This window comes from Heterodontus francisci, chromosome 6 (genome assembly GCF_036365525.1).
Source record: "Heterodontus francisci isolate sHetFra1 chromosome 6, sHetFra1.hap1, whole genome shotgun sequence".
In the NCBI taxonomy this organism is placed as follows: Eukaryota; Metazoa; Chordata; class Chondrichthyes; order Heterodontiformes; family Heterodontidae; genus Heterodontus; species Heterodontus francisci.
In genome coordinates this window covers 122,553,207-123,129,922 of record NC_090376.1, presented here as the reverse complement: position 1 = coordinate 123,129,922, position 576,716 = coordinate 122,553,207, and the positions used below count along the sequence as shown (strand labels likewise).

The following is a 576,716-nucleotide window of genomic DNA, read 5'->3' as shown; positions in this document are numbered from 1 at the left end:
ACTAGCATGTCAGGGATGAGAGATTAAAGAAACTACATATCGTTTCAGTAGAACAAAGATGGTTAAGAGAAAACCTAATCGAGCTGTTCAAAATTATGATTGGATTTGATGGGTAAATTCAAAAAAATTATTTCCATTGTCAGTAAATTAATAACTAGAATCATAGAAACATAGAAATTTACAGCACAGAAGGAGGCCATTCGGCCCAGCGTGTCTGCCCTGGCCAACAAGTAGCCATCCAGCCTAATCCCACTTTCCAGCTCTTGGTCCGTAGCCTTGTAAGTTACGGCACTTCAGGTGTATTTCGAAGTACTTTTTAAGTGTTATGAGGGTTTCTGCCTTTACCACCTTTCAGGTAGTGAGTTCCAGATCCCTACCATCTTCTGGTGAAAAAGCTTTTCCCCTTGAATCCCCTCTAAACCTCCTACCTCTTACCTTAAATTTATGCCTCCTGGTTATGGACCCCTCAACCAAGGGGAATATGATCTACCTATCCAGTCTATCGAGACTCCTCATAATTTTATACACTTCAATTAGGTCTTCAAGAAAGCAACCCTAGCCTGTCCAATCTTCCCTCATAACTAAAATTCTCTAGTCCAGACAACATCCTCATAAATAAAAAGAGAATGTGCTGGAAATACTCAGCAGGTCAGGCAGCATCTGTGGAAAGAGAAGCAGAATTAACGTTTCAGGTCTGTGACCTTTCATCAGAACTAATAGTTCTGATGAAAGGTCACAGACCTGAAACATTAACTCTGCTTCTCTCTCCACAGATGCTGCCTGACCTGCTGAGTATTTCCAGCACTTACTGTTTTTATTTCAGATTTCCAGCATCTGCAGTATTTTGCTTTTAACATCCTCATAAATCTCCTTTGTGCCTTCTCTTGTGCAATCACATCTTTCCTATAACGCGATGACCAGAACGACATGCAGTACTCCAGCATAACCTCCCAGCTCTTACATTCTGTGCCTCGATCAATAAAGGCAACTATCCCATATACCTTCTTGAGCACCTTACCTACCTGTCCAGCCACCTTCAGGAATCTGTGGACAGACGCTCCAAGGTCCCGCTGTTCCTGAACACTTCTCAGTACCCTAACATCTATTGTGTATCCCTTGCCTTGTTAGTCTTGCCCAAGCACATTACCTCACACTTCTCCAGATTGAACTGCATTTGCCACTGTTCCACCTACCTGACTGGTCCATTGATATCTTCCTGCAGTCTTTATAACTTTCTTCTTTATAAACCACACTGCTAATTTTTGTATTGTCTGTAAACTTATTAATCCTACTCCCCTACATTCAAGTCCAAATCATTGATGTGTACCACAAAAGGCAAAGGAACTAGTACCACGGAACTCCACTGGTACAGCCTTCCAGTCTCAAAACCACCCTTTGTTTCTTGCCTCTGAGCCAATTTTGGATCCGACTTGCCACTTTGCCTTACATCCAAGGGCTTTTACATTTGTGACCAGTCTGCCAGAACCTTATCAAAAATCTTGTTAACATACATATATACTACATGACATGCGCTACCCTCAGTTTCCCTCCTTGTTAACTCCTCAAAAAATTCAATCGTTAGTCAGACATGACCTTCCCTTAAATCCTTGTTGACTGTCTTTGATTAATCCATGTCTTTCTAAATGAAGATTTATCCTGTTCCTCAGAATTTTTTCCAATAATTTTCCCACCACCAAGCTTAGGCTGACTGGCCTGTAATTACTCGATCTATCTCTTTCTCCATCTTTAAACAATGGTGCAACATTGGCTGTCCTCCAGTCCTCTGGCACCACACCTGTAGCCAGAGAAGGCTGGAAAATGATGGTCAGAGCCTCTGCTATTTCTTCTGTTGCTTCTCTTAACAGTCTAGGATACATTTCATATGGGCCTGGGGATTTATCCACTTTCAAAGATGTTAAACCCTTTAATACTTCCTCTCTTACTATGTTAATTTTGTCTAATATTTCACATTCCCCCTTGATTGCAATGTCTGTATTGTCCCTCTCTTTTGTGAAAACAGATGCAAAGTATTCATTAAGAACCATACCGGTCGGTCCTCCGCCTCCACACACAGGTTACCCTTAGTGTCCCTAATAGGCCCTACTTTTCTTTAGTTATGCTCTTTCTCATTATGTTGTCACAAAAAAATCTTTAGGTTTTCCTTGAGTTACTTGTCAATATTTTTTATGCCATACGAACAAACATATGAATTAGGAGCAGGAGTAGGCCACTCGGCCCTTCGAGCCTGCTCCCCCATTCAATAAGTTCATGGCTAAACTGATTGCTCCACATTTCCTACCCCCAATAACCTTCCACCCCCTTGCTTATCAAGACTCTGCTTCCACTGCCTTTTGAAGAAGAGCATTCCAAAGACTCACGACTCTCTGAGAGAAAACATTTCTCCTCATCTCTATCTTAAATGGGCGACCCTTATTTTTAAATAGTGACCCCTAGTTTGAGATTCTCCCACAAGAGGAAACATCCTTTCCACATCCACCCTGTCAAGACCCCTCAGGATCTTATATGTTTCAATCAAGTCGCCGCTTACTCTCCTAAATTCCAGTGGGTATAAGCCTAGCCTATCCAGTCTTTCCTCATAAGACAGCCCGCCCATTCCAGGTATTAGTCTAGTAAACCTTCTCTGTAGTGCCTCCAACGCATTTACATCCTTCCTTAAATAAGGAGACCAGTACACAGTACTCCAGATGTGGTCTCACCAATGCCCTGTATAGCTGAAGCATAACCTCCCCACTTTTGTATTCAATTCCCCTCGTGAGAAACGAAAACATTCAATTAGCTTTCCTTATTACGTGCTGTACCTGCATACTAACCTTTTGCGATTCATGCGCTAGGACACCCTGCATCTCAGAGCTCTGCGATCTCTCACCATTTAGATAATATGGTTTTTTTATTCTTCCTGCCAGTGGACAATTTCACACTTTCCCACATTATACTCCATTTGCCAGGTCTTTGCCCACTCACTTAACCTATCTATATCCCTTTGTAGCCTCCTTATGTCCTCTTCACAAGTTACTTTCCTATCTATCTTTGGGTCATCAGCAAATTTAGCAACCATACCTTTGGTCCCTTCATCTAAGTCATTTATATAAATTGTAAAAAGTTGAGGCCCCAGCACAGATCCCTGTGGCATTCCACTCGTTACATCTTGCTAACCAGAAAATGACCCATTTATGCCTAGTCTCTGTTACATTTTAGCTAACCAATCTTCTATCCATACCAATATGTTACCCCCTGCACCGTGAGCTTTTATTTTCTGCAATAACCTTTGATGTGGCACCTTATCAGATGCCTTCTGGAAATCTAAGTACAATACATCCACCAGTTCCCCTTTATCCACAGTATATGTAACTCCCTCAAAGGACTCCAATAAATTGGTTAAACATGATTTCCCTTTCACAAAATCATGTTGACTGTGCCTGATTACCTTGAATTTTTCTAAATGCCCTGCTATAACGTTTTTAATAATAGCTTCTAACATTTTCCCTAAGCTAACTGGCCTGTAGTTTCCTGCTTTCTGTCTCCCTCCCTTTTTAAATAAAGGGATTACATTCACTATTTTCTAATCTAACGGAACTTTCCCCGAATCTAGGGAATTTTGGAAAATTAAAACTAACTATCTCACTAGCCACTTCTTTTAACACCCTAGAATGAAGTCCATCAGGACCCGGGGACTTGTCGGCCCTTAGCTTCAACAATTTATTCAGTACCACTTCCCTGGTGATTGTAATTTCCTTGAGTTCCTCCCTCCCTTCCATTTCCTGACTTACAGCTAATACTGGGATGTTACTTGTATCCTCAATAGTGAAGACCAATGCAAAATATCTGTTCAATTCATCGGCCATCTCCTTATTATCAATTATTAATTCCCCAGACTCACTTTGTTTTCCTAATTTTATTTTTAATTTCACCCCTACACTTTTTCTATTCCTAGGCTGTCTGCAGTATTGATTCTTTGGTATTTGGCATAAGCTTCCCTTTTTTTCTTTATCTTCTCCTTTAAGCCCCTTGACATCCAGGGAGCTCTGGATTTGTTAGACTCATCCTTTTTCTTTAAGGAAACATATTTACTCTGGACCCTCACTATCTCTTCTGTGAATGCCTCCCACTGATCTGGCACTGATTTAACTCCAAGTAGCTTGTTTCCAGTCCACTTTAGCTAAATCACATCTCAGCTTAGTAAAATTACTTTTTCTCTACTTGAGAACTTTTATTCATGGTCTGTCATTGTCCTTTTCCATAACTGTCCTAAATTTAACTGAATTATGATCACTTCCACCAAAATGCTCCCCAACCAATATCCCTTCCACCTGCCCAGCTTCATTCCCTAAAACTAAGTCCAGAACCACTCCCTCTCTTGTTGGGCTTGCTATGTACTGGCTAAAAAAGTTCTCAACGCATTTTAAGAATTCTGCTCCCTTTGTGCTTTTCACACTAATTCTAAACCCAGTTAATATTAAGGTAGTTGAAATCCCCCACTATTACTGCCCTATTGTTTTTGCAGTTCTCCAGGAGATTTGCTGACATATTTGCTCTTCCGTCTCCCTCTGACTGTTTGGGAGTGCACTATACCCAGTCATATGATTGCCCCTTTTTTGTTCTTCAGTTCAACCCATATGGCCTCATTTAATGATCCTTCTACCATATCATCCCTCTTCACAGCTATAATTGTATCTTTAATCAATATTGTGACCCCACCCCACCCCCACCTCCTTTTTTAGCTCCTCTCTATCTCGTCTGAAATCCTGTAACCAGGAATGTTGAGCTGCCATTCCTGCCCTTCTTTCAGCTATGTCTCAGTAATAGCTATAATATACTTCCATATCAAACTGTGCTTTCAGCACATCCGCCTTATTCCCTAGACTTCTTGCATTGAAGTGTATACCATATAGCACTGCCAAACTCTCTTGTCTATTTTCTAGCCTTTGTTTCCTGTGCCTTCCGAACACACTTACTAATTTTCTGCCTTCCATTTCCAACTTTTCTTCTCTCACTTCTGAATCTGCTCTCAGGTTCCCAAATCCCTGCCAAGCTAGTTTAAACCCTCCCCAACAGCAGTAGCAAAACCCCCTGCGAGGATCTTGGTCCCAGTCCTGTTGAGGGCATAAGATAAAAGAATGAAGGGAGCAGGTAAGAGAATTTTTTTTCTACACAGAGAGTCATTAGGATGTGGAAAGTTCTACAAGACACAGTGGTGGAAGCTTAATTCATAACTTTTCAAAAGGAATTGGATAGATATTTGAAAATAAAACATTTTAAAGCATATTTGGAAAGGGTAAGAGAATGGGGCTAAGTGGGTTCCTATTTCAGAGAGGAGCAGGTACGATTGACCAAATGGCAGCTGTCTCTGCTCAGGTATCAGGGATGTTGAAGGCCCAGTGGTACCTCACAGAGCTCTTGCTTAATGTTGGAACAGTAGATCTCAGCAGGCATTTTGATCATGGGGGTGGTGAGTGCATTGTTGTCAAACCTAATTCTGTCCTCTCCAAACAAACACAAATGTGTACTAATTCATGGAGATCGAGAGTGGGAATTCTGATTGATTATTATTTTTTAGGTTCCAGGAATGCTCATTGCCAGTCCCAGCTGAGATCAGCAATCTTTGGCACAGGCCAAGAAACAAATCTGAAGCCTCCCTGGCCTTTGTGGCTCAGCATTATACTATGTGATAAATTTATTTACTGAACCATTGGGAGCTTAGAAACCTGTATTTAATCGAATGTGATTTGATTTCACATTTCCAGATCTTAAAACGAGCAAAGAAACATATTTCCGATCAAATCAATAAGCAGTTAACTTGGCAAACAATTTCTTAGCTTCTATACACTATGGACAGAAAATTAGTTTAAATATCTTACATCTGTCTTTGCCATGCTTTTAAAACTCTTTCTGGAATTCTTATTAGATTTTTTTTGTTTTGTAGTAAAGCCTTCTGATTTGGTGAAATAAAAACAATTCAGAATTTTTTTTGGAGCACGATAAGATTATTAGAATAATAAGAGATGAAGGAATTGTATGTTGATCTTAATTCTATTTGCATCTTGTACAATTGCTCGAAACTGATAACAATCAGTATTACTTTTGAAGACAACATCCTCATGAGCCTTCTAATTTTGGCATAGTTATAGAAGGCCCCGGATTTCCTGCAATTGTTACGCTCAGCAATGTATTCTTCGAGAGGGTAATGTTCACAAAAAGTCAAAAATCTCTGGAAATACTAAATTTTGATTTTGTTCATATAGGTGAGATATCATTGCACCCTTTATCGAGGAGCGATTGTTGTTCTGGACTACACTTTAGTTTTGAGTTTTACCCTTGGCTTGTGCCTTTGGCTTAATGTTAAACAGTTTAATCAAATCTAAGTGCAATGCTGTCTCTCTTGGCAGGTGTGCAGGGAATTTCAACGCGGGAACTGCACACGGGGTGAGACTGACTGCCGTTTTGCTCACCCCGCAGACAGCACAATGGTGGACACCAACGACAACACTGTAACCGTCTGCATGGATTATATTAAAGGTCGATGCTCAAGAGAGAAGTGCAAATACTTCCACCCTCCTGCGCACTTACAGGCCAAAATAAAGGCAGCTCAGCACCAGGCCAACCAGGCTGTGGCAGTAGCTCAGGCAGCTGCTGCAGCAGCAACAGCAATGGTAAGTTATTTAATGAGATATCATGCCACAAATGAACAGCAGACTTATTGTCCAATTCTCAAAAATACTACATTGGATCATGTTTTAGATGAAAGTGACCCACTGATGTGCTGCATCTGATGCAATTATCCTAGTAGTATTTTTGTGTGTGGAAATTGTAGCAGCAGATCAAAAATATTATGGTTAATAAGCAGAGTGTTGGTGTTTGCCACTCTGAGCAGCAGCACCACTGCCACCATATTCATGATGTATATTCAAGCCTCAATAATGTCTAAGCTTGCAGTGTATAAGATAAAGTTTTGTCTTTTTATTTTGATGGGAAAGGAAGCAACTGGATGGGATGAGCAATTAATTGTCGAGTGTGGAATCTGTTGGGTAATAAATCTTACTGGTGTTAAACCAACAGTAATCAGAACAGTTCATTTGCAGTCACTTTAAGCAAGATTTGGCACAATTAACCTTGAGGCAATAATGTGGTAATTCTTTCGATCAAGGCAATATCAAATTTCTATTTCAGTAGTCAGTATTTTTCTATAGCTTTATATACCATTGTATGGCTGGATTCTGATGCCGATTTTGTTATGGAAACCAATAAAGATAGGACAGTAAATATGACATTTTTAAAAAGGTATTGATATTTGAAATGAGATACCAGCCTTGGGACTAATTTCTTTTAGTTGCACTATAATTTAGAATAATGAAGAAAAATGTTTTTTCACAATGCCTAAAGGTCCTCTTTTCTGCTTTGTTTCAGGTTTGAAGTTACACTTTCTGCTAATAAACTGTCTTTTGTTGCAGTATATATAAATTATTTTTTTCTCTGCAGCTATTGCAGCAGAGTTTATTTTCTGTTAGCAGTGGACTTTGCGTTAGAATATACTTTTGGCAGTAATGTAATCAAAGTGAGAACAAACAATGAATTTTAAAGCAATGTTACAAGATTCAGCTTACTGGAAACGCAAAACAAATGTTAGCTGACTTTTCCTGTCATTCCTTTTAAAATCCATGTAATGTAATGGAAATAATCCAGCTCTTCAGTTGGCAGTGGAAGTGACTCCTATCTGTATTGTAGCATTGAATGGTAAAATCCTCCATTTTTGACTTGAACATTAATGGTTTGAACTCTTGCAGTCTCTAGACCCATTGAACTACTGAGGGTGCTATAGAACTGCATTTAACTTGATAAAAGTACAGTAGGCAAAGTCCAAATCAATGTAGAGCACTGATATCCTGGGAATATTACTTTTTCAAAATGAGGTATTGGTTAAAATCTTCATCTAAAAGTTATGGTGCTCTACACCATTGTTTACAGAGCTTGGTCTACAGTGTTTGAATTGTGCAACTTCATTACAGTTGACTCCTGCCACCTCCCACCCATCCCGTGCCCACCTTTGCATTTGTTTTTCAAATAGTTGTCATTGGTATAACCCACATGTTTCATTTTCACTTTTTAGGGAAATAATTCTCCCTCATTAAATATGGTTTTTAAATGCCATCCTGTTGCCTGAAAGTGGTCAAATGCCAGTGCTACTTTCTGATACTGGGCCGTCTATAAATGGACAGCATTTGCTTAACTGCTAAACACTCCCAAGTACTAATTATTTATGATGTGGATTTTTGATGCAAAATGCATCATTAATATTTGCTTAACTTATATTACTGAGACCTATTAATCTAGATTATAAATTTGGAATAATGTATTACTGTGGTTTACTAATTACAAATTGATTTAAGGGGGTTAACAAATAATATTAAAATGTTTTAAAACATAGGAGAAAGCCTTGTAAAACACCTAAAGATATCAGTCATCCCATGTTTAAAATGTGAATTGACCTGTATGTTCATGCAGAAGTATTTATTAGGACAACAGTTACTATAAATTTAATCTGCTAGTACTATTGTCACCAGGGGTATAAGAATGCTGTTACTATGGAATACTGATTATTCTTTCTGTATGCTCCACACACTGTAGCCTAATTTGATATGGTTCTGGGAAAATTGCTTGCTGAATATACACACAAAAATGCCATTGTGACCTTACAGATTGGCAGTACTGAAAGTGATCTTTTATTCCCATGTTGCATAAAGCCCCAAGATCTGTCATTGTCTCAGCTTGTTTCACCCAGCAAAATCTTTGCTCTAAATATTCTGTAGTCTGTCACAAACTGTTTGGGGGATAAAGGTCTTATTGGACCGTTCTTCCTCTAGGATAGTCAAAATGAAGCATAAATAAACCATCAAGGAACATAGGGAAGTCTCCCCAGCCATAATCCCAGAAATACGTACGTCTAAATGGGTTTACTTATAGCTTCACCGCTGTGGTTGATGGTTAATGCGCTTGTGCTTTCAGGATTACACTCACCTTAATTTTGATTGGGAACTTCTGCCTTTCAATTATTCACTAACTTGTTCTGTTGAGAAAGATATGAAGAAACTGACGTGAATCTAATGGTTTACCCCACATTGGTGCATGCTGTCTAACCAGGAGGTTAGCATCTCCTGTATCTGGCTTTGATTTCATCAACTGCGCCCTGGCTGTCATCTCCAATTGAGTCAGGAAGTGTAGAACCTTGATGATCTACTTGGTCCTGTGCTCACTCTCCCTTCTTTTATCTACCAAAACTGTTTTACTTTACCTCCAAGTATCTGCTTGTCCTTGTGCCATTTCTTCTACCAATGAAACCCTAGTCCATGTCTCATCACCTCTTAATTTGACTTTTCTAATGCCTTCCTCACTGGCCTCACCACGTCAACCCCTCATAAGCTTCAACTCATTGAAGTGTTCACCTACACTTCCATCAGCCAGTACTGTTAACTGACTCCCCATGCCTCAACATGTCAAGCTCAAAATGCTTGTTCTTTGTTTTCAGATCTCTTGATGGCTTTGCCCTAACTTATCCTATTCATTTTCTCCTCTTGTATCTCCCTGCACACACCCTTTACCTCAGACTCTGGACAACAGCTTCTCACTCATTGCTTGCTCTTTTCCACTGGTGATGGCAGCTTATTCAGCCACTCTGGTGCTGTCCACTCAAGTTCTCCACCCAGTTTCTGGCCAGTTCTTTGACCCGGCCTTCACTTTTCCATCCTCGCCTATTCATTCTTCTCACCTTTCTCAATGCTCAGTATCCACCGTATCTTAATATTTCTTCTAAAGCACTCAAGACATCTTGCACATAAGGAGTACTACAGAAATGCAAGTTGTTCGTCCAGTTTTATGTAATGTTGCACATATTCAGAATGTATTTCCAACATTTGTTCACCACTGGTTTAAACCATATTTCCACTTGAGTTCACATTCTGAGTGCTTGAGTCTTGTTATCATTAGACCATCACCCATCAATGTCCAGTTTGGCTCTCACTGGTTCCCAAATAGGACAGTAATTTTCTTTTTACAATTCTGTTTTGAACCTTTTCAAATATGTGAATTTAATTTTCTTGCATTGTGCTGCTGTTACTTTTGGTGCAGCCATATTTCATTTGGCATTTTGATAGGCTGGTTCTTGAGCTTTGTTTGGGTTAAGAAATTGCCTCCTTCCCCCACCCCCCAACCTAAATTATTGTTCCTGTTCCATAGAGCAGTTTAGACACTCTTGATTGTTCCATCTGGCAGATTTGCATGCACTGTAACTCTCAACACATATTTACTAAATATTTTCCAGATTTACCTGGGACATATCTGCTTTTGGCAGAGTAGTCCCGACAGCTGGTGTTATGGCTGTTGTGCAGGTGTCTTTCCTCCACTTGTATTGCTCACTGTGTTCCTACAGTGTACGATGTGAAATGAGAACAAACGATTACCCATCTAGTAATGTTGTCTTCCCTCAATCAGAAAACTACAGCACCACCAGTCCTTATAGGCGTATAATTTTGAGACTGGAAGGTTAAATGGGTTGGTCACAATTTGCATTTAGTTAAAGTTTAGCTTGAGCTGGCAAAAGGGCTGACACAGTTATGCAAATTCTGGAGTTATTTACAGTATGAAAGTCAGAAACTTCTTGAGGCACTGCCTCTCAACAACATCATAAAAACATTTCCAGGTACATATTGAGCAAGTGGTTTCCCAGAGCCCATCAAGCTAGTGTGTGGAGGACGAAGTGAAGACTCTACCAGATGGATAATCTGTCTTTTCACAAATTATTCACCAGGGCTCAATAAAAACGCATGCAGCAAAGGAGGTTTCAACAGTGAATTGAAATTTTTATTGCAGAAAATTTATGGCATTACAGTCATCATGAAAGTGAATATTAAACTTTTCCAGCTAAATAGATAAATTAAATATATATATTTTGTGAAAGGATTAGTGGGATGCATCCAACATTCAAAGTAAGATTATTATTCACCAGAAATGTCCATTGAATACAACCTAAAGTGAAGTAGCGTCATCTGTGTTGGAAATAGCCCACCCTTCATGGGTTCTCCAGCTGGCTAAGCCAGTTCAGCTAGTGAGTAGATGAAACGCATAGACTGAGAGTGTTAAAGGATTGGATTCTGCGATCAGCAGCGAAGTAATGGTGCTCTCCGCTGACCTCTAAGAAAGATGTCCTCAAAGATGTAGCAAACTCTGTGGTGCGGACTTCCCCTTTTCTAATGTCAGTTTGAATCTGGTACCAAGTCAAGGGAATCTCCAGGTGTCCAACAGCAGTGATGTCATCCACAGGGTAAGCAGCCAATCACATTGAAGTAGTCTCACAAGACAGCCAACCTGGAATCCCTTCAATTTTAATTTTTACAGATTGGGACATACGCATGGGATTAAGGTAGAAGCTAAGCTATCATAAACCTTTAACCAAGAAATGACTTGAAAAATATGTGGAATTTCTTAACATAATGGAAAAAAGTTGGCATTCAACAAATATAATAATCTTTCAGGGCCAGTAAGGCTGTTTAGCAGTAATTATGAAGTTGGTACACCGTTAAAAACCCAGTTACACCTCATTCAGCAAGGAGTAATTTTTTTCAAGGTATTTTACAGCGAAACTAACAGCAGAAGAGTGAAAGTTCTCATCAGATCAATGATTTCTAATTGATTGCACTCTGGCGGTCAGGAGTGCATCCTCTGGAGAAACATAGAATCATAGTAGCTTCTGGATTTCCATGTTTAACTGCGCATTTGCAGACTCCAGAAGTTACTGTCAGTTTCAGAGGAGCAGTGACTGTAAATGATAGTTTACTACTGCAAAATTCAGCCCCTAGATTTAGTTCCTCGTTAAGTGCGAGTTAGCTGATCGCCGGCATGTAGCAATGGACTCAGTGCAGTTGGCCTCATTTCGCAAGGTTTAGGGAAAGAAGATTGCCAGCATCCTCATTGCTGATCACTGTTCAGTGGCTCTTGCTGGCAGTCAGCATGTGTGTACGTTGAATGAGGGGGCAAGAATGGGTTTAGCTGTGATGCCCTCTGTGTATGAATAACCTGCTTGGCCTGACCTGTGAAGAACCACTATTCAGGCAAGCCACCAGAGGGTCACCATGCCCATGGAACTGTACTCCAAGGAGTCAAAACCTTCTGGTGAGGAAAAAGGGGAAAAAGTTCGTAGCTAAAGGAAGAAGAATAATTAAGTGGAACTGCATGCCATATGTTTCACATAGATACTGGTGATAGATTGGTTAAAATTAATAATAAAAACGAAATACTTTGGATGCTGGAAATCTGAAATAAAAACAAAGTGCTGGAAATACTCGGCAGGTCTGGCAGCAGCTGTGGAAAGAGAAAGAGTTAACGTTTCAGGTCTGCTTGGCTTGGCTCCTGGTAGATCAAAGCCCTAATCGTTCGAGTGATCCAAACAAGATAAGCTGTGGGACACTTTCCTATTCTCTGTACTGTCAAACTGCACTATATTAGCTAGTTAACCATTGTAGACACTTGGGAGGTCCCTAAATCTTGGCTTTTCCAACCTGCACCTAAGCTCCCTGGACTTGGGTAAATGAGATGCACCCCCTACGGAGAGAGTGTATGCATTATATATTACGCGAGCAGAAACCCTGCAAGTAATTGTAGATTTTTTCAATAGCTTGAAATGGAGGCTTAAAGATGATGGTGGGTTTCAGAATGTGAAAAAACTGGCTGATCCCCTGCACCCGCCACACACCCCCCAAAAAAGTACATCTTACTTACCTGTTTCTTTCCTGTTTTATCTCTCAATCACCTAATTCTGCAACACTTCTGGGCTTTGCGCTTTTGAAAAGAAATTGGAAACTGGCAGAAGATTCGGAATAGTAGTCTTATTGGGAACGCAAGGGAACTATAGTCCTGGATGTTGAAATGAGAAGCAGAGGGACAAATTGCAATGGACAAACTCATTTGTATGCTTGGCAAGAGGGGAAAAAAAGTGTAGAATGTCTCTTGGGAGTTCCTCTCCTAAGGAGGCATTTGGAGAAGAGAAAGTTGTGAATTCCCTCAAACATAATTGAATGTGGAAGTTGTACAAGAGAACTGGAGGGTTGCTAATGTAACACTTCTGTTCAAAAAGAAAGAAAAGGCTAAACCAGTAATTATGGACCCATTCAACCAAACATTGGTAATGGATAGGTTCCCAGAGTCCATAACACAGAATAAAATTAATATACATTTAAAGCCTATGTTAACTAAGGCCAGCCAGCATAGGTTTGCAAAAAATGAGTTCTGCCTCAAAAACATAATGAAATACTGTCAGGAAATACCAAAAAGGAAATGCAGTGCATGTTGCGGTGGATTTTCAAAAGGTGTTTGGTAAAGTGCCACATAGGAAGCTGGGTGATGAAGTATCTTTGGAAGGGCTATTTCTTTCAGCTCCATCGGGAAGAAGGTGGACAATATCCTAGCTATTCTTAATTTGCAGTCCTTGTTCTCACAGATCAATCACTTAATTTGAATTGGACATGAGGGGTAATGTTTGCTTTAGGCACAGGTGGAAAACTGGCGGTTGCAGGACGGCCACCTCGTCGGTTTTCTGCCATCAAGCAAGCCAGTTCACTTAAACAGCTGCATGGCTTCATTTCAAGTGTGCACTGACCTAATATCACCTCCAATCCGGAACAGATCCGTGTCTCTTCCTGACCTGGTTTACGATAGTCAGTGCATGGTTTGTGGGAACTTTATCTCTTAAGACAGGCGATGTGACCAAAGCATGTCCAGTGGCAATGGTTAATTAGCTTTTTGAGTCCAGTTCCTGTTGACAAAGTCAAAACCTATAATTCCCAGCAGTCATTGGAACAGGAGTAGGCCATCCAGCCCCTCAAGAACCTGTTCTGACAGCACATATGCTGCCAGGATACAGCCCCAATGTTTCAGATCCATACAAAAGTATTGGGGAAACGTAGTTCTGATAAATCCATGCTCTGATGAGAATTTTCACCTACTTTTAACTCTAGGCCCTTACTGAGTCCTTCATCGCTAAAGCTGCTAACCCAATTCTCCTTGGTATTTCATATGTTAAGGATAGCCTAGTAAAGGTCTTTAAAATTATGAATGGAATTGATAAAATAGACCTGGCGAAAATGTTTCAGCTTGTAGGAAAATCCAAAACTAGGGGTCACAAATATAAGAAAGTCACTAATAAATCCAGTAAGGAGTTTAGGAGAAACTTCTTATCCATGGAGTGAATTCATTACTACAAGGAGTGGTTAGGTGAATAGCATAGATGCACTTAAGGGGGAACTGGCTAAGTACATGAAGGAGAAAGGAATAGAAGGTTATGCTGGTAGGGTGAGGCGAAATAGGATGAGGAGAGGCTCATGTGGAGCATAGACCAATTGGTCTGAATGGTTTGTTCCTGTGCTGTGTTATTTTGTGCATGTCCAACTCCCAACCCCTATCAGATAAATTTTCCAGCTAGGTAGATAAAGTCATCCACTGCCTGCACGTTTTTTCCATCAACATGAAAGTCTTGTATCACAGTGTTTGCACCATCACTCTAGACTTTTGATTTTGCCAAAGAAATCTGCAGCTCAAAGATGGCTGCCTTGTGCTGAAAGCTGTCCAGTGCATCTGGAGTTCGCTCACTTGCTGATTGAGAAGGGCGACGTTATTTGCATTGTCCAGGTTAGAATAGATGCCTGACTGACAGCAATGCCAATATTTGCAGAAATGTAGTCGAGGATCCAGTTCGTTGCATGACAAAACGAGGTTCAAGGCCAAGCACATTTGCGCTTTACTCTAAATCTAGTGTAGACCCCCCTCAGACACGCCGCCCATGCCCAAAGTGAAGATTACCCCAAAGCTTGGATGACCCATCCAACAGAATATCCTCCCCAAGGTTATGGAAACAAGGTGGGTAAACTACGTTAAGATGCAAATCAGCCATGGTCTAATTGAATGACGGAACAGGCTCGAGGGACTTGTATAGGAGCAAGAGTAGACCATCTGGCCCCTGGAGTATGCTCCACCATTCAGTAAGATCATCTTCAACTTTAACTGCAGTTTCCCATCTAATCCCCCATATCCCTTGATTTCTTTAGTGTCAAAACTTCTTCAATTTCAATCATGAATGTACTCAATTACTGAGCATCCCACAGCACTTTGGAGTAGAGAATTCCAAAGGTTCGCAATCATCTGAGTGAATAAATTTCTCCTCATCTCAGTCTGAAATCACTTACTGCTTATCCTGAGGCTATGCAACTTAGTTCTAAAATCTCCAGCCAGTTGAAACAGCCTATCAGCATCTACCCTGAATAGGAACAGGAGCAGGCTGAATGGCCTACTCCTTTTCCTATGTTCTTAATGGGAAATTGGGTTATGTATGGTATCCAAGCTAAATTTCTTGGAGTCAGCTCATGTCTAACCTTGAAATTTTTAGCAATAATAACCTTCCATGCTTTGAAAACACTTGCAATTGTCTGACTCCACGTGTAAAGCAAGGCTGTTGCCTTAAATTTACATTGGAATTTCAAATGAAAGAGCTGTCTCAGATCCATCTGCTGTGTATGCTGCTTAAAATATCTTTTACACAGCAAAGATATTGACAGAACTAAGGATATTCACCTATCTAGGAATATGTTTGCAGTTGCTAAGCAATGTATAATTACTTAAGGCACAGGTTACGTTTTGCCTTATTTTACAGTTTGCTTGGTTGGTGCTTGCCAGTCGAAGTTCATTCTACTTTTTCTATCGAACTGCTTGGGCTAATATGGAAAGGGCCTTTCTCTACAAGACAACTCCTTAAAGTAACAAAAGCCCCTTCTGATCTACTCAAAATGATATGCATTTTGGCACATCGGTGTTCAATGATTGCCTTAAAATTAAGCAATTTATCTATTAGCGTTATTGTACTGATTCGTTGTCATTTAGTATGTGCCTTGAGTTGAGTAAAGGAAGAAGAAACTAGTGCACTAGAATTGTAGAATGCTGTGGGAAAGGAAATGGATTCCAGGTGGCTTTTTACTCTCCACAAGAAAGAATAGGAAAAATGATTTGGGAGGGAATGTGATACCTGTTTTATCTGTCTCACGTTTTTTTAGAACTTCACGGCCAATCCTTCCAGAAATCAACTACCTTGATATCAGCAGAGTTGCTTTGTTAGAATCTGGGTAGCATATCAATTGTGCATCCTTCTTAAGTTGCACCACACCAGAATAAAAGGCACAGAATTAACTTGTTTAATTTGCATTCCATCAGGGTATGTTTACAACATGAAATGTAGTTCAAATCTTTTTTGCTTGACAGTCACTGAAGGCATAGCATGCCATCTGATGTCAATGTGAAAGAAAATTCAACTTTGATAAGCAATGGTTTTGTGAACATCAAAGGTGAGATTTGTAGGCTTGGGGACAGAATGTTTCTTCACTTCCAGCATGTGTGTAGGAAGCGAATGCTACCAGACAAATATAAACAGTTGCAGATTAAGGTTTTCCTGCGCCAACAAGCCTTTAATTTCAACCTCAGTTGAGCACCTCCTTGGGTTGAATTTAATGGGGCCCCTGGAGACAGGCTAGGAGGCAGGAGGGGCCCATAGAATTGTTACGCAACTTGGGGTGGGAGCAGAGGGCCTGTCGCACCATGATTAAGTTTGGGGCAGGAAGGGCTGAAGACGGCCTTCCTTCCCAGAGGCCATTTGAGGCCCTTTAGTGGCCAATCAGTAGCCATTTAAGGGCCTCTTCCCGCTGCCGCTGGAATTGAACCAGCAAAGGGGATGGTGGTCCTTCGCCATGCAGCGAGGCCACTCAATAAAACGATGCGATCTTCTTGTAGATTTGGGGATAATGGGGGTGCCTCCTCCATGGGCAATCTGTGGTCCACCATCTCCCCCCCCTCACCCATTGCCAGGGCCTGCCAGCCATTGCCCACCTCACTTACCTCTGGTCTAGGGCGCCAGTGCTGAATCTGCTCCCAGTGGCGCAGCTGATATTACTGAGCTGCCAGCCCTCTGGCCGGCAGCTCTTGGAGGCGGCATCCCTGTCCTTAAAGGGACAGCAATCCCGGCACTGGGCACTTAAGTGCCTGAATGCTGTTGAGTCACACCTGTGAGGCTCTGAAAGGCCAAGGCGGGGTTCTCTTCGCCTTTTTTGGCCCGGAACCAGGACCCCCACAGGCACAACTAAATCCAGCCCATAGTGTGCAAGGGTGAAATTTGCTTTTCACATCAATGGGTTTTTTGGCTCAAGTTAAAATTCGTCAGTTTATTTATAAATTATATGCAGTCTTTTATTAATTGTTGTGGACTCGCACCCACAAGGATTTAGTTTGATAATTTTGTTCGGAACTCTTGCAGTGGGTGAGAGCATGATACTTTCATAACTGTCAGTCTAGGGTAGATTCAAGGCCATGTTCTCAACCCAACAGGACCATGTGTTAACATGCAGTGCCACTCAGACCCTAAGATTGACAACTCTGTTTGGACTTTATTCTGGGAAATTGCATCACATGACCTCCAACCATCCAAACCCCACACGCCTGCCATTGGTTTCCTGATATCAGTCCTCCTGCCAGTTAGCTAATAATGGTGGCTACAAAACCCATAATCCTCTGTGCTCCAGAAACGATTGTATCCTTCACGTGGTTTCATCAAAGAGCATGTGAGCTGGGGTCACATTATACCCTGGGGGCATTGCAACCCTGCTGTTGAGAGCCTGGCCAGCGCAAAGCAGAATAACAGAATGCTTCGTATGATTTTTCTCATGGGAATGTCTGGGAAAGTAATCTTTATTTCTGGATTACTCCAGGACAGTCCAGAAGGCTTGGTAACCCTATGGGATCCCACCAGCATTTTTTTCAAAAAGTAAATCATTAACTTCAAAGAACTGTGGGATGGTTTGCTTCTGTTGCAGATTGGCGGGGGACAGCTTTTGCTATTTTACTGCCTCCTAAAGATACTTACAAATGAGCAATGCAGAATCTAGCCATCTTTGTGTAGTTCCATATTTCATAAAAGCCTGAAAGATGCAATAACTTAATTATAAGTTTATTAAGTTTATATAATTATTGCACACACTTATTTTGCACATGTTGATATTAGTAATAGTTAAAAGATATGTGTTTTGCTCTCTTTTATGCTTTTAACAAAGGTACAGTAAATGCTTATTTTGCTGTACAGTACTAATTCAGTATTTGTAACTGCAACCTTTTGACAACTCATTTTATGCATGCTCTGTTATGTATGTTGTATACTGCATTCAGGGTTTTTTTTTTTGTTTTTTTTCTCCTCACCTACCTGCAATGTACTGCTGTTCCCATGACGCACTTCTGCTTGCTGTTTACCTGTATGTTAATACGCTTGAACCCCATTGGTCCATTGCCATCATATGCTCGCTGCCTGCTATTTAAGACTCAGTCGGCTGCCAAATCTGTGAAACGACCCCTCGAGGCAACCTTTGACCTGGTACTTTGACCTTTCACCTTCTTGCTTTGCATGCACTGTAGTAGTAAAATAGTACGATAACTTAATAGATTTTATTTTTAATTTTATTATAAATGTGCTTCTAATTAGATGTTTGTTGGAAGGATATAATGTTCATACTAACTAAGTGTACTGGTCATTAAAAAGCTGCATTATTAAATGTAAAAGTTTTTTTTGAATGTCAGATGTTTGCTTTTTGCATTTCAGGTGTAGCAGCAAATAGCCTTCACTGCACACTATTGAGTGTACATATTGTAGTTTAAATTCATGATTAGTTTAATGTGATTTGATAACATTGTAGTGCGCAGATCTTGTACCGATCTGCACTAATAAAATTGTTTAACTGCATTTCCAAATTTCAATATAGTGAGCATATTTTCATTAAATGTATGTTTTTTGGTTAAGGGCAAGTTTAGGCTTTAAGATAATGTAGATATTTGTTTTTTTAATGTAATAATGTCAAATATACAGTATTAAAATTTACTACATCGTTTTGTTAAAAGAACTACACTTGTACCTTTTTACAGAAAGCCTGTTTTCAGCCAAAAATGTTTTTCGAGCTATTTTGACTAATACAATACTTTCAGTGCATGACAGGAATTTCATACTGTCTTCTCTATTTATTACACTTGTCTTACTAAATGCCTCATTCGCAGGCCTTCCCACCTGGTGTTCTTCACCATTTACCAAAGAGACCAGCCCTTGAAAAAAGCAATGGCACCAGCACAATCTTTAATCCTAGTGTTTTGCACTACCAACAGGCTCTAGCCAATGCACAAATGCAGCAGCCAACATTTTTTCCAACAGGTACGTCCTTTCCCCATTACTGAGAGTATTATAAGATTGCACTGTTGATTTGATCAATAAGATAATATAGCCATTGCCACATGAGTTAAATGTTCATAAATATATTTCTGCTTGTTGCACCTTACTTTGCTTCTTGCTAGAACTTGCAACTGCATGTTATATGAAGTAACATGGCTTTAAAATACTTCGCTTAATTTATTCTGGTAAGGCAAGACTCAACAGAAAACACCTTTGATGTTGTACAGTGAAACCTGGCCTTCCTTTGGTTTCTTTGAACCCAATTCAAATTATCCGAATCATTTGTTTGTTTGGAATTATGACCTGGAGGCAGTTTGTACTTCTATGCAGATAGTCTTTAGGGACAACTTCAATGTATTTTTCGTCAAACAAATCTTGCATTATTATTTTTGTGGTCATAGGCTTACCTGAGGCTGTTTAAAATCAAATAATTTTAATGAAAGCAGTACATGCAGTGAATGCAAAATCCCTGTATCTTTATTTTAAAAGATTACAGCATGTTAACCAGTAGCACTTAAACATCAAAGGACTGTTTAGTAGTAAATGTTTAGAGATGCTATTTTTGACAGCTTTAAAGCGGACTGTTTTTCTTGATGTGCAGCTTTTAGGCATATTTCCTTTCTGTTGGTAGTAACTAGTTACCACCAATTGTAAACCTCCTTAACTACCACTCTTGCCATTAAACACCAATTAAAGTATTTGGATATAGTATTCTGACCAGACTCTATTTTAAATATATATATAAAAAGGCAGTTTTCAGTTTCTGCTGATATTTAAAAATAAAAAAAAATAAGATTGTGGTCTTTATCATCCTGATCGCCTTTTCACATCATGTCGCACTGAAGGAGACCATTCGGCCCATCGTGTCTGTGCCAGCTCTTTGAAAGAGCTATCCAATCAAACCCACTCGTTTGCTCTTTCCCCATTTCTAGTGCCTCTCAAAAAAAATAATCAGTTACCACTAGTTTTAAACACTCAATCAGCAATAAATTTTTATTGATAACAGAAAAGCTAGGGTGGTAAGTTAAAATATTTCCCGTAAACCTACGCTGTCACAGAAGCAAAGATTGAGTAAGTGAAACTCTGCATCTAATGTCTGAACATTTTTTTTCTAACAAATACTATTCTTACCAGGAACAACAACAAAAATCTGTCACATGTACACTTACACTAGGCCAGCAAGATTATTTAATTGATGTGATAAGCCTCAATTACCCAGCGGCAATAAAAAAAACATGTATTTTATGTGCAATAGTTGACCCATTTCAATGTTCATGGGGATATAATTTTTTTTTAAGTGCTTGGTTAATCTTTGCCATTTATTCATTGCTTCAATATTTTGCAAATATGCAATCAGCACTTCATTTGACGTGGAATTAGATGCACGGAGCAGTTCATTGTCCATATCTGTGCTGCACATTTGCTAAATATGATTCATTTAGGATTGCTAATTATATTTTGTATATGCTTTTAAAAACTGTAAACCAAATTATTCTTTAAATTGAAGGTAAATATATTGCTGATGATCGAAACTGCATAAAATTCTTAATTTTAATTTATTTATGTAAACAATTACTGCAGCCCAAATTTAATGAGATTTTGTATTATGAATCTGTTCTTCATACTACATTTAATAAAATTCAGTGTTATATAATATTAAAAATAGGCCCTTTAATATTTTACGAGATGTTATTGGTTTGCTACTTGACTCTAAACCATGTTTGAGGGTGATGTACAATTAAACATGCTCAGAATGAAATCAGCACCTAGCAGATTTCTGCTTTTCAGCTTAGTCTCTCAAGTTTTTGTTTCCAGTTGCTACTGTCTCAAAGGGCATTAAAACTCAAAATAGCCCTCTGTTCCACCTCTATCTTCATTGCGCTTTTGTCACATGTTCTGCACTCTGCTCTAATAGTATAACAGACATCAGTGTTCTGTATATGCCCTGGATTACCACAAGGACTTTTTAAAGAAGGAAAAGCATATTGCTGAAGGGCTCTTACTTGATGTAAAACAAATTCTTAAAAATTCATTGTTTAATAAGGTATAAGTGGAAAGAGGAGCATTTTGAGTTTTGAACTGGACCTAGCAGTGTTAAAACTAATATGTGGAATTTTTTTTGTATTTATTTTTCAAGGTCTTGGCTTTGTGATCTAACACTAACCATGCATTTTTGATACTTTTTTCCCCCCAAATTCACCTTTCTAAATGTTCTGCATGATGGCAGGGTCGGTGTTTTGCATGACTCCTCCAGCTACAACTGTTGGTAGGTTTAATCTTCTTTTGTTTCCTAACCTTCAATGTAATCAGATATAATGAGAATCTTTTTAAATTCATCCTAAACAGTTAGATTTGCCATAAAATGTAGAATTAAATCATCAAACTGTTTCTTAGATACAATTAACCTGAATCCGAAAAAGTTAATTTTAATGTAGTACATAATACAATTTGTTTATCTGTTTCACACCTCATTTTTGAACTAAGATTTTAATCACCTTGTGCATTTTTGATTCAACTGTAAGAATTAGGGTGAGGTAATGAGTTACTATTTTGAGTAAATCGCTGTAACAAATCACTGCATGCATTTCCTTATTGTTTTGAATAACTTGAAATTATTAAGACTGACCTTTTGGAACCAAGACTGGCTGAGAAAATTACTTTTTGGTCCCTTCAGCCCAGATGGTGCTTATAATCCACACCCATAATCTATGGTCTTTGAGGAAGTAGTTGGAAATGGAAAGCCTCATTGTATAATTAGTGTGAAATCTGATTTTCCACAGTAAAACCCTTCTATATGTAAATACTTTTACTCGATAACATTGAATCTATTTTAAGTAAGTTAGAGAATCAAGTCTTAATATATTATGTATCAGAGTCTCCCAGAGAAGTTCAGGAAGGCACATTCTTAAAAACTTTTCTTGCTAATGCAATACAACATTAAAAACATCTAACACAGGCATTACTGAGTTTATTCGACCAATTTTTTTGTCAAAAGATTTTGTGTCCATAACATTTAATTAATAAAATGAGAAGGGAGGAGAGTTGAAGAATATTTGTGATCACTTTTTCCCCATGCCCGTAGCTTGTGTGTTCTCTGGGAAACCCTGATTATGTTGGCATTGGTCCTTTTTAATTGTGATTGTAATAAGCTTTTTCCTTTCTCTTTTTTTTTAATTTTCTCCCATGCTTCCTTGCTTTGCATTATGATTGCATGTCACCCGCTGGTGTAACCTCCTCCTCCCTCCACGATGGCTTTCTGCTATGTGATATCTGCCATGCCCAAAAATACAACACATGTCATGGTTGCCATGTGCCACACCCTTCTGTTCATTGCTTCCATGGTTCCCTTCCTGAAAGTACCCTTGATGCACAGTGCTACGCCCGCCACTGTCTCTGCAGCAACAACACCTGCCACAAGCGTTCCCTTCGCCGCAGCAGCTACAGCCAATCAGGTTTGCTCCTTTTACAGCTTTCTTTCATAAACCTTCCCACCACCCCATGGCTCTAAACGAGTGCTCGTCAAACAACTTTCTGAAATCTTGCCAAACTTATAAATTACCTGACTGCTGAAGAAAAAGTAAATTGAGTAGTTGCAGCAGGCACTTGTTTAGAGTTGTTATTTATCCCAGACAACAGTATGTTTTTGTGTGTTCTGTGCTGCATTATTTTTCATTAATTTCAACCTCGCTGTACTAATCACATTTTTTATTTAAAGTTCATTAAAACGTTGCACTGTTGCACCATGCAGCAAAACATAATTTATCAATAAATTATAATTTTTAGTAAATATTTTGATGTGAACATAAAAATTAGAAAATATTTCAATACTTTGAGATAAGTTTCTTTATTTCCAAACATGCCATCTATTTTTGGAGATTTTTTTTAAAGTACTGTGTTCTTAATGTTCTCAATGTAGCTTTTCACATTTTTTGTAACTAAATCAAATAGCATGATGGGTTAATATTGTTTTATATTGATAGATTTATGTGTAAAGGCAAAGAACTTGTGATTTTCTTTTGCAAGGATTTTTTAGAAATGCGAGAAATTGGTTATTCGGTAGAAGCAGTAGTATTTATCTGCTGAGCAAAAGATTAATTTGTAAGTCGCAATGTACCTTAAGTTCACTGATTCCATTGGATGGATTTTATTGATTCTTAAAACGTGTTTTTGAAAGGAGTGTAGAAATGTAATATGTAGATCCTTCTTCAAGGAGATTTCTTTCACCAAACCTGCCAGATATTTACAGAACTCTTGTTAGCTGTCAGCAAGAATTCCACCACCATGTTGGTTACACTTAGCCTGCTGGTGAAGAGAGGGCACATGTGGCTGACTTCTAGGGCCTGTTGGTACTCCTTGCAACACAATTTCTCCCAAGTCTTTCTATTGCCTTATTAACTATATTTATCCTGTTTCTACACCTCAACAGGTTAATGAATATACACAAAGATAAAATAAGGATAAGTTAATGCCCATAAAAATTGGTAGCTCTAGTTCCAAGAGTCTTAATAATACAACTAAAATTTGGAATTAAATGTTTTTCTTTAAGTTTAGCCTTTATTAAAAATAATAATGTACTGTTATAAAATAATTTCTCTTCAGTTTTGTGTACACCTCCTCCTTCCTCCTACCACCATCTTCCCCCCCCCCCCACCCCCATGCCCCCACATCCTCAAAACACATTTGTTTTCCTATAAGTACTTATGCTTCAATTCTTGCATTATCCTGAGCTTTAAATTAAAATGGTAACTACACTAAATAGTGCTGGTTACTGCCAACTCTTAATCTACACCAATGGGTGGGGAAAAGGGCACAAAACCTTGTTTGAGCAATGCCTTTACCTTCAAAATGATTTCATAAATTTAAAGTGAAAGATGAGTAAAGTAGTCTTAATTCTAAACAGTGATTCATATGCTGTTACAGGTGTTTGATTCTTACAGTTCATTGGAACAAGAAAAAACTAAAAACAAAATCTTGTATTTGAAATTTTGTGTCTTTCCAACTTTCATGTAATAGCTGGAAAAGTAGAAATGTGCATGGTATTGAAGAATTTATTATTTTCTCTTAAACCACATTATAACCGTTTTATATTTCATTTTGTTGCAGTCATTCTTAGCAGCTTAGCTTACCAGCAAATTAGATTTATTTTTAGTTGCCCAATTACGCAAAGCTGCTTGTGATAACATTCAATGCATCAATGTAGATTTTCAAAAGGTGAAGCCTTGAGGCTTGTACAGTCAGTTCAAAGCTGCATTAATCCCACTGGCCCAGCCCTTAGTGCATATTGCCCCTTCCAACCCAGGACTCCCTTTTAGACCTCATCCTTCCAGTCCAGATCTGATTTCCCCTGGCCTCAATTTTGGTCTCCCTGTTGGGCTCCACTATGATGCAAGATGGCAGACTGAGCTTTGAAGCTTTTTCTGTCTTTGCGAATGAAGATTTGATCTTGGTTTCATTACGTCCACATTGTTTGGATGCGAAAGTAACATTGTTTGTTTGATTTTCATCTTTTAGTGCTGTGTCTTTTTGTACCACTTAGTTTGGAATTATTGTATTGATTTTATTTTGTTTCTGTATGATTTTTTGTTTTGTTTTGAAAGTCACACAAGGAACCAAGTCCCATAGTGCAGAGTGCAAAGTTGAAGAGAGTAGAAGAGCGAAGTAGTGTTTAGGTAACAGAGATTATGCTTTAAAAGCCTGGAAATTATAGAAAGGAGGCAAGACTGAGGGAGGTAAGGAGTTCAATTGTTTTGAGGTCTTATGAAATAATGAGCCCAGTGAGACTGTATGAAGGGTGAAGAGCAGGTAGGACAACTTATTTGCAGCTTAAGAGGGAGAAAATGAGGAAGAGTCACAGCGCGAGTAGCTATAATAGCATTGCTAAAAGAGAAATACAAGATTGTGATGGGAAGGAATAAAAACAAGAAATGCTGGAACCACTCAGCAGATCTGGCCGCATCTGTGGAAAAAGAAGCAGAGTTCACGTTTCGGGTCAGTGACCCTTCTTCGGAACTGATGGAAAGGGGTTGGTTAGTGGGGGTGAGTGGATCTCCTATAAGGTGATCCTTTTTCGTTGTCCAGAAGTGCAAGAGAGATGTGGAAGATATGGCAACAGTGTTGCAGTCTTGGATGGTCTCGGTCTTTTTAAAAATATTGTTGAGAAAATATAAAAGTAGAAACCCAGCTTCTTAGATGTTCTCCATAACAATGGAGATTTGATATGGGGAATTAAAATCAAGACTATTGTTAATTCCAATTGAGGTCAAAGGAGGTGATGAGGCCAAGAATGTTATGTTACAGTCATCCGGATAGAGCTTCAGAGGTGGTAGTTGTTCAACTTGAAACTAAAGAAATGGTTTCCTTCAATACTTCTGTCTGCATTTTGTTTTAATTTTTGCCCTTTCTATCCATTTATGTATTTGAAAACCCATTGTGACAGATCTTGGCTTCTCTTGAGATATTACTGCATCTACCCCCCAGTTTGATATTGTCTCCAAATCTGTGCTTGTGAATACAATTACTTGCATTTATATAGCACCTTTAATGTAGTCAAACATCCCAAGACACTTCACAGGAGCATTATCAAACAAAATTTGACACCAAGCCATAAGGAGATATTGGGGCAGTTGACCTTGGTCAAAGAGGTCAGATTTAAGGAGTGTCTTAAAACAGGAGGGAAGAGGTAGAGAGAGAGAGGGGTTTAGGGAGGGAACACCAGAGCTTGGGGCCTTGACAGCTGAATAGACAGCTGTCAGTGGTGGAGCAATTAAAATCAGGATGCTCAAGAGGACTGAATTGCAGAAGCACAGATAATTTGGAGGGTTGTGGGGCTGGAGTAGATTACAGAGATAGGGAGAGGTCAGACCATGGAGGCATTTGAAAATGAGAAGGAGAATTTTAAAACCAGACATTGCGTAAGTAGGAGTCAATGTAGGTGACATTGGCTTTGGTCTTCCCAATATTTAGTTGGAGGAAATTTCTGCTCATGCAGTACTGGATGTCGGACAAGCAGTCTGACAATCTAGAGACAGTGGAGAGGTCAATAGAGGTGGTTGTTAGTAGAGCTGGGTGTCATCAGCATACATGTGGAAACTGAGGCTGTTTTTTCAGATGTTGTTTCTGAGCGGCAGCATGTAGATGAGAAGTAGGGGCCAAGGATGGATCCCTGGGGGACACCAGAGGTATTGAATGGTACGGGAGCAGGAAGAGAAGCCAGTGCAGGTGATTCTCTGGCTACGATTGGATAGAGGAGAATGAAATCAGGCGAGTGCAGTTCCACCCAGCTGGATGACGGTGGAGAGGTGTTGGAGAAGGATGATGTGGTCAGCCATGTTAAGGGTGCAGACAGGTCGAGAAGGACACAAAGGAATAGCTTATCTTGGTTGTAGTCACATTTGTGACTTTGAGAGCCATTTTGGTATTGTGGCAGGGGACGAAACCTGATTGATTGGACGGATTCGAGGTAAGATGGTAAGATTTGGGAAAGGATAACACGTTCAAGAACTTCGGAGAAAAAGAAGGGAGCTTGGAGGGCGAAGGAGTTTAAAGGGTTATTTTTTGAGGAGGGGGTGATGACTGCAGGTTTGAAGGAGACACTACCTGAGGAGAGAGAACCATTAACAATGGAATTCTCAGTTCATTGATTAACATTAAGCATTAAAAGCAGAGAAGCCAATATCCAAAATGTGTAAAATGGAACAATTATCTGATGCACCTGGTTTGTTCTGAGACTAGATCTTGGCAACATTGCTTGTGTTTTTTAAGTGGAGTTTAACAATACTACCCGCTGACCAGCACCTTTTTGTAGCCTCAATGTCCTTTGGTGCATTTTCTGGAAACTAAAATGATGATGATTGATTCTTCATTATTAATATTCATATCTCTAGTTTTTAATTTTAGCCCCATGGTGGTTTCAAACAAAGTGTATTGCTGATATGCATTAATGCAGTGATACGCTGCTCACTACAGTGATAGGCTGCTGTTTCTCTCCCATGGTGATCCACAGAGAAAATATTCTTAATAAAGGGCTCAGATAGCAGTTGTTAGTGAAGCTCAGCAATTTCTTATCTTGTGGACTCTTATGCTTTTCTTGCATAGAAATATTCTTTATAATAGCTTAAATATTTAACCACAGACATCAAGCATAGCTGTGGAAAGTATTTTTATTTCCAACAATTTACAGAATTTATAGAAACAGGCCCAACTGGTCCATGATCCATGTTTATGTTCCACACGAGCTTCCTCTACCTGACTTCATCTAAGCCTATCAACATATCCGATTCCATTCCTTTCTGCCTCGTGGATTTATCCCTTTTAAATGAATTTGTTATTTGCCTCAACTACTTCTTGTGGTAATCAGTTCCACATTCTGGCCACTCTCTTTGGTAAAGGATTTCTCCTGAATTCCATATCCGATTTATGAGTAACTAGCTTATATTTCTGGCCCTTGTTTTGGTCTCCCCACAAATGGAAACACATCTACCGTATCAAACCCTTTCATAATCTTAAAGACCTCTATTAGGTCACTCCTCAGTCTTCCCTTTTCTATAGAAAAGAGCTCCAACCTGTTCCTTCTTTCCTGATGGTTATAACCTCTCAATTCTGGTATCAGCCTTGTAAATCTTTTTTTTTTGCACCTTCTCTAGTGCTTTTATATTCTTTTCATAATAGAGACCAGTGTGTGCACAGTACCCCAAGTGTGGTCTAACCAAGGTTCAATACAAGTTGAACATCTCTGCATTTCAGTTCTGTCCTTCTATAAATGAACCCCTATGCTTTGTTTGTCATTGTTACGACCTTATTAGTGTGTATTGCCACTTCTAATGATTTGGCTAGCTGTATCCCTAGATCCCATTACTCCTCTACCCCATTTAGACAATTATTTTCTGAGGTGTATGTGGTTTTCTTATTCTTCCTGCCAAAATATATAGTCTCTCACTTATCTATCTTGAAATCCTTTTGCCAATTACACACTCATTCTGAAAGTTTAGCATTATCTTGTATTTTGTCACAATCTTTCTCAATATTAACTATACCCTTCCCTGCCACCCACCCCCCCCCCCCCCACCTCAGCTCTAAAAGTTTGTCATCTACAAATTTTGAAATTGTACTTCCGATTCCCAAGTCCAAATCATTTGAGCATAATGGTTAATGTGCACCACCATGTGAATCCATTCAGTTGATAACATGATGGAAAACTTATTGAAAGTTTAAATTTATGACATAATTGCATATTACCAGAATTTAACTTCCAATGGAGTTACTAGGAAATTACATATAAATTTCAGAAATTGTAATATCTGGTATAAAACTCTGTTTATTGAGTGGAAATATTTGGATTATGTCTAGTGGAACTTTTCTCCTCTAAATATATCAGCATGGAGTTAGAAGACATATTAAAAATATTTCAGAATGTGTATTAATGCTTTTAGAAGTGCCCTATAATTGTGGCACAACAATAATAATTGAACATCATGTTACCAATGTCAAAGTTTAAACATATATTACTTTTAACATTATCCCATTCCAATAACGTTTTCAGCATTGCACGCTCGGAGGGAATAAAGTTCCATTCCATCTGTAGAACATATGAAGCAATCTGTTCTCAAAATACAGACCATGTTGAGCAACACGATGTTCCAGAACATTTTTCAAATATTTGTTCTTAAACCATTGTTTATCATCACAAGCAGCTGGTTATCAGTAACATTTAAAAATTTGTGTTTGCTTGGATCTCTGCTACGGGTTTCAATAGATGTTAATAAATGCAGTGTAGCTATATCTCTGCATCTGAAAGAACTTTCGACGTACAACAACAAAGCAGGTACTGAACAGTTGCAGCATAAGTGGATTCAACTTGAGGGGTTCCCCATACTTCACCACCTTTTTATTTTCTGCAGTGAAGTATTCCTGTGTGCTCTTTACTGATGGATCGTATCCATTATTGCTGAAATCTTTATTTTATTTTGAAAACTCTGTTAAAACACAAGTTATTTTATTAATGTCCAGTAATAGAAGTAGAACAATATTTCAAAACAGGTTTCCCAGAGGGGTACAAAATGGGTATTTTAATCAAGAAACCTGTAACTTAGAAATGTTATAGTATAATCAGTGTACATTTCTGCCAATGACAGGAAAAATGCAATTCGTCAAATCAGCCCAAAATAAATATCAATCCTAATGAAGCCAAAATTTTAGGTGTCTGACTGTTGGACTGTTTGAGTGTTTCCTGGTTTTATCAGGTTGATGAAAAGATAGCTGCAAGTTTGAATCACACTGCACACTGTTTATGGAACTGATTGTATAACCTTCAGTTATGTGATTCAGATGAAAAGTAAGAATAATGCACACATCTTAATATTTTGGATACCTTCCAGCTGCTTTAAGATTTAAAAAACAAGTTTTAAATTTGGACACTTTCTCAAGAATTGCCACAGAAACCTCAGTTTCAAAAACCTAGTGATGCGCTTGCTCAGTAGTTCCATGCACATCAGTGCCCACAGTGATTTAGTCATGACTGTAATTTTCCACTGCTTTTGTCAATGCTTTTACATTGCTTATGCAGCTGTGTAGAGTTTGCATGTCTGGTTCTTGTTTCACTAAGGACACCAGCATTTAAGTTGCCCAGGGTACCTGTGAAACTTCACAAAGGTTATTTCTGGGAGTGTGTCATTACAAATAGTTCTTTTCTTCTCCTGCCCCCTCTGCCATTGTGCTTACCTAGCTATATTATTTAATACTCACTCTTAATTTTAAGAAACGACTAGAAAATTAGCATTTACATTTATCAAAAGCATCTCATTGACGATGGATTACAAAAAGTTCCTGACTAAGTTGTTTGGGTTTCTGATGCAGAACATTTTCACAGACGTGCATAATTTAAATTTACTTTTGTAAATGTTCGGTCTTGAATCCAGTATTTTAATGGTGCTTCAGCCATCTTAAAGTCAACCAATTGGAATCATGTAAGGTTAATACAGATCAAGTTGAAAGCTATGAAAATCTTAACTACATCTTTAATGTCTTTTACATCTTTGTGTTTAAGACTGCCTGTTTCTGTCATTGCAATGCAAAAGTAAACCTAGCACTGTTTGTTTGCTTGTTGTACTGACCTCCCTCTTCCCCTGTGGTATGTCTTTCAACTAACTTTGTGTTCAACCTGCTAATACCCTATCCTTTATCGAAGTGAGTGGAAGCTTTGCCCATCTGTCGTGACTTCTATTCAGGCCACTGTTCTTGCCTAAACTGCTGCTTTCTGAAACATGGGAAAGGTATGCTATAGTGATTCTGGCTAGACGTGTGTACTTTTGCATTGTTAAATGAGGGGGGGAGCTGCTGCTATTGCGCTTGCCTTGTTCATAATGTTTTGTTCTGTAATTATGTTGGGAGTGTAGCATCCTTTCACTGACTGTAAAATGAAATTAGTGAAGAAGTAATCTATGCAATCAAATCATCACATCCCTAATCACTGCCTGCATGAGCTTAAAGCTTTAGGCAGCTCCTGTGTTTGTATATATATATATATATATATATATATATACATTCTGATTATGAGCATTAATATTGAATTTGCTGTTATTTTAAATGATTATTGAATAATATAGTTTCACACAACATTGGAATGGTTTCAAAGTGCCAGAGACTCAAAACGTTTAGGTTACTCTGAAAAATCCAAAGTTCTTCATATTTATGAAGTGCTTGGCACACAAGTTGATTGTGATAGTCTAACTGTCAATTATTCTTCATATATTTTGCTGAACAGTACTCCATTTTTAGCAGTGATAATTTCATTTTGCTTTTGTGATATCATGATGTGAATCTTCTGACACAGCTCTGATTCTTAGTGCAGACTGTTTCTTTTCTAGCAAGAAGGTGTTCGTGTATTTGCTCCCTAAATTTCCACTAAAGATAATTCAAGGCTCATTCGATTTGAGAAATCAGAGGTCACAGTAATTCTTACACCATACAAAACTCATTTTGCAGTTTCTTCAACTTGCCGATTTCTCTGTAATGTGTATCAAAATCTTGCATTGCAGATAATGGGGCATCAAACTGCAAGTTTGACTTCTATGTTAGCTAACTGCGTTAGAGGCATAGATAGTAGCACAGCAACAATAAAATGTGCAACATGAACTGTTCTCTACCAGCTTCAATGCAGTACGAGAGCTGGAGTTAGAGAAAGTCTTGAACTTTCTGTTCCAGGTTATAGGCAGATTGTCAATAATATGTGGTGGTCCCAGTTCAAGGGGGATGGGCCTTCTTCCTATGTTACCACTCTGGGAGAGAAGTCCACTGAGGTACCTTACTCAGTGCACCATTCTTGTCACTGTGGCCAAGCATCAGTTGGTACATTTTAATCACCAAACAATTGAAGGACACTTAGCTACCTTTGCATAATAAAGTTTCTTGCCCTCTCCTCACCCGCTTCCCAGTATGTAAGGAGCTTTACTTGCTATCCTTTGTTATAATGGGCTGGATTTTACCAGCCCTCCGACGTCGGGGGTCGTGGAGGGAGGGCCCGGAAAATACTTCCGGGAGAGGCCCGCTACTGGCCTCGATGCCAGGAAAGCCCCGCCCCTCAGCGATGGGACCTTCATTAAAATATTTAAATCTATTTAAATTACTGAACTAATACTTATCTCGTCGTGGCGGCCGTCCCACTGTGATATTCCGTCTGGTGCTGGAACTCACGCACCTTCAGATCTCCGTATGGAGATCCAAGGCAGGATACTGGTTGGGAGGGGGAACAGGTAAATTTTTAGTGGTAGGGTGGGGGGGGATGCGGGGAAAATCATTTTGACTGGTGGGAGGATGGTGGGAAGGGGTTGAAGGTTAAAGTGAAGAAGGTTCGGGGGGGATAGGTCGGGTTTGCCAGTTTACTCTTTTAGGGGGAGAGGGCAATTAATAAAGTGTGTAGCCGTTGGGAGAGGGGATTGAAACTTTTCATAAACTTTTCCTTTTGATTTTTCAGGTCAGGTAACTTTAAATACTTAAATTTAAATGAAGGGCTAGATGCCCTTTAAAAATGGCGCCAGCGCCTGCGTAGTGGCGCCGGACACCGTTGCTGGGGACAGAGCGCCCGCCCCCTCTACGTCATCGGAGGCAGACGGTCCAGTGTAGACATGTAAATGAGCCACCGCATTAAATATCACAGCGACTCTGTGGGGTAAATACCACGCATGCGCCCCACCGAGATCAGCACGAGCTGGAAAATTTCCCATCAATGTGTTTGATCTGGTTGTCACAAAAAAGACACTGCACAATTCAGCATTCTAACATGTGCTTCACTGTGTTAGCTTCCATCTTTATTCTCGCTGTTAGTCTCATTTTCAGCCGACAGTAGCATTAAACACCTCTCAGCCTGTTCTCCACCTCGGGCCTGAGTCTTTGCCTTATTGCCTGGATTTCCAGAGCCTCAGGCAGCAGTTGCTGTAGGTGCTGCCTCATCAAGCCCAGCAGTGGTGGGCGAGCGCAGCCCGCTCCGTTTCCTGCGCGTCTAGCTGTCTGCAGCACCTTGCCAGCACTGTCACTGTTCCAGCGTTTCGAAGAAATGTCAATCCCCAGAGCCCACAGGATTCTCCCATTAGTTGATGTGATGCTCTGTCGCCATCTCATCAACGACCTGCTGCAGTGCCCTGGCGCAGAGCTACTCCTGTTTCTGTTCCCTGAGCTCAGTCCTTGCCTTCTCTAGGTCCCTCATGATCGAGAGGCTTAAGTCTGTCCTATCCAAGTAGCCAGTCAGGACCAGCAGCTACTTTGCGAATTTGGGGTTCCGTGCAAGCTCCTTAGTCCCAGGTAGACAGTGATTCATGGCCCGGCTGAGCCACTCAGTGGCGGCTTCTCTTCCTTAAGTCCGTCTGGTGTTGGTGCCACTGGCTCCATACAGGAGCTGCTGCTGAGGGTCGGGAAATCCAGGCGATGAGGCAAAGACTCATGCCTGAGGTGAAGAGACCGAGAGAGAGGTGTTTCACGGTTTAGGCAATGGCTTCAGCTGCCTGTGCGCAGGTGCTGGTGCCATTTTTAAAGGGCAGCCAGTCCTGCCGGCAAGTTTAAATATTTAAGGATGTACGCCCTCAAAAAATGTTTCAAATAAAATCCAAATACCCCTTTTATACCCCCCAGTACAAAATTACATTAAGTATTCGCCCTTCCCCTCCCCCCCACAAAAACATGTACCTTTGAAATCTGACCTCCCCCCTCCACCCTGCCCCAAAGTTTAAAGTTCACCACTTCCCACCATTCCCTACACCCATTACATTTATTTGATCGCGTTTTCCCCCACCTTCCCGCACTGAAAATCTGAACTCCACCACCCCGCCCGCCACACCTGTCTCACACCCGTTTTTTCCCCAGGCCGGGAACTGAGGTGCGGGAGTGCCGGCCACCGCACTGTAGATTGCGGCGGGCCCGGAAGATTGGAATTGATTGTATTTAAATGTATTCATTTTATTGATTTACATATTGGAGGGCCGCCACGGAGCCTCACCACCACTGGATCGGGCCAGGCCCTCCCGGCATCGAGCTCCATGGTGGGCCTCTGCTGGAACATTATTCTCCCACCCCCACACCGCCACAGAGCCCGATGTCTGGGGCCAATCCAGCCCAATGTTGCAGAATCACAGAATCAGCTCAGTGCCCTTTCAGCCATTTACCCATAATTATCTGATGTTTTCGGTGCCTTATTACAATAAAGATACATCAGGAACTATTAAGAATAATTTAACTTTGACATTAACATGTAGTGCTTGGTTTCCATACCCAGAAACTGGGTTTCTGATATTACAATATCAATCTATTTCTGGATAGCATTGCCTCTTAGATTGTATTGCTAGAGCCGTTTGTCCTTTCTGACTTCCCCACCTGGAAAACCACCTTGGGACTGAAAGCAGTTTTCTACAGACTTAAATAAATGGACCTAATAATCCAAAGTCACTTCTTGCACTTAAAAAGATTGAATTATTTAATGATTTGAAGTTAATTTAAACAATGTAAATAATAGCAAACTAGCAGAGACCAGCAAAATATTTGCAGTCAAATTAGTATACTTAACCAATTCCCATGCCATTCCATCCTTCCCAAGCCACTCCTTTGATCCCTCTCATGACATACCCCCCTTCCTGTGCCACTCCTCCGATGTTATTCCCTCCTCTCCACCCTACCCATGCCATCTCCTCCCTCCCCATTCACCAAGTACTTTGAATTGAATTGATTAAAAAAACTGTCACTCAACACACTACCATACTTTAATGTTACAGTATCTAAGCGACCAACTGTCAGCCCACAGGTGCAAAACTTCACTGGACCTAACAAAACACTACAAACAGATCTACAAACCCAACAGAAGTTGACCTTTTTAAAATGGATCTCCCTCTGCGATCCCTTTTTTTTACATTGATTATACTTTACCTCAGACACTCTTTATATTTTACCTCAGTCTCCCTCTCCTATTGGCTACATTTAATCTCAGTCTCTCTCTATTTGATATTACATTGATTAAGTTTTACCTCAGACTCAATTTTATATTGCTAATCTTGTGAGTGCATACTAAACTCACCTCTCACTATATGTGAAAATCTTGAACATATCCACTGTAGACCTTCTTTGGAACCAAATCTAAACGCCAAAAAAAGTTTTCATTTGCACAACTCACCACCTGATTTATGACATTTTTTAAACAGTTAAAAAATAAAATATATATTTGTCCATGTAAAGGTAGAATAAAATAATGGGAATGCTTACATTTACATAAGTTTTCATGGAGACCATATACAATGGTAAAAATAGTATTGATATGAATTGTTTCTGTAACTGAAAGTTTTGTACAGCAAATAAAGGATATAAACTTCTTAAAGGTACCAGTGAATAATGTGCGAGCAGTTGCACAAGTTTGAACAGAATATTGTTGTACTGGCTGGAAATGGAACAAGCACTCTGTCCTCTGATCAGCAGGACCAGGTCTCCCACTGGAACTCACAGCAAGCATCCTGCACCCTCCTTGCCCACCGATCAAAAATATCCCATTGTCTTTTTGTGGTTTGACGGACCTCTCTTGCCATCGTGCCTTGCTGTAATTATTTTTACACTTGTCCACAATTAAACTTTGTCCTTTAGCCCAGTTATCTATCAAGGTTTAAGTTCTTCTGAATCTGGTAGCATTGTTCCTACTGAAATGTCTTCTCTTTTTTTCTTTGTCGTCTGCAAATTTTGATTGCTTAGAATTTACAGCACAGAAACAGGCCATTTCGTCAAACTGGTCTGTTCCAGTGTTTATGCTGCACATGAGCCCCCTCTCACCCTACTCCATCTCCCTTTATCAGCATATTCTTCTATTCCTTTCTCCATCAAGTGCTTAACTAGTTTTCCCCTCAAATCCATCTATACTATTTGCCTCACTAATTACAGTGGTAACGAGTTCCACATTTTAACTATTTTCTGGGTAAAGAAGTTTCTCTTGAATTCCTCATTGAATTTATTAGTGACTATCTTATATTTGTGTCGTCTAATTTTGGATCCCCAAAAGTCTATCATATCAAACCTCTTCATAATTTTAAAGACCTCTATTCAGTCTCCCCTCAGCCTCCTCTTTTCTCGGGAAAAGATACCCAGCCTGTTCAATCTTTCCTGATCGTTGTAACCCCTCAGTTCTATATCTGATCCAAGCCATTTATTTAAAAGTAGCATGATTAATTCCTGGGTACCCCACTCAATCTCCTTTCATACTGAGAACTTTGCTTCAGTTGTGTATCCAGGGCTTCCTGTGTATCTTCGCTCATTAGCTCTGTACTTTTTACTTATTGAAATTGCATGTTCACATGGCTCTGGGACAATGTATTTAACATTCAATCTCACGTCTTTCAGTAGTATGCAGATAACTACATTTTATCAGCTGTTCACTCTCGCAATGAGCACATTTTATGCTGTGCAAATCAATTGTTGGCACAAAGATGAATGTAGTGCTGCAAAATTAATTATAGAAATTGTTTATTGCATATTTCAGTACCACTGCTACCTAACACATATGCAGTTGTAAAAATGCTGTAAAGTACACTGACTATCCTGACATTTTTTGAATATAAACTATAAATTTCTAACATTGTTTGTGCATTTGGTATATCATTTAGTTTCATTCCGTATAAAAAAGTACACTTTGCACAAAAGCAACAGGTCAAATGTTGGTACGTAACCTGAAATTGTATTCACACAAAAATTAAGATAACGTTAAATCAGAATTGTGAAATAACCAATACTACTAAGGGAAACAAATTATCTGATCATTGATCTTAACGTTGTTTACGCTACTTTGGTGTGTACAAACTGCCTGCTATGTTTGCCTACTGAACAACAGTAACTACACTTAGAAAGTACTTGATTTGGCTGTGAAATGTTACTGGATGTCCTGAGAACAACAGTATATAAATGCAAGTTCTTTCTGTTATACTGAGTTGCTGTCCAACCCAACAGGTTACACAGGGAGATCACTCTAGAGAAACAGAAGTTAACAGAGTGCCTTGCAGAAAAAAGGACTTAATGAACCAGTTCGCTTGGAGGAAATAGAATCTGCTAGCTGGCTCTGGCAGTAACTTGGATAGTGATCATGCTAAATTCTTAAAAGCTTCTTCAGAGAAAAGTCTTGGAGATATGTTTCAAGCATCACTGACCTGTCTCTGAAATGCCCTGCTTGGGTTTAGGAATAGAATCTTGCTAGACATGGTACTCCAGAGAACAGCAGTGGATTCTATCTACAAGAGGGACAATCCTAATGAGGTCAGACACTGCTGAGCAATTTCACAAGATTCAATGACTTTTAAAGTGATTCTTTAGGTTTTCATGCTGCATATCTCAACTGCAATGTGTGATCGGACTGGATCTCTTTCTTGTGAGGTGTGTGTAGACAAGGAAATGTACTGGCTAAGTTATCCAAGATTGTAGGATAATACATTACTTTTCATAGGGCTTTTAATGTTGTGCTTAATACAGCACTCTGGAAGAAGCTAGAATTATTTGAGGGCGTAGCCAAATTTTGGATTTTCTTTTCCCTGGAATGTGTGCTTGGTATTTGGGATTGTGTATTTCTCTTGGAAAGTCAAAAGACAATTGCTACCCATTGTAGTCATTGTTTTATTTAGTCAGGTGTTGGCAGCATAAGCAAGTCTCAGATTATCTGCTTTCAGAACTTCTGAAAGCACTGATGCATCTTGTCCAGTCACTTAAAGAATGAGTTTATCATTTTGTAATTGTCAGCTGTGGCTCATTTGGTATCACTCTCGCCTCTGAATCACAAGGTTATGGGTTCAAGTCCCACCCCAGGGGCTTGAGCACAAAAATCAAGGCTGACACTCCAGTGCAGTACTGAGGGAACGCTGCACAGTCAGAGGTGCTGTCTTTCAGATGAGATGTTAAACTAAGGCCCCATCTGCTTGCTTGGGAATGTAAAAGATCCCATGGCACTGTTTTGAAGAAGAGCTGGAGAGTTATCCCTGCCAATATTTACCCCTCAACCAACATCAACAAAGCAGATTATCTGGTTGTTATCTCATTTCTATTTGTGGAAGCTTGTTGTGCGCATACTGGCTGCTGCATTTCCTGCATTACAACAGTGACTACACTTGAAAAAGTATTTCATAACATAAGAAATAGGAGCAGGAGTGGGCCATTCAGCCCTTCGAGCCTGCTCCGCCACCCAATGAGATCATGACTGATCTTCTACTTCACCAAATTCCTGTACTATCCCCATATCCCTTTATGTTTTTAATATGTAGAAATCTATTGATAGCAGTCTTGAACATACTGAACGATTGAGCCTCCACAGCCCTCTGGGGCAGAAAATTCTCATCTCAGTCCTAAATGGCCTTCCTCATTGGCTGGAAAACGCTTTGAGACATACGGTGGTCATGAAAGGTGCTATATGAGTGCAAGTCTTTCTATTTGCCATCTTGAACAGTGAACTGATGATTGGAAGATTTTTTTATTTATTCGTGGGATGTGGCCGTCACTGGCAAAGCCAGTATTTATTGCCCTTCCCTAATTTACCTTGCGAAGGTTGAGTTGCAGTCCGTGTGGATTTTAGTTTCTTGTAGCAGGCTTGCTAAACCATTTAGAAGGGCAAGTAAGAGTCAACTGCATTGCTGTGGGTCTGGAGTAAGGGCAAGGATGGCAAATTTCCTTCCCTAAAGGATATTAGTGAACCAGATGGGTTTTTACGACAATCTGGGAGGTTCATGGTCTCTGTTACTGATATTGTTTTTTTATTCTAGATTAATTTAATTAACTGCATTTAAATTCCCCAGCTGCCTTGGTGGGATTTCAACTCGATTCTCTGGATTATTATTGATCCAGACTTCTGGATTGCTAGTCCAGTAACATAACTACTACATTACCATGCCCATTAAGCAACATTGTGCTCATTTGTTAATTCATATTCATATCCCAGGGTTCATCTGTATCCCAACTTTAATTTGGATACAGTTCTTTGAAGCATGCTGATCCAAGGGCAAAGGATAGATTGGACATAATTTTCTGTGCAGCAGCAACAAAGTCCTGTGTCAATTAAGCTCGAGATGTCTGGTGGTCTTGGATGTGCGCTCAAACATTTTACCGTCATGATTGAAACCTGCGGGGTATGCATTGGCAAAGCTGCCTTTGGCCCCTGTGCAAGATTCCAGTCTGACCATGAATTTATGCCAAAATGGAGTCAGCCTTACGGTGGCTGTAACTCTGTGCTTTCATTGTGACCTGGGTTAAGCAATTTGTAATGAAAAATGCAGATATCTGGCTTTGGATTACTAGAACATGAGAGTGGATGGAATGTCGCAGACTGTCCTGTGTGGGTTCTTCCTGCAGGCTGGAAATACATGTGCAACAAAAAATGAATAAATTAACTCTGAAGTTTTTTTAATAAAAGGTACGATGGTGCAAGGTCATTAAGTATTCATGCAGGAACAGGATTGATCAGAAAATATACCTCGACAGTTTAATGGGGTATAGACAAATTACAGGACATACAACATAGGAACAGGAGGCTATTCAGGCCCTCAAGCTTGTTCCACCATTCAGTTAGGAGGACATGGCTGATTTGTATCTCAACTCCATTTACCTGTTCTGTAACCCTTAATACCCTTACCCCACAAAAATTTACCAATTGCTGATTTTAAATTCTCAATTTACTTCCAGCCTCAACAGCTTTTTGTGGTAGAGAGTTCCAGATTTCCATTAGCTTTTGTGTGAAGAACCACTTACTGACATCACCCCTAGACGGCTTAGCTGTAATTTTAAGGTTATGCCCCCTTATTTTGGACTCCCACCAGAGGAAATAGTTTCACTCTCTCGACCCGATCAAATCTTTTGATTGTCTTAAACACCTCAATTAGGTCACCTGTCAATCTTCTATACTCAAGGAAACACAAGTCTAGTCTATACAACCTGTATATAATTTAGCCCTTATAGCCCCGGTACTTACTGCCCACCTAACACAGGCTCAAACCTATGTTTTCCAGTTATTTGATGACTTATGTACTTGGAAGGAGGTAAGCAATGCTGCTACTCAGTAATCCTGTATTTCAACTGGGTGGGTTTTTGTTTTACCAAGGTACACTATTGTAGATTATTGTCCATCCAGTCTGGCTCATTAATAGAACCTGTAGGGGTCGACCAGTCACTGCAGTAATGGAATTCGTAACACTTGGATCCCAATAACCATACAAACCAGTTCCCTAACAAATGGCTTCCAACCTCATAGTCCCGCAACCCCGGACAGCCCGCTTCTACCTCCTTCCAAAAATCCACAAACGGGACTGTCACGGCAGATCCATTGTGTCAGTCTGCTCCTGCCCCACTGAACTTATTTCTTCCTATCTTGACTCTATCTTTTCTCCATTGGTCCAGTCTCTTCCCACCTACATCCGTGACTCTTCTGACGCACTACGTCATTTTGACCATTTCCAGTTTCCTGGTCCCAACCGCCGCCTCTTCACTATGGACGTCCAATCGCTCTACACCTCCATCCCCCACCAGGATGGTTAAAGGGCTCTCCGCTTCTTCCTTGAACAGAGGCCCAACCAGTCCCCATCCACCACCACCCTCCTCCGCCTGGCTGAACTTGTTCTCACATTGAACAACTTCTCCTTCAACTCCGCTCACTTCCTTCAAGTAAAAGGTGTTGCTATGGGTACCCGCATGGGTCCTAGTTATGCCTGTCTTTTTGTGGGATATGTCGAGCATTCTTTGTTCCAGTCCTACTCAGGCCCCTCCCCCAACTCTTTTTCCGGTACATTGATGACTGTTTCCTGCTCCCGCCCTGAACTGGAAAACTTTTATCAACTTTGCTTCCAATTTCCACCCTTCTCTCACCTTTACATGGTCCATCTCTGACACTTCCCTTCCCTTCCTCGACTTCTCTGTCTCCATCTCTGGGGATAGGTTGTCTACTAATATCCATTATAAGCCCACCGACTCCCACAGCTACCTGGACTACACTTCTTCACACCCCACCTCCTGTAAGGACTCCATTCCATTCTCCCAGTTTCTCCGTCTCCGACGCATCTGCTCTGATGATGCCACCTTCCATGACGGTGCTTCTGATATGACCTCCTTTTTCCTCAACCGAGGATTCCCCTCCACTGTTGTTGACAGGGCCCTCAACCGTGTCCGGCCCATTTCCCGCACCTCTACCCTCACCCCTTCCTCTCCCTCCCAGAACCGTGACAGGGTTCCCCTTGTCCTCACTTTCCACCCCATCAGCCTCCATATCCAAAGGATCATCCTCCGCCATTTCCGCCACCTCCAGCGTGATGCCACTACCAAACGCATCTTCCCCTCCCTTCCCCTGTCACCATTCCGAAGGGATCGTTCCCTCCGCGACACCCTGGTCCACTCCTCCATTACCCCCACCACCTCGTCCCCGTCTCATGGCACCTTCCCCTGCAATCGCAGGAGGTGTAATACCTGCCCATTTACCTCCTCTCTCCTCACTATCCCAGGCCCCAAACACTCCTTTCAGGTGAAGCAGTGATTTACTTGTACTTCTTTCAATGTAGTATACTGCATTCGCTGCTCACAATGTGGTCTCCTCTACATTGGGGAGACCAAACGCAGACTGGGTGACCGCGTTGCGGAACACCTCCGCTCAGTCCGCAAGCAGGACCCTGAGCTTCCGGTTGCTTGCCATTTCAACACTCCCCCCTGCTCTCATGCTCACATCTCTATCCTGGGCTTGCTGCAGTGTTCCACTGAACATTAACGCAAGCTCGAGGAACAGCATCTCATTTTCCGATTAGGCACACTACAGCCTGCCGGACTGAACATTGAGTTCAGTAATTGGTGCAGTGGTTAGCACCGCAGCCTCACAGCTCCAAGGACCCGGGTTCGGTTCTGGGTACTGCCTGTGCGGAGTTTGCAAGTTCTCCCTGTGACCGCGTGGGTTTTCGCCAGGTGCTCCGGTTTCCTCCCACAGCCAAAGACTTGCAGGCGATAGATAGCTTGGCCGTTGTAAATTGCCCGTAGTGTAAGTAGGTGGTAGGGAATATGGGATTACTGTAAGGTTAGTATAAGTAGGTGGTTGTTGGTCAGCACAGACCCGGTGGGCTGAAGGGCCTGTTTCAGTGCTGTATCTCTAAATAAATAAATAAAATAAATTTCAGAGCATGACGGGCCCCCCATTTTACTTTTATTTTTAGTTAATTTTTCTTTTTTACATTTTTTGCAATTGTTTTTCTTTTGTTTATTTCATTTCATTGTAGTTTGTTAAGTTTGCTTACCCACTGTTTTTTTTCATGTTTGTACTTGCTGCTGTTCTATCTTCAGTTCGTTAACACCCTATCTGTACTAATGCTTTGTCTTTCAACACACCATTAACATATTGTTTGCCTTTGCTCCATGACCTCTTGGTCAGCTATGTGGCCTTGTCCAATCTACATCTTCTCCTTTGTTATCTCTTTCCCCACCCCCGCCTCACTTGCTTACAACCTTTGACATTTCTAATATTTGCTAGTTCCGAAGAAGGGTCACTGACCCGAAACGTTAACTCTGCTTCTCTTTCCACAGATGCTGCCAGACCTGCTGAGTGGTTCCAGCATTTCTTGTTTTTATTATCCCTAACAAATGGGGTGGTCCTAGTTGAACAAGCAGTGGGAAGCTTAACCAAATCCCACTGCTAAACTGCATGATATTTGATGGTTAAGTTCCTGCAGTACCTCAGTGTGCACTTGAGGCTCCTCAAATCTTGGCCACTCCCAATGTGCAGCAGTGTTTTCCAAGCTTGGATAAGTGGGGTATGTCCCTAGGGGGAAGTTAGTGTGCACTAGTCAGCCATACAGCATCTCTGCTTTAGTGGCTTTCTCATTAGTTTGTTTAGGATACATAAGCGTCTTGATGGGTTCCCATGCATATTAACTTAAGACCGGCTGACCAAAGCTTGCTGTGGTAATTTTCTGCATCTAATGTACTGGAGGATTGAATCAGAGTTCGTTGAAACCGTGTGAAGGCATACAGTGTTCCTTGTTTTCTTGGTTCTGTACTAAATCAAGTCCATGGTACAGTTTAACAGAACTTGTCTTCATTTGTGGACCTGTTAAGATTGTTCAGTTCCCAACTGAGCATTTAATTGTTTCTTTCACAGTCCTCCAGTTTAAGATTTAGAGGTTACGATTCCGTATAAAATTATTAGGTGGTCGTTTCTGAATTTCTGATGAGGTTAATGATCAGGAGATATTTTCATGCAATACTTGCATGTGTGGTCTCCATAGCAACCTGCATGTTTTGTTTGAACTGACCAGGATAATTTATTGCTTTTTTAAGGGCATTGTACGTCATTGCAAATATTTGCATAGCTGTGTTATGTTGAACCTTGCTAAATACCTTTTTTTTAAATATCTCTCAGGTCATGCTGAAATAGTGAACCAGAAGCAGATGAATTCCCAGGACATCTCTTTGGAAATTCACGAACAGGCTTACTGTAAATACTATCCTCTTCCCTCCCCACCTGCATCTATATTAGGCTTACCACAGCCAGCATGCTAACCAAATTAAGAGAAATTCTATTTAGATTAAGCAAGAATACAAAATTGTGATGGGAAATGCATTATAAAATTTAAGGATATAGATGAGTTCAGACATATTTAATATTCATATATCCTGTAAATAACCCTAGCACTATGACAAATGTTACAATCAAAGAAATGGTATATCTACTTTCTGATGTCTCATTTTGTGGAGATGTTTCACCATTACATTCTGTAAAGAGTGTGATGTGGTTATATTGTTAATCTGTTATGAGATCATTGTGTACAAAAACAGCACCTACAGGGTTGGAAGAATCCCTACAGACACTTATAGACACAACAGTACTCCATAGCCAACAAAAACCCACTTTGAAAGTTACAGTAGAAAAAAGGGTGTTTAAGTCTTTAGTAGTAGCCTAATTAATCACTGTGGGAAAAATAGCATTTGATCAATATTGATCATTAGTTTTAAAGCAAAACATGACCAGTGACTTTTAAGAAAATTACATTTTAAGTGCACACGATGTGTGTAACGTTCATATTAATCTGCAATATCGCACAGAAATTTGTCTTTTCAAAGTTTGTTGTATTTCAGTTGTTGATGCTCTTGATGCTTCTTCAGCTAATGTGAGCAAAGCATGAAAGAATGTCGTCTTCCCAATGCAAAGCAGTCAGATTTGGATAGCTATATCCTACATTGGCATCAGAAGTTGGAGGATGGTTTAGTTTGATGAATCGAGTCTAAATCTTAAATCAAGTTCTCAGCACCAGCCCCTATAATTACAAATAGGGTTAGCAATGTGGAGCTGCAGAGAATATGGCTGACTACAAAGTCAGGCATGATTAAGCATCAGGCAGGATTACTTGTTGAGACAGAGTTGGTCAGTTTTACTGCAGCTACAGTTTGACTTGCCCCACCATATTTACTGTGTTACCAAAGATTCTTCCAACTCTGAAAGATGCACCATATTATAAATTCTTTATAATCTAGTACATGATATATGTAACAGTGCCTAAAATAAAGGGAGGGAGGGACAATTATTCACAAGTACGTGCAAAGTGTAAGTTGTACCAAAATTGTATTTTGTGTGTTTTCTCATGTTAACGAAGCAGACTGAATTAGCTGGCACAATTTGACGAGAACCTAGTTGGAGTATATGACGAGAAAAATTAACTTTTTTAAAAATATATATTCTTTTTCTAACAAAAGGCTCTTCCCAAATAAAGATGTACCCTAATTTCACTAATGACACGTGACTGGTGACAGTACAAAGATGACCAGTGCAAAGATGATTTTTTTTCTTTAAACCAAATTAAATCCTAATTCTATAAATCTTACCAAATTTATTGTCTCCATTTTACAAGTCACATAATCCAATAGTGACTCTAATATAAGATTTAGAAGAGGCGTTGAATATAACAGAATATTGTTCAACGAAATTGTATATAAAAATTAAACAGAAAATACACAAAGACCAGCTCGGTACTGTGGTATAACCTTTGAATTCTATCATCATGTTGATTTTAGTGCCAGTAGAGCAATCAGTAATCACCATAAAATCAAAATGCAGCAGACATAAAAAGGCTTTTTTTTTTGCTTTTTTTAATTATAGCTTATATTTAAAAATGATTGATTGTTTCAAGCCTTAGAAAAGATTTTAGCTAGGTTCATCCAGTGTAATGATTAGAAATTAGTTAATAGCTTGATCAAGATCTTTATTGTGTTAAAAGTATATCCCATTTTCATAATAGGTTTATCTTTTTATAAGATTGATTTTCTGATATGAAATGTTTATGGTTTTATAGTAGAATTGATCATAAAAGATAATGTGTAATATTGATTTTTTTTTCCTTTGTTATACTTTTTTCTTATTGAGGGTTAGTAGTAGTAGCTTTTTTAAGTCCGACAATTATACTACACATGGAGCTCAATTAATTTCAAGTCAACTGAACCTATGGTTCTACAATGATAAAATACACCATTAACATATCGGAAATTATATCACAATGAGACTTTCAAATGTCTAATGCAAGTTACCCGTTGTGATTAGTTCAACAGCTATTACATCATAATAAATTTCTTTGGTGTGTGTTTCTTTTTAAAGCTCGCTTTCTGGATTTCAAGTGTACTCATTATCCAACAAAATTATGCGTCCTGTCTTTTGTGTAGCAGCACAGTATTTTTCTCAAATTTATGATGTAATAGCAATAATTTCTGCTATGAAATAGTGTACTTGGCTTAAAAGCTTGTTGCACTACAGTAAAAATGCCTCACTTTGTGACCACAGCACTTATCCAGCGCACTTAGTTTCTTAGGGCTTCATATTCCACCTCATAACAAACTTTATTGCCTAATTAGAGTTTTACATGTATAAGTTGAACTTTAACGTGAAATTATTATGTCACAATAATAGCATGATACATGTGTAACATTATCAATTTTTTTTTTAGTTTTAAGAGTAGATGAACTTATATGTTTTTACATCAGTTTTCCAACTGACAATATGGGCCATTTGACCTGCAGATATTGGCTTTTAGTCATCTGTGTACTGTCGAATGGTAAAATATTGATACTGTTTGAATATTTTCAAAATATGCACCCAAGGAACATTTTGGTTTTGTGTTCTCTAATAAAGGGTTTGTTGTTTCTGAAGTGTTATGACTGTCTCAGAGTTGACACGCAGCTGAAATATTTGATCCTGGTGATGTACAAATATGTATAACATATCTTGTTGCACTTATGTACATAGTAAATATGTAATAAAGCTGTCTTTATATTGTAAAATGAGCAGCAGAGGTTTTTAAATAAAAACTAAATACTCCCTTCAAAGCATTCTCATGAGAGAGGCAGTTGTGTGTGAATTGTAACTGTTTACTGAAATATAATATATTTCCTATTGGAATACTTAGCAGTTAACACTTAAACTGTATTTTTAAAAGCTATGTATACAAATTGTATACTGCACTTTTTATTCAAAAATGAACTTTCAAGCCTCTATTGGGGTATACTAACCATACTTAATCTCTCATGCTTGTAGCTTTGAGCAAAGATAAAATATTCAAACATATCATAAAGCCTGACAGTAAAACAGCACCCTCCCTAGAACAGAACATTTTTAACGAAACTGAAAACAATTTGTGTTCCCTTTAATGAGACTTTATATACAATTTACTGGATTGTAATAACAAGAATTATCTGACACCACACTCAAGAATCATGGATGTTTGTAGTCAATTTTGTGATTTCCGATATTCATTTCTCTGGTCAGAAAATGATCCATTAGTGTTTGGTTGGAAATCATTACTTGGGCTGTTTTGGCAGATGCCTGGAAAGTGTTCAAATCAGTATTTCACGCAACTGGTTTGAACTGTACTAGTAACAGCAGCCATATAAGATTTCTAGCTGTGATTTTTGGTGAATCTTAGCAGTTGAAGAATGTAATAGCTCCACACACAACAGGCAAACATATACAGAGCACAGTTAGTCATTCTCATGCCATAGATTTTTAGTAATATGTAATTTTGCAATGAAATTGATTTGTCTGTACACAGCTTCTCCACCTCCCAGGTATACAGTACTGACTGATTTTTCTCAGTAATACTGCCAGATTATACTGTTTATGCTTCAGTTATGTTATATGTTGAATGATTCACTGTTTTGTTTCGGAAAATACAACTATTTGTTTTATGACCTTTGAGGGGAAAATAAAGAAATGTTTGGGAAAAGAATTGTTGTATTATTTCAGGATTGTTGGTAATCCACTCATGCACATGTCAATTCTTGCATATATCCTAGAATGATACTCTGTACATACTCTTCATTATGCTTCACGTGCTAACTATATGATAGTTTATGGATTTCTTATGTTAAACATTTTTAAGCTGGGTAGCCAAATCCCCCCCCCCTCAAAAAAAAAACTAGATATAGAAAATGCTGGAAATACTCAGCAGGTCAGGCAGCATGTGTGGAGGGAGAAAGAGAAACAGTTAAGTTTCAGGTCAATGACTTTTCACCAGAACAGGGAGAAGTTAGAGAGTTAACAGTTTTTAAGCAAGCAGAGAGCCAGGGAAATGTCTGTGATGGGGTGGAAGGTAGGAGAGATTCAATGACGAAAGGGATGTTGGTGTAAGGTAAAGGGGTGGTAATGGGATAAGTAAAGAAACAGAAGATGGCTCCAGACTCATTACCAGCACATGCTGTCTTCTTTTCTTCTAAGTAGTCTATGTTTCTCACTTGCTGAGACTAATGTTATGATCCCCATGGAGACCACCAACAAACGAAAAGAATCAAATCCACTGATTAACCCCAATTTAGGAAACCAAATTAAACAGGCAAGATTTCACTTTTATAAATTTTACTTTAACACTCAAACCAAAAACTGACACAAATTAAAATAGGAGGCAACAGACAAATCACAGTCTATATATTACACACACCTTAACTAACAGGTACATCAGAGATGGGTCTCACTGGGCAGTCCACCCAGCATATACGGCAACAATTACAGTCACACAGTTGTTCACAACTCTGAAGTTCCTCTGTAGATTTTCAGCTCTTTCAAGGATTCTTCCAACGCCAGTTTCCTCTCTATCTGAGCTCCACGGGTGCAGCCTTCACCACAAGGCGCACTTCTCCAGAACCTTCTCAGCTGTGCTCACAACAGTCTTGATGGCATGGACATACCAGTCTTCCCTTTATCAGAGTCCTTCATTGACAAGCTGTGCACTGTATGGCCAGGTCTGGTTAGTCAACTACTTTAAGTCACAGAAACAGCTCTTGGATTCAGTCTTCACTTTCCAGCATTCCACTCGTGCCTGATTTGCTTTGTCCAGGGATGACTCTGTCTCCTTTAATTTGGTTCTAGCCAGTGTCAGTTTCCCTGGAAACCTGAAATTGTTTTTCCAGCTTCTGTTTCAGTTTTGGTACTCGTTTCCCCTTAGGGTCTTAAAAACAAGCTTTGCAACCACAGATTCCATCAAACTGGGTTTTAAAAACGTTACTATGATTGTCAGAGGTTCTTTTAAGCTTCAATGGCTCTAATTGCTTGGCGATACCCAGTTTGATTAACAGGTATGCTAAAGCGGGCTAGTTTAAGAAACCAGATGTCAAACAGTATGAAAACAAAAAATGCTGGAAATACGCTACAGGATAGCAACTGTGGAGAGAGAAAGAGCTAATGTTTCAGGTCGATCACCTTTTATTGGAACTGGAAGAAGTTAGAGATGTGAGGTTTTCAGCAAGTACATAGGAGGGGAGGAAAGATCAAGAGAGAAGGCAGGGTGATTAAATGGCAAAAGGGGTGACGCTGAAAACCAAAAGGCAGTGGTAATGGGACAAGTAAAGAAACCAAAGATTGGTCTAGAGGCTAAATTGGAAAAGCAGAATCATTGCCAGCTGTTGCCCAAAACCAAGGGGGCAGTGGTTGTGATTTGAAGTAGTTGAATTCAATGTTGAGTCCGGAAGGCTGTAAAGTACCTCATCGAAAGATGAAGTGCTGTTCCTCAAGCTTACATTGAGCTTTGTTGGAACAGCATAGGAGGCGGAGAACAGAGTAGAAGTAGAAAGGGGAATTAAAATGACAGGTGACCGGAAGCTTGGGGTCATGCTTGTAGACTGAACGAAGGTACTCCATAAAGTGTTCGCCCAATTCGCGTCTGGTCTCCCCAGTGTCAAGGACACCGCCTCGTGAGCAAATGGTAATTTTGTTGGTCATAAAATTTGGAGTACGTGCATAAATCTCAAGTCTTCATGGGATTAATTTTCCTCATCTGCAAAAGAGCTAAGAACAAATACAAACCTCAGGAGTTGTAACGAAGACTGATCAGGATTGCAACAGTTCTATGAGAAAAGGAGTAAGCATTTCTGGCTTTCTGAGTCCACATTGTTCCTTGATTATCCGGCTGTCAACCTCACACTGACTAAAGCCACTTAATGTCAGTTGGCATCAATACAGCAAGTGAGTTACAAGATTTCTAGGTGATATGCAGCCTTCTCAAGGGGTCATTATAGACGTATTGGTGGGTAGCACACTCACCTCTGAGTCAGTAAATCATGGTTTCAAATCCCACTCCAAAGACCTAAGTACATAATCTAGGCTGACAATCCCAATGCAGTTCTGAGGGACTGCTGCAGTGTCAGAGGTGCTGTCTTTAGGACGAGACGTTAAACCGAGGCCCGTCTGTTCCCTCAGGTGGACGTAAAAGATCCCATGGCTGCTATTTGAAGCAGAGCAGGGGATTACTTTCCTTGGTATCTTGGCCAATATTTATAATTCCTTTACCCAGAGAGTGTTGAGAATGTGGAACTTGTAACCACATGGGGTAGTTAAGGCTAATAGCATTGATGCATATAAAGGGAAGCTAGATAAGTACATGAGGGAGAAAGGAATGAAAGGATATGTTGATAGGGTTGGATGAAGTAAGGTGGGAGTAGGCTAATGTAGAGCATAAACACCGGCAAGATCAGTTGGGCCAAATGGCCTGTTTCTGTGCTGTAAATTAATATTATGCAATAATGCAGATATTTGTCTACTTGGATTTTGGTTGCTTTCTTGCATTGCTAATAGAGAGGTCCCATGCCATCAGCCTGGCTATTAGGAAATTAGCAGAGAATTATCGTAATGTCAGTATTAGTTTGTAAGAGCAGAAATACCAATAATGTGAATAGGGATCAATTCCAAAGCAAGGCACTAGAGACGAGCAGTTGACATCCGACTTGCATAGTCTTGACATCAACAGCCTGACCCTACATCCTTTCAGCTGCCAGTGTGAGCATTGGAGGATGCATAGTTGGAAGGCCCACGTGCTGCCTTCTTGAGAGCATGCACCATTGTGTGTGCTCATTCTGCAACGACAGCAACTTTCATTTATATAGCGCCCTTTAACTTAGTAAATATCCTAAGGTGCTTCCCAGGAGTGTTACAAAACAAAATTTGATTCCAAGCCACGTAAGGAGATATTGGGACAGGTGGCCCTTGGTCTATGAGGTTGGTTGCACTGTGCATCTTAAAGGAGGAGAGAGGGGTAGGCAGAGGGGTTTGGGGAGGGAATTCCAGAGCTTAGGGCTTAAGGCAGCTGAAGGCACAGCCGCCAATGGTGGAGAGATAGAAATTGGGAAACGCGCAAGAAGCCAGTGTGATATGTGTTTGCAACCAGCACTAATCCCTTGGAGGCCAGAAGTGATGAGCAGCAATGAAAGAAAGGCTTGCATTTATATGGAATCTTCCACGACTTCAGGACATCTCAATGCACTTTGCAACCAATGAAGTACTTTTGATGCGTAGTCACTGTTGTAATGTTGGAAGCATAGCTGCCATTTTTTAAAAAGCAGGTTGATAAATATAAGATCTAATCACACTTCAGCTTTTCCAGCTAACTATGTCTATAATTCAGGGTTACAAATTAGATTGATTTTCAGCTCCTACCTATACTTAACCAAAACCATCAATGGTATGTTTTTAAGGAAAAGCTGAATGGGTCTTCAAATGTACCAGAGTTATTGAAACTGGTGTGGCTTTGCTAGAAAATAATTGTTTCATAGCTAGTTATAGTTCAATTAATTTTACTGCAGAAAGGAATTACTCTTTTGTACCATATGCAGTTCTAGTGCTTCTAAGGTGCTTACATCTGCTGCAAAGGATTAACCTGGAAGGTTAACATTTTAACTAGAGAATCCCCATGGTATGTGAGAGCTGTGAAAAGATCAGTGAGTTGAACTATTACTGCAGCTTCTTAACAGCTACAACTACACCCTCTGGTGTTATCTCATGGTATTATCCAGTGATTCAGGTATTGGCCGAGAACTTGCTGGAGGACCAACGCTGGTTTCATGTATTCCTGGAGATCTGATCATGTGACACCGCTCATGCAATGTTTAATCAATGACATTTGATCATGAGTTATTTCCCCATTCTTGGCAAAGGTTAATACATTTACCTTGATTGAGTACCTCAGCATCACCAAGCCCCGAATAACATATTTGGCTTTTTGTTTTGTAGTGAGCTGAATAATGCAATTTATGTATTGATGAACACAAAATAGCAAGATTTAAGGGTAAGTAATGTTTAAATAAAAGCTACTTCTGTGATGTTTCTATCATCAACCGCAATGAGAAAGAGCCAAGTAAATGTTACTAATTCCTCTTACATGGCTTCCTTCTGTGCTGTAAGACGCTGAAAATGATCCTGCAAGCACAGGATAAGTCAGACAGATTATTTTACCCAGAAGATAACAAGAAGGGTGATTTCTAAAGGTATCTGTCAAAGCCAGGATGCTAGTCAGTTTGCAAAGTGCTGGTGGACGACATTATTGCTGAATTGAAGAGCACTGACCAGCGCGCCCTTGATGTCCAAACTATAGCAAAAAAAATATAACTCTGAACAAGCCCTGCTCAAACAGGAATAGGATAAAGGGAGCAATGTTGCAAGGCTGCGTTCCTGTTATGGAGCTTTGCTACAGACAAGTACAGATTTAAACATCGGGGCTACCGTGTTGGGTCCCTATCTCTGGTAGTAAACTCATCACCTGTGAGCACAGCGGCAGAAAGTTACACCGAAAAGTTCATTCTGGAAAAATAAGCAACAAATGGGATAACTAAATCAAGAATTTTTACATACTTTGTATTTTAACCTGAGATTGACAACAGGTGATTGAAGCGCTGATGTTAACAGGAGGAGGTGCGCAGCTGATTTATCAGCTGCTGAACCTGTTCCATCCGCACTGAGCAATGATACACATGGGGAATACACTGTAATGATCAGTTGATTAGAGTGATTAATCACTGTAACTGGATTCTGCTGCAATTTATACTTTTCAGCAATTGGATCTTTGGGTCTGAGGGGAGATTTAATTGAGGTGTATAAAATTACGAGGGGCCTAGCTAAAGTTACTAGGAAGGACCTATTTCCCTTAGCAGAGAGGTCAATAACCGGGGGCATTGATTTAAAGTAATTGATAGAAGAATTAGAGGGGAGCTGAGTAATTTTTTCACCCAGAGGGTGGTGGGGGTCTGGAACTCACTGCCTGAAAAGGTGGTAGAGGCAGAAACCCTCATCGCATTTTTAAAAACTTAGATATGCATTTGAGGTGCTGTAACCCAGGGGGTTAGGGGCCAAGAGCTGGAAGGTGGATTTGGTTGGTTGGCTCTTTTCTAGCTGGCATAGGCACGATGGGCCTCCTATGTTTTCTACATTTCTTTGGTCAATCATGAGGAGTTGCAAGTGAGCCTGTTCCTCCATAGACTCAGTTTTTCAGAGTCAGGTGGCAAGGTGTTTTAGAATCATAGAATGATACAACACAGGAGGCCATTTGGCCCATCATGCCTGTGCTGGCTCTTTGAAAGCTATCCAATTAGCCCCACTCCCTGCTCCTGTCCCCACAGCTCTGCACATTTTTCCCCTTTATGTATTTATTCAATTCCCTTGTGAAAGTTGCTGTTGAATTTGCCTCCACCACCCTTTCAGACAATGCATTCCAGATCCTAAAGCATCAAAAAAGATCTAAGGTGCTCAGGACCTATTATTCCCCTTACAAAAATAGGCTTATCTCACTAGCCAACCTAGTTACGGACTTTACAGGCCCATTCCAGCTGTGGCTCTCAAGTGACATTGGCCACCTGTAATGAACGAGAGGTAGAATGGTTCATTCCAGTATGAAAGAAGTGACTGGTGATAGCTGCAGCAGTTTGTAATGTGGAATGTGCATGGATGAGCTAGAAGTCATAGGGGAAAAAGAGAGGCGAAAGGTGTGAAGAAACCCAGTATATCTCCTCCAGTGTTGCTACTCGCTGTGGCCATGACTCTACCCTGTCAGGGATGGGCTGCATGTTTTATTATACAGGGAGAGGATGTGCAGATGGGCTCCCATTGCATAGTTGTGCCCCACCTTCTCCTTCAGGGGTCAGTGAATAGCACTCTTTCCTGAGTCAGAAGGTTGAGAGTTCAGGTTGCACTCCAGAGACTTGCCCAACTAGTCTGTGAGGGTGCTTACACTCCACGCAAGCCTCCCCCCATTCCATCTGCCTCAACTCAGCCTTTCAACAAATCTTTCTAAACCCTTTACTCTCATGTTGACATGACCATCATAGTATTGATGAAATTGGAAGACAGGAAAGAATGCATTTGAGAATGGGAGGTCAGAGGTGAGGTGGAGACCTTTTTCTTGGATCCAATCTGAGATTGTCAGGTTTTGGCATTGGTTAAAGTGGAGGACTGCTGAACAGAAATGGATTGTTTAGTGTGAAAACAAGCTTCAGTAATGTAAGCGATGCAAATGATGTGCAAGCAGTGGTTAACGAGCATGAGATCAATGAGAGTTCAGATTGTTGGGAAAGTTAATGTCACTCCTTGGTGTTTGTTAGTTTTCATTGTGTTTTATCTGTGATTAGTGTTTCTTCCAACATTCAACTAAATTGTCACTGAAATGCTTTCCAACAGCAAAAACAATGGTTGTGCAATGCCCCTGTGTGGAACCAACTGCAACGAGTCAGGAAGTAGCTGGGAAAGAACAAACTGCGCCAGTCCAGATACAGGTTGCCAACTCTGGCTAGGCGTATTCTGGAGGTTTCATCACGTGACTTCCTGCTTCCAACTGCCCTGCCTGGATAAACAGCTGTTATTTTTCAATTTTCCATATATTTATAAACAATAAATGAAAGTGTGCAAAGAAAATGAAAAAAGTACCTTTTTTTAATGCCCCAATAACTGCTCACAGCAGTGGCCAGGAAATGGATCTTCATTTCCAGAAGATTCCTATCATATACAGTAGCGTTACCAGCTCTGGAGGTTTCATCATATGACCTCCCACAAACACACTCCCATCATTGGTCACCCAACATGTTAATTCTCATGGTGCACCACCTTCCCATGCCAATTCTTGCTCAGTCATTGAGTATCTTCAAGACAGAGATCGATAGATTATTTTTGGATACTAAGTGACATAGAGATAGTTTATTAAGGTGTAGCTAAGGTAGAAGATCGGTCATGATCACATTAAATGGGGGAACAAAGTCGAAGGGCTGAATGGCCTGTTCTAGCACCTATTTCTTAAAAACCTAGAAAATTTACAGGAGAGAAGCTCATTTAGCTCACCATGTCTGTGCCAGTTCAATTGGAAAGTGAAAAGACTCTGAGTTACACGAATGAATGATTGTCAGTCAGACAGCCTTTTTCCCATCTCCAACATTCTTGCAATTAATATATGAAAGTATTCCACGAAAAGAGATTAAACTTCAATTCCTGGAGGATTGGCAACCCTAACATGGAGCAGTTTGGGTGAATTGCAGCAAAACATCTAAGGGCAAGCTAGATATGCACATGAGGGAGAAGGGAATAGAAGGATTTTCTTTCATTACATGGCAGTTCAAACTGGACATTACATAAAGTGCAAAACATAGGAAATAGGAGCAGGAGTAGGCCATTTGGCTCTCAAGCCTGCTCCTCCATTCAACTAGATCATGGCTGATCTACCTCAATGTCATTTTTCAGCACTATCCCTATATCCCTTGATATCTTTAATATCAAAAAATATATTGAACTCTGTTTTGAACATACTCAATACAGTTCAATTACTTTCAATACTGTGTGAAATGTGAAGTGATTCATTTTGGTAGGAAGAACATGGAGAGATAATATAAAATAAAGTGTACAATTCTAAAGGGTGTGCAGGAGCAGAAGGACCTGGGTGTATATGCACATAAGTCATTGAAGGTGGCAGGACAGGTTGAGAGAGCGGTTAATAAAGCATTCACTATCCTGGGCTTTATTAATAGGGGCATAGAGTACAAGAGCAAGGAGGTTATGTTGAATTTGTATAAGACACTAGTTTGGCCTCAGCTGGAATATTGTTTCCAGTTCTGGGCGCCACATCTTAGGAAAGATGGGAAGTCACTGGAGAGAGTGCAGGAAAGGTTCACAAGAATGGTTCCAGAGATGAGGAATTTCAGTTATGAAGGTATATTGGAGAAGTTAGGACTGTTTTCCTTGTAGAAAAGAAGGCTGAGAGGTGATTTGATAGAGGTTTTAAAATCATGAGGGGTCTGGACAGAGTGGATCGAGAAAAACTGTTTCCACTCCTGAAAAGATCGAGAACAAGAGGGCACAGATTTAAAGTAATTGGTAAAAGGAGCAAAAGCAACACGAGGAAAAACTTTTTCATGCAGCACATTGTTAAGGTCTGGAATGCGCTGCCTGAGCGTGTGGTGGAGGAATGGTTCAATTGAAGCATTCAGAAGGGAATTAGACTGTTATATGAAAAAGAAGAATGTGCAGGGATATGGGGAAGAAGGTGGGGGAATGGAACTGAGGGAATTGCTTTCGGAGAGCCAGTGCAGACACGATGGGCCGAATGGCCTCCTGTGCTGTAACAATTCTGTGATTTTGTGTGGCACTCTGAGGTGCCTCACTACACACACAATTACAGTTTATGTTTACAATATACATTTCATGTCAAACATACAGCCCGAGGGGTTTTTGCATGGGTTCCAGTCCCTCGGCATACTATGGCAAGAGGACCTTAAATTGTGGCCTTTCCTCATTGAGCGTTTGCAGCGGCTGCCCCAAGCTTTAGTGCGTCCCTCAGCAGGTAATCCCAGACCTTGGAATGTGCCAGTCTGCAACACTTGGTCTTCGACAGCTCCTTGCCCTGGAAGACCAGCAAGGTTCGGGCAGACCAAAGTGTGTTTTTCACCGAGTTGATGATCCTCCAACAGCAGTTGATGCTTGTCTCGGTGTGCAACCCTGGGAACATCCTGCAGAGCACAGAGTTCTGTGTTACGGAACTGCTGCGGATGAACCTCGAAATAAACCACTGCATCTGTGGAAGGATCTGCTGATAAGGGGAGATAAAGTAGGGTGGGAGGAGGCTCTTGTAGAACACAAACACTGGCATGGGTCAGATGGGCCGAATGGCCTGGTTTTCTGCTGTAAGCTATGCAACTGACTTTGCTCTTTCCAGCTTCAAAACCAATTTGGTGCCAGAGTTTCATGTAAAAAGTTGCAGGAGTTTTTTTTGGTTCGAGCTGTTCCCACTGGGTTGTCACTCCGTTCCCATGGTAACCGCATCCGCTACTTCGCCTTCCTCGCGCCTGGAGACAGGTCCCTCCGCGGTCTCTGCCCATTGGCTGCCGGCTGCAGGCGCGTGCATGCACATTGTCCAATCAGCATCACTTCCAGGAGAAAACTGCCTCGCCCCCAATTTACGTTTAGGCCGCCACTGATTGGCTCATAGGCGTCGCGCGGACGCGGCGATTCGGCGGCTCGCTCCTGATAGACAGCTGCTGGGACAATAAGCTGGAGCTGGGGTGGGCGCGGCCGAGGGGGCGCTTTGGGCGGCGATTGGGTGGCTCGTCCTTGATGGGCAGCTGCCGGGACAATAGGCTGGAACGGCGCGAGGCGGGGAAGAGTGGAATCCGGCGCCGCGATTGGGCGGTTCGGCCTTGATGGGCGGTGGCTGAGACAATGGGCCGGCGCGAGGAGGTGAGGGGCGGGATGGAGGCGTGTCTGCCTGAATCTGGGCACCGCGATTGGGCAGCTTGGCTTTGATGGACAGCGGGGGAACGGTGCATCCCTTACGGTGGCCGGGCAGCATCACGTGACAAGGTGGCGCGGGCGGAGAGCAGTCGACGAGAGAGAGAGAGTCCCCGCCCGAGAGTATGGCGGCGCCGACCATGGAATCGGGCGGGTGAAAGCGAGGAGAGGGAGAGAAAGCTATTTTTGAAAAAAATGGGGAGAGACCCGCGTTACAGTCGATGAGGCGAAAAAAGCTAGGGAGGGAAGGAGGCGCCGTTACCTTCCTGTGAGGCGGAGGCCTTTGTCTCCTTCAGCGGCCGGGGGTGGAAATATTTTTTGAGGGACTGGGGTGAAATTAAACGCCTTGGGGGGGGGGAAAGTTTGACTTCCCCTTTAATTCCCCCCCATTTTTATTTTTGCACTCCGATTTTTTTTATCGCCGTTAAAGGGGCAGGGCAGGGCCGGCCATGCGGGAGTACAAGGTGGTGGTGCTGGGCAGCGGCGGCGTGGGCAAGTCGGCCCTGACGGTGCAGTTTGTGACCGGTACCTTCATCGAGAAGTACGACCCGACCATCGAGGACTTTTACCGCAAGGAGATCGAGGTAGTGTTTACTTTTTGATCGGGGTGAAGGTGGCTGGACAGGTTGAGAAAGTGGTTTAAAGGGGCCCTGGGTTGTGTCAGTGTTTTATCTTTAAAGCACTTTCATTTCCATGTCGCCTTTCACCTCCTCAGGAGGTCCCAAAGCGCTTCGCACCCAATGAAAGTACCTCTTTTGGAAGTGTAGTCACTGTTGGAAATGCAGCAGCCAATTTGTGCACAGCAAGATCCCACAAGTAACAGTGCCATAATGAACAGATCGTGTTTTTTTTAGATGTTAATTGAGGGGTAAATATTGGCCAGGACACAAAGGATAACACCCCTGCTCTTCAAAACAGTGGTGGGGGAATCTTTTATGCCCACTGGAGAGGGCGGACGAGGCCTCTGTTCAATGTCTCATCTGAAAGACAGCCCCTCCGACAGTGCGGCATTCCCTCAATACTGCACTGCGAGTGTCTGCCTTGATTTTTGTGCTAGTTTTTTTGATTTCTAGTTCTGGAGTAAGATTTGAACTCACAACCTTCTGTCTCCGAGATGAGTGTTCCCAAGTGAGCCATGGATGACAGAATATATGGTACAAATAGAGAACATAAGCAAGGAAGTTGTGGTGAATCTTAATAAAACACTGGTTTGACCTTAACTGGCGTATTGTGTCCAATTCTGGGCACTGCACTTTAGGAAGGATGTGAAGGCATTGGAGAGGTGCAGAAAAGATTTATGAGAATGGTTCTAGGGATGAGGGACTTCAGTTATGTAGAAAGATTGGAGAAACTGGGCTTGTCCTCCTTGAGAGGAGATATGATAGAGGTGCTCAAAATTATGAGGGGTCTGGGGACCGGATAGCCTAGAGCAAAACCCTTCCCATTGGCAGAAGGGTCGCGAACCAGAGGACACTGATTTAAGGTGGATGGCAAAATAACTAGAGGTGACGTGAGGGAAAACTTTTTTTACGAAGCGAGTGGTTAGCACCTGGAAAGAACTGCCTGAGAGTATAGTGGTGGTAGTTGATTCAATTGTGGCTTTCAAAGGGGAATTGGATAAATGCCTGAAAGAGGGAGAAATTTTCAGGGAGGAAGGGGAATAGGACTAGCTGATTTGCTCTTGCAAAGATCTGACATGGGCTCAATGGGCCAAATGACCTTCTGTGATGTAATCATTCTCTGATTTTGTGATAGGTGGACTCATCGCCGTCAGTGCTGGAGATACTGGACACGGCGGGCACCGAGCAGTTCGCCTCCATGCGGGATTTGTACATCAAGAACGGCCAGGGCTTCATCCTGGTCTACAGCCTGGTCAACCAGCAGTCCTTCCAGGACATCAGGCCCATGCGCGACCAGATCATCCGTGTCAAGCGCTATGAGAAAGTGCCCGTCATCCTGGTGGGCAACAAGGTGGACCTGGAGAGTGAGCGGGAGGTCTCCGCCGCTGAAGGCCGGGCCCTGGCAGAGGAGTGGGGCTGCCCCTTCATGGAGACATCGGCCAAGAGCAAGACCATGGTGGATGAGCTGTTCGCCGAGATTGTTAGGCAGATGAACTACGCAGCTCAGCCCGACAAGGATGATCAGTGCTGCTCTTCCTGTGTCCTACAGTAAAACACACTCAACAGCAAAAGCCGCAAGACTTTGAATCAGTTCCTATCTGGGAGATCTCCACCTCTTCTAACCCAGGAGACCCACCAGATTATTTTGCATTGCTGTTTATAAAAAGCAGAGGGTATCAACAAAAGGAGCTTTATAGTCATGACCAGTGCTGCTCTTCCTGTGTCCTGCAGTCAGGGTAAGAAGCAGATGCTTTGGGTTAACACAAGACATTGAATCAGTTCCTGTCTGGGAGATTCTGCCTCTTCTAACCCAGGCGACCCACCAAATTGTTTGCTATTGCTCTTTTTTTTTAGAAAGAGGAAATCAGCAAGAGCTTTGTAATTAAGATGAGATTGTTGATCAGTACCTTTGTGTCCTACAGGCATAGCTCACGCTTTGGGTTAAGGCAAGACTTTGAATCCGTTCCAATCTCTTCTAACCCGGGAGACAGCAAGATTATTTCATATTATTGTTTATAAAAAGAATATCGACAAGAGGAGCTTTATAATTGATCAGTACTGCTCTTCCTATGCCATGGTACAAAGGTAATGATTTTTTAAATACAACAAGACTTGATCAGTTGTAGCATGGGAGAATTGCATCTCCTCTGACACAGCATCAACGGTGAAGGACCAGATTATTTAATCAAGAGCTTTGCAACTAAAATTTAGATTGAGGACCAGTGATGTTCTCCCTGTTGTATAAGTGCACTGATTTTATTTTAAAAATTAAAGCAAATGATTTTTTTTTTACAGGAAGGATGCCTACATTCTTCCTGCATGATGCCTCTGAGGAGTTTAAATGCTTATTGTAAAGGGGAGAGCAAGTTCTACTATGTAACCAAAATTGGAGAGGAGAGAGAACTGAGCCACAATTCTTCAGTTGTTTGTAGTACCTGCAGGATACATGAGAAAGCGAGCAGGCAACACATTGGAACAAAAGGAGTCTGTGCTGTTGTTCAGACAAGGGCGGGGGGGTGGTGGAGAAGCTGTGGACCTTTTAACTTGTATAGTGCACAATATAACTAGTGACACCAAGGACGTTCTTCAGGATTCCATCAGCATTCTTCGGTATGGTGTGGTGGATGTTAACAATCAGTGCTGTCCTTTCATGTATGCTGCAGGAGAGATTATGGGTATTAGGCTCCTCTGTTAATGTCTAAGGAAAAGAGTAGTGAACAAATCAACTGTACTACAGCAGACTGACCAAGATGTTCCTTGTGTCATACAGGAAGGAGAATACGCTAATTCACTGTTTTCTTTTCCTTTTGTGGGTAGGACATTACCTGCTCTGCTGTGCGGTACAAGCCATTATTGGTGCTCTTGTGGTTTTCTGCAGCAAGGTGGGTGGGGAAGAAAGCTAAGGACTTTTATTTTCACTATTTTTCCTGTCTTGCAGTGGAGAACATATAAACTGTCGGCCTATGATTTATTGAAAGATCAATGCTCTTGTGTCACAAAAAGCGAGCAGCTTTACAAAGCTACCAGATTTGGCTAATACTTTGCCTTCTCCACTGCTTCGAAAGGTGATTGCTTTATTTGTTTTCCTTTCGGCATTTAGAAAGAGATATTGGCATCCAGTTTTCTCTTTTTGTAATGCTTTGTAGGGAGGGTCAAGAAGAATGTGCGGCTCTTATGTAGAAAATTTTACTCAACTTGGAAAGAGATACACATTATTTTTTTTAAAGTCATCAAGTTTCTTGCAGTGCAGAGAAAGGAAAATGTTACCATTTTTGCAAGATGAAGAAATTGAGAATCATTGTGACAAAGGTAGGAACAACAGTTTTTCTACTGCCATGATAACATTTATGGAGATTATATGCTTGGCTGAAATAACCGGCACAGCAGCCATTGTTAGCCATTTCTGGGAGAAGGGAAACTATCCCACACTAAACATCTGCTTGCTCCACTGTCGTGATTTTAGATGACCCAAGATGCTGAGTGCTTCTTCAGTGTGCAGAAGGGAAGAGACCTTGTCCAGTCTTTCCTCTTACAGGAGAGGGCAAGGAAGAGTTTGGGAAAGTTGCCTCTGTGAGGTTGAGAAATATCTGCAATCAAGTTTAGAGACTCCTGTGGAAAAGTCCTTGGAGACTTTGTACTGAGGGGAAGGGAATGTCGCCACCCATTCTCACAAGTGTCTCCGTCTGCTAGTGTTTTCAACAGGTATAGTGGTATATGGAGCTTAAAGGAATGAATGCCCGAAGATCAGCTGTAACACAGGATGTCTCAAAATTCCACAGCATTCAAAAAGGAAAACCAAATTGCAGTCAATCCGGACAAATGTGATTCAGATTCTTGTATTGCACGTTGAAGAAAAATGTATTGCATTTGTTGCTTGAGTCTATAGAAACAGAAACCCTTTGCATTGATCAAGTTTTACAAACTGGTAGAAATAATCCCTTCAGTCTTTTTCCTTTCCTGATGCACAAGTGGCAAAAATATATATTTTATTTTATGAATGGTGCTCAAATACTTTATTGTGGGTTTTTTGATTTTATATTTTTGAACTAAGGATATAATGAATGCATGGCTGAACACCGGATCATTACTAAAGTCTTACATTGGAGCATTCTATAGTGGTTTAATAAATGAGCGCAGTAGCAGTGTTTAGTCACTACGGTCTTATTTTGCTTGCTTTTAAATATCTGACAGTTGTGTTGCAGGAACTTTTTTTAAAAAAAAAAAAATTTTTAAATGCCACTGCACAGAACCAGCAGTTGGAATGGTGGAAATGGGACGGTTTCTCAAAAGTCCCAAGAGAATTTTACCAGAACCTTGTCAGATCCATAAAAGTTGTCACACTTGGAGGAAACAAACCCTTACACATAGAAATTATGTATCTCATTCAACTTTTTAAGTACGAGATTCCTAATGGAGTAAATTAAACGTCAGCTTTAAGTATGGCATACAAGTGAAACTTGAACAGGTTGCTGGATGTACCTAACACAAGCAAAACAACTTGATTCTCCAGATCAAGATTTTCCTACACTCAGCAGCTGTTCAGTTCCTTTGTAAGGATGACTTCCTGCATCTTCAATGGTATGTGGTGGATTGTGTGACTTTTAATTGCTGCAACAAAAAAAACTGAAAACTGCAAGTTACAGGTGCAGGTTTCTTTTGTAGACAGAAAGTGAAGACACTTCTACAAATTGCGATAGTTTATTTTCCATTTCCAGTACAATAAACTGAAGATGCAGTAAATGGGATCTACTTTGTGTGATTTTGTACAGGATGAGGGGAGCCTTAGCCTTGCTTATAATGTGCAGAGTTTGTTTTTGAAGCAAAGATGTATTTTATTGTCTTGTTATATTTCCAGCTTAAGTTTACATTTCCAAACAGTGTCTTGCATTGTTTTTATTATTTACCTGAATATTAAGATGTATTTACAGCAATGCCTCATTTCATACTTAATACCCCCTTAAAACTGATCTGTGTGTGTAGGCAACATTCTTTGCAAGCTAACTAGATATTAAAAGTTTAATCTAGTTAGACTGAGATAATGTAATTCTTTTAAACTATTCAGTGCTGCTGATAAATTTCTGGGCTGTAGCTTAAGATGCAAGTTAATTTGAAGACATACTGTACATGTTCAATGAAGTAGCATGTGTTTTAAGGATAGTAGACTTACATAGTCTTGCATTATTGCTGTTTTTTAAAAAATCTGCATACATTAGTTGCTTTTTTGATCTTTTTACATGAGACTAGTTCCGAGAAATAATAATGGATTCCATTCTGATGTAAGTTTGATTGAAAATATGGAGGAAAGGAACTGATCAGAGTGAACACACATTTGAACAATTGCAGCAACATAATCTGAGTTAACACACTCATTTAGATGTGAGTTTCCTAATGAGGGTTTCCTCCTACCTGGTGACATATCAGTTTGCTCATTAAAATGGACAGTACATAAGTAAAATGGCTAGCTAATGAATTTCTGTGCATTGTTAATCTGCAGTGCACCAGTTTCACAGATCAGGAGGGGAAATGTAGCAAATTACCTCTTGCAAATCCTCTTCAAATTTGAAATGCTGTCTGAGTTGGTCTAAGTGCCCTTTAAACCAAAGGAGGCTCTTCAAAGTTGGAAACATTTTTGCAATGCGTTGTTTATTCTCCGTGGTTAATACTACAAAAACCCTTAGACTCATTGCTTTAAAAGTATTAAACAACTTTAATCTATTGGCACAATCAGCACTTTTTGTTTTCAGAATGTTGTTTGTTCTTTCACTGGAACAAATTTGTTTTTATATAGCGCCTAATCATGTATCTCCGATATATCCCAAAATTGTTGTAATATGAATTGCACAGTTGCTGTTCTACAGTTAAATCTTTTTGGTGGCATGTTGGGTGTCTAGTTTTACACAAGAATTTTAACTGAAGTCATACTCTGGAGTTGGTATCTCTACGTTCATTAGCACAGGTAGTGCACAATGTTGAATAATATTTGTATTTTTATAAAAGAGAAAGTATGGGATATCTTACAAAATGAAATTGCCCCCACCCCTTCCAGCTGAAATCTGTGGCTGTTTTTTCATATTCTTTAATGTAGAGCTACTGGCGCAGTGGTTAGCACCGCAGCCTCACAGCTCCAGGGACCCGGGTTCAATTCTGGGTACTGCCTGTGTGGAGTTTGCAAGTTCTCCCTGTGTCTGCGTGGGTTTTCCCCGGGTGCTCCGGTTTCCTCCCACAGCCAAAAGACATGCAGGTGATAGGTAAATTGGCCGTTGTAAATTGCCCCTAGTGTAGGTAGGTGATAGGGAATATGGGATTACTGTAGGGTTAGTATAAATGGGTGGTTGGTCGGCACAGACTCGGTGGGCCGAAGGGCCTGTTTCAGTGCTGTATCTCTAAATAAAAAAAAAATAAAAAAATATCTGCAAGTAGCTGTTACTGTAATTATGAATTAGTTTGTGTCTGCAAATCCTTAAATCTGTTTTTTTTTAATGTCATGCTGACTGTATGGAGGTAAGTCATTCTTGTTGCGCATGCACACACTGCTAGTATATTTCCTATGTATTCTTGCAGTGCAGAGAAGATGTTGGTTGTTCTGAAGGGAGTTTTTGCTTTAAGGCAATAAGAATAGTCAAAAATCCTCTGTCCTGGGTGTCTTGTGTGCAGTTGGTATACAAGGGTAGTTTGAAATACTATACATTATATGGCATCTATGCATAAATGCTGTTTTGACAGTGTAACGTTTTATGATTGCATAAAAGGAACTATTCATAGGCGCTTTTAATTCCTCCTTTTTGTTTGTTTTATGAAATGAGGCATTTGGATACCTGCAAGTTTAAATACTGCCTACTTGCTGTCTTTAAACACTGCTTCAGTTCGTGAATAAACATTTAAGAGCAAAGCTAGACATCTGTCAAAACCTCAAGCATAAATTTGAATAGAGACTTGTGTAGCTGCATCTATATATTGGCGGTGGTGTGATTGCATATGAAAATATTGGGCCGAATGTGAATGTCTAGCCTGTGCTAAACTTCCAGCAACTGCTGAACTGAACAGTCCCCGCTTCCATTAGAAAGCGTTCAGTTTGGACTAGGCCATTAACATAATGGACTTGGGTTTCCACTCAACATTGTTAAAAGATTTGAATGACAAATTACCACAGGCTACAATTTCCCCTCCTAGTATGAAGTGACTAGGAATTAAAATGCAGTCATTTAATCAAAGCTGCAAAATGTAGAATACCCCCATTTTCCCTCCCCCTGACCTCCATTATCCAGTGGGTTCCAAAATCACGAAAACAATTGTTGGGAACAGTTTTGTTAAGGGAAAGGTGAAATTTGGATAGTATTATGGTGGATCTTTGGTCTTGTTTGAGGGGAGGGTGTGATGGAAAAAAACAGGCTTCCTTTTTAAGGAATTGACTGCAGAGCCCTATCCTTTGGTGAAATATCCCTCTTAAAACTGTGAACGGGCAAAATGGAAGTGAAAGGACATGATCCAACTAGACATTTTATTATGGCTAGTTTCCATCTTAACCCCCTGAAGAGCTATAAATTTATAATGGTGTTTTACAAAGGGTTTGTGGTGCAGCAGGAGCCAGATTGTGGGGGCATGGTGTAATAGAGATAATTCCTACTTGCAAGGAGGTACTAGAAACCACCTGGCAAGCATTCAGGTTTTTCCTGGTATTCTGTTTACACATCGAAAGTGTATATACTTTTTTTCTTCATTGAAGAGCTTTTATGTTGTGTTCACAGTTGTAAACAGTTTGGGCATCAGGTCCCCAAAACAGCAAATAACCAACAATCTGTTGGTTAAGATAAATGTTGGCCAGGTCACCAGGAAAATTTCTGTGCTCTTCTGATAGAGATTCTGTGGCACTTTACACCCACCTTGGGGCAGACGGGCGCCTCAATTTAATGTCTCCTATGAAAGACAACACCTCCGGCAGTGCAGCATTTCCTCAGTTATGCGCTGAAGTGTTCAGGCAAGTTTTTATGCTGTAGTCTTTGGAATGAGACTTGACGTGAGAGTGTTCTGCCCTGAGCCGTAGCTAGCACCTTGAGTAAGAATTCTGTAAGCAATAGAATGTTGTTTAGTGACACTGGGTAATTGCAAGCATGGAGGGTGTTTTTCATCAGCTTCACATTCAGTAGAACAACTTGTCTCCCTATCATCTTTAAAAAGACAGGATGGAAGTTTGCTGAGAGTATTGATCTGAGTCCCTACAAATGTCTTTTTTTTTAATATTGACCAGTTTTAGTATTGGATATTTCACAACAAAAAAGCATTGTTGGTTCAATTCTTTACAGCAGGATGTAAGTGTGGTACTCTTCCTGGAAGAGCACCGAAAACATAGATGTCTGGAAGTTCCCAGCTGCAGAGCTGTATTTGATATTGTACAATGTAATTTTTTTTGGCATGTAATAGCTCGCACTCTCATCTGATTCGACATGAGCCTTGTTTTGTATATAAGCAGTGGGAATAATTTAAGTTAATTGTGCCAATCCTGAGTTGAAAATAAACTAGCTGTGAATTAAAAACACTTCTGCTTTAAATATCTGGAGTTCAATCCTGAGCCACCTTTTTGCTATGAGGGGAAAAATTTTAACCTGTGGTTTGGGTGGGTAATTTGCTATTCGTCTGTTAACTAAGATGGGAAGTGGATACCTAAATCATTACACCATCAGCCTGACCCAAACGGAAAGGCATTTTCTGATGGAGGTGAGGCCTGTTCAATTCAGCTGACCTAGGTAGTCTAATGTAGAACACCATTCACATTCTGTCCAATATTATGATAACTGCCAATATATGCAGCTACGCCTATATGTTTTTAAATGACTTTGCAGTTTGGCACAATTCCAACTTTTGCAGCTAGTATTTGTTTTATTAACTAATGTAGTGTTTGTGAAAGGTTTAATTAAAACAACATTTTTCCACAAGTGTGGAAGTAGTGGTAGCCCAGCATTTTAAAGGAACTTTTACTGATGCTCAAATAAAAAGTGCTCAGGTGAAGACCTGTGACTTCTCAACCTTTTTTTTTTGTTTGGTGATTTCATTCCCTTTTTGGATAACTGGGGGAGGGGATACACTTTTTCTTTTCTCCCTACACTCTCAGCCTCTTATTCCTGGGTTGGGATCACCAGGAGTTGGCCCGCTTTGCACTCAGCATGCAGCTGGCAGCAAATGGGTAATTAATGTCAAAGTACCATGTAGCCTTCACCTAACAACACCCTGGCTCTCGAGTAAGTTGATTGAGCCACTCCCACATTCATTAGTTTTGTAATGTGCAGCCTGTAATCTGGAGTAATGTAACTTTCACAAGTTAATGGAGAATTGTCCTCCGCTAATACCTAATGTAAAGTAGTATGGCATTAGTGTGATATTGCTGCAGAAAAGCGATTGGTGGGAGGAAAGTGGCATTGATTTCTTTCTACATATAAAGCAGTTGGTGAGCTAGTGTACATATCAGTTTTTGCTGTGTGGTGTACCGGGATGATGTAGTGAAAGTCTTGTTTATAAATGTGTTTAACGCATCAAAATGTTGTCCCAAAAGAAATGCGGTTGTACTTTGACAGTATTTAATTACATTTGGGCTTCTGAAAATTTAATGTTGGCAGTAGATATATTCCAGCAGTGCCTCACAGAGCCTGGGGTTCAGGGAGGTAGGTTATTCATTTGAAACTTCTGCTATGCCAAAGTTACCAAGAAAAAGCATATAAATCCTGCGAACTGTCCCAAAAGTGATCCCATTTTTATATGCTGGCTCACCAAATGCATTTGTGTTTTTAATGTTACAAAGATTTGACCCTGCTGAAAACGGTTGAGCTGTTTCCTTAACATCTTCCAGCTACCCCAAATGGCTACCAAAGCTGCTCTGCAAAATTAATCTTTTAGTAAAGAATGTTGCCTTAACATATATACTAGTTTGAGTTCTGTTGGTTTTAACTGTAATGTATTGGAAAATTATTTACATTCCTGTTAAAGTCAAGAATTCATTGACCGAATCGCCATTCTTTGGATATTTGTTTTTTAAATCCTATTTTGTATTGTATTTGGCTTTAATGGTTTTTGATGCGATTTTCTGTATTTTTATTTTTGGTAACTTTTTTCAGTTTTAACGTCAGTATATTTTCAGCGCTTCCCAGAGGTGAATTAAGACGTAATCTTTTTGGCAGTGAGCTGTCGAGCACTAATGCAACTGAATACTTGTGGCACCATTTTTACCAGGTGTTGACTGTGGTGTAGCCTTGCTGTTTCTGAATTGAGCAAGAAGTGTAAATATAATTCGATGCAAACATGTCAACTGTATTTGGATTTAAATTATTTTAACAAAATTAAATTTTATTTAATGAAACCTAACTTGTTTTTGTGTCTTCATGATAAACAATTCTTTAGGAACCTCAGCCTTGCAAGTTGGTGAGCAGGTGGTTCATTGGTTTAAGAGTATGATTCTCATTTTGGGATGGAGTATTTTAAAATTTGCGTGAGGTCCCAGGTTCAAATCTCCCTCATTTCCGGGGGATGGGACTGACGCTGGATTGCTCTAGAGAGCTGGCAAAGACCCGATGGGCTGAATAGCCTCATTCTGTGCTGTAATGACCCTAATTTAGGGATTTCTATATGAAGTATTGAAAGATGGCAGAAGCATCGGGTGATGTAGGCATGGATGGCAAGACCAGCATTTATTTCCCATCGCTAATCGCTCTTGAGAAGATGGTGATGAGCCACTGCAGTCCATGTGGTGAAGGTGCTCTCGCAGTGATGTTAGGTAGCGAGTCCAAGGCTATTAAGGAATGGCTATTTATATTTCCAAGTCAGATGGAGTGTGACTTGGCAGGTTGCTTGGACGTAATTGTGTCCCCATGTGCCTACTGCCCTTTTCCTTCTAGATGGTAGAGGTTGCAGGTTTGGAAGGTGCTGTCAAAAAAGCCTTGGAATGTGCATCCTGTGTACGGTACACACTGCAGTCACTGTGCCAGTGGTGGAGAAAGTGAATGTTTAAGGTGGTGAATGGAATGCTAGTCAAGCAGGTGGCTTTGTCCTAGATGGTGTCAGAGTGTTGTTGAAGCTGCACTCATCCAGGCAAGTGGAGAGTATTCCATCACACTGCTGACTGGTGCTTTCTAGATGGTGGAACATCAGGGGGTGAGTCACCCACTACAGATCTGCTATCTTAGCCACAGTATTTATGGTTATATAGCTGGTCTTGCAATGGGGATAGCCAGGCAGCTCCCAAAATTTGAACTTCTGTGCAAAAGCTTTTTTGTTTTGGTTGGGAATGTAGCTTGAGCAACTCTATTTTATAAATCAGGATGCACTCTGTTGCTGAGTTTCCTTGATGTCTGTTTCATTAAGCTTTGATGGCAATGGATGAAATTTTGCAGAAATCAGGAGCATGCTTCTGGATGGAGTGACAGAGCTATGGACAACCTTTTCCATGGGAGGGATTGTGTTTTTTTTTTTACCCTCCCTTGACTATTCCTCATTTAAAATTGCTCATTATTCCTGGGCCATTTAATACAACTGAGTTCTTCAATGCAGAAATTTCAGGGTGCAAATTCCAAATTCTTGCTGAAATGGTTTAAGGAGAATTGTTTTAAAAAGATTATACACTTGTTCTGAGGCATCAGATGTGAATCTATCTGTAATTTGCAGATCAATATCGGAACGCTTGACTTAAAACCTGCATGTGAAACCATTCAGGAATTGATATCTTTCAACTCTTCAAACTAGTATAGGTAGTTCATTTGGTAAGCAGCTACGCCTATTTGACAGTAAGAGTGCAGGGGGGAAAACAGCAATTGCTACTCTTCACCACCTGAGCTATTGTGCATACCTGTTTCCAGACAGTGTTGCTCAGAATCCAGCTCAACTGAGTTCAAGTGACAGTTACACAGTATTGAAATAAAAACTTCACAGTAAACACTTTGCCAGTGGGAGAAAGGCATTCTGAAATTAGATGGGGTTATGGGGGGCAGGAAAGAAAGTGAGAAAGCGAATGCAAAAGCCAAAGTAATCATGTCAGCACAAAACTATATTTGGACTGGAATAAAAGACTAATTTATTTAATTACAATATTTTTGTAGTGCCATCTATTTTTGTCCAAGTGAAAATTCAGAAATTAAATTGTGTAGATTTAGATGTTTTAATGTTGAGTAGAATATTCAAAAGACTTGCAGGTTGATAGGTAAATTGGCCATTATAAATTGTCACTAGTGTAGGTAGGTGGTAGGGAAATATAGGGACAGGTGGGGATGTTTGGTAGGAATATGGGATTAGTGTAGGATTAGTATAAATGGGTGGTTGATGTTCGGCACAGACTCGGTGGGCCGAAGGGCCTGTTTCAGTGCTGTATCTCTAATCTAAAAAAAATATTAATGTACAGTAAAGTTTGAGAACTCATTCAGCCCCAGTTCACTCTATTGTCTTGGTAACATTTTCAGGACCTGATCTGACAACTCATTCATTTTTTTTCTAATGAATTGCATCCATTCACTTCCTGTTAAATCATGAATCCATCCAATTCCCTTTTGAACAATTCAGCAGACTTGATATTTGCTGCTGTGAATGGCAGTATGTTTCCTAAGGTTTGTGAAGTATTGTAAAACTTGTTCTCAAACTTTATACACCTGAAATGGACCTTTTTTAAAAAAATATTATTTGTGGAGGAACTGAAAAATTGCTTGGTTTGATTTGGTGTGAGCTAATTTACCATTTTGCATTTCTGTGATAATCAGGATGATTTCCCTCTTCCAGGTTACTTTTTATATTCACCTTTTTAAAAAAAAAAATAATTAGTTTATGGAGGAGTGTCACTCTTTCTTTGTTGCTGTTTTTAAAAACCTGGTATTCAAATATTAAATATCATGCAATTCAGAGAAGCCAAACAGTGCTACTCCCGCAACTGCCATATAGCGCTCTCAACCTTCTCCAGCTGTACAACCCTCAGATCTCTGCACTCCTCTTGTGCATCTGCAATTTCCTGAATTCCCTCCCTTAAATTTCTTTTTTTCTTTTTTGCTCTTGCTCTTTTCCCCCCTTGTGCCATCCCCCCCCCCCCCCCCCCCCATGTTTCCTCCTTTAAGACACTCCTTTTAAAACCTACCTCTTTTGTCAAAGCTTTTTGGTTTCTTATCTCTTCTCATGGCTCAGATTTTTTGATCACACTCCTGTGAAACACCTTGAGATGCTCTGTTAAAGCTGCTATACAAATGCAGATTGTTGATGAAAGCAGTTTTCTGCTTTTGTATTTTTTGAGGTGGCAGATGGGCCTTTTGATTATTTACATCAGTCATCCATTCCAGCCCTTAAGCCCTAAGATGCTCTAATGTGGTGGTTTCAAAAGACTGTTAAAACTGGCCACTCTTTTGTAACATTGCTGTTAGTTATATCTACTTGTTAACAATCTTGACATTTGTAAATAGGCAGTCACTGAATTGGAAATATGCAGTCAACTTTCTAATTAATTGAAGCAAGCTGTAACACCTATTTTTAAAGTGAATTTAGTTCAGTGGTACAGCGCATATCTGTGACGTGCATTTTCTAACCTGAACTATTTTTAAAGCTTTAGAGTATCATAGTACAGTACACATGGATACTATCTGGCCCGTGTTGCCAGCTTTTGGGCTATCCAATTGGTCCCTTTTTCCTCATAGCCCTGCAAATTTTTCCACTTCAAGTATCGAGCAAAAAAGTTGTGCTAAACCTTTTTATAAATCCCTGGATTGCCCTCCGATGGAGTGTTGTGTTCAATTCTGTGCAACATGCTTTTTAAGAAGGATGTCAAAGCCTTGGAGAGGGTGTAGAGGAGATTTACTGGAATGGTGCCAGGAATGAGGGACTTCAGTTATGTTGAGAGAGTGAAGAAGATGGGATTGTTCTCCTTAGAGCTGCGAAAGTTAAGAGGAGATTTAATAAATATGTTCAGAATTTGAGGGGTTTTTATAAAATAAACAATGAAACTATTTTCAGTGGCAGGAGGGTCAGTAACCGGAGGCTACAATAACAACTTAGAACATTTTATGTGAAGGTGGCATATAAATACAAGGCGTTTCACAGGAGCGTTTATAAAGCAACTTGACAGTCACTAAGGCAATATTAGGGCAGATGGTCAAAAGCTTGTTCAGAAAGGTAGGTTTCAATGATGTCTTGAGGAGGTGGAGTGGTATAGGGAGAAAATTCCAGAGTTTAAGGCCCAGGCAGCTGAAGGTGCTGGGGTTGCTCAAGAGGCCAGAATTAAATGAGTGCAGATATCTTCGGGCTGGAGGAGATTAGAGATAGGGAGGGTAAGGCCATGGAGGGATTTGAAAACCAAGATGGGAATTTTAAAATAGTTGTTGCTGGTCTAGTATTCAATGTACATCAGCGAGGACAGGGGTGATGGGTGAATGGGGTTTGGCGTGAGTTGGGACACAGGCAGCAGACTTTTGGATGACCTTGACATCACTGTACCAAAAGTATATTGGACTTGCATATATTCATTTCAAATGTGGTAGAGAATGTCCTAAATTGAAGTGTAATTTACCCAGCTAATTGAGTGTGGGTTGAGTTTGATTGAATTGAAATTGGAATTCTGTAAATTGTCACGTTAGTTTAGCGATGGAACGAATTGCAGATCCTTTATAAAATGATTTTTGCATTGTGTGCCTGCTTCATTCCAAAGGATTAAACGTTAACTTGTGCGTGTCCTTGTGTTGCTGGTTTCAAAGTCATAATATTAAATTGCTGGTGTAAAATATCATTTTGTTTTTCTGCAGACATTTGTTTTTAAATGAACAAATCCCTTTTTAATTGAACAGCCAGTGGTAGACTTTAGAAAGTGCCTAGATGTGGGGAAACCTCTCCACAGTATTTTAAGGATGGGGCGGGGAGTGCACTTTATTCATTTAATCCTGGAATTAACTTGGGTTGGGAAAATGTGCCAAAGGCATGCTGAATATTCAGAGCACATCCATAGAGTCTCCTGCCTTAAATAGTCGAGTTAATTTCAATAGTTACGCCATTTACTTTTTTTAACCAACTTTTTTAAATTTTGGAGATGGGGAAACTCTCTTATATTCTGAAGAAAGTGATCTTTTACCCTGACAATGTTTCTCTACAAAGGATCAGTTAGCATTCTTTAGAATATACAACACAAACAGGCCATTCGGCCCAGTTGGTCTGTGCCATTGCTTATTCTCCACATGAGCATCCTCCCACCCTACTTTACCTACCCCCCCCCCCCCCACCCCCCCAACATCAATTTATCCCTCTATTCCCTTCTCCCTCATGTTTATCTATCTTCCCGTTGAATGTGTCTATGCTACTCACCTCCACTCTGTGTGGCAGCAAATTCCACATTCTCTGGATAGAGGTTTTTCCTGATTCCCAATTGGGTTTATTAGCCGCTCTCTTATTTATGGACCTTAGTTTTGGACTTATTTTTTTGCCCCGCTCCGCCACAAGCAGTAACACCTTCTCCACGTCTATCCTATCAGCCCCTTTCATAATCATAAAGACCTCTACTGGGTCTTTGTCAAAGATTGGGGGGGGGTGGGGTGCGGGGAGACTGAGGGGAATTCAGAAGGAACTAAGGATTGTGAATGAAGTTAGTAAATTGCAAAGCAGAATACATATGGGTCTGGATGGGATTGCTGCTAATGTTGCAACCATCAGAAGTGTGCAACAGTAGTAAAGTAGGCAAATACAAATATATTTTACTTTGGCTCAGGCCAAATGGTCATTGCTGGTTCTGTACCTGTCTCTGTTCTGAGAAGCCTCTCTATTTGGTAAACAGTTGACCGTACTCTTCAAAGTTATATTAGATGTGTAAATATTAGCATTTATATTGTAAAGTAAACATACAGTTCAGTAGCCATTGATGGCATTCAGCATAATTAAACAATATTAAATGCAAATCAGTGGTTTTGATTCACTTTAAAACTTAATTCACCTCCAAAAAGTGAAATGGTGTATAATCTTTTCAAAAGTACTGTATGCAACAACTTGCATTTTTATTGATCCTTTTGTCATAAAACATTCCAAGGCACTTCGCAGGAGCATTATCAGACAAAATTTGACACCAAGTCATATAAGGAGATATTTGGACAGGTTCCTAAAAGCTTGGTCAAAAATGTAGGTAGGTTTTAAGTGTAGAGGGAGAGAGAGATGGAGAGGTTTAGTAAGGGAATTCCAGAGCCCAGGCAGCTAAGGGTCCAGTGCCAGTGGTGGGGGATGCGCAAGATGCCGGAATTGGAGTGCAGAGATCATGGAGGGTTGTAGGGCAGGAGGAGAATTGAGATCATGAAGGGCAAGGCCCTGGAGGAATTGTAAAATTGAGGCGTTGCTTAACCAGGAGCCAATGTAGGTCAGTAAGCACAGGGATGATGGGAGAACAGAACCTGGTGTGAGTTTTGCATGAGCTGAAGTTCAGGAGGCTGCAAGGGTTGTGGGGGCTGGCTAGCCTGGAGAATATTAGCAGTGGCAAGTCGAGAGTTAACAAAAGCAACAGCTGAGCTGAGGCCGGGGAAGAGATGGGTGATGTTACAGAGATGGCAGCAGGCAGTCTTAGCAAATGGAGTTGAGAGTGGTCGGCAGCTCCTCCCCAAGTCAAATAAGGCGGCAAAATTGCAAACCTTGATTTTTGTTTCTCCTATAAAGCTTCAGTTTATCATAGGTTGGGAAAATGTCAAATCAATTTTCCTAAAAACCTGCCACATTCATGGGAGTGAGACTGAAACCTTTTAAAAGTGGTTTTCCTTTGCATGTCTTCAAGAACGCAGTTTGTATTAATGCTGGCTCCTGTTGTATTTATTAGACAGTCTTAATTTACCCCGTGTTACGTCCAGGTGAGGAGGGGATCTCGGGCTCCCCTCTTGCCTTTCCTCTTATTTGACTGCAACAGGATTTATTCCTTTTTAAACATTGGCTGTGCTTATCACCTCTGAGTGTTTTACCTTTTTTCCTTTACTGTGAGGGTTCTTTCACAATTGGACAGGTTTTCTTGAGTTTAAACAAGAGGTAAGTTTATAAACGCTCTAACCTGATTTAAAAGTACTGAAAATGTGCTACACATTCACATGCGAAACACGCATGCGTAGATTACAGGAGGGGAAATAGATTTGGTGGTTGGATTAAAGTCCAGAATAAATGGAACTTAAATACAGTCTGTAAATCCAGTAGTCCTCGGCTGAAGCTGTATTCTTGAAGTCCTCGCTGGTCAAAGTGTATTTGGCTTGCATTGCTCAGGGTTTTCCTGAAGGTAGAATTTGTAGTTGGCTCCCTTTCCCCTGGTCACTGGCTGTAGCAGTCTCTAGGCTTGGAGGATCCCCCAGTCGCAGACTGTTTTCGAACTTGATGCTTTCTGGGGAGAGAGGAAAGGAAGCACGTAGTTTTCTGCTGCGGCACACTCTTACTGCTTGTCACTTGTCTCTGCAACAGCTCCCAGTTTCTTCACAGATGAACAGATGGGTCACATGGTTCTCTCAATCTCCTTTTGTTTCTAAGGAGGCTTTCTGGAACTTTCTAATGAAATTCAAGGTTCTACATACCCCAGGATGCCCATTCACATTTGGGGGTTCGCTCTTTCAAAGTCAATGTGTGAGAATGGCCTTGACTGGCGTGCTAATGAAGCCATTTTAGGTAATTCAATCATTTCGAGCAAGCCATTGGCCTGGCTGGGCTTTCTGTCTCCAGTTCGATCTCCTGGTATTTCAGATGTAAATTGCCGTGGCCTTCTTGGCTGCTTTTTTAAAAACGTTACTATAGGACTTTTCCCATTAAAAGTCTAATGCAAGTTTCCAACCAATAAAATGAACATTTCCCATTTGGCATATAAGGTTTTCTTGACTTGTAACTCATTAAATTAAAAATGCATTATTTGGGGATTGCTGAAACTTTTCTGTCATTTTTAACAAGTTGTATGTTTGTGATATTAATTTTGAACGATTGATTTTATATTTTGGATGCCCCAACCATTTTAAGTGCAGAAAGTGAAAGGAAATGCAATGAATCGTGATATAGTGGATTTTATGACCAAATTAATAATTGCACATGGTGCTCAGATCTGTGTGGCAGATGACAATGAAAATTTAATGGTAATTTGACTAATCACACAGGTGGAGTTAAATGCAATTCAAACTGTAGATAGTATTGATATTTGATTACTGTAGAGTAATGTATGTAGCTCTGTCCTGTAAATACTATGTCTCTTAATGAAATATTTATTAAACTAATCAACAAAAGTCTTGTGTGTAACCTCCACACTTGACAGCTTATGCTTTTAGGCTTGGAACGTGGAAGCAAAGTAAACATTATTTGTTGTTTTCTCTCCATCTTACTCTTTTGAGTCAGTAGGTTGTGGGTTCAAGACCCCCCTCGAGAGACTTGAGCACTAACTCTAGGCTGACATTTCCAGTGCAGTAACAAGGGAGGGCTGCACTGTGTAAGGTGTTATCCTCCAGATGAGATGTAAAACCGAGGGCCCATCTGCCTGCTCAGTTCTGTAGGATGTTTTACCTCTGACTCTTTCGAAGAAGAGCGGAGGAGTTCTGGCTACTGACAATATTTCTCCCTCAGCCAGCACCTTGCAGATGATCTGGTCATTTATTTCATTGCTGTTTGTGGGAGCTTGTGTGCAAATGGCTGCTGCGTTTCCCTACATTGCAACAATGACTGCACATAAAAAAGATACTTCATAGGATGTCCCACAGCTCTTTTACAGCCAGAGATTGCGAGAGATGCTATAGAAATGCAAGTATTTTTTTTTTCCATTTTGTATTTTGAGAATAGAACAGGCAAATGTCTTGTCCTCTGTGTAAGTACTGTGAATAGCTATCAACTAGTTCCCCATTTCACTGCCTGCTGCAACACAGCTGATATACATCTGGGCAACTCCAACTGAGTCAGTCTACCATCCCATTGGCATTGAGAAACTCGCTCAACACTTCAACAGTACCAAGTAGCATTTCTTGTTTTTGTTTCAGATTTCCAGCATCTGCAGTATTTTGCTTTTATTTTAGTGGCTTGAGTGCCAATTTCACTTCCGTTTGTACTGTCTGCCTGGAGACTAGTGGCAACAGCAGAACTAAACTTGCACTGTTCACGTCAGGAATAGGACTTTTAATATAAATAAAAGTAGAAAATGCTGGAAACTCTCTTCGTCAGGCAGCATCTGTGGAGAGAGAAACTGAGTTAACATTTCAGGTCGATAACCTTTTGTCAGAACTCTATTTCTTTAGGTCATCAGTGTGAAATGTTAACTCTTTCTCTCCACAGAAGCTGCCTGACCTGAATGTTTCCAGCACTTTCTACTTTTATTTCAGATTTCCAGGAGCTGCAGTATTTTGCTTCTGTACAGGGCTTTATAACTTTGGTTGTAGACGCTTCTTTCTTTTCTTCCCAAAATGTTTGTCCTGTGTGGGGAGATCTCAATGTTTTTTAGAAACATGCATTTATACAGTATTTTTCACAGTATCCCAAAGCACTTTTATAGCCAATGAAGTACTTTTTGAAGGAAATGCTCATGCTATCAAACAACCGCCTGATAATGACTAGATAATCTGTTCTAGTGATGGTTGATGGATAAATACTGGTCAGGGCATCAGGGAGAGCTCCCTCACTCTCTTTGTGATAGTACCATTGGATTTTTTACATCCACCTGAGAGGAGAGACAGGGCCTCGGTTTAATACCTCATGCAGAAGACGCCACCTCTGCCTATGCAGCCCTTCCTCCCAGTATAGTATGGAGGGTCAGCTTAGGTTTTACGCTCCAGTCTTGCGAGTGGGACTTGAATCCACAACTTCTGACTCGGGCGAGAGTGCTACCCACTTGGTCAGCATAAAATGTCAACCTTTGAAGGTAAATGCAGGTGAACTGGAACTTTGCCCTATTCACAACCTGAGCCAACAAAAGGAGAGCACCTTGCCAGATGTATGCTGCTCCCAGAGGCAGACTGATTTAAAGCAGTAACCTCTCCAAACAAGTGTACAGTGGCAAGTCACTGGAGTCCGAGTCACCTGATTTGACAGTTATCAGAACTTTCACAATGGTGAAACTGGGAGAGAGAGATTTCCTTTTTTTTTGTCTCTTGTCCACCTTCAATGCTTTCTGTTTCCCTTGTGTTTAGGCGGCACATTGGTTAGCACCGCAGCCTCACAGCTCCAGCGACCCGAGTTCAGTTCTGGGTACTGTCTGTGCGGAGTTTGCAAGTTCTCCCTGTGTCTGCGTGTGTTTCTGCCAGGTGCTCCAGTTTCCTCCCACAGCCAAAGACTTGCAGGTTGATAGGTAAATTGGCCATTGTAAATTGCCCCTAGTGTAGGTAGGTGGTAGGAGAATGGTGGGGGTGTGGTAGAGAATATGGGGTTAATGTAGGATTAGTATAAATGGGTGGTTGTTGGTCGGCACAGACTTGGTGGGCCAAAGAGCCTGTTTCAGTGCTGTATCTCTAAATAAAATAAATAAAAGTATCCAGTTACAATTTTGCTTTTTGTTTGAAATCATGTCTGAGAGATTGGAGTACTGCCCTTATCCAGTGTAGATTGACCTAATTTTGCAAGTGATGAAGATATGTGATTTTTTTTTTAACTCACCAATTAAATTTTACTTTTAGTTTATACCAGGAGTTGCATTGTTGCTGTTTAAACACTTGAGTGAATGCCACAGAAGTGTCCATTATTGCATGGAAATTATTCCACGTGCGAGTACTGAGGGGTTTTGATAGTGTAAACAGTTTCTCCTTATTTACTCTGATAGAAGGGTTAGTAACCAGAAGGTATAGATTTAAGGCAACTGACAAAAAAGCCAGGGGAGAAATGAGGAATGATTTTTATGCAGTGAGTTATAATTTGGGATGCACTTCCTGAAAGGGCGGTGGAAGCAGATTCAATAATTCACAAAAAGGAATTGGGTAAATACTTGGAAAAGAAAAAACGTAGGTAAGAACAGGAGACTGGAGAGGGAGCATTTTATCACGTGACACTCCAATGTACCAGAAGCTATGAGAACAGAACATGAGAAATAGGAGTATGCCATTTGGCCCCTCAAGCTTGCTCCACCATTTAATAAGATCATGACTGATCTGATCGTGGCCTCAACTCTATTTTTCTGCCTACACTCCATAACATTTGACTCCCCTTGTAGATCAAAAATCTGTCTTAACTTCCCGTTGAATATATTCAAAGACCCAGCCTCCCTTTTCTGGGGTAGAGAATTCCAAAGATGAATGACCCTCAGAGACCCCTTAATCTGATACTCTGCCCCCTGGTTCTAGATTTCCCCCATGAGGGGAAAACACCCTCTCCGTCTACCTTGTTAAGCCCCCTCAGAATCTTTTATCTTTCAATAAGATCACCTCTCATTCTTCTAAACTCCGATGGGTATAGGCCCAAACTGCTCAACCTTTCCTTGTATGACATTCCCTTCATCCCAGGAATCAACCTAGTCGTAGAGTTAATACAGTACAGAAACAGACCCATCGTGTCCGTGCCAGCCATCAAGCACCTATCTATTCTAATCCCATTTTCCAGCACTTGGCCTGTAGTTTTGTATGCCCAATGCAAATATATCCTTCGTTTTAAATAAGGAAGCCAAAAGTGTATATAGTACAGCTCACCTACTCCACATCTGCTTGATATAGGGGGGGAAAATAATGGCCATTGTAGGAATCTCAGCTGTTCTGGTCAGTGATAACTGGCCTATTCATTCACTAGTCCAGCCTTTAGATTGATATACAATAACATGGTAGCCCCCGGCACCACTCTGCATCAATTTTTGTGAGAGCAATTGCCAAGGAGATGTCTTGGTTGATCAATGGATTAAAACACCTGTGCAATAAATTTTAAATTAAAGTATGATCATGTGTTCTGTTTGATCATGTTGTTCAGTTGCATTCATTGAATACTATACACTCTTCTTTCCCTGAGCAGATACAACTTGTTCTGAAATATCCAGCAGCTGATAACATTGCAGTGCACAGGGAGAGGTTTGACAAAAGACCCCATAGTTTTTTTGACTCTTTAATGAAAGTTTCTATTTTGACAAACCCTGAGGGAAAGCCAGAGGCTGTTTTTGTGTAAAACCATTTCTGTAATAGCGCTCAAATCAATTTTCATCACTCAATTTTTTTTTTAAACTGACAACTTTTTAACTGAAGGTATTTTTAGAAGCACTAGTTTCTGTAAACTGCAATAGCATTTCTGACCTTAACCAGAAACCTGATATTACTGCAAAATGCACTCTGTGTACCATCTAGAAAGTGCACTAAAGCAACTTGACAAGGCTGCTTCAACAGCACCTCCCAAACCTGTGACCTCTACCATCTAGGGCAACAGACAGAAAGGAACACCACCACCTGCAAGCTCCCTTCCAAGTCGCACACCATCCTGACTTCAAAACTTGTCATGCATGGGTCAAAATCCTGGAACACTCTTAACACCACAGAGTGTACCTATACCAGTGGACTGCAGCAGTTGAAGGTGTCGACTCACTCCCTTCTTAAGAGCAATTGGGGATGGGGAATAAATGCTGCCATTACCAGCAACACCCACGTCCCATAAACAAATTTAATTGAAAGCCCATTGTTTTGCCTACAAAAAGGCCTTTGCTCTTCAACCAGTATTGTGAATGTGAATGCTTGATGTCGAGTTTTGCGTGTCCATTTATCATAAACTGTAAGCAGTGACCTCAGCAATAGTTTTAATGTACGTTGTTTATCTCTGAGTGAACTATTTGCAGTAAGAGCACGAGGTTTCGGTCTCTCTCTCTTACGCATGTCTGCCATCATTATTGCAGCTTGTGCCTCTGCTTTTCCCCGCCATTGGCGGCTGTGCCAGCAGCAGATTCGGCTGTAAGAACTGGAATTCCCTCCCTAACCCTCTCCATATTTCCCTCCTGTTTTCAGGCGCTCCTTTAAAATCTACCTCTTTGATCAAGCTTTTGTCCATCTATCCTATCTCCTACATGGCTCAGTGTCAAAATTTGTCTGGTAACAGTCCCCGTCCCGGTTCGCAGGAATATATTAAGGGCGCTATATAAATGTAAGGTTTTTTTTGTTTTTGTCTTGGTCTGTCTTGTACTGTTCTGCTTCTGTGTGTTTTTTCTCCTTGTCTCTGACCTATTTCGCTTCTCGATTCTTTGTATTTTTCTTGTTGGGAGGTGGTAAATGGTGGGACACAGCAGAGAAGGAAGCTAATGACATCCGTCGGCCTCCTATTGGTGCAGGACATGGAACTGCTGAGGGTGTAGAATCTTTCCCCTTCCAACTAGCCCTACTATTTGCTAATATCCTATCCCTTCCAACCACCCATGCACACCTGCTTAGAGGAACCCTACATCTATGCCTTTGTTACCGCCAGGCTCAACTATTCCAATGCTCTCCTGCCTGGCCTCCCACCTTCTACCTGCCATAGACTTGAATCATCCACAACCTTGCAGCCCTGTATCCCAACTCGTGCCGTCCCGTTAACCCCATTGCTCGCTGACCTACATTGACTCCCAGGCCAGCAACTGCACAAATTTGTGGCCATTGCCCTGAAACTAAACTATCCCTGTCCTTAGGGAGGTGCTCAAACCAAGGCTGAGGGCAGGTCTAAGATCTTGGATTTCATGCCATGTTTTTTTTTTAGAAAAACGGCTTAAGGAATTGTTGGGAATCAGATAGGCATGCACTCGAATTAATCAATGTGGGTACGTCAGGGTCCAACAGAAAGGGAACTCAACATGTTCCAGCAGCAGTGAGAAAATCAGCTGGAAAAAGCATTAACTGCGAGAGTAGGAAAAACAGTTTGAAAATGTTGCATTTTTTAAAAAAAAATTTGGATTTGGAAAATGACAAAAGGAATGCAGGTCACACAAAATTAACATAAGGGAGGTGATATTTTAGCTCTGTCAATGGATTTAGCACTTTAGGATTTTTTTGTTTTTAAAAAGCATTAATCCACGATGGATGGAGATTAGATCAAGCTCTCCATTAATGAATTAACCATCATCAGCAGTAATAGGGGGTTCCAAGCAGTTTCAGTCAATCAACAATATTGCACTATTTTAATAAAGTTCAAAAATGTCTGTAGCAATTTACTGAGCTAAGTGTGTATTTAGTAAAGCATTCACTGGACCTACAGTGTATACAAATTCTTCAAATACCATTTTTCTGTTTATGCCCTTAAAAGCATATCCTATGCACAGTAATTTCATTCCGCCTGCTGGCAAATATTTCTGCATTGAGTCACCATATCGGTGCTCGTCCTCTATTCTGATCACATTTTACACAACTTGGATTTGACTGCAGAATTGGGGTAAATTTTTGTCTCTCACTCTCCTGGAGCTGGAAGCAAACAGGAATTTGTGAACGCATAGGAAGTAATTGCATTTCTGTAGCATCCTTTGTGACTTCAGGGCGCCCAAGCACTTTTACAGCCAATGAAATACTTTTGAAGTGTCACTGTTGTAGGAAATGCAACAGCAAATTTGTGCACAGCAAGATCCCACAAACAGCAATCTCAATGTCCAGACCATCTGTTTTTAGTAATGTTGGTTGAAGGATAAATATTGGCCAGGAATTTGGGATTAACGTCCCTGTTCCTCTTCGAAATAGTACCATGGGATCTTTTGCATCCATCGGAGGTGGTAGATGGTGACCCGGTTTAAGATCTCATCTGGAAGGCAATGATTAAACAAAATCCTTGATGTCCAATGCAATTGGGACCTGTTTCAGTTTACTTGCAGACTTATTTTAACCTGACTGCTGTTTCACTGTCTTTGGGTTACTGGGTTGCCCAGGAAGAGGATTTGCTTTTATCAGTAGTTCCTGCTTCAGGAGGTTTTACCTTCGATGAAAGCTTTACTCTGCTGATTTTTTTTTTTGAAAGGGATGAAAGTATTGCATCAAAGGGACTAATTGTTCTGTTAATATGCAGTACTCAAAGAGTTGGTCAGTTTTTGCAGCGAGAGCTCAGAGCTTTGTGGGACTGGAGGAAGTGGGAGATAGTTGCAGAGACCAAGAGGGATTTGAGTATCTAGAAATTTCAGCCCTTTGTTTTGCTGTAAGCTCTTTAAATCGTAGAATTTTTAAATTTAAGTAAAGGAAGCGAGATGATTGTTTAGCTTGGTACAAAATGAAAAGCTCCTGCCAATGAACACTGCAAATTTACAACAGATAACTGTTGTTCACATACAGATGCCAAATTGACGTAACAAATTGACGTAAATACTGCTGCACTTGAGAGAGAGATATTATATATATATATATATATATACACATTCCTGATTCATGGCAGATGTATATAGCAATTCTGTTTCAACCTCATTGAATCATTGGCGGTTTGTATGTGTTTGCTCGAGCAGATCTGCTTCAGCTGACTTGTGTGGGATCGTATGGACCTCGCAACCTGTATGTGAGACGGAGTTGCCAACTCTGGGTGAGCATATTCCTGAAGGTTTCACCATGCAACCTTCTGGCTCCATCTACTCTGCCCAGTCAAACAGCCGTAATACCACCTCCCAACACCACCCCCCCCCCCCCCCCCCCCCGCCTTCCCCTTCTATGCAACTCATAAACTGTTAAAAGGAAATGCTTGCTTTTGAATGTTCCTGTGACTTTTTTTACCTCCTTGAGTTTGCTTGCAGCAGTGCCCAGAAGATTAACCTTCAATGGCTGGAGACTCCAGGGCAATCCTTGAGGCCAGAAGTGAGGCCATAGATGTTTTAAGAAAGATGCTTGCAAATCAATTGATATGAGGTAGAACAGCTAGATTGGAAGAGGGCTAATTTCAGTGCGATGAGCAGGGATCTAGCCAGGATAAAATCGAATCAAAGCCTGACAGGAAAAACTGTAATGGGACAATGGGATTTCTTTCAGGAAGAGATGCTTCAGGCACAGGCGAGGTACATTCCAAAGGTAGGGGAACCTTTGACCAGGGAGATAGAGATTATGATGAAACAAAAAAAATAGAGGGTGTATGATGCATGCCCGATGCATTCTTCAAGAGAAAACCATGCCTTACACAACAGGTTGAGAAGGGAGGTGAAGAGGAAAACTAAACTGGCAAAGTGAGAATATGAGAATAGAATGGCAGTCAACATAAAATGGAACCCAAAAATGTTCTACTAGCATGTAAATAGTAAGCAGATAGTAAGAGGTGGAGTGGGTCCTATTCAGGACTAAGTGGGTAATATGTGCTTGGAGGCACAGGGCAAGGCTAGAATACTTGATAGTACTTTGTATCAGTGTTTACTAAGGAAGAGAAATCTGACAGAAGTAACGGTAGAAGCAGATAGAAGGCAATGAATGGGGTACAAATTGAGAGGTGGTGGTGGTACAGGAAAGGCTGGCTATGCTTAGGGTAGATAAGTCACCTGGCCCAGATGACTTGCATCCATGGTTGCTAAAGGAAGTGGAGTTGGAGATAGCAGAAGGGCTTGCCATAATCTTCCAATCTTCCCTAGATATGGGGGACGTGCCGGAGGATTGGAGAGTGGCAAATGTGACACCCTTATTCAAGAAAGGGTGTAAGGACAGTCTTAGCAACTATAGGCCAGATAGTTTAACCTCCGTGATGGGAAAGGCTTTTGAAACAATCAGGGAAAAATTGAAAAGGCACTTGGAGAGGTTTAAGTTAATTAAGGATAGCCAGCACAGATTTATAAAAGGCAGATCTTGCTTCACTAATCTAATTGAATTTTTTGATGAAGTAACACAGAAGGTTGATGAAGGGAATGCAGTGGATGTTGTCTATGTGGATTTTGAGAAAGTGTTTGATAAAGTATACAAAAGACTGGTTAACGAAATTCAGACTCATGGAATAGGAGTGTCAGTGTCCAATTGGATTTAAAGAAATTGGCTCAAGGAAAGAAAACAGCGAGTCATGGTAAATGGTTGTTTTTCAGACTGGAAGATGGTAGGCAGTGCTGGTCCCCATGGGCCACTGCTTTTTTTGCTTTTTTTTATAATTGGCAAATTTAGAAATTCTAGTCAATGATAACAAACTTGGAGGAATTGCAAACAGTAAGGATGGTACGAACTGCCTGCAACAGGACCTAGCCTAGCAGAATGGACAGACAAGTGGCAGATGGAATTTAATACAGACAAATGTGAGGTGATGCATTTTGGCAGAAGGGATAGGGTGAGGCAATATGGACTAAATGGCGCAGTTCCAAAGAGTGTGCAGGAACAGAGGGACCTGGGGTTGCATGTGATCCGATCTTTGAAGGTGGCAGGACATATTGAGAGAGTAGTTAGCAAAGCATATGGGATTTTGGACTTCATAAATGCAGGCATGGAGGGTACAAAAGCCCAGAAAGTTATGCTGAACCTTTATAAAGCTCTGTTAGGCCCCAACTAGAGTATTGTGTCCAGTTCTGGTCACCACGCTTTAGGAAGGATGTGAGAGCCCTTAAGAGGGTGCAGAGATTTACCAGAATGGTTCCGGGGTTGGGGGATTTTAGCTACAAGGTTATGTTGGAGAAGCGCTGGGGTTGTTCTCCCTGGAACAAAGGAGATTGAGGGGAGATTTGATAGAGGTGTACAAGGTTAGGACAGGCTTAGATAAATTAGACAAGGAAAAACCGTTCCCATTAATTGATGGTACAAGGACTAGGGACCAGAGATTGATGGTTTTGGGCAAGAGATGCAGGGAGAATTTTTTTTACACGGCTGGAACTGGAACTCGCTGCCCACGAGGTTGGTGGACGCGGAGACGATCAACGATTTCAAAAGGAAATTGGATGGCCGCTCGAAAGAAATAAACTTGCAAGGTTACGAGGATCGAACGAGTGAGTGGGACTGACTGGATTGCTCCATGGACAACTGGCATGGACTTGATGGGCTGAATGGCCTCCTATGCTGTAAATGACAATGACTTGAACTTGAGGATATAGGGCACAATTTCGAAATTTGCCGATGGCACAAAACTTGGAAGTGTAATAAACAGGAAGATAGTAATAAACTTCAAGAGGACATAGACAGGCTAGTGGAATGGGTAGACACACGGCAGATTAAATTCAGTGCAGGGCAGTATGAGGTAACACATTTTGGCAGGAAGGGTGAGACACAATAGAATATAAATGGTACAATTTTAAAGAGAGTGCAAGGGACCTGGGGGTGTTTGTGTACACATCTTTGAAGGTGGCAGGACAGGTTAACAAAGCAGTTAATGAAGCATATGGGATCCTGGGCTTTATAAATAGAGGCATACAGTACAAAAACCAGAAAGTTATGCTAAACCTATAGAAAACACTAGTCTGGCCCCGGCTAGAGTATTGTGTCCAATTCTAGACACCCCACTTTCAGAAGGGTGTAAAGGCTTTGGAGCAGATCGTAAAGAATTTGCTAGACTGGCTCCAGGGTTGAGGGATTACAGTTACATGGATAGACTGGAGAAGCTGGGGATTGTTCTCCTTCGAGCCAAGCAGGCTAAGAGGAGATTTGATAGAGGTGTTCAAAATCATGAAGGGCTTTGCATATAGTAAAGATAAACTGTTTGCAATGGCTGAAGGGTCAATAACCAGAGGGCACAGATTCAGAGTGAGTGGTGGCATGAGAAAAAAACGTTTTCATACGAGTGGTGAGGATTTGGAATGCATTGCCTGAGAGTGTGGTGGATGTAGATTCATTAGTAGCTTTCAAAAGGGAATTGGAACAAAACTTGTTGGCAATAAAATTACAGAGATATGGAGAACGAGTGTGAGGGACTAACTGGATTGCCCTTCAAAAGAGCTGGTGCAGACACGATGGGCCAAATGGCTGTCTTCTGTGCTGCAATATGATTCTCAGATGTACCAAGCGCTATTAATGAGGCTTTCTTTCCATCTCTTTACCCGTTAAGTACATCCCGTGCAATTAACAAGTACTCCTAAATCACACCGCAAGCCACAGAGCGTCTGAAAGAATTTGATCTGTTTTACCCTCCATTACTGAGAGAAGGTAAAGCTTCGGAGCTGCCAGAATGGAGCAGCAACAGGAAACTGACATTCCCTTGTTGCTGTACTGACACAAATTACATTGTACCTAAAGCAACCAGCTATTAAACAGAGCTCAGTGAGCTTGTCGGGTGGTTCCAGTTTGGTCAGCTGTGTCAGTAATGGGTCATTAGTGTTATATTTACTTACAATTGCCTTTAACAGACGAAGTGAAAGAATTTGGAGAACTGTGAACAGTTCTAGTTTATGTGTAAAGGATATAGAGGCACTGGAGGAGGCGCAAAAAAAATTTACGGGTATAGCTGCTTACTTCAAGTATAATCCTTATCAGGAACAGGCTGGAGCTCTTTTCTCTAGAAAAGAGAAGATTGAGGGATGACCAAATAGAGATCATTAGCATTGTGAAGGGGTTTGATAGGGTAGCTGTAAAGAAGATATTTGCACATGCAAGCAGGACCAGCACTATGGACCATAAATATAAGATAGTCACTGATAAATCCAATAGGGAATTCGTGAGAATGTGGAACTCACTACCACAGGGAATGGTTTAAGGGGAAGCTAGATAAACACATGAGGGGGAAAGGAATAGAAGGTTATGTTGATAGGGTGAGATGAAGTAGGGTGGAAGACGGGTCATGTGGAGCATAAACATCAGCATTGTCCAGCTGGGCCGAATGGCCTGTTTCTCTGCTGTATGTTCAGTGCAATGCTTTGTTTGAACTAAATGAAGCAGTTGTATCCCAAGTTGGATTCTCCAGAAATGGACATGGGAAGCTCGCTGACCCAGCCACCATTCCAAGAATCATAGATGAAATGGAACAGAAGGAGGCCATTCAGCCTATCATGCCAATGCCAGCTCTTTGGTAGATTTATTCAATTAGTCCCACTCCCTGCTCTTTGCCCAGGGCCCTGTAATCTTTTCTTGTACAGTATATATCCAATTCCCTTATGAAAATTACAATTGAATCTGCTTCCACCGCCCTTTCAGGCAGCGCATTCCGGGTCATAATTCGGGCGTAAAGAAATTCTCCTCATCTTTTCAGTTATGAAGATAGATTGGAGAAGTTAGGACTGTTTTCCTTGGAGAAGAGAAGGCTGAGAGGTGATTTGATAGAGGTATTCAAAATCATGAGGGGTCTGGACAGAGTAGATAGGGAGAAACTGTTCCCACTCATGAAAGGATCGGGAACGAGATGGCACAGATTTAAAGTATTTGGTAAGGGAAGCAAAAGTGACATGAGGAAAAACTTTTTTCACGCAGCGAGTGGTTAAGATCTGGAATTCGCTGCCTGACAACGTGATGGAGGCAGGTTTAATTGAAGCATTCAAAAGGGAATTGGACAGTTATATAAAAGGAAGAATGTGCAGGGTTATGAGGAGAAGGCAGGGGAATGGAACTGAGGGAATTGCTCTTTCAGAGAGCCAGTGTAGACACGATGGGCCGAATGGCTGCCTCCTGCACTGGAACAATTCTGTGATCTCCCCCTCTGGTTCTTTTGCCAATTATGTTAAATCTGTGTTCTCTGGCTACTCACCCTCCTGCCAGTGGAAACAGTTTCTCCTTATTTCCTCAACAAAAACCATTCATAATTCTGAACACCTCTCTCAAATCTACCCCTAAACCTTCTCTGCTCCAAGGAGAACAATCCCAACATCTCTATTCTCTCCACATAACTGAAATCTCTCAGCCCTGGTGCCATTTAATAAATCTCCTCTGCCAGCTCTTCAAGACCTTGACATCCTTCCTAAAGTGTTGTGTAGTTGTGTGCATTGTTTTTCTCCTGACTAATGAGCCAAAGGCAAGTCATTAATTATACTGGCATTAGGTCACCACGAACACCAACTTGATTGCTTCAGTTTATGACTTTCTTATTTTGAACAATTAACCATACCTTTCCTAGCTTATACCCTAAGTAACCACCAGCTCATCCAAAACTCTGCTGCCTGTATCCTAACTCGCACCAAGTCCCAATCACCCATCACCCCTGTGCTCGCTGACCTACATTGTCTTCCGGTCAAGCAATGTCTTGATTTAAAAATTTTTATCCTTGTTTTCAAATCCCTTCATGGCCTCATCCCTCCCTATCTCTGTAATCACCTCCTGCCCCACCACTTTACAAGATATCTGCAATCCTCCAAATTCTGGCCAGTTGCAGGTCCCCTACTTCTATCGCTCCACCATTGGCGGCTGTGTGCTACCTGGGCCCTAAGCTCTGGAATTCCCTCCCTAAACCCCTCCGCCTCTCACTCCTCCTTTAAGACGATCTTACACCAAGCTTTTGATTACCAGTCCTAATATCTCCTTATGTGGTTCGGTGTTAAATTTTGTCTGATAACGTTCCTGTGAAGCACCTTGGGATGTCTTGCTATGTTCAAGGCGCTATATAAGTGCAAGTTGTTTGTTTCCTGTCATTCCATTTATAGCTGCTGTATAAACTTGTGCTTCATATTTGCACCACACGTGCATCCACTAAGCTATCATGGGAACCTATGAAGAGACATATTTCAAACTTCACTGCTTGCTGTTGACATTTTCCCCTCCTGAGCCCAGGTGCACTGAAGCATCTCTGCTACCAGCCTAGCTAAGATCAGCTAACTGAGCCCAGGCTCAGCTACTCATTATCTTAAACCAGCTGAGTCACTGGGCGAAGCTGATAAAATTAATTCTTATATAACAAAGATGTTTATACTTTTATGTATTAAATTTAATGCAAAGCAGTGTGAAGTGATACATTTTGGGAGGAAGAACAAGGAGAGGAAATATAAAATAAAAGGTGCAATACTAAAGGGGGTGCAGGAGCAGAGGGACCTGGGGGTATATGTGCACAAATCATTGAAGGTGGCAGGGCAGGTTGAGAAAGTGGTTAAAAAGGCATATGGTTTCCTGGGCTTTATAAATAGAGGCATGTAGTACAAAAGCAAGGAAGTCATGATAAATCTTGATAAAACACTGGTTCAACCTCCACTTGAGTAAGATTCACGAAAATGAAAAGATTCACAAGAATGGTTCCAGGGATGAGAGACTTCAGTTACATGGATAGATTGGAGAAGCTGGGGCTGTTCACCATTGAGGAGAAGATTGAGAGGAGATTTGATAGAGGTGTCCAAAATCGCAAGAGGTCTGGACAGAGTAGATCGGGAGAAACTGTTCACGTTGGTGGAAGGGTGGAGAACCAGAGGACACTAATTTAAGTAAAAGATCTGCTGGGAAATAGTGATCATTATACAATTGAATTTCATGTTAAGTTTGAAGTGACATATTCCAAACGCAAACAAGAATCTTAAACTTCAACAAAGCCGGTTACAAAGGTATGAAGAGAGATCTGGCTGAGGTTGATTGCCAAGTAGACTGAAAGGTATGGCAGTAAATAAACAGTGCGAAACATTTAAAGAAATAATCCAAAATGTTCAACAAAAATACATTCCATTGAAAAGTAAAAATTCAGCAGGAAAGACCCATCCATGCCTTACTCAGGAAGTTAAGGATAGTATTAAATGAAAAGAAGAGGCTTATAATGTTGCAAAGAACAGTAGCAAGTCAGAGGATTGAAGCCAGCAAAAGGCCACCAAAAAGTTGATAAAAAGGGAAAAAATAGAATACGATAGTAAACTAGCCAGGAATATTAAAATAGTTGTGAGAGCTTCCACAAGTATATAAAAAAGAAGAGTGTAGCTAAAGTAAACATTCATCCCTTAGAATCAGAGACGGAGAAATTATTATGGAGAACAAGGAAACGACAGAGTTATTGAATAAATATTTGTGACTGTCTTCACAATAGAAGACATAAGTTGCATACCACAAATAGAGGGTAACCTAAGGGCTAAGAAGAGTGAGAAAATTAAGGTAATTAATATTAGTAGAGAAAAAGTGTTGGAGAAACTTAAGGGACTAAAGTGCGACAAATCCCCAGGACCGAATGGCCTACGTCCTAGGGTTCTAAAAGAGGTAGCTGCAGAGATGGTGGATGCGCTGGCTATGATTTTCCAAAGTTGCCAAAATTTTGGAACGGTCCCAGCAGATTGGAAGTTAGCAAATATAACACTGCTATTCAAGAAAGGAGGGAGAGAGAAAGCAGGGAACTACAGGCCAGTTAGCCTGATATCGGTTGTCGGGAAAGTGCTGGAATCTATTATTAAGAAAGTCATACTATTATCAGGCAAAGTCAACATGGTTTTACAAAAGGAAAATAGTGGTTGACAAATTTATTGAGTTTTTTGAGTATGTTTGTACGATAGATAGAGGGGAACCAGTAAATGTAGTATACCTGGATTTCCAAAAGGCCTTTAATAAGGTGACACACAAAAGGTTAATACGTAAGATATGGGTTCGTGGAGGTTATTAACATGGATAGAGGATTGGTTAACTGAGGAAGCAAAGAATGGGCATAAATGGGGCATTTTCAAGTTGAATAGTGGAGTGTTGCAAGGATCAGTGCTGGGGCCTCAGCTATTTACAATCTATATTAATGAGTTCGATGAAGCGACAGAGTAAATGCATCTAAGTTTGCTGATGGTACAAAGGCAGATGTGAGAAGGACACAAACTGCAAAGAGATATAGACAGGTTAAGTGAGTGGGCAACAAGGTGGCAGATGGAGTATAATGTGGGGAAGTGTGAGGTTATTCATTTTGGTTGTAAGAATAGAAAAGCAGAATATTTTTTAAAAGGCATGGAACTTGTAAATGTTGATGTTCAGAGAGACTAGGGTGTGCTTGTATAAGGAACACAGAAAAAGAAAGATAATATGCAGGTACAGCAAGCAATTAGGAAGGCAAATGGTATGTCAGCTTTTATTGCAAAGAGGATTAGAGTACAAGAATAAAGTTTTGCTACAACTGTACAGGGCTTTGGTGAGACCACATCTGGAATACTGTGCGCAGTGTTGGTCTCCTTATTTAAGGAAAGATAAAGTTAGGGGAACAGATAGGAGGTTCTGTGGGAACGAGAGAGACTCACGGTTGGTGTGTTGGCTCCCAGGTGCCAGGGTTCGTGATGTCTCGGATCGTGTTTTTGGGATCCTTAAGGGGGAGGGGGAGCAGCCCCAAGTCGTGGTCCACATAGGCACCAACGACATAGGTAGGAAGAGAGATGGGGATTTAAGACAGAAATTCAGGGAGCTAGGGTGGAAGCTTAGAGCGAGAACAAACAGAGTTGTTATCTCTGGGTTGTTGCCCGTGCCACGTGATAGCGAAGCGAGGAATAGGGAGAGAGAGGAGTTGAACACATGGCTGCAGGGATGGTGCAGGAGGGAGGGTTTTGGTTTCCTGGATAATTGGGGCTCTTTCTGGGGTAGGTGGGACCTCTACAAACAGGATGGTCTTCACCTGAACCAGAGGGGTACCAATATCCTGGGGGGGAGATTTGCTAGTGCTCTTCGGGGGGCTTTAAACTAATTCAGCAAGGGAATGGGAACCTAAATTGTAGTTCCAGTGTACAGGATGTTGAGAGTAGTGAGGTCAGGGATAAGGTTACAAGGACGCAAGAGGGCACTGGCAAGCAAGAACTTGGTTTAAAGTGTGTCTACTTCAACGCCAGGAGCATCCGGAATAAGGTGGGTGAGCTTGCAGCATGGGTTGGTACCTGGGATCTCGATGTAGTGGCCATTTCGGAGACATTGGTAGAGCAGGGGCAGGAATGGATGTTGCAGGTTCCGGGATTTAGATGTTTCAGTAAGAACAGAGAAGATGGTAAAAGAGGGGGGGGGTGTGGCATTGTTAATCAAGGAGAGTATTACAGCGACAGAAAGGACGTTTGAGGACTCGTCTACTGAGGTAGTATGGGCCGAGGTTAGAAACAGGAGAGGTGAGGTCACCCTGTTGGGAGTCTTCTATAGACCTCCGAATAGTTCCAGAGATGTAGAGGAAAGGATAGCGAAGATGATTCTCGACAGGGGCGAGAGTAACAGGGTAGTTGTTATGGGGGACTTTAACTTTCCAAATATTGACTGGAAATATGATAGTTCGAGTACTTTAGATGGGTCAGTTTTGTCCAGTGTGTGCAGGAGGGTTTTCTGACACAGTATGTAGACAGGCCAACCAGGGGCGATGCCACATTGGATTTGGTACTGGGTAATGAACCCGGCCAGGTGTTTAGATGTAGGTGAGCACTTTGGTGATAGTGATCACAATTCGGTTAGGTTTACCTTAGCGATGGGCAGGGACAGGTATATACCGCAGGGCAAGAATTATAGCTGGGGGAAAAGAAATTATGATGCGATTAGGCAAGATTTAGGATGCGTAGGATGGGGAAGGAAACTGCAGGGGATGGGAACAATCGAAATGTGGAGCTTATTCAAGGAGCAGCTACTGCATGTCCTTGATAAGTATGTACCTGTCAGGCAGGGAGGAAGTTGTCGAGCGAGGGAGCCGTGGTTTACTAAAGAAGTTGAAGCGCTTGTCAAGAGGAAGAAGAAGGCTTATGTTAGGATGAGACGTGAAGGCTCAGTTAGGGCGCTTGAGAGTTACAAGCTAGCCAGGAAGGATCTAAAGGGAGAGCTAAGAAGAGCAAGGAGAGGACACGAGAAGTCATTGGCGGATAGGATCAAGGAAAACCCTAAGGCTTTCTATAGGTATATCAGGAATAAAAGAATGACTAGAGTTAGATTAGGGCCAATCAAGGATAGTAGTGGGAAGTTGTGTGTGGAATCAGAGGAGATAGGGGAAGCGTTAAATGAATATTTTTCGTCAGTATTTACAGTAGAGAAAGAAAATGTTGTCGAGGAGAATACTGAGATTCAGACTACTAGGCTAGATGGGATTGAGGTTCACAAGGAGGAGGTGTTAGCAATTTTGGAAAGTGTGAAAATTGATAAGTCCCCTGGGCCAGATGGGATTTATCCTAGGATTCTCTGGGAAGCCAGGGAGGAGATTGCAGAGCCTTTGGCCTTGATCTTTATGTTGTCATTGTCGACAGGAATAGTGCCAGAAGACTGGAGGATAGCAAATGTTGTCCCCTTATTCAAGAAGGGGAGTAGAGACAGCCCTGGTAATTATAGACCTGTGAGCCTTAATTCGGTTGTGGGTAAAATGTTGGAAAATGTTATAAGAGACAGGATTTATAATCATCTTGAAAAGAATAAGTTCATTAGCAATAGTCAGCACGGTTTTGTGAAGGGTAGGTCGTGCCTCACAAACCTTATTGAGTTTTTCGAGAAGGTGACCAAACAGGTGGATGAGGGTAAAGCCGTGGATGTGGTGTATATGGATTTCAGTAAGGCGTTTGATAAGGTTCCCCACGGTAGGCTATTGCAGAAAATACGGAAGTATGGGGTTGAAGGTGATTTAGAGCTTTGGATCAGAAATTGGCTAGCTGAAAGAAGACAGAGGGTGGCGGTTGATGGCAAATGTTCATCCTGGAGTTTAGTTACTAGTGGTGTACCGCAAGGATCTGTTTTGGGGCCACTGCTGTTTGTCATTTTTATAAATGACCTGGAAGAGGGTGTAGAAGGGTGGGTTAGTAAATTTGCGGATGACACGAAGGTCGGTGGAGTTGTGGATAGTGCCGAAGGATGTTGTAGGGTACAGAGGGACATAGATAGGCTGCAGAGCTGGGCTGAGAGATGACAGATGGAGTTTAATGCGGAAAAGTGTGAGGTGATTCACTTTGGAAGGAGTAACAGGAATGGCAGGTGACCAAAAGCTTGGTCAAAGAGGTAGGTTTTAAGGAGCATCTTAAAAGGAGAGAGAGAGAGGTGGAGAGGTTTAGGGAGGGAATTCCAGAGCTTGAGGCCTATGCAGATGAAGGTGGGGAAGGAAATTGGGGATGCACAAGAGACCTGAATTGGTGCTGCACAGAGATCTCTGAGAGTTGTGGGGCTGGAGGAGGTTACTGAGGTAGGGAGGGGCGAGGCCAGGGAGGGTTTCGAAAACAAGGACGAGAATTTTAAATGAGAGGCACTGTCAGACTGGGAGCCATTGTAGGTCAGTGAGCACAGGGGGTGATGTGTGGATGGAACGTGGTGAGAGTCAGGATACAATAATATATTGTGAAAGCACAAATTCCTTCTGTACCCCCTATGTGTAGCATTGTGTCTGTTTAACAACAGCTGGAGGCTGGCATCCTGACACACAGATTGTGGAGTAAGGGAATAATGTGGCAACTGCTGTTGATAGAGGTTTTGTAAAATGAATGCAGTAAGGCAGCTTTTAAAGCATTTTATCCTTCAATTGTCAATCTCAAAGAATTCGATATACACTGAGGAAACAGTCAGTCAGAGAATCTGGAATTACTCACTTTAACAAACCTGACTAGGTTGTGAATTATATGTTAGCAGAATGCAAATATCTTTGCAAAGCACAGTATGTCCCACGCTTTAGAGATAAACCAAGCAGATTTAATACCTGTGTGATCTTAAATTTACACATAAAGGCTGGGGCTCTTGTCTCTAGAAAAGAGAAGGCTGAGGGGTGACTTAATGGAGGCTTTAACATCATGAAAGTGTTCGAAAGAGTAGACATAAAGAAGATGTTTCTACATGCAGAGGAGTCCAAAACTAGGGGCCAGAAATATAAGATTTTTTTTGTTTGTTCATGGGATGTGGGCATAGATGGGAAAGCCAGCATTTGTTGCCAAACCCTAATTGCCCTTGAGAAGCTGGTGGTGAGCTGCCTTCATGAACCGCTGCAGGCCGTGTGGGGTAGGTACACCCACAATGCTGATAGGAAGGGGGTTCCTGGATTTTGACCCAGTGACAGTGAAGGAACAACGATATAGTTCCATGTCGGGATGGTGTGAGACTTGGAGGGGAACTTTCAGGTTTTGGTGTTCCCATGTATCTGCTGCCCTTGTCCTTCTAGGTGGTAGAGGTCGTGGGTTTGGAAGGTGCTGTCTAAGGAGCCTTGGTGAGTTGCTGCAGTGCATCTTGTAGATGGTACAGCGTCTGGTCCTCATGCCCTCAGGATAAGCGTGATGAGGATGTCTGTCTCTCCCCAAGAAGGTGGCGAGTCAGTTGTGCAGAAGGTGGAGATCGATCAGGTTGCGACACAAATGGTGACTGGTAGTTTTAGACTAGAGGCAAGGGATGAAACAATTACTGGAAGAGCTTTCTCAGGTGTGAGTCGGACAATTCCATTTGCAGCATAATGGAGATGGGAAGTTGAGCTTGCATCCCACCACAACACATTCGAGTAGATCGATGACACAAAAATCTACGCCCTGATCCATTCTCATTGGCTTATAAATTATACAAAACATGCTATAAATTGATGACTGTAACACCAACTATTAGATAGATATTTACAATGAGCAACAAACCATATAGCGTATTTGCAAGCAAAGAATTTATTGACAGCATTGTGTCAATTAATGAGTTGGAGGTGGATGGGACTTATGGCATGGCTTACAGAAAACCATTTATTTTACAGCAAACAGACTCTAGTTACTCAGCAAACAAAGCCTATTTAAACAGTACATGTGTGAATAATAAGTTGAACTTTGTATCATTGTTACAGGGATAGGAAGGGGTGAGGCCATGGAGTGATTTGAACACAAAGATGAGGATTTTAAATGCGAGATGTTGCTGCACTGGGAGCCAATGCAGGATAATGAGCATATGAGGTGATGGGTGAATGGGATTTGGTGTGAGTTAGGATACAGCAAATAGTCTACAGAATCTATTTAAACAGCATACTATAGCAAACTGTCTATTTAAACAGTGCACTACAGCAAACAGTCTACAGAATCTATTTAAAAAGAGTCACTATGAACTACAGCAAACAGAACTCATGACGTTTTTTTCAATTCGTTTCATGGGATGTGGGCATCGCTGGCTAGGCCAGCATTTATTGCCCATCCCTAATTGCCCTTGAGAAGGTGGTGGTGAGCTGCCTTCTTGAACTGCTGAAGTCAATGTGGGGTAGCTGCACCCACAGTGCTGTTAGAAAGGGAGTTCCAGGATTTGGACCCAGTGATAGTGAAGGAACCGTGATATAGTTCCAAGTCAGGATGGTGTGTGGCTTGGAGGGAACTTGCAGGTGGTGGTGTTCCCATGTATCTGCTGCTCTTGTCCTTCCAGGTGGTAGAGGTCGCGGGTTTGGAAGGTGCTGCTTGAGTAGCCTTGGTGTGGCTGCAGCGCATCTTGTAGATGGTACACACTGCTGCCACTGTGCGTTGGTAGTGGAGGGAGTGAATGTTTGTGGATGAGGTGCCAATCAAGCGGGCTGCTTTGTCCTGGATGGTGTCGAGCTTCTTAAGTGTTGTTGGAGCTGCACCCATCCAGGCAAGTGGAGAATATTCCATCACACTCCTGACATGTGCCTTGGAGATGGTGGACAGGCTTTGGGGAGTCCGGAGGTGAATTACTTGTCGCAGGATTCCTAGCCTCTGACCTGCTCTTGTAGCCACAGTGCTTATATGGCTACTCCAGTTCAGTTTCTGGTCAATGGTAACCCCTAGGATGTTGATAGTGGGAGATTCAGTGATCGTAATGCTGTTGAATGTCAAGGGGAGATGATTAGTTTCTCTCTTGTTGAAGATGGTCATTGCCTGCCATTTGTGTGGTGCGAATGTTACTTGCCACTCATCAGCCCAAGCCTGAATGTTGTTCAGCCCTTGCTGCATTTCTAAAGACCTAAACTAAAGCAAAGTCTCCCGATAAAAGCAGGGTGATTTCTCCAGCAAAATAGTGAGTGGAGGATAGTTACATAATACGCTTTGTGTGTGTAAATTCACTTCCAGTCACTTGTAGCAGTGCAGTCTCCAAGCATGATTGATAGGGGAATTACCCAATCATCTCCATTATGGCCGGGCCTTGTGTCACTATACACAGCCTGTTTTAAGTATTTTTCACTCTAATGTTCTCCCATCTCCGGGTGACTCCAGTTTAGGATTAGGTGTGGTTTCATGAGTCCCTGGGGCCTTCCAATACTTCAGTTAAATGGCCATTTCTCAAGTCTTCTTCAACAGGCCAGGGCACTGGTAACATATCCCAGCTCGAGCAACATCTTCAGCCGACATCCATACTCTTCCTCGCATAAATCACCAGATAACAATCAGCAATTATAACCTTGACTGATTTCTCCCCGCATTGTCCCTTAACCTAAGTATGCTAAGGCAAGCAGAGATGGCCCCTATCATCACAAGTTGAGATAAGTCTAATTTTGGGGAGGGTACAGTGCAGTTCCATACCGGGCCGTGCAGCAAATAACAGCATTGGGTAAACTTCTAAAAAGCATGTGTGAATAACAATTTGAATGTTATATCATTGTTACAGGGATAGGAAGGGGTGAGGCCATGAAAGGATTTGAAAACAAAGATGAGAATTTTAAATGCAAGGTGTTGCTGGACCGGGAGCCAAGGCAGGATAACGGGCACATGAGGTGATGGGTGAATGGGACTTGGTGTGAGTTCGGATACAGGCAAACAGGGCTTTGGATGAACTGAAGTTATTGGAGGGCGGAGGATGAGGCAGCAAAACAGTAAAATATGGATGTGATAAAAGTCAAAGAACAAGCAGAATCGAGCACAAAGACAATGAGGCACTGACAATCCTGATACCTTACCAGGTTTCAGCTGATTTTTTTGATTCAAGTGAAGAATGCTTCTGAGGGTAGTTCACTGACACATCATAGATGAGCTTTATTGAATTCTCATGAATAAGGAGCACTCTGAGGCCCTTCTCAGGAGAGCTATCAGACAAGGCAGTGAGAGGGTTCCCCAGGCCTTGTAAATGCAGTGAAGTCTTTATCATCCATCAATAGCAGTGGACAGCTTAAAGACTGTGTCCAGAAAGACTGAGGGGCAAATGTATGATAGTAGTCCATCTTTTCAAGAAAACACATGAGTTTGCAGCCTTGGTGAAAGGAAATCATTTGCAACAGTTTTGTTCATTTTCATGCCTTTAAAAGGAAAATCACTGTTTTGCGGCAAAGTGTTTGCCCGTCCTATATAATATGGGTAGGATTGCCAACCCTCCAGGAATTGAAGATTAATTTTCAGGAGAGTGGTGCGAGCAAATCCAAGAGAAAATCATAGCAGCTTTGGAAAAAAGCATTTTTTTTTTTCATTTCCTTTGAGCAGTTCTGTTTATTTGTCTGAAAGATATTGGAAGATGGGTAAAAAACCTGTTTGGGATGATATTTGGCAGTCAGTCAATCAGGTAATGAAGAGACTTTTCATTTTGCGATTGGCTGGGGGAAGGTGTAGCACCGTGAGGATGGTCATGTCAGACAACCAATGGCAGGAGTGTGCAGGTGGAGCAGTTGGCGTCAGAGGCTCACGTGATGAAACCTCCAGGAATATGTCCAACCAAAGTTGACAACCCCAAGATGGGGCGACATCTTCACACCAACATCTAGAGACAGAGGGTCAGTGCTTGTGGGGAACTGCGCCTTTCAAGGGATACGCTATATCTCCTGTTCCAAGCAGTCTTGACAGCTAAGCTCTTCCACCCACACAACATGGCATTACCAGGACATCCCAAGCTCACAACCATCTTTACGTTTTATACTTTGAGAATTTTCCCACTGCTCTGGGTTAAGGAAGACACACTTCTGATTGATAAGCAATGAGACAAAAAAAGGGAACATGTTAATGCTGGATGAGGATAGGATCAAACCTGACTATGATGCCTACTCCCTCCAATCTGATTATATAGCCAACCAATCAATATCTGGGCTTACATGGACAAGGTACTGCAAGGCAGCTGAACCCTAGGGACCTATACTCCAACATCATGAGGTCAGTGACAGTCCTGTAGACAGTAGCTTGATGTTCGGTGGTGGGGTCATGGTGCAGGGGGAGGTAGGAAGAAGTGTCTGAGAGTTGGCGCTGAGCCTCTGCAAGGTAGAGGTCAGTACGCCATACAACAACAGCACCACCCTTGTCAGCAGGTTTGATCGCAATGTCGGGGTTAGACCTGAGAGAACAAAGTGCAGCAAGTTCTAAGGGAGACAGGTTAGAGTGAGCGAGGGGAGCAGAGAAATTGAGACGTCTCGCCAACAGTTTTCAATGAAAAGATCAAGAGTGGGTAAGAGGCCAGAGGGAGGGGGCCTGCCCATTGTTTTTTTTCGTGTTTGTGCTTTTGATTAGGACTTTCATTATTCTGTCATTTAACACCCTCTCTGCACTAATACTTTGCCTTTGCCCTATGAACTCCTTGTCAGTGATTCTCTGTGACCCCCCTGTCCTATCAACACCTTGCCTTTTGTTCTCTTTTGCCCCACCCCTGCTTTATTTGGTTAAAACCTATTACATTTCTAACTTTTGCCAGTTCTGATGAAGGGTCACTGACCTGAAACATTAACTCTGCTTCTCTCTCCACAGATGCTGTCAGACCTGCTGAGTATTTCCAGCATTTTCTGTTTTTCTTGCAGATTTCCAGCATCTGCAGTATTTTGATTTTATTTTCGTAAGATTTGGAGAGGAGAGAACTTTTCAAAATAACTGGGTTTACCAAGGAAATCAGCTCCCCTGCTTTCATCAATAGACCTTGAATGAATGACCCCAGGAAGTTGCCCACAGTAAGCAAATGAGTGGCAGCTGGAGGTGAGCTTAGTGCGAGGAGGGAGCAGAGTACGGTTGCTATGTGTGAGGAGGGGAGTAGGCTTGGAGGAGCACTGAGGGCAGCATGAAAATTTACAATGTCAATAACCAGCTGGACTTCTGCTGACTTTGTATTGAACACTAGAAGAGAATTCACTGAGCTGGCTCAAAATGCCAGTGTGCATAGTGTAGGTAGGTTAATAAATTTACCAGTTAATGTGTGAATCAAATATTTTCATTGATGTAGTGTCATTTAGATGGTGGGGGTGGGTGGGAGAGGGTCCATAATTAATGATTCATTTGCAAAGGGGGTCCTTCAACCAAAAATATTTGAGAGCCACAGTGTTAGATTCTTGTAACCACTTCTGTTTATTTACAAAGCTGAAAATTCTTACAAAAATTTATAAACTGGCATTTTTGTAGCACCTTTCACTATCTCGGGTCATCCCACAATGCTTTACAGTCAATGAAGCACTTTGATGAACCATAGTCACTCCTGGACATGTTATAAGGGTTCAGTTAAGACCCAATCTTTCAGTGCTCGTGCTTTATTTTCCTGGCAACATGCTTTGCTGCCTTTTAACATCCTGCAAAAAATCTTGATGTACTCCTGGTGCTGATCAGATTCTCGATTCACCAAATACAGCTGAAAAACTGAAAATGAAATATGTCCACTGCTTAGGTTGAACTCTGACAATCTTTGATTAAACTATCAGCATTTTTCAGAGACAACACTAAGTTACAGCAAACAGTAACGATCAAAATAGAGCTCATTATTTTTTAATCACCTTACAAGGTTACCCTAAGGAATATAGACAGTGATTCCAATACTTCTGAACTGATTTCCACCAGCTGATTGCTTATACTGTTTACTGTTTAACAACCTGCAAGTCTATTTCTGGTCCATACGGTCTTTGCAGCTAGCACTCTGTAACATGCTGCTTAACATTACAGAGGAGAGTTTAGCACATCTAATGATGGTAGTTAGCTACAAGACAACAATTCAGTTGAGTGCCTCTGATGTTGCAATAAACTTCCAGAGTTTTAAAGAAAGAACTTGCATTTCTATAGCCTCTTGCACAGCCTCTGGACAGCTCAAAGCGCTTTATAGCTGATGAAGTACTTTTGAAGGGCAGTTGCTGTTGTAGTGTAGGAAACGAAGCAGCCAACTTGCACACAGCAAGATCCCACAAACTGCAATGTGGCAATGACCTGATTATCTGTTTTTTTTTAGTAGTGTTGGTTGGGGAATAAATATTAGCCAGAACACCAGGGAAAACTCCTCTGCTCTTCAAAATAGTGCCATGGGATCCCTGATGTTCATCTGAGAGGGTGAATGGGGCCTCGGTTTAACATCTCACCCGAAAGACAACACCTCTGATAGTGCAGCACTCCCTCACTACTGGCAGCATCAGCCTAGATTTCGTTTTCATGTCTCTGGAGTGGGACTTGAACCCACAACCTTCTGACTCCAAGGTAAGAGTGCAACCAAGTGAGCCTCAGCTGGCATCTGCTGATGTTTATGAACATTGGCAGAACCCTCAGGTGAATTTGCTGCCATAAGTTTGCTGAAAGATATTTGTTGTTCTTTATTAATGTATTATGTGCACAGAATATGGTGGAGGAGTATAATTAACCCAGATGTAGGAATAAAAGTAAAAAAAAGCTGAAGTTATTGGACATCATATGATCAGTGCTGCATAGTAATACTTTTTTCTAGTAGAATAAAGGGTAGTAATTTATGCATAATACCTCAGTCATGGGCCAGTTATCCCTCAATCAACATCACTACAACACATTACCTGGTTATGATCACATTGTGGGAGCTTGCTGTGCACAAATTGTCTGCTGTGTTTCCTACTTCACAACAGTGACTACACTTCAAAAATACTTCATTGGCTGTGAAGCACTTTGCAGCATCCTGACGTTGTGAAAGGCGCTATAGAAATGCAAGTTCTTTCTCTTTTCTTTACATCTCTTTACTTTCTCGTCCTCAACATCTTGCTGCCTAACTTCTCCTGATCTCCTCACCACTCAGCTCTGTCACCAAGCTAAGTTCAAGATGTCCCTGGAGGGAACAGCCATCTTACAGGCCTTGACTAAGTTGTACAGTTAAACTTCCCCCACGTTTGCTGTACTTGGTCCAAACACTAGAATTGCCATTTGAGGATACAGAAGATGTGTTCTAGTATGAGTCTGCTGGTTGGTGTCATACTTTTGGGTCTTTACTCTAAATATTGCTTCTGGGTTCAACATCTGAAACCACTCTTGTCTGTGAGCCCCCACTCCCCATGACCCAGAGGGTATTACTAACCGTCTGATATTTAGGTAATTTGTCAGGGATTGAACAGAGAACCTTTATCACTATATTTCACCTTACTGGTTCTGTCACATGCTTGACGACCTTGACTTCAGAAGGTGGTGAAGGAAACATTCCCTGAGGTTATAAACTGCCAAACACTGAATGCTTAAGTCAAAAGAAGCAACAACAGGGTTAACTATCCCTCCGTGTAATATATAAAATAACAATTGTGTTTGTTACACTAAACTGCAACAGTCTCTGAAGTTAACCTCTACTTGTTATTAAGCAATCACAGATGGCCTCTATCCGTCTCTCTTCTATGGGCTATTCAATTTGAACAAGGAGAACTGAGAAATACTTTACAAATAAAGATGATGGCAAAGCATAATTGTATATGCATTTCTTAAACTCAAGAAGTTGGCAATTTAGCTTTGTATTCCTTCGAGTATAGAAGATTAAGGGGGGGATCTAATTGAGGTGTTTGAGACGATTAAAGGAGTTGATAGGGTCGATAGAGAGAAACTATTTCCTCTGGTGGGGGGAGTCCAGAACAAGGGGATGGAACCTTAAAATTAGAGCCAGGCCATTCAGGGATGATGTCAGGAAGCACTTCTTCACACAAAGGGGAGTGGAAATCTGGAACTATCTCCCTCAAAAAGCTGCTGAGGCCGGGGGTCAATTGAAAATGTCCAAACTGAAGTTGCTAGATTTTTATTGGATAAGGATATTAAGGGTTTTGGAACCAAAGCAGGTAGATGGAATTAAGATAGAGATCCGCCATGATCTAATTGAATGATGGAACAGGCTTGAGGGGCTGAATGCCCTTCTAGTGTTCTAATGTTTCTATATATGTTTTATGTGGAACATCTCTAGTGGGGCAAACATCTGTCCACCCAATTGCTTTTGTCTGTGTGTACTGGGTGCGTGCACCTGCACTATTTGAGCGCTGCATCCCCCACCTCGATTTGGGGTCAAGGATTTCGATGTGAGACGAGTTCGCCTGGGAGCTAAGGTTGCCAACCTCACTTGAATGTATTCCTGGAGGTTTTGTCACATCACCACCTGCCTCCGACCTTCCCACCCCCACGCTCTTGCCATTGGTCACCCGACATGTCCATCCTCATAGGGCCCCGCCTATCCACAGCCAATCGGAAAGCGCACAGATGCTTCATTACTCAGTTGAATGGTACTTGACTGTCATTCAGATGGCCTCTCTTCCCCCATCTCCAATATACTTATAACCAATAAACAGATATGGTCAAAGAAAATGAAAGAAATACACAATTTTTTTTTAATGCACCTGATGATTTCTCTCCCAGATTTGCTCCCACCAGTGTCCTGCAAATTAATTTCAATTCCTGGAGACTCCTGGCCAATCCTGAGGCTGTGGGACAATTTTTCTTTATTAAATATTTACTTCCTGGACTTTCTGGTTTCAGAAAAGGCAGTTGTTCACAGGAATGTAGATCAAAACAAGCCCGCCAGCTTTCAGTGACTGACGCATTGTTTGGCTGGGATTCTGCACAGGGCACTTAGACTCACCTGCAGACAATGACAACCCACAACTAAAGCTGGCAATCTGCACAGAAAATGTCTTTCTGCACAATATGGCAGGATGGTTTCTACCACATTAAGTGCCTTCTCAGAGAAAGCATGCGGTTGAGTGGTGGAATCTTTGGCAACTTTGAGAAAAGAGAGGACAGTTAAGAGAAGAAGTGTGACCCTAAGAAAAAATAAATTGGACAAGGCTGAGCCATGGAGAAACAAGTTGTGGTGCATGCCGTGTTCCACTTACTGAACTGCTCTGTGGAGAGGTACTGATGGACTCCTGGGACCATAGGAGCCCAGTTTCTTCTTGCACAACTCCTGACATCCTTTGAGAGCAATGAGGCAGATGGCATTTGATTGTAAGAGAAAGTCATCTACCTTCCTAGCTTGGGTTTGGACATTGCACTGAAGATCCACAAAATGGGAAAAAACCCTTTTAAATATTGTTGAAGATCATGCCTCATTTTAGAGAAAAGGAATCAAGTATTCATATCGCTGTTGTATTCCTTATGCACCAATGCGGGGAATGTAAGTTCATCTGCAACACTGGGACAGTAATAATAATTTGTCAACTTTATGCCCAAATTGCTTTCTCTCCACATCCTCCAATCAATATTATCTCACATGAATGCAATTTAAAGAGTTCACATTAAATAATAAAGGATGCATTTTCTGACTTTACATTTCCAATGAGGAGCACTACCTTCTGTCGGTATGTATTCAATACTCGAGCTTGCACTGTGCATGGTTTTCTGAACATTATATTAATGCTCATAAACCCATGTATAACACACGTCCAAATTTCTGATGCATGCTTCCAACTGGCCAGGCACCCTATCAGGAATGAAAAGTCCTAAAATTAGCCCATAGAGTTTTATTTCCCTCTGTACAGTACTATCTCGCAAACTCAACTGGTCTATAATGAGGTATCTTGCTACTGAGAATATTTCCTAACCCTCGCTCCTGTGCCTAAATGCATTGGTCAAGATCTTTGTCTTCAAACATGTGTACAAAAGCAAACATCCATCATGGCATCTTTTGTAACAAATGTATATCACTGCAATGTACATAAGTAGGTTCCATGCTCTGAGTTCTTCATCTCAGCCATTGTGGAGGATATTTATAACAACAACAACTTGTGTTTATATCGCACAATAATATTCCCCAAGGCGCTTTACAGGCGATATTAGGACAGGGAGTAAAGGCCTGCGACCCAACCTGAACCCGATGGGACCCAAACACGTGTTGGGTTTGGGTTGGGTCCGGTTGCACTTCCGGGCTCGGCTCGGGCCGGATCAGACACGCTCTATCACGGGTAAGTGGCTCCAATGTTAATTTAATTTTTGGACTAGAGAGGTGGTTTTGTTAGTTATTTTAAGCTTGTGCAGATCAGCAACAACGGAAGGGTCTGGCGTGGGAAAAAATGGAAGGACTCTGGCCGGGTTGTGCTCGGGTTGGATGTGGTTCCGTCGGGCTCGGGTCGGGTTTTTTTTTGCAGACCCGAGCAGGCCTTTAATAGGGAGGGGGGTGGGTTAAAGACATAGGTTTTAAAGAACATCTTAAAGGAGGAGGAGAGGGGTTTACGGAGGAAATGCCAGAGCTTAGGGCCCAGGCAGCTGAAGTCACAGCTGCCAATAGTGATTAAAATCGGGAATGCGCAAGAGGCCAGAATTGGAGACAATCGCTTTACCATGGCCAGGGGGGTGTGTGGCGGGGACGGTTGGGAAGGAGGGAGGTGAGGGGGAGAGATGGATCACCTACTCCAAGCTGCATCCAGATTCAAAAGCACGGGTTGTCGACCTCCCTTCTTAGACTGTATTTGATGAGAGATATCAGAGGAAGATGAAATATCATTATTTACAAATAACACATTAACTCATGATGTAAAACTCTTTTGCACATGTGCAGTATCTCCAATTTGTTGACTACCCTGTTTCCATGGGTAGTGTGGAGAGGTGCTGGTTTGTTATGTTGACATGTTTGTGCCGTTAGCTTTCCCGTCAATCTGTTGCAGTGAAAGAATATGAAGCCGTAACATGAGCTTCCTTTCTATTAACCATTTTCTCATTTGGATTCAGACCATCTGAATTGGAGACAGTTTGGAGTTTGAAACCAAACAAAACTGTATGATGGAGCTTTCCATTTATTCGGCATGGTAAGGGTTAATACAACTTGGAGGCCTTTCAGTCTGCACAGATATTTCACTACCTTTGTGCCCCTCATTCAAAAACAACATTTGACAAGACTGGATGTGCTGGCTCACTTCCTTCTATTGTAGTGTGGTGTGAGGTCAGTCAAGACCCTAAGCAGAATGTCCATGAGGAGCACTGTTAAAATAGGAAGCCTTCCAGTTAACACTGTCATTGCCATTGTTTCACTGAATGTGGCAAACCAGGTTTTTGGAGAAGCCCGAATTAGACCTGGAGTACTGTGAACAACTCTGGGCTTTACATCTTAGGAAGATAGTATTGACCTTTGAGAGAGTGCAATGTAGGTTTAGTAGAATGATAGCTGGACATTGAGGGTTAAGCCATGAGGAGATTTTAAGCAGACTAGGGTGTTATTTCCTGAAATTTAGAAGGTTAAGGGTTGATTTGATGAAAGATTTAAAGATCTTAGGGGGAGACAGACCTTTCAGGATTGAAATTAGGAAACACTTCTTCATGCTAAGGGTGGTAGATGTTTGGAACTCTCTTCTGCAAATGCTAGATCAATTGTTAACTTTAAATCTAAGATTGATAGATTTTTGTTACCCAAAAGTAATAAGGGCTATAGAGCAATGGCTATGGAGTTAGATCACAGATTATCCATGGTCTCATCTCATCTCACAGGCTTGAGGGGCTGAATAGCCTCCTTCTGTTCCCTTGTTCCCTACGTCCTTTCAATACAGCATCTGCTCATAGCTCAATTGCATCTGGGCAACTGTCTACTGCTCTATTCTTATCTTCTAGCATACTGAAAATTCAGTGTACAAAATGGCTAACAATCCAGGAGGCTAACAAAGGCAGAAAGAAATGGGGGATAGCACAAAAAACAAGCAGAGAAAATGAAATTGTAGAAGGGACAAGACAGAAAATTAGCAAAGAATAAAAGTGATTTGGAGAAAAGAAGTTAAAGAGAAAAACAGCAGGACGAGCTTGACCCTTTGAATCGTAAAATCCTACACCACTGAAAGAAGCCATTTGGCCCATCGCATTTGTGCTGGCTCTTTGGTAGAGCTATCCAATTAGACCCACTCCCCAGCTCTTTCCCTATAGACTAGCAAATTCTTCCTCTTCAAGTATTTATCCAATTCCCTTTTGAAAGTTACTATCGAATCCTTTTGCACCGCCCTTTCAGGCAGCGAGTTCCAGATCATCACAAACCACTGAGTTAATAAAATCTCCTTACCTCACCTCTGATTTTTTTGTCAAATACCTTTTCTCTCTCCTGGATTCTTTTTAACCAGTATCTCCACTCTTGGTAAAGCCCTTTTTGTGTAGAAATAAATAACGCGATGAAAGCAAATAAATTCAAAGTTGTATTTTATTGGTATAAGTAGATATTTGTATTAATTTCAAAGACCAAAGCTTAGTCTGGCTCCCATAGGTCAGATTCTATAGTATGATTCTCCCTTGAAATGCTCACACATCATGTACACCTGATGGTCATTTCCTCTTGGCTGAAGTATAAAACAAAATGTTGGTGATTGAATAAATTAGCTAATTACTTTTCCAGAGCTATCAAATGTCAATGTTTCTTCAACTTGCAAGTATTAACGCAGAGACACAAGCTGATTCTTGTCAAATAGATTTGGCTCAATTTTGGGATGTTGGGTGATCCAGAAACAAACTTGATCCCACTTGGGTGACTCTGGACATTGTTGTCAGACTGTTTTATCATTGTGGAGCTGGCCATGTGGGGGGTCGGTTAGCTCAGGTGGCTCGACAGCTACAGTGTGATGGAAAAAGATGCCAACAGTGTGGCCTCAATCCTCGTACTGGATGTGGTAGTTCACGGAGGCCTGTCTCCTTGCCTTGCCCAACGTCTCTCTCTAACGGGGAGAGATGCCTATGGCCCGTTGGGACTATGGCTAGAGCAAAGCTGGACATGTGGAGTGATTGCTTGACTGTAAGTAGCAGCATAACCTTTCATATTCAAATGTTTCTACCCCAATTTCTGAGTGAATTTGGTTTGTCGTGTATTGAGAGATTCTAATGAATCGTTTGTGATTTCCAAAACAGCTACTATTACATTAACTAATAAGTTTTCAGGATAAGGGGTCAGCAATTTGGGCCTGAGACGAGGAAAAATTTCTTTAATCAGAATCTTTGGAATTTTCCACCCCCGAGGGCTGTGTCATTAAGCATATTCAAGACAGACATCGATAGATGTTTGAACTCTAAGGGAATTCAGGGATATGGCGATAGGGCAGGAAAGTGCAGTTGAGGTAGAAGATCAGCCATGATCGTATTGAATGATGCAGCAGGCTCGAGGGGCCGAATGGCCTACTCCTGCTCCTATTTCTTATGTCCTAATTGACTAGGTTGTAAACCAACCAAAATCTTGAATAACAGGTAATTTCATAAGCAGGCCATTGATTGCTTTATTCTGCTGGCATTAATCTTTATACAGCATCTCGTCATGATATTTTCTAATGGAATGTCATAATTACCGATGAAAGTAAAGTTAAATTACAATCAGAAAATATCAAATATCATCCAGAATACTACTATCATATCTCCATCGTTAAATCCCCCACTATCAACATCCTGGGGGTTACCATTGACCAGAAACTTAACTGGACCAACCACATAAATGCTGTGGCTACAAGAGCAGATCAAAGGCTGGAAATTCTGCGGTGAGTAACTCACCTCCTGACTCCCCAAAAGCACAAGTCAGGAGTGTGATGGAATACTCTCCACTTGACTGCAGCTCCAATAACTCTCAAGAAACTCGACACCATCCACTACAAAGCAGCCCACGTGATTGGCACCCCATTTACCACCTTAAACATTCACTCCCTTCACCACTGACGCACAGTGGCAGCAGTGTGCACCATCTACAAGATGCACTGCAGCAACGCACCAAGGCTCCTTCGACAGCACCTTCCAAACCCGTGACCTCTACCACCTAGAAGGACAAGGGCAGCAGATGCATGGGAACACCACCACCTGCAAGTTCCTCTCCAAGTCACACACCATCCTAACCTGGAACTATATCACTGTTCCTTCACTGTCACTGGGTCAAAATCCTGGAACTTACTTCCTATCAGCACTGTGGGTGTACCTACCTCCCATGGACAGCGGTAGTTCAAGAAGGCGGCTCACCACCACCTTCTCGGGGGTAATTAGGGATGGGCAATAAATGCTGGCCTTGGCAGCAACACCCACATCCCAAGGACGAATAAGAAAAAAAGGAAAAGCATCAAAGATCAGAGCATCTTGTGACCTACAAAATCTTAAGGGACTGTGTGGGACAGCAAGTTAAAACATTAACTTTTAATTTCTTGGGCCTTCCCTTTGAACTCCCTCCACACTGATATGGTGGATTGTCTCCCACAAAAAAAAATCTCAAAGATAAAGTTGATTTGGAGTCACCTACAAGGTGTAATCTTCCCATAATTTACAAACTGCACTGAATGGGAAATCTCACCCAGCAAAGACACAGGGATAGCCACACAGGAATATTCATTCCTCTCAGACCTCACTTCATTAGCTAAGTAGAGTCAGAACTTTAATAAAAAGCAAATACTGCAGATGCTGGAAATCTGAAATAAAAACAAGAAATGCTGGAAATACTCAGCAGGTCTGGCAGCATCTGTGGAGAGAGAAGCAGAGTTAATGTTTCAGGTCAGCAATCCTTCATCAGAACCCATCTCTCTTGAAGAGAGCACTGAGTGAATCGTTCCTTTTCCCAGTTAGATGCCTTGTTGTCTAACTCTGGCATCCAAGGTTTGAGTCTGTCCTTGGCAATCTTGACTTCAGATCATCCAAAACTTTGCTACCTGAATCTTAACTTGCACCAAGTCCCATTCTCCGATCGCCCCTGTGCTCGCTGACCAAAATTGGCTTCTGGTCAAACAACATCTTCATTTTAAAATCCTTGTTTTCAAATCCCTCCATGGCCTCACCTCTCCCTACCTCTGTAATCTCCTCCAGCCTCCGAGATATCTGTGCTCCTCTAATTCTGGCCTCTTGTGCATCCCTGATTTTAATCGTTCCACCACCGGTGGCAGTGCCTTCAGTTGCCTGGGCCCTAAGCTCTGGCATTCCCTCCCTAAACCTCTCCGCCTCTCTCTCTCTCTCCTCCTTTAAGATGCTCCTTAAAACCGACCTCTTTGAACAAGCTTTTGGTCATCTGACCTAATATCTCCTTTTGTGGCTTGATGTCATATTTTGTTTTATACTGCTCCTGTAAAGCATGCTGGGATGTTTTATTACATTAAAGGCGCTATACAAATATATGTTGTTACTGTTGTACTGTTGAATCATAATGCATTGAATGTGAGCAATTATTTTTCACCTCCACTCCATCAAAATCCCTCTCTCAATGTGGCAAATTTGTCAGCTGTTGAACTTTAAATAGGTAGAACTAAGTTGTGCTTTGCACCAAATCAAGCTGTAAATCATCTTTGAGCTACAGTTTCCAACCTTCCAGGTTTGTCCTGGAGTCTCCAGGAATTGAAAATTAATCTGCAGGACACCGCTGCAAACAAACCCGTGAGAGAAATCATAGTAGCATTAAAAATTTGTGTTTTTTTTTATTTGACTAGTATCATCCAATTGGATAATGCAGAGTGTTGGAATATTGAGACTGTTAGGAGCACGTGCAACCTAAGATAGCCAAATAGCATAAGGGTAGAACCTGTTCCTTCCAAAAGATAGAGAGCTCGCAAGGACAATTGGAAGTCCTTTCATCTTAGCGGTAACCCATGAAGGTGGCAAGTCTGAACATCTTGGTCTTAGTGGAGGCACCAGCTTGTATAAATTGTTTGCCAGCCAATAGGGAAATGAAGAGTGTTCAAATGTTTTAAAGTGGTTTACATGGTCATGTATCCCAGCATGCTTTGCTGTAGGACAGTTGTATAAAAACAATACTGTCATTAGTCAATGTATATCAAAGCTGGTTGAAAAGCACTCGGGCCTGAATCACATGGATTGCAGGCCCAACAACACAGTTTTTTAATGACCGTAACCATGTGAAATCCACTAACGAAGAGTCGTTCACTTTCGGATTGGCGAGGGAGGGCGGAGCACTCAGAGTATAGACATGGTCAGAGAGATAATGGCACATGTGTGGGAATGAGGCAGTTGGAGGCAGGAGGTCATGTGATGAAACCTCCAGGTGTACGTCCAAACCAGAGCTGGCAACCCTACATTCACCTCGCTACCACTAAACACCACCGACTGTAACACACTGGTCCCACAGGCTACATTGCTATTTCCTAAGCATAGGTCTTTTGGAGGTCAATCAAATTCACTCTTGACTTTACTTATCATTAACATGATGGCAATCTGTTGTGTAACTATTAAACCAAGGAGTACAAACTCATGAATGTTCCTCCTTTTTTCCCTTGGGTTGATTATTCAAATGGTAGAATCCCACAGCTGCTTACGATTATTGCTCCGATGCTTTTCTCATACCTATTAATAAATAAATTTCCCTTGATGTCCTCGGCATGAACCTGGCACAAGTAACTGGCCAGAAATGGTTCCGTACGTGAGGTCTAACCATATGTGCAGTCGCACGCAGTTAAAGGACTGGTTAGTTCTGCTTGCAATAAGTAAATTCTGTAATTGTTACCAGGCCCAGTAGTCCCAGTGAATGGCAAATCTAATTGGAATAACAGCTTTTAAATCTGCTGGAAAGATAAAAGCAAAGTATGTGGTCTTTAGTACTGACTTTGAGGAGCTGTTTCAATTATGGGCCCCCCGATTTTTTTCGATGGGTGCATTGCTTTAGACCAGGTAATAACACTGTTGTCATGTAATTTTGAAATAAGCTACATGAACCACAGATAAGGAAACACACCATTTTTCTCTTTGCACTAGGTGCTTACATAAGAGTGCTCACTAGGTTTCATACCTTACTGTGATCAGAATAATATTTTGCAAGTTCATTTTTTTGCCTGTCTCGAGAGCCAGAGAGAACCAGCTGTTTGGCAGTTCTTTCCAAACAGTTTAAATTTGCTAAAATAAGAAAAGAAAGATAATAACTGCAAATGCTGGAAGCCTCGCAATAAAACCAGAAAATACTGGCGATGTATAACGAAAAAAGGCCAGCATTTGCAGAAAATAAAGACAAGACTGTTTGGCATTCCAACAAATAACAGTACAGCACAGGAACAGGCCATTCGGCCCTCCAAGCCTGCGCCGATCTTGATGCCTGCCTAAACTAAAACCTTCTGCACTTCCGTGGCCCATATCCCTCTATTCCCATCCTATTCATATATTTGTCAAGATGTCTCTTAAACGTCGCTATCGTATCTGCTTCCACCACCTCCCCCGGCAGCATGTTCCAGGCACTCACCACCCTCTGTGTAAAAAACTTGCCTCGCACATCCCCTCTAAACTTTGCCCCTCGCACCTTAAACCTATGTCCCCTAGTAACTGATTCCTCCACCCTGGGAAAAAGCTTCTGACTATCCACTCTGTCCATGCTGCTCATAACTTTGTAAACCTCTATCATGTCGCCCCTCCACCTTCGTCGTTCCAGTGAAAACAATCAGAGTTTATCCAACCTCTCCTCATAGCTAATGCCCTCCAGACCAGGCAACATCCTGGTAAACCTCCTCTGTACCCTCTCCAAAGCCTCCACATCCTTCTGGTAGTGTGGCGACCAGAATTGCACGCAATATTCTAAGTGTGGCCTAATTAAGGTTCTGTACAGCTGCAACATGACTTACCAATTTTTATACTCTATGCCCCGACCGATGAAGGCAAGCATGCTGTATGCCTTCTTGACTACCTTATCCACCTGCGTTGCCACTTTCAGTGACCTGTGGACCTGTACGCCCAGATCTCTCTGCCTGTCAATACTCCTAAGGGTTCTGCCATTTACTGTATACCTCCCACCTGCATTAGACCTTCCAAAATGCATTACCTCACATTTGTCCGGATTAAACTCCATCTGCCACTTCTCCGCCCAAGTCTCCAACCGATCTATATCCTGCTGTATCCTCTGACAATCCTCATCATTATCCGCAACTCCACCAACCTTTGTGTCGTCCGCAAACTTACTAATCAGACCAGCTACATTTTCCTCCAAATCATTTATATATACTACAAACAGCAAAGGTCCCAGCACTGATCCTTGCGGAACACCACTAGTCACATCCCTCCATACAGAAAAACACCCATCCACTGTTACCCTCTGTCTTCTGTGACAGAGCCAGTTCTGTATCCATCTTGCCAGCTCACCTCTGATCCCGTGTGACTTCACCTTTTGCACCAGTCTGCCATGCGTCACCTTGTCAAAGGCTTTACTAAAGTCCATATAGACAACATCCACCGCCCTTCCCTCATCAATCATCTTCGTCACTTCCTCAAAAAACTCAATCAAATTAGTAAGGCACGACCTCCTCTTCACAAAACCATGCTGTCTCTCGCTAATACGTTCGTTTGTTTCCAAATGGGAGTAAATCCTGTCCCGTAGAATCCTCTCTAATAGTTTCCCTACCACTGACGTAAGGCTCACCGGCCTATAATTTCCTGGATTATCCTTACCACCCTTCTTAAACAAAGGAACAACATTGGCTATTCTCCAGTCCTCTGGGACCTCACCTGTATCCAATGAGGATGCAAAGATTTCTGTCAAGGCCCCAGCAATTTCTTCCCTTGCCTCCCTCAGTATTCTAGGGTAGATCCCATCAGGCCCTGAGGACTTATCTACCTTAATGCTTTGCAAGACACCCAACACTACCTCCTTTTTAATAATGAAATGACTGAGACTATCTGCACTCCCTTCCCTAGGCTCATCATCCACCAAGTCCTTCTCCTTGGTGAATACGGATGCAAAGTACTCATTTAGCACCTCGCCCATTTCCTCTGGCTCCACGCATAGATTCCCATCTCTGTCCTTGAGTGGGCCAACCCTTTCCCTGGTTACCCTCTTGCTTTTTATATATGTATAAAAAGCCTTGGGATTTTCCTTAATCCTGTTTGCCAATGACTTTTCATGACCCCTTTTAGCCCTCCTAACTCCTTGCTTAAGTTCCTTCCTACTGTATTTATATTCCTCAAGTGCTTCATCTGTTTCTAGCCTTCCAGCCCTTATGAATGCTTCCTTTTTCTTTTTGACTAGGCTCACAATATCCCGTGTTATCCAAGCTTCCCGAAACTTGCCAAACTTGTCTTTCTTCCTCACAGGAACATGCTGGTCTTGGATTCTAATCAGCTGACGTTTGAAAGACTCCCACATGTCAGATATTGATTTACCCTCAAACAGCCGCCCCCAATCTAAATTCTTCAGTTCCTGCCTAATATTGTTATAATTAGCCTTCCCCCAATTTAGCACCTTCACCCGAGGACTACTCTTATCCTTATCCACAAGTACCTTAAAACTTATGGAATTATGGTCACTGCTCCCGAAATGCTCTCCCACTGAAACTTCGACCACCTGGCCGGGCTCATTCCCCAATACCAGGTCCAGAATGGCCCCATCCCTAGTTGGACTATCTACATACTGTTTCCAGGCAAATGATAACTCTTCCTTCTAATCAGATCAAAAGACACATCATCCTAACCATCATAACCTACTTTGTCTCTTTCCAGATATCGACTGACCTGCTGTGCATTCCCAGTATTATGTGGTGAAGTTAGCTGTAATTACTGCTGAATCATCGATTCACAGAATCACATAGCATAGGAGGAGGCCATTCAGCCCATCGTGCCTGTGCTAGCTCTTTGTAAGAGCTATCCAATTAATCCCACTCCCCTTGGCCCTGCAGGTTTTTCCTTTTTCAGGTTGATATCCAATATCCTATATATCTTAGTATATATCCTATATCCAACTTCCAAACACACGACCTCTACCACCTAGAAGGACAAGAGCAGCAGATGCATGGGAACACCACCACCTGCAAGTTCCCCTCCAAGCCACACACCATCCCGACTTGGAACTATATCGCCGTTCCTTCACTGTTGCTGGGTCAAAATCCTGGAACTCCCTTCCTAACAGCACTGTGGATGTACCTACACCACATGGACTGCAGCGGTTCAAGAAGGCAGCTCACCACCACCTTCTCAAGGGCAATTAGGGATGGGCAATAAATGAATCCCATGAATGAATAATAAAAAAAATCCCTTTTGAATGTTACTATTGAAATTGCTTCCGGCAGCACATTCCAGATCACAATACTTCGCTGTGTAAAATAATTTCTCCTCATCTCCCCTGCGGTGTCTCTAGGTGGCAGTGTAATAGGGATTTCCTACAGATTTCACTGCATCCTTAACCCTCCCCACGCCACTGCCACCTCTCAATCAAAGCAACAAACAAGCCAGAGAAATAAGCAAAACGAAGATTAAAGGAGAGAAGAGAAGGGAAGAGGCAGAAGCAAACTAGGAGCCACCGAGAAACAACAACAGACCAGTGAGAGATTGAGAGAGAACAGATTCTTCAACTTAATGAGCAGAATTTTTGTTCTGGGGTCAGAAGCCCGATGTCGGGGGAATTTCTGGGTCCCGCCCCTGCGTTACATCAGTGTGTGATGCCCAACGCGATTTTTGACGAGCTGGCCAATTAGCGGCCAGGGAACGCCGTCCAAATCAGAATGGCAGGTGGGCTCCGGAAGGCTGAAGAACCAGTAGGAGTCCCTCCACCCTGAGAGATCCAGCGACAGAGATGGACACTCCTGATGTAGGTACGAGAAGGAGAAGGTGCATCAAGACGGAGGCGACCTCTAAAAGTTTGAACATTAAAAAAGACCACAGCTGCCAGGCTGTCATCATGAAGGAGCACCCCTCTACTGGATGGCCAATGGCTGCAGCTGTGGCCCAGTGACCATGGCAGGTGCTCAAACAGGTTTATTAACAGCTAACTATTATATACAACGCAGAGATAACTATTTACAGAAGCTACCTCTTGGTGTTACAGTTACAGAGTGAAATTGGCACGTAATCATATGACCACATCCTGGTACTTAGCTCATTACCATATTAAGATCTTAAAGGTACATTGCTCTTAAAGGCAATCATACAACAGTGGCGATCCTCGTGGGCCACAAATTGCCCATGGAGGAGGGAGCCGCCCCAGGAAGATCGCCCTCTGCCCTGCCATCCCCAGGCTACCCATCACGATTCTCCATGCCCCCCTGCCTCCAATCCCGCCTTGGGTGGGGCCCGTAAAATTCCAGCCTTCATGTAGGATCTTTACAGTTGGAAAATTGAACATTTTTGGTCTATCATAAGAGCTAAATACTGCAGATGCTGGAAATCTTAAATAAAAGCTGAAAATGCTGAAAATAGGATCTGTGGTCCTATTACCACCCTCTTTTTCCATGCACCATCATCCATTTTGTCAATGAATCACTCCTGCCCTTCACCCTATCACAGGTCTTCCCCTTTTGTTATTTCCCTTAACCCTCCTTTCCCATTGGCCTGCTTCTGAACTTGCTTAAAAACAGTGAAATCTCTAACTTCTTCCGTTTCTGACGAAAGGTCATTAACCTGAAATGTCGAGCTGGGTTTTTGTTACGGAGGCAGGAAGCAGGAACCGGGTCTAGTTTTGGGTCTGAAACCTGCCTCCAGTGGGAAACTGATTCAGATTTTCAATGGGGAGGCCCTTCGTTAATATGGAGATGGGTTTCCTGTCCACTTAGAGCCAGTGGGGCCGGGAATGGAGGAGGGTCAGATCAAGTGTGGAGCTCATGTAGACACCCCACGGCAGCCGTCACTGAGGCTGCTGGTTGTCCTGAGGGAGAGATCTATGGTTTGTCCCAAAACCTTCCACTGTACCAGTGGGAAGTGAGGTGTCACAGGGGAGCTGGAGGTCTGACATTAGGAGCAGGGCTGCCCCTCATTTCATCCATGCCCACCTGGATCTAATGCTGGAGGCCGTGAGAGGGAGAGGAGGGGGATTCTGTTCCTGGAGGGTGCAGGAGGACACCCGTTCATCCTGTAGCAGGGGCACCTCCCTGTTCAGTGTTATCCCCCTCCACCACCTCCTCTTCCTCCTCTATTACCTCCTGCTCCTCCCCTGATGCGCTGTCTCCTCCCCAGGCCTCACTGTCCTCAAAGTCCACACCTCTCTGAATGGCCATATTATGGACAGCGCAGCAGACAACCACAACTACCGAGACCCTTGCAGGAGGGTACTTGAGGGTGCCACCTGATAGATAAGGCGCCAGAATTGCATCTTCAGAGACCCAATGGCCTGCCCAATGGTTGGCCTGCTGAGCAGGTGGCATTGGTTGTATCGTCTCTGTGCCTCTATCTGGGGCTCCCATTGAGGGGTCAGTAGCCAAATCTTCAAGGGATTTCTCTTGACCTCTCAAATCCATCCATGCATTTAGGGGCATGGAGTGAAGGTGTGAGGCAGCCTGGACTGGCGGAGGATGAAGGAGTCATTGTAGCTGCCAGGAAAGCGAGTGCACACGTCGCGGAAACTCTTGTTGTGCTTGTGGACCAGCTGGACGTTGAGGGAGTGGAAGCCTTTCCAGTTGATGGATCTCCTTGGCTGGTCACTGGGTGCCTTGATGGCCACATGAACACAATAAATGATGCCCTGCACCTGGGGGAAATCCAGCAATGGAGCCTGAATCCAATACCCTCTGTGCTTATGTAGGCCCATCTGTGTCAAAGTGGCTGTAGTCCTCTGCCCACCTGAATATGCCATCCATGACCTGCCTGATGGCCTGATGAGCTGCTGACTGTGAGATGCAAACTAGGTCCACAGCTGAACTCTGGAACAACTGGTTGCATAGATGTTCAGAGCACCTGCGACCTTGACGCCTGCAGGTAGGGGACTGCTATGGGGATTGTGAGGCCTCAGGTCATAGTGGATCAGAGCACACAGGTCCGAGACCATCTGCCTGGATAGGCGCAGCCTCCTATGGCACAGGCGCTCTGTCATTTGCAGGTAGCTGTCTCTTGGGCTGTACTCCTGATGTCTTGGGTAGTGCCTTCCTCTCTTTGCAGTCCCCCACTGTGCTCCTCTGGCCTCCTGTTGTCTAGGAGGTTACATCTGCTGCAGTTCATCCTGGCTGCTCTGCCCAATGTCAGAGTCGCCTGTTTCCATCTCAACTACCTCAGCTGGGCTTTGTGTGTTCACCAGGCCTTCCCCTGTTAACCCCAGTTGCCCAAGTGATGCCAGTGGCTTCACATCCCTCTCCGGATTGCTGCCACTCACCACTGAGAAAAAGCAAGTCTTACTGGTGCAGCAATGGCCATTCTGTGGCACTTTTGAAGCAGCTGAGCTTTACTTTGTGTTTCTGTAGTATTTTTAAACAGCCCTTCCCCTTAGTCCTCGTGGCCCCCCCAGCTGTGTTCACAATTTGAACACACTGTTGTGTTTCCCATATGGCTTTCTCAACATTCCCAGCCATTGAAAATTAAAACCTGCTGCTGACAAGCCCTTTAATGAGCTCTTAAATGAGCTCAACAGGCAATTAATTGGAGGCATGGATTTGACCAGTTCCCTTGCTGCCGGTGTCAAATGGCGTTGCAGGATCCAATGCCGACCTCCGAGAACGCACTCTTCAAATCATGCACGCACCTGCACCTGCACTCAGCGGGCTTTAAAAATCTGGCCCGCTAACTCTGTTTCTCTCACCTCACAGTTGCTTCCAGTCCTGCTGAGCATTTCCAGCATTTTCTGTCTTTATTTTCCCGGAGTTTGACCAGAACTCTTGTTCCCTGAGTTTCACCTCGGTGCTTAATCCAGTGCATCACACAGTTCTCCAATTAGATTTATTGAAGCAAATCCCTAATTGATCGTGAAAAATTTGTTACTATTTAAATAAAAAGTTGTCAACTATTGTGCAGTAGGTAATATACAGGAAGTCTAACTGCATAAAAGTAGCTGTCTTTCACCAATCACTATATACTGTCTGATCAATACTAGTAATTGCCAGGAAACATTGGACAGCAGAAACTGTATCATTCGCAAGAGCCATGTTGTGTTCAGACTGGTTTCTCACCATTGTCCCATTATGCATTTTGTTACTATCATATATCCTCCTCTCATCGTTTTTTTTTAACTTGCCAAATTTATCACATGTTGTGATGAATTATAATTGCAGAATTAACTGAATGGTAGCAGTGAATTCTTAATCTTTAGCACCCAGATTAAAGTCACTTTTTAAATCAGTTCGAGGAAACTGGCATCTGTAAACTAGTTCCCAACATTTGCATTGTTCAATCCAGCTTCCCTAGTCCAGTGACAGATTCATAGAAATGTGAAAAACTGGGTCCATGTTTCTGTCACCAGGTTAAGACAACTTTTATTAAGGATAGAGACTGGTGTACATAAGTCAGTCCCTTAGTATCAAACTAAAATGACGTCTGTTTATAATTGGTTTAAGTGCATTTACACTAACCCTTTAACCTGCTAAATCTAACATGGAACAATTAATATGAAAACTGCACAATCAAAAAGATGAAGGATTAAAGTTGTTTATAGAAACTAATTTATGGTGATACAGCCACTTGCGAGGGGTATGGATGGTTTCCACTATTCAACTCCTACCTGACCACAGCTAGTGATTTTGTTGATAGGGTTTAACCTCTTTGTGTTTTATTTGTCAAATGAACAGACAGCGACAGGTTTTCTTGTAGGTTTAAAACATAAGATTAATTATTTATTGAGATGTATGCCTTATCCTGAAATTGTTGTAACTGCAGCCACTCACGCATTCACTCGCATACACACACACAAGAGACAGATAGAGAGGAAAAGGGGTAAGTGTTTTTTAAGCGAGGTCGGGTTTCGGGATTCATGGTAAACCTGTTGAATTCACTCAGAGGTCAAGTTCTCTTTGATTGCAGGCCTGAAGTGTTTGTAGATTTCTCTGATGGTTGGAAGTTCAGTTTGAAGACGGGATCACTTCCAATTCACTGCCGCACAAGTTGAAAATGTAGAATTCACAGCAGGGCGTTTCCTTCTTGGCTTGTTGGATTTTTCTCGCAGCTCTTAGCTGGACAAGTTTTTATGATGCTTTTTCCTGGGTTTCCTTCTCTCTCTTCCTTCAGGGATCTGTCTTTAAAGCTCAAAAAATGGTTTCACACCTTTGTCTCTGTTGGGGGACAGATTTTTCTCCCTGTAGTGACTGACAATGGCCCAGGATGTGCCTACTTCACCCCTTTTTTGTTTCAGCAGAACCCATTCAGTTCAAAAATTTCTCTTGATGGGTTTAGGATGGGTACAATTGACACATCTTAGCTTTGAAGGTGTTCTTTTGTTCATACCAGCCAGCTTGAATGTACAAAGCCAGGTCTTATAATCTTCCGTGCCCATTTTGGAGCTCATTGTTCACTTTTTTAAAAGGAAGGTCTGTTTTTGTAACTCTTCATGGTAAGTTCTGTATTTTCAATCGTGGCACTTCACGAGTGCATAATAATAGTGATTTTTAAACTCTTATTAATGCATTATTCATTGATTAAATACTGTGATCCTGACACTACTAGGTTTGTGCACAATCACAAAGTTCCGTAATTCCACATCTGGTTATTAATACGGTCCTTTGTCACTAATACTGCAATCCCCAATTCTTATTTTACGATATCATGCAGAGTCATTAAATGCAATTGTGACACTGACTGTATAAATGATGTACATAGTCTCTAATGTTGGAATCCTGATACTGACTGTATTGGTACAGTACTATACATCTGGCCACGAGAGTGTGGGAAAATGGCGCACTGACATGGAACACAAAAGTCCGAGTGTATCAAGCCTGTGTCCTCAGTACCTTGCTCTATAGCAGTGAGGCCTGGACAACGTACGTCAGCCAAGAGCGACGTCTCAATTCATTCCATCTTCGCTGCCTCCGGAGAATCCTTGGCATCAGGTGGCAGGACCGTATCTCCAACACAGAAGTCCTCGAGGCGGCCAACATCCCCAGCTTATACACACTACTGAGTCAGCGGCGCTTGAGATGGCTTGGCCATGTGAGCCGCATGGAAGATGGCAGGATCCCCAAAGACACGTTATACAGCGAGCTCGCCACTGGTATCAGACCCACCGGCTGTCCATGTCTCTGCTTTAAAGACGTCTGCAAACGCGACATTAAGTCCTGTGACATTGATCACAAGTCGTGGGAGTCAGTTGCCAGCGATCGCCAGAGCTGGCGGGCAGCCATAAAGGCAGGGCTAAAGTGTGGCGAATCAAAGAGACTTAGCAGTTGGCAGGAAAAAAGACAAAAGCGCAAGGGGAGAGCCAACTGTGTAACAGCCCCGACAAACAATTTTTTCTGCAGCACCTGTGGAAGAGTCCGTCATTCTAGAATTGGCCTTTATAGCCACTCCAGGCGCTGCTCCACAAACCACTGACCATCTCCAGGCGCTTACCCATTGTCTCTCGAGACAAGGAGGCCAAAGAGAGAGATACATCAAAGGTCCTCATCAATGGCTCACCAGGGGTCTGTGAGAAGGTTTGAAGGGATCCGACAAAAATAACCAGAGAATGTGTAGAATGTGGACTTTGCACAATCTGCCTACACCTCTCTCGCTAATGAATTTTGAAACCTGCACTTCAGTGCCATACCCATTTAATTCAGCCAACAGTCTGTAACTGAGTTCCGCCGCTGACACAGCTGGATGAGGGCTCACAGCTGTAACACATCACGACACCCTCTCACTCGTGTCTCAATCTGGTGCCCGGCACCAACTTTCTCATAAAGCAAGTAAAACCAAAATAATGGTAAATATATTGTAATAATTGTATAACTAATTTTTACACAGAAACAAATACTGTGTCATGTTACTGAGGGTCCGAGGAATTTTTATAACATGGGAGGGGAGGGTGCCTCAGAGGCAAAAGCTTTGAGAACTCCGACTGTACATAGTCACTAATAGTGACAGACTGTATTAGTACTGTGCACAGTCGCTATATGCAGGATTGCGAAGCTACTTGCTGAACTGCAATTGAACTTAAACTTACTGAACTGTTTGTTCTTGAGTCTGACCCATGGCTCACTGCTCAGATCACAGAAAAGATTGGGATCCTGAGATTGACTGCTTCCTGTCACTGGAATGACTGCTTTTAAAAAGTGTAATTAAAGGATGCAGTCAGCATGCAGACAGAGATTATGTAGTTTATGACTGGAGGCATTGGCATTCCTTGATGTATGAGGCACATTTAGATTTTACTTCTCTGCAGTACTTTCATTATCAGTGAGGTGCCATCCTCTGTGGGCTTAATGGACAATAGCCCTGTTTTTAAGTATATGTGTGGATTTTAACTCTCTCCTAACTCATTTCCTCTTCCTTATAATTTCTAATTTATTCACTCCCAGTGCAGTACTGAGGGTGTGCTGCACTGTAGGAGGTGCCGTCTTTCAGATGAGATATTAAACCAAGGCTCCATCTGCCCTCTCAGGTGGGTGTAAAAGATCTCATGGCACTATTCTGAAGAAGAGCAGGAGAGTTCTCCTTGGTGTCCTGGCCAATATTTATCCCTCAACCAACATCACAAAAACATTTGTGGGACTTTGTTGCACAGATATTGGCTGTCGTGTTTCCAACATTACAATCGTGACTATGCAGATTTTCATTCTCTCGAGAGAAGCTGGGATTGTTCCCCATGGAACAATGGAGTTTAAGGGGAGATTTAATAGGTGTGAGCAAAATCACCAAGGGGTTTTGATCGAGTGAATGAGCTAAAAAAGCCAAAGGCGAGATGAGGAGAAATTTTTATTCTCCGAGAGTTGTTGTGATCTGGAATGCCTGAAAGGGCAGTGGAAGCAGATTCAATAGTAATTTTCAAAAGGGATTTGGATAAATACTTGAAATGGAAAAAAATGTAGAGCTGTGGGGAAAGAGCAGGGGAGTGGGACTAATTGGATAACTCTTTCAAAGAGATAGCACAGGCATGATGAGCTGAATGGCCTCCTCTGTGCTGTATGATTCTATGATTCAATGAAGGCATTTCTGTTTGGTTGATCTGGAGAAGTTTCCACACAGCAGTAGTCCTGCACAAATGCTACTCGGGGAATTCAAAAATATGCTCATGTGGTTAAATGGCTTCAAAGTCATGATTTCCCAGGCTTCTTGCCAGCAATGTGCTTCGCAATGGCTGAGGCCATGTGAAATGAGAAAAACTGCTTTGTTGCCAAGACAAACTCATATCATAGGTTCCGTCACGTAAAGGTGATTTAGTTATTGGCAATGAAATGAGGAAAGTAACAGATGGGAAAGTAGGATATCAATTGGGAAATAGTAACCATTACATATTTAGGGTTAATGCAAGAATAATAACAAATCATTGAGAGTTAAAGATTAGGTGCTGCGCTAGAAAAAGGCAAGATTCAGCCCAGATAAGAAGGGAACTTTTGGATATGGGTTAGGGCAGGAAGGTGGAATTGAGGTAGGAAATCAGCCATGATCGTATTAAATGGCGGAGATAAAAGTCAGCAGCATTTGGAGTTTGCTACGTAGCGGCATACAATACAAGAGTGAAGGAAGCAAGTTCCATTTGTACAGAAGATTGGTTAGGCCATAGTTAGACTACTTCAGGCAGTTTTGAATACCCCATTATAGAGAGGGCATTAGAGTCAGTGAGAGTGTACAACAGATTCACCAGGACAATGCCACAGATGTGAAACTATAGTTATAGGGAGAGACTTGAGTTACTAGTATTATTATTTCCATTGCAGCTACAGGAAATGGAAGAGAGATTTATAAAATTGTGGAAGGGGCTTGATAGAACAAACAAGCAAAGATTATTCCCCTCTTCCTTGTGATCAATTTAAGAAAATGAGGAGAAATGTCTTGATATGGAGAGTTGATGAAACATGGAGTTTTTATCACGTGGAATAATTGAAATAGACCATTGCGTCTTTCAAGGGAGCAGAGGAGATTACAGGGCAATCGGAGAGAGTGTGGCAGTGGGATTAGTTTTAGATTACGTAAGATGTGGGCCAGCATAGACACGATAGGCCAAGTGGCCTCCTTCTTTGTTGTGAGTTTTATGATTCTGTGGTTCTAAAGTTAGCAAATTCTGCTACCTTGGGTCCAACGTGACAGACAATCTGTCCCTTGATGCAGAGTTGAATACATGCATAGGGAAAGCAGAAAATTCGCAAAAAGAGCATGGGATAATACAAAGCTGACCCTTAGGACCAAGCTGATGTTTATAAGGCCTGTGTTCTCAGCACCTTGCTGTATGGCTGTGAAACATGGGTAACTTACAGCTACCAGGAAAAGAAGTGATGCTTTATGGGTATATCCTGACAGGACAAAATCACAAATGCGACAGTCCTCTCAAAGGCAGAGCTCCCAAGTGTGTTGGCACTAATCAAACAGAGGTGGCTTCAGTGGATCGGACACGTCTGCAGGGTGGAAGATGGTCACATACCCGAGGACCTTCTGTATGGTGAGATAGCCGGGGCTAGACAACCAGTGGTACCCAAAACTCCGCTTCAGGAATGTTTGCAAGCATGACATGAAGGCCCTAAATGTCGACTATCACTAGCTGGTGGAAAAGGGAAATGGTGACACATCCTGTGAACTGGTGTACACTACCACGATGACCAGTTGCTACAGCAGCTTGGCAACAGGCACTAACATCAAAAACAACAACTCACAACGTCACTTGGCAGCTTCACGGGCAGCACTTGTGGCAGAACCTGCCTCTCAAGGATTGGTCCTCATAACCATCAGAAAAAGTGCACCAAGAGAAGACACCTCACCTCAACGGATTGTTTGCTCCATGGCCATCGTCTTTCGTGATAGAAGATTGCCAACTAACAAAGGCACCAGCATGATTAATGGCATTGTACACTTGCCCAGTGGCAGTTTTTCCCAAATTCAGGACATTATGAATGAATCATGAAGGACCTTAGCACAAATCCTATTGTCTTGATAAACAGAAAGGCCTTTATTTATGACAAGGTGGTCTATGTATATAGCAAGGGTGCCAATTTCTGATGAATTAAGGTAGTTTAATGCTGTGAGCTCATGCTCCTTAGATATTGAATTGAAACTATATAGAAGCTCTATCATCATCAGAGGAAGGAGACCTTCACTGTACCAGTCTGGGCGGGGTTGAACCTTATGCCACAGATTGGGAGTTAATTAGTGTGCCATTCCGCTGTACCTCCAGCTCCCACTCATGATGTCTTTTTATTCCTTTGCCAAGTCAAAGAGGCACGATAATGGTTGCTGAAAATATATCACACAGTTACAGTTTGGGTTACTTTCATCAGACTAATACCAAAATACCAAAAATAGCAACTTGTATTTATATAGCACCTTCAACATAATAAATCATCCCAAGATGCTTCGCAGGAGCATTATCAAACAAAATGTGACATCGAGTCACATTGATGTTAGGGCAGGTGACCGTAAGTTTGATCAAAGAGGTACGTTTTCAGGAGTGCCTTAAAGGAGGTGAGAGAGATGTAGGGAGGGAATTCCAGAGCTTAGGGCCGAGGCAGCTGAAGGCAGAACTAATGAAACAGTGTAAAGAAATCTCACTCTGTACGTATCCTGTGCTGTACCTAATTTAGGCCCATTATTCTAAGGTTGATGTGCAAAAAACTGGAAAATAATCCATTTCTACAGGGAAGAAACAATCAAACTGCAGTTTCCTCATTTAATGACTCATAGTTACGTTAGCCTTAACTGCCAGCAGCATCATTCAAAAAGTTAGAAACTGCCTGGAACATCAGGAAACATCAATCTACAATTGACCAACCTTAAATTAGACTGGAGAGTCAAAGGTGTTTTCGCCTGTACTGGTATGTAGAATAGATTCCAATCAAAGCTAGTTAGCACTTATCTTACTAACAAGATAAGTGCCTCATTATGGAAGGCATTGTAGATTATAGGCTAAATATAAACATTGTTGGTTAAAGATTCTGTGGTACAGTGTGAATCCAGTCTTGCAAAGATCATGAGAATGTCTTCCATGAAATGCTACTTATCAGAGTTACATAGTGTATATTGTTTGTTTTCTGGCATTTTCCTTTGATTTGCATCGGGGTCAGCGACAAATTTTGCTACCTTCTTTAAAGAAGAGAAAACGGATTTTTAAAATTGTATCTGTTGCTCATCGTGCACCTTTCAAGATTAAATAACTTGGGAGGCCCACGACAGTGTCGATTCTGCACGGAACACTGGAAAGGAACAGGCCTGCTTGCTATTTTTCATTCTGTGCTTACTTATTCTTTTGGGTAATGACATCTTTTCAATTTTTATAGGCAGCCTGTGTGAATCAGACTGCTGATAAATGACAGTCTTGTCCCTAAACCTCTCCTGAAGCCTCTCTCTCCTTTTAAGACTCTCCTTCAAACTTAGCTCTTTGACCAAGCTTTTGGTCACCTGTCCTTATATTTCCTTATGTGGCTCGGTGTCAAATATTGTTTGGTAACGCTCCTGTGAAAGAACTTGGGATGTTAAAGTCCCTATATAAATGGAAATGGTTGTTGCTGTACAGTTCAGGCAAGTCTGCAGTTTAATGTGGTGTTGGGTGACCATTGGGCTGGACTACCTTCACTGCACCATCAGAATTGGGTGGTATGGCAGTGGAAAATGAGGTGTAGTGGTCTATTGTTCGATTCCTCCCACCACCAGGGCCTCAGTAAATTTCTTGCCATCCCGCAAACAGCAGAAATCTCAGCCAGGCGAAAAGTGCGATGAAAGTGAATCAGCAGACAATTTTACAATCCCCATAACTTTTTCAATCACCTGTTATTCACTTGGATAAATGAACCATAGAAAAATGATGGCACAGAAGGAGGCCATTCAGCCCATTGTGTCTGCGCCATCTGAAAAAACTAGCCGCCCAATCTAATCCTACCTTCTGCACCTGGTCTATAGCATTCCATATGCCTTCTTCACCACTTTATCTACCTGTCCTGTCACCTTCAGGGTCCTGTGGACATGCACTCCAAGGTCTCTCATTTCTTCTACCCCTCTCAATATCCTCCCGTTTATTGTGTATTCCCTTGCTTTGTTTGCCCTCCCTAAATGCATTACCTCATACTTCTCTGGATTGAATTCCATTTGCCACTTTTCCGCCCACTCAACCAAACCATTGATATCATTCTGAAGTCTACAGCTATCTTCTTCACTATAAACTATACGGCCAATTTTTGTGTCATCTGCAAATTTTCCAATCATGCCTCCCACATTTAAGTCCAAATCATTAATATATACCACAAACAGCAAGGGACCCAACACTGAGTCCTGTGGAACACCACTGGAAACTGCTTTCCAATTGCAAAAACATATGTCAACCACTACCCTTTGTTTCCTGTCCCTGAACGTATTTTGGATCCAACTCACCACATTCCCCTGTATCCCATGGGCTTTTATTTTTCTGACCAGTCTGCCATGTAGGACCTTGTCAAATGCCTTACTAAAATCCATGTAGAGCACATCCACTGCACTTCCCTCATCAATCCTCCTTGTTACTTCCTCAAAAAATTCAATCAAGTTAGTAAGACATGAACTTCCCTTAACAAATCCATGCTGACTATCCCTGATTAATCCATGCCTTTCTAAGTGGCAGTTTATCCTATCTCTCAGAATTGATTCTAATAATTTTCCCACCGCTGAGGTCAGACTGACTAGCCTATAATTATTTGGCCTATCCCTCACATCCTTTTTAAACAATGGTACAACGTTCGCAGACCTCCAATCCTCTGGTACCTCGCCTGTATCTAGTGAGGATTTGATGATCCTCAGAGCATCCACTATTTCCTCCCTGGCTTCCTTTAACAGCCTGTGATACAATCTATCTGGCCCTGATGATTTATCCACTTTCAAGGATGCCAGACCCTCTAGTACTTCCTCTCTCTATTCTTATCGTATCTAATATTTCACACCCCTCCTCTTTAAATACAATGTGGATGGGGTGTTTGTGTCCTATCCAAGTGTAGACTTGAAGCCCCCTTGAATTTGAAACTCTTGCATTTTATTTTGCTGAGACACATCTGGATAGAGTGCATTGTAGACGTTCCAGCAAAGGGAATGAGAGAAAACCAACCCTCTGTGGCCATGTCAACCTACTGCATGATTCTCTGGTGAACTGTACCACGAAGCCACAGGATTCCAAACCCAGGGCTGAATTTTATCAGTCTGGCATGGGTCCCAGTGGCTGCCCCAGACGTGAGTGCCATCACTGTATGTCACGTGTACGGCTAGCCGACTGCAATTAGATGGCAGCCAGACACTTAACATATTAGAGGCACAGGGCTCGTCCTATTGCAGGACGGGGTTGGCTCCGAGGCACTGATTGCAGTGTCAGATGTCATCGTAGGCGCTGGCGCCATTTAAAAAGTGCTGCCAGTCCTGCTTGTATTTCTGCCTTTCAGTGAGGCAATGATGCTGGAGTACTGCTGGACCCCTCTGCACCACCACTGCTCCTGACGTCTGGATGGAGTGCGGGTGAACTGGGACCATGTCCAAGGCAAGACACCAGGTGGCCCCATGGTTTAGCAATGCCTCCCTGGAGATTCACCTCCAGGCTGCAAGGGAAAGGCTGGAGGTGATCTTCCCCAGCGATGACAAGAGACCCTCCCTCCTGGACGGAGATTGCAGAGGATGTCAGCAGCCGTGGAGTCACCCTTCCGCAACTGAGTCTGGTGTCGCAAGACGGTCAATGACTTCCTTCGCTCTGCCAAGGTGAGTCCTCCATACCCATCTCTTCTTTGGGACTTGCATGTGGCTATGTGGGAGGGAGCACGACATGGGGAGGGAGTGATCATGAAGTTGGTGACAAGGGGGTGAGGAATCACCACATCCCGGCAGATGTATGGCTGCTTCTCAGCAACAGGCCACCTTCTTTCACAGCTCAGCCCCATTACATCCCCTGAGAGCGAACATGGGGAGGAGCCATATAGGAAACCCCATCAGGACACGAAGTGTTGTCAGTGCTCTTCCTGTGAAGTGTAATTATGTACCACTTTCCACTTGCAGGAGAAATGGGCCCATAACACCAGGGAGACCGCCTTGGAGCTTTCCTGTCTGTTATGACCAAGTCAGAAAGGTGTCCAGGGGTCTTTTACTGTTTTCACCTAGTCTTATTGTAACAGGTTTTTGTTTTAAACACACTGTGTTTTGATCTCCCCCTTGGTGAATACTTGTTCACCACTTTCCAATTATAAGGCAAAGAAATTAGCATAAATAGGCTTTCTTAGGTTTAAAGATGAAAAGTGAAATTTATTAAACCTTAAACTGAAACTCTAGTTCAGTTAACGCCTAAGGATACACGCCGCGCCCCATGCTGGCATGCATATGTGAGACAGAAAAGAGCAGAAGAAAAATAAAGTGAAAAAGTTTGAAGCAATCTCTTAAGAGGGGTTTTTACTGTGCTTCGAGCTCGCTGTAGTCCTTGATTGTAGGTAGTCTTGCTTTTCGTTGGGGCCCAGTATTCTTCTTAAACCTAGTTCACAGTAGGAGACTTTTCTCTCTTGTGGTTCATGGGTCTTCAGTTCCGTGAGAAAGAGATGGGAGCAGACAGGAGAGAGGTGTTCTCAGTCCAGGAGCAAACAGATTTCTGAGTTCAAATTCTCTGTGGCAAGTTCAAATTCAAAAAACTCCAATAGTCAGTTAGTCATGTGACTAAACTGGTCTGACCAAGTCTGTTTGTGTATTCGGTCATCTTAGCAGTTAACCTGGAATGCTAAGCCTCTCCACCTTCAACATCTGGTAATCAAAAGTCCATTGTGGATTAAATTGGAGCAGGGAGTTGCCTCTTTGTCCATTCCAAGTACTGTCTGTTACTATGCAAATGTCTTTCCAGTCAGGGCCTTCGCAACTCCTTGTGATAGGCCCTCTTTTCTTCCCAGCCACAATTTTATGTTTTCATGTTCATGTGGTGAAATAATGTGTGCCTCCGTCTTGGCAGGTGGGGGCCTGCCTGACACTGCCGCTGACAACAGCTGGAACTGATGTTGGGTTTCCGCGTGAGTGCATTCATCACTAATTTTCAGCCCCGCGCCTCTACTCCTGCTCCTGCTGGCTCAACAAAATTCAACCCTCAGTGCTTGATTGCTCTATGACAGAAATTCTAGAATAGTACAGTGTAGAAGGAGGCCATTCAGTCCATCTGCCTGTGCTAGCTCTTTGAAAGAGCTATCCAATTAGTCCCACTCCTTGCTCTTTCCCCATAGCCCTGTATTTTTTCCTTTTCAAGTATTTATCCAATTCCCATATGAAAGTTACTATTGAATCTGCTTCCACTGCCCTGTCAGGCAGCGCATTTCAGATCACAACAACTCTCTGAGTAAAAAAATTCTGTTCACCTCCCCTCTAGCTCTTTTGTCAAATTATCTTGAATGCGTGCCCCCTGGTTACTGACCACCACCCCCATCACCACCCTCCGCCAGTGGAAACAGTTCCTCCTCGTCTACACCAGCAGTGGTGTAGAGTGGTTCGATTTGTGTCATTATAAAGGTAACTTGCAGCTCCATTCTATTGCCCCACAGAGGTATAGATGTTATTGCACCGAATCCCACGACCCTTGTACTTAAAAAGTACACAGCAATCACGAACAGTCCTGACAGACACCACATGACCCACTTAAAGCTGCAGCTGGTCAAAAATGACGCAAGGTTTTAAGTTATTTGGAGACAGTCTCGATACTTTAATCTCAGGTTGAGATACAGGCTGTAAATCAAACATGCACTAGAACGCACTCTGACTCTGCCCCAGCTTGAACTGCAGAATACAATATGGGAATCACCTTAATGAAATTCCCAGTCACGCTGTAATAACTCTCAGAAAAGCTAGCAGCTGAGGGTTTATTTCATTTTTATCAATTACTTTATGTGTTGGAATTAATCTGCAGACTTTCCTCCCTGCGATGTTGCAGAAATCTAAATCTCACAATTCAGATTTCCTCTTTTCTCTCTTACATTATTTCTCTTCCTTTCAGTCTTTCAGCACAAGATGTAACTGTCTGGGTTCTGTTAAGTCTCCTGTAAGATGCTAAAAATAAAGAAACACTCGTTGATTACTGTACCTCAAATCTTCCGCTTCGGCCCACCAGTCATTTTGGATATCTGGAACAGGCTGAACTGACTTGAAGAGTTTTAAAATGGTACTTCGCACCAACCTGTTGCATGAGTGTATTGCTAAACTACTGTGGTATGGTGTCAAAACACAAGAACACAAGAAATAGTGACAGGAATAGACCATATGGACAATTGAGCCTGCTCCGCCATTCAAGACGATCATGGCTGATCTTAGGATTCAACTCCACTTTCCCACCTGCTCGCCATATCCCTTGATTCCCTGAGAGACTAAAAATCTATCTATCCCAGCCTTAAATGTATTCAATGATGGAGCAGCCACAACCCTCTGGGGTAGAGAATTCCAAAGATTCACAACCCTTTGAGTGAAGTAATTTCTCCTCATCTCAGTCCTGAATGATTGACCCCTTATCCTGAGACTGTGTCCCCGTGTTCTAGATTCCCTGACCAGTGGGAACAATCTCTCAGTGTCTACCCTATCCAGCCCTTTCAGAATCTTGTATGCTTCAATTAGATCACCTCTCATTCTTCTAAACTCCAGAGAATACAGGCCCAATTTACTCAGCCTCTCAAAATTGGACAACTTTCAATGGCTGGCAGAAATGACAGTCAAGTGTTTAGTGCTTGAATTATTAGCACACTTAGAATCATCAAATGATACAGCACAGAAGGAGGCCATTTGTCCCATCGTGCCTGTGCTGGCTCTTTGAAAGAGTTATCCAATTAGTCTCACTCTCCATATTTTTCCCTTTTGAGTATTTATCCAATTGCCTTTCGAAAAGTAGTACTGAATCTGCCTCCCCGCTTTTCAGGCACGCACTGTAGATCATTCCACCTCATGACTTTCCTTTGAACTGCACTATCTGTTTTCATTTTTATTTTTATCCTCAATCCTTACCCCTACCATTGTCACTTACAGTCTTTGTCAATCACTCAATCCTTGCTTTCCCATATAACAAGGAAAATGGCAATACAGCTGTGATTAAAAATTTAATTAATCATTTTTTTTTAATGTAACTTTTGTTTCTATTTCTTCTTGCAACCTGTAATCTTCCAATCCATGCTGCAGTTCAGGAATTCAAATAAAATGCGATTCTGTTCCCTTCCTCCCTCTTGCTTTTTGTGTCACTTTCTTAAAAGATAAGCATTTGGGGAAATATTAAATACTATTTTTAATATTAACTTTGAAGATAGGATTTTCAGGCAAAACCCTGCATTTTCACCCATTCCTGTTTTATTTGAGAACAGGCTGCCTATTTTAATTAATTAGTGTATGAAACTTTTTTTATTAACTGGGTATAAACGTGTACATCACAAAGGATATTAATTAGGCAGATTCTTTGTCCTATCTTAGCTCATCATTCTAGAAATAAAATTGGAGTTCCCTCTGCCTTCAATCATCTCTTAAAAGATTTCAGGGCATTGCCTCCACGACACAACTACTGAAACCATTGCAAATATTGATCATTCTTTGTGAGAAGAGCTCCTGGAAACAAAACAACTTGCATTTATACAGCATCTTTAATGTGGTATAATGTTCCAAGTGTTTTACAGGAATGTATCAAACAAAATTTGACACTGAGCCACATAAGGAGGTATTAGACCAGGTGACCAAAAGATTGATCAAAGAGTTAGGTTTTAATGAGTGACTAAGAGGAAGAGAGAGAGGTAGAGAGGCTTAAGGAAGAATTTTTTTTTTTATTCGTTCATGGGATGTGAGCATCAGCATTTTTTGCCCATCCCTAATTGCCCTTGAGAAGGGCAGTTACAGAGATTAGGGCCTTGGCAACTGAAGGCTCAGCCACCACCAGTGGAGCGATGAAAATCAAGGTTCTGCAAGACATCAGAACTGGAAGAGCACAGAGATCTCTGAGTACCGTGCAGCTGGAGGAGATTACAGAGATAGGGAGGTGGTGAGGCCATGGAGGGATTTGAATTTTAAAATCAAGGTGTTGCCAGACCAGGAGCTGATGTAGGTCAACGAGCACAGGGGGATGTTGCGTGACCAGGACTTGGTGCGAGTTACGATATGGACAGCAGAGTTTTGGATTAGCTCAAATCAGTCTAAAAGCTTTCACTAGTTTGAACCACCCTACTATCACAGTTTAACACTTCTTGCTTGCTGTGCATCATTTTCTTTGAAGCAAAATCAAAATATTGCAATTGAAGACTCTGGTGGTGCTGAATTTACAAAATTCACCTACAAACCATCTTAATTTAAGATGTACTTTAAGACACTGCTTAAAACCTATCTGACTAAACTTTTGGTCATCTAACCTAATATCTCTTTATGTGGCTTGGTGTCATATCTTGTTTTATATTGCTCCTGTGAAGCACATTGGGACATTTTATTACTTTAAAGGTGTTATATAAATATACGGTGTTAGTTGTTGCACTGATTCAGTAATTATATCATGTGGCATTTTCTACTCAGCTGAGACATTAATTTGCCAACAAAACAACTTACTCCTGCTCTTTTATTTCATTCTTCTTCCTAATTCACATCTTTTTACTTTAGATTTTTTCTCCATTTCCAGTTTCTACTTCTTCTCTGCCCAGAGACAGTTTAATCATAACCAGTGCCATTATCTGGTCAGCCAATCAAGTGACACACGTCGGCCAGTGGCAGTTCCTCACCCCAAAAGCATTATCCAATTACTGAGCGTAAAGGAAACATGTCTTGAGTTGGGTGGATAAATACTTGTAAAGGAAACATTTAGGGTAATTGGGACTAACTTGTATCTGTTTCTGATTAGCTCAGTGGGTAGCCTTTGTGTCAAAAGATTGTGGGGTCAAGTCCCACTCCAGGATGAGAGCACAGAAATCAAGGCTGACGTTCCCAGTACTATGCAGTATTGAGGGAGTGTTGTACTCTCGGGGGTGCTGTTTTTCAGATGAGGCATTGAACCAAGGCCCTGTCTGCCCGCCCAGGTGGATGTAAAAGATCCTATAGCACTATTTCAAATCAGAGTAGAGGAGTTCTCCCCAGTGGCCTGGCCAATATTTATCCCTCAATCAACATTACAAAAACAGATTTTCTGGTCAATAGCACATTGCTGTTTGTGGGAGCTTGCTGTGTGCAAATTGGCTGCCGCATTTCCAACATTACAACCGCGACTACACTTCAAAAGTACTTCATTGACTATAACCTCATGACCTGTGGTCATGAAAGGTGCGATGCAAGTCTTTCTTTCAAACAGCCAGCAGAGACACAATGGGCAGAATGGCCTGTTGTTGTGCTGTATAATGCCTCTTGACTCTTATTCCCAATAGTGAGGTGGTGAAAGCCAGAGCATTGTGATCAATCTGTGGCAATAAAAATATTTCCATTATTTTACTTAAAAACAGATCACAGTCAATGAAGCTAAGAATTTAGTTCTTTGGAATTTAGTAGCAATCTATGATTTATTCTGCTGTATATTTGTAGAACGACTACCTGCAGAACAAGTCCACTATGGCCACCGTCACAAATCATCTTCCAGACCATTTTTTGTTACATGGTTGGACAATAAAGTAACTGGTAGAGGAGAATGTCATGCAGCAATCAACCACCTACCTTATCTCCAGACAAAAGCCATTATATTACATAGAATTTATAGTGCAGAAACAGGCCCAACTAGTATATGCCAGCCTCCTCCCAACCCTCTGCATCTAACGCTATCAGCATGTCCTTTTACTCCATCTCCCTCATGTATTTATCTAACCTCCCCTTAAATGTATCTATGCTATTCACCTCAATCACTCCCTGTGGCAGTGAGTTCCACATTCTCACCACTCTCTTGGTACAGAGGTTTCTTCTGAATTCTCTTACTGGATTTATTAGTGGCCGTCTTATATTTGTGGCCTTTAGGTTGGATTCCGTCACAAATGGAAACATCTTCTCTACTTCTACCCTATCCAAGCCTTTCATAATTTTAAAGACCTCTCCCTTAGTTTTCGCTTTTCTATAGAAAAAAACCTCAACCTGTTCAGTCTTTCCTGGTGGGTATAACCGCTCAGTTCTGCTATAATCCTTGTAGATTTTTTTTGCACATTCTCCAGTGCCTCTATATCCTTTTTATAACAAGATCAGGACTGTGCACAGTCCCAGGGATTAGTCTAGAGTTATAGACTGTGTATCATTACAGAGTTATAGTCCAAGTGTGATCCTTGGGAGGCAATAGGAAGATAGGAAATAGGAACAGGAGTAGGCCATTCGGCCCCTCGAACCTGCTATGCCATTCAATTAGATCATGGCTGATCTTCTACCTCAACGCCATTATCCCACATTATCCCCATATCTCTTGTTATCTTTACTGTATAGAAATCTATCAATCTCTGTCTTAAATATACTCAATGACTGAGCCTCCACAACCCTCTGGGGTAGAGAATTCCAAAGATTCACCATCCTCTGAGTGAGGAAATTCCTCCTCATCTCAGTCCTAAATAGCCTACGTCTTATTGAGACTGTGCCCCTTGGTTCTAGACCCACCCAGGCAAGGGAAAATTCTTCTTGCATCAACCCTGTCGAGCCCTGTAATAATTTTGTGTGTTTCAATGAGATCACCTCTCATTCTTCTAAACTCTAGAGAATACAGGCCCAGTTTCTGCAATCTCTCCTCATAGGCCAAGTCTGCCATCCCAGGGATTAGTCTAGAGTTATAGACTGTGTATCATTACAGAGTTATAGTCCAAAATCTGTTGTACTTTGCATTTGTATAGTTTTATATATATATAGTTATACAGAATCCCTTTTTACATTCAATAAAGTCTTTGTCCTCTGTAAAAACTGATCACTTCCTGTCTTTGATGGAGTGCTGCGGCACAGTCACTTATTTTTAAATTAAGTGCTAAGTCATGAAGATTTATTAATGCAGTCACTTACTTATGTGTAACAAAGGCTTGTAAGTGTCCATCCTTTTCAGTGGCTGATCCCATTACCAGAAATGAAGGTGGTCCTTTCTCAAACGACTTGATGCATTGTCAGCCCTGAATGTTGCACAATTCTGCTACTCTAATCTCTGCCTTCCTATCACTTGTTGGCACAGTGTACTAAACAAACTTTCATTCCTTTTCGGCATACACTGCATTATGGCCCTGAGATGCTCAAATGTTAAATGAGTCCCTTTGCTTTAATACAATTCCAGAGACTACTGGTTATTTAAAATAACTCATGTGAGAAAGAATTTCTTTGGAAACAAGAAATTTCCAATTCACTTCAGATAATTGGATTTGCACTCCACTGTTAAGTAACATTTCCAATTTAAAAAATCCAATGGTTTTCAGTTCTCTGTGTATAACATTTACTGAATGCAGTAGACATATAGTTGAAATCAGAGCCATTTTTGTTGTTCCATTGAGAATGCTTAAGCATTTCGATAATTGCTAGAAAATGAGATCAATAGATTTTTGTTAGGCAAGGGTTATGGAACCAAGGTGGGCAGATGGAGTGAAGATACAGATTAGCCATGATCTAACTGAATGGCAGAACAGGTTCGAAGTACTCAATAGCCTCCGCCTTATGTTTCTCCGATTTATTTTTTTACTAAAGCCAAAATCCTAACCTCCCAATTAGACAACAATTTGTATTATATTGCACCTTTAACATAATAAGAACATCCCAAGGCGCTTCACAGGAGTGTTGCCAAATGAAGTTCGATACCGAGCCACATAAGTATTAGGGCAGATGACCAAAAGGTTGGTCAAAAAGTTGGGTTTTAAGGAAGTTTCTTAAAGGAAGCGAGAGAGAAGCGGAGAGGTTTAGGGGGGGAATTCCAGAGCTTAGGGGCCAGGCAGCTGAAGGCACGGCCACCAGTGTTGGAGCGATGAAAATCAGGGATGTTCAAGATGCCAGAATTGGAGTGCAGATAGCTTGGAGGGTTGTGGGGCTGGAGGAGCTGACAGAGATAGGGAGGGGCAAGGCCATTGAGGGTTTTGAAAATGAGGATGAAAATTTTAAAATTGGCAAGTTGTTTAACTGGGAGCCAATGTAGGTCAGCGAGCACAGGAGTGATGGGTGAACAGGACTTTTGGAGTCAGTTAGGACAGGGGCAGTGGAGATTTGGATGACCTCAAATTTATGTAGGGTAGAATGTGGGAGGTGGGCCTGGAGTGCTTTGGAGGTAACAATTGTTGTGAACCTGTTCAAAATTTAGTGTAATGTTGCAAAAGAAAGTTAACAAAGTATTGAAAATTAATAGAGATCAAAAGACTGTAAGAGGCAAATTAATGGGCTACTCTGAAAACTGAATTCAACAGCAAAATAATATCACTTTGATACATGGCCAAAGAGAAATCTTAAATCAGAGAAAACTGAAGGTGACCCAACTAATCCACTCCACCAACAAGGATCTGCTTTGGGTTAGTTTTTCTTTTATTAACTCCACCAATAATACTTCACATTAGAAGAAAGACTTGCATTTATATAGCACTTTTCACAACCACCAGATGTCTCAAAGTGCTTTACAGCCAATGAAGAACTTTTGAAGTGCAGTCACTACAGTTGTAATGTAGGAAACACAGCAGCCAATTTGCACGCAGCAAGCTCCCACAAACAGCAATGTGGAACTGACTAAATAATCTGTGTTTGTGATGTTGATTGAGGAATAAAATATTGGTCAGGACACCGTGGAGAACTCCCCTGCTTTTCTTCAAAATAGGGCCATAAGAACTAGGAGCAGGAGTAGGCAATTCAGCCCCTCGAGCCTGCTCCGCCATTCAATACAATCATGGCTGATCTCATCTCGGCCTCAACTCCACTTTCTGCCCGTTCTCCATAACCCTTCAACCCATTACTAATTAAAAATCTGTCTATCTCCTCCTTAAATTTAAATTTTCTCCTCATCTCTGTTTTAAATCTGCTCCTTATAAACTGCCCCTTATCCTAAAACAAAGACCTCTCGTTCTAGATTGCCCCACCAGAGGAAACATTCTCTCTACGTCTACTTTGGCAATCCCCTTAATCATCTTATATACTTCAATTAGATCTCCTCTCATTCTTCTAAACTCTAGAGAGTAAAGGCCTAAACTGCTCAATCTCTCTTCATAAGACAAACCCCTCATCTCTGGAATCAATCTGGTGAACCTCCTCTGAACTGCCTCCAATGCAACTACATCCCTCCTCAAGTAAGGGGACCAAAACTGTACGCAATACTCCAGGTGCGGTCTCACTAATACCTTGTACAGTTGTCATGGGATCTTTATATCCACCTGAGAGTGAAGACAGGGCCTCAGTTTAACATCTCATCTGAAAGACACACCTCCATCAATGCAGCACTCCCTCAGTACTGCACTGGAGTATCAGCCTAGATTTTTGTACTTGTGCCCGAGAGTGGGACTTGAATCTAGAACTTTCTGACTCAGATGTAAGAGTGCTACTAATTGAGCCATTGCTAACACATATTATGGAGGCAGCCAATTCTAGCAGGCATTGCAATAACAATCAGTGCCCTTCCTTTACGGCATATGTACAGGCCATTGGTCCTGAATCAGCTTTTTAAAAAAAAAATGTAGTATATTTCTTGATGATTCACATGTGTACAAAATTTTGTTTCTTGTTTTAATTTTCATATCATCCTTCAGTTTATGTATAATCTGTGAATAATGCAAAAAACTTGCTTTTATAGCTCCACACGAGCTATTCTTGTAGACAGTATTTGCAAAGACATAAATATACCTTGATGAGGGTGATGTGTAGGAATGACAGTAGACTAAGTGGGTATTGTCAGGGAACTATTTTTCTCTCTTCAGTTTAAAACAGTGTGCCTTTAAGACAGAGAGCGATTTTCTAGATTATTTGAGAACAGTGCCACAGCCAGCCTGTTCCCTATGTAACAGCAGGAGATGTGCTGTAATGTTTCAATTTAACTGTGTGCAGGGACTGGCTGAAACCCAACCAAATATGCCTACTAAAAAGCTGTCTATGTCTCAGCAGAGAAAATCTACATTGAGCCCAGACTGTGTTTGCCTAAGAAGAAGAAAAACCCTGGAAAGAACATTTTCATTGTTGGAGGTAGTAAATTCTGTTTTACTTTGAAACTCTAAGAAGTCTCTGCTACAGAAGTTACTCTCTATAGCCTGTTTATGTTTGCTGGAATTCTCAGTGAAGTTTCTATTGAAGGACTGCCAGTTTGAAAATCCTTTTGCTGTGCTCCTTGTTGAAAGAACTGTGTAATGCCTGCTGCAGCTGAAATACTTTGAATGCCTATATATTAAAGACTGTCTCATCGAATTCAACTGGAGCCTTCGAGTTGCATCTGATTATTATACTCAGGGACACTTCATCAACTGGGAAAATAACCTACCAGGACTTACAACCAAGCTACTTATTTTATTCCTGAGAAACCCCATTTAAAAAAAAAACTGTTTAACCGATAGTTTTCAAATGTATATGTGTGTGCATGGGGCAGCGGTGGGGGGTGTTAGGTTAAATAAGAAGTTATAAGGTCTTTAGACATAAATTTATCTGAATTGTGTTTACGATTTAGTTTATTAATAAATAGTTATTTTGTTGTTGTTTAAAGATACCTGGTTTGGTGTATTTATTTCCGGGGGTTAATAAAGTGTTTAATTTGGCTGTTTTCCAGTTGGGTGGGAAAACTTTAATAATATGCTGCGACCTGTGGAGTGATGGGACTGAATTGACAGTGCATTGCTCCCGCCTCGGTCAGAACAGTATGCATGTCTGGTATTGGAGTAAGGGGTTGCGTAACATGGCAACAGACTTTAAGAGGGTATTTATTCATGGTAGTAGACTATAACAAGCTAATGGCTTTCTTCTGGATGTTTAAGCGACTTGAAGTTGCTGCCATGTTCTAAGCGTGACTGGATATGTACTGGATGCTTGTGCTGCATTCTTGTGGGCGCAGGTGGCACAGATGGAAACCATATGGATGAATAAATGCTAACAACCTTGCACAAGTTATCACCACGTCCATAGGATTTAGCAGTTTCTAATGCCCACTCTTTGTGTTAAACATTTGAAAATGCACCTCAAATGCTCAGGTTAACTGTTTAAAAGATTATCACACGATACAACAGTAAATGGAGGTTCGTACAAATTGTTGTTGTTTTTTTAATTAACTTGTGGCTTAACAGGTATTTTTGTTGGCCGAGGGTATTAAGGGTTAAGGAACCAAAGCGAGTAAAGGGAGTTAAAATGCAGATCAGCTATGATTGAATTGAATGGTTGATCTGTATCTGCAACAGACTCAAAAGGCTGAATTGTCTATTCCTGCTCCACATCCCAGCCTGCTGAAGAGGAATGGGGTTGGGGGAAATTGCAAAAATTCAGAAAGGAATATGAATTGACACAGAGCATAGGAGCAGGTGGAAGCCATTCAGCCCCTCAAGCCTGTTCTGCCATTCAGTTGATGGCTGATCTGTATCTTAACTCCAATTGCCTGCTTTGATTCCGTAACCCTTCATACCCTTGCCAAACAAAAATTGACCCCGAGCCTCAACAGCATTTTGGGGGAGCGGGTTCCAGATTTCCACTAGCCTTTGTGTGAAGAAGTGCTTCCTGAAGGCCTGGCTCTAATTTTAAGTTTATGCCCCCTTGTTCTGGACTCCACCCCACCACCAGAAGAAATAGTTTCTCTCTATCGACCGTATCAAATCATTTAATCATCTCAAACACCTCAATTGGATCACCCCTTAATCTTCTATACTCAAGGGAATACAAGCCTAGACAACTCTACTTGAATAATTTTTAAAATATTTATTTATTTTAGTTAGGGATACAGCACTGAAACGGGCCCTTCAGCCCACCAAGTCTGTGCTGATCAACAACCACCCATTTATACTAACCCTACTGTAATCCCATATTCACTACCACCTACCTACACTAGGGGCAATTTACAATGGCCAAATTACCTATCACCTGCAAGTCTTTGGCTGTGGGAGGAAACCAGAGCACCCGGCGAAAACCCACACAGTCACAGAGAGAACTTGCAAACTCCACACAGGCAGTACCCAGAATTGAACCTGGGTCGCTGGAGCTGTGAGGCTGCAATGCTAACCACTGTGCCACTGTGCCACCCATACTGGACATATAACCCTTAGCCGGTTAATTGTTAATTTCCACAGTGTTACCCTCGAATGTGCTTTCATATTTTTAGGAAGGTTAGGGTTAATGCACACAACATGCCACAATCACAAGTGACAGAAACGTTAGACTGTTGAACAAGCCTATAATTTCAGTGTAAAATTTACAACATTCTACTGCCATTTCCTGTTATGCCTCAAGATCAAAGTTTGTTAATTAAATTAAGGCATGTGTGCATTGTTTAGCTGTATGAGAAACTGTTCTTACACTGGCTTAGATCGGCTCCCACACAAACTATATTTCGTATTGTTTGGATGTTGCCAACACGTCTGTGACAGTCCTGTATCATCGTTCTCGTGTTAATTTCTGTAATCATTGTTATCAGTGAGTTATGACCCTATGAAAGCCATTTCGCATTTGTGCTGGTGTACAGTGTAACTGTGTTAGTGAATGATAGCCCAATAAGTCAAGTTGCCAAACTGTTCTGCTTGTGTGGCAGTGATGGACGGTTCCCACTCTCCTCTCATTCTGCTACTACTCTTATTTCAGTGGACAAGAGCACCCCCTTAAGGACTGGAGGCATAATGCAGATTTGACTGCCATTGCAATCAGTATAAACCCATGTACATGTATTTCAATACAAATAATTTTGCACAATGTTAGTTCAATTATTATCTCAATAAACTGGTAGCTTAATCCACAGTTCCCAGAGATCTGTTAATTTTACAGTGTTTATTTTGAGGCATTTAAAAAAAAAAGACTTGCATTTATAAAGCACCTCTCAGACCTCAGGACATCCCAAAGTGCTTTACAGCCAATTAACTACTTTTGAAGTGTTGTAATGTATGTAAAACAGCAGCTGATTTGCATAAAACAAAGTCCCACAAACAGCATATCGGCCAGATACTCTGTTTTAGTGATGCTGGTTGAGGGCTAAATATTGGCAAGGCCACAGGTAAATTCCCCTTGCTCTTCTTTGAAATAGTGGCCATCCGATATTTTACATTCACCTGAGAAGGCAGATGGGGCCTTGATTTAATGTCTCCATCTGAAAGATGCTGCCTAAGAGAATGCAGCATTCCCTCAGTACAGCATTGGAGTGTCAGCCTAGATTTGAAAGAAAGACTTGCATTTATATAGCACCTGTCTTTTTTTTATTCTTTCATGGGTTGTGAGTGTTGCTGGCAAGGCCAGCATTTGTTGCCTATCCCTTATTGTCCTTGAGAAGGTCTCAGAATGCCTCAAAATGCTTTACAGCCAAGTAAGTATTTTCTAACGTGTAATCACAGCTTGAATATAGGAAATGCAGCAGCCAATTTACACACTGCAAGCTCTCACAAACAGCCAGGTGATAATGACCAGATAATAAAAACGGAAGAAATAGGCCATTTGGCCCCTCAAGTCTGCTGCACCGTTCAGTAACCAGACTTATTACTGGGATGTTGGGGACTGTCCTATGAAGAGAGATTAGGGAAACTGGGCCTGTATTCTCTAGAGTTTCAAAGAATGAGAGGTGATCTCATTGATACCTACAAAATACTTAAAGGGATAGACATATGATGTAGATGTAGGTAAGATGTTTCCCCTGGTGAGGAGTCTAGAACCAGGGGACACAATTTCAAAATAAGGGGGAAGCCACTTAGGACAGAGATGAGGAGAAATTCCTTTACTCAGAGGGTTGTGAATCTTTGGAATTCTCTACCCCAGAGGGCTGTGGAAGCTCAGTCATTGCATATGTTTAAAGCAGAGATTGACAGATTTCTAAATACCAATGACATAGAGGGATATGGGGATAGTGTGGGGAAAAGGTTTTGAAGTGGATGATCAGCCAGAGATTGCTAGCTCCCCCAGCAAGACTTCCCTCAAGGTCAGCAGTGAGGCCCCTTTGCTTGTCCACTGACTGCAAGATCTGGGCCATTGAATCCACAGAACAGAAACAGACCATTCTGCCCATCTGTGCCATGCTAGCATTTATACTCTACATCAAGACTTCTCCCATCTCTCTTCATCTACTCTAATCAGTATATCCTTCTATTCGTTTCTGTATCATGTATGTATCTAGCTTCCCTTAAATTCAACCATGCCTTTTGCCTCTTTCTTATTCTCACTACTCTCTGGGTAAAGAAGTTTCTTCTGAGTACTCCACTGGACTTATTGGTGGCTCTTATATTTATGGTCCTTCTTTTTGGACTTCCTCACAAATGGAAACATCTTCTGTACATTTACCTTATCCAAGCCTTTCACAATTTTAAAGACTTTCTAGAGAAAAATGCCCCAAACTGTTCAGTCTTTCTTGATAGTTATATCCTCTTAGTTCTAGCATCATCCTTGTAAATCGTTTTACTGCATTTTCTCCAGTGCCTCTATATCCTTTTTTATAATATGGAAACCAGAACTGTGCACAGTAGGTGTGATCTAAGAAAGGCTCTATATGCTTAACATAACTGCTCAGCTTTTCAATGTTACCCCTCCAGAAATCACTGGGTCAGAAAATCTCCTATTGATGTGCAGAGGCCTGTTGGATCACAGAATATCTGTACAGTCTATGATGCCTTCAAATGTCTGATATTCCTGTTGATAAATGAAGTGCCTTTTAAAGGGATGCATGCTAAGCACAGCCCTTTTGCAGATGCGTTGCTTTAATCATCTTTAACCTAACATGTCAACGCACTGGTGAGGCATCAGCAGTGATCAGTGAAAAGTGAATAGAATGCAGGTCTAATACAACAGCAAAATACAACAAATGCTGGAAATCTAAAATACAAACAGGAACTGCTGGAAACATTCTGCACGTCAGGCAGCATCTGTGGAGAGAGAAAGAGAGTTAACTTTTCATGGCGGTGACCTTTAGTCAGACTGGAAAAAGTTAGAGATACAACAGGTTTTAAACAAAGAAGACAGGGTAAGAACCAAAGAGAAGCTTTGTGATAGGATGGAGGGTAGGTGTGATTAAATGACAAAAGGGATGATGGCGCAAGGCAAAAGGAGATGGTAATGGGACAAGTAAAGAAACAAAAGATGGGTCTAGAGGAGGTGTAAATAGCAATAGCAGAATCGCTACCAGCACCTGCTGTCCAAAACAATGGGAGCGGAGGTTCTGATATGAAATTGTTGAACTTGATGTTCTGTATGTAACATTGTAAAGTGCCTAATCGAAAGATGAGGTACTGTCCCTCGAGCCTCATTGCAACAGTGTAGGAGGCTGAGGGCAGAGAGGTCGGAGTGAGCCAGGTGGAGAATACAGTGTCCTAGTCAGACGACATTTTCAACGTTGAATCCAGTATCGATTCCCAAGACACAAGGGAAATATTTGAGCCAAAGGCAGGGTGAAAAGAGCTATTAACTCATCCCGATCATCTGAGTATTCGATTATGAGGAACAATGGGCAAAATAGAGTTTGAAAGGTGACCGAGAAAGGGACCTTACAGAATTGTTAATCTATTTATAGGTACAGATAAGGTTCATCCAGAGCAATACGTCAAAGAAAGTTTGAACAAAAAGCACAGGCTAAAACTGGTGAAAGGACAATGTGGGACTGAGACCAATGAGAACCTTTTCTTGCATAGAGTTATCATCATTTTAGATAACAAGGAGAAAACACTAAATTCGTTCAAGATTCAGTTAGACATTGCAATGTTAAAATCTTTTTCTTGGGAATGGTGTGCTAGGAAACTGGATGGTTCTCTTGTTTATATTTATCTTGCTAGCTAGTCATCTGCATTATGTCACTCAGGTCTTTCTGTCACCAGAATCAGAATGTGACACAACTACAATCTATGTTGTGAAACAAAATTTGAGAAATTTCCATCATTTATTTCGCAACTTAATGACTTCTGTGTACCTCAAGGTTCCATGACCCTTTCATCATTTACATGTTGGCCCCCATCCATAGGCACGGGGTCAGTTTCCATATATATTCAAAACAGCACGTTATCTTCTACTGCTCTCTTTTTTAAAAAAATTATTGGTCTCCAGAGATGGCAACCAACGTACCCTCCAATTTCTTTTTGTAGTGCGCGGGCGATTTAAGTGCACGGGCCCTTTAAATTTTATAGCACGTCTGTGCACGCGCAGTAACTTAAAGGGTTCATCTTGTGCCTGGCCTGTTTGGGAAATTTTGGGTTGCTGCGCAGCTTAGGGGGAATGTTGGTGGCAATGCTGGCATGGCAACATTTATGGTCCATCCATAGTTTGCTGAGAAGGTGATGGTGAACCTTCTCTTTCAACCTCTACTAATGATGCTCCCATAATGGTGGGAGTTACAGCATGTATGTCCAAGTCAGAATGGTGTGTAACTTGGAAGTAGTACTGTTCCCATGACATGTTGCCTTGGCGTGTTGCTGCAGTGCATCCTGCAGATTGTATGTACTACAGCCACAGTGTGCCTATGAGGGAGGCATTAATAATGAGTCCACTGCCAGGGCACTGCTCCATCTTTGTGAAGCTTAAGTATTGTTGTCCATGTACTCACCCAGACATCATGCTCCTGACTTGAGCCTTGTAGTTGGTAGAGTGACTTTGAGGGGTCAGGAGGGGAGCTACTCATTACGGATCGCCCAGCCTCTGCCTTGCTATTGTAGCCATGGTGTTGATATGGATCTTCCAGTTAAATTTCTGGACATCAGCCTGCTCTAGATGCTGATGGAGGGAGACTTTGGAAAATGTATGGGCTTTCTCTCGTTTGCAATGATAAATTCTTGGTTATGCAGCATGAATGTAATTGGTATTCGTCAGCCCAAGTCTGGATGTTATCCAGGTCCTGTTAGTGGGGGAAGCATGTCAGCCAAGTAACAGGGAGAGCTTGTTTCTTTTCATGCAATAATGCTATGGAACCGTTAACATCCCCTTGAACAGATAGGCAGACCTTGATTTAATCTCGTCCAAACAACAGTATCTCATTAATCAGGGAATAGCACATAGAGAGGCCTGTGGAATTGGACAGGAGGGCAGGAATGAGGGAAAATAACTAAAAATGATGGGGAATATTCATTAAGATTTTTAAAAGTTTTCCCCTCAATTGCCAACACTAACATTCATTAGCACACACTGAATTTTCATGCAAAAGCAAAATATTGTGGATACTGGAAATCTGAAATAAAAACAGAAAATGCTGGAGACACTCAGGAAGTAAGGAAGCATGTGGGCAGAGAAAAACAGTTAATGTTTCAGGTTAATGATCGTTTGCCAGAATCTTAATACTTTGTGTTGAAAACCAAAGTGTTTGATAAAGCCAATTTGGTAATGTCACAGTGCCTTGGGTCCAAGGACTGCTTTTACCATCAACGAGAACGTTGAGCATAAACGCTGTCTACATTTAAGGAAATATTGGGAATGAGTTAGATTGCAAACCACATTTAAACGAATGGAGCTGTAGGAGCAAATTCTCCACTTCAACATTCACGACATATTCCGAAATGGGAAATATGAAATGGAAAATTTCCCCTCATGTTTATTTGTCTGATTAACATACATGAAAATAGTTTATATTTCAAACCAAAATAAGTATATGCCACCCGTCTTGAGGTTTAGCAGGGCAGAACATGAGGGTACATTTTATGAGTTTGTGCTTCTAGTGTGCATCTGTGTGTCCTGGGAACACAAATTTGTAAAATCCAGTGTATGATTTGTGGAAAGCAGGTTTTCCTATCTCACCAAGCTCTGTGTGCTATAATCTTGCTTTTTGCAATTCTGTATACATTCCTGGTGAATCTATGCCCTCAAAGTGAAAGTTATCAAAGCTGGACAATGACACATTTTTAAAAACCTGTTACCCGGAGTTAGCACCAAGTGATCCCGATCACTTATAGCATGGCCAGATACAAATACAGAGTCAAGCTCTAGTCTGTTCTGGTCCAACAACGTTCCTTAATCGCAAATTCAGAAATGCACCTATTACTGCACCAGTGCGATTGCTTATTTTTCCATTTCCCACATCAGCCATCCTTATGGTTTCTCTGACTGAGACTTCCAATTTATTAGCAAATTGTACTACATTGTGGGTAGTTTTGTACTGTGAACAAGAATGCAGTTGGAACTGGGTTAATACTGTTCTAATTTGGAGGGCTTGACTTTGTTTTGGGTTCAGGAGCTCGACGTCAAGTGAATTTCCGGGTCCTAACCCCTTGTCGCATTAGCATCAGATGCCTGATGCAATTTCTGTAGGGATGGCCAATGAGTGGTCTGGGAGTGCACTCGTCATCCAGTAAAGGACGGCATGTTGGCTCCTGAGGCTGGAGGGCCAATAGGAGGCCCTCCAGCAATGACACTATCCGAGGTGGGAGCTGCCGACGCACGTACGAGAGAGAGAAGGCTCCTCTATGATTCTCATGATGGAGGCACCCTCTAAGTAAAAAATTTCAATTAAAAAAGGCCAAAGTCCCCAGGTCGTCATCGTGGAGGGGCAACCCATCCACAGGTGGGCCAGCGGCCGCAGCTGTGGCCCCACGGCCATGGCAAGTCTGGGAGGGGGCTGGTCCCTTAGCAGGATGAAGCATTGGCCGCCGGGAAGCCGCCTCCATCCCTTGGCCGTGTTTCAGCCTCCATTGGGAGGCCCGCAAGCCGACTGAAAAATTGTCGTTGGCATAATTGAGTGGCATAAATAAGCAATTTAATTGTCTTTAATTGTCCTAGTAGGCTTCCCCAACACCCCAGAACCACCCCCCACCCCCACCACACCAGCTCATCCCAGAACAAAAAAGCCCCAGAGGAAGGAGGATGCCGGCAACACAGCATGCCGCTCTCCAATGCCAATTTTCGGGCCTTCTCGCCTTCGGTCCCACCTGACAGCAAGCAAAAATTCAGCCCATAGACTCCTTACAGTGGGCTGAAAGACAGGATAGTTGATCCCAATAGTGCCAGCTGGATTTAGAAAGTAAACATCAACGTACTAACCCACTGTACCACCATCCCAAGATAAAGATATTTGAGAGCTGCAATTTCTATCTTTTTGTGTACTGGACTCTATGAACTCTCGGGAAAAAAAGACATTTTGCTGGATGGTAACTGCAGCTGTTATGAAACAATGCTCTGATGAAGTGGGAGACAAGATATAAAAGAAATTGACTGCAACACAGGCCAGGGCATTTCTTTAACCCTTGTACCAATAGTTTACTAATGTAATCCTCAACCGTGGCCACTATCTACATAATGTTAGACATCTGGTTACTTTTAATGCAGTGCCTTTAAGCAATAACTCATTAACACACAATAATTCCTGGCAGATTAGCTTTCTTTTCTTTAGATGGAGTATGCTGCAATGCAGAAGCTTGGCAACCTGCTGTTCATCACCACAGTGACTGCAATTTACATTGTGCAGCTTACCCGACTCCCAAGAAAAAAGTAAGAGCAGAAGAGTCAGCTTCACAATTTCACACTCCTCAAAAAGTCAATCCTCCTGGTAACAGACGAGGAGTGGGAGCCAGGTCGATGCTTTTTAAAGTATTGCACTTCTATAGATATTTATGTTGGAGAGGATAAAATACTTATTAAGTACAAAAGTGTGCGCGCAGGTGTGTGTATACATGCGTGTGTGTTAACGTGTATGTGTACACACACGTGTACACATTAATGTGTGTGCATGTACCTGGGTGCGTGTATGTGCACGTGTGTACGCATGTTAACGTGTGCATGCATGTCTGTACGGATGTGTGACTAAGTACACAAAAAAGGGAGGTTTTGGAGAAACATAGTAAAATAGAAAATGGGACCAGGAACAGGCCATTCAGCCCTTCGAGCCTGCTCCGCCATTCATTATGATCATGGCTGATCACCCAACTCAGTAACTTGTTCCCGCTTTCCCCCCATATCCTTTGATCCCTTTCGCCCCAAGAGCTATATCTAACTCCTTCTTGAAAACATAGAATGTTTTGGTCTCAATTGCCTTCTGTGGTAGCGAATTCCACAGGCTCACCACTCTCTGGATGAAGAAATTTCTCCTCATCTCAGTCCTGAAAGGTTTACCCCGTATCCTTAGACTATGACCCCTGGTTCTGGACTCCCCCACCATCAGGAACATCCTTCCTGCAGCTACCCTGTCAAGTCCTGTTAGAATTTTATAGGTTTCTATGAGATCCCCCCTCACTCTTCTGAACTCCAGCGAATATAATCCTAACCGACTCAATCTTTCCTCATACGTCAGTCCCACCATACCAGGAATCAGTCTGGTAAACCTTCGCTGCACTCCATCTATAGCAAGAACATCCTTCCTCAGATAAGGAGACCAAAACTGCACACAATATTCCAGGTGTGGCCTCACCAAGGCCCTGTATAATTGCAGCAAGACATCCCTGCTCCTGTACTCGAATCCTCTCGCTATGAAGGCCAACATACCATTTGCCTTTTTTACAGCCTGTTGCACCTGCATGCTTACCTTCAGTGACTGGTGTATGAGAACACCCAGGTCTTGTTGCATATTCCCCTCTCTCAGTTTATAGCCATTCAGATAATAATCTGCCTTCCTGTTTTTGCTACCAAAGTGGATAACCTCACATTTATCCACATTATACTGCATCTGCCATGCATTTGCCCATTCACTCAACTTGTCCAAATCACCCTGAAGCCTCTCTGCATCCTCCTCACAACACACCGTCCCACCCAGTTTTGTGTCATCTGAGATAAGGTACAAAGCCAGGGAATGAGATTTCAAGAACTTTCTTGGATCTCATTAGTAAAGTAGAAAAATATATTCTGTTGCAATGTAAAACACTCCCTGCCTTTGAGAAGTTTCCACTATTTTGCCACCAATTACCCTAAGGTCATAAGATTGAACTTTACCCACACAATTCTCTCAGAAGAGAGTTCCATGTGTGGATGATGATCAAGATCATCATCATCAAGATGAACAAGATCACACCCAATTTAGTCAACCAACTGACTAGAGCTCACTGTCGAGATGCTGGATGAAGAATGGTCACTTGGGCAAGGTACGGGAGATCAGGTCAGATCCCGTGGATCCTTACCTTCAGAACAGGGAAGAAAATTAAGGAACAAATATTTTATTGGACTTCGTCATCAGTGATAAAAGTACAAACACAAAATCATTTTCCAATTTCTAATGGATAAAACATTGCAGGAATGTGCACCTGAATTCCCGGGAGGGCTAAGGTCTGCAAGTTCTCCTAAAATTCATACCCATATTTACATAACAATGTAGGGAATCAACCAACAACAAAGCATGTTTTGTTATTAATTTGCACTTTTAAATATGTACAAATCACTGTGAATATTTTAGTTAATTTTAATAATGAATTTAGGTATTACCTTTACATTAGCTTGGGAACTATATGCACTGCAAATACGATGTTGATTTATAAGATTACCCCAATTGTGCTTTAGGTTGAGATATAACACAGGGAATTACAAAGGTACTGTATTATATTTCATAGAATCTTTCAGCACAGAAAGAGGCCATTCAGCCCATCATGCCTGTGCTGGCTCTTTGAAAGCACTATCCAATTAGTCCCACTCCCCCTGCTCTTTCCCCATAGCCCTGCACATTTCTCACCTGCAAGTATTTATCCATTTCCCTTTTGAAAGTTACTATTGAATCTGCTTCCACCACGCTTTCCGCAGCACATTCAAGATCATAACAACTCACCGCAAGTAACAATGTATAAAATCAACTGCTAAAACAGGGTATAATTTTAGTGATACCTCGAATGTTTAAATATGTTGTCAGGAAAACCCTATATGCCAAATCGGACATATTAATTTAATCGGTTGGAAACTTACCTTAAACTTTTAATGGAAAAAAACCCTACAAGTAACTTTTCAAAAACTAGCAGCCAAGATGGCCACTATCATTTACATCTGAAATACCAGGAGATTGGACTGGAGACAAAAAGTCTATCAAGAAGCCCAGGCCAGGACAATGGCTTGCTCTAAGTGACTGAATTACCTAGAATGACTTCATTAGCTTTACAGTCAAGGCCATCCCCACCCATTGACTTTGAAAGAGCCAACCCCCTCCAAGTATGAATGGACATCCTGGGGCATGTAGAACCTTGAATTTCATTAGAAGATTCCAGGTAAACCTCATTAGAAACAAAGGGAATTGAGAAGAACCATGTGACCACCTGTTCATCTCTGAAGAAACAAGTATTGTTACACAGACATTAACTGAGTGTACAGCAGCAAAGGCTGCTGTCCTCTGTCTCTCTCTTTCCCTTTCCACATCAAGTGAAAATCATCTGCGACTGGGGGACCCTCCAAGTCTACAGACCGCTACAGCCAGCAACCAGGGAACGAGAGCCAACTCCAAATTCCATCTTCAGGAAAGCCAGCCAAAATACACTTTGACCAATGAGGACTTCAAGAATACAGCTTCAGCCAAGGACTATTGGATTTACAGACTGTATTTAAGTTCCATTTCTTCTGGACTTTAATCCAACCACCAAATCTATTTTCCCCCCTGTAATCTACTTGTGCGTATGCGTATTTCTCGTGTGAATGTGTAGTGTATTTTTTATTATTTTTAAATCAAGTTAGAGTGTTAACTTACTTCTTTCTTGTTTAAACTCAAGAAAACCCGTCCAATTGGTTCTTTCACAATCACAGTAAAGGAAAAAGGTAAAACACAGTGAGGTGGTAAGCACGACCACTGTTTAAAAAGGAATAAACCCTATTGCGGTCAAATAAGAGGAAGGGGCAAAAGGGGAGCCTGAGACCCCCCTCCTCACCTGGCTGTAACACTGAGAATAATATACACTGAGAATATATTAGTTAAAAATCTGTTAATTTTTATAACGAATTTTGGCAATACTTTTACATTATATCAGATCAGGATATGTACATTATGTCGATTTATAATAAGATTGTGAATTCCATAGCACTGATGAATGTTTCTTCATTCACTGCTGACTGGCTACAGTAGCAATTGTATCCATGTTATCCATGTTAGTTACTTTTGATGCAAACTTGTCATCGTGATTCTTAGAAGATTATAAAATGACACTGTACATTTCAAATGTATTATTTATTAAAAGTGTGTAGAATTTAATGATACCAGACACATTTGCAAATGTATTCATTAATTTGGATTTTTGTCTCCTAAAATTTGCCTCTAATTTCCAAAGAGATATCAATCAAGCATTCTTGTTAAAATTGTTTAATAGAATAGTTACAGCACAGGAGGCCATTCAGCCCATCGTGTCTGTGCCGCCTCTCTACAAGAGCAATTCACTTAGTTCCACTCCCCACATTTTCCCCATAGCCCTGAAATATTTTTCTCTTCAGCTAATTATCCAATTCTCTTTTGAAGGCCTAAATTGAATCTGCCTCCACCACACTCTCAGGCAGTGCATTCCAGATCCTAAACACGCGCTGCTTAAAAAAATGTTTCTTCCTGTCTCCGTTGCTTTCTTTGCCAACTACCTTAAATTGATGTCCTCTGGTTCTGGATCCTTCCGCCGATGGGAAGGGTTTCTCCCTATCTACTCTGTCCAGACCCCTCATGATTTTGAACAGTTCTATCAAATCTCCTTTTAATATTCTCTTATCCAACGAGAACAGCCCCAATTTCTCTCACCTATTCATGTAACTGAAATTCCCCATCCCTGGAACCATTGCTGTGAATCTTTTCTACACCCTCTCTAATGCCTTCACATCCTTACTAAAGTGTGATGCGCAGAACTCAACACAATACTCCAGTTGAGGCCAAGCCAGTGTTTTATACAAGTTTATCAAAAACATTATGGGTATATCCTGGCAGGACAAAATCACAGCCCTCTCAAAGGCGGAGTTCCCAAGTGTGTTGGCATTAATCAAACAGAGGCAGCTTCGGTGAATCGGACACATCCGCGGGATGGAAGACAGTCGCATACCCAAGGACCTTCGGTATGGTGAGGTAGCCGGGGCCAGACGACCAATGGAGCGCCCAAAGCTCTGCTTCAAAGATGCTTTCCAGTGTGATATGAAGGCCCTAAATGTCGCCTATCGCACCTGGGAGTCACTAGCTGGTGGAAGAGGGAAATGGCAACACATCCTGTGGACTGGTGTGCACTACCACGATGACCAATTGCTACAGCAGCTTGGCAACAGACGCCAACATCAAAAGCAACAACTCACAGCGTCACTTGGCAGCTTCATGTGCAGCACTTGTGGCAGAACCTGCCTGTCAGGGGTTGAACTTCACAGCCAACAGCAAAGGTGCACCAAGAGAAGACACCCCACCTAAATGGATTGTTTGTTGCATATCCATCATCTTTTGTAGCTGGAAAGATGCCAACTATAATAGCTTTATATGTGAATGTGTGTAGAAGATGCGTAACATGGAGTTGAATTTGAACTGGTTTGTTGCTAATATGATGCATAATGAAGATTGTTTGTTTAATTTTAAATAATACTCGGAACTACTGTTTCGCAAACCTTTACATGATGGGGATTTTCTACTGTTACCGCAAATTAAAAATGAGAATACCTTAATAGATTGGTCAATCATCGGAGGTTGTTCTGTTCACAAGAGAACTTGAAGATGTTGCTACAAATAGCAAACTGAATAATTTCCCCTTCATTTGTTTCAACTGATAGATTTTAGTATGATGTAGTTTTTAAAAGCAGCACACAGTGAATTAAAGGGCTCTTGCCAGAAAAACACTGCCTGAGAAAAGGCTGTTAGATTCTGTAAATCGTTCCCCATGTAATGATTTTGGTAAACAATATTTTTTTTTTAAAAACAGAGTAGATTTAGTAGTTGTGCTGGAAAAAAGGCACATATCCCACTGAAACCAGGCAGTAAGTAAACAACCTTATTTTTAAAAAAATGTATTAGGTAATGCAATGTAAACATGGGTAAGCAATCATAGGGAGCCAGCATGTTCTGTAGATGTTGGATTTAATTAGCCGAGGAGTACAGTATGCCAGCCTTGATCTCTTTGCTGGATAGTGGAAATAAAAACAGAAAGTGCTGGAAATACTCAGGTCTGGCAGTATCTGTAGGGAGAGAAAGCGAGTTAATGTTTCAGGTCGATGGCCTTTTGTCAGAACTGGAAAAAGCTACGGGATGTCACAAGTTTTAAGCAAGTACAGAGACAGAGAAGATGGGTGGAGGGAGAACAAAAGGGAAGGTGTGTGATAGGGTGGAAGGCAGGAGAGATTAATGATAAAAGGGATGATAGTGCAAGGCAGAAATGTATGGTACTGGGACAAGTAAAGAAACAGAAGATGGGTCTAGAGGAGGTGTAAATAGGAATAACAGAATCATCAACAACTGCTATCCAACAAACAAAGCAAGATTAAACAAGAAAAACAAAAAAGGGTCAGAGGTTATGATCTGAAATTGTTGAACTCGATGTTGAGTCCAGAAGGCTGTAAAGTGCCTAATCGAAAGGCAAGGTGCTGTTCCGCGAGTTTAGGTTGAGCTTCACTGAAACAGCATGGGAGGCCGAGAACAGAGAGGTCAGGGTCAATGTTCCCACTAAGCTGCGCACATGCATGAACGTGCAGCAGCCTGGGAAGGTACTGGGCAGACCTTGTCCACTTAAAAACTGCACGTACCTCTGGGCACAGGAAATTTTTTTTACAAGGACCATGCATTGGAAAAACTGGCCACATGCAACAACAATATTTTACAGGTAACGTCGGTTAGAGTGTGGGGCGGAGAATTAAAATGACAGCTTGGGGGGGAGGGGGGAAGTGGAAATGTCATGAAAAGCAACTTGTTCAGATAGTGGAGAAGGGTGTATGGAACACTAAGCACCAAGCAATCAGGGTGTTTGAGATCATAGTTTGTGTTCTGATGGTGCAATGGTGTGTCCCTTAGAGTATCAGCATTTGCAGCATGAAGCAGCTGAGAGTGAAGGTAAATAATTTAACTTTATTTATTTTTACAACTGGCCAAGCAGTCAGCAGCCTAGGCGGCAGATATCCTGACTATTGCCTGCAGATGGCAGATGTAGCTTCTCATTCCAAAATTGCAATAACCATTTCCCGCGCTCTGGGTTACTAGGATTACATCATCGCCACCCCGTCCACGCCCTGCATAATTTTTCTTGAATGGCCCGCAGCGTCACTTCTGGCGCGCTGCGGCGTCAACCAATCAGGGGAAGCGGCGCCGCAAGGTGCATCACGCAGCCCCACCCGCTCGGGAAATCATCAGCGCGCATGCGTCAACCTCCCGCGGCTGTGCGTCACCTAACCAGCCTCCTCAAAGACAATTCCTCTCCAATCGTGACAGCACCTCTCACATTACCTCGTAGCCTCACACGCCCTTTACTCCACCCGGCCGCCTGTCTTCAAGTCGAGCCACCTCCGGGAGCAGCTAACGTAGAGGAGGTCGAGTAGCCGTTCGCCCACCAGCTCGCGCTCCGACGCTGCCTTGTGCGCTGCGCGTTAGCGTCACCCGGCCCCGCCCACCGGCTGCAGGACCCCGCCCCCTCCGCAGGTGTCAAAGGTCAGCCGAGCCGGTCCTCCCGCCCTCTCTGTCTGTCTCTCTCGGCGCAATGGCGGAGCAGCAGCAGTTCTATCTCTTGCTCAGCAACTTCCTCAGCCCTGACAACGTCGTCAGGAAACAGGCGGAGGTAAGTGCGGGTCTTTCTTTTTTTTAATTATTATTGCTGGGGGAGGCTTCCGCGTTGTCATTCGGCTTCAGAGTGGCGAGTGCGGCCTAGCCCTGGCGCTGGGGCCTGAGGCAGGAGCTGCTCTCCCGGGGCCAAGTGCTGAGGGGCCCGGCCCACGTGTGCCGGGCGGTGCCTTAAATTATCAGTTCATGTGCTTTTATTCAGTAACTTCTCCACCTGCTTTTAACTTCAGCTGTGGGGAGAAGCTGGGATCGTTCTCCTTTAGAGCAGAGATGGTTAAGTAGGAGATTTAACGGAGATGTTCAAAATCATGGACGGTTTTGACAGCGTGAATAAGGAGGATCTGTTTCCAAATGATCACTGGTCCAGCCCCAACTGAAATATTCTGTCCAGTTCTGGGCACCACACTTTGGGATAGATTTAGGAGAACAATCCCAGCATCCAAGAAATGGTTGAGAGCAGATTTGGTGGCTCATGAGGGGTCTGGACAGAGTAGATAGAGAGAAACTGTTCGCATTGGCAGAAGGGTTGAGAACCAGAGGACACTGATCTAAGGTGATTGGCGAAAGAGCTAAAGGTGACATGAGTGGAAAGCTTTTACGCAGCAAGTAGTTTGGCTCTAGAATGCACTACCTGAGAGGGTGGCAGCAGATTCGATTGTGACTTTCAAAAGGGAATTGGATAAGCATTTCAGAGAAATTTGCAGGGCTAAGGGGAAAGGGCATGCAAGTGGGACTAACTCTTGCAGAGCGCTGGCGTGGATGCGACAGGCCAAACGGCCTCCTGTGTTATAACCATTCAATGATCCTAGTGGTAGGAGGGTTGTTGACCAGAGGCACAGATTTACAATTATTGCCAAAAGAACCAGAGAGATTTTTTTTACGTTGTAGGTTGTGATCTGGAATGCACTGCCTGAAAGGGCGGTAGAGGCAGATTCAATAGTAACTTTCAAACAGGACTTGGATATATACTTGGATGGAAAAAAAATTGCAGCGCTGTGAGGAAAGAGCAGGGTGACTAATTGGATAGCTCTTTCAAAGAGCTGCCGCAGGCACAATGGGCCGAATGGCCTTCTGACTGCGATATGATTCTTGCGTTTGGAGTAGCTGGTCCAGGGGAGTGGACAGTCTGTAGCCTGTTGACTGCAGGATTTGATTGAGACCCTTTTTAAATTGTGGATTCGATGTAAAGCTGTTCTGGTTTAATCTTATCTTCATTGACAGTGAAGGGAATTGAACTAAACTTAAAATGCAGGGTCTCATCTGATGCTGTTATATTTTTTTTCAAGTTTTGTGAGAGATGAAGATTTGTTCATAGAAATGTTTTCCTCCCCATTCATTTTCCTGTAGATTTGTACTTGTTTTAAACCTTGTTTTTAGCAATCTCATGTCGAAAACTTCTGAAGAGTTCTTGTTTTTCTTCAATATAAAGTGGTTAAGGAGGTTTTGTGGTGATTACAAGTTGGTCATTTAATGGATTCATTTATTTGTAACCACAATGTATGTATGTATTGCGTTGCCTTTCATGTTTGTGAAGTAATTACTTGTGAAGGGAGTGTAATTGTCTTCAGAAGAGCAGTTGTAATTGAAATTTCTGTATTTTAAAGGTTGGTGAGTTGGAGGGGAAGGAAAAATACTGACTCCTGATCAACGTGTGTGTGTGGAAGTAACATGAGGAATGGATTGAGGTTGTGATTAGATGCTCCCTAGTGATACCAACAAGTTGTGCAGATTAGAAAGAGTGACTTGATTGAGATAACGGAAGGGAAGATGAACCATATCTCAGTGAGTTTCTGATGTCTTCAGGAAGTAATGTGAGAAAAATGCTTTGCTTCTAAATGGGACAGCGGTTTGAATCATTAGTATTTTGACAAGTTACTCAACTTGAAGCACTGTCTCAGTGATGCATCATTTGCTCATTTTAATTAGCACCAATGTAGTATTTGGGAATAAGGCTTGGATCTGCAAAGAAGACTGCCTATGTCAATTGATAGCACATTTACCTCTTCGTCAGAAGGTTGCAGGTTCAAGTCCCACTCCAAAGACTTGAGCACAAAAATTTAGGCTGACATTCGCAGTGTACTACTGGTGGAGTGTTGCACTGTAGGAGGTACTATCTTTCGGATAAGAGGTTAAACCAAGGCCCATCTGCTCTCAGGTGGATGTAAAAGATCCCATAGCACTTCTGAAGAAGAGCAGGGAAGTTCTCCCTAGTATCCTGGCCAATTTTTAACCCACAATAAACATTATGAAAAGAGATTATCTTGGTCATTATCACTTTGCTGTTTGTGGGAGTTTGCTGTGTGCAATAAAAACAAGAAATGCTGGAATGAGTTCTGAAGAAGGGTCACTGACCTGAAACGTTAACTCTGCTTCTCTCTCCACAGATGCTGCTAGACCTGCTGAGTGTTTCCAGCATTTCTTGTTTTATTTCAGATTTCCAGCATCTGCAGTGTTTTGCTTTAAATTGCTGTGTGCAAGTTAGCTGTCATGTTTCTTGTATCCCAACAGTGAATACTCAAACTGTTACGGCCCTAAGCTCTGGAATTCCCTCCTTAAACCTCTTGGCCTCCATACTTCTGTTTCCTCAAGATGCTCCTTAAAACCTATCTTTTTGACCAAGTTTTTGTCCATCTGCTCCAATATTACCATATGTGGCTCAAATTTTGCTTTATAATGCTCCTGTGAAGTCCCTTCGGACGATTTATTACAATAAAAACACTATATAAATACGATACAAGTTGTCGCTAATTGGCTGTAAAGTGCTTTGGGACGGCCTGAGGATGTGGGAGGCACTATAGATATTCGTCTGTCTTAAACAGTCTTCAAAAAAAATAATGTGGAAAATGAAACTTGCTTGTTGAGACAAGATTCAAGCTGCATTGTAATTTGCTAATTTTATTTTTTATTTGCTCTTTTGAGTGTTATGAAATTGGCAGTAACCTTTTCTAGTTCCACAATCGAAACTGTATTTATATTTTGGCTGTGCTTAATGCACAGTAATGTGATCATAGTAGGTCTGTTTTAAAAGAAAAACTACCTGGGGAATGATGTTTGGCACTCACTGCATAGAGAGTTTGCAATTAATGTGCTGTGGGATCTGTAGTTTATATAAATCACTACTCCCTTGTGGGTTACCATAGATGGCACTTCCAGGATTAGACTGAATAAAACAACTTGGAGTATAAATCTGTTTCCTGTATTTTGCATATTTCTAAAACTTTTTATCATATTAAGTTCTTAAGGTTATATTCATGCTGCAGTATTTATTAAGGCAATGGGAATGTCACTGCTAAATGTTCCTGAGTTGTGCAAATAGATTATTACACTGGGAAGTGGAATATCAACTCTCGACCAAATTGTGCTTTTCCTTGCTGTTGTTTGTTTGAATGAAGGTACATTGGTGACTGCTATGGTTCTCTGATTTTTAGCCTAATGTTGTGGTGTGTTGCTATTTTTTGACTCGGGAAACTATGGTATTAAGCTAATTCCTGGAATTACTTTTATAGAGTGAATGCATCTTATTTGTGTTTGCGATGATAAAGGATTATTGAGTTGAGATTGTGTCCCAAAAAAGTAAGCTCAGTGCACTGTGTAAATGTGATAGTATCTTTATTTTTAATATAATTTTCTTTGTTAACTTTGTGCTTCTGTTGTGAGGAATGCTAGAGCTGGTAACTAAAATATTTTTTACACTTTTGAGTACATAGTGTCTGCCGTGAGCAGTCCTAGATCAGTCAGAACATTGCGAAGGGTTGAGTGAAACTCTTACTACTCAGCCTCCACTGCAAAGAAGCAATTTATGCTACTCTATACTTTATGGTGATTTTCCATTTCTTGTGTTTGTTCACCTGTTAATTTTATGGGGGGGAAATTGTCAAAATGGCAACTGTTTTGGTAATCGAGTATACTTTCACATTATTTGAATCCAGCTACCAGAGATGAAAGGTGGGCTTTAACTCACTGATCTGTGAGTTCCCCTTTCTTTGACAGGAATGTTGATAGCGTTGTATGCTCAGATCAAGTGGGTTGAATTTAACTGAATATAAGAAATAATAATAAGAAATATAAGAAACAGTTCCGAAGAAGGGTCACTGACCCGAAACGTTAACTCTGCTTCTCTTTTCACAGATGCTGCCAGACCTACTGAGTGGTTCCAGCATTTCTTGTTTTTATTTCCGATTTCCAGCATCCGCAGTATTTTGCTTTTATTATATAAGAAATAATTTGTCAAGCAATTTGAATATCAAGATTTATTTCAATATATTCAATGAATAACTTCTGTATAACATTACAATTATACTGTGTACAGCAGATGATTATAAGTTGTCAGCCGTGATTCAGTGTGTCGCACTCTCATACCTGAGTCAGAAGTACTCCAGAGACCTGAGCACATAGTCCAGAACGACACTTCCAGTGCAGTACTGAGAGTTTGAGGTACCATCTTTCAGATGAGGTGTTAAGCCCAGACCCCATCTGCCCCCTCAGATGGACATAAATCATCACATGGCACTGTTTTGAATAACAGTGGAGTTCTCCCCGGTGTCCTAGCCAATATTTATCTTTCAACCAACAGATTCACATTGCTGTTTGTGGGAGCTTGCTCTGCATAAATTTTCTGCCATGTATTCTACATTACAGCCAATGAAGTACTTTTGAAGTGTAGTCAATCAGTAAAGAGCTTTGCAACGCCCAGATGTTGTGAAAAGTGCAACAGAAATGTAGTTGGTTCCTCCTTTTATCAAAGGAGGCTTTCAAATTGGATGAATGTGTTGCCTGATGAACCATATAGACCATAAAGTTTCCAGATTCATTTTCTAGTCTTTGTGAGGTTGAAGTTCTTGGCAAATCAATGGTGGGGGTTTAACATTTGGCCTTGGTGAGAGGTAATAAGAGGAAGAACCAGCAGTGGGAATTTGGCTGACTGTTAGTAGAATGAGTGTATGGACTGACATGATGGGTGATGACAACAAGAACTTATATTTATATAGCGCCTTTAATTTAATAAAACTTCCCAAAGTGCTTCACAGGAGCATTATCAAACAAAATTTGACACAAAGCTACATGAGATATTAGGATAGGTGACCAAAAACTTGATGATAGGTCGGTTTTAAGGAGCATATTAAAGGAAGAGAGAGGGGTGGAGAGGTTTAAGAAGGGAATTCCAGAGCAGAGGGCCTGGGTAGCTGAAGGCATGGCCAGTAATGGTGGAATGATGAAAATGGGTGATGCTCAAGAAGCAGAGATCTCAGAGGATTATAAGGCTGGAGGAGGTTACAGGGATAGGGAGGAATGAGGCCATGGAGGGGTTTGAAAAACAGGTCAAACGTTTTAAAATTCAAGGTGTTGCTTAACCAGGAGGCACTGCAGGTCAGCGAGCACAGGGATGGGTGATTGGGGCTTGATGCGAGTTAGGACGTGGGTAGCAGAGTTTTGGATGACCTCAAGTTTACGACGGGTAGAATGTAGGAGGCCTGCCAGGAATAGTCAAGTTTAGAGATAACAAAGGCATGGATGAGGGTTTAAGCAGCAGATAAGCTGAGGCAGGGTGGATTTGGGTGATGTTATGGAGATGGAAATAGGTGGTCTTAGTGGTGGTGCGGATACATGGTTGGAAACTTAACTTATCTAAGAGTCATATACAAAGTCAAGGTTGTGAACAGTCTTCAGACAGTTGTTGGCGACGGAGCGGAGTCATGGTAGGGACAATGGCTTCGGTCTTCCCAGTATTAAGTTGGAGGACATTTCTGCACATGCGATACTGGGTCTCAGACAAGCGATCTGACAATTTAGAGACAGTGAAGTAGTTGAGAGAGGTGGTGGTGACCAGGGCAGCGTGTAGATGAGAAGTAGGAGGGGGCTGAGTATAGATCCTTGGGGGATGCCAGAGGTAATGGTGCGGGAGGTGGAAGAGAAGCGATTGCATGATAGATAAAAATGGAACCAGATGCTTGCAGTCCCATCCGGGTGGTTGGTGTGGTTAAGCTCAGCAAAAGATGCAGATTGATCGAGGTGGGATAGTTTATCTTTGTCACAGTTACACTGAATGTCTTTTGTGACTTTGAGAAGAGACCTTTCCGAACTGTGGCAGAGGTGGAAACCTGATTTTTGGAGGGATTTAAACATGGAATTCCCAGAAAAATGGGCGTAATTTTGGACGGTGACACATTGAGGAAAGGAAGTTGTTTACAAGGATGGAATGGTCAAGCTTTTTTATTTGAGAGGGTTGATGATAGCGGATTTCAATACCTGAGGGGAAAGAACAGTTAACAAGATCAGCTAACATGGGAGCCAGGAAGGGAAGTTGGGTGGTCTGTAGTTTAGTGGGAGTCGGGTCAAGGGCGTAGGAGGTGGGGGGGTGGTGTCTCATGGACAAGATGAGCTCAGAGAGGGCGTATGGGGAGATGCTAGAGAGTGATGCAAGTTTAGGGCAGTCGGGACCATAGAGGATGTGGGCTAGGGGAAGGGAGCAAAGAGGCAGAGACAGCTGATCTGTTGGTATCAATCTCAGTGAAAAAGAAGTCCATGAGCTCCTCACACTTGTTGGCAAATAGGATTGAACTTTACTGCAATGCTAACCTGTGGTTGAATGGAAAGCTAGGAAGAACTTGTATTTCTACAGTGCCGTTAAGGACCTCTGGACATCCCATAGCACTTGACAACCTTTGAAGTGCTGTTACAGTTGTCATGTAAGAAATGCAGCAGACATTTTACACATGGTCCCACAAACTGCAGTCTAATAATAACCAGATAATTATGGCTGGGACACCAGCAAGAACTCCCCTGCTCTTTGAAGTTGTGCCATGGAATCCTTTGCACCTGCTAGAGAGGGCAGACTGGGCCTCGGACTAACGCCTTGTCTGAAAGACAGCATCTCTGACAGTGCAAGACTAACTCAGTACTGCACTGGAGTGTTGGCCTAGATTATATGCTGAAGTCCCTGGAATGGGACTGTAATCCACAGAAGGTTGAAGCTGGTTTGTTGAGTCCATGGAATACTTGGTTTTAATTGGCAGCTCCAGAGGTTCACCTCCGCCGTCCCTTGATACTACCATTACTGAATACCCCACCATCAACATCCTTGAAGTTGCCATTGACTAGAAACTCAATTGAACCAGCCATAAATGTGGTAGCTACAAGAGCAGGTCAGAGGCTGAGCATTGTGAGGCAGTGGCTCACCACCTGACTCCCCAAAGCCAAGAGTGATGGCTTACTCTGCATCCTCTTGAATGAATTTAGCTGCAACAACACTCGAGCTTTACAGCATCTAGGCCAAAGCATTTCCACTTGATCAGCCAGCTTAAACATTCACACACTCCACCACACCATGACAGCAGTGTGTACCATCTATATGATGCACTGCTGCAACTCACCAAGACTTCTTCAGTGACCTCTACTGCCTAGAAGAGCAAGGGCAACAGACGCATGGAAACACCACGACCTGCAAGTCCCCTCCAAGGTCACACATCATCCTGACTTGGAAATCTATCATTGTTCCTTCATCGTCGCTGGATCAAAATCCTGAAACTCGCTATCTGACAGCAATGTGGGTGTACCTACACCACATGAACTGCAGCGGTTCAATCAGGCGGCTCACCACCACCTTCTCGAGGGCAATTGGGGATGGCCAATAAATGCTGGCCTTGCCAGTGACACCTGCATTCCGCGAACGAACAAATTTCTAAGTGAGTTAATGCTCACTTATCATAGCTGCACATATATAGCACCATTAATATCAAACTGTTTCAAAGCACTTGTACTTTTTGAAATGCAGGTTGTCATGAAAGCAAATGAACAGACATTTTGCATCAACAGTGTTGCACAGTCCTGGAATGAATGATTAGTTAACCTGCTGGATGATATTTGAGGGACAAATATTTTACATAGGACATAGAGAAATCCCTGCTCTATTTATAATGCCCACTATAAACAGCAAATGGGGCATCAGTTTAATTTTTCATCGGAAGGATGTCACCTCCAACATTGCAGCATTCCATTTATACTGCACTGTACTGTTTTCCTAGATTATCGTGTGGGCCTCAAACCATACAGAATGCTGTGCTTCATTCCAAGCAAGCTTTTGTATTACATACGAGAGCTCTTTGTGATTCAGTTTGTGCATTCATTCTTAAAAATGCCTGAGTTTCTATTCTTAAGCCTGGTGGGGAATTCCATTATGGATTCAATAAGCTTCATGTGTCTAGTCAGGGCTGAGCTGCTGCTGGGTGCTGAATGGCCATCAAAGCCAGTCTTTTATCAGTTGCAACACTTTAAATAATCAGCACATTCATTCTTCAAAGACAATTGATTATGATCTGAAAATAGATAAGTTAATGATTACTGAATTTTATAATCCTGGCAGGAGATTTTTTTATTCTGTTTGTTCAGAAGCCTTTTATTCAGGGTTATAGCAGGGTGTTAGCAGCAATGATCACTGGACTATGCAGGAACTGAAAGGAGTAAAAATGCCATTGATGGTCTAAAATTTGGTTAGGTTAATCATTGGTAATGGGTACAATAATAACTTAAGTGCATTAACCATTTGAAACGGGTTACAAGTAGTCTAAGATTTTTTTGCCTTGCATCCCCATCTTTTATGTTGCAACTTGAGCTGTTAGTTATTCCCCTCTCTGCTCCCCAAATTTTCTCCCTGCCTCTCGAAAAGAGCAGTTGTTGGGGGTTGAGTCCCATAGCTGTTGTCAGCTCTCTCTGTTTTCTCTTTTAAATGGACAGCGTTAATGTGTGTATTTCAGTGGGGGCATCGCAACCACATTTGTGTTGTCCGAGACTGACATTTGTCTGGACTTAATAGCAGAGGTCATCGGACACTGCTGAGGAGAAAGAATCTTGGGCTGTTTTATTTCTAGTCCCTATTTTTGTGATGTTGAAGACAATTCTAGCTTTTGCTCTGCTGCCCTAATTGAGATGAATACTTTCAGCATGGGTGCGATTGAACCTGAGACTTTCCTACTCGTGATCACAGCACACTTACGCAGCCATTAGGAAACAGTTTGTTTTCAAACAATATCATTTTTGTCCTCCATTGCTGTTGAATCTGCACTTCACCCCCTCCAAGGCCAATATGTCTTTACTGAGGTGCAGTGCTCAGAGCTCTGTATATCTGTGACTTCTACCTCTTCATATTCCAGCTCCATTGAGATAAAATCCAACATTGCATTAGCCTTTTTACCATTAGTGTGTATATATGTGGGCTGATTGTGACTGTAAACCTGCCTGTGTTTGGGTAATAGGTTGATCTGAGTATGATTTTCTTCCCAGCTTTGCTCAGTTGTGGTAAACAAACTTGAGTGATTGTCAGACTTGAATCAAACAAGATCTGGTTGGATGCCAAATATTTAGTTGCGTGGGCTACTGGTCAGGAGTAACGCATGAGTGTCCCAATAACTTCTTGTTATCCAGCTTGTGACTAAACTGTTAATGTCAGAAATTTTTCTTTTTTTTTCTTGGATTCTCAAAGTAATCCAGTATTTATGATATGATGGATCTGCTCCATTTTAAGGTAGCATCCAGCGAAATATTTCAAATACCCACGTTTTGGAACAATGATAATCTGCATATAAGTTTTAAACTGTTCTTGTGCTATCTCAATCTTTCTTGTTGAGTATGCATCAATGTTTTGATGGAGGTTCTAACTCACCTAAACCTTTTCTGTTAATAGCAGATGTAATGATCAGGAATGTAGAGAAAATGCTGAAATATTTGATTGTCCTTGATTATTGGTGGAAATATTGGCCATGGAAAGTGGACTAGGTGCAATGATTTTTTGATTTGACTTCCTGTGCTACATTTACTCAGGAAGTTTGTTTTGACGATTTAAATTCATTGAAACAGTCAATGGTCCATATAACCAATGCTGTGGAAAAATATGAACCCTGGCATTGCTCCAGTTTGTTGATGGCTCTGTGTCCTGCCAGTTGAGGCAGAGATATTCACCAGTGTTGCTCTGACCTAGTTGTTGATGAGGTTGATGACAGATCAGGTGACTGCTCTTCCAGATTTACCCCTCTTACTGTGGGAAGCCATCAACTGCCTATGGACATAGTGACCAAATAGATATCCCACCACTCACTCCAGGGTATCTTGTGCTGGGTCCTCAACACACTATGCACTTCCTTTTCTCAAAACTCCTAACATGGGCTATTTTCAAATAAAATTCTCCAAGATCTTTCCATCAGGCTCTTCAAAAGTCACCTGCCCTGAAATAAAATCTCTTGGCTTTTTTAAGATCCCATCTGTGGTAAATCCCATGAATTGGTAGTCCCTTTCCAAGTTTTTGTTAATCTTAATATTGACATTTGAGGCTTCCAGTGCTCATTTTATTTTTGTAATTGCAAAACAAAATTGACTGATTCTTGGCTATAGTGTCCTACCTCCCCTGTAGGAAGTGTCCCTATCTCACTACTCAATCTGAAATTGAAAATTGTACTTCTGTTGAATTGTTACCCTATGATACATCATCACCACCATCCTGGGCCTTTATTTTGACATAGAAGTGTAATTTGGGATTATTGGGTGTGCTTTCTTGTTTAGACCAAAGTCACATGACTTGAGTGCAAGAAGAAAGCATTTTGAACTTTCCTCCGTTATGAAAACACTGCCGTGTGTACTGCAAAAACAATTAACTATTTCATAAATGCTTCCTCATTTCCCTGTGAAAGAAAACCTCTGGTTATCATGTCTTGTCTCTATTGCAGTAGAATTGGGGGCAGTGTGGGGTAGAATCTTCTGGAATTGTCTTTGGAGGAGGGAGAGAAGGAATGCTGTCTCAGGGTGGAGAAGTGGTGAATTGTTCTCCAATAGTTTTATTCAGTTTTTGTCTTTGCATGATTTTTGGGGTGGTGATGAGGACTTGTCCTGTGGCAAAGATGGTATAAATGCATCATCTGTGATGTTTGCCAGTTGTATGAAGCAACTTTGTGGCTTAATTGTTTTAACCATATATCTGTATAAAGAAACCTGCTTTAATGGGGTAACCTGACTACTATCAGTTGACCTTTGTTCACACTAATGAATCTTGATCTGATATATTAGATCATCTTGGCAAGTTTCACTAATTTGTGGTAGTGTCATTTACGGTTAAGAAGGAGGCCATTCGGCCCATTGAGTCCATGCCGGCTCTCCACAGAGCAATCCAGTCACTGCCACTCATCCTCTCGATTCCCATAGCCCTGCAAGTTTATTTCCTTCCAAGTGGTCATCCAATTTCCTCTTGAAGTCATTGATCGTCTCCGCTTCCACCACCCTTGTAGGCACCCTTGTAGGTCATTACCACCCGCTGCGTAAGAAAAATTGTTCCTCCATATTTCTCCTGCATCTCTTGCCCAAAACTTTCAGTCTGTGTCCTCTAGTTCTTGTACCATAGTAAATGATTAGCTCAGTGAACAAGAACAAAGAACAGTACAGCACAGGAACAGGCCATTCGGCCCTCCAAGCCTCCGCCGATCTTGATGCCTGCCTAAACTAACACCTTCTGCATTTCGGGGGTCCGTGTCCCTCTATTCCCATCCTATTCATGTATTTGTCAAGATGTCTCTTAAACGTCGCTTTCGTATCTGCTTCCACCACCTCCCCTGGCAACAAGTTCCAGGCACCAACCACCCTCTGTGTAAAAAAAAAAACTTGCCTCGCACATCCCTTCTAAACTTTGCCCCTTGCACCTTAAACCTATGTCCCCATGTAACTGATTGTTCCACCCTGGGAAAAAGCTTCTGACTATCCACTCTGTCCATGCTGCTCATAACTTTGTAAACCTCTATCATGTCGCCCCTCCACCTCCGTCGTTCCAGTGAAAACAATCTGAGTTTTTCCAACCTCTCCTCATAGCTAATGCCCTCCAGACCAGGCAACATCCTGGTAAACCTCCTCTGTACCCTCTCCGAAGCCTCCACGTCCTTCTGGTAGTGTAGCGACCAGAATTGCACGCAATATTCTAAGTGTGGCCTAATTAAGGTTCTGTACAGCTGCAACAAGACTTGCCAATTTTTATACTCTATGCCCTGACCGATGGAGGCAAGCATGCCGTATGCCTTCTTGACTACCTTATCCACCTGCGTTGCCACTTTCAGTGACCTGTGGACCTGTACGCCCAGATCTCTCTGCCTGTCAATACTCCTAAGGGTTCTGCCATTTACTGTATACCTCCCACCTGCATTAGACCTTCCAAAATGCATTACCTCTCATTTGTCCAGATTAAACTCCATCTGCCATTTCTCTGCCCAAGTCTCCAACCGATCTATATCCTACTGTCTCCTTTTTGGGCCTCCTTATCTCGAGAGACAATGGATACGCGCCTGGAGGTGGTCAGTGGTTTGTGAAGCAGCGCCTGGAGTGGCTATAAAGGCCAATTCTGGAGTGACAGGCTCTTCCACAGGTGCTGCAGAGAAATTTGTTTGTTGGGGCTGTTGCACAGTTGGCTCTCCCCTTGCGCCTCCCTATATCCTACTGTATCCTCTGACAATCCTCATCCTTATCCGCAACTCCACCAACCTTTGTGTTGTCCGCAGACTTACTAATCAGACCAGCTACATTTTCCTCCCAATCATTTATATATACTACAAACAGCAAAGGTTCCAGCACTGATCCCTGCGGAACACCACTAGACACATCCCTCTATTCAGAAAAACACCCATCCACTGATATCCTCTGTCTTCAATGACCCAGCCAATCCTGTATCCATCTTGCCAGCTCACCTCTGATCCCGTGTGACTTCACCTTTTGTACCAGTCTGCCATGCGGGACCTTGTCAAAGGCTTTACTAAAGTCCATATAGATAACATCCACTGCCCTTCCTTCATCAATTATCTTCGTCACTTGCTCAAAAAACTCAATCAAATTAGTAAGACATGACCTCCCCTTCACAAAACCATGCTGTCTCTCGCTAATAAGTTTGTTTGTTTCCCAATGGGAGTAAATCCTGTCCCGAAGAATCCTCTCTAATAGTTTCCCTACCACTGACGTAAGGCTCACCGGCCTATAATTTCCTGGATTATCCTTGCCACCCTTCTTAAACAAAGGAACAACATTGGCTATTCGCCAGTCCTCTGTGACCTCACCTGTAGCCAATGAGGATGCAAAGATTTCTGTCAAGGCCCCAGCAATTTCTTCCCTTGCCTCCCTCAGTATTCTAGGGTAGATCCCATCAGGCCCTGGGGACTTATCTACCTTAATGCTTTGCAAGACACCCAACACAACCTCCTTTTTGATAATGAGATGACTGAGACTATTTGCACTCCCTTCCCTAGGCTCATCATCCACCAACTCCTTCTCTTTGGTGAATACTGATGCAAAGTACTCATTTAGCACCTTGCCTATTTCCTCTGGCTGCGCACACAGATTCCCATCTCTGTCCTTGAGTGGGCCAACCCTTTCCCTGGTTACCCTCTTGCTCTTTATATACGTATAAAAAGCCTTGGGATTTTCCTTAATCCTGTTTGCCAATGACTTTTCATGACCCGTTTTAGCCTTCCTAACTCCTTGCTTAATTTCCTTCCTACTGTCTTTATATTCCTCAAGTGCTTCGTCTGTTCCTAGCCTTCCAGCCCTTACAAATGCTTACTTTTTCTTTTTGACTAGGCTCACAATATCCCGTGTTATCCAAGCTTCCCGAAACTTGCCAAACTTGTCTTTCTTCCTCACAGGAACATGCTGGTCTTGGATTCTAATCAGCTGACGTTTGAAAGACTCCCACATGTCAGATGTTGATTTACCCTCACACAGCCGCCCCCAATCTAAATTCTTCAGTTCCTGCCTAATATTGTTATAATTAGCCTTCCCCCAATTTAGCACCTTCACCCGAGGACTACTCTTATCCTTATCCACAAGTACCTTAAAACTTATGGAATTATGGTCACTGCTCCCGAAATGCTTCCCCCACTGAAACTTCGACCACCTGGCCGGGCCCATTCCCCAATACCAGGTCCAGAATGGCCCCATCCCTAGTTGGACTATCTACATACTGTTTCAAGAAGCCCTCCTGGATGCTCCTCACAAATTCTGCCCCATCCAAGCCCCTAGCACTAAGTGAGTCCCAGTCAATATAGGGGAAGTTAAAATCACCCACCACTACAACCCTGTTACCTTTACATCTTTCCAAAATCTGTCTACATATCTGCTCCTCTACCTCCCGCTGGCTGTTGGGAGGCCTGTAGCAAACCCCCAACATCGTGACTGCAGCGATCCTATTCCTGAGCTCCACCCATATTGCCTCGCTGCATGACCCCTCTGAGGTGTCCTCCCGCAGTACAGCTGTGATATTCTCCTTAACCAGTAATGCAACTCCCCCACCCCTTTTACATCCCCCTCTATCCTGCCTGAAGCTTCTAAAGCCTGGAACATTTAGCTGCCAATCCTGCCCTTCCCTCAACCAAGTCTCTGTAATAGCAACAACATCATATTTCCACATGCTAAACTTCATCCTCAAACGCATTTTGCTAAGTTAATTAGAATTTGAAACTATTTAAAATAGTTAACTATTTCAGTGTTTTAAAAATCTGAAGGTATGCATGCATAGAAAGAGAATTTTAGATAATGCCATGTGACTTAATCTCTCTTCCTCTTATTCAGGAAACGTATGAGAATATCCCTGGCCAATCCAAGGTCACGTTCCTTTTGCAAGCACTCAGGAATACTGCAGCTGCAGAAGAGGTAATTTATTAAAATTTGTGTTTCGCTTTCAGCCCAGCTCTGAAAAGCTTACAGTGAATGAGTAGCAAAAGGATTAGGGCCGATTTAGTGCAGGGTGAGTGGTCAAAACTTGTTTCAGTTTTTTCATCTTCAGGATGTATGAAACGGTCCAATAAAGATTCTGAAACTATATCTCAATATGAGCAGAGGTCTAATTCTGTTCCACACCGCCAAAAAAAATGGTTGTCGTGTACCATCCACGACTCATGACATTTAAAAGTGTATTTACTTTATTAAATAAATCCAATTTGGAGGCTGCTTGTGAAAGCGAAATTGCTTTATTTTAATAGAACATAAGAAAACAAGTTGCATTTATATAATCACTTTATCATAGCAAAAAGTACCAAGGCCATTACAGGACCATATCCAAAAGAATTTGACACTAAGTCACATAAAGTGGCATTAAGACAGGTAACCTAAAGGTTGGTCAAACGCGTAGGTTTTAAGGAGCGTCTTAAAGGAGGAGAAAGAAGTGAAGAGTTTTAGAGAGGGAATTCTAGAGCTTCAGGGCCTTGGCAGCTGAAGGCATTATTTCTTTAGGGTCTGGCCATTTTTCAATTGAGTTGTGATGGTGAGCAGCCAGTTCCTCTGGAAAACATCACAATTACCATTGTCTATGTTTATGGTGGAGGGGCAGGGGTAGTGATGTAGTGTGGATGAAGGTGAGCAATTGCTAGAGTTGAACTGTCTGCGTTTGGATAGGTGGGAAGAGAAGCAATCTGAGGACAGTCCTGTGGAGTTGGGCATTTGAGCAGATTCGTTTTTAGGTACAATATTACGTTGGAGAAGGGACGATGTGGGTCATTGCACCACAGTCGGAGGATGCCATTTGTGCTTTTGGTCAAGGCAGTTTCGAATTAGAATATTACAGCGCAGTACAGGCCCTTCGGCCCTCGATGTTGCGCCGACCTGTGAAACCATCTGACCTACACTATTCCATTTTCATCCATATGTCTATCCAATGACCACTTAAATGCCCTTAAAGTTGGCGAGTCTACTACTGTTGCAGGCAGGGCGTTCCACGCCCCTACTACTGAGTAAAGAAACTACCTCTAACATCTGTCCTATATCTATCACCCCTCGACTTAAAGCTATGTCCCCTCGTGTTTGCCATCACCATCTGAGGAAAAAGACTCTCACTATCCACCCTATCTAACCCTCTGATTATCTTATATGTCTCTATTAAGTCACCTCTCCTCCTTCTCTCCAACGAAAACAACCTCAAGTCCCTCAGCCTTTCCTCGTAAGACCTTCCCTCCATACCAGGCAACATTCGAGTAAATCTCCTCTGCACCCTTTCCAAAGCTTCCACATCCTTCCTATAATGCGGTGACCAGAACTGCACGCAATACTCCAGGTGCGGTCTCACCAGAGTTTTGTACAGCTGCAGCATGACCTCGTGGCTCCGAAACTCGATCCCCCTACTAATAAAAGCTAACACACCATATGCCTTCTTAACAGCCCTATTAACCTGGGTAGCAACTTTCAGGGATTTATGTACCTGGACACCAAGATCTCTCTGTTCATCTACACTACCAAGAATCTTCCCATTAGCCCAGTACTCTGCATTCCTGTTACTCCTTCCAAAGTGAATCACCTCACACTTTTCCGCATTAAACTCCATTTGCCATCTCTCAGCCCAGCTCTGCAGCCTATCTATGTCCCTCTGTACCCGACAACATCCTTCGGCACTATCCAAAAGTCCACCGACCTTCGTGTCATCTGCAAATTTACTAACCCACCCTTCTACACCCTTTTCCAGGTCATTTATAAAAATGACAAACAGCAGTGGCCCCAAAACAGATCCTTGCGGTACACCACTAGTAACTAAACTCCAGGATGAACATTTGCCATCAACCACCACCCTCTGTCTTCTTTCAGCTAGCCAATTTCTGATCCAAAGCTCTAAATCACCTTCAATCCCATACTTCCGTATTTTCTGCAATAGCCTACCGTGGGGAACCTTATCAAACGCCTTACTGAAATCCGTATGCACCACATCCACTGCTTTACCCTCATCCACCTGTTTGGTCACCTTCTCGAAAAACTCAATAAGGTTTGTGAGGCACAACCTACCCTTCACAAAACCATGCTGACTATCGCTAATGAACTTATTCTTTTCTAGATGATTATAAATCCTATCTCTTATAACCTTTTCCAACATTTTACCCACAACCGAAGTAAGGCTCACAGGTCTATAATTACCAGGGCTGTCTCTACTCCCCTTCTTGAACAAGGGGACAACATTTGCTATCCTCCAGTCTTCCGGCACTATTCCTGTCGACAATGACGACATAAAGATCAAGGACAAAGGCTCTGCAATCTCCTCCCTAGCTTCCCAGAGAATCCTAGGATAAATTCCATCTGGCCCAGGGGACTTATCTATTTTCACACTTTCCAAAATTGCTAACACCTCCTCCTTGTGAACCTCAATCCCATCTAGCCTAGTAGCCTGAATCTCAGTATTCTCCTTGACAACATTTTCTTTCTCTACTGTAAATACTGACGAAAAATATTCATTTAACGCTTCCCCTATCTCCTCTGATTCCACACACAACTTCCCACTACTATCCTTGATTGGCCCTAATCTAACTCTAGTCATTCTTTTATTCCTGATATACCTATAGAAAGCCTTAGGGTTTTCCCTGATCCTATCCGCTAATGACTTCTCGTGTCCTCTCCTTGCTCTTCTTAGCTCTCCCTTTAGATCCTTCCTGGCTAGCTTGTAACTCTCAAGCGCCCTAACTGAGCCTTCACGTCTCATCCTAACATAAGCCGCCTTCTCCCTCTTGACAAGCGCTTCAACTTCTTTAGTAAACCACGGCTCCCTCACTCGACAACTTCCTCCCTGCCTGACAGGTACATACTTATCAAGGACATGCAGTAGCTGCTCCTTGAATAAGCTCCACATTTCGATTGTTCCCATCCCCTGCAGTTTCCTTCCCCAACCTACGCATCCTAAATCTTGCCTAATCGCATCATAATTTCCTTTCCCCCAGCTATAATTCTTGCCCTGCGGTATATACCTGTCCCTGCCCATCGCTAAGGTAAACTTAACCGAATTGTGATCACTATCACCAAAGTGCTCACCTACATCTAAATCTAACACCTGGCCGGGTTCATTACCCAGTACCAAATCCAATGTGGCATCGCCCCTGGTTGGCCTGTCTACCTACTGTGTCAGAAAACCCTCCTGCACACACGGGACAAAAACTGACCCATCTAAAGTACTCGAACTATCGTATTTCCAGTCAATATTTGGAAAGTTAAAGTCCCCCATAACAACTACCCTGTTACTCTCGCCCCTGTCGAGAATCATCTTCGCTATCCTTTCCTCTACATCTCTGGAACTATTCGGAGGTCTATAAAAGACTCCCAACAGGGTGACCTCACCTCTCCTGTTTCTAACCTCGGCCCATACAACCTCAGTAGATGAGTCCTCAAATGTCCTTTCTGTCGCTGTAATACTCTCCTTGATTAACAATGCCACACTCCCCCCTCTTTTGCCATCTTCTCTGTTCTTACTGAAACATCTAAATCCCGGAACCTGCAACATCCATTCCTGCCCCTGCTCTACCCATGTCTCCGAAATGGCCATTACATCGAGATCCCAGGTACCAACCCATGCTGCAAGCTCACCCACCTTATTCCGGATGCTCCTGGCGTTGAAGTAGACACACTTTAAACCAGGTTCTTGCTTGCCAGTGCCCTCTTGCGTCCTTGTAACCTTATCCCTGACCTCACTACTCTCAACATCCTGTACACTGGAACTACAATTTAGGTTCCCATCCCCTGCTGAATTAGTTTAAACCCCCCCGAAGAGCACTAGCAAATCTCCCCCCCAGGATATTGGTACCCCTCTGGTTCAGGTGAAGACCATCCTGTTTGTGGAGGTCCCACCTACCCCAGAAAGAGCCCCAATTATCCAGGAAACCAAAACCCTCCCTCCTGCACCATCCCTGCAGCCACGTGTTCAACCCCTCTCTCTCCCTGTTCCTCGCTTCGCTATCACGTGGCATGGGCAACAACCCAGAGATAACAACTCTGTTTGGTCTCGCTCTAAGCTTCCACCCTAGCTCCCTGAATTTCTGTCTTAAATCCCCATCTCTCTTCCTACCTATGTCGTTGGTGCCTATGTGGACCACAACTTGGGGCTGCTCCCACTCCCCCTTAAGGATCCTAAAAACACGATCCGAGACATCACGAACCCTGGCACCTGGGAGGCAACACACCAACCGTGAGTCTCTCTTGTTCCCACAGAACCTCTTATCTGTTCCCCTAACTATGGAGTCCCCAATGACTAATGCTCTGCTCCTCTTCCCCTTTCCCTTCTGAGCAATAGGGACAGACTCTGTGCCAGATACCTGTACCCCATTGCTTACCCCTGGTAAGTCGTCCCCCGCAACAGTATCCAAAACGGTATACCTGTTGTTGAGGGAAACGGCCACAGGGGATCCCTGCACTGCCTGCTGGTTCCCTCTCCTTCCCCTGACGGTAACCCATCTACCTACTTCTTTTAAAGTATTGAAGTATTTTAGTGTTTAAAGTATTTCGGTATTGAGAAGGGTGGAATCCAGACTGGAGGGCTTAGGACAGGAGATATGGGCATGGAATTCAGAGGCAATGACTTATTCTGAGGATGGGAGAGCTGCGTGGATGGTCTTTATCTTGGAGCCAAAAAAATCAATGAGGTTCTTACATTTGATTGTCTTGGGTATTCCTTTTAATGAGCTTGCCATTGCTGACAGTACAACAATGACTTTTTCAAAGGTAATTCATCAACTGTGAATTGCTTTGGGACAAGTTGAGGACCCGAGGGCACTATAAGAAATGCTAGGGTTTTTTTTTTCAGCATAGTTCCTGATGCTTTTCTGCCACTGCTCAGGGACCCAACTTTCTGCACGTGAATTCCTGATTTCACAGTTTTGAAGGCACATGTGTTCCTGTGAACTGAGGGGTGAGAATGGTGAATGTAGGCAATTGGTGGCAGAGATGGGAAAGGCCATTCTTTCTATTGTGAAGAGGACAAAAGCTTCTTTGAAAGTTGTAGTTCTGAATGAACGAGTCACTAATTGACATAAAACTAGACAAAAATGAAAGTTGTTTTTCTGTGCAGCAACTTCAAAGTCAAGTTAATTCACCTAATTCTGTACCAGTTTCTTTTTTTGTATATCAGGGTTGTTGAAGGATCATTCTAGACACTGCCTCCATATAGTAAGTCTGCAGCCAGTTCCCTGAACATTGACATTTGAGCATGTTTAGATGCATGATGTGGGAAATGCAATAATTCACTCTTGTGTACAGGGAGTTTCACTGTGCAAGTGGCTGTCCTGTCCCTAACCCTGTAGTATTTGATATTGTGTCCTTAGAAAGGAAATGTTTTAATTCCTCAACATGTATTGCCTTCATTCTGAGCATATAAAGCCTTGTATTCTTGTGGGAATGACTGAGTATAAGTAAAATCTTGTATTTTTGTACAATTATGTGGAGTTTTGATAGAGTAAATAAGGAGAAACTGTTTCCACCAGTAGGAGGATCAGAAACTAGAGGACAAATTTAACGTTATTGGCAGAAGAAACAGAAGGGAGATGCAAAATGTTATCTCACAGCAAAGCAAGTTATCTAGAATGCGCTGCCTGAAAGGATGAAGGAAGCAGATTCAATAATAACTTTCACAAGGGAATCAACTATATACTGGAAAAGGACATCTTCCAGGGCTCTGGGGAAAGAGCGGGAGAGTGGGCCTAATAGCTCGTTCAAAGAACATGGACAGACATAAAGGGCCGAATGGCTTTTTTCCGTGCTGTATGAACCTCTGATCAGCTGAGACTTCTAAAAGATCCCGCAGTTTATTTAGACTTCAAGGGGGTGTGTAATTGTATTTCTCTTTTGTTTGCAGGTAAGACAGATGTCTGCTGTTTTAATGCGGCGAATGCTGTCTGCTTCTTTTGAAGAGGTTTACCCAAGCCTAACCCCTGATGTACAGAATGCAGTCAAAAGTGAACTGCTTCTGGGTATCCAGATGGAGGGATCTTCTAACATCAGGAAGAAGACCTGTGACATTGCAGCAGAGCTCTCTAGGAACCTGATTGGTTAGTACCTAAAGAAATCCTTGATTACATATCAAACTTCAGTTTTTCTTAGCAATGAATATTCACAGCTACGGCAATTTACTAAATCTTTTCGTTAAATTGAAATTCTAATATATATTTGGAAAGCATTTGAGACATCGCTTTCTCTTCTATTTCCCCATCTGCCCTCCATGTGCATGTTGGAAATTTAGATTGGGATCTACGAAATGCATTTTTATGGTTTATAAGATTCCAAAGTTGTTTGCCTTTGGACTATATACCTAATGCATTGATAGTTACCCAAACCAAATCAATAACTGCAGCACTAATTGAAGTATATATAACTTCTACTTTGTCTCATCAAAAATGAATCCAGATACACAAATGTTGCTTTACACTATCTTAACTGTTTTCTTTGGTAACACAATTAGTATCATCATAAGGCTGATTATTGATGGTAGTAAAATAAGTGGACATTTAATATTAAACAAAATCGTGGGCATGGCAATAGGTTATGAAGGCTTGTAGATGGAAAGAGGACACTTGGGTGATGTATTGGAAAGTTACAGGTATCTGCTCGTTGGTGTCTTGAGTAGAGAGGGAGAAATTGGTGGGTGGAATTCTGGAAGCTGAACTTTCTTGTAGTATTAATAGCATCTGATAATTTGTAGTTACTTTCACTGATATTGCTCAAGGTAACTTCAGCTGGCAGGAATTTCCGAGGCGTAAAGGAGATGTTTCCACTTGTGGGTGAGACCGAAACGAAGGATCATAAATATCAGATAGTCACCAGTAAATTCAATCGGGAATTCATGGGGAAATTCTTTACTCAGTGGTTAGAATGTGGAACTTGCTTGCCACATGGAATAGTTGAGCTGGATAGCATAGGTGCACTTAAGGGAAAGCTAGGTAGGTACGTGAGGAACAAAGAAATAGAAGGATATCCTGATAAGGTTAGAAGAGGAGGTTCGTGTGGAGCATAGCCAGCAGCAGAAAATTGTTGGGCTGAATGGCCTGAATCTGCTTAATAGATTCCATATCACAAATCAACTTCTTGTTTAAATGCCAAAGCCACTTTCCAAGCATTCTAACCAAAGTGTGTGAGTGGCGTACCTGGCAATATTCCTGAAATATTGATTAAGGCTAAAGATGTTGCTTGTTTATATTTAGATGATGATGGCAACAACCAGTGGCCAGAAATTTTGAAATTTCTCTTCGAATCAGTCAGCTCCCAAAACGTGGCGTTGCGTGAAGCTGCTTTGCACATTTTCTGGTAAGTTCTATTTCTCGATGCTTGCCATGTTGAATTTCGTGTGGGATACATGGTGCAGTGAAGCAGAATATGATGAGAAAATGTCACTGAATTGACCCCAGTGAGTGAGTGAGTGACTCTCAATGCAAATTCTCCAGGTCTTAATGTTTCCTTAGCTCTGGTATTTCCATGGCATGCAAAAGGATCTGGCTTGGTTCAGTGTAGTACTTTTAGAATTGTAGAAACTTGCAGCATGAAAGGGGCCTATTCAGCCCATTATGTCTATACTGGCTCTTTGAATCTATCCAATAGTTCAGTTCCCTTGCCCGTCCCCATACCTCTGCAGTTTTTCCCCTTCAGGTATTTATCCAGTTCCCTTTTACAAGTTATTGTTGAATCTGCTTCCATTGCCCTTTCAAGCAGTGCATTCCAAATAATAACTCTGCATAAAAAGAAAAGGAAATTCTCTTCGTCTCCTCTGGTTCTTTTGCCAATTATCTTCAATCTCTGTCCTCTGGTCAGTGACCCTCCTACCATTGGAAACAGGTTCTCTCTAATCACTGTATCAAAACCCTTTGTGATTTTGAACACCTATTAAATCTCCTCTTCTCCTTCTCTGCTTTAAGGAGAACAATCCCAGCTTCTCCAGTCTCTACACGTAGCTGAAGTCCCTTATCCCCTGGCATTTCACCTCTTGGTCTGAAATTGTTTCAAGCCGCAGTTCAGCAACTTGACCTCATAAACCAGGCTTGGCACTTCAGTGTAATATTAAGGGAGGAGTGCTGCATTATCCTGATTGAGATGTTAAGCCCTCGGTATGGTTTCTAGGCGAATGTAAAAGATCCAGGGGCATAACTCGAAGAAGAGCAGGGGAGGTCTTCCCGGTGTTCTGATCATTATTTATCCCTCAACTAACTTTGCTGAAACAGATTATCTGATCAATAATCTCCTGCTATTTGTGTGATCTTGCTGTGCACCACTTGGCTGCTGTAGTTCCCTGCATTACAACAGTGATTAACACATCAAAAGTACTTTGGTTGTGAAGCACTTTGGGATTGTCTGTGGATATGAAAGGTGCTGTATAAAAACAAGTTAATTCTTTAATGCATGGCTAGTGGCTGTCCCTTCTATCTGTGGTCATGGCTGGGAGAGACATACTGGTGGAAATGATAATGTATGGAGCTTTTCAGTTGTGTTCCAAATGAATTTTGTGTTGGTTCAGAATGTTGAGCTAGAGCTGCAGCTGCTCTTGTCTGCTTTGCATTGTGGGAGAGCTGCTGTTTCTGTGAAAAGTTCCAGTTTGGTTGGAAAGAAGTTATTTGACTAATTTTTCTCATGACTTTCACAAGTGATACATCAGTGGTGGAAATCTGGGGCACTCTCCCTCAAAAAAAATAAAAGCTGAGATTGATTAAAGGTCAGCTGAGTATTTCCAGCATTCTGGTTTTTAGGGATATAGATCCTAGGGTAGATGGAGCTAAGGTACAGATCAGCCATGATCTAATTCAATGGCAGGGCAGGTTTGAGGAACTGAATTGCGCACTCCTGTTCCTATATAACACCAGACATATTCCACATGACAATGTATCTATCAGAAAAGAGTGCTTCATTAAAGCTCCCTTGCATTACTCTTGAATGAAGATAACATTGCAGATCTGGCCCTCCAATTCGTGGCTTTTGAAGCACAACCACTTACATGACCAATGTTTTCTTAGAGTGAACAGCAGCATTGCTGGCTTATTTTGGTATTAAAAGGAGGGGCTGAATGGCCTACTCCTCCTGTAATAAAACGGAAAATGCTGCAAATGTTCAGGTCAGGCAGCATCTGTAGAGAGGGGTCACTTTTCCAGTTGGTGACCTTTTGTCGGAACTATTTGTTCCAATGCACCTTTTGCTTTACTTTTTTGTAAAAGTGGTGTTCCATTTGTATTGGTGTGATTTCAATGATTGCATTACAATTTCAGCAAATACCTACCAATGCTTGTTTGACAGCATTGTACTTTCCATATTTTAAGGAAATAATGAAATTGAATGCAGATTAGAATTGAAATCTGAACTGAATGTCTTAAAACAGTTTGACTGAGGCTCGCCAAGCCAGTCTGTAAATATTTGTTTAGGAACAAGAGTAAGCCATTCAACCCCTTGAGCTTATTTGTCATTCAATTAGATCATGACTCAGCTGTATCTTAATTCCATACATGTACATTGATTTTGTAACCTTTTAATACTCTTGGCTAGCAAAAAACTTGACCATCTCAGTTTTGAAATGTTCAGTTGACCCCCAGCCTCAACAGCTTTTTTGGGGAGTGGGTTCCAGGTTTCTACTGCCCTTTGTGTGAAGACGTGATTCCTGACGTCACCCCTAAACAGCTTAGCTCTAATTTTAAGGTTATGGCCCCTTGTTCTGGACTCCTCCCCCAGAGGAAATAGTTTCTATCTACCCTATCAAATCCTTTTGAATCATCTTAAACACCTCAATTTGATGACCCATAGAACGCTTTCGAGATTGGTTCCAGAACATGCTGCTCTAAGAAACTATCAGAGAGCAGGTTATATTAGACTTGGTAATGTGTAACGTGACAGGATTAATTAATAACCTCAGAGTAAAGGCACCTCTAGATAGCAGCGAACACAATATGATTAAATTTTACATCCAATTTGAAAGAGAGAGGAGTGGGTCTTAAGACTAGTATTTTAAACTTAAATAAGGGCAACTATATGGGCATGAAAGCTGAGCTAGCTGAAATGAACTGGGCTACTAGGCTAGGAGATAGATTAAGTAGAGAAGCAGTGGCAGACATTTAAGGGGATATTTCAGAACGCCCAGAGTAAGTATATTCCTACTATAAAGAAAAATTCTAAGAGGAGGACCCACCATCTCTGGTTAACGAAAGAAGTTAAGGAAAGCATTAGACTTGAGGAAAAAGCATATTGTGCAAAGATGAATGGCAGGTCACATGATTGTTCAGAGTATCAAGAATGGCAGAGAATGACTAAAAGGTTAATCAGGAGAAAGGAATTGGAGTATGAGAGGAAGCTATCTAGAAATGTAAAAATGGATAGCAAGAGTTTCTACAGTATTTAAAAAGGGAAAGAGTAAGTAAAGTGAGTGTTGGTCCTCTAGAGTGTGAGAGGATACAAAAAACATTCCAGTAATAGCTGTCAATCAGGAGGTGGAAGGAAGAGAGCAACTTGGTGAAATTACAATCACCAGGGAAACAGTACTGACCAAACTAATGGAGCTGCGGGCTGACAAGTCCCCGGTCCTGATGGGCTTCATCCTAGGGTCTTAAAAGAGGTGGCTAATGAGGCAGTAGATGCATTGGTAATTTTTCAAAATTTGCTAGATTCTGGAAAGGTTCCATCAGACTGGAAAGTAGCAAATATAACCTCCCTATTCAAGAAGGAGGGGAGGCAGAAAACGGGTAACTATAGGCCAGTTAGCTTAATGTCTGTTATGGGAAAGGTGTTAGAATCGATCATTAGGGAGGCGATAGCTGGGCACTTAGAAAAACTTGAGGTAATCGGAAATAGTCAGCATGGTTTTGTGAAAAGGAAGTTATGTTCAACCAATTTTTGGAGTTCTTTGAAGGAGTAACATGCGCTGTGGATAAAGGGGAGCCTGTTGACTACTGTACTTGGATTTCCAGAAGGCAATTGACAAGATGCCACATAAAAGGTTATTGCGCAAAGTAGAAGCTCATGGTGTAGGGGTTAACATATTAGCATGGATAAAAGATTGGCTGGCTGGCAGAAAACAGTATGCAAAAATGGGTCCTTTTCTGATTGGCAGGATGTGACAAGTGGAGTCCTGCAGGGGTCTGTGCTGGGGCTTCAACTTTTTACAATTTATATCAATGACTTAGATGAGGGGAGCGATGGCATAGTAGCTAAATTTGCAGATGACCTAGAGATAGGTAGGAAAGTATGTTGTGAAGAGGACATTAGGAGTTTGCAGACTGATACAGATAGGTTGAGTGAATGGGCAAAAATCTGGCAAATGGAGTATAATGTGAGAAAATGTGAAGTTCACTTTGGCAGGAAGAATAAAAAGGCAGAGTATTTTTTAAATAGGGAACGACTGCAGAATTCCGAGGTGCAGAGGGATCTAGATGTTCTAGTGCATGAGTCCCAAATCGTTGGTATGCTGGTACAGCAAGTAATAAAGAAGGCTAATGGAATGCTATCCTTTATTACGAGAGGAATTGAAAATACAAGTAAGGATGTTATGCTTCAGTTATACAGGGCATTGGTGAGACCACATCTCGAATACTGTGTGCAGTTTTGGTCTCCTTATTTAAGGAAGGATGTGAATGTGTTGGAGGCGGTTCAGAGGAGATTTACTAGATTGATACCTGGAATGAGTGGGTTGTCTTATGAGGAAAGGTTGGACAGACTGGGCTTGTTTTCATTGGAGTTTAGAAGAGTGAGGGGAGACTGATTGAAGTATATAAGATCCTGACTGGTCTTGACAAGGTGGATGTGGAAAGGATGTTTCCTCTTGTGGGTGTATCCAGAACTAGGGGACACTGTTTGAAAATTATGGGTTGTCCTTTTAGGACAGAGAAGAGAGGAAATTTTTTTCTGAGGGTTGTGCGACTTTGGAATTCTCTGCCTCAGAAGGTGGTGGAGGCGGGGTCATTGAATATTTTTTAAGGCAGAGGTAGATAGATTCTTGTTAGGCAAGGGAATCAAAGATTTTCGGGGGTAGATGGGTGTGTGGAATTCGAGACCGAAACAGATCAGCCGTGATCTTATTAAATGACGGAGCAGGCTCGACGGGCTGAATGGCCTACATCTGCTCCTAATTCGTATGGTCGTATGGACCCTTGGGGAATGGGCTGCTCGCATCGATTTGAAGAATAAGAATGTTTTTCTACTTTGAGCTTGAGAAGTCTGTTAACTGAATGAATAACCTGTAAAGTATTTTTTTAGTCTTGGTGATCTGAAGTTGGTAACTGCTGCATCCCGGTAGTGTGTAGAAAGCTGAGAAGGAGCAGCTAGCTCCAAAATTGCTGTAATGGTAAACTATTTCAGATTAACCCAACTTTGTTTTAACAAGGTTTAGGTACTGTATTGATTTACATTACCTCCTGTTCCCTCCATTTAATCTTCCACCCACTTTTGGGAAAAAAAACTTTCAATCTAGTAGCACAAATGTCATTTATCACTTTGTCTTGTTTCACTGGCATTATCTTTGAGGTGATATGTGATGACTAAAGTCAAAACAATTTTAATACGAAAAAGGCTTCCATTTAAAGGATTGTGAATTTATGTAAGAACTGACAGATTATGAGGCTGAACTCCATAATTATTTGTGAAAATTGATAGTTCGGGTCTTTCATTTTAAAATGTACTTTGAAAGCAACCTGTGGTGATGCTTCTGGGGTTCTAAATTTAATCTGTCGGGAATGTACTGTTTCCCAGCATTAACCTACAGAAATGTGATCTTGACAAGTCTCGCGCTGTGCACTGCTCCTTCTGATACAAATTCCATGGTCTAGAATACATTAAAGATCAGGTGGAAAAGTGCAATTGTTCTGTCTTGTACCAAAAATATCATCAACATCTTGAAACTCCAGGATATCTCAAAGCTTGCAAGATTTCTGCAGTTTTCTCTGGTTTCAAATCAGTTTACCAATAAGCTTTTATTCCCTGTGGAGTCTGTGGCTTGGTACCTCTTTTGGTACATTTCAAATGGAAACCTTTATGCAAATCATGCTTGAAAGATGAATGGGATTTAATCTCCCCACCTCTTCCCAGACTTGAATTGAAATACTCAGGTTAGCTCGCATGCATGGAGAGAGAAACGGTTAACGTTTCAGGCTGACCACCTTCTGTCAGAAGTGAATAAGATTAGAGATGGACAATTTGTCAAGCAAGTACAGAATTGTGAAAAGCAGGGATGGGGGAAGGAAAGAAAAAGAAAAAGCAGGTGTGAGGTAGCCTAAAAGGCAGGAGTGATTACATGGCAAAAAGAGGTGATAATGGGACCAGTCTGCTTTGAATTTTTGGAAGGTCAACAGCAGCGTGTAATGATTGATATTTGCCTGCTTTAAGTTCTTTTTTTAGTTCCATGTGTATTGAGTTATGAATTTACTTTATTACCCACCAATGTTTAATAGGAATTTCCCAGGAATTTTTGGAAACCAGCAACAACACTATCTTGACGTTATCAAGCGCATGTTGCTTCAATGTATGCAAGACCAGGAAAACTCATCGGTAAGTGCAGCCAATGCAGGTTATCACTGTTATCTGCAGTTCGGTGTGCTGTTGAATAGGAATGCCCAGCTTTTTGGATTTCTGGTATGAGACTAAGAAGCTAATGAATTAGTGACCCTTCTGGTAAAATGTGGACATTTATCCATTAAAATGAATAACTGTTGCATGAAACAAGCAGAAGCCACTTTTCCTGTTACAAGTAATATTACATTTAATGTGAAAACAGTATAGATAGTGGAATAATATACATTGCTGCTGATTTTCAATGCCCCTGTGTCGGTGTGCATTTTCCACTTTTTGTTTAAAAGTAAATACTGTTGATAGATGCTCGGGTTTTTTTTAATGTGTTTCTTCAGACTAACTCATCAGAAAGTGGAGTGCTTTTTCAGGTTGAATTTAACCATCCTTTTTTGGTTTTTTTTAAAATTGGGAACCTTCAATGAAAGGTAAATTGGCCATTGTAAATTGCCCCTAGTGTAGGTAGGTGGTGGGGAATATGGGATTACTGTAGGGTTAGTATAAATGGGTGGTTCTTGGTCGGCACAGACTCGGTGGGCTGAAGGGCCTGTTTCAGTGCTGTATCTCTAAATAAAATAAAATGCATTATCAGTAAATTCAAAACAAATAGAGAATGTGATTACTAAAGATAGAAGTAGACTAAACAAAGAAGGATTTCCCATGAATTCAAAGCAGTTTTAAACTACAGAAAATCAAATTCAATAGCTTACATTGAGCCATTTTAATAAAATTTTTGTGAAAAAATAATTTAAATTATGCACCTTCAAATTAAGAGGCACAGACTGTAGTAGCATTTGCATGACAGTGGGGAACATTACAAATCTGAAATCATACAGCATATCACCTTACATTTATATAGTGCCTTTAACATAAAATGTCCTAAAGTGTTTCACATGAGCGTTGTTAAACAAAATTAGACACCGAGCCATGTAAGGAGTTATTGAGACAGTGGCCCAGAGCTTGATCAAAGAGGTAGGTTTTCAGGAGCATTTTAAAGGAAGAGGAACAGGTTTAGGAAGGGAATTTCAGAACTTGGGGCCTAGGCAGCTGAAAATATTACCACCAGTGGTGAAGCCATGAAAATTGGGCATGCGCAAGAGGCCAGAATTGCTGAAGTGCAGAGATTTCAGGGTTGTCATACTGGAGGAGGTTACATGGTAGGGAGGGGGCAAGGCATATTAAAGACCAAAACACACATTTAAATCTGATTAATACCTATTCCATGGGTGTATTCCTCCTTCCTGTATTCATTGGTGACAACTGTGATGAGTTTTCTTCAATCGTAGACACAATTTTTAATCTTTTAAAGTAAGATGCTTAATGTTTTGTCCAGAGATAATGTAAAGATGCTATTTTCTGTTGCTGCTTTTCTTGTTAGATTCGAATGCTAGCTGCCAGGGCTGCAGCAGCGTTTGTGCTGGCTAATGAGAATAATACTCCCCTTCAAAAGCACTTTGCCGACATGCTGCCTGGAATCCTACTGGTATGAAATTTTTTCTTTTTACTATTTGCAAACAAACTTGTATCAAGATGCACATTTATATGTTTTATGTGATGATAATTATGTTCATTGTGGAGTTTATGAACTTCAAATCTAGTCTTATCCTAAATAAATAACCAAAGTGTTTGATGGTGAGCAGTGTTTGTTGTGTAACTTGGCAACTCGCTACCGCAAGGGATAGTTGAGGGTTTGATAGAGAAGATGTTTTCAATTGTGGGGGAATCCAAAACTAGAGATCATAAATAGTCACTAATAAATCCAAAGGGAATTCAGGAGAAACTTCTTTACCCAGAGAGGGATGAGAATGTGAAACTCGCTACCACAGGGAGTGGTTGTGGCAAATAGCAAAGATCTGCATTTAAGGGGAAGCTAGATTAAAAACATGAGGGAGAAAGGAATAGAAGGTCATGTTGAATGGGTTTAATGAAGAGGAATGTGATGAGGCTAGCGTGTAGTATAAACACCAACATAGACCTGTTGGGACCGAATAGCCTGTTTCTATGCTGTAAAATTCTATATAATTGTTGCAGTGAAGTCATATATTGCTTGTGAATTTTTAGTAAAAGTGGAAGTTTTTGAGTAGGTATGAATGATTGTTTAACATTGTGGGTAGCAGCATGTTATAGACAACAACTTATTTATATAACACACTTAACATGGTAAAGTGTCCCAGGGTGCTTCACAGGTGAGTTATCAGACAAAATTTGACACTGGTCACAAGGAAATAGTGGGTAGGTGACCAAAAGCTTGGTCAAAGAGGTAAGGGTCCAAGAGAATCATAAAGGAGCAGAGAGAGGAGGAGAGGTTTAAAAAGAGAATTCCAGAGCTTTGGGCTTAAGCAACTGAAGGCACGGCCACCAATGGAGGGGCAAAGGAAATTGGGGATGTGCAAGAGGCCAGAATTGGTGAAACACAGTTCTTCAGCTGTACAATTAAACCATTTAAATGTCTTTGTGAGATACTGATAGCAGGTTGTGGCCATCAGATAAGCAAGGAAGATCTCAATGTTGGATTGTGTTTCGGCTTTGAGTTTTTGGTTCTAGTGATTTTCATGAGCTACAAGTCTCTTAAAATGTTTCGAAGTATTTCGTTGACCTCAAAAGACTTTGGTTAGTACTGCAGTATTCCTTCATTTCTCATCTTATGTCCTGTGATTTAGGCTGTCAATGACTCCTGTTATCAAAATGATGATTCTGTGCTGAAATCATTGGTGGAGCTTGCGGATACAGCACCAAAATATTTACGTCCTCATCTCGAGCCCACCTTAACATTAAGCCTCAAGGTAAGCCTTGCCTGGATTTATGTTTATTTTCCTGTTTAAGTGTTAATGTAAGTTACTGTTTAAATGTATTCTAGCTTGACGTGGTGTAGTAGTTTGGATTTGATCTCGATTAAAGTCAAATTTAAGATCAAAATTCAGCTAGTAGCTATTTATTTGACCACTTATTTCCGTATAAAGAATTTCATAAAATTATATAGTACAAAAAGAGGAAATTCCTCCCACCATAGCTGTGTGTTGGCTCTTTGGAGAGCTATCCAATTCATTGTACTCCCCTGCTCTTTCTCAATCGCCCTGCAAATGTCTCCTTATGTGTATATATCTCTAATTGGAGGCTAACTTTCAGCTTTGTATTGATAACATCTCCACGGATACTGCCTGACCTACTGAGTATTTCCAGCACTTTCTGTTTTTATTTCAGACTTCCAGCATCTGCAGTATTTCGCTTTTGTTATTGCATTGTATTGTATGTCCTGAAATGAAAAAAAATTCTTGAGGGTTTTATTTTTTAGAAATAAATATGCAAACCGCACTCACTTATGGTTGTTGTATTGGTCTAAATATCTCTCAGATTATTCCATGCTTTTTTTCTGTTCGTTCCTGGGATGTGGGCATCGTTGGCAAGGCCAGAATTTATTGCCCGTCCCTAATTGCCCCTTAAGGTGGTGATGAGCCACCTTCTTGAACCATTGCAGTCCATGTAGTGTAGGTACTCCCACAGTGCTGTTCGGGAGGGAGTTCCAGGATTTTGACCAGGGACAATGGAGGAATGGCCAATATATTTCCAAGACAGGATGGTGTGTTACTTGGAGGGGAACTCGCAGGTGCTGGTGTTCTCGTGCACTTTGTGTTCGAGGTCATGGGTTTGGAGGGTTATGTCAAAGGATATATAAGCACTGTGTAGTATTTGTTAAAAAATTAATGAGTGAGTCCATTCCCTGACACTATTACACTTATTATAGAATAGTTCTGATCCCAGTGGGTGAGAGTGTGGTGTTGAATCTGAAGGAGGCGTAATTGCCCTGTAGCGTGTGGGAGTAGGGAAAGGGTTGAGAGATGATTGGTCTCTGCAGCATATTAACTTTATCAGTGTGCATCATTTGGTTTCTGGTTGGATTTTTAAATAGTCCAGAATTGGTTGAGTGGTTATACATAATAGATTATTATATCTGCTTGCTATATCACCTTTGAAAATGGTGCTGAGTTATTGATGGTAATTTGTCCCCATTTTAATCTACAGCTCTGTGCAGACACTGGACTGCAAAACATGCAGCGTCAGCTGGCACTGGAAGTGATAGTGACTTTGTCTGAGACAGCCTCTGCCATGCTGAGAAAACACAGCAATATTGTATCACAAGCTAGTAAGTAACAGTGCTACTTGAAATTTCATAACTCCTCTCGAATGAGTTTCATGCATTTACCATATCCTGTACCTAGCAATATCAAGAAGTTGTGACATGGAAACAGGCCATTCAGCCCAACCAGTCCATGACAGCATTTATGCTCTACACAAGATAATAGTCCCAATCACGTTTACCTATCATGTTCCCATTTCGTTCAACCGCCTATCAAGTCTGATGTTGAAGATTGATATTGTTTCTGCTTCAGACTCTAACCCTGGAAGTGAATTCCAGAGCATCAAAACACTACAGAAAGAAGTTTCTCCTGCCCTCGGTTCTAAATCTCTTGCTTATAATCTTGTATCAATGGTCCCTTGTTCTTGACCCCTCAATGACTGGAAACACTCTGCTTCTCTCTCTCTCTCTCTCTCTCTCTCTAACCTCCTGCAGCTCTACAACCCTCCAAGATCCCTGCGCTCCTCCAATTCTGGCCTCTTGTATATCCTTGCTTTCCTTCACTCCACCATTAGTGGCAGTGCCTTCAGCTGCCTAGGCTCTAAGCTCTGGAATTCCCTTTCTAACCCTCTCCGCCTCCCTACTTCTCTCTCTGCCTATAAGACGCTCCTTAAAACCTATCTCTTTGACCAAGATTTTGGTCACCTATTCCTAGTACCTTCTTACATGGTTCAGTGTTGAATTTTGTTTGATAAAGATCCTGTGGTGTGTTGGGATGTTTTAGCACATTAAAGGTGCTAGATAATTAGAAGTTAAGTATGCTAGCTCAGATCTCTTTCTCAATGTAGATTTTGATAGTAATATCTTTAGTTGACGCACACGACTGAATGTTCTCACTAACTTGTGGCATCCTTGATGTAGCTCGTTATCTGTGAGTCAAAGCTGTAGACTCCCAATTACTGTAGTATGACATGAAACAGATGGGTGTCCCAGTTCCAATACAATTTTTAACAATGATGGTGGAACCCTGGTGTATCAGTTATGCAGCACAGGGTTCTACAGAGGAGTAAAACAGTAGAAAGTCTGGATTTTTTTTTTTTTTTTACACCTTTTGCGATGAAAGCTTTCATCCTGCAATAACTAAGGAAAAATTACTTCAAAAATAGGCTTTAGATATTTTGGAGTGAATGTTGACACCACAGTGTCAGCCTCCATACTCGTGACCAAAACTACAGCAGTCTTCTATGCACAGCAGGAATGTTTCTCTAGCAAAGTGCAGTCAGTGGAGGATAGTTGCGTCATGCAAGTTATGTGCATCAAATCAATCCCAGTCACTTACTGCAGTGCCAGCGTGCGATTGACATGCGAATTGTCTGATCTGCAGGATTTGTTCTGTCATCTTTGAAAGAGAGTTTTTATCCCTGTCAGGGGAGTGGCCAACTAAGACAACTGACAAATCCATTTGCACTTTAAAGAAGTCAAAAAAACTGCCTTTTGGTGCTACAGCCTTAACTAAAACTAAGATTGCTTAGTGCTTAAAAACTTTTCACAATGCTAATGCATGGAAGTTGTGGACCTGGCAAAGCAAACAAATTCATTGCCTAATGGATAACCTATCAGTATATACTTGGGAAGAAAATTGATCTGGTTAAAGTGAACCATTGATATGGTGTTAGGGGTGGGTATGTAGTAAATAAAATGGTACAATCTCATTGTTTTTGTGTGCGGGCGGTGGCTATAATACTAAAGTTGCATTTTACTTAACATTAACATATATATTTTTTTCATTAAATTATCTTTATTCAGTTCCACAGATGCTAACAATGATGGTGGATTTAGAGAATGATGAAAACTGGTCAAATTCGGATGAACTTGAAGACGATGACTTTGACAGGTAATTCACATTCAATAATGTTACGACCCATCAGGACAAAGCCCCCAATCAAAATATATGATTTTGATTGCGGTGGGAGCAACGCACTGTCAATTCAGTCCCCTCGCTCCACAGGTTGCATCATATTACTTTAAGCTTTCCAAATCGAAGAAAGCGGCAGCTGAATTGAAGTAATCCAGTGACCCCCGAATGAGGCAAACCAAACTAAGTATCTTTAGAAATCAACAAATTTGCTATTTATTTTTTTAAAAACTTAAACACTTTTAAGATAAACCAATATCTAAAGACATAACTTATTTAAAAATCTAACTCCTGCATTTGCATACATATACTCTGTTTTAAATTAGCTGACTGATAAATAGGGAAAAAAAAGTCTTCTCAGATTACGTTCCTGATGAATGGTCTTCTAATACAACACAGTCAAGGTTCACTTGTAGACTTGCAAGGCCTGATGAAACCGAAGATCCTTCCAAAGATAGGAATTCAGCAGTTCAGTTCAGCAGTTGTAGTATGAAACTCTTCTTTTCTCCAGCGATGACAACAGCAGATCAATAATTTGTTGTGAAAGAATAAAAACCTTTTTTTTCCTTATTTATTTAAGGAATTAATTTGACTTAAAACTTTTTAGAAGTTTGAGAGAGAAACTATACAGGGTTTAAATTGACTTGGAGAGCGCTCCTTCTTCCTTTGCGTGCTGGAACAGTCTGTCAACTGACCAAACCAGTTTTTTGCCAGCCAGTTTTCAAAGTTCAAAACAGATGCATTGAATCTCTATTCTCTCGCTCTGTATGGTTGTTGCCTGGCAACCAGAATGCACTTTGGCTCAAAGTCTCCGGAGTTTTCTGCCTTAAAGATGTACTAATCTTTTACAGCCTTAAAGGCACACTGCAATATTTCCCGAGGAGAGAGAAAAAAGCACAGGACCGTGACGATAAAAATTAGCTTTTTATGGAAGGGCATAGGGGTTCAAATCAAATGAGCACCAAAATATCTGTATTGCAATTTGGGCATGTTTCTTGTCTAATTTATCTTTAACAGTAGCATCATAAAATTAATGATTTGCACAGGGTAGTTTTGGGTTGCATTAGAGTGTTAAAGTGGAAGTTTGGTGACTGAGGATAATTAAGGGTTAATTTTATCTTGAGTCTAGTCTGTCTTTTATTTAGCAGATTAACTTAACAGTTACTGTTTGGGTTGGAGAAGGTGAGTTTTAGACTAGCTTTAAACAGAGTTCACTTGGGCTCTGCTTGCAGCTGCACCTTGTTAATTCGAGATTTGGCTTAAACCAGTTTTCAGGCTAGAGTCAGTCAGTATAAAAGTGGGCCATCTTACAGTGCTGACCTTGTTTGCACTGGAGTGCTGACTTGGGTTGCATTAGAGTGTTAAAGTGGAAGTTTGGTGACTGAGGAAGTTCGCTGAGGAGGGAGCGAGGAGCTCCTTTCATTTCCTACTTGTCCTCAGTGAGGGGAGCCGAGAGTTTCCAAAGAGCACAGCTGACTGGTGAGTAAGTCCTGGTGGGTATTTTTCAAAGTGGGTTGAATTGTAACTCATTGTTTTAGCAAGACTTAGTTGTTTTTTTAAAATTATAATCTTCTAAAGTTTTAAATTTAAAGGGTTTAGTCATGGCAGGAGAGCTTGAAGCCGTTGTTTGCTCCTCTTGCTGCATATGGGAATCTGGGAACATTTCCAGTCCCCGGGATCAGCATGTGTGCTTGAAGTGTGTCCAGCTGCCGCTCCTGGAAGCTCGGGTTTCAGAGCTAGAACGGCGGCTGGAAACACTGTGGAGCATCTGCAAGTCTGAGAGCATTGTGGACAGCACGTAGAGACAGGTGGTCACACCGCAGCTGAAAGGACTTGAAGGAAGGGAATGGGTGACCACCAGGCAGTCCAAGAGAATCAGGCAGGTAGTTCAGGAGTCCCCTGGGGTCCCGCTTGCAAATTGGTGTTCCATTTTGGAGGCTGATGAGGCTGGTTGCTCCAGGGAGTGCGGACAGAGCCAAGCTTCTGGCACCACAAGCAGCCTGTCTGCACAGGAAGGGGGAAAGAGAGGAAGAGCAATAGTAATAGGGGATTCTATAGTCAGGGGAACAGATAGGCGCTACTGTGGCCGTCAACGTGACTCCAGGATGATGTGTTGCCTCCCTGGTGCCAGGGTCCGGGATGTCACTGAACGGCTGCAGGGCATCCTGAAAGGGGAGGGTGATAAGGCAGAGGTCATGGCACATGTTGGTACCAATGACATAGGTAGAAAGAGGGATGAGGTCTTGCATCAAGAATTCAGGGAGTTAGGCAGTAGACTAAAAAGCAGGACCTCTCTGGTTGTAATCTCTGGATTACTCCCAGTGCCACGTGCTAGAGAGTATAGAAATAGGAGAATAGTACAGATGAATGCGTGGCTTAAGAGTTGGTGCAGGAGGGAGGGTTTTAGATTCCTGGACCACTGGGACTGTTTCTGGGAAAGGTGGGACCTGTAGAAGCGGGACGGTCTACATCTGAACCAGAGGGGGACTAACATCCTTGCTGGTGGGTTTGTTCGTGCTGTTGGGAGGAGTTTAAACTAATTTGACAGGGGGAGGGGATGCAGACTCCTAGCAGAATAGGGACACAGCTCAAAACTGGAAAGCGAACAAGTCTGAGAAAATACAGCGGAAGTAAGTTTCAAGGGAGTAAGACCAGGATGGAAGGCCTCTACTTTAATGCCAGGAGTATTGCAGGTAAAACGGATGAGTTAAGGGCAATGATTGACACGTGGAATTGTGATATATTAGCCATCACGGAGACATGGTTGAGGGAGGGGCAGGATTGGCAGCTCAATATCCTGGGATATAGAATCTTCAGGCGAGACAGAGGAGGGGGTAAAAGAGGAGGGGGCATTGCAATATTAGTTAAGGAGTCACTAAGGAGAGATGATATCTTGGAGGGGGCATCAAATGAAGCTTTATGGGTAGAGTTTAGGAATAAAAAAGGGACAGCCACATTGCTAGGTGTTTATTATAGACCCCCAGATAGTCAGTGGGAAATTGAGCAAATATGTGCGCAATTTGCAGAGGTGTGTAAAAATAATAAATAATAGGGTAATTATATTAGGTGATTTCAACTTTCCCAACATTAATTGGGATAGTCATCGTGTTAAGGGCTTAGATGGAGCGGAGTTCTTAAAATGTATACAGGAGAACTTTTTAGCTCAATATGTAGAGGATCCAACAAGGGAGGGTGCAGTGCTGGACCTAATTCTGGGAATGAAGCCGGACAGGGGGTTGATGTGTTGGTGGGGGAGGATTTTGGTGATAGCGACCACAACATGGTACAATTTAAGCTTGTTATGGAGAAAGAAATAGACAAGTTGCAAAAAAAGGTTTTGGCTTGGGGTGGAGCGAATTTTAGTAAAATAAGGCAGGATCTGGCCAGGGTAGACTGGAAAGAGTTACTTGTCAGGAAATCTACAGAAGAGCAATGGGGGGGGCATTCAAAAAGGAAATGGGGAGGGTACAGGCCCAACATGTTCCCTCCAGGGTAATAGGTAGGAGCAACAAGCCCAGAGAACCATGGATGACCAGAAACATTCAGGGTACGATGAGAAGTAAAAGAGAGGCTTTTAGCAAATAGAAGGAGACGAAATCAATGGAAGCATTAGTGGAGTACAGAAAGTGTAGGATGGAGCTTAAGAAAGCAATTAGGAGAGCAAAGAGGGGATATGAGAAAGCTCTGGCTGGTAAAAGTAGGGCAAATCCCAAGATATTCTGTAAGTATATCAATGGGAAGAGGATAACCAGGGAAAGAGTAGGACCCATTAGGGTCCAAGGGGGAAATTTGTGGGTGGAGCCAGAGGACATTGGTAGGGTGTTGAACGAATACTTCACATCTGTCTTCACCCAAGAGAAAGAGGATGCAGATATGGAACTTAGAGAGAGAGAGAGAGACTGAGGTTCTTGAGCAAATTGTCATAGGGAGTGACAAGGTATTGGAGGTTTTGGAAGGCTTAAAAGTGGACAGATCTCCAGGGTCGGACGATTTGTGTCCCAGGATGCTATGGGAGGCGAGGGTGGAGATTGCAGGGGCTCTGACCCTAATTTTTCATTCCTCTCTGGCCACGGGGGAGGTGCCAGAAGACTGGAGAACAGCTAATGTGGTCCCACTATTTAAGAAAGGCTGTAGAGATAAGCCAGGGAACTACAGACCAGTGAGTCTCACGTCAGTGGTAGGGAAACTATTGGAGAAAATTCTGAAGGAGAGAATCTATCACCACTTGGAGAGGCAAAATTTGATTAGGAATAGTCAGCATGGCTTTGTCAGAGGGAGGTCATGCCGAACAAATTTGATTGAATTTGAGCATGTGACCAGGTGTGTAGATGAGGGTAGTGCAGTTGATGTAGTTTACATGAATTTCAGCAAAGCTTTTGACAAGGTCCCACATGGGAGACTTATCAAGAAAGCAAATGCACGTGGGATACAGGGTAACTTGATAAGGTGGATTCAAAATTGGCTTTGCTGTAGGAGACAGGGAGTGATGACAGACGGCTGTTTTAGTGACTGGAAGCCAGTGTCCAGTGGCGTACCACAGGGATCTGTGCTGGGTCCCCTATTGTTTGTCATTTATATAAACGACATAGATGACTATGTCGGGGGTAGGATCAGTAAGTTCGCGGATGACACAAAGATTGGCCGAGTGGTTAACAGTGAGGTGGAGTGTCTTCAGTTACAGGAAGATATAGACGGGATGGTCAAATGGGCAGAAAAGTGGCAGATGGAATTTAACGCTGAAAAGTGTGAAGTGATACACTTTGGAAGGAGTAATGTGACGTGGAAGTATTCAATGAATGGCCTGACACTGGGAAGTTCCAAGGAACAAGGGGACCTTGGCGTGTTTGTCCATAGATCTCTGAAGGCAGAAGGGCAGGTTAATAGGGTGGTGAAAAAGGCATATGGGACACTTGCCTTTATCAATCGAGGCATAGATTACAAAAGCAGGGAGGTCATGTTGGAGTTGTAAAGAACTTTGGTAAGGCCACAGCTGGAGTACTGTGTGCAATTCTGGTAGCCACATTATAGGAAGGATGTGATTGCATTGGTGCAGAGGAGATTCACCAGGATGTTGCCTGGGATGGAACATTTAAGCTATGAAGAGAGGTTGGATAGGCTTGGGTTGTTTTCACTGGAGCAGAGAAGACTGAGGGGTGACCTGATCGAGGTGTACAAGATTGAGGGGCATGGACAGGGTGGATAGGGAGAAGCTGTTCCCCTTAGTTGAAGGGTCAGTTACGAGGGGTCACAAGTTTAAGGTGAGGGGCGGGAGGTTTAAGGGGGATTTGAGGAAGAACATTTTTACCCAGAGGGTGGTGACGGTCTGGAATGCCTTGCCTCGGAGCGTGGTAGAGGCAGGTTGCCTCATATCCTTTAAAAAGTACCAGGATGAGCACTTGGCACGTCATAACATTCAAGGCTATGGGCCAAGTGCTGGCAAATGGGGTTAGGTAGACAGGTCAGGTGTTTTAATGTATCGGTGCAGACTCGATGGGCCGAAGGGCCTCTTCACTGTATTCTGTGATTCTGAGACTTTTAATTAAAAATAAAGTACTAAGATTGATTCTTTTGTGTGACTAATATAATCCTTTCCTGTGACCAGATAACTGGATTCCACTGCAGTGAATGTATTCCACAGGAAAGAGTTATCCCTTGAGAGAGAAGAGCAAAATCTATTGATATATTGTGCTTGATGTCAGGATAGCTGACTATATTGCAAAACAGTGCTATTACCAATGGACAAGATCACCGAATTTAATTAAAAACAGAAAATGCTGGAAATACTCTGAAGGTCTGGCAGCATCTGTGGAGAGAGCAGAGTTAACGTTTCAGGTCTGAGACCTTTCATCAGACCTCTCCACCGTTTCTGCCAGACCGGCTGAGTATTTCTAGCATTTTCTGTTTTAATTTCAGATTTCCAGCATCTGCAGTATTTTGCTTTTATTACACCAACTTTAATTTTTGTTCTTCTGAACAGTTATGTTCTGTTGTTCTTAAAAGGAATTCTTTCCCCTCTGAAGTTATACACCCTATGGTGAATAAGCAGGGTAGGATGTCTGCTCCCAGGTCTGTTACTGTTGCTGATAACATCCTGGCAACCAGTCAAGAAGGAATCTAGATAAACCAATTGGACTTCACCAACCCCACCTCATAAACTCAGTTACAATCTGTGTCCCACATCTTTATCTGCATGCTTTATTTACTTGAATTGTATCTGAGCTCATTTATCATGGGTAAATCCGCCATGGTTTACAAGAGCTTAGAAGTTGTCAGGGAGACATTTTGGAATAATTTTGCACTTGAGCTCCCAGCCTCCCATTTACTATCCTATATCCAAAACTCTGCTCCCTGTATCCTAATTCTCACGAAGTCCCGTTCACCCCCTTGTGGTCACTGACCTACATTGGCTTCCAGTGCAACAGGGTCTCCGTTCTGAAATTTTCATTCTTATTTTCAAATCTCTCCGTGGTCTCGCGCATCCATCTCTCTGAAACTTCCTCCATCCGTTCAACCCTACCAGATCTCTGCGCTTGTCCAATTCTGGTCTCTTGTATGTCTTTGATTTTAATCATTACACCATTGGTGGCTGTGCCTTCAGCTGCCCTGGGCCCAAAGCTCTGGAATTCCCTCCTGAAACCTCTCCATCTCTCTCCTTTTTAAGATGTTCCTTAAAACCTACCTCTTAGACCAAGCTTCCAGTCATCTGTCCTAATATTTCCTTATGTGGCTCACTGTCAAATATTGTTTGGTACCATTCATATGAAGTAACTTGGAATATTTTTACTTCAGTAAAGGTGCTGTATAATTGCAAGTTATTGCTAATTAAGTAAAATGTCCCTGTAAAAATTGGAATAAAATTAAAACTCTTATAATTCAAAAATACAAATTAGAACTTCAGTTGGATTTATGAAGTATACTTGCTAATGAGGCTAAGAATGCATATTTGATTTTGGGTTTAAAAAGGTTAACGTGATCTTCCATTTGACTTCAGCCAGTTGCTGCCATTCAAAGTTCTTTTTAATTAAGGTTGAACTGAATTTTTAACAGCTTTGCTAGTGACTTGCATTCTCTTTGTTTTCACCTAGCAATGCTGTTGCTGGTGAAAGCGCCCTGGACAGGATAGCCTGTGGCCTTGGTGGTAAAGTTGTGCTTCCGCTGATAAAAGAACACATTATGCAGATGTTACAAAACTGTGAGTATGGTACATTCAGTGAGTTATCTATTTTGGTTAAATCAGTTTCTACGAAACGAGAGTAGGGCCTCATTAAGGCTAATCTCAGATTTTCTTTAGTTAAAGTCGTAATGAACTTCACAAATTGACAAGCTGCTTTCCCATTGAGGCAGTGAGCGTTACTGGGCAAGTGACTGTCGTTCACGTTCTTGCACCTCTTGTAAGTTGGTTTCAAAGCTATATAGAGCAATTGCCTACACACCTCTTAGCAATGATGCAATGGAACCTGGGAGAGTAAAGAAAGGCAACATTTCTGTAACACCGTTAAGGAAACTTTACTGATATTTTTTGTTGAGGTACCTGAGGTCCTTTGTGATCTCAACATATAAAACTGTGAATGTTGGTGTGCCATAATGCTAGATTCTGGGTGACCCTCCGTATTCGTGTCAGTTTGAAATCTCTTATCGTTATGCATCTGAGATTGAGGGAATTAAGTAGAATGCACTATACCAGCTTGTATACAGCTGTCAATATTTTGGCTCTAGTGTGTCGATTATACCAGATATACATGCATTAATTGAGTAGTGTTAATTGATGAATTTCATTTAAGTTACTTTAATTGATCTAAGAGAATCCGGCCACCTGATCTGTTTGATATATTGATTTTGTTTGGAGGTAGTTAGCACAGTTTTATAAAAAAAAAAGCTAGTTGGCTATTTATATTTAGCTCCTATAATTAGTAACTGAAACACCAGCTGATTACAGTATACCTAACAACGCAGTCTGCTCACCAGAAAGTAAAACCCATGATCGGGTATAAATAATCATCTTTGTTCCATTGGAGTTTCATGCAAGTCCAAATATCTGTTCCTTTTTTTAAAAAAAAATGTGCTGGAACTATACAGAAGCATCTCTGAAGAGCACAGACAGTTTTGCGTTTTGTGTTTATATCAGAAATGAAAAGTTCTGGTGGCATCTTGAAAGAACGTAAAAAATTAATGCACCAGTGACAGCAGAGACCTATCACCTGTTTGGACAGTGGCACCTTATATTTCTAATTAGCAGAAAATCAGTGTTCTGAAAGCGTACATCAGATGCGTTTGTTATACAAACACTAGTACAGGTAACATTCACTGTATTGAAAATGTCTTCACATGCAAACCTCCTCTGTTATTTTCTTATAGCTCATAGAAAACTGTAGTTACAGCAAGCTAATTTTTTTCCAATCCCATGCGATCTCTTTCAGTCCTGGTTTACCGTACCTCTGAAAATTTGCTGCTGTTCACCTGAACCTTTAAGGGATCTCTCACCCTTCAAATTATTATCCTATTACATTAGCCTCAGTGGTTTCTAATGTTGCGGAAGCTATTTTAACACTCAAATTATCCAGCACCTGGAAAGTCAGTATTGCTGTGGGACGGTTGTTCTACTGGTGATCCTGTTTCCAATTTTGTGCATCTGTGGAATTCAGCTCTTGAGTGAATCATTTATGTGTGCCTTGGAAGACTGGGATATTGCACTTGTCAACAAGTTACCAGCTGTTGTAGTTGATGGCTTAACCTCAGACTGTTTTTTCCATTAATCTAGTTTTGTCAAGGGGACATTCAAAGAACAGCCAACATTAATCCGACAGCCAACATCACTAAAATAGATGATCCCACTGTTTGTGGGACCTTGCTGTGTGCAGATTGGCTTTTGTGTCCACCTATTTTCTTTTTTTTTTCTTTTTAGAGATACAGCACTGAAACAGGCCCTTCGTCCCACCGAGTCTGTGCTGACCATCAACCACCCGTTTATACTAATCGTACATTAATCCCATATTCCTACCACATCCCCACCTTCCCTCAATTCCCCTACCACCTACCTATACTAGGGGCAATTTACAATGGCCAATTTACCTATCAACCTGCAAGTCTTTGGCTGTGGAAGGAAACCGGAGCACCCGGCAGAAACCCACGCAGTCACAGGGAGAACTTGCAAACTCCGCACAGGCAGTACCCAGAATCGAACCCAGATCGCTGGAGCTGTGAGGCTGCGGTGCTAACCACTGCGCCACTGTGCAGCCACTATGTTACATAAGTGACTACATTTAAAAGTACTTCATTGGCGATTCGCTTGCTCTAACACTGGTGGCCATGCTTTCCGCCATATAGGCCCTAAGCTCTGGAATCCCCTCTCTAAACCTCTCCTCTACTCCTTTTAAGATGAGCCTTAAAACCTACTCTTTGACCAAGTTTTTAGTGACATCCTAAAACCTCCTTTTGATTCTGTTTTTCTCCAATTGCGCTTTTGAGTTTCTTAGGATGATTTCTGACAGTGAGTTACTGTAGAGTCATAGAGTTATACAGCGCAGAAACAGGCCCTTCGGCCCATCATGTCCGTGCCGGCCATCAAGCATCTATCTATTCTAATCCCATTTTCTAGCACTTGGCCCGTAGCCTTCTATGCTATGGTGTTTCAAGTGCTCATCTAGATACTTCTTAAATGTTGCGAGGGTTCCTGCCTCTACCACCCCTTCAGGAATGTGGAAACATTTTCTCTATATCTACCCTATCAAACCCCTTCACAATGATAAAAACCTCTATCAGGTCACCCCTTAGCCTTCTCTTTCCTTCAGGAGAGAGTCCTAATTTGTTCAGCCCTTCCTGATAAGTATATCAATGCATTCTTCTCCCCTAAACCTGACCCCAGATCTCTCTTCATGCCGGGTTGTGGTCCGAAACCATATACAAGTCTAGACATCTACACAATGACTGTCAGAAGACCATTTGAGCACAGGAAATATTGCAGTTGTGCCTGTTTTCCTCCTTGCGCGATGTCGATGCACATGAACTTTCTCTAGGTTTCAACTGGGAACCCTGGCTGATTTTCGTATTTTAACACAAGTTGTGATGCTTCCTTGCAGCTGATTGGAAATACAGGCATGCGGGCCTGATGGCGTTGTCTGCGATTGGGGAAGGCTGCCATCAGCAAATGGAGGGGATCCTCAATGAGATTGTGAATTTTGTCTTGCTGTTTCTTCAAGATCCAGTAAGTGAAATAAAATAGAAGTATATTACTTCAATACAAGGGGACAATGAATGTTCTGTCATTGGCCTACACTTGTACATGAAGGATGGCTGTTTGGCTGAGATATCAGTGGATTGTTACTACCTGTGACTCAGTAGATGTCAGCTCTTTCTGGCGAGTAAAGAAATTTGGTTGAGGGAGAATGATGTTGGGAACACCCGGTTGTTCTGAGCTTGGTAAAATGGAAAAATATTGCCATTTGTGATGAGCAATGTTCAATACAGCTGTTAAATTTGTCATACTCTTATTGTTTACTGATGCAATGGTTTTTGCAGTTAACATTGAGTATTCTACAGATTGAAACCTTTGAATTTTTTATGATGGACTTCAGGAATATTGCTGGATTTAAAATATAATATCCTTTTGATTTCATTTTAGCACCCAAGAGTTAGATATGCAGCTTGTAATGCAATAGGCCAGATGGCCACAGACTTTGCACCAACGTTTCAGAGAAAGTTTCATGACAAAGTAAGCATCTTTTGTTTAAATATAAACTTCTGCTTCATCTTTGTAAAGCAATAGTAAGATCCTGTACCTTTACATCAAATCTTAAATGATTTGTGCTAAAATGAACACTGCTGACAATTTAACTGTGTACCTTTTTAGTTTTGTTCAGTTGTTCAACTTTTTAAATTTTGAAGCTATGGTTGAAAATTATAATTGATCTCCATTCTGCCTGACTTTGCTGAGCAGTTTGTAGAATTCCACATGGAGTTGGTGCATAAAGGAAACACAATCAGTTTGACGTTTCAGTATGTGTCTTTTTTGTTTTACACAGGTGATTTCAGCCCTCTTACAAACTATGGAAGATCAGGCTAATCCACGAGTTCAAGCTCATGCTGCTGCTGCTCTCATTAACTTCACTGAAGATTGCCCCAAATCGCTGCTACTCCCATACCTTGATAATCTAGTAAATCACCTGCATGTTATCATGGTAGCTAAATTACAAGAGGTGAGTTATTTCAATACTTCACTATCCATTTTTGGTTAGTCCACTTCAGTTTTTATGCGCTAAATTTTATTGCAAAATAAACCTTTTAAATATTGTCTGACTTATCAGTATGCAATTAAAAGTTTTGAGTCTGTTAATGTTTGTTGAGGTAGGAATAAAGGGGATATTTGATTGACGAGATAGAGTCATAGTTATACAGCACAGAAACAGGCCCTTCGGCCCATCGTGTCTGTGCCAGCCATCAAGCACCGATCTATTCTAATCCCATTTTCCAGCACTTGGCCCGTAGCCTTGTATGCTATGGTGTTTCAAGTGCTCATCTAAATACTACTTAAATGTTGTGAGGGTTACTGCCTCTACCACCCCTTCAGGCAGTGTGTTCCAGATTCCAACCACCCTCTGGGTGAAAAATTCTTTCCTCAAATTCCCTCTAAACCTTCTACCCCTTACCTTAAATCTATGCTCCCCGGTTATTGATCCCTCTGCTAAGGGAAAAAGTTTCTTCCTATCTATCCTATCAATGCCCCTCATAATTTTGTATACCTCAATCAGGTCCCCCCTCAGCCTTCTCTGCTCCAAGGAAAACAACCCGAGCCTATAGTCTCTCTTCATAGCTGAAATGCTCCAGCCCAGGCAACATCCTGGTGAATCTCCTCTGCACCCTCTCCAGTGCAATCACATCCTTCCTATCGTGTGGTGACCAGAACTATACACAGTACTCCAGCTGTGGCCTAACTAACATTTTATACGGCTCCATCATAATCTCCCTGCTCTTATATTCTGTGCCTCGGCTAATAAAGGCAAGTATCCCATGTGCCTTCCTAACCACCTTATCTACCTGTGCTGCTGCCTTCAGTGATCTATGGACAAGTACACCAAAGTCCCTCTGACCCTCTGAACTCCCTAGGGTCCTACCATCCATTGTATATTCCCTTGCCTTGTTAGTCCTCCCAAAATGCATGAATGAGACAAGTGGTCGTCTTCGGGATCAGTACTGGGGCCTCAGCCTTTCTTGTATGAAGGAATAAAGAGTTGTATATCTAAGTTTGTAGTTAGGAGGCTTGGTAAGATATATATAGATGGGAGCTGAAAGTTACAAAGGAACATTGACAGATTAAGTGAGTTTACAAAAGTGTGGCAGATGGAGTTCAATGTGGAGTAATCCAAGAAAGATAAATCAGAATATTTTCTTAATGGCGAGAGACTAGGAACTGCCGAGGACCTAGGGGTTTCAGATGTCAAGATACGAAAATCAATTAAAGAGAGTGCACAAGCACGAAAAGAAGTCAAAAAGGGTAATGGAGTGTTGAGCTTTACCTCGAAGGTTAAATACTGAAGGATGAAAATTATGTTCAGTTGTAGAGACTTGAGCAGATCCCATCTGGAGAACTGCATTCAGTTTTGAGCAAAGCAGCACGGGAGGGATAAATTACCCATTGAAGGGTTACAGTGCAGATTCAGCTGAAACTGGAGCATAAAGGGTTGTGTTATGAGGATAGGGTGCACAAACTTGTATTCCCATGAGTTTAGAAGGGCGAGAGGTGATTTAATTGAGGTAGTCAAAATGATAAAGGGGTTCGATGGGGTAGATAGAAGAAACTATTTCCACTGGTGAGTCAATGCAGAACAAGGGAGCACAACCTTAAAATTAGAGCTGGGCTGTTCATGAGTGCAGTCAGGAAACACTTATTTCCACTTCCCTTTGTGAGAAGGTGTAATTTGTTTTCCCAATAGGCTGGATGCTGGGGTTCAGTTGAAATTTTCACAGCTGTGAATGGCAGATTTTTTATTAAATAAGGGTATCAAGGGATATGGATCAAAGGTGGGTAAATGAAGTTAAGATACCGATCTACCATGACCTAATTGAAAGGCAGACAGTCTTGAGGGGCTGAATGGCCTCCTGATACTATGTGACCAGTGACTTTGAAACGAAAAAGTTTTGTTTGCTCATTCGGTGTTGCCCACATGTATCAAGATTATGGTGAAACTGTACATATTGACATTTTGTTCTCCCTATAGCTCATACAGAAAGGGACTAAGCTGGTATTGGAGCAGGTTGTTACATCCATTGCTTCCGTGGCTGACACTGCAGAGGAGAAATTTGTTCCATATTATGACCTGTTTATGCCATCGTTGAAGCACATTGTGGAAAACGGAGTACAGAAAGAGCTCCGGCTCCTGAGAGGGAAAACCATTGAGTGTATCAGCCTGATAGGCCTTGCTGTTGGTAAAGATAAGGTAACCTCAGTTTATTAAAAGTTTCAAAGCTTTTCCCAGCTCAGCGGTGGCGTTCATTCCATTGACCCCAGTCGTGTTTTGTAGTTTATGCAAGATGCCTCGGATGTGATGCAGTTGCTCCTAAAAACCCAAACTGATTCCAGCGAATTGGAGGACGATGACCCACAGGTATGTCACTTTATTTTGCATTTCCCTGTGACAGTGAGGATTTAGGATCACTCAGTGCTCAGTATCACTCTCTAAGGAATCACTTTCCATTGTAAATTGTGTTGGTACGGTAGGTTTTCCAGTTTCTGCAAAACTGACCCATCTTTTGATTGCTAAAAATCGGTTATCTTAAGTTTGCTGTCTCTTTTTTAAAAAAAAAAGTTCGCATTCTTTCTGAATCTGTGTGTCGAGGATTTCTGCATGCTAATTACTCTCTTTTAAAAAATAAACATTGCTGGCATGTAAACCAGAAGTTAAATGCTCAGACTGTGCTGATCATAGCCAATGGCAGCTTTTGGGGGAGCCAGGGGACTGATTGGATGGGTAGAGAAAGGGTGGGGGGGAGTTGGGGGGGTGGAGGTCAGGCATTTGCCATTCATTAAAGCAGCTAGTGAAGTGTGTGATGTGATCTTGCCTGAGGATGTGGTTGAAGGTGTTTCAGCCTAAGCCAATTCAAAGTTAGCTTGTTTGTAAATGCTTGCATTTGAGCAGCCGATATTTGTGGACCTGAGAGGGTGAAGGAAATTGGGCAGGGAATCGTTGTCGTTTTAAAACACAAAAAAAATTGACCTTGGCAAAATCTGTTTCAGTGATTCTTAGCTTGAGGCTATTGGACCCATTGTATCTCTGCCAACATTTTAAAAGAGCTATCCAATTGGTCCTCCTCTCCCCTTTCCCCATATCCATGAACATTTTTCCTTTTCAAATATTCATCGGTTCCCTTTAGAAAGTTACTACTGAATCCGCTTCTTCAGGCAGCACATTCCGGATCATCGTAACTCACTGAAAAAACAAAAGCTTTCCTCATCTGCCCCTCTGGGTTTTTGCCCATTATCTTGAATCAGTGTCTTCTGGTTACCAACCCTCCTGCTAGTGGAAACTTTCTCCTGATTTACTCTATCAAAACTCCTTGAAGTGTGTTTATTCAAGTGGAAGGGTTCTCTGTTAACGGAACAAAAGAGACAATCACTTAACTACACAGTACTAGATCAGAATGACTGTGTGTGCAATGGTGCTGTTATCTGTCTACTGTAAACTGAGCTCAATAGCAGTACTTCGAGCTGTTTCATATTGTTGGTCTTTTCTATAATGGGAATGGAAAGAAAAAACTTGAATTTTCAACATGATCCCACTTGACGTGGGTACAGTAGCATAGTGATACTGGATTGATATTCCCGAGGCACCCGAACTAATAATCCAGAGATTTGAGTTCAACTCCCACCACAGTAGTTGGGGAATTTAAATTCAGTTACTTGAATAAGAAAGCTAGTATCGGTAATGGTGACTATGAAATGACTGGATTGCCATAAAAACCCATCTGATTCATTAATGCCTTTTGGTGAAGGGAATCTGCCATTCTTACCTGGTCTGGCCTATGTGTTTGACTCTTAACTGCCCTCTGAGATGGCAGAGCAAGCCACTCAGTTGTACAAAAATTGTTGCACAAAGCTATAATCCACATGGAGTGCTGTGGTTCAAGAAGGTGGCTCAACACCACCTTGAGGGCAATTAGGGATGGACAATAAATGCTGGCCTGGCTAGCAACACTCACATTCTGTGGAAAAAATTCTTGGAGTACCATAAATGTCGTATTTAAATTATTAACAGCATTGCTAATGCTTGATGAGTACTGCAACAGTAATCCACACATTTGCAGAATATCAATTTATGTAGAAACAAATTGGAAATCCATTTTCAAACTAAAATGATTTTTAATTCTCGCTTCAATCAACTAATTGACGTGTCGTTATTCGCAAAACAAATGTACATTTTCTTTGGTATTTTGTGAACAAGGCTTGATTAGACTTGTCTAAACTTAAAGAACCATGAATGCCTCTCTGAATAAACTGTTAATACTAAAATTCCTGCCTTGTCTTACTGCGTGACTGTGTGTATATTATATATGTGTATGTGTATACATATGTCTCATACTATGGATCTGACTATTAATTGTTAGCTCTGGAAGGGAAAGATAAGAGATTTGAAGCTTAGGCTGTCACTTGGACTCATTTTCTCTTTCTCATAGATATCTTATATGATCTCTGCTTGGGCAAGAATGTGCAAGATCCTTGGTAAGGAGTTCCAGCAATATCTTCCTGTTGTTATGGGACCACTGATGAAGACTGCTTCGATTAAACCTGAAGTAGCCCTCCTAGACAGTAAGTACAGCAGATGCACATAAGCTTGCTTTTCCTTCCTGCCCTCATCCATTCTGCATGGGAATGTTATGAGTTGTATGTTGAAAGTAGGCTGACCGCTTTGTGTTTTTCCTGTTCAGTAAACCTTGATCCTACTGACTTGAGTATTAGTGATACTGTTTTGGGCAAGCAGGTAGAATAGCAAAGCATTCACAGTACAGAAACAGGCCATTCAGCCCAACGGGTCCATGCTGATGTATACCAATTATATTTAGGTAACTACTTGTACTTTACAAAACAGTTTATTTATGCTGGAACTACCCTGGTGAGTATTATCCTCAGGCTCGAGTTAAGACCAACTGTGGCTCTCTTGAAAGCTATTGGGTAAGATCACTTTATAGTTTTAGGAATAAACCCTGCAAATCAAAAGATACCAAGCCAACTCTAAGTCTCCATGTAAATCACCTAGAATCATTAAAAATGAAAGCAAAGTACTGCTGATGCTGGAAATCTAAAATAAAAACAGTAAGTGCTGGAAATACACAGGTTTGGCAGAATATGTGGAGAGAAAAACAGTTAACATTTCAGGTCTGTGACTTTTCAGAACTGGGCAATCTTCTGTTTCGTAAATTTTCTATGGTTCTATGGTTAGAAATGTAATCGGTTTTGAGCAGTGAAAGGTGGGGAGGGGGGTAAGAGGAACAAAACAGAAGGTCTGTTAGGGCGGAGGGTGGGGCAGATTAAATGAGAAAAATGTCATGGGAGAAAGGGCAGAGGGAGTGGTAGCCATTGTAAAAGACATAGCATCTGTACAGAGAGTGTTCATGGCAGAATAATTAACAGCTCTGTCCAAAAGCAAAAACATGAAAAGCAAGTTTAAAACAGGCACATGGTTTTAAAAAAAATCAAAATGGCGGTCATACTCTGAAGTTGCTGAACTTAATGTTGAATCCCGAGGGTTGTAGAGGGCCTAATCGGAACATAAGGTGCTGTTCCTTGAGCTTATGTTGAGTTTCACTGAAACACTGCAGCAGACCGAGGACAGAAATGTGGGCGAGAGCAGGGTGGTGAATTAAAATGCCAAGCACTCGGAAGCTCGGGGTCATGCTTGCAAACTGAGCGGAGACGTTCTGCAAAGCGGTCTCCCAATCTGCGTGTCGAGGAGACCGCATTGTGAGCAGCAAATACAGTATCATAAATTTAAAGAAGTAAATCACCTGGAAGGAGTGTTTGGGGCCTTGGTTGGTGAGGAGGTAAAAGGGCAGGTATTACATCTCCTGCAATTGCTTGGGAAGGGAACGAGGTATCGAGGGTGATGGAGGAGTGGACCCGGTGTCGTGGAGGGAATGGCCCCTTCGGAATGCTGAAAGGGGAGGGGAAGCTGTGTTTAGTGGTGGCATCACGCTTTAGGTGGCAAAAATGGCGGAGGATGGTCCTTCGGATGTGAAGGCTGGTGGGGTAGTAAGTGAGGACAAGGGGAACTCTGACACGGTTCTGGGAGGGAGGGCAAGGGGTGAGGGCAGAAATGTGGGAAATTGATCAGACACTGTGGGCGGCACAGTGGCGCAGTGGTTAGCACTGCAGCCTCACAGCTCCAGCGACCCGGGTTCAATTCTGGGTACTGCTTGTGTGGAGTTTGCAAGTTCTCCCTGTGTCTGCGTGGGTTTCCTCCCACATGCCAAAAGACTTGCAGGTTGGTAGGTAAATTGGTTATTATAAATTGCTCCTAGTATAGGTAGGTGGTAGGGAAATATAGGGACAGGTGGGGACGTGGTAGGAATATGGGATTAGTGTAGGATTAGTATAAATGGGTGGTTGATGGTCAGCACAGACTCGGTGGGCCGAAGGGCCTGTTTCAGTGCTGTATCTCTAAACTAAACTAAACGGTCGAGGTCCCTGTCAACCACAGTGGGGGGGAAATCCTCAGTTGAGGAAAAAGAAAGACATATCCGAGGCACTGTTGTGGTAGGTTGCAACATCAAAGCAGATGTGACGGAGACTGAGAAACTAGGAGAATGGAATGGAGTCCTTGCAGGAGGCAGGGTGTGAGTAAATGTAGTCGAGGTAGCAGCTGTGGGAGTCAGTGGGCTTATAATGAATCGTAGTATCCAGCCTATCCCCAGAAATGGAGACCGAGAAGTCAAGGAAGGGAAGTGTTGGCGATGGACCTTGTGAAGGTGAGAGAAGGGTGAAAACTGGAAGCGAAGTTAAAGTTTTCCAGTTCGGGGCGAGAGCAGCAACTAGCACTGATTCAGTCATCAATGAAAAATATTGGGGGAGGGGACCTGAATAGGACTGGAACAAAGTGTTAGACATACCCTACAAAGAGACGGTCTTAACTAAGACCCATGCCGGTACCCATAGCAACACCTTTTATTTAGAGGAAGTGAGGTGGAGTTGAAGGAGATGTTCGTTGTGAGAACGGGTTCAGCCAGGCGGAGGAGGGTGATGGTGGATGGGGACTAGTTGGGCTTCTGTTCAAGGAAGAGACGGAGAGCTTTCAGACTGTCCTGGTGGGGGATGGAGGTGTAGCGAAATTGGACGTCCATAGCGAAGAGGAGGTGGTTAGAGCCAGGCAACTGGAAATTGTTGAAATGGCATAGGGTGTCAGAGGAGTCATGGTTGTAGATGGGAAGAGACTGGACAAGGGGAGAAAAAATAGAATCAAGATAGGAGGAAATAAGTTCAGTGGGCAGGAACAGGCTGAAACGATGGTCCTGCCAGGACAGTTCTGTTTGTGGATTTTGGGAAGGAGGTAGAAGTGGGTTGTTTGAGGTTGTGGGACTATGAGGTGGGAAGCTGGAGAGGGAAGATCTCCAGAGGAAATGAGGTCAGTGACAGTCCTGGAGACTGGCTTGATGTTCGGTGGTGGGGCAATTGTCCGGGGGAAGGTAGGAAGAAGTGTCTGAGAATTGGTGTTCAGCCTCTGCAAGGGTAGAGATAGGTGTGCCAAACAACATCGGCACTGCCCTTGTCAGCAGGTTTGATAACATTAGGGTTAGACCTGAGAGAATGGAGTGCAGTAAGTTCAGAGGGAGACTGGTTAGAGTGAGCGAAGGAGCAGAGAAACTAAGACGGCTGATGTCACGCCGACAGTTCAAAAGATCAAGAGCGGGTAGGGAGCGCAGCGAAGGTTTACCAGACTGATTCCTGAGATGACAGGATTGACGCATGAGGAGAGATTGAGTCGGTTAGGATTATATTCGCTGAGGGGGGATCTTATAGAAATCTATAAAATTCTAACAGGACTTGACAGAGTAGATACAGGAAAGATGTTCCCGATGGTGGGGGAGTCCAGAACCAGGGTTCATAGTCTAAGGATACGGGGTAAACCTTTCAGGACTGAGATGAGGAGAAATTTCTTCACCCAGAGAGTGGTGAGCCTGTGGAATTCGCTACCACAGAAAGCAGTTGAGGCCAAAACATTGTATGTTTTCAAGAAGGAGTTAGATATAGCTCTTGGGGTGAAAGGGATTAAAGGATATGGAGCGAAAGCGGGAACAAGTTACTGAGTTGGATGATCAGCCACGATCATAATGAATGGCGGAGCAGGCTCGAAGGGCCGAATGGCCTACTCCTGCTCCTATTTTCTATGTTTCTATGTTGAGGCCAGAGGGAGGGGTCCAATGAAGGGAGAATATTTGAGGCAGATGAATGGGTTTGCTGGTTGGAGGAAGGATCCCTGGCTAAAGGAGTGAGCCCAAAGCGACAGAAGAAGAGCTCAACATCATGCCGAGTGCGGTGGGAGCATAAGGGGATAAAACTGAGTCCTTTACTGAGTGCAGATTGTTCACCGAGAGAGGGTATGGTGAAAACATGGCAAGGGGTGAGACTGGAAGAAGTGATGGGATCAGAGGGAAATGAAGGGAAAGAAAGATTTGGAGGATGATTGGTACCCTTGAGCTGCTGGAACTTGCATTCCTTAATACCTGAAAGGAAGAGAAAAAGTTTTTTGTTAATGCATCGGATAAGATGATGGGTGAAATGAAACTGTGGAGAAGGACAGCTTTGAAATAGGGTGAGCTGGTGCTGCAAGAGAACCTGCACGCCCCCCCCCCCCCCCTTTCACTTGCTCAAAACCTATTCTATTTCTAACCTTTGCTCGTTCTGAGGAAAGGTCACATACTTGAAACATTAATTCTGGTTCGTTCTCCACATATGCTGCCAGACCTGGTGTGTATTTCCAGCACTTACTGTTTTTATTACTTAGAATCATTACTCTTGACCAGTGTTGTGCTGGAAAACATGTCTGTTTGTGCATGTTTGCTGAGTGAAGGATTGAATTCAATAGTTAATTTTAGCCTGCTGACACTTGAGTTGCACATGGGCTAATTAGTTAATGGTTGCAGGCGCACATGGACCTGGACCCATGCACACAATACAGCTTCCATTCAGGCAAGTACAGGAGGCATTGGGGAAGATTGGAGGGAGGTATATTCAACATAAAGGAGTCTAAACTCACATAGATTCCAGTCAAATGCAAGCCTTGGGTGCTGAAAATGTTTTTAAAATCATAGTCCTCTTTTTAGTTGAAGTTTAATAAAAAGCATATGCGTCTCCTTAAAAACTGCTATTTAGTTCAGATGTAGCCATGATCTATTGCACTGAAATGCTCTGCTTCATGGACTCTTTATAGCACTGATACATTGCTGCTGTTGGAAGAGTGAAGGGATTCCCTGAATTGTAGATTATAATTTTCCCTCAAAAATAGGCAGGTGAAGCAAAGCTTTGAAATGGAGGGCAGTTTAATTTAGGGTAGGCTGAGGTTACCATTAAACTAGTACTTTCATCAAAATGCAGACAAGATCATACAGCTTCCTAACTGGCTGTGACATTTGAGCACCAGCAATGTGTTCTTTTGGAAGTAGATAAGCTTTTACTCAGTTGATGAAAATCAACCTCTGCCTTTTGGACTGAAGGTAGCACTCACAGAAGGAACCAATTTCCTTTTGTTTGAAGAACTGGCCAAGTTGGTTTTTGCCCTTCCAGCAAGATTTGTTCGTTTGTGTATTCAACCCGCAAATTAATGTTTTGTTAAAACTGAAACTACAGACCGTTTCTGCTGGTGTTCAGTGCGTCTTGAGTCATCACCCTTAAAGTTGCTATGAATTAGTGGGAAAAGGTTTTGAACTCCATTCTACAGGAAATCTGCTCAAAATTAAGGTGACAGCCGTGGTTCAGTGGGTAGGAATCCAGTTTCTGAGTCAGAGACTTGAACAGAATTGGCTTCCATGTTTCACGTGTAACAATAGTGTTTACGCTTCAAAAGGATTTCATTGGCTCTAAAGCACTTTGGGACATTCTGGGCTGTGACTGGTGCTATTGAAATGCAAGTCTATATAAAACAGTCACCAACTTGATTAGCATGAGTGGAAAAATCATCTGGCTTGAGTTTCAGTGGCTCATAAATTGAAATTTTGGCAGCACTGTCATATTAGTGCTTTTTAATATATACAGTTGTACTCTGCTCCTTTTAATCAGTCATTTTTGCCCCCTCCCAAAAAATTGACTTCTCCCGTAATTCCAATGATGCAACTTCAGATTATTAGGAGTAGACAGTACAAATGGAAGTATACTGAAATATGAATTTTAATTTATTTTGCATTAAGGGAATCTTTTTTTAAACTTGTGGCACTTGTGTTTCAGTAGTGTACCAGAACTAACAAAATGCCTTTCTTCACAGAGGTGAAACTAGTATTTTATGGTAGTTGTTGCTTTTTGGCTTCACAGTTGGTCCCTGTTTAGTGTGGCAACAGTAGAAATTCTAAAGAACGTTATCAGGGACTGGTGCATTTAAGTAGCATCTCTCCTACCACAGCCCTCAGGGATCTCAGTGCTCCTCTAATTCTGGCCTATTGTACTTCCCCCTCCATTTTCATCTCTCCACCATTGTTGGCCGTGCCTCCAGCTGCCTCGGCCCTAACGTCTTGAATTCTGATCTCCCCGCCACACCCAAATCTGTCTACCTCTCTCTCCTTTAAGACCCTCCTTAAAACCTACCTGTTTGACCGAGCTTTTGATCGCCTGTCCTAATAACTCCATATGTTGCTCAGTGTCCAGTTGCGTTTGCTAACACTCCTTCGGATGTTTTACTACTTTAAAGATGCCATAGGAATGCAAGTTGTTGAGCATGATGTATAAAGTACATGTTAATTTTTTTATTAGCACAAGATATGGAGAATATGAGTGAGGATGACGGCTGGGAATTTGTAAACCTTGGTGATCAACAGAGTTTTGGAATCAAAACCGCAGGGTTAGAGGAGAAAGCGACAGCTTGTCAAATGCTGGTGGGTGGTAATTTGACTTTCATTTATACAGCCTGTGTTAAACTGTTTCTTTTTAAGCAAGATGTTTTATCAGCGCATGATATGCAATTACTTGAAAGAGAATAAAATATCGAGATTTGATCAGCTGAAAGATGCAGATGGAATAAAATGCAGCACCTACTTTATTGCACAGTAGTGTCTTTTTATTCCTTTACGCTCACACGGTGAGTGTTATTTAAAATACACGTCTTCAAAAGTAAACCCAAGGTTTTCTTATTTTTAGGAGCATAGTTATAATTCTAAAAATACTGAGGCTATAAAGCTGGATTGGAAAGTTGGAAGGTTTCGCTAACTGGCTGAAATATAGGCCTGCTGTAAACAAAGTAGGAATGGGCATTTAACACTGGGCATTTCAGATTCAGACGGTAAATGAACTGCACGGTGTACCAGATCAGGAAGATCCCCACCTTCGTTAAAATAACAATGCTGGAAATACTCAGCAGCTCAGGCAGCATCTGTGCAGAGAGAAACAGAGTTAATGTTTCAACGTTAACTCTGTTTCTCTCTCCACAAATGCTGCCTGAACTGGTGAGTATTTCTAGCATTTTCTGTTTTTATTTCAGATTTCCAGCATCTGCAATATTTTTCTTTTGTGCTGTAGTGTTTCAGGCTGATGCCCTTTCATAAGAATGGGAAAGGGTTAGAGATTTAAATTTTTAAGTAAGAACCATCGCAAGAGTTAAAGCGGGGAGGGGGTGAAAAGAACAAAGTGAGGTCTGTGATGGGGTGGACAGCAGTAGTGATGAAATGACAAAAAAAAATGGTGCAAGGCAAAAAGGAGTAATAATGGGATAAGTAAGGAAGCAAAAGATGGGTCCAGAGGAGGGGTAGATGGTAAAAGCACAATTATCACCAGCTGCTGCTCTCTGGGGGAAAAATTGGAGAGGTGGTTATGATCTAAAGTTGTTGAACTCTGTGGACACCAGAAGGCTGTAAAGTGCCTCATTGAAATATGAGGTGATGTTCCTGCAGCTTCTGTTGAGATTCATTGTAACAGTGTCGGAGGCTAAGGACAGAGAGTGAGAGTGGGACGGAGAAGAGTCTTAGTTGAGGAAGGGGGACACACCACAGTTGGCGTCAGGGTCTTAAAGGGGGAAAAACATTCTTAATGGCATTCCCAAGCCCACTGGAGGTGCAGATTCTGGCCAACACTGCTGCAAGTGCACCCAAGGATATCAGCAAGGAAAGAATTAAAACTAGCTGTGATGCTACATGCTTTTTAACAGGAATCCAATGCATCTTACCAGGCTTCAGAGTACTATTTCAACAAACTTGCTGCAAACTTAATTGCTATGTTGGGGAAACATCCACATTCAAGTGTCTGGCTGGGGTTTCAAGGCACTTCATCTCCTGTGCAAGCTGTCTGGTTCCATCTGTCCTAACAAATGGCTCTGAAGTGTAACACGGTGGAAAAATGCGAGTATTATTGGGCGAAATAATGAGCTTTGACTCTCTCGGGTCAGGAAGTTGTCATTAGTTTGGAATTTCTGTAGAAACTGAGCTATTTGCCGATCCAGCTGGAGTTGTGTACTGTTAAATGTTACCACCAGTGCCAATCAACCAGATGCGATTGCATCTTTTAGCAGTTTTATTGGCAAATCAGTGTTTCTATCGATGCATTTGTCCACCCCATAATATGTCCCAGTCACTTAATTGCAAATGCAAGTGAGGTTTTTCTTTTTTTTTAAAGCAGTTGGGTCACAATCTGAACCCAGGGAATTTTTTTTAAAGTGAATGTGTGCTTTTAGTAGTGATTTGAATTCTTTCCACTGATTTTAACTGTATAATCAAATTGTGATTTCTGTCCTTAGGTCTGTTATGCGAAAGAGCTGAAGGAAGGATTTGCCGAGTACACTGAGCAAGTGGTGAAACTTATGGTGCCACTTCTTAAGTTTTACTTTCATGATGATATCCTTTCTTTCAAAGCAACCTCATATATAATTTAAGAGACTCCCCAGGTGCTCTAACAAAATGAGGGGAAATGTCTTGATTCCTATTGAAAAATGTGTTCTATTTAGATAAAATATTTGAGAAGTGTTGTGATATACCATTGAATGGTATATTTTAGAAACTTTCTGTAGAAGAATGCTGTGTTTAATGCTGCTGGAACAATTTATTTACCATATGCTTTGTTTCCAGAATACAAATCAGGACTTTGGGTGAGGTGCTTCATAATTTTTTTTAAAACAAGAATTTGGTGAAAAGAAAATTCTGATCATATCAGGCAGTAATTGACTTAAAACTAGGTGTCAGCTGTGGGTCAGTTGGTAGCACTCTTACCTCTGAATCCGAAGGTTGTGGGTTCACGTTCCATTCCAGGACTTGAGCACAAAAAGTCAGGCTGACATTCCAGTGCAGTACTGAGGGAGTGCTGCACAGTCAGAAGTGCTTCTTTCGGACATTAAACCAAGGAAGTCTTTTTGGGTTATGAATTTAATATTTAATCCTCTTGACAGGTTAAATTTATTTGTCTACTTTTTTTTATATTAGTGATGTGCAGTCTTCCTTAACCATGAAACGTGTTCGTGTTGCTGCAGCTGAATCAATGCCTCTGCTACTTGAATGTGCCCGTGTCCAAGGGCCTGAGTATGTGACACAAATGTGGCATTTTATGTGTGATTCTCTCATCAAAGGAATTGGTACAGAGCCAGATTCTGATGTTCTTTCTGAAATAATGCATTCTTTTGCAAAGGTAATCTTTATATAAAGAGTATAAGAAACATTTATTGCATGAAAAAAATTGGATGCCTCTAAAGATTCATATCAAATAGGGATTTGGTAGTATCTCTTAACATATATGGAGGAGCATTACTTAAAAACATAAATAGGGATAGGAGTGGACCATTTCATTTTTTGAGTCTGCTCTGCCATTTCAGTAAGATCTGCTACCTCAACTGTACCTTCTTGCACTATCCCAATATCCGTGGATTCCCTTAGTGTCCAAGAACCCATCAATCTCTGTCTTGAATATAAAAGAATTGGTTTTGCTGTTATAGAATGTTATAGTTTGTATTGTTATTTGCCACCTGAACAGTTTTAGCTCTAGTTTCCCACTTGCAGTATCCTTCCTTCCTTTGGTTCGTTGCCTACTGTAGATTAATGTAATTAAAACTTACTGAACACGAAGGGAGACACATGGTACAGCCAGTTTAACCTTTGTGTACTGTTACACAAAATAAGGAATACACATGCATAAACTCGCTTTGGTGGGCCCTTTACTTAACAAACAAGCCTACCAAGCTGGACTTTCTTCCATTGTATAGATCTGGAGCATCTTGTCTACACCAAGGTGCTAGATGTCTTTCTGAATGATCAGATGTTGCTGGCAAATTTGCCCGCCTTTAGAATCTGTGCAAAAAAAAATGTCCGTCCCACATTTTAAAAGCCCCCTGCTTGTGCATTCACTGCTCAGCTTGGACTGTCCCAAAAAAAAAAAGCTAATGCCTTTTGGAGAGTTTTTTGCTCAGAATACATTTTTTTACTAAAGTGCTCATAGCCACAGAATCCCTACACATGATAAAAGGATACTGGCAAGCATTTAATTGCAGAATAACTGATCCTGCAGATGCATCTACAGGAACTGAGGCAATCTGCCTGTGAAGAGATCAGGGGAATAGACTGGTCACAGACCTCGAATGGGGAAGGCACGTTGAGGAAGTGATGTCAGTCATCAGTAATGTCAGACTGCTGTAAATGCAGTAGCAAGAGCAAAGCTCGAGTCACTTATGTGGAACACTTGAAATGAAATTAACTGGATTGAGATGTTTCAATGCATTTGTTAATATTGTAAGTTGATTATAAATATTTTATTAATGTAGTTCTTGCATGTTTCTCTCTTTCGATCTTTAGTGTATAGAGTTGATGGGTGAGGGCTGCTTAAACAAGGAACATCTTGAGGAACTGGGAAACATTATGAAGGGGAAGTTAGAGGAACACTTCAAAAATCAAGAATTGAGACAAGGTAAAAATGAAATGCATCTTTACAGTTAATAAACTTGTTAAAAAAAAATTCTCCAGTTTTGGTCATGCTTCATGATGTTTCTGTGCGTTTTTGCTATCACCTCTCTACCTTGTCTTTTCCCTCCATCCCCTCGCTTTCTCTCTCATTCAGTGTGCAAGATATTTAACTATGATTAAATTATAATGTTGTACATATTATTGTTTTTGCCTTTAGCAAAAAGACAAGATGAAGACTATGATGAACAAGTTGAAGAAAACTTGCAGGATGAAGTAATATGTTCTATCTTTATTATAGATTGTTAAATTATCTTAAACTTATCTGCTGTAATATTTCTATAGTCACTAATTTGGTTGCAGGGAGAGAACTGTTGATCTTTTAATAAGAATTCTAAATGGCCTTTTGTGTTAGCTAATTCTAAATTAATTCTGACTGATTTAAGTTTGTGTGTGTAATGTGTTTTAATTGCCTACAGGATGATAGCGATGTTTACATCTTGACTAAAATTTCGGACATCCTGCACTCAATGTTTAGCTGTTATAAAGAAAAAGTGCTGCCATGGTTTGAACAAATTCTACCACTGATAGTCAATCTAATCGTAAGTTTAATGCAGCAAAAATTCCCAGACTACTTTTGCATTGACTCTGATTCTCCCAACGGTTTCAAGCTGATGTGTACTTTTCATTTCTGTAGTGTCCGCACAGACCATGGGCAGACAAGCAATGGGGTTTATGCATCTTTGATGATGTAATTGAGCATTGCAGTCCTACATCCTTTAAATATGCAGAATACTTCCTGAGGCCCATGTTGCAATACATCTGTGACAACAGTCCTGAGGTCAGACAAGCAGCAGCATATGGTATTGGAGTTATGGCACAGTTTGGAGGAGAGAATTACAGGCCATTCTGTACTGGTAGGTTTAATGGGCTTTGGTTTTCTGTTTGTACAGTTGAATGACAAAACAAAAAGTTACAATAAAGCAGAGACCTAGCATGTGATAATGTTCCTTTTGCTGCACACCTTGTTTAGGGTGTGTATTGACATGACATTCTCTTCATTCCAAGCTGCTGTAATGATTTTTAGCATCGCTTGACAAAATGGATTCTCAATTTATAAAGACAATGAGCAGTTAAAAAAAAAAAATCTAATCCATGTCTGTTGGTTACCAAAACTTTCTGTCAAATTTCACCATATGTTTACCATTAGGGTGGGGGCAGAAACATGAGCATGTTGAACTGCGGCTGACTGTTTTAAAGCATTATTGGTGTTATAAATGAGTGCTGGATCCGAGCTGTTTTCACAATGGTGTTAACAGTCCTCTCTGAAAACTTGCTTTGTTTCATTCTGACTTCGAAAGAAATTCTGATCTGTCTTTTAAAAGCCAGCAGCAACCCAAATTGTGTGTATCTTTACATAATTATATAAATCTATTAATGTTTTTCTGTAACCTTATCCAATGTGCGACTTTTTTCTCAAAGTGCAGGAGAAGGTGCCTTTTTAAAGATGGCGCCATATAGTTGCAAATTGTAAGAGAAATGAATGTAATGTGGATTATTTTGTTAATGCTTTGTCTACATTGTTTTGAGCAAACAAGCTCTGATTGCACAAAGGCTTCTCCCTTTAAATTTCAAGTTGCAACCAAAGTGGCTTTGGTTTGGGGTTCCATAATAGTGGTACAAATTTTTGAACACTTTACAATCTAACTTGATTTATTTCTCCTCCCACCCCCCCAACTTTATGCTTGCAGGGAATACGTTTGATTAAAATTCTATTTTCTCAATTTTAGGATAGGTAACTAAGCATTTCAACTTTGCCGTTTTGGAACAAACAATATTGGTGAGGATTAGGATGATAAGTGCTTTGCTCTCTATGGTTCAATAATACTGTAACACTGAAATCTCCTCCATATGCTGCATTTATTCTGTGGGGAAAAATGTGGCATGGAGGTGAAACTTATCACCATAGCTGTATTTTGTATATGTAGCTTAATAGTTATCATACGTGTATATTGTGTAGTATAATGTTCCCTATTTAAACCATATTTTGTCTTAAAGATTAAAACAATTGAACAAATTTTGATGGGGCATGCTTGAATTGAAAGATTTATTCATCACGCGTTGAGTTTTGTTTAATTTTTTTCAGTCTAATTGTTACGTGGCGGTTGAGTTTCTGTGGTATTTGTTGAACTGCGTTCAAATCAGTGAGTAAACTCATTGAGTGCTGAAGTTCAAGCTTCGATTTCCCTATCTGGCTGACCGGGCAATTCTGAGTGCTGCCGGCGGCTAGAGCATGTGTAGGCTGTGTGGGGAGGTGCCACGGTCCTGATCCCTGGTGTCTAATGAGCCCTTGCTGGAGAATGCGTGCTTGTAGGCGACACCGAGAACCAGAGTCAGGATCGACAATTAGATAATCTGATGGCATTCTCTTGTCAGAAGGTGCCTTGTGTCCATGAAATCAGACCACAGTGGGGTGTGGGGGGGAGGGGTTTGCTGTTGGGCAGGGCAGCTGGCAGACAGAAGTCTGTGTTAAATCTGCATCTAGACAGAATAATAAAAATGCTAAAATTTTTCCCCAACAGAGGCAATTCCACTCCTGGTCGGAGTTATTCAAATGGAAGGATCCAAAACCAAAGAAAATATTAATGCAACGGAAAACTGCATATCTGCAGTAGGGAAAGTCATGAAGTGTAGACCAGAATGTGTAAATGTCAATGAGATTTTACCTCATTGGCTCTCGTGGCTACCACTGCATGAAGACAAGGAAGAAGCAGTTCACACTTTCAGTTATCTGTGTGATCTTATTGAAAGGCAAGTTTTTATATCTCTCCATAATTCAGATTCCAGGCAATAGAAATACAAATTTGTGTAATAATTTGTAAAGTGGTGTGAAAAGATGGGGGAATATTTGCAAGGCTGTGGAGTTAAGAGCAGGAGTGTGGGGCTAATTGGATAGCTTTCAATGAGCTGGCACAGGAACAGTGGGCCGAATGGCCTCCTGTGTTTGGTTCTACAAAATGCTATTCAACATGTGTTTACTGATATTAACCTCTTGCGATCAAAGAGGCTTTACTTTCCTTATGGAACCTGTAGGTTGATGAAATTTGTCGCTTTTAAACGCGTAGAAATATTGCTTATATTTAAAGGGATTAAAATGATGCTGATCATTAATTGTAACTACTCGTGCAATTAATTGTGGCTGCCTGGAGCAGTACATAAAATTTGTTCATTTACAGTGGGTTATGGTCTAAAAGCAAGAGAGGTTTAGGATTATAAACAGAAAATGCAGGAAATACGCAGGTCTGGCAGCATCTCTGGAGAGAAATAGAGCTAACCTTTCAAGTCGATGACCTTTCATCAGAACTGGTAGAGATGTATCCGGTTTTAAGCAAGTAGAGACAGGGGAGGAGGGGAAAGGATGAGAAGGGAGGTCTATGATACAGTGGAAGGCAGGATTGATTAAATGACAAAAGGGATGATGGTGAAAGGAGATGGTAATGGGACCAGTAAAGAAACAGAAAATGGGTCCAGAGTCATTACCAGTACCTGCTCTCCAAAAATGGGGTTATGATCTGAAATTGTTGGACTCGTCCAGAAGGCTGTAACGTGTATTTAGGATACCTATCATTTTTAGAGTCCATTTCCTCAGTCATACTGTGCTATTTGTAACAACTTTGCTGCCTTTGTTAGTGCCATATTTATGACCCTTTGAGCTGCTGCACTGGAAGTGCCATGTGGACACCAGATCAATTTCCAACTCCAGCTTTGTTTCCACAGTTTTTCTTTAAACAAAAACAACCAGTAAATCTTTTCATCTGCATAATCATGGTATTCGGAGAGTAAATTCTGTTTCCCTGGTCTTATTGCTAATCTTGCTTGGCTCAATTAACCAGCCATCTTTTATGCAAATTCTGTTGCAATGTAAGGCAATCAAAGAATTGCACAAGAAGTGAAGTTGGAGCGAGGGAGAAAGAAAGTTGGAAGTTGTTTGTGCATCTCCTCACGACAAGCTCTAACTGTACTGACGGAGACCTGGGAGGAGATCATCAACCAATTCTCTGGGAAATGCCACAGTCGTTCTTGCCTGACCCACCACCGGACTATAAAAGAATTTATTCCCGGGGTAGCGGATTTTGCTTGTCTCCATTTGCAGCTCCTTTGCGTTAGAAGAAACCTGCTGCAGTGATCTGACTGACAAGGGGTAATCTGTCTTGCCTTCCTTGTGCTTAAATCGCCTTTGATGCGAAAGGATGCATATTTTGAAACCCTGAATATAGTTGGTCGAGTTGAATCTCTGGTGGTTCTTTTAATTGGTTGGGTAGAGAATGAAAGGGTACAGATTTAATCCTAAAGTAAGGCTAAGAGATCCTGATTTTTTTTTTTCTTTCTGAATCTGAACCGTGCACACTTCACGACACCAGTTGAACCTGAACTGAATCCAGATGCTCTTATTCTATTTTGAGTCCCATCAATACTGGAGACAATTAAAAATGATAGTCAGGCATCTCCTTTGGCGGGGTGGGGGGAAGGAGGGAGTTTCTAACAAGCAGCTGCTGGAACTTTGGGTGATCAGTCGAAGCTCCATTTACCTGTCTAAGTGGCCTTGCTGCTGAGGTTCCCACAGTTGACCAGGAAAGCTCCCCAGGGAATTTTACCCCTGGTATATTGAGTATTTGAAGCAACTAGCTTGTTGTTAATATTTGGAGGTGCATAGTTGTAATGTGTGTCTGAGTAAAAGCTTGTAAATGTATAAAGATTAGGCTCCAGTTCTATCTTCCATCGCCTGACTATCTAGAATAGAACACTTGAGCCAATGTAGATTTTTGATTTCTTCTGAAGCTGTAGATTATCTGCATCGCTTATAGTGGACGTATTTGCCCTAATGCAATTTGACCGCTATACACAGTGGGTGTTTATATGTCAGACACAGAGAATCCCATAGCGCAGGAGCAAGTCTCACTGACTGGCATTTGCTTACCCTAGCCTTTCTTTAGTTCAACACCAATAGTGGGACCTGGTGCCAATAGTCAGAATGCTGATGAATCTTTAAAATCCTGGAACCTTTTAGGAGGTGGTTAGACTGTGGTGGGTGGGGCGTGGGGGTGGAAGGTGACCCTGAATCTGTAATACGAGTTGTCTTATTCCTTCCCATTTCATTAGCACTCTTGCATGTCGGTTACCGATCGTTTATTGGACAAGGAAACTGTTTCTCTATACACATTTAATGTCACTTTTTCAGACTTGGAGAGGAAGGGTTAGGATATAATAGGTAATTGCTCAACTGCCTGCGTTACAGTTTAAGCAGAGCCTTTGTAATTGCTGCTTACAGTGGTGGCAAATGGTCAGTGTCCATTGGCCTGATTATGGGAAGCTGTCTGGCAATAACAGCGACAGTATGAGTGGAGGTGACATTAATTGCTGCTGTGTATTCACTTGAGCCTGTAGATGGTGCTACAGTACCGTGTACCCAGGCACTCTGGAGCATCAACACATGAGTCACATTTTCTTAGACTTAGCAAGCATGATAAATTGATCTTTAAAATATAGTCATCCTAAAGAATTGATGATCTGGATAGATTTATCCAAGAAAACATAAGGCAGTTAACGTTTCCACAGCTTCTATTTATACAGTGCCTTTAACTTAGTAAAGTGTCCCAAGGCACATCACAGGAGGTAAATTTTGACACTGAGCCATGTAAGGAGTTATTGGAACAGGTAACCAAAAATTGTTCAGAGGTAGGTTTTTTTTTTAAAGTGCATCTTGAAGAAGAGGAGAAAGACAGGGGTTTGGGGAGGGAATCCCAGAGCTGAGGTCCTAACCAGCTGAAGGCATGATTGCCAATTGTGAAAGGATGGAAATCGGGGATGCGCTAAAGACCGGAGTTGAAGAGCGCAGTCTTCTCTGAGGGTTGTAAGGCTGGACAAGGTCACAATGATGGGGATACAGGTATAAACTCTTAGAACTGAAAGATACTGCAGATGACTAGCATTTAGAAGGCACAGAACAAGGGGAAAATTGGTTATTAATTTTACAACTAGGTTGGGGAGGGTGAAATGACAAATTTTGCTACTGTTTATAATTTCAAAGCCATCTTGCAATGAGGTTAGTGCAGCGGTCTAAAACTTATAAACGCATTGGTATCATTGTAATGTTTTCTCCACAGTAACAATCCAATCGTTCTTGGACCTAATAATTCCAGCCTTCCCAGAGTGTTTGCTATCATTGCTGATGGTCTTACTAATGAAGCTATAAAGAATGAAGACGCCTGTAGCAAAAGGTTGGCAAATGTAATTCGACAAGTACAGGTAAGTATGACGGAGCATAACTGTAATTAATTATCAGTTGAAGTGCCTTTCAAATCAATAGTTGAGGAAACATATACCATGTATGTTCTATTAAAATTGTCTGGTATGCTAAGATGTACCAAATGAATGTATGTTGCATAATACTAATACATGCAAGTGTGCATAGGAATAGGAGAATTGAGCGATTGAACACGTGACTGAAGAACTGGTGTAAGAGGGAGGGCATCAGATTTCTGAGACATTGAGACTGGCTCTGGGGCAGTTGGGACCTGTACAAGATGGACAGGACTGGAACGAATATCCTCGCAGGGAAGTTTGCTAGTGCTGTTGGGGAGGGTTTAACCTAAATTGTCAGGGAGATGGGAACCTGAGAGGGAGCTCAGATTGGAGGGAAGCAAAACTGGTAACTTGTCAGGGGTGCGGGAAACAGGAGCAAGCATCAGAGAGGAATACCATCATGCACAGAATACTGGGGGAGATAGATAGCACGAGAGGAGGGAATAGTAAGTTATTAGGTGGGGTCAGAGTAAGGGAGAAAGTAATAAAGTCTGAATCAGGGTTTATGTGAATGCACGGACTGTGGTTAACAAGACTGGTGCGGTATTAGCACAGATTGCCATATGGAAATATGATGAAGTGGCTATAACAGAGGCCTGGCTCAAAGAAGGGCAGGACTGGGTGTTTAAATATTCTTGGATACATGGTGTTCAGGAAAGATAGGAAAAAGAAAAAAGGGAGAGGGGTGGTGGTATTGATTAAGGAGAGCATTGCAGTGCTGGAGAAAAAGGATGTCCCAGAGGGGTCGACGACAGAATCAATTTGGCTACAGCTAAGGAACATAAAAGGTGCGGTTACGTTGCTCAGTGTCTATAGGCCACCAGCTAGTGGGAAGGATGAGAAACAAATTTGCAAGGAAATTACAGAGGTGCAAAAATTATAATGGGGGACTTTAATAATCCAAACATAGACTGGGATAATAGTGTAAAGGGCAGTGAGGGGCAAGAGCTCCTAGAGTGTATTCAGGAAAATTTTCTATAACAGTATGTTAGTCCAACGAGAAAGGAGGCACTGCTGGACCTGGTTCTTGGGAATGAGGTGGGCCAAGTGGATCAAGTATCAGTTGGAGAGCATTTAGGGGATAGTGATCATTGTACCATAAGGCTTAGGCTGACTTTGGAAAAGGACAAAGAGCAATCCAGGGTAAGAAATTAACTGGGGGAAGGCCAACTTCAATGGGTTAAGAATGCAGCTGGGGCGAATACATTGGAGTCAAAAGCAGGTAGGAAAACCAATAGATGAACAATGCTGTCTTCAAAGAAGAGAGAGTTTGGGCACAGTTAAGGTTTGTTCCTTGAAGGGGAAAGTGAGGTAAACAAATCCAGAGCTCCCTGGATGACAAAAGAGGTAGAGATTAAGATAAAGAAGAAAAAGTGTGCTTATGACAGATGCCAGGTAGAAAGTACTATTGAGAACTAGGCTGAATATAGAAGGTACAGAGGGGAAGTGTAAAAACAAATAAGAGAAGCAAAGAGAGAGCATGAAAAGAGACTGGCAGCTAGCATTAAAGGAAATCCCAAAGTTTTCGATAGGCATATAAATAGTAAATTGGTGGTAAAAGGAGGAATGGGGCTGTTTAGGGACCAGAAAGGGGATTTACACATGGAGGCAGAGGGCATAGCTGAGGTATTAAATGAATACTTTGCATCTGTCTTTACCAAGGAAGAAGATGCAAACCAGGCAAAGTTGAAAGAGGAGGTAAGTCAGATGCTAGAGGGGTTTAAAATTGATTAAGTATTAGATAGGCGGTCTGTACTTAAAGTGGATAAAGCGCCAGGACCGGATGAGATGCATCCAAGCATACTGAGGGAAGTGAGGGTGGAAATCGCAGAGGCATTGGCCATAATTTTTCAGTCTTCCTTAAACTCGGGGGAGGTGCCAGAAGACTGGAGAATTGCAAAATTGGTGTAAAGATAAGCCCAGCAACTACAGGCCAGTCAGTTTAACTTTGGTGTTGGGAAAACTTGTAGAAAAATAATTCGGGACAAAATCAATAGTCACGAGGATAAATGCAAGTCAATTAAAGAAAGCCAGCATCGATTTCTTAACGGAAAATCTTGTTTAACTAACTTACTGGAGGAGGTAACAGGGGGTTGATGAGGGCAATACTGTTGATGTGGTGTACATGGACTTCCACAAGGCATTTGATACAGTGCCACACAGCAGACTTGCGAGCAAACTTGTAGCTCATGGAATAAAAGGGACGGTAGCAACATGGATACGAAATTGTCTGAGTAACAGGAAACAGAGAAGCGGTTAATGGATGTTTTTCGGGCTGGAAGAAGTTTTGTAGTGGAGTTCCCCAGGGATCAGTATTGGGACCCTTGCTTTTCCTGATGTATATTAATGACCTAGACCTTGGTGTATAGGGCACAATTTCAAAGTTTCAGATGATACGAAACTTGGAAGCATTGTGAACTGTAAGGAGGATAGTGTAGAACTTCAAAAGGAATATAAAGTTGGTGGAATGGGCAGACAGGTGGCAGATGAAGTTCAATGCAGAGAAATGTGAAGTGATTCAGTTTGGTAGGAAGAACATGGAGAGACAATATAAAATAAAGGATACAATTCTAAAGGGGGTGCAGGAGCAGAGGGACCTGGATGTATAAGTCATTGAAAGTGGCAGGACAGGTTGAGAGCATGGTTAATAAAACATACGGTATCCTGGGCTTTATTAATAGGGGTATAGAGTACAAGAGCAAGCAAGTTATGTTGAACTTGTATAAGACACTAGTTTGGCCTCAGATGGAGTATTGCATCCAGTTCTGGGCACCGCACTTTAGGAAGGACGTGAGGGCATTGGAGAGAGTACAGAAAAGATTCACAAAGAATGGTTCCAGGGATGAGGAATTTCAGTTATGAAAATAGATTGGAGAAGTTAGGACTGTGTTCCTTGGAGATTTAGGGCGGCGCAGTGGTTAGCACCGCAGCCTCACAGCTCCAGCGACCCGGGTTCAATTCTGGGTACTGCCTGTGCGGAGTTTGCAAGTTCTCCCTGTGACCGCGTGGGTTTTCGCCGGGTGCGTTTCCTCCTACAGCCAAAGACTTGCAGGTTGATAGGTAAATTGGCCATTATAAATTGCCCCTAGTATAGGTAGGTGGTAGGGGAATTGAGGGAAGGTGGGGATGTGGTAAGAATATGGGATTAGTGTAGGATTAGTATAAATGGGTGGTCGATGTTCGGCACAGACTCTGTGGGCTGAATGGCCTGTTTTAGTGCTGTATCTCTAAATAAATAGAGAAGGCTGAGAGGTGATTTGATAGAGGTATTCAAAATCATGGGTCTGGACAGAGTAGATAGAGAGAAACTGTTCCCACTCGTGAAAGGATCAAGAAAGAGAGGGCACAGATTTAAAGTATTTGGTAAAAGAAGCAAGAGTAACATGAAAAACATTTTCACGCAGCAAATGGTTAAGGTCTGGAATGCACTATCTGAGAGTGTGGTGGAGGCAGGTTCAATTGAAGCCTTCAAAAGGGAATTAGTTATATGAAAAGGAAGAATGCGCAGGGTTACAGAGAGAAGGCGGGGGAATGGAACTGAGGGAATTGCACTTTCAGAGAGCTAGTGTGGACACAATGGGCCGAATGGCCACCTCCTGCACTGTAACGATTCTGTGATTCAATGTACTGTTTTTTAAAAAAAAGTGTGTGTATATAGCTAAAACATACTTCGCACAGTTTGTTTTCTCTGCAACACTTAATGTACACTTCATTAGCATATCATGCTGCAGTGCATTTAAAGGTAGTGCTTGCATGATGCACAACTTAACTGTCGAAACGTTTGATGAAAGTACTGTGTTGAACTTGCTGAAAGACCTTCTTTCCTGTTGATTTTAGGGTTCAGGAGGGCTGTGGACCGACTGCATGACATCACTTAACGAAGCCCAGCAAGCAGCAATACAAAATTTGTTGAACACTGCTTGAATGGCCTTAAATATTAACATGCAAAACAAAAAATCATTCATGATTTGTCCTTTTTCTCCCTCTTCTGTGAGAGAACTGTTGTGTTGGTCACTTATGCAGACCGCAGTGAGTAGCAGGAAGTTCTGGTTCAGCACATTGTGTATTAAGACTGCTACAAATTACAGAGAATATCTTCATAATCGCGCCCCCCCTTACAGCACCGATAGTTATTTTTCTACTTGTATCACCAGAATATGGCACAAATGCAGTCAGTTTAAACAAAAAACTTTCATATCAGCCATAACTATTTTGAAACAAGTTGCTCGAGTGTTGGTATGCATTAAACTGGTAAGATATTTCTATACATCTAGTATTGTACTTCTAAATAGTGTGGTGATTGTTTTCTTTTTCAAGGTAGACAATAGATTCTCCTGCCGGTTAAACTGCAGCATGCAAGATCTATCATTTGTGCTGTTGTTTTTGATAATCTCGCCCTTTGTTTTTTTTTTCAAGCACTGACTGCAGTCCTGCAAACGATTCTGAAATGTGAATTTCTTTAGTGTGTTCAGCAGCACCTCCTCAGTCCAATAAAAAAATTACAAAATGCAATGGCAAATCCATGTGAAGCGCGCCTTTATTAACTTGAACGCAGTTTTCATCTGATGTCCTGTCTGTGAACAGACAAATCTGCTAATGAATTTGCATGTTGACTCAGTGTTTAGCTGTTGTAGGATGTCACCTTCCTACAAAGACAGTCCTCAGACAGTGCTAATTTGATGCCAGGGGTGAGTGAGGGAAACAAGATTGGAGTAATTCTAAAGACAAATTGATAATTGTACTTTGCTTTATTATGCAAATTCAAACTTGCAATAATAAAAGTAACATTAAATTGCCTGGTGTTGCAGATTTTATGCATTGAAAAGGTGCATGATTTATATTTAAACCAAAAAATGATTTTTGTTCACATTTCAGTACATTGCCACTTCCATCCTAATGTATGTTTTATAGGAAACTCAAACTGGAAACTGAAATGGTGACAATTGTGCTCTTGAGTAGAAAGGTTTTGGTGAGATGTGCAAACTTTTAGAGCTGGTATTGCATGGCATTGTAGCGCTAACTGTTAAGAGGCAGAACAATACCACACTTAGTGCAAGGGTGTAAAGCAGTTTTAATTTTTTTTTTAAAACGTTTAGGGCAAATGAAGAGATGTTTTACAAAACTGGGTGACTTAATTTCCCTTGCATTTAGATCACTTGAAAGTAGAAGTAAATTTAGTAAAGGAATCAAAGCAATATTTGAAACTGGCTGGAGGTTTAATGAGTAATGGCGGACTTTTATTCCACTAATAGCTGCTCTGGCAGTATTAAAAATATTTATAGTTAATTTTCCTAGACATTCTCATTTTCCATTTATTGCTAAATTTTGATTTTACTAACTTCTGTAGAAAGAAACCCTTAATGTAATTGCAATTTCAGAATAAACAATGCAAAACCTGCCTTGTTCTTGTAGTTTACACTTCGTTCTTGGGCTGTCAGTGTTTATCAAGTAAATAAGCATTTTAGATTTTGCTGTTCTTAAAACCTGGAAATAATTGCTGAGAATGCTCTTTGTATTTTGTGGTATTATACCACACACTAGCATTAGTTTATTTATCAGATACTGCACGCATCTTTTCTCTCTCCTCTGTCTCTCCTTCCTTTGTTGCAGAGTGGAGGAGAGAATCAGCCCGGGTACTCTGTTCATAGTTATCTCTTCGGTAATCGTGCTGGAAAACAGGTTTGTCAAATGAGGATAGAATTCAGCATTGAGTTAGGTTACAATGCCTGTTGTGATCCAATAACTGGTGATATTTGTCAAAAGCTCACACATTTAGAGCAAACACTTTGACTTGCCTTGGAACAAGTTGAAAGTGAGTCAACGCCTTTTAAAGGAGACGAGAAATGCATAATCCTTAACTTCAGTGGTGACCACACTCAGAAATTTCAATGGAAGAGCCTGTTTCATTGAGTGCTGCCATGAAGATGACGGCAGGTACTCCCTATGTAGCTAACATCTCAGTACTGTTGATCTGTGCCTACATGGTGGAAGCCAGATGGATACATTCATTGAAAAAACCGTGGGCTGGAGTTTATACTTTGGACGCAATTAGGAAATTTCTCCCAAAACACGCTGGTTATGTTACGTTTCAAGTTTTCACTAAAATTCATTTGCATAATCACTGGTAAAATCTTCAATGAACTAGCACAAACGGGCAGCGGTAGAACATAATCGTTTCTTTCCATTAGAAAGTATTCCTTGATGTATTTACGAGCTTGTGACCTGGTACAGTTTTATTAATTCAGCCAAAAATGGATTTATCACCAAAAAAAAGCATTTTTAATCAGGGTGTCCAGTGAGTTAAGGGATTTAAAATAATTGAAAATGACTTTTTTTATAAAAGAAAACTATAGTGAACCATTCAATAGTTTCATTGGTGCACGCTAGTCAGTTTCTTAATAATTTTTTTGATAGAGTTTTAAAAATGTGCTGACTGGTGCCTGTGCACTGAAGTAAATGAGCACAATTTATGGAGTCTTCCCGAGCCAGCAGAATCTTACGAACTTTGACCTGGGGGCATCATCGGTTTTGTGGGCAATACTGACCAGACAAATTGAATCTTGAATCATAATAGAAAATGCTGGGAACACTCAGCAGGTCTGTTAGCATCTGTGGAGTGAGAAACGCTGGTAATGTTTCAGGTCTGTGACCTTTCATCAGAACGTCAGATTTCCAGCAGCCGCAGTAATTTGCTTCTGTGCTTGAATCTTGAATCAGCTTGAAAGATGGCAGAAAACATGAAAGCAAAAGGTTTTGGGTGTATCTCACTTGCGTTTAAAGAACCATGCTCCTTTTTATAGACTTCTCTCTTCCCATAAACTTCTGTAAATTAAGATCCAGGACAAAGATCTCCTTTTTTTTTTATATAGGAAATAGGAGCAGGTGTAGGCCATTCGGCCCCTCGGGTCTGCTCCCCCATTCAACTAGATTATGGCTGATCTACCTCAATGCCATTTTCCTGCACTATCCCTATATCCCTTGATGCCTTTAATATCTAGAAATCTATTGAGCTCTGTCTTGAACATACTCAGTGACTGAGCCTCCACTGCCCTCTGGAGTAGAGAATTCCAAAGATTCACCACCATCAGTGAAGAAATTCCTCCTCATCTCAGTCCTAAATAGCCTACCTCTTATTCTGAGACAGTGTCCCCTGGTTCTAGACCCGTAGCTAGGGGGAACATCCTTCCTGCATCTACTCCATTGAGTCCTGTAAGAATTTTGTATGCCTCATTGAGATCACCTCTACTTCTTTTAAACTAAAGAGAATATAGGCTGTCTCCTCATAGGACAATCCCACTATCCCAGGGATCAGTCTGGTGAACCTTTGTTGCACTCCCTCTATGGCAAGTATATCCTTCCTTGGGTCAGGAGACCAAAACTGTACACAATACTCCAGCTGCAGTCTCACCAAGACTCTACAATTGCAGCAAGAATTCTTTACTCTTGTACTCCTCTTGCAATAAAGGCCAACATACCATTTGCCTTTACAGTTGCTTGCTGCACCTGCATGTTAGCTTTAAGTGACTCATGAGCAAGGCCACCCAAGTCCCTTTGGACATCAATACTTCCCAATCTCTCTCCATTTAAGAAATACTCTGCAGTTCTGTTTTTCCTGCCAAAGTGGATAACTTCACATTTTTCCACATTATATTCCATCTGCCATGTTCTTGCCCACTCTCTTAGCCTGCCTAAATACCATTGAAGCCTCTTTGCATCCTCCTCACAACTCACATTCTCACCAGCAAACTTGGAAATACTACATTTGGTCCTCACATCCAAATCATTGATATAGATTGTGAATAGCTGGGGCCCAACACTGATCCTTGCGATACCCACTAGTTTCAGCCTGCCAACCTGAGAATGACCTATTTATTCCTAGTCTTGTTTTCTGTCCATTAACCAATTCTCAATCCATGCCAGTATATTGTCCCAATCCCATGTGCTCTAATTTTGCTTACTAACCTGTGTAGGACCTTATCAAAAGCCTTCTGAAAATCCAAAAATGCCACATTCAGTTGTTCCCCTTTATCTGTTCTGCTAGTTACTTCCTCAAAAGGTTTGTCAAACATGATTTCCCTTTCATAAATCCATGTTGACTGTGCCCAATCCTACCATTATTTTCCAAATGTCCAGTTATCACATCCTTTTATAATTATAGCATTTTCCCTACTACTGATGTCAGGCTAACAGGTCTGTAGTCCCCCATTTTCTCTCTCCCTCCTTTCTTAAATAGTGGGGTTACGTTTGCTACCTTCCAATCTGCAGAAACTGTTCCAGAATCTATCGAATTTTGGAAGATGATGGTTAAGATAAAAACATTACCTCAGGCAATCAACTTTCACTGAGTGGAGTTTCCACTAAAGTAAACAAACATGCTTATTCAAAGTTTGGTACTTAGCATTGACAAGTATGCAACCTCATTTGCTGTGGCTAAACATGAGAGAATAGTTCACGCAGGAGTTTTTGTCTGGTATTCAAGATGTTTAAAAATAGCAATTTAATTTTACAATGCCCAAGATTCAGTTGTTTGTGAAACTAAAAGGAGGAGAATTGTCCTTGGCCTTTTGTCATTCAATCTTTCCTGCCTTCCATTCTTTCACAGACTGTCCCATTTGTTCTCTCCTCCCCTGCCTCTGTACTTGCTTAAAACTTATTACATCTATAACATTTTCCCCAGTTCGGATAAAAGGTCATCAGCCTGAAAGGTTAACTCTATTTCTCTCTCCACAGATGTTACCTGACCTTACTGAGTATTTCCAATATTTTTTGTTTTTATTACAGATTTCCAGCATTTGCAGGAAAGATCGACTTTTTTTTTAAAACAACCATGCTTTTTAATTGCAGAGGCTTTAAGAAAGCATGCTGCTTTTTGTTAATACTATCCCCACCTGTTTACAGCAGGCATGTTCGTGCTAATGCAGTTTGGCTGTTATATGCAATGGCTGGTGGAACACCTGAAGGAATGTATTTGGACGTACACCTGTAGACTAATTTGCAGGGCTATGGAAAAAACTGGGGTGTGGGACTAAATGGGACAGCACTTTCAAATGGCCATCACAGGTATGATGGGCTGTTAAACTCTCTTATCCTTTCCCTCTCACTTTGTAATAAACAGCCTGCAGAAACCTAATTTCCAGCCTCTCCAATGGGAGTGGTAAAAAAATATGTTGCAATGTTGACACCTTCATGTTTTCTATCTGGACATATCCAGTCACTGTCACGGGCACAAATGCTTCTCGCTGACATCTGAGCCACTCCCGTTGAAGAGACTGGAAATGGGGGAGCTGTGGTTGGCTTGTTTCAGGGAGAGAAACTTTCCACAGGTTTTATACAACAACTTGCATTTGTATAGCACCTTTAACATCATAAAACATCAGAAGGTGCATTATCAGGCAAAATTTCAGACTGAATCATGAGCTATTTGAACAGATGATCAAATGTTTGGACTTGAAGGAGTGTCTTACAGGAGGAGAGAGGGGCAGAGGGGTTTAGGAAGGGAATTCCAGAGCTTGGGGCCGAGGCAGCTGAAGGCCCGTATGCAAATGTTGGAGCGATTTTAAAAATAGGTGATGCTCAAGAGGCCAGTATTGGAGGAGTGCAGCGATCTTAGAAGGTTGTAGGGCCAGAGGAGATCATAGAGATGGGGAGGGACGAGGCCATGGAGGAATTTGAAAATAAGGATGAGAGTTTTAAAATTGAGGATGTTGCTAAAGTGACCATTATATTACAGCAGGGGTCTCTTTGTACAATGTAATTCCACATCATGGCAAAGCTACTGAAAGCTGGAGGAACTGAAATTGGAAATAAGCAGTGGCGTTTTACTTGCCAGTAAGAGTGTAAAACCTGCAGGGATTGGGCAAGATCAGAGTACAAGATGAGTAACACTCCAAACTAGAAGAAAGGACTGGATTTGAAAGTGGATTTAATGATAGATAAAGCTTTGCACTTAAGATGCTATTAACAGCAACTTTGAAATGAAGTTAATGCAAATGGGATAATGGTTCTCACCTTTTGGCTGATGTAAGCAACTGCCCGTTTTAAATGTGGACTTTAAGTGGTGGGAACTGTACTTCTGGTCTACAACAACTGGTAAAACATAATTTGGTGTTTCAGTAGAAACGACATTCCAGCCTTTAATTCCCTGCCAGACAGTAAATTTGCTGAATTATTATAATTATAAAAGCTCAATTAATGATCCAGTTCATTCTAAACATTCAGCAGACCTATTAATCTGATCAGGGAAACTCAAAGATACAGATGATATTCAATTTTTCAGTGAACGATGAGATTCTATTTTTCATTTTATCAACGGACACTTAACTTGCATTTATTTGGTACCTTTAAAGTAAAATGTCCCAAGGCACTTCACAGGAGTGTAAATCGGACAAAAGTTGACTGAGCAAAAGAAGACATTAAGGCAGGCAGCCAAAAGCTTTGGCAAGGAGGTAGGTTGGAAAGAGAGAATGGTGAAATTTAGGGAGGGGATGCTAGAGGTTAGGAGCGAGACAGCTGAATGCATGGCCATCAAGGGTAGGGTGAGGAATGAACATGAGGTCAGAGTTGGAGGAACATGAGTTTTAGGAGATTTGGAGGGCTGGAGGAGGTTAGAGATAGGGATTTTAAAATTGAGGTGCTTCTTTAGCAATAGCCAATGCAGTCAGTGAGAACAGAGATGATGAGCTGAATTTTACTAGCCCTCCAATGTCGGGGGTCGGAAAATTCTTCCGGGAGAGGCCCGCCAGGAAAGCCCCACCGCATTTTACTGGTGGCGGCAAGGCCTTGGTGCAGCCCCCACCCATCGCTTGGCAACGGAGCCTTAATTTTCATATGTAAATGCATTGTAATGTTAATAAACTTACTTTGTCCCGACGGTCGTCCTATGCCGATATTCCAGCCCATGGCTGGAGGTCCCGCGCCTTCGGGATCCAAGCGTGACACTGGGGAGGGGGGAGGATTGAAATTCGCGGGGGGGGGGCAGTGGAGAACTATTGTGATTGATTGTGGGGATGATGAGAAGAGATTGAGGGTCAAATGTTCTGACGTTAGGGGCGGAAAGTTCAGGAAATCAAAAGGTGCTTTTTTGGGGGGGTTATGTCACTAATAAATGAGGATGCATTGTTGGGGGGTGGTGGGAGAGGGGTATCTAAGTTGTAATAAAATTGTTTGGCAGGTTGCAGTGAAGCAGGATCTTTAAAATTAGAAATGAGAATGAAGGGCCTGAAGCCCTTTAAAAATGGCAGTGGCGTCGGATGACAATTTGCAGCACGCTAGTAAAATTCAGGCCGATAGGTGAACAGAATATGGGCAGCAGAGTTTTGGATGGGCTTCAGTTTATGGAGGATGGAATATGGGAGGCTGACCAGGACAGCACGGGGATAATCTCTAGAGCTAACAAGGATATGGAGTTCGATGCTCAATTCAGGGTCAAATAGGACACTGAGGTTGCGAATAGTCTGGTTCAGCCTGAGACGTATCCAGAGAGAGGGATGGAATCTATTCGGAAATGGATTTTGGGGCAGGGCCCAAAGACAATAACTTCAGTCCTTCTACTGTTTAATTGGAAATTTCAGCTCATCCAAGATCGTTGGGTACTTGACATTTTGAATCACATGTTTGACCCTTGAAAGCCTTTCCACCATCTAATAGGCATAAGTTAAGAGTATGTTGGCAGTATTGGTAGGAGTGACCACCACACAGTCCTTGTGGAGGCGAGGTCCTGTCTTCACAATGAGGGTACCCACCATCGTGTTGTATGGCACCACCACTGTGCTAAATAGGATAGATTTTGAACAGATCTAGCAACTCAAACTGGACATCTATGAGACGCTGTGGGCGATCAGCAGCATTGTTTTCAACCACAATCTGTAACCTCATGGCCTGGCATATCCCCCACTCTACCATTACCATCAAGCCAGGGGACTGACCCTGGTTTAATTAACAGTGCAGGAGGGCATGCCAGGAGCAGCAGCAGGTAGAGCTTAAAATGAGGCTATAACAGATCAATCATCTCAGTCCCAGGTCATCACTGCAGGAGTTCCCCAAGGTTGTGCCCTAGGCCCAACAATCTTCAACTGCTTTATTAATGACCTTCCCTCCATCATAAGGTCAGAAGTGGGTATGTTCGCTGATGATTGCACAATGTTCAGCACCATTTGCAACGACTCAAAATACTGGAGCAGCCCGTGTCCATATGCAGCAAGACCTGGATAACATCCAGGCTTGGGCTGATAAGTGGCAAGTAACATTTGCACCACACAATTGCCAAGCAATGACCATCTCAAACAAGAGAGACTCTAACCTCCCCTTAACATTCAATGGCATTACCATCGCTAAATTCCCCCACTAACAACATCCTAGGGGGTCACCATTGACCAGAAACTGAACTGGATCAGCCGCATAAATGCCGTGGCTACAACAGCAGGTCAGAGGCTGGGAATTCTGCAATGAGTAACTCATCTCCTGATTCCCCGATGCCTGTCCACCATCTACAAGGCACGAGTCGGGAGTGTGATGGAATACTCCCCACTTGCCTGGATGAGTGCAGCTTCGACAACACTCAAGAAGCTCGACACCATCCAGGACAAAGCAGCCCACTTGATTGGCACCCCAATTACCACCTTCAACGTTCAATCCCTCCACCGCCGACGCACAGTGGCAGTAGTGTGTAGCATTTACAAGATGTGCTGCAGTGATTCACTCCTTCGACAGCATTTTCCAAACACATGAGCTCGAACACCTAGAGGGACAAGGGCAGCAGTTGCATAGGAACACCACCACCTGCAATTTCCCTTTCAAGCCACACGCCATCCTGACTGGAACTATATTGCTGTTCCTTTGCTGTCGTTGGGTCAAAATCCTGGAACTGTTGGTATATACACCCTAAGAACTGCAGTGGTTCGAGAAGACAGCTCACTACCACCTTCTCAAAGGCAAGTACGGATGGGCAATAAATGCTGGCATAGCCAGCAATTCCCATATCCCCGAACGAATAAAAAAAATGTTGGAATATTCATTGCTCATCTGGCTGGATGCAGATGGAACAATTCTCAAGGCGCTGGATACTGATCTGCCCTCAGTAGACTGCTCAATTGGTACCTCAGCCATTGGACTCTATCCATCCCCTCCCCCACTATCTACAGGATGCATTGGAACAACTTCAAGATTACTCTGACACTATCTCTAAATCCCACAACCTTTACACTTTAATATTCCTAATTTTTCTCAACAATCTATTTCCCTACTAATACAATCTATTGATTCTGTGGTAGAGAATTCCACAGTCTAATCATACTCTTAAAGTTCTAACATTTCCTTTATTTTGTGATTTGTACCATCTCACTATTTACCCTGCTGACCCTTTGTAATCTTGCAAACCCCTATCAGGTAATCCATTAATTTTCCTTCTCTGCTCCAGTGAATAAAGCCATTAACTTCTCAAATCTATCTGATTTGTAACTCCTCATCTCTCATCTTCCACTGAATGTACACCTCACTTTTTCAATTGCTTTTATATTCTTCCTGTAATTAGGTGCCCCAAATATACACATTACTTCTGGCTGCAGCCTAACTATGAGCTTGTACACCAGGCAAACTTTGACACCAAGCTACATAAGGAGATACTAGTACAGGTGATGAGGCAGGTTTTTAAAGAAGAATCTTCAAGGAGGAGAGAGAGACAGAGAGATTTAGGGAGGGAATACCAGAGCTTAGGGCCCTGACAGCTGAAGGCACATCACCAATGGTGGAGCAATAACAACTGGCAATGCACAAGAGGCCAAAATTGGAGGGGTGCAGAGATTTCAGGTGCAGGGCTGAGGAGATTCGAGATAGGGAGGGACGTGGCCATGTAGGCGTTTGCATAACATTTTAAATTTGAGATGCTTCTGTACCGGGAGCCAATGCAGGTCAGTGAGCACTGGGATGCTGGGACTTGGCGTCATTTAGGATACAGGTGGCAGAGTTTTGAATGAGCTCAGGTTTACAGAGGATGGAAGATGGGAGGAGAACATTGGAGTTATCCAGTGAACCATGCCCCAAATTTTGTGTCATTGGCTAATTTTGATACTGTTCATTCAATTCCTAAGAACAGATCATTGATGCATATATCAGCCCCAATACAAACCCCTATGGAATACCCCTCACCGTATTCCAGTCTGTAAATTACAGAGAAGCTGTAATTATTTTCCTTTGAGCAAGAGGGTTAAGGGGAGATTTAATAGTTATTCAGAATTATGAGGGGTTTTGATAGAGCAAGTAGGGAGAATCTTTCCTCTGGAATGTAACCAGAGGTCATAGATATAAAGATTATTGGCAAAAGTACTAGAGAGGAAATAGATTTCTTTCACACAGAAGCTTATTAAGATGTAGAACACGTTACCTGAAAGGGTGATGGAATCTGATTCCAAAGGCATTTTCAAAAGGCAATTGGACATGTACTTGAAGAGGATTCATTTGCAGGGTTGTGGGGAAAGAGTAGGGGGAGTGGAACTGATTGGATAGCTTTCAAAGAGCCAATACAGGCACAATGGGCTGAATGGCCTTCTTTTGTGCTTCTATGATTTCTTTCTGTTATTTCTACAAGGTTGGTTAAGCACCATCTGTCTTTTGGAAATTGGCACTGACCGGCTCAGATTAATTCATTTCCACAGGAGTTTACCACGACTCAATTCCTGTCAGCTGAACCAGTGTTTAGTAATTACTATACAATTCTTTCTATTATGTGACATACTTTCTGTCACACAGCTCCTTAAGTGTCAACTGTGGCTCAGTTGGTAGCATTTGTGCCTCTGACCGAAAAGGCTGTGGGTTCAGGTCTCATTCCAAGACTTGAGCCTGATGTTCCAGTACAGAGGTAGTGCTGTGCCACCTCTCAGATGAGATGTTAAACTGAGACCCTGCGTAACCACACTTACGTGGATGTAAAAGATACTATGGCATTATTTTGAAAGCAGGGCATAAATTTATCCCTCAACCAACATCACAAAAACAGATTATCTGGTTATTATCACATTGCTGTTTGTGGGAGCTTCCTGTGCTCAAATTGGCTGCCACATTTCCTAAATTACAACAGTGACTGCACTTCAAAAGAGTTTCGTTGACTACAAAGCGCTTTGAGGCATCCTGAGGCCGTGAAAAGGTGCTATATAAATGCACGTTTTTCTGTCTATAAGACAATGCCGCCTCCTATGAGCAACCAAATCGGAGAGATTCCAACATCGGAAATTCAGGAGGAGGAAAAGAGCAGCTGGTTCGTCAAAGCCTGTCCTGCATCCCATGATAGCTGGAGCATCCTAACCAGACACTTCCCATGTAACCTCTTGGGAGAGGCAACAACAGGTTATATTTATATAGCACACTAAACATAATAAAATGTCCCAAGGTGCTTTACAGGAGCATTAAGCTTGGTCAAAGAGGTAGGTTTTAAGGAATTGTCTTAAAGGAGGAAAGTGAGGTGGAGAGGTGTAGGGAGGGTATTCCAGGGGCACAGGCAACTGAAGGCACAGCCACTAATGGTGGAGCCATTAACATCAGCGATACTCAAGAGGCCAGAATTAGAGGAGCACAGAAACCTTGGACGATTGCGGGGCTGGTGGAGATTCCAGAGATAGGCAGGGGCGAGGGATGGATTTGAAAATGAGGATGAGAATTTTTAAATTGACGTTGCTTGACTGGGAGCCAATGTAGGTCAGTGAGCACAGAGGTGATAGGGGAACAGGACTGAGTGCGAGTTAAAACAGGGGCAGCAGAGTCTTGGATGACCTCAAGTTTACAGAGAGTTGAATGTGGGAGACTGGAGTGTGTTGGAATACTTAAGACTAGAGGTAACAAAGGCATGAATGAGGGTTTCAGCAGCAGATGAGCTGAGATGGCTGGGAGATGTTACAGAAGTGGAAATAGGCGGTCTTAGTGATGGCATGAATGAGGTCGGAAGCTCATCTCAGGGTCAAATGTGATACCAAGGTTTCTTTAAAAAAAGTCAAGTAAATTCAAACTAATTCAGTAGTTCTTTGAAATTGTAATTCGGTTTGCTATCTTCCACCCTCATTGAGTCCAATTCACCTTGCATACTCTCCAATCACTACTCTTCCTGGATCTCAGTCCTCATGAGGTGCCTTTGGGGTTGACCCTATGCCTGAATATTCCTCTATTGACTGGTAAGTTGGGTTATTGCTCTGGGCGGCGCTTCTGCTGTTCCAGGTCCGGTAGGGATGGCGCTGTTTATCAAAGCACACATTCAATTTGCAAATGTGAAGCTCACATTTCCCAGCAGTTGGGATATGGCGACCCGGAGCCCGTCTTCCTCCTTCTTCTCCACTCTGTGAAACACCTGGAGCCATCCTTGCCGGGTCTGAGCAGGGAAGTCTCGACTCTCCTCTCTTCCCCCAACAGCATCTTCCAGTCTTTGCAGGGGACGGCGAAAGGGAGCCAGCGAAGGCGAGGAAAGGGTTGCAATCGCCGAGGTGAGGTTGGATTTGCTCCGCGGGGGTTGGGAAGCAGGAATGAATCATACACTCTCGGATCGAGACTTGTTGGGGGGGGGGGGGGGGGGGGTGTGAGTGGGAGCTGGGGCTCAGGGTGGGGGTAACTGAGTCTGAATGATAGGTCTGGAGGTGAGCACACAGCGGAGAGTGTTGGATGTCCCTCTCCCTCTCCATTTACTCCCAGCATCTAGAGAACAAACCTCGCAACAATTCTTTTTGTTTCGGCCCTGACTGGTGCAAAAAAGCTCCACTCTTTACCTTTGCTCCTTCTCGTGTTGAGCTGGAGGTTAGGGATTGTTTCATTTCTATTCCCGATTTTTTTTTAAATGAGTAATTGAAGTTCCAGGAAACTAACGCAGAAGTTTAAAAAAAAATTTTGAATATAAACATTTTCTCCCAGTTCCAAGCGTTCGTGGTTAAAAATTTCTACCTCCTTTTTAGGGATCAGGTTTCATTGCGAATGAGGTTGATTATTCGTGCAAATGTTTAAAGGATTGAGGACGTTTTCACGTCCAATTGGGTCTCTCTGGCACTTTAATCAGTTTCCAGTGTCTTTAAAAAGAAATAGACAAAACGTTCGCCCTGGTTCTTTTTAATGGAGGCAAAAGCAAACAGGCTGTAAACTGCGCTTGAACCGACCCAGTAGAAAGCAGGTTAGATCTCATGGGGAGATCCAGCAAGATGTAAATCCAGAGGAACCAGCACGAGAGAACTAAGCCAGAGAGATCAGCCGACCAGGCCATATAATCAAAAACAAACTTTCATTTCTATAGTGCCTTTCACCACCATCTGGACGTTTTAAAGAGTTTCATAGTCAAGTCAGTTTTTCTGCAAGTGTAGTTACTGTTGAACTGTGGGAAACATGGCAGCCCATTCGTGCACAGCAAGATCCCACAAACAGCAATATTTTTTGTGATGTTGGTTGCGGGATAAATATTGGCCAGGACGCAGGGGAGAACTTCTTTGAGATAGCGCTATGGGATATTTTACATTCAGCTGAGAGGACCTCATTTGAGTATCTCATCCCAAAAGAATGGCACCTCCAACAGTGTAGCACTCCCTCTCAGTACTGCGTGTGTCAGCCTTGACTCCTGTGCTTATGTCTCTGGAGTCAGACTCAAACCCAGAACATTCTAACTCAAACACAAGAGTGCTGCCCACTGAGCAACAGCTGACAACTCATAGCTCTGGACAGACAATGTTTTTTGCCTGGGAACATGCCCTGTGCAGTTTTTGCAAACAGTTAGAGGCATCTGTTGACGTGGAAGTGTACAAAAAATTCATAAAAATCATGTGCCAATTGTTGACTGTATTTGTTGCTTTCTTCCCCCACTGGTGCAATTATTATTTTTTTCTTGGGTCTCTGTTGGAGTTCTGATGGACTTCCAATGCAAATAATGTGCCTAATCCTTAAGTACATATGTTACCTCAACTTTTGAAATCACATGGTGGATTCGGAGCCTAACGTTACTGTAATTTAGTCATATTATTACATAAGTGAAGTTGGTACAAAGCAAAGCAAGTTTTCCCAGTGCTTGTGCAGTGTTTAGCAAAGATCGCAGAACAAAATTACAGCAGCCTCTTAAAATTTAGCAGAATACCTTAATACCAAGTGGACGCTTCGATATGTCTGATTTCAGTTCCACAAAACAATATGACTTGGAGTTTTCCAATTCATTCTGAATGTTAACAGCACATCTAGCACCCTTCCTTGTATGTTTTTACTGTATTCATTGACAGGAAGTGAAAGCAGTTTAAAACTATGAGGAATTTGAGTTCATCCAAAACTCTGCTATCTGTATTGTTCCGACTAGTTTTCCCACTCGGCCTTCACCTGGTCTTACTGTAACAGGGTTTAATTTTAAACACACCGTGTTTTTAGCTCCCCCTTGGTGAATCCTTGTTCACCAATTTTCTTTCAAGATGAAAAGCGAAATTTATTAAACTTAAACTCCAATTCGATTAACGCCTGCAGATACACGATGCGCCCACACTAGCTTGCATACTTGATACACACATGCAGATAGGGACAGAAAGAGCAGAAGAAAAATAAAGTGGAAAAGTTTGAGGCAATATCTGAAGAGTTGTTGTTACGGTTCTTCAAGCTCACTGTAGAGTCCTTGATTGTAGATAGACCTTGCTTTTCGTTGGGGCCCAGTATTCTTCTTAAACCTTGTTCACTGTAGGAGACTTTTCTCTCTTGGGGTTCATGTGTCTTCAGTGGGTTTTAGAGTTCTGTGAGAAAGAGATGGAAGCAGACAGGAGAGGCTGTGGCGAGCCAGCCAGGAGAGTTCTTTTCAATCCAGGAGCAAACAGTTTTCTCAGCAGGCTCTCAGTTCAAATTGTACAATTCAGGAAAAAACCCAGACTGCCAAGCAGGTTGGTCATGTGACTAACTGGTTTGACCACGTCTGTTTGTGGATTGTATTGGAGCAGGGGATAGCTCCTTTGTCTACAAACACTGTCTGTTAATATGCAAAAATGTCTTTCCAGTCAGGGGCCTGGCAACCCCTTGTCACAGGCCTTCTCTTCTTCCCAGCAACAATTTGAAATTTAATGTCCATGTGGCAAAATTAATGTGCCTCATTCTTGGCAGGTGGAGGCCTGCATGACTGTATTCTAACTCGCATCAAATCCCATTCACCATCACCTCTGTACTCACTGATCTACATTGGCTCCTGGTCCAGCAACGCCTCAGTTTTAAAAATTCTCATCCTTGTTTTCTAATCCCGCTATGGCCTTGCCCCTCCCTATCTCTGGACCCTCCTCCAGCCTTTGCAATCCTCTGAGATTTCTGCACTCCTCCAATTTTGGCTTCCTGCACATCCTTGATTTTCATCTGCTCCAACATTGGCGGCCATGTCTTCAGCTGCCTGGGCCCTAAGCTCTGGAATTCCCTCCCTAAACCTCTGTCTCTCCAACTTTCTCTCCTCCTTTAACATGTTCTTTAAAACGTACCTCTTTGGCCAAGCTTTAGGTCACCTGTACTAATGCGTCCTTATGTGGTTCAGTGTCACATTTTGTCTGATTATGCTCCTGTGAAGTGCCTTGGGACATTTTGCTATTTTAAAGGCACTATGTAAATGCAACTTGTTGGTTACATACCTTAGTAAGATGTGAAATAACAGAAATTCTTGGAAGCACATAATGGGCCTAACAGGTCTGAGATGTAGGTCTTTTAACTCTGCTCTGACTTAAGGTCTAAATTAAATGATTAATCTGTGTCCTCCATTTACAACTACAGATAGATCTGCTATATATTTCCGTGTTTCTATCAGACTTGTTTGTTTTAAATGACTATTCTAAGTGCCTGTTGTAATTTTGCTCCTCAATCTTTCCTAAACACTAGACAAGTACTGGAAGAATGAACTTGCCTTGCTCTGTACCAACTTCACTTACCTGTTGAAGCACAGCTAACAAATAAAATGAATGAATTACAGCATAAAAAGGTTCTGAATCAACCATGTGATTTCAAAAGTTGACCTAGCATTTGTACTTAAGAATGACGCACATTATTTACATCAGAACCACACTAGAGTCCAGCAAAAAGACTTGCATTTATATAGCACCTTTCACAACCTCTGGATATCCCAAAGCAATTCACTGCCAATGAAGTACTTTTGAAGTGTAGTCACTGTTTTAATGTAGGAAACACAGAAGCCCATTTGCACACAGCAAGAACCCACAGACAGCAATGAAATAATGACCAGATGCTCTGCCTTTGTGATGTTGGTTGAGGGATAAATATTGGCTCGGACACTGGGGAGAACTCCCCTGCTCTTCTTCGAAATAATGCATGGGATCTTTCCATCCACCTGAGGCACCAAACGGGACTTAATGCCTCATCTGAAAGGTGGCACCTCTGATAGTGCAGCACTCCCTCAGTACTGCACTGGGATTGTCAGCCTGGATTTTCCTGCTCAAGAGTTTGAACCCACAACCCCCTAACTCAGAGGAGGAGGACAAAATATAATTGCATCAGTGGGAGTGGGGGGGGGGGGGGGGGGTGGAATATAGCATTAAATGCACCTACAGGCGCACAAAAACAAAGGACTGGAAATGACCCAGTGGTCTGTCTACTTCATTTCCACACAGTTGTGAGGCCGAGTATATCAGATACTCCCCATCCCCCGCCTGGAGCCATGTGACCTTCTGGAAGAAATGGAAAGAGCAGATTGAAACCAAGGCCGGTGGGGGAAGAACTGGAAAATTCTACCCCAATTCCCTTAGGTGATCAAAGCTAGTGCAGGCGATCACATTGGGTCTGATTTACATTACTGCACTTCTTGTACGATCTCCACCCCAACCAGAAATGGCTCCCACTCTCTTGAGGGAATACAGTGAATCACCATTCAATGCATGAGCTGACAACCTGTAACACAGGTCCACTCTTCTCTGCAGAGATGATCCACTTAACTGCCCTTGGAGTAACTAAAAATAGCCACACGGGTTAATAAGACCCTAAAAAAAAAAGCAGACAAAGCATTGGGAGTCATTTCTAGATGGAGAGAATTGAAAAGCACAGAAGTTATGTTAAACTTGTATCAAACCTTGGTCTTACCACACTTTGAAGTTCTATGCACAGTTCTGCTTTCCATTTATAAAAGGGAAATAGGGGCACTGGAGAAAGGTATATCCTCTCAGTTCTGGTATCTTCCTTGTAAATCTTTTTTTGCACCATCAGGCTTGGGTTATCATCTCTAGAAAAGAGAAGGCAGAGGGGTGACCTGATAGAGGTCTTTAAGAGTATAAAATGGTTTGATAGGGTAGATGTAAGAGAAGATGTTTCCACTTGTGGGAGAGACCAAAACTAGGGGCCATAAATGTAAGATAGTCATCACCAAATCCAACAGGGAATTCAGGAGAAACTTCTTTCTTTACACAGAGTGGGCAGAAGGCCAAACTTGCTACCCCAGGGAGGCAAATAGCCCTTTTTTTTATTCATAGGATGTGGGCGTCACTGGCAAGGCCAGCATTTATTACCCATCTCTAATTGTCCTTGAGAAGGTGGTGACCATTTCAGAGGGCAGTTAACAGTCAGCCACATTGCTGTGGGCCTGCAGCTACATGTAGGACAGATTAGGTAAGGATGGCGGATTCCCTTCCCTGAAGGACATTAATGAACCAGAATTATAACAATTTGGTAGTTTCATGTTCACCATTACTGATACTAGCTTTTTGTTCCAAATTTATTTAATTCAATGAATTTAAGTTTTCCAGCTGCTATTTGAACTCGTGTCTCAGGATTACTAACATAACCTGGTGCCTGGTTTGGAGGGTTTGAGTTATAAAGAGAGCTTGGATAGGCTGGGTCTGTTTTCCCTGGAGCGAAGGAGGCTGAGAGGGGACATGATAGAGGTATATAAAATTATGAGAGGCATAGATAGGGTAGATAGCCAGAGTCTGTTTCCCATGTAGGGGTGACTAAAACTAGAGGGCATAGATTTAAGGTGAGAGGGAGGAGGTTTAAAGGGGATCAAAGGGGTAAATTTTTCACACAAAGAATAGTGGGTATGTGGAATGAGCTGCCTGAGGAGGTGGTGGAGGCAGGAACAGTAGCGACATTTAAGCGACATCTCGACAGGTACTTGAATGAGCAAGGCATAGAGGGATATGGAATTAATAGGCATTATGGACGCGGTGGGCCGAAGGGCCTGCTTCTATGCTGTACGACTCTATGACTATCGAATCTCATAACGGATAGGTGCATTTAAGGGGAAGCTGGATAAACACATGAGGGAAAAAGGAATAGACGGATATGTTGATGGGGGGAGATGATGTAGGGTGGGAAGATGCACGTGTGCAGCATAAAACACATGGACCCATTGGCCTAGTGGCCTGTTTCTGTGCTGTACATTCTATGTAGCTTGTAAACAAAACCCCTGGGCCCCGCTAAACCTATCCAGTTGAAATAATTGGTCACGTAAACACAATCTAGTCCCTTCATAATTTTATAAACCTCGATCAAATCACTCCCAAGTCTATGCTTCTCTGAAGTATAGAGACCCAACTCGTTGAGTCTATCTGGGTAGTTACTATCACCTGCATAAGCTATGCCTTTTATGGGCATTTCTTGTGCACAGCTTGACATAAAAATACGTCTCCAGATATTGCGCAGGGATTATTAACGTCTTATTTTAAATGTCCCACCACAATTTTCTTAGCAAGCAGAGTATACTGTATTAATAATAGTACATTTCTGGATTTATTGCTAAAGGCGCAGTGGTTAGCACCGCAGCCTCACAGCTCCAGCGACCCGGGTTCAGTTCTGGGTACTGTCTGTGCGGAGTTCGCAAGTTCTCCCTGTGACCACCTGGGTTTTCGCCGGGTGCTCCGGTTTCCTCCCACAGCCAAAGACTTGCAGGTTGATAGGTAAATTGGCCATTATAAATTGCCCCTAGTATAGGTAGGTGGTAGGGGAATATAGGGAAGGTGGGGATGTGGTAGGAATATGGGATTAGTGTAGGATTAGTATAAATGGGTGGTTGATGGTCGGCACAGACTCGGTGGGCCGAAAGGCCTGTTTCAGTGCTGTATCTCTAAATAAATAAATAAAAAATAAGTTTCCCAGAAGTACAATAAACCTCCTAATAAGCTAATCTTGCTGATTTTGCAATGGGCATTAATCACATAAAGCAACAATAATGGAAGATATTCAATTTGAAATAGAGAATGGCAGCTACAAAAAGTGACAACTAGGCAAGAAATTTTATAAAGGAGTCTCAAGAATGTCATTAACTGTGAGGTCAATACTATCAAAAAGCTGATTTGAGATCACGACCACATTAAAAAAAAAATACGTCTACTGCAAAATTCATGAGGTGATTTTTATTGCATTTGTGTCTGTTGTTTCACTCTTCAAATAGCTCAGTGGGTAAATTCACCAGAACATATGGAATTGAGTCATTAAGACAAGTAGGTCTCTGGTTTGAGCTCAGTCTGTGTTGTTAGTTGACCTCTACAATTAAGAACATAACAAAAAGTAGCAAGAGTAGGCATCAGTACCCCTAGGTTCCCAAAACTGATGGGCTCTGCACCAGGTTCTCCTTAAAAGTCTAACAGTGCAGTACAGTGGGAGTACTGCACTGTCAGAGGGGCCATCTTTCAGTTGAGAGGTTAAACTGAGGCCCTTTCTGCCCCCTCAGATTAATGTAAAAGATCCCGTGGCACAATCTCAAAGAAAAGCAGGGGAGTTATTCCCAGTGTTTTAGCTGATATTTATCCCATGACCAACATCACTTTAAAAAAAACAGATTATCTGGTCATTATCATATTGCAGTTTGTTGGATCTTGCTGTGCACAAACATGTCACGTTTCCTACATCACAGCAATGATGACCTTTCAAAAGTACTTCACTGGGATACCCTGATGTTGTGAAAGATGCTACAGAAATGCAAGTGTTTCTTAGTGTGGATGTCTGACTTGGCTGTGGTGATCTACGTGCTTTATTAGCCTGCTCACAGTCCTTGTCTGCGTTGACGTGCAAAAAAATCGCAAAATACAAAACAACACCAACTTGCATTTATATAGCCCCTTTATTGCAGTAAAATATCTCGAGGCACTTCACAGGAGCATTATCCAACAAATTTTGGCACTGAGCCACATGAGAAGGTATCGGGACAGGTGACTAAAAGCTTGGTCAAAGAGAGGAGTTTTAAGGAGCCTCTTAAATGAGGAGAGAGAGGTTTAGGGAGGGAATTGCAGAGCTTAGGGCCTTGGCAGCTGAAGGCACGGCCGCCAGTGGTGGAGTGATTCAATTTGGGGGATGCTCAAGAGGCCAGATATGGAGGAGCGCAGATATCGCAGAGGGTGGTGGGGTTGAAAGAGGTTACAGAGATAGGGAGGGGCGAGGTCATGGAGGGATTTGAAGACAAGGATGAGAGTTTTAAAATCGAGGCATTGTGGATCGGCAATAGGTTGCTAGTGCTTTCTGAACTGCTAGAATCTGTTTCTTCAAGAGGAGGAGAGGGAAGATTAAGAAAGTTGGAAAAATGAACAATTGTGACACAATTATTGCAAGTTTACCAAGGCACCTGCCCAGGACATAAGTTAGATGATGGATGATTACAGCTCGTGCAACATCTCCATTTCTTGCACATAATTGAGTTAAGAGTTAATACTTCCTTTGGCTGACTGCCCCATGGTGTTGTGAGAGCAGTGTGTGTAATACTTGTTTTCATCAGTGTGGAATATCACCTCAGGAGATGGTCAAAATACACATTAAGGTCTATAGAGTCAAGATAATAAAGCAGGTGTTTATTTTCCTGACGTCATTTTATACAAAGAATGGAAACGAGTCCTTTTACATTTTCAAAATCCATCAGTCCTCTGATTCTATGCAGCAAGATCCCTTTTGAAAAGCCAGGAGTACAGGTGGCATTCCATGTCTGCCAGCAATTGCCACTACACGAACAAGGTCTATCGCCTCAAAATTAGGAAGGTTGGTAACAACAGGGGGCACACATTTAAGGCATTGGTGAAAGAGCCAGAGGGCGATGAGGTCACATTTTTTTTACACAGTGAGTTGTTGTGATCTGGAACGCGTTGCCTGCAAGGGCAGAGGAAGCAGATTCAATAGTAACTTTCAAAAAGGAATTGGATAAATACGTGAAGGAGATTTGTTTGAATGTTTGTTCGTGGGATGTGGCGTCATTGACAAGGCCAGCATTTATTGTCTTTGAGAAGGTGGTGGTGAGCTACTTTCTTGACCCGCTGCAGTCCATGTGAGGTTGGTACACGCGCAGTGCTTTTAGGAAGGGAGTTCCAGGATTTTGACTCTGACAGTGAAGGAACGGCGATATAGTTCCAAGTTAGGATGGTGTGTGACTTGGAGGGGATTAAATGACATTCAGACACATTAGTCTAGGAATGGTATTAAGCCTTGATTAAATGTGCACTCAGTGTCTTGTACTGAATTGAATCTGAACATCGCACTGGATCCATCAAACTCAGCGAGGCAAAAAAGTGAAAACTAAATACATACTGTTCTTCAAATTGGATGATAGACAAATCAGTTTCATGCACAGTAATGCTATAGAAATCACGGTATAGAGACCAAGTATATGCTGCTGTCTGTATACAATATACTGTACCTGCTGACCTACATTGGACTCCAGGTCCAACTGCACCTCAACTTCTAAAATTCTTGTTCTTGTTTTCAAACCTCTCCATGGCCTCGCCCCTCCCTATCTCTGAAACCGCCAAGATCTATAAAATCCTCCAATTCTGGTCTCTTGCATGTCCCCAGTTTGCTCCACCATAAGGTGGCTGTGCCTTCAGCTGCCTTGGGCCAAAGCACTGGAATTCTCTCCCTCAACCCCTCTGCCTCTCCACCCCACTTTCCTCCTTTAAGACACTCCTTAAAACCTACCTCTTTGACTAAGCTTTTGGTCGCCTGCTCTAATATCTCCTTATGTGGCTCAGTGTCAGATTTTGCTTAATGAAGCACCGTAGGAGCTTTTACTACGTTAAAGGCGTAAGTTGTTGTTAAAGGCGTAAGTTGTTGTTAACTGCCAAATAAATCGATTGCTAAATAGGAAATGCAATTTTTTGTGACTCACATTTTCTCTGCTGCTGGCGCTGACTCTTGTTGACATCTCCCCAAGGGATCACTTTCATGGGGGAGGCAGTGGCATAGTGGTAATGTCAATAGCCTAATAATCCAATTAATGGATAATGCTCTGGGAATGTGGGTTCGAATCCTACCATGGCAGATGGTGAAATTTGAATTCAATTAATAAATCCGGAATTTAAAAAGAAAGCTAGTCTAATGATGACCATGAATCCATTGTTGAAAAAACCATGCCCTTTAGGGATGGAAATCTGCTATCCTTATCTGGTCTGGCCTACATTTGATTCCAGACCCACAGTAATGTGGTTAACTCTTTTTTTTTTTAAAAAAAGCCCTCTGAAGCAACTCAGTTCAAGGACAATTAGGAATGGGCAATAAATGCTGGCCGAGCCAGTGATGCCCACTTCCCATAAAAACGAATAAAAGAAAAAATGTGTGAACATGGCCATTTGAGTTTCAGTAAGCAAGTTGGCTATGGTGGGGGCAGCATCACAGCTAAGGCAATTTAATCTTCAAGCAATACACATAAACACGCATTTCCAGCCAGGGCCTTTGGATAACAATCAGGAATATTTATCTGGTTAATTCCACTCTCCACCATCACTCTCTAACCCAGGGGTTCTGAGGGAAATTGTAATATTCCAAGTGTTACTTGACAAATATAGCTAATTCCAAATGGATGAAGAATTGAACCTGGGATCGTTTCACAATATCACTGTGCACCGGAAGGGGCAGTACCTTTATTTCCCCTATTTGGGGAAAGGGGTTAGTAATTAAAATTGTGTGAGCATGGTGTATAATTGTAAAAATGTGCAATAGATTCTCCTCTTCGAAGACAATATCCAGGTTTGGGCTGATAAGTGGCAAGTAACATTTGTGCCACACAAGTGCCAGGCAATGACCATCTCCAACAAGAGAGAATCTAACCATCTCCCCTTGGCATTTAATGGCATTACCATTGCTAAATATGCCACTATCTACATCCTGGGGGTTACCATTGACCAGAAACTGAACTGGACCAGCCACATAAATACTGTGGCTACAAGAGCAGGTCAGAGGCTAGGAATCCTGCAGTCAGTTACTCACCTCCTGACTCCCTAAAGCCTGTCCACCATCTACAAGGCACAAATCAGTAGTGTGATGGAATACTCTCCACTTGCCCGGATGGGTGCAGCTCCAACACTCAAGAAGCTCGACATCATCCAGGACAAAGCAGCCCGCTTGATAGGCACCCCATCTACAAACATTCACTCCCTCCGCCACCGATGGACAGCGGCAGCAGTGTGTACCATCTACAAGATGCACTGCAGCAACACACCAAGGCTCCTTAGACAGCACCTTCCAAACCCGTGATCTCTACCACCTAGAAGAACAAGGCCAGCAGATGCATGGGAACACCACCACCTGCAAGTTCCCCTCCAGGTCACACATCATCCTGACGTGGAACTATATCACTGTTTCTTCACTGTCGCTGGGTCAAAATCCTGGAACTCCCTTCCGAACTGCACTGTGGGTGTACCTACCCCACATGAACTGCAGCGGTTCACGAAGGCAGCTCACCACCACCACCTTGTGGGCAATTAGGGATGGGCAATAAATACTGGCTTGGCCAACGACACCCACATCCCCATAAATGAATTTTAAAAATAGGTTTATGCAGCATGTTAATGCTTCACTGGTGTCAAGTTGTCGGTGAGATAAAAGTTCTTGCCCGCAGTTTGCAGTGAGTTGCTGATCTCGACCTGCTGCTGAGGCGCAGTGCAGAGCTGAGAATCAGAGGGAAAAGTCTGCTCCTGCTCACATCTCATCGGCTGTTTCACTAGTGGCGTTGAAGAGGCATTGGAGCAATCAACCTCCCGTTCCCTTGACTGAGGAATGGTGCATAATGTAGGAAGACTCAAAGCAAGGGGAATGAATGCTGGTATTAAGGGAAGAACATACTTTAGTCCTAAACTGCTTTGCAAATCTCCCAATAGTGACACCAAAAACGTGGAAACAGTTAACAGGATGAAGGGTCTTGAGAAGGAGAAATTCATAGCAAAAATTAACTATAAATGAAAGACCACTGTTACAATCCTTGAAGAGGACTCTGCTAAATTATTTCTTAGTATCTGTGAGCTATTGTGTCTTACACAGGAAAAGATGTGGCCAAAATATGTTGACCTCAGTTTTGTTTTTTATATCGAATAATCGCCAACTTTAAATCCTAACACTATGACCAAGCTTTTGGTCATTGTCCGACTATCTCTGTATGTGGCTCAGTGTCAACTGTTGTTTGATAATGCTGCTGTGAAGTGCCTTGGGACATTAAAGGCACTATATAAATGTGTTGTTGGTGAGATCTCTGCATTCCTCCAATTCTGACCTTTTGCACATCCAGCTTTCAAGACCTTCCTCTCTGGAAGTCCCTTCCTAAACCTCTCTGCCTCTGTACCTCTCTCTCTCTCTCTCCCCCCTCCTCTAAGGCACTCCTTGAAAACCTACCACTTTGACCAAGCTTTTGATCAGAATATTTCCTTATGATTGGAATTCTCTACCTCGGAGAGCTGTCCATGTTCAGTTGTTGAGTATAGATCGATCGATTTTTGGACACTCAGAATCATGAAATATGGGGATGGAGCGGGAAGGTGGAGTTGAGGTGCAAATTCAGCCAAGATCTTATTGATTGGCAGAGCAGGCTCGAGGGGCAGAATGGCCTCCTCCTGCTCCGATCTATGTTCTTATGTGGCTCAATGTCAAATTTTGTTTGATAACGCTTCTGTGAAGCACCGTGGGACTTTTTACTGTGTTAAAAGGCGTTCTATAAATGAAAGTAGTTGCTGTTTATTCTTTGAATGTGAGTTAGGGTTTTTGGGAAAAGCAGAAGTTTTGACTTTCCATGCCCACAGGAATGCAAAGTGGATTTAATGTTAATAGCACTACAATAAAAAAATTCACAATTCTTTTACTCTACTCTCATTCTGTGATACAGTTCCATGGGTACATGGAGTATCTGTGACACATCACTCAAGCAGTGATTCCTGAGATGTGAGCTCTGATGGGCTCTTCAGCCACTGAGAGTGTGGTGATGAACTCAAACCAACTAGGACTGCGTCCTTCCCCAATGTCCATACCTGTCTACTTCCCAGCAAGAATCAAGGGGTAGTGATCAGGGCCAGTGAACCTACTGCCAACCTGAGAGGGCTCAGTTCACTTGGCACAGAAAAGGATCCAATCTGGGGACTTCCTAATCTGTAGAGTGTAACACCATAACAGATGGTGCGTTACTCACTGGGGCCATTGCCTGTTTTCCCCTTAATCACAAAAGATTCTTTTTGAAGAGCTCATAAAAATTGATAGGTTTGTGAGTCCTATTTCAACATAAACCACTGGAATGTTCATTATTTATTACATTTAACGAGTTATGAACCTAAGCTTTTATTGCCGGAAGTGATGGCCCACTTGTAATGTGTTATTTTTCTTCATTTGAAGCACGAAAGACACCATATATTTGAGTTTTTTTAAATCAAAGTGAACTGTTGCTGACTTTGTGTGGGGGGGCCTTTGGTTTAATGGTGAGAGATGTCTTGCAAGCAACAGGAGGCAAACTGGGTGGAAGGGGAGGAAAAGGAGGGGATCTGTTTTGATCTGATTGCTTGAAAGTGCCTTTCAACTCCCAAAGTGCTTTACCGCCAATTAAGTACTTTTTTCAATGTGTTGTCATTGTTGTAATGTAGGAAACGCGGCAGCTGATTTGTGCACAGCAAGCTCCCACAAACAGCAGTGTCATAATGACCAGATAATCTGTTTTTTAAGTGGTGTTGATTGAGGGATAAATATTGGCCAGGACTCTGGGGAGAACTCCCCTGCTCCTCTTCAAAACAGTGCCATGGGATCTTTTACATCCACCTGATTGAATGAGACGCTTAGGATGTTTTACTATGTTAAGAATGCTATATGAATGCAAATTGGCGTTCACAATCAGAGGCTAATTTTGTACCAGCATTTTTTTTTAGTGGTATTTGGTTTTCTGTCCATGCTCTATTTTCATGTTGTGAGATCTGGTAGCCAGTCTCCTCCGAGTCTCTGCTACTTTATGACTGGCTGCTCAAATGTGCATGTCCCAAGTATCTGTTGCTTCATCCCTATCATAGATCAGTGATTTGGTTGAAGGATCACTTTTCAAATGGATTATTTATCATGGACCCACAGTCTAGATTATAATACTTGATGCAAGATATCAATTCAAACTCACAGCCTGCGGTATAACTCCAGACTAGTCCAAAGACCCTAACCGGCTTCTTTAGAGTCTCTATATTTTGAGCAGATATTTTCCGACCATCTCAACTGCCACAGCCAAATCTTTTTATCCATTTTCTGTGGGCTTCTGGTCATAGAAAAGGTTTCTTAGAGAAAAACTTTCAGGAAATAAATCCCTAACTTTTCATTGACGGGATGTTAGATGGGGATTGGATGGGGTTCACGGTCAGTCATTAGTAGCGCGTTCATGAGTATTTGAAATATTCCCGCGTGGGTGCGGTGACTGGAAGTGAGGAGGTGTCTTTGGAGCGATGGGCAGTCACTGGCTCACAATTTTCAGCAATGACCCATAAGCTCGCGATGGAGTTGCTAATGACTGACGTGATCTTCAGCCAATCACTACTCGACATGTCCAGCCGCCGCACATTCATTTATTTCGCGAAAGTCTCTATGGACCCTCAAAGGTCAGCAGGCTCCAGTCTGACCCCACTATCATATAGCATGTACCTTGTTTGCAGGCGAATGATACCAATCTGATGTCTGTGCATCATTCTTTCTCACCTCTATACTTTTTTGCCTCCACTTTCCCACAGTCCCATTGGAGGCTGATTTGAGATAAGAGAGAGAGAAAAGATGAGCTCCACAATTTCTGAATTCATATCAGATTGGTTTATAGGACAACCGTGACAAATTTGCTGGTAGCGTAGAAGGCTGCCGTTTGGCCCATCGTGCCTGTGTCAGCTCTTTGAAAGAGCTAGCCAATCAGTCTCACTCTCCTCCTCTTTCCCCATAGCCCTGCATTTTTTTTTCCTTTTCAAGTATTTATCCAATTCTCTTTTGAAAGTTATGATTGAATCTGCTTCCACCGCCCTTTCAGGCAGCGCGTTCCAGATCACAACAACTTGCAGATCTCCCTTCTGGTTCTTTTGCCAATCATCTTAAATCCTCTGGTTACCGACCCTCCTGCCAGTGGAAACAGTTTCTCCTTATTTCCTGTATCAAAACCCTTCATAATTTTTGAAGAGTTCTATTTAATCTCCCCTTAACCTTCTTTTCTCTAAATAGAACAAGCCCAGCTTCTGCAGTCCCTTCACATAACTGAAGCCCCTCATCTCGGGTACCATTCTTGTAAATCTCCTCCGCAACCTCTCCAAGGCCTTAACATCCTTTTTTTTAATTCATTCTTGGGATGTGGGCATCGCTGGCAAGGCCAACATTTATTTCTCATCCCTAATTGCCCCTTGAGAAGGTGGTGGTGAGCTGCCTTCTTGAACCACTGCAGTTTTGTGTTCTTCTGTAGTGTGGTGTAGGGTACACCCACAGTGCTGTTAGAGAGGGAGTTCCAGGATTTTGACCCAATGACAGTGAAGGAACAATGATATATTTCTAAGTCAGGATGGTGTGGGACCTGGAGGGGAACTTGCAGGTGGTGGTGTTCCCATGTAACTGCTGCCCTTGTTATTGTTGGTGGTAGAGGTCACTGGTTTGGAAGGTGTTGTCGATGAAGCCTTGGCGAGTTGCTGCAGTGCATCTTGTAGATGGTACACACTGCTGCCACTGTGTGCTGGTGGTGGAGGGTGGGAATGTGTTCCTAAAGCGTGGTGCCCAGAATTGGAGACAATACTCCATCTGAAGCCTCATTAATGTTTTATAAAGGTTTAGCATAATGTCATTGCTTTCGTAACTTTGGGGGTCCATTTGGAAAGCACAGGATCCTGTATACTTTTTTTTTTAACAGCTTTCTCAACTTGTCCTGCCACCTCCAAATATTTGTGTACATACACCCCCTCTATTTCTGCACCCTTTTTAAAATTGTACCATTTTGTTTATGTTGCCTGGGGCAAGATACATGGCCTGCAGTCACCAATAACACATGGTGAAAGGATCCATGAGTGGGCCCCACGATGATCACTCAATGGTGCAGGATGTTGGATCTTAATAGTCAATGCCACCTGGATGATGGTGCTATTTTCACAGTGCATTAATATAAAGAAAGCAAGAAGTTGCATTTATATAGCGCCTTTCATGACTGCGGGAGACTCAAAGTGCTTTGTAGCCAATGAACAGTTGTAATGTAGGGAAATGTGGCAGCCAATTTGTACACAGAAAGCTCCCACAAACGGCAATGTGATAATGACCAGATAATCTGTCTTTTAATGACGTTGATTGAGGGCTAAATGTTGGCCAGGATACTGGGGAGAACTGCCCTGTTTATCTGACTGTTTCTTCAACATCCACCTGAAAGGACAGGCAGGGCCTCATCCAACAGATGGCACCTCTGACAGTTCAGCATGCCCTCAGTAATGCACAGGGAGTGCTAGTCTGGCTTTTGTGCTCAAGTCTCTGGAGTGGGACTTGAAACCACAACTATCTGGCTCAGCAGTGAGAGTGCAAACCGCTGAACTATCTGTTACAATTAGCAAATGAGTCTGATTACATGTGGAATAATTGGGACAGTTGGGTGAGGGACCAAAGACTCAGACAGTCATATTGAGGGCAGTGTGTGTATGGGCCACCCAGCAAGATGGGAATATGCCTACCCAACTAACAAAGGATCCCCTACGTTGTACTCTAGGATGTTGACTTGTGACCTCTTGGTATTTATGTAGAAATCTAGCCTGTTACTTTGTGAATGGTGAAGTGGGGGGTTGCAGTAGAGATTGGGGATGGTATTGAATTACTTGCCTCACTCACTCTATGACTCTTAACAGGTGTTTATTTTACACTCCTGTTGTGTGTCTCCCATTTCTCAGAACCGGCAGCTTCACCAGCAGGAGAGAGAAGCACAACAAGACAATATATATGCGATTGGAGTAAATAACTCTGCACCATTTGCAGTGCACTAAGAACTCGTAACCAATCCAAATTCTGAAGCACAAGTTTGATGGCGGTTAAGAGAGAATAACAACAATGTTGACATTCCAGAACCCATTTAGCAATGTCTGCACAGCACTGTTAAAGGAATGGATGAGTGAATGGAAGCCAAACACACAACACGATTTGGACAGGCTCGTGATTCTTAAAGAGATTGTTCCCATTTTAGCATTTGAGAGGTGGCGGGAAGCTTATTGGCATCATGGGACTTACACTTGCAATCCACCTGGGAGGGTCACAATTTCCCTGCAGTCAGTTACATTTTCAGCCCTGCATTTCCCAAAAAAATGTTCTGCTGAACGATATGATCTGTACTTGGTGTTTTATAAATCTGTGATGAGACATGACATACGCGCAATATAAATAAGAGGTAAAATGTGTAAGAGGATGGGTTTTCTCTTGCACACAGCTTGTTCTCCCGTTCATTATGTTGACCACTATTATATGTGTGAAGTATAAGTGCAAAATTGTAGTTTCCCAAAACTATTTTCTAAATACCCCCTTCAACTTTCTCTCAATTTTTCAGTCATTATTTCCCCCTTTGCCACGCCCTTTACCTTTTCATCTACATCAGTCTCCCCTTCTGTCTATCTGCTGTAGGCATTTACCTAATAACCTGATTTACCTCTGCTTCCCTCCTGCTGTTTTCAATCTTGCTGCTGCCCTGCGCTGTGGCTCTTGGCCTTACCATATTTTTCTTGCTAACTTTAATGATTCTGACTCCATCCAGTTTAGGACAGGAGCACAGTTCCGCTCGCTCCCTCAGTTTATAGCACTATTGCCTCTGAGTCCGAAGGTTTTGGGTTCAACTCCCACTCCAGAGACTGGTTCACCAATTCTAGGCTAACCTTCCCAGTGCTGTACTGAGGGAGTGCAGCACTATCAGAGGTACCGCCTTTCAGATGAAATGTTACATCGAAGCATCTGGCCATTATCACATTGCAGGTTGTGGGAACTTGCTGTGTGCAAATTAGCTGCCATGTTTCCTATATTACAACAGTGACTACACTTCAAAAAGTAATCTGTTGCTTGTAAAGTGTTTTGGGACATTCTGAGGTGACGAAAGGTGCTATTTAAATGCAAGTTCTTTCATTCTTAGAAGGCAGAGGCAGCACTGGGATGCTGTTGCTTTGCTGCTACAAGTGCTGTTCTTCAGAGTGAGTGCTGGCAGGTATTCAACTGCGTGGGCATCACACTTGAATGGAATACTTCACTGTGCCACTTGTACATGGTGTCACTGTGACACGTAATCTTCACATCTTCCCAAATCATTTTTCATGCAGGTATTGCTCCTTTAATGCTTCGATGCCTCTGTATTGCATTTCTATAGCACCTTTAGTGTAGTAAAAGGTCCCAAAGTGCTTCACAGGAGTGTAATCGGACAAAATCTGACACCGAGCCACATTGAGTTTTTAGGACAGGTGATCAAAAGCTTGGCCTAAGAGGTTTTAAGGAGTGCCTAAAAGGAGGAGGGAGAGGCGGAGAGGTTTAGGGAGGGAATTCCAGAGTTTAGGGTTCTGGCAGCTGAAGCCTAATTGCATATCAATTTCAGGTCTGTTTCAGACACTCCATCAAGAAGTTGAGGGCTTTCAGTAAGTAGATCAGCTAATACAATGCAAACCACTTTGGAGCCGTTCGAAACTATAGCCGGTGTATTGATGTTTTAACTTCCGTTGTCTGGATACCGTACACAAGCAGAGGTTAATTTAAGATTATGAAATGGCAGTTTTTAATCTTTGAAAATGTTGCACTTTTTAATAAGTCTGTATGGATTACTTTGAGATGTTATTTGCCCACTGAAGATATTACAGAGAGTTCCTACTTTTCAGTCGGAATTTTTTAATGCATTTCTTTGGATGTGGGCGTCGCTGGCAATGCCAGCATTTATTGCCCATCTCTGCCCTTGCCTGAGGGGTTACTGGTTACACCATTCACATTTAGCATAATATTGCACTATGTTACATATACTCTTTGAACTCGTAGATATTATAAGATAGTCACTAATAAATCCAGTAGGGAATTCAAGAGAAACTTCTTTACCCAGAGAGTGGTGAGAATGGGGAACTCGCTACCACAGGGAGTGATTGAGGCGAATAGCACAGATACATTTAAGGGGAATCTAGGTAAATACACGAGGGAGAAAGGAATAGAAGGATATGCTGATAGGGTGAGAGGAAGAGGGGTGAGAGAAGTTTCACATGGAGCATAAACACTGGCATAGGCAAGTTGGGCCGAATGGCCTGTTTCTGTGCTATGCCAGTCTGTACTGCAAACACATGTTTGAAATTGCACTTGAGCCTAAGCCTTCGTTGATTTTATATGTCTTGTATGTAGATGGGCTCCTTTGTGTGCCAACTGGAGGCTGCAACAGAGATCAATAGAAAAATAAGTTGTGCTTGTATATTAAACTTTATTTTGATTATTTGTGGATTTTTCATATTTCTTACTTCTCCTTTCTTCTTTTAAAGCCTAGAGGGCAGCTGTTCCTATAAATATGGCAGATGTGGAGCTGACACATCACTCACTTCAGACTCCTGGAGCCAGGCTGGGAGGACAGGAGAGCACCGGGATTAGTACCTTGGAAACTGGCCAGAAAGCTCCCGGCTCGCCCTCTGGCAAAGTTGTCCCCATCAAGGTCCATATGCTGGATGACACCCAGGAAGTGTTTGATGTTCCGGTAAGATTACCTTTCTCAATACGCATAAGCACAGATCCTGGAGGACTGGAATTCTCATTCCTCCCCTCCCCCACTCTCTTTACCAAAGGGCAGCAGCTAATTCTTGTGTTCTTTGGTCTATATTAATTGGTATTCTTTGTGGAACGACCTTGATCCTGCAGTTTAGCACTAGTGATCTTCTAATTGATCATTTTTTTTCAGTGTGGGTGAATGGAACAGACTCCCGACTGGGGATTTTCTGCTCATTACCCAAATGCACATGTTGTTATTGATGATGTGCCATCTAAAACGTTTTGTTGAACTTTTCAAAGGTTAGAAGACGAGAAAATAAATTGTTGTTTTTAATCATTACTTTCCTATTCACGCTGATTGTAGGAAGAAAGACTGTAAGGGAGCACTTTGCGGCTGCTTTTGTTTGCTGTTCTGTCTTTGAGCATTTGTAACAGAGATCCCTCGTTTGTATTTGTTCTGCAATTTGGATCGAAATCACCATTAATCTTTGAAAAAATATGATTCATTCTCAGGATGTGGGTGTCGCTGGCTAGGCCAGCATTTACTGCCCATCCCTAATTGCCCTTGAGAAGGTGGTGGTGAGCTGCCTTCTTGAACCGCTGCAGTCCTTGAGGTGTAGGTACACCCACAGTGTTGTCAAATAGGAAGTTCCAGGATTTTCACCCAACGACAATGAAGGAAGGGTGATGCAGTTCCAAGTCAGGATGGTGTGAGACTTGGGAGGGAAATTGCAGGTGGTGCTGTTCCCATGCATCTGCTGCTCTTGTCTTTCTAGGTGGTAGAGGTTGAGTGTTTGAAAGGTGCTGTTGAAGGAGGCTTGGTGAGTTGCTGCAGTGCATCTTGTACATGGTACACACTGCTGACGCACTCCACGTGCTCATCAGCTAATTCTGGGTCTCTCAGTCTTGGCGTAGCCGTTTGGTGGAGGTATTTTATGACATCAGGCTCCCAGTGCTCAGCCTCATTTGCCTGACTCTCCAAATCAGGCAACAGAGTAACACAGTGTTGGAATGGTTCAGGGCTAGCACTCTAACCTCTAAGTCAGAAGGTTTCAGCTTCAGATTCTACTATTTTACACTTGTTTTAAATTTTATCTGCCTTTGCAGCCCAGTTACAATCTTGCTCTGAAATTTCTGAAGCTGCCTCCTCTGATTCCACGGCCCTTTCCAATTTCATTGACCAATTTGCATCGTTTCTGAATCTAAATCATTGAAGTAAATTAGACACACTGGCTGGAATTTTATGCACCCCCCCCACTGCGGGAGTGGGCGGGGGGGAGAGGGGTCATAAATTGAGTGGGAGGCGGTGGGGGGGGATTGCCGTTCCCATTGCCTTCCCGCCCCCGCTGCAATTTTACAAGCGGCATGGGAGGTAACAAACGGCCTATCCGTCCCAGGCCAATTGAGGCACTTAAATGGCCAATTACTTGCCACTTAAGGGCCTCCTCCCGCTGCCGCTTGTATTTTACCCGCGGCAGCCGGGGACTTCACCTGACCAGGCAGCTTCCCTACACGCCTGGGGGGTGGGGGGAAGGCCCTCCTGTTTGGGCACCCCCAGCAGCACAAGCGCCCCTTGCCAAAGCACCTCCCCCTCCTGCCCTCTCGACTGACCCTCACACCCACCTCCCCTCCCTCCCTCCACCTGCCTCACCGGGACCCATCCGATTGTCCTCGGCGAGGCCCCACATACATACATCAATTCTGGGGTCTCCTCCATTGCTGCTCCTCTCACTGAGTGCAGTCCCAGCAGTGGCCAACGCTCCCATTGGCAATGCTGGGGCTGATTGGCCAGCAGCAGTTGGAGGCGGGACTTCCTGCCTCAGAGGGGTGGATGTCCCGCCTATGGCCAAATAAGGGCCTGAGCCACGTAAAACCACGGCGTGGCTTCCAGGCTTGGCAGAGGCGGGCTCGCTCCTGACTTATTTGGCCAGTGGGCGGGGCCTCTGTCCCAACATCAAGTTCCGGCCAATGGGGGTCCAGAGAGTGAGCCCTGAGGCACCCCAATACTAACAGAGCTTACTTGGAGTGAGTACTCTAAGGAAAGACTGGAAGCTGAACCTGGATACATTCATGGATAATGTGTCATTTCTTTTCTCCAAGTTTTGTTCAGAATTTTATTTTTCTTGGGCAATAATGAAGTTGCTGTCTTTGGGGATTTATCCCCAGGGAGTTTTCTTTTTTGCCAAAATTGTGGGGAATTATTTTTGATTGTAGAGAAAATTGAACGTAGGAAGAAATATATTTCATTGTGTGATTGGTGGATAATGAAAGTAAATAACCATGCAACAAGAGAAAATTAACAACTGTTAATTGTCATGACATTGAAAACAATCTTGACAGACGTAGGAAAGGTTGCCATTAAGAAAAAAATTTGGATGAGGGCACTGTAAGAAAATCACCCAAGTTTGCAAATGTGACCAAATTCTTATTCAGAGAGACTAGGGTAACTGGCAAACATGTGGCCGATGCAATTTAATGCAGATAAATATAAAGTAGTTATTGAAGGAGCTAGAGAACAAATAAAGGTGGAGGCTGATTGGAGAAGGACAAACAAGCTTGCATTTCTATAGCACCTTTCATGACCTCAGGATGTCCCAAAGTGCTTTACATCCAATAGTGTATTTTTGAACTTTAGTTACTGTTTAATGTAGGAAAAGCAGCAGTCAATGTGCGCGCACAGCAAGCTCCCACAAGCAGCAATGAAATGATGACCAGATAATTTGTTTTTGTGATGTTGGTTGAGGGATAAATATTGGCCAGGACACCGGGGAGAACTCCCCTGCTCTTCTTTGAAATTGTGCCACGGAATATTTCACATCCACCTGAGAGAGCAGACAAGACCTCACTTTAATGCTTCATCTGAAAGACAGCACTGCTAGTACTGCACTGGAAGTGTCAACCAAGATTTCTGTACTCAAGGCCTGAAAGGGACTTAAACTCACAACCTCCTGTCTCAGAGGTGAGAATGCTACCCACTGAATCATGGCTGACACACAAGCGGTCCTTTAAGATTGCCATGCGGCCATGCATGCACACCTCTCAAAGGGACCGCTGCTTATGCGCGGCCTATTTGACCCCTGCGTATCACACTCCCGATTGCCGCGCACCCAGGCTGCTTCGAGGAAATGTTGGTTGTGGCTGCCTATGTAAGACCAAGGTTGTCAACACTACTTGGACAGTTTCCAGAAGATTTCATCACATGACCTGCCACCTCCCACACGCTCCTGCCATTGGATGCCCAAGATGTCTATCCTAGCGGCACACAAACTGTTCTCTGATTGGATGAGTCTTGACTTTTGGGGAATTGCCAGTCAAATGGCCTGCCCTTGCCCTCTGACTCCAAAATAGATGATAAATGTGTTCAAAGAAACTTGAAAAGAACACTTTGTTTTTCAATGCCCCTGTGATATTTCTCCCAGCTGTTGCTTGTAGAATTGTCCGGGAGGATTAATCCTTTATTCCTGGAGACGCCCGGGCAATCCTGGAAGGTTAGCAACACTGTGAGACCCATGAGTTGAAAGCTGCCAGCACTAACGTGAGTCACGTGGCGTTTATCGTACCTGCTTCTCTCTCGCAGTATTCTGAAAGTTAAAGGACCCTGGGTGATACTTTACCTGTCAGCTGATGGTCTCTGCATTCTCCCCTCTGCTCTCCACTCGCCAAACACAGTCAGGCCGATTTCATTCACTTGGGAAATCTCTATTTAATATGTTTGACCCCAAAGCTAACCTTAGATTGGTGGGGTTTTGAGAAAAATTAATTATTGATTTCTTACTTGTGCATGTGGTGTTCTGGAACTTCCTCTGTAGGTATACAGCATTTATATCTAGGGTAGAGAGGAAATGGTTGGGGTGTTGATTTCTTTGGGTGTATCATGTCTTATCAGGCTGATCAAACAGTGCAATTTTAAATTGGAAAAAGGGTAAATAGAGAGAAAAAATTTCTGCTGGTTGGGGAATCTAGAACTAGGGGACATAACCTAAGAATTAGAGCCAGCCCTTTCATGAGAGAAATTAGGAAATACTTCTACAGGAGTGGTGGTGAAAGTTGGAACTCTCTTCTGCAAAGGGCAATTGACTCTAGTTTAATTTGTTAATTTTAAAACTGAAGTTGATAGATTTTTGTTCTCCAGGAGTCAAAGGCAGGTATATGGAGTTAGGTCACAGATCAGTCATGATCTCATTGAATAGTGGAACAGGCTTGAAGGCCTGAATGGCCTCCTCCTGTTCCTGTCGGTAAAACACTTTGGAACGTTTTGCTACATTAAACCCCCTGTATAAATGTAATTTAATGATGTCAGTATGTTTTAGAGGGAAAAAGTGTGTTTGAGCAAATGCTTTAACATGGTGCCCTACTCTCAACCCTGCTCTGTAGTGACAGGTCTACAAATGCCAAGTGTAATCCGACTCTCAATGTTCTCACCAGACACAACCAAAATTTGGACGGACCAAATCTACAATTGGGCTGTTAGAGGTTCCCAATTCAAGTGGATAAATACAAAACTCGCCCATGTCAACTGATCAGTTGACTAATCCTTCCAGTGACTGAGGCTGTTGCAACTTAATTGTGGCATTGCGGTCCCACGTTTTAAAAGTGGATGAAACATCTTCAATGTGCCCGGGGTGGGGGGGGAAAGGAACCAGCAGATTGTGAGCTTCAGGCTACCCAGGTATATATTAAGGTAGGACGGGTCCAGATAGCAATTAAAACACGGTATTTTAAAAAGGGACAAGTAAATTGAATACCACACATGGTCTTGTGTTAGGTGGGCGTAAAAGGGGAACACAGCATTCCTTTGAAATTTTAATCATTAATGTAAACATTAAATACCACAGTTTTTGTCTTTACCTCTGTTCTAAAGGACACAATTCATTACTTAACCCTTGCATGATTGGTAAATATTACACTACAGAAAAAGATTTGCTATTGCTCATGACTGTCTTTTGACAACAGACTCCCGATCCATCAATACCTCAGATTTAAAATTCTCATCCTTGTTTTCAAATTCCCTTCATTGCCTCGCCCCTCTCTATCTCTGTAACCTCCTCCAGCCCCACAACCCTCCAAGATATCTGCACTCCTCCAATTTTGGCCTTTTGCACATACCCAAATTTAATTGCTCCACCATTGGTGGCCGTGCCTTTAGCTGCCTGGGCCCTAAGCTCTGGAATTCCCTCCCTAAACCTCTCTGCCTTCCTTTAGGATTCTCCTCAAGGTCAGCTGCAGCACAACCCTTTATTTTTTCTTTTTATCTCCTTATGTGGCTCGGTGTCAAATTTTGTTTGATAACGCTCCTATGAAGCACCTTGTGAGGTTTCCCTACTTTAAAAGTTCTATATAAATGCAGATTGTTGTTAAGAGGATCAAGCTTGAAATGAATGCAGCTTTTAGTGTGTTATTTGCCAAGTATAAAATATATACAGTAAACATCTTGGGGCTTTCTGTATGTTTGCAGCATGCAGGAATATATCAGATTGAAAATGCATAACTGTTTTCAGTTGTATATGGGCATTGTGTTTTATGAGCAAGATTTGAAGACAATCTTTCACCTTACAATGTGGAACTAATTGAAATCACAACTGTGAGAGGTCATTTCAATGTAGTCTTCAGCCTCTGGCTAGACAAAAGCTATTCATTCCTTCTGGAATGTGCAGGAGAGAAGTGGGTGTTGATTAAAACCAGTTAGGTAGGGTACATGTCTGCTTTCTACATTATAGAATGTTTAAAGACAGGCTGCTGTTTGAAACATTGTGGAAAAGCAGGAAACAGGATACCCCAAGGAGAGCTTGTTTAATTGGGAATGGATAAATGAGGCACTGGAGATGCATTTATGAGGAGCTTTCTTAAAGAGAGGCACTGGGGGTTTTTAAGTACATGCAGTGTTTGGATACAACTGTATGTTTAATGCCAAGACTCCCAGGAATGATGTTTTTTAAAGTGCCTTTGAATTGTGCAATGACCTTACGATGTACAGAATGATTTTTGGCTTGCATTTGTGTGTGTTTGTGGTTCAGTGGGTAGCACTCTCATCTCTGAGTCAGAAGGTTGTGTGTTCAAATTCCACTCCAGAGACTTGTGCACAAAATTCCTTGCTGATGCTCCCACTGCAGTACTGGGGGAGTGCTGCACTGTGGGAGGTGCTGTCTTTCAGATGAGATGTTAAATTGAGGCCCCTTCTGCTCTCTCAGGTGGCTGTAAAAAGACCCTGTGATGTTATTTGAAGAAGAGCAGGGGTGTTCTGTCCTGTATGTTGGCCAAGGTTCATCCTTCAAACATCCTCAACTTGCTGTTTGTGGGAGCTTGCTGTGTGCAAATTGGCTGCAGTGTTTCCTACATTACAACATTCCAAAAAGTATTTCATTGACTGTAATGTGCTTTGGGATGTCCTAAGTTATTATATAAATGCAAGTGTACCTTTTCTCCTTTCATATTTATTTTGATTTGTTTTTGTGTCCAAATGTTTTTCTTTTCCAGTAAAACAGTAGGAATAAATGGGCCTTTTCATGCTGTATGCTTTTAGTAGGAGAATGTTACCAAACAGACTTCTGTGTATCACTCTCTCTCGCCTCTTTACCTCTCTTTGTCTTCACTTTCCTGCAGTCCCATTGGAGGCTAATTTGAGAAGAGAGAGAGATAAGACGAGCCCTACAATTTCTGAATTGGTTTCCCGTTGGTTTATAGGACAATCAAGCCAGATATGCTGGCAGCAGAAAGCAGACCATTCAGCCTATCATGCCTGTGCTGTCACATCTCAGGCTGAAGTTAATCATGCTTGAAATCACAGCCTTAACTTTAGCAAAGATTTAACAAGTGTTTTATTAAAGACTTCTGTTGAGTTCTGTTCATTGTTCTCACTACAGCAGCATAAGCTTAACTGACCTTGCAACAACCCCCAGGTCAAGTGTTTTCCCCAAAGCACAAAGCTACTTACAGTTTCCCTTCCAAGTACCATATATTCTCCAATACACAAAGCCTACACATACAATCATGACATTCCTCCCTTATCAGACCAAAACATGTCCATTTTTTTATAAACATAATCACAACACATACTCTTCATACCGTGGTCTTCCTGTTGTCTCAGAAACTCTGGTTGCCACGTCAGGATTCGGAATTGTCAGCCCCTCTGGAACCGATGTTTCTCCCTCTGGATAGCAAGCTGTCTGCCTGCCAACAGCATCACTGTCTTGGACATCTGAATATGGATGACATCTTCGCCTCCGCTCCTACATTGGGTTCATCTGTTGTTGAGTCTTTGTCACCATGATACCTTTTAACGCATGAAGAATTTGTCATACAGTACTCCTTCTGGCGACTGCACAGTCACACTGTTTCCCTTCTTGGCAATAACATAGACATAGAGAGATACAGCACTGAAACAGGCCCTTCGGCCTGTGTCGACCAACAACCACCCATTTTATACTAATCCTACGTTAATCCCATATTCCCTACCACATCCCCACCATTCTCCTACCACCTACCTTCACTAGGGGCAATTGACAATGGCCAATTTACCTACTAACCTGCAAGTCTTTGGCTATGGGAGGAAACTGGAGCACCTGGCGGAAACCCATGCGGTCACAGGGAGAACTTGCAAACAGGCCAGAACCAAACCCTGGTCGCTGGAGCTGTGAGGCTACAGTGCTAACCACTGCGCCACTGTGCCGCCCCAGCAGTGTACAGCTTGGGATAACGTGGTGTATCCATCTTACCTGGACTCGCCCACCTCAGCAACACTTCATCATCGGGCATCGCATCAGACTGTCTCGCTCTCCTTCTGTGATCTGCATAAAACTTTGCAGCAACCTTTTTCTCAGCATCATGATCTCAAAACTCCTGATCAACCTTAATGTCCCTCAGCTCTGGTATCTTGGTGCATATTTTGCGTCCAAATAACAACTCAGCCAGGCTCTTTTCCATCGTCGTGTGTGTTGTTGCTGTACACATGGCCGCATATAACAACAACACCTCCTTCCAGTCTTTACCCTCAGCCTGAGCAATCCTCATCTGTTTCACTAAGGATTGGTTTTATCTTTCCACTTCCCCATTTGCCTGTGACCATTTAGGGTTTTCTGTGTGATGGTGAATGCCTATGACTTGCGTGTAATCTGCAAAGGTTTGTGCAATGAATTGTGGCCCATTGTCTGAATACAAAGTGACTGGTAGACCATGGCTTGTAAATATTTCAGTCAATGCAAACACCGTTTTCTCTGCTGTTGTAGACTTCATTACCACATACTCATAATAACAGCTGTAATAGTCAATCACCACTAGTATGGACTCTCCTGATGGAAATGGACTTAAGAAGTCAACTGCTACATTCTCCCATTGTCCAGCTGGGTTCTGGTGGATTGAGTCTACTGACTAGTTGACAACCATAAGACATTTTGACAAACTGCTCCACATCTTTCTCCATCCCTGGCCACCATACTTAGGTTTGTAAGTTTTGCTTAGTATCAACCACTGCCAAGTGACCCTCATGAGCTATAATCACCAATCTAGGCCTAAGATTTTGTGGCACTATAAGTCTTCTACTTCTGAGAAGACACTTCCCAATTGTGCACAGTTCATCTCGTACAACGATGTATGCTCTGAATGGGCAATTCTCCCAATTTCCAACTTGGATTCTCTGGCTGATGTCATTCAATTCTGAATCTTTGACTCTCTCAATCTCTCTAGTTGTGATTGCTCTCGGTGTAGCATGAACTGCCATAAACTGCACAGAGGATTCAGCTTCCTTCTATAATGAAGATCTGTGTGTTTGATCCTCCCTCTAGTTGTGACAGCTGTTACGACCGAGGTGGGAGGAGTACACTGTCTTTTTTAGTTCCACTTCTCCACAGGTCACAACATATATTTAAATGTTTACTCAGTTACTGAAACAGCCAATCATGTACTTTTTTTATCCCAGAATAAAATACACCAACTAGGTTTCTTTAATAAATAACAAAATTATCAGTTTATTATAAAACAAGACTTAACCAGTAACGAAGCAAAGCAGTAACACGCTGATTAAAATATGCAAGTTCCCTTTTTAAAAAATTCCCCACACACTTGAAAAAATATAGAAATTCACTCTGTTACAAAAAAAGACTAAAAAACTACTTTGGCCAAATACTTGCTAATTCTTGACGAGAAAAATAAAGATATGGAAGTAAGTCAGTTTTACCCTTTTTTTGGTCTGGCATCCAGGTATACGGAGACGGGTCACTGGGATCTTTTCAGAAGCAGTCTGTTCTGGAGATATCAAGAATTATTCTAGTATGCTTTCCAGGAGAAATGTGGCATCAAGTTTTTTTGCACACACTTGAATCGCAGGATTTTTTTTCCAGTTCCTCAGGAGCTATGCGGTACCAGGGATTTTTTTCCCACACTGGATCCTGGCAGGATTTCTTCAGAAAGTTAGAGAAGGAGGTGAGCCAAGTGATTTCTTTACTCCTTGCCAGGAAAACACCAACTGTCTTCAAACAGTTCACACTTCAATTAATGGAAAACAATGTCCAAACCCCAGAGAGTCGAACTCCTGACCTCCATAAACCTTGACATGTGACTTCTTTGTAACCATTTTCCCCAGGTCACTAGGGGTTCTGCTGTTTTCTGAGCCCAAATCACAGATGGCCTCCAGTGCAGGTGGCTTTCAAACAACATCTTGTCCTGTCGGTGAACTTGGTTTTAAAAAAAACACATCCATGGAATCTTTTCAGTTTTAACACAAGTTCTCAAAAAAAAATTGAAAATAATGGAAGCGCTTCCGTAACACAGCGAGTCAGCAATATTCATTTTTCCAGCAATGTGACTCCCCACGGTGTTAGTGCTTCAACTGATTCAATGATGTTTTGGTCAACCAGTTCCTTGATCTTTGCCTCAACTGCCCCTCTCAGACCAAAAGGTGTTCTGTGTACATGCTGAGCTTCAGGCTTCGCGTTCTCGTCAGTTGTTAATCTACTTGGCGGTTGCATGACTTCCCAATTCCGAGAAACACTGGTCCAAACTCCCCTCGAAGCTCTGCATAGGATTTCACAGAATTCACTTTCAATCCAATGTGTAGTACCCCCAAAGCTTGGCCAGTTTCTCTACTCAGAAGAGGCTCATTATCCTCCTCAATTACTACGAATTCTGCCTCCACACTCTGATCTTCAGCTTTCACACTCGTTGTGAAGCATCCAACAGTTTGAAGTCGGGATTTAGATGTGACAGGATAAAGCTTTTTGACACATTTTTGAGATGCGCACTTGATTCTGTTTGTCTTCAGTTCCTCCCACAGTGCCATCTTGGTGACATTACTGTCACTGCCTGAATCTACAATAATGCTCACTTCAACACCCCCAACAATCATTGGAACTTTCTCATGGATACTTCCATTGACAGAAAACATTTATCCACGATTGCTATTCGTGTCCTCACTCACTGCATCATCTTCAACTCATCTCACAGTTGTACTACTTCCATCTCTCTTTCCTTTGCATGTTTTGCCAGGCTTCCCACTCTGTTCAGCTTTGCTTCTGCACTTCTTGGCAAAATGGTCTTTGCCCCCACATTTTCTGCATATCTTTCCCTTGGCACAGCAGCAATCATCTCTTCCATAGTGCCCCAAGTTGCCACATCTGAAACTCTCTCTCTCAGACTTTTGCTGTTTACATTTACACGTACCTGGATTCCATTGTGTCACTCGATTAACCTTAGATTTTGTTGTGGTAGAAATGGGACCATGTTTCATGCTGTGAACTTGTTCACCCACTGCTTCCAATGCAGCCACTATCTTCAAAGTGTCATCCAACGTTAAGTCACCTCCTCTTTCCAACAGCCTACTTTTCTGACTTGCAATGTTGGACCACCTGATCCATTACCTGGTTGTTTAGATCCATCGCAACAAAATTGCATCTGACGCCTGCCTCAAATGTGTCACAAATTGGGCGACTATTTCCCCCTCTTTCTGTCTCATTTGACGGAACCATGCCTTTGGAATGTGGCATTAGGCATCACCATGTAATGGTCCTTCAAAGCTTTCACTGCATGGTCATAATCCACCTTTTATCCTGTGTCTGGCAAAGTCTTGAAAGTCTCCCTCACTGAAGCACCCGCATTGAACAGCAACACTGTGCTTTCTGCACCTCCGTCACCCCATCCAAAAATAAACTGTGACTGTCAGCATACGCTTCAAACTCCTCCATCCACGCTTTCCACTTCACACTGATGGAACTGGCATCACCCATCAGACCAAACGGCTCAATTCTCCAGACTGAAGACATATCCACTCCATCAAATGCCATGACACTATCCTAAATATCTCTGAATTTACCTTGTTGCCAATGTCACATCTCCAGTGATTTATTAAAGAGTTCTGTTCACTATTCTCACTACAGCAGCATTAAGCTTATCTGACCTTACAACAACCCCCAGGTCAGATGCTTTCCCCAAAGCACAAAGCTACTTTCAGTTTCCCTTCCAAGTACCATATATTTCTAATACTCAAGCCCACACATACAATCATGACTCCGGCTCTTTGAAAGAGCTAAGCAATTAGTCCCACTCCCTTTCTCTTTCCCCAGAACCATTTAAAATTTCCTTTTCAAGTATTTATCCAATTCCCTTTTGAAAGTTACTGTTGAATCTGCTTCTATTGCCCTTTCAGGCAGCGCATTCCAGATCATCATAATACATAATGAGGTTGACAAATTAGTTTCTGCCCAGCCCACAACATGAGGAGCACCCTGGTTATTGTCGCCAGTGGCGTCCTTTGTAATCGCAATTGTATTGTGTTATTTCTCCTTCCCTTATTATACCTTTCTACATTATTTGACATGGGATCAATCTCTCGATGCTCCTCTGTGGCCCACCTTCATGGCCTCACCCTTGCTTGTTTCTACTCCTAGCATGGTCAATACGTCTCCTGCACTAACTGTTCCTTCTATTCCTACACGTTTGCGTCAGGGGATTCCCCCACCCCCAACCCCCCGCTAAGATTTCATCCTTGACCCTTCCTTTCATAGGATAACATTACCAAGCATGTTTACACTACGGTAATTCTATGGCTTGACTGGAGAAGCTAAATTTAGATTTTCGGAACAGAAGTCTTGGGAAATCTTGTGCCTCTGAGCCTAGAGCTGTTTGTTCCAAAGCTCCAGTTAATTTGAAGTCTGACATAAAAGTAAATACTATTCAAGGAAATCCTACTTCCTGGCCAGCTGTCATTCCAATTTTAATTGTTGACCATGGGCCCAGCCTCATTTTGAGGTTACTTTCATTCTCCATCAACCCTCTTTTGCTTTGATTTAATTTTCTCTTCTGTCCACAAGCAAGTGGGCGCACACACACTATACATCAAGGCATTTATTTTCTTCATTTTCCTTTGTTATTCAATATTTCGATCCCCATCTTCAGCGGATCTTTCTTTAAACAAGGAAGCATTCAAACAACTTGCATTTATATAGCGCCTTTAACGTAGTAAGGCGTCTCGAGGCGCTTCACAGAAGCGTTATCCAACAAAATTGGACGCCAAGACATGTAAGGAGATATTACGGCAGATCAAAGAGGTAAGTTTTAAGGAGCGTCTTAGAGGAGGGAGAGGCGGAGAGGTGTAGGGAGGGAATTCCAGAGTTTAGGGTCTTGGCAGCTGAAGGCACGGCCTCCAATGGTGGAGCGATTGAAAATTAAAATTTGTGGCAAAAAAAGTCTCTTGATGTCTTTCTGAAAATAGAGACAAAATAATGTGGGATTGATACTTTAATTACTGTCCTCTTATTTATATAAAACAAGATAGGCCCAAGTTCTCTGCCATTTCCTGGTTTGTTCTTTGAATCTGACAAGCTGTGTTTCACACATTCAAATCCCCCAGAACTCAGTCAAAAGCCTGGAAGTCGTTCTCAATGTCCCCACCTACATGGCATGTACAGGACAGTTAAATATGTATGTGTGTCAAATCACTGGTGTGTCACCTGCTGATACCTATAAGTGGATTTCCTGCTTGTATTCCCCCTCCACCTCATTAATATGTAGCATCCCAGCGAACTGGGTGGACAGAGTAATTATTATTTATTATATTGAAGGATATGTTGATGGGGTGAGATGGGGGGGGGGGGGGGAGAAGGCTCATGTGGAGCATGGACCAGTTAAAAGAATAAAAAACTTGCATTCCATAGTACTTTCATGACCACAGGATGTCCCAATGCTTTTCACAGCCAGTGAAATACTTTTGAAGTGTAGGTACTGTTGTAATGTAGGAAACGCGGCAGATAATTTGTGCACAGTAAGATTCCGCAAACAGTAATGTGATAATGACCAGATAATCTGTTTCACTTTGTGATGTTGATTGAGGGATAAATATTGGCCAGGAGACCGGGAAGAACTCCCCTGCTCTTCAAAATAGCGCCATTGGCGCTTTTGCATCCACCTAGGAGAACAGATGGGGGGCTTCGGTTTAACATCTCATCTGAAAGATGGCACCTCTGACAGTACAGCACTCCCGCAGTTACTGCCCCACCAGCAGTCAGCACTCCCTCAGTACTGCACTGGAGTGTCAGGCTGGATTTTTGTGCTCAAGTCTCTGGAGTGGGACTTGAACCCACAACCTTCTGACTCAGGCAAGAGTGCTACCAACGGAGCCACAGCTGCCATTTACACAAGTTCACAAGAAACAGGAGCAGAAGTAGACCATATGGCCCATCGAGCCTGCTCCGCCATTCAGTACGATCATGGCTGATCTTGGGCTTCAATTCCACTTTCTTGCCCGCTCCCAATATCCCTTGATTCCCTGTGGGGCCAAAAATCTATTTATCCCAGCCTTACGTGTATTCAGTGATGGAGCATCCACAACTCTCTGGGGTAGAGAATTCCAAAGATTCACAACCCTTTGGGTGAAGTAATTTCTCCTCATCTCAGTCCTGAATGATTGGTCCCTTATCCATGTACATTTTTAAATGGTGAGGGTTTCAGCCTCTACCACCCTTTCAGGCAGTGAGTTCCAGACCCCCACCACCCTCTGAGTGAAAATGAATTACCCCATAACTCCCCTCTAATCCTTCTACCAATTACTTTAACTCTGTGCCCCCTGGTTATTGACCTCTCTGCTATAGGAAATGAGTCCTTAGGTCCTTCATATCCACTCTATCTAGGCCCCTCATAATATTATACATTTCAATTAAATCCCCTCTTGGCCTCCTATGTTCCAATAATGGAAGTAGAAAGATCAGGGGCTATCGTTTTCGAGCTTCAAAGACCCAGAACAAGCTCAGAGCTATGCACTCAGGTGCTCTCCTGATATCCTTGTGTTAGTCTCCCTGCTTTCCTGATCTCTGCTGTACTCTCAAGTACTCCCTGCTCTGCAGTTATCTGCTGGATTGTACTCCTGATTCAGTCCTTTCATGGGTAAATGATATTTCTCCCACCATTGAGGTTTGCCCTTTGCATTGGAACTAAATGAAGTGAATGACCTCGGCTTGTGAAGTTCAAAAATAAACCAAATCTGACGGTGGATAAAAATTATCCACTTTTGCACTCTGGCAAACACACAGAGAGATTACACACCCTCATCCTCTGATATTTTGCCCAGTAAATTAAAGGATGGGAAATTGCAGGTTTGTGTTGTTTCTCATTGTGCCTATGCAGAGAATCTCCCATATAGTTTTAAATAGAAATGCACTTTTAGAAATCAAAAGATGGAAGAGTGTTGTAGATGATAAATATCTTAGGATAATTATTAGTTTGGCCACAGAATTAAAACAGATGGTTGTTTATAAGTTTTTTTTATTCGTTCATGGGTTTTGGGCGTCACTGGCTATACCAGCATTTTTGCCCATCACTAATTGCCCTTGAGAAGGTGGTGGTGAGCTGCCTTCTTGAACCGCCGCAGTCCCTGTGATGTAGGTACACCCACAGTGCTGTCAGAAAGGGAGTTCCAGGATTTTGACCCAGCGACAGTGAAGGAATGGCGATATAGTGCCAAGTCAGGATGATGTGTGACTTGGAGGGGAACTTGCAGGTGATGGTGTTCCCATGCATCTGCTGCCCTTGTCCTTCTTGGTGGTAGAGGTCACGGGTTTGGAATGTGCTATCGAAGGAGGCTTGGCGAGTTGCTGCAGTGCATCTCTTAGATGGTACACACTGCTGCGTTGGTGGTGAAGGGAGTGAATGTTTAAGGTGGTGGATGGGGTGCCAATCAAGTGGGCTGCTTTGTCCTGGATGTTGTCAAGCTTCTTGAGTGTTGTTGGAGCTGCACCCATCCAGGCAAATGGAGAGTATTCCATCACACTCCTGACTTGTGCCTTGTAGATGGTGGACAGGCTTTGGGGAGTCAGGAGCTGAATTCCCAGGGTCTCAGTTACTCTTTTAGCCACAGTATTTATGTAGCATATTTACATATGTAGTTGAGCATGTGTTAAATGTATCGGGGTTATTTGCAGTATTTATATAAGTGTATCTATATCTTGGTCTATGAAGTTTTCAGACTATGGATGGTTCCATTCCCCTTTGCATGCAGTATTTGAGAGAGAGAAAAGCAGCCTTTGCTGTACACTTAATCTTTAACAGAAGATGAAATGAGGGGGAGTAGAAGGAGACCTTGACAGGTGAGAAAGCAGAGAACACTGAGCTTTAGAGTAGAGCTGTGTAATAGTGTGTTGTATAGAAGCCAGAAATTCCAGACTTATGCTGCCTGGACACTAAGGTCTGGAGTTCCCTCCATAAACCTCTCCCATCCTATTAGATGCTCGACAATCGAATTTGGGTCCTGGTTCTGTGTGGCCACGATAGATTAGCCAAACTGTTGGGGTACCCAATATGTCAACTTTCCACTTTATTTTTTGTTAATGACTTGTTAATGTAGCAGAGATGCATTTAAGGGGAAGCTGGATAAACACATGAGGGAGAAAGGAGTAGAAGGGTATGTTGATGTGGTGAGATGGAGTAGGGTGGGAGGAGGCTCGTGTGGAGCATAAACACCAGCATAGACCAGTTGGGCCGAATGGCCTGTTTCTGTGCTGTGCATTCAATGTAATAAGACTGCCATTAACAACCTTGGAGGGTATTTTGCATATGCAAATAAGATTGCTTGCAGAACGAAATGTATCTAATAAAAAGAATTGCTTGTGAACAATATCTCCAACAAATTAAGAGTTAATGGAGGCTGGTGAGAAGGCACAGTTGATCTGGGTGTATATGGAAAGAATTCATGGTTTCCTGGATATCATTGCTCATGTGATCGAGTATATTGGGATATTTCACCAAGAAAGGCAGCACAGTTGATTCGTCCCATTCCTGTGCTCACTTTCCAGCAGATATCACGTCAATAGCTGGTTGACATTTCCCGCTCCCACCCAGTGTCACTGATGTACATTATCGCAGCCCAGTTGCTGTCTTGTATGACTTTGTACCACCCCCTGACTTATGCATCCGAGTGCCAACCTGGTTCATTTGCTGGCACTGTTGCCTGTAAATCAGAGCATTGAGGGTTTAAGACTCTGTCCAGGGCGTGAACACAGAATCCAGACTGATTTTGCTGTTCCGTACTGAAGTGTTGTCCTGCAATGAACTGTTAAAGCAAAGCCCCAGCTGCCTGTTCAGGTGGATGCTCAAGATCCCAAGGCACCTTTTGAAAGAAAACAGGGGTAACAGATTTGCATTTATATAGCTCCCTTCACATCCTCATGACATCCCAATGTGCTTTACAGACACTGAAGTACTTTTTTAAGTGTAGTTCCTATTGTAGGGAACCTGCCAGCCAATTTGTGCACAGCAAGCTCCCACAATGTGATAATGAACAGATAATGTTTTTTTGTGTTGTTGGTTGAAGGATAAATATTGGTCAGGACACCAGGGAGAAATCCCCTGCTCCTCTTCCAAACAGTGGAATGGGATATTTCATGTCCACCTGAGAGGGCAGACGGGGCCTCAGCTTAATGTGTCATCCAAAAGATGGCACCTCCAACAGTGCAGCACTCCTTGGTACTGCACTGGGAGAGCCAGAACCCGAATTGTGTTCAAGTCTCTGGAGTTGAACTTGAACCCACAATTTTCTGATCATGATGAGGTCCTATGAAAACGCAAGTTTTCAATAATTCTTTCTCACCAGCAATGTCATGAGGGTAGTCTAGGGGAGCATCCAGCTACAAATTAACGGAGCTGATTCTTCATACCCACAAGAAACAAGCCAACTATGTACCAATGGGATATTAAAATTCAATTAGAAACTGACTTGTCCGATAACTATTACCCTGGAACTTTGTGTGTGGTGCAAATCAGCTATCTCCTCATTCGGTGTTGTCTGTCCTTGGAGGCAAAGATGACCATGTCCATCATCTGGGTGTTTGGTAGGGTTCCAGTACGTATGTAGATGACTGCTAATGCTGATCTGCGCCCGGAAGGTTCTGCTGCAAATACTACAGATGATTGAGTTTTGGACGAGCTGCTGGCTCGGGATATCCTCTCCTTGCCTTTTTTCTCTGCCTCTGGTATGCGCTTGCTTTCGAAGCAGTCCGCACCCTTTTTCTGTAGATGTGACTCAGGAGCTACTAATGTATTTTATTTAGGCCCTGGACACTTTAGAAAGCGCAATATAGGAGAAGGACACACTGGAGACTTGCTGCTATCCAGCCCGCACATAGAATGCTCCGTGGAGGAGATCCCTGAGAGGCACAAGGTGAGATTGGGCCAATCTTGCTGGAACAATAATGGTGTGTTAACAACACATGCTATGAATTTGTAAATCGGCCAGCCAGCAAGATCAGACGATGGGAGGGATACACTGCGAGTTAAACGTGGCTACCCGACCTGAACCTGACCAGGACCTACGACATGTGTCGGGTTCGGGTCGGGTCTCTCCTCCGGGTACACCATTCGGGCTCGGAACGGTCAGGCTGGACATGGACACTCGGCATATTCAAAGCCAGGCTCTCAATGTGGACAGTTTTTGTAACCCATTGGTCTGTAAGAGATTAAATGAAAACCAGCCCTATTTATCTCCCAGATATAATGAATGTGGAGAAAGTCCCAGTCTATCTCTCAAACACGGTCAATGCAGTTTAGCATCAGTCTTGCCATTATTATTCACTTTCTTCTTGCCACATGTAATCAGGTACTTGTAACAACGGATTTTGTGGCGTTTTGTAGTTGGAGAAGTAAAGGCTGGCTACCTGACCCGAACCTGACGGGACCCAACGACATGTGTCGGGTCGCTCTTCCGGGTCTGGCTTTCGGCCTCGGGTCAGCCACGCAAGCAAGAATTGCATTTTGCTCTGCTGGTAAGTGCCAAACGTTGAAAAGCCTACCTGAGCTGGGAGTCCGGGACATCAAGGAGGGAAACTCTGAGTCTGCGCAGTAAGCGAGTGAGAGTCTCTATGATGTCATCATGCTCTCGCTGCAGCTTCCTGCAGATTGGGAGTTGGAAGGTAAAGTGAACGTTCTGGTGGTCAGGTCGGGCGCAGGAAAAGGTGGAGGGACTCGGGCCGGGTCGGGCTTGGGTCCGATGTGGTTCTTTCAGGTTCGGGTCGGGTTTTTTTGCAGGCCTTTACAGCGAAGTCACTTTCAGTCTCTCTGGAACGGAAAGAAACAGGATTTTGTGAGCATTATGTTCTAGTGTGTGTTATATCCAAGCGCCTTGAGTCAAATAAAAGTGAACAACTCGAATTAGCAACGCAGGGACTCTGGGGCGGGCGTTATTTATATCAGATCTAACGTTATCAAATTGCTACAAATCCAATTCCGACTTTGTTAGACTTGAGAATGATGACAAGTCATGGCAATAACTTCTCTAAAAATCAATCATCCAGTAAGTAGAACAATATGAACCAAGAACACCCATTCTAAAACTCAATCACAAAACCTTAGGGAAAACTGGTATAATTTGAATTTACAGCAGAGTTCCTACAGTTAAATTAAGAATTTTGAAAATGGCAGAACAAACATTTACGAAACAGGAATATCTGAAATCACAACCACACTGACTTCTGGAGGCCTTTATAATGAATCTGCCACTGTATTTTTTGCAGGTCCTGATGAATGGTTATCAGCCTGAAAGGTTAACTCTATTTCTCTCCACTGCCTGAGCCGCCGAGTGTTTCTAGAATTTTCTTATTTTACTTTAAGGTTTTTTGGTAATGTTACAGTTTACAGTATCCAAATTTGAGATCTCCTTACCTACAATCACCACACTTCCATCTCCCAGCAGCATGTTTTGAGAGGACAGCTTTAGGCAGTGATAGGTACCATTGTCGGAGAGGCGCAAATCCAGAATCATTAAACCGAACGACAGTCGGAAGGAATCTCTATTCAAAATGAGCTGTTCATTTATTCCATCTCCTTGGGCCTGTTTATTCAGGACACTGGCCTAAAGCCTGGCTACCCGACCAAGCCTGACTACGTGTGTCGGGTTCGGGTTGAGTCGGGCATTTAAAAAATTTAAATGACTCTGGGCCCGGGTCGGGGTTCAATTTTATACCCTTGCCAGGCTTCACTGTGAGTTGTGAACGTTCAGAAATTGCTGGTCAATTTAACCAACTCCACTGTTTGCTTCACACAGATGGCATCTCACCCTTAACCTCCCCTGTTACGAGTTCACAGGACAACAGTCTCGCTTGCACTGTGTCTTTATTGAACTGAACTTGTCATGGCTGCAGGCAGAGAGCGGCTCATGGTAGAGGTCACATGACTACAGCAAGCCAGGAGGCCCATTGGTACAGTATTGCATTTGTCTCCCAAACATCCCCGTTATTTTTAAGAATTTGCTGGATTTGTCATTAATTGCCCATTCAGCTCACCGCAGAAAGCTAGGGCTGGAATTTAACAGCGTAAGGACCCTTTTAACTATGTGATCATTGTTAATGCGATCAGTCTCTTTGACCCTGAATGAGAATAGTTTATACTGTTAAATCTCACTCCAGCAGCTAGTAAATTCTCAGAGATTTAAAGAATTTCACATTTTTAATTTTTCTTTTCTTTCTGTCTCTTTTCTTTCTCTCTCCCTCAATCCAATCGTTTTTTCCCTCTCTTTCTTTTTTCTGTCCCTGATTTGATTCAATTTCCTTCCCCATCAACCCTCTTTTCCCCCCCCCCCTCAATCCTTGAATCTGATTGGTTAAGGAGATAGATTGGTGGTCCCTTTGTTCTCTGAGATCCCAGGTATCCCATTGGCCTCACTGTGACGTTATCAGCTCATACTCCCAGTAAGCTACGGCGTGAAACATTTTCAAGCTGAAGGGTGAGGGAAGAGGCTGAATAGGGCACTCGTGAGAGATGCCCCACTCTACCAAATTCCAGCCCATTGATGCTTGACTGCTGGTAGTGGTGCCATGACCTTTACATGTCCAGGCAGAGCAGCATTCCTCGGAATAATGACCTCCATGATACTGTTGAACTGATTGATGGCCACTTACAAGCCATCTGGTCAACCTTTGCCCTCTGATGAGGGCATCGGCCATGTCCAGTAAACAAAGGAGTTCCCTATTGTGTGGGAATGGGGAGAATAAGGGCTATCCCCTGTTTCCCAGGGTCCTGGTCAGGAAAGAATTGAGCAAGGAATTAAAGGTGGTGTTAGAATGTGAGTCTTTGGCAATTGAGATGCAGGAGCAAATAAACACCAACTTGTAGCTCCAACAACAACAAAAACTTGTATTTATATAGCACCTTTTAATGTAGCTTAACCTCCCAAGGCACTTCACAGAAGCCTTACTGAACAAAATATGACACCATGCTACATGAGATGCTAGAGCAGCCGACTGAAAACTAGGTCAAAGAGGTAAGTTTAAATGCTACAATTCCAGTTTGTAGATCAGTAAAATTCACTAATTAGTACAGCACAGTCTAATTGCCTGGGATGCGCCTCTGACTGAATTATTAAACATAGAAAATACTTCACAGCTGGGTAATGTTTTCTAATTCCCCGCTTGTGAAGGACACGCACAGGATTTACTCACAGGATAAAACAACCCGGGGGCATGTATGGGGAAGGTTGAGGATCAATATAGGAATTGTCGAGCTAACAATACTTGCAGTTATACAGTGCCTTTTTGTGTCAAATGCCTCCGTTTAAGAGAAGGATCGCTTCTTGCAGGGCATTCGCTGTTGAAAATGTGCCAGCCATTCAGATTTACCAATGTCCTGTGAACAGCAATGAGATGAATGGATGGCCTCGCCAATTTGTTTGTAGCTCGTGTTGGTTTAGTGAGGCACATTGGTCAGAAGAACAAAAGAACACTACTGCTTTATGGGGTCCACCTTGGCTCAGTGGGTAGCGCACTCCATTCTGAGTCTAAAAGTCATGGGTTCAATCCAGAGACTTGAGCGCATAATCACTGAGAGAGTGCTGCACTATTGAAGGTGCTGTCTTTCAGATGCGAATGTTAAACCCAGGCCCCCTCAGTTGTGTGAAAAGTCTTGCAGCCACTATTTAAAGGAGAGTAGGAGGATTCTGATGAAGTTTTGGCCAATGTTTGTCCAGTTAACCAACACCAGTTGATGTGGTCAATGATTTCATTGTTGTTGGTTGAATATATGGCCAGGTCAGATACAGTGACCTGTACAGATAAAAGAAGGGCAATGTGATTGCAATGTTCAGGTTTTTGCATTTTATTTACCTGTTTAATGGATGCACGGGTTGAATTCTTATTCAGTATCTTTTGCCATTTGTGCCTCCTGGAGATGAATGAGCCCTGTCCACACCTCAGCTCTGAAGTGTGTATAGACCATAATAAGCACAAGCTGAGCTGCCTACCCTATCATCGTTCTGTACAAGACCTGTGGTTGCCGTGCGGAAGATCACACAACACAACATTATCATTTATTAAAATTTTTTTTTGAAGTCTGTAATCTGTTGATAAAAATGTGTTTTTTTTAACATTCTCTACACCAGTGCCCGTTGAGAAACTTGGCCGAGCCACAGCTCCAGAATGTTGTTCTTAAACAAAAGAGAAATACTGCAGATGCCGGAAATCTGAAATGAAAACAGAAAATGATGGAAATACTCAGCAGGTCTGGCAGCCCCTGTCTTAATGGTCATCAACCTCAAACATTGACTCAATCTCAACTCCACAGATGCTGCCTGACTGTCTTTCAGCATTTTCTCCTTTTTTCTTTACTCCAATATTTCATTGTCAGCAATATTTTAGCTCCCAATCTCGCCCTAGTTTTGATTAAGGCCACATCATTATGCCCCTCAATTTCAATTGGTTCCTCTACATCCCTGATTTTAATTCGAATGCTTTGTACATTCGCATAAATGTAACACAAAACTCGATTGATTCATATCCCTCATTTACATTTTCCCTTCTGTTTTGCCTTATTGACTCTTCTTAATCTGCCACCTTGGCAATATTTGGGCACTGAGCCATGGAAGATGATGTTAGGGCAGCTTGATCCAAGAGGTAGGTTTTAAGGAGTGTCTTCACTCAGAGGGTAGGGAATCTTTAGATTTCTCTGCCCCAGAGGGCTGTGGAGGCTCAGTCATTGAGTATGTTCAAGATTGAGATTGATTAAAAACATCAGCGTTACGGGGATAGTGCAGGAAAATGGTGATGAAGTAGAAGATCAGCCATGATCTCATTGAGTGACGGACTGGGCTCAAAGGACTGAATGGCCTCCTCGGGCTCCAGTTTCTTATGCTTTTATGTTCTTATAAGGAGGGAGAGAGGGGCGGAGAGGTTTGGGTAAGGAATTCCAGAGCTTAAGGCCCCAGGCAGCTGAAGGTATGGCCACCAATGATGGAGTGATTAAAATTGGGGATGCGCAAGAGGCCAAAATTGGAGGAGCGCAGATATCTCCGACGGTTGTAGGGCTGGAGGAGGTTACAGAGACGGGGAGCGGTGTCCAAAATAGAGTCACTATACACCATTCTCAAGTATCTCCTGGTTGACTGGCTGCAGGTTTGCATTGGGGAAGCCTGGGTTTGGGTTGCTCTCAGTCATTTAAGTCATTATGGCACAGGAAGAGGCCTTTAGACCCATCAAGCCCTTTCAACAGAGGAGGGATTTGATATATGGCACAGGGACAAATCAAGATTAGACAAAAATACTGAACCTTTTAAAGGAAAATTAAGATCTACATATCTATACAGTGTCATTACGCAAGTATTTTGATTGACTATAATTATCACAAATGGTCTGAACTGTTGTGTGGTTTGTCAGATGAAAGGGAGAATGATTTAATTAGCCGGCTATGACTCTGTTCCCTCCCACAATCTTTAGCCCTATGTTTAAAAGGGTACATAGTGTTACACTAAGGCAGTTCTCCCACATCCTCCGTGCAGCTGATATTAAATGTAAAATTTCTGGTACTTTATTTCTTTCTTAAAAGGAAAACTAAAAACGCCTCAAATCTGAAACAACTTGTATTTTTATAGCATATAGGAAAATGTCCCAAGATGCTTCACCGGACAGTTACCAGACAGAATTTGACACTGAGCGACATAAAGAGATATTGGGACAGGTGACCAAAAGCTTGGTCAAAGAGGTAGGTTTAGAGGTGTGATTTAAAAGAGGAGAGAGAAAGGGAAAGAGCCAGAGAGTTTTAGGGAGGGAAATTCCAAAACTGAGAGCAGTGGGCAGTTGAAGGCATGGCCGCCAATGGTGGAGTGATGAAAATCAGAGATGTGCAAGAGGCTAGAATTGGAGGAACACCTGAGATTGCGGGGGGTGTAGAGCTGGAGGAGGTCACAGAGGTGGGGAGGGGCAAGGCCATGGAGGGACTCCTTCACCTCTCTGCCTCTTTCTCGTCCTTTCAGGTGCTCCTTAAGACTTAAAACTTTGACTAAACTTTTGGTCACCTGCCCTAATATCTCCTTATGTGGCTCAAAGTCAAATTCAGTTTGGTAACACTCCTGTGAAACACTTTATAAATGTAAGTAGTTGTTGTTTTGAGTGGCATGCTAAGCTGCATAAAAACAGACCCCCTCCCCCCATAACCACTCGCAGTGACAACCTGTCACTGACCTGTCACCTCGCTAGAGGAGGTAGCTATTCTGCAAGAGCCTGAGCCTAGCGAAAGAAAGAAAGGAAATACTTGCATTTCTATAGCGCCTTTCACAACCTCAGGATGTCCTGAAGTGCTTTAGAGCCAATGAAGTACTTTTTTGAAGAGTAGTCACTGTTATAACGTAGGAAATGTGACAGTCGATTTAAACACAGCAAGCTCCCACAAACAGCAATGTGACCAACACCAGATACTTTTTTTTTAGTGATGCTGGTCAGGACTCCGGGCTCCTATTTGAAATAGTGCTGTGGGATCTTTTACGTCCACCTCAGAGGGCAGATAGGGCCTCGGTTTAAGTTCACGTCCAAAAGACGACACCTCCCATAGTGCTGCGCTCCCTCCCTAATGCAGTGGGAGTGTTGGCCTAGATGTTGTGCTGAAGTCTCTGGAGTGGGACTTGAACACACAACCTTCTGATTCAGAGGTGAGAGCATTAGCTCCCGCCCCGAGCCATGGCTTACAGTAGAGGGATGTGGCCTTGGAGAAATATGGCGGTTACTCGTCACAAGCAAACAACCAGCCTTTTCTTTATGCAGAGATGGGAGGTTGAGTCATTTTGATTTGTAGAGCCTCTACTCCCCCATAAAGTCCTCATTTAATACTTAAACACAGCTGTCTCCATCTAAGATTGAATAAGTTCAATGGGCACTGTAACTATGGGTTAGTAATGCATCTGACAGCTTATCATTATGTATACAGAAGAATGTCCCACTGGTTTTGGCTGGGGCTACGTTTAATCTTTTTTGCGATAAGTTTGAATGAAAACTTAAGATTACATTCCAAAACAAATGCATGAGACAAGTTTCTACTGTAACAGGTTCCGTGTCTGCCAAACACACAACTTTTCACCAATTGATATTGGCCTTTCTTTCGTTGTGTCCCCTCTTTCTCTAACCATCCTGTCACACAGTTCACAGCAGAGTTGCCAACTCTGCTTGGACATATTCCTGGAGATTTCATCACAGGATCTCCTGTCCCCAACTGCCCGCCCCCACACTTCTGTTGGTCACCCAACATGTCCATCTTCATGGTGACCCACCTTCTCATGGCCAATCGGAATGCGAAGAGGCTCTACGTTATCTGATTGGATGATCCTTGACTGTCAGTCAAACAGCCTCTCCCCATCTTCATCTCCAATATGTTTTACAACTAATACTCAAGTATCTTTAAAAAAAAAAGTTTTAATACCCCGATGACATTTTGCCTAGGTTTGCTCGCAGCAGTGTCCTGGAGATCAATCTTTAATCCCTGGAGACTCCAGGGTAATCCTGGTGGGTTGGCAACCTATTCCACCAGCCCTTGGGCGTCTTCCCCAAGAGTCCAGTTTTACCGACGCCACCTAGAGAATGCAGCTTAGATTTTCTACTGATGTTCCACCAGCGCCCAGTGGAACTCCGCTGAAAATCTCTGAAACTTCTCAGGGGCTGCTCTGTGGATTTGTTGCTCTTTCCTGTTGCCTCTGGAAGAAGAGGGGAGGTTGAGGTTAAGTTTAACAAAGGTGTTCAAAATGAAAGGCTCACACTTATATAGCACCTATCGTGACCATAGGATATCCCAAAGCACTTTGCAGCTAATAAAATACTTTGAAATTGCAGCCACTGCTGCAATGTAGGAAATGCAGCAGCCAATTTGTGCTCAGCAAGCTCCCACAAACAGCAATGTTATAATGACCAGATAATCTATTTTAGTGATGTTGGTTGAGGGATATTGGGCAGGACACCTACTCTTCCAAACAGCACCATGGGATCTTTTATAGCCACCTGAGGGGTCTGATGGGGCCTTGCTTTAACATCACCTCCAACAGTGCAGCACTCCCTCAGTCCTGCATTTTGTGTGTTCGCCTGGATTTTTCTACTCAAGTCCTGGAGCAGGACTGGAACCCAGAACCTTCTGACTCAGGGGTGAGAGTGCTACCCACTGAGCCACGGCTGACACCTATAAAATTATGAAGAGTTTTGATACAGTAGATAGCGAGACATTGCTTCCACTGGCAGGAGTGTCAGTAGCCAGAGGACACAGATTTAAGGTAATTGGCAAAAGAACCAGAGGAGAGATGAATTTTATTTTATGCAACAAGTTGTTGTGATCTGGAACGCGCTGCCTGAAAAGGGCGGTGGAAGCAGATTCAGTAGTAACTTTCAGAAGGGAATTGGAGAAATACGTGAAAAGGAAAATAACAATTGCAGGGCTATGGGGGCAGGGCAGGGGAGTGGAGTTAATTGAATAGCTCTTTCAAAGAGCCAGCATGGACACAATGGGCTAAATGGCCTCCTTCCTCACTGTAAGATTCTTTTGAAGTTGCTGTGGTTCTGTATCTAAGGGCATTTAGCTTCTTATATTATCAAAACATGCTGGTAACCAGTTTGAAGCTATTGTTCTGTTTTGGATTGTCCCCACCCCAACCCCCATGTATTCAGACATATCCTGAGCATGTCTGATATTGTCTTCATGCCCTGCCTTTCATGGCACGCTGAACCTGTACATTTGGCTTGTTGATTGGTGCTAACGTGCTGAAAATGAAGGAATGATGCTCAAAATATGGAGACATAGCAGCCAAAATCTCAAATAATCAGCATACAAAGGAGCTCTTTTTAAAAAAAAAAGACGTCATAATGCAGTAAACTACTTGAATGCACGGCAAGACGGGCTATAAATTTGTCCAGCTAACAGCACCAATTAAACAGCAGAGTACTGGCATGTCAATGCAAAAAAAAAAGTCAGGTTGAGTGAAAAATTAGTCACTATCAGTGTTTTTCTGGCACCTTCCAAAACTAATTTATACCCTGTTGCGTTTAACTGTACATCTGAGAGGGGCAGCATACTTGGGGCCAGTTTCTTGTCTCAATGTGGTGGCAGGACTGAGCTTTATGTGTTTATGCTTGCTGGCAGCCATTCCTGTCACTGTCTTGTGCCAGTCATCACTTGACAGCTGAGCAATTAGAATTTTGCTTCTCTCTTTTCCTTTTCCTCTGCCCAAACCATTAGCTCTCCTCAGACTGTTCGGGATTTTGCAGTTCTGACTCGTACTGTGGATCTGTATAATTGGAGGTGGAGCACTTTGTAAGTTTTAATCAACTCGATCATTTTGCACAATTCCATTATCTATTTTCGGGCAGGTACATGGGACCTCACAGCAAGCAAGGGTTTCAAACACGGCAGGGCTTGTTAGGAAGAAAAGAAAGGCTTGCATTTATATAGCGCCTTTCAACACCTCAGGACCTTCCAAAGCGCTTTACAGCCTATGAAGTACTGTTGAAGTAAAAACAGAAAGTGCTGGAAATACTCAGCAGGTCTGGCAGCATCTGTGGAGAGAGAAACAGAGTTAATGCCTCAGTTCTGATGAAAGACCATCATACTGCCAGACCTGCTGAGTATTTCCAACACTTTCTTTTTTTATTTCAGATGCCCAGTATCTGCAGTATTTTGCTTTAGTTTAAATACTTTTGAAGTGTGGTCACTGTTGTAATGTTGGAAACACGACCGCCAATTTGCGCGCAGCAATGTTATGATGACTAGATAATCTGTTTTATTGATGTTGGTTGAGGGATAAACACTGGCCCCAGGACACCAGGGAGAACTCCCCTGTAGACTGGGTACAGGGAAATCGGAGGGATGAATCAGTCCGGGTAACGTTTACCCATTCCTTGCCAGTCGGTTCAACAGCGGGATTGGAGATAACCTGGGAAGGTTTGTCTATTCTTCATCTTGACTGATGATTATTTAGTTTGGGATTGGTGATGAGGGAGCATTTTTTAAATCTTAAATATATAAATATTGTAATAGAAATAATGGAGCTCATTTCTAGAGGAATAGAATTGACAAGCAGAGAATTTATGTTAAACTTGTACAGAAAGTTGGTTAGACCACACTTGGAATACTGTGAACAGTTTTGGTCCCCATATTACAAAAAGGATATTGAGGCACTTGGAGAAAGTGCAAAAAAAGATTTCTTGCTGAAAAATGAGAAACGCAAGAATGCCAAATTTGAAAGGGAGCAACAGGTTATACTGCATGACAAAGGGGTGCTGATTGGTTGGCAAGTCGACTCTGGTGGAGGCTTTGCCATGGAGAATGCACCAGGGAACTGTTGACCCCCACGCTTTGTTTAATTCAAAAAAGGTGCAGTGCCTGGACATGTTCCCTTTGCCTGCAGAGGACAGGTCCCTGCATATGAATATATGTAGTTTCTAGCAAGTGTGAGTGAACCACGTTGCGAGCCCGACTGATCATCTTAAATTAGTTGTGAGTGTAATTCTTAGCACACTCGTGATTGTTCAGTAAGTGCTGTCCGATTGCGGAATCACATCTAACATTGTGTTCTGAGTTTTGCAAGTACGGGCTGGTTGAGTACGGTCAGTACTCTACCTATTGTGAACAGTCGAAGGGATATGCTGTTTGATACTATCCGCCAGTTTATTTTTAGTTTAGAGATACAGCACTGAAAGAGGCCCTTCGGCCCACCGAGTCTGAGCCGACCATTAACCACCCATTTATACTAATCCTACATTAATCCCATATTCCTACCACATCCCCACCTATCCCTATACTCCCCTACCACCTACCTACACTAGGGGCAATTTATAATGGCCAATTTACCTACCAACCTGCAAGTCTTTGGCATGTGGGAGGAAACCGGAGCACCCGGAGGAAACCCACGCAAACACAGGGAGAACTTGCAAACTCCACACAGGTAGTACCCAGAATTGAACCCAGGTCGCTGGAGCTGTGAGGCTGCAGTGCTAACCACTGCGCCACTATGCCGCCCATGTATGGCCTGCATGCCTTGAATCACCTCATTTATGTGGTAGGCAGAATGTCTACACTGCTGCTATGCAGTAGCAACACGAGTGGTATTTTCTACTGACAGGATGCTGCTGTCAAGCCAAAAAGACACACTAGGCTGAGTACTGACTGTACTCAACCAGTCCATACTTGCAAAACTCAGAACACAATGTCTAACGTTAGATGTGATTCCCTAATTGGACAGCACTTACTGAACAATCCCGAGTGTGCTAAGAATTACACTAACAACTAATTTAAGATTATCAGTCGGGCTTGCAATGTGGTTCACGTATGCCTGCTAAAAGCTGCATATATTCATACGCAGGAACCTGTCCTCTGCAGGCAAAAGGAACGTGTCCAGGCGTTGTGCCTTTTTTGAATTAAACAAAAGCGCGGAGAACAATAATTCCCTGGTGCATACTCCATGGCAACGCCTCGAACAATCAAAGTTGACATGCCAACCAATCAGCACCCATTTCTCATGCAGTATAAATTGCCGCTCCCTTTTAAATGTTGCATTCGTTTGTCTGTCCTGACGAGTGCAAGACGAAAAGCTTCGACAGCATGTCTCTTTTTTTCAGCAATACGCAAGTTCTGTTGTACCAAGCAAGAAAAGATTTACCAGAATGAAAGCAGAATTGGGAGCTTCAAACTATCAGGAAAGATTTAAACAGGTTTTGGGGCTCTTTTCTCTGAAAAAGAGAAGGCTGAGGGTGAGTTGATAGAGGTCTTTAAAGTTATGTTGGAGTTTGATAGGGTAGACATAGAGAAGATGTTTCCATTTGTGGGGGATTCTAAAACTAGGCCTTAAATAGGAGATAGTTACTAATAAATCCAATAGGGAATTCAGGAGAAACTTCTTTACCCAGAGAGTGGTGAAAATGTGGAACTCGTGACCACATGGAGTGGTTGAGGTGAATAGTATAGATGTGTTTAAGTGGAAGCTGGATAAACACATGAGGGAGAAAGGAATAGAAGGATATGCTGATAGAGTGAGATGAATTAGGGTGGGAGGAGGCTCGTGTGGAACATAAACACTAGCAGGGACCAGCTGGGCCGAATGGCCTGTATCTGTGCTGTAGATTCAATGTAATAAAACGGAAAACAAAATCTGACAAGAAGGAGGACGAAAAGTAAATGTTATCTCATGTTCAGCCAAGGAGTCAGCTAAAACGTACCATTTTCTGACAGTTAATTCACCGTAAAAGCGGTGATGTGATTGGAAGTGAAAAGCAGCTCATTATCTGGCACCTTGGCTGCCTCTTCCAATTGCAATATTAGGTTTCTGAAACCTAAAGTTATGCAATATTTGTGAAGATTTTGTAAAGCAAATGTTTCTGTCGGTTCTTGAAACCCAGCGATATCAACACCGATGCCTTTGTAGCTTTGGTTCAGTTGCATAGTATTTATCAAAAGTGAGGAATTTTGTATAACTAACTTGGGAGGACAACCCCAGGTCGGTGTTATACAGCTTAACACTGATGGGCAGTCATACATTTGGAACAAAGATCCTAATGCCCCCAACCAGGTGTCCTGTGGCAAAGGGTTAGATTTTATGCTGGAGCTGGGACTCCGTGCGCCAGGCCGAAAAGGCACAGGGGGATCCCTGTCTTGGTTTTTTGTGCCCCTCACCCCCATTTCACCCAACCCCCCCCAGAGCGATCCTCCTGTCTTTTTCAATCCGTTTCATGAGCCGGGATTCCCATCACTTTAAAGACTAGGATCCCGCCTCCAAGAGCTGCCAGCCAATCAGAAGGCAGCGGTGGCCACTGCTGGAACTGCAGAGGTCTCGGACCGAGGCCCAGTGCTGGGACCCCAGACCAGAGGTAGGTGAGTTGGGGTCGCCAGGGCCAGTCTGGAAGGCCCTGGTGAGGGGATTGGCGGGATGGTCTTGTAGTCCAGGGGGAGGGGAAGGGGGATTCCAGGGGGTAAACTGTTTCCCAGTGGGTGTCCTCCATGGGCCACAAATTGCCCACCAAGGAGGGAGTCCCCCCAAGCCAAGAAGGAGGGTGCCTCATGTTACAAGGCGGCCTCCCCACACAACGGAGGCCCCACCCATTACTGGTAAGTTCCCAGCGGTGGCGGGAAGAGGCCTTTAATTGGCCATTAATAGGCCACTTAAGGGCCTCAATTGGCCTCTGGGCGGGAAGGCCATCGTTGGCCTATCCCGCCCCGGAGGAGATAGCCTGGCGACGGGCCCCCCACCCCCGGCTCCCATGCCACCCATTGCGATACTCCTTGCCAACTGCCTCCGACCCCACCTCAGGGATCCTCACAAAATCCCGGCCAGTGTTTATCCCTCAAACAAACGCATTAAAACGGATTATCTGGTCATTATCATGTTGCTGTTTGTGGGATCTTGCTGTGCACAACTTGGCTGCTGCATTTCCTACATTACAACAGTGACTACACGTCAGAACTACTTCATTGGCTGTAAAGTGCTTTGGGACGTCTTGAAGGCATGAATGGTGCTATATAAATTCAAGTCTTTCCTTCCTTCCTTCCCTCCATTCCTTTTATCTCCCTCTCCCGCGCTCTCATCTCCCCCTCTCTCTCTCTCGTTCTCCCTCCCCCTCTCCTTCTCTCGTTCTCCCTCCCCCTCTCTCTCTCTCGTTCTCCCTCCCCCTCTCTCTCTCTCGTTCTCCCTCCCTCTCTCTCTCTTTCGTTCTCCCTCCCTCTCTCTCGTTCTCCCTCTCTCTCCCTCTCTTTCTCCCTCCCCCTCTCCCCCTCGTTCTCCCACTCCCTCGTTCTCCCTCCCCCTCTCTCTCTCGTTCTCCCTCTCCCCCTCTCTCTCTCGTTCTCCCTCCCCCCCTCTCTCTCTCGTTCTCCCTCCCCCTCTCTCTCTCTCGTTCTCCCTCCCCCTCTCTCTCTCTCTCGTTCTCCCCCCCCCCTCTCTCTCTCGTTCTCCCTCCCCCTATCTCCCTCGTTCTCCCTCCCCCCTCTCTCTCTCGTTCTCCCTCCCCCCCTCTCTCTCTCGTTCTCCCTCCCCCCCTCTCTCTCTCGTTCTCCCTCCCCCCCTCTCTCTCTCGTTCTCCCTCCCCCCCTCTCTCTCTCGTTCTCCCTCCCCCCCTCTCTCTCTCGTTCTCCCTCCCCCCCTCTCTCTCTCGTTCTCCCTCCCCCCCTCTCTCTCTCGTTCTCCCTCCCCCTCTCTCTCTCTCGTTCTCCCTCCCCCTCTCTCTCTCTCGTTCTCCCTCCCCCTCTCTCTCTCTCGTTCTCCCTCCCCCTCTCTCTCTCTCGTTCTCCCTCCCCCTCTCTCTCTCTCGTTCTCCCTCCCCCTCTCTCTCTCTCGTTCTCCCTCCCCCTCTCTCTCTCTCGTTCTCCCTCCCCCTCTCTCTCTCTCGTTCTCCCTCCCCCTCTCTCTCTCTCGTTCTCCCTCCCCCTCTCTCTCTCTCGTTCTCCCTCCCCCTCTCTCTCTCTCGTTCTCCCTCCCCCTCTCTCTCTCTCGTTCTCCCTCCCCCTCTCTCTCTCTCGTTCTCCCTCCCCCTCTCTCTCTCTCGTTCTCCCTCCCCCTCTCTCTCTCTCGTTCTCCCTCCCCCTCTCTCTCTCTCGTTCTCCCTCCCCACCCCTCTCTCGTTCTCCCTCTCCACCCCTCTCTCGTTCTCCCTCTCCACCCCTCTCTCGTTCTCCCTCTCCACCCCTCTCTCGTTCTCCCTCTCCACCCCTCTCTCGTTCTCCCTCTCCACCCCTCTCTCGTTCTCCCTCTCCACCCCTCTCTCGTTCTCCCTCTCCACCCCTCTCTCGTTCTCCCTCTCCACCCCTCTCTCGTTCTCCCTCTCCACCCCTCTCTCGTTCTCCCTCTCCACCCCTCTCTCGTTCTCCCTCTCCACCCCTCTCTCGTTCTCCCTCTCCACCCCTCTCTCGTTCTCCCTCTCCACCCCTCTCTCGTTCTCCCTCTCCACCCCTCTCTCGTTCTCCCTCTCCACCCCTCTCTCGTTCTCCCTCTCCACCCCTCTCTCGTTCTCCCTCTCCACCCCTCTCTCGTTCTCCCTCTCCACCCCTCTCTCGTTCTCCCTCTCCACCCCTCTCTCGTTCTCCCTCTCCACCCCTCTCTCGTTCTCCCTCTCCACCCCTCTCTCGTTCTCCCTCTCCACCCCTCTCTCGTTCTCCCTCTCCACCCCTCTCTCGTTCTCCCTCTCCACCCCTCTCTCGTTCTCCCTCTCCACCCCTCTCTCGTTCTCCCTCTCCACCCCTCTCTCGTTCTCCCTCTCCACCCCTCTCTCGTTCTCCCTCTCCACCCCTCTCTCGTTCTCCCTCTCCACCCCTCTCTCGTTCTCCCTCTCCACCCCTCTCTCGTTCTCCCTCTCCACCCCTCTCTCGTTCTCCCTCTCCACCCCTCTCTCGTTCTCCCTCTCCACCCCTCTCTCGTTCTCCCTCTCCACCCCTCTCTCGTTCTCCCTCTCCACCCCTCTCTCGTTCTCCCTCTCCACCCCTCTCTCGTTCTCCCTCTCCACCCCTCTCTCGTTCTCCCTCTCCACCCCTCTCTCGTTCTCCCTCTCCACCCCTCTCTCGTTCTCCCTCTCCACCCCTCTCTCGTTCTCCCTCTCCACCCCTCTCTCGTTCTCCCTCTCCACCCCTCTCTCGTTCTCCCTCTCCACCCCTCTCTCGTTCTCCCTCTCCACCCCTCTCTCGTTCTCCCTCTCCACCCCTCTCTCGTTCTCCCTCTCCACCCCTCTCTCGTTCTCCCTCTCCACCCCTCTCTCGTTCTCCCTCTCCACCCCTCTCTCGTTCTCCCTCTCCACCCCTCTCTCGTTCTCCCTCTCCACCCCTCTCTCGTTCTCCCTCTCCACCCCTCTCTCGTTCTCCCTCTCCACCCCTCTCTCGTTCTCCCTCTCCACCCCTCTCTCGTTCTCCCTCTCCACCCCTCTCTCGTTCTCCCTCTCCACCCCTCTCTCGTTCTCCCTCTCCACCCCTCTCTCGTTCTCCCTCTCCACCCCTCTCTCGTTCTCCCTCTCCACCCCTCTCTCGTTCTCCCTCTCCACCCCTCTCTCGTTCTCCCTCTCCACCCCTCTCTCGTTCTCCCTCTCCACCCCTCTCTCGTTCTCCCTCTCCACCCCTCTCTCGTTCTCCCTCTCCACCCCTCTCTCGTTCTCCCTCTCCACCCCTCTCTCGTTCTCCCTCTCCACCCCTCTCTCGTTCTCCCTCTCCACCCCTCTCTCGTTCTCCCTCTCCACCCCTCTCTCGTTCTCCCTCTCCACCCCTCTCTCGTTCTCCCTCTCCACCCCTCTCTCGTTCTCCCTCTCCACCCCTCTCTCGTTCTCCCTCTCCACCCCTCTCTCGTTCTCCCTCTCCACCCCTCTCTCGTTCTCCCTCTCCACCCCTCTCTCGTTCTCCCTCTCCACCCCTCTCTCGTTCTCCCTCTCCACCCCTCTCTCGTTCTCCCTCTCCACCCCTCTCTCGTTCTCCCTCTCCACCCCTCTCTCGTTCTCCCTCTCCACCCCTCTCTCGTTCTCCCTCTCCACCCCTCTCTCGTTCTCCCTCTCCACCCCTCTCTCGTTCTCCCTCTCCACCCCTCTCTCGTTCTCCCTCTCCACCCCTCTCTCGTTCTCCCTCTCCACCCCTCTCTCGTTCTCCCTCTCCACCCCTCTCTCGTTCTCCCTCTCCACCCCTCTCTCGTTCTCCCTCTCCACCCCTCTCTCGTTCTCCCTCTCCACCCCTCTCTCGTTCTCCCTCTCCACCCCTCTCTCGTTCTCCCTCTCCACCCCTCTCTCGTTCTCCCTCTCCACCCCTCTCTCGTTCTCCCTCTCCACCCCTCTCTCGTTCTCCCTCTCCCCCCCTCTCTCGTTCTCCCTCTCCCCCCCTCTCTCGTTCTCCCTCTCCCCCCCTCTCTCGTTCTCCCTCTCCCCCCCTCTCTCGTTCTCCCTCTCCCCCCCTCTCTCGTTCTCCCTCTCCCCCCCTCTCTCGTTCTCCCTCTCCCCCCCTCTCTCGTTCTCCCTCTCCCCCCCTCTCTCGTTCTCTTCTCTTTCTCTTTCGCTTTCTCTTTCTCTCTTTTCCAGGTTTTGCATCTGCTAATGTACCTGAAAGTTGATTTCACATATTGATCACTCTTATCTGAAGGGGAGTATCACTCTTTATAACAGCACTGTCTGTGGAAAAGCATTTGGAAAACCTTGTTTTATTTTTTAATTCCTGCTCTCATTTATCTGTTGCTGATGCATGCAGTACCCATATGTCTTCATGTTCCAATTGAGAGAGGGCTGAGAAGTACAAATTGTCATTTCTATACTGCTTCTTTGTCCCAAGGGCACTTGGGGTCAGTTGAATTACTCCCACTCCTGCCCTGCATGTGAAGAGCAGAGACAGGGATTTCGAGACTGGAAATTTCTTTATTTGGGAACTGAAAAGAGTTTGAAGAGCTCTGCATTATTTTTGGTGTGATGTAACTTGCAAGCTATGTGATGTATTCAATGTGATTTACGTCTTCACCATCAGCATCCATAACCAAAAAGGGTTTTCTAAATTACAAAGAATATATAGAATACACAGCACAGAAATAAAACATTTGGCCCAACAGGTCTATGCCAGTGTTTATGCTCCACACGAGCCTCCTCCCACCATTATTTATTCTCACCCATTCAACATAACCTCTAATCCTTTCTCCCTCATGTTTATCGAGCTTCCCCTTAAATGTATCTGTTATTCATCTCTGCGCCCCTAGCCAAGCTGTTCCAGTACAGCGACAACACTGGAATCTACCCGGCAATGTGGAAAATTGCCCAGGTATGTCCTGTCCACAAAAAAGCAGGACAAGTCCAATCCAGCCAATTACCGCCCCATCAGTCTACTCTCAATCATCAGCCAAATGATGGAAGGTGTCCTTGACAGTGCTATCAAAAGTGACTGACTCAGCCAGATGCTGCACCCCAATATGTGGGTTCCGCCAAGTCCACTCAGCTCCTGACCTCATTACAGACTCGGTACAAACATGAACAATAGAGCTGAATTCCAGAGGTGAGGTGAGAGTGACTGCCCTTGACATCAAGGCAGCATTTGACCGAGTATGGCATCAAGGAGCTCTAGCAAAACTAGAGTCAATGGGAATCAGAGGGAAAACTCTCCACTGGTTGGAGTCATACCTATCGCAAAGGAAGATGGTTGTGGTTGTTGGAAGTCAATCATCTCAGTCCCAGGACATCACTGCAGGAGTTCCTCAGGGTAGTGTCCTAGTCCCAACCATCTTCAGCTGCTTCATCAATGACCTTCCCTCCATCATAAGGTCAGAAGTGGGGATGTTTGCTGATGATTGCACAATGTTCAGCACCATTCGCAACTCCTCACATACTGAAGCAGTCAGTGTAGAAATGCAGCAAGACCTGGACAATATCCAGGCTTGGACAGATAAATGACAAGTAACTAAAAAGTGCCAGGAAATGACTATCTCCAACAAGAGAGAATCTAACCATCTTCCCTTGACTTTCAATAGCATTGCAATCTCTAAATCCCACACTATAAACATCCTGGGGGTTACTATTGACCAGAAACCTAACTGGACCAGCCATATAAATACTGTTGCGACAAGAGCAGGTCAGAGGCTGAGAATTCTGCAGTGAGTAACTCGCCTCCTGACTCTGCAAAGCCTGTCCATCATCTACAAGGCACAAGTCAGGAGTGTGTTGGAATACTCTCCACTTGCCTGGATGGGTGCAGCTCCAACAACACTCAAGAAGCTCGACACCATCCAGGGCAAAGCAGCCCGCTTGATTGGCACCCCGTCCACAAACATTTGTTCCCTTCACCACCGACGCACAGTGGCAGCAGTGTGTACCATCTACAAGATGCACTGCAGCAATGCACCAAGGCTCCTTCAACAGCACTTTCCAAACCCACGATCTCCACACCTAGGAGAACAAGGGCAGCAGATGCATGGGAACACCACCACCTGCAAGTTCTCTTCCAAGTCACACACCATCATGACTTGGAACTACATCACTGATCCTTCACTGTCGCTGGGTCAAAATCCTGGAACTCCCTTCCTAACAGCACTGTGGGTGCACCTACACCACATGGACTGCAGCGGTTCAAGAAGGCGGCTCACCACCACCTTCTCAAGGGCAATTAGGGATGGGCTTAAAGAACTCTATCAGGTCATCTTTCAGTCTTCTCTTTTCTAGAGAAAAGAGCCTCAGCCTGTTTAATCTTTCTTGATAGGCAGAACCTCTCAATTCTGGTATTATGATTCCAAAACCTTGTCAGTTCTTTCTCCAGTACCTCTATATCCTTTTTGTAATATGGAGACCGTAACTGTGCACAGTACTCCAAGTGTGTTCTAACCAAGATTTCGTGCAGGTTTATCTGCCAGGATCTTATTGAATGGCAGAGCAGGCTGTATGATTTACTCCTGCTCACATTTCTCATGTTCTTATAGCTTTGTTAAACCTGCACTGTGACTTCTAATGATTAAAATGTATTTCATTTTCGTAGAGACAATGCTCTTTTGATAAAGTTAGGACCAGACAATCCTCTTCATGTCTCTTCTATGGCTGACCACATGTCTGGCTGCTGAATCTATGAAACCCAACTTTTGATACTTGGACTTTTATAAGGAGTGGACTGGTTGCCCCAGATATGTGTGTGCGATTCTCAGAAATTCTCAGGTTAAAAAGGTGTTGGTGAGATCAATAATACAGCGCAGGGACACTGGAGAAATCGCCCCATTTCTCAATGGCTAGCCCACCCCTTGGACCGTCAACATATATAGTGCTCTCCAGTTAAAGATTTTCTTTCTTGAAGTAATGGTTAAGAAGTAAAAGCATTTGCTTGGTGCCATGATGCGGTTGAGGTTTCTCTCTCCCCCCGCCCCGCCTTAGACACAGTATTTAAAACAGATGGCTATAAGCAAAGTCAAAATCTATTTTATCAGAACGCTTCAAACCACAATACGGATTCCTGAGTGGATTAATAATTTGGTGCAGGAGGCAAGTGGAATATCTGGAATAGTACCAAGAAACAGCCGGGAAGTTCACCCCCCAGTAAACTGGTTGGATTCGCAAACCCCCGGCCGATCATTTCATTGTTAAATGCACTCAAATCAATAACAGGAAACTGGTGGAAATGGAGAAGTTATGTATAAGCAAAGAAGCCACAGCAGAGGGTGGCTTTAGATTACTAACACAGAGACAAAATGTACAGTAGACCACATTTTATTAATGATATGCCAAGAGTATTTGGCCAGTTTGTGTGTTTCCTTTTTCTTTACTGGCTATTTCCAGTATTGTGTTTTTTCTTCTCTTAATAGGCACCAACCAAAATATTTTTCCACTGATTCGACCTCAGCTGGAGTATTGTGTGCAATTCTGGGCACTGCACTTTAGGAAGGATGTCAAAGCCTTGGAGAGGGTGCACAGTGTTAATTGGAACGATGCCAGGGACAAAGGATCCTTATCCTTGTTTTCAAATCCCTCCATGGTCTTATGGTTCCCTATCTCTGTCATCTCCTTCAGCCCCACAACCCTCCGAGATCTCGGCACTCCTCTAATTCTGGCCTCTTGAGCGATGAAAATTGGGAATTCTCCACCAAAGGCGGGCCTTCAGCTGCCTGGGCCCTAAGCTCTGGAATTCCCTCCCTAAACCTCTCTAACTCTCTACCTCTCTTTCCTTCAAGATGCTGCTTTAAAATGTACCTCTTTGACCAAGCTTCTGTGTCATATGTTGTTTTACAATGCCCCTGTGAAGTGCCTTGGGGCGTTTTATTACGTTAAGGGCACTGTATAAATATATGTTGCTCTCCTTCGAGCAGAGAAGATTAAAGGGAGATTTAATACAAGTGTTCAAAATTATGAAGGGTTTTGATAGAGCAATTAAGGAGAAACTGTTTCCATTGGCAGGAGGATCGGTAACCAGAGAGCACAGATTAAAGGTAATTGGCAAAATAACAAGAGGGGAGTTGAGAATATTTTTCTACGCAGCAGGTTATGATCTGGAAGGCACTGTTTGAAAGGACAGTGGAAGCAGATTCAGTAGTAACTTTCAAAAGGGAATTGGATAAATACTTGAAATACATTTCTGTGGCTATGGGAAAGGAGCCGGGGTGTGGAACTAATTGATAGATCTATTAAAGAGCCAGCACAGGCGCGATGGGCCCTATGGCCTCCTTCTGTATGATTTTATGATCTCATTTTCGGCCCCTCTGCCACCCCTGGCCCCATTCCCAGCCCAGAGAGCAGAGACCCAAGTGGTCAATGAGGTGTCAACTGTAACTGGCCACCGAATGACATGAGAAAATGGTCTGCGCACACTGACTGCCACATTTTCCCTGCATACCATTGGGAAATGTCTGATCTGAAAGATGCACTAAAACTGTTTTTTTTAAAAACAAAACTAGCTACAGTCAACAGTACTCTGAAGGTTAAAAGGAGATTTTAAGTGTTGGAAATATTTGTTCCCTCGTAAAGCCGGTAGTTGTGCAGACACTTTTATTTTTAGTCTTGAAACAGTCATGTCAAAAGGTAAATGGGCTCTGTCTATAATGAGCCAAGCCTAGTCTTGAACTGACAGAAATAGGAACACACAGATGGACTGAGAGTCCTCATAGGTCTTACAGTGAGTTCATGGAATCTAGCCAAAACCATGTCATGTAAACTGCAACCAGCATATACTTGGCCTCAATTCCCTTAAGGCTGTTGCTTTGACTGCACAAAGCCTTTCCCTGGCAGGAAAAAAGGGTCCAAGAATATATATACATGCACACAGAGACACACAGATACACACACACACACAGGCATGCACGCACACACACAGACACACATACAGTGACACAAAAAAAAATTAAAGGGTTACTGCCGCTACAGTTTCTAAAGAACAAACAGCGTGTTCATTAATGTTTGTCTTTGTCTGTGATTTCTAATTGTATTGGAGCCATTTTTACCCTAATTACCTGGCTGGGAAACCCACAGCGTCAGGTGGAATGTTGATTTTTACACCCCACCCAATGGGGGCAATTTTAATCTAACCCACCAGTCAGGAAACTGACAGGATTGGGTGCAGTGTTGGATTTAAACCCCACCTGATTTTACTCTCTATTGAAGTCAACGAGCAATATTGGGTGAGATGTAAAATCAGTGTTCTACCCGATCCTGGGGAGTTCCCCACCCGGCAGGTTAGGGTAACATTACCTCCTACATGTATGTGATTGAGCCATAACTACAGGTCAACTGGAGTATTGTGTCCAGTTCTGGGCACCACCCATCAGGAAGGATGTGAAGGTTTTAGAGAGAGTGCAGAAAAGATTCACGAGAATGGTCCAGGGATGAGGGACTTTGGTTATATGGATAGATTGGAGAAGCTGGGGCTGTTCTCCTTCGAGAAAGTTGAGAGGTGATTTGATAGAGGTGCTTAAAATCATGAGGGGTCTGGACAGAGTAGATAGAGAGAAACTGTTCCCATTGGCCGAACCAGAGGACACTGATTTAAAGTGATTGGCAAAAGAAGCAGAGGCAACAGGAGGAAAAACCTTTCTTACTCAGTGAATGGTTAGGATCTGGAATGCACTGCCCGAGAGTGTGGTGGAGGCAGATTTAATCGTGGTTTTTAAAAGGGAATTGGATAATTATCCGGAGAGAAAATATTTGCAGGGTTACAGGAAAAGGACAGGAGAGTGGGACTAGGTGAATTGCTGTTGCAGGAAGTCCAGCATGGAAATGACAGGCTGAATAGCCTCCTTCTGTGCTGTAACCATTCTATGATAGGTGGCTGGGACTAGCAATGTGAGGAAGCTGAAATAATATGAGTAGATATATAGTCATCAATCAGTCGTGGATCTGTTTCTCTGCATACCAGATCCCCCTGTAATTCTGTATCAAGTTATCCTGGTGACCTCATCAGCATTCATGGTTTACATAAATATCCATAAATGTCAAGTTTCTTTTCCATTGGGCAGCTGGCAATTGGTTCTGTGCTTTCTGTTTGTATTTTTGTAGGGTGGTTGCCTTGTGGTCACTTGCTTAAAAAGCAAGGAAATGTACACTTTGAATCTCTTGCTTCAGCCATGATGAGTACAAACATACATACGAACATACGAATTAAGGAGCAGGAGTAGGCCCCTCGAGCCTGCTCCGCCATTCAACAAGATCATGGCTGATTTGATTGTAACCTCAACTATTCCCGCCTACCCCCAACAAGTATGTGAGTCGCCAACATAGCCCAGTTGGGCTGAATGGCCTGTTTCTGTGCTGTACACACTATGTAATACCTTTCAGACTGAGAGATCTGTCACAGTACGTTGGCCTTCCCGTTGATGGGGTTTTGGTTGAATGAGGAAAGTGGAATCTCCTCCTCACTCCTTCGGTGGAATATAACATAGTTAGGAAAAAGCTTGGGGTTTCATCCATATTTGCGATCATATTGTGGCCAGTAGGGGGATTTTCCACATGCCGTGCTGAATCCAGCACCAACAACTTGCATTTATATAGCGCCTTTAAGGTAGCAAAAACATCCCTGGATGCTTCGTAAATTGGACAAAATTTGATACTGAGCCAAATGGGGATTTATTGGGATAGGTGGCTCACAGCTCGGTCAACAAGACAGGTTTAAAGGAGCAATTTAAAGGAGGGGTGAGAGAGAGAAGTGTGGAGAGGTTTAGGGAGGGAATTCCAGAGCTTAGGGCCCAGGCAGCTGAAGGCACTTCTGCCGATCGAGCGATTAAAATCAACAGTGTGCAAGAGACCAGAATTGGAGGAGCGCAGAGATCAGAGGGTTGTGGGGCTGGAGGAGGTTTCAGAGATATAGAGGGGCGAGGCTATGCAGGGATTGAAAACAAGGATGAAAATTTTAAAATTGAGTGTGCCAGTGTGGATGACGAATCCAGATTGATGAAGTGGCTAGGTTTCGTTTTTGTGTATTTTTGATGCACAGAAACCAACCAAGAAAAGTTGAAAAGAAAACCTCAACTGTTTGTGTTAAATTTCCTGTGTGAAAAGCATTGTCAGTATGTTGGAGGAAAGTCGTCGAAAGCAGATCAGCCCAATATTCTCTTGGCCATGCACTAACTTTTCCAAATGGTCACAGCACATTTCCTTTATATGTTTGATGTCCTGATTCTACTTACATTGGAATCGGGAATTGCTCATTGGGAGTACTGTCTTACTATTAACTTAAACAAGCCTGTTCTACAAAATGTCTGTCCTTGTTGATGGAAGTCACTCAGGAAGATATTTTCATTGTTATAGTGGCAAAAATATCAGTTTAATTCAAAAAAACTTAGCATGGGACAGAGCCTGCTTATATCATCTTGCCTTGTCAAGTCCTTGTTAATTTTCTCCCTTTATTTCTAAACCCATTCAGTGTTTGTTTCAAGAGTACTGAGCTCCCTCTGGCATATTCAGTCCATTGCCCAATCTTTATGTACAATCTTAGACATTTGGGGGGAATGTTATGCTCTTCCCCCACGGTGGGTTTGGAAGCGGGGTGAGCCTGTGATCAGGTGGGATGGTGGCCTTCCCACCCCGCTGCCAATTGAGGCCCTTAAGTGGGCAATTAATGCCTCATCCCGCTGCCGCCACAATTAGCTGAGCGGCGGGCGTGCCTGTCGACCCACGGGAAGCATGGCAAGAAAAACCATGCGGGCTGCTTGCTGGCTACGGGGGCACGGGGTGGGGGGGGGGGGGGAGCCAATGTAGGTCAGTGAGCACGGGGGTATAAGGTGAACAGGACTTGTTGCGAGTTGGGATACGGGCAGCAGGGTTTTGGATGAGCTGAAGTTTTGCGGAGAGTACATGGTGGGAGGCCGACCTGGAGAGTGTTGGAATGGTCGAGTTTGGAGGTAATAAAGGCATGGATGAGGGTCATCTGTGGAGCAAAGTGACCAAGCATGATATTGTACTCATCCACTGACTGGAATTTTACCAACCCTTTGGAGACTGGCTGGGAGGTGGATAGGTTGTCAGAATGGCATGGGGGGGTGTGCCCAATGTTTCTCACCATGCCATTTTGCCAGCAGGGGGGAAGTTGGCAGACATGCTGCCTGCTGGGAGCTTGATTGAGCCACTTAAGTGGCCAATTAAGGACCTCTTCCTGCCTCAGTGGACATTTTGCCAGTGGCAGGGGGAGACCGTCCATTGAAACCTGGCAGCCTTCGAGCGGTCTCTGGATAGGGGGATGGCGGGGGAATGAGGGAAGGGATGGTGGGGGTGTGGGGCCCACCACTTTGGGCACTCCATGGCCCGAAAAGGGCCCCTTGACAGCAAGTTCTGCGCCATCGGCAACAATGCCATCTGCCCCTGACCGATCACCAGGCCGGGCTCCCTGGCCCCCGGTATCCCCAGACCCCACTTCCCTGTCTTTGAGGGAGCACGGTCATTGATGCGCCCTCAACCTGCAGGTGCAGCCCCAGCAATGGCCATCGCTAGCAAGGGCGTTGCTGAGTTGCCAGCCCTTTGAATGGGCCAGCAGTGCTTGGGGTGGGCCCCCATCCTTAATAGGGACAGCAGCAGCAGTGGTGGCCACTCAGTTGGCCACCGCCAGGAGTACACCTTCATGGATCCTACTGCTGACTGAAGTGGGCTTGCTTCCACAAATGCACATTCCAGCAGCAGTAGGGCTGCCATTTCTGGTTGGACATCTTGCTGGGGGTTTCATCACATGATCATCTGCCTTCAGCTGCCCCACCCACACATTCCTGCCATTGGCTGACCAATATGTCCATCCCAGTGATGCCCCGCCTTCCCATGCCCAATTGGAAAGCGAAGAGATGTTTCATTATCTGATTGGATGATTCTTTACTGTCAATCAAACAGCCTTTCTCCCATGTCCAATATCTTTATAACTAATTAACGAAAATATTCAAAGGAAATATTTTTTTAAAAACCCACAGTGGTGCAGTGGTTAGCACCGCAGCCTCACAGCTCCAGCAACCCCAGTTCAGTTCTGGGTACTGCCTGTGCAGAGTTTGCAAGTTCTCCCTGTGAACGTGTGGGTTTCCACTGGGTGCTCCGGATTCCTCCCACAACCAAAGACTTGTGGGTTGATGGTAGGTAAATTGGCCATTGTAAAAATTGTCCCCAGTGTAGGTAGATGGTAGTAGAATTGAGGGAAGGTGGGCACGTGAGAGGGAAAATATGGGGATTAATGTAGGATTAGTATAAATTGGTGGTCGGCGCGGACTTGTTGGGCTGAAGGGCCTGTTTCGGTGCTGTATCTCTCTATGACTCCCATTTTCTTCCCTGGGTTTTACTCTCAGCAGTGTCCTGGAGAATAATCTTTTATATCCTGGAGGCTCCAGGGCAATTCTGGGTGGTTGGCAATCCGAAGTAAGAGTCAGTGGACACAGTGGGACCTCTGGCTGATTTTTTTCCGCCTCCCTTGGCCACGAGGCACTGAGTTTACTTATCATTGGCTGTGAAAAGTCTCCTCGGTGCTCTGTGCGCCATCAGTGCCATGTCACAATCACTGGGTAGGTACTTCAGTTTGAGGAGGAGAAGCTGACTCATATTGGTGTTCCTCTGCCCCCAGGCGGAGACTATTGATGAACTGACGGGCAGTTAAAAAAAGAAATAAGCTCTGGAAAGCACACTTAATTAAAGCCAGATGAATTCATGTAACCAGTGACAGGACAGTTGGCTTCTTTGAGGGAGGAAATTGCTTTGACCACAACCTTTTTTAAAAATTCTTTCATGAGATGTGGATGCCACTGGCAAGGCCATCATTTGTTGCCCATCCCTGATTGCTCTTGAATACAACTGAGTGTCTTGCTAGACCATTTCAGAGGGCAGTTAAGAGTCAACCACATTGCTATGGGTCTGGAGTCATACGGAGGCCAGACCAGGTAAGGATGGCAGATTTCCTTCTCTAAAGGGCATTAATGAACCAGAGGGGTTTTAATGACAATTGATAGTTTCATGGCACCACTACTGAGACTAGCTTTCAATTCCTGATTTTTTTTTTTATTAATCAATTGAATTTAAATTCCACCAGCTACCATGGTGGGATTTGAACCCGTGTCCCCAGGGCATTAGCCTGGGCCTCCTGAATATTCAGTGACATTACCACTACCCCACCATCTCCCTGCTTTGACCAATAGTTGCACCTGAACTCTAGCTGGTGAAAGTGTTCGGTTTAACAAAATAACAGAATGTGTCGAAGAGGAGGCTGTTACTGAACCTTACAGTGTCGATCAGTTCATGCAATTTGGTACCAATAGTCATTGTAAATGAAATAAAGTCGATTGTAAGAAAAAAAACCCACAAGCTTGTTGTCACAGCTGCTATGAAATCTGGTAACAATTCACGTGTCATAGTGGAGGTTCAGTTAACTGCCCTGTTTTACTTTGTAAATGTAACGTGTAAAGGTATGTGAAGAAATATCATCTACAAGACCAAATGCTCTCCTTTTTTGCCTCACTTTTCTCACCATCTCTCCTGAAAGAACTGACTCACATTGAGCTACAATTCACAGGCTCCTGTAACCCTCTGGTATCTCGCCCTATAACACCAGCTTGCATTTATATAGCGCCTTTAACATAGTGAAACCATTCCCAGGCACTTCACAGCAGTATTATCAGATAAAATCTGACACCAAGCTATATAAGGAGACATTAGGACAGGTGACCAAAAGCTTTGTGAAAGAGGTAGATTTTAAGGAGCGTCTTAAAGGAGGAGAGAGAGATGGAGAGGTTTAGGGAGGGAATTCCAGAGCTATGGACCCCAGGCAGCTGAAGGCACAGCCACCAATGGTGACGCGACAAAAAGTTTAGGATGTTCAAGAGGCTAGAATTCATAGAATCATACAATAGTGCAGCACAAAAGGAGGCCATTCGGCCCATTCAGCCCATGCCATCTCTTTCAAAGAACTATCTGGTTCCACTCTCCTGCTCCTTCCCCATATTCCTGAAGTTTTTTTTTCTCCTTCAGCTATTTATCCAATTCCCTTTTGAAATCTGCCTCCACCACACACTCATGCAGCGCATTCCAAATCCTAACCACTTGCTGCTTAAAAGGTTTGACACAGTCCTAACTGCATGGATTTGCTTCTCTAAACCTCTCTGCCTCTCTCTCTCTGATTCCTCTCTTTTAAGATCCTCTTAAAAAGGGCGGTTGTAGCCCCCTCGGTACAGCCTCTTCTGTGATCAGAGAATACAGTATAGTTGGGGGATTGCAGAGATCTTGATGGGTTGCAGAATTGGGGAGCAGTGAGGCCGTGGAGAGATTTGAAAAGAAGGATGAGAATTTTTAGAATTGAGGCATTGCCGGGCCAGGAGCCAATATAGGTCAGTGAGGACATGGGTGATGGGTAAACTAGTGGTCATTGCACACGTGTCTAAGACAATGGTTGTCGGCAGACTGTACATTCGCTGGATGCATCACAGTTACATCCAATCAGATTCTTACCCAACATCCATACACGTTTCAACAGAGGCCATTAGGTAGCGATTAGGAACTGGGTGCCTTGGCTAATTTTCCCCTTCCTGAAAACTTGCTGGGTCTGTGTGACTCAGTGCCATGTCAGGTAAAACCTGTGTGTCCACTGGCAAAGTCAGACTCATGGGTGAACTGTTGAACAAAGGTTTCTGCCTGGCCCAGTTTATGATTCATGTCAAAAATCACTGAAATATCATGAAACCACCTTGGACTCCTGCACAAACTGTCTTTCCCACAGCCCAGTGAGAAAATGCCAAAGTTCAACGATTTTCTAACTTTCCAATTCGTTTCCTCAAATGTGACAGGAATTCTGTACCTTTTAATGTCAGGATTCCTGCATTCATTTGGAAGCCACTAGTGGCGGCTCTATATATTTTGGCTGCAGGCATTGTTGACAAGACCAGCATTTATCGTCCATCCCGAGTTGCCCCTGAGAAGCTGGTGATGGGCCTTTCTCCTTGAACTGCTGCAGTCCGTGTGGTGAAGGTACTCCATGTTAGGGAGGGAGTCCCAGGATCTTAGTGATATTGGTTGAGGATAAATATTAGTCAGGACACCAGGGAGAACTCGCACACCCTTCTTTGAGGATGGTGCAGTGGAAGATGGCAAGGGGTGCCCGACGTCCCTCATGTCCAGCATTACAATGGGAACAAATGAAATGTATTATGTGGCATGCTTTTCCAGTTTACCCGGCATCGAAATATTCCTGGCCCCAAAAGTGTTGCAAATATTGATGGGTGGGAAAAGGTAACCAGGAGTAACCGGGCGCAGCCAATTAGATTAAACTGCTTTTGCGGCTAAAACAAATGAGAAACTTAGGGCTGCCATACACACAAGGATTATGATCTGATCCTTTAGATAATTGGTGCAGAATCTGAATACAGCTTTATGATCTGGCAGAAATGGTTCTTTTTATTCTTTAAGTATGAGTAATCCAGAATTATTGAGTAACGCAGGATTTCAATCTTATTGAGCTTTCTACTCCTAGCCCAGATGTTTTGCCTGGCTGGCTACTAGTTTTGATTTGCCCATTCATTACGTTGGTTGGATGTTTCAATGTACTCGGTGCGTTTCCATTCAGTCTATTCCTTTTGACAGCCCTGCACAGGCAATGATTTAATTATACAATTTAGTGAGAATTGCTGTGACAGTTTTGGAACATTCTGTTATTCTTAATTATAGTCTGACTTTTATCAGAGTTGTACAAACATGTCCAATAAGCCTTTGAAGTAATTGTGTGGTGGATCTGAAGATTTTAATTTCAACTATTAAGGTTGTTTTGAAATTTTGATTTTTATCAGTGTTTTTACATAATGTCAACAAAAGTTAAGAAATATTAAATTCCAATGGCAAAAGAATTGTGCACCTGGCAGTTAAAACATGCTTTCACTTTGCATCATATATATACTATATATATACCTATATATAGTAGCAGTGGTGATCTGGCCAAGGGCCGGCCCTCTGCCCATTTCTCCACGCCTCGCGGTCACGCGCTTTCCACTTTAGTTGCTCGTAAGAGCCTCCCATTTTTGAACTTCTATGAGAAATTAGCAATATGTCGAGGGAAAAAGGACATGAGGTGGTTTCCCGTCGCCTTCCTCATAAGCGTTTAAAGGAAATGCAAGTCTTCTTCCCAAAGGATCCTCATCCACCTGTAAGCAGCCGTTGTCCCTCAAGGTACCAGCTCTTTGGCCATCATCACCGGGAAATCGCTGGTTCTGCTGTTGGCCATGACTCATAACCCTGAACGTGGGACCCTAACCTGGGCTTGGGGCAACTCGTAAAAGGGCAGGGTTGACCGCCCCCTGAAGTCTCAAATGACCATGCTACCCATACCTGCGTTTATGTACTTAAATATATTTTAGTTTCGTAAATTATAGGCTGACACACCCAACGCAGCACTGAGGGAGTGCTGCACTGTTGGAGGTGCAGTCTTTGAGATGAGACGTTAAACTGAGGCCCCTGTCTGTCCCCTCAAGCATTGTAAAAGATCTCACAGCCATGATTTCAAAGAAGAGCAGAGGCGTTCTCCCTGGGGGTCCTGAGCCAATATTTATCCTTCAGGCAACATCACCAAAAAACAGATGATCTGATCACATTGCTATTTGTGGGAGCTTGCTGTGCAGTTAGTTAGACGCCATGTTTCCTACATTACAACAGTGACTACACTTCAAAAGTACTGCATTGACTGCAAAGCGCATTGGGACGTCCCAAAGTTGTGAAAAGCGCTATAGAAATGCCAATGGTGGAGTGATTAAAATAGGGGGATGCACAAGAGACCAGAATTGGAGGAGCAGGGAGCTCGTGGAGGATTGTCAGGCTGGAGAAGGTTACAGGGCTAGTGAGGGAGGATTTGGAAACAAGAATTAAAAATTTAAAAACCCAAGTAACCTGGGCTGGCGAAGAGTCGCGTCTGCCTGGCCACAGTCCAGGTACTTTTACAAGAAGTGAATAGATGTGGGTTTAGATGTGGGCAGAATTAGTCTGGTATGTAATAGCTGGCAGTCAAACAACAAGCCAGAGCCTGCTATCCAAGCATGCGGGTGAGGTGCTGAAGAGATGTTATTACCTTTGGAGCTTATAATTCAGCAGAAGTCAACTCTGTTGGCAGGTGGGTCAAGTAACGAGAGGACACAGATTGAAGATCACAGAATTGTTACAGTGCAGGAGGAGGCCATTCAGCCCATTGGGCTTGCACTGACTCTACGAATGAGCAATTCACCTGGTGCCATTCCCCTGCCTTCTCCCCGTACCCCTGCACATTCTTCCTTTTCATATAACTGTCTAATTCGCTTTTGAATACTTCAATTGAACCTGCCTCCACCACACTCTCAGGCAGTGCATTCCTGATCCTAACCACTCGCTGCATGAAAAGGTTTTTCCTCATGTCACTTTTGCTTCTTTTACCAGTTACATTAAATCTGTGCCATCTCATTCTCAATCCTTTCATGAGTGGGAACAGTTTCTCTCTATCTACTCTGTCCAGACCCCTCATGATTTTGAATACCTCTATCAAATCAGCTCTCAGCCTTCTTCAAGGAAAACAGTCCCAACTTCTCCAGTCTATCTTCATAACTGAAGTTCTTCATCCCTGGAACCATTCTCGTGAATCTTTTCTGATAATTGGCGAAAGAACAGTGGGGGAAATTAGAATTTTTTTTTAGCGCAGTGAGTTGTTGTGATCTGGAGTGCGCTGACTGGAAAGGGCAGCGCGGAAGCAGATTCAATAGTAACTTTCAAAAGGGAATTGGATATAAACTTAAAAGGAAAAATTTGCAGAGTTAAGGGGAAAGAGCAGGGGAGTGGGGCGAATTGGATAGCTCTTTTAAAGAGCTGGCACAGGCACGAAGGGCTGAATGGTCTGCTTCTGTGTAATGTGATTCTATAAGTCATCCTGTCAGGAGAAGAGGAGCAAGGGCAAATGTAAAGGGGCGGTAAAGAAACTAAAAATATAGAATGCAAAAATATGCCACTGTACCCATATAACATTATTAATATTTGATGTCCGTTGCCTTCCAAAGCAATTGAGCTTTCAAATCTTAGCTGAGTAATCTGTCCTTAACTGCCAGACCTGCTGAGTATTTCCAGCACTTTGTTTTTATTTCCGATTTCCAGCATCCGCAGTATTTTGCTTTTATCAAGTCTACTCTAGTTTACACCTAATCTGGCCCGGAGTGCATAGTACCATTACAACCTCAGCAACTGTTACTGTATAAACATAGCTGCAAAAGCATATCATTGTAGGAATAAATTCCTCATGTGTTTTGTATTTATCATCAACCCAAACCTCCTTTAGTCAGATTATAATGACAGATTCCCTGCATCCCCTCCACCCTGATTAACTGCAAATAACTAGTTATTATGGACACACGTCTTTCAGCACATAGAAATGGAATTGGCTTCCCCTTTTGGGATTACATTCTGAATTACGAATGAACTAGAGCAGACATGATTCCCTCTTGCTGGTCTTCCTTCTTTCACATTTTTAATTAAATCTGTATTTTGCAGAACCAAAGAAAGGGCACAAGACGTGAGCTCTGGAATTCCCTCCTAAACCTCTTGGTTCTCCACCTCTCTCTCCTCCTTTAAGATGCTCCTCTGTGGCGAAGCCTTTGCTCACCTGTCTGAATATTTCATTATGTGGCTCGGTGTCAACTTTTGTTTGATAACACACCTGCGAAGCGCCTCAGAACATTTTAATCTGTTAAAGGCGCTATGTAAATGCAAGTTGCTATTGTAGTTGTGTTTAATATACATTCTGAAGTTACTTTTTTTTTAAAGACTTGGTAAGATTATTTGGCAGATACTTGCATGCTGCTGGAAAATGGGGAAACTCAAGAGGCTCTTAATTAAATGTGTGACCCTTGTAGTTCTCCACTGCAGCTTGTATATTTCTCCTCCTTCAAGAAGGATGTAAATAACTTGCATTTATATAGCACCTTTCATGACCTCAGCGCATCCCAAAGTGCTTTACAGCCAATGAAGTGTAATGTATGGAAAAATGGCAACCAATTTGCGCACAGCAAGCTCCCACAAATAGCAGTCAGATACATGGCCAAATAGTGTTTTGGCCAGGACACCAGGGAGAAAAAATTCCCCTGCTGTGACTCCAATAGTGGGCATGGAATCTTTTATGTCCACCTGAGAGGATAGACGGGATTTTCGTTTAACACCTCGTTGAAAAGAACGGGATTCCTTTCTGCGAAGTCTAGTTGCTTCTTATTTTAATGGATGAAAAAGTGAGGGGGTGCTGCACTGTCGGAGGTGCTGTTTTACAGATGATACATTAGACCAAGTCTGTCTGCTCTCTCAGGTGGACATAAGAGATCCCTGGACCAATATTTTACAGATAAGCAGAGGAGCCCCCTCCCCTTACATCCAGAAAGACATCAACTGATCATTATCTCATTGCTGTTCGTGGGAGCTTGCTGCACACAAATTGTCTGCCAAATTTCCTACACTTCAAAACTATTTCATTGGCTGGGACGTGCTTTGGGACGTCCTGCATTCATGAAAGACACTGTAGAAATGCAAGATTATTCTTTCTGAATATCAGATTTAAAGTGGCAATCCTCACATAAATTAACAAATGTTTTTCCCCCCCACATCAAATGTCTATTAGTTAATGAAGTAAAGCAATGTTCTACACCACAGATCACATCCGTTTTTAATAAAGAATTCAAAACGACCCCTCCTGAACCCCGAGAATGCCTGTTCTACCGTATACTGGGGATGGGGGTGGGACAGGAGCTGCCATTTGGAAGGAGTGTAAACCATTGCTAATGTGCATCTACACTGAGCACCTGGCCTGAGGTCACGTCAAACCAAAATAAACACTCGGCCTGAGTTAAGTTTATTTTTCCTTGGTGTTACAAGTTGAACATTGGATGGTTTTATTAAGGTTTGTGGCAAATTTTGAGAGTAAGCTGTGAGGTTACTTTGCTGCATTTAAATCTTCGGTTGGATGCTGTAGAACAGGGTTGTCCAACCTTTTCGCATGAGGGGCCACATTACAATTTTTTGTCCGGCACGGGGCCGGTGAGCAAATTTCAGAAAGATAAAGGCATTAAAAATAGGGCATACTGGGTAAAATAAATTACTGACCTCTTTTTTTTTTCCCCCAACAATTCCTCCTTTTGCCCATCATGCACCAGGAGTGGAAACACACTGCTCGACATGGCCCCACGCTCTGAATCTTGCGTCACCTCCCTCCACCAGCACCACTCTGTCTCTGCACGCTCATCCCCACTGTCTCTCTGTGCTCACCACCCCCCCCCCACCGTCTCTGCGTGCTCTGCTCATCACCCCCCCCCCCCCCCCCCCACTGTCTTTGTGTGCTCATCACTCCCCAACTGATGGCAACAGTCTTCCCAGCGACCCCCACCTCCCCCGCACTCCTATTCAACAAAGGTCCACGCGCAGATAAACTGTTCGCACTTTTGATTGGTGAGCTTCCACGTCAATCGCACGAGTGCGCACCGCAGGAAGCCAAGACTAGTGACTGCTCAGGTACAGGCTGAACTGCACCAACTGTCCGTTTACTTACTGCTAAACTGGGGGACACAAATGGAACACAATGAATCTCGCCCCTTTCTGTTCACAAGTTATGAAGGAATGGTGGGCCGGATTGAAAACTTGGACGGGCTGGATTCTAGCCCATGGACCATAGTTGGACAACCATGTTGTAGACATGCCAAGAGTTGGTATGGTGAATTATTGAAGGTTGTGCTCCTGGCACATGGACTCTTGCTCAATGGGTGGCACAGAGATTCAAGAATTAGCTGACTGCAGATTTTCTGATTGTTATGTTTAGAACTGGAAATTTGGGAATACTGTGAAACTTGGGTTGCCAGTTCTGGTTGGATGCATTCTTGGAGGTTTCATCGCATGATCTCCTGCTGCCAACTGCACCCACCCCCCACTCTTGTCATTGGTCACCTGACATGTCCATCCTTACTGGCCCCGCCGGAGAACAAACAGACTCCGTTACTCGATTGGATGATTCTTAACTATCAATAAAACAGCCTTTATTCCCCATGTCTTATTTTTTTTTAATGCCCCATGATTTTCTCCTGGGTTTGCTCTCTAGACTGTCCTGAAGATCAATCTTCAATTCCTGGAGTCTCCAGGACAGTCCTGGAGGTTTGGCAACGCGACATGAATTGGTCTGATGACCTTTATGCCCTATTCTCCGTGTTGGCATTAGGGCGGGTGGGTGCGGGAGTGCAGTACTCCCCCAGCTCTGACTTTGTGCTAAGCCTAGTTAAGTTAAATTAATACACAGGATTTCAAGACTTGGAGGATATATTGGTAAGAGCTGGTGGAGAACATAAACATAGGAACATAGAAAATAGGAGCAGGAGTAGGCCATTCGGCCCTTCAGGCCTGCTCCGCCATTCAAAAAAGATCATGGATGATCATCTAATTCAGTAGCCTGTTCCCGCTTTCTCCCCATATCCCTTGAGAAGGTGGCGATCTTGTTAGAAAATGTAATTGAATTGTTAAAAAAACAGAAAATAAAGACATTTTGAGAAAGAGAAATCTAGAAGTGTTAGTTTGTACTTAAGGGAGGAAAATGGAAGGTGTGATGCAGAAGAAATATTTTATTGAAGAAAGGTTTCATCTTTCATTATTTAGCTTTATAAAGGCAGATTAAGGCTTGTAGAAACAAGTCTCATTTACTACAAGAACAACAACTTGCATTTATATCATGCCTATATGTGGTTAAAAAGTCCCAAGATGTTTCACAGGAGCTTATCAAACAAAATGCCACACTGAACCATGTAACGAGATATTAGGACCAACTTGGTGAAAAAGGTAGCTTTTAAGTAAAGGAGGAGGAGAGGTTTAGGAAGGGAATTCTAGAACCTAGGGCCCAGGCAGCTGAAGGCATGGCTGCCAATGGTTAAAATCGGGAATGTGCAAGAGGCCAGAATTGGAGGAATGCCGAGATCTAGGGAGGGTTATAGGGCTGGAGGAGATTACAGAGATTGGGAAACGTGAGGCTATGAAGGGATTTGAAAACACAGATGACAACTTTAAAAACTGAGGTGTTGACAGACTGGGAGCCAATCTAGGTCACTATCAATCCCCACCAGCCTGACTACTGGCAAATGACAAAAGTATCTGCTGTTGCAGTCAAACTAAATGTTAGACATATGTTTACAATACATGCATATGGTTCTGCAGAATTCAGTTAATGCATTCCTGAACAGTCATTTAGACGTTTATTGCCACAGAGCTGTGCTGGGAAATATCTCTTCATTTCCTAAGAGCACGCTTACTTGATCAGCGTTAACATTATAAATACAGAAGGTAGGATTGAAATAATGAGACAAGAATGGAGCTCACTTTTCTGTGGTTAATTTACAGTCTGATGTAGGATAGGTTTCATGCATGTTTTACCTGTTTAGTCAACAGGGAATGATGGAGTCAGATAATAGTGTTTCATTGTGTAAAGCAAAGCGAGGGACAGAGACTTCCACAGATAATTGTATTCATGACCCTGATGAATATTACAATCCATGTAAAAACCTGTGTTCAACATATTTGGGAAAGTAAGCTGCGAGGATGGGAATGTGAAGAGGCTGCAAAGGGACATTGACTAGTTAACTGAGCAAGAAGGTGGCAGATGGAGTATAATGTGGGGAAGTGTGAGGTTATTCACTTTCGCGGGAAGAATGCAGAAACAGAATATTTTTTTAAAAGGTGAGAGACTAGTAAATGTTGGAATTTAGAGGGGCCTCGTTCTCCTTATACATGAAACACAAAGTTAACATGCACGTACAGACAGCAGTTAGGAAGGCATATGGCATGTTGGCCTTTATTGCAAAGGGATTGCAGTATAAGAGAAAGGAAGTCTTGCTGCAATTATACAGGGCTTTGGTGAGACCATACCTGAGATATTGTGTACAGTTTTGGCCTCCATACCTAAGGAACAAAAGGGGGTGCAACAAAGGTTCACTAGATTGATTCTTGGGGTGAGAGGGCTGCCCTATGAAGAGAGAATGAGTAGAATGGGACTACATTCTCTGGACTTTCGAGGGCTTGACAGGGTAGATGCTAAGAGGCTGTTTCCCATGTCTTGAGAGCCGAGACCTAGAGGTCATAGTTTCAGGTTAAGAAGTTGGCCATTGAGAACTGAGATGAGAAATATCTTCACGCACAGGGTTGTGAATCTTTGCAATTTTTTTTACCCCAGAGAGCTGTGGATCTTCAGTCGTTGAGTATATTCAAGACTGAGATTGATGGTTTTTTGGCACTAAGGGAATCAAGGGATATATGGATTTGAGGGAGAAGATCAGCCATGATCGTATTGAATGGTGGAGCAGGCGTGTAGGGCCGAATGGCTTGCTCCTGTCCCTATTTATATGGCACAATGCGGTAACTAAGGATTAAAAAAAAAAATTCAGTCTTAAAAGTTCAGCCCCATTTCCAAAATCCAGTTTAATCCAAAATGAAATCCGATGATCCCAATTCCTGGAGTGATATTAGCACTAAAGCCTGGCTACCCGACCTGAACCCGACCAAACCCGACTACATGTGTGGGGTTCGGGTCAGGTCTATATTCGGTGTCCAGCATTCAGGTTCGGGTTGGCTGTGGTCGGATTGTGTTTCGCATTGTTTTCTTTTTAATCTACATTTTGACGTGATTTCTTTTTCTGTACTAATAACATGTTTGATATTTTCGGGTCGGGTCGGTCATGAAACAAAATTGAAGGACTCGGGGCCCGGGTGGGGTTCGGGTTGGCTGTGGTCGGGCCTGGGTCGGGTTTTAATTTTATACCGAGCCGGGCTTTAATTGGCAGAAACCAAGGAGTATCCTGGACACAGTTCGGTTTTCTGTTGATTTGGTTTCGATCTAGTTCCCTAACTTTGCGTCAGGTAAGGGACAAAAGCGTTGGTTGCTTAAGCAAAATCTAATTTTCCTACACATCTCTTTTCTTCCAATCACCAATCAACCATGGGAGAACTTGAAGTGTGAACCTTTCTGGCCGACATGAGCACAGAAGGAACTAGGATAGAGAGAGCCTGTATTGCAGAAGTCAGCAAAACAGCAACTACTTGCATTTCTATAGCACCTATAACATAATAAAACATCCCAAGGTGCTTCACAGGAGCTTTATCAGAGGAAGTTTGACACTGAGCCACATACGAAAATATTGGGACAGGTGACCAAAAGCTTGTTCAAAGAGGTAGGTTTTCAGCAGCATCTTAAAGGAGGAGGGAGAGAGGTGCCGAGGTTTAGGGAGAGGATTCCAGAGCTTAGGGCCCAGGCAGCTGGAGTCATGGCCACCGATGATAGAGCAATGGGAATTGGGGATATGGGAGAGGCCAGAATTGGAGGAGCACAAAGATCTGGGAGAGCTGCGGGAGGTCACAGAGATGGAGAGGGGCGAGGCCATGGAAGGATTTGAACACGGGGACGAGAATTTTAAAATTGAGCAACCAAAAAAATAACTCAACTCTGACTTGTAGAGAATAACATTATGGTTCTGTAGTTTAGCTGCAAGAGTGAAAGGTTGGAGCTTATAAAGGGACATCTAAACTGAGTAAGTTGCGTGTAATCTAAGGGGATGGCACAATGTTCACTATGGGCTTGAGGATGTTTGGGCACTTAGTTCCCAGGTAAGGACAGGACTGAACAAGATTGTTGAGTATCCTCAAGCCTGTTGACTCACTGTCATTATTGACATGAGACACCAAAGTGTTGTCAGCATCTGTAAGTTGTGTTAGCTGTGGCTTAGTGGGTAGTACTCTCACTTCTGATTCGAAAGATTATGGTTTCAATTCCACTCCAGAGGCTTGAGCATAAAAATCTGCTCTGACAATTCAGTCCAGTGTTGAGGGCGTGCTGCACAATCTGAAGTGCCTTTCAAATGAAGCATTTAAACTGAGGCCCCATCTGCTGCCTCGGGTGGATGTAAAAGATCTCACGGCACTATTCCAAAAAAAAACAGCAGGGGTGGTGTCCTGGTCAAAATTTATCCCTCAACCAGTGTCAATTATGTAGACAATCTGACCAGTATCACATTGCTGTTTGTGGGAGCTTGCTGTGCACAAATTGGCTGCCGTGTTTCCTATATTACAACAGTGACTACACTTCAAACAAAATACTTCACTGGCTGTAAAATTCTTTGGGGTGTCCTGAGGTCATGAAGAGTGCTATATAGATGCAGTCTCTACTGAGCTGCTCCCGAGTGCTTAATGGGTAGAGGCCTTGCCCAATGTAGCATCCAACAATACAGACTAGGTCTATAATCCAATCCCTGCAGTGTGCTGAGTTATCTGATTACAGCAGGGAAGGACATCGAGCTTAGGCTAGAGTGGAGAAAGTGCCAGGATACTCATTCTTGGTCGTTACAAAGTATGTGGACATTAGATGAGGATTAGGTTCAAGTGTGAAGTCCACAACAGCGAAATAATCTGACAACACTTAAAATTTGAGCCTCTCGGGAAGTTGTCAGAGGGCTGTTACCAGCCTGAGTATTAATGTCTTCAGGAGATGAAGGGAGAAAATAGCGGTGGGGTGGGAGGGAGGGAGTCATTTTAATTGAGAGCTAAGCGCCGAGTTGAGAGAGGGGCTGGAGGCACTTTTGTGATTGCATTCAAAATTAGTATGTTAGCATGTCATTTTGAAAGCCACTAATTATCAGGGTGTTACAAGCCATGTTTATAATCCGTGGCAGACAGCTGGAGGAGTTTGATCTGAAGTTGACCACAGTTGATGTGTGTCTGTGCGTGCAGGTACCCAAAGTCCAGGAGCACTTGCAGGGTCTGTGGAGTTGACTCTTTGATATCTGGAACATATCCTTTGGAACAAATCATTCTACTCATGTCTTTGGGTGCAAATGGGAAATAGTTGCACAGACTAGCATTGTATTTCCTTGGATATTGAAGATTAAGGGCTGGTCTACTTTAGGTGTTTCGTATGATTAAAGGAGTTGATAGGCTGGATAGAGAGAAATTATTCCCTCTGGTGTGGGGAGTCCAGAACAAGGGGCAGAACCTTAAAATTAGAGCCAGGCCATTCAGGGGTGACGTTAGGAAGCACTTCTTCACACAAAGGAGAGTGGAAATCTGGAACTCTCTCCCCAAAAAGCTGTTGAGGTTGAAGGTCAATTGATAATTTCAAAACCAAGCTTGATAGTTTTTGTTAGACAAGGGTATTAAGGGTTTCAGAACTAAGACAGGTAGATGCAGTTGAAATGCAGATCAGCCATGATCTAATTGTAGAACGGAACAGGCACGATGGGCTGAAGGGCCTCCTCCTGTTCCTATGGTCTATGCAAGTGAAGTGGCAAATTTACTGGAAATTTCTTTTACTAGGCATCTGGGAGTGCTCATTGCTGGGAGATGTCCAAAATGGGAAAGGCTCCACTCTTCAACACTAAACTGCCTCATGTTGGTTACCAGGAAAATAGTCGTAAAAAGGCAAAGTCTGTAGCAAAGTGCTGAGATTCCAGAGTTCAGCATTGCTACCACAGTGGCGTGCAGTTCATCAGTATCCTAATTAATCTGCCAGCAAATTAACAGTCCAGCATTCACTTTTACATTTCCTCTTAATATCCTGTCCCACTCCCCACTGCACCAACAGCTAACGAAACAGGCTTCTTTTGTTCGGTCTTTTCAGCAGTAGTTCAATTTGCCTTGTAGAAAAACTATCTTTTTTTAAAAAACTCATCCCCACTGACCTTCAGTGCAGGCTCCTTTTAAACTTGGTAATTTTGCTTTGTTTGTATCGATGCAAGGACCCATTAATATTAAGCAACCTCATTTCAAATGCTATTGGGTCACAGATCCATAACTCCTGTCCAAAAGCCTCTCAATTAACACTTCAAAGTATGACTAACAGGGTTTCTAACTGAGCCATGACCTTTTGCATGCTTTAGAAGCTATTCACTTCAAGCCTTCTATGCTAGAGTCTAAGGGAAGTTTGTTTCACCCTAAGTGATTATATATATTTTTTAAATAGGCAATGTAATTTCTGCTGATCATTGGTCTCTTGATAGTTGGAATCAGCTTTCATTGGCAGGAATAATGAGTCATATCAATACTCCATCGGCTCATGTGCCAAGGTTAGCCCAGTTTTGCCAATAGTTCCCTCTCCCCTTTGTACCTCCCCCTACCCTTTCCACTCTTACCAGCCTCAGGGCTGAACAGAAAAGCCCTACTGTGTCACTGTCAGAATGCGTTTCACTTCAAAGCAGCTTTTCTGGCTGAAAGCTGCTCCAGAGATTTGAATGTTTTATTGGAGGAGGCACGCTGCACTTTCATCCTCTGCAGTTGTCTGATAAATCTTATAACCATCTTGCATTGTGAATGCGTCAACTAAATTGCACTTAAATGGCAAAACCAGGCTTTTCAGCCCAACCCAGTCTGTGTTGGTGTTTATCCTCCAACCCTGGAGGATTGCCTTGAAATGCCAGGAATTGAAGATTAATCTCCAGGACGCTACAGCAAGCAAACTTGGGGTGGGGGTGGGTGGTGGTGCAGCGGGTGGAGGGGGAGGGGGAAGTCATGGACATCATGCATTTTGTTAATTTTCTTTGAACACTTTCATTTAGTATTTATTAAAATATTGCAGATCGGGGAAAAGAAAAGACTGTTTGTCAGACAGGAGCTACCCAATAAGGTGACAAAGTCTATTTGCTTTCCAATTGGCTGTGGAAAGGTGGGGCATCGTGTGTCAGGTGATCAATGGTGGGGGCGGGGCTTTTGGATGTAGGAAATGATGTATTTAACCAGAGTTGGGAATCGTATCTCCACAGTGCATCATGAGTAACATGTTGCTGATTTAGCAAGGGCGGATTGAATTGAGGATTGGGATTGGGCTGTGGGTGATGCTCGGGCTAACATTTCAACTGATGTTTGGGAGAAGTTGTGAGTAGATTGTCCATTCCCAAAAATGGATGATAAATATACCATATGGGGTCTGAAGCAGACCTTGTGCCAACCGCTCACTGAAATTCCAGTAGTGTTTTTAACCCTGCTACTGTCCCAGTCCCTTAAAGTGGCCAACACTGGTTGGATGTATTCCTGGAGGTTTCGTCACATTGTTACAAGGGTTTTATCTTTGTACTAAAATCTTAGAATTCTGCATGTTTTAAAAAACTGAAAAAAGGATTTTTAGTGGACATGGACACTTGCAAATAGCTGAAATTTTTGGATGTTGACTTTGTATACAAGAATAGGAAAGCAAGCAGTGTCAAGGAAGTCAGCCAGGGGGTTTGACCTCCTCAGAGCAACACTTTGAATGATAGAGGAGATACTCTGTCTGGTCATGTGATCGGCTCAGGAAGGTTTGCTTTCACTTTGGACTCTTTTAAAAACCAGTGAGTTGGACAAAGAGCAGACATTTGAAATTCTGTTTTTGACCTGCCTGGAGATCAAAGTGGAAGACCCAGAAAAGACCTCTCTCTGTAAAGGAAACTTGCATTCCTTGAAAAGAAACCCTGTACTTGAAAGGTGGCAGATTCCTATTGCCTCCTGTCTCTGAAGAATTACTGCATCCAGTGTGATTCCTGTTGCCTCCTGTGTTTTGGGAAATCCTGGAACCTGAAGAAAGCTTCTATTGCTATACTACTGCTGTGAGTCCTAAGTAGACTTGTTGCTATACGCCTGCTCAAAGACCTATGTGACACCTGCTGTAGTTGAATTGCCTTGAACGCCTACCCATGACAGACTGTTCATCAACCTTGCCTGGAGAAACTTTGAGTGGCATCTGACTTTTTGACTCTGGGACACCTCACCAAACTGAAGAACTTCCTACCAGAACGTGTCAAACTAAATTATTTTATTATTCCTTTTATTCCTATGAAACAGCTGTAAACCAAAATCCTTTTATCCTCGGTTAACCAGTTTTTTTGAATGTATGTGTGTGTGCATGAGGGCTAGGGAAATAAGGAGCTTTTCATACATAGAGTTATCTCATTCTTGGTTAAGACTTGTTTTTATAATACATAGTTAATTTTGTTGTTGATTAAAGAAACCTGGTTGGTGTGCTTTATTCTGAGGGGCAAATAGAGTATGTAATTGGCTATTCTTCGGTAGGTGGGAAAATGTATTGATATGCTGTGACTTGTGGGGAAGTGGGACTGAATTAACAGTGCACTCCTCCCTCCTCGGTTGTAATCTCTCGTCTCCAACAGCCCCACCTTAACAGCCCCTTCATTTGTCGCCCAACATTTCAGTCCTTGCAACACACTCCCTTCCTGCACCAAGTATAAACTGAACAGGCTCTTCATTACACTTCATTGCTCTAATGTTTGATTCTTGACTGTCAATCAAACACAATTTTCACATTTTTCCAACTAACAAATGCAAGTGATCAAAGAAAATGGGAAAGAAAACCCCACACAATTTTTATAACGTCTCAATGATATTTCCCTCCTGGCTTTGCTCAGAGCACTTCCCTGGAGACTGAATTTCAATTCCTCGAGACTCCAGACCAATCCTGGAGGGTTGGCAACCCCACACTCACTTCTCTCTGTCTTCTATATTAACCCTCTCCTCTGAACAAGTGTTAAGGACACCCACACAGAGGAAGGGCAGGAGAGGGGCTTCCTCCTTTTAAATAAGGAGACCGTCATCATACGACATCATTGGACCCTGACTGGACTTTTAACCACTGTCCTGAGTGATGGGGAAGTCATTGTGGCTTTCCTGCCAGGAGGAGCCAGAGCCAAAAGAGGCTCAAACAGTTTATTTTTACCTTCTATTTAAATAAAGTTTCTTTTTGGGTGAGGATCCAGGAGGATCCTCCGGGCCCCACAAAGAAAGTTTAAGCTTCCCCTGACGCAACTTCAGGATATCCCAAAGTGTTTTACCGTCAATTAAGTACTTTTGATGTGTAGTCACTGTTATAATGTAGGAAACATTGTAGCCATTTTGTGCACAGGAAGCTCCCACAAACAGCAATGTGATAATGACGAGATATATTTGCCAGCTAACTGGAGAACACCCCCACTTCTCTTTAGCTATAGGATCTTTTACGTCCACCAGAGAGGGCAGATGAATTCATTTTTTTATATTTTCATAAAACTTTTATGAAGGGCGGCACAGTGGCGCAGTGGTTAGCACCGCAGCCTCACAGCTCCAGGGACCCGGGTTCGATTCCGTGTACTGCCTGTGTGGAGTTTGCAAGTTCTCCCTGTGTCTGCGTGGGTTTTCTCCGGGTGCTCCGGTTTCCTCCCACAAGCCAAAAGACTTGCAGGTTGATAGGTAAATTGGCCATTATAAATTGTCACTAGTGTAGATAGGGGTAGGGAAATATAGGGACAGGTGGGGATGTTTGGTAGGAATATGGGATTAGTGTAGGATTAGTATAAATGGGTGGTTGATGTTTGGCACAGACTCGGTGGGCCGAAGGGCCTGTTTCAGTGCTGTATCTCTAATCTTTTGTCTGATTACATTTTGAAAATTCTAACCCCTGTGTTCAAATCCCTCCATGCCCTCGCCCCTCCCTATCTCTGAAAACTCTCCAGCCTCACAACCCTCCAAGATCTCTGCACTTCTCCAATTCTGACCTCTTGCGCACCCCTGACTTCCATCGCTCCACCATTGGCAGCCGTGCCTTCAGCTGCTGAGGCCCTAAGCTCTGGAATTCCCTCCCTAAACCCCTCGCCATCTCTCTACCTCTCTCTTCCTTTAAGACTCTCCTTAAAACCTACCTCTTTGACCAAGTTTTTGACCATCTGCTGTAATATCGCCTTATCTGTTTCAATGTCAATTTTTGTTTAATAATGCTCCTGTGAAGTGCCTTGGGATGTTTAACTACATTAAAAGATCTGCATAAGACTAGCTTTTGTCTCTTACCAATTCATTGTTGTTAACATTCATTCCTTCAAAAGACACATGACTGAATCACCAGAACAATCAGACTACACTCTCCTTATCATAGAGGAATTTACATAATGATTACTCACTGTGTTTGTCCCATTGGGAAGATTGCCATTTTATAAAGGCGTACTAGACAAACCTGTGCATCGCCATGTGCACGACTTCATGCTGGTCACGTTTTTGAACATCCTTTATGTTAGAGAGCCAGAAAAGTTTGGAAAGTAAAGAACTTTGAGCGCAGAACATTGAAAAGTAATTGGCGAATAGGGTAGCATGCCTTGCCTCTGAGGCAAAAGGTCACGGCTGAAGATGCACTCTAGAGACTTGAGCACAAAATCCAGGACGAAACTCCCAGTGCAATACTGAGGGAGTGCTGCACTGTCAGTGGTACTGTCTTTCAGATGAGACCTTAAATCCAGGCCCTGTTTGCTCTCTCAGTTGGATGTAAAAGATCCCATGGTACTATTTTGAAGAAGAGCAGGGGAGTTCCCCCCCAGTGTTCAGGCCAATATTTATCCCTCCACCAACATCACTAAAACAGATGATCTGGTCATTGTCACATTGCTATGTGTGGGAGTTTGCTGTGTGCAAATTGGCCACCATGTTTCCTACATTTACAACACTTGAAAAAAAGTACTTTGTTGGCTGAAAAGCACTTTGGAATGTCCTGTGGTTGTGACAGGTGCTATATAATTGCCAGTCTGTCTTTTCTTTATGTAACCATGATCATTCTAGTGCGAGCAAAGATGCATCAAATTTCAACAAATCCACAATGAATACTTGGCTCCAAATTTTATTTAGGATTATCCAAACTCAACTCCAGGAGATGTTCTGTTAGGCCATGCAAGCTGGATTTCTATCCTGGAATTGTATTGGTTCCTTTGCTCTGTTGAAGTCTAAAGCTGGCCCAGGCAGAGATTGAAAGTTCCCCTATTTTGATCATTTTGAAACAATTCCCAGCACAGACGTGGCATGAATTTGACCTCAACTGCCATTGAGGCCATGTAGGGAGGCAGTGGTGAGGACTGATACTGGGGGTTTAAGGGGGCATCATTAAGGATTGGTCATAGCATCCAGGTGTGTAAGAGCCTGGTGCTGTTCCTGTCTTAGACCGTACTGCAGAGATCAACGTCAATGAGATGATGTTTGTGATTGACAAGAGTGACACAGATTGCAAACAAGTGGAGCAATGTCTCATTTTTGTAGGAACAGACGATATTATAAAACCGGAATACCTGACTGTCACTCTTAAGAAGTGATACTTACAAGGCCCGATGACACAGAATGGAAATCATGCTAGTCTCCAGGGCTGTAATTCTACACATCAATGTTTAGATGCTTTCAAAAGGAAAATCAATGAATACATAAGAGAAAAGGGGATAGAAAGGCAGATGGAATGGGAGGACTCTGGTGTGGAGTAAAAACACCAGTATAGACTAGTTGGGCTGAATGGCCTGTTTCTGTGCTGTATACTCTATGAACGACTAAAACTTATTCTAGCCCTTTCCTAACGCTGACAGATGAGGGAACCAGCATCTCCGGCATACTAATGTGAAATATGGGAGGCAGAGGGGATCAAACTTCTTGAAATATGTTTGCATGGTTGAAATGCAAACTGACTCAGCCTGGACAGGAACCTGTGCTGTCAGTGTTTCTCGGGGTGGGGGCAAGATGTATTGTCTATGTTTACATCACTATTCTAACTGTCCTCCAGTAGTGACTCCTGCTAGGGTTTGTGTGGTCAGTAGGCGGGCACCTTACTGATCTAAGGCAGATATCTCCGCCACCCGCCCGCTCACTGCACCTGCAAGATCTATACCATTCTGATCTGGGAGGGGGAAGGATTTCTCAAGTATCCGCCTCAATCAGAGCTTCAATCGGCCCCCATCTGCCCCCAAGCAAATGGATCAACCCAAGAAAAATTCTCCCGTAGGTGTCCAGACTTTGACCCACCAAAGGAGGTCCCCAGCTCCACCTCACTTGACGGACCAGCAGCTGCTACTGCACCAATTCCCTTTTCTGCAGCTTGAATGGAGTACACCTGGATTAGCAAGTCTTGTGACTAAACCCAAATATCCCCCTTCCCACTCCCCCATCTCCCTGCATTTTCCACTTAAAGGAAGAGCGAGAACTCTCCCTCCGTACAAGTCAATATGTAAACTCCCAAAAATAGCAGAAGCACAACATCACCGGATAACAGCTCCATTTCTGTTGGGAATTTTTTTCTGGTTCTCTCCTGGAATTAAGGCAGGAGACCAATTGAACTCCCTCCCCAAGGCCAGTATCTCTGGAATTTTCTGGGCGTGGAGATCAATAGAGGATTGCATAATTGGCAGGGAATGAAGTCAAGGCATTTTATTTATTTAAAATAAAAAGCAAAGTTTTGCAAGCAGATTGTCAGTAGGAGATCCTTGGCATGATATATAGAGGCATAGAGTCCAAAAGCAAGGAAGTTATGCTAAACCTTTATAAATCCCTGGATTAGCCTCAGCTGGAGTATTCTGTCCAATTCTAGGCAGCACACTTTAGGAAGGAAGTCAGGGCCTTGGAGAGGGTGCAGAGGAGATTTGCGAGAATGATCCCAGGGATGAGGGACTTCAGTTATGTGGAGAAGCTGGGATTGTTCTTAGAGCAGATAAGGTTAAGTGGAGATATGATAGAGGTGTTCAAAATTATGAGGATATTTGAAACAGAAAAAAAGGAGAAATTATTTCCAGTTGGAGGAGGGTTGATAACCAATAGATGCACACTTAAGCGAATCAGTGTCTGTGGATCTGTACCCCAGTGAGAGTCAGTGTCTGTGGATCTGTACCCCAGTGAGAGTCAGTGTCTGTGGATCTGTACCCCAGTGAGAGTCAGTGTCTGTGGATCTGTACCCCAGTGAGAGTCAGCGTAAGGATCTGTACCCCAGTGAGAGTCAGTGCGTGTGGAACTGTACCCCAGTGAGAGTCAGTGCCTGTGGATCTGTACCCCAGTGAGAGTCAGTGTCTGTGGATCTGTATCCCAGTGAGCGTCAGCGTAAGGATCTGTACCCCAGTGAGAGTCAGTGCGTGTGGAACTGTACCCCAGTGAGAGTCAGTGCGTGTGGAACTGTACCCCAGTGAGAGTCAGTTTGTGTGGATCTGTACCCCAGTGAGAGTCAGTGTCTGTGGATCTGTACCCCAGTGAGAGTCAGTGTCTGTGGAACTGTACCCCAGTGAGAGTCAGTTTCTGTGGATCTCTACCCCAGTGAGAGTCAGTGCATGTGGAACTGTACCCCAGTGAGAGTCAGTGCGTGTGGAACTGTACCCCAGTGAGAGTCAGTGCGTGTGGAACTGTACCCCAGTGAGAGTCAGTGTCTGTGGATCTGTACCCCAGTGAGAGTCAGTGCATGTGGAACTGTACCCCAGTGAGAGTCAGTGCGTGTGGATCTGTACCCCAGTGAGAGTCAGTGCCTGTGGATCTGTACCCCAGGGAGAGTCACTGCCTGTGGATCTGTACCCCAGTGAGAGTCACTGCGTGTGGATCTGTACCCCAGTGAGAGTCACTGCGTGTGGATCTGTACCCCAGGGAGAGTCAGTGCCTGTGGATCTGTACCCCAGTGAGAGTCAGTGCCTGTGGATCTGTACCCCAGTGAGAGTCAGTGCATGTGGAACTGTACGCCAGTGAGAGTCAGTGCCTGTGGATCTTTATCCCAGTGAGAGTTAGCGTAAGGATCTGTACCCCAGGGAGAGTCAGTGCCTGTGGATCTGTACCCCAGGGAGAGTCAGTGCCTGTGGATCTGTACCCCAGGGAGAGTCAGTGCCTGTGGATCTGTTCCCCAGGGAGAGTCAGTGCGTGTGGAACTGTTCCCCAGTGAGAGCCAGTGCCTGTGGATCTGTTCCCCAGTGAGAGCCAGTGCCTGTGGATCTGTTCCCCAGTGAGAGCCAGTGCCTGTGGATCTGTTCCCCAGTGAGAGCCAGTGCCTGTGGATCTGTTCCCCAGTGAGAGCCAGTGCATGTGGATCTGTACCCCAGGGAGAGTCAGTGCCTGTGGAACTGTTCCCCAGTGAGAGCCAGTGCCTGTGGATCTGTTCCCCAGTGAGAGCCAGTGCCTGTGGATCTGTTCCCCAGTGAGAGCCAGTGCCTGTGGATCTGTTCCCCAGTGAGAGCCAGTGCCTGTGGATCTGTTCCCCAGTGAGAGCCAGTGCATGTGGATCTGTACCCCAGGGAGAGTCAGTGCCTGTGGATCTGTTCCCCAGGGAGAGTCAGTGCGTGTGGAGCTGTACCCCAGTGAGAGCCAGTGCGTGTGGAACTGTACCCCAGGGAGAGTCAGTGCCTGTGGATCTGTACCCCAGGGAGAGTCAGTGCCTGTGGAGCTGTACCCCAGTGAGAGCCAGTGCCTGTGGATCTGTACCCCAGTGAGAGCCAGTGCCTGTGGATCTGTACCCCAGGGAGAGTCAGTGCCTGTGGATCTGTACCCCAGTGAGAGTCAGTGCGTGTGGAGCTGTACCCCAGTGAGAGTCAGTGCCTGTGGATCTGTACCCCAGGGAGAGTCAGTGCCTGTGGATCTGTTCCCCAGGGAGAGTCAGTGCGTGTGGAACTGTACCCCAGTGAGAGCCAGTGCGTGTGGAACTGTACCCCAGTGAGAGTCAGCACCATGTGATACTGTACCCTACCCTTTAGATGAGGAAGGAAGAAAATAGGAACACTTTTGCCTGCAAAATGCTGAGCTGTATGCAGCAACACTATCAGATGTAAAATTCTATAAGCGGAGTGGTGTGTGACACCAACCTCTATTACTAAGGACACTTATTTTAATCAAGATTATAACTGTGAGCAGAAAGCCTATTTCCCTCTAACGACTTCACTTTAACCTGTCAGCTCTCATTGCCTTACACCATTACTTCTGATTTTCATTTCTCTCTCGAGTGTTTCACAGCCTTTTCCCATGTCACTCAACTATTCCAATGCCGGCCTCCCATCTTCCGGAAACTGCAGCCCATCTAATCTCTGCTGCCATTTCCTAACCTGCACCAAGTCCCATTGCCCAATTACCCCTGTGCTCACTGACTTCCATTAGCTCCTGGTCTGGAAACCCTCAGTTTTACAATTCTCATCCTTGTTTTCATATCCCGCCATGGCCTCGCCCTCTCCTTGTCTCTGTAATCTCCTCCAGCCTTGCAACTCTCCAAGATCTCTGCGCTCTTCCAATTCTGGCCTCTTGAACATTCCTGATTTTAATTACTCCTTGTCTGAAAGGAAGAGAGAGAGGCGGAGAGGTTTAGGGAGGGAATTCCAGATCTTAAGGCCCAGGCAGTCCAAAGCAGGGCATCTAATGTTGGAGCGATTAAAATCAGGGATGCAGAAGAGGCCAGAATTGGAAGGGTGCAGATATCTTGGAGGATTGTAAGCCTGGAAGAGATTACAGAGATAGGGAGGGCTTTGAACACGGATGAGAATTTAAAATTTTAGATACTGTTGCACTGGAATCCAGTGTAGGTCAGCGGGCACAGGGGTGAAGGATGAACGGGACAGAGGTGGAATTAAATTAATAGATGGCAGATCAGACACTGTGTGCCGACAAGTTCACAAGCTGCACTCGCTTTGAACGCTCCTCCAGTTGGCAGTGCCCAGTCAGGGCAGTGAACCTTTACAATGCTCCATCGTTAAATATATTTAAGGCTGGGATAGGCAGAACTTTGGTCTCTAGGGGAATCAAGGGATATGATGAGCAAGTGGAAAAGTGGAGTTGAATCCCAAGATCAGCCATGATCGTATTGAATGGCAAAGCAGGCTCGATGGGCCATATGGTCTACTCCTGCTACTATTTCTTGTGTATGTGTCACATGTTTTTCTCTTGGGGCTCTTGTTTTATTGGCATCTTTAGTGAAGGTTGTGTTGGCTTTTTATGAAGCTGTCTCTGACTATCCACAATGTTGTGTATAAATAATTCAAAATTCTGACTGTCATTTCGCTTGGTTTGGTTTGGATGTCGGACCGTTGCATTCTTTGACAACAATGACACAAGTGAAATGATAATGATTGGTGGAAAGTGTGAAAAACTGTCAGATGTGGTGCAGTGGGTAACACTCTCGACTTTGAGTGACAGACGTGAGCACATAATCCAGGCTGACACTTCAAGTGCAGGACCAAGGCAGTGCTGCACTGTCGGAGGTGCCGCCTTTCAGATGAGATGGTAAACTGAGACCCCTTCTGCCCTTTCAGGTGGGCAGAAAAGATCCGATGACACGATTTCGAAGAAGTCCAGGAGAGTTTTCCAAGGTGTCCTGGGCCAATATTTAGAGCCTCAGCCAACATCGCTGACAAAAAACTGATTATCTGGTCATTATCACATTGCTGTTTGTGGGAGCTTGCTGTGTGCAAATTGGCTGCCACGTTTCCTGTAGTGATTTAATTGACTGTAAAGTGTGTTGGGATGTCTTGATTTAAAGGATGCTACAGTCATAACTGGGTTAGAGGAGAGCTAGGGCGGCTGTTCCTGATTGTCCTCCAGTGACTGTTGGTCGATAACAAGATTAGGGTTGGCTGTGATGATCTCCCGGTTGAATAGCTTTCTGACTGTCACCATCAGGTGGATACTGGTCACTCTGCTGACGTTTCAGAGGGCGATAGTGACTACAGAACTGCGCCAGAGCAAGAACCAGGAGGGATGGGAAAGAGGAGAAGAAACAAAATCTAACACGCAATGAGCCATTGATGAAAGTCATTCTTCTCTATTGTAATAGGCAGGGAGAGGCACCATCTTTAACTTATAAAGAGGATCGTTATCTGAACAGACACTTGATTTTTTGCTTTTTACTCCATGAACAAATTGATGCTCCGTGAACAAATTGATGGGCACGCTGGGACCTTTATGTAATTACTGCTGCCATCTAACTGTCTCACACTGAATGGAATGAATGCTAAACTCACACCCATGTCTCGTCGCTTCTAGAATGTCGCTTGGACTAACTGTTTCATCTTCATTGGACAAGGCTACACAATTTATTACCCCCTCTTTCTCACACACCCTAACGCCAAAGCTAAACCTCTGGGGGTGAGGGAGCATTTTTAAAATATGAAATGTAATATAAATAATGTAAGAAAACTAAGAGTTCCTTTTTAGTGGGATAGAATTGAAAAGCAGTGAAGTTATGTTGAACTTGTATCGAACCCTGGTTAGACCACCCTTGAAGTACAGTGTACTGTTCTGGTCACCGCATTGTCAAAAGGATACAGACGCACTGGAGAAGGTGCAAAAAACATTTATGAGAATGATGACAGAACTGAGAGGTTATACCTATCAGGAAAGATTGAACAGGTGACAGCTCTTTTATCTACAAAAGTTAAGGATGATCAGTGACCTAATAGAGGCCTGTAAGATTATGAAGGGGTCTTATAGGGTACTGGGAAAAGAAACTCAGTAATTTCCATCTTCGCTGTCTGTGGCGCATTTTGGTATATCCTGGCAGAACAAAATCACAAATGCGGCAGTCCTTTCAAAGGCAGAGCTCCCAAGTGTGTTGGCATTAAGCAAATAGAGGCGGCTTTGGTGGATCAGACACGTCCGCAGGATGGAAGACGGTCACATACCCAAGGACCTTCTGTATGGTGAGGTAGCCGGGGCCAGATGACCAGTGGGGCGCCCAAAGCTCCGCTTCAAGGATGCTTGCAAGCGTGACATGAAGGCCCTAAATGTCAACTATCGCACTTGGGAGTCACTAGCTAGTGAAAGAGGGAAATGGCGACACATCCTGTGGACTGGTGTGCACTACCACGACAACTAGTTGCTAGAGCAGCTTGGCAACAGATGCCAACATCAAAAACAACAACTTACAGCGTCACTTGGCAGCTTCACGTGCGGCACTTGTGGCAGAACCTGCCTCTCAGGGATTGAACTTCACAACCATCAGCAAAGGTGCAACAAGAGAAGACACCCCACCTAAATGAATTGTTTGCTGTGTGTCCATCAGCTTTCATAGATGGAAGGATGTCAACCAAGATAGGGTAGACATAGAGAAGTTGTTTCCACTTGTGGGGAAATCCAAAACTAGGAGTCAATAGGATAGTCACTAATAAATGGAAGAGAGAATTTGGGAGAAACGTCTTTCCCCAGAGTGGTGAGAATGTGGAACTCACTACCACAGGGAGTGGTTGAGGTGAATGGTATAGATATGTTTAAGGGGAAGCTGGATAAACACATGATAAAGAAAGGAATGGAAGGATATGCTGTTAGGGTGAGATGAAGAGGGGTGGGAGGAGGCTCATGTGGAACATAAACACCAGCATGGACCAGTTGGGTCGAATGGCCTGTTTCTGTACTGTAAATTCTGGGTCATTTTATTTTTTCATTCCCATTCTATCTAAGATGTTCTTGAACTCAATTGCTCTTACACGTAAACATTTGGAGATGGTGACGTGGGCGGCACAGTGGCGCAATGGTTAGCACCGCAGCCTCACAGCTCCAGTGACCCGGGTTCGATTCTGGGTACTGCCTGTGCGGAGTTTGCAAGTTCTCCCTGTGACTGTGTGGGTTTTCGCCGGGTGCTCCGGTTTCCTCCCACAGCCAAAGACTTGCAGGTTGATAGGTAAATTGGCCATTACAGATTGCCCCTAGTATAGGTAGGTGGTAGGGGAATTGAGGGAAGGTGGGGATGTGTTCGGAATATGGGATTAATGCAGGATTAGTATAAATGTGTGGTTGATGGTTGGCACAGACTCGGTGGGCCGAAGGGCCTGTTTCAGTGCTGTATCTCTAAATATAAAAAAAAAATAGAAAATATATTGTTGCTTATTTAAAGTGTCACAACTTAATCTAAACAATTTGGAGTTACAAATTCTCACCAACAGGCAGATTATTTAGATGATATATTTACATTATATTCTGAAATGTTTCATACATCAGTTTTATGCAACAATTTATGTTGATTAGCAGAGAATCTATATTTGTGTTAACTGTGGATATTTTTATGTCCCTTACAAGTGCTTTGACAATTGTTTCATGACAAGATGTTGTTGTTAAAAACTAGACTTGACACTCATGAATAATGAATACAAATTTCCTGTTTACATTTGCTTCCTAATTTATTACCTGATTACAAAGGCTATTGCCTAGTTACCAATTAACTTTAGCCAAGCTATTGAGTTACAAAACTGAAATCATTTGATGCTAAATTTAGGCATCACATTAGGTAGGGTAGGCGATGGCGTAGTGCTATTATCACTGGACTAGTAACCCAGAGACCCAGTGTATTTCTCTGGGGTCATGGGTTTGAATCCCACCACAGCAGAAGGTGGAATTTGAATTTAATTAATAAATCTGGAATTAAAAGCTAGTCTAATGATGGCCATGAAACCATTGTCGATTGTTGTAAAAACCCATCTGGTTCACTAATGTCCTTTAGGAAAGGAAATCTGCTGTCCTTACCTGGTCTGGCCTGCATGTGACTCCAGACCCACAGCAATGTGGTTGACTCTTACATGCCCTCTGAAATGGCCTAGCAAGCCACTCAGTTGTACCTAACCGCTACGAAGTCAATAAAAAGGAATGACTCCCTTCCTAACAGCACTGTGGGTATACCTACCCCAAATGGACTGCAGCGGTTCTAGAAGGCAGCTCACCACTACCTTCTCAAGGGCAATTAGGGATGGGCAATAAATGCTGGCCAGTATCGCCCACATCCCATGAATGAATAAAAAAAAAGGTGGTAGCAGATTTGCAGATTGTCTAAACTACGTAAATAACGAAAATACTGTAAAGAGCGGGATTCATGAAGGACTGACTAAGCCTGGTTCACATTTTATACGTCAAAGGTGTTTAAATGCTAAATATGGGAGCAATATCTGCCAATATTTTTACAAAGTGTTTAAAAGTATGTACAGCACAGAAACAGGCCATTCAGCCCAACTGGTCCATGCTGGTGTTTATGCACATGAGCCTCCTCCCACCCCTTTTCATCTCCCCCTATCAGCATAGCCTTCTGGTCCTTTCTCCCTTGTGCTTTTTTCCAGCTTCCCCTTAAATGTATCTATATTATTCACCTCAAATACTGTGGTAGTCAGTTCCACATTCTCACCACTCTCTGGGTGAAGAAGTTTCTCCGGAATTCCCTTATTGGATTTATTAGTGACTATCTTATATTTATGACCACTAATTTTGGTCTTCCTTACAAGTGGAAACATTTTCTCTGTCTATCCTATTGAACCCCTTCATATAGTCTTGAAGACTTCTATCAGGCCACCCCTCAGTCTTCCCTTTTCTAGAGAAGTGAGCCCCAGGTCTGTTCAGTTTATCCTGATGTCTATTACCTCTTAGTTCAAAGAATCATTGAATGGTTACAGCACAGAAAGAGGCCATTCAACCCATTTTGTCCGTGCTGGCTTTCTGAAGGAGCTTTCCACAGTTCTATTATCATTCCAGAAAATCGCTTTTTTTTTCGCACCTTCTCCAGTGCCTCGATATCCCTCTTGTATTCCAGAGACCAGAACTGATAACAATACCCCAAGCATGGTCTAACCAAAGTTCTGTACGAGATTAACATAACTTCTCTGTTTCTCAATTCTGTCTCTCTGGAAATGAACCTCCGTGCTTTGCATTTTTTAATTGCCTTATAAACCTGCATCGTGACTTGTATTTTTTCATAAACTTAAATTGATTCTCATCCTTGTACAGATCAAAATAAAAATTAATCTTTTACCAAATTTCTAAAAGCAGTGACTCACCAATCAATTCTAAAAGTATTGGGGATGGGGTGGCATTTTGCTGTGTTTTTAAATCTTCATTAAATGATAACCGCAGTTTTTATATTCTGCTTCAACACAAACACTATTTATTGTCTTTCTTATCTACATTGTATGATCTCAGGTCCAGGTATTTTCCTCACTGGTGTATATGTTCTCTGTTGAGTGTGTCGCAAAATGGTGTCTCCTTATATATGTATGATGATGTCGTCAGTTGCGTCAGTAGCCTGATCTCTTAAAGGCGACGTCACCATTACACTACATTACAGATGGCAGCAAAAAGTCTGTTTGACCAGGTGAGGCAGTTGGAGGTGGGAGATCAGGTGACAAAACCTCCATGATTACACCCAACCAGAGTTGGCAACCTCAGTTCAATGTCTGAGCAGCGGTTCTATATAATCAGCATTGTAGTCACACTATAAATGATACCATTTCACCATTAGAATACCAACACATCATTGGAATGCACTGTGACTGCTTAACTAAAACACAGAAGCTTTCATTTCATTAGCTCATTTAGCCAGTTAATTTTCACCCCATCTCATCTTTTAGCTAAATACGTGTGAGTATTTTGGTAAGGAAATACCAGATTCTGCCCTGCTGACATGAATTTCCCACGAGCATAGAGAAAAATATTGATTGAATCCACCCAGCCAGGCTCTTGCTGTATGAGTGAGAGTCTGCTATGTAATTACCATCCATCACGCTAAAAGCCAGCATTATGCTAAATTCAGAATTGTTCATTCCTGGAAAAGCTATGAAGTGGCCTTCCAGCCATAAAGTAGGAATCAAACAAATAACTTCTATTCAATAGCTCTTAGTAAATACTGCAGCCTTTAGTCTGCAGCCTGTGTGAATGGTTTCTGTCGCTCGTCAATATCCGCATTTCCCGCAGATATCTGGGATTGATGGATTTTTTTCCCCCTCTGGATTTGCTGAGTGTGTTTTCATGGAGCTTCATAAGGGTTCAGTAACACCGATGAATCCTCATGGGAGTGGAATGGGCCTCCTCGTGCCCATATTCTGGGGCAAAAAATTAGCTTAGAGTGGGAACGAATTTTGGGTTTCAGCCCCTCGTGTCCGGAAGTGCGTTATCTGTTGAATCGAGAAACAGCCCCCTCCCTGAAACAGGCCTTGCACGTGCACATGTGGGTCCTAACGCTGGCTTTCGGACCCCAGTGCAAATTTGTCATCAATTGGCTGATGTTTTTCTTTAGGGGGCCTGCTGGAGGCTGTTGAGGAAACCACAGACTTTGCCAACAAAGAAAATTCTTCAACGGATGTGGGATATTCAGGTTTCTCCAGAATGTCCCAAAAGCGCTTTACAGCCAATGAAGTACTTTTGAAATGTTGTCACTGTTGTAATGTAGAGAATCATTGCAGCCACTTGTGCACAGCAAGATCCCACAAACAGCAATGTGATAATGTCCAAATAACCTTTTTTTAGTGATGTTGGTTGAGGGATAATGGAATCTTTTACATCCACCTGAGAGGGCAGACAGGGCCTTGGTTTAACATCTCATCTGAAAGACGGCACCTCCGACAGTGCAGCACTCCCTCAGTACTGCACTGGGAGCGTCAACCTGGATCATATGCTCAAACCTCTAGTTTGCAGTTTGAACCCACAACCTTCTGACTCTAAAGCGAGTGTGCTGCGACTGTTTTTTGTCATTCTTTTCAGAAGGGGGCTGTGTATTTCACAGTTGTGACCATAACCTCTTGCTTAGGCAGTTGAATGCTTACCCAGTAAAAAAAAACCTGAAAACAGGAAAAATAAGCACCTCGTGAGCAGCTCACATCTCAGATTGAGGCAAAAATACAATTTTTAAACAGAAAGATGGGAACTCTGTATTGACTGGGCCTTTATGAAACAAAGGATCATGTTTTATTACAACAGAAGCCAAGATAATGCCTGTAACATAGTGAAACATTCGAAGGCACTTCATAGGAGCTTTGCCTTATATTCCACCCATGAACAGGAAGTGGAAGATGAGAATTACTGGGCTTCACATCAGTCTGGTCTCCTTTTAGCAAATATTTGTGGTAGTTTGTTGTACAACCCTTTCAGAATCTCTGGGCCTTATCCCTCACTTCAAATATTTTCATGTCTTTAAAGTCTCCGCACATGATATTCAGGAGTTACACAGAAAAAGGAAGGAGTTTGCATCTGTGTAGCAGCACGTTACTACACCTTTGGGTAGTCCCAAAGCCCTTCATGGGCAGCAAATTACTTAGGAATTGTAGTTACTATTGGAATGCAGTAAACACTGCAGCCAATTTTCACATAGCAAGGTCCCACAAAGCAAATGTGTTGAATGATCTGTTAATCTGTTTTGGAGGTGTTGATTGAGGGGTAAATGTTGGCCCGCCTTTGAATATTTTGATGTGATCTTATACATCTACTGAGCTAGGCCAAAGGGTGGTATTACCACAACAACAGCCTGCATTTATATAGTGCCTTTTAATGCTGTATAACGTCCCAAGGCGCTTCACAGAGTGTTATCGAACAAAATTTGACACTGAGCCACACATGGATATATTAAGACAAAGCTTGGTCATAGAGTTCGGTTTTAAGGAGGGTCTTAAAGTGAGAGTGAGGGGCATAGAGGTTTAGGGAGGGAATTCCAGAGCTTAGGGCCCTGGCAGCTGAAGGCACAGCTGCCAGCGGCACCTCCATTAATGCAGTGGCCTCTCAGTGCTGCTCTGGATTATTGGTCTAATTTATAAAATGTAGTAAGGTTTGGGGCCTGTACCTATAACTTTCTGACACAGATCAGAAAGCCGGCCTGTTTCTCGGCACTAGTAAATTTACATGGTAAAGTGTGGCAGAATGACCTTGCCTTGTGTTCATTGTGTTGAAGTCACTAAGAGCCCACTGTAATCTGAATGTGAGAATTATGATTGTGCGGGCCAGGTAACTGGCAGCTACGGTAGAGACTAGTTCCTTTCTGCTGCTTCTCTCTTCCTTCTCCCGTTTCTTGGAGGCTTTGTGAATGGAGGAAATGCCTCAGGTGTGGCTTTGCTGGGATTAGATTAGATTAGATTAGAGATACAGCACTGAAACAGGCCCTTCGGCCCACCGAGTCTGTGCCGACCATCAACCACCCATTTTATACTAATCCTACACTAATCCCATATTCCCAACAAACATCCCCACCTGTCCCTATATTTCCCTACCACCTACCTATACTAGTGACAATTTATAATGGCCAATTTACCTATCAACCTGCAAGTCTTTTGGCTTGTGGGAGGAAACCGGAGCACCCGGAGAAAACCCACGCAGACACAGGGAGAACTTGCAAACTCCACACAGGCAGTACCCGGAATCGAACCCGGGTCCCTGGAGCTGTGAGGCTGCGGTGCTAACCACTGCGCCACTGTGCCGCCCCATGATTCAGGGGTGATTCAGGTTTGAGGCTTGCACTAGCCAGTCTGCTATTCAGATAATGATCCTGCTGCTTGCCAATCAGATAAGGCTTTGCGGAGTTACTGCAATGTATAAGATCAAGGTTGATTTTTATGTTCTACTGCGAGTGACTTTGATGGCGTACAGCAGTGATCAAAAAAAAATAATGCCCCGTGAGAGTGAGGTGGATAAGACTCAAACTTTCAAACCTTGCTCTGACAGAGCTCGCTTTATTTTGTTTCCTGTATCGCCACAGCAAAGCTGAGTGAGGAGTGGCTGTAGTGTGCTGGGAGGCTAAGTAGTTTAAGCTAATCTTGAACCAGCAAATCGATGCGTCTCACAAGAGCGAAGCATCTGGAGCTGTCAACCTTTATTACTCTTCGGATTATGGCAACAAACTAATCAGTCAGACACAGCCATCACTCTTAACTACAGCACCACATAAACACACACTGCACTAACCTGGTCAACACCCCTTGGCCTGGGAACGACCAAGGTGAACAGAGACCTCCTACAAAATTACAGAATATATTTTTACGTATGTGGGGAGGAAACAATTGTTTGGGCTGGCAGTATTGAATTAGCATGGGAAGACCAAGAACATCAGAAACAGGAGCAGAAGTTGGCCATTCAACCCCTTGAGACTGCTGTGCCATTCAGTAAGATCTGAGTGAAGAAATTTCTCCACATTTCAGTCCTAAATGGCCAACCCCTTATCCTGAAACTATGCCCCCTAGTTCTCGACTCTCCAGCTAGGGCAACAGTCTCTCAGCATCTACCCTGTCAAGCCCCTTCAGGATTTAATGTGCTTCAATTAGATCACCTCTCATTCTTCTAAGCTTCAGAGAATATAGGCCCATTCTACTCAATCTCTTGTCATCGGACAGCCCTCTCGTCCCAAGAAATGAAAGATGACTTTGGGAGTTATAGTACACAATAAAACTGCTTTCTCACCCAACAATTCACTCATTGCTAGATTCTAGCTGATGTAAATATATGTTGTTGCTGTGATAATAGTACACAAGTCCAGACAATGTGATAAGTTAAAATGTTGAAGAATACAAACAGGCCAATACTAGTCTTTAGAAACTATGCTCAGATATTCAGTCAACAATTGGGTTCATGGTGTTCAGTTTTGTGCACTCTAAATAGGTAAAAGAAAGATTTGCATTTATACAGTGTTGTTCATGACCTCAGAATGTCCCAGAGCAGTTTCATTGCTGATGAACTACTATTTGAAGTGCAGTCACTGTTGTAAAGTAGGAAATATTAATCAATTTATGCACAGCAAGACAAGCAGCAATGTAACAATGACAACAGATAATCTGTTTTTGTTATGTTGATTGAGGGATAAATATTGGGCAGGACACCGCGGAGAACTCCCCTGCTCAAAATAGTGCCATGGGATCTTTTGTGTTCATCTGAGGGTTAAATGTCTCATACAAAAGGCGACACACCCGGCAGTGCAGCATTCCCTCAGTCCTGCACTGGAGTGTCTGACTAGATTTTGTGTTTAAGTTCTGGAGTGGGGCTCAAACCCACAATCTTCCGACTCAAAGGCGAGAGTGTTACCCACTGTGCCATGTTTCTGGTGTTAAGGGTAACTGTGAAGCTTCTCCATCCCAGTCTGAAAGGTAGGTAGGTCATTGGGTTATGTATCTCATGATGTCATTTTGATTACCTTCAGGGTTTGGAGAAGAATTTCCCAGAGTTCTTTCCTTCCTCTAAATTGGCGAAGGTTTTAAAATAGGGCCTCTCCCAGTAGATTATAAATCTGCTCCAGTCCTATAACCCTCCGAGATCTCTGCTCTCCTCTAATTCTGGCATCTTGAGCATCCCCGATTTTAATCGCTCCACCATTGGCGGCCGTGCCTTCAGCTGCTTGGGCCCTGATGTCTGGAATTCCCTCCCTAAATCTCTCCGCCTCTCTACTTCTCTCTCTCCTCCTTTAAGACACTCCTTAAAACCTACCTCTTTGACCAAGCTTTTGGTCATGTATCCTAATATCTGCTTATGTGGCTTGGCGCCAAATTGTGTCTGATAACACTTCTGTAAGCCATCTTGAGATGGTTTACTGCGTTAAAGGCGCTATATAAGTGCAAGTTGTTGCTTGTGGTTGGGCGTGTGGGGGGTTGGGTTCATGATGCCCAGTTGTGACATGACTGTAATCAGCAGGTTTGACAGACCCATTGTTTTGTTTTGTATGTTCGTAATCCTCACACGGTATATTATTGAATTGTCCGTTTTGGGATTTGGAGTCATAGAATCATAGAGAGATACAGCACTGAAATAGGCCCTTCGGCCCACCGAGTCTGTGCCGACCATCAACCAACCATTTATACTAATCCTACATTAATCCCATATTCCCTACCACATCCCCACTTCCCTCAATTCTCCTACCACCTACCTACACTAGGGGCAATTTAAAATGGTCAATTTACCTATCAACCTGCAAGTCTTTGGATGTGGGAGGAAACCGGAGCACCCGGCGGAAACCCATGCGGTCACAGGGAGAACTTGCAAACTCCTTGTACAAGGAATCTGAAAATACCTGCACTTATCAAGGAGACTGCTTTGTATTTGAGCTTCAAACAGCTTAACTTAAAATCATTTAACGAAAAAAACTATTTCTGTGTTTGTAAGCCAGCTTTTTTGTTGTATTTGACCTCAAGTATTGCTTGAAGCCACAGTTGGCATATTTCTGTGCTTAAATGCAAGTGGTCTGATTCTCCTGTAACATTGGCTGTGCTGCCCGAGCCAGGCTTTATGCGATACGCTTTTCTGCTTGTTGCACAATGCTGCAGTCACAACTTCTAATATTGAGCACTAAATCATCTTGTGTATAAAACACTGCTTTGCTTTTGAAATTAGTCAGCTTTATTTACTTGAGGACAGTTAGGGCCCTTAGAAAGTCGTCTTTGTCAATTACAGGATCATTTTGTTAGTTTGCTGCGAGAATTTGGAAATCCTTCTGCTGTTTGTGTTAACATGGCTCAGTCTTTATGAAATACTGTTCAGCAAAACCATTCGTATCCACTGCCAAATCTTTGCCAATCAATTTTGGTTGCCCAACATCGACTCGGGTACCATCAGGTCAGGTATGTAGGCCTGGATTTCCTACCCCCCCAGGATTGGGAGCAGGTGGAGCCAAAAAATTAGCCCGACCAGCCAGCATGGTGATTCCCCGGCTGCACCCGCCTCCCGGCCATTTTTGCAGAGGCGAGATTGGGTCTGGCAGAATTATCAATCCGTATGCGAGGGTAGCTGATTAGGCTTGTAAGGGCCTAATTAAGTCCAGTTAAAGGAGGCCACCAGTTCCCACATCAGGGCTAGTTTAGGTGCCTAGAGGCGAGCACCTGGTGGCAGGCTGGAGGCCCAGCACTCCTGGCAGGCCTAGAGGCCCTCCCTGCCTGTCTAGGTATGGGTGCAGCCACTAGCCACCCTGTAGAGGGATCCTCCCTGCCCCCTCCCCCCCCCCCCCCCCCCACCCCTCTCTCACACACACACACACACACACACACACACACACACACACACACAGTTGTGGCCTGGCTGCTGAACCTTTTTTTATAAATTAAAGGCGTAAAAAGGTTGGGGAGAGGTCGTCACCATGTTAAAGCGCCCTCTCTGTTACTTATCTTCCATTTCAGCCTGCTGCTCCCGTCGAACCTAGAAGGCACTGATTGACCCTCAGCTTCGAGAGCCCAGCCACTGTCCTTTAATTGGACAGAGACTCTGTTTCCACGCCAATTAATAAGGCAGCCCTGTGAAAATCCACCCTCGGGGGTGGGTTTTGGAACCCGGTAATAGTCCCACCTCCTGTTTGCCGTGGTGGGAACACTCAGCCAGTATGTCCAGTTACAGTAGAAAACTGCCCCTGCTCTTTCTCCAATCTTTCAGGAAAATTAAGTGTCTTGGCGACACACATTATTGACGCAAGTTCAGAGGATGCACCTAGAGTTACAGATCTACAAAATTTGCTGCACAAAGAACATAAGAAATAGGAGCAGGAGTAGGCCATTCGGCCCCTCGAGCCTGCTCCACCATTCAACACGATCATGGCTAATCTTCTCCTCACGCCACCCCCCACATCCCTTAATTCCCTTAGTATCCAAAAAAACTATCGATCTCTGTCTTTTATATATTCCATGAATGAACATCCACAGCCCTTTGGGATAGAGAATTCTGAAGATTTACACCCTGCGAGTGAAGAAATATTCCTCATCTCAGTCCTAAAAGTCAACCCCTTATTCTGATACTGTGACCCAAGTTCTAGACTCTCCATCCAGGGAAATAGGAACAAATAGGAATATAGGAGCAGGGGTAGGCCATTCAGTCCATCGAGCCTGCCCCGCCATTCAATATGATCATGGCTGATCATCCTCTTCAATGCCTTTTTCCCACACTATCCTCGTATCCCCTTATTTCATCTGTAATAGGGTTCTCACTCCACTATTTACTTTGTATAAATAGGATTTCAGTCTTAATCTCCCCATTATCTACCTCGCTGGCCCATAAAGGGAACAATTGAAACTGATCAATCTCATTCCTGTTAGCAGTAAATTCTCAGAAACTTAAAGAAAACTAATTAAACTTCTAAGAGGCCAGGAGCAGGCTGCATTATGGATGTAAGCTGCACTTTTTAGATCACTTGTGGCGGCAAATTATTCACCTTCAGCACCAACGCAGTGGCATGCTTAAACTGGTCCGGCACCGCCTTGATTTTAAAATTCTCATCCGTGTTTCAAATCACTCCGTTGCCTCGACCCTCCTGATCTCTATATGTTCCTGTAGCCCTCTGAGATCTCTGCACTCCTCTAATTCTGGCTTCTGGCACACTTCCGATTTCCATCGCTCCACCATTGTTGCCGTCCCTCCAGCTGCCTGGCCCCAAGCTCTGGAACCACCCCCCACCCCAAACCCCTCTGTCTCTCCACCTCTCTCACCTCCTTTAACAGCCCCTTAAAACCTAACTCTTTGACCAAGCTTTTGGTCACCTGGCCGAATATCCCCTTATGTGGCTCTCTTTCAAATTTTGTTTGGTCATGCTCCTGTGAAGTGTCTTGGGTTGTTTATTATGTTGAAGGTTTTATATAAATGCAAGTTGTTGTTGTACTGTGGCACACATTTGTGTTTGCAAAAATTCTAGTGTTGCCTGACTACTTGCCAAATTATTCAATATATTTCAAACTGAACAGTCATTAATTCATATTGGGGGGGAGTGGAGAATACTTGAAAGTCTGAATGGGGATACAGTGATAAAGACACAGACTTTATTTTCTAGAGGACTCTGGGGACCAAGAACCCTCTGAAAAATGTCAATACTTTAATAAATTATTTCATATATTTCCAATATTTTGGAATGTACAATAAAAAAGGGGAAAACATTTCCTCAATTTTACTGAAAAATCTTCTCTATTTCTCATTTTGGGAATGATTTTTTAAAATATTTTTTAGCTCCTTTCTCTTACAAATTACTTAATACATTTTTTGTGCTTTTAAAAGCCCGAGGAAAATAGTTGGGTTTGAGCCCAATGAGATTAACACTAGGATTCTTCCAGGCTGCATTGTAGTCAACAGATCTTGAGTTGTCACACGTGTGCTAATTCATGACCAATGACCCTTTTTTTCGATCTATGTCTAATACCTTTATGCTTGAGTGTTAATTTTCAGTTGCCATTTGTCTCCCTAATTGCATAACCATTCCAAATGCTTTCGTAAACCTTCAGCTATAAAGAAAGCATCAATAATTAACTAATCCAGCTCTGGCCCCGAGCTTGTCCCACATTCACAAGGAGCCTCGAGCAGGTGATAGAGATTTCCTGCCCGCGCACCCTAGAGATTATGATCTCACAGAAATTAAAGCAAGAATTGACCCATTCCTTTCTGTTAAGTAGATGAAAAATTTGGTTTTAGCTTTGAGGTAAGGTCTGTCACAGAATTGTTACAGCCTCATGCACACAATGCAAACTCGTATAGCAAGGTTAAACCATTCCACATAGGCGCTTTCGCAGATATCGATCTGTGAATTATTTATCACTCAACTATTCAGTCGGTGCTAGACTCCATCCAGTGTAAATATACGAGGAACAATGGATGATGACTTGGAATTAATCTGATCGAAGGGTTTTGATGATTTAAGTCCCACTCTAGAGACTGGAGGATAAAATCTCGGCTGACATACCAATGCAGTGCTGAGGGAGTGCTGTGCTGTTGGAGGTGCTGTCTTTCAGATGAGATGTTAAACTGAGGCTCCATTTGCCCTCTCGGGTGGATCCCATGGCACTATTTTGAAGAAGAGCAGGGGAGTTCTCCCCGGTGTCTTGGCCAATATTTATCCCTCAATCAACATCACAAAAACATGATCTGGTCATCATCACATTGCTGTTTGTGGGGGCTTGCTGTGCAGGAATTGGCTGCCACGTTTCCTACATTACAGCAGTGACACTACTTCAGAAGTACTTCATTGGCTTTAAAGTGTTTTGAGACATCCAGAGGGCATGAAAGTCGCTGTATAAATGCAAGTTGTTTCTGTTCCTTTATTTATTTATTTAGAGATACAGCACTGAAAGAGGCCCTTCGGCCCACCAAGTCTGAGCCGACCATCAACCACCCATTTATACTAATCCTACACTAATCCCATATTCCTACCACATCCCCACCTATCCCTATACTCCCCTACCACCTACCTACACTAGGGGCAATTTATAATGGCCAATTTATCTATCAACCTGCAAGTCTTTGGCTGTGGGAGGAAACCGGGGCACCCGGCGAAAACCCACGCGATCACAGGGAGAACTTGCAAACTCCTCACAGGCAGTACCCAGAATTGAACCCGGGTCGCTGGAGCTGTGAGGCTGCGATGCTAACCACTGTGCCGCGGTATCACAGAATTGTTATTGCGCAGAAGGAGGCCATTCAGCCCATCGTGTCTACACCGGCTCTCCAAATGAGCAGTTCACCTAATGCCGTTCCCCGCCTTCTCCCCGTAACCCTGCACATTCTTCCTTTTCAGATAACAGTCTTGTGAATACATTGATTGAACCTGCCTCCTCCACACTCTCAGGCAGTGCATTCCAGACCCTAACCACTCGCTGCGTGAAGAAGTTTTTCCTCATGTTGTTTTTGCTTCTCCTACCAGAACTTTAAATCTGTGCCCTCTCGTTCTCAATCCTTTCCTGAGTGGGAACAGTTTCTCTCTATCTACTCTGTCCAGACCCCTCATGATTTAGAATAACTCGATCAAATCATCTCTCGGCTTTCTCTTCTCCCAGGAAAACAGTCCTAACTTCTCCAGTCTATCTTCATAACTGAAATTCCTCATTCCTGGAACCATTCTCATGAATCATTTCTGTACTCTCTCCAATGCTCTCACGTCCTTCCTAAAGTGCAGTGCCCAGAACTGGATGCAATACTCCAGCTGAGGCCGAACTAGTGTCTTATACAGGTTCACCATAGCTTGCTTGCTCTTGTACTCTATACTCCTATTAATAAAGCCCAGGATACTGTATGCTTTATTAACCGCACCCTCAACCTGCCCTGCCACCTTCAATAACTTATGCACATATACACCCAGGTCCCTCTGCTCCTGCACCCACTTTAGAAGTGTACCCTTTATTTTATATTGTCTCTCTATGTTCTTCCTACCAAACTGAATCACTTCACATTTCTCTGCATTGAACTTCATCTGCCGTTTGTCCGCCCATTCCATCAACTTGTCTATGTTCTTTTGAAGTTCTACATTATCTTCCTCGCAGTTTACAATTGTTCCAAGTTTTGTATCATCCACAAATTTTGAAACTCTGCCCTGCACACCAAGGTCTACAGCAAAGGTCCCAACACTGACCCCTGGGGAACTCCACTACAAACCTTCCTCCAGTCCGATAAACATTCATTAACCACTACTCTTTGTTTCCTGTCACTCAGCCAATTCCGTATCCGTGTTGCTACCGTCCCTTTTATTCCATGAGCTGTAATTTTGCTCACAAGTCTGTCTGTTGAATTAATATTGTACCCGATGAGTTCCTAATGTGTATCCGCCAATAATTCCATATATTTGTTCCCAAATGTAATTAAACCAAAATTTAAATACGGGTTGCTGTAAGGGATATCCTTTTGTATATTGTCTAAGTTACTGCATTTCTGAAAATCTTGATTGTTTTGCACTGTGCCCTGCCTTCAATGCTGATTTCCCTCCCATTGGACATTGGACAAAGAGATCTACCATCTGGAACAAGTTCATTAGTTATTTTATCTCTGCATTTATGCAATATATGGGCGGCGCAGTGGTTAGCACTGCAGCCTCACAGCTCCAGTGACCCGGGTTCAATTCTGGGTACTACCTGTGTGGAGTTTGCAAGTTCTCCCTGTGTCTGCGTGGGTTTTCTCCGGGTGCTCCGGTTTCCTCCCACAAGCCAAAAGACTTGCAGGTTGGTAGGTAAATTGGCCATTATAAATTTCCCCTAGTATAGGTAGGTGGTAGGGAAAATATAGGGACAGGTGGGAATGTGGTAGGAATATGGGATTAGTGTAGAATTTGTATTAAATGGGTGGTTGATTGTCGGCACGGACTCGGTGGGCCGAAGGGCCTGTTTCAGTGCTGTATCTCTAAAAAGAAATCTGTCTTCCCAGTAACCTATTGAAAAAAAAACATGGTCCAGTACATATTACTATAAAAAAACTAAAATTATTTTTTTTTAAATCTGACTGCCTCCTTTTTTTTTACAGACCTGGTTTTAATTAAAATGTGGCTGAGTATTTCCTCTGTACAGTCTTTTGTTTATTTTGGCCGGTTAGCATTAATATCATACAACATAAAAGATTTCTAGCTCTTATTAAAGATTAAAGGCAGCCTTTATTTTATGAATCTGGTGCCGTAATTCTCTGACATATTCCCTCCCTTATCTGATATCTGGTGCAGCTAGTCTTTGATATTCAGTTAAGCAAATCACTTAAGCAAACATGAGTAAAATAGCATCTTTGGTGTGCTACACTTAACCCTCTCACATTTAATGGTTTTCCAATATGGGTTCTTTGCTTCCAAGATTATAGAGTGAGGGGTTAGTATGTCCTGACAGCACAGCTAACGAATTATATCAAAAAGCAGCCCATACATCTTATTTTAACCAGCACTAGGAATGCTAGTATTTAGGTGTCAGCTGTGGCTCAGTGGGTAACACTGTTGCCTCTGAGTCAGAGGTTGTGGGTTTAAGTCAAATACAAAATCGAGGCTGGCATTCTCAGTGCCGTACTGAGGGAGCGCTGCTGTGTTAGAGGTGCCATCTGTCAGATGCGACGTTAAACTGTGGCCTGTCTGCCCCTCAGATGGGCATAAAAATCCCATGCTGCTATTTCAACATAGAGCAGGGGAGTTCCCCCCAATGTCCTGGTCAATATTTATCTTTCAACCAAACTCACTGAACAAAATAGATAATCTGGTCATTTGGTACATTGTTGTTTGTGGGAGCTTGCTGTGCACAAATTGGCCGGTGCATTTCCTCCATTACAACAGTGACTATACTTTAGAATGTTCTTCAGTGGTTGTAAAGGACTTCAGGATGTCTAGAAGTTGTGAAAGGTGCTATATAAATGCAAGTCTTTCCTTTTCAACTGCATCTTACAATTAGGCCAACTGAAACTATCAAGTTGACTAGCCCTAAGTAGATTTAAATTTTTTTTTTTATATACTTACATTGCTGTTTGTTTGGCATCCACAATTATTATGGAAACATGTGACAGCTATATTCCGTTCGATTTGAATTGGAACAGATTAAATGAAATAACCTTTAGAAAAATACAACAAAAACACAACAAGCTGGCTAACAACAATAGCTTACATTTACATAGCACCATTAATGTCATAAAACATCCCAAGGTGCTTCTCAGGGACATTATGAAACAAAGTATGATACGGACTCACATAAGGAGATATTGAGTCAGGTGACCAAAAGCTTGGTCAAAGAGGTAGGTTTTCAGGTGTGTCTTAAAGGAGGAAAGCGAGGTGGAGAGGCTGAGCAGTGCAGGGAGGGTATTCCGGAGCTTAGGGCCAAGGCAACTGAAGGCACAGCCACCAGTGGTGCAGTGATTAAAATGAGGGATGCTCAAGAGACCAGAATTAAAGGAGCGTAGATATCTCGGAGGGTTGGGGGCTGGAGGAGGTTACAGTGATAGGGAGGGGCGAGGCCATGGAGGGATTTGAAAACAAGGATGAGAATTTTAAAATCAAGATGTTGCTTGACCAGGAGCCAATGTGGACCAGTGAGCACAGCGGTGATAGGGAATGGGACTTGGTGTGAGTTAAGACATAGGCAGTGCTAAGTTGATTGTATACAATTTGTGCCACAGGGGAATACAAGAACAGGAGTGGGCCATTCAGCCCCTCAACCCTATTCCACCATCCATTTAGGTCATGGCTGATCTTAACTCCATCTACCTGCCTTGGTACTGGAACCCTTAATACTCTTGCCTACAAAAAAATCTATCAATCTCAGTTTTGAAATTTTCAGTTGACCCCCAGCCTCAACAGCTTTTTTGCAGGAGTGAGTTCCAGATTTCCACTGCCCTGTGTGTGAAGAAGTGCTTCTTGACATCATCCCTCAAGATTTGGATACTTAAAGTCTTGATAGCCTTCCCAAAATGGGGCTTTTTTTTGCAACGGGTCTTGCGCACTGATCAAAGTGGAGTTAGGCTGCTGATCAGCGATGATCTCATTGAATGGAGGAACAGGCCGAGGGGTTGAATGGCTGCCTCCTGTATCTGTGTTCTTTTAATGCGGAGGAGACCAATATTTCAAATCCTTCTACTATAACATCTGCGATGGAATTCTAGTACAACCGTGGCCTATTTGGAATTGATGCTATAAAAAAATTGCTGAAAGTTAAACATATCGTGAGTTAAATATGTTTTATGTATACGCACCTTTTAACTAAACCCTAATAAAATGGACTAAAAGTTTAAGAATCTACCAATCTCATGACCAGTCTCTCTGAACAGATGTGGCATCTGCTAACTCAAAATACTTCTTGACCCAGAGAGTGATGAGAATGTGGAACTCAATATCACAGGAAGTGTTAAGGCAAATACTATGGATAAATTTAAGGGGAAGATAGGTGAGCATATGGGGAGAAGCAAATGGAAGGATATGCAGACAGAGTTAGATGAGGAAGGATGGGAGGAGGCTCAAGTGGAGCATAAACACTGGCAAGGACTGGTTGGGCCGAATGGCCTGTTTCTGTGCTGTATATATAATGTACAAAATTCTTTATGCTTGGAAAAAACTTTTAATTATTCAGTAAGTATAAATTATGCAATTTTAATAAAACAGCATAGGATGGGTTTTCTTGGTGAACAATTTTAATTTGAGTTAAGCAACTTTGGATAGAATAATGCAGCGAGGTTGGATTTTGAGAGGTTTTTCTGGATTCTTTATCTGGGGTCAGTTGGCAGTCTGGTTGAAATTTGGAAACTTTTTTCAAATAAACTTTTGTTTCACAGTCATTGACTGTATAAACGATTTCAAGCCTCTTATCTTCTGCAATAAAATACCAACCAGGGATTTGACTTGACTGTATAGTTCTGCAGTGATGACATGGCAGTTTCTACCAGGTAACATGGCAGTATTTTAAGCGACATTGGTATTATTTCCATTTTATTCACAATGTCAAATAGATTATGGTGAAATTGTAGGTAAGAGAGAGGAAGTAAGAAGCGGTAATTTAATCTGAGGGTTCAGATATGATCCGTAAACGAATTGAGCTTCTCAAACCATAGAGTAAATTATAGCTTTCATACTCTCTACTGACTCTGCCTAATTCAATAGATAAAGCTGATGACTCGTCCATTGTGTGTTGAGAAAAGGATAAAATCTGAAATGAGGTAGATGAACTTTCTTCCCAAAGTAGTGGTGTGTGTGAGTACAGACCTAGAAGGTTATGTTGAGGGGTGGGAGGAGGCACATGTGGAACATAAACACCAGCTTAGACCAGTTAGTTCAAATCACCCTTTTCTATGTTGTAGAGTCAATGTAAGAATCCTGGTTTGTGTAGGGTTGGCTGCTCTCAGTTGGATAGTGATTGACTACTTCAAAGCATTCATAGGTTAGGGAGAGGAGAGAAAATTCAGCCAGCGGTCCAGCTACTGATCGCTATCGAGCCAAGCATGCAAACGTGAGTGCCAGGTCTAGACTCGCATGTGAAGGAAGTCAGTTTACTGTGATGTGCCTGGCAAAGGCCACCTACCAATGCAAGTCCATGCATTCACTAATGGGTCACAAACCTACCAGCACCTTGTTTGCTTTACACTATAGCAATGCCCCCGCGGTGGCTGTGGTGGGGAAGAGACGGTCGCCCACCTCCTCCTGGAATGTGCCTTTGCAAAGCAGGTGTGGAAAGAGATGCAGTGGTTTTTGTCAAGGTTCATCCCAAGCAGCTCTGTAACACAGGAGTCTGTGCTCTACGGGCTGTTCCCAGGGACGCACACCGAGACAAACATCAACTGCTGCTGGAGGGCTATCAATTCGGTGAAAGACGCCCTTTGGTCTGCCAGAAACTTGCTGGTCTTCCAGCGCAAAGAGTTGTCCACCGCCGAATGTTGCAGACTGGCACATTCCAAGGTCCAGGACTACGTGCTGAGGGACGCACTAAAGCTCGGGGCAGCCGCAGCAAAGGCTCAATGGGGAAAGACCACAGTGTAAGGTTCCCCCACCAAGCTGGACTGAGGGGCTGGATCCATGGGAAACCCCTCGAACTGTATCGTTAATATTCTGAATTGCTGTAAATGTAAAACTGTAATTGACATGACAATTGTGAAACGGAAGGGTTGGGAAGAAACTCATGACAGTATTGAAGGAAACTGATCTCCCTTGCAATGTTTGTATTTTTTGGTGCTGTTTGGAAACTGTTTGGCAATGTAATTTTTACAGATTTTTATGAATAAAGTATATTTTGGAAATTTAAAAAAAAAACACTATAGTAGGGGTTCCCAACCCTCCAGGATTATCCTGGAGTCTCCAGGAATTGTAGATTAATCTCCTGGACACTGCTGTGAAAGAACTAAAGGCAAGATGAGAATTGTTTTATGCAGTGAGTTGTTGTGATCTGTTGCTTTAGAGGGCAGTGGAAGCAGATTCAATAGTGTTACGGCCAGGTGAGGAGGGGGTCTCAGACTCTCCTCTTGCCCGTTCTCCTATTTGACTGCAACAGGGTTTATTCCTTTTAAACAATGGTTGTGCTTACCACCTCTGTGGGTGTTTTACCTTTTGTTTTTACTGTGATCTTGAAAGAACGAATCGGACAGGTTTTCTTGAGTTTAAACGAGAAAGAGGTAAGCTTATTATGTTTAACAATCTAACCCCGATTTAAAAATAATTTTAAAAAACTACACATTCACACACACATTCACATGAGAATCATACACACACAAATAAATTACAAAGTGGAAATTAGGTTTTTGGTTGGATTAAAGTCCAGAATAAATAAAAGTTAAATACACGGTTTGAGTTGGGATGATTCGGTGGTTGTCTGGCTGGAGTTGTACTCTTGAAGTCGTTGGTTGGTCAAAGTGCACTTTGTGGCTGGCCGACTTTGCTCAGGGTTTTCTTGAAGACAGACAGGTCGGTGGCTCTCTTCCCCCGGTCTCTGGCTGTAGCAGTCTGTAGGCTTGGAGGGTCCACAGTCACAGACAGTTTTTCAACTTGATGTTTTCTGGAGAGAGAGAAGGAGAAAGAAAAGGAGGTACACAGCTTTCTCTGCTGCTACCGTCTCATTTATTGCTTGTCTCTTCTGAGTGTAACAAAACTCCCAGTTTTTTCAGAAATGAACAGAGAGTCACATGGTTCTCTCAATCCCCTTTTTTTTTAATCAGGTCCAAAGTCTAAAACACAAAACCTCTCTGAGGTGGTATTGTCCATGTTTAGCCCCTGAACAGACATCTCCACTCATGAATGCCTAAAGATGGCTTCGAATGTCCCACTAATAAGGGTGATCTGGATAATCCGTTAACCAAAGCATTGTTCTGGCTGGGCTTCTTCTTAGACTTCTGGCTCTGGTTGGGGCCTTGTAATGTGCAAAGGCGTTTCAGATGCAAACTGCAGTGGCCATCTTGGTTGCCAGATATTTTTTAAAGTTAACAGTAAGATTTTCTCCATTAAAAGTCAATCTCCTACTAGCTTCGAGTGGGCATAAAACAGCAGGACAAAAATGGAATGGAAATGGAAAAAGTCTTGCATTTATATAGCGCCTTTCATAACTGCAGGATGTCCCAATGCTTTACAATCAATTAAGTACTTGAAAAACATAATCCCTGTTGTAATGTAGGAAACACAGCAGCCAATTTGTGCACAGCAAGCTCCCACAAATAATAGAGATAAACGACCAGATCATCTGTTTTTGTGATGTTGGTTGAGGGATAAATAATGTTCAAGACATCCAGGAAGAACCCCAACCGATTAATATTTTTAATTTGGCATATAGGGTTTTCTTGACAATAGTTACTTTAAAGGGGAGTATTGGATAAATACCCGAAAAGGAAAAGGTTGCAGGCTATGGGGAAAGAGCAGTGGAGTGGGACTAACAGCTCTTTCAAAGAGCTGGCACAGGCATGGTGGGCTGAATAGCCTCCGGTGATGAATGATTCTGTCAGTCTATAGCGAGTTTGGTGTGTTTAGTTTAGAATTGTTGTGCATCCTTATCTTCCCTCCTTCGTGACGAATTTGGGTTGTCCCCTCTATTGAGGCTCAGTGGGTAGCACTCTAAACTTGCAAGTCAGAAGGTTGTGGTTTTAACTTCCACTCCAGGACTTGAGTGCAAAATCTAGGCTGACCCTCCCTGTGCTGTACTGAGGGAGTGCTGCACTGTCAGGGGTGTCATCTTTTGGATGAGATGTTAAACCAAGGTCATTTCTACCCGCTCAGGTGGATGTTAAAGATCCCATGGCACTATTTCAAACAAGAGCAAGGTGGGGGCGGTGGGGTTCTTCCTGGATGTCTTGAACATTATTTATCCCTCAACCAACATCACAAAAACAGATGATCTGGTCGTTTATCTCTATTATTTGTGGGAGCTTGCTGTGCACAAATTGGCTGCTGTGTTTCCTACATTACAACAGGGATTATGTTTTTCAAGTACTTAATTGATTGTAAAGCATTGGGACATCCTGCAGTTATGAAAGGCGCTATATAAATGCAAGACTTTTTCCATTTCCATTCCATTTTTGTCCTGCTGTTTTATGCCCACTCGAAGCTAGTAGGAGATTGATTTAAAGCTGAAATCACTTGGCACTTTCAGTGCTATTACAAGGAGGAAATGTCACCACTTTTCTATTGTGCGGGATTTGACCTCATCTCATTAGATCTTCCACTGACATAATTTCAATCTCACTTAATGCTTCAAAATTATATTAATCCAATCAACAAAGAGGGGTGTAGAAATCATTAATTACTAAATTGTGTTCTTATTAGCTCAACCAACAACAGGGTTAATTGAGTCATTTATCTCTCCGTTGATTACACTCCAATAAAGAAATGGACATGTGACTGTTAATATCTTTCCAGTGTTAGAGTTTGTCCACAGTTCTCATTACACTGCCAAAGAAATAAACCCTCTATTCATTCAGAAAGGTACGTGCCCTTCACTTCTCGAGCAAGTTGTCCTTGATCCAGAAGGAATACAAGACGGCCAGTGTTTCTCAATGTCCAAAGCTTTGGAACAGTGGCTTTTCTCGGGTTGCCCTCTCAGTCTCTCAACTCCTCACAGTCCCTGTGCTTGTTGTTTTCTGAATTACTCATTTGGTTAATTTTCTTGGCACTTGCTCTTATTGTTAACTTTTTGCCATTGTTCATTCACACCAGCTTTTTTTTAAAAAAAGGTTTATTTAGTCATTCCCATTCATTGCCTTAGTCTGATATGCCTCTTTATTCAGTGTTGTCGGAGGCTGGAGCCCAGGCTGTCAGGAGTGTCTATGCTGTGTTGTACAGCTTGGATTGCGAGTCACTTCCTTATTTTTTTTTCTCTCGTGCCAGATCACTTAAGAATACCCACTGCTGTTTATGGTGCAGAGTTCTGTGTGCGTATAATCAATGGCCTTGTTTCGGTATTGTGAGAAAGATGTATTTATGCCCCTACTTCCAGAGCATCTGGAGATGGGAGCTGAAGATCGTCAATGCAACCCTTGCAATCTGTATTTGTTTTATTCCCTTCCTGAAAGTGTTATCTCCTTGTTGTGGTATAATCCCATGCTTACTGGTCATGCACCCCAGTATGTTAACCAGTTGGTAATTATTCATGTGTGGTCCTTGACGATGAACAAGGTTTAGATAGAATGTACAATAGAGAAACGGGCCATTTGACCCAACTGGTCTATGCTGGTGTTTATGTTCCACATGAGCCTCCTCCCACTCCTCTTCATGTCACCCTATTAGCATACCCGTCTATACTTTCCTCCATTTTTCAGCTTCCCCTTAAATGCATCTATAGTTGTTATTTTACTTTCTCTTTGTAAAGATAGGGTACCAATGGGAGTAACGCACCTCATGTGATTACACACTTCAACTTCTTTTTCTTCTTAGGCAGGCCCTCGGGAACGAGGATGACTTTCTTCGACTCCAGGGTTGTGTGTCTTTGGGTGACTGAACAGTCCAATTCTGGATCTGCACACTCTGCCACAGATGGGGCAGGTGGTATTTGATGGGGCGAGTGAATGGGATGCTCGAAATTACGAACACTCCTTCCGCTGTTTGCACTTGGTCGCTGCCTGGGCATGTCAATGTTGTTCAAACTGGCTGACACTTTCACGGATGCTCCTTCTCCATTTTGGGCAGTCTCGGGCAAGAGATTACCACAAATCGGTGGAGATGTCACATTTTTTCAGGGTGGTTTTAAGGACATCCTTGTAGCGTTTCCTCTGCCCTCCTGGTAACCTCTTGCTGTGACGGAGCTCGGAGTAGAAAGCTTGTTTTGGAGTCTTGTGTCAAGGCATGTGGACGATTTGACTCGCCCAATGTCACTGATTAGCCATGACCAGTGTCTGAATACTGGGGGTGTTGGCCTGAGAGAGGACACTGATATTGGAGAGCCTGTCCTGCCACTGTATTTGCAGGATCTTGTGGAGGCACCGCTGGTGGTATCTCTCCAGAGCTTTGAGATGTCTGCTGTACAGTATCCATGTTCCCATCGCATACAGGAGGGCAAGTAACACTGTGGCCCTCTAGACCATGAACTTGGTGCCAGATTTGAGGTCTTTGTTGTCAAACACTCTTTTCCTCAGACGACCGAAGGCTGCGCTGGCACACTGAAGGCAATGCTGAGTTTTATCGTCGATGTCTGCCCTTGCTGAGAGGAGGCTCCCAAGGTATGAAAAGTGATCCACATTGTGATGGAGGGGAAAGCTGGCTAGGGTTCTCACTCCTGATCGCTCCCATGAGTCCTACAATAGCAACTTGTATTTATTTAGCACCCTTAAAGTAGTTAAAGTGTTCCAACGTGCTTCACAGAAGGGTTGTCAGGCAAAGTTTGACACTGAGCCACATAAAGAGAGATTAGGACAGGTGACGAAAAGCTTGGTAAAGAGGTAGGTTTTAAAGAGCAACCTGAAGGAGGTAGAGAGGTTTAAGGAGGGAATTCCAGAGCTTAGGGCCCAGGCAGCTGAAGGTGCAGCTGTCAATGGGGGAGTGATTAAAATGTGAGGGGCTCAAGCGGCTAGAATTGGAGGAGCACAAATGTGGGGCTGGAGGAGATTGCAGAGATGGGGAGGGGAGAGGCCATGAAGGGATTTGAAAGCAAGGATGAGAATTTTAAAATTAAGGAGTTGCTGGACCGGGAGCCAATGTAGGTCAGCGGGCACAGGGGTTGATGGGTGAATAGGATTTGGTGCGAGTTAGGACACAGGCAGAAGACCTTTGGATGATCTCAGATTGTACTGGAAATGCGCACGTACGGAGCCAAGTTGAGCTCTGTTATGACGCCTTCCCTGGTAGATTAGCACATTCCCACTTCTATCGAGCTTTATCCTGGCAAGGAGTCAAAATCTTTAGGCCAGCACAAGATGAAAATCAGAAGCAACTGAAAACCTTGCTCCAGTTACATATTTGAAGTGGCAAGCACATTTTATTTTTTAAATTGAAGAACTCAAAAAGGGGAGATGTAGTCAAAGTGAAATCTCCTCCCTGCTGCATTTTTTTATTGATGTCCATTGATCTGATGAACCCACAATTTCTGTGAATTAACCAATGTAATATCAAATCAGAGAGCAAAATTCTGAATAACTGTGTGATCAGCAAGCATCCCAAGCACTGTTTAAAATTGGAGATTGAGTTCTGTTGCCAATAAATGGAGCATTTGTCTGTTGTTCCAACCACTGATGCAGGAAACGGGTCAAAACCGCCCTCATTCTAAGGCAGAATGAGAGAGAAACACTCTCTCTAGCACTTTACATTGAATTTACAGCACAGAAATAGGAGTAAAGAAGCTTTACCTGAATTCCCTGTTGAGTTTATTTGTGATAATTCACTTCTGTTCATATCTCTCTCTCTGCTTTAAAATATTCTGCTAATTAAAATTCAAGTTTCACAGTATCCAACTCCTGTTGTTATAAATAAAGCATATCCTGTGACTTGCTGTGAGAGATGCACTAGTGTGGATGAACTTGGCAGCGTTACTCACTGCTGTACGCCAGATATAACGATGCATATTGCTGTGTTTGGCCCCAGGAGAATGGTGTGTTGGATTTGGAATTGCTTATTCCTGATTTTTTCAGTTCCAAGTAGAGTTTACATTTCAGCAAATCACAGCCTTCCTGAGTGGAATAAATAGCATTCACAGGCACTGTTTAATATATATATCCTGCTGAGTCAGCAGACATACAGGGTGATAATGCTGGCTGCTGGTTATTGAAATTCAACTCTACATTATCATTATATTGAATATTCCAAAACATTGTTGCAAATGCTGGTTACTAAACGTGGGTACACACCAAAACATGTATTTAGATTGCATACCGGTTATTGGCCCAGATCTTGCTGGAGTGGAACATCTCATGGTGTGTCCAGTTGGATTTTTCCCCCTCCCGTTCAGCTCTCAATTCTTTTTTTGTCCCGTAGCTAACTGGGAGTGTGAGCCTGATAATGGTGCACGAGGGGCAAAGGGGCATCTGGGACCTCAGTGAAGGTCAGGACCAACAAATGAGATTGAAGGATTGAGAAACAGAGGAATGACAGAGAAGGAAATCAGGTGAATTCGAGACAAATCAGGTAGAGGAAGTGAAATATAGGGAGGTAAAGAAAGAATGGATTACGAGAGAGAAAAGAGACAGAAAGGAAAAGTAAGAAAAAAGATGGTCTTTAACAACAATTTGCTAGCTGCAGGAATGAGATTCCACAGTTTAAACTGTTCTCTTTCTGGGCTGAAGAGGTTGGGTGACATTGCAGGAACAGAAATCCTGGCATTAAGAGTCCTTAGGTTGTTAAGAACCAGCCCTAACTTTCTGCAGTGAATTTAATGGGTAATTAACGAGCAAATGCAGCAATTTCCTGAAGCTCTTGGGGAGGTTGATTTCGTGATGCTGTTTTTGTGAGGTGAATAGCCAGCAACTTGTGTTAATTCACATCTCACGGGGAGTCGCTTCATCTCTTATTGGCCGGGCACTGGGGAGAACTCGAGTAAAAACAGAAAATGCTGGAAATACTCAGCCAGTCAGGCAGCCTCTGTGGAGAGAGAAACAGAGTTAACGTTACAGGTCAATGACCTTTCATCAGAACTGGGAAAGGTTAGAAATGTAATTAAATGTAATGACTCCCCTGCTCTTACTCCAAAATAGTGCAGTATGATCTCATACCGCCACCTGAGAGGCCTCAATTTATCATCCCATCTGAAATATAGCACCTCTGAGAGTGTAGCACTCCCTCAGTACTGACCCTCCGACAGTGCAGCGCTCCCTCAGTACTGACCCTCCGACGGTGCAGTGCTCCCTCAGTACTGACCCTCCGACGGTGCAGTGCTCCCTCAGTACTGACCCTCCGACGGTGCAGTGCTCCCTCAGTACTGACCCTCCGACGGTGCAGTGCTCCCTCAGTACTGACCCTCCGACGGTGCAGTGCTCCCTCAGTACTGACCCTCCGACGGTGCAGTGCTCCCTCAGTACTGACCCTCCGAAGGTGCAGTGCTCCCTCAGTACTGCCCGTCCGACAGTGCAGCGCTCCCTGGGTACTGCCCTTCAACAATAAAGCGCTCCCTCAGTACTGACCCTCCGACGGTGCAGCGCTCCCTGGGTACTGCCCCTCCGACTGTGCAGCGTTCCCTGGGTACTGCCCCTCCGACAGTGCAGCACTCCTTCGGTACTGCCTCTCCGACAGTGCAGCGCTCCCTGGGTACTGCCCTTCAACAATAAAGCGCTCCCTCGGTCCTGCCCCTCTGACAGTGCCGTTCTCCCTCAGTATTACATGGGCAGTGTCAGCCTAGTTTTGTGTTTAGTAAATGGAGATTAAGTGTACATTATTAATGTAAAAGACCTTTAACACATCATCTATGGCTCTTTATCTGTAATGTGATGCAGGACTTCACCTGCCAAGAATCAGGCATATTAATATTGTCATTTGAACATTGATTTTAAACTTGCTGGGAAGAAGAAAAGGCCTGTTACAAGGGCTGCCAGACACTTAGCTGAAAAACATTTGCATACTAACAGACAGTGCTTGTGGAAACAAAAGGACCATTCCCTGACACATTCAACCCACAATGGATTTTGATCACCAGATATTGAAGGTGTAAGGAAGAGCATTCCTGAGACTGTGGAGGTGATACAATCTACAAAAGCCAGGACTGGCTAAACCAGTTGGTCACATGACTAACTGGCTGGTCCAGGGTTTTTTGAACTAGCCACAGAGTTTTTGAACCGAGAGAAAGACTGTTTGCTCCTGGAGTGAGAAGATCTCTCCTGTCAGCTCCCATCTCTTTCTCACAAGCCTCTGGATCCATTGAGGACGCATGAACCGCAAGAGAGAAAAGTCTCCGACATCAAACAAGGTTTAAGAAGAATACTGGGCCCCTAATGAAAAGCCAGACCTATCTACAATCAAGGACTTTACAGCGAGCTCGAAGAACAGTAACCAAAACCATCTTCAGATATTGCCTCAAATTTTTCCACTTTATTTCTTCTCTTTCCTGTCTCTATCTGCATGTGTGTATTGAATATGCATGCTAGCGTGGGCGTGTCACGTATCCGTAGGCGTTAACCAAATTAGAGTTTAAGTTTAATAAAGTTCAACCTTTTTCCTTTAAACCTAAGAAACCCTGTTTGGGTAGGTTATTTGCCTTATAATTGGAAGTCAGTGAACAAGGATTCACGAAGGGGGAGCTAAAAAAAAAATGTGTTTAAAATTAAACCCTGTTACGGTCAGACCAGGTGAAGGGGAGGAGGATCCCTAGACCCCTTTTTCGGTCTAATTACAAAGTTCATAATGCTAAGTTAATCAGTATACTGTAGATGTACTGTTCGAAATGGAACATCATTGCATAGATATTTGCCTGAAGTCCTAGATAAATATATCCCATCTCCTCTGCCATCAGTGCAGCTTTCTCACCCCAAGATAGCAGCTCCTTCACAAGGTGTGAGTAAGTCTCCCAATTTACAGAACACATGCAAAGGATTACACATGAGCTGCACAGAACCATATGTCAAGTCACTGGGTTTCTCTCTGCTGTGTCAGTGGGGCACTTGAACATCAATACAAACATAAAAGCAAAATACTGCGGATGCTGGAAATCTGAAATAAAAACAAGAAATGCTGGAACCACTCAGCAGGTCTGGCAGCATCTGTGAAAAGAGAAGCAGAGTTAACGTTTCGGGTCAGTGACCCTTCTTCGGAACTGACAAATATTAGAAAAGTCACAGGTTATAAGCAAGTGAGGTGGGGGTGGGGCAAGAGATAACAAAGGAGGTCTAGATTGGACCAGGCCACATAGCTGACCAAAAGGTCACAGAGCAAAGGCAAACAATATGTTAATGGTGTGTTGAAAGACAAAGCATTAGTACAGATTAGGTGTTAATACACTGAATATTGAACAGCAGCAAGTGCAAACCTGAAAAAAAAAACAGTGGGTAAGCAAACTGAACAAACTAAGATGAAATGAAATAAATGCAAAAAAAAAGATTGTAAAAAATGTAAAAAAGAATGTAAAAAAAGAAGGAAGAAAAAAATAACTAAAAATGAAAGTAAAATGGGGGGCTGTCATGCTCTGAAATTATTGAACTCAATGTTCAGTCCGGCAGGCTGTAGTGTGCCTAATCGGTAGATGAGACGCTGTTCCTCGAGCTTGCGTTGATGTTCACTGGAACACTGCAGCAATCCCAGGACAGAGATGAGAGCATGAGAGCAGGGGGGAGTGTTGAAATGGCAAGCAACCGGAAGCTCAGGGTCCTGCTTGCGGACTGAGCAGAGATGTTCCGCAAAGCGGTCACCCAGTCTGCGCTTGGTCTCCCCAATGTAGAGGAGACCACACTGTGAGCAGCAAATACAGTATACTACATTAAAAGAAGTACAAGTAAATTGCTGCTTCACCTGAAAGGAGTGTTTGGGGCCTGGGATAGTGAGGAGAGAGGAGGTAAATGGGCAGGTATTATACCTCCTGCGATTGCCGGGGAAGGTGCCATGGGACGGGGACGAGGTGGTGGGGGTAATGGAGGAGTGGACCAGGGTGTCGCGGAGGGAATGATCCCTTCGGAATGTTGACAGGGGAAGGGAGGGGAAGATGCGACTGGTAGTGGCATCACGCTGGAGGTGGCGGAAATGGCGGAGGATGATCCTTTGGATATGGAGGCTGATGGGGTGAAAAGTGAGGACAAGGGGAACCCTGTCACGGTTCTGGGAGGGAGGGAAAGGGGTGAGGGTAGAGGTGCGGGGAATGGGCCAGACACATTTGAGGGCCCTGTCAACCACAGTGGGGGGAAATCCTCGGTTGAGGAAAAAGGAGGTCATATCAGAAGCACCGTCATGGAAGGTAGCATCATCAGAGCAGATGCGTCGGAGACGGAGAAACTGGGAGAATGGAATGGAGTCCTTACAGGAGGTAGGGTGTGAAGATGTGTAGTCCAGGTAGCTGTGGGAGTCGGTGGGCTTATAATGGATATTAGTAGACAACCTATCCCCAGAGATGGAGACAGAGAAGTCGAGGAAGGGAAGGGAAGTGTCAGAGATGGACCATGTAAAGGTGAGAGAAGGGAGGAAATTGGAAGCAAAGTTGATAAAGTTTTCCAGTTCGGGGCGGGAGCAGGAAACGGCACTGATACAGTCATCAATGTACCAGAAAAAGAGTTGGGGGTGGGGGCCTGAGTAGGACTGGAACAAAGAATGCTCGACATATCCCACAAAAAGACAGGCATAACTAAGACCCATGCGGGTACCCATAGCGACTTTTACTTGAAGGAAGTGCGTGGAGTTGAAGGAGAAGTTGTTCAATGTGAGAACAAGTTCAGCCAGGTGGAGGAGGGTGGTGGTGGATGGGGACTGGTTGGGCCTCTGTTCAAGGAAGAAGCGGAGAGCCCTCAAACCAGCCTGGTGGGGGATGGAGGTGTAGAGCGATTGGACGTCCATAGTGAAGAGGAGGCGGTTGGGACCAGGAAACTGGAAATTATCAAAATGACGTAGGGCGTCAGAAGAGTCACGGATGTAGGTGGGAAGAGACTGGACCAGCGGAGAAAAGATAGAGTCTAGAAAGGAAGAAATAAGTTCAGTGAGGCAGGAGCAGGCTGACACAATGGGTCTGCCGGGACATTCCCGTTTGTGGATTTTGGGAAGGATGTAGAAGCGGGCTGTCCGGGGTTGTGGGACTATGAGGTTGGAAGCTGTAGAGGGAAGATCTCCAGAGGAGATGAGGTCAGTGACAGTCCTTTGGACGGTGGCTTGATGTTCGGTGGTGGGGTCATGATCCAGAGGGAGGTAGGAAGAAGTGTCCGTGAGTTGGCGTTGAGCTTCTGCAAGGTAGAGGTCGGTACGCCATACGACAACAGCACCACCCTTGTCTGCAGGTTTGATGACCATGTCGGGGTTAGACCTGAGAGAACGGAGTGCCTCAAGTTCAGAGGGGGACAGGTTAGAGTGAGTGAGGGGGGCAGAGAAATTAAGATGACCAATGTCTCGCCGACAGTTTTCAATGAAGAGATCAAGAGCGGGTAAGAGGCCAGGGGGAGGGGTCCAGGTAGAGGGACAATGCTGGAGGCGGGTGAATGGGTCTGCTGGTCGTGGGGAGGACTCCTGGTCAAAGAAGTGAGCCCAGAGGCGGAGGCAACGGAAGAAGAGCTCAATGTCATGCCGAGCGCGAAATTCATTGAGGTGGGGGCATAAGGGGATAAAACTGAGACCTTTGCTGAGTACAGAACGCTCAGCATCAGAGAGGGGGAGGTCAGAGGGTATAGTGAATACACGGCAAGGGGTCAGATCAGAAGGGGTGGGGTCAGAGGGAAGTGAAGCGGAAGGAGGATCTGGAGGGGCATTAGTCCCCATCAGCTGCTGGAGCTTGCGTTCCTTAACACCTGATAGGAAGAAAAAAAGTTTTTTGTTAATGCATCGGATGAGACGAAAGATGAAATGAAACTGCGGAGTAGAACAGCTTTGAGATAAGGTGAGGCGGTGCTGCTGGAGAGAGAGGTCCAGTGTGTGCAGTTTGGCAACCGCAGTCGAGCAGGGGAAGCAGGGAGGGGTGAGGTAGCAGGGATTGAGAGGGCAGAAGAGGGGAGTGGGAAGCTGAGTTTCTACCTCGCAGGGCGCGGGGACGGGGCACACTTTGAGATTTGTTTCAAGTTCCATCGCTGTGCATATAATGCCCAACATGCTCCCAGATGCAGAAATCACCTCTTACAAACGTACGAATTAGGAGCAGGAGTAGGCCACTCAGCCCGTCGAACCTGCTCCGCCATTCAACAAGATCAAGGCTGATCTGATTTGTAACCTCAAGTCCACATTCCCACCTATTCCCAATAACCTTTCACCCCCTTGCTTATCTACCACTGCCTTAAAAATATTCAAAGACTCTGCTTCCACGGCCTTTTGAGTGAGAGAATTCCAAAGACTTTTGACCCTCTGAGAGAAAACAATTTCTCGTCATCTCTGTCTTAAATGGGAGACCCCTTATTTTTAAACACTGACCCCTCGTTCTAGATTCTCCCACAAGAGGAAATATCCACCCTGTCAAGACCCCTCAGGATCTTATATCTTTCAATCAAGTCACCTCTTACTCTTCTAAACTCCAGTGGATACAAGCATAGCCTCTCCAATCATTCCTCATAAGACAGTCCGCCCATTCCAGGTACTGGTCTAGTAAACCTTCTCTGTACTGCCTCCAATACATTTACATCCTCCTTTAAATGAGGAGACCAGTACTGTACACAGTGCTCCAGATGTGGTCTCACCAATGCTCTGTATAGCTGAAGCATAACCTCCCTACTTTTATACTCAATTCCCCTCACAATAAACGATAACATTCTATTAGCTACTTTGTTAGAAGGAACTGCATGAAATCCCTGAGCTCTGCACTGCTAGCAAGTTATGACTGGAGGCTCAGAGACTGATTGACCTTTGGTAGACTAACTGCTCAAAGGTGAAGGGGAGAGACAGTCAAATGCCTGTCAGGTTAGTGCGTGCAGTGCATCAATGGATTTGCAATCATCACTGGAGGGCTTTTTACATTAGAACAGCCACTGCTTGACCACAATGTAAAGGAAAAAGGATCCCTTCTGTTTGGAAATGGAACAGTCTACTTGGCTCCGTGATTTTATAATAAATTACAAATATGTGCAGCAACAAGGCTTTAGTGTTTTAAAGAAACTTCAAACCCGCTGAAAAGAAAAATGAGTAGGATGAATGTGTCGAGCAAATATAGGACCCAAATATATAATGTTGATGGAGATTGTTCGGTAAATGATTTCTCTCCAACTCCTGTAAAACAGACTGGCGTTGACAGCAATGACAGACCATTAAAGCTGGTGTCAACACGCAGCCAGTTTATTGCGCTTCATTGACCTCAACATCTGGAGTCGGTTCTGGTTCAGTGGACACCAATGCGATTTGCCGCCAAGAGTAAACAACAGGAGGCCAGGTTCCTGCTCAGTGGATTATTGCCACCTGTAAAGCAGGAAGACACCTGAAAATTCAGAAGGTAGTTCATTACTCCCTTCAAAGGAAACTTAGAGAACAATTTGGCAAGAGGAGTGTGTGTGTGTGTGTGTGTGTGTGTGTGTGTAACTGTAGTGAGCAAAAAACATTTCACCAATAATTTAAATTTTATAATCTCCAGCACAGGAGGAGGCCATTCAGCCCATCATGCCTGTGCTGGCTCTTTGAAAGAGCTATCCAATTAGTCCCAAACCCCTGCTCTCTCCCCATAGCTCTGCAAATTGTTCCCCTTCAAGTATTTATCCAATTCCTTTTTGATAATTACTATTCCTCTTACTATTCCTTTCAGGCAGTGCATTCCAGATCACAACAACTCGCTGTGTAAAATCATTCCTCCTCATATCCCACCTGGTTCTTTTTCCAATTACTTGAAATCTGTGTTCTCTGGTTACTGACCCTCCTGCCAGTGGAAACCATTCCTCCTTATTTACCCTATTAAAATCCTCCATGATTGTGAACACCTTTATTCAATCTCTCCCTAACCACTCTGCTCTAAGGAGAACTATCCCAGTTTCTCCATATAAATGAAGTCCCTCATCCCGGGTACCATTCTAGTAAATCTCCTCCTCACCCACTCCAACACCTTGACATCCTTCCTAAATCGTCGTGCCCAGAATTGGAGCTGCTACTTCAAGTAGGTCCTAACCGCGTATGTCAGAAATATGAGGATGACCAGGGGGACCATAGGTCCGGTCAAGGACAATAGCGGGAGACTGTGTGTTGAGCCGGAAGAGATAAGTGAGGTTTTGAATGAGTACTTCTCTTCGGTATTTACGAATGAGAAGGGGTGTATTACTGAAGAGGACGGTGTGAAACAGACTGGTAAGCTCGAGGAAGTGCTCGTTAGGAGGGAAGATGTGTTGGGGTTTTTGAATAACTTGAAGATAGACAAGTCTCCCGGGCCTGACGGGGTATATCCAAGGATGTTATGGGAAGCAAGGGATGAAATTGCAGAGCCGCTGGCAATGATCTTTTCATCTTCTCTGCTGACGGGGGTGGTACCAGGTGATTGGAGGGTGGCAAATGTTGTGCCCCTGTTCAAGAAAGGGAATAGGAACAACCCTGGGAATTACAGGCCAGTTAGTCTTACTTCGGTGGTAGGCAAGTTGATGGAAAAGGTGCTGAGGGATAGGATTTCTGAGCATCTGGAAAGACACTGCTTGATTCGGGACAGTCAGCACGGTTTTGTGAGGGGTAGGTCTTGCCTCACAAGCCTGATTGAATTCTTTGAGCAGGTGACCAAGCAAGTGGATGAGGGTAAACCAGTGGATGTGGTGTACATGGATTTTAGTAAGGCATTTGATAAGGTCCCCCATGGTAGACTTATGGAGAAAGTCAGGAGGCATGGGATAGTGGGGAATGTGGCCAGTTGGATTAAGAATTGGCTAACTGATAGAAGGCAGAGAGTGGTCTTAGATGGTAAATACTCAGCCTGGAGCCCAGTTACCAGTGGCGTGCCGCAGGGATCAGTTCTGGGTCCTCTCCTGTTTGTGATTTTTATTAACGACTTGGATGAGGAAGTCGAAGGGTGGGTCAGTAAATTTGCAGATGATACAAAGGTTGGTGGAGTTGTGGATACCGAGGAGGGCTATTGTCGTCTGCAAAGGGACTTGGATAGGTTGCAGTGCTGGGCTGAAAAGTGGCAGATGGAGTTTAACCCTGAAAAGTGTGAGGTCGTCCATTTTGGAAGGACAAACATGAATGCAAAATACTGGGTTAACGGTAGGGTTCTTGGGCATGTGGAGGAGCAGAGAGACCTTGGGGTCTATGTGCATAGATCATTGAAAGTTGCAACTCAAGTGGATAGGGCTGTGAAGAAGGCATATGGGGTGTTAGCGTTCATTAGCAGAGGGATTGAATTTAAGAGCCGTGAGGTGATGATGCAGCTGTACAGGACCTTGGTAAGGCCTCATTTGGAGTACTGTGTGCAGTTCTGGTCGCCTCATTTTAGGAAGGATGTGGAAGCCTTGGAGAGGGTGCAGAGGAGATTTACCAGGATGTTGCCTGGAATGGAGAATAAGTCTTACGAGGAAAGGCTGAACATTCTAGGCCTCTTCTCATTAGAAAGGAGAAGGATGAGGGGTGACATGATAGAGGTTTATAAGATGATCAGGGGAATAGATAGGGTAGACAGTCAGAAACTTTTTCCCCGGGTGGAGCAAAGCGTTACAAGGGGTCATAAATTTAAGGTGAAGGGTGGGAGATATAAGGGGGATGTCAGGGGAAGGTTCTTTACCCAGAGAGTGGTCGAGGCATGGAATGCCTTGCCCGGGGAAGTTGTTGAGTCAGAAACTTTAGGGACTTTCAAAAGGCTTTTGGATAGGTATATGGATAAAGGAGAATGATGGGGTATAGATTAAATTGTCCTTGACAGAGGACAAAGGATCGGCACAACATTGTGGGCCGAAGGGCCTGTTCTGTGCTGTATGTTCTATGTTCTATGTAACCAGTATTGCATATTTAAAACAAAGCATAACGTCCTTGCTTTTGTACGCCGTGCCTCTCTTTATAAAGGCTAGGATCCCATATATACAATCAGTTGCCTCTGAGTTTGAGAAAACCCAGCAGGGTTTGCTCCTGTCTTATAATGCAGGGTTTACAAAATGGAAATCCCCGAAATGGGGTGTGATTTTGCACATATTTTGAGTTAAATATATCTTCCACCCAGCACTGCCATAACCCAAGGTACAGAGCTGGTACATTGTGTCAGCTGTGGCTCTGAGTCAAATGGTTTTGGGTTCACATCCCACTCCAGAAACATCAACACAAAGATCTAGGCTGTGCAGGGCTGAGTGTTGGAGATACCTGGATTTATGCCTGTCTTTTGGATGAGATATTAAACTGAGGCCCTGTATGTGCTGTCAGGTGGACATTGTAGTGGCATTACCTTGAAGAAGAGCAGGGGAGTTCTCCCCGGTATCCTGGGGTCAATGTTTATCCCTCAATCAACATCACAAACACAGATTATCTGGTCATTATCACATAGCTGTTTGTGGGAGCTTGCTGTGCGCAGATTGGCTGCCGCGTTTCCTACATTGCACAGTGACTGCATTTCAAAGGTACTTCACTGGCTGTAAAGCGCTTTGGGAGGTCCTGAGGTTGTGAAAGGTGCTACTGAAATGCAAGTCTATCTGTGTGTCTGAATTACTGGTCCCTGCAATTCCACCCCCTCGAGCTCAGTCTGCGGGTTACAACTCCACAATTCTGAAGACTGATATGAGGGAGGCCAAATATCTTCCCTTACTCTCCCCTTTTGGAAGTCAATTTGGGCAATTTTAACCAAAGCCTGATGAAAGCGGGTGCAACGATTGTTTTCCCGCAACCACCCCACCCCCGCCTGATTTTCCTCAGTAAATTTGAAATGCTTCATACAGTGAGACGCCTGGTCTCCCAGCAACTGTGTGCAAACGCTGCATTCCATTGTGTGGAATGCTGGTTCTGATACAAGAGTCAGCTACTTGATTGATCAGGGAATGGTGCTGCTACAATGTTATTATTGCGGATCTTTTCTCTAGAAATGAGAAGGCTGACGGGTGATCTGATAGCGATCTTTAAAATCATGGAGAAGATTGATTGGGTCGATATAGAGATGTTTCCACTTCTGGGGTGAGACCAGAACTGGGGGTCATAACTATAAGATAGTCACTAATGAATCAAATAGGTAATTCAGGAGAACCTTCTTTAACCAGAGAGTGAGGAGAATGTGGAACTCACTACCACATGGAGTGGTTGAGCTGAATAGTATAGATACATGTAAGGGGAAGCTGGATAAACACACGAGGGAGAAAGGAATAGAATAAGCTGATGGGGTGAGAGGAGGCTCATGTGGAGCATAAACACCAGCATGGACTAGTTGGGCTGAATGGCCTGTTTCTGTGACGTACATTCTGTATAATACTTTCTATTGAAGTCAGTCAGCAATATTGGGCAGAGTCTAATACCAATAATCCACCCAATCGCCATGATATTTCCTCCAGTTCAATTGAGCGGCTGATTTAAAAAAAAATATATTTTTTCCCACCACTTGTTAAATTTATTCAAAATTATTTCAGCAAAGCGGAGTAAAATCAATCCAGTTGCAATTTTTAATGAGAGGAATGTCAGTAACACAAACCTTTATTGCTTCGACCTGCGTGAATACCAATTTAGGACATTCAACAGCACAGAAAGACATCTGCTCTTTACTTAACTGGTTCTTCCACCTTTAAGACTACAATACCCTGGAGACAATCCATAGTGACATTACATCGAGTGGCAGGATTTATGTTGAAGGATTAATGAGCTGTTGCTTCCTGTCTGGCAGTCTGAATGATAATGATGTGTGTAGGTATGGAGAGCAGAAACTTAGTAACTACTGACTACTCTTTGCAGCAACAGAACTGTCATTTGCTAATATTGACTCGATGTTTGAACCCTATCCATTTGTTGATGCTGATCAGCTAAGTTATTTCTACACTCCTTGTTCTTGTCTTTCCTTAACTGCGCTGTGACGTGCAATGGAGTACATTAAAAATAGAACATTGTTCGTGTCAGATGCTGTTTTCTTTTAATCAAAGTCACTTTAAGGTAGAACAAATTGGCTCCCTCTCCACTCCCTTCGCCTAGTAACTAAAAACGTCAGCTAGAGTAATTGGAAATGAAAAGCATGGTGCTCAGCATTTTTAATCTCTGTAATTGTGTAAATGGTTCAAGCAAATGCTGGGAATATCACATGTGTGCATCTAACAAGCCATCTTTCGGATGAGATGTTAAACTGAGGCCCCCTCCGCCCTCTCAGGCGGATGTAAAAGATCCCGTGGCCACTATTTTGAAGGAGAGCAGAGGAATTATCCCATGTGGCCTGGCCAATATTTATCTCCCAATCAACATCACACAAACAGATGATCACATTGCTGCTTGTGAGATCTTGCTGTGCACAGATTAGCTGTCTCGTTTCGTACGTTACAACAGTGACGCCACTTCAAAATAGAAGTACTTCATTGGCCATAAAGCGCGCTGTGATGTCCGGTGGTTGTGGAAGGCACTACAGAAATGCACGTCTTCCCAGCTTTAATTTCTAAACTGTACCAGGTTACTCAATCTCCATCGTTGGCAGCCGTGCCTTAAACTCTGAAATTTCCTCTCCCCCTCTACGTCTCTCTCTCTGTCTCTCTCTCTCTCTCTCCTTTTAAGACACTCCTTCAAACCTACTTTGATCATGTTTTTGATCACCTGTCCTAATATCTCCTCATGTGGCTCAGTGTCAAATTTTGCTCTAACGCTGCCGTGAAGCACCGTGGGATGTTCCACTATGTTAAAGACGCTATTTAATGCAAGTTGTTGCTCTATGGAGGAGAAAATCCGCCAGGCTTCCTGCTGCCGATTGCCATCCAGTGACCACCACCACCAAATGAGCCTGGGTGGACATCAGGTGGCAAATGAGAATTTTGTTCACACAGTTCTTCTGGTCTGGAATGCACCACCTGGGAGGCTGGTGGAAAGCGATTTCATAGTAAATTTCAACAGGCAATTGGGCAAGTGTTTGAAGATGACGAATTTGCAGGGTTTATTTATTTATTTTATTTATTTAGAGATACAGCACTGAAACAGGCCCTTCGGCCCACCAAGTCTGTGCCGACCAACAACCACCCATTTAAACTAACCCTACAGCAATCCCATATTGCCTATCACCTCCCTATTATTGGGGAAAAGCTAGGGAGTAAGACTAAATTGGATAACTATTTCAAAGAGCCAGCACAGCACAAAGGGCTGAATGGCCTCTTGTGCTGTAAGATTCTCTGATTCTTTGACATCATCAGCTGCTCTGTTTTTCTGTAGCCAAGTATCCTACTGAAGCATTGAGGTTCATGTCTGAAAATTACCACTTATCTGAAGTACCAGAAGTTTGAAGCATGGATGGATTAAGACATCACTTTAAGCCAATGACCTCAGAGGAGGAGGAGAGAAAATTTGAAATGACTTCCAAGTAGGATTGTCATGAAGTGGAAGAAGTGAAGGGAGTTTTTGCTTCATGTGGTCATTGTCAGTCCTGTTCTTAGAAGAACAACTTGCCTGGATGGGTGCAGCTCCAACAACACTCCAGAAGCTCAACACCATCCAGGACAAAACAGCCCACTGAATCAATTCTCCATCCACCTTAAACATTCACTCCCTCCACCACCGACACACAGTGGCAGCAGTGCATACCATCTACAAGATGCACTGCAGCAACTCGCCAAGGCTCCTTCGACAACACCTTCCAAACCAGCGACCTCTATCGTCTAGAAGGATAAGGGCAGCAGATGCATGGGAACACCACCACCTACAAGTTCCCCTCCAAGCCACACACCATCCTGACTTGGAACTATTTCGCCGTTCCTTCACTGTCACTGGGTCAAAATCCTGGAACTCTCTTCCTAACAGCACTGTGGGTGTACCTACACCCCAAACACTGCAGCGGTTCAAGAAGGCAGCTCACCACCACCTTCTCCAGGGCAATTAGGGATGGGCAATAAATGCTGGTCCAGCCGTGATGCCCATGGCCGGAATTTTGCGTTCCCCAAACGACCGGGCTGGTGGCAGGTTGGGTCAAAAAATTGAGTGGGAGGTGGGGGAAGGGCAGTTCCTGACCCACTCCCGCCCCCATTGCAAATTTACATGGGGAGGTGGCGAGAAACTGCCTGCCCTCCCCAAGCCAATCAAGACCTTTAAGTGGCCAATTAACTGGCACTTAAGGGCCTCCGCCACACGTATTTTACTCTTGGCTGACGGGCCGCTGAGGCCTCAAAAAGCCCGCCTGGTGAAACCAGGCAGCCTACTTGCGGGCTGCGGGGGTGGCCCTCCTGATCGGGCACCCTGTGACCCATGAATGGCTGGCCCGAAGCCCCAACTGTCCCAATGCACAACACTCCTCCCACCCCTCTAAGCAACACCCCTTGCCTCGCCAGGGCCCAACCAATTGTCCCTGGCGAGGCCGTAAAAACTTACCTTTTTTCCGGAGCCATTCCTCATCTTCTTGCAATGGCTGGGTGTAGTCTCAGCAGTGGCCAATGCTCCTGGTGGTGCTGCTGAGACTACTGCCTGCTGATCGTCTGGCAGCTCCATTAGGCAGGACTTTCTGCCTTGAGGTGGTGGAAATCTCGCCCAAGACCAATTAAGGGCCTGGGGAGTGTAAAATCCCAGCATGGCTTCCCAGTCCCAGTGGAGGCGGGCTCACCACTGACTTTTTGACTGGTGGACAAGGCCTCCCACCCAACATAAAAGTCCAGCCCACATCTCTTGAATTTAAAAAAAGTATCTGTTGTTATGGGAGGTGGTGCAATATAATACTGTGACAATTTTCACTGTAAACATCTTAGAGCGTTTGAAAGCACTCGAGTGAAGAATATGCAGTAGAATTATCGTAAAATTTTTGTTAGCTTAAAATTTTCCATTGCCATATGACTTAGCTGTTTATATCATGCTGATGAGGACACATCGATACTGTTACTGCGGTGACGATCAAAACTGATCTAAGATGATAATTGCACAATGAGACAAAGACCCTTTAATGTAGGGTGTGTGGTAATCTGATTGCAGCATTGATTAAACCCTCAGCACGTTTGCACAAGGTGCACTGTTTCTTTTATCATGAAACCTATACCCTGTCACGTGAGCACATTACAAATTCTTGCCAAAAGGCGAATAATAATTAACATAGCTGTAGGCTTGTGGAGCTGGCAGTTTCTCATTCATTCTGAGCTTGGCTTGACAAATCATCTATTTTGCAACTTGACCTGATAATTTACAGGTGTCACCTGTGGCTCAGTTGGTTCCATTCTCACCTCAGAGCCGGAAATAGTTTCACTCTCGAGACTTGAGCACTTAATCTAGACTGACACTCTCAATGCAATACTGAGGGAGTGCTGCACTGTCAGAGGTGCCGTCTTTTGAATGAGATGCTAAACCAAGGCCCTGTCTGCCCCCTCAAATGTACGTACAAAATCCCATGGCACTATTGAAAGAATAGTAGGGGGGTTGTCCTGGTGTAATAAAAGCAAAATACTACAGATGCTGGAAATCTGAAATAAAAACAGAAAGTGCTGGAAATAGTCAGCAGGTCAGGCAGCGTCTGTGGAAAGAGAAGCAGAGTTAACGTTTCAGGTCAGTGACCTTTCACCAGAACCTGGTTTCCTGGCCAAAATTTATGCCTTAACCAAGATCACTTATTAAAAAAAAAAGCAGATTATCTGACCATGTATTTGATTGTTGTTTGTGGGAGGTTGCTGTACACAAATTGGCTGCTGTATCAGTGACTGCATTTCATCAGTATTTCATTGGCTGTAAAGTGCTTTGGAACGTCTTGTGGTCATGAAAGGTGCTATATAAATGCAAGTTCTTTTCAAATTTGCAAAGTACTTAAAATTATAAATGAGCATCTGATCCATATTGGGTATCTCCATCTGCATTCACCACCACTGCACTGTCGCTTGTTCTCCATCCCAATTGTCCCCAGGTTTGACAATTCAGTTGCTGGGTGCCCTCACTGACTAACTCTTTAATCATCTTGCATTCCTAAGTTGAAACCAGTAATTATCTTCAAAACTGTCAAAATCCACAGGTGTTTGCTTCTGGCATAGTCAGCAACGCACAATATTATGATTGTTAATGACTTTGGATTGTGTTTTGGTTTCAGTCCTCTCTCGGATATTTGCTTCTCCATTCTTTGACCTATAATCTTCCTTGCTTGCACACCTCCTAGATACTTGCACAAAGACTGGATGATAATGAGATCCTGAGGGAAGACATCACAATTTAGCTTTGATGACAGCAAATTTGAAAGGAAAATTGGCTTGACGCCTCAAACCTTTTCTGAATGTGGATCATTCAAAAGAAAGCTGATGTTTATTACAGTGGTACTATTTTTGAGAGTATAGAGAGGGATATTAATGTTCTTCACTCCAGCAGTACAAGACCTGTCTCAACAGTTATTGGCAGTGAATGTTTCCCATTCAGTTCCACATAGGCTTGAGTTCACAGCTTAAAGCTACCCTTAACTTTGAACTTACTTGGTGCTGGTTGGTGGATCTTACTCTGGGAGATCGTTAGAGAAAAGAACGTTGGAAAAAGGAATTGCTGGTCAATGAAGTGCTTTTGAAGTGTAGTCATCCAGAGGATGTTATGCCATAGGTGTCTGAGGTTTACAAAGGGACAGTAAATTAACAATAAGATGCATTGAAGGGGAAGCTAGATAACTGCACGAGGGAGAAGGGAATAGAAGATTATTTTGATCGGGTGAGGTGAATAAAGGTTGGAGTCTGCAGCCATAAACATCAGCATGGACCATTTGGGCCAAATGGCCTGTTTTTGTGCTGTACATTCAATGTGATCATACATGCTTGATGGTACAGCATTCAATTATCAGTCTTGTCTTGAACTGCGTTGGTGTAGGTCACTGTTAACTCTGTAGCCTGATGCAGAAGCTAAACTCTGGAAACACACATTCTGGAGTTACCATTTATCAACAAGCAACATGGATAGCTCTTTAACGTCACAGCATGTGGCTCGGTCGTGAGTATATTTGCTCTTGAACCAGAAGGTTGTAGGTTCAAGTCCCACTCCAGAGACTTGCGCAGTACTGAGGGAGTGCTGCATTGACAGAGGTGTTGTGTTTTGCATGAGGCGTAAAATCAAGGCCCCGCCTGCCCTGTCAGGTGGATGTAAAAGATCCCATGGCACTATTTCAAAGAAGAGCAGGGGAGTTCTCCTGGTGTCCTGACCAATATTTGTCCCTCAACCAACGTCATCGTACTAGATTATCTGGCCATTATCACATTGCTGTTTGTGGGAGCTTGCTGTGTGCAAATTGGTTGCCATGTTTTCTACATTACAACAATGACTATACTCCAAAAAAGTACTTTATTGATTGTAAAGCTCTTTGGAACATTGAGGTGGTGAAAGGTGATATATAAATGCAAGAATTTCTTTCTAGGAACCAGATGCATACATAATTACTGTTCGGGCAGTGTTGGAAATAAAGTATTTCCAACATTTCGAACGGTCAAACATTATCTGTTTAAGTTCAGTTGAACATATCTTCAGGAGAGAGAGCTATAAGTCTACTCAGTGCCCTGTCAGTGGCAGTGAAATGTCCGCCCAGGGAAGATGACCTCGGAATAGTGTGACAGAGATAAGGTAGGATCTATTTTCAAAGAACAAAGAACAGTACAGCACAGGAACAGGCCATTCGGCCCTCCAAGCCTGCGCCGATCTTGATGCCTGCCGAAACTAACACCTTCTGCACTTACGGGGCCCATATCCCTCTATTCCCTTCCTATTCATATATTTGTCAAGATGTCTCTTAAACGTCGCTATCGTATCTGCTTCCACCACCTCCCCTGGCAGCAAGTTCCAGGCACTCACCACCCTCTGTGTAAAAAAACTTGCCTCGCACATCCCCTCTAAACTTTGCCCCTCGCACCTTAAACCTCTGTCCCCTAGTAACTGACTCTTCCACCCTGGGAAAAAGCTTCTGACTATCCACTCTGTCCATGCCGCTCATAACTTTATCATGTCGCCCCTCCACCTCCGTCGTTCCAGTGAAAACAATCCGAGTTTTTCCAACCTCTCCTCATAGCTAATGCCCTCCAGACAGGCAACATCCTGGTAAACCTCCTCTGTACTCTCTCCAAAGGCTCCACGTCCTGTGGCGACCAGAATTGCGCGCAATATTCTAAGTGTGGCCTAACTAAGGTTCTGTACAGCTGCAACATGACTTGCCAATTTTTATACTCTATGCCCCGACCGATGAAGGCAAGCATGCCGAATGCCTTCTAGACTACCTTATCCACCTGCGTTGCCACTTTCAGTGACCTGTGGACCTGTACGCCCAGATCTCTCTGCCTGTCAATACTCCTAAGGGTTCTGCCATTTACTGTATACCTCCCACCTGCATTATACCTTCCAAAATGCATTACCTCACATTTGTCCGGATTAAACTCCATCTGCCATTTCTCCGCCCAAGTCTCCAACCGATCTATATCCTGCTGTATCCTCTGACAATCCTCATCATTATCCGCAACTCCACCAACCTTTGTGTCATCTGCAAACTTACTAATCAGACCAGCTACGTTTTCCTCCAAATCATTTATATATACTGCAAACAGCAAAGGTCCCAGCACTGATCCCTGCGGAACACCACTAGTCACATCCCTCCATTCAGAAAAACACCCATCCACTGTTACACTTTGTCTTCTGTGACCGAGCCAGTTCTGTATCCATCTTGGCAGCTCATCTCTGATCCCGTGTGACTTCACCTTTTGCACCAGTCTGCCATGCGGGACCTTGTCAAAGGCTTTACTAAAGTCCATATAGACAACATCCACTGCCCTTCCCTCATCAATCATCTTCGTCACTTCCTCAAAAAACTCAATCAAATTAGTAAGACACGACCTCCCCTTCACAAAACCATGCTGTCTCTCGCTAATACGTTTGTTTTTTTCCAAAGGGGAGTAAATCCTGTCCCGAAGAATCCTCTCTAATAGTTTCCCTACCACTGACGTAAGGCTCACCGGCCTATAATTTCCTGTATTATCCTTGCCACCCTTCTTAAACAAAGGAACAACATTGGCTATTCTCCAGTCCTCTGGGACCTCACCTGCAGCCAATGAGGATGCAAAGATTTCTGTCAAGGCCCCAGCAATTTCTTCCCTGGCCTCCCTCAGTATTCTAGGGTAGATCCCATCAGGCCCTGGGGACTTATCTACCTTAATGCTTTGCAAGACACTCAACACCACCTCCTTTTTGATAATGAGATGACTGAGACTATCTGCACTCCCTTCCCTAGGCTCATTATCCACCAAGTCCTTCTCCTTGGTGAATACTGATGCAAAGTACCCATTTAGCACCTCGCCCATTTCCTCTGGCTCCACGCATAGATTCCCATCTCTGTCCTTGAGTGGGCCAACCCTTTCCCTGGTTACCCTCTTGCTCTTTATATACGAATAAAAAGCCTTGGGATTTTCCTTAATCCTGTTTGCCAATGACTTTTCATGACCCCTTTTATCCCTCCTAACTCCTTGCTTAAGTTCCTTCCTACTGTCTTTATATTCCTCAAGTGCTTCGTCTGTTCCTAGCCTCCAGCCCTTACAAATGCTTCCTTTTTCTTTTTGACTAGGCTCACAATATCCCGTGTTATCCAAGCTTCCCGAAACTTGCCAAACTTGTCTTTCTTCCTCACAGGAACATGCCGGTCCTGGATTCTAATCAGCTGACGTTTGAAAGACTCCCACATGTCAGATGTTGATTTACCCTCAAACAGCCGCCCCCAATCTAAATTCTTCAGTTCCTGCCTAATATTGTTATAATTAGCCTTCCCCCAATTTAGCACCTTCACCCGAGGACTACTCTTATCCTTATCCACAAGTACCTTAAAACTTATGGAATTATGGTCACTGCTCCCGAAATGCTTCCCCCACTGAAACTTCGACCACCTGGCCGGGCTCATTCCCCAATACCAGGTCCAGAATGGCCCCATCCCTAGTTGGACTATCTACATATTGTTTCAAGAAGCCCTCCTGGATGCTCCTCACAAATTCTGCCCCATCCAAGCCCCTAGCACTAAGTGAGTCCCAGTCAATATAGGGGAAGTTAAAATCACCCACCACTACAACCCTGTTACCTTTACATCTTTCCAAAATCTGTCTACATATCTGCTCCTCTACCTCCCGCTGGCTGTTGGGAGGCCTGTAGCAAACCCCCAACATCGTGACTGCAGCCTTCCTATTCCTGAGCTCCACCCATATTGCCTCGCTGCATGACCCCTCTGAGGTGTCCTCCCGCAGTACAGCTGTGATATTCTCCTTAACCAGTAATGCAACTCCCCCACCCCTTTTACATCCCCCTCTATCCTGCCTGAAGCTTCTAAAGCCTGGAACATTTAGCTGCCAATCCTGTCCTTCCCTCAACCAAGTCTCTGTAATAGCAACAACATCATATTTCCAAGTACTAATCCAAGCTCTAAGTTCATCTGCCTTACCTGTTATACTTCTCGCATTGAAACAAATGCACTTCAGACCACCAGTCCCGCTGTGCTCAGCAACATCTCCCTGCCTGCTCTTCCTCTTAGTCCTACTGGCCTTATTTACTATGCCCTCCTCATTTACTTCACTAGCTGTCCTACTTCTCTGTTTCCCACCCCCCTTCCACACTAGTTTAAACCCTCCCGAGTGACGCTAGCAAACCTTGCAGCCAGGATATTAGTGCCCTTCCAGTTTAGATGCAACCTGTCCTTCCTGTACAGGTCCCATCTGTCCCTGAAGAGAGCCCAATGGTCCAGATATCTGAAACCCTCCCTTCTACACCAGCTGCTCAGCCATGTGTTTAGCTGCACTATCTTCCTATTTCTAGCCTCACTGGCACGTGGCACAGGGAGTAATCCAAAGATTACAACCCTTTCCTTTGTGAGTGGGCATCAGTGAGAATATTTGTTTATTTTATTTAGAGATACAGCACTGAAACAGGCCCTTCGGCCCACCGAGTCTGTGTCGCCCAACAACCACCAATTTATACTAATCCTACATTAATCCCATATTCCCTACCACATCCCCACCATTCTCCTACCACCTACCTACACTAGGGGAAATTTATAATGGCCAATTTACATATCAACCTTCAAGTCTTTGGCTGTGGGATGGCCTATAGTTGAACTGTGGCTACTGAGTAATCGTGGGCCAGTTGAAGAATGATAGGTGTAGTCTTAGTGTTCAGGTTGACCTGCTTTTGAGAATATTTCTGTGCACAAATTGGCTGCTGCGTTTCCCTGCATTACAAGAATGACAGCACTTCAAAAGTATTTCATTGGCTGCAAAGCACTTTGGGACACCCTGAGGTTGAAACAGCGCTATAGAAATGCAAGTTCTTGCTTATCTTTGAGTATCGGGGTTTGTGGCCAGAAATCAATGTTGCGCTTAATGAGCGCAGCACTTAAAGTCTAAAGCTAGTTATCTATTAACAAGTTCCTAACAGGCAACATCAGATTCACTAACGAGCCAAAATTGCAGGGTTTCCAACTCTGGTTGGATGTATTCCTGGAGGTTTTCACATGATCCCGCGCCTCTAACTGCCCCACCCCCACACTCCCGCCGTTGGTTGCCCGACACCTCCATCCTCACAGGGCCCCGCCCTTCCACACCAGGAGAAACAACAGGATCTTTGCTACCCGATTGATTCTTGACTGTCAGTCAAACGGCTTTATCTCCCAACTCCAAAATCTTAGTAAATATTAGGCAAAAGTGTTCAAAGAAAATGAATAATTAAAACATTTTTTATTTTTGTCTACCTGTCTGCAATTTTTCTCTCGGGTTATGCTCGCAGGAAATGTCCCTGAAGATTAATCGTCCATTCCTGGAGACTCCAGGTCAATCCTGGAGGGTTGGTAACCCTTCTGAACAGTAACACTGCCTGTGAAGTGACATGTTGGCCCTTTTTGGTTTGACTTAATAAATCTGGTAGTGTTGACCAATAGCAATGTTTAACTTGTACGGTGCTGGTGACTGGGCATCTGTGGTCAGAATGCTGGACAACTGAAGGCACAGCTGCCAATGAAACAACGGAAATCGGGGATGTGCAAGAAGCCGGAATTGGAGGAGTGCAGAGATCCCAGAGGGTTGTAGGGCTGGAGGAGATTACAGAGATAGGGAGGGGGTGAGGCCATGGAGGGATTTGAAAGCAAGATTGTGAATTTTAAAATTGAGGCATTGCCGGACCGGGACCCAATGTAGTCAGCGAGACCATGGGTGATGTGTGAACAGAGCTTGGTGCAAGTTAGGCTAAAGGCAGAGTTTTGGCTGAATCTTACTATTGGAAAGTGTACTCAGCAAAAATCACCAGAGATTGAATTCTCCTCCTGCCATGGCTCATTTTAAACTGAACCGTGCCTGAAAAAATCCCCTACTGAATTTGAAATGCTTCATACAGTGAGACACCTGGTCTCCCAGCAACTGTGTGCAAACGCTGCATTCCATTCTATGGAATGCTGGTTCTGATACAAGAGTCAGCTACTTGATTGATCAGGGAATGGTGCTGCTACAATGTTATGATTGCGGATCTTTTCTCTAGAAATGAGAAAGCTGGGTGGGGGGGGGGTGACCTGACAGATCTTTAAAATCGTGAAAAGGATTGATTGGGTCGATAGTGAGATGTTTTCACCCAGAACTAGGGATCATAACTATAGGACAGTCACTAATAAATCCAATTGGGAATTCAGGAGAAACTTCTTTAACCAGAGAGTAGGGCGAATGTGGAACTCGCTACCATATGGAGTGGTTGAGGTGAATAGTATCGATACATTTAAGGGGAAGCTGGATAAACACATGAGGGAGAAAGGAATAGAATGATGTGCTGATGGGGTGAGAGGAGGCTCATGTTGAGCATAAACACCAGCATGGAGCATTGGGCTGAATGGCCTGTTTCTGTGTTGTAAATCTTGTGCCATGGCAGATAATATGTAACGGTAACTTTTGCTGAGGCAAGTTTTCTCTTGTGATCGGGCAAAGCCAACACAAAGAACTAAAGTCATCAGCCAGAATCAAAAGTGGTTCGGACTGGGGCTTTTAGAAAGAGAGTTAAAACTAGATTGCATACACAGTAAGGCAAAACAAAAAAACTCATTTCTTGTGCTTTGATCTGCGGTTCATACAGAGATGGTTGATCTTGGCCAATCTGCCTGCCTGTCTCTCTGCCACGTGTGCTCTCTCTCTCTCTCCGCCGTGCGTTCGTTCTCTCTCTACTGCGCACTGTCTGGTGTGTGCTTGCACTCTCTCTCTCTAGCATGCTCTCTATTTTCCTCTCTGGCGTGCATGCTCTGCCTGTTGTGCTTTCTGGCTCTGTTGCTTTCTGTCACACACTCTCTCACTCTGTTAATCTGTTTGAGGGCAGTGTAAAGCTCCGTTGTGATGTCCCTTTGGTGACGATCACTCACTGCCTAGACACTCACATGAACAATGATCACTTGGGCAGAATATTGGAACCCTGTGTCAGTCACTTCTTTTCAGGGGAGAAAAAAAATCTTTTCACTGTTTAAATTGTACAAACTCTATGCAACTGATGGTTTTCATACGGAACTCTGGCCATTAGTGGCAGCATCAACAGCTTAAGAAAGCACAGAGTTAAAGGTGTGGGTTGGTCACCTCATTGACCAGGGTTCTTCGTGTCGGTTGCTCTCCAACACCCCCTGCTGGCTGTGTGTGTGTCTGCATATGGACAATGGGTGAGGGTGGGATAGATGATCTGTAAAACCCTCTCATTTCCTGATTTCACTCATTGATGCTCACGTGACTAATGGGCCTTTGGTGAGGTATTAGAGTAAAGCATGAAAGCACTTACATTTTAATATCTCCTTTTACAGCCTCAGGACTTTCCAAAGCTTCTTATAGCCGATGGCCAACTTCATTTTTTGAAGTGTAGTCACTGTTGCAATGTAGAAAACACAGCAGCCAATTTGTGCACAGCAAGCTCCCACAAACAGTAACCGTTGCTTGCGGATAGTTACCCACTCCCCCCCTTTTCTTATATGTGTCAGCTGTGGCTCAGTGGGTAGCACTCTCACCTCTGTGTCAGAAGGTTGTGGGTTTGAGTCCAAAAATTTAGGCTGCTGCTCCCAGTGCAATAGTGAGGGGGTGCTGCAGTGTCAGAGGTGTTGTCTTTAAGATGAGATATTAAACTGAGGCCCCATCTGCCTTCATGGGTAGATGTAAAAGATCCCATGAGACAATTTTGAAGAAGAGCAGGGGAGTTCTCTCCAGTGTCCTGGCCAATATTTATCCCTCAACCAACATCACAAAAACAGATTATTCAGTCATTGTTGCGTTGCTGTTTGTGGGATCTTGCTGTGCACAAATTGACTACCGCCTTCCCCACATTACAATAGTGATTAGACTTCAAATGTGCTTCATTGGCTAAAGTGCTTTGCGACATCCTGTGGTCATGAGAGGCGCTATATAAATGCAAATCTCTTTCTATAAGAGAGATTGCCTGAAATGCACTTGCTGCTGTTCCTTAGAGATACAGTCAGATCAGAAAGACCGATCGTGCATGTTAAACTCCAGAAAGCTTGTTGTGGAAGGATAATGCTGGAGCCTATATTTACTCAGTTTAACATTTATTGTGCAGAATAAAAGGATTACAAACCTGTAGCTCTTCACTCAAACCCTCCACCAGTCCCAGTGAGTGTCTGCTTATAAGTGCTCAACTAAAACCCCAATTAACACCCTTCACCTGCATATAACCAAACCTTTGACACACAATTAATATTGCAGACCCTACTTTGTGATGCCAGCAGTCTGGGGGTTACACTAGTGCAGTCTCTTCCTACATTCCAGCTACTATTTTCATCCTTAGCTTGTACTTTTAATCCCCAAACTATAGACAACAACTTATATTTATATAGTGCCTTTAACATAATAGAACTCCCCAAGGTGCTTCACAGGAGCATTATAAAACAAAACATGACATCGAGCCAGATAAGGAGATATTGGGTCCAATGACCAAAAGTTTGGTCAAAGAGGTAGGTTTTAAGGAGTGTCGTAAAGGAGGAAAGCGAGGTGGAGAGCGGGTATTCCAGAGTCTGGGACCTGGCAACTGAAGTCACGGCCACCAATGGTGGAGCAATTAAATCAGGGATGCTCAAGAGCCCAGAATTAGAGGAATGCAGATATCTTGGAGGGTTGTGGAGCTGGAGGAGGTTACAGAGAGAGGGAGGGGCAAGGCCATCAAGGGATTTGAAAAAAAGGATGAGAATTTTAAAATCAGGATGTTGCTTGACCAGGAGCCAGTGTAGGTCAGCGAGCACAGGGATGATCGGGGAACGGGACTTGGTGCGTGTTAGGACACAGGCAGCAGAGTTTTGGATGATTTCAAGTTTATGGAGTCATTTCAGAAACACTGCTGGAGAGGAGGGGAGGAGAATTAATTTTACGCAGTGAGTTGTTGTGATCTGGAATGCGCTGCCTGAAAGGGCAGTGGAAGCAGATTCAATAGTAGCTTTCGAATTGGATAAATACTTGAAGGAGGAAAACTTACAGGGCTACAGGGAAAGAGCAGGGGGGAATGGAACTAATTGGATCGCTCTTTCACAGAGCCAGCACAGGCACAATGGGCTGAATGGCCTCTGTGCTGCATCATTCTATCATGAGTAAGTTGCTGTGTTTTGTTTGAGAACTGATAGATGCGCAGGAATATTTCTGAAATCTCCCTTTTGGCAGCTCATTAATGATGCTGATTTTTTAAAGGGTATAAAATAATTCCCACTATTTTGTACATTTGAGTTGCTGGTGCCCAGAAAGAAAAGGGTGGATGATTGTATTTACCAGCTTAGGATTTACGCTAGTGAAAATAGTGGGACTTTTCTTATCGCAGTCATACAGGACTGACTCATTGCTGTTCTTCAGCTCCAGATGACCTTCCATTATTTACTAGGAGCCTTTTGCATGTCTGCCACTGTCTCCTCACACTCATGGAAGGTTCCAGAAATGTGCCCCTTAGACTTCTCTTTTTAATCAGCTGTTCAAAGCTAAGAATTTTGGAATGCCACAGCTGTAACTAATTTCCCACTGGTAAGATAGTGCTGTGCCTCAGCAATGCTTCAAGTTTTCAACCTGGAAGTGACCAGACATGAGCAGAGATCAGAAGATTTGTCCAAGGGCTGACACTTGCCTTCGCCCTGCGCCCCAAATCGTGCCTCAAATCCGGCATCCTCAGGAGGGTAGGCACCAAATCCTGTGCTCCCATCCTGCTCCTGAATGGTCCAGGACCCAGACTATCCCTGTGGGCTGTCTACTGTCTGTGCCTGAACAAGATACAAAAATTCCACCCAAAGGAATGTCACCAGGGCTTTCTGCACAGATTTGCAATAATAGAACTTGGACTTGAGTTTATATAGCGCCTTTCAAGACCACCGCACGTCCCAAAGTGCTTTACAGCCAATGAAGTACTTTTGAAGGGTAGTCACTGTTTTAATGTAGGAAGCACAGCAGCTAATGTGCGCACAGCAAGCTCCCACAAACAGCAATGCGATAATGACCAGATAATCTATTTTTGTGGTGTTGATTGAGGGGTAAATATTGGTCAGGACACCGGGGAACAAGTACCTGGCTATCGCCAAACTAGTGCCCATGGGATCTTTTGCATCCATCTGAGAGAGGTGACAGTGTAGCACTCCCTCAGTACCGCACTGGAGTGTTAGCTTTGATTTTTGTCCTCGAGCGCTGGAGTAGGACTTGAACCCACAACCTTCTGATTGAGAAGTGAGCGTGTTACCCACTGAGACACAACTGAAAATACATCGAGTGCCATTTGAGAGATAAACTGGCTGATTCCAAAGTTATCTGTTTTAATAGGGAGGTTGGCATTTGCTTTCTCGGTTGAAAGGTAATGTTTTTGCTGCTTCTGTGCTTGTTGCCGGGAAGCTGGTAGTATTTCACACTTGGTGATGGAGTCTGTGTTCAGCAATGTGCCGCTCTCCATTCCCTTCTAACTTGGTCATATTTTAGGTTCTTATAGAGATAGATGAGCAGAAGCTACGGGTCTCCTTGACAGCTCCTAAAGTCATTGACCTGAGCTGTTCTTGAGTGTCCAACAACTGTTTCCCTCCTGCAACAACAACTTGCAATTATGTAGCTTCTTTGATGTAATAAAATGTCCTGAGCTGATTCATGGGAGCAATTATCAGACAAAATGTGACGGAGCCACATATGGAGCCATTAGGACAGATAAAGAAAAGCTTGGTCAAAGAGGTAGGTTTTGAGGAGCTTCTGAAAGGAGAGGAGAAAGGCAGAGAGACTGAGAGGCTTCAGCAGGGAAATCCAGAGCTTAGGGTCCAGGCAGCTGAAGGCGGAGCGAAGGAAATCAAGAATGCTCAAGAGGCCAGAATTAGAGGAGCGCAGAGATCTTGAAGTGTTGTGGGACTGCAGGAGATTAGAGATAGGGAGGGGAGAGTCCATGGTGGGATTAGAAAACAAGACGAGAATTTTAATATTGGGGTGTTGCTGTGCTGGGAGACTCTTATAAGGAAATTTCTGCTCTTAATACTGGATGTCGGACGAGCATTGTGACAAATCAGAGGCAGTGGGAGGGGGTTGAGCGAGGTGGTGGTGAGGGAAAACAAACTGGGTCAGAGAAAATTTGAAAAAAAAATTTTAAAACTATTTTAAATGATTTTTTTTTTCTCCTGGGTTTGCTCGCTGGAGCATCCTGGAGATTAATCGCCAATTCCTGGAAACTGCAGGACATTCCTGGAGGCCTGACAACCTCAGCCAGAGTATATAAATCATCAAATCATAATGTACGCAAGCAATGGTGAATTTGCAGACTGAATGATAAATGTAGTGATGATCTTGCAAAGTGGTAGAGTTCGTTTGTTTTTCAGTTGGCAAGAGTTAGAAAGCCACCCAACACCTAGTGAGTGGAATTCTCTGTTTTCAGTTGTGCAGCTCTCCTGTCTACATAGCTTTGGCAGCATGTCAAACCCACAACTCTCAGCTTTCCAGGCTGCAGGCCATTTCATTTCCTGATCTCCGTCTGAGAGCAACCTGCTTTTTTATATATATATAAAAGCAGAGTCAGTTTTGAAAACTACCCAAACATATCCCAGCGCGAGGCAGCTTCACCAGCAGAAAGGAGATAACAAATGCAAGAATTAAAAATGTTGCTATTGTAGAATGATGCGGCATAGAAGGAGGCCATTCAGCCCATTGTGCCTGTGCCAGCTCTTTGAAAGAGCTATCCAATTAGTCCCAATCCCCTGCTCTATCCCCATAGTCCTGCGAATTGTTTCGTTTTCAAGTATACATATAATTCCCTTTTGAAAGTTACTATTGAATCCGCTTCCACCGCCCTCTCGGGCAGCGCATTCCAGATCACTCCGTAAACACAGTTCAATCTCATATCCCCTCGTCGTCTTTTACCATTCAGTCAGATCATGGATGATCTGTATGTCAGGTCCATTTGATTCATATCCCTAGGTATCCTTACCCAATTAAAAAAAGCTGCTGCCTCACTTGTACCAGTAATGCACTGGTTTTACCACCGGTTTGAGTATTCAAAACTTCCATGATACTCCTCTGATGGTTTTGTGAATAAAGGCTCTTCTTGGGGAAGTCGTAACCCAGTCTAGCTAAAAAGGTTCCTGGTTCAGTTCCAGGTCTAGGCTGAGTTAGCTGAACTCAGTTTAGGCAGAAGATGGCCTTAATGGGCCTGAACTAAAGAGATGGGATTTACTCTCTTGATCCCTGGGTAAAAAGTGCTGAATGTCAGACAGCGAAAGGATTTTTAAAAAATTATTCAATCATGGCATCACTGGCAAGGCCAGCATTTATTGCCCATCCCTAACCATCCTTGAGAAGGTGATGTTGAGCCGCCTTCTTGAACCGCTGCAATCCATGTGGGGTAGGTACACCCGCAGTGCTGTTCGGAAGGGAGTTCCAGGATTTTGACCCAGTGACAGTGAAGGAACAGTGATATAGTTCCAAGTCAGGATGGTGTGTGACTTGGAGGGGAACTTGCAGGTGGTGGTGTTCCCATGCATCTACTGCCCTTGTTCTTCTAGGTGGTAGAGTTCACGGGTTTGGAAGGTACTGTCTAAGAAGCCTTGGCGAGTTGCTGCAGTGCATCTTGTATATGGTACACACTGCTGCCACTGTGCGTCAGTGGTGGAGGGAGTGAATGTTTGGATTGGGTGCCAATCAAGCAGGCTGCTTTGTCCTGGATGGTGTTGAGCTTGTTGAGTGTTGTTGGAGCTGCACCCATCCAGGCAAATGGAGAGTATTCCATCACACTCCTGACTTGTGCCTTGTAGATGGTGGACAGGCTTTGGGAAGTCAGCAATGAGTTACTCACTGCAGAATTCCCAGCACCGGACCTGCTCTTGTAGCCATAGTATTTATATGGTTGGTCAATGGTGGGGGATTTAATGATGGTAATGCCATTGAATGTCAAGGGGAGGTGATTAGACTCTTGTTGGAAATGGTCATTGCTTGGCACTTGTGTGGACACAGTTGTGAAGTCCTGTATGGTCAAACAGGCTGATATTACTCACTCTTTAAACTGATTGAGAGAGAATGGCGACTTGATTGAAGCCCTTGTGAACTTGCACCTCAGCAAGAGTTGCCAACCCTCCTGGATTGCCCTGGAGTCTCGAGGAGTTAAAGATTTTCCAGACAGACATGCATCAAAATAGATTACATTTTCAGACCCAGTTTTCTCATGGCATGCACTGACATTAAGCAACAGGTGTTATGTCTGGGAAGAAAGGAGTAGCAAAGATTAAACAGCTGGGAAGGTGTGGATTACTTCCTGGGGTAAGGTCATGGAAACATTGACGAACGTGAGCACAGTAGTAAGAGGAGTGAGGATGGTCTGTTTTTTAAAACTGCTATAAAAGGTGTCTTTTTTAAATGAGTTGGGAATGTGCACAGTGTTGTTCACTGTCTTTAAATAGCCTAATCCCACATGTTTAAACAAACAGACTGAACTTTTGCACATTACATTGTGTACAGCAAATAAACAGGCCATTCAGCCCAACTGGTTTATACTAATGTTTATGTGATGCACGAGCCTCCTTCCACCCTGCATCCTATTGATGTGACATCTATTCCTTTACTGTATCTTTCTTTCCCACTAGTTGCATTGCCCGCAAGATACATTAAGCTTTTTCCTTATTTGGCTGGTCTGCTACCACCTGTCAGATCAGGATTCGTGGACCATTGCTGAACAACTCTTTCCAGCGTGAAATTCCGCCTGGGTTGAGGATCAGCTAAATTAACCCAGGCTGGTGGGGTTAAAACCTGGGCCATCCTTGCTCTGCATTTTGATTTGCTTCTTCAGGCAGCGCGCGGAGAATGAACGAACGTGGGAGCAAGTGGCCGAGAGAAGGGAAGTGGCATGGCCTGGAGCTAGCAGCTGGGGATATGGGGGAAGAGGGGAGCGAACGGCTGGGGAGTGGGGTGGCGGGATGTTGGGGGGGTGGAAATTGAGGAGCAGAGAACAATTGGCCGAGGAGAGGGGAAAAGTGGGGGAGCAATAGCGAGGTCTGGAGCGAGTGGGTGGAGGGGTAACGGCGAGGCTAGAGTGAGGGCTTAAGCAAAGGCAGCAGGAAGCCAGAGGTGAAAAGATGGGCTCAGGAGGGTCCAATGGAGAGAAATGCAATGGCAGGAGGGAGCAGGGGACTGTTGTGGGTAGGATGGAGGCGGCGATGGCAGGCATTGAGGGGATTTTCAGGTTGAATTTGTCTTTCTGTGATAAATTGAGCAGCACCATCTTTAATCCTGGCAGTTGTCTGAACGTCACAGACAGTGACGTTTCAGTGAAAGAAGCTGCAGTTGCACATGTGCAAGTACTGTGCCACCTAGTGGCTGCGTTGTCAGCAAACGCAACCTAAAAGAAAAGCAGGTGAATTCTCCCCAGTGACCTCAATCAACATCACCAGAACAGATGATCTGGTCACTATCACGTTGCTGTTTGTGGGAGCTTGCTGTGTGCAAATTGTCTGCCACGTCTCCTACATTACAACAGTGAGTATACTTCATTGGCTGTAAAGCTCTTTAGAGAGTCATAGAGTTATAATGGCACAGAAGGAAGCCATTTGGCCCATTGATTTAGGATGTCACGTGGTTGTGAAAGATGCTATATAAATGCTAGTCTTTCTTTGTTTATAAAATTGTAGCCTTTGTTTTTAGAGATGTCGGATTGAGTGTGTGTCAGCTGTTCAACAACTTCATTTATATAGCACCTTTAACATTGCAAAATGTCCAAAGGTGCTTCACAGCAGGGTTGCCAAACAAAAGTTAACACCAAGCCACATAAGGTGATATTAGGACAGGTGACCAAAAGCCCGATCAAGTGTTAAGGAGCATCTTAAAGGAGGAGAGAGAGACGTGAGAGGTCTAGAGAGGGAATGCCAGAGCTTCCAGTAAGCACTGTGTGAATCAATACTGTGCTGGGACCAATCCTATTGCCCCCCATCCCCCAAGCACCACCCCCCCACCACCCCAACCCCACCCCTCCAGGATCAGTCTGGAGTCTCCTGGAATTGAAGATTAATCTCCAGGACACAGACAGGCTCTCTGGCTGATTGTCCAGTTAAGTAATGAAGAATCTCTTCGCTTTCCAGTTGGCTGTGTGAAAGCGGGGCACTGAGAGAATGGATATGTCAGGTGACCAATGGCGGGAGTTTGGGGGCAGGGTCATGTGATGAAACCTTAAGGAATGCACACAACCAGAGTAGCCCCCACCATTTAAATAAAACTCTACTTTACAACTCTACAAAGGCAATTCTACCCACACTTGTGTGTATAATGCACACAGTAAGGTCCCAAGTCCAGTCCATTTAATCATTTTTCCACCCATTTAATCATTTGGTTTCCTCTATAAAGTGGTAATGTTCATGAATTTCTTTGTATGCATGGGATTGAGCTGCAGCTCGATTGCTAACAGTGACTATACCAGTGGTCCTCAAATGAGGGTCTGTAGAGACGTTCTAGGAGGGTCCTTGAAATAGTCAGTAGTGTTGCTGGTCTTCTGCTAAATGTATTCCCCAGTTTTGGGGTGAGATTAGACAAGGCTCTACAGCACTGAAACAGGCCATTCGGCCCAAACAGTCCATGCCAGTGTTTATGATCCACCCGAGCCTCCTCTCACCCTTCCTCATCTAACTATCAGCAGAATCCTCTAATTCCTTCTCCCTCAGATGCTTGTCTAGCTTCCCTTCAATGTATCTATACTATTTGCCTCAGCCACTCCCTGTGGCAGCGAGTTCCACATTCTCATCACTCTCTGGGTAAAGAAGTTTCTTCTGAATTCCCTGTTTGATTTCTTAGTGACCTATCATATATTTATGACCTCTAGATTTATTTTTCCCCTCAAGTTAGAAGAGTAAGAGGTGACCTGATTGACAGGGTGGATGTGAAAAGGACCCCCCTTTGGGGGATCTAGAACTAGGGGTCACTGTTTCACAATAAGGGGTCACCCATTTAAGACAAAGATGAGAATTTTTTTCTCTGAGGGTCGTGAGTCTTTGGAATTCTCTTCCTCAAAAGGCGGTGGAAACAGAGTCTTTGAATATTTTTAAGGTACAGGTAGATAGATTCTTGATAAGGGGGTGAAAGGTCATCAGGGGTAGGCGGGAATGTGGAGTCGAGGTTACAATCAGATCAGCCATGATCTTATTGAATGGTGGAGCAGGCGCGAGGGGCCGAGTGGCCTACTCCTTCTAATTCGTATGTTCGTATGGAAACTCTCTGTGTCTACTCTATCAAAACCTTTCATAATTGTAAAGACCTGTTTTAGGTCATCCGTCAGCCTTCTCTTTTCAACAGAAAAGAGACCCAGCCTGTTCATCCTCTCTTGATAGATATAACCTTGCAGTTCTGGTACGATCCTTGTGAATCTTTTTTGCACCCTCTCCAGTGCCTCATCTTTTTGTACAATAAGGTGACCAGAATTTTACACAGTATTCCAGGAATGGTCTAATCAAAGGTTTGATACAAGTTTAACATAACTTCTTGACTTTTCAATTCTATCCCTTTGTAAATCAACCTTCGTGCTTAGGGGAGGATTATAGAATTCCAGACCTTTCGGTGGTGGGGATTGGGGGTGGGGGGGGAGAAACATATATTTTAGGCTATATTAGTGCAGAATCTACGATTTCTGATAGAACCTGTTGATTCTAATTCTAACGCTCTCCCTTTTTATATTCTGAGTATTATACAGTGTTATAATTTAGATGGGATGACGGGGGGGAGGTCCATGGTTACTAATCCATTTGAATCGAGGGGTCATTCAACCAAAAAAGTTTGAAAATCACTGAACTGAACGGTCGATTTGCATTGACTGATAAATGATTGCTTGAGAAGGCAGAGGCTCCATTGGAGGGATGTCTTGGAATAATTTAAGGGGCAAAAGAATCAAAGTTTGCCAAGAACAGGGAGATGCAGAATGTGGAGAAATGGTGACAAAAGCCAGGAAATGATGAATTTCTTTTTTAGAATTACGACTTGCGTCTAGTCATTATCAATTCTTAACGAAACCATGAATCAGGCTCTCTGTCCTTGTACAATGGATTAGGATTTCTAGAATGCAGAGAATGCAGGTCAAGAAGTGTATTTAATTCAGACTAACAAACTGTTGTGCATGTTAACCAATAATGAGTGAATTCATAAATGATTTAGATGTATAAGACAGCCTGCTCTCTGCTATTATTTAAAGGTCAGCACGCTTTTGGAATTTAGTAAACAGCATGTGTCTGTTCTTCCTGTACAGAGTGTGGCATAGTAGGTGGTATAACCCGGGTTTTCCAGCACTACATATAGGTACCTATTTTAAATCAGCACGTGGACTCTAATGATGTCATAGAGTTATACAGCACAGAAACAGGCCCTTCGGCCCATCGTCTTGAAGGATATGTTGATAGGGTGAGATGAGGTAGGGTGGGAGGAGGCTGGTGTGGAGCATAAACACCAGCATAGACCAGCTGGGCCGAATGGCCTGTTTCTATGCTGTAAATTCTATGTAAAGCACTTACAGCTTCAACACAAAATGGTGATGTAAACATTGCAGCACAAGAATCGTGCCATTGTTGGCAGGTAAAACAGTGTCAAATGCCAACTGATTTAATAACCGACTTGTTACAGTATGATCCTGTGTATATTTATTAACATAATAGAACTCTGTGTTCCAGTCGGGACCTCCTTAGTGAACAAGAATCTGTTCTTTTCACAAATGGCCCAGATTTTAGTGAGTTTAATGGCACTCGCTGTTATTGATGTGTAAATTCTCCAGCGAATTGTGGTGAGGAAGAGATTCCCTGTGAGTTGTGAATCGCCACAAGTTACTGGACGATTTGCGCTCTGACATTAGCCTCACCAAAATGGCAGCTCATCCTCAACCTCCCCGTGAGTTTCATATTATGTGCATATTAATTACCCATTAAACTCTGCAAAAAAATGGGGCTGGTACTTAACAGCGTAAGGACCCTTTTAATGAGGAGATTTATGTTCCTACGATGTTACTTAACATCTTCAGTCCAGAAAGGGAACAATTGAAACTGTGGAGTTTCACTCCTGCAGCTAGTGAATTGTTCTTTTTAAAATATTGTAGTCTTTTTTGTCTCTCTCTCTCAATCCAATCTTTCTTTTCCTCTCTTTATTTCCTTCTCTACCTGATTTGACTCTTAATTCACCCATTTTCCTTCTCTGTCATTTCTCTGTTTCTTTCTCAATCCTTAAATCTCATTGGTTAAGTAGACAGACAGTCGGTCCTGTCATTCACTGAGGTCCCAGATACTCGGTTGCCCTCACTGCACCGTTATCAGCTCATGCTCCCAGTTAGTTACGGCATGAAATTCTTTCCAGCTGATGTGTGTGGGAACAATTCGAACTAACGAGACACTGAGATTCTTTCACTCCACTCCACTGTGATCTGGGCCATCAAGTGTTAATTACTCTTGTGGAAAAACAAGTGTGAATTTGCTTTCAAAAGATCTTGTGCTATTCAAACCTATTTGCATTAACTAAGATAACCAGAACCGTGTTTAATAGTGTTCTTCAAAAACACCTAAATTGGCGACAGTGACTGTTGTTGAGATCAAGTTCCACAGGGACATAAACACCAGCACAGTCCTATAATAAAAGCAAAATACTGCGGATGCTGGAAATCTGAAATAACCCTGGTCCACTCCTCCATTACCCCCACCACCTCGTCCCCGTCCCATGGCACCTTCCCCTGCAATCGCAGGAGGTGTAATACCTGCCCATTTACCTCCTCTCTCCTCACTATCCCATGCCCCAAACACTCCTTTCAGGTGAAGCAGCAATTTACTTGTACTTCTTTCAATGTAGTATACTGTATTCGCTGCTCACAATGTGGTCTCCTCTACATTGGGGAGACCAAACGCAGACTGGATGACCGCTTTGCGGAACACCTCTGCTCAGTCCGCAAGCAGGACCCTGAGCTTTCAGTTGCTTGCCATTTCAACACTCCCCCCTGCTCTCATGCTCACATCTCTATCCTGGGCTTGCTGCAGTGTTCCAGTGAACATCAACGCAAGCTCGAAGAACAGCATCTCATTTACCGATTAGGTACACTACAGCCTGCCGGACTGAACATTGAGTTCAATAATTTCAGAGCATGACGGGCCCCCCATTTTACTTTTATTTTTAGTTATTTTTTCTTTTTTTACATTTTTAACAATTTTGTTTTGTTTTGTTTATTTCATTTCATCTTAGTTTGCTCAGTTTGCTTACCCACTGTTTTTTTTCATGTTTGTACTTGCTGCTGTTCAATCTTCAGTCCGTTAACACCCTATCTGTACTAATGCTTTGTCTTTCAACACACCATTAACATATTGTTTGCCTTTGCTCCATGACCTTTTGGTCAGCTATGTGGCCTTGTCCAATCTACACCTCTTTTGTTATCTCTTGCCCCACCCCCGCCTCACTTCCTTATAACCTTTGACATTTCTAATATTTGCTAGTTCCGAAGAAGGGTCACTGACCCGAAACATTAACTCTGCTTCTCTTTCCACAGATGCTGCCAGACCTGCTGAGTGGTTCCAGCATTTCTTGTTTTTATACCAGCACAGTCCTGTTGGGCCGAATGGCCTGTTTCTGTGCTGTACGTTCGATGTAATTCTTCATAAAGCGCTTATGTCATCAACAAAAAAAATTATCTAAATACCGCAGCACAAGAATCTTTCCACCGTTAACTGCCAACTAATTTAAATCAGAATTGTTACAGTATAATTCTGTGAATATTCATTAATGTACCAAAACTGTATGGGTGCTCTGGAATTTTGCACAAGTGCTCACTACTTCATGGATAGTGAGTGGCTCATACACTATAATGGGGATAAATTTTAGTTCTTAGGTGCAAAATGTTGGATGGGGAGGATCACTCACACTTTACAGAACCTGTCAGTATGGATGGGGAATTGGATGGGTTCCATTGCACGCCACACTGAACACTGAAACCAGGCAATCCTCACACCCCGGGGTAATGAGCGGGAAACCTATCCCTTTGACTATGTGCACCATCTTTGAGCAGGATCATGTCCTCACCTGATGTCTGCGCACAACTTTTTGTGCAGATGTTAACCAGATTGCTAGCTGGCTTCCAGACAGAAAGCAGAGAGTGAGCATAAAGGGTGGTTATTCAGAGTGGCAGAAGGTGGGAAGTGGTGTTCCACAAGGATCAGTGCTGGGACCACTGCTGTTTACAATTTACATTAACGATATGGACTTTGGAATCAAAACAATTTCTAAATTTGTGGATGACACCAAATTAGGGGGTGGATAGTCAGCACTAAGGAAAACCGCAACAAATTACAGAAGGACATTAATGCTCTTGCAGAATGTGCAAATAATTGGCAAATCAAGAACACAGATAAATGTGAGGTAGTACACTCTGGTAGGGTGAATGGGGAAGGTCACTTATTACTTGGAAGGTGTGAGTCTAGATGGGGTAGAGGAACAAAGGGATCTTGGAATACAAATACACCAATCACTAAAAGTTGTGCCACAGGTTAACAAGGCCATAAACAAAAACAAACCAAGCATTAGGCTTTATTTCTAGAGGGATAGAATTGAAAAGTAGGGAGGTAATGAAAAAACAGTATCGAACCTTTATTGCAGTTCTGGTCACAATATTATAAAAGGGATATAATGACAGTGGAGAGGCTGCAGAGACGATTTACAAAGATGATACCAGAAATGGGAGGGTTTACATATCAGGAAAGGGTGAACTGGTCGGGTGTCTTTTCTTTTGAATGAAGAAGGCTGAGGAGTAACCTAATAGAGGGCTTTTAAATTATGAAAGGTTTTGATTGAGTGGATACGGAGAGAATGTTTCATCCTGTGGAGAAGAGAAAAACTAGCAGCCATCGATATAAGACAGTCACCAAGAAATCCAATGGGGAATTCAGGGGAATCTTTACCCAGAGAGTGGTGAGAATGTGAAACTCACTACCACATGGAAGTGGTTGAAGCGAATAGTATAGATGTATTTAAGAGGAAGCTAGACAAGCATATGAGGGAGAAGGGAACAGAGGGTTGTGCTGATAGATTTGGATGAGGAAAGATGGAAGGACACTTAAGTGGAGCATAAACACTGGCGTGGACTGGTTGGGCTGAATGCTCTGTTTCTTATATATAAAATATACATATAATATATAAAATATATATAGTGACAAAAACCCAGAATTCTGTCTGTTTTCCCCACCTTGGGAATACTTGAGCAATTGTGCTTGCTTTTAGATTTTTTTTAAAGTTTCTAATTGTATGTCTGTAGAAATATTTCTGGATTAAGGAGGTTGGTTATTAGTCACTTTTAATTGAAATAAAGCAGATGACTCCACTTACCATTTTTGGCAGTCCATCTGGAATTCACCTCAATTATCCTAGTATAGCAGCACAAAGTGCTCTTCACTGAGGAGTTCCATCCTGCTTTTTAGAACACAAACCGATCTCCTCAGTAGAATTGCAGTGCAGGATCACATTCTTCATTTTATCATTCGGGCAAGACATTAAACCAAGGCCCCATCTCGGGTGGATGTAAAAGACCCTACGGCCACTATTTTGAAGAAGGGTGGGAGAGTGCTCCCAGTGTCCTGGACTAATATTTATCTCTCAACCAGCATCTCAGAAAAAAAACCCAGATTATCCAGTCATTATCAGGTTCCTCTTTGTGGGAGCTTGCTGTGCACAAATTGTTCACCGTGTTTCCTACATTACAAATGAGTGCAGTTTAGGGAGGGAATTCCAGAACTTGGGGCCCGGCAGCTGAAGGCACAGCTACCAATGGTGGAGTGATGAAAATTTGGGATGCATAAGAACGCAGAGATCTCGGAGGGTTATAAAGCTGGAGAAGGTATTGAAGTTAGCTCAAATTACATGGCTCAGTTCAATGCTGTCAAATTGCAACTGATCCATTGTGGAGCTTGATATTCTTTAGTTAGGAAGAGGATGAGGAACTGATTTGAGAATGGCCTGATGCCTGTGTGCACAATGATGTACAATTTCAGATTTTAGCTACCTCAAGCGTGCTGTATTGGGACTTTCTGGAGAACTTGCGTACTGAGCAAATCTTCCATGTTACAAAAGGGTGATGGGCTCCAGACGGTTTTAGTTTATTTGTAGAATGCTCCATATGGGCACTGAAGCCAATGTCATGTTTTTCAGTCTGATTAGATTTGCCTCACTTCTTTCCCACTGCCATTTTTTTTTGTTTTCTCTTTGTTGTCAAGTACAAGTATATATAAAGAACTTTGCTGGCAATTTAAATCCTCTCTTTTCGACACTTGACTTAATGAAGTTATCTTGTCTTTGTGACATATTCTGTGAAACTTGTTATGGTTCTAATCCCATGGCGGGGGGTGGGGTCTCTTCACAATGTCCTCACTTCTTATTAAATTCCCATGAAACTGACAGTACAGAAAATCTACAAGGAAGAGGAAATGAAGACACATTAAGGGTCCACCTTACCTGACTGCCAACTGTGGAAAGCTATGGGGGAAGGTGAATGAAAATGTTTGCAGCAATGTTGAACGTGGTGTCACAGTCTCAGAATAAGGGGTTGGCCATTTAGGACTGAGATGAGGAGAAATTTCTTCACTCAAAGGGTTGTGAATCTTTGGAATTCTCTACCCCAGAGAGCTGTGGATACTCAGTCATTGAGTATATTCAAAACAGAGATCCATAAATGTTTGGACACTAAGGGAATTAAGGAACATGGGGAGAGTGTGGGAGGTGGGGCTGAGTTAGATGATCAGCTATGGTCTTGTTTTGAACTCTGACTCGGGTCCCATGCCAGAGATATGGGCTCAAAATCTAGGCTGACACTCCAGTACAGTACTGAAGGAGTGCTGCACAGTCGGAGATGCCGTCTTTCAGATGAGACATTACACCGAGGTCCCGTCTGTCCTCTCAGGTGGACAGAAAATACCCTATGACATTACTTGAGGAAGAGCAGAGGCGTTCTCTCCAGTGTCCTGGCCAATATTTATCCCCCAGTACAGCCACTTTTTGAAGTGCAGTCACTGTTGTAATGTAGGAAATGTGGCAGCTAATTTGCACACAGCAAGATCCCAGAAACAGTAATGTGATAATGACCAGTACTCTGTTTTTGTGATGTTGGTTGAGGGATAAATATTGGCCAAGATACATTAATATCACAAGAAATAACTATATTGCTGGTCGATGAGTAAATCTTTGCTTTTTCTTTGAAATGTAAAGTGATATCAGACTATAATAATTTTTTATTACTCTTTGCAGCTTAAGGCCCCCGGGAAATATCTGTTGGATTTGATCTGCCAAAACCTTAATCTAGTTGAGAGTGATTATTTTGCACTGGAGTTTCTGGATCATCGAAAGGTTATGGTATGTAAATTCAAATATTACCATACAGTGCTGCCTCACAGCTTCTTCCATCTAACAATACAAAGAGGATCCCATTTAAAAACACAACTCGCATCCATTATGATGCGACAATCTACTGAAATATTGGTATCGCCAATTTTTTTTTAAACCACTGAGTTAGAATTCCTGTTTGAGTACATTTATTGTGGTCTACTGTATTTTCTTCATAAGTGATGGTAAATCCTGTATAAACAGACATCCCCAACAAACTGAGATCTGTAAAAGAAACCGGAGGCTTATTGAGAAACGCAAATAACATGGTAGAATGTACAACAGGCAACTCTGAAACCACAGCCGCTCGCGCATTATGAACTATGGACCAATACACCAACTTTCACAGCTTAAACCGCAGGATGCTACCAGTCAGCTCAAGGCAGCAGTGGGTTTATGTGCAAGAAACTTCCTTTGCAGAATGGCGAGCTGTTTACCCAGCGTGCACAGGGACTGAGAAACCGATCTATCTCTGGGATTGATTACGTGTTTGGCTCTGTCCCACAGGATAGTACAGTTCCCCTGGATGCTGGGTAAAGAACTCCCCATTCGACTGAAATTTTTTTTACAGTGTACATAATGCCCATTTTAACAATAAGGACATCTGTAATAAAAGACAGCAGGTGCCAGTTGCTAAGATGTCCCTAACTCAAAGGTTTCGCTGTATAACTATAGAATAATGGAATATCTCACCCACACGTTTTACCCTGTCCACGTTTCTCCTAAAGTATCCACCCCAATGGCAGTGACTCCCAATGGGGATTATTTTACCGCTGACAGGCAGCGTCTGATACTCTGTCAAAATGAGCTTTAATCAGGTGTTAGCCTTCTTCAAATATAGGGGAGGGAGGAGATGGGGATACAGATATCTCAGCCTAGTCTAATCTTGGTTTCTCCCATACGTGCTTGGTGAATTGACTGGTACGAATGTACAAACGCCAGTGAATAATGCAGTCATTTACTGCTAATGCTGATAATTAAATAGAGTAACTGTGTTCAGCTCTGGGCACCGGACTTCAGGAAGGCTATATTAGCTTTGGAGGGGCTACGTTCAGAATGATACCGGGACTGAAAGAGTTGAAATATGAGGACAGACTGCATAGACTAGGCTTGTATTCCCTCGAGTATAGAAGATTAAGGGGTGATCCAATTGAGGTGTTTAAGATGATTAAAGGATTTGATAGGGTCGATAGAGAGAAACTGTTTCCTCTGGTGAGGGGAGTCCAGAACAAGGGGGCATAAACTTAAAATTAGAGCCAGGCCGTTCAGGGGTGATGTCAAGAAGCACTTCTTCACACAAAGGCTAGTGGAAATCTGGAACCCGCTCCCTCCAAAAAGCTGAGATTGGTCGGTAGATTTTTGTTAGGTCTTTATTAGGTATTAAGGGTTATGGACTCGAGGCGGATAAATGGGTTAAGATGCAAATCAGCCATTAGCTAATTAAATGGCGGAACAGGCTTGAGGGGCTGAATGGCCTCCTACGTTCCTAAAACAGGAAATCTGGTGTTGGTATCAGGAGTTTAGAAAAAAATGCTACATAGGATTTGATCTAATTCGGTCTGTGAAAGTTTAAGGGAAATGATTTAACATTAGCATCTTTTTCATATGCAGTGTGACACAATATGACGCATCAAATACTTCAAAACCATTTTGACAAGCAAAATAATTCTACCTGATCCTATACAACATGTGAAAACCAGTCTTGCAGGAAAGAAAATAGATTTAAAATAATTACGTTAATGCTAATCTCCATCATGAAAATAGCATTAAAGGTCATTTGAATCCTCTATGTATTGTTGAAATAGAAATGATTGGTTGAACCAATAAGATAAATATTTGATGTCAAATGGTAAATATAAGGTCTTGTACTTTTAGGTATGGCTGGACCTTTTGAAACCAATTATGAAACAAGTCAGAAGTGAGTATAGTTTATTTTGTATTTTCCCTTTTGCAAATAGTACCTTTCCATCATATTGGAGACCCTCTGTGTACAGATATTCACAGTGTCAGTATTGGGATTAAATATATAATTCCAAGAGATTGGTTTACTCTTTCTTTTTATGGGATGATAGGACAAATGAGATGTGAAATGAGACATTTTCCGGGCATTAATCCACAGTCTCTTTGCCCAATTGATGAATATTTGTCATGTCGGTAATTAAAACTGCCTCACCAAATTTGTGCCTGCTTTGAGGTGTATCTGGCCAGAATTTTACACCCCCCCAACCCCCCCACAAAGAGCAGGAAGATGGAGGGGAAGGTTGTCAAATGGAGCAGGAGGCTTAGGGGTTCCGTCCCGACCCGCTCCCGCCTCAGCCTCCACTTTACGCAGGGCGGTGGTGGTGAAAAACAGCCTGCCTGCCCTCCCCAGGCCAATCAAGGCCCTTAAATGGCCACCCCACTGACAAAAGCAGGCGGCTCTCTGACGTCCAGGGGAGGGACCCTCATCATCATCAGGCATCCTGCGCCTGATGGGAGGGCCACCCCCAATGCCCAATATGCCCCCCACCCCTGTCCCCCCCATTCAACCACGCTTGCCTTGACGGGGCCCGAACTGTCACCTCCGGCGAGGCCCCACAAACTTACTGTTGTTCTCCGGGCTCCCCGACATTATCTTCCTGATGGCTGGGGTGCAGTCCCAGCAGTGACCACCAATCCCAGTGACGCTGCTGGAACTAAGAGCTACCGGCCCGCTGATTAGGTGGGACTTCCTGCCTCAAACGGGTGGAAGTCCCACCTCAGACTAGTTAAAGGCCGGGGAACTGCAAAATGCGGATCAGGTCCCCAGGCCGGGCGGAGGTGGGTTTGCCACCAACTTTTCAGTCGGTGGACGGCTCCCGTCCGCCAAGAGTAAATTCCTGGCCTCTGTCTTTCATCAGGCGTAAGGGTGAGATTTGTGAAAATGTTGCTGTCTAAGCATCTGTCCAAAATCATGAATGACAAACCTGCAAAGATTCAAATAGAATCATGCAGCACAAGAGGAGGCCATTCGGCCCATCATGCCTATGCTGGCTCTTTGAAAGTGCTCTTCAATTCGTCCCATTCCCCCCCTGCTCTTTCCCCATAGCCCTACGAATGATTCCCTTTCAAGTATTTCTCCAATTCCCTTTTGAAAGTTACTATTGAATCTGCTTCCACCGCCCTTTCAGGCAGCGCATTCCAGATCATAACAACTCACTGTGTAAAAAGATTCTCCTCCTCTCCCCTTTTATTATTTTGCAAATTACCTTAAATTTGTGTCCTTTGGTTACTGACCCTCCTGCCACTGGAAACAGTTTCTCCTTATTTACTCTATCAAAACCCTTCATAATTTTGAATACAAACAAGAAATGCTGGAAATACTCAGCAGGTCTAGCAGCATCTGTGGAGAGAGAAGCAGAGTTAATGTTTCAGGTCAGTGACCTTTCATCAGAACTTCCAGTTCTAATGAAGGGTCACTGACCTGAAACGTTAACTCTGCTTCTCTCTCCACAGATGCTGCTAGACCTGCTGAGTATTTCCAGCATTTCTTGTTTGTATTTCAGATTTCCAGCATCTGCAGTATTTTGCTTTTATAATTTTGAATACCTCTATCACATCTCCCCTTAACCTTCTCTGCTCTAAGGAAAACTATCCCAGCTTCTCCAATCTTTGAAGTCCTTCATTGCTGGTACTATTCTGGTAAATCTGCACTACACCCTCTCCAAAACTTTTAGGGCACTTCCTAAGGAACTCCTCTCCCTGCATATTGGGAATGTCTAAAATTGAGCTGAGTAAAAAAACATCCCTAAGTTTATGCAACTATAAGAGTTGTGCATTTTTATGCATTTCACGTACATTTTGTTTAAAAAATGTTGCCAAAATTGAAGAGTGATTTCCTTCCCTCAGCTTCTTGGTGGTTTTCATAGATGTGCATCTAAGAATCATTCAGTGGTACTAAACCATGTTTGGAGGTTGGATGCCAGTGAAACTTTACAAGCGATTGGTCAGGCAAGATTAGACCAAAGGTCAAGTCTAGCCTGTGTTGGAATTTGAACATGTATCAATTAGGCCAAGAAGCAAGCAATTTATTAGCAAGTAATGACTGAACTAGGTGATCCATTTCTAAACATAAAGGGGAGTAAATAGCTAATATTATAGTACAATATATAGTATATTTAAATATATAACATTAAGCATGCTCCGAGTTTTAGACACAGTGTCGTCCAAGGCTCAATGGTAGCAGTCACGCCTCTGAGTCAGGAGGTTGTCACTTCAAGCCCCACTCCAGTGCAGTACTGAGGGAGCCCTGCGCTGTCGGAGGGGCAGTACTGAGGGAGTGCTGCACTGTCGGAGGGGCAGTACTAAGGGAGCGCTGCACTGTCGGAGGGGCAGTACTGAGGGAGTGCTGCACTGTCAGAGGTGCTGTCCTTCAGATGAGATGTTAAACTGTGGCCCCTCTCAGGGTGAATATAAAGGGTCCGATGGCCACTATTTCGAAGAAGAGCAGGGGTGTTCTCCCCAGTGTCGTGGCCAATATTTATCTCTCGACCAACATCACTGGAAAAAAAAGAACAGATTATCTGGTCACTAACACATTACTCTTTGTGGGAGCTTGCTGTGCCTTAATTGGCTGATGCCTTTCCTATGTAGAAAAGTAGTTCATTGGCTGTAAATCGTTTTGGAGTTGTGAACGATGCTATAGAAATGCAAGTCTTCCTTTCCCGCTTTTAAAAAAAGAATCTAAAATCTCGTCTTGTAGGACCAAGGCATGTTGTGATGAGATTCGTTGTGAAGTTCTTCCCACCTGACCATGCACAGCTGCAAGAAGAACTAACGAGGTTGGTGCCATTTCTCTTCTTTGAGTGTTTGGGGCTGAAATTCCACGGCCACAGCTTCGGTTGGGCGTGCAGTGGAAGAGCCGGAAATTAGACGGAGACCTTGGATCTTAACGGAGCGCGGGAGATTTGGGTATGGCCTGCTGGGAGTGGAACCAGTGGCCAATCGGTGGGGACTCCCTGCTTGTCGCTGAGCAGGGGTATTGAGGATTATGAAACCGAGGCAGGTCGATGGAGGTAAGGTACAGATCAGCCATGATCTCCTTGAATGGACACTTCGGGCTTTTTAGGGCATTTAGTTCTGCACTCAACATTTAGGAAAAATGTTTCAGCTGCATTTCGTTTTCAAAGAGGTTTTCTGGTGTGCAATAACTCTTTTCAAAACTTGACCAGATGGGAGTACATTTCAAACATTTTTTTTTAACAAACTAGACATGGTTTTGAATGGAATATTCAGAGTGTATGACGGTAGCAGTCCTGATAACTTAGAAAATGAAAATGTACAAGAGAATAAACATCCCAACGGGTGGAACAGGCTCGAGGGGTTGAATGGCCACGTCCTGTTCCTATGTTCAAAGGCCAATGGCATTAGTGGGGGCAGGAACTCCCTACACTGGGAGTTCTGGGTCTCGGAGTGACTGTGCATAGCCAAAGTGTTATCTACTTATCCAATCTCCAGATGGTGTAAAGTGGGCCCCACTGCTGAGTCCAGATTTAAATTGTGCCCAGGGCCCTCATGACTGTAACTACAGCAAAGTCTCCCGATAAAAGCAGGATTATTTCTCCAGAAAAATGCAGTGAGTGGAGAATAGTTCACAATACAAATCACCTGCATACAATCAATCCCAGTCACTTACAGCAGTGCAATCTCCAGATGTTCTATTGGAGGAATTACCCAAACATGTCCATTCTGGCCAGGATTTGTGGTGTCAGTTTTCGCAGCCGTTAAGCTGAGGATCGAAATGCTACTTTACCTGTTCTGCTCACACCAGTTACGCTGACAAAATCTGTATTAATCTTAACTGGAGTTATGTTGCTAGGGTTTGGTTTAGGGTGGTCAGCTCTTGGTGAGGCTTAGAATTTAAGATGATAATTCTGGGCTTTGTCTGCACGAGCAAGCCAAGAGCAGTGTTGTTGTGGGTATTGACAGATTAACTGCTCGTACCAGAGTTTCTCTTTAGCATTGATGATGATGCTGTTAATTGTATTGAAATTGTATTTAGTTATATGCTGGTGGTGGGCATTAACTAGGGATTCACTTGTGTTCCTATAAAGAGGAACAGAGTGAAACTGTGGTAATTGGGTTAGAATATGCATGTTTGTAATGTGAATCTCTGTAAATAAAAGTTTGTAAAAGTGTATAAAGATTGGCACCAGTTTTATCCTTCATCACCTGGCTATCTATACTACAACAGACTTCTACAGTTCCTCGTTTCTTTCATCACTTGCATTTGTTCAGCTTTCAATCCAGTTTGAGATCAGACTTTCTTCCCTCTGTTACAGCAAAATCAGCCTTGTATCCCTGAAATATCTCAACAATATCGTATAAACATTTCAAAGCGGCTTATAGAAGCATCTGCCATGAAATATTATTAGAGTTGTGACAGGAAAACAGTACGAAGGAGGTACTTAGGAAATTGCGCTGCTGTTTATGAAAGGAAAAAAAATAGATGTTCAGCGGATGAGCTGGCACGTGGTCCTTTTTAGCCGCGGAGCCTGACTTCAGAGGCAGGATTTTCCCTGAGGGATTTCGCACCCCATCGGCTGAAATGTGGGGGTCGGGAGCCCGCACTGTGTGGGAAATGGTCACTCGTTGTGATTTTCCCTGGAATGGCCAATTAATGACCAGAGGGTGGGCTCGTTGCCCAATTAAGGATGGCTGGTGGGACAATCAGAGGCCCTCCAATTTGAAAGCAGTTTCAGGATGTCAAGCAAAGTAAGTGAGGGAGAGGGCATTTTCAATCGGAGACGTACTCTCTACAATTTTTTAAAATTTGAATTAAAAAGATGGCCTTTGCAGCCGGGCGACCACTGTTATGGGGGTGGGGTGGACCCCCTCTACGGGGTGGCTTGTGGCTTCTGCTGCTGCACCCAGGCAGGCAGGGCCTCTTAAGCCTGCTTGGCGCACTGGCCTCCACCTCCGGGTACCTCGAAGCCTTCTGGAAAATTTCAGTCTTAATTTAGCGCCCGCCCACCTCCTTTTCCAGCCCCAGTGGGGGGGGGGGGGGGGGGTCAAAATCTAGCTCCAAGTTTAGCTTGGGTTGCCAACTCTGGTTGGATGTATTCCTGGAGGTTACATCACATGCCCAGCTGCCTTTTCCTGTCCCACCCCCACACTCCTGTTGTTGGTTGCCTAACATGTCCATCCTCACCTTGTCCTGCCTTCCTACATCAATCAGAAAGCGAAGAGTGCTGATGAAAGGTCACAGACCTGAAACATTAACTCTATTTCTTCCTCCACCGATGCTGCCTGACCTGCTGAGTATTTCCAGCATTTCCTGTTTTTATTATAAGTGAAGAGTTTTGTTCTGGTGAGCAGAGAAGGTTGAGGGAAGATTTAATAGAGGTGATCAAAATTACGAAGGGTTTTGTTTAGAGTAAATGAGAAACTGTTTCCACTGGCAGGAGGGTCGGTAACCAGAGGACACTGATTGAAGATAATTGGCAAAAGCACCAGAGGAGGAGATGAGAATTTTTCTTATGCAGTGAGTTGTTGTGATCTGGAACATGCTGCCTGAAAGGGCGGTGGAAGCAGATTCAATGGTAACTTTTAAAAGGGGAATTAGATAAATACTTAAAAAGGAGAAATTTGCAGGGCTATGGGGAAAGAGCAGGGGAGAGTGAAACTTTTTGGATAGCTCTTTCAAAGAGCCAGCACAGGCATGATGGGCCAAATGGCCTCCTGTGCGATTCTATGTACCTAGGCTGGGTAATGCACAGGCTTTAGCTCATTGTTAGATGAGTGATTTGGCTATTTTTATATTTTGCAGGTACCTCTTTGCTTTGCAAATCAAGCAGGACCTCGCCTCAGGGAGGATGACTTGTAATGACAAAAGTGCAGCACTTTTGGTGTCTCATATCATCCAGTGTGAGTGAATGTTATGTAGATCTTCCTGTCTGGGTATTGGGTGATAGACTGTTTAAAGTCTCTTTTCAAGAAATCTGACTTCTTTACCTGATATGGCCTGCATGTGACTCCAGACCCACAGCAATGTGATTGACTCTTAAATGCCCCCTGAAATGGCCGAGCAAGCCATTCAGTTCAAGTGCAATTAGGGATGGACAATAAATGCTGGCCGAGCCAGAGATGCCCACATCCCACGAACGAATTTTTCAAAAAAGCATTTACTTCTGCATCTGTGCAGGACATCATACATGTGCATTACGGGTGATTTACTACAATGTCACAACTAGGAATTACATAGAATTTACAGCACTGAAACAGGCCATTCGGCCCAACAGATCTGTGCTTGTGTTTATGCTCCACATGAGCCTCCTCCACCCCCAACTACCTCATCTAACCCCATCAACAAAACCTTCTATTCCTTTCTCATACCCATCTAATTGTATAGCTCTTTCAAAGAGCTAGCACCGGCATGATGGACTGACTGGCCTCTCTCTCTGCTGTAAGATTCTGTTACCTGATCGACACAACTCTGTGTTTACAATTGCTCCAGGCTGTTGACTCGTTTAGTCTGGGCAGTTCTCCCAACTTGGACGCCAATCTCTGGATATTGAAGATGACGTTACAAGTTAAACTGGGTTGGGATTGCATGAATCTTGTCTTAATCCACTGGCTAGGTCAAGTAACAGGAGATATTTGAACAAAATATTGGGGAGGAAAAAACATTTTCAGGCCTGTGCGTACGAACTTACTGAATTAACACAAGTTTTTCTGCTCTACTGCAGCGGAAATTGGGGATTTTGATGAAGCTCTTATCCGTGAACATTTAGAGAAAAACAAGTATGTACCTCAGCAAGAAGCACTGGAGGATAAGATAGCGGAGTTTCATCGCAAACATGTGTAGGTGTTCAAGTCCTACTCCATACGGTATTGTGGTCCGAACACTTTTTAAATCTAGGTCATAAAGACTCGTTCTAATTGTGTTTCTAACAGTAGAGGGAAAATGGAGTCACTGAAAGAGAGAATTGGTGCTGATGATTGCAATTCATTGTGGAATGCAAGATTGCAAAACAGCTTTTAAATTCATGAATTGATGAGGGGTGTGGATTGTAAAAAGTTCAAAATCTTGAGAGATCTGCAACCCAAGTTTAGTTTTTAACAACTTAAAAGGATGCAATGAAAATGTTCTCGAGTGCTGCAGACTGCGCTCTTTCCAATATCTTGTCAGTCTGCTCAGAGTGTCTCCTGATTATGTGAAGCAGTGCTCCTGTTTCTGAAGTAGCAGCATTCCACACGGAGATTAGTGTTTTGGGAGCTGGGTCCACGTGCCAATGTTTGCTGAGAGAACTCAACTCTTGTCACTCCGCCCAACCCCCGCAGCCCTAGTCCCCCTCTCCTCTCAGTGTCGCTCCCAGTGCCAATGGCAATGATTGCAGCCTCTCTGTACAAAAACAGAGAGAGACAGACACATAGACAGACCTATCTAACTAGCTGGCAAGGAGCTGGGGGTGGGGTGGGGGGGGCGAAATGGCTGGTAATAGGAGGAGGAGGGAGTACATGTCGATGTGAGAGGGAGATGGATAACAACGAAAGGAAGAATGGATGGTAGTGAAGGGGAGGGAAGTGTATAGCAATTGAGGAAAGGGGGAAATGGAGTCATAATAAAAAGTGAGGGAAAGGTTGGAGGGAGGGGGGAGAAGAATGCCTGGCTGAATTGAGGGAGGAGAAGAGTGCGAACTCGGGGATTTTAAGATGAAAGGAGTGTCTCTGTGGAAGGGTAAGAAATTGGATTGGATACAGGGCCTCTGTGAACTGGGTCTGGAGTGAGCTCCGGGTCTACCAGTTGTTCATTGATTCGTTTTTTAAAAAAAAGGAAGAACTTGTGTTTATATAGCGCCTTTCATGACCTCATGCCACCCCAGATCATTTCACAGCCAATTACATACTTTTTGAAGTGCAGTCATTGTTGTATTGTAGGAAACGCAACAGCCAATTTGCACACAGCAAGCTCCCACAAACTGCAATGTGATTATGGCCGGTTAATCTGTTTTTATGATGTTGATTGAGGAATACAAATTGGCCAGGACACCAGAAAGAACTCCCCTGCTCTTCTTCAAATAGTGTCATGGGATCTTTTAAATCCATTTGAGAGGGCAGACAGGGCCTCGGTTTAGCTTCTCATCTGAAAGATGGCCCCTCTGACACTGCAGCACTCCCAGTACTGCACAGGACTTGAATTTTTGTGCTCAAATCTCTGGAGTGGGGCTTGAACCCACAACCCTCTGGTGCAGAGGCGAGAGTGCTACCCACTGAGCCGCAGCTGACACCTAATTGTTAAGTTAAAGATCTAATCATTTTTATAATTCACAATGATTTATAATGTATAGAATACATGTGAATTAACATTTTTTATATGGGGAGAAAGCCACCAGCCTGGTTGCTCTTGAAATGTACCATCAAATTTGGGCCTTCAACTTTTGGATTTCCTCTTCAGGCTTTCATATAATTGTTTCTTTTTTCCCTCCAATTTTAAGGGAATACGTTTTGTGTATCTTTACAGCTTAAGTTGAGCTAAACCTTCATAAATCAGTTCTTTGGTCTTCGCTGGAGAATTGTGGCCAATTCTGGGCACCCCACTTTAGGAAGGATGTCGAGGCACTGGAGGGGGGGAAATGGAGATTTATTAGAATGGTACCAGGGATGAGGAACCTCAGTTATGTGGAGAGACTGGAGAAGCTGGGGTTGTTCTCCTTAGAGCAGAGAGGGATAAGGGGAGATTTAATAGAGATGTTCCAAATTGCGAGGGTCAGCAGAAAGATGCTGGTCCCGCCGACAGGAGGGCCAAATGAACCATAATGAGAGTGTGAGGGTGGGATGGGGCGGTGTGGTTGGAGGGGGGAGTAAGGTGATGAAACTTCCGAGTATAAATCTAACCAGAGTTGGCGACCACAGTTGGGCAGCTTTCATTACTTTTCCAGGTTGGGTATGTGTGCTGATTGGTCAAAAGTACCACAACAGTTTCGAAGCCATTTGAATGAGTTATGGCCAAATGGAGGAATCGCCAAAGTTATATAAAATCAGGAAACGTAATACATTAGAACTAGGCCATATGAAGGGAAATCAGGAAGCACTTTTTTACACAGATGGTTTTAGACCCCTTCCCCCCCCACCAAAGCTGGGGATTCTGCGACAATTGGAGCTTTCATCCCTGAGATTGTTGGATTTTCTTGGGTAAGAATATCAAGGGATACGGAGCAAAGGCAGATAAATGAAGTTGAGGTACAGACCAGCTGTGATCTGACTGAATGGTGGAACACACTTGAGGGGCTGAATGGCCTACTCCTGTTCCTAATTTTCCACATCGAATACCTCAGTTGTTCAAAACGTCCAGTGGATTACTTTGAAATGTTGTGACGGTGGATATTTAGATAACGATTTAAAATGGAGATGATTACTGTTTTTGCTTTTGTTACCAAAAAGTGATCATAGTGGGTGGGGTGGAGATGGATGGTGGGGAATGATTCAGTGAAGTTATCCTTCTGGAGAATGAGTTGAATCTTTCAGTTTGTACCTGGTAGTGTTAGTGAATCACTTGCAGAATTGCTGTGATGTTTAAGGTGATTCAGGTCAACATATGACAGGAATTCAGGGTCATGCTTACCGAAACTACATGCTATATGCAAGACCTTTAAGACATATTCGATGTTGGGACTTAATTGGAAAAATACTCATTTTGCTTAAAAGTACTATTGTGTTATGAGAAAAGCAATGACCATACTGTACATTTCCATGAATGAATTAAAAGCTACACATTTATCAATCCTTTTCTCCCGTTTTCCCCCTCCTCAAATTTGTCGATTTGTCCAAATTTTGGATACTTGATTAGAATTCCCAGGCATGTATGAAATCTCTTTCCTCATTTCTGTATTGCACACAGCAGAGCAATGAGCCAAAGCAACATTTTAACGTAATTAACTTAGCATAGCAGATTAATCAACGCTGGCCTGGACTGATCAGAACTCCTCAAACATAAAGGATTGTCACAAAAGGGGTCGATTGAAAGTTTCAAAACAGCAACAACAACAAAGCTTTTGTATAATGCCTTTAACATAACAAAACGTCCCAAAGCACTTCACAGGAGCATAATCAAACAAAATTTGACACTGACCCGCATAAGGAAATATTAGGTTAGATGATTAAAAGATTGGTCAAAGAGGTAGGTTTAAAGGAGGTGGAGAGGTTTAGGGAGGGAATTCCAGAGTTTAGGGCCTAGGCAGCTGAAGGCACTGCCACCAAATGGTGGAGTGATTAAAATGGAGGTATGTGTAAGAGTGTTACATACAATTCCCAGCACAGAAACAGGCCATTCAGCCCAATCAGTCCATACTGTTCTTTCTGATCCATTCAAGCCTCCTCCCATCCTTCCTCATCTAACTCTCACCAACAGGACCCTCCATTCCTTTATCCTTCATTTGCTTATCTAGCCTCCCCTTAAATGCATCCATGTTATTCACCTCCTCCAGTCGCTGTAGTAGCGAGTGCAATATTCTCACCACTCTCTGGGGAAAGAAGTTTCTTCTGAATTCCCTGTTTAATTTCTTGGTGACTATCTTACATTGATGGCCTCTAGATTTGCTCTTCCCCACAAGTGGAAACACTCTGTCTGCGTCTACTCTACCAGAGCCTTTCATAATTTTAAAGACCCCTATTAGGTCACCCCTCAGCCTTCCCTTTTCAATAGAAAACAGCCCCAGCCTGTTCATCCTTTCCTGATGGGTATAACCTCGCATTTCTGGTATCATCCTTGTGAATCTTTTTCTGCACCCTGTTCAACGTCTCTATCTTTTCATAATATGATGAGCAGGACTGTACGCAGCGTGGTCTAACCAAGATTTGATACAACTTTCGCTTAACTTCTCTACTTCAATTTATAACTTCATTTCTATCCCTCTAGAAACAAAACTTAGTGCCTGGTTTGATTTTTTTTTTGGATAGCCTTATTAATCTTAGTCGCTATTTGCGTATTTGTAATCTCAGATCCCTTTGCTCCTCTACCCTATTTAGATTCTTGACTTACAGAGATAGGGAGGGAACTGAGATTGATAGATCAGTGTTAATTAAGAGCATTAAGGGTTATGGAACCAAAGCAGGTAGCGAGAGTTAAAATACAGACCAGCCATGTTCTAATTGAATGGCAGAACAGGCTTGAAGAGCCTCCCTTAAGTTGCTACAAGATGAAGCATTTCTTATATCAGGAGCCCTAACCTCTTTGTGGAGATTAAATTGACAGCACTGGTACATTTTTGAGTAGTGGGGTGAAAGGAGATTTTGTTGGGATTTGCAGTAAGGCGACGGTGTAAACACGTGGAGCTGTAGGATCCCAGAGCTTGATTTGGTATTCACATCACACAATGTGTGAGATGCAATGTGGCAGCACTGGGATTCATTTGGAGCAAATGCAGCTCTTGACAGCGTTTAAAATGTAAACAGTAAAATCGATTTTGATAGTAGTTCTTTCAAATGTTCCCGTAGAGATGCTTTTAAATGGCAAAAATTAATTTAAAAAAAATATCATTTAATTCACTGGTTCTGCTGAAAAATAAAAAGCAATCGACAGTTTGAACGGGAATTACATTTCGTGAAATAGTCCAAACTTGTTTTAAGAAGCAAGATGGAGAATTGTTAGAAGGTAATCAAACTGTAATGGGCTGTCAGAGAATTGAGCTAGTGTGTTCTCTTGATGCCAAGAGTAAGTGAGCTATGCAGTGTGCAGCTTCCAGGTTGGAACTCTTCCCTTACAGGGAGCCCAACTCATCTGAGCCGGACAACCCTCCGAGATCTCTGTGTTCCTCTAATTCTGGCCTCTTGAGCATCTCCAATCTTCATTCTTCACCATTGGCGGCTGTGTCTTCAGCTGCCTGGGCCCTAAGCTCAGGAACTCCCTCCCTGAGCCTCTCCGCCTCTCCCCCTCACTCTGCTCCTTTAAGACACTCCTTAAAACCTATCTCTTTGACCAAGCTTTTGGTCACCTGTTAAGACAGGTCTCTCTTTGTGTCTCTCTTTGTGGCTCAGTGTCAAATTCTGTCTGACAACGCTCCTGTGAAGCACCTTGGGATGCTTTACTGCATTAAAGGTGCTATATAAATGCAAGTAGTTGTTATGGGCACCACGGAATTATGCTTAAAATTGCACAATCTGATTGCACCCAAATTAAGCTGTTACCTTGGTGGAAGCCGTGAGGAAACGCCTGGTCGGTCAGTCGCGCAGGGCACCCAGTCCATGAAACTCGCTCCATATTGAAAACACCACCAATCTTCCAGTGAAGAGAATTCAGAAATATTCCAACTTTTAACAGCAAAACTTCTGCGATAAAATACTGTTGCTGAATTTGAGGAGCACCGAGATCGCGGAGGGTTGTAGGGCTGGAGGAGGTTACAGAGACAGGGAGGGGGTGAGGCCATGGAAGCCAAATTCAAACTGTAAACAAGGATGAGAATTTTAACTTGGAGGCATTGCCATACCAGGAGCCAATGTATGTCAGTGAGCACAGGGCGAGATGGGCTAAACTATATTTACACCCAAGAATCCATGACCATTTAAGCTCATTCAACGAACCCTTTGACCTTTTTTGACGGCACATTCTGGCCCAATGGGACAGGGAGTTGGGGATTGGCGAGCCAGTTACCCTGCAGGATCACCCCCCGGTGGACAGTCTTTGCATGGCAATGCTGAAGGCAAGGAAACAATTCTGCTGACATCAATAATGGGAGGGGAATATGGCAGTGGGGTAGAGCCGGGGTTGGTGAGAGGGGTGGGGTAATACACGGGGACAATGGAAATTGACCGATTTTAACATGTTCTGAAATATATATCTTTTCTCTTGCCCACACTCGCCCACCCGCCACACCAAAGTGGACACACTCCTGCCGCTTCTGACTATCAGTTACTTGAGATCGCCAGACGATCAGAAATGTATGGAATTCGGCAACACTGTGCGAAGGACAGAGAGGGGACAAAGATCAACCTGTCTGTGTCTCATGCCGGGATTATAGTGTTCCAGGTAATACTGATTAAACATGGCACTTGTCCAGCAAGCCACTTCATCGTATTAACAGGACATGGGTTAGGCCATTTTCTTGTCCTATTCAGAATTAAATTGACCCTCTTCATGTTTTTTGACACAGGGTAACAACAAGATCAACTCGTTCAATTGGGCCAAGGTTCGCAAGCTGAGTTTTAAGAGGAAACGATTCCTTATTAAATTTCGCCCGGAGATGAATGTAAGTGCGTCTTTACCAAAAAGGCCTTGACGCTCTTTTCTGATCGCTGCCTGTTTTTCGGTCTGTGTGTATGATGACATCTGTGTTTCTGTCTTGTTGCAGTCCTGCCAGGACACTTTGGAGTTTTCCATGGCCAGCCGTGATTCCTGCAAGGCCTTCTGGAAGATTTGTGTGGAATATCATGCCTTTTTCCGACTGTTTGAAGAACCCAAACCAAAACCTAAGCCCATCCTTTTCAGCCGTGGGTCATCGTTCCGGTTTAGGTAATGATGTTGTACCTTCCTCCAGGTGTTAAAAAATATTTGAACAGAAATGATGCACAGACCAGAATTTGTTCTATTAAACTAACTCTTGTTTTTCTCCTGAAAAGTCAGTTTTTCTCCCCTTTTTCACCCTGCATCACATGCAGTTCCCCTCCTGAGGGGAAGTGTTTGGGTGACTTACACCAGCCTATCCCAGTACACCTCTGAGACTGGGCACAAGAACGGAAGCCAGAAGGAACACTACCCATTGCTTTTCCTCTCACCTCCCTATCAGGAAAATGCCAGCGGAGAGACTGGAGAAGCTGGGAATGTTTTCCTTACAGTAGAGAAGGATAAGGGGAGATTTTTAATAGAGATTTTAAAACTCATGAAGGGTTTTGATAGAGTAAATAAGGAGAAACTGTTTCCACTGATAGGAGAGTCTGTAGCCAGAGGTCACAAATTTACGATAATTGGAAAAGGTCTAGAGAGGAGAGGAGAAAATGTTTTAAAACATTTTTTTTATTCATTCATGGGATGTGGGCTTCGCTGGCCAGGCCAGCTTTTAATGCCGATCCCTAATTGCCCTTGAGAAGGTGGTGGTGAGCTGCCTTCTTGAACCACTGCAGTCCATGTGGGGTAGGTATACCCACAATGCTGTTAGGAAGGGCGTTCCAGCATTTTGACCCAGTGACAGTGAAGGATCGGCGATATAGTTCCAAGTCAGGATGGTGTGTGACTTGGAGGGGAACTTGGAGGGTGGTGCTGTTCCCATGCATTTGCTACCCTTGTCCTTCTAGTTGGTAGAGGTCACGGGTTTGGAAGGTGCTGTCGAAGGAGCCTTGGTGCATTGCTGCAGTGCACCTTGTAGATGGTACACACTGTGCATCGGTGGTGAAGGGAGTGAATGTTTGTTTGTAGATGAGATGCCAATCAAGCAGGCTGCTTTGTCCTGGATGGTGTCGAGCTTCTTGAGTGTTGTTGGAGCTGCACCCATCCAGGCAAGTGGAGAGTATTCCATTACACTCCCAATTTGTGCCTTGTAGATGGTGGACAGGCTTTGGGGAGTCAGGAGGTGAGTTACTCGCCTCAGGATTCCTAGCCTCTGACCTGCTCTTGTAGCCACGTTATTTATATGGCTATTCCAGTTCAGTTTCTGGTCAATGGTAGCCCTAGGATGTTGATAGTGGGGGATTCAGCGAGCATAATGCCATTGAATGTCAAGGGGAGACGGTTAGATTCTCTCTTGTTGGAAATGGAGATGCGCACTTGTGTGGCGCAAATGTTAGTTGCCACTTATCAGCCCAAGCCTGGATATTGTCCAAGTCTTGCTGCATTTCTACATGGACTGCTTCAGTATCTGAGGAGTCACAAATGGTGCTGAACATTGTGCAATCATCAGCGAACATCCCCACTTCTGACCTTATGATTGAAGGAAGGTCATTGATGAAGCAGCTGAAGATGGTTGGGCCTAGGACACTACCCTGAGGAACTCCTGCAGTGATGTCCTGGAGCTCAGATGATTGACCTCCAACAACCACAACCATCTTCCTTTGCACTAGGTATGACTCCAGCCAGCGGAGGGTTTTCCCCCTGATTCCCATTGACCTCAGTTTTGCTAGGCTCCGTGATGCCATACTCAGTCAAATGCTGCCTTGATGTCAAGGGCAGTCATTCTCACCTCACCTCTTGAATTCTTTTGTCCATGTTTGAGCCAAGGCTGTAATGAGGTCAGGAGCTCAGTGGCCCTGGCGGAACCCAAACTGAGTGTCACTGAGCAGGTTATTGCTAAGCAAGTGCCGCTTGATGGCACTGTTGATGACACCTTCCATCACTTTACTGATGATTGAGTGTAGGCTGATGGGGCGGTAATTGGCCAGGTTGGACTTGGCCTGGTTTTTGTGTACAGGACATATCTGGGCAATTTTCCACATTGCAGGGTAGATGCCAGTGTGTTGTAACTGTACTGGAACAGCTTGGCTAGGGGGGGTGGGCGGCAAGTTCTGGAGCACAGGTCTTCAGTACTATTGTTAGAATATTGTCAGGGCCCATCGACTTTGCAGTATCCAGTGCCTTCAGTCGTTTCTTGATATCATGCAGAGTGAATCGAATTGGCTGAAGTCCGGCATCGGATCATCAACTTGGCACTTCTGGCTGAAGATTGTTGCAAATGCTTCAGCCTTATCTTTGACACTGATGTGCTGGGTTCCCCCATTATTGAGGATGGGGATATTTGTGGAGCCACCTCCTCCAGTTCATTGTTTAATTGTCCACCACCATTCAAGGCTGAATGTGGCAGGACTGCAGAGCTTAGATCTGATCCGTTGGTTATGGGATCGTTTAGCTCTGTCTATCGCATGTTGCTAACGCAGTTTGGCACACAAGTAGTCCTGGGTTGTAGCTTCACCAGGTTGACACCTCATTTTGAGGTATGCCTGGTGCTGCACCTGGCATGCCTTCCTGCACTCTTCGTTGAACCAGGGTTGGTCTCCTGGCTTGATGGTAATGGTAGAGTGGATGATATGCCGGGCCATGAGGTTACAGATTGTGGTTGAGTACAATTCTGCTGCTGCTGATGGCCCACAGCACCTCATGGATGCCCAGTTTTGCATTGCTAGATCTGTTCGAAATCTATCAGAGTTGACTTGCTGACCAATCAGCACCCTTTTCTCATCCAGAGTAAATTGTTGCTCAACAGCATGTCTCTTTTTTTTCAGCAATAATAAAAAAAAAAATGTTATGCAGTGAGTTGTTGTGATCTGGAATGCGCTGCCTGAAAGGAAGGTGGAAGCAGATTCAATAGTAACTTTCAAAAGGGAATTGGATAAATACTTGAAATGGGAAAACATTTGCAGGGCTATTGGGAAGAGAGGAGTGAGACTAATTGGATAGCTCTTTCAAAGAGCTGGCACAGGTGCAATGGGCCGAATGGCCTCCTTCTATGTTGTGTGGTTCTCCACTGGGGAACTGGAATTTGTCCCAATAGGCATTTAGAAATTCAAAGCATCTCTCTCAAGACCAGAAAACTTAACCACAAAAAATCCACACACATTCCTCCAGCATTACAATCTTACAACTAACTTTTTCTCTGTTCTAGTGGGAGAACTCAGAAGCAACTCCTGGATTATGTTAAAGAAGGAGGATACAAAAAAATACAGTTTGAAAGGTGAATGTGTTTCTTTTGCTACTCGTTCTGCCATTGCCACTTATCCTTTCAGGAGTCAGCATAACAAGGAAAAAACATTATTAAAGTTAGTTTACTGGTGCTACGAAAAGCAAAATACTGCAGATGCCATAAATCTGAGATAAAAACAGAAGCATCAGCAGGTCAGGCAGCATCTGTGGAGAGAGAGAGAGAAACGGAGGCCAGAATTTAACACTCCCGCAACCCACCAACCCCGCCCCCACCAAAGTGGGAGCGGGCTGGGATGGCCACTTAAGGGCCTCTTCCTGCTGCTGCTGGTATTTTACCAGCAGCAGATGGGCACTTCACCCCCTGGGGAAGCCATCCAGTAAAACCAGACAGCCTCATTGTGGGATGGGGGGGATGGTGCCTGCTGATTGGGCCCCTTCAGTGGCATGGGCTTCCTCCAGTGGAGGATCCACGCACCCCCCCCCCTCCCCCACCGTCCTCATGATTGACCCCCCCCCCCCCCTGCCCCTCACCAGGGCCTGGCAGATTGGCCCTGGTGAGCCCCGACCCCACTTACCTTCTCCAGCCGCCTTCACTGGCTGGTTTTGGGGGCTGCTGTGATCCCCAGCAGTGGCCCCGGCTCCCGCTGGCTCTGCTGGGACTGAAGAGCTTCTGGCCCTCTGATTGGCCGGCAGCTCTTGGAGGCGGGGCATTATGCCTCAGAGGGGAAAAAGCCATGACCTCAGGAAATTAATTGCCTGAGCCATGCAAAAATAGCGTCATGGCTTCCAGGGCTGGCGGAGGTTGACTCGGTCCCTGGCTTTCCAGCCAGTGGGCAGGCACCACCTCCTTGTTAAATCCCGACCCATATCTCAAGCATCAATCCTTTATCAGAATTAAATTGGAAATATTGATTTGCCCCTCTGTGACCTCCTCTCACGCTATGATCCTCGGAGAACTCTGCATCCTTCCAGTTCTGTCCTCTCGCTCCACCATTGGTGGCCCTACTGTCAGCTGTCTCGGTCCTAAGCTCTGCAATTCCCTCCCTAACCATTCCGCCTCTCTTTCCTCCTTTAAAACCTACCTATTTGACTGAGTTTTTGATCACCTGATCTGATATCTCCTCATATGGCTCAGTGTCAAATTTTGTTTTGATCTTTCCTGTGAAGTACCATGGGATGTTCTACTACCTTAAAGGTGCTATGTAAATGCAAGTTGTTGTTCACTCCTGCCTGACCCACTGAGTGTTTTATGTTCTTCATGTTGCATTAGTTTTGTTGCATTTTGGCATCAGTGCAACATCCCCTTGTGAGCAGAAGTGCATTAAGGTTATAAATAAGTGCATTAGTGGACCCATGGATTGTCTCTCCTGTGCCTGTAACTTGTTCTCCTTGACTATAAGCGTGAAGAAAACTGTGGTCATGGGACAAGGTGTTGCATCTCCGCCCCTGATTACACTAAACAACACCCCACTGGAAGTGGTTAGCAAATTCTGCTACCATGGGTCCATGGTGACAGACAGTCTATCCCTTGATGCAGAGCTCGATACACGCCTAGGGAAAGCAGCTACCACCTTTGGCCGACTTGCAAAACGCACATAGGATAACAGCAAGCTGATCCTTAGGAGCAAGCTGATGGTTCTCAGCACCTTGCTGTATGGCTGTGAAATATGGGCAACTTACAGTGACCAGGAAAAGAAGCTCAATAATTTCCATCTTCACTGTCTGTGGTGCATTATGGGTATATCCTGGCAGGACAAAATCACAAAAGCAGCAGTCCTGTCAAGGGCAGAGCTCCCAAGTGTGTTGGCAGTAATTAAACAGAGGTGACTTCGGTAGATTGAATGTGTCCACAGGATGGAAGATGGTCGCATACCCAAGGACCTTCTGTATGGTGAGGTAGCAGGGCCCAGTCAACCAGTGGTGCGCCCAAAGCTCCGCTTCAAGGATGTTTGCAAGTGTGACATGAAGGCTCTAAATGTCAACTATCGCACCTGGGAGTCACTAACTGGCAAAAGTGGGAAATGGTGACATATCCTGTGGACTGATGTGCACTACCATGATGACCAGCTTGGCAACAGGCACTAACATCAAAAACAACAACTCACAGCGTCACTTGGCAGCTTCCTATGCAGCACTTGGCAGAACCTACCTCTCAGGGATTGACCTTCACACCCATCAGCAAAGGTGCACCAAGAGAAGACACCCCACCTAAATGGATTTTTTGGTGCATGTCCATCATCTTTCGTAGATGGAAGGATGCCAACGCTGAGTGGGGCACTGGGATGAAAGGTGTTCTGCCACTGTTGAGGGTAGTTCATTGTCTAATAGGCTAAATGCAGCTAGCACAAAGCATAGCCCCTAAAGGGTGAGCTTTTAGAATTAAAGGCAAACTTTTTTTTGGAGATACAGCAGTGAAACAGGCCCTTCGGCCCACCGAGTCTGTGCCGACCATCAACCACCCATTTATACTCATCCTACACTAATCCCATATTCCTACCACATCCCCACCTGTCCCTATATTTCCCTACCACCTACCTATACTAGGGGCAATTTATAATGGCCAATTTACCTACCAACCTGCAAGTCTTTTGGCTTGTGGGAGGAAACCGGAGTACCCGGAGAAAATCCACGCAGACACGGGGAGAACTTGCAAACTCCACACAGGCAGTACCCAGAATTGAACCCGGGTCGCTGGAGCTGTGAGGCTGCGGTGCTAACCACTGCGCCGCCCTTTAACTGTTAGCAATTTATTGATTGATGAGAAGAGCTAATGAGGCATTGAACAGAGTTCAGGCTGGCAATGTAGGGGTCAGTAATCGATGCAGTGTGGATGTATAACAGTATTCCTGCGTGAGTTCTGCCTCCCAACTAAATTTGGAACATTGTGAATCTCTGTGATTCTCTCCTCCAGAGAGCTTTGGATGTTCAGTCGTTAAGTATATTCAAGACTGAGATCGATGTATTTTTGGACTTTAAGGGAATCAAGGGATATGGGGATAGGGCAGGAAAGTGGAGTTTGAGGTAGCAGATCAGCCATGATCTGACTGAACGATGGAGCAGACTCAAGGGGCTGTAAGACCGACTCCTGCTCAGGCCTACTCCTGCTCCTATTCGTCATGTTCTTAATGTTAGTGAAAACACTGAGAATGAAGCCAATTCTGACTCTGATATGGAGCTCTGAAAATTGTATCCGTATCTTTTACTTCCTTCCCTTCTCTCTCTCTCCCTCTCTCTCTCTTTCTCCCCCTCTTTTTCTCATTCATATTTGTTCCTTTGTACTCCTGCAACCTGGTTTGCGCCTGTCCTGTACCTTTCCATCTCTCTCTGAACACCATCACAGAGACTCGGATGGCCTGCTCCGACTGGGAATGGGTCACACGGAGTGGTGATTTCTGCAGTTGGCTGTTTGCAGTGAAGCTGTTGTAACCCGTTCTTTACTCCGGCATTTACACTTTCAGTGCAAATAGTGAACGAAGGAAACCATGCCTAATCAAAGAGAAGCAGATTCCTGTCACAAGTATTTTTTTTCTGAGGGGGGGGGGTGGGTGGCGGGTGTGTGTGGAAATACGTCAGTCTTCAGATTAATCATTGTCGTTAATGCTGCATATACTCATCTTATTCTTTATTTCATTTTCAGGAAACACAGTAAAATGCGGTCCATCCAAAGTTTGCCTGAACATCAGTCACTGGTGCCAAAACAAGTCAGTAAATCGAGAGTGACGATATTGTCTAGCAAAGAGGTTCATTGCAGACAAGGCCGGTTTTTTCATTTCCATTGAGCCACCCGAGGAATTTACCGGGGTTATGGGATGGCGGCGTCGGGGTCGTTGTGGGGGTGGGCAGTTCAGTCTTGACACAATTACCATAACAAGCTAGTGCATAGGTCACAAACTGGTTTTAAAAGTGTCCTTTGGAAAGATAGGTTTTGATAGAGTAAATAAGGAGAAACTGTTTCCACTGGCAGGAAGGTCAGAAACCAGGGGACACAGATTTAAGATATTTGGCAAAAGAGTCAGTGAGTTGTTGTGATCTGGAATGCGCTGCTTGAAAGGGCGGTGGAAGCAGATTCAATTGTAACTTTCAAAAGGGAATCGGAGAAATACTTGAAATGGGAAATATTTTCAGGGCTATGGGGAAAGAGCAGGAGAGTGGGACTAATTGTTTCGCTCTTTCAAAGAGCCGGTATAGGCACAGTGGGCCAAATGGCCGCCTCCTGTGCGGTATGATTCTAACCTCTGAACTTCACTATTATATGTAAACAGTATCAAATCACAAGTGAGACTTGTACAGAAGAATTTCTTTTACAACATTTGAAAATATCAAAGTCTTTCATTGCTTGGCAAGACCAAATGATTCACTTTTTCTGGAAGTTTCTCTAGAGGTGTTTTATTTAGTAAATGCACTAATCCGTGTAGAATTGAGCCATGTTCTAGGCGCCCAGTTTAGTCCCTGGCATGTGCTGAGCTAGCTGGCCTCAGACAGAGGGCTTAGCACTGGTGAGTTAGGGTGAATGATGGGAGAAACTCAGCCAACTCCACATCACTGGCCCAGCGACCTCTTAAAATGTGAATGCTGGTTGCAAACAACAACAACTTGCATTTATATAGTGCCTTTAATGTGGTAAAAACAACCCAAGATGCTTCACCAGGGAGTAATCAGACTAAATTTGTTGCTGAGCCACATAAGGAGATATCAGGGCAGATCAAAGGGGTGGGTTTGAAGGAGCATCGTAATTAGGTGAGAAAGGTAGTGAGGTGGAGAGGTTTAGGGAGGGAATTCCAAAGCTTGGTGCCCGGGCAGCTGAAGCCACGGCGGCTAATGAAGAAGTGAAGGAAGTTGGAGATGCACAAGAGGACAGAATTGGAAAAGTGCAGAGATCTGAGAGAGTTGTGGGGCAGGTGGAGGTTCCCAAGATAGGGAGGGGACGAGGCCATGGGGGGATTTGAAAACAAGGATGAAAATTTTAAAATTGAGGTCGTGTTGGACCGGGAGCCAATGTAGGTCAGCGAGCACGGGGGGGTGATGGGTGAACAGGACTTGGTGCGAGTTAGAATAGAGGCAGAAGAGTTCTGGATGAGCTCAGGTTTATGGAGAGTGGAAGGTGGGAGACCAGTCAGGAGAGCATTGGAATAATTGAATCTAGAGCTGACAAAGGCAAGTATGAGGGTTTCAGCAGCAGATGAGCCAAGGTGATGTTACAGAGGTGGAAATAGGCAGTCTCGGTGATAGAGCAGATATGGGGACGAAGCTTATCTAAGGGTCAAACAGGACTCTAAGGCTGTGAACAGTCTGGCTCAGCTCAGACAGTGGCCAGAAGGAATCATTTGAAGGGTGATGGAGGAAGTGCAGAGAGGAGGATTAACTGAATATTGTAAAGTGATCTACTGAGCTAGAATGTTTCCAAATCGAATTCATAATCTCCACCAGGTGTATCTGAGCATGTTTGAGATCTTTGTGTATCTGCATCATTGCAAAGTCATATAAACAAAACTGACTTTGCATAATTTTAAAACTCGCATTATAATTCGGGGCCGATGTGAGATTTGGTAAATATGCGGACTGATGAAGCTGAGCAAAGCTGACATCGATTTCTGCCCTTTGTCTGATATCCCACTGCTAGTTCTGACATCAACTCTGCCTATTGAACGTTTAAGAGTGATAAAATAGAGAGATACTTGCAATTGCATCCATCTTCCGGATGCGACGTTAAACCCGGGGCCCCTTCTCGCATCACAGGAGGATGTAAAAGATCCTGTGGCACTATTTCAAAGGGCAGGGGAGTTCTCTGTGCTTTCCTGGCCATTATTTATCCCTCAATCAGCTTCTCTTAAACAGATTACCTGGTCACTATCACATTGCTGGTAGTGGGATCTTGCTGTGCACAAATTGGCTGCCATGTTTCCTATAGTGACTACACTAAAAAGGCACTGAATTGTCTGTAAATCGCTTTAGTTTGACCTGATGTTGTGAAAGGTGCTATATAAATGCAAGTCCTTTATATTTCCACTCTAAATTAGTATATTACCGTCCTTTGCAAAAGCATTCGGTTCAATTCTTTGTCTCGGCACATTTCTGTTCTTCGTTTCCGAATTTGCAGAAGCTAAGTGAGAAATGAGCTGAGCACACGGAGGGGGGCTGGTTTGATTCCTGGTCAGTGCTGAGTTCACTGACCTAGGCCAGGGTTGCAATATCATGGGCTTTGCACTTGACATCCGTGTCCTGGATGAGGGAGTGGTAAATCATCCATAGGTCCCATTCCTGATCATTATCCTGTTGGAAGCTGCGAGTGTAGATTTTCGATGAGGACCCTCAATGTCAGGACTCAGTTATGAATAATGATTTGTTGTGTAAGGTACTGAAGAGTACTTGGTGTCAATGGAAATGATCTCTAGCAAGTATTCATTGCCTTCAAAAGAGGGGAAGAAAATTGCTGAGGGCATTATTTGAAAAAAGAATTGAGCAGAAGTATTTTACCAATAATTTATCTCCAAGATGTCTCTTGTCATTACAGAGCAGTAGTTTTACTTTCGGGGAATGGTCAGCATCGACAGGAACGCCGTCTCCTAGCCAGAGGAACGATCTGGGCGTTTCCCGGTCAACTGACGAAGACGGGGTTGAGCACAAGAGTTCCTCGTCAGCGAGCAGCCCGAAGGGGGACGGACAGGAGGAAACTGGGAGGGACAAAGTTCACCAAGCGAAAGCCCAAAGAGAGCTACAGAATGCAGGTCCAGCATCTCGAGCCGCTCAGGGAAGCAGCTCTTCCATTCCTTACATTGACTGCAGTGATATAGATAGTGAGCATGACTTGGTCAGAGGGCGGTTAAACTGGGCACAGTCAAAAACAAATGACAATTATGAGGATGAGTTTATCAGCCGTGAATACTTTGACGAAAGGGATGAAAGCATGGCCCACCTTAGATATAAGGGTTCCCCTGATTTCCGATTTACAGATACTCCACTCCATATAAAAGAAGAGTTGATGGATGATGAACTGGCCCAGATGTCCTTTTATACTGGGTGGACACCTCAAATGCCCAGACACAGCTCTTTGCTTCATGAGGTATTTCGAGGCTCAGAAAGCCACAGCCCCTCAGCTACACCAATACATCCAAGCAGTAAAGGGTCCAGTCCCAATGCCAGTGTTAACAGGGTAGGACCCAAGGGTTCTGTTGTACAGAATGGCCATTGTAGGCATAGACTAGAAGATGCAGGTAACCGTACACACAGCCACCATGATTACAATAACTATTCCCCTACTTTAAGCCCAGCCCATTCACGGAGGGTTCAGGGCAACCGAAACAGGTCAGAGACCGATCCATTTATCCTCAGTCACGTGGCCTCCACGCCATTGAATGAATACAGGACTGACAGCCAACGCAAGCTCTGCTCGCCCCGAGTGCTACACTCAGAAGGCAGATTTGTGGGTAACAGCGTTTTGTCTGCTGGGTTAATGAAGTCAAGTCCACCACTCCATAGGCTAATCCCAGCTGGCCTTGCAGACCGCGCGACTGCGGGCCAACTGATGGACGGGTCCACCAGCAGTGGGACAGAGTCCAGCGACTCTGATTCTGAGGCAGTTCACTCATTTGACCACCCGCTGGTGTTGGGGAACCCCATTGCCATAAATTCCTCACCAATGCCTAGAAATACTTTTTCCTTTGGGGGTCTGCCGTTAGAAGAGGATTTGGAGGAGGACAGTTCTATTAGCTTCAGTGACCCTGATGATAGTAGTCCAGTGAGTGAACATGGTGTCATCACATGTTAGTGGTTTTCAGCAGTCTCCTAATGTTGTCCAGTCTCTGATCGAAACTATACAGCCAGGTGGTTGCAGTCCTGTGCTAAAGCTATTGTTGATACTTATCTAGGCATAAACTAGGGAGCACTAAATACTACTGTAATATCCCATGGCGTTTTCTGATTAACAAAGTGGCATCTCTAATATTATGCCAACTACCATTGATGACATTGCAGGAGATTCTAACTCATTGGTGTTCATGTACAACGAGAAGTGACGTCTTAAAGGCTTCTTGGCAGGGATTAATGTTCAGGGGTCACAACGGAAGTGTATTATACATTGCTGTTTACAGAATTGTTTAAGGAGAGATAAAAGGCAAAAGTCATTCTATTTAACTATATTAAAAAAGTTGAGATAAGTTAAATAGCAGACAAATATTGGACTGCCAAAAATACAAAGTGGGTGCAATGAATTTCAGTTAACAAAAAAAATAAACTGTTGACTCCCATGCGAAGGAGCCAGATATCACTCATGATGGGTCCAGCTTTGGAATTTACATCTAAGATGAAGCCTGGAGAGAACTGAGGTGACAATGTTGATTGTCGCTGTTGGTGTCTACTTTTTCTCCACTGTGCACCAACTTGCTCTTTGTAGCATTAGGCACTTATTGTAACACAACATTAGATAGGACCTCAGTTATACTTCAGACTGTGAAGGATTGATAATTGAGGGGTATTCAGGTGTCAAGTAATTGCCTTCATATTTCCACATTATATATGATGATGATGGTTTAGTTGGAAAGAGCAGAGAGAGAATGACAATGATTAATATGTGTCCAACAGTTTGGTTTATCCTTTCTTAATGAACTTCTATGATGTAATTTTGTGAAATTAAGTATTTAGACAGAACTGAGCTAGGTCTATATTCTTACAGTAGTGGTTGGAGGTCCTGAAAGGATTGAAGTGTAGAACTTTGTGTACTTTTTATATGTGTGTCTTTGTCTGTCAATATAAATATATATGTACACACATCTTCAATAAGTGACTTGATAAACTGTGCAGTTGTTCATATTAAGCGAACTTGTGGAGTGAAAGAATGATAGTTTATAAGTCTAGTAAACTGAATAGGTGTACTATAATCATGGCAAAATAGAGTTCTGCCAAAACTCTATTGCCCACTAATTTTGAAAGTAAAGACTTCATTGAAAATTGATTGAAAACCGTCCACTTATGTTCAAGTATCACACAACTCGTTCCTCGCTTTCATATTGACCGATGTTGCATATAATATTGATCTTCAGATTAATGTTACTGCATGACCCTCTGATAATCAAATAGCACAACTAATCTTTCATCAAAGGGAGGGAAATTGAAAATCCAGATCAAAAAAAATTCAAAGTTAAGGAAATATCAAAAATATGATTTTTAACTCAATTTATTTTCATCAAATCAAAAATATTTCAGCTTTCGAAAACTAAGCTCCGTTTAGAGTATTGATGTATTTAGGGGTTGCATCAGATGGCACCTAAGATATAAAGAGTGAGATTCATCTTGCCAGTGGCACATAACATGCGATGATGCATCAGCAGTCAGTTCCAAACTCCATCCAACTCAAATAGACGGAAGGAAAAATTGCGCCCAATGTAAAACAGGCCTCCGATGCACTATCTCCTGTTCCACGCTACTTTCAAAATGAATTTCACACACATAGGCTGGATTTTGTGTGGTCCCCTGAGGTGGAATTAGAGGCGGGGCTGTGGGGTGTCATGGAGTATCGTGGCGGGGGCGGGGTGAAGGGTCCGTCGCCAAGAGATTTCCCCAGGGCCGGGATAAGCTGACAACAGCCTTCACGCCCAGAGGCCAATTGAGGCCCTTGTGGCGTACTTACAGCCAATTAAAGGCCTCTTCCAGCTGCTGGGGTGGGGGGAGTTACCTCCCCCGCATGGAGAGGACACCTTGTAACATGAGGTGATCTCCCTGCGGGCTTGGTGGTGGGGTGGGGTGGGGGGGGGGGGGTGGGTCCCTCCTTCGTGGGTAATTTGTGGCCCATGGAGGACCCGCACCAGGAACCATTCTACCCCCAGGGGGTTCCCCCTCCCCCTGGAACACAAGACCAGCCACCGGCACCCCTCCCCTCGCTGAGGCCTTCTGACTGGCCCTGGCCAACCCACCTCACCTACTCTTCTCCGGGGTTCCATCGCTGGGCCTGGGTCCGAGGCCCCTGCAGTATCGGCCACCGCTCCCAGTGAGGCTGCCGATACTGCTGAGCTGCCGGCCCTCTGATTGGCTGGTAGCTCTTGGAGGTGGGATCCCCATCTTTAAATGGACAGAGAGACCGGATCCTGAAGCCTTGATTTTAAAAAGACTGGAGAATCGTTCCGGGTGGTGGGGTGGGGGGGGGGGGGGGGGGGTGCGGGGAGGGGGGGAGCGTTGCAGAAAGGCAGAGGCGGGGTTTTCCCAGTTCAAAATCCAGCCTATAGACAAGGGTCAAAGTTCAACATCTCAAGCCTTTACTACAAGAGCAGATCACACCATTCCTTTGTAAAAAGCATGTCCAGTGATGTGCAAAAGTAATCATTTCCCTTCAATCCTGTGGTTTACATTCTTTAGATGATGGTAAAAGGTTTCTTCTAATGGAAGAAGAGCTGATTTGGCTCTGCCTGGAATCTGGTGAATTATTGCCTTAAGCACTTTGAGATGGAAATAAGTTATCCCTTCTCTTTGCTTTTTCCCTTGTTCCCACCCCCACCTCAATTGCCAGGTCTAAATTTAGTTGCATTGCCTTTCCTGGAAGTTTAAAGGAAATGCAGTTGTGTAAACGGCAGTATTTTGAGTCACATTCTAGGATTGTTCAATGCAGTAGAATGAGTCACCCTGTCCAAACAAAATGTTTGGTAATGGGATTAACTGTGCAATTACCCAGTGTCTTATAGCTGCTGAATAGCAAAAAACAGGAAGAGATTTTTTTTTTGATGTTGGAGAAACCATTAACCTTAGGACTATAGGATGTCTGCCAGTTGGCAGGAACTGATATTTTTCATCATTCAGAAACATAAAAACTTTGGACCTCTTGAGAGCACAGCAGTGAATACAATGCTAATTCAAATACGGGTTTCAAAAAGGGCATGGCACTTGTCAGTTGCTAGTATATTATTCATGATCAGCTGTTACATACATGGCTGGCCTGAAACTCTTGGCCATTAAATAATGATGGGGCTTGCATTTATAACCAGTCTTGTACAATGATGATAATCCTAACCCTATCCTTGCCTAGCAACTGGTTTGAATGTATGAAATGCAGGCCAAATATGATGCTGTTGCATCTCCCCACTCCTTGGCTTGTTGCTCGTGTGAAGAGTTGGCGAACCTCCAGGTTTGCATTGAAGAAATAGCGTATCTAAGAATGAACCTAGTAAGGATTGCTTTGGAGCTCCCCAAGACCTTGCTGTGTAGATGGTGTAGCATCAAGCCACATGAAATACAAGGGGGGGGAATTTTATTCTCTTCCCCCTGGCGGGTTTGGAGGTGGAGGAACTTGTAACTGGATGGGATGGTGGCCGGGGTGACGGGGACTCCGCCACCTTTCCGCCTCTGCCGAAATTAAGTCTGTGGTGAGAAGGCCTGTGAACGGTCTTCCTGCCCCACCGCCAAGTGAGGCCCTTAAGTGGGCAATTAAAGGCCTCATACTGCTGTCACTGCAATTGACCCAGCGGCAGGCGGGCCTATCGCCGCACGGGAAGCACGGCAAGAAAAACCGTGTGGGTTGCTTGCAGGCTCCGGTGGGGGGGGTGGTCCCTTGTTAAAATGCGCTTACTGCCTGAATGAGGGACCAAGTATTAGGAAGGAGGAAACTCGGTGAGAGCCACCATCCCCTGCCCTTATTGCCGAACCCCCCATACACCCCCCTCCCCCGTGACTCCCACCCCGCAACAACCCTCCCGCCCTGACCTACCTGGGTCCACTGACACTCCTAGGCCTCGGGTGGGTGCTGCACCATAAGCAGCCACTGCCTCCGTGGTGGTGATGCTCAATTAAAGAGGACGGGACTTCTGTCACCGGGGTCCTTTATCCTGTGGAAGACCCGCCACTGTCCAGTTAAGTGCCTAATTGGCATTTGATTTGGCGGGCCTCCCACAGAAGGGGCAATGCGGGATTCTTGCCAGTGCTTTTGCCGGAGCTCGAGATCCCCGTCGCCCGGATAAAATCCCAGCCAGGGTCTTGGATTCAGTCCTGGTGGGTTAGCTGACTAGTGATGGCGTGGCTGTGGAGATGCTTTAATTGTCCCCTTGAAGAATGGGTCATTGGGTGAGGTAGCTGAGGGTGGTATGAAACCAAACTACAACATCTTCAGGAGAGGGAGAAAATTGGGAATACAGGTAAACAGCAAAGTGAAGATATTATAGGGGCAGAATTTTAACTGAATTCATCCATCAGGAAACTGACAGGGTCGGCCGCAGCCCCGGGTTTACACCCTGCTCAATTGAAGTGAGCGGAGTATCCAGTGAGGTTAAAACAAGGTTTCCCTCCCATCCCGTGGGGTTTCTCTCCAGTTAGATTTTTTTTTTAAAGTGCATTTATTCAGCGCCTTGCGTGTCCTCAGGATGTCCCAAATGCTTTTCAGCCAATGAAGTACTTTTGAAGTGTAGTCACTGTTGTAATGTAGGAAACACAGCAGCTAATTTGCACACAGCAAGATCCCACAAACAGCAATGTGATAATGACCAGTTAATCTGTTCTGGTGATGTTGATTGAGGGATACAAATTGGCCAGGGTATTCCCCACCCCACCCCCCTCTTTCCCCCCACCACCCCGTCGCCCTGCTTTTCTTCAAAATAGTGCCATGGGATCTTTCACATCTACCTGAGAGGGCAGGCGAGGCATCGATTTAATGTCTCATCCGAAAGACAGCACCTCTGACAGTGCAGCACTCCCTCAGTCCTGCACTGGAGTGTCAGCATAGGATTTTGTGCTCAAGGCACTTGAACCCTAAGGTAGGCTGTTCTGGATCATATCCAATGTCAAAAGTACAAGAAGAGTTTATTTAGTGGAAGTTGAGATAGAGTCTTGGAGATCTGCAACTGTTGAGTTGCCAAGCTGAAAAATTCATATATATTTCATTGTGTCAAAGGCCTGTTTTTCTATTGGCCTATTAATATAACAGAGATGAAATTGCATTTGCCCAAAACAAGCATTGTAAGTAAACAACAGAACAGGGATGACTACGACAGATATTAATTGTCCAACACATCGTTGGGTTGAGAGCTTGAATCAGTGGCTAAAGTTGTCTGCAGCTCCTGTAAGGTGCACTATTCCATTCTCCATATCATTCCTCAAACAGGAAAGATCTAGAGCAAACAACCTTCAGATCCCCTCTGAAAGATAGTCCTCTTTTTATTAAAACTTACACCTGGGTGTTCAGTAACGCGTGGATCACATGCTTACACCACGTGTCTGCACTGTTTAGCGCTGGGTTCATAATCTGATTCACGGGAATGAATGGGGTGAGGAGCAGAGGTTCAGTAGTAGAAGAAACCCCCAGACTCCTGGCATCAAGCCCGGCTAACAAAAGGACATTTTCCCCAACCGAATGGTAGATGGGACATCACCTTACTCGCAGGTTAGCTTCCCAGCTCATATTCATATGCTCGGATGTTTAGATAACAACAATTTATATTTCTTATAGTACCATTAAGTGGCGGCACAGTGGCGCAGTGGTTAGCACCGCAGCCTCACAGCTCCAGGGACCCGGGTTCGATTCCGGGTACTGCCTGTGTGGAGTTTGCAAGTTCTCCCTGTGTCTGCGTGGGTTTTCTCCGGGTGCTCCGGTTTCCTCCCACAAGCCAAAAGACTTGCAGGTTGATAGGTAAATTGGCCATTATAAATTGTCACTAGTATAGGTAGGTGGTAGGGAAATATAGAGACAGGTGGGGATGTTTGGTAGGAATATGGGATTAGTGTTCTTTCTTTTGGGCCTCCTTATCTCGAGAGACAATGGATACGCGCCTGGAGGTGGTCAGTGGTTTGTGAAGCAGCGCCTGGAGTGGCTATAAAGGCCAATTCTGGAGTGACAGGCTCTTCCACAGGTGCTGCAGAGAAATTTGTTTGTTGGGGCTGTTGCACAGTTGGCTCTCCCCTTGCGCCTCTGTCTTTTTTCCTGCCAACTACTAAGTCTCTTCGACTCGCCACAATTTAGCCCTGTCTTTATGGCTGCCCGCCAGCTCTGGCGAATGCTGGCAACTGACTCCCACGACTTGTGATCAATGTCACACGATTTCATGTCGCGTTTGCAGACGTCTTTATAACGGAGACATGGACGGCCGGTGGGTCTGATACCAGTGGCGAGCTCGCTGTACAATGTGTCTTTGGGGATCCTGCCATCTTCCATGCGGCTCACATGGCCAAGCCATCTCAAGCGCCGCTGACTCAGTAGTGTGTATAAGCTGGGGATGTTGGCCGCTTCAAGGACTTCTGTGTTGGAGATATAGTCCTGCCACCTGATGCCAAGTATTCTCCGAAGGCAGCGAAGATGGAATGAATTGAGACGTCGCTCTTGGCTGGCATACGTTGTCCAGGCCTCGCTGCCGTAGAGCAAGGTACTGAGGACACAGGCCTGATACACTCGGACTTTTGTGTTCCGTGTCAGTGCGCCATTTTCCCACACTCTCTTGGCCAGTCTGAACATAGCAGTGGAAGCCTTACCCACGCGCTTGTTGATTTCTGCATCTAGAGACAGGTTACTGGTGATAGTTGAGCCTAGGTAGGTGAACTCTTGAACCACTTCCAGAGCGTGGTCGCCAATATTGATGGATGGAGCATTTCTGACATCCTGCCCCATGATGTTCGTTTTCTTGAGGCTGATGGTTAGGCCAAATTCATTGCAGGCAGACGCAAACCTGTCGATGAGACTCTGCAGGCATTCTTCAGTGTGAGATGTTAAAGCAGCATCGTCAGCAAAGAGGAGTTCTCTGATGAGGACTTTCCGTACTTTGGACTTCGCTCTTAGACGGGCAAGGTTGAACAACCTGCCCCCTGATCTTGTGTGGAGGAAAATTCCTTCTTCAGAGGATTTGAACGCATGTGAAAGCAGCAGGGAGAAGAAAATCCCAAAAAGTGTGGGTGCGAGAACACAGCCCTGTTTCACACCACTCAGGATAGGAAAGGGCTCTGATGAGGAGCCACCATGTTGAATTGTGCCTTTCATATTGTCATGGAATGAGGTGATGATACTTAGTAGCTTTGGTGGACATCCGATCTTTTCTAGTAGTCTGAAGAGACCACGTCTGCTGACGAGGTCAAAGGCTTTGGTGAGATCAATGAAAGCAATGTAGAGGGGCATCTGTTGTTCACGGCATTTCTCCTGTATCTGACGAAGGGAGAACAGCATGTCAATAGTCGATCTCTCTGCACGAAAGCCACACTGTGCCTCAGGGTAGACGCGCTCGGCCAGCTTCTGGAGCCTGTTCAGAGCGACTCGAGCAAAGACTTTCCCCACTATGCTGAGCAGGGAGATTCCACGGTAGTTGTTGCAGTCACCGCGGTCACCTTTGTTTTTATAGAGGGTGATGATGTTGGCATCGCGCATGTCCTGGGGTACTGCTCCCTCGTCCCAGCACAGGCATAGCAGTTCATGTAGTGCTGAGAGTATAGCAGGCTTGGCACTCTTGATTATTTCAGGGGTAATGCTGTCCTTCCCAGGGGCTTTTCCGCTGGCTAGGGAATCAATGGCATCACTGAGTTCCGATTTGGTTGGCTGTATGTCCAGCTCATCCATGACTGGTAGAGGCTGGGCTGCATTGAGGGCAGTCTCAGTGACAGCATTCTCCCTGGAGTACAGTTCTAGGTAGTGCTCAACCCAGCGGTCCATCTGTTTGCGTTGGTCAGTGATTATGTCCCCCGATTTAGATTTGAGGGGGGTGATCTTCTTGATGGTTGGCCCAAGAGCTCTCTTCATGCCATCATACATTCCTCTGATGTTTCCGGTGTCTGAGGCCAGCTGAATATGACTGCATAGGTGTTGCCAGTAGTCGTTTGCGCAACGCCTAGCTGTTCTTTGTGCAGTACTTCTGGCTGCTTTAAGTGCTGCGGATGTTAAATCGCTGGGGGCTTTCTTGTAGTTCAAAAGTGCAATGCGCTTAGCGGCTATGACAGGTTCCAGCTCTTCATTATGAGATTGAAACCAGTCTGCATTTCTCTTCGCACTTTTGCCGTAGGTGGTCAAAGCTGACTCATAGATGGCGTCTCTGATGTGGGCCCACTTGGTCTCAGCATCCCCTGTGGGAGTGTTTTGAAGGGCTGTTACAAGTGAATTTAGAAATTTTTGTAACAGCTGTGGGTGAGAAATTCTGCTCGTGTTGATGCGCGGGTGGCCCTTCTGCTTGGAATGATGCAACTTCTTTGGTCTGAGTCTAACCTTGCTGCACACCAGGGAGTGGTCGGTGTCGCAGTCCGCACTGTGGAAGCTGCGTGTGATTTGAACACTGTTTAAGGCGGCTCGCCTTGTGACAATGAGGTCTAGCTGGTGCCAACGACGTGATCTTGGGTGCCTCCATGAAACCTGGTGACAGGGTTTAGTGTGAAAGAACGAGTTGGTGATGCAGAGGTTATGATAGGTACACAACTCAAGCAGTCTCTGCCCGTTCTCATTCATCCTTCCAACGCCATAGCGCCCAAGGCAGGAGGGCCATGAGTCATGGTCGGCCCCAACCCTGGCATTAAAGTCCCCCAGCAGGAATAGGTGTTCGGTGTTGGGGATGCTGCTAATGATGTTATGGAGTTGTTCATAGAACTGGTCTTTAGCTTCAGGTGCGGAACAGAGTGTTGGAGCATAGATGCTGAGTAGGTGTACTGGACCAGAGGTGGTGAGCAGTCGGATGGACAGTATGCGTTCCGAGCCATTTGAGGGAGGCTCTATCATGCTGAGCAAGGAGTTTCTGATGGCGAAGCCCACTCCATGCTGTCTTGGTTCTTCAGGATCCCTGCCCTGCCAGAAGAAGGTGTAGTCTTGCTCTGCTAGAGAGCCACTCGCGGGGAGGGTTAGTATAAATGGGTGGTTGATGGTCGGCACAGACTCGGTGGGCCGAAGGGCCTGTTTCAGTGCTGTATCTCTAATCTAATCTAATCTAATCTAATTAACACAATAAAATGTCCTAAGGAACTTCACAGGAGCATTTTTAAAAAATATTTATTCATGGGATGTGGGCGTCGCAGGCCAGGCCAGCATTTATTGCCCATCCCTAATTGCCCTTGAACTGAGTGGCTTGCTAGGCCATTTTGAGGGCATGTAAGAGTCAACCACATTGCTGTGGGTCTGGAGTCACATGTAGGCCAGACCAGGTCAGGACAGCAGATTTCCTTCCCGATAGGACATTAGTGAACCAGATGGGTTTTACAACAACTGACAATGGTTTCATGGCCATCATTAGACTAGCTTTAAATTCCAGATTTATTAATTGAATTCAAATTCCACCTTCTGCTGTGGTGGGATTCGAACCCATGTCCCCAGAGCAATATCTGGGTCTCTGGGTTACTAGTCCAGTGACAATACCAGTACGCCACCGCCTCCCCTATAAAATAAAATATGACACTGAGCCACATAAAGAGATATTGGGTCAGATGACCAAAAGCTTGGTCGAAAAGGTGGGTTTTAAGGAGCGTCTTATAGGAGGAAAGTGAGACGGAGAGGTGCAAGGAGGGTAATCCAGAGCTTGGGGCCTAGGCAACTGAAGGCACGGCCACCAATGGTGGAGCGATTAAATCCAGGGATGCTCAAGAGACCAGAATTGGAGGAGGGCAGATATCAGAGGATGATGGGGCTGGAGGAGATTAGAGAGATAGGGAGGGGCGAGGCCATGGAGAGATTTGAAAACCAGGATGAGAAGTTTTAAATTGATACGGCATAATGGGAACAGTAGGAGGCTCATTCAACCCCTCAAACCTGTGCCTCTATTCATTTAGAACATGGTTAATCCATATCTTAACTCCATTTAGATGCCTTTAACACCTAAACTGCATAATATGTGGAAGGTAGATAAATACATGAGGAAGAAAAGAATACAAGGATATGTTTTTATGGTGAGATGAGATCGAGTGGGAGAAGGCTCATGTGGAGTATAAATGCCACCATAGATCAGTTGGGCCAAATGGACTGTTTCTGTAAGTTCTATGGAATGTATCCACTATGACCTATCAAGGTATTTTTGAGAATTTTCACTGTAATCTATCCAGCCATTTCTCAACACAAATTGTTGTACCATTGGAACAGTTTTCAGAATAAAGCTGCTGGACGTATGAGGCTCTGCTCGGCGACTGTATTGATGCTAATCAGGATATTTTAACCCCCTCCAGCAGCAGCTGCACAGTGACAATATCTTTACAGCTGTCGTGCATGTGTTAAAATAGCACATGGGAGCATAGTTAATATGACTGGATGGTTCAGGAATAATCTGTGCACTGTTGTGCCAATATATATCTGCAACCTCCTCTAGCCCTACCTCCCTTTCAGACCTCTGTGCTCCTCCAATTGTATCCTCTTGCACATCCCCAATTTTAATAACTCCACCATTGGTGGCTGTGCCTTCAGCTGCTTAGGCCATAAACTCTGGAATTCCCTCCCTGAACCTTTCTACCTCACTGCCTCTCTTTCCTCCTTTACGTTGCTCATTAAAACTTACCTCTTTGAACAAGCTTTTGTCTTAATATCTCCTCGTGTGGCTGTGTCAAATTCCATTTCATAACACTCCTGTGAAGCACCTTGGGATGTTTTACTACGTTAAAGGTGCTAGATAAATGTAAGTTGTTGTTATAGGATCCACAGAAAAAGGGGGCATAAGCCTAAAATTAGAGCTGGGCCATTTAGGGGTGATGTCAGGAAGCACTTTTACTTACAAAGTGTAGTGGAAATCTGGAACTCTCCCTCAAAAAGCATTAGAGACTGAGGGGGTCAACTAAAACATTTCAGAACTGAGATTGATGGATTTTTGTTGTGTTAGGGTATTAAGGATATGTAACCAAAGTGGGTAAATGGAGTTGAGGTACAGATCAGCCATGATCTAATTGAATGGCAGAGCAGGCTCGAGGGGCTGAATGGCCTCCTCCAGTTCCTGTGTTGCTCTACCAATATATGGGTAGTACTAAACAGAAATGAATTCCTTCCTATTTAAATAATTGCACTTGTCTAATTCTAATCTTAATGGCCCAGAACTTTCCTACAGCTTTAGTGCTATATTTTCAAAGCAATTACCATCTCCTCCCCCAAACTCTCATGAGCTTAAAAGAGAGGAAACTAATTTTTATATATCCTGCACTATTTAAGGTCATTTTGAAACTGTTGGCATTCTGATGTGAAAGTGCTTGAAAATGCAGTTAAATTATTAATATTAATCAACCAGCATTAAGTCAACCTCCCGAGTCTCCAAATGAATTTTGATGACTGAATATAAATTTCTTCCCAATGCACTTTCTCATGAGGGCTTCTGAATGATTAGAGGCACACTGCACATGATGGCACTAAGTGGAAATAATATTGACCACAATCTGTTACCCGAAAATCTGAAAGTAATAAAATGTGATGCCTTCACAGTTTCATCCCAGTCCTCCCCACCCAGTCCGATAGACTGAAGAAAGTCAATGGCCAGGATTTTGCAGTCAGTGGTGAAGTGATGGTGCTAACCTCGAAGAAAGCTGCCCGCAAAGATCTAGTGATCACTGTGGCATGGATTCCCCCTTTCTCGAAGTCAGCTTGAGTCTGGCGCCAAGTCAAGGGGATCTCCAGGCATGCTGTAGCAGTGATGTCATCACGCAGGGTAAGCAGCCAATCACATCAAAGTATTCTCATAGACAGTAAGCCAAGACGTGAAATGCACTGACTACCCTTCACTTTTAATAATTTTTTAGAGAGCGAAATAAATGATTTGGACATACACATGGGATTAAGGTAGAAACTGAAATATCAAGCCAACATTTTTTTTTAAAGTTAAGAATATGTGGAATTTTTTTTTTATCATAATGGAGAAATTTGGCATTCCACAATTATAGTTGTTTTTCAGGGCCAGTAAGGCTGTTCAACAATAATTATGAACTTGGTACACTGTTTAAAAACCCAATTATAGCTCATGCAACAAGGTATAACTTTTTCAAGGGATTTTACAGCGATAATAACCAAAAAGGATAAGTTCTCATCAGTTCAGTGATTTCTAATCGATTGCAGTCTGGGGGTACTTCAACAGCGCACCCTATGGGGTAATGTAGAATCACTGACGGCATCTTCTGGATTTCTGCATTTAACTGCAGATGTGGGGAATCCAGAAGTTGCTATCAGTTTCAGAGGAGTAATGATGGCGACTGCTGGCAGTTTCACTGTCATTATGACTACAATATCCAGGCCGTTTTTTTTTTTCAGAGTTTCATCCTAGCCCACCAGGTCTGTCAGACTGACTGAAGAAAGTCAGTGTTTCTTACATGAATTTATCTATGCTTGCTTCCTGGATGATATTCCCAAAAGCAGTTGGACATGTTGCAAACTTGAGTCTTTTTAATGAAAGATAGATAGGTGGCAGTAAATGTTGTAGATCAGTTTGGTTCTAAGTGGGCAGGTGGAATATATGATTATTCTGCTGCCCGTGAGATTTTTGTCCCTTGGCTCCCCCACTGATATTAGAGCATCAAAATTACTGACACAAGAAGCTGGGCATCTCACCATCAAATCAGCTCCACTTCTAACTCAGAATTCAACTCTATTGATTCTGGGCAGCAATCAAGACTTAACAAAGAGCAAAACCTTTTTTTAACCAGCAGACATCAGGGCTTTCGTTCTCATTCTTGTCATTTGTCCTTGAGGAGGATATAATAATTTTTTTAAAAAGGCTTGTTTCTGTGCACTGTAAATACTGTGGTTCTGTCAGCATGTATCTTTGAAACTGCTCCTCTTACTCTGTCCTTGCTTTCAATGCATGTTGGGCTGTTCTCACTCTGTTTGTAATGCACTCCAAATGTTCTGTTTCCATAATGCAAAATTGTTTGTATACACAAGTGCGTGCTTTGAGGCAAGTGATCCTGTTAAGGTGAAGGTGGGTTCGGTAAGTGGGGGTTACCTGTAAACAGCAATAAGGGAGTAGACTCTGGTGTAATGACAGGGTGCAGAAGGAGGCCATTTGGCTCATCATGCCTACGCTGGCACTTTGGTTGTGCTTGGTGATTGCCGTGTTAGAGAAACAAAGGGGGTGTTGTGTTGTAACTTTTCTTTTATTGACAGGATCACTGCTTCACCTGGAGAGAAACCTGCTTTAATGAGACAGTATTCCTTTTGTTGACCCATATTGTGCAGATAGTTCTTAAATCAGTTTCACTGATGTATGCATCTCTCATGTAGCCCAGTATTCTTAAACAAGCTACACTGCTGGGATTAGCTAATTAATACAGCATGCATAAAAATATATTTTTCAGGATTAAATCCTTTGCCTTAATCCACACCGCGTAGCCCCTTTTTCTTTCCATCCAGTCCAAGAGCTGCAATTCCTTTTCCTTCTTAAAGTTCACTTTAAAGTTGGTGCTTAGCTTGAGTTCCAAGCCACTGGGGGCAGAATGGACTCACTGACTGAATCCAGCCAATTTCATTATAATCTCCGTTCTGCCAAATTACTTGAGTTTTGAGCCTGAAATTTGTCTCAACCCTAGGTTTTGTTCCGTCCCGATGGAACACATTTCCAAATGACCAGAAGGTGTCACTAGCATAAAGATCATGAGGCCCAAAATCCTGATGGCTCCTTACACCACTGGTGGAAATGTTGCTGAATCTGCCAGTTTGCAGGAGCTTTGGCCTTGTCACAAACTGTGGGGATAATGACATTAGCACAGTTAAGGCAGACATCTGACAAATCTCTGGTAGCTGTGAGCACCTCAACACCATGCAGCAGGGGAAGCCCAGAGAGGGTCTCACAGGGAAAGAGTTGGTGACAGTCTTCAGCTCTCTAAGAAGCTCTCCTTTCAACTTTGGGATAAATTACCTTTTCTTTAAGATCTTTTACAAAGGTGAATGATAGGACCAAATGCCCGCTTTCATCAGGCATGGGTTCACATTGGAAACTAGGAAGTCCCCCCTCTACCACCTCCATCCCTACTCACCCCTTGAGGTTAGCGAGCACAGCAGAGCTCTACAGACATCCAGCATGGACTCATGTGCCAAATGGCCTCCTCTATAATGACTCTGTGTTGCTGAGCCCAAATTCACTGGAATTTCCCAGCCTCCTTGGGGCTGAATCCCAGGTAAACTGGATACTAATCTGTTTTCTGCCCCTCGCTGGTAGTTAGGCCATACATGTACCGAGGGCCAAGGTTAGGCTTGCCAACCCTCCCAAAATTGCCCTGGAGTCTCCAGGAATTGAGCAAAAACCTGGGAGATAAATCATATGAGGGGGAGGGGGGGGGGGTTAAAAAACTTTTTTATTCATTTACTTTGAACACATTTAATAGTTTTAAAAATATTGGTGATGGGTGGGGGGTAGGGCTGTTTGGGTGGAGAGTTGGAGGCTCAAGGTCATCTGATGTAACCTCCAGGATTGTGCCCAACTAGAGTTGGCAACCCCAGGCCACTGTGGAATTTCAATCCCTGTGTTTTATATTCCCTCTTTCAGCAGTAGTTACATGGAGTGTTATCTGTCAGTGTTGTTTCACATGATTTCCCAGTATATTTCAAGGCAATAAGTGTTTGTTGCTCTGAGAACTATTTGGCATTGCAGCTCTGAGTTTTGAGTTCGAGATTGGATTGGTTAACAGGATAGATACTGTCTGTTTAATGCATTCTCTCTTTTCTGCGATTTTAATTACTAAAGCATGTAATGATTACAATCTTGCGGTTGCACATTATTGCAGTTGCCCTTAGCTTGGTGAATGTTAAAGCATGTTGGGTCAAAACTGCTTATTAACTTTGAATAATAATGTTCTGAATGTATGCATGAAATCTTTTATCATTTGTTTTCTTGCATAAGCGGATTTATATTTTTAAGTCCTACGTTCTTTCTGAACTGCTTGTTGCTGTATAAAATTGTTTACTTTTTTTTTGCCAACTGCTTAACTTGCTCGTCTGTGAAGACTTGTGTATTAACTCTTCCTGACTAAATATCTTCACTGCTGATCATTTTCTCATATTTGCTGATTGACATTTTACACCATTAAAAATCTGGAACAAAGGATTGTTATTTTGACATGGTGGTGGATAATAGTTGATGAGAAAAACAGCTGTTTTGATCAGTCCCTTTATTGTTTGGTTACTGGCATATAAAAGCCCAAAAGATAGCAGGTGAAACCTCTGTTGTGACTATTGAGACAAGTACACTAAGTAGTCTGTTATGAACACGCAGACAATGACAGACAGGAAAAGACTCCCTAGTCCTCCAGCTAGTCCCATAAACATGCGTCACCTTGTGTATCAGAACATATACATTGGGAAATTTGGGACAGGTGAAGAAAACAGGCCAATTGGGCGGGGGATGGGAGGGAGCCAAATTCCTCTCCAACCCCACCTAGGCTATTACAACTAGTCCAGGGGTGATCACTGTGGCCCCGGTAACTCCTTGCAGAACCTACCTCAGCAGAAACAGGTCCAGCTTTTGCTTGAAGGAATTCGGTGAATTGGTGTCCACTGCATCTTGTTTCAGAGGTTATTGATACCATGGCAGTGCCTCCAAGTGTAAAACGTACAGACCATGGGAGGTACAAGATAACCACCTCATGGTTCTGCTGGAACTGCCAGACTTAAGTAGCTCCCCGTTGTGTTATGAGACACTGCCAATATTTTGGAGCATGAGCGCCTGAGTCCACCTCTATGGCTACAATTTGATTTCTCATTACGGTGCTGGTTTACAAGGGACTATCCATTGACTTTGCAGATGAACTGTGGCCAGTAAATGAAAGCTGAAAATGTGACTCAGAAACCACTTCTATGTTCCAAGTAAAAAAAAACTCTTCAATATAAATAGGGGATAATAAAAAATATATTTTAAAAAATACACTTACAGTGGGCCTGATATTAACTGTGCAAGTGGGTGGGTTTTAAATGAGTTAAAATCTCATCCAGTGTACGGCTTTAAAATTGGAACTGAATTATGTGCATTCGTCATGATTTAATTATCCCCTACCCTTTAAACTCTTCCCCCCCCACAGCTCCCCCTCTCTACAGACCTGACTTAGTAATCACAGCACTTACAACAATTTGACTGGTAATTTTAAAAATCTTAAATCTGTGCACACCTCCTGTCCATTTTTTTCACTACAAATTCCTATGTCTGTCTTTATGATGTAAATGTGTCACACTGTAATTGCACCTTCTCACCCGTGGTGGCACAGAAGTGCCTCATCTATCTCCCAGCTCCAGCCAGAAAATCTTGCGCTCCAAACCACTCCACTTTTCCACCTCTCAAATCGTCATCTATTTTATTGTTTAATGATAAATAATCATATTAAAATGAATACATGATTTAAAATGGTTACTGAATTGTATCTGTGAGCAATGGTTCCATTAACATTTGCCCTCTAACCCTGCCTCACTCTAATGTCTCCATTGAGTCTTGACACTCTGCACCCCACTACTACAACATTTCCAGTATTTCAACTGACATTCAATATATTAAAAAGTTGGCTGGCTAGAGACTTAATCTCCATATGCATAGGAATGGTTTTTGCTGGATTTGGATCTTGAATGATCCCTGAATATCTTGCTCTTAATGAAAAATGGGAACTGCAGCTATTGAAATGTCCTCATCTACCACGTCATCCTTTATTGTTTCAAATATAGGAGCAGGACGAGGCCATTCAAACTCTCAAGACCGTTCAGCACCATTAAATTAGATCATGGGTGATTTGTATCTTTACTGCATCTACCCACCTTGGTTCTATATCACTTAATATCCTTACCCAACATCTTGGATTTGGTTTTGATCTTGGTTTTGAAATTTTCAATTGACCCCCAGCTTCAACAGCTTTTTTTGGAGGAGAGGGTTCCAGATTTTCATGATCCTTTGTGTGAAGAAGTACTTCCTGGTATCATCCCTGAAGCCTAGCTCTAATTTTAAGGTTAAGCCCCCTTGTTCTGGACTCCTCCAACCAGAGGAAATAGGGTAGATTGAGAGAAACTATCAAATCCTTTAATCACCTCAATTAAATCACTCTTTAATCTTCTATATTCGAGGGAATACAAACCAAGTCTATGCAACCCTTTTAGTCCCTCTTTTATTTGTTTTCCTATTTTACATCACAATGTAATAATCTAATCATTCTTGCATTGCCAGTGCCTCCGACACGGCATCTTGCAATAATAGTGTTACGGTAGAATTCTAACATTATTACAGGCTTTGCCGGAAACAATAACATTTCAAATAGTCGAATGAAGTAATGTAAATTTCATTGCCAGTTGAACATTGAGAAAATGCTGGGTTTGCATTGGATAGTTCTGGCAGGTTCTCAGGCAGAGAAGTTATTTATCAAATTAACGGTTGTTAGATTGACTGTAAATACAATTCCCCAAAACCGCAAAAGGTCATCCTTGTTGCAGTCTACTTTGGGCTGCAGGCAGTACGCTCTGATTCTCTAGGATGATTCTACAGTGATAACATTAATTGGACAGCGTTGTTGCATTAATTCAGTTTTAGGCCTGACCTACTTTTATTGCCTCTGAATTTGAAGCTGGGACAATGGCTCTGAGTTCTGAAAGGTTACTTGAATATAAATTGGTGTTCATTACAGGCAGTGAATGACCTCATTTGCATTTTCAGTTGCACACTGCTAACTTGTGATTCTGTTGAGCAGACGCTTGTGTCTGTGTGTGTGTGTGTGTGTCTGTGTGTGTCTGTGTGTGTGTGTGTCTGTGTGTGTATGTGTGGGGCATCGTAGCACATTCATTTCCTCTGGCTATCTCATTAATGAAGATTTCAGCTTCATAATAACATCACTTGGATGTGATCATGGGCTGCTTTTTAAATTGGGGATTATGCTTTAATCTGTAAATGTCAAAAGTAGATACCATCTTCCTTCTGGTTCTTTCCAATGTGGAAGGAAAAGATGTCTAATAAAAACAGATCTTCTTTTCTAGCAATTAAATTTAGAAAGATTACAAACATTACATGAGGTTACGTGATCTGAGATTCAGTGCAATAATGATGCAGCCAGATTATGATCATATACCACTTGGGCGTAAAGGACATCACTCATTACTAAACTAATCGGGAAGTGTCTATAATAACCAGGAGAAAATGTTATAGACACAATCGTATATATTACTATAAAATATAAAGTTCTAATGCTATAGTGAGAAATCAGCTTTGTATTACTGGTTAATTCATCATGGATATTTTGATTTTAATGCTGCCTTTGCACAACAGAATCTCCTTCAATGGCAAATATGCAGTCCTATAGTGTGAAGGATTTGCTGTACTTGGGACTGGAGGTCAAGGACAGGCAAACCCTCCTCAAGTCATGATGTTCCAGCTATCATGAGGTGTGGGCCAGGCTGGATGGACCACCTGGTTTATTCCTGACTCTCAATTTGATTTGTTTGTAAGTGGGGATTTCTTTGGGAGTCTGACATAAGGCACCACCAGAAGCAAAGCTAAATGGCTACCACTTTCTAGCGAGTCCCATCATCTGGAGTGGGACCTCTCGACCCAGACACCAGAGTGTCAGGCATGGCTCAGTGGGTAGCACTCTTGCTTCTGAGTCAGAAGGTTGTGGGTTCGAAGTCCCACTCCAGAGACTTGAGTGCAAAATCCAGGCTGACGCCCCCAGTGCAGTACTGAGTGAGTGCTGCACTGTTGCAGGTGCCATTATTCAGATGAGATGTTAATCTCAAGGCCTCGCCTGCCCTCTCAGGTGGATGTAAAAGATCCCATGGCACTACTTTGAAGAAGAGCAGGGGAGTTCTCCCCAGTCTCCTTACCAATATTTATCTCTCAACCAACATCACAAAAACAGATTATCTGGTCATTATCACATTGCTATTTGTGGGTGCTTGCTGTGCACAAATTGCCTGCTGCATTTCCTACATTACAACATTGACAACACACCAAAACTACATCATTGGTTGGAAAGTGCCTTAGGATGTCCTGAGATTGTAAAAGGCCTTTAAAATGAAAATCTTTCTTTCTATACCAGAGACCAAATAGTTTGCTTATGTATAAAAGGAAATTTATCAGAATGGTACCAAGGATGAAAGAATTCAAGTTATGTGGAAGCCTAGAGAAGCTGGGATTGACCTTGGAGCAGAGAAGGTTAAGTGGATATTCATGGGGGTGCTCGAAATTATGATAGGTTTTGATAGAGATGGTTCCCACTTTCTTCTTTAAAAAATGTCGGCCTGTATGGACTACTCCAAACCATCCATGAAGGCCCCAATCAGAATTTGTGAACGTGTGGGATCCCTGTAAGGTCACATTTGTGACTGCAGCACAGGGATAGTAATCCTGCTGTTAAATTGATTCCACGTATAAATGTCAGCTGACTGACTCGTGCACTTCCAATGGAGGGACCATCAGACAACTTCCTACGATTCCTAAAGAAACAAAGTTTTTTTTTGAGAGAATATTTGATTCTTTTCAAGATCTGAGTGACTGTGCTACTTCAATAACTTGTGGGGAAAAGAAGATGCCACACTTGGCCAAGTCAAAGTAAAGCAAGCTATTAGAACAAGAAATTGCATTTATATAGTGCATTTAACATACTAAAATGTCCCAAGATGCTTCAGTGGAGTGTTATCAGACACAATTTGCCAACAAGCCACATTCGGAGATATTAGAACAGGTCACCAGAAATTTGGTAAAAGAGGTAGGTTTTAAGGAGCCTCTTAAAAGAGGCGAAGAAGTTTAGGGAGGGAATTCCAGAGCTTAGGGCCCAGAGAGCTGAAGGCACAGCCGCCAATGGTGCAGCAATTAAAACCAGGGATGCTCAAGAGGCCAGAATTGGAGGAGCGCAGAGATCTCAGATTTGTAGGGGCTGGAGGAGATTATAGAGTTGGGGAGGGGGTGAGGCCATGGGGGGATTTGAAAACAAGGATGAGAATTTTAAAATCAAGGCATTGCTGGACCAGGAGCCAATGTAGCTCAGGGTTGATTGGTAAACGGGACTTGGTGCGAATTAGGATATGGACAGTAGAGCTTTGGATGAGCCACAGTTTATATAGGATGGAACATGGGAGGCTGGCCTGAAGAGCATTAAAATAGTCAAGTCTAGAGGTAACAAAGTCATGGATGAGAGTTTCAGCAGCAGATGAGCTGAGGCAGGGGCGGAGACATGAAATGTTACTTAGGTGGAAGTAGGCAGTCTTGGTGATGGAGAGGATATGGAAGCTCAGCTTAGCTCGGTCAAATAGGACACCAAGGCTATAAACAGTCTTGATCTGCCTCAATCAGTGATATGGAGAGGGATGGAGTTGATGGCTAGAGAATTGAGTTTGTAAATTGTTACTACTCATCTTGTAACATTCAAGTGTTATGTGCTAGTCAGTACATTCTCAGCTAATTTTTGGATTTAACACTGTTACAGCCTTTGCTCTTTTCAAATGCATGATTGTCCAAATTGGCGTTTTAATACAAAAAATACAATCCATGTTCTGGAATGACACGATCAGATTTTGATGTATAATCACATCTTAAAGTCATCAGCACCTGGAGAACCATCAAAATTATCCCTCTTATCAACTGAACTTCATCTTATTGAGATTTCCAGTGTTTGAGTGGCTGATTAGAAGTTTGCATTTCAGAAATTGACATGTTTAAGATAAATGTGGATAACCTGTGGTCCTGGCTGTGGTAGGTTATTCTGGTTGGATGACCTAGGATGGGCAGAGTAATGTTTCACTCATAATTCCCAGATACACAAATCACTAAAAGCAGCAACACAGATTAATAAGGCCAAAGAAAGCTCGCAAATCACTGCGGCTCCTGGGCTAGAACTGAAATGCAAACAAGTTATGTTAAACTTGTATAGAAGTTGGTTTAGACCACACTTGGCACAAATCTGGTCTTCATATTATAAAATGGATATGGAGGCACTGGAGAAAAGAAATAAAAAGATTCACAAGGATGATATGAGAACTGAGAGATACCAGGAAGTATTGAACAGGCAGGGCTGTTTTCTCTAGAAATGAGAAGACTGAGGGGGACCTGATAGAGGTTTTTAAGATTATGAAAGCGTTCGATAGGGTAGACATAAAGAAGATGTTTCCATTCTGGGACAGACCAAAGCTAGGTTCTAGAAATATAAGATAGTCACTAATAAATCCAATAGGGAATTCAGGAGAAACTTCTTCACCCAGAGAGTGGTGAGAATGTGGGGCTTGTTACCACAGGGAGTAATTGATGTGAATAGCATAGATGCATTTAAGGGGAAGCTGGATCAGTACATGAGGGAGAAAGGAACAGAAGGATATGTTGAGGTGAAGTAAGGTCGGAGTAGGTTTGTGTGGAGCATAAACAGGGCATAGATCAGTTGGGTCGAATGGCCTGTTTCTGTGCTGTAAATTCAATGTAATTTAATGTAATGTTGTATTCTTCCATCTTCTGTTTTAATGGGGGCGCTAACCATTCATTCTAAATGGATTAGCGGGTATGGGGATGTCACATGAAGGCAGTAAGCATTCATTTGCAAATGTCACTAAGACTCATTTTAAAAACTCATACCTCCTACTTAATTTCTTGCTTCACTGCGTTCAAATTATTTTGTTTGAATACCAGAGTTATTAAGATAAAAAAGGGATGGGGAAATATAGCCTTACCATCTGCACTGTTTGTAGAGGCACAATAATAGCTGTGTATCATTGTTAGTTGCATTGTGTTACATTTGTGCTGTGACAAAGGTGCTGTTACTACCATTAGTTGATATGTTTAACTTATTCCTGCAATATTCCAGCAGTTACTGCAGTACATGTCTTGTCATCTTAAAGGTCAGAATAGTGCGAGCACAGGTATGTGACAGATACTTCGCGATGTTTATGGGCAGCTTTCTACTACTGGGGGAGTTCTTTAATTATACAGGTGATTTAAGGCTTCTTATTTAACACAAAGTACCAGTATTCTGTTCAAGTACACCTGAACTCTTAAAAGAAGTACTCCTGCTATTGAGGATTCACTCCAATATAGGGGAGAGATACCCGGTTAGATTAATAAGTCTTAATTAGGCTTTAAAGATATTAACAATTCAATTCCTCAATTTTAAACTTGGCTACTTCAACCTCAAATGGGTTAAATAACTTCTGGTAAAATTAGAGTCTATCTGTGCACTTCAAATTCCGCCTGTTTGCACATCCCCGATTTACATTGCTCCTACTATTGGTGGCCGTGCCTTCAGCTGCCCGGGCCCCAAGCTCTGGAATTCCCTCCCTAAACCTCCCTGCCTTTCTACCTCTCTCTATCCTCCTTTAAGATGCTCCTTAAAGATAACATCTTCGACCAAGCTTTCAGTCACCAGCCCTAATATCTCCTTATGTGGCTCAGTGACAAATTAACGCTCCTGTGAGGCCCTGCGGGACATTTTACTATGCTAAAGGTGCTATATAAATGCAAGTTGTTGTAGGGATTGAGCAATGAATGAGAATCGCTATTCCTGGTTGTTATCCCAGGCGCGTTGATGGCAGTGCAAATGTGTGGGCAGTGGCTGAGGCCAGGGTCAGTCTCATCAATGATGACCCATGGGCTAACACACACTATAAAGATCCACTCATCAATCATGGGCAAGATACTGGATGATGGTCATGGTCTGTGGGAGAACACCAGTCGAAGGAGCCAATGCCTTCACAAGAGAGTTTAAAAATTAGTTCAGCACAATCCAAGGATCATAGCTCAGAACTCTCTGTTTCAATAATAAAAAGACTGACCTGTATTTCCATAGCGTCTTTCACAACCTCAAAGCATTTTACTGCCAATGAAGAACATTTCTGAAGTATTGTCACTGTTGTAATGTAGGAAACGCAGCAGGAACGACAAACAGCATGATTGGCTAATCTTTTTTTGTGATGTTGATTGAGGGATAAATCTTGTCCTTGGTGCTGAGGATAACGCCACTGCTCTTTGAAATAGTGGCCGTGGGATCTTTTGCATCTACCTGAGGGGGCAGATGCGGCCTTGCTTTAAGGTGCCATCCTTAAGGCGGCACCTCCGACAGTGCAGCACTCCCTCAGTACTGACCCTCCGACAGTGCAGCACTCCCTCAGTACTGCACTGGAGTATCAGCCTGGATTTTCATGCTCATGTCTTTAGAGACAAACCTGAACCCGGAACCTTCTGACTCAGGCAAGTATGCTCCCCGCTGAGCCTTGGCTTGAGTTGATGGTGTTGTAAAGATATTATGATTTCACTGTTCCCTGATGGCCAATGAAATGAAAGAAAAATATTCCTTTGAAATGACTAATTAATTATTTGTAAAGTTTCCATCTATAGCACATATTAAGTTTAGTGTTTTATTGCTGCCTGGCTTCTATAAAACTGCTGTTCAACTTGGCGTTGTTTGGTGGCTGGAAACTGCTGTTGATTCAGATGTCCCTCAGCAGAGGGGAAATGGGATTAACTGGTATAGAAATCAATAGGACTTATCTTGGAACAGCACTATGAGCCATAAACTTGAATTAATCTAAAACCCCATATCCTAACTCACAGGACATTGCACCCCTGTGCTCACGGACCTACATTGACCCTCCTGGTCTGGCAACACTTCAGTTTTCAAATTCTCACCCTCGTTCTCCAATCCCTCAATGGCCTCGCTCCTCCCTATCTCTGTAATCTCCTCCAAGATCTCTACGCTCCTGCAATTCTGGCCACTTACTCATCCTTGATTTTCATTGCTCCACTATTAGCATGTCTTCAGGTGTCTCAGCTCTAAGCTCTGGAATTCCCTCCCTAAACCTCTCTGCCTCTTTATCCCTAACTTTCCTCCTTTAAGACTCTCCTTTAAAAACTACGGGCTGAATTTTGTAGGCACGCTGCACATCACGGCAGCATGCTTTGAACTCGGCGGCCTTCAGACCTGGAGTGCCACTGCTGAGCCCCCGCGATATTTTGCGTGGGGGCTCAGTTAAATGGAGGGGGTGGAGCGGTCGCCTCCAATTACGTAGAAGGGGCGGCTGCTCCATCCCCGGCAATGGTGTCTGCCGCCACCGCCATTTTTAAAGGGCTTCAAGACCTTCAGCCTCATTAAAAGTTTTAAAGTGTCAGAATGGTTAAAAATGCATGTATGGATTTATTCACATTTTCAATTCCCTGCCTCACACCCCGAAAGACTAATAAATGTGTAAATGGCCCTCTTCCCCCCCCAGAAAAATGTTTATCTCAGTTCTAAACTTTCCCCCTCGAACTTCATTACCTATGACCTTGACCTTCAACCCGTTCCCACCATCCTCACAGCCAATAAGAAGTGTTTTTTCCGCTTCTCCTCTTCCCCCCCCCCCCCCCCAACCCACCATGACAATTTCAGGCCTCCCCCTCCCCACCAGTGTCTCGCTTCAGAACTCCAAATAGAGTTCCGAAGGTGCGTGAGGTGCGGCTGGCGGCTGTAAAATTGGCATGGGACGGCCGCTGCGACCAGGTATCTTTATTTGCATTTCGTTTTAATATGTAAATTAAGGCCCCGCTGGGGCTGCACCAAGGCCTTGCCGCCGCTGGTAAAATGCGACAGGGCCTTCTCGGCATCGGGGGTCATGGTGGGTCCCTTCCGCAAGTATTTTGCGGGCTCCCCCACCATGACCCCCGACGTCGAGGGCCTGGTAAAATTCAGCCCTGTCTCTTTAGCCAAGCTTTTGGTCATCTTTTTGGTCAGCTGTGGCTCAGTGGGTAGCACTTTAGCCTCTCAGTCAGGAGGTTGTGGGTTCACATCCCACTTCAGGACTTGAGCACAAAAATCAAGTTTAATACTCCAGTGCACTACTGAGTGAGTGCAGCACTGTCAGAGGCGCTATCTTTCAGATGCGACTTTAAGCAAGGCCCTACTTGCCCTCTTAAAAGATGCCATGGCAATATTTCAATGAAGAGCAGGAATGTTCTCCCTTGTGTCCTGGCCAATATTTATCCCTCAATCAACATCACCAAAACAGATGATCTGGTCATTATCACATTGTTGTATGTGGGATCTTGCTGTGCACAGATTGCCTGCCATGTTTCCTCCATTACAACAGTGACTACACTTCAAAAATTACTTCATTGGCTGTAAAGCGCTTTGAGACATCTGGTGGTCGTGAAAGGCACTATCGAAATGCTTTTTTTTTTACCTGCCCTAATATCTCCTTATGTGGCTTGGTGCTTGATAATTGCTCCTGTGAAGCACCTTGGGATGTTTTACCACATTAAAGGTGCTATTTAAATGCACATTGTTGTTATGCTTGTTCAGAAGCTTGAGCAAAGTAGTAATGTTGCTTTCAGACTCTCCTCAAACTTAATGAGCCACAATGCGCAGATGCAAGTATAGGTTGGGAAAGTATCACTCGACACACAAAGTGCAGCAGCTCTTTTTATCCTAAGAGTTCACAATGTGGAAGTCAACGTATAGGAGCGGTTACAGGTCAGTGATGATTGCAGTGGAGTTTCCTGTGCAGTCTGGTCCAGGCATTTCATCTGCTTGCAATTCTTGAGGAAGATACAATCATAGGGTTTTACAGCGTCTGAGGTGACCATTTGGCCCATTTACCCGTGCTGGCTCTCGCAAGTGTTAGTCCCATTTCCCTGCCTTGACCCCATACCTTTAAAATTTTTCTTTTTCAATCATTTATCCAGTTTCCTCTTAAAAAGCTATTTTGCATTCTTTTTCCACCACTAGCTAGGGTGAGATGTTCTGGCCTAGAACTATCACGTTGCCTATTTTTGGATGCCTTACCTGCAGTGTTACAGCCCGCACTCAAATGGGGAGTTCCGGCAACCCCAAAATTTTGGGCCTCGATCCTCATCATACTATAGTTGGTACTGCGCTGGGAGCCCGTATATAGGTTAGTGCTCCAATTTCCAGGTAAGTGATTTGGGTTGGATCGTGGGGAGTCAGGGTTCGTAGGGGAGGGGCGAATGATTTAGGAAGATTGCAGGCCCAGGGAGTACTGTTCAGGGATCAGGAGTGCTTTTGGGGAAGGGGGTGCTAGGAGGTCAGGGCAGGGGAAAGTCAAGGTCAGGAGTGAGGTCAGAGAGCTCAGGATTGGGAGTGGCGGTGATTGTGGTCAATACTTAGCAATATTTACATACGTTGTGTTTCGCATTGGTTTTCCCAGAGGCAATCAGCACTGGTTCTGGCTGCCTCAGGGCAAAGTTGCAGCAGGGACCCGAAAAAGGTGTTGGGCTCCTTATTTGCACATATAAATAAGCCAGTGCTTGTTTGAGGCATGGATAAAGGACGCCTCTTGTTTGTCCTTTACCAAGGTGGTGTACATTTGCCCATTGGATGCCATTTTGGACAACTAACAGTACCTGTTGCACCCAAACGCATGTTACTGATTCCTAACTTGTACCCTCGATGTCCGACCAAACCTCAGCCATAAATAAATTCTCGACGTTCTCCATTTGTTTGTGAAGGTCTTGAATTTATGACCTCTTGTTATCAATTCACTGACTGACGGAAATAGTTTATCCTGAGTTACTTTATCAAATCCTTTTGAACACCTCTATCCCATCTCTTTTTAACCTTCTATGTTCCTCTATTTTAACCTTCCCAGTTTTGTCAACAAGTCATTTTCCTGTCTTCTCCATGGCCTCATTACTCTCCCTAAAGTAGAGACACAATATTCTAACTATGGCCGAACCAATGGTTTGTATAGGCTTGGAGCTACCTCGCTGTTTTTGTACTCTGTGCCCCAATTGATAAACCCCAAGGTCTTGCATACTTTTGTTTTTACAGCTTTGTGAATGTGTCCTTCCTTTTTTTTTTTACAGTTTTGTGTATCTGAACCCCTGAATATCAGTGCCCCTTTTATAGTTTTACCATTTAGAGTGTATTTCCTCCTTATTCTCCCTGCCAAAATGTATTACCTCACATGCCTCTGTATTAAATTTCAGCAGGCATCAAATTGACCAATCTGTAATCTCACTGTGTCCGTCCATCTGATGTTGCTTATTGCCATCTTCACAGTTAACCACGCTCCCCATTATTGAGCCATTGCACATTCTGGTACTCTGCTCCCTACATTACAGCAGTGATTCTGCAGTATTTTGCTTATTTTAGTGTTTAATTCACTGTCACTTCTCTTCCAGGAATGCCTACCTTGAAGAAGTTCTGCTCTTCTCTCCAATGGGATTTCCGTTTGTCTCTTTTACCTTGTTCACCTTCATTGCTTTCTATTTCCTTCCGGGTGTTTGCAAAGCCTGTTACATTTCTAACCTTTGCCAGTTCTGATGAAAGGTCACAGACCTGAAACGTTAACTCTGTTTCTCTCTCCACAGGTACTGCCAGACCTGCTGAGTATTTCCAGCACTTTATTTTTTATTACGCTTCAAAAGTAGTTCATTGGCTGTAAAGCGCTTTGGGATATCATGAGCGCGACCAAGTCTGTCTGTCTTCCTTTCTATACAAGAGATTTAATCATGTATTTATATATAGAAGCAGATTTACCAGAATGGTAGCAAGGATGAGGGAATTCAGTTACGTAGCGAGACTAGGAAAGCTGAGATTCTTTAAAGCAGAAAAGGTTAAGGGGAATTTTAATAGACGTGTTCAAAATGATGAAGGTTTTGATAGAGTCGATAGACAATAGAAGATTATGTATTATTGATATCTACCTATAATAGATAATAGAAACTGTTTCCACTGTCAGGAGGACACAGATTTAAGGTAATTGGCAAAAAATGATAATTTTTCTTTGTACTCTGCAAGTTTTTATCTAATGTGCCTGAAATAATCTCTTTCTAAAGAGGATTGGATATATACTTAAGATGGAAAAATTTGCAGGGCTATGGGGAAAGAGCAGGGGGAGTGGGACTAATTGGATAGCTCTTTCGAAGAGCCAGCACAGGCATGATGGGCTGAATGGCCTCCTTCTGTGCTATATGATTCTATTATTCTATAATTCTTCCAACACTCACTCCTGGTTGAAGTCCAAAAGACATTTATAAACCGCTATTCGGTGTTTTCCACCCTATTTTAGTCAACAGCCTATCCATGTTACAACATTCCCTTTAATATCCAATATCCATATGTGACACTCATTTCATTTATAAATAGTCTCTGTTACTCCCTCCGAAAACTGTCAGACATGAGTTGTCTATCTAAAATCAACTCTTTTCTAGGTGGCTATTGCATTTTATCCTATATTGTTTTAAGAAGTGTGTGCACTACAAATATTGGGTTAATTAATTTATAGTTAACCTGCTTTACCCATTTATAAAAGGTCCTCTGGCACAATTTGCATATCCAAAATAGTGTGAAAGATTGTGGTCAGGATTACTGTAGTTTCCCCCCTGAGCATTTTTGGATACATACCTTTTCCACTTTGAGTTCTCCTTCCAACTTCACTTCTTTATCCATCTGCTTAAGGGAAAAGCTCTCCCAGGTTGCTTAAAGCTGCCTAGTCTTTAGCCCTCCATTTGTCCTGTATCTCTAAAGCTGTTCATTTGCTCAACTGCTCCTTCATCTTTGCCATTGTCAAGAGCACAACTTTCACTGCCCGTCATCCCAGCTATTCCCTTCCATGTGGATCTTGTTTCCACATCCTGAAGTTCATGGGGTGCAAACTTCAGCACATAGCATCATACAGCACAGAAGAAGGCCATTCAGCCCATCGTGCCTGTGCTGGCTCTTTGAAAGAGCTGTCCATTAGTCCCATTCCCCTGCTCTTTCCCCATAGCCCTGCAGTTTTGTCCCCTTCAAGTATTTATCTAATTCCCTTTTGCAAGTTACTATTGAATCTGCTTCCACCGCCCTTTCAGGCAGTGCACTCCAGATCACAACAACTCACTGTGTAAAAAAAAAACTCTCCTCATCTGAATTACCTTAAATCTGTGTCCTCGGGTTACTGACCCTTCTGCCACTGAAACAGTTTTTCCTTATTTACTCTTATCAAAAACACATCATGAATTTGAACACCCCTCTTAATTCTTCCCTTAACCTTCTCGGCTCTCAGGAGAATAATCCCAGCTTCTCCAATCTCTCCACATAACAGAAGTCCCTCCTCCCTGGAACCATGCTCGTCAATCTTCTCAGCACCCTCTCCAAGACTTTGACATCCTTCCTAAAGTGCAGTGCTCAGAACTGGACACAATACTCCAGCTGGGACCTAACCAGTGATTTATAAAGTTTTAGTAGAACTTCTTGCTATTTAGCACCTCTGCATCTGCAGATTTGACTAAATCAAGTGAAGCTTCACCAGGCTTTGATATCCTGTCACAAGCACCCACTACTCTCAAATCATCCTGAAGAGCAAAGATAATCCCTGGCTGCTTTTCTTCACTACCAGTTGTCTCCTTAAATCCTTCTTGTTTGTCGCCTCCACCCTCGCCTCTGGCAGCAAGTGTAAAGAGTTCATGGATTTCCTTTCTGCTGTTTCCCCTACTTGCCCATCTACTAAACCTTCCCCTGAAACCCACTCTGGCCCTGAGCCACTGTTCCTAGCTTCTCCCATCCTCCCCCTGACCTCTCCAAGCATGTCTCACCAGGAGACCCACACTGTGTTCCATTGATCCCATTCCCACTGAACTGACCACCAAACTTTTCTTCCCAGCCCCCGACTAACTGACATTGGAAATGGTCCATTCTCCTTCTCCATTCATTACCTAGATCCAGTTCTGCCTCCTCCATTGTTGGATTAAAAACATATTGACCCAGAGCACACTCCTAGAAACTGTTTCCCTTTGCGACAATTTATCTTTGGATAACTCTATCCCATTTCCACTGATTTACGATTTATAAGTCAACTCCTGGAATGTAATCAGTTCCCTTTCGGATTCTTTGAATCTAGCCAAATAGTTCAGATCCCAAAACTGCCCTTACCTGATCCATATTTGTCAGCTGTGGCTCAGTTGGTTGCACTCCTAACTCTAGGATAGAAGTCTGTGGGTTCAAGTCCCACTCTCAGAGGTTGAGCTCAAATATCCTAGGGTAGCACTGAGGGAGTGCTCCACTGGTGGAGGTGCTGTATTTCGGATGAGGCCCTACCTGCCTTCACAGGTGGATATAAAGGATCCCATTGGATTGATTCACAGAAAAGCAAGGGTGTTGTTCCTCATGTCCTGACCAATATTTATCCCTCGATCAACATCACAAACACAGCTTATCTGGTAATTATCACATTGCTGTTTGTGGGAGCTTGCTGTGCACAAATTGGCTGCTGTGTTTCCTACATTATAACAGTGACTACACTTCAGAAGTACTTCCCAATGGCTGGAAAGTGCTTTGGGACATTTGAGAGTACTCTAGCACATGTAAATCTCAGCTAAACCAATGTCACATCAGACAGAAAATTGGAAGGAGGTGTTAGACTTAATAATTGAATTTAAAAAAGGTTAAAATCTCCAAGGGGAATTTAAATTTCTATGTGTCTCAAGCACCTCAGTTCCATTTATTATGAGTGCGTGTACCGGAGGAGCTGAATCAGCTTTCTTGCTCTCTCTCTCTGCCCCCAAGAGTTGCCATTTCTGTTGGTTTAGTATTAATATGTTGACAAATTACTATCTCATCATAATAATCAATGGTCATAATTTAAGATGTCTTGTGGCTGGCTATAATGCCATTACTGGCGTCTCTTTTTAAAAGAGTAAAGATGAGAGGTGCTGTAATTATTTTTTCCCCATCAGCCAACCTTGTGGGAATGATCTGGGTTATTATTGCAGTCTTGTCTAAATACAATTAATCCCGCTGCTCAGTGCAAACACCAGTATATGGGTAGGTTTAAAGTTGTACTTTCAACAGGAGGCTTTAAAGAAATTTTCGATTTCTATTGCCATATGGATATTCAGTTCTTTTGTTACTTGTAGGATTAAAATGCATCATTATACCCTCACACACATGCTCACACCAACATAAGCACATGCACACACAGACACAAATGGTCACATACACCCTCCCACACGTGCACACATACACGCAGTCACTCACACATACACACATGCTCATGCTCCCACACACGTACACTTTAAGCAGTTCAATTGGCCAATCTTGATTGTAAAGCATAGAATAACCAAAGTTAGAATTGACATCTCCTGAATCTGGATCAAATGCTGAAGACCGGTAGCATTTTTCTGTAATGATTATACTCTGGGTCGGGCTGCCATTTCTGTCATGTTGCCATGGGAATCTTGAATTCCATTATCCTGCCACAGCACAGATGTGCATCTGTTAATCTTGAATTATTATTGCCCTCCTCTTCATTGCATGGTGCCAAAGAATCATTCGTGACATTTTCCATATGCCTGTCAAAATTAAGGAATAACTTGATTACAGCATTTACATGCACACACAATCATGCTTCTTCCTGGCTTTTTTGTTTGCAATGAAAGGGAAAATTATAGAGAGAGCAACATTCATGCCTTGGTGACTAGAATAACATTGAATCTGCCTCTAACACCCAAAATCCCCTCAAGACAGCCAGAGAATCTGTTAAACCTGCAAGAAGGTGTTTTAAGTTGAAAGAATTCTGTTGTAGAATGTCACAGCACAGAAAAAGACCATTCAGCCATCACTTCTGTGCTGATGTTTTTCTTCACAGAAGCTCCCTTGTCTAATCCCACTTCCATGTTCACTCCCCATCCCTTTAATCAATTTTTCTTTTAATCAGCCGACTATTTAATTCTCTTCTGAAAGAATTTATGAACTCTGGTGTCATTAATGATTTGCACCTAACAAGTCCACATTCCGATCACCTTATGTGTAAATATATGTTTCTACTCCAAACCCTTCGCCTCTTGGATCCTTTCTTTGATTCTAAGTTAATTTATAGAACAATTTTTTTTGTTCAATATCTATTTTTGGTTGCTTTCCTGACAGAAGAGTAGGGTGTGGAATTATTATATATTTCTACTTTTTTAATATGTATCTATCTGTAAAGGTATGTATGTTTTGTGCATAAATCTAAATGTGTGGGTGTATCTGGATATATCTATATATAACTCTTTCTGTCAATTGTGAAGCACTGCATTTGAAAGTGTAACATGAATTCCTCTGCTTGGTCCAGGTTCCCTGGCGTGCAGTCCACATGTGTCCGAACTCTCATTGAATTCGCAAAGTGGTCCTGGTGTTCAGAATCTCTCCTTGTCACCCCGCCTGAGCCCAGACGGCAAACAGCACTCGCCATTGATGACTCCGCTCTTGACAGACGCAGCGTGCATCAAGACTGACGACGAGGAAGAAATGAGGAGAAAGGTTTGGGATTAATTCCATGCCCCCCCACCCCAGTGACCAAGTCATGTCACGGTCACGATAGTGATAACAATATACTACAAGAAATCAGATTTCAAATGGGACATCCATCATATTTGAGCCTAAGGCACTTTAATTAAACTATAGCCCTAACACACTAATAAATTGTAGCATTGTAATTGAAATGCTTATTTTGGATGCTTGCAATCCAATTTCCTATGGCTTGAAATTTAAGATTTAAATTGTCTCAGGTAATTGACAAAAAAATCAGATGAAGAGAATTTTTTTGCGCAGTGAGTTGTTACAATCTGGAACGTGCTGAAAGGGTGCTGGATGTAGATTCAGTAATAACTTTCAAAAGGGAATTGGATAAATACTTGAAGGGAAAAATTTACAGGAATATGGGGAAGAGAGTAGGACTAATTGGATAGCTCTTTTAAAGAGCCAGTACAGGCACGATGGGCCAAATGGCCTCTTTTTGCACTGTGACTTATATTTTATTTTAACATGGTGAATTGAACAATTCTGTTAAAATACTTTTCAGGAATTTATTTGATATAGCTATGTACGTAAGGATATATTTTATTTTGTATGAATTAGTAAGGTACATTTGGTTCTAAGAAGATTAGATAAACCCAGAAGCTAAGTCCAGGAATTCTGCACCAAACAATGATTGAGAATAAGAAAACCTGTATCGAAACTATATATTCCAGTTGTCAGTAATAATTATTAGAAGCTCATCCTTCGTTAATCATGTTGATTCTTGCCATACTGAGAACTTCATTCCCTTTAACACATTGTACTATAGCTTGTGTTGGAGGTTACAAAGCCAAGTTTATATTGCCTCTGCTCATCCGCTGCTGAAACCCTCATCCATGCCTCTGATTCTAGTGCTCTCCTGGCTGGCCTCCAAACTTCCACTTTCCATAAACTGAAGCTCATTGAGAACTCTGCTGCCCATTTCCTAACTCACACTAAGTCCTGTTCACCCATACCCTCTGTGCTCACTGATCTACATTGGCTCCCAGTTAAGTAACATTTCGATTTTAAAATTCTCCATGGCCTCACCCCTTCCTAGCTCTGTAAATTTCACCAGCCCTGCAACACCCTGAGATCTCTGCACTCCTCCAATTCCAGCCTCTTGCACATCCCATGTTTTCATTGCTCTATCATTGGCGGCTGTGCCTTCAGCTGCCTTGGCCCTAAGCTCTGGAATTCCCTCCCTAACCCTGTCTGAATCTTTCTCCTCCTTCAAACATATCTCTTTGACCAAGCTTTTGCTTACCTGTGCTAATATCTCCTTTTGTGCCTCAGTGTCAAAATGTATTGGGTATTGCTTCTGAGAAGTGTCTTGGGATGTTTTACCATAAATGCAAGTTGTTGTTATACTGTAGTTCTATAAAAAGCATCGGAACAGCTATCCAGTGATTAGTGTGTAATCCTACCTGTCACTCCCAGTGCAGTAATGAGGGAATGCTGCATTGTCAGAGGTGCCATCTTTCAAATGAAAGTTCTGCCCTCTCAGGTGGATGTAAAAGATTCCATGACCACCATTTTTGTAGAGGAGCAGGGCAGCTCTCCCCCCGGCGTCCTGGCTGATATTTATCCCTCAAACAACATCACTAAAAAAACATGATCCTTATCACATTGGTTTGTGTGGGAGCTTGCTGTGCACAAATTGGCTGTTGTGTTTCCTACATTGCAACACTTCAAAAGTACTTGTTAAGCACTTTGGGACATCCTGAGGAGGTGAAAGGCGCAATATAAATGCAAGTCTTTTTATATTATACACATGGAGGCAAGATCATCTAATGAACAATGCAAATAAAATTATAAATCGTCAAACAACTTGAGAATGTGGAAGTCAAAAATCAACATTGGTAATTATCAAAATGTATAACTATAAACTTTTGAAAAGCCCCCTTGCCCCTGAATAGAATCTGAACATATGAACATACGAATTAGGAGCAGGAGTAGGCCACTCGGCCCTTCGAGCCTGCTCCACCATTCAATAACTTCATGGCTGAACTGATTACTCCACATTTCCACCTACCCCCGATAACCTTTCACCCCCTTGCTTATCAAGAACCTATCTACCTCTGCCTTAAAAATATTTAAAGACTCTGCTTCCACTGCCTTTTCAGAAAGAGAATTCCAAAGACTCACGACCCTCTGAGAGAAAAAATTTCTCCTCATCTCTGTCTTAAATGGGCGATCCCTTATTTTTAAACAGTGACCCCTAGTTCTAGATTCTCCCACAAGGGGAAACATCCTTTCCACATCCACCCTGTCAAGACCCCTCAGGATCTTATATGTTTCAATCAAGTCGCCTCTTACTTTTCTAAATTCCAGCGGATGCAAGCCTAGTCTGTCCAATCTTTCTTCATAAGACAGCCCTTCCATTCCAGGTATTAGTCTAGTAAACCTTCTCTGTACTGACTCCAACGTATTTACATTCTAGTTCCAGTTAACCTGTGATAGGGTACATTCTATAGATGATACTCTACTCTCAGAGTGACACTAATTGGATAATCAGGTCACGTGATGGTGAATGTCACAAGTGGAGATTTTCTGATCTCACCCCTGGCTGTGACATCTTCTCTTGTGACTTGCGTGTTTAAGGTAATTTTTAAAAGATTCATAATTTTTTCTGCCATCACAAGTCTGGTAATATAAACTATAATAAGCAACCACGTTGCACAGTACTTTGCAAAGAAATGGAATCTTAATAGCCTATAGAATCATAGGATCATATGAATTAGTCCCACTCCCCAGCCCTATCCCCGTAACCCTGCAATTTTATCCCTTCAGGTGCTTATCCATTTCCCTTTTGAAAGCCGCTATTGAATCTGCCTCTACCACTCTCAGGCAGTGCATTCCAGATCCTAACCACTCGCTGCATATTATGTTTTTCCTCGTCTCACTTTGGTTTTTTTGCCAATCACTTTAAATCTGTGAGTTCAAACTTTGTTTTTTTTATTAATGAGCGCAGGTCAAGTTATTGAAAAATGGCAGAATTTTGAAAATAATCAACTAACATCCTTTTCCTCTTTGATTATGGCCTTGGGAGTTGTGCAGAGCCATTTCCTATTCAACAAAACACCCGTCCACAATTCTGGATGTTAATGGGAAAGGGGCATTGGGAGTATATGCAATGCAGTGATATTCATTCAGGAATGCAAAGTGTGCCATTGAATAAAAAACAGAAACCAGTGCCCCCCCCCCCCACCGGCTTAATAAGCCCCTGCCCACAGCCACTGTTTATCAACAGTGTAATTCAGCTCCCTGTGCTAAATTCTCTTCGTACTCACTAACAATCAAAAACTCAGACTAATAAAACAATCACTTTCAAATTTCAGAGTTTTATTATCATAGTATGATACAGCACAGAAGGAGGCCATTCAGCCCATCATGTTTGTCAGTTCTTTGAAAGAGCCATCCAATCAGTCCCGCTCCCCCCTGTTCTTTCCCCATACCCCTGAAATCTTTTCCTTTTCAGCTATTTATCCAATCCCTTTTTGAAAGCTACTATTGAATCTGCTTCCACCGTCCTTTCAGGCAGTGAATACCAGATCGCAAAAGCTCACTGTGTAAAAATAATTCTTCTCATCTCCCTCTGGTTCTTCTGCCAATTTCTCTGAAGTATGTACTGTATTCTTCTACATTTTCCAGTTGAGAAAGGGAATATATTTCTGCCACTTGAGGCTGCTAGTGCATTTTCTGTCTGATCAGCTGATGCTTATATAAAACCCCTCACCCTTCTCATTAATTTGCTGCTTTCCTCTGATCTCTGGCTATGCCACATGTAATTAGTGCACTGGCATGGAGAATCAAAAAGATATTGATGGTCTGGTCAGATGGGCAGAAAAGTGGCAAATGGAATTCAACCTGGAGAAGTGTGAGGTGATGCATTTCGGGAGGTCAAACATGGCAAAGGAATGCACGATTAATAGGAAAATACTGAGAAGTGTAGAGGAAGTGAGGGACCTTGGAATGAATGTTCACAGATCCCTGAAGGTAGCAGGACAGGTCGATAAGGTGGTTAAGAAGGCATATGGAATCCTTTCCTTTATTAGCTGAGGTATAGAATATAAAAGCAGGGAGGTTATGCTGGAACTGTATAACTCATTGGTTAGGCCACAACTTGAGTACTGTGTGCAGTTCTGGTCACCTCATTACAGAAAGGATGTAATTGCACTAGAGAGAGTACAGAGGAGATTTACCAGGATGTTGCCAGGACTGGAAAAATGAGGCTATGAGGAAAGATTGGATAGGCTGGGGTGGTTCTCCTTGGAACAGAGAAGACTGAGGGGAGATCTGATTGAAATGTACAAAATGTTGAGGGGCCTGGATAGAGTGGAGATGAAGGGTCTATTCACCTTAGCAGAGAGGTCAGTGATGAGGGAGCATAGATTTAAAGTGATTGGTAGAAAAATTAGAGGGGAAATGAGGAAAAACTTTTTCACCCAGAGAGTGATAGTCTGGAACTCACTTCCTGAAAGGGTAGTTGAGGCAGAAACCCTCAACTCATTCAAAAGGAGTCTGGATATGCACCTCAAGTGCCGTAAGCTGCAGGGCTATGGACCAAATGCTGGAAGGTGGGATTAGAATAGGTGGATCGTTTTTGGCCAGCACAGACACAATGGGCCAAGTGGCCTCTTTCTGTGCCTTAAACTTTCTACGATTCTATGAAAAAAATATTTATTTTAATTGTTATGCCCTGAGAGGCCTGAAAATGTTCTGAATCACTGGGAAAAAAGCTTGGCTACTTAACCCAGAAGTGTGGGCGCCCTCTGCAAAGAAAGGGCAAGAACATGCATTTATATAGTGCCTTTCACAACCTCTGGATGTCCCAAAGCACTTTGCAACCATAATGTAGACAGTGCTGCAGTTTAGGGAAATGCAGCCGCCGGTTTATGCACAGTAAGCTCCCATTAATAGCAAAGGGCTAATGACCAGATAATCTGTTTTTAATGATGTTGGGTAAATATTGGCCCAGGCCACTAACTAGAACTCCCTGTGCCTTTCTTCGAAATCGTGGCCGTGGGATCTTTTTCATCCAGCGGGCTGACGAGGCCTCAGTTTAAGTTCTCATCCAAAAGACGGCACCTCCGACAGTGCAGCACACCCTCAGTACTGCACTGGGAATCAGCCTAGGTTTTTAAGTTCAAGTAGCTCAAGTCTCTGAGCTCAACCCACAGCCTTCTGCCTTAGAGATGATGTTTAGCCATGGCTCAGATTAGCATTATTTTTGCTGCAAATCTCTATGGTACCTTATCAAATGAAAATCCATCAAAACCACACCCACTGTAATTCTTTTCTCCTACCTCTCTCAATTTCTTCAAATAATTCTTTAAGTTTGGTCAAGCATGAAATCTGCACTGATTGACCCTAATTAACTCCTGTTTCCTCAAGGACCCAGTAATTTCTTCCAACATTATAGTCTCCATTGGTTCATGAACAACTGAAGCAACAACTAACTTGGTTTTGACTTCCTGTTTGACTGTGAAAGAGGCAAGTCACATTTCCCATTTTCCAGATCTGTGGCACAATCTGCTTTCCACCATACTTTAGATAGTTATGCTCTGAGCCTACAGTTCTTCAGAATTCTGAGATGCAAATCAAGAAGTCCCATTGATTTGTTTGCCTTACATTAGAGTGACCTCATTATTACCATCTCTCCTCTGACTGTTCTACAGCCCCCGCTGATAGGTCTACAATCCAATTATCCTTTGTAAAAAAAAAAAGGTGCAAAGTACTTATTTTGATAGAGTCGACACAGAGTGTTTCAACTTGCAGGGAAGAGCAAAACTAGGGGCCATCAATATAAGATTGTTGGCAAGATATCAAATAGGGAATTCAAGAGAAACTTCTTTACCCAGTGAGTGGTGAGAACGTGGAACTCACTACCACAAGGATGGTTGAGGCGAGGAGTATAGACGCATTTAAGGGGAAGCTAGATAAATACATGAGGGAGAAGGGAATAGAGGGTCATGAGGATAAAGTTAGAGGAGGAAGGATGGGAGGAGGCTCGAGTGGAGCATAATTGCCAGCATGGACTGGTTGGGCTGAATGGTCAGTTTCTGTGCTGTATATTCAATGTAACACCTCTGTCACTCCCACTTCTTGATGCCAGGTTTACCACCTCCATCTTACATGGCCCCATCCTTACCTTGACTCGCCTCTTATGCCTAACATGCCTATAGGAAGCTTTTTTTTATATTGTACTTTCTGTTTTACTAACAAATTTTCACTCGTACTACATCTTGGCTTTTCTAAACTTTATTTTGTACATTTCCCACATATCCTTTAGCTTTGTCTAAGTTTTTGTTCATATTTTTAGCCCTGTAAGCACAAAATTCCACCGTTTATAGTTGCAAATTTGACCTAACCTCCCAATTCATCCTATTAAGTACTTGCTGCAGCTCATTTTTAATATACTTTTGGATGAGAAGTTCAATCAAGGCCCTTTCCACTCCTTCAGGTGGATATAAAAGATCCCATGGCTATTAGTTCAAAAAGAACAGAGGAGTTCTCTCTAGTCTCCTGGCCAATATTTATCCCTCAGTCAACATGATGTGATCATTATCATGTTGCTGTTTGTGGGATCTTGCTGTGTGCAAATTGGCTGCCATGTTTCCTATCACAATAGTGACTGCACTTCTAAAGCAATTCATTGGCTGTCAAGCGCATTGGACCATCCTGAGGTCATGAAAGGCGCTATATAAATGCAAGTTTTTTATTTCTCTCTTTGATTTACACCCTTTCCATCAGCTGCTAGTCCATATGTTCTGTCTGCCAATGTTTCTTTCTATTTAATCTGGGCAATACTGTGCAAATAAACTGACAGGAAGAAGTCAGGTAGCAGCTATTTGATCTGTTGGGTGTGCGGTGTTCTGGATTTTTGCAGCGGTTCCCAGCAGACAAAGCCTACTTTATCGCCAAAGAAGTGTCTACTACAGAACGAACCTACCTTAAGGATCTGGAAGTCATCACAACGGTAAGGAGAAATGCACAATCTGTATTTGTCTGCAATGATGTTCAGTGTGTTCCCATTAGAGCTAAAAAAAAATGGAGAGGAAGAAGGTTTAGCTTTTTGATGTATCTCGGGTGGAAAGCTCGTTTCATTCGATGTTAAGAAGGACTGAACGTGCTTAGCACCTCAATGGCTGAGAGGGGAGTTCCACAGTCTGATTTGTTACTGTGTGTGTCTCGCTGTCTGTGCCTCGGTCTGTTTGTCTGTCTCTGGTCTGTCTGCCTTGTGTGTGTCTGTGTATGTGTGCCTCTGTATGGAGGGGGGGTGGTGGTGGGTGGCTGTGTGTGTGGCTGTGGTGCGATTGGGCTATGTTACTAGCCTAGCCCACCAAAAGTGGGTGTATCTTGGTCTGAATAGGTATAGCACACTGCAGCACACTTAGGCTATGCTGTGCCTGTAGAGTGACAGGGCAGGAAAATTGGTACCAGTGTTTGATTTGATTTGTTATTTACTCTGGTTGTGGTGAGTATTTTTATTATAAGAACTGGCTAGTGATTCATTCAGTAACAGGAAGCTTTGAGTTCGAAATGATTTGAGTGACTGAATGGGGGTTGCAATTTGCTTTGGATAGTAACTTCAAATGGGTTTTACGCTTGCCTGTTATTCAGCTCTGATGATGAATAGCACTGAATATCAGGCGGTATATGGGCGTTGGGGGTAGGGGGGTGGGGGGGGGGGGTGGGGAACGGTGTGGTGGGCAGTTAGAGCCGATAATGATACTGCTCGTTTGTGCTTATCCCACCCAAAGCTTGGGTTGCCAACCCTCTAGAATTGCCCTGGAGTCTCCAGGAAATATAGATTAATCTCTAGGACACTGCTGCTAGCAACACCCAGGAGGTAAATTGGAAAAAAGTGTGTTTTTGGCAGTTTCCTTGACTGTTATTAGTTTATTAGTTATAACAGTATTGGAGATGCAGGAAAAATGTTGTTTGTTTGACTGGGCAGGGCGGTTGGAGGTGGGAAGTCATTTGATTAAACCTCCAGGGATGTGTTCAACCAGAGTTGGCAACACTATCCCAAGGTGAAATGCTATCCAATTGTTGCTGATGTAAGGCAGGGGGTTATTCTTTATTCCTGTTATAACTGCAGAAACGACCAACATTCAGGACTGAATTGAAGAGATGGGTGGAGAGAATGGGGTCCTCAGGGTACACGAACAAGCTGCGAGAATGTGTTTGGAGTAATTCGGTCAAATATAGAAGTGTACAAGATTATGACAGGTTTAGGTAAGATGGATGGTACCATTAGTTGATGGTACAAGGTCTAGGGGACACAAATTTAAGGTTTTGGGCAAGAAATTACACTGGAGGAAGAACTTTTTTACACAGCGCGTGGTGATGACCTGGAACTTGCTGCCTACAAGGGTGGTGCAAGCGGAGACGATCAATAATTTCAAAAGGAAATTGGATGGGCTCTTGTTGGAAATAAATTTGCAGGGCTACAGGGATAGAGCAGAGGAATGGGACTCACTGGATTGCTCTAGAGAGCCAGAATGTATGCGATGGGCTGAATGGCCTCCTTCCGTGCTGTACTGACTCCCTCCATGACTGGTGTAACAAGATTGTTTGCAAACATATGATTCTAGTGTGATTCCACTCACGGGAAAATAATTGAAATGCACTTACCTAAACTGTAACAGTGTTAGTGTAGCCATGTTCAGTCTCATGTAGTAACAAAGAAATTTGCCAGAAGTTTTGGGTCATGCTGTTTACATTCCTCCATACTGGCAGTTCCACAATAAAGTCTCATTTTATTAAAGCCCTACATTAAATATACTGTTAATTCTTTGTGACCCAGAAGCAAACTTGCGTTATTGAAAGATGGAAAAATTAACTTGGTAGAAATGATAGAAATAAGTTGCTGATTACTGACTTTTGGCTCATGTTCACCTGCAAAAACAATGAGAGACAAAGAAACTTGGTTAAAAGTGGCAAAGTTCCATGGAATTTAAAATTGTTTTGTAGGAATAACTTGACGTCTCCCTATCTCTATAACTTCCTCCAACCGCATAGCCCCCAAGATCTCTGTGCTCTGCCATTTCTGGCCTCTTGAGCACCCCAGATTTTAATCACTCTGCCTTTGGTGGCCATGCCTTCAGCTGCCCAGGGCCTAAGCTCTAAAATTCCCTCCTTAAACCTCCCCAACTCTCCACTTCTTGCTCCTCCTTTAAGATGCTCCTTAAAACCTGTCTCCTTGACCAAGGTTTTGGTCATCTGTCCTAATACCTCATTATGTGACTCGCTGACGAATTTTATTTAGTGCTTGTAAAGCACTATATTATGTTAAAGGCACTATATAAATGCAAGTTGTTGTTGTGTTGCAGAAATGGTTAAGGAGCAATCTCGAGATAAATGTTGCGTGTTTTTTTAAAACTATTTTCTCTGCCGTTAATAATTTCTCATACAAATGTTTTGGACTGAACATAGAATTGCTGCCACTAAAGTTAGTCATCAGAACAAATTGATTTGATTCCAAATTGCTTCAAAACAGGAAATTGAATAAAAGGAAAAGATTAGCTTTGACTTCTCATCATTAAATAATTATGCGTTTCATTACAGATGCCTTTTTTAAAAAAACGCAAGTAAATTACATCCTGTCACCATTAGCCTATCCGACAGTGACAAGACTCCATAGTTTAGCTGTTTTTATGTCTCATTTTACTGCATTTTAGAATGTTTCTATTATCTGTTTAATTTGGCCCAATTACTTTGGACATTTGCAGGGTAACAGCCATGAATAGTAGCTCACGTTAATCCCTGGCAATGGTTATTCATGGGTTTCAAGAGATTTTGTTTAAATTTACATGATCACAAGATAGGTCTAGATGACAAAGCCTCTTTTAGCTCACTCGACCTTGTCTTTCCAGACTGTGAACTCCACCATCTGGATTCAATTAACGTTCACCAGTCTGTGTGGAGATGGGGAATGCTTTTGTCCCACAATTTGCTCAAGTTGGGGTACGCCACAGAAAGTAGTTTCATGTGACTGGTCTCCACTCTGGTCCATCCTACACTGGAACTAGTCAGGATCAGTGGTTTCAAAGATGGAGCTCTTTCAGAACTACAGGGTGGCGGGGCAGATACAAGGGTGTAGGAGTAGGAGAATACAGATTTATGGCTGGAATTTTACAGCCCTCCAAAGAGCGGGCTGGTGGTTGGGGGGGGACTGTAAAATTGAGTGGGAAGCCAGTGGGGGGTGGGGGGGTTCAGGGGTTGTGCCATTCTCCACACCTTCCCACTCTCACTGCAATTTTATGCAGAGCAATGGTGGTGAGAAACGGTCCGCCCGCCCCAAGCCAATCAAGGCCCTTAAGTGGCCAAATAACTGCCAATTAAGGGCCTCCTCCCACTGCTGCTGGTATTTTACCCGCGGTGGCCATACAGCAAAGGCCCCCAAGAACACCACCAAGTAAATCCTGGTGGCCTTATTGCAGGCTTGGGGGGCGGTGCCCTCCTGATCTGGCAGCCTGTACTCCACAGAAGGCTGCCCCCAAAACCCCAACTGCCTCCACCCCCACCCCCCATTGCCTCGCCGGGGTCTGGCCAATTATCCCCAGCGAGGCCTCAAAAACTTCCGGTCATTCTGGGGCTGTCCTTCCTCTTGCTTCCAATAGCTGGGTGTAGTCCCAGCAGTGGCCACTCCTCCCAGTGGCGCTGCTGGGACTAAGAGCTGCAGGCCAGCTGATTGGCTGGCAGCTCCATTAGGCGGGACTTCCTGCCTCAGAACTGGAAGTCCCGCCCAAGGCCAATTAAGGGCCTGGGGAGCGAAAAATCCCAGCATGACTCCCCAGGCCCCGCAGAGGCGGGCTCACCCCCGACTTTGCAGCCGGTGGGTGGGGCCTCCCACCCAGTGTACAATTCTGGCCTATGTCCGTATTTACCCGAGACAAGTTCCTTTCCTCAGTTGCTTCACAAGAGGCAGCATCAAGCAGAGGTTAGACTATTGCCCACAGGAAGGGAGAAGCAATATAGCAAATCTGGAGGAATTTTACGGAGCAGCATTAGAGATTATCCCCTTTCTATGATATGGCTAATGGTGTGAGGAAATCAAAATAATAAGGGGCAGAAAATATAAAAATAACGTTTGAAACATCAAGAATTAATCAATATTACACAAATAGTTTGTTTCATATTATTAATGTTCATTTCGTTCTCAAGTGTCTTGGCTTGTATTCCCTCAAGTAGAGAAAGTTAAGGGGAGAACTAATTGACGGTTTAAGATGATTAAAGGAGTTGATAGGGTCGATAGAGAGAAACTATTTCCTCTGTTGGGGGGAGTCCAGAACAAGGGGGCATAAACTTTAAATTATATGTATGGAGTGTACGGCACAGAAATAGGCCATTCAACCCACCTGGTCCATGCTGGTGTTTATCCTCTCACGTGCCTCCTCTCGCCCAACTTCATCTCACCCTATTAGTATATCCTTCTATTTCTTTTGAAAATTTCAAAACTGAGACTGATAGATTTTTGTTGGGTAAAGGTATTTAGGGTTATGGAATGAAGGTGGGTAGATGGAGTTGAGATACAGATCAGCCATGATCTAATTAAATGGTGGAACAGGCTTGAGGGGCTGAATGGCCTCCGACTGTTCCCGTGTGTGTCCCTGTGCCATACCCAGAGAGTGGTGAGAATGTGGAATTCGCCACCACATTGGAGTAGTTGAGACAAATAGCACAGATGCATTTAAAGGAAAGTTGAATAAACAGGAGTGAGAAAGGAATAGAAGAATATGTTGATAAGAGTTAGATAAAGTAGGGTGGGAGGAGGCATTGTCCAGTTGGACTGAATGGCCTGCTTTTGATCTAGAAATTCTATGCAATTCTACATAAGTAGATAGGGCCGGCTGTACAGGCCTTTGTCAAGGCCAGCTCTTAAGCAGGGTCACAGACCTGAAATGTTAACTCTGCTTCTCTCTCCACACGTGCTGCCAGACCTGCTGAGTATTTCCAGCATCTGCAGTATTTTGCTTTTATTATTTGTCAAGGTCTAAATCTGTCTCACAAGTTCCCTGTGTAACCGGTTCTCCTGGTTTTCCCTCTTCTCCTCAGTATCTCCTCAGAGCATCTGGTTTATAATCAGTTACTCTCTACGACATAATGATTGAGATTGGGAACCCTTAGAATTGGCAATTACGGACATAAATCCATCTCTTACCACGCCATGACACACTTTTCATTGTTTATTTCCAGTCAAAGTAATGCATTTTAAAGTAATAGATTCTATCACAGTAGTGAAAAGTTACCTACTGAAATGTACTCCAAATCTGACACTAACCCCGTGGAGAATCTCTTTAATTCTAATGTGTGATTGTGCTCATCTATTGCATGTATTCTTTACAGTAATTGTCCAGTAAGCTCAGTATAGATCATTATACTTCACGCTCTGTTACTGATTTCATTATCTGTCTTGCAGTGTTTTCAAAGTGCTGTGGCCAAAGATGATGTAATGTCGGAACCACTGAAGACATTGCTTTTCTCAAATTTTAATCCACTATACAAGTTTCACACTGGTTTTCTGAAGGAGATTGAGCAAAGACTTGCACTATGGTAAGGCCTGCTGTACTTGGGAAAACATATCCAGGATTCCGCTTGCATGCCCACTGAGATACAAAATTGTTCCATCCCATTCACCCAGCACCAATCACAAGTCATTAAGTGCATTTGCTACTGTCACTTGCTACCAAGATGCCGTGAAACCAAGTGTAAGACTATGCTAAGGCAGTATTCAATTTAATTGTGGAACTCTTTCACTTGTTGCAAAAGTGCATCGGTTAAAACAAGGTAAGTGAAGAAGCCTGGGACTTGTTGTATAAGAGTTTGAAAGGGTTAATGTTTGGGACAGTGTGAGTAATACCTCCCATTATGCTGATGTAAGAGATCACATGAGAGAGAGAAGCAGCATGGCATCAGTGGAGTTAAACATTCTTGTATAAAATTGTATATAGTTCTCCAATATGTAATGAACTAGTTATTGTTGAAACTTAGTGGAGACTCAGTAATCTTTCCCAGCTAGACTAACCAAATATACAACAGAACCCAATTTCTTAGATCGAAACATAGAAGGAAATATAAACCTACTTGCTTGATCAACTTCCCCATTTTCACACATTCTGTCAGTTTGACTTTGACTCTTCCAGTGAATGACTTGAGATAAAATGGAGGTGCCTGATTTTATAGTGAATACAAGCAAAATGGAGATTTAAAAAAATTCAATGATTTATTATGATGTGGAATACGCTGCCTGAAAGGGCAGTGGAAGAAGATTCAATAGTAGCTTTCAAAAGGGAATTGGATAAAAATTTGCAGCGCTATGGGAACAGAGCCATTGGAGTGGGACCAATCGGAGAGCTCTTTCAAAGAGCTGGCACAGGTACAATGAATGGGCTGAATGGCCTCCTTCTGTAGTGTATCAATCTGTGATTCTATTCTAAAGATTCATCAAAATTGGTTTGTCTGTAAGGCTCCTTGTTTGGGGTCAATGGATAGGCATTAAAAAATATTAGGCTTTAAAATATAGTGCTCTTTAAAAAAAAATAGTATTGATCAGAACAATTTACAGCTGGATTCCCATTTAAAGCACAAACACTAGGAATTTTTCTGTAGGTTTTTGTTAACCCCTGGGAGAAATGAAGGCAGAGGAAGTTCTGGTGGGAGCAATTTCCCTGCAGTTTTGCATTGTCATAGACTGCTTTGAATGGCAGGATTTTCCCTGCAGGCTCTGGAACCCCACCATCAGGCTCAAATAGGGGTCAGAACCCCAATTCTTTTGGGAACAGTCATTCATCTGTGATTTTCCCTGAATTGGCCAGTTAGTGGCCAAAGGGCCGGCTCACCGTCCAATCAAGGACAGCGGGCAGTCTCCCAAAGCTGGAGGAAAATTCTAGTCGGCCTCCGACAATAGGCCTTTCACAAGGTCAATTGACGGCCCACTGCTTGCAGATGGGTAGCCTTGCCACCCTCCCCATCCCACCTCTGGGAAAATGAGCTGGGGCGCGATGGAGCTGGGGAACCAGCGCACCGGCCGGTGTTGTGAAATTCCGTGCCTGCTCGCCTTCGTTCCCACCTCAGCAGGGCCTAAAACTCCAGCCCCTGGTGTCTGCAGTGATGACAAGATTCTGTGCCTCAGCCTGTCACAGATTTAAAGTAATTGGCGAAAGAGCCAGAGTACGATGAGGAGAAATATTTTTTACACACTGAGTTGTTGTGATCTGGAACGCGCTGCCTGAAAGGGCGGTGGAAGCAGATAGGGGATGTGGTAGGAATATGGAATTAGTGTAGGATTAGTATAAATGGGTGGTTGATGGTTGGCACAGACTCGGTGGGCCGAAGGGCCTGTTTCAGTGCTGTATCACTAAACTAAACTAAAAGGGAATTGGAGAAATACTTGAAAAGGAGGAAAATGTGCAGGGCTCTGGGGAAAGAGCAGGGGAATGGGATTATTTGGATTGATCTTTCAAAGAGCCAGCACAGGCATGATAGTCCGAATGGCCTTCTTCTGTGCGGTGTGATTCTATGATTAAAGCTTTATTTTTGTTAACTTTCCGAGCAGATTTTTAAAAATACTCATGGCTAGAAAAGGTGCTCTTTCCTGTTTTTAACAGGGAGTAGGGAATCCCAAAGCATGATACACGACTCAACTAAGCACCACATCATCAAATGAGTGTGAAAGCGTTCCTTGGTTTCAGTCATAGAGTGACACAGGACAGAAACAGGCCCTTTGGCCCATCGTGTCTGTGCCGGCCATCATGCACCTATCTATTCTAATCCCATTTTCCAGCACTTGGCCCACAGCCTTGTATGCTATGGCGTTTCCAGTGCTTATCTAAATACTTCTTAAATTTTGTGAGGGTTCCTGCCTCTAGAGGTATGCAAAGGAAACCCGACGTGAGCCTGAATTCCGGACCCGGAAGTCCGACCCGAACCGAACCCGACACGTTGTCGGGACCCGTCGGGGTCGGGTCGGGTGGCAGGCCTTTACATCAGTATATGGGTAAAGGCCTGCTACCCGACCCGCCCCGGTGGGATCCGATGGCCTGTGTCGGGTTCGGGTCAGGTCGGGCTTCCGGGTCCAGCATTCGGACTTGGGTCGGGTTTCCTTTGCATACCTCTACCTGCCTCTATCACCTCTTCGGGCAGTGTTCCAGATTCCAACCACCCTCTGGGTGAAAAAATTGTTCCTCAAATCCCTTCTAAACCTCCTGCCCCTTACCTTAAATCTATGCCCCCTGGTTACACCTCCACTAAGGGAAAAAGTTTCTTCCTATCTACCCTATCTATGCCCCTCATAATTTTGTATACCTCAATCAGGTCCCCCCCTCAGCCTTCTCTGCTCTAAGGAAAACAACCCTAGCCTTTTCATTCTCTCTTCATAGCTGAAATGCTCCAGCCCAGGCAACATCCTGGTGAATCTCCTCTGCAACCTCCCCAGTGCAATCACATGCTTCCTATAGTGTGGCAACCAGAACTGTATACAGTCCTGTCAGTGTCGGATTTTAGAATTTTTAGTTAACTCTCAATGCAGTCTTGTCTGGTTCGCACTTTCCAGCTGTCGTACAGCTATCCTCAGTATCTTGTGTAATGCACGGCTTTTAGACACATTGATCAAATTAGCCGTGCTGCATTCTCCTCTGTAAAACACTTACAAGGTCATTAGTTTTGTAATGGTAGCTTAGCAAACCCTGGTGCAATGAAAACGATTTGCAAATATTCATTATAACACATTAATTGGAAAACTATTTTTAGCTATTTAAGTTTCATCTAATGATCATCTTGAATCAAAGCCAGGAAACTGATCGCAATGACCCGTACCCCATGTTGTACTTAATAGTAGACATGTGAAAACCAGAGCATTACAAATTGGTGCAGATGACCAAAAATATTTAAGGTTTCTACACATTCAGACTTAATTATATCGAAAAATAGTTACTATTTTCAAGATAAATGTTTTGTGTTGCAAGTTTTTTCTGTTCTCTCTTTTCCCATAACCAAGATAGTTTCTAAAAACTAAGTCAGTACAATGCTGTCTTTAAGAATCTCAAATGGTGCACAGACGGAACTGCGTTCCTTAAAACTTGCTAGGATCATAGGCCATTCAGCCCATCGAGACTGCTCCGCCATTCAATGCGATTGTGGCCGATCATCCACTTTAATGCTTTTTTCCCCACACTATCCCCATATCCCCTTTATGTCATTGGTATTTAGAAGTCTGTCAATCTCTGCTTTAAACATACTCAATGACTGAGCGTCCACAACCCTCTCAGTAAAGACATTTTTCCTCATCTCTGTCCTAAGTGGCTTCCCCCTTATTTTGAAATTGTGTCCCCTGGTTTTAGACTCCCTCAACCAGGGGAAACATCTTAGCTGCATCTACCCTGTCTATCCCTTGAAGTATTTTGTAAGTTTCAGTGAGAAATTCTTCAAAAATCTGGAGAATACAGGCCCAGTTTCCCCAGTCTTTCTTCATAGGACAGTCCCACCGTCCTGGGAACAAGTCTGGTGAACCTTCGTTGCACTCCCTCTATGGCAATAATATCCTTCCTAAGGTAAGGGGACCAAAACTGCACACATTTTCCAGGTGCGATCTAACTAAGGTTCTATTCAATTGAAGCAAAACTTTACTACTCCTGTACTCAAATCCTCTTGCAATAAAGACGAACATATCATTAGCTGCCTTAATTGCTTGCTGCACCTGCATGTTAGCTTTCAGTGAATTATTGACGAGGACACCCAGGTTCCATTGTACATCTACACTTTCTAATCTCTTACCATTTAAGAAATACAAAAGGCAAAATACTGCAGATGCTGAAAACCTGAAATTAAAAACTGGAAATGCTCAGCAGGTTAGCCAGCATCTGTTGAGAGAAACAGAATAACATTTCAGGTCGGTGACCGGACTGGACCAAATTGGAGATTTAACAGCTTCTAAGTAACCACAGAGCCAGGGAGAAAAGGAGGTGGAGGAGAGTTAAAAAGGAAAGTCTATGATAGGGTGGAGGGCAGGAGTGATTAAAGGACAAAAGGGATAATCGTTCAAGGCCACTTTAATTCTCTATCCCACTTCCACTCTGTCCTCGGTCTCCTTCGCTGTTTCTATGAAGCTCAACACAAGCTCGAGGAACAGTGCCTTGTCTTTCAATTCGGCACTGTGCTGCCTTCCAGCTGCAAACATAGTGAAAGTCTAAAGCCCATCAAGAATTAAGATTGAAAAGATTGGGCTAGATAACTCAGCTGTCAGCAATCTTGGGTTTTAAATGGCAGTAGATTGGAGGAGGGATTGAAGAGTGGGGGAGTTGAGCAGGTGAACAGTCCGAGGAAGTAAGGGTGATAGAGAGATACACGGTATAACGTAGGATGAATGGGACAACACATTCAGAGCATGAGAGGAACAAGAAAGAATAATTAAGAGAAGCAATACATGAGAAACTAGGAACAAGCAGGATGGATTATAATCTGGGTTAATCTTTAGAAGACGGCAGTATTATGTTTCAGAGAACTATAACAATATTAGGATTTTGAAAACAATATTTAAAGCACTGTAGATTTTAAAAAGTTATCAGATTTTCTAATTTTTATTGATCAGAATTTTACTAATTGTACTTGTGATGAATAACATTGACCTTTAACATTGATAGGACACTTTTGGTATTTGTTTTTAAAAGATTTCATGGTATAATATACATTTTCTTGCTCTGTACACTGACAGGGAAGGAAGGTCCAATGCCCATATTAAAGGTGATTACCAAAGGATTGGAGATGTGATGCTGAAAAACTTGCGTTCCATGAAGGTATGTATCCACACTCTCAACATAAATATTGTTGTATCACTATTTAAAAAGTTATTTTAGAGTGTTTGATTATACATTGACGATAGTGTCAGCCATGGCTCGGTTGGTAGCATCGTTACCTCTGGGTTAGAAGGTTGTGGCTTCAAGTCCCACTCCAGCAATTTGGGCACAAAATCCAAGCTGACAGTCCCAGTGCTGGAGTGCTGCACTGTCAGAGGTGCCATCTTTCAGATGAGATGTTAAACTGAGACCCAGTCTGCCCCCTCAGGTGGACGTAAAAGATCCCACAGCTCCATTTTGAAGAAGAGTTTTCCCAGGTGTCCTGGCCAATTTTTATCCCTCAATCAACATCACTAAAAACAGATTATTTGGCCATTATTACCGTGCTGTTTGTGGGATCTTGCTGTGTGCAAATTGCCTGCTGCGTTTCCTACGTTAAAACAGTGACGACACTTCAAAAGTACCTCATTGGTTGTAAAGTGCTTTGGGACCTCCTGAGGTTGTGAAAGGCGCTATATAAATGCAAGTCTTTCTTTTCTTTGCACCCTTGCTGCAGCTGCCAGCCTTCCTGAGGCCCGGGAAACGTGGAATTAAACTGGAAAATCAGATTAAATCCAAGGCTTCCAGCCTCATTAACATATTTAAAATGCCAACCCACCACCTGGGAGCATGTTGACTTGCCGACCTGTGTCCCACCTCCTAAAACCCGGAAGGCAGCTTCCTAGCACAGGTTTTTGCCCATTACCCCACCCCCACTAGCACCCAATCCCTCCCACCTTAAAATCCCCCCTGTATTTTGTGACTGTGGGTCTCAGGAGGGTAGATGTTTCTTCAACCCTAGCATCCTACAGTAGAAAGGAAACTAACTAGTGCTCAGAATATGGAGCACTCTGTGCTGACTGCTTGTTCACTAGTATGCCTCTGTATATTTCTTCTCTCGGCAGCAACTCACAGTGCACCTGCAGAAACACAGTGAGATTCTGATGGAGCTGGAGAAAGCAATTCGTAATTCACGGAGGCTGGAGGCAGTATGCCGGGACTTTGAGCAGCAGAAAGTCTGCTACCTTCCCCTCAACATCTTCTTCCTGCGACCCCTCCACCGGCTGATGCATTACAAGCAGATTCTGGAGAGGCTCTGCAAGCACTACCCGCCCACTCATGTGGATTTCAGAGACTCGAGAGGTATGGAAGTGAATCCGAGTGGGGAAAAGTTTTCACCACATTCGATGACTCTTGGGCTGGGACAGGCTGGACTGAGAATGGGACGAACGTATGAATGGGACTGGGAAAATGAATGGGATAGGAGTAGGAATGGCACTGGGACAGTACATGAACTAAACAAAGTGTATCAGCTCTTGTTCAGTAAGAAATGCCAAATTTCAAAGTTTCACTTGACACCTTTCATCCCCTCTAACAGTTTTGCCCAATGCTGAAACAAAATTAGAATGTAAATAAGATTATTCACAAATATTAACTGTGTGCAGTATTTGCCTTTACATTATCGAGGGGACATTAGACTTGAGAGAGGGCACAACACAGATTTACTAGGATACTGCTTGCTATGTGGAAATGAAATACAAAGCAAGACTAGAAAAACGTGGGTCTCTCGTTGTTTGAACAATGCAGATTACGGAGCAATATAACAGAAGTGTTCAAAATGGTGAAAGGGTAGGACAGGATAGATAGAGGGAGAAAGTTTCCAGTAGCTGAAGGGTTAAAGATTGTTGGCCATAGATAGAAGATGAAAGGTAAGAGATTTGGAACAGAGAACAGGAGAAACTTCTTGACACAGACTTGTGAGGCTGTGGAATTCACTGAGATAGAATCTATGGTGACATTTAAAGTTGGATTGGATAGGTGGATGAAGGAGTAGGGGTTAAAAGAATTTGGAAACAAGGTGAGTGAAATGTGAATGGGACTATTTGCTCGTGGCGAGAGTGAACACCAGTTCAGTTGGACGGAATGGCCTGTTTGTGTTGTGACCTTTACATATTGGGTGAGATTGCCCAACAACTGTCAACATGGTCAGTGGCGCTGTACATTTCATTGATGTTATTTTGTACATTAACATATTTTACTAATGGTTCCACAGTAGCAAATATTTACAACCTGAAAGTTTATCACTAGATTGGTTCCCGAGATGATGGGATTGTCCTATGTTGAGAGGCTGAGTAAAATGGGTCTGTGCTCTCTGGAGTTGATGAGAGGTGATCTCATTGAAACATACAAGATCCTGAAGGGGCTGGATAAGGGTAGATGCTGAGAGGTTGTTTTCCCTGGCTGGGGAATTTAGAACACAGGGGCACTGTCACAGGATAAGTGGTTGATTATTTAGCAATCCTGGGATCAGCTAACTCAGTAGAGGCTGGGAATCAAGCTGAGCATCTGTCTATTCTGAGTTACACAGGCAATGCATTTACCAAATAAGCCATTGAGGAACTTGGATCTCGGTCTATATCGTGTAGACCCTTGCCTCTGACATGTTGCATGTAGGGTTGCCAACCCTCCAGGAGTTGGAGATTAACCTCAAAGGACAGAAAACATAGCAGCATTAAAAGAGAAAGGGTTTTCTTTCAACACTTTTGTTCAAGGGTTATAAAAATACTGTATGACTGACAAATAAGGATCAGCCAATCGGGTAACAAAGAGTCTGTTCTCTTTCCGATTGGCTGTGGGAAGGTGACCGGTGCAAGGATGGACATGTTGGGCCATCAATGGTGGGGGGTGGGCAGGGAAGCTGGAGGTCATGTGATGAAACCTCCTGGAATGCATCCACATAGCATTGGCAAGCTACATTGTATGTGATGCTGTGTTTCTAGGATGTTCACTATGCCATTGCCCCATTTTATAACACAACAGATTTTGTCATAATGAGGTTGGACTGCATTAATGTCCACTTCCACACACATGTTACATGAGACCGTACACAATACAATGAAAGGCCTGGTTGGGTTTGAACAGGTGAACAGAGCTTGCAACTCGGAACGGGTGGCTGTGTAAATGCTGCACTAAATAAGCACCACGCAAAGCCTGACTTGCACCCAGTGGCAGAAGATGGGAATTTATTCCTACAGAGTGAGTCACAGATAACTCACAAACAGCAGTTCCAAGGGAGTAGTCTGTTGTTTGACAGGTTTGGTGTTAAACCTGCACAGTTCTGTAAGGTATTTCTGTATCTTACACTCTTAAATCATTTATTAAGAAATAAATATTAGCACGTTTTCATTTCAGATTACAGGCATGACTATATTGTCAGGGAAACAGGGTGTTGTCATGGTAAGGACACACAGGAGGGGTTTGTAGTGATGCAGCCAGTGATGGGATCAGTCTGGTGTTGTGCAGCAGGGAATGAAGGGTTAATGTGAAGAAATCAGCTGCCCTTGGTTAAATTGGGAGTCTGACTTCCATTTCAGCAATCATGGTGGTGGGATGAATTATTTCGAAGTGAGTGCTGATTATGCAGAAGTGTGAGATTAATTTAACAAGAACAGAATAATTACAGTGAGCCCAGCAGCTTTGTCATCATAATTCAGACTAACTATAGGGAAGTGAGTTTGATCCAGTGGAATCACAATGCAGAGTTGGGAATGTGGTGCAGAGGCTGAATTTAATGATGTCTCTAGATCATCACAATACACAGTGGCTCTCATGTCAGTTCTGTGGAAAACAGCAGAATTTTGAGGTCTGAAAAATTACAAGCCACCGATTCATTCTAAAAGTCTCTAAATAGCAGCGAATGTGATATCATTCCCTTGTTTTAAGAATGCATTCTCAGCAAAATTGTTTGAATAAATTTGAGGGTCTGTTTAAGATCATGGGGTAGAATTTCCTAATTGCACCCAAAATATTCTTGAATTAATATTGATTTTTATAGTATTAGTACACTTAAAGTTTCGACTAAAATACATTTATATAATCACAAACGTAAAATCTTCCATGAACCAGTGCAATCCTAGTGCAAAGGAAGCTGATTGTGGTTGTTGGAGGTCGATCATCTGAGCTCCAGGACATCACTGCAGGAGTTCCTCAGGGTAGTGTCCTAGGCCCAACCATCTTCAGCTGCTTCATCAATGACCTTCCTTCAATCATAAGGTCAGAAGTGGGGATGTTCGCTGATGATTGCACAATGTTCAGCACCATTCGCGACGACTCAGATACTGAAGCAATCCGTGTAGAAATGCAGCAAGACCTGGACAATCTCCAGGCTTGGGCTGATAAGTGGCAAGTAACATTCGCGCCACACAAGTGCCAGGCAATGACCATCCAACAGGAGAGAATCAAACCATCTCCCCTTGACATTCAATGGCATTCCCATCGCTGAATCCCCCACTATCAAAATCCTGGGCATTACCATTGACCAGACACCGAACTGGAGTAGCCATATAAATACTGTGGCTACAAGAGCAGGTCAGAGGCTAGGAATCCTGAGGCGAGTAACTCACCTCTTGACTCCTCAAAGCCTGTCCACCATCTACAAGGCACGAGTCAGGAGTGTGATGGAATACTCTCCACTTGCCTGGATGGGTGTAGCTCCAACAACACTCAAGAAGCTCGACACCATCCAGAACAAAGCAGCCCGCTTGATTGGCACCCCATTCACAAACATTCACTCCCTCCACCACTGACGCACAGTGGCAGCAGTGTGTACCATCTACAAGATACACTGCAGCAATGCACCAAGGCTCCTTAGACAGCACCTTTCAAACCCACGACCTCTACCACTTAGAAGGACAAGGGCAGCAGATGTTTGGGAACACCACCACCTGCAAGTTATCCTCCAAGCCACACACCATCCTGACTTGGAACTATATCGCCGTTCCTTCACTTTCGTTGGGTCAAAATCCTGGAACTCCCTTCCTAACAACACTGTGGGTGTACCTACCCCAAATGGACTGCAGCGGTTCAAGAAGGCAGCTCACCACCACCTTCTGAAGGGCAATTAGTGATGGGCAATAAATGCTGGCCTGGACAGCAACGCCCACATCCCTGGACCGAATGGAAAAAAAAGGTAGCAGAATAGAATATAATTGTTTCTTTTGTGTTATTAAACAGTATTCCTTGATGCGTTTGAGAGCAGTAACCTGGTTCTGTTTTGGGTTTATCACAAAAAATAAGCATTTTTAATCAGAGTGTCTAGTCCACCACTTGTGAGTCACTCGATTTTAAAATCACTGAAAATCACTTTTAAAAAACCATACTGAGCCATTTAGTAGTTTCATTAGTGTGCACTAAGTAGTTTGATACAACTGAATGCCTTGCCAGGCCATTTCAGAGGGCAGTTTAGTGTCAACCACATTGCTGTGAGTCTGCAGTCACATGTAGCCCAGATCAGGTAAGGACAGTGGATTCCCTTCCCTAAAGGACATTTATGAACCATATGGGTTTTTACAAACAATCCTGTAATTTCATGATCAATGTTAATGAGACCAGCATTTTATTTGTTAATTTAATTTAAATTCCCCAGTTGCTGCAGTGGGATTTGAACTCGTGTCTCTGCAGCATTAGAACAAGCCTATCAATTACTAGCCCAGTAACATAACCACTATGCTACCATCTCCTTGGGCAGTCTCCTAGTCCGTTAAATAATTTTTGATATGTAACAACTTTTGAAACATGCCAACTCAATGCCTGTGCACCTGAGAAAACGAGTGCAATTTGATGAGCCTCCCAGAACCAGCACAATGAGCGGAATCTCACAGTGCTGACCTCGGGGGTGTGGACAGTTTCGTAAGCGGGGCCTGATTGAATTTTGAACCAGCGGGTAACAGGATCATAAGCGGCTTTGGCCGTATCTACCCTACGTTTAAAATCCCCTGATCGTTGCGTACAATTCTGGTCGCCACGCTACCAGAAGGATGTGGAGGCTTTGGAGAGGGTACAGAAGAGGTTTACCAGGATGTTGCCTGGTCTGGAGGGTTATTAGCTATGAGGAGAGGTTGGATAAACTCGGATTGTTTTCACTGGAACGACGGAGGTGGAGGGGCGACATGATAGAGGTTTACAAAGTTATGAGTGGCATGGACAGAGTGGATAGTCAGAAGCTTTTTCCCAGGGTGGAAGAGTCAGTTACTAGGGGACATAGGTTTAAGGTGAGAGGGGCAAAGTTTAGAGGGGATGTGCGAGCAAGTTCTTTACAGAGGGTGGTGAGTGCCTGGAACTTGCTGCCGGGGGAGATGGTGGAAGCAGGTACGATAGCGATGTTTAAGAGGCATCTTGACAAATACATGAATAGAATGGGAATAGAGGGATACGGACCCCGGAAGTGCAGAAGGTTTTAGTTTAGACAGGCATCAAGATCGGCGCAGGCTTGGAGGGCCGAATGGCCTGTGCTGTACTGTTCTTTGTTCTTTTGTTTGTATCGTGGATTGCACCCAGTTTATTGAACAGATATGCGAGTCCAGTGTACGAACCAGCTGCTGAGCTCTGCAGATTATACAGTGAAGCAGTCAATGATGGATTTGAATACAGAAATGTAAGGACAGACTTAGGTTGGGTCATTTTCTGGTATAGGGGAAAAAGCACAATGCTAAAATAAACATGTGACTAACCAGTTTAAGTCTGCGAAGGCTCAAGCTGCCAAATTTGAGACTTTTCCCACCCAAACTCAGACAAAATGTTCTCATTAACACATCATTTGAAGTAAATTGAAAGTTCCACATAGCACAATAGGAAGAAGAAATAGAAACCAATAATTCGTCTTAGTTTGTGCTTGAAAGGATTTCAAGGTATTTCAATGCTCTCTCCTGGCTGGCCTCCCATCATTTACCGTCCATTCCATCCACTTGAGCTCAGCCAAATCTCTGCTGCCCATATCTTAACTCATACTGAGTCCTGTCCACCCATCACCCCTGTGCTCGCTGACCTACATTGCCTCCCAGTCCAGCAACATCTTGATTTTAAGATTTTCACCCTTGTTTTCAAATCCCTCTATGGCCCCGCCCCTCCCTCTCTCTCTAATCTCCTCCAGCCCTACAACCCTCCAAGAACTCTGCACTCCTCCATTCTGGCCTCTTGCGTATCCACAATTTTCATCGCTACTCCATTGGTGGCCATGTCTTCAGCTGCCGAGATCCTAAGCTCTGGAATTCCCTCCCTAAACCTCTCCACCTCTCTACCTCTCTGCTCCTTAAAATCTACCTCTTTGACCAAGCTTTTGGTCACCTAATCCAAAGTCCCCTTATGTGGCTCGGTATTAAGTTTGTTTGTTAACGTTCCTGTGAAGTGCTTTGGGTGCTTTTACTTTGTTAAAGGAGCTATATAAATGCAAGTTGTTGTTGGAAAAGGTGTTTTATATATATGATTGTTCAAAGTCAAAATGAGAGTTTTAATTACATTTGAATGGTAGGAGAAAGAAACCTTTTAACTACATGAAACTGATTACGTCTGAACCTGAATGAATGCTGGGCAAATTCCTCGTGCAGTTTTCCTGCAAACATTTGGTGCTGGATATGAGGTACAGCCCTTATTCACTGCCACAAGGTGGCAGGCAACACACACATATATGCATGCATACACACACGCATCTGCACACACACGCATCTGCACACACACGCATCTACACACACATATATATATATATATATATATATATACACACACACATACACACACACTTAGACATACACGCAAGCACACACAGGATTTCTTTACTGGGCATGTCAATAGTCAAAGATTAAGATATAGATTTTTGTACAATATATGAATTTTTAAAAAAATAATCTTTTTCTATTGGATCCAGCTAAAAAGTGTGACCCTTTAAATGTCCAGAACAAAAACCCTTTTATTACCTTAAAATTCTGAAAACTTTTTAGTGTTAAATTTCCCATTTTGCAAAAAAATGTTCTTCTGTGAGGTAAATTAATTTTTATGAGGATGTTCATTTTAGGCACTGTTTGTAATGTACTGCCTGCACATTCGAACATTTGTTTTGACAGAGGTGACCCTATCTGCTTATTTCTTTTAGCTGTACCTCGGTGGGTAGCACTCTCGACTCTGAGTCACCAGGTTTTGTGTTCAGGACCCACTCCAGAGATTTGAGAACAAAATCCAGGCTGACACTCCCATTGCAGTACTGAGGGAGTACTGCACTGTTGGAGGTGCCGTCTTTCAGATGAGATGTTAAACTGAGACCCTGTCTGCCCTATCAGGGGACATAAAAGATCCCATGACACTATTTCGAAGAAGAGCAAGGGAGTTCTTCCCAGTATCCTGGCCAATATTTATCCCTCAACCAACATCACAGAAATAGATGATCTGGTCATTATCACGTTGCTGTTTGTGGGAGCTTGCTGTGCACAAATTGGCTGCTGCGTTCCCTGCATTACAACAATGTCTGCACTTCAAAAAAGTACTTCATTGGCTGTAAATTGCTTTGGAACATCCTCAGGTTGTGAAAGGCATGATATAAATGCAAATCTTTCTCTTTCTTTCACCTTCCAGCTGCATTGGCAGAGGTGGCAGAAATGGCAGCCCAACTGCATGGCACCATGATCAAAATGGAGAACTTTCAGAAACTTGTCGAGCTGAAGAGGGACTTGATTGGGATTGACAATCTTGTCATTCCTGGAAGGGTAAATTCTCTTCTAATAATTTTTTGACGAAGTATTGTCCAAAATATCATTGCATCAGATATCAAGTTGACAGTGTATTATCTTCACTTTCATCCTTTCTGCATTGGCTGAAGCCGTTGGTCAATCCTGGGCTACGGTCACACTGTTGCTCTTGGACACTTTGCTCGTTCTTTATGTGTGAGCTTAATCATTGGGTGTTAGTGGAGAAGAACCTTGCAATTCAGCCTTGTGTTGCCATGGTTTTAGTGACAAAAAAAACCTAAATTCATCCAGTCAGGGACTGAATTTCATCAGGCATATGGTTAAAGGGTTAAATTATGAGGACAGGTTGCATAGACGAGGCTTGTATTCCCTTGAGTATAGAAGATTAAGGGATGATCTAATTGAGGTGTTTAAGATGATTAAAGGAGTTGGTCATGTATACAAAGAGAAATTATTTCCTCTGGTGGGGGGTAGGGGGGGTGGGTGGGGGGAGTCCAGAACAAGTGAGTATAACCTTAAAATTAGAGCCAGGCCATTCAGGGGTGATGTCAGAAGCACTTCTTCACACAAAGGGGAGCAGAAATCTGGAACTCTCTCCCCCAGAAAGCTGTTGAGACTGGGGGAGCGGTGAGTCAATTGAAAATTTCAAATCTGAGATTAATCGATTTTTAGTTGGTGAGGGTATTGAGGGTTACAGATGCAAGGCACATAGATGGAGTTAAGATACAGATCAGCCATGATCTAACTGAATGGCAGACATGGTGCTAATAGTTATGGTAGTATTAATTATTGCTGAGAATGATAGTGTTAATTAATGCTGAGAATGATGGTGTTAATTATTGCTGAGAATGTTAGTATTAATTATTGCTGAGAATGTTAGTGTTAATTATTGCTGAGAATGATAGTGTTAATTATTGCTGAGAATGTTAGTGTTAATTATTGAGAATGTTAGTATTAGAGAATGTTAGTGTTAATTATTGCTGAAAATGTTAGTATTAATTATTGCTGAGAATGTTAGTATTAATTATTGCTGAGAATGTTAGTATTAATTATTGCTGAAAATGTTAGTATTATTACTGAAAATGTTAGTATTAATTATTGCTGAGAATGTTAGTGTTAATTATTGCTGAGAATGTTAGTGTTAATTATTGCTGAAAATGTTAGTATTAATTATTGCTGGGAATGTTAGTATTAATTATTGCTGAGAATGTTAGTATTAATTATTACTGAGAATGATAGTGTTAATTAATTATTGCCGGGAATGTTAGTATTAATTATTGCCGGGAATGTTAGTGTTAATTATTGCTGGGAATGTTAGTGTTAATTATTGCTGAGAATGTTAGTGTTAATTACTTTCTTGCTCCTGTAACCAGCCTCTTCTCACTTGTTGTATGATGCTGTACTTTCAACAAACCAGTACTAGCACTGAATACTAAACCAAAGTTACAAGTGTAGGTCATTTTTATTCTGCATTCTCCTTTCTTGCCAGTCACCCTGCACCATTCCAAAATATTTAAAATAAAAACAGAAAATGCTGGAAATACTCACTTGCTTAAGACATATTACATTTCTAACTTTTCCCAGTTCTGATGAAAGGTCACAGACCTGAAATGCTGGGCTGGATTTTCAATTCCCGCTGAGAGTGGGGACGGCAGCGAACGCAATTTGAAGATCGTGTTCTTGGAGTCGGCACTGGGTCGCGCCACCTCTGGAGCACGATGTTATTTTTAAACTTCAGCCGGCAGAGAGGGAATGGGTTGGACGCCAGCGTCCATGAAACCGGATAGAGAAGTGATCCCACTGGTATCACTGTAGCAGCTGGGATTAGCATGGGAAGGCCTGGTGAGCATTCAAGGCCAAGCTGAGGGAGTTCAGATGGGAACAGGCGACTCTGACTTTGGACAGAGCAGCCAGGATGAGCTGTGGTAGATGCAACTTCCTGGACAGCAGGAGGCCAGAGGAGCACAGCGGGGGGCTGCAAGGGGAGGAAGGCTGTACTGAAGACATTGGGTGCACAGCCTAAGAGTCAGCTACCTGTAAATGACAGAGTGCCAGTGCTGTAGGAGGTTGCGCCTATCCAGGCAGATAGTCTCGGTTCTGTGTGCTCTGATCCACTATGACCTGAGGCCTCACGGCCCCAATGGTAGTCCCCTACCTGCAGCTGTTAAGGTCCTTGTTGCCCTAAACCTCTATGCAACTGGGTCGTTCCAGGAATCAGTTGTGGACCCAGGTGGCATCTTGCAGTCAACATCTCATTAGGCCATCAGGCAGGTCAGGGACGCATATTCAGGAGGGTAGGGACTACATCCACTTTGACACAGATGGGCCTACACTGGCAGAGAGAGCATTGGGTTTTGACGCCATCTGTGGATTCCCTCAGGTGCAGGGCATCATCGATTGTACCCGTGTGACCATTAAGGCATCAGTGACTGGCCAATGAGATCCATCAACAGGAAAGGCTTCCACTCCCTCAACGTCCAACTGGTCCACAGCCACAACAAAAGTTTCTGCTATGTGTGCACTTGCTTTCCTGGTAGCTGCAATAACTCCTTCATCCTCCGCCAGTCCAGCTGCCTCGGTCCTTTGCTCCATCTCCCAAAATGTGTGGATGGATCCAAAGAGACAAGGGAAATCCCTTGAAGAGCTGTCTGCTGACCCCTCTATGGGAGCCCAGACACAGGCACAACCAATACCCCCTGCTCAGCAGGCCAACCGCTGGGCAGGCCATTGGGTTTGTGAAGATGCAATTCTGGTGCCTGGATTGGTCGGGTGGCACCCTCCAATACTCCTGCAGGAGTCTCAGCCACTGTGGTGGTCTGCTGTGCTCTCCATAATAGGGCCCTCCAGATGGATGTGGACCTTGAGGACAGTGAGGCCATGGAAGGATACAGAACATCAGGGGAGGAGCAGGAGGTAAAAGAGGAGGAGGAAGAGGGGGTGGAGGGGGATAACACTGAACGATGAGGTGGCCTCCTCCTGTCACCCTCTGGGAAGAAGACCTACCTCCTCTCCCTCACGGCCCCCAGCATTCGATCCAGGTGGGCATCGATGATGTCTGCCCTTCCCCTAATGCCAGGCCTCCAGCTCCCCTGTGACATCTCACTTCCCTCTGGTGCTGTGGAAGGCAGATCTCTCCCTCAGGACAACCAGCAGCCTCAGTGATGGTCACCATGGAAGTCTACTTGAGCCCCACACTTGATCTGACCCACTGCCATTTTCCATCTCACTGGCTGCAAGAGGACAGGGAACCCGTCTCCAGACCAATTCAAGCTTTCCCACTTGCAAATTACAATCTGAATCAGCTTCCCAGAGGAGGCAGGTATCAGACCAGGCTCCTGTTTCCCGCCTCCACTTTGAAAATCCAGCTCTTTAGCTCGATTTTTCTCTCCACAGATGCTGCCAGACCAGCCGAATATTTCCAGCATTTTATATTTTAATCTCAGATTTTCAGCATCTACAGTATTTTACTTTTGCCAAAATATGTAAAAGCCAGTTTAAGGTCAAGTTTATAATTTGTTATGGTGAATGGCTCAGTCTCCATGAAGGGAAAATGTGTAAAGAATGAGCGAAGCAAGATCCTTGGGTAAGCAAATCAGCTGTTCCAATCCAAACACCTCTTGCAATAACTGATCTGCCAGAGCTGGAGATTTTGCCTTTCTCGTGTCTTTCTGCATTCCTTTCCTTCGATTGGTCATAATGGGCCTAAAGCTATTAGTCCCCTCCTTATCTCTGTAACCTCCTCCAGCCAGACAACCCTCCGGGAGCTCTGCGCTCCTTCAAATCTGGCCTCTTACGCAACCCTGATTTCAATCACCATTGGCGGCTGTGCTTCAGCTGCCTGGGCCCTAAGCTCTGGAATTCCCTCCCGGGACCTGTCCACCTCACTCTCCTCCTTTAACACACTCGTTAAATCCTACCTCTTTGGCCAAGCTAATGGTCACCTGTCCTAGTATCTCCTTACGTGGCTCAGTGTCAAAGTTTCTTGATTTACACACACGTAGAGCACCTTGGGTCTTTTTCACTATGTTAAAGGCGCTATATAAATGCAAGTTGATGTTTTCTTTCCTTTCCTTCAATACTGCTTAATGTCCTGTAAATTAACTTGCTGAAAATGTAATTGGCATAGTGACAATACAAAGCAAATGTCTTTCATTCAATCGTAGCACTGGCAGAGGTGAAAAAACCCATCGCTTTTCATTCTGGTTTTCCTGATCAGTTTCAATGAGATCGAGCAACACTGTGTAAATCCTGACTCTGCACTTGACCCTGTCTATATAAACAATGAATATGATGATTGATGGCAGAGCAGTGTGGTGGTTAGTTATATAGAATGCAACTTTCAGGGAAATGTGTTCATCTTTGACATTTTGCATTACTCTCCACTGGTCTGCCCTTCAATATTATTCAGAAAAAATTACCAGAACGCCACCAGAATGGTGAGGATTTAACTATCCGGAAAGACTGAACAGACTGGGGTTCTGTACTCCGGAAAAAAGAAGGCTGAGTGGTGACCTGATAGAGGTCTTTAACATCATGAAGGGGTTTGATAGGTTCGACATCGAGAAGATGTTTCCATTTGTGGGGAAGTCTAGAACAAGAGATCATAAATACAAGATAGTCACTAACAGATCAAACAACAGCTTGTTGGTATAACATCTTCAACATAGTAAAATATCCCAAAGGCGGGAGAGCTTGGAAAATGTGGGGTGGAAGTTGGGAGGCTGGCCAGGAGAGTGTTGGAATGGTCAAGTCTAGAGTTAACAAAGGCATGGATGAGCTGAGGCAGGGGCGGAGACAGGTGAGATTACGGAGGTGGAGAGCATATGTAAGCGTTAAAGGCGCTCTATAAATATATGTTAAACGTGCTGTATAAATGCGAGTTGTTGTTGTAACACGCAGTGTGACAAATCAGTGAAGGAGTCAAGAGAGGTGGTGGTGAGGTAGAGCTGGGTGTTGTCAGTGTACATGGGGAACCGGACGCCATGTTTTCTGATGATGCCACCAAGGGGCAGCATGTAGATGAGAAACAGGAGGGGTCCATGGCCACCTCCTCCACGTCACACTTTTCCGTGTCTTGGTTTTTATGTACAATTTATTTGATGATGTTTATTCTTTCTGTGTTTGATAAAAGGAATTCATTAGACAGGGATGTCTCAGCAAACTGTCAGCGAAGGGATTACAGCAACGAATGTTCTTCTTAGTAAGTAAACCAAAATTAATTTTGACTGTGCTATCTGTTGGACACCATTAAAATTGCAATGAAAACCTAGACATTCAACTCCCTCTGCATCTAAAAGCAGATACATTGATTCTTCCCCATTGGTTATCTTAAACAATGAGTAATATAAAACTGTGCTGCACTGTCAGAGGTGCTGTCTTTTTGATCAGATGTTAAACTGAGGCCCCGTCTGCCTTCTCATCACATTGCTGCTTGTGGGAGCTTGCTGTGCGCAAATTGGCTGCTGTGCTGCCTACATTACAACAGTGACTACACTTCAGAAAACAGGTCGTTGGCTGTAAAGTGCTTTGAGACATCAGTGGTTGTGAAAAGTGCTATATAAATGCAAGTCTTTCTTTCTCTTTTTTAATTTTTTTTCATGGCATCAGGATGTCCCGATCACTTTACATCCAATCAAGTATTTTTTGAAGTGTAGTCAGTAAGATGATAGCGTCCAGATAATCTGTTTTTGTGATGTTGGTTGAGGAATAAATTATCGGCCAGGACACTGGGGAGAACTCCTCTGCTCTTCTTCAAAATACGGCCATGGGATCTTTATGTCCACCTGATAGAGCAGGCGGGCCTCAGTTTAACCTCTCATCCAAAAGGCAACACCTTTGACAGTGCAGCACTCCCTCAGTACTGCACTGCGTGTGTCAGCCTTGAGTTTTGTGCTTAAGTCTCTGGAGTGGGGCTTCAACCTAGAACCTTGTGACTCAGAGGTGAGAGTACTCCCAACTGAGCCACTGTTGACACTATATAAAGGCAAAGTTGTTTTTTTCTTTGGGTTTGATATAAACATATTCAACTGTGTTTAATTTTCAATTGAAGTACTTACTTTTCAGTCAGCAGGTGTGGGTACTGTTCAATAAAATAAATGTTTTTTTCTCTCTTTTCCACCCCCCCCCCCCCCCCAATGTTTCAGTTCAATGATATTCTCTTGTACACAAGCAGAGGATTGACTGTGTCCAATCAATTCAAAGTTCATGGGCAGATTCCCCTGTATGACATGACTGTAAGTATTGAGTTTAAAATGCATTGAAGTCGAGTTTGACTGGCATTCCATGTCCATTCCTGACCTGTGGTATATCTGATTCAGCTCTATCAAAGAAATTGCACATCCCCTGATTTTCATCACTCCACAACTGGCAGCTATGCCTTCAGCTACCTGGGCCCTAAGCTCTGGAGTTCCCTCCCTAAACCTCTCTGTCCTCCTTTAAGATGCTGCTTAATTCCTACCTCTTTGGCCAACCTTTTGGTCATCAGTCACAATAGCTCCTTATGTGGGTCAGTGTCAAATTTTGTTTGATAACGCTCCTGTGAAGCCCCTTGGGATGTTTTGTTACGTTAAAGGCATTATATATATTCAACTTGTTGTTGAATTGAAGCTTCTATTTGACCGCTAACAGAGAGTAAGAATAAATGGGTCTTTTTTCCAGGTGGCAGGCAGTGACTAGTGGGGTACCGCAGGGATCAGTACTTGGGCCCCAGCTATTCACAATATATATTAATGACGGGTGAGGGAACTAAATATAACATTTCCAAGTTTGCAGATGACACAAAGCTGGGGGGGATTGTGAGCTGTGAGGAGGATGCAAAGAGGCTCCAATGTGAATTGGACAAGTTGGGTGAGTGGGCAAATGCATGGCAGATGCCGTATAACATGGATAAATGTGAGGTTATCCACTTTGGTTGTAAAAACAGAAAGGCAGATTATTATCTGAATGGTGATAGATTGGGAAAAGGGGAGGTGCAACAAGACCTGGGTGTCCTTGTACACCAGTCACTGACAGCGAGCATTCAGGTGCAGCAAGCAATTAGGAAGGGGAATGGTTGTTGGCCTTCATTACAAGAGGATTTGAGTACAGGAGCGAGGATGTCTTACTGCAGTTATACAGGGCCTTGGTGAGACCACATCTGGAGTATTGTGTACAGTTTTGTTCTCCTTATCTGAGGAAGGATGTCCTTGCCATGGAGGGAGTGCAAAGAAGATTTACTAGGCTGATCCCTGGGATGGTAGCATTGACGTACGAGGAGAGATTGGGTCGACTAGGCCTATATTCACTAGAATTTAGAAGAATGAGAGGGGATCGCATAGAAACCTATAAAATTCTAACTGGATTAGACAGGCTAGATGCAGGGAGGATGTTCCCGATAGCTGGGGTGTCCAGAACCAGGGGTCACAGTCTCAGGATACGGGGTATGCCATTTAGAACCGAGATGAGGAGAACTTTCTTCACTCAGAGACTGGTGAACCTGTGGAATTCTCTACCACAGACAACAGTGGAGGCCAAGTCATTAAGTATATTCAAGAAGGAGATAGATTTATTTCTTAATGCCAAAGGGATCAAGGGATATGGGGAGAAAGTGGGAACAGGGTACTGAATTAGACGATCAACCATGATCATTTTTGAATGGTGGGGCGGGCCCAAAGGGCCGAATGGCCTTCTCCTGCTCCTATTTGCTATGTTTCTATGTTGATTTTGGAGGTCATTAACACTCTTACACATTACATAGTACATAGAATTTACAGCACAGAAACCGGCCATTCAGCCCACCTAATCCATGCTGTTGTTTATGCTCCACATGAGCCTCCTCCCACTCCTCTTCATCTCACCCTATCACCATAACCTTCTATTCCTTTCTCCCTCATGTGTTTATCCAGCTTCCCCTTAAATGTATCTATACTATTCACCTCAAACACTCCCTGTGGTCGCGAGTTGCACATGCTCACCACTCTCTGAGTAAAGAAGTTTCTCCTGAATTCCCTATTGGATTTATTAGAGACTGTCTTATATTTATGGGCCCTAGTTCTGGTCTCCCCTTCAGGTGGATTCAGTGCGATAGCCTGACCCTAAAGGGTGTTCTTATTACAAGATGTAGGAGAAATAGTTAGGAAGCCTCACTGTGAAGCTTGGAAGAAAAGCCAGTATGAAATCCACTGCAAGATACAAAGCTATAAATATTGAAGCCAAAGACATCAGGACATGCTACCCGACCAGCTGCTCATTTCCCTTAATTTTTTGTTTTTATTTCTGATTTCCGGCTCTCGGTACTGTTTAACTCTTGATAGATTTCTTTCCTTTCTGAAGCTACTCATTTGACATAAAGGGTCCATCTATTTAATGTTCTTAACTTTTTCCTTTTTAGATTGAAGAAAGTGAAGACGAGTGGTCACTCCCTCATTGTTTCACTCTCAATGGACAAAGGCAGACCATCGTCGTAGCTGCAAGGTAGGGATCAGATTCCTTCAAGTTATAATTCCTCAGATTTTTTAAAAATTCTTTCATGGGATGTGGGTGTCGATGACAGCATTTACTGCCCATCCCCAATTGCCCTTGAGAAGGTGGTGGTGAGCTGCCTTCTTGAGCCGCTGCAGTCCTTGGGGTGCAGGTGCACCCACAGTGCTGTTAGGAAGGGAGTTCCAGGATTCTGACCCAGCGTCAATGAAGGAACAGCGATATAGTTGTAAGTCTGGATGTTGTGTGGCTTGGAGGGGAACTTGCAGGTGATGGTGCTACCATGCATCTGCTGCCCTTGTCCTTCTAGGCGGTGGAGGTCGCGGGTTTGGAAGGTGCTGTCTAAGGAGGTGTGGCGAGTTGCTGTAGTGCATCTAATGTATGGTACACACTGCTGCCACTGTGTGTCGGTGGTGGAGGGAGTGAATGTTGAAGGTGGTGGATGGTGCCGATCAAGCGGGCTGCTTTGTCCTGGATGGTGTCGCACTACTTGAGTGTTGTTGGAGCCACCCCCATCCAGGCAAGTGGAGAGTATTCCATCACACTCCTGACTTGTGCTTTGTAGATTGTGGGCAGGCTCTGGGGAGTCAGGAGGTGAGTTACTCGCCGCAGAATTCCCAGCCTCTGACCTGCTCTTCTGGCCACAATACTTATATGGCTGCTCCAGTTCAGTCTCTGGTCAATGGTAGCCCCCGGGATGTTGATTGTGGAGGATTCAGCGATGGTAATGCCGTTGAATGTCAAGGGGAGAAGGTTAGATTTTCTTTTGTTGGAAATGGTCATTGCTTGGCACTTGTGTGGTGTGAATGTTACTTGCCACTTATCAGCCGAAGTCTGAATGTCGTCCAGGTTTTGCTGCATGCAGGCACAGACTGCTTTAGTAACTGAGGAGTTTCAAATGGTACTGAACACTGTGCAATCATCAGCAAACAGCCCCATTTCTGACCTTATAATGGGGGGAAGGTCATTGAATAAGTAGCTGAAGATGGTTGGGCGTAGGACACTACCCTGAGGAACTCCTGCAGTGATGTCCCGGGTCTTAGATGTTTGGCCTCCAACAACCACAACCATCTTCCTCAATCCTATTAAACGAAAGTGGGTGTACCAACACGGTTACTGAGTATTTGAACTGTACAAATACAGGAATGAAAAGGCATGTAACACGATAAGGCCATTTGGTCCACTTAATGCATTCCTTTGCAAACCATGTAGAATTATAGAATGGTTACAGCATGTCACATGACAGAAATTGCTCTAATATAATATATAATATAAAAACAAGAGATGCTGGAAATACTCAGCAGGTCTGGCAGCATCTGTGGAGAGAGAAGCAGAGTTAACGTTTCAGGTCAATGACCTTTCATCAGAACTGGAATGTTCAGTTCTGTCCAGTTCTGAAGAAGAGTCACTGACCTGAAACGTTAACTCTGCTTCTCTCTCCAGAGATGCTGCCAGACCTGCTGAGTATTTCCAGCATTTCTTCTTTTTATTTCAGATTTCCAGCATCTGCAATATTTTGCTTTTATTACAGAAATTGATCTTGTAGTCTGGCATCTAGAATCAGGTAAATTGACAAGTGTTGCTAGTTTGGAGCCTGCTGTTAACACAAACACTGTGTGTTAGGTTTAGATATGACATCCATTTAATGTAATTCCAATTGAGGCAGCTAGTACAAGCATGTTCGTTAGCTGGTGACCAGTCTAATAGTCTGATGATGATCTGAACAATGTTACTTCTCAGACGATGGGCTTGCTTTTCATTTTGTAGCAACTATGTGTGATGAAGCTAGAAAGATTGAAATCTTTGTAGTTGTGACAGCTGTAATTTACACTTCCTGGAGCTGATGAGCTGTCATCTTAAGGTGATCCCATTCCAATCCTATTCATTTTGGAATAATGAATGAATGAATTTATGTGAGAGGCAGAATAAATGGACTCAGTGAGCGTGTGAGGCATTTGCAAATGGAACAGCAAATCACTCTGCAGAGAAATATTCCACAGAGGAAAGCGTAGCATAGCAACACAGGAACAGGAGGAGGCCATTCAGCCCTCGAGCCTGTTCTGCCCTTCAATGAGATCATGGCTGATCTGTGGCCTTTGTTCCATATTCTTCAATACCTTTAGGTAACAAAAATCTATCAATCTCAGATTTAAAGTTAACAATTGATCTAGTATCAATTGCCATTTGCAGAAGAGAGTTCCAAACTTCTACCACCCTTTGTATGAAGACGTGTTTCCTAATTTCACTCCTGAAAGGTCTGGCTCTAATTTTTAGACTATGCCCCCTAGTGCTAGACACCGCAACCAGCAGAAATAGTTTCTCTCTATCGACCCTATCTGTTCCTCTTAATATCCTGTAAACTTCAAATAAATCGCCCCTTAACCTTCTAAATTCCAGGGAATACAAACCTAGTTTGTTTAATCACTTCTTGTAGATTAACTGTTGGAGTCCAAATATCATTCTGTTAAATCTACATATCAGTTTGCAGACATATGCAGGAAGTCTACTTAATAATTAACTAACTAAATAATTAATAAGAAGATCAGGGATGACCCAAAGTGCAATTGTGGCCATAACTCCCAGACCATGCAAGAACACAAGAAATAGGAGCAGAAATAGACCATATGGCCCATCGAGCCTGCTCCGCCATTCAGTACGATCAGGGCTGATCTTGGACTTCAATTCCACTTGCCTGCCCACTCCCCATATCCCTTGATTCCCTGCGGGACCAAAAATCTATCTATCCCAGCCTTAAATGTATTCAATGATGGAGCAGCCACAACCCTCTGGGGTAGAGAATTCCAAAGATTCACATAGAACATTACAGCGCAGTACAGGCCCTTCGGCCCTCGATGTTGCGCCAACCTGTGAAACCATCTGACCTACACTATTCCATTTTCATCCATATGTCTATCCAATGACCACTTAAATGCCCTTAAAGTTGGCGAGTCTACTACTGTTGCAGGCAGGGCGTTCCACGCCCCTACTACTCTCTGAGTAAAGAAACTACCTCTGACATCTGTCCTATATCTATCACCCCTCAACTTAAAGCTATGTCCCCTCGTGTTTGCCATCACCATCCGAGGAAAAAGACTCTCACTATCCACCCTATCTAACCCTCTGATTATCTTATATGTCTCTATTAAGTCACCTCTCCTCCTCCTTCTCTCCAACGAAAACAACCTCAAGTCCCTCAGCCTTTCCTCGTAAGACCTTCCCTCCATACCAGGCAACATTCTAGTAAATCTCCTCTGCACCCTTTCCAAAGCTTCCACATCCTTCCTATAATGCGGTGACCAGAACTGCACGCAATACTCCAGGTGCGGCCGCACCAGAGTTTTGTACAGCTGCAGCATGACCTCGTGGCTCCGAAACTCGATCCCCCTACTAATAAAAGCTAACACACCATATGCCTTCTTAACAGCCCTATTAACCTGGGTGGCAACTTTCAGGGATTTATGTACCTGGACACCAAGATCTCTCTGCTCATCTACACTACCAAGAATCTTCCCATTAGCCCAGTACTCTGCATTCCTGTTACTCCTTCCAAAGTGAATCACCTCACACTTTTCCGCATTAAACTCCATTTGCCATCTCTCAGCCCAGCTCTGCAGCCTATTTATGTCCCTCTGTACCCTACAACATCCTTCGGCACTATCCACAACTCCACCGACCTTCGTGTCATCCGCAAATTTACTAACCCACCCTTCTACACCCTCATCCAGGTCATTTATAAAAATGACAAACAGCAGTGGCCCCAAAACAGATCCTTGAGGTACACCACTAGTAACTAAACTCCAGGATGAACATTTGCCATCAACCACCACCCTCTGTCTTCTTTCAGCTAGCCAATTTCTGATCCAAAGCACTAAATCACCTTCAATCCCATACTTCCGTATTTTCTGCAATAGCCGACCGTGGGGAACCTTATCAAACGCCTTGCTGAAATCCATATACACCACATCCACGGCTTTACCCTCATCCACCTGTTTGGTCACCTTCTCAAAAAACTCAATAAGGTTTGTGAGGCACGACCTACCCTTCACAAAACCGTGCTGACTATCTCTAATGAACTTATTCTTTTCAAGATGATTATAAATCCTATCTCTTATAACCTTTTCCAACATTTTACCCACAACCGAAGTAAGGCTCACAGGTCTATAATTACCAGGGCTGTCTCTACTCCCCTTCTTGAATAAGGGGACAACATTTGCTATCCTCCAGTCTTCCGGCACAATTCCTGTCGACAATGACGACATAAAGATCAAGGTCAAAGGCTCTGCAATCTCCTCCCTGGCTTCCCTATCATCCGTTTGAGTGAAGTAATTTCTCCTCATCTCAGTTCTGAATGATTGACCCCTTATCCTGAGATTGTGTCCCCGTGTTCTAGATTCCCTGACCTGTGGGAACAATCTCTCAGCTTCTACCCTATCAAGCCCTTTCGGAATCTTGTATGCCTCAATTAGATCACCTCTCATTCTTCTAAACTCCAGAGAATATAGGCCCAATTTACTCAGCCTATCATAGGACAACCCCCTCATCCCAGGGACCAATTTAGTAAATCTTCACTGCACAGCCCCCAGTGCAAGGATATCCTTTCTTAAATGTGAAGACCAAAACTGCACTCAGTATTCCAGGTGTGGTCTCACCAAAGCCCTGTACAATTTTAGTAAGACTTCTTTATTCCTGTACTCCAATCCCCTTGCAATAAAGGCCAAAATGCCATTGCCTTCCTAATAGCCTGCTGCACCTGCATGTTAACTTTGTGCATTCCTTGTACGAGTACCCCCAAGTCTCTCTGAACATCAACACTTACCAGTTTCACACCTTTTAAAAAATATTCTGCTTTTCTATTTTTATGACCAAAGTGAACAACTTCACACTTCCCTACATTATACTCCATTTGCCATCTTGTTGCCCACTCACTTAACCTGTCTATATCTCTTTGCAGCCTCTCTACATCCTTCCCGCAGCTTACCTTTCCACTGAGCTTTCTATCATCAGCAAACTTAGATATATTACTCTCTGTCTCTTCATCCAAATTATTAATATAGAGTGTAAATAGCTGAGGCCCCAGCACTGATCCCTCCGGCACCCCCACTATTTACTGTCTGCCAACTTGAAAATGCCCCATTTATGCCCACTCTCTGCTTTCTGTCTGTTAACCAATCCTCTATCCACGCTAATATTTTGCCCCCAACATCATGAGCCCTTATCTTGCCTATTAATCTTTCATATGGCACCTTATCGAATGCTTTTTGAAAATCCAGGTATACTACATCTACTGGTTCCCCTTTATCTACCCGACTAGTTACATCCTCAAAAAACTCTAATAACAGGATCTCCCTTTAGTAAAACCATGCTGACTTGTTCTCATCATACTATGCTATTCCAAGTGCAATGTTAAGACTTCTTTAATTATAGTTTCCAGCATCTTCCCAACGACTAATGTTGGGCTAACTGGGCTATAGTTCCCTGTTTTCTCTCTAGCTCCTTTCTTGGAACACATCACATCAACCTGTCCACTAAGATCTGATGTGGGAGGGACCTCGTTTCTCCATTTGCCTTCTTAGGAGGCCATCGAATGGATAGACAAGCTTTATCGTCAAAAAAAGTAGTAATTTTATAAAATCCCTCCAATTTTCTTTCCCTACCTTTCCTCTACTGCCCTTACAATAGTAACTTATTCGGGGTTACAGACCCACAGGCACCAAAAATTCTCTTGAGCCCTGCCCAAAAGTGGCCATTTTTTCACAGGTGAGCCGAGACAACTTTTTCAACCAAAGGGGGAACATCACTGCCAAGCTCCATGGATGAAAGGGAAGTTATAACGCTAAGCAAACACACCTTGCAGTTTCTTATGGGTTAAAAGTAACACCCAGGTGTGTTGAAGTAGCAATATTGCAAACACTGACCCAGGAAGTAAAGTGTTTAATGGACAGGAAGTACAAAACTTTCTTATATTAGGAAGAAAGGCTTTATTACAAGATGCGAAAGTTCATACAGACCAATTGCAGTTTGCACCCGATTTGAATAAAGTTTCACGACAAACATTTTTTCCATCAGTGCCCAGGTAGAGATGGATAAGTGGATTGAAGATTTGCAGATGGCTGTTGATCTCGCACAGCAATGCAATGGATTAACCAGTGAACTAATGACTCCCAGCCCTAATGATGGACCCAACAGTAAGTGAATTCTACACTAAAACAGATTCTTAGGCTTGTTCACTAGTCCAGGCTTCTCATTGGATTTCACTGGAATCTACAATCAACTACTAGCCCCCATTTTTGAATCTGTGATTTTAGCACCTCACGATGAATTTTGAAGAGGCTAATGAACCAAAATGATGGTCACAACACCTGAGAACATATTGTGCAATTTAATGATCTCAGGATGATATAGAATTATGCAATTTTGGGGCTATTATGTGAATAAGTTTGCAAATTGCCTCCCTGTAAAAACAATGTCTCTTTAAAAAGTTTTATGAACGCCTTTCAGCCATTGCATATTAATTGGTTTTGAGTCTATAGAAACAAAATTGTTGACTGGCTTCCTAGTAGGATAACAGCTGCTTGAAAAAATGATCCCAAAATCAAGTCCCGGTACAGTAGGCCTGTGGGTGCCAAACTTAAGTTTCTTTTATTATTTACTGCTCTGTGTGTGAGGTCATTCTTTCTCCGCACCCCTCCCCCCCCTCCTCCCCTCCTCCCACAACCTCCAGCGCCTCTGAGATCTCTGGATTCTCCTGTCCATGATCATCAGGCAAGGGCTGCTTATTGTTTGTGAATGATTTGCCTATTGTACCATCTGCCACTCTAGGAAGCATTGAGGGAACAAAACATTTGATTATTTTTACCGATGGGAACATACCGATAGGAGGAGGCCATTGAGCCTGTTCTATCATTCAATTAGATCATGGCTTCACTCCGCCTCCATGACCTATTATACCCTTACCCAAGAAATATGTCAATCGCAGTTTTGAAATTTTCAACTGACCCTCAGCCTCTACAGCTTTTGTGGGGAGAGAGTTCCAGATTACCACTCCTTTTTGTGTGAAGAAGTGCTTCCTGACATCACCCCTGAACGGCCTGCCTCTAATTTTAAGGTACTGCCCCCTTGTTCTGGATTCCCCCCACCAGAGGAAACAGTTTCTCTCTATCGACCCTATCAAATCCTTTAATCATCTTAAACACCCCAATTAGATCACCCTTTAATCTTCTACACTCGTGGGAATACAAGCCTAGTCTGTGCAACCTGTCCTCATAACTTAACCCTTCAATATCAAATATTTTCTGGTCACTGGTTCCTCTACTCTGTTGCAAGCTTAACTCTCCTACAAACTAAAAATTGTGCTCTTATGCATTCTGTGAATGGGAGAGAGGGCACCGGAGTAACAATCGCCCTTTTACATGGTATTATGTACAACCGTATTCTGCTTCCAACTGCAGAAGGCAGGAAATGGTGCACTGCAAATCACTTCTAAAACCCAGGGGCAATTAGAAGAAAATATCCTCTGGAAAATTCATCTCTGACGCATTTCAGGGAATTGAAGCCACTTCAGGAGATCACTCAGACCGAGTGTAATCTATAAATTCATTTTTCTCATGAATGTTGCGATCTCTGTCCCAGTCGGGAACCAGTCCAGCTCCTTCCTGAAGACCGGGACAGCACCCAGCACAACATGAAGAATGACTCGAGGAGTGTATTTAACATCAACCCATCGTTGACACCACCCCACCCCCCCCACACCTGCCCACTCCATATACTTCCAGTGCCACATAGATAGTTATACACTTTGATAAAATAGTTCTGTTTTTTAATAATTCAAATTTCATTTTATTTTTTAAATAAAGAATCATTCTCCTGCATTGCAACCATTCAATTTGTTTGCAATTTCAGCCTCAGAATGTAGGTACAATCTGAAACTCCTGCTGTAATCTGTCACACTGAACTGCAGGATAACTTTGCTCAAACTGTAACTGTCCCAAACTTCCTTCTGAACTTTACCTGTCTTGTGATGAAGTGTCTCCAAGATCCTTTCAGTGTTTTCTTCCTGATAATGTCACTCTGATTTAGGTGGAAGTGTGCCTGGAAGTTGACGAGCTTGCAGGATTATTGTAAATTTTTTTAATGACTTTTTACTCAATTCTTTAGAATCGCCCGATGAGACATCTGTAGAGCACGAGTCTGAAGATGATCTAAGTGCCTCAAGGACCTCTCTTGAGAGACAATCACCTCATCGTGGCAATACCACAATGCATGTTTGCTGGCACAGAAACACTAGCGTTTCAATGGTGGATTATAGCATCGCTGTGGAGGTACAAAACATTTTGAGATAAAATTGTACATCTGAATCTCTTGACAATGTGACGTGCAGATTTTTATATAGAAAAAAAGTCAATGAATTCCTTGCTAGTTAAAATAAAACTTGTCTCCCACTCCTTGCTTTCAAAATTCTGATGAACAGTGAGTTCCAGGCTAAAGCGCTGGGTGGGAATATTGTTTTAATAGAGGCGTTCAAAGATTAGATAGAATAAATTGAAAGAAACTGTTTCCACTGGCAGGAGAGTTGGTAACCAGGGGATGCAGATTTAATGTAATTGGCAAAAGAACCAGAGGGGGAGATGAGGGGAAATGTTTTTATGCAGTGAGTTATGATGATCTGGATTGCGCTGCCTGAAAGGGCGGTGGAAGCAGTTTCAATAGTAACTTTCAAAAAGGAACTGGATAAATACTTGAAGATTTGCAGGGCTATGGGGAAAGAGTGTAGAGGAGCATGACTAATTAGATAGCTCTTTCAAAGAGCTGACACAGGCATGATGGGCCAAATGGCCTCCTACTGCACTCTAGGGTTCTATGAAATTCCTCGGAGCTGCTGCAGTTCCCTCTGTTTATGCCACAATATGTCAAAATAACGGTGGTGGAATGGGAGCATCTTGGAAGAATTTCACGGCCAAGATCTTGAGCCTAAACTTTGTGTTATGTTCAAAACAAGGTCTCCTTTTGCTTTGTGCAAATTGTCGTCTCGGACTAATGATGTCATTGTTGATTGGGCAATGCAAGTTGCATGGCTGCAATCAACTCATGATACCTGAATAGTGACGACACAAATGTTTTCAGTAGAAATGAAGGACCATATATAAGATTTCAAACTTTAGAAAAACATGCTACAGAAACTGAACTGGATCAGCCATATAAATACTGTGGGAATTCTGCAGCGAGTAACTCACCTCCTGACTCCCCAATGCCTGTCCACCATTTATACAAGTCACAAGTGTGATGGAATACTCTACACTTACCTGGATGCTCTGCGGTTCCAACAACACTCAAGAATCTCAACACCATCCAGGACAAAGCAGCCCGCTTGATCGGCACCCCATCCACCTCCTTAAACATTCACTTCCTCCACCACTGGCACACAGTGGCAGCAGTGTGTACCATCTACAAGATACATTGCAACAACTCGCCAAGACTCCTTGGACTTCTACCCTTAGAAGGACAAGGGCAGCAGACGCATGGGAATACCACCACCTGCAAGTTCCCCTCCAAGTCTGGACTTGCAACTATATCACCGTTCCTTCACTGTTGCTGGGTCAAAATCCTGGAACTCCCTCCCCAACAGAGTTCAAGGTGGTGGCTCACCACCACCTTCTCAAGGGCAATTAGGGGTGGGCAATAAATGCTAGCCTAGCCAGCGACGCTCACATCTCATGAATGAACAAAAAGAGATGCTCTACTACTTGTCAGAAGTTTCAAAGTTTGCAGTTATTAACTTAGACTGGAAATATCTTTTATTACCAGGATGTAGTCTGACACAGAGCTTGGGGAGTTTTAAAAATGATCAGGAGTAGATTTGGAAAACATAACTTAACACAGCAAATTATGTGAAATAAGAGTGGATATATGTTATGATGTGGTTTTCAACTTGTTAAATACTAATAATTTCAGTTGCCTGACACTATTGGAGAGAGGAGGCAAAAATTAAGTGTTTAGGTCATTTTTTTAAACCAGTTTGGGAAAACTCCAAAACTTGGTTGTGAAGCAAGGATTCCTCCAATCTTCTTGAGTTGTTTTTGTTTAAACAAATGGCTGTGCTAGTTTAAACCAATGTAAAGTAATTTCCTAATCCACTGTGCCTAACTCTCTTACTCAATGTCCCAGGGACAAAATAAACAGCACGCCGAATAATGAATTTAGTTGGAAGAATTCCTTTGTCTCTCTGCCTGTCTGAAGAATCCTGTTTTTTGTGGAGTTCAAGCTGTAATTTATAATCACTTACTTTAGGGACATAAGAAATAGGAGCTGGAGTAGACCATTCAGCCCCTGGAGCCTGCTCCGCCATTCAGTATGGTCATGGCTGATCCTTGGATTCGGCTCCACTTTCCCGCCCGTTCCCCATATCCCTTGATTTCCCAAGAGACCAAAAATCTGTCTATCTTTGGGGAAACCTTCTCCTGCTTTCTGGAAACACACTGGTGTACATCCTTTGTGTTATATTTTAGTCGTTCTTCCCACACATTTTAGCAAAGTAATTCTCTCTGCCAAATGTCTGAAACTGCTGCACTCTCTGATATCATACTTACGGCACATCCTCCACAGTATTTCACCCGAACTGCTTCTGTTCTTCTCTGGCTAAACCAATGTTATTTTAATAATAATGTGACACATTCTTTAAATGGAGAACGTGCTATTTACAGGCTGGTTCATTTTAAAGGGTGACCAAACTGATGAGTTCCTAAACTGTTTATTCCTTATTGAATTATTCTGAATGTTTTTCCATTTGTTTCCTATTCATCTGGTCAAAATATGCTTGCTAAAGCTAGGCGATTGACAGGCCACCTTTTTCAGGGCAGTTATGTCAAGATGGACTCTTGGTTCATGCATCACCCTCCCTTGAAATATAAACTCTTCTATGTCCAATGGATATTAGAGCAATATCTTGGGCGTTTGTGCTGTCTGTCATGATTGGAGACTAGAAATTACTGTTGGCAGTCTCAACAGATGCATCCTTTAATATATTTTTTTCACAGTTTGCTGTCTGCTAACTTAATGGGGACGTTAGCCCACACAACACGGCAGCTAAAGGATTAGGATTAGAATTAGCTAATCGTATGATGATTTTAGTTACCTGATAGATGTCTTTTAAGATTATGTAGGGGTTTGATAGGGTAGATGTAGAGAAGATGTTTCTGCTTGTGGGCGAGTCCAAAACCTATGAAACATAAATATAAGATAGTCACTAATAAATCCAATAGGGAATTGAGGAGCAACCTCTTTACCCAGAGAGTGGTGAGAATGTGAAACTCACTACCACAGGGAGTGGTTGAGGTGAATAGCAGAGATGCATTTAAGGGGAAGCTGGATAAACACATGTGAGAGAAAGGAATGGAAGGATATGCTGATAAGAGTTAGATGAAGAGGGAAGGGAGGAGACTTCTGTGGATCATAAACACCAGCATGGACCAGTTGGGCCGAATGGCCTGTTTCTGTGATGTAAAATTTATGTAGCATTTTTGGCAGTAATTTCTAGTCTTTTGCATGGCACAGATCTGGCAGTTAGTTTAGATACCATGATTAATTTATGATATGGGCATGCTGCAACACTTTTTGAAAAGAAAATCACACAGATTCTAACTGAAATCTTGTAATAAATCCTTAAAATAAAATTGGCCTGGCTCCTTTCTAAAGCATTTTATTTTCCAGGCATCATGTCAAGATCTAACCCCCTTCTTGCTGCACATATTCGTGTGGACATGATAGCGAAAATTACCAACTCTGTTTAGTTTAGTTTAGAGATGCAGCACTGAAACAGGCCCTTCGGCCCACCGAGTCTGTGCCGACCATCAACCACCCATTTTATACTAATCCTACACTAATCCCACATTCCTACTACATCCCCACCTGTCTCTATATTTCCCTACCACCTACCTATACTAGGGGCAATTTATAAAGGCCAATTAACCTATCAACCAGCAAGTCTTTGGCATGTGGGCGGAAACCGGAGCACCCGGAGGAAACCCACGCAGACACAGGGAGAACTTGCAAACTCCACACAGGCCATATTTGTTTGGCCATATACCTGGGGCTTTCATCACACGACCTCCCACCTTCCACCACCCCACTCCCACCGTTGGTCAGCCAACCCCACCTTTCCACAGCCAATTGAAAAGCAGACCCACACTTCATTACTTGATTGGTTGCTTCGCAACTTCAGTCAAACCACCCTTTTTCTCCATTTCCAATTTTTAATTCATAATAGGCAAAAGTTTTCAAAGAAACTTTTCTCTTTAGAAAAAAAAAATTGTGAGCTTTGCTCGCAACAGTGCAAGGAGATCAACCTTCAATTCCTGGTGACTCCAGACAATCCTGGAGGGTTGGCAACCCTATTTGCAACTCATTCACAAAGCTGTTTGCCCGTCCTTACTCCCTGCATCGATTACAGTCCGTCTCTGTCTTCTCTCCCTTTGTTCTTGTTGCCTTGCTGATGTGATAGACGAAGTCTACGCTGTTAGTGATTCTGCCTCCTCTCTCCCTTGGGGACTAGTCAATAATCACCAGTCTCATACCGTATCTCACGTCTACTGGTGCAGGGTCTGTCTTTTTATGATTACTTCAGAGATATAGAGGTAGCAGTAAAAATACATTAAGCCAGCCAGCTGCCAAGCACTTGGATTTAGCAAATAAGACTGTAATTAAATTGCAAAACCCTTGTTTTGCTAGCTTTGTGATACTTGCTGTAATAGTTTGACCTGTCAAAACACAACTGGAGGCTCAAGTACACAGTCAGGCTGAATTTAAATTGCCCGCTAATTAATTGTTGTGTTTGAGCAAGAGGCTGGATATCGGTTTGTGGAATTACAAGGAATTTAAATTTAGTCACGTCTCATGAAATGAAAGCAGCTTTTTATTTTGTGGACTTTGATATCAGTCATAACTTATCTGCCTGACTTCAAAGTACAGCAGTAAGTTTACGTGAGGAATCCCACTGACCTGAGAATGTGACACTTCTGCTCATTGAAAAATCAATATAATGGGCTGAATATCTTTGGGCCTCAACGTCGGGATTCGTGGCGGGGCGGGGGCATGAATATTGCCTATTACGTAGTATGAACGTATATAAATTAACATACCATGATATATGGACTTTCAGCATCTGAACTGAGACAACAGGATGGCTTCACATGTATTCCACTACTTGACTGACTTCTGGCAAACAACATTTTGTAAAGGAGCAACATAATCTAGTTGAAGAGTTTTTCCCTTTAATTTCCTTGAATTGGTTGATGTGAAATCCTAGAATATTACTTCACAGAAGGAGGCCATTTGGCCTGACCTGCCTGTGCTAGCTCTTTGAAAGAGCTATCCATTTAGTCCCACTCCCCTGTTCTTCCCTCTTAACTCTGCAATTTTCTCCCTTCAAGTATTTATCCAATTCCCTTTTGGAAATTACTATTGAATCTGCTTCCACCGCCCTTTCAGGCAGCGCATTCCAGATTACAACAACTTGCTGTATGAAAAAGGTTCTCGTCATCTTCTCTGTCCTTGGGGGAGGCAGTGGCGTAGTGGTAATGTCACTGGACTAACAGTCCAGAGGCCCAGGCTAATGCTCTGGGGAAATGGGTTCAAATCCCACCATGGCAACTTGTGGAATTTAAATTCAATTACCAAATCTGGAATTAAAAAGCTAGTCTCAGCAATGGTGACCATGAAACCATTCTCGATTGTCATAAAAACCTATCTGGTTCATTAATGTCCTTTAAGGAAGGCAATCTGCCGTCCTTACCTGGTCTGGCCTGCACGTGACTTCAGCAATGTAGTTGACTCTTAAATGCCCATTGAAATGGCCTAGCAAGCCAGTTGTCAAGGGCAATTAGAGTTGGGCAACAAATGCTGGCCATGCCAGTGATGCCACATCACATAAAAGGATTTTTAAAAAGCAATTACTTTAAATCTGTGCCCTCTAGTTACCAACCCTCCTGCCCCTGGAGCCAGTTTCTCCCTATCAAAACCCCTGGTAATTTGAACACCTCTCTTAAATCTCTATATAACCTTCTCTGCTCGAAGAAGAAAATTCCCAGTGGAATAGTATTCTTTTTTCCATTTGTATTCTTCCCCATCCTCCTTTCTCAGCTCTCTCCTTAACACTGGAAATTTCCTGCCAATAAGGTGATCTATCGCTAGTGACACTGGGCAGTGAGGGAAAGGGTTAATCGTTTTCCTGCCATCTGTATGCAAATGTCTATCCTCCATTCACTGCCCTCCCACTGACAGTATGCCTAAAAAAAACAGGAGTTTCAACCTTAATCCAGAATAGGGTTGCCAGCTCTGCTTGGGTGTATTCCTGGAGGTTTTAATCTCACATCCACCTGCCTCTGAGTGCCCAACCCCCACACTCTCACCATTGATCGTCTAACGCATCCATCCTCACGGACCCCGCTTTCCCTTACCAATCTGCAAGTTAATAGATTCTTCATTACCTGATTGGATGATTCTTGACTGTCAGTCACTAGCCATTCTCGCACCCCCCCCCCCCCACCCCCCCCTCCATGTCCAATAGTTTTACAACTAGTAAACACAAGTGTTCAAAGAATTTTTTTTCAACACTTTTTATAAAAGCCTGCATGATTTTTCTCCTGGGTTTTGCTCACAAAAGTGTCCTGGAGATTACCCTTTAATTGCTGGAGTCTCCAGGGCAATCTCTGAGGATTGGCAACCCTCATCCAGAGTTGTGATCTACCCTAACCCTAGGCAAAATGGTCCAGACCAGCATTGTCCAACCTTTTCGGGCGGAGGGCAGCATTACGATTTTTGCTCAGCCCGGGAGGTAAGTGAGCAAATTTTGATAGATAAAGACATTAAAAATTTATCTTGCTAATAAAAACAACAACAGATGTGAATTTTTGTGAAGAAGCTTTAAATGAGAAGATTAATTTATTGACTTACTTTCTCGTCACTATATAGAAAACTGATTTAATGACATATCTGGCATTGCTTTTGCTTGTATAAGTAGTTAATCTCTGCCTGCAGACTTGTTGTAGCAATGCAGAGTAGTCTGGATAGATATCCATTTGTCAGGAGTGATCTTGATCTCTCTCTCTCTCTCTGTCTCTGTCTCTCTCCCTGTGTTTCCCACGTCTCTGTGTTGTTTCCCCCCCTGTCTGTGTTGTCCTCGCTCTCTGTTTCCCCCCCCCTTTCTGTTCCCCCCCCCCCCCTTTCTGTTTCTGCGCTGTGAAATTCCATCCAGCGGACAACACTGGATTTTGATCACAAATGGGATCCCTGGTTAGTCTTTGCCCCTCCACAGCCCAGAAGCACTAAGTACAACATTCTATTGCAACCCTGATTGGAATCCTCTACTCTTAATGATCCAGTAATAACTCTGAAAAGTCTGAGCCATGGGTTATGTCTGAAAACCAAAAGTGAAGCCAAATTCACAGTTCCAAACATGAATGGAGCAAAATAAATGAAAAATGTAAGCCAAAAATTCCATACTGTATCACTTGAGAACCAAGTGGAATCATGACCATCAAACAGAGAATACGACTGGCTTTCTGTAACTTGCATGAGCCAGAACATTTTAGCATTTTAAACCTAAGTAAGTTTAACCAGAATTAACTGTATACATTTTTTTTATTCTTTCATGGGATGTGGGCATCGCAGGCAAGGCCAGCATTTATTGCCCATCCCTAATTGCCCTTGAGAAGGTGGTGGTGAGCTGCCTTCTTGAACCGCTGCAGTCCTTGGGGTGCAGGTGCACCCACAGTGATGTTAGGAAGGGAGTTCCAGGATTTTAACCCAGCGACAGTGAAGGAACGGTGATATAGTTCCAAGTCAGGATGGTGTGTGACTTGGAGGGGAACTTGCAGGCGGTGGTGTTCCACCTGCTGCCCTTGTCCTTCGAGGTGGTAGAGGTCACGGGTTTGGGAGGTGCTGTCGAAGGAGCCTTGGTGAGTTCCTGCAGATACAAAATAGGGCTGGATACATAAACAGTGCAGAAGGATGATTTGCACAGGAGCTAGGATTAAAAGCATACATGGTCTGTCATCTGTAATAATTTTTTAAAAAGTTAATATAGATCTTTCATGTTTTGTTTTTTAAAAAAAAGTTTCATAAATTTATTGGAGTTAATTCACATGACTTAAACTTTGGCTGGGATTTTGTGAGGCGGGACCCTTGCTCCTGCAACTTTGATTTAAAAAGACCGGAGGATCGCTCCAGGGTTGGAGTTCACAAAAAGGCAGAGACGGGCTTTCCCCCGGTTTTCCAGCCTCGCGCTGGGAGCCCCGTCTCCAGCACAAAATCCAGCCCTTAGTTATAGAGTCATAGAGTTATACAGCACAGAAACAGGCCCTTCAGCCCATCATGTCCATGCCGGCCATCAAGCACCTAGCTATTTTAATCCCATTTTCCAGCACTTGGCCCAGAGCCTTGTGTGCTATGGCATTTCAAGTGCTCATCTAAATACATCTTAAATGTTGTGAGGGTTTCTGCCTCTACCACCTCTTCAGGCAGTGCATTTCCAGATTCCAGCCACCCTCTGGGCGAAATTTTTTTTCCTCAAATCCCCTCTAAACCTCCTTCCCCTTACCTTAAATCTATGCCCCCTGGTTATTGACCCCTCCGCTAAGGGAAAAAGTTTCTTCCTATCTAACCTATCAATGCCCCTCATAATTTTGTATACCTCAATCAGGTCCCCCCTCAGCCTTCTCTGATCCAAGGAAAACAACCCTAGCCTTTTCAGTCTCTCTTCATAGCTGAAATGCTCCAGCCCAGGCAACATCCTGGTGAATCTCCTCTGCACCCTCTCCAGTGCAATCACATCCTTCCTATAGTGTGGTGCCCAGAACTGTACACAGTATTCCAGCTGTGGCCTAACTAACATTTTATACAGCTCCATCATAATCTCCCTGCTCTTATATTCTATGCCTCGGCTGATAAAGGCAAGTATCCCATATGCCTTCCTAACCACCTTGTTTACCTGTGCTGCTGCCTTCAGTGATCTATGGATAAGTACACCAAGGTCCCTCTGACTTTCTGTACTCCCTAGGGTCCTACCATCCATTGTATATTCCCTTGCCTTGTTAGTCCTCCCAAAATGCATCACCTCGCACTTCTCAGGATTAAATTCCATTTGCCACTGCTCCGCCCATTTTACCAGCCCATCTATATCGTCCTGTAATCTAAGGCTTTCCTCCTCACTATTTACAACACTATTTCTGTAATGAGGTGACCAGAACTACACACCGTACTCAAGTTGTGGCCTAACCAATGAGTTTATACAGTAATGGGTGACAGTGGCAGCATGGTGGTAATAGCCAACAGAAGTAGCCTTAGTAACAGAGGGTCAGATCAGATCAAAATGAAACTGTACTGCTTAATAACAGGGAGTTGGTCACCCATTTCATTGCCTTCAATTGGAAAATGTATGAATAAATAAATATATTCTCTACATGAATAGGATCATCAAATGGTATTTCCTTGGAGTGAGTTGAGACTATTGAGCAATTATTTGTAACGAACCTTCCTTCAGCTTTTTATTTTGATGAATAATTATTTTACAGTCTTCCCTTCCCTTCAAGAAACACTAGCAATTCGCCTGAGTTCTTAAGAGACTTGAACTCGTTTCTCGTTCCACAGTTGAAATTGGGGATTGCCAACTCTGGATGCATTCCTGGAGGTTTCATCACATGACCACCTGTCTCCAACCATCCTGCCCATCAGATGGCCTTTCCCCATCCCCAGCTCCAATATTCTATTGCCAAATAAACAAAAGTGTTCAAAGGAAATTGAAAAAGAAACAATTTATTCCATGCCCTCGATTTTCTTTCTCCCCAGTATTTGCTGGTAGCAGTGTCCAGGAGATTAATCTTCAATTGCTGGAGACTCCAGGGCAATCCTGGAGGGTTGGCAACCTGAGTTGAAATGCCAATATCTTTAGCAGCAAGTTCTCCTTTGCTTAAAACAAAATAACGTGATTTTGCTTGTGGGCTGCATATTTGCCTACTTGGTCCTTTTTCTTTGTTGTAATATCCCTCTTGTGATCACCTTGTAATGTTTCATTTACGTTATGTCACTTTAATATTTGTGGTTTTCTCCCATCCCAGAATCAGCTGTCTGGAAACCTGCTGAGGAAATTCAAAAACAGCAATGGCTGGCAAAAGCTTTGGGTTGTCTTTACCAATTTCTGCCTCTTTTTCTACAAATCGCATCAGGTGAGTCACACTAGAGTAAACAAGTATTCAAGGCATTGAATGTACAATGTCCAAGGACAATGTCTTCACACCTGCATTACAGCAGTGACTGCAATCTCAAAATTACATCACTGGCTGTAAACATGCTTTGGGACGTCCTGCAGTGGCGAAAGGTGCAATATAAAAGTGAAACCTTTGAATATAAAAAGCATTTAGATTACTTTTTGTAGCTCCTTGCTTTATTTACCTACACCAACATGAATTCTGAAATTGAGGTTCTTTTTTCTGAGATTTCAAATAAAGGTTTCTTCCCCATTTTCCTTGCAGGAGGAATTTAGGCTTGTATTCCCTTGAGTATAGAAGATTAAGGGGTGATCTAATCAAGGGGTTTCTTAGATGTTGGTTTTGTACACTGCCAACTTATTTAATCTAGCCAGAGAAATTCTTAGTTTGTAGTAGTTAAACATTAATCTTTATTGCTTTACAACTATTTACACTCCACAGTAGCCTGTGTGACTCCTCCAAAAGTCATGCTGCGTCTGTTCTCGACTGTCCCTCATATGTGATCTCTGACATCATCATGGTAGGAGGTATTCTTTACATACACTCGAGATTAACCCTTTCAAACCCTTATATTACATAAGAGGTGATCTAATCAAGGGGTGGAAGATAATTAAAGGATTTAATAGGGTAGATGGAGAGAAACTAGTTCCTCTGGTGGGGCGGAACCTTAAAATTAGTGCCAGGCCACTCAGGTGATGTCAGGAAGCAGTGGAAATCTGGAACTCTTTCCCCCCCTCCCCCACCCCCACCCCCAAAAAAGCTGCTGTGGGGTGGCGGGGGGGGTCAATTAAAAATTTAAAAACTGAGGTTGATAGATTTTTGTTGGGTAAGGGTATTAAGGGTTACGGAAACAAGGCAGGTAGATGGAGTTAAGGTGTTGATCAACCGTAATCTAACTGAATGACGGAACAGGCCCGAGAGGCTGGGTGTTTTTGAGTTGCTGACGCTCTCACTTACAAATAAAGGTGCCTGCAACAAATCTGGCATAAACTGAAATATCACATCAGGCAGGAACAGCAGATCACATGAGGCAGTGTGAAGTGGGCGATTGTTAAACAGGCACCTGAATCCTGCAGTTTATTTTAAAAAAACATCAAAGTGAAAAATAAAATCAAGATAGTGAATCAAAATATTCCAGAGAAAGAAAAGAAACACTTGCATTTATGTAGCACCTTTCACAACCTTAGGATGTCCCAAAGTGTTTTACAGCCAATCAAGTACTTTTGAAGCAAAAACAAGAAATGCTGGATTCACTCAGCAGGTCTGGCAGCATCTGTGGAAAGAGAAGCAGAGTTAACGTTTCGGGTCAGTGACCCTTCTTCGGTACTTTTGAAGACTAGTTAGTGTTGTAATGTAGGAAACGCGACAGCCAATTTGCATGCAGCAATCTTCACAAGCCTCAATGTGATGATGACTAGATTTTTTTTTAGTGATAGAACATAGAACAGTACAGCAAAGTACAGGCCCTTCAGCCCACGATGTGCCGAACCTTTAACCTACTCTAAGATCAAACTACCTACATACCCTTCATTCTACTATCATCCATGTACCTATCCAAGAGATGATGTTGGTTGAAGGATATCTATTGGTCCAGGACACTGGGTAGAACTCGCCTGCTCTTTGAAATAGTGCAATGGCATCTTTTATGTCCATTTAAGAGGGCAGATGGGGCCTCAATTTAATGTCTCATCCAAAAGACAGGCATCTCCAAATACCAATAAATAATGAGGAAACCCAATGTGTTGAGTCTTTTTGTGCTTGAGTGGGAACCTCATCTTATCTATTGCTCATTGGGCAAAAAGAACAAAAATTTTGTGTTTGCTTATGTAATTGTCTTTGATTGTCTTGCATTCTTTAATCCTTTCTGCCTTCCCAGTCTTATTCTGCCTGTTTTTCACTCTCTTTCCCTGTTCTCTCTTGGTCCATTTCTCCACAGTTTTCTCTCTCTCCACAAAATGTTGGGTTTTCTGTTTCCAAAAAAACAAAATCATGGAAACATCAAATTGCATTCAGTGAAGTTTTATTTGTTTCCCAGAGGAAGAAGGTTTTGTTTGCTGCCTCTGACTCCACTGTGGATCTTTCCTTAGGATAATCATCCGCTAGCAAGCTTGCCATTGCTGGGCTATTCTGTCACCATTCCTGCAGAGTCCGATAATATTCACAAGGACTATGTCTTCAAGCTACAGTTCAAGTCACACGTGTACTTCTTCAGGGCTGAAAGTGAATATACATTTGAAAGGTGAGGCTTTCCTGCTGATGGGATTGGAATGTCCCTCATTATGCTACTTTTATGGTGCGAAGGTCCATTGAGTTTCTCTAACACAAAAATATTTGCTTAATATATGGCAAGGCTTCATGTAATCTATTGCTCTTATTAGTTGCTCTTGTACATTTACATAGATTTACGTTGAATGTACAGGACAAACAGGCCATTCAGCCAGTATTTATGCTACACAGGAGCCTTCATTGCCCATCTTAATCTCAACATATCCTTCTACTCCTTTCTCCCTTGTGTGTTTATCCAGCTTCCCCTTAGATGTGGTGTGCTTATAATAGATGAACTGGGAGCACTGGGATACAATCATGGGATGGAAGAAGTTCTTAAAAGTGGGTGACTTGAAAGCTATTTAGCACATCCCTATTTTCCTCGTCAGTTGTTAATTTACTTAAGGAAAATTAGCTATAAACGTCCATATTTCTTCTCTCAGACTCCGGAACAAGGCACAGCAATAGGTGAAAGTATCTGCTGTTAGTGCCTGCGCATCTATAAGCAATGCATTCTGCTGTAAAAAGTGAATAGTGAGAGTTGTTGCCATGACCACTTTTATTGTCCGTTCATAGTTGCACTGAAAAGTTGGTGAGCTGTTTTCCTGAACTGCTGCAGTTAATACACTATTGGTGTTCCCATGATGAATTTCAGTAGAGATTCCACAATTTTAACACATTGATACATTCCAAAAGAGAAACATCTGGAACCCTCACTTTGGCACTTCCGGGATGGACTTTTTTGGAACACTCTCCTTTGCTCACTTACAGGTCGCCAAATATGTCCAACTCACCAATTTCCCTGCCCTTGCTAATCTGTGTTGGCTTCTGCCCTTCAACACATTGACTTCAAAATACTTGGCTTCCTGGAGTGGAGTGGCAGCAATATGTCCAAGTTAGGATGGTGTGTGACGTGGATGTGACGGTGTTCCCATGGCATTGCTGTTCTTACCATTCGTGGTGGTAGAGTTTTGAGAGACGGATGGTGCTGTCAACGTAAGCTTGTTGTGCTGCCTCTGTGCACCCTGTAGACAGTATACCCTGCGGCCGCAGTGTACTGGAGATGGGAAGAATGAACATTGAGTCCAATGGCTTGATGTTTTGTCCTGAGGAATGCTGAACTTCCTGAGTGTTATTGCAGTTGCAGCCATCCAGGTAAGTATTCCCCACACTGTTGACTTAAGCCCTGTAGATGGAAGAGAGGTTTTGAGGGGTGACACATTACCAAATACCCAGACTCTCTGCTTTGCCCCTATAGTCACAGTGTTGATATGGCTGTTCCAGGTAAGCTGTTAGTGAATGGTGACGCTCTCCATTATTTTGATGGTGGAAGGCTGTGATGGTGGTGCCATTGAAAGTGAGAAGTTGTTTGGTGCTTTTGCTTTTCAGAGATGGTTAATACTTATTTAGCACTGATATTACTCTCAACTTCTCAGCCCAAACCTGGGTGTTGTCCAGGTCTTGCTGATGGCTGGCATAAGCTACTTCATTATCAAAGGTATTCAGAGAAATGTGAATATTCTACAAGAGTGGCAGAAAGTTAATGTGCAGGTACAGCAAGCAATTAGGAAAGCAAATTATATGTTAGTCTTTATTGCAAGGGGATTGGAGCATAAGGAGGAAGTCTTGCTGCAATTGCATAGGGCTTTAGAGAGCTCACACCTGGAGTACTTTGTACAGGTTTGGTCTTCTTACCTAAGGAAGGATATACTTGGTCCGGGGTGGAGGTGCAACAAAGGATCTCTAGATTGGTTGCTACCTGGGATAAGGGATGTCCTACGAGGAGGGATTGCATATAACGGGCTTATATTCTCTGAAGATAGGTACTTTAATTGAAAAATATACCTAGAGGACTTGACAGGGTAGATGCTAAATATCTGTCATAGGGAAAATGTTAGAAGTTATAATTAAAGACGTTATAGCAAGGCACTTAGAAAAATTCAAGATAATCAGGCAGAGTCAACATGGTTTTGTGAAAGGGAAATCATGTTTAACCAATTTATTGGAGTTATTTAAGAAGTAACATATGCAGCGGATAAAGGGGAACTGGTGGATGTACTGTACTTAGATTTCCAGAAGGCATTTGATAAGGTGCCACATCAAAGGTTATTGGGGAAAATAAAAGCTCATGGTGCAGGACATACATTTTGGCATGCACAGTGGCGCAGTGGTTAGCACTGCAGCCTCACAGCTCCAGCGACCCGGGTTCAATTCTGGGTACTGCCTGTGTGGAGTTTGCAAGTTCTCCCTGTGTCTGCGTGGGTTTCCTCCGGGTGCTCCGGTTTCCTCCCACATGCCAAAGACTTGCAGGTTGATAGGTTAATTGGCCATTATAAATTGCCCCTAGTATAGGTAGGTGGTAGGGAAATATAGGGACAGATGGGGATGTGGTAGAATTAGTGTAGGATTAGTATAAATGGGTGGTTGATGGTCGGCACAGACTCGGTGGGCCGAAGGGCCTGTTTCAGTGCTGTATCTCTTAAAAAAAAAAAGATTCGCTAGCTAACAGAAAACAGAGTGTCGGCATAAATGGGTCATTTTCTGGTTGGCAAGATGTAACGAGTGGTGTGCCACAGGGATCTGTGCTGTGCAACTTTTTACAAATGATATAAATTACTTGGATGAAGGGACCGAAGGTATGGTTGCTAAATTTGCTGATGACACAAAGATAGGTAGGAAAGTAAGTTGTGAAGAGGACTTAAGGAGGCTACAAAGGTATATAGATAGGTTAAATGAGTGGGCAAAGACCTGGCAAATGGAGTATAATGTGGGAAACTGTGAAATTGTCCACTTTGGCAGGAAGAATAAAAAAGAAGCATATTATCTAAATGGTGCGGGGTTGCAGAGCTCTGAGATGCAGAGGATCTGGGTGTCCTAGTGTATGAATCGCAAAAGGTTAGTATGCAGGTACAGCACGTAATTAGGAAAGTTAATAGAATGTTATCACTTATTGCAAAGGTAATTGAATACAAAAGTATGCTTCAGTTATACAAGGCATTGGTGAGACCACATCTGGAGTACTGTGTACAATATCGGTCACTTTATTTAAGGAAGGATGTAAATGTGTTGGAAGCAGTTCAAAGAAAGTTTACTAGACTAATACCTGGAATGGGTGGGTTGTCTTATGAGGAAAGGTTGGACAGGCTAGGCTTGTATCCGCTGGAGTTTAGAAGAGTAAGAGGCGACTTGATTGAAACATATAAAATTCTGAGGGGTCTTGACAGGGTGGATGTGGAAAGGATGTTTCCTCTTGTGGGAGAATCTAGAACTAGGGGTCACTGTTTAAAAACAAGGGGACACCCATTTAAGACAGAGATGAGGAGAATTTTTTTCTCTCAGAGGATCGTGAGTCTTTGGAATTCTCTTCCTGAAAAGGTGGTGGAAGCAGAGTCTTTGAATATTTTTAAGATAGAGGTAGATCGATTCTTGATAGGCAAGGGTGAAAGGTTATCGGGGATAGATGGGAATATGAAGTTGAGGTTACAATCAGATCAGCCATGATTTTATTGAATGGTGGAGCAGGCTCGAGGGACCGAGTGGCCTACTCCTGTATGTTCGTAAAAGGCAGTTTTCCCTGGCGGGAGAGTCCAGAACTAGGGCTGTTAGTCTCAGGATAAGGGGACGGCTATTTAGGACTGAGATGAGGAGAAATTTCTTCACTCAGAGGGTTTGTGAATCTTTGGAATTCTCTACCCCAGAGAGCTGTGGATGCTCAGTCGTTGAGTATATTCAAGACTGAGATCAATAGGGGACATGGGGCGGGAAAGTAGAGTTGACATAGACGATCAGCCATGACCTTATTGAATAGCGAAGCAGGCTCGAGGGGCTGTTTGGCCTACTGCTGTTCCTATTTCTTATGAAGGAGTTGTGAATGGAGCTGCAAAATGTGAATCATCGGTGAATAGCCCTCTCCCTTGCTCTGAGAGGGAAGTTCATTGCTGAATTCTCAGCAGCAGCAAGGAAAAAAATGTGAGGAAAAGAAAAATAAACGTGAGATAAATGTTAATTTTAAAAGCAGCAATGGTTAAATTGAGAGTTAATGTCCCTAAATTGTAATATTAATTATCCAATTTTGGTACATCATTGCAGAGAATAATCTCTGGGTGCAGTTTAAATAAATAACATTTTCTTTTGATGGTACTAATGCTGAATATATTTTTGAAGCAGGAGAAAATGCTACAGCAAATAAGGTTAGGAAACATAACAGAGGTTTATTTTAAGACGCTACAGAATTTTGGAAGTCAAACATGCTGAGGGGTAGCTTGCTACCAAAATCATTCTTCAGGCCTTTTTAACTTGTGGTCTTGAATCTGAGGGGAATGCCTTTTGTAATACATAACTTTACGTTCCACACTTTTCCTCACAAGGTCCATTGACATAAAACCTTCAGAGTTTCTATTTGTGTTTAATATTTAAATTCCTTATTTTGACCCGAAATTTCCATCACTCACTCCAAATGAAGTTTGTCATTTTTGTTTTCAGTCCCTCCATAGCCTCGCATCCTCCCTTTCTCTGTAACCTATTCCAGCCCTACAACCCTCCGAGATCTCTGCACTCTCTTGCGCATCGCCAATTTTCATCCCTAAATTCTCTCTCTCGACCTTTCTGCCTCCCTACCTCTCCCTCCCCTCTGTCCAATTGCTCCTTAAAACCTACGTCTTTGGTCAAGCTTTTGGTCAACCTGTTCTAATATCTCCTTATGTGGCTTGGTATCAAATTTTGTTTGGTAATCATTCCTTTGAAGTGCCTTTGGATGTTCTTACTGCTTTAAAGGTGCTATATAAATGTCCGTTGCACACAACTGACCACCATCCACAAGGCACAAGTTAGGAGTATGATGGAATGCTCTCCACTTGCCTGGATGGGTGCAGCTCCAACAACACTCAAGAAACTCAACACCACCCAGTACAAAGCAGCCCGCTTGATTGGCACCCCATCCACCACCTTTGACATTCACTCCCTTCACCATTGACACACAGTGGCAGCAGTGTGTACCATGTACAAAATGCACTGTAGCAACTCACCAAGGCTCCTTCGACTGCACCTTTCAAACCTGCGACCTCTACCACAGAGAAGGCCAAGGGCAGCAGATGCATGGGAACACCATCACCGGCAAGTTCCCCTCCAAGTCTCACACCATCCTGTGTTCCTTCATTGTCGCTGGGTCAAAATCCTGGAACTCACTCCCTAACCTACACCACATGGACTGCAGCGGTTCAAGAACGCAGCTCACCACCACCTTCTCAAGGGCAATTAGGGATGGGCCATAAATGCTGGCCTAGCCAGCGATGCCCACATCCCACGAACGAATTAAAAAAAAATATTTTTACTTTCATGCATCACTCTTCTCTTAACAGGTGGATGGAAGTGATCAGAAGTGCCACAAGTTCCGCTACTCGTACTCGCCTTTTAAGTCGCAAGGAGTCTCACGCCTACTGATCACAAGAAGAAGCCGCCCAATTTATCCACACCCAGCTTTAGTTATCACATGGCATTTTGGCTTGTCAAGTGGAATTCTTAAAAAAAAAAACATTTTTGAGGTTACTGAATACCTACACCTAAAAAATAAACAATGCCAATATGGCAACTGAATCTATTTTAGGATTACAAAAAAGCTGAAATGTGCATGTTTTTCTCTTCCCCCACGCCTGCCCCGTGAACCTTTAGTTTATTCCAAGATGGCACAAGATCCACTTACCAATATGTCATGCATAGAATTAAAATAATTTTGTGTATGCAATATATATCTATAAAAAAAATCACACCACCAATATTGTGTAAATTTTAGACCGGTACAGGAGAGTTTGAAAGAATACATGTTATCCAGTCCCAGGATTTCAATGTCCCTCTTTGCTCACTCATTATCCTGAAACCCTAATGCAAGCATAAACTGTATTTGGCAAATTAATTACTGATATGTATTTTAAAGGATTCGACTGTATTATAGGCGTGGCACTAGTGTTTTGAGCTGATTGTGATTTGCAGTTCTTGAGACCAATACATTTAGGTACTGATTAATACAGACTTGACAATCATGCTATTGGTTCAGAATGAGTTTATTTTTGTTGTAACTTTGATTGAGAGAATCTTCCAACTTTACAAAGGCCCAATGGTGTATTATGCGCAATAATACCTTCTTGTCCTAAGGTGACTTAATTGCCCCAGACAGATGCTCAATTGAACAAGAAACATCATTTTCTCACACTGTGAAATTGTTGCCATATTTTAAGTAGGTGAGTTTCAGTTCCAAACTGATGGTTGCAAATGAAAATGTTCTTTGACAGAAGAGTGGCTATTTGCAAAGATTCACTTCTTGCTAGGCTGTAGCTGACTTCCATTGAGAAACGAAAGGTTTTAACCGATCCATTTCCATATCCTGATATTCCTCTACCTTCTGTGTTAGCAAGATCAATACTTTAGAATCTGAAGTTACTTCTGTATTGATTGAGCACAGAACACTTGAATTGATTTTGCCAAAAGGACAGTAAGTCACATTGAGATTAAATTGTTTGTGGATTTGAAGTACCGCTTAAACAAGAAACATATGATTCAATTTAAATACCAGCTTGTTTTCAAGAACATTGTTCTTCTTTAAAAAAAAAAAAATTTGTTACTTGAATCTTTATTAACTCTTTTGTTGCTGAATTTTTCAGGATTTTAAAAACAATACCGGTTAGGTTTAAAAAGAATCGTAACCGAATTTAATCTCGAGCAGTGAGCTGTAACAGCTTACTGAGTGTGCAGTGTTTCAAGACGTAGTGAAATCTCAATGATGGTCACATCATTTACGATTTTGCTTGAGCCTCATCCTGCGACATGGCGACTAATGTATTGCTAACAGTACAGTTTTGAAATGGATCTTTTAATCTTAAATTCTTGGCATCAGAACAGACACAATTGTATTTTATGTGCTGGTAGCCTAGTTTCAGCCTCGGAGCTGTAATGTGAAATGGAATAGAAAGCCCGGAGTTGTAGGATCTGTGGTATGGATCCATTGTCTGATATTGGGTTACCTATTTTCTGTTATCACAAGTTGGATTATTTTTTATTTAGCCCATTGGTGGAGATTACAACCAATAGTGACCTGATGTGACTTGATGCACCTAGGAATCCAGATTGTTAAAATGTACATAAAACCAACACAACCAACTCGCCCCTGACTGAACCACATACAGTATCTTACATCCGTTATATGGAGGCTTTCTACCCAGTTTTATATGATTTCAATACACTGGGAACATGTTCCAACCCCTGAATTGGATTATTGCACAGAGCTTGAAGTTCCATGCAGCCAGCTCTACTGTTCCCTCATGTAGCAGATTGCAGACCTTGTCCTAAGGTTGCTTTCATGGTCTGGTTGCAGTCTGCAAGGGTAAATCAATGCACCTGACCCATGGCTACTCCACTTAAGAACCTAAGAAGCAGGAGTAGGCCATTCAGTCCTTTCAGCCTGCTCTGCCATTCAGTAAGATTGTGGTTGACCTTCTACATTAACTCCACCTTCCTATACTATCCCTATATACCTCAATATCCAAATATTTATTGATCTCTGACTGGAATATACTGAGCATTCACAGCTCTCTGTGGTAAAAGAATTCCAAAGGTGTCCACTTTGAGGAGTCCCTAGGCCTTACCAAGCCAATTATAAAAGTAACTTTGGCTCCAAAAGGTGCCATTTTGCCCCCAGGCAGATGATCATTGTTGACTACGTTAAGTCTGTGGCCTTTCATAAGGCTTCATACTAACCATCAGGTAACACAAGTTCGATCAAGGCCTTTTAGAGGTCTGAAGGGAAAAATTCCTGGGGGGTAACTCAAGTACTCCCTTTCATGTGGGGGAGGAGCAGATTATCTCCCTCTCACCACCCTCCTCCCCTTGTCTCACCAATATGGAAAATGGGTGCAGTGTGAAAAATGGAACAGAAACCTGGCAGAACCAAGATTTTGCCCCAGATTCTGGGCGCAGGCATTGATTCACCCACTGGATCCAGGGCTGTAATTTGACTTATCTTAACTCCAATTGTCAAACGCAGTCTTGTTGTGTGGAAGAAAATTAAAATATTCAACCTTGTGTAAGACAGTTCTGATTGAAGAATTTCACATAATTAGAGCTAAAAAGTTTTTAAAAAATTGAACAAGTACTTCTATTAAAGCCAAAAACTCCTTATCAGGTGGAGTTGTGATGGGTGATATTAGCATAAAAGTAGCAGATAAAGGAATTTGAGAAGATCGCATCAACCTGTTTATATGTTAAGACTACACAGTGCAATGCCACTCTGTTAATGGCTAAAAACCTTTGCTTCAGAAGGGTTCCTATTTTATAAGTGATGATAATGTTGAAATTACCTTTTTTTTTAAATAGCCTGAACCATTTCAATAAACACACCCTTGGCACTCAATGTTGCAGTTACTGATATATATGGATGTTATATTTAAGAAAAAGCTTCCCATGGTCACGTACTTTCCCTAATCAAAACTACACTGGAGTCTACAGAAATGAATCTTTTAGTAAGATCAAGATAAACAGGCACCCAGTCAGTTCCTGTGAATGTTTCAAAATGTATTGTATTCAGGTACATGCAGGAGCTGACACAAATTCAATCGGCCGAATGGATGCCTTATGTACTATACACTGCTAGGTGTCTAGTGCCACTACAAACAAAAATGGTTAAGAGATGATTAGAAGTCTCAATTGAACTAGTAAAATGGTTAGAGTTAACCACTATGCTGACATCCATCAGTTTATTACAAGGTTTGACTGTTTAAAATACTATGGAAGTAAAAGCTGTGTGTTTGTGGTTTTATAACTATGTACTTGCTATACAATCCTTGTATTTGAGATGGGCTGTTAAACTGAGGCCCTCTTCTCGCACACTCAAGTGGATGTAAAAAATCCCAAGGCAGTTTTGAAGAGCAGGGGAATTCTCCCTGTTCACTGGGCCAATACTTATCCCCCAAGCAACATCACTAAAGCAGATTATCTGGGTTATCACATTGCTAGCTATGGGAGCTTGTGTGCAAATTGGCTGCCATGTTGCCTATCTTATAGTAGTCAGTACACTTCAAAAGTACTTCATTGGCTGTAAAATGCTTTGGGATGTTGTGAAATGCACTATATAAATGCTTTGGGAAGATCTATGAGGTGCCACTATAACAGCAATTCAGAGTTCATGCTGCCAAGACACCAGGCTTCCGAATCCAACTTGTTCACGGTAAGTTCCATAATGGTGCTATAGCTATTATTTAATAATGCGATATGGCCTTGGAGGTATATTACTGGTCTTCAGGAATGGTCAATCAGACCAGGAGTTTCCTGAATGCACTGGGATGTTCAGGCTAGTTTGGTTGAGCTTTCCTCATCTTGGGTAAAACTGAGGAGGAAGAGACCACACCCCTTTAGTTTCAAGGAATAGTAGTATCCACCAAATGCTTGGTTTTAAGGAATGTCACTACAGTCCTGCCTTGAACCTGGTAGATCATAGAAAGGTCATCAGGCGGTGACCACTCCCCCTCAGGATGGTGGCAGTGGGTGGAGGGGTGATGGCTGGTTTCTTGTTCATCATGGTGTGACCACCAGCTGACACTTTGTGTTACATAGAATGTTATCTACAACTTGTCAGCCCAAGCCTGCAAGTCAAAGGCTGCTGCATTGTAAAAGGTTATGGATAGAGCTGAACACTGCAACTGTCATTTGGCGTTATTAACCAAGCAGTTATTTTTACCCTTTTTGAGGAGGAAATGATAGCTGTCAACTCCATACTTGACCAGATCTTCAAATCCCTCCATGGCCTCACACCCCCTGCCCAACCACCTTTCTCTGTAACCATCTCCAACCCTCATATCTGCACTCCTCCAATTCTGGCCTCATGCATTTGATTTTAATTGCTCCATAATTGGTAGCTGTGCCTTCTGGTGTCTAGAGCCTAAGCTCTGACATTCCCTCCCTAAATCTCTGCTCCTTGGAGCCTACCTTAACTAAGCTTTTGGTCACCTCTCAATACCTTACGTGCCTCAAGGTCAGATTTTATTTTGACAATGCTCTTGTGTTGTGCTGGAAAGGTCAGTGTTTCAGCCCAATGCCATGCATGAGATTGCATCAATATTCAGCTAAAGAACTCTACATTTCTTCCCTTTACCAAATCCTGGCAATGGGATGTTTTATTTTATGCTGCACAAACCTGACCATCATCAAGATTGAGCAGGGTAAGAGAGAAAGACATGGTCAATCAGGAAATAATGATGACCCATTCTTAGTTCTAACGGAACTAGGATTGTACTTTGCATCAGAATTCACAATTTATTTAAAATCACTTAAAAGCTTACAAGGAATTTCAATACATTGTTTAATGACAGAAGCAAGGATTATATACAAGACTATAAACTGTCAGCAATGTTACATAAAATGAAATTTACACTTTTAATTAGCATCTTTAAGTATCCCATTATTAAACATCTTAAAAGGACCAGATTTACTGCAATACTAGCTCTTTACACACAATTATAAAAATATTGTCTTATTAATTGAATCACTCCGTACATTATACCTGTGTTTAAGAACATTTCCTGATGATCCTACTACTTTATTGCCATTTTATGCACAGAATACAATTACAGTTTCTTTTGATTGTAGTTAGAGAAAATAGGTACAAAACCCCAACTTACGTACCGTGTTTAAATTACTAAAGAAATCCTCTCAAAAAAAGTGCAGCCAGATATACAGGAACTAAATAAGGATATAACAACTGTGGAAAGTGCACAGAATGAGTCATGGCACTTCTGTTACGGAAACGGTGATAGCTTGAAGCTTATAATTAATTAGTAGACAGTGCCTCATCTCACCTTCCTTTTTAAATAACCAATCATATAGTGCAAACTAGTGGGAATATTCACCTTGAAAACAAAATAACTTAAGAATGGAATGCTAACAGTATATTCAGCTTAGACAGATTTTATGTAAAGCTTGTTAAACAAATGGAACTATAACTAGTACCTTAGTTACGTACTATTCTGTAAATAGGATTTTACAATGTAGCCAACGGTGCACTCTTATTATCCAGACACAAAATCCAATAGTTGAGAAACATTTCTAAATAGTGTATATATGATCTTACATCAGGTAATTTGTTCAGTCAATTGAAGTGTCAGCTACAACTTTACAAAATGATATGCTGCCAATTTTTAAAAAAAGTTTGTCTATGGACACGGGTATGAACAAACAGGGAAATTGCTGCGAGATAATGAGAGGAAGCAGGAATGAGCTGGCTATCCTCCTCAGCCATCAAGATGCAAAAAAAATACCTAACCCTAGCTGGAATGCAATCTTAGCTTCTCAAAATGGACTTGGGTTTAGTATGTTAAACCGTTTTTAAGTTACATTTTTAAACAGTGGATAAAAGTACCATTGCATTTCATTTTGACATTACAATTGGGATGAAAATGTGAAAACTTAAGGTGCTGAATCTAGAGATAACGAGCTACCTCACACTCTTGTACTTCATTGATACTTATATTGGCACAACTTTAGATTAAAAGTTGCATTTCAGTCGACTTTGTAACTAGCCTAAATCAGTAAACGCTGCAGGAGCTGTTCACTGGCAGTCTCAGAGGAACACTGCCACATGGGCCTCTCTCCAGATAGACTGAATACCTTGGAAAGTTTATTCTGTCACTGGTGCTTGTTTTACAGCATAAACTCTTCAGTAATCCACCTGAACCCAAGGGCCTCAGAAAGTTTCAAGCACATGACATAGAATAAAAGGGGTAATAATGTTATTCACAGAAGTACAAAGGTAACACTTTTGTAATTGCCAAAAGAATTCTGTAAATGTCATCAACTTGAAGACTATCTAAAACTAAATTTTCATTGTACCCGGTGGAATTTCTAACTCTCAAGCCATACAATTCTGATGCACATCTCTTTCCTTAGTTATGAAATAAAACCGTGCATTACTTATTCCTCAAATTGATTTATATTACACACAATGGGTAAATTAAGCAATCAAAACAAATCATAGATATGCGTTAAGATGCTTTAAATCTAAATCCAATGTCTCACTACTTACTTGTCCCTTAGATATCTCAACACAAGACTCAAACAAGATTACATGACTCCATAATAGGTTTCACAAATAAGGGACTTTTTAAAAAAAAACTTTTCTTAAACTGACTGTAGAAACAATGGTTATAACTGCTCCAGACAACTCTACCAGCGCTATATGGGATTGCAATTTAAAAATCTCTCAAGAGAAAGTTGAGGGGTGACCTGATAGACGTCTGTAAAGATGATGAAGGGGTTTGATGTTTCGACTTGTGGGAGAGACCAGAGGAGGGATCATGAATATAAAGCTAGTCACTAATAAATTCAAAAGGGAATTCCGGATGAACAACTTCAGAGAGTGTTGAGAATGTGGAACTCACTACCACAGGAAGTGGTTGAGGTGAATAATTTAGATAAATACACAAGGGAGAGAGGAATAGGTTAAGCAAGGCAAGTGAGATGGAGGAGGCTCATGTGGAGCATAAACACTGGCATGGACCAGTTGGGCTGAAGGGTCTGTTACCATGCTGTAAATTCTATGTACATAGTGTAAATTAGCAGCAGTTTGAGAAGCGTTTAGTGGTGACTACAAAAAGTACTGAAGCAGTCTGCGTAGAAATGCAGCAAGACCTGGACAATATCCAGGCTTGGGCTGATAAGTGGCAAGTAATATTTGCGCCACACAAGTGCCGGGCAATGACTACCTCAAACAAGAGAGAATCTAACCATCTCCCCATGACATTCAACAGCATTATGATTGTTGAATCCCCCACTATCAACATTCTGGGGGTTACCATTGACCAGAAACTAAACTAGGAGTAGCAATATAAATACCATGGCTACAAGAGCAGGTCAGAAGCTAGGAATCCTGCGGCGAGTAACTCACCTCCAGACTCCCCAAAGCCTGTCCACCATCTATAAGGCACAAGTCAGGAGTGTGATGGTATAGTCTCCACTTGCCTGGATGGGTGCAGCTGCAATAGCACTCATGAAGTTCAACACCATCCAGGACAAAGCAGCCCGCTTGATTGGCATCCACCACGGAAGCACAGTGGCAGCAGTGTGTACCATCTACAGGATACAGTGCAGCAACGCACCAACTCCTTAGACAGCACCTTCCAAACCCGTGACCACTACCACCTAGAAGGACAAGGTTAGCAGATGCATAGGAACACCATCATCCTGATTTGATCCTATAATCACCGTTCTTTGTCACTGGGTCAAAATCCTGGAACTCCCTTCCTAACAACACTGTGGGTGTACCTACCCAACATGGACTGCTGCGGTTCAAGGTGGCAGCTCACCACCACCTTCTCAACAGCAATTAGGGATGGGCAATAAATGCTGTCCGAGGCAGCGACGTCCATATCCCATGAACTAATAAAAAGAAAAAGTAAAAAAAAAACGCACTAGACGCTTAAAGCACTGAATAGCTCACACAGAGCCATAACATTGACACGGGGAGTCCTCCCTGAGGGACAGATTCAACTGGAGGTCAGGGAACAGTGTCTGGGAGAACGTTTATGCCTATATTTAACCGTGCACTTAGCAGACAGAACAAAGAGGACTCTGAGGACTGGTGAGGCATTAACACCAAGTGACCTGCACTTGAGAGGACAACTATGTTGTGTGGCACTTTTTCTGGACTAAGCCATTCTCAAGAATAAACATGATTTCTACAAGTTGAGGGACAGGGTACATTCAGCCAATTTCTTCCTTGATAAATTTGTTTTTCTGACAGAGGACAGGGAAAGTGACAGGTCCTCTATTGCTTGATGGTAAACAAGTTGTTTTGCTTATTGTGCTTCTCTCTGGAAAGTTCCCTTAACAGGACAGATGACAATATTTCAGAACCTGGAGGCATCCAGTGTAATGGCAACAAACATTTTTAAATCTTGCAACCCTTGGCCAAGATATAGGGTCCTGTAAGCCTAGTGTTCACAGCTTGGGGACATGTTTAACTTAACCCGCCTAGCAGGAAACTGACAGGATTGGGTGCAACGCTGTTTTTACAGCTTGTGCAATCAAACTGGATCTTCAAAAGGTAAACCCAGCACCAGGGCTCCTTCCTTTACACTGGAGTTGTAAGCTACAGAATAAGTATATCACATAGGCTACTTTTCTTGTTCTAGTTCAAGCTGAAAGCTGTGCTTCTGCATTGATGAGTCATCAAGTAGAAAAACCTGGAGCTCTTCACCTTGAGGGGAATTTTTCAGCAAAAGGGTGGGACCGTCATCGGTTCTCAACTGATCTATGTTTTTTGGCACACAGTGTGTGTGATTTGGCCTTTTTGCGTTGGACATTGAACCTCTTTCCCTTAAAAACCACTAAATTTACTGTTGTGACTCAGCTGTTACCATCTGTAAACTAGGCCTGAAATATGTGAAGCCACGTGCCACACACTCTGAAACACAAGAGAAACTAGCTTTCTGATACAGAAAATAATCATTCGCGTCTACATGCCTGGAAATCAAGAGTTAAATTTTTGCAGGGATCATCTCGAGGCAGCTTAAAACTTGACCTATTTGAAGGGGCAGTTGGGCATGATGCATGCAAAGAAAGCCCCAAGGTCCTGACAAAATGCCTTTTAAAAGGGACAGACATCATTCTAGTTGCATAGCTTACCTATCTACAAGGAGTGTAACAAGAGGAATACCGTGACAACCAGTTATTTCTAATTTTGCTTGGATTACCACGGAAAGCAAGTTAATAGTCAAAGAAACCTTGTTCTGAATTTTTCCAACATGACGTAAACATGTGGCATTCAGCTTTTACATCATCCAAGATGCCAAATTTCAAACATGATACTTAATTTGGACCATGGCTTTAAAAGAAAACAAAAAGGACATACTGAGGGGGAAAGCAGTATTTAGATGACTGCGGTTTTCCAAATTCGGTATTAATTATCCAAAAATGGCCAGACCCTGGAAATAATCAAAATAAAAGTCACCTGAACATTAGCCAAACTTTTCAGGTAAATAAGCAAGGCAATATTATGGCCCTTTCAGAGATTCACCCACAAAACATTATCTACATAAGCATTTGGTTGTTGATGCGATTTGTACAGTTATGCCCCTAATGCACTCAGGATTTTCATCTCAAGTAAAAATGACTCTATATACAAATATATACAGAAGCAACAACAACCTCCATCTCCCAGAAAAAAAACCCATCAACTTAAAACAGGATACCTGAGGTGCTGCAGAGGTTTTAGTTCCCATATCTCAGTCTTAAATGTACAATTTGGGATTTAAAACAAAAAAAAATCAGTAGGCATTTCACCATACTTGAAAATGTGCACTGTGATAGAAATTAATAAAAACTATTTGCTTTAAGCAGCACAAACTGATGGCTCCTCTGAGAGACTTCATCTTTAGATGTTGCATGCCCAGGGGGGTAGCCAGTGACTTGACAGCCCTTGCAATGATCACCCGAAGAACACCTCCTCAATGTAGACAGCAAGGACCGAACATTTGGAAGGACTGAACATCAGTTGGAAGAAGTACCTGCCCCACTTAACGAGTATCTGAAATACGAAATTTTAAAAGGTTACTATTTTTTGTTTTATAAGCAGATAAATCAATAACAACGCTTTATACTGGCCCTTCTTTCAAAGTATTCTGTAAGGAAAGAAAATTATTTGTTTTCGACGTTGCTTTAAACCACACTGTGGCTCCAGCATTGGGCATGAATAGCTCAAGTGTAACTAAAACATACAAAATTGTTTGGCAGTATAAGACCAACTGGTCTATCAAGTCTGCCCCACGCGATGATAGTTGGAGTATCATGACTAGATATTTCCTTCTTCCTTCCCTCTCCCCGCCCCTGTGCAGCAATGTAATCTTATGGGAAAGGCAAAATACAAAAAAAAACCCCAGAACCAATAAGGGAAAAAAAAATACACTGGAAAAATTCCTCTTCAATCCCCTCAGGCAAATCACGATCAGCCCAGGAGATCACATGGACCAAATGTTACCTGCAAAGACACTGGCCATCTATCTGATACGATCTCTGTGCCAATCAGGAACTGGCCCTGCTCCCTCTTGATGATGATATTGTGAGTCAGCAACCACCTCACCACAGTCAATGGCTCAGAGTGTGTTTGCCACTGAACCATCAATGACCACCACATATTGTTTTTAACACCACGTAGTTACGCATTTTGACAGAATAGCCCTTCTGTTTAATAATTCAAATTTCATTTATTTTTAAAACAATGATTCATTCTCCTTTGAAATCATTGAATAATTTGTTCCAAATTGCAGCCTCAAACGTAGGTGCAAATTAAAACTACTAATGGAATCTGCCTCGCTGAAATAATCATTAGCTGCACGTTTAAATTGCTTTGTGCTCCTACAATAAAAATATTGCTTTTCCCACACTGGATTCCAGACTGCTGGCAGTAAAAGCTCTTCAAATTGACTGAAATAAGCAGTGGTTTGGCATTCCCTGCACAGTGACAACACCTGCCTCTCGATGCTTTTCAGAATAATTATTAGCTTTTCTGCCCCAAGGGGAATGAGCAACAAAAAAAATTGAATATGACTTAAATCAAGGATCACAAATCACGATTGTCATGGCAATATAATAACATCCTCCATACAGAGCTATTTCCCAGAGGTCAAAACTTGCAGCCACTTCAATTGTTTGCAATTTGGGCAGTGACAAGAATAGAGTTAGTATTTAGATATTAAAACAGAAGCCTGGAGCAATCATGTTCAACACTGGATAAAATAGTTTCACTTTAGAAGGCGTACAAGCCAAGAAAGCTAATAATGTATTATTTCAAGTGGTTTGCATGCATACGAAGAATTGCATAGCATTTTACAGCACTGAGACAGATCTATGCCAGTGTCTATGTTACACACAAGCCTCCTCCCTCCTTCTACTCACCAACATATCCTTTCCCTCATATATGTATCTACTTTCCCCTGAAATTCACCTATGCTATTTGCCTCAACTACTCTAAGTTGATAATAAATTCCACATTCTAACCAATCTCTGGGTAAAGAAGTTTCTCCTGAATTCCTTATTGGGTTTATTAGTGACTATCTTATATTAAGGGCTCCTTGTTTAGGACTCCCTCATGGGTGAAAACAACCTCTCTAGGTCTAAGATGAAGAATTATATAACTTTATTCACAAATTTCACAGCAGTTAATATTAACAGGATAGAACGATCATATTTACCTAGTCACTCAAAAATTAGTAGGATTAAAATGCAGTATTGTTTCATGGATTGAACAGGAAGGGACAATGTGCAGGAGAGGAAACAGGCACAGGATTTTGGATTAGTTGGTTTACATGGGATGGAAGATGGGACGCCAGATGGGAGCACTGGAACAGTTGAGTCTGGAAGTGACAAAGGCACGGATTAGGGTTTCGGTAGCAGATGGGTGGATGCGGGTAATATTATGGAGGTATAAGGAGATGTGGCTTGTAATGGAATGTGGGGTTACAGAAACTCAGCTTGGTGTTGAATAGGACGCTAAGCTTTCTAACAGTCTTCTTCAGTCAGAGATAGTGGCCGAGGAGGAGTAGGAATGGAATCAGTAGCAAGGATAAAGAGTTTGCAGCCTGGAGCCAATGACCTTAGCTTTGGTCCTTCCGATGTTTGACTGCAGCTTATCCAAGACTGATGTCGGATAAAGCAGTCTGACAGCACAGAGGCAATGATGGGGTTGACAATAGACATGTGGAAACTGACACCATATCAGCAGAAGTGACACGTAGATGAGGAAAAGGAGGCGGTCAAGGGAAGATTATTGGGTGAGTCTGCAGATAATGGTATGGGGATAAGAACCACATAGATACACTGATGCTTTATCAAATCCCATCGGACACAAGCTATCATAATAAATAACAAGGGCCAAAGAAAGCTGCAAAGTGACAGGAACAGGAGGAGGCCATTCAGCCTTTTGAGCCTGTTTCAACAATCAATAAGGTCATGGCTGATCTATTTCTTAACTCCAGGTATCTGCTTTTGTCCCATATCTCTTAGTACTTTGGATAGATGTTTGTTAATCAATCTCAGTTTAAAATTAAATGATGTAGCATCAATTGCTGTTTGCAGAAGAGAATTCTAAATTACCCCCACCCTTTGTGTGCACAAGTGTTTTCTAACTTCACTCCTGAAATGCCTGGCTCTAACCTTTACACTAGATCCCCTAGTCCTAGATTCTCCAACCAGCAGAAATAGTTCCTTCCAATCCACCTTAACAGCTCCCCATAGCATTTTGAAAACCTCAATCAAATCATGTCTTAAGCTTCTTTCTTTTGGGCCTCCTTATCTCGAGAGACAATGGATACGCGCCTGGAGGTGGTCAGTGGTTTGTGAAGCAGCGCCTGGAGTGGCTATAAAGGCCAATTCTGGAGTGACAGGCTCTTCCACAGGTGCTGCAGAGAAATTTGTTTGTTGGGGCTGTTGCACAGTTGGCTCTCCCCTTGCGCCTCTGTCTTTTTTCCTGCCAACTACTAAGTCTCTTCGACTCGCCACAATTTAGCCCTGTCTTTATGGCTGCCCGCCAGCTCTGGCGAATGCTGGCAACTGACTCCCACGACTTGTGATCAATGTCACACGATTTCATGTCGCGTTTGCAGACGTCTTTATAACGGAGACATGGACGGCCGGTGGGTCTGATACCAGTGGCGAGCTCGCTGTACAATGTGTCTTTGGGGATCCTGCCATCTTCCATGCGGCTCACATGGCCAAGCCATCTCAAGCGCCTCTGACTCAGTAGTGTGTATAAGCTGGGGGTGTTGGCCGCTTCAAGGACTTCTGTGTTGGAGATATAGTCCTGCCACCTGATGCCAAGTATTCTCCGAAGGCAGCGAAGATGGAATGAATTGAGACGTCGCTCTTGGCTGGCATACGTTGTCCAGGCCTCGCTGCCGTAGAGCAAGGTACTGAGGACACAGGCCTGATACACTCGGACTTTTGTGTTAAGCTTCTAAATGCCAGGAAATACTACCACACCTTGCGCAATCTCTCCTCGTAATTTAACCCTTATAGAGCCTAGGAATCAGTTTGGTAAATCTGCACTGCACTCCCTCCACTATACCTTCCCCAAGGTGCCATACTCAGAACTGAACACAGTACTCTAGTTGTGGTCTAACTAAGACTTTTTATAGCTGTAGCATAGCTTCGAACACTCTGTATTTTATTCCTCTAGGTATGAAGGTCTTTTTGATTATTTATAAAGGTGGTGAATTGAGCATAAAATAAAATATAAAACATGGAATTCAATGTCAGTAAGTGGGAGATGATACAGTTTGGTTAAAAAAAGTAATTATACTTTGGAAGAAGGTCGAGTAATGTGGAAAAGCAGAGTGATTTTGCAGTTCAGGTGCACAAGACATCAGCTGAATGGTTTAACTGAGCTGCGGGAAAACAATTTTGTTTCAACAACTGTGTCCTAAATATAAAATCTATGGAAAATACCTCTGAAGCCTTTGCACAAGATGGGATACAAGCGTGTCGGAAATGCCCGGACAAGCCTCTTCTACCAAAAAAATGGCCTCCCTCAGTTCTTCTACTGCTTCAGTATTGCCTCCTCCAGCCCGGCTCTTTTCCTTGAGCTGAAAGAACAGCGTCAATCCATCAATACATTGGGAGCGCGCATTAATCCATCAATACACTGGGAGCGCGCGTCAATCCATCAATACACTGGGAATACACGACAATACACTAGGAGAATGCATCATTCGATGAATAGACTGGGAGTGTGTGTCAATCGATCAACATACTGGGAATTCGTGACAATCGATCAATATATTGGAAATGCGCACTGATCAATATACTTGGAATAAGTGTGAGCCAATACATCTCCCACTCCAGCCCACCCCCTCCCCATCCAACTAAGTGACTTTTTCCATACCTCAGTAAATAATGGAGAAATAATAGTCGGTAAACACTGAGACGACGAGTGCTTTGGAGTATCTTCCACCTATGAAAGAAGAGGTTTAAAAGTTAATCTCCTTAGACCTGGCAGTCTGCAACTCTGCTTCAGTGAAACTGAACTATGGTTAAGGTGGAAACAAACTTGCACACTGAAGCAGAGACACAAAAGGTTCATACATTTCTCAGCAAACCTCGGTGGTAATGGAGTTAAACACTATTTGAAGGTGTCCGGTTAACATTTACATCGTTCATTTACAGACACTGCTATTTTCAGCAGCGACACTGGGTGCTTTCTTCATCCAGAAACCAGTTTGTTCTAGGAGAAACTAAAAGACAACTACTTGAAGTGACTGGAACTCCTTCAACAATAATTACACAGAATTCTAGGGCACAGAAGCAGGCCATTCAGCCCAAAGGTCTATTTTGGTGTTTATACTCCACACCTGCCTCACTGCTACTCTCCAACACAACCATCCTTTCTCTCGCATGTATTTATCTAGTTTCCCTTAAATGCATCTATGCTATTTTGCCTCAACCAAAGAGGTAGCGAGTTCCACATTCTAAGCACTCTCTAGGTTAAACAAAGTCCCTCCTGAATTTTTTATTGGATTTATTAGTGGCTCTTACATTATGTCCTGCAGTTTTGAACGCTAAGTGTACCCTATCAAACACATCTATAATTTTCAGGACGTCTAGCAGGTCACCTCGCTGTTTTCTTTTCCAAAGAGCTTCATCTTGTTCAGTCTTACTTTCCTCGAGTTAATTTGGTGATACTAAATGAGATTTCCCAGAATCTGCTGGCAATTACATGGTTATATTGCACAGAATCTCAACTTTGTCTAAAGGTATGAAGCTAAAATGTTGCAATTCATCTTGCTCTCTAACCAGCAATTTAAGAGCTGTGTGAAGACTTTAAAAAAAAAAATCACAAGGCAAACTTAAAAGGAGGAAAGATCAATTGTACCTGATCCCTCTCGATGAGATCCTCGGGCTGCGCAGCTCCATTTTGCAACTTGATTGGATCTTTCTCCTTGATTGTGAAGATCCAGTCACTTGAGTCATTCCCTCCTGATGCTTGTCTGTCAGCTTCCCTATCATTAAAAAAAAATATTGTTTCACCTGTCCGATAAAAAAAGACTTCATGGAAAATTATACCAGAAACAAATGAAGACTATTTTGGCAGCTAGGCTACAGAAAGGATAAACAACTAGCATTTATACAGCCCCTTTAACGTCCCAAGGGCACTTCACAGCAGTATTGTCAAATAAAATTTGACACCAAGCCACATAAGGAGATTGGTCAAAGGGGTAGAGGGAGGGTACTTCAGAGGTTAGGGCCTAAGCAGCTGAAGGCATGGCCACTAATTGTGGGATGAAGAAATCAGGGATGCGCAAGAGGCCTGAATTAGACACTTAGCGATCTCAGGTTTTTATTCCCCCAATCATATGGGCGTCGCTGGCAAGGCCAGCATTTATTGCCCATTCCTAAATGCTCGAGACAAGCTTGCTAAGCCATTTCAGAGGGCAGAGAAGAGTCAACCATATTACTATGGGTCTGGAATTAAATATAGGCCAAACCGGGTAAGCGCAGATTTCCTTCCCTAAAGAATATTAGTGAACCAGATGTGTTTTTAACAACAATGATAGTTTCACAGTTACCATTACCGATACTAGCTTTTGATTTTCCACAGTAATTAACTGAATTTCAATTCTCCAGCCGTCATGGTGGGATCTGAACTCGTGTTCAGATCTTAGGTCCAGGTCTCTGGATTACTCGTCCACGGATTAAACCACTATACTACCATATGCTGTGGAATGTGGTCGAGGGCACTCGCATCAAGGACTGAGTCGTGATTGAGGAGATCTCCAAAGAGCTCCTTCCAACAAGCGCTGACTGTCCCTCTGTCCTTGATAAGCGCCACCCCATTCTTTGCTCTCAGTGGGGTAGGTCCTTGGGTGGTAAATGGTCTGACCGCGCTGAAGAATTCACACATCATGGCCGTTAGCGAGTTGCTGTACTGCCTGCGCAATTTCAGCCCACCAGATGTTCTTTAGGTCATGGTTTTTTTGTTGGACCTCGACCTTCAATTGTCTGTATACATGCTCTTTTCCCTCGAATTCTGGCGATACCTCCAATTCAGGAATGCCTTGCGCTTACAATTTAGAAGCTCCTGGGTCTTCTCGTCAAACCAGTCTTGATGTTTCCTGGTCGAGAAACCAAGAGTATCTTTGCAAGTAGATTATGGTAGCTTTAAGGGCAGACCAGGACCATTGTGGACATTGTGGTTCCTGTTTGTTGAGCATCACCAAGTTGCTTGCAAGATGCTGCCTGAGTAGGTCTTTGTTCAGAGGCCTTGACACCATCGACACTGTATTTCCTGAGGCAGTGCTTCTGCTGCTGTTTTTGGACTGGATTTATGGAGATAGTATCTCGGATAAGGCGATGGTCGGTCCAGCAGTAATCAGCTCCCATCATGGAACAGGGGATGCGGACATCCTTGCAGTGCTACCCATGACCTCAGCACAATCCCAGCCTGACATGAGATTAAAAAGGCCATCCGACAGCTAAAAAAAAGAATAAAGCCGCTGGTGTAGATGGAATTCCCGCCGAAATTCTAAAATACGGCGGAGAGCCACTCCTTACACAAATACATGGACTCATCTCACTCATCTGGAAGGAGGAACGTTGTCAGTGGCAGGACAGGGGCTCCAATATCAGTGTCCTCTCTCGGGCCAACACCCCCAGTATCGAGACACTGGTATTGGCTCATCAGTTATGTTGGGCGGGCCAAAATATCCGCATGCCTGATACAAGACTCCCAAAACAAGCTTTCTACTCCGCGCTCCGTCAGAACAAGAGGTTACCAGGAGGGCAGAGGAAACTCTACAAGGATGTCCTTTAAGACTCCCTGAAAAAAAATGACATCTCCACTGATTTGTGGGAATCCCTTGCCAGAGACTGCCCAAAATGGAGAAGCATTGCGAAGGTGCCAGCCAGTTCGAACAACGCCAACATGCCCAGGCAGCGACTACGCACAAACAGCAGAAACGGTGTTCGGAAATTCGAGCATCCCCTCCACTCGCCTCATCAAACACCACCTGCCCCGTCTGTGGCAGAGTGTGCAGATCCAGAATTGGACTATTCAGTCAGCTAAGGACCCACAACCCTGGAGTGGAAGAAAGTCATCCTTGTTCCCGAGGGTCTGCCTAAGAAGAAGAATGCTACCATACCCCAATTAATTCCACCTTAGATACAAACGTGAGTTGCTCGTCTTTACAAAAAAACAATGAATCCAAGTGGGCCAACACTGATTGCAATGCTGCTCCAACCAGTGAAGCCTGAACAATTCCATAGAATCACAATAGTACAGCACAGAAACAAACCATTCAGCCCATTGAGTCTGCACCTGCTCTCTCAAAGAGCAATCCAGTTAGTCCCACATCCCCCACTCTTTCCCCTTGTCCCTTTAATTCTTTTCTCCTTCAAGTATTTCTTGCTGTCAACACAATGTCAGATCCATGAAAGCAGCTGAAGACTTACAGCATCACTAATGGAAAACATTTGTTTCATTCACATAAACAGATAAGATTCATTACAAAAGGTGACAGGCTACTGATGATACAGATAACATTGGAGTACAGAACCAAGTGTGAGAAAGGGAAATCATAACGTCCTTAAAACTGGGACCTTATTGGCCTAGAATTTGCAACTGTTGTCTGTGGGGGGGGAGTAATATAATTTCCAGCTGTATAAACAGTTAAGCATCCAAACTGTTACGTTTACTGGTGCACATCTAGACTGAGCTATCTTTTAGATCATAATGAACGCTTGTCCCCCCCACCCCCAATAAGCAGGCTTGTGCAAATAGAAGTCAGCTGCACATTGAGTTCTGGTCTCCATATTACAAAAGGATATAATGGCACTGGAGAAGGTGCTATAAAGATTCAGCAGGATTAGACCAGAACTAAAGAGAGTACAGCTATCAGGCTCGGGTTCTTCTTTTTTTTAAGAAAAGACTGGGGGTGACCTGACAGTGGTCTTAAAAATTATGAAGGGGTTTGATAGGGTAGACAGAGATGATGTTTCCACCGTGGGCAAGTCCAAAACTAGGGGCCATCAATATAAGATAGTCACTAATAAATCCAATAAGGAATTCAGAAGAAACTTCTTTACTCAGAGTGGTGAGAATGTAGAACTTGCTACCAAATCATAGAATCCTAGCATGATGCAGGACAGGAGGTCACTTGACCCACCAATCCTGCGCTGGCTCTTTGAAAAGAGCAATCCAATTAGTCCCATTCCCCAGGTCTGTCTCCATGAACCTGTGATTTTTTTTCCCCCCTTTCAAGTATATATCCAATTCCCTTTAGAATATTACTACTGAATCTGTTTTCATCACCCTTTCAGGTAGTGCATTCCAGATCACAACTTGCGGCATACATTATTTATTTTCAAGTCACCTCTACTTTGGATATCACTTTAAGTCTGAGTCCTCCAGTTACTGACCCACCTGCCACTGGAAACAGCATCTCCATATTTATTCTAGCAAAACTGCTCAGGATTTTGAACACCTTTACCAAATCACCTCTTCACCTTCACATGGAATAATTGAGGTGAATAGCATGGATGCATTTAAGGGGCAGCTCGATAAACATGAGGGCAAAACAAATAGAAGGATATGCTGATAGTGTGAGATGAAATAGGGTGGGAAAAGGTTTGTGAGAAGCATATTCACCAGCATCAACCAGTCGGACCTCATGACCTTTTTCTGCACTGTAATTTCTATGTAATTCTACGTAATATTACATGTTCATAAATACAATTGAGCATATTTTACTGGAAGCATCTAAGCCTCTAAGAAGAGCTGTGTGAATACACACTACAGGAAAACTTACGAGTCAGATTCATCTGAGCTGGAATGATCATGGTCCTGCTCCGCCTTCCACCTCTTGTACCGATCAATTAGCTCAGTCAAGTAAGAAGTCTTCTTGGAATTTCGTATTATGAATTTATGCTTCAGTAATTCTTTTGCTGTAGGTCTCTTAAGAAAATAAACAAAATATATTAGTTATTACTTCCTAAACAGCAAAATGAAACCTACTTATCATTTCTCATCATAGAAGCAAAAATATTTCTGTGCAATGGGTGTTTGGGATGGTGATCTTCATAAAATTAGTTGTACTTTTTGCTGACCTTTAGAAAGCTGTTCTTGCACTTGCTCAGCATTATTATACCCAGGCACAAGTACAAACATAGCAAGTTGGGTGTTTGTTATTGCAGCAGTGACTACACTTCAAAAGTATGTGATAGTTTGTAAAGCCCTTTGGGGTAGCCTGAGGTCATGAAAGGCTCTATTTAAATGCAAGTTTTTCTTTCTTTCCTGTTTTTGTATGTTGTTCACAAACGACTGGAGTTTTCCATTCATAACTTGAGTTGCCATTTAGACCCAGAATTGTGTTAAACTAAGCAATCTGGCTCAAAGCCTATTCCATCTGAAAATATTTAGAGTGCAGCAGCAGTAATCAAAAACAAATTCGACAGTACAATGAGACATTTAAAATCTAGATTTTGTTCTGCTATTGTCCCTGAATATGCATAGTCACTTTGTGGGGTTATAAAGTGATTTATAGCTAGTTTGTGCTGCAGGATTGCGGGCAGGGTGCTTAAAACAACTTGGCATTTGTTCACTGCTCAGGGCCTTGACAGGATTGGCAATGTGCTTGAATCAGGCTAACCTGGGAACCTAGCAGGAAATTTGGGTGGTTAGAAATAAAATAATTAATTTAAATCGGAATTTGAATAGCAGCCAAGGTTCTCATACCCATCCCCCCTTTTTTGCAAGGTCTATAGATTTTAAACCACTTACAAAACTTGGTTCTTTATTCAAGCATGCTTCTACAAATTCTTTTAGGGGTTTACTGTAGTTTCCCTCCAACGTTGGTGCATTGTTCTTCGGAATAAGGAACAAAACTTTCATTGGATGTAGCTCTGAATGTGGTGGCTCTCCTTTTGTAAGTTCTATTGCAGTTATTCCCAAAGACCAGATATCAGCCTATGAAAACAGAACACAAAAGATGCCAATTATTTCATAATTTCTCAAGGCTTGAACCAAATTATAAACGACCACATATATTTCCCTAACAATGCGCAAAATGCAAGTTCTCCTACAGTAGCCACAGCATTTACATGGCTGGTCCAGTTGGGTTGCTAGTCAATGGTGTCCCACAGAATGTCCTGGGGCCTCCAACCATTTTATACACAGACAGCACCTATCAAGGGCAACTGAAGTTATTTTAAAGAATACCTACCATTTCCCCACACACTGATCGATTAATCCAGAATGCATCGTGGATCAAATATCGGGTCTTCCAGCAAAAGACTCAGTACCACTGTGTAGCACATTAACCCAGAGCCAACGACAGCTTACATTCTTTTACCGCTAAATTGCACACCAATTTCTGTTAGCAATCCGAGATAAAGGAAAATAGAAATACTTCACATCTTTCATGTCTAGATTCCAATCTACGAAGCAAACGTCGGGTTAATTTTTTCCAAAGGATCCGTGGAACCCCAGTTTGAGAACTACTGATGTAGAATGTACAGCACAGAAACAAGCCATTCTAGTCTATGGCTGGTGTTTGTGTTCCACACAAACTTTTTCAGCATATCCTCTATTCCCTTCATAGAATCCATAGAAAGATGCAGAACAGGAGGCAGCAATTTGGCCCATTGTTCTCTTTTCAAAATAAATTGGTTCGTAGAAAGTGGGCGTCATTGGCCAGGCCAGGATTTATTGCCCATCCCTAATTGCCCTTGAACCGCTAGGCTTGCTAAGCCATTTCAGAGGACATTTTAAGAATCAACCACATTGCAGTGGGTCTGGTATCACATGTAGGCCAGACCAGGTAAGGATGGCAGATTTCCTTCTCTAAACGGCATGAATGAACCAGATGGGTTTTTTACAACAATCGACAATGGTTTCACAGTCATTAGACTAGCTTTTAATTCCAGATTTATTCATTGAATTCAAATTTCACCATCTGCCGTGGTGAGATTCGAGCCCATGGCCCCAGAGCCTGGGCTCTGGATTACTCGTCCAGTGACATTACCACTACGCCACCGCCTCCCTCAATTGTGCCTGTGCCAGCTCTTTGAATTAATTCCACTCCCCTGCTCTTTCCCCATAGCCCTGGAAATGTTTTCCCTTTCAAGTACTTATCCAATTCCCTTTTGAAACTTACCAAGGAATCTGCTTCCACCACCCTTTCAGGCAGTGCATTCCAGATCACCACAACTTGATTTATGTAGAAACAATGTACGCGTGTCACCTCTGGCACTTCTGCCAATCACAAATTTGTCCCTTCTGGTTTGCAACCCTTTTACCACTGGAAACAGTTTCTCTTTATTTATTCTCTCTAAACCCTTCATGATCTTGAACACCTCATCAAATCTCCACTAAAGCTTGTTTCCTGTGAACAATCCCAGCTTCTCCAAAGAACTGAAGTCCCCCTAACATTCTAGTAAATCTCCTCTGCACCCTTTCCCAAGGCCTTGACATCCTTCCCAAAGTGTGGTACCCAGAATTGGACACAATACTCCAGTTGAGGCCTGACCAGTGATTTATAAAGGTTTAGCATATTTTGCCTTCATGTATTTCTCTAGCTTCCCTTAAAATGCATTTTTGCTAGTTGCCTCAACCACTCCATGTAGCAGCGAGTTCCAGTCAACCAAAATAGTCTGGAAAGAATTTTTATTGCTGACACAGATGCCTGGGCAATTTGTGATTGGCAAAACAACTTTCCTTTATTTGGCACCTTTAGTGTAGTAAACTGTTAACAAAATTTGATACCAAGCCACATTAAGGAGGTATTAGAACAGGTGACCAAAAGTTTGACGAAGAGGTTGTTTTTAAGAAGCATCTTAGAGGAATTTTAAGGAGACGAGAGAGGTGGAGAGGGGGAGAGGTTTAGGGAGTGAATGCCAGAGCTTAGCAGCTAAAGCAGCTAAAGGCACTGGCAGAGCAATCAAAATTGGGAATATGCCAGAGGCCAGAATTGGAGGATGCAGAGATCTGACGGTCGTGGGGCTGGAGGAGATTAGAGATTGGGCAGGGCTAGGCCATGGAGGGATTTGAAAACAAGCTTGAGAATTTTTAAACTGAGGCATCGCCAAACCGGGAACCAATGCAGGCTTGGTCAATAAGTCCAGGGGTGAACAGGACTGGGTGGAAGTTAGGATAAGGGCAGCAGATTTTTGGATGAGTTGATGTTTACAGAGGATGGAAGGTAGAATGCCTAACAGTACAGCAGAGGAGCCTAGAGGTAACAAAGATATGGATGAGAGTTCCAGCAGCAGATGAGCTGAAATAGGAGCAGAAATCGGGTACTGTTACAGACACAAAGTCTGCAAACTCTGCCTCAGGTTTCAAAAGGGATATATTTTTCCAAGCATTAATCTGCAGTTCATTCTGGAAGAAACAATAGCAATCCGTACCTTTGAATCATACGCCGACTGTTTGATAACTTCTGGTGCCATCCAGAAGGGTGTGCCCACAAAAGTGTTTCTCTTTATTTGTGTGTCTGTCAGCTGCCCAGCAACTCCAAAATCTGCTAGTTTTACATCCCCTTGCTCCGACAGCAAGACATTGGCAGCTAGAAAAAGGTGATACAAAGGTTAGTGAAAGACTTGAACATGATTACTTGGTTTAAAAATACAAGTGCAATTTCCTACCTTTGATATCTCTGTGGATTTTCTTTTCAGAGTGCAAATATTCAAGGCCTTTTAGAATTTCCCTCAGTATTGTAGCAATCTGGTATTCATCCAGTGAACCAGGTTCTAACTAAAAAAAAACACAATCAAATCTATATAAAGACCTAGCAAAATGCTCCAAAAAAACAGAAGGAGGCCATTGAGCCCCTCAAGCCTATTGCACCATTCAAATAGATCAAGACGGATCTGTACCTTAATTACAACTACCCACCTTGGTTCCATAATATCTCTGCATAACAAAAATCTATCAAGGTCAGTTTTGCACTTTCAGCTGACCCTCAGCCTCAACAGCTTTGTGGGGGAGGAAGTGCTTCCTGATAACATCCCTGAATGGCCTAGCTCTAGTCTTAATGTTGTGTCCCCTTGTTCTGGACTCCCTCCACCAGAGTAAATAGTTTCTCGCTATCTATCCTATTGGCTCCTTTAATCATCTTAAACACCTCAGTTAGATCACCCCTTAATCTTCTATACTTGAGAGAATACAAGCCTGATCGATACAACCTGCCCGCATAACTTAACCTGTTTAGCTCCAGCATTATTCTGGTGAATCTGCACTGCACTCCCTCCAAATTCAATATAACCTTCCTGAGATGCAGTGCCCAGAACTTAATGCAGTACTTTAAATGAGTCTCCTCCCACCTTAGTTCGCTTCACTTTACCAATGTAACCTTCTATTCCTCCCTCATGTCTTCATCTATCTTCCCCTTAAAATAAAGCCCATGCATCTGTATTTTTCAAATCTGTCCATTTAGTGATAACTGATCAAAGAGACAGAATATCAATATTGCAGTTCGTTTTCTAGATGTACAAGATTTATGTTAGCACCTCCTTTTCCTGATTTCACAAATTCCCATATTAGATAGTGTTAAAATAATTTTAGTTACAGGTCAGATTTGTGACACAATCATGCCAGCACTATAAAAACTAGAAAAAGGACTGTATATTTTCCATAGCATTATGGAGGGGAAGAAAACTTGAACATTTCTGTTTCAAATTTAATATCCATGCATTTTTTGGAATCTTTATATCTCACAAAGTTACAATCATTTTCAGCTATGTTGCACAAAATTGGTTTAGAAAACTGCAACTGAAAATTAAACTAAAACTTACTAAGTAACTTCAGTCCCTCCACTAGTGCAAGTTAGTACACCTTTACAGGGCAGCTGACATTGACAGCTGCTTTATTTTACTGCCATTAAAATCTATTATCCAATGTTTCTTCCATTTAATAAAACTGTAGCTTCTATAAGACCTATTTCTCCACAGCATGTTACATTTCCATTTGCAGAAGAATGCAGGCTCCCAATGAATTTTCCGTAGCAAGATTTAAAAGTAAAGTACTTACCAGATCTAAGGCAGAGCCACCACCTAGATATTCCATTATAATCCATAATTTTGTATCCTGCACATCAAACAAACAATTATCAAAAAAACGCTTACAGGATGAATCTCAACCTATTAACAAACATGAAAGTCTGACTTTTTTTGTTCATGGGATATGGGCATCATTGGCTAGGCTGGCATTTATTGCCCATCCCCAAGTGCCCTTGAACTGAGTGGCTTGCTAGGCCATTTCAGAGGGCATTTCAGAATCAACCACATTGCTATGGGTCTGGAGTCACATGTAGGCCAGACCAGGTAAGGACAGCAGATCTCCTTCCCTAAAGGACACAGATGGGTTTTTACAACAATCGACATGGTCACCATTAGACTAGCTTTTTTAAATTCCAGATGTTTATTAATTGAATTCAAATTTCACCATCTGCCATGATGGGATTTGAAGCCATGTCTGCAGACCCATTGTGTCAGCCTGCTCCTGCCCAATGAACTTATTTCTTCCTATCTTGACTATCTTTTCTCCTCTGGTCCAGTCTCTTCCCACCTACATCCATGACTCTTCTGATGCCCTCCGTCATTTTGACAATTTCCAGTTTCCTGGCCACAACTGCCTCCTCCTCACTATGGACGTCCAATCTCTCTACACCTCCATCTGCCATAATGCCTCTTTATGTGGCTCAGTGTCAATTTTTTACACTCGTGAGATATTTTATTATGTTAGTGCAAGTTATTGTTGTTGAAACTGTTGCATACTATAAACCCCAAGTGGATATTAAGTTCCTATTAGCTAGCTTGCCTTAACAGATCTCAAATACTCTTACATTTTTATAAATTAAACAAGTCAATGTGAAGGCTGAAAAGGCTGTTTCAAAACAATTATAGCAGGATCAAATTAGATCAATGGCAAGATATATATAGTACCTCAAGACATGGACAGACTGCAAGGTTATGGTTTATTAAATTGAGGATATAACGGGTTCCTGCAAGCTTCCAGAAACTACTTCATGAAACTACGACATAAAACCTACAGCACAGAAACAGGCCATTCGTCCCAACTAGTTCATGCCTGTGTTTATGCTCCACAAGCTATCAGCATAACCTTCCATTCCTTTCTCCCTCATGTGTTTACTTATCTTCCCTTGAAATGGATCTATACTATTCGCCTTCGCCACTCCACGTGGGAATGAGTTCCACATTCTCATCACCCTCTAGGAAAACAAGTTTCTTCTGAATTTCCTATTGGATTTATTAGTGACTATCTTATACTTAGGGCCTCTAGCTTTGAATGCTCCCTTTCAATGGAAATATCTTCTCTATATCTACCCTATTGAATCCCTTCAGAATCTTCTTGAGCTGAATGAGGTTCCCCTCAGCCTTTCCTTTTCTAGGGAGGTTTGAGGCTAGAAACTTCTCTCAGAGGCACCTGCTGTCAGTCACTGACACAAGAGCAAAATATGGAAATTGTTACAGCTCTAGGTATAGACTATAAAAACCTCTGATGGAAAATTCACACCATCTAAATTTAAAATAATACATTTTACACTTCAAAAAGTACCATGCCCAAATGACTAACAATTTTCCATTTCAAAATGGATTTTCTTTAATCAATTTAATAAACGCTATACCTTATACAATTGTAGTTAGTCAAATGAACAGCAAATAACTTGCATTTAAATGGCGCCTTTAACGTAGAAGGCTTGTAACTTTGTGAAAGCAAAATACTGCGGATGCTGAAAATCAAATAAAAACAGAAAATGCTGCAAATACTCAGCAATCAGGCAGCATCTTTGGAAAGAGAAAAAGAGTTAATGTTTCAGGTCATTAAAGGAAGAACTTGAATCTATATAGCACCTTTTCACACCATTGGGAAGTCCCAAAGCGCTTTACAGCCAATGAAGTGCTTTTGAAATGTAATCACTGTTGTAAATTAGGAAACAGGGCAGCCAATTTGTGCACAGCAAGATCTCACAAACAGCAATATGGTAGTGACCAGATGTTAGTATTTTAGTGATGATAGTAGAGGAACAAAGATTGCAGCTATTTGTTTAAAACTATCATTCACTTTGCCAGAACACTACTTCTGATACAACCAGACATTCAGCTATTTAAACAGAAGGTTTTAGCTGGGAAACAACAGTTTCAAGAATTCAAAAAAAATTTCTACATGAGAAGAAAACAGCAGGACACATACACTACGAACTATTTCATTAATGATCGTCATGAAACAGTTTCTGTAACCAAATAGCAATGTGATAATGATCAGATAAGCTACATTTTAGTGATACTGGCTAAGGAATAAATATTGATCCAGGGTACCAGAGTGAACTCCCCTGCTCTTCTTCAAAAATGACTGGCGTTCATTTGTCTAAATGCAATTGTATGGGTACAGCAATTATCAAATGGGTTAGATATTCAGGTTGGAAATAGAAACTTATGTACTAAGAACAGCACTTTGTGAAGTGTGAAAAGTATTTTTTGAAATTTCCATTAGTCTTTTTTTTTAATAATTTGAAACCTGAAGTCACTTGAAATCAGGCTTGCTGAACATATTCCCTCAGTGAGATGATACCATAACACAGTGCTTTTGCACAGCTTAGCAGCTGAGAGTTGTTGCTGAAATGATAGAACTAAAATATAATGATCAGTGGGGCTGACAGAAATTGCCAATGGTTAGTGATATTACAGTTTGCAAACTTCAAAGATTAGGTACTTTAGAATCTGGAAAGCTTTCCGCCAACCAGATGCTACCTCACGCGATTGGACTTATTGACAAATATCAGGACATTCAGGTCTAAAACAAGTGAAGTAGAGAACTAGTGCTGAATCTTAACCAAGCCAGGTGGCTCGACTCCATGATGGACAAAAAGGCCTTTCACAACCTCAGGACATTCCAAAGTGCTTTATAGCTGTTGAAGCACTTCTGAGATTTAGTCACTTGTAATGTAGGGAACATGGCAGCCAATTTGTGCACAGCAAGCTCTCGTAATCATAACGTGGTAATGACCAGATAACCTGTTTAAGTAAATAAAAGCAAAATATTGCAGCTGCTGGAAATCTGAAATAAAAACAAAAAGTGCTGGAAAATGCTCAGCAGGTCTGGCAGCATCTGTGGAGAGAGAAGCAAAGTTAACGTTTCAGGTCAGTGACCTTTCATCAGAACTGGGAAAACCGTTTTTAAGTGATGCTCAATGAGGGATAAGTATCAGCCAGGACACCAGGTCTTCTTTGAAATAGCCTCATGGGATTTTTTATATCCACTTGAGGGGGCAACCAGGGCCTTGGCTTAATGTTTCACCTGAAAGATGGCACCTCCAATAATGTAGCACTCCTTCAGTACATCACTGAAGTGTCAGCCTAGAGTTCTGTGCTCAAGACTCAAGAGTGGGAGCTGAACCCATAATCTTCTGATTCAGAGGAAAGAGTGCTACCTGCTGAGTCACAGTTGACAGCCATTTAAGAACTTCGAAGTGTAGTCACTGTTGCAATGCAGGAAATGTGGCAGCCAATGTCTGACATTTGCTCAGTGTTAGCTATTGGTCATATCCTTTGCCTTCAGTTCTAACTCCTGGGGGATGATGGGGTGGGCAGAAGAATCGCAGAATTGCTTAAAATTTAAGAACCTTTTCACAAAAACTTCAGGCAAGAGTCATAAGATTTGCCAATGCCCTGTTACAGAATCCACTGGCTTCTACATAAAGGCTGCAAGATTTGCTTCACTCAAAGTAAGTCAGTCTCTAATTGATTTCAATTGAAGCATCAATTGCATCAAGTCACAAGAGCAACAACCAGGAAATGGGCATTTACAGTTATCATTCCCACGTTCCTTACTCTCCCCACAAACTAAAATACAAAACATGTCCAGTGGTATGAATGGAGCTGGTAGATTTGTTAGCAAATACATGGGCCTGCTTAATTTTAGATTTTTTTTAGATTTAGAGATACAGCACTGAAACAGGCCCTTCGGCCCACCGAGTCTGTGCCGACCATTAACCACCCATTTATACTAATCCTACACTAATCCCATATTCCTACCACATCCTCATCTGTCCCTATATTCCCCTACCACCTACCTATACTAGGGGCAATTTATAATGGCCAATTTGCCTATCAACCAGCAAGTCTTTTGACTGTGGGAGGAAACCGGAGCACCCGGCGAAAACCCACGCAGACACAGGGAGAACTTGCAAACTCCACACAGGCAGTACCCAGAATTGAACCCGGGTCGCTGGAGCTGTGAGGCTGCGGTGCTAACCACTGCGCCGCCCATAAAAAGATAAAAATAAAGGGTGGCTTGTCACCAGATATGCCTTTTAAAGAAGCTTCCCTTCCATGCCTTCCTGCTAATACAACCCACAGAAATGCAGGAGCACTGTTGGGCATGTTGGCACATTCAAAAAGAGTGACCTCAAGGAACCTCCAAGCCACATTCCAATACGGTAAGGGATTAAAAGATGAGTGAAGCAAGCCACCATATGGAGGTATTGTATCCTGTATCAGTGAAGACAGCTGGCATACACATGTACTTGCCTCCTAGCCAGGTCAAATGTTAGACTCCCAAGGCTGCTCAGCACTCAGATCCATATTTTATAAATGTAAAAAGTGGCTATCAGAACCTCACAAAAATTAACCAGTTAGAGGGAATTTAAGAGACTGTTGGTACCACCAGGAGAAAATTATTTGGTGAGTTACTGTGCCTGGTATCAGGGAAATTAACAGACACAGCTAAAGAACTCTGGACTAACGAAGGCACCAATAACAATGTAGCTCCTCTGGAATACCTAAACCAGTGGTGCTGCCTACAATCTCTACATCTTTGGCGTTTTGAACAATTTTAGCTAGTTCTTAAGAAAGCAGGTCTTCATATAACCTAGTCAAGATTATCTAATCATCGTCACACTGCTGTTGGAAGCTTGCTGTGTGCAAATTGGCTGCCACGTTTCTAATAATGCAACAGTGACTACATTTCAAAAGCACTGCACTGGCTGTAAGCCACTTTGGGACATCCTTAGGCCATGAAAGTTGCTACAGAAATGCAAGTTCTTTCTTATGATGAAAGTTAGACTGCTCAACATGCAATAAGCACTTCAAACAAATAGTCAAATTAACGAGGTGTTCTAGAGATGAAACAAATTTTCTCAGTTAAAGCTCTGGTCCAGAACATCAGCACGAATGTAATGTTCCAAACAATTTGTAGGAACTCCCAAACTATAAATATCTGTTGAGTACAATACTGCTGCACTTAAAGAAACAAAAAGGCAGAAATTTTTACAAAGCTAACATTTCAGAGGTACCAAATGGAAATGAAGAAAAAATTGTCCCCTCATTAGTCGAAGTGGACAGACTGCAAACAGAAGATTGCAAAACCTTAAACAATCAATGTAAAGACATGGCTGAATGCTGAGGGCAAGGAGCAAAGATGCACAAATTTGCAAAAGCCTTGGGTCTAACAGAGTTAATAGCTACTTGAAATGAGTGCCGAATTAAAAATTCTGCACTGATTACATTCATTGCACAGATTAGACATAACACCTCACACTTACAATGCTATTTGCCTGAAAAGATAAGCAACATCAGCTCAGACTTTGCTGGAGTGGGGCAGCGTGAGATGAGAGGGCTGCCCTATGAGGACAGATTGAGTAGAATGGGCCTGTATTTACTGATGTTTAGAAGACTGAGAGGTGATCTCATTGAAACATATAAAATTCTTAGAGGGCTTGACAGGGTAGATGCTTAGAGGCTGTTTCCTCTGGCTAGGGAGTCTAGAAATAAAGGGCATAGTTTTAGGTTAAGGAGGTGGTGACTTCGGACTGAGATGGGAAATTTCTTCACTGAGGATTGAGAATCTTTAGAATCTCTTCCCCAGAGCTGTCGATGCTCCAGTATATTCAAGACTAAGATCGATATATTTTTTGCATACTTAGGTAATCAAGGGATATGGGGATCAGGGGGAAAACTGAAGTTGAGGTAGAAGATCAACCATGACTTTATTGAATGGCAGAGCAGACTTGAGGGGCCGACTGGCCTACTCCTGCTCCTATTTCTTACGGTCTTATCCCACAGAGAGTGCAATCAGTTGAATTTCACCTCACTCACCAGGACATATTTTTGCACTGCAATTTGCTTGAAGTGCAAGCTGACAGCATGCGAGATCGACAGATTGCCTGTGAACGACAAGACCAACAGTCTATCTCCTTAACCAATAAATTTTGATAGAGAAAGAAAGTGTGAATGATGGAGATGGAAATGGGGTGAATTAATCAAATCGGTTACAGAAAGCGAAATAAAGTGAGGGAAAGAAAGACTGGATTGAGAAAGAAGAGAGACAGAAAGGAAAAAGGAAGAAAAAAATTAAAGAAACCTTTCAGAACAATTTATTACCCGTGGGAGAGAGATGCCAGAGTTTCAATTGTTCCCTCTCTGGGCCGGAGAGATTGAACTTTATGTCAGGACAATTAAACGCATCATTAGCGGGGTCCTTCGGACATGAATTACCAGCTCTAAATGGCTGTGGCAGGACTCATAATTCATATTAATGGTGTAATCCACCAATTACATGACATACAATGGGGAGGCTCATGAGAAAGTCTTTTTTTTTTCCAAGGCCAACGGCAAAATGCCCAGCAACAGGTGGTGATTCATAACTCAGAGCATCTCTACCTCGTCACACAAATTGTGCTTTTTTTCATACTAATAATGGTGGGCACTGTGAACGCCCCATTATTTTTCCAGAGATTTCTGGGCTGTTTACTACACTACATTCAATTGCTTTAAGATTTCTGTGTTTTGGAAAAAGGTATCCAAACTGTCTGGTTTCCCAAAACTGCAATTGGGATGGTTACAGCTGTGGCTCATTGGGTAGCACTCTCGACTCTGAGTCACAAGGTTGTGGGTTCAAGTCCTAATCCAGAGATTGAGCACAAATCAGGGAGTGCTGCACTGTTGGAAGTGCTGACTTTGGATGAAATGTTAAACCGAGGCCTTATCTGCCCTCTCAGGGCAATGTGAAAGATGAAGAGGTTCTCCCCTGTGTCCTAGCCACTATATTTACCAAACAGATGCTCGGCTTATGGGAGCTTGATGTGTGCAAATTGGCTGCCATGTTTTCCACATTACAACAGTGACAACACTTTCAAAGTACTTCATTAGTCGTAAAGCAGTTTCGGACATCCTGAGATCATCAAAGGCACTACACAAATGCAAGTCCTTTTTCATCATATCGGTTTCACATAGAAAATCCAGTTGCTTTGGCTTGCTGCACTTGCTCTGCTCTGGGATGGCTCAGCTTACACTATGCCATAAGCCCTGAGCTGCGATATTTTATGTACTGCCTCTCCCCCATTTCCCCAAGTCATAAACAAAGATAATTAACTAAAAGAATGTAACTGTGCAATGTGTTTGTCAAACACATTCCTTGGCTGAAATGCAAGTGCAAATGTTCATTAATTAGTAAATTGGCATAGTGTAATGTAGGGGAGTTGTCCAAACTTTGTCCCAACTCCAATCCATTTGCTGCTCACATCCAGCCCATTAATTTCTATTGTTTGACCTCTCGCTTAGGTAAACACAGGTGATTTACTGATTTGTGAGAATTGAATTAAACAAAAAACAATCCCAGACAAACACAAGCAACTTTGTCAGTGGGATATTAGACAGGCTTGGAGCACATGCCTAGAGGAGTGCCACACTTGTGCTTCATTCATGACCTGCCACAGGAACCTACAAAAGCAGAACACCATTGATGCTGGAGATCTGATCCCACCAGCCATGTATTGACAGGGGATACCTCAAATATTGAATACCCTCAGGATGGGTGGCCCATACGCCTGTGATCTCTTTACCTTTCTCCGCCATGGGAGCCTTCTTTTCTTTGCCAGATTTGTCAAGCTTCCTTCCTGTTATTCTGCTATAACCGTCAACACTTCCTCTGGCTCCATCCTTTACATGTCCCATTACTGCTCTCTTTTGCCTTGCAGTATCACCTCTTGTTATCTAATCACTCCTGCCCACCACAGAGCTTTTTTTCCCTCCCTCCTTCCTCGCTCTGTACTCACTTAAAAACTGTTAAATCACTAACAACTTACGGTTCTGATGAAAGCCCATCGACAATTAACTGTTTCTCTCCCCAACAGATGCTGCCTGGCCTGCTGAACACTTCCAGCATTTTCTGTTTCTATTACAATACTGTGGATCTCAACTGAGAAACAGCATTGTTGTTGGGGACATGACTTCCATGGCAATCAAGCACTTGTAATCAAGGCCAACACTCATGCAGCAATAAAGGAATACTGCACCTTTGAAGATGCTGTTTTTTGGATGAGATATCAAACCAATGTCTGCCTGTCTTTTCAGATGGATATAAAGATTTCATGACACTTTTTTTTTTGAAGTGCAGTGAGTTCCCTGGTGTCCTAACCAATACTCAACCAACAGCAACAAAACAGATTAATTGGTCACTCGACTCTGTTTTTGTGGGACCTTGCTATGAGCAAACTACCTGTGTTCAATTCCAAACAGTGACTACACTTCAAAACAAATTCACAGGTTGTGCAAGTGCTTTCGGATATGAGATGATGAAAGGTGCTACAAAAGTACAAATTGTTGTTTTTTAACATAGAATTTACAGCACAGAAACAAGTCATTGGGGCTAACTGCTCTGTGCCAGTGTTTATGCTCTACACGAGACTCTTCTCACACTACTTCATCTAACCCTACCAGCATATTCTTCTAGTTCTTTCTCCCTCATGTACTTCTTCAGCTTCTGCTTAAGACCCAGTCTTGCTCTCCCCCACAAATGGAAACATCTTTCCTACATCGACCCTATCAAACCAAAATAAATCATTTGTCAGCTTGGACTCTTGAGTGCAAACATCTGTTTTGAAGACCTGTCATCAATAATATTTGCATAAAGCCATTAAAGCAAAAATAAATTATCAATGTATTTCAGAAGTGGAACCCATGGAGCAAAAGATTGGTTGGGCAGGGCGCAGGGGGAGGAGCAGAGGGAAAACAGTGGCGCAAATAAAAGCTTGATTGAAAGATGAGCTTTAAGGCTTTCAGCAGGTGGGGAAGAGGGGTAGACCGGTTTAGAAAGAAAACTGGTGCAGAATTCCAGAGTGGAGCGAAAGGCTCTACACCACTGGCTGATGAAGGAGGGGGTAAGGGAATGGAGGGATTGTGGGGCGGGGAGGGAGGAGAAGATGGAAGTGCAGCACAAGCAACTGTGTTTTGGATAAATTGAGTTGAAAGCAGATGGAGGATGGGACAGCAGCAGGGAGAATACTAGAGTAATCAAGCCAAGGTGACAAAAGCATGGATAAGGGATTCAGCAACAGAGGGGCAAAGTTGTGGAGATGTAGTCATAGAGAGATACAGCACTGAAACAGGCCCTTCGGCCCGCCGAGTCTGTGCCGACCATCAACCACCCATTATACTAATCCTACATTAATTCCATATTCCCTACCATTCTCCTACCTACACTAAGGGCAATTTACAATGGCCAATTTACCCATCAACCTGCAAGTCTTTGGCAGGAGGAGGAAACCGGAGCAGCCAGCGGAAACCCATGCGGTCACAGGGAGAACTTGCAAACTCCACACAGGCAATACCCAGAAACGAACCCAGGTCGCTGGAGTTGTGAGGCTGCGGTGCTAACTACTGCGCCACTGCTGCCATGGAGGTCATGTCCCCAACAACAATGTAAATAACCATTCCTATCATGCATAAGACGTAGCATTTCAAGCTCTGTCCTGGGCCGAACAAAGATTTGTACTTGTATAGCACACCTTTCATAGCAAAATTTGCTAAAGTGCTTCAAAAACTAAGTTTGACACCAAGCCACATAAGCTGATATTAGAGGAGGTGACCAAAAGCTTGTTCAAAGTGGTAGGTTTTAAGGAGTGCCTTAAGGGAGGAGAGAGGGGTGGGGAGGTTAAAAGAGGAAATTCCAGAGTTTGGAAACTTGGCACGGCCACCAATTGTGGAGTGATTAAAATCAGGGATGCTCAAGTGGCCACAATTGGAGGAGTGCAGTTACCTTGGAGTGTTGCCAGGCTGGAGGAAAGGTTTTTCTTAACTGGGAGGCAAAGTAGGTCAGCGAACACAGGGGTGATTGCTGAGTTGGACTCGGCGAGATTTAGGACACAAGCAGCAGAGTTTTGGATGACCTCAAGTTTACACAGGGTAGAATTTGGGACACCAGCCAGGAGTGCACTGGAATAGTCACAACTAGAGGTAACAAATGCATAGATGAGGTTTTTAGCAGCAAACGGAGGCAGGGCAGAATTGAGCGCAGTTACGGAGATAGAAATAAGCAGTCATAGTGATTGTGCGAGTATGTGGCTGAAAGCTCATCTTGGGGTCAAATATGACACCAAGGTTGTGAACAGTCTGGTTCACTCTCAGACCGCTGTCAGGGAGAGGGATGAAGTCGGTGGGTTGTAGCAGGGACCAAAGATAATAGCTTTGGTCTTCCCAATACTTAAGAGGAAATTTCTGCTCATCCAGTACTGGATGTTGGACAAGGAACCTGAATTTAGAGATACTGAGAGGGGTCAACAGAGATGGTGGTGAGGCAGAGCTGTGTGTCACCAGCATACATGTAGAAACTAATGGTGTGGTTTGGTTGATGTCACCAAGCAGCAGCACATGGATAGGAACCAGGAAGGGGCCAAGGATAGATCCTTGGGGCACCAGAGGTAACTGTATGGGAATGGGAAGAGAAGCATTGCAGCTGATACGCTGGCTACGATTAGATAGATAGATAAGAATGGAACCAGGTGAGTGCAGTTCCACCCAGATGGACGACAGTGAAGAGGTGTTGGAGGAAGATGGTATGGTCAACCCTGTCAAAGGCTGCAGATAGGTCGAGAAGGACGAGGAGGGAAAGTTTACCACAGTCACAGTCTCTTAGGACGTCATTTGTGACTTTGATAAGAGCAGAGTGGCACTGGCAGTAACCTGATTGGAGGATTTCAAACATGGAGTGCCAATAACTATGGGCACAGATCTGGCAGACAGCAACATGCTTAAGGATATTGGAGAGAAAGAGGTTGGAGATGTGCTGATGGTTTGCATGACCGAAGGGGTCAATTTTCTTTTTTGAGGAAAGGGCTGATGATGGCAGATTTCAAGGAGAGGATAACAGTACCTGATGACAGAGAACAGTATCAGCTAACAAGGAAGCCAGGAAGGGAAGTTGGGTGGTCAGCAGTTTAGTATGAATAGGGTTAAGGGAGTAGGAGGTGGGTCTCATAGACAAGATGAGCTCAGAGGGGGCATGAGAGGAGATAGGAGAAAAACTATAGAAAGATGCAAGTTCAGGGCAAGGGCTGGGAGGAACCTTAGGAAAAGTTTAGCCCAGTGGACTAGGGGAAGGGAGGGTCGTGGCAGAGACAGCTGATCGGATGGTCTCAATCTTAGTGACAAGGAAGTCCATGAGCTCCTTGCACTTGTTGTTGGAGATGAAGATGTCAGGGTAACGGTTTGCAGTATAGAAATGAAGCTGAGCATTTTCTTTACATTTCAGGATGATCCTGCAATAGTGAGCAATTTTGGCAGACAAGAGCAGGACCCGATTGTACTTTATGTGGTCCAACCAGCTAAACCAGCTGCCCGCCATATCCTTTCAAGTTTGCATCCCTTGGACTTAAGGGAGTGGAGATGAATGCCGTCCCGGGGGAATAACCATGGTGGCAGAGAGTAAGGGGGGGGGGGTTTAATGGGGACATGGGCATCAAAGGTGGGGGTGAAAGCGTAGTTGAACAGATCAGCAGCTGCAGAAATGTCTTGGCGAATGGAGGGCCAAAGGCTAGACTGTTGAGATATTGAAAGTGCAGTTCTCAGTGAATTGGGGAGATTTTTTTTTCCAGTATGGAAGCAGAAGGAAATAGGGTTGGGAGGGGAAAGGGAAATGTGGGTGGAGATTGTCACAAGGAAGAGATCAAAAATGGCCTTTTATGTGATTGATACTTTGGGGGGGCTGGCGATGCTACTTGAGATGGCAAGGTCAAGGGGACAGCTGTGAATATGGGTTGAAGAGTTTACACAGAGTGAGAGATTAAGGGAGGATAAGAGGGCAGTGAATAGAGGAGAGAGAGCATGATAAATTTAGATTGAGGTTGAAATCACTGAGGATAAGTCAGTCATCGCTTGGTGCAAAGGCTGAGGGTGGAACGAGGTGAAGATACCTTGGTGAGAACATTTGTATGGTGTGTGAGCAGGGGGTACAGAACGAGGATTATCAATGAGAGCTAAGAGGGGTGGAACAAGGTAATATGCACAAAGGAGGAAATAGAGCCAGAGGAGTAAGGAGACAGACAAAGGTGTGATCTGGTGATAAAAGCCACATCGCGACAGCAGTAGGCTAGGCAGGGCAAGTAGTGGAAGGTATAGCCCGGGGAGAGTCTTCATTTAGAGGGAAGATGTCATCACCCCTCAGCTTGTTGCTGTCAAGGCCATGATAACAATGCAATCATCCACAATAAGCTCATGGATGGCAAGGGTCTTGTTCATCAGTGATCAAACATTCTGGAGGTAGAGAAGTGGGGGTGGCGACAGCTGATCCACTGGCATAGACCACAGGGTCAGCGGTGAGATGGATGAAGTGGATAGAGAGGAGATGGCAAGATTAGACTCCAGCAGGCACGCTGGGCAGGTAGGTCAGTGAGAGGGGAGGATGGGGCAGTTGGGGTTGCTACTTGTTCGGGGGCATTGATGGGTACCTCAATGAGCCCTTCAGAGAATGCCAAGAAAGGAACAGAGGGAAGCTGTAGGCTTATCGAAGAGGGAATCAACCTGGAGATGATAGGAGAGCAGGAATCTGAAAGACCATTAGGTCAGTCACAGGCTCAGCATGGAACAGCAGGGGGATGGGCTGCAAGATGATCAAATTATCTTTAAACTAAGCAACAGAGCCGCAGAACAGAGACACAGCAGCTGAGTCTAACAGTGTAGTCCAGTACAGAAGCGCAGTCTTGATGCCGAGAGAAATCCAGGAACTTGGAAGCCAAATGTGAGAATAGATCCAGAGCTCCTTGTGAAAAGCTGATACTAGGCATGGTCATAGGATGGGTAGCGGCAGTCTAAACTAGCAATTAACTTGTATTTAGAGCTAAAATGCACCCACTATTAGAACCAGGAGAACTTAAACAATGGAAGAAAGGAGACTGGGGGAGAAAGGACTAAGGATGGAAGCAAGCAAGGTTAGAGGTGTACAATAAGGAGCTCTCTAGGAAGCTGACTGCCCAGAAGCCAATTTGAATGACATCTTGAACAGGACGCCAAGGTGCGGTTCAAACCTGAGCAAGAAAGAAGGGAAATGTTGTCAGTAACCGTCAGCTCCTCCAACAGATAGCTTTTGAAAGAGGGAGAGGGGCTGAGACTAGAGTACTTAAGGTGCATTGTGTAGAGTCCAGTGTCTTACAACAGGAGTGTCCATGCTTTTGGATCAGAGCTGGATCCTGTGATATAACTAGCAAGTGGGCAGAGACTGATCAAGCATGTTTGCACACGACAACTTCTTTGTTATGCAGAAATTGGTAGCCCTAACTTTGACCACCAAAAGGACTGTAAGAGCTTTACAGCACTCATGCATACGAACATACGAATTAGGAGGCGGCGGTGGCCACTCGGCCCCTCTAGCCTGCTCCGCCATTCAATAGGTTAATGGCTGAACTGATTACTCCACATTTCCGCCTGGCCCCCCCGATAACCTTTCACCCCCTTGCTGATCAAGAATCTATCTACCTCTGCCTTAAAAATATTCAAAGACTCTGCTTCCACCACCTTTTGAGAAAGAGAGAGTGTTCCAAAGACTCACGACCCTCTGAGAAAAAATTTCTCATCGGTCTTAAATGGGTGACCCCTTATTTTAAAAGTGATCCCCCCACAAGGGGTGACATCCTTTCCACATCCACCCTGTCAATGTCACCCTTATATGTTTCAATCAAGTCGCCTCTTACTCATCTAAATTCCAGCATCATGTATAGTACAGTCCAAAATCTAACAAATGATTTTTTTCCTTTGTCATGGGCAGTCAATCCATGCTTTATCATTCATCAAATTCAACTGTTCCTGTCCCAAAGCAAGGAATCAAGAGCCTATAAATCACAGAATGGCTACAGCACAGAAGGAGGCCACTCGCGCCTGTGCCGGCTCGCTGCAAGAGCAATTCAGCTATTCACATTCACCCGCCTTTTCCCCGTAGCCCTGCAAATCTTTTCCCTTCAGATAATTATCCAATTCGCTTTTGAAAGCCACGATTGAATCTGCCTCCACCACACTCTCAGGCAGTGCATTCCACATCCTAACCACTCGCTGTTTAAAAAAAGTTTTCCCTGGTTCTTTTGCCAATCACTTTAAATCAGTGTCCTCTGGTTCTCGATCCTTCCACCAAGAGGAACAGTTTCTCCCCATTTACTCTGTCCAGACACCTCATGATTTTGAACATCTCTATCAAATCTCCTCTGAATCTTCTCCAACGAGAACAGTCTTAGCTTCGCCAGTCTATCCAAGTAGCTGAAGTCTCTCATCCCTGGAACCATTCTCATAAACCTTTTCTGCACCTCTCTAATGCCTTCACATCCTTCATAAAGTGTGGTGCCCAGAATTGGACACAATACCCCAGTTAAGGCTAAATCAATGTTTTGTAAATGTTCATAACTTCTTTGTTTTTGTACTCTATGCCCTATTTATAAAGCCCAGGAACCTGTATGCCTTATTAACCACTTTTTCAAACTGCCCTGCAACCTTCAATGATTCGTGCATAAAATCCTCAGGTCCCTGTGCTCTTGCACCTCCTTTAGAATTGTAACCTTTTGTTTTATATTGCCTTTCTTCATTCTTGTACCAAAATGCATCACTTCACATTTCTCTGCATCAAATTTCATTTGCCACATGTCCACCCATTCCACCAGCCTGTTTATGTCTTCTTGAAGTCTATCACTATCCTCCTCACAGTTCATTATACTTCCAAGTTTTGGGTCATCCACATGATCCAGCGCTCTCATCCAATCTCATCTAATGTCCCACTGACAGCCTGTAAACCTTGGCCAGCATATGGGTGGGAAAAAAGAGCTGCAACCCCTAAAGTCCACCCTCAATGACATGATAGTCTTGTGGGGAATTCAGACTGCCACGCTTTTCCGATCTCCCTTACCCAATTAATTTTAATTTGCAAATCATTCTTCGTAGAATATTAGCAATACAACCTATCGCCAGGAGAATTAAATACCAATCTTAAGTGTTTTGGTGAATTAAGAGTATCGAAAATGACAGAACGCTCGCTCTCACTTCGTCTCAAAATTGATTTGGACCAAATTCATATTAAAAACACACTAAAACATTTGATACCACTTGATGCAATACTTTACCAAAGTCCAATCACTGTAATTTCATTCTACCTCAAAGAAACCACACCCCATTCTTCAAAAAAAAAACAGTAAAATTATAAACTTCACCTTCAGATAGGATCCATAGTACTTTGTAACATATGGACTATCACACTGACTCAGGACAGTTATTTCCTGCTGAATATCTTCAATTTCATCTTCTGCTTCTTCAAGATCAATATTTTTTATGGCCACAATTTTCTGAGTCCTCTTGTCTATTCCTTTAAAAACTTCACCGAAAGAGCCCTTGCCAATCTTCTCCAGCTTTGTAAATAGTTCTTCTGGATCAGCTTTCAAACTCTAAGGGGAGAAAAGTGAAAAAAAATGTTAGAACTACAACGAAACCTGTGCTAAACTTCATTAACAAAGTCTTGCATTTATATAGCACCTTGCACAACCTCAGGACATCCAAAACTGTACTGCCAATAAAATACTTTTGAAGTGTAGGGTCCCCGAATCAGCAACGAGAACACAACCAGATAATCTGCTCTTAGTGATGCTAGTTAAGGGATAAAAATTGGCCAGGTCGCCAGGGTGAATTCCTCTATACTCTTCTTCAAAATAGTGCCATGGGATTTGTGCCTTAGAGAGCACATGGGGCTTTGGTGCAATGTCTCATTTGAAAGTCAGCATCTCTGACAGTGCAGCATTCCTTCAGTACTGCACTGGGAATATCAGCCTAGATTTTGTGCTCACGTCTCTGGAATGGAACTTGAATCCACAACCTTCTGACTCAGAGGTAGGAATTCTACCGACTGAGCCACATGTGACATTATGTCGTAATTGGACAAAGAGATCTGAAATCAAACCCAATATAACTATTAATGTACATAGTAATACACATTAGCTTCTCACCTTTTATTGGCATAGTCAGGTTTTTATTTTTCCAGAATAGTTAATATCACATTCCAAGATAAAAAAAATTAAAGACACTTACATCACTGCACATTAAATGAAATTGAAAAATAAGAGTGAATGCTTCCACTAATTAAAAAATTACTACTATAATTTTAAAAAGTCACTAAAGGATAAAATTTGCACTTGAAGACAAGGAACCAAACATCTGATATTCAGAAGACATTTAAAAGGAAAGAAGCATGTACATTGAGCACACATTCTCCAACACTGGGACACGAATGGTCCAGTATATTATGCTCGTGGTCATAAGGTCCCGACTCCTAAAACGGATAATGTTTAGAATTTAGAAGCTGTTTATCAGCACAGCTTTGTTGTGGAATAGCTAATGTAATGACTATCAATGATGCTGTGGCTCAGTTGGTCACAATCTCACCCGAGTCAGAAAGCTGAGCGTTCAAGTCCCAAACAAGATACTTGAGCACAAAAAATCTAGGTTGACACTCAGCGCAAGTACTGAGGGAGTACTGCACTGTCGGAAGTGCGCTTTTTCAGATATTGTATCGCATTTACAGCACTAAAACAGGTCTAACTGGTCCATGCCAGTGTTTATGCTCTATGTGAACCTCCTCCTACATTTCACCCTATCTGCATATTGTTCTATTCATTTCTCCATCCATGTTTAACTATCTTTCCCTGAAACGCATCTATGTTATACGCCTCAACCACTCCATATGATAGCGAGTTCTACATTCTAACCACTGTCTGGGTAAAGAGGTTCTGCCTGAATTCCTTATTGGATTTATTAGTGCAAATCTATTTATCCCATTTAACCTTTGCTCAATGGACTGAAATCATCTTCCTGCTGCACTCAGTTCAGTGACATAGCACAGCAGAAGATCCTATCTTTAATCGTTCTTTACATCCCCTTGAATATTACTGCGTGAAATAATCAGAACTGCGACTGATCAGCTTTGCTTAACAACATTCTAATTATAATCTTCAGTCCTTGTGTTGTGTGTCAGTAGGTACTCAATAGCTGGCAGAATAATCTTGGTATAGCATTCTAATCACATCAAATTCAAAGATGCCCAAAAAGTTTGAGACTTATATGCCGATAGCAACTTGATTTCAAGATCTGCACTGCAAAGGCAATGTAGCAATTGGTGATAACACGCTCAGTTAATTTTATATTGTGATGAAAACCACACCTGCCAACGGAAACATATCAATTTTATCATATGGAAAAATATTTGAACTGTACTGGACATTTTAAATAAGTTATGTTCAAAGACCACAGAGCAGTGGCTGAAAACACAGCTGCACATTTGCATTCTGAGAGATAGTTGCCTGGAGAGACAATGGGAGTGCTCCCTGATTCAATTAGCCAAATGGGTTGTCAACAGTGATGATCAAAGATCATTGAGTTATTGACTAAGAGCCAGCATTCCACCCAACCCCGCTGGTTACAGCACAGAATGAGGCCTATTGAGCCATCATGTCTGTACTGGCTCTCTGCAAAAGCACCTCAGCTAGTCTCGCTCCACCTCCCTTTCCCTGTAGCCCTGCAGTTTTTCCTCTTCAGGTGTTTATCCCATTCCCTTTTGAAAGCCCCATTGAATCTGCCTCCAATACATGCTCATGCAACGCATTCCAGGTCCTAACCACTCACTGCGTAAAAAAGGTTTTCCTTACATCATCATTGGTTGTACTGCCAATCAACAGAAATCTGTGTCCTTTGGTTCTCAACCCTTTCACCAATGGGAACAGTTTCGCTCCACTTATTCTGTCTAGGCTCATGATGTTGAACACTTGTATCAAATCTCCTCTTCTCCAAGAACAATAACCCTAACTTCTCCAACCTATCCACGTAACAGAAGTCCCTCACCCCTGGAACCATATATAGATTCACAAACAGACACACACTGCACCAGACTATAAATGCATCACTTTCTGTTCATTGCTGAGTGATTTGTGATCACAACATAACGACCAGTCGCTGTCTCAATCTCACTGCTCTTGTATCTGCAACAGGGGAGATTTGTTCAGCAGTGAATTGCTGGGAAAGTGCTAGCACTGTTACCGAGGTGCTCCATGGTAACCGCAATTACAAAGATCATACGCGCAATGTGTATAAAACAAGTAGATGTCAAGTTCAAATGTTTTAAAAATACCCTCCTCTGTCTGCAATCCTCTGGCAAGATACTGCACTTTGTGGACACACAACTCTAATCTTTTAACAGCCTGCCTACATTTTGCAGTTTCACCCCAATTTAGCATTGAGGCTATAGCACAATCATGCAAAAATTATAAAGAATGCAATTGTTTGCTGAGTAAATGCCTAGAATTGGAAAATGCTCCATTGCATTGGACAATCTGGGGTACTTTATTAAAAAAATATATAAATTAAGTTTCATATTTCAGATGCAAGTGTTTAAATTTTGCAAGCTTCATAGGCTAGCCAACATTCAAAGAGTCTACTCTATCTAGTCCAGCTACAAAACTGGCCTGCTCCAATTGCAATAAACTGCAAGAGTTCAATCTTAAAGCTACAAGCACAACTTTAATATTGCCACAGGAACCTTCTTTTCAATCGGTAATGAATTTCAACATTTACAAGGGACACAAGCAGCAGTCAGACTCAAACAAAACCTTAAAACATAAAGAGCTGATTTTATTTTGGAATCCACCCCCAACCCCCAAGAGTTTGTATCCATTGATGTAAAAGCACATTTTTCTTCGGGTGTTATTACCAATGGCCAACATAACAGCTACACTAAGTTAAAAAGTCTACATGGAATTTTATCATCCAAGGATATCAAGGCCTTGGAGAGGGTGCAAAGGTGACTTACTAGAATGGTGTCAGGGATGAGTGACTTCAGTTATGAGGAGTGATGGGCATGCTCTCCTTACAGCAGGGAAAGCTCAGGGAGATTGAATAGGAGTGTCAAATTATAAATGGTTTAGATAGAGTAATTAAGGAGAAACCGTTTTTGGTGGTATAAGGGTCAGTAGCCAGAGGACACAGATTTAAGATAATTAGCTAAAGAACCAGAGGGGAGATGAGGAGAAATTTTACACAGCGAGTTATGATCTGGAATGCACTTCCTGAAAAGGCAGATTCAATAGTAAATTTCAAAAGGGATATGGATTAACACTTGAAAAAGGAAAAATTTGTAGGGCTTTGGGGAGAGAGCAGTGAAGTGGGTCTAATTGGATAGCTCTTTCAAAGAGCCAGCAGAGGCACGATGGGCTGAACGGACTTCTCTTGCATGATTCCATATAGCTATTAATGTTGAGATCATGCTCACTTAATATGTAGGTAGACACAGCTCACTACTGCAGAAGCAACAAGGTGGTCTCTACTTTATATCCTCCTCCAAAGGGTAGCAACTGGTTTATCTTACTTACTAGAAATGAACCCCTCCCATGTTCATCCTTTTCCCAACCCTACAAACCATCCCCCACCACCCAACTTCACAGAGGCACCATTTTTTCGTCCAACAATTCACAAATACACAACATGCAACCTCTTCCTTCATTTACATTTCCTCATTTGTTTGCTCTCTCACCTTCCACCCTCTAAACTGGAGCTCTTCCAAAACTCTGCTGCTCGTGTCCAAACTTGCACTAAGTCCCGCTCACCCATCACCCCTGTGCTCATTGATCTATATTGGATCCCACTTCAGCAATACCTCAATTTTAAAAGTTTCATGTCTTCAAATCCCCTCATGGCCTCACCATTCCCTATCTACCATCACCTCTAGCCCTAAACTCTCACTCAGCACTCCTCCATTCAAGCCTCTTGCACACCCTGATTTTAATAACTCCACCATTGGTGGCCATACCTCAGCTGTCTAGAATTAACTCCACAAACCATTCCGCCACACTCTCCTCCTTTTCTGACAGATTAATCCCAACACATGCTACAGATGGGAATTCTGCAGTGGACTGGCACAGTGTAACTTTTTTTGGAGGGGTTGGTGGAGATGGGAAAAGGAACAATGAGTTTGCAGATGTTACAATAAAAAAGTACCAGTTGTGCCAACAATCTGGCAAAAAAAAGCATTAATTATACACACACAGGCGCAGTTACACACACACAGATGCAAACAGTTATAACCAAAATTCATTTCATTAATAGTAATATAGGCATAGGTTGAAATTTTTAAACTGCTTTCTGCTTCTACTTCACTTGCTGCAAGATCAAATCAATATTTTCAAATTCCATGCCTAACAACAGGCACCTCTAGAGTGCCTTTCACACATTAAATATCCCAAAGTGCTTCAGAGGTAGATACAACACAAAAATGCAATTTGCACTTACACAGCGCCTTTAACATAGTAAAATGCTCCAAAATGCTTCATAAGAGTGTTGTCAAACAAAATTGGACACCAAGACACATAAGCAGATATTAGGGCAGATGACAAAAAGCTAGGTTTTAAGGAGCATCTTAAATGAGAAGGAAGGGGAGAGGTTTATGGAGGCAATTCCAGAGCTTCGGGCCCAGGCAGCTGAAGGCATTGCCACCAATGCTGGAGTGATTAAAATCGGGGATGCTTAAGAGGTTCGAATTGAAGGAGCACAGAGATCACCAGGCAGCAGAAAAGTTAGATGAGGTCATTTTTTAATAAATTTTTATTTGTTTGGGGGATGTGGATGTCATTGGCTAGGTCAGCATTTATTACCCATCCCCAATTGCCCTTGCGAGGGTGATGAGCTGCCTTCTTGAACCGCTGCAGTCCTTGGAGTGTAGGTACACCAACAGTGTTGTTAGGAAGGGAGTTCCAGAATTTTGACGCAGCGACAGTGAAGGAACGGCGATATAGTTCCAAGTCAAGATGGTGTGTGGCTTGGAAGGGAAATTGCAGGTGGTGGTGTTCCCATGCATCTGCTGCCCTTGTCCTTCTATGTGGTAGAGGTCGCAGATTTGGAATGAGCTGTCAAAGGAGCCTTTGAGAGTTGCTGCAGGGCATCTTGTAGATGGTACACACTGCTGCCACAGTGCATTGGTGGTGGAGGGAGTGAATGTTGATGTGGCGAATAGGGTGCCAATCATGCAGGCTGCTTTGTCCTGGATGATGTTGAGCTTCTTGAGCGTTTTTGGAGCTGCACCCATCCAGGAAAGTGGAGAGTATTCCAACACACTCTTGACTTGTGCCTTGTAGATGGTGGACAGGCATTGGGGAGACAGGAAGTAAGTTATTTGCCGCAGAATTCCCAGCTTCTGAGCTGCTCTTGTAGCCACAGCATTTATGTGGCTGGTCCAGTTCAGTTTCTGGTCATAGTTCAAAGACCTAGTTGAAGCAGTAGGTTTTGAGGAGGCTCTTAAAACTCTCAAGGGGGACAGCAAGGCTGGGGAGGGTGTGGCAGTTGAGTGACAGTAGTCCAGAGCACAGGGCTCAGACTGGTGAAGGTCTGCCATTAACAGTGCAATTGGGATGGGCGGGGAGTGGAAGACACAAAGGCACAAGGACACAGGGTGAGCACAGACTCATTTTAGGGGCTGAAGAAGGCTGTAGTGATTATGATGTGCAATTCCAAAGAGGGATTCATTAACCAGAACAAGGTATTTAAATTCAATGTGGTAGGAGACTGGGAGCCCAAGGAAGGTTGACAAAGGATTGCAGTGGTGCGGGGCATGACTTATTGTGGATCAGGCCAGCAGTTTGAAAATAATTGAGCTTATATAGGGTGCAGCATAAGAAGACAGCAAAGAAAACACTGGGGAGGTGAAGGATGGAGGTGACAAAAGCATGGATGAGATTGTTTGAAGTTGAGCAAGGAGGCAGGGACAGAGACGAGCAGTATTGCAGAGGTAGAACTAGGCTGTCTTGATCATGGTTTAAAATACTGGGTTTGAAGCTCATCTCGGGGCAAGAAGGATGCAGAGTTCGTGCATCATTGCATTTCACTTCAATGACCAACTGAAAAGGGGGCAAGCACCAGGGTTCAGAGTGGTATGCAGCTGCAATGCCTGGTTTCCATCTTGTTGAAATGTAACGTAGAGTTTACAGTGCAGAGACAGGTTCAGCCCAACTGCTCCTTGTAGTGTTTACATTCCATATAAGCCTTCTCCCACCCTTCTTCATTTCACCCTATCAGTATTCCTTTCCTTTGTCCCTGGTGAGTTCAGTCCCTTAATTCCACCATCAGCTCTCATCTCCTCCCTCCCTTCTCACTGTTGTTCAGTTTCAGTTGCCATTGTAGCTAATTCTTATTTTGTCTGTCTGTAGTGATAAAGCTAAAAATGCCATTCATTAAATATTTATTCCTAAATAGTATTCAATACAAAGAAAGCAGCAACTCAATTTAGGCTTAGAAAATCTTCTCTCTCGTTCTTGGCATGCCAAGTATTAATAACTGGATCACTGTGGAACAGCTTATAGTTAAAGGCATTTTACAGTGTGGCTTAAAAAAGGGAAGAGGTTTGGAATTGCACACTTGACTTCAGCTGCAGCGAAGCATATAATTAACAACTGGAAAGAAAGATTAAATAACTTGCCATCATAATATTAAGTCCGCTGGTCACAAAAAAGTCAAAGTTTAGAGTGCTGTAATATCGCCACAAGGTCAAATTAATCTGCACTGATGTTTTGCAACCTTAAAGGCACCATATAAAAGCAGGTTGTTGTTGAATAAGCAAGCAGCCTGTCAACCCAAATTTGAAACTATTTTTTCTAAAACGGGATCTTTACAGGTGAGAGCAGGAAACTAACCAAAGTAGCTGGGATTAAGTCCATTCTCTGCAGCTTTGCTATATTATACAGTTTATCAAACAGTTTAGCAAACACAGCTTGTAAAGTAACTTGCAGCTATTATCTCCAGTACAGTACTTCATTAATTAATTTTGCATAGAAACTGACAGGACAGTATGTAGCAGAAATTGCAAACAGCAATCTGTGAGCTTCAGCCAGTTCAAACAGTGGTTTGCCAAATGGCACATCATTTCAATTACACAACTTCAAACTGAATTTCTGAGATGTCAAGCACAGTGTCACAATACAGGAAGCTGAAACTGTTCAGTGTATAACAGCCACAAGACAGAGACAAAAATGCTCCTTTTCACATGTTTTGTTTCAAAAAGTCAGAGTTTACAACACTGAAAAGCTATTTATGTAGTGGACACACAGCACTCGTCAACATATAATTCATGTGGGCCATTCAGCTCATCATGTGTGTGCCAGTTCTTTGAAAGAGCAATCCAATTAGTCCCACTCCCCCTCCTCCTTCCACAAAGACCTGCAAATTTTTCCTTTTCAAGTATTTACCCAAATCTCTTTTGAAAGTTACTATTGAATCTGCTTCTACTGCCCTTTCAGGCAGTACATTCCAGATCACAACTCTATCAGTATTCCTTTCACAACATTGAGCATAAAAATTTCCTATCTCCCTTGCTCTTACTGCTTCTTTTGTCAATTACCTTAAATCTGTCTACTGACCCTCCTGCCAGCGGAAACAGTTTCTCATGTATTCTACCAAAACCCTTTAGAATTTTACGTCGAGTTATTTGTTTCATCATTTGACAGTTTATTTTCCGTCATTCATCCTCACCATCCAGGATTACACTATACAACAACTTGCATTTCTACAGCGCCTTTAAAGTAGCAAAACATTCTAAGGCACTTCACAGCAGCGTTCAGATAGATTTGATACTGAGCCACATAGAAGATAAAGGCACAGACTTTGCAGCAGTAACGGCAGTGAAAATCAGTTTTGAATGGTGTACTATGTTCATAATTACTCCTGTTAAACCTTTCTAGCACTGAAAACAAATTTTCTATTTGTGGAATGTCAAATTTCTCCATGATAAAAAAATTCCACATAATTTAAGTTTATGATATTCTATCTTCTACCTTAATCCCACACGTATGCCTCATTTATTTTGCTGCCTGTAAAATTTAATTTAAAAAAAAGTGAAAGATAATTAGTACATTTTATTCAAACAAAAAAAGAAATGCTGGAGATACTCAGCCTGTCAGGCAGCATCTGTGGAGAGAAAAGCAGAGTTAAAGTTTCAGGTCAACAGAACTGAAACGTTAACTCTGCTTTTCTCTCCACAGATGCTGCCTGACCTGCTTCAGTATTTCAAATATTTTCTGTTTTTGTTTCCGATTTCCAGCATCTGCAGTATTTTGCTTTGTATTAGTGCACTTTACTTCCAGGTTTGTAGCCTGTCTGCGATCACTTCAATATCAGTGGCTGCCTAGCCTGTTTGACAACACTACTGTTGCTGGACACCAGGAGATCCCTGTGACTTAGCACCAGATTGAAACTAACATCGGGCAAGGGAAGATCCACACCACAGACTGCTGAGATAAGCAAGGGACTAGAACTAGAGGACTGCAGAGATCTCAGACAATTACAGGGCTACAGAAGGTTACAAAGATAGGGAGGGATGAGGCCATAAAAGGATCTGTAAAAAGGATGAGAATTTTAAAATCATAGTTTTGTTGGACCGGAAGCCAATGTAGGTCATGGGTCGTGAGTGGACAGGACTTGATGCGAGTTAGGATATGGCTAGCAGAGTTTGGATGAGTTGGAGTTCATAGAGGATGGAAAACGGGAGGCCGGCCAAAAGGTCACTTGCATAGACAAGTAAAAAAGACATGGATGATATACACTGACATACAGGAATAAACACACGTGTCTAAATTCAGGGTTTCCTGAATACCGGAATGAATTCTCTGAAATATATAGTTTCCATATTTCAAGTCTTTACTGATAATGTAAAGAATCACAAACCAGACAATTGAAGCTTAGGATTGCACAGCTGAAGTGGGCTTGAATGATGGTCTTTTAAAATTCTTTTCTATGTTTCTAAGTCTCCCCATGACCTCACCCACTCCCTCCTTCAAGATGCTCCTTAAAGCTCATCTCTTTGAGCAAGCTTTTGGTTACCAGTGTTACTACCTCTTACGTGGCTCACCACCAAATTTTGTCTGATTAACACTCCTGTGAAGTGCCTTAGGAAGTTTTACTGCATTAAAGGAATTATATAAATGGTTTAGGGAGGGAATAATGTGGAATAGTCCAGACGAACGGAGTGATAGAATTATTACCATGTTCCTCCCATTCTGACCTCGAGTATCCCTGATTTTAATTAGTTCCCTATTGGTGGCTGTGCCTTCAACTGCACGGGCCCCAAGTTCTAGAATTCCCTCCCGAAACCTCTCTACCTTTTTCTCCTCCTGTAAGACAATCCTTAAAACCGTTTTGATGGAAGGTCACAGACTTGAAACATTAACACAGTTTCTCTCTCCAGATACTGCCAGACCTTATGTATTTCCAGCACTTTCTGTTTTTATTTCAGATTTCCAGCATGCGCAGTATTTTGCTTTTATTAAAACCTATCCCTTTGACCAAGCTTTTGAACACCTGTCCCAGTATCTCCTATAGTGGCTCGGTAAGGCTCCTGTGAGGGCATGAAAGAATATTGGCAAGCAAAATCAAGGCGAACGCAAAGATGTTTTATCAATACATTAAGAGTAAGAGGATAACTAAGGAAAGAATACAGCCCATAAAAGACCAAAAAGGTAACCTATGTGTAGGGGTGGAAGATGTTGGTATGGTTCTTAATGAATACTTTGTGTCTGTGTTCACAATGCAGATATTGTAGTTAAGAAGGAGTAGTATGTAGTATTGCATGTGATTAAACACAGGGAGAGAGGAAGTATTAAGCGGATTTATCGAAAGTTGATAAATCACCAGGGCCGGATGAAATGTACCCAGGCTGTTAAAAGAAGCCAGGGAGGAAATAGCTGAGGGTCTGTCCATCATTTTCCATTACCGACAGGATACAGTTGTGGTGCTGGAGGATTGCTAATGCTATCCCTTAGTTTAAAAAGGGAGTCAGGGATAGACTAATAATTACAAGCAGTCAGTCTAACCTTAAGAGTGGGCAAATTATTGGAATCAATTGAGAGACAGGATAAACTATCACTTAGAAGGGCACAGATTGATCAAGGATAGTCAGCATGGATTTAAGGGAAGATCTTGTCTGACTAATGATTGAATTTTTTGAAGTAACAAGGAGGATTGATGAGGGTAGTGCAGTTGATGTGGTCGACATGGATTTTAGCAAAGGCTTTTGACAAGGTCCCACATGGTGGACTGGTTAAAAAAAATAAAAGCCCATGGGATCCAAAGAAACGTAGCAAGGAGGATACAAAATTGGCTCAGTGACAGGAAACAAAGGGTAATTGTTGACGGGTGTTTTTGCGACTGGAGGGCTGTTTCCAGTGGCGTTCCACAGGGCTCAGTACTGGGTCCCCTGCTTTTTGTGGTATATATTAATGAACTGGTCATAAATGTAGGGGGCATGATCAAGAAATTTGCAGATGACACAAAAATTGGCCATGTGCCTGACAGCGAGGTGGGTAGCTGTATGCTGCAGGAAGATATTGATGGTCTGGTCAGATGGGCAGAAAAGAGGCAAATGGAATTCAACCTGGAGAAGTGTAAGGTGATGCATTTGGGGAGGTCAAACAAGGCAAAGGAATACACGATTAATGGGAGAATACGGAGAGGTGTAGAGGAAGTGAGGACCTTGAAGTGAATGTCCACAGATCCCTGAAGGTAGGACAGGTCGATAAGGTGGTTAAGAAGGCATATGGAATCCTTTCCTCTATTAGGTGAGGTATAGAATACAAGAACAGGGAGGTTATGCTGGAACTGTATGAATTATTAGTTAGGCCACAACTTGAGTACTGTGTGCAGTTCTGGTCACCTCATTACAGAAAGGATGTAATTGCACTCGAGATGGTACAGAGGAGATTTACGAGAATGTTGCCAGGACTGGAAAAGTGCAGTTATGAGGAAAGATTGGATAGGCTAAGGTTGTTCTCCTTGGAACAGAGAAGGCTGAGAGGAGATCTGATTGAAATGTACAAAATTTTGAGCAGCCTGGATAGAGTGGAGGTGAAGGTCATCTATTCATCTTAGCAGAGAGGTCAGTGACGAGGGGGCATAGAAGTAAAGCGATTGGTAGAAAAATTAGAGGGGAGATGAGAAAAATGTTTTTCACCCAGAGGGTGGTGGGGGTCTGCAACTCATTGCCTGAAAGGGTAGTTGAGGCAGAAACCCTCAACTCATTTAAAAGGAGTCTGGATATGCATCTCAAGTGCTGTAATCGGCAGGGCTACGGACCAAATGTTGGATGGTGGGATTAGACTGGGTGGCTGTTTTTTCAGTCAGCACAGACACTATGGGCCAAGTGGCCTCTTCCTGTGCCACAAACTTTCTATGATTCTATAAAGCTCCTTGGGAGGGAGATTTTACAATGTTCAAGGTGCTGCATAAATGCCAATTGTTGTTTTAATCTCTCAAAAAACCTGGGGCACTCCAAAAGACAGAGGTCAGGGTCCCGACTACAAACACCCAGGAGAGGGGTAAATGTCCAGGACCCAAGACCACCATTCCCCTCGCCATCTCTTACCTGTATCCCGGACAGAGCGGCCTGGTCCGGGGACTGAGCCATCGCCACCGTCAGTTATTGCTGCCTTGGTCGGTTATGAGTGAAGCGGCACCGGTGCCTGAGAGTCAGCCCGGGTCTCCCAGCAGGATCGACAGCGACCGCCTGCAACACAAGGAGAGGAGCGTCAATACAGCCCAGGCCTCGGCCCCCTGACTGGGGTGGGGCCCTATCCCTTTCCGCCGCCTCCCGGTTCCCCCCCCATCACAACTCAGCTCCCGCGCGGATTTTTATGCTCAATGCGAGGTGAAGGTCGGGGCCGCCCACCTGCCCGCGGAGCGAGGGACCGGGAGCGGGACCGCGGCAACCGCTCCACTCACTCGGCCGCCGCCATCTTCTCCGTCACTGGGAGACGCAACGACCACCGGGGGGGGGTGGAACTCTGGCGGCGTGGGCGGGGCTTGGTGATTGACGTCACCCTGTTGTCGTACATTGTGGACCGCCGAACGCCTTGGGGCGCTGTCGGAGGCGCAGAGATGGGGCGGAGCCTGAGCGGTACGGGGAGGAGCCAGAGGAGAGGGCGGGGCTTCCCGTGTCACCCCGCTGCTGTCATAGTCCGCTATAAATTGCGGACCGCCGAGCGCCAGAGGGCGCTGCAGCTGGTGATGAGGGGCGCAGCTGAACCTGAACGTCATCAGGTAGAGAGACTGCGAGAGGTGTCGACCGTTAGAGGGCGTTGGCGGTGAAGTGGATTGACCGGAGGACTGGGCGGATTGGTGGTTGAGGCTTTATAATTAATTAGAATCAGATATAATTAATTGCAATTAGATATCTAATCAGGGTCTATAATTAACGTCGTCCAGCTGGAGTGACTCTGAAGGCGCTGATCGAAAATGAGGAGCGCCGGCTGCCAAAGTTGGCAGTGGGGTTTGGCGGGCCGAATGTGCGAGGTTCATGTGCTGGAAATACAGCCAGCAGAGCAGTGAGGACCTCCGGGTGCCAGAGGGCTCTGTAGTGGGCGACTGGAATGGGCGGGGTTTAATGTAAAACGTCACCTGGTCGGAGGCGTTTCAGACCAGAGTGCAGGGAGCAGCGCCGTCCCCCAGAGGACACTGTGGCGGTAGTGGAATGGGGCGGGGCTTACTGTGAAGCATCGCCTAGTTGAAGTACCGCACTGGGAGGAATGTCAGCAAAAGTCTGTCCAAACTGGGCAGTTCCCTCCTCCACACTCAAAACATTAACACAGTACAACCTTAATTACACGCCAGCTGGTCAACATTACTAAAAACAGATTCATTATCACATTAAAAGCAAAATACTGTGGATGCTGGAAATCTGAAATAAAAACAAGAAATGCTGGAGATACTGAGCAGGTCTGGTAGCATCGGTGGAGAGAGAAGCAGAGTTAATGTCAGGTCAGTGACCCTTCAGAACTTTGGGTTAACAATGCTTCTCTCTCCACAGATGCTGCCAGACCTGCTAAGTATTTCCAGCATTTCTTGTTTTTATTTCATTATCACATTGCTGTTCGTGGGGTCTTGCTGTGCACAAATTGGCTGGCACGTTTCTCTACATTGTGACAGTGACCACACTTGAAAATCACTTATATTGGTTTTAAAGCATGATAGGATGCCATGAGGTGGTGAAAGGGTCTATATAAGTACAAGTTCTTTCCTTTTCACAGCATATCTCCAAAGCTGTTGCTTTGGGTTTCAGCTCTACAATCCCAAAGTCTTAATCCCAGGGGCCAGTGCTCATTCCACAGCAGACCACCTGTGCACACAAACACTTCAGTATACTGGTTGGAAGCAGTAAAGACTCCCGTCTCTGGGATAAGAATCCTGGCAGACACTGGAGGAACCAATTAGCTCAGCCTGCCAACAGAGTTCAAGCAAAGTTGTCAATAGAAGGGAAATTGTAGGAGAGGTATTTATGATCAGCAAGACTCAGTGTCACAGTTTGGAGCTACGTCTATTCAAAGAGTGATGTATCGTAAAATAGTTCATATTCTAAATCCCAAATTCTTATTACTAATGAGTGTCACTTTGCAGATCTGCTAGAGTGAATAAAATGTACACTTATTAATAGTCATTTGGTAGTACAGAACTTGAGTATTGCTGAAAGCAGAGACATTTTGTCAAAACTTTTCGTCTTGCACTCATCAGGACAATTCGCAAGAATACCAATGTAAGGGAAAGCAACAAATTTAGGCTATGAGAAGAGAGTGCTGATTAGCTGGCAAGTGGACTCTGATCGATCAAGACATTGCCCTGAGGAATGAACCAGCAAATAGCTGTCACTTATTTTGTGTAGCTGAAACAGGCACAATGTGTATACATGTTCTTTCTGTCTGCAATGAACAGGGCCCTGTGTATTAATATATGTAGCTTCCAGTACGTGCAAATGCGCCACACTGCCAGTCTGACTGACAATCTTAAATTGGTTATCAGTGTAATTCTTAGCACACAGGATTATTTAGCAAATTATGTCCATTCTTGGAATCACATCTGATGTTAGACACTGTATTTTGAGTTTAGCAAGCATTTTCGAGCAAGGCTGTCTGGTCATGTTGAGCGGCAGGTCCAATGGATACGAATTTGGACCCGTCATTAAGAATGGCGTGCATTTTGTTGATCTAGTCATGCTTGTTAAGGATGACTATTCCTGTCCCTTTGTCAGGTTTACTGATGTGTATGTCCGGGTATTCCTCAGGGCAATAACATCATTAGCAGCATCCCCAACACCGAACACCTATTCCTGCTGGGGGACTTTAATGCCAGGGTTGGGGCCGACCATGACTCATGGCCCTCCTGCCTTGGGCGCTATGGCGTTGGAAGGATGAATGAGAACGGGCAGAGACTGCTTGAGTTGTGTACCTATCATAACCTCTGCATCACCAACTCGTTCTTTCACACTAAACCCTGTCACCAGGTTTCATGGAGGCACCCAAGATCACGTCGTTGGCACCAGCTAGACCTCATTGTCACAAGGCGAGCCGCCTTAAACAGTGTTCAAATCACACGCAGCTTCCACAGTGCGGACTGCGACACCGACCACTCCCTGGTGTGCAGCAAGGTTAGACTCAGACCAAAGAAGTTGCATCATTCCAAGCAGAAGGGCCACCCGCGCATCAACACGAGCAGAATTTCTCACCCACAGCTGTTACAAAAATTTCTAAATTCACTTGTAACAGCCCTTCAAAACACTCCCACAGGGGATGCTGAGACCAAGTGGGCCCACATCAGAGACGCCATCTATGAGTCAGCTTTGACCACCTACGGCAAAAGTGCGAAGAGAAATGCAGACTGGTTTCAATCTCATAATGAAGAGCTGGAACCTGTCATAGCCGCTAAGCGCATTGCACTTTTGAACTACAAGAAAGCCCCCAGCGATTTAACATCCGCAGCACTTAAAGCAGCCAGAAGTACTGCACAAAGAACAGCTAGGCGTTGCGCAAACGACTACTGGCAACACCTATGCAGCCATATTCAGCTGGCCTCAGACACCGGAAAATCAGAGGAATGTATGATGGCATGAAGAGAGCTCTTGGGCCAACCATCAAGAAGATCACCCCCCTCAAATCTAAATCGGGGGACATAATCACTGACCAACGCAAACAGATGGACCGCTGGGTTGAGCACTACCTAGAACTGTACTCCAGGGAGAATGCTGTCACTGAGACTGCCCTCAATGCAGCCCAGCCTCTACCAGTCATGGATGAGCTGGACATACAGCCAACCAAATCGGAACTCAGTGATGCCATTGATTCCCTAGCCAGCGGAAAAGCCCCTGGGAAGGACAGCATTACCCCTGAAATAATCAAGAGTGCCAAGCCTGCTATACTCTCAGCACTACATGAACTGCTATGCCTGTGCTGGGACGAGGGAGCAGTACCCCAGGACATGCGCGATGCCAACATCATCACCCTCTATAAAAACAAAGGTGACCGCGGTGACTGCAACAACTACCGTGGAATCTCCCTGCTCAGCATAGTGGGGAAAGTCTTTGCTCGAGTCGCTCTGAACAGGCTCCAGAAGCTGGCCGAGCGCGTCTACCCTGAGGCACAGTGTGGCTTTCGTGCAGAGAGATCGACTATTGACATGCTGTTCTCCCTTCGTCAGATACAGGAGAAATGCCGTGAACAACAGATGCCCCTCTACATTGCTTTCATTGATCTCACCAAAGCCTTTGACCTCGTCAGCAGACGTGGTCTCTTCAGACTACTAGAAAAGATCGGATGTCCACCAAAGCTACTAAGTATCATCACCTCATTCCATGACAATATGAAAGGCACAATTCAACATGGTGGCTCCTCATCAGAGCCCTTTTCTATCCTGAGTGGTGTGAAACAGGGCTGTGTTCTCGCACCCACACTTTTTGGGATTTTCTTCTCCCTGCTGCTTTCACATGCGTTCAAATCCTCTGAAGAAGGAATTTTCCTCCACACAAGATCAGGGGGCAGGTTGTTCAACCTTGCCCGTCTAAGAGCGAAGTCCAAAGTACGGAAAGTCCTCATCAGAGAACTCCTCTTTGCTGACGATGCTGCTTTAACATCTCACACTGAAGAATGCCTGCAGAGTCTCATCGACAGGTTTGCGTCTGCCTGCAATGAATTTGGCCTAACCATCAGCCTCAAGAAAACGAACATCATGGGGCAGGATGTCAGAAATGCTCCATCCATCAATATTGGCGACCACGCTCTGGAAGTGGTTCAAGAGTTCACCTACCTAGGCTCAACTATCACCAGTAACCTGTCTCTAGATGCAGAAATCAACAAGCGCATGGGTAAGGCTTCCACTGCTATGTCCAGACTGGCCAAGAGAGTGTGGGAAAATGGCGCACTGACACGGAACACAAAAGTCCGAGTGTATCAGGCCTGTGTCCTCAGTACCTTGCTCTACGGCAGCGAGGCCTGGACAACGTATGCCAGCCAAGAGCGACGTCTCAATTCATTCCATCTTCGCTGCCTTCGGAGAATACTTGGCATCAGGTGGCAGGACTATATCTCCAACACAGAAGTCCTTGAAGCGGCCAACACCCCCAGCTTATACACACTACTGAGTCAGCGGCGCTTGAGATGGCTTGGCCATGTGAGCCGCATGGAAGATGGCAGGATCCCCAAAGACACATTGTACAGCGAGCTCGCCACTGGTATCAGACCCACCAGCCGTCCATGTCTCCGTTATAAAGACGTCTGCAAACGCGACATGAAATCGTGTGACATTGATCACAAGTCGTGGGAGTCAGTTGCCAGCATTCGCCAGAGCTGGCGGGCAGCCATAAAGACAGGGCTAAATTGTGGCGAGTCGAAGAGACTTAGTAGTTGGCAGGAAAAAAGACAGAGGCGCAAGGGGAGAGCCAACTGTGCAACAGCCCCAACAAACAAATTTCTCTGCAGCACCTGTGGAAGAGCCTGTCACTCTAGAATTGGCCTTTATAGCCACTCCAGGCGCTGCTTCACAAACCATTGACCACCTCCAGGCGCGTATCCATTGTCTCTCGAGATAAGGAGGCCCAAAAGAAAGAAAGAAAGAAATGTCCGGGTTGGTCTTAAAGGCCTCGCAACGCTATCAGACATTCACGTTGCATGTGGAAATCAGACACGTTGTTCGGAATCCCGCAATATGCATGCACTAGATCAGCTCGGCGTGTTTTCAAGGATTCAGCGTCATCAGTGGACACTGGTGTGTGACAGGATATTTGGGAGTAGAGGAGTTCGAACTCAGTAAATGCCTCTTCCCATTTGATTTGGGATGAAGGCACACCAAAATGGAAACCATGAAACGTTTTCTATATTTGAACCCACAGCTGCATGAAATGATTTCCTTACATGTCTTAATGGGCTCCATCCTCCGCTCAAATTCACCTTTGAAATGGAGCAGTCAAATGGGCTCCCTTTCCTTGATGTACCAGTTCAGAAATTTTAGCTTTCTCTGCCTGCTGAGAGCCATTAATCCCATAGGATTATATAGAATTTACAGCATAGAAACAGGCCATTCGGTCGAACCGAATCTTTTTCCATCGCCCTTTGAGGCAGTGCATTCCAGATTTCAAAAACTCACAACATCAAAAAGAATTCTCATCTCCTGCTGTGGTTTTTTTGTTGACTGTAAATCTGTGTTCTCTGGATACAGATCCTCCTGCCAGTGGAAACAGTTTCTCCTTATTACTCTATCAGAACCCTTAATAATTTTGATCACCTCTAGTAAATCTCCCCTTAACCTTCTTGGCTCTAAGAACAATCCCAGCTTCTCCAGTCTCTCTACATAACTAAAGTCCCTCATCCCTGGTACCATTCTAGTAAATCTCCTCTGCGCCCTCTCCAAGGCCTTGACATCCTTCCTAAAGTGTGGTGCCCAGAATTGGACACAATACTCCAGCTGAGGCCTAACCAGTGGTTTATAAAAGTTCAGTGTAACTTCCTTGCTTTTGTACTCTGTGCCTCTGTTTATAAAGCCGAGGATCCTGTATGCTTTTTTAACCAATTTATCAATGGATACATTGGATAAGTATCCCTACTGTTATATATGTGTTTTTTATTATACTATCTGTAAAGTGTTAGGAACTAATTAGCTAGGAACTAGTTGTTACGTGTAAGTGTTCCAGTAGGGGGCCACATTCACAGCTGCACTGGGGTGTCATGTAACACAAGAACCAGTTGAACCAGGTTCCACAGCACAAAGCATGGTGCTGAATTAAACAAGACTGACTCCAGCCTTTTCCAAGTTTAAAGTGTGATTCTTTCCAATATCTGGGAACCAGAAACAACTTAAAGACGAAACACCTACTGTTCTGCTTCCCATGTGTAAAGGAAATGCTACCATTATGAGTCACTCTATTTTGCAGTCACATGAGAAAAGAACTAGGAAAGGCTGGGGAAACTAAACTCAAATATGAATCAAAATTTAATTGTAGATTCCCACTCAAAAAAACTAAAGGAAAAGTAAACCAAAATGGGCAATTAATGTCTCTGTTTTAACTAGAATGCATCTGCAATAAAAAAGAGTCCCGTTGGATTAAAAATCTTACTTAAACAAGGAAACAATTCACAATTACGCAGATTGCAATTAACATTGTATTTATCAAATCACAGTTGACAACCTATTAAAAATATTAGGTCCTTTAAGTGAGGAAGGTGATTGTCTGTTCCAGAATTTCAAGCCCATCCTGCTCTTACACCCTTATTTAAATTCATTTGAAAAGTAGGGATTTGACTCAATCAGTTCCTAAATTTAACATCATGTTTCAGGTCCATAAGGTGGAGATTAGGAGTGCTGCAGCTCTGTAACGTGGAGCAACGAGCCCAGGTACATGCTGAGGTTCAAGTAAAGACAGTTAAACACAAATCTATTGTAGTTTTACACTCCTAATTTCGAGTCGAAGAGACTTAGCAGTTGGCGGGAAAAAAGACAGAAGCGCAAGGGGAGAGCCAACTATGTAACAGCGCTGACAACCAATTTTATCTGCCGCACCTGTGGAAGAGTCTGTCACTCTAGAATTGGCCTTTATAGCCACTCCAGGTGCTGCTTCACAAACCACTGACCACCTCCAGGTGCTTACCCATTGTCTCTCGAGACAAGGAGGCCAAAGAAGACCTCTATTTATGACACCCAAGATCCCATATGCTTCACTAACCACTCTCTCAATATGTCCTGCCACCTTCAAAGGTTGATACACATGCATGCCAGGTCCCTCTGTTCATGAACACTCTTTAGAACTGTGCCATTAAGTCTATATTGCCTCACTTATCCCTTCTGCCAAAATGCATCACTTCACACTTTTCTGTATTAAATTCCATCTGCTGCTTGTCTTCCCATTATGCGAGCCTATCTATGTCCTGTTGCAGGCAGTTCATATCATCCTTAGTGTTTGCCACTCCTCCAAGTTTGGTATCTTTGGCAAATTTTGAAATTCTCTGTATTCCAAGATCCAAGTCATTTATATATAGCAAAAATGCAGTGGTCCTAGCACTGACCCTTGGGGAACACCACTGTCTACCTTCCTTAATCTAAAAACAAACATTTACCATGACTTGCTGTTTTCTGTCCTTAAGCCAATGTTTTATCAATTGGACACTGACACTCCTATTCCGTGAGTCTGAATTTTGTTAACCAGCCTTTTATGTCATACTTTATCAAACGCTTTCTTAAAATCCACAAAAACAACATCCAACGCATTCCTTTCATCAACCTTTTCTGTTAATTCATCAAAAAATTCATTTAGGTTAGTCAAACATGATCTGCCTTTTGTAATTCCGTGCTGGATATCCTTTATTAACTCAAACCTCTCCAAATGCCTTTTGATTTTTTCCCCCTGATAATTGTTTCTGAAACCTTATCCACCACTGATGTTAACCTAACTGGCCTGTAGTTGCTAGAACTGTCTTTACACCCTTTCTTGAATAAGGGTGTCACATTTGCCACTGTCCAATAATCTGGCACCTCACCTATAGGGAAGATTGGTCCACTATTTCCACTCCCACTGCCTTTAGCAACCCAGGATGCAAGCTATCCGGACCAATGCTAATTTTCTCCCATGTTTCCTCTTAGCCTTTTTAGTCTCTTTTTGTACATTTCCTTGTTTTAAATGTTATGCCTTGTAAAGCCCCTAAATCAGATTTTAAAAATTGATCCAGTTAACATCCCGGAGGTCACCATTGACCAGAAACTTAACTGGACCAGCCATAGAAATACTGCGGCTACACGTGCAGGCTGGGGATTCTGCAGTGAGTAACTCACCTCCGGACTCCCCAAAGCCTGTCCACCATCTACAAGACACAAGTCAGGAGTGTGATGGAATACTCAACATTTGCCTGGATGAGTGCAGCTCCAACAACACTCAAGAAGCTCGACACCATCGAGGACAAAGCAGCCTGCTTGATCGGCACCCATCCACCACCTTAAGAGTTTACTCCCTCCACCGCTGATGCACAGTGGCTACAGCTTGTACCATCTACAAGATCACTGCAGCACCTTGCCAAGCCTTCTTCTACAGCACATGCCAAACCCTTGGCCTCTACTACCTCGAAGAACATGGGCAGCAAATGCATGGAATACCACCACCTGCAGGTTCCCCTCCAAGTCACACACATCCTGACTTGGAACTATTATGCTGTTCAGTCACTGTCGCTGGGTCAAAATCCTGGAACTCTCTCCCTAACAGCACTGTGGGTGTACCTACACCACATGGACTGCAGCGGTTCAAGAAGGCGCCTCACCACCATCTTCTCAAGGGCAATTAGCGATGGGCAATGAATGCTGGCCTTGCCAGCATTGCCCACATCCCTTGAACAAATACAAAAAAAGTTAATAAACAGAAGCCCAGCATTTGCTACACAGGAATTCACAGAAAGCCAAACAATTATCTTCACTGCAAAAATAGGGAATGCTGAAAATCAGGCTTGAACTTGATTTCACCCATAGCTAGGAGCTGCACCATCAGCAGGATCCTGTAAACTATTCCTGTGTATTCCTTATGGCAATTTTCAGTGAAAATCTATTTTTCAATATTGGATTCCACCATAAGAGGGCAATAGCTGCACTTCGTTTCCTTGCATCAGAACAAATCTGAGCGTGGCTTAACTACGTGTTTCTTCAACTCAAATCCTGTTCGGGTTTCAGTAACATAGAATCTTATTGCACAGAAGGCGGCCATTTGGACCATCGTGCTTGTACTGACTCTTTGAAAGAGCTATCCAATTAGTCCCACTCCGCTGCTCTTTACCCATAGCTCTGCAATTTTTTCCCCTTTATGTATTTATCCAATTCCTTTTTGAAAATTATTATTGAATCTGCTTCCACTGCCCTTTCATGCTCGTAACAACTCGCTGTGCAAAAATAGTTGTCCTCGATTCCCACCTGCTTCTTTTGCCAATTATCTTAAATCTGTCCTCTGATTACCGACCCTCCCGTCAGTGGGAAGTTTTGGACTTCTCTAAGCATTTTACAACTAAAATATTATTTTCATTGTGTTGTTACTGTTGTTATGCGGACAAATATGTCAGCCAATCTGTGCATAGCAAGATCCTACAAGCAACAAATACTCTTTAACTTACTCAAGCAATAACCAGTCAGCAATCTGCCTTGAGTGTTGCAATAAATATGAAAAAACAGATTATAGGACAATAGAAACTCATTAATATAGATTGCAAATCAACCTCTTGCATCACCACACGGAAATTAAGACCAAGTGTATTGTTCAAATGAAGCGGAGTTAGAGTGTAGCAGAGAATCGAACCTTTGGCCACAGAAATAATGCAGTCTCCATTTTAAAAGTTTGCATCTTGTTTTTATTTTGTAGACTACTTTGATTTTCTAATACTATTTTGTTTTAAAAAGCAGAAGTCATCGCAATATGGAGAGCAGAGAAGTAGAATTGGTTGGAGTTCCTCTGCAGGCAGGAGGGTGTAATTACAGCGTGACAAGTTTACATAGATACTTTCGATTGTAAACATCCGCAAAGGAATTTATAGTGGGTTGACAACAAGAAATAAGGTTTTGCAGGTGGGGAATGCATCCAGACGCAAGATTCTTAATATACGGTAGATGTGATGCAAGCCGAATGGTATTTTAGGAATTAAAAGCAATGTTTGATTTTTTAAAGTCAGGTACAATTATTATTAGGGAGCAAGTTAGTTTTGCCAAGGACAGGCAATGCAATGGCAGCTCACTGCATGAACTTGCTCCTGACTCTTACCAGTGCTGGCTGAATGACAAGTACATATTCTCAATGCATCATGTAGCTGCAACAGGTAACAGATTTAGAAGCTGTCTTGGGATGTTCACTACCTGAAAGGTGCTGTAAGTTGTTATTGTCATCTTCATTAATGGAATGTCCACCTGGAGGTGCTTTGAAAAATATTCGGAATTGGTGGGTGTCTGGAGATTTCCCTGCATTTCAGAACATACGATGAGGCTATTCAGCTCCCCTAACTTGTTGCACCATCCAGTTAGATCATGGCAGATCTATGTCCTAACTCCATTTATCTGTAAACTTTAATAACCTTTCCTAACCAAAAACTATCACTCAATTTGAAATTTTCAATCAACCCCCTGTCTCTCCAGCTTTTTGGGGGAGAGAGTTCCAGATTTCCACTACTCTTTGTGTGAAGAAGTGCTTCCTGACATCACCCTGAACAGCCTGGCTCTAATTGAAAGGTTGTGCCCCATTGTTCTGGACTCGCCCCACCAGAACGTAATAAATAAGAAATAGGAGTAGACAATACAACCCTTCAAGCCTGCTCCACCATTCAATACGATCATGGCTGATCTTTGCCTTCAACTCCACTTTCCCACCCGCACCCCATATCTCTTGATTCCCTAAGAGACAAAAAATCTTCTACCTCGGTCTTAATTATACTCAACAATGGAGCACCGACAGCCCTCTGGGCTAGAGAATTCCAGAGATTCACAATCTTCCAAGCGAAGACATTTCTCCTCATCACAGTCCTAAATGATAGGCCCCTTATCGTGAGAATGTTCCCAGCCAGGGGGGAAAAAACCTCTTTTTATTTTATTCTAGGCAAGGCCAGAATTCGTTGCCCATTCCTTATTGCCCTTGAACCGAGTGGCTTCCTAGGCCATTTCAGAGGGCATGTAAGAGTCAACCACATTGCTGTGGGTCTGGAGTCACATGTAGGCCAGACCAGGTAAGGACAGAAGATTTCCTTCCCTAAAGAACATTAGTGAACCAGATGGGTTTTTACAACAATAGATGATAGTTTCATGGTGCCACTACTGAGACTAGATTTCAATTCCAGTTTTTTGTAATTAATTAATTTTAAATTCCACCAGCTGCCATGATGGGATTTGAACCCTTGTCCCCAGGGCATTAGCCTGGGCCTCTGGATTACTTGTCCAGTGATATTACCACTACCCCCCATCTCCCCCATAAAATAAGCTTTGCCACGCCTAGTGGGGAATTGGGGTTCAATTCACATGATCGGCAGGGATACGAACCACTCAAGGAGTGTCTATTCTGCTAAGACCCTTCAGAATCTTGTATGTTTCAATGAGATCATATCTCATTCTTCTAAACTCCAGAGAGTATAGGCCCAATTTACTTAGCTTTTCATCATAGGAAAACCCTCTCATCCCAGAAACCAATCTAGTGAACCTTTGCTGTACCACCTCCGATGTAAGTATATCCTTCCTTAA

At 43.0% G+C, this 576,716-nt stretch overlaps 5 protein-coding genes across 26 annotated transcripts in view; 4 read left to right on the top strand and 1 right to left on the bottom strand.

Moving 5' to 3' along the window:
• The window catches only part of mbnl2 (muscleblind-like splicing regulator 2), a 176,539-nt gene extending 129,517 nt beyond the window's left edge, over nt 1-47,022 (top strand). For 6 of the 13 annotated variants that reach the window (XM_068034261.1, XM_068034265.1, XM_068034263.1 and 3 more), the window contains 5 exons: nt 6,405-6,668; nt 18,407-18,460; nt 19,135-19,285; nt 21,531-21,569; nt 43,173-47,022. In XM_068034261.1, the coding sequence (XP_067890362.1) occupies nt 6,405-6,668; nt 18,407-18,460; nt 19,135-19,285; nt 21,531-21,569; nt 43,173-43,312 (648 nt within the window). In that variant the 3' untranslated portion in view covers nt 43,313-47,022. Of the gene's footprint in view, nt 1-6,404; nt 6,669-18,406; nt 18,461-19,134; nt 19,286-21,530; nt 21,570-22,660; nt 22,756-43,172 lie in introns of all 13 variants that reach the window. The other 7 variants (XM_068034267.1, XM_068034272.1, XM_068034271.1 and 4 more) reach the window with 7 other exon arrangements.
• A 9,823-nt stretch (nt 47,023-56,845) lies between these two features.
• Nucleotides 56,846-67,781, top strand: LOC137371526 (ras-related protein Rap-2a). Of its 7 annotated transcripts, XR_010975247.1 has the most exons (4): nt 56,846-57,400; nt 58,572-59,521; nt 60,682-60,745; nt 60,900-67,781. XR_010975247.1 is itself a non-coding variant. In XM_068034259.1 (2 exons), exons 1-2 carry the CDS (start codon nt 57,266-57,268, stop codon nt 58,986-58,988), a joined length of 552 nt encoding a protein of 183 aa, XP_067890360.1. In that variant the 5' UTR covers nt 56,846-57,265; the 3' UTR covers nt 58,989-67,781. The 7 variants fall into 7 exon arrangements, 1 of the variants encoding a protein (XP_067890360.1); XR_010975242.1 differs by having other exon boundaries at nt 58,572-59,172; nt 59,359-67,781; XR_010975246.1 differs by having other exon boundaries at nt 60,682-67,781.
• An 87,376-nt stretch (nt 67,782-155,157) lies between these two features.
• kpnb3 (karyopherin (importin) beta 3) lies at nt 155,158-227,374 on the top strand. Of its 2 annotated transcripts, XM_068034257.1 has the most exons (27): nt 155,158-155,302; nt 169,885-169,965; nt 175,904-176,096; nt 177,246-177,348; nt 183,453-183,549; nt 184,946-185,050; nt 186,228-186,350; nt 187,588-187,708; nt 189,449-189,536; nt 196,643-196,749; nt 199,634-199,758; nt 200,176-200,265; nt 200,576-200,749; nt 202,769-202,987; nt 203,072-203,155; nt 205,221-205,353; nt 211,498-211,619; nt 213,470-213,566; nt 214,178-214,350; nt 215,508-215,619; nt 215,833-215,888; nt 216,092-216,214; nt 216,310-216,529; nt 218,195-218,423; nt 221,777-221,918; nt 223,638-223,673; nt 225,813-227,374. In XM_068034257.1, the coding sequence occupies exons 1-27, from the start codon at nt 155,225-155,227 to the stop codon at nt 225,897-225,899; spliced, it is 3,318 nt and encodes a 1,105-aa protein (XP_067890358.1). In that variant the 5' UTR covers nt 155,158-155,224; the 3' UTR covers nt 225,900-227,374. The 2 variants fall into 2 exon arrangements, with proteins under 2 accessions (XP_067890358.1, XP_067890359.1); XM_068034258.1 differs by lacking the exon at nt 223,638-223,673 and having other exon boundaries at nt 155,159-155,302.
• Nucleotides 227,375-238,195: 10,821 nt separating this feature from the next.
• farp1 (FERM, RhoGEF (ARHGEF) and pleckstrin domain protein 1 (chondrocyte-derived)) lies at nt 238,196-512,899 on the top strand. 2 transcript variants are annotated; one of them, XM_068034256.1, is made up of 27 exons: nt 238,196-238,435; nt 257,614-257,817; nt 392,783-392,887; nt 394,793-394,835; nt 397,638-397,716; nt 400,704-400,801; nt 401,623-401,737; nt 407,750-407,897; nt 408,022-408,117; nt 408,220-408,380; nt 411,457-411,525; nt 415,132-415,195; nt 418,006-418,219; nt 451,333-451,520; nt 458,428-458,517; nt 463,966-464,099; nt 469,255-469,336; nt 470,281-470,518; nt 477,776-477,906; nt 483,020-483,088; nt 484,032-484,121; nt 486,257-486,339; nt 492,412-492,530; nt 494,500-494,663; nt 504,450-504,557; nt 506,687-506,838; nt 512,222-512,899. In XM_068034256.1, the coding sequence occupies exons 2-27, from the start codon at nt 257,635-257,637 to the stop codon at nt 512,301-512,303; spliced, it is 3,105 nt and encodes a 1,034-aa protein (XP_067890357.1). In that variant the 5' UTR covers nt 238,196-238,435; nt 257,614-257,634; the 3' UTR covers nt 512,304-512,899. The 2 variants fall into 2 exon arrangements, with proteins under 2 accessions (XP_067890357.1, XP_067890356.1); XM_068034255.1 differs by having other exon boundaries at nt 257,609-257,817.
• Nucleotides 512,900-517,192: 4,293 nt separating this feature from the next.
• LOC137371523 (serine/threonine-protein kinase 24-like) lies at nt 517,193-564,990 on the bottom strand. Of its 2 annotated transcripts, none has more exons than XM_068034254.1 (12): nt 564,942-564,990; nt 564,586-564,726; nt 552,362-552,592; nt 536,914-536,970; nt 535,530-535,638; nt 535,293-535,450; nt 532,666-532,851; nt 531,695-531,840; nt 527,764-527,890; nt 526,777-526,845; nt 526,341-526,477; nt 517,193-522,426 (listed from the first exon to the last, which is right to left on the bottom strand). In XM_068034254.1, exons 2-12 carry the CDS (start codon nt 564,625-564,627, stop codon nt 522,390-522,392), a joined length of 1,299 nt encoding a protein of 432 aa, XP_067890355.1. In that variant the 5' UTR covers nt 564,628-564,726; nt 564,942-564,990; the 3' UTR covers nt 517,193-522,389. The 2 variants fall into 2 exon arrangements, with proteins under 2 accessions (XP_067890355.1, XP_067890353.1); XM_068034252.1 differs by having other exon boundaries at nt 564,889-564,982.
• Nucleotides 564,991-576,716: the final 11,726 nt, after the last annotated feature.

What these genes read in the sequence shown, in the direction of transcription:
- farp1 (XM_068034256.1), top strand. Translation starts at nt 257,635, where the DNA reads ATGGCAGATGTGGAGCTGACACATCACTCACTTCAGACTCCTGGAGCC. An exon ending in GGTGTCTCATATCATCCAGT is followed by an intron (nt 400,802 to 401,622) that starts GTGAGTGAATGT and finishes GCTCTACTGCAG; the next exon opens with CGGAAATTGGGGATTTTGAT. An exon ending in CCCTAATGATGGACCCAACA is followed by an intron (nt 492,531 to 494,499) that starts GTAAGTGAATTC and finishes TCAATTCTTTAG; the next exon opens with AATCGCCCGATGAGACATCT.
- kpnb3 (XM_068034257.1), top strand. Translation starts at nt 155,225, where the DNA reads ATGGCGGAGCAGCAGCAGTTCTATCTCTTGCTCAGCAACTTCCTCAGC. An exon ending in CGACAGCTTGTCAAATGCTG is followed by an intron (nt 211,620 to 213,469) that starts GTGGGTGGTAAT and finishes TTCTGTCCTTAG; the next exon opens with GTCTGTTATGCGAAAGAGCT. An exon ending in AGGCAAAGTTGAAAGAGGAG is followed by an intron (nt 223,674 to 225,812) that starts GTAAGTCAGATG and finishes TGTTGATTTTAG; the next exon opens with GGTTCAGGAGGGCTGTGGAC.
- LOC137371526 (XM_068034259.1), top strand. Translation starts at nt 57,266, where the DNA reads ATGCGGGAGTACAAGGTGGTGGTGCTGGGCAGCGGCGGCGTGGGCAAG. An exon ending in TTTACCGCAAGGAGATCGAG is followed by an intron (nt 57,401 to 58,571) that starts GTAGTGTTTACT and finishes ATTTTGTGATAG; the next exon opens with GTGGACTCATCGCCGTCAGT.
- LOC137371523 (XM_068034254.1), bottom strand. Translation starts at nt 564,627, where the DNA reads ATGGCTCAGTCCCCGGACCAGGCCGCTCTGTCCGGGATACAG. An exon ending in AGTCGGCGTATGATTCAAAG is followed by an intron (nt 532,852 to 535,292) that starts GTACGGATTGCT and finishes CTGTTTTCATAG; the next exon opens with GCTGATATCTGGTCTTTGGG. An exon ending in AGCTCAGATGAATCTGACTC is followed by an intron (nt 527,891 to 531,694) that starts GTAAGTTTTCCT and finishes TTTTAATGATAG; the next exon opens with GGAAGCTGACAGACAAGCAT.